Source organism: Pelodiscus sinensis, chromosome 2 (assembly GCF_052426305.1).
Source record: "Pelodiscus sinensis isolate ZL-2025 chromosome 2, ASM5242630v1, whole genome shotgun sequence".
NCBI lineage: Eukaryota > Metazoa > Chordata > Testudines > Trionychidae > Pelodiscus > Pelodiscus sinensis.
Genome location: NC_143053.1, coordinates 191,828,047 through 192,404,762, shown reverse-complemented (window position 1 = coordinate 192,404,762; position 576,716 = coordinate 191,828,047). Strand labels below are relative to the sequence as shown.

At 42.5% G+C, this 576,716-nt stretch overlaps 2 protein-coding genes and 2 long non-coding RNA genes across 8 annotated transcripts; 2 read left to right on the top strand and 2 right to left on the bottom strand.

The window, feature by feature from the left end:
- Positions 1–107,735: 107,735 nt before the first annotated feature.
- LOC102450669 (ubiquitin-conjugating enzyme E2 E2) lies at positions 107,736–403,527 on the top strand. 2 transcript variants are annotated; one of them, XM_075922063.2, is made up of 6 exons: positions 107,740–107,913; positions 113,527–113,715; positions 126,860–126,910; positions 351,507–351,639; positions 371,101–371,248; positions 401,618–403,527. In XM_075922063.2, exons 2-6 carry the CDS (start codon positions 113,540–113,542, stop codon positions 401,713–401,715), a joined length of 606 nt encoding a protein of 201 aa, XP_075778178.1. In that variant the 5' UTR covers positions 107,740–107,913; positions 113,527–113,539; the 3' UTR covers positions 401,716–403,527. The 2 variants fall into 2 exon arrangements, with proteins under 2 accessions (XP_075778179.1, XP_075778178.1); XM_075922064.2 differs by lacking the exon at positions 126,860–126,910 and having other exon boundaries at positions 107,736–107,913.
- Positions 364,651–369,361, bottom strand: LOC149525411 (uncharacterized). Its single transcript, XR_016348943.1, has 3 exons — positions 369,097–369,361; positions 368,466–368,525; positions 364,651–366,414 (listed from the first exon to the last, which is right to left on the bottom strand). It is a non-coding gene; the product is annotated as an uncharacterized LOC149525411 (long non-coding RNA).
- On the bottom strand, positions 375,846–384,811 carry LOC112547627 (uncharacterized). The gene is made up of 3 exons (XR_003091389.3): positions 384,206–384,811; positions 381,941–382,011; positions 375,846–376,199 (listed from the first exon to the last, which is right to left on the bottom strand). It is a non-coding gene; the product is annotated as an uncharacterized LOC112547627 (long non-coding RNA).
- A 99,822-nt stretch (positions 403,528–503,349) lies between the features above and the next one.
- On the top strand, positions 503,350–575,633 carry LOC102450046 (ubiquitin-conjugating enzyme E2 E1). Of its 4 annotated transcripts, none has more exons than XM_075922060.2 (6): positions 503,350–503,585; positions 507,078–507,166; positions 509,834–509,884; positions 561,609–561,741; positions 573,361–573,508; positions 574,810–575,633. In XM_075922060.2, exons 2-6 carry the CDS (start codon positions 507,126–507,128, stop codon positions 574,905–574,907), a joined length of 471 nt encoding a protein of 156 aa, XP_075778175.1. In that variant the 5' UTR covers positions 503,350–503,585; positions 507,078–507,125; the 3' UTR covers positions 574,908–575,633. The 4 variants fall into 4 exon arrangements, with proteins under 4 accessions (XP_075778175.1, XP_075778173.1, XP_075778174.1 ...); XM_075922058.2 differs by having other exon boundaries at positions 506,986–507,166; XM_075922059.2 differs by lacking the exon at positions 503,350–503,585 and adding an exon at positions 503,656–504,006 and having other exon boundaries at positions 506,986–507,166.
- Positions 575,634–576,716: the final 1,083 nt, after the last annotated feature.

The following is a 576,716-nucleotide window of genomic DNA, read 5'->3' as shown; positions in this document are numbered from 1 at the left end:
AATGGTAAGGTTATTGGACAGGGGGTTGGTCTGCAAAAGGATCTCTCTGTTAAGAGGCTATCCATGCTGGATAATCTTGAGAGCCGTTCCTATACAGGAATGTGTTGTAAGCAGCTTCTAGACAGTAACCATTAAAGATGTCTGATAACTGAACTGGCCTATCAAAACCTGTTAAAAAAAGGCCACTAAAACAGTGAGTTATTTCTTAAAATATCAGAAATAAAGTGACCAGTCTATTGACAATGAAGAGGATTCAGGCTTTTGTTGGGTTTTTTAGAGTAATTTTCATTGGGTCTATGACTTTGTATGTGGTTCACATTAGGTCTAATTCAGGTCAGTATTAAGGAACTAAGCAAGCTACCATGCACGTAAAGAGACTTGAGCTTAATCAAGCCTCATATTTTGAGCAATTCCTTATCAAATGAAAGGTGCATGGTAAAGCACCAACGCAAGCTTGATTTCAGGATGTGGAAGTATTTTATTTATACAGATATACATAGGGGCTACGTCTAGACAGGCATGACTTTCCGCAAATGCTTTTAATGGAAAAGAGCGTCTAGATTGGCACGGACACTTCCGCAAAAGCACTTTTGCACAAGAAAGCCCTGATCACCATTTTTGCCATCGGGGCTTTTTTGCGCAAAACAATACCACGTTGTCTACACTAGCCCTCTTGCACAAAAGCATTTGCGTAACAGGGCTTTTGCCTGAACGGGAGCAGCATAGTATTTCCGCAAGAACACTGACAATCTTACATGAGATCGTCAGTATTCTTGCGGAAATTCAAGCTGCCAGTGTAGACAGCTCTCAAATCTTGCCAGTCTAGACACAGCCAGATAGAAAATATAAGAGCTCTGTAGCTTTCAATATTAAAAAAACCTGCAACACAAGCTTCATCTCTGAATCTTATGATTCAATATTTGTGAACACAGGAAAAGCACTTTTTAACTAGTTTTTTTCAAGTAGATGTAAATCATATTTTTGCAGATAGAGAAAACGGGCTGTATTTCCCCAAGTCAGCTTTATTGATTTATCTTCTAGGTACATTATAAAGCTAAAAGGTATATTCACCAAGTACTACATATTTGCTGATTCTACAGGTCACTCTAGACTGTGTCAATATATTTACCTTAGAAAGGCCATTTTCAAGGTCACTGGGACTATTTCCATCAAGCTTTAATATTATATCTCTGCATGCACTAAATCCTGGATATTACACTATTGACTTACAAAAGAATGACTTCTTTCAGCTTGACTAAATTCAGTTCATTGAAATTTATATTCTTTGCTCCAGAGCATTTATTGGAACCCCTCGGCAAGAGGAAAACCTCTGGCTGAGTTTTGTGGTGAGGTCTGAGTCTGGTTGGGCTATTTGGCTTGGATTAGTGAGTCAAAGGATAGAAATCCCAAGGGTAGGGTTACCAAGGTGAGAGCTCCCCAGTCTAGGGTCAGGCATGGGTTTGGTAGGGTTTATTTATACAATCAAATGCATCTTCTGCTGTGTGCATTTCTTTTAGCTTTTTACCCAAATGTAGAATTTGTACCTCTATAACCATGTGCCATGGTGCCCTTTTTCAGATGGTCTTGCCCATCCTGTGTGGAAGGAAGGGTTGTGGGAGGAGGGCTGAGAATTGCTTCTCTAACAGAAGCCTCTCCTCTACCCTATGTCCCGAGAGACCATACATTTATAAGGAAGGGTGAGGGAAGGAGTCTGGAGAGAAAGGAAGAGGGGGGGGGGGGAAACAGAGAAAACATACAGTCTAAAAAAAACCTTTAGAATTTCCTGGGGGGGGGGGGAAGATCCTGCCACAACAAAGGCTCCTATCACCATAGCTTCTGATGCGCACAATTTTAAATTTAGTTATTTTCACAACACCTCTGAGGTCCCCAGTGGTGCCGGAACAATTGTCTATTCACTATGCAGGAGGTGGAAACAGTATCGCCAGCACCCGTGCAGGAGCCGTATTACAAATGGAGAACTAAGAGTGACTTGCTCAAGTTCACACAGGAATTCTGTGGCAGGACAGGGGACAGGTTGCTGGCAGGGCGGTTCCTGCACATTGCTGGAAAATACCCCCCCCCTCCCCCCTTAGAGAAGTTGCAGGAGGCAGCTCCCAGCTGAAGAGCCATGCTTTAAAGAGCCCTGCAGTAGACCCTGTACATGAAATGCTTGTAGACGCAGGAATGTTCATCCATAAGGCCAGAAGGGATGACTATGGTCATCTAGTGTAATTTCTTTCACAACACGGGCCATAACATATCCCTGTTTGAACTACAGTGTATCTTTAAAAAAAAAATCCAAATCTTGGTTAAGTTGCCGGTGATGCTGAAGCCACTACTGTCCTTGGTAAGTTGTTCCAGTGGTTGATAACCTTTGCTGGTAAAATGTCTGCCTTACTTTCCTGCCCTCAGAGCCAACACTAGGGACAAGCAGACTAAGCAATTGCTTAGGGTCCTGAGCATCTTAAGGGAATTGCCTGTTCATTATTAGTACATGTTGTGGTGGGGTAGCAAAAATATTCCTGCTTAGGGCTAGCAATGGCACTGCTTGTCCTTCTTTGCTCTATGTTTGAACTCCCTGCAAATCTGACACTGGCCTTCTACATGTATTCTACACAAGCACTCCAGGGAGCTTTTTTGTGGTCTAGGCCTTAAGCAAGAACCATGGCCTGCTTGGTCACCTGAAGCTTGGTGCCCAAGGCATACCTCGACACTCTGAATAGAAAAATCCCCAAAACAGGAAAAAAGTCAGACATGCTTTTATTTTTAATAAACACAACTACAGCTTTCTAATTATCCAAAGCATATTTACAAAGGCCGAAAAAGAGAACTGTTATGGTATTGAACAGAATTCCAATTACCATTGCAGGTGATAAGAAGGAACTGAAAGAGACTAGGCCTTGACTTCATTACCAGGGTAAGTGGTCCTATATTATGCTATTCCAGCTATGCCAATAAAGTAACAGGAGTCATTGTAGCTTAGGTCTACCTACCCAGGTGTCTATACCACACTCTATCAATGGGAGACACTCTCCCATAGACTTGCCTTACTCATTCAATGGAGTAATGTGATTGACCAGAAAGCACAATGCAGTTGATTTAGTGGGTCTTTCAACCAATGTTCCCTGTAAGCTGTGTACTTGGGCAGCCACCTAGGAGAGATGCAGGTGCCACCTAGCTGATTAGCAGAGCACACATACCCGCTCACAACCAGCAGCATGTGCTTCTACTAATGGGAACATCCACACATGCCTAAGTGCACATAAAAAATGTATTCCACACATGGATGGGAAAAATTAGAAGGAATATTGCTTTCAACCCCCCCTCACAGCAATGTAGATCCCTAGTAAGTGTAGACATAGGAGGCTCTGGTCTTTATATCCACATGTAGTAGCACATGGCAGCAGGGGGAGAGCAAGCCACTCAACAGGTACTGCTGAGGGGCAAAATTTCCCATGGTCATATGTTTGGTACACTGTCACCAAGAATGAAATACACATGTGCAATCACTGGAAGAAGTATCTTTTTGATGGCTTCAGATTTCTTACATAATCACACAATTACTCTTTCAAAGCCTAAATTTGTGTAAACAAAGCTATCTTTGTGAACAGTATTCAAATACAAAAACCTACCAAATGCACAGCATTAAGTGGATTAATGTTCCAAAGGAGGAAAGCAATTTAAAATCCAAGCCAATTAATCAGACAGCATTCTATCTGGTGTCAAATGACAAGGTTCTGGGATTTTAGCTATCCTAGCATTTGCTTGTGAAACCTTGGTGAAGGGGAGACGGGAAAGAGGCAAAGGATGAAAAAAAGTTCCCCCTGGGCTAAATAGTAAAGATATTTATTTGTAATTGTAACAATAGTTGTGTGAGTTTAGCAGTAGGGGAGCCTGTGGTTAATCAGCTTGCTCTTACTACTAAGTGTCTTTGCAGCAACCAGAATTAGAAAACAGAGAACGGGCCAAATTCTGTTCTCAGTTAAACCAGTGTAAATCTGTAATTCAGGATTATTGATATCAGGGGATTTGCTCCAGCATAACAGAAAATTTGGCTCCGAGACTATTAAAACAGACAAAGGGCAACTCATTTCAGTTGAAGTCACCAGAATTGAACTGATATTGCTAAAGAATTTGGGCCCAAGTAGATCATTTTAAACAGAAATTTGTGTTGTTTTCAACTACAATACATATGATCAGGTCACATGTACAAATGCACATGTATCTTGTTTTGAGAGATCTCTAGCACTTTGGCACAGTTTTTCATTGATGGCACATATTAAACATCTGTGAGGATTCCCCACAACAGACTGGAGGCAAGTTTTTTGCACCATGGTGGTTTTCTAGCTCAGTAACATAAGGTGAGACTAAACACCTTTCTGCTGCTTTTTCCTTTTCTCTGGGAGAAATTGCTTAGAAAAATAACCTTTGGCTCATAAGACTGTAAGCAAAACAAAAAATTCATCCTATTTGTTATCAGACAGACTGCCTAGGAACCAAACTTCAGCTCCCAACAGAAGAAGACTCAGTCATTGAGCCAACAACTTTACCAAGGCGAAATTAAGCATAACTGATAGCTCGCTGCCTGGGAAATACCCTGAAGCAGCCTTAGAGAAGAAACTTATAAGTCTGTGGATTAAATGAAAGCATGATATATGAATTTTCAGTCTTTTTGGAGCACAGTACATACAGAGGGATATTTAAATGTTAGCAACCACAAGGAATTACATACAACTAGATGCAGTCCACCAGATGTGGAATTGGCAGTCATACTACAAAATGGCTACATCTAGACTGGCATGATTTTCCGCAAATGCTTTTAACGAAAAACTTTTCCGTTAAAAGCATTTGCAGAAAAGAGCATCTAGATTGGCACGGATGCTTTTCCACAAAAGCACTTTTTGCGGAAAAGCGTCCGTGCCAATCTAGACGCGCTTTTGCACAAAAAAGCCCCGATCGCCATTTTAGCCATCGGGGTTTTTTTGCGCAAAACAGTACTGTGCTGTCTACACTGGCCCTCTTACGCAAATTATTTATGCAAGAGGGCTTTTGCCCCAACAGGAGCAGCATAGTATTTCCACAAGAAGCATGGATTTCTTACAGTAGAAAGTCAGTGTTCTTATGGAAATTCAAGCAGCCAGTGTAGACAGCTGGCAAGTTTTTCCACAAAAGCAGCTGATTTTGCAGAAAAACTTGCCAGTCTAGACACAGCCAATATGTAAAAGGAAGATGTACTGACAAGAAATGGTTGCTCACAGATTACAAAGCCATTCACAGATAATCAGCTGTGCACCCTCCCTTAATAATAATTGTAGAGGATAACACAAAAATAATCATATAACCTTAAAAAAACCCTGTGTCTCTAATGTGTGGTGTGCTGACACACGGAAAGGTAGAGGCTAAAAGACCACATTACTTTACATTGCAATCCTCTTGGGACAGATCAGAAAACATGAGAGAATGTTTTCTTAATTAAAATCCATCCATCAGATAGTTAAGCCTCAAAAAGAACCTTTCCCTCACACACACATTCTCTAGACAATGTCTAAATGTGAAGGATTCAAAGCATTATAGGCTTGAGCCTGATTAACACACTTGAAGGCCCCTTTACACAGAGCAGTGTAAAGGGGACTTAGTGTAAGTGACAATCAGGCCCTAGGCACCTGCTGGTTTGGGCTTTGATAAACACTGAGTTGATAGAGCGTATTCTGACACTTAGGCTATGTTTAGACTGCATTGCTTTTCCAGGATATCAGAGGGCTCCTGGGAAAAAGCCGTGTCCAAGGAATGCGTCCGCTTTTCCAAAAAATTTTTAAAACAGACATTTTTTCACCATCCCCGTAAACCTCATTCTACAAGGAATAAGGGATGTGTCAAAAGAACACTTTTTCTGAAAATTGGCACTGTGTAAACACACCAAATTTTGGAAAAGCCTCTTTCGAAAGTAAATCGAGAAAAGATATGCAATTTGCATATTGCAAATTGCGTTTCTTTTTCCAATTTAACATTTCAGTGTAGACCTATCTTCTCAGAGAGGTTTCATTGTATCTGAATGCACACAAATCACATGCCACTTTCTGAAGTGAAATCTCAATAAAGGCCTACATACAATTTCTTGCATTTACATTTGACTTCATAAATGTCTCACAAGTCTGGCCTCCTCTTTCTTATCTGCACATAATTCCTTTTGACTGTTGCTGATAGCAGTTGGGCATACAAAGGTGAGATTTTGCCCATAGATGTTTAAAAATAATGACTTATCTTCATATTGGCAGAAAGTGACTCTCTCCCACCTTGTTCAAAGCCAGAGTAAATGGGCTTTCCATGGATAACTAAGCAGGACCGTCTGTATGAAAACAAGATCCACACCCTGAAACAGACTAAGGCTCATGTGCGGAATACTGCTTCTTGCTTTCTATGTCCATCTCCCGCAGGGTGCCAAGGATTACTCAGTCTAGTTGGACCCAGTGTAGTGAATTGGGACTGTTGAAATGCAACTCATTTCCACCCATTACACCTCTCAGCAGTGTGGCTACACTTTCTATGGCACCCACAACAGAGTTCTTCAGGACTCCGTTGGCAGTCACCTACTCCCTCAGCCACTTTCTAAGGTTGTGAGCACAATGCTATTTTAAAAATACTTTGAGGGGTAAGCATAAGATGGCACTATGGTCCTACACATAAGCAATAAAATTAATATCAATGTTGTGGCTAATTTAATGCACAAATTCTAATTCTTTGATGAAAATGCTATATAGGAAAACAAACACATTGTAAGAGCAAAGCAAGTTTAGGGATTGGAGTGACTTACTTTGACCCAGATCCTCAAAGATACCTAGGCACCTAATTACTATTGATTTCAATGGAGTTAGGTTCCTGAATATTTCTTGCAGATCTAGGCCTTTATAACTTGTTCATAATTTACTCTCAGACTCTCACAAACACACACACACGAAATGCCACCCATGAATTAGCTAGTGTGTATGGGTTCCTGGCTTGGAGGTATTTTAGATTACCTAAGAATGCAATTGGTCCTTAACCCCAAAGAAGCATGGCAATGGGGGAACTGTATGACTTAATTATTTTTAAAAAACAACACTTGGATTTACAGAAATGATTTGTCTCATTTTAATTCCCTCCCTAACGAGGCTTCCCTTTCTCCAGTAACTGTCCAACAACCAAAGTTGCTGTAAAAAGATGAAATTTAATTTCTTGATTTTTGTGTTTGAAATTTCTATTTCAACATTTTTTTTCCTGCAATAGTCAATGAATCTGAATGCTGACATTAGATATGTGACTTCAGTAGGAAATGTTCATTATGGAAACATTTTCAAAGTCTTGCTTTTCTTCCTATTTTTATTAGTCACTGATAAATATGCAGACAAAGACCCTATGGGGACTTTTAATTGCAACTGCGGATCACAGCTGCTGTTAGGGTGACCACACAGAAAGGGTGAAAATTCAGGCAGGGGTAGGGCTAATAGGCATTTATATAAGAAAAAGGCCCAAATAACAAGAGTGGTCCCTATAAAACTAGGACATCCAGTTTCTCTAGTGCTGTCTTAAGTTTTGACTGAAAGCATGGTACAGTAAATGTCTGATGGAAATTTCATTTTCTGTTAGCTAAATATCAATACCTAGATGTAATTTTCTAGTATGTGCTTTAATCCCATAATAGGGTTACTACTCCAACAGGATTTACAAAATAGTTACAGAATTAGAACTACAACAGCCAAAGCACAATCTTGCCTTTAGCTTGGTCAAATTTAAAAAAACAATCCATCCAGTCATCATCCATTACTTGTGATCTCAGAAACTGAATATATATCAATATCTGGGATGGCATTAGTTCTACATTAGTAGATTTACATTATTCAAATTATTATTAGACCCCCTGCATATTAATGTAATGATGGAAGTATAAGTACCTGGACTTATATTATTGGGTTATTATAGGATTTAAAGATTTATGTTTTGTATTATTAGTGTCTGCCCTCTGCATACAGGCAGAACTTGTATGTATGCATGCATGCAAGGACTCTGTCACAGGCAAAATTCCCACTGACATCATACTGTTGCTAGATGTTTCTGGTTGAGTGTTAAGAGGGAAAAAAAATCCAGGAAGTTGGCCAAAATGTATATTAATCACAAACTCTGTGCTAACTTGTTTTCAATTGCATGTTCTGGAAGGAGATTGAAGGTCTTAATTACAGGAATGAGTTATAAACCTGAGCAAAATTCCAAATAGAAACAAGATGCTGACACCTGCACTCATAAAGGCATAACATAATACAAAATCCTTGGTGCAGCTCTGACTCAGGCCTTCAGTGAATGAGATGGATTTTCTCTAGGTTACCTGGATTTAAGCAAGGTTACCAAGCTTTTGTTTAAAAAAAGAAATCAAAATTTGTTTTGTATCAGAATATTTCTGAAGATATGTTTTGATATGTCTACACTAGTCCCCTAGTTCAAACCAGGAGGAGGAATAACAGGAGGAATAACAGGTAATTTGATTTAGGGCTTTAATTTGAAATACCGTGTCCCTGCTGTGTGTAGACAAGGGCAGTTAGTCCAGACTTGTAAATTTCAAAAATGACGACCAGCTGGGAAGATGCAAATCAAGCGTGGGATATTTAAATCCCAGGCTTAATTTGCAACTTCAAATTCCTACATTAGCCTCCCTAGTTCGAACTAGGGGGCTAGTGTAGACATACCCTTTGATTCTCTTATTCACACGTGTGCAAATACACAGTCTCCAATTCTCATCCATGCTGCATTTGGGAATATTATAAAGACATAATGCCATCTTCCTCTATTACCTGGTAAAAGGAATGTGGCTGGGATATCCCACCTCAAAGATGACCCCTCCTGCAAGAAGGACCCTGGAAGAGGTGAGGGGTTTCATTGTTAGCATAAAGCAAGCTGTTCAGGACTGGGAGCAAATTAGTAGCAAGATGGATGTCTGAGCTGGGAGTATAGAATGGTAGTTTTATACCTTTTCCCCACAGAGACACACCAAGCCCAGCATAGAAGCAGCAGAGGATCTGGCTCATTGTTTTCAGTGGCGCAAGAGCAACACTAGTGTAAGAGACAAGAATATTGGGCCTAAAGAATTTAACATGAAGGTTGTTTACATATGATGTACTGAGTGCCATGGCATAAATCAATTTGATGGCACTCTGTTCACCCACACTAGTGAGGCAATCATGAGACATAACCTGGCTCCCATCATATCACTATCGGTGCAGGAATTACGGCCTGTTATTCTGAAATAATACGACTGTCTACACAGAAATTCTATTATTTTGAAATTATTTCAAAATGATGGATGGCTTATTTTGAAACCTGTAAACCTCATTCCATGATGAATAATGTCTAGTCCAAATCAGCTTTTTTGGAATAGCAGTAGTGTGGCTGCTCCACTGCTGCTATTTCAAAATAGCTCCTTCCCAGAGCCATTGAAAGTAATTAACCCCACCCCCTCCAGTGCCTCTTGGTGCTCTAAGTTGAGGCAGCGTGTCCACATTGGGGAAGCATGCCTCGGACTAATTTTGATACTTCCCTATTGTGTAGACATGCTATTTCGAAATAAACTGCTTTGGAGTATTTCTTCCGGAATAGCTTATTTCAAAATAAGCATGCAGTGTAAACGTACCCTTAAGAGAACAGTCTCCTTATTACTTCCCCTTCTAAACCAATGTATGAATAAGGGTTTGTTTGCTTCATTCCATGCTTACTGCGGAAACATACACAACATAATCCTTTGGGGAAAACATGCTGGAGCATTACCACATCTCCCATCTAAATAATAAGAGTTACTACTTGTTATCACTCTATCATTCCCCCCTGAATTAATAATCACCAAAGCCAGTACCCAGTTTGACTCCCTATACTCACTTCTGTATGACAGTACTGAAATGTCTGACTTCATGTAGCATATTTATGCTTCTTTATAAGCTGCTCATGTTCATAGCTCAAATTGTTGTAGCTGAGATCTGCAGATATTTGCAAAGTCTTAGAAAAATGTATCCCCTTCTTCCTGTACACGACCTTCCACAATTCTAGCCTATGAGATGTCACAGAAAAGGAATAAAATTTTTTGTTTTTATGCCAATTCTTAGCTGCAATACATTAACTTTGGAAATTGCATACTGAGGGAACACAAGTTGCTTAAACTGCATTTGAGTGGTAGCGGTTAGTATGTGCCAAGGATAACATCTTCATTTTAGCACTTCTTAACTATGCCTGGAGAAATGGGGAGAAGAGATGAGAAGAGTATAGTCCTGATGTAAGGAAAACTCCCAGTGGGCTACATTCTGTTTTCGTTTACATTGATGAAACTGAAACCCAACTGAAGTAAATGGGGCCTGCGTACAAATCTGTTAAAACAATGGGAATATACTGGTGCAAAAGAGTAGAAATTGGCCCAAGGGAAGGAGTTTTGGTCCACTGTTTAGCACTTGATAGATGCCAACTTTCTAACCAAACAAATATCCTTGCCCCGTCCTTCTCCAAGACCCGGACCTGCTCACTCTTCCCCTTCCTTCCTTCACTCTCTCTGCCCCACCCCCTCATTTTCACTCAGCTGGGGAAGGTCTCTTTTTGGTGTTTGGTCAAAAACTGGACACCTGGTAAGTATTTTTAATTGGTTCCCATTAGACATTAGCATAGAATCTAGATGTAAAACCAATTTTTGCATTCCTCCACATGAGAACTTAAGTTTCATTAGTTCCTCTCCCACCTTCTAGGATAGGTCCAGACCCCTGAGAAGAGAGAAACAATAAGAGGGCTGAGCAGTAGCATAGTAGGAGCAAAGGGGAAAGTAGGTAGGCCACTGCACCACCAGTCCTGCTATCTCCTGAATTGAGATTCAATTTGTTTCAAGGTGCTAAGCCACCAGTGACTCCCTCCTGCACTGACACAGGAGCCTGTCCACCCACCTTCTAGGGACAAGCCCAGGTTCCTGAGAGGAAACAAGTAGAAATGGGGCAGAGGAGGCTGAAAGCAGGCCCACCTCTCCACATCCTCGCTTCCAGAAAAGAACTCTACAGCACTATGCTCCAATCCATAGCATTCAACCACTACCATCACCACTACACAGGGCAGAAGCCACTGCAACCACTTCCCAAGGGGTATGTCTACACTTGCACCCTAGTTCGAACTAGGGATGCTAATGTAGGCATTCAAAATAGTCAGTGAAGCAGGGATTTAAATATCCCATGCTTTATTAGTATGATCTCAGTGGAGCATTACTCGGATCAACAGCTATTTTGAAAGTGAAAGTGCACTCCAGGACACATTAGTTTGAACAAAATCCCTTGGTTCAAACTAACGTTAGTTCGAACCAAGGGGGTTTGTTCAAACTAATGTGTCCCGGAGTGCACTTTCACTTTCAAAACAGCTGTTGATCGGAGTATAATGTGCTGGTGAGATCATGCTAATGAAGCTTGAGATATTTAAATGTCTGCTTCATTTACTATTTTGAATTCCTACATTTGCATCCCTACTTGGAACTAGGGTGCAAGTGTAGACCTACCCTTACAGAATGAAATGGCTTCTAGGAGGAAGGTGTTATGAGAATCATGCAATAGAGTATGCAAATTTCTGTACGGAAGGAAGACATGGGGCCAGGGCAGTTGGAGAGAATGCTGAATTGTGACTATAGTTCTTATAGGGGAACTTTAAACTAGAACTGAAGTTGGCAGTTTCTTAGGGACAAATAAAACAAATCCAGAATAACTCTACTGACTTCACTGGAGTCCCCTCCTCAGCTCTTGACCCTGAGTTCTCAAAACAAAGATGCAAGCCAAAAAAAATTCTATAGCATTACTATATTAGCTGTAAAGGCAAGAATATGGAGAGAGAATTAAAATCTTCATTAAAACAAATACAAACACAGAGTTACTCTAGATTTGCACAGCATAAACATGAACAGTACTTGGCAGAAATACTCTACAAATATAAATCAAACTGTATTTGTTCCAATAAGCCATATATGCCGAGATTGAGCCACAAATGGTAGGTAAAGCACAGTAGGAGACTATTTCTGTCCTTCAAGCACAGGAAACAGAAGGACTAATTCACAGGTCAGTAGTTTTCTCTAGAGCCAGAGAACTGAGGTTTAAAACTACAGACTAAAAAGTAGTCACATCTAATTCCAAAATTTTCCATCAAACATGAGTCTTTTTTTCTTCCCCTCTCTCCCACTTTCCAGACAGTTTAGGTTGCTACATTTGAAAACTCAATCAGTAATGTCTCTACTAAATTCGATTTGACTTTGTGCAGATAGTGCTTGATTCTCCTTTTACACTTGGCAAGTTTGACTCCATTGACTTCAAAGGAATTTGAACACTGGATCAGGGCTGTTTGAAGTGCCACAACTTTCCGAAAATGGACTCTGTAAAAATGTCATTGCAAGATTATATATTTGTTGTCTTTCAACAAGTCCAAATCAAAATTTGTTCATTTTACAAACTGTGTTAAGTCTAGCTCTCCATTCAGGGGGAATTTTGCTTAAGGACCATGATTTTACACACAGACACACACACACTTGTTTAAGTTAAGCTGGTTTTTTCCAAATCCTGGCAGTATCTCTAATAGGCTTAGTCTACACTACAAGGTTTTTGCAAAAGAAGCCTTTTTCACAAGAGTTTTTGCGCAAAAACTTCTTGCGCAAAAGCGTGTACAAACCTCAAAGTGCATCACAAAAGCGACGTGCTTTTGCACAAAAGAGCATCCACACTGCATGGACACTCTTGTGCAAGAAAGCTCTAATGGCCATTCACAGAATGGCCATCAGAGCACCTGTGCTTTTTCCAATAGGGATTGGAAGTCTTAATGGTGTATGACAGTAATGGTTTCAGAGTAAGTCCCAAAGTACAGATATGTTGAATGACGATTCTTATATAATCACTTTGAGGAAAACCACACTTTAAAGGGCTTTGCCCGCTTACTCATTCATTTCTAGGCCATGTCTGTAGTCTTGGCCATTTCTGTTCCTAGAGCCCAGTGGCACAGTCAGTAGCTATTTACATTGGATACAGATCTGGCCCTCATGATTTACATAACTTATTGTGAACACTTCATTCTCTCTTGTAGGCCTAAACTTAAAAAACAATAAATAGAATGGTGTAGTCGGCAAGAGTAAGTCTCAGGTCTGACACTGGGTTCCCAAAGTACAAAGGATGCCACAGAGGTATCTGTCAAGCACAAGTAGCTTATTTCTTGACAGCTAACAGCTGTGCCCCATAAATGGAAGAACAATATAACAAAGAAAGCGGCATATCTTACATCCCTTCCTGCAAGCCTGGGACTTCGGGTAGGCTGCGGACTAAGTGGGAGGTTGTCTCAGTTTCCGAGGCGCTGGTACCCAAAGCCCATTGGCGAAGTCCGATTTGCTAGGCTCTGAGGCAGCCTTAAATACAGTTTTCCTGCCCCATTTGGCAGTTTGGAAATTTCCAGGGCTTACTCATTAGTGCTGATGTAGGGCTTAGCTGTTAGTTATGGATCTGGTTCTGATCTGATTCTTCTTGTCCTTTGGTCCTGTGTACGTGATCAAAGTACGTTCAGTACTTTAGGGTAAACAGAGTTGTTTATGCATTCTTGTCCTTTAACCTTATCTTATACTTGTTCTTGCTATACTGGCAACAATGTTTATCTTAAGTGGCGTATGTTCCCAAAGACTTGCTTCTGGCTCATCAGATATAGGGAAAGGGGGGAAGGAATGCAGGCCTCACCACCCCTAAACTGTCACGTACAAAGTTGTTCTGCAATTGACCACTACAAATGGTAGCACTTCAAAGACTAACAAAACATGTAGATCTTGGCATCTACATGTTTTGTTAGTCTTTAAAGTGCTACTATTCTATTTGTTGTTTTTTAAGTTTATCCTGTACAGACTAACTCGGCTACCCCTCTGAAGCTCTTGTAGGGCTGTTAGAGATGCTTATTAGTCAATGGTCTCAGTTAAACTCAGCTGGCTCCCCAGCGAGATGGCTTCACTGTGGCAGATAACGAAATGACCTCCCTGGGAGCTGGGAGGGCAAGAGCTGCCTGTTTCACTCCTGAGGAGGCAGGGGTGGGTGCGCCCACTCCCAGGGAGGCTTTGCTGTGGGCTCTGCAGTACTAAGATCTTCAGTGGCTACACGGTTATCCTATTACACTATTTTTAATATCCCTTGTCTCTTGGACCTCCTCTCCCTTGTGACTTGTACAGATGCAAGAACTACCTCATTCATATCTCAGAATGTATCTTGGTAACACTTAATGGAAAAATATTGTTTGCAACTATGCTTTACATACATTAGCAAAACCAGAGGGCTATACTGTACCTGAAGACAGACTAAGTGCATATTTTGCACACTTGCCACCACTAAGCAAGTGCTCAACCCAAGAAATTCACTAGTGAACTAACTAATGTTGTCTGAGTCAAGACATGGAGAAATTTGACTCACAAATGGTGGTGATTAGAATGATAGTGTCAAATGTTTGTCTTTATTCTATAATGTTTCTTTTCTCTCTCTCTCTCTCTCTCTCCTTTTTTGATGAAATCATGATGCATAATGGAGCCTCTGATGGGGTGCTAACCCCACACAAGTCTTGAAGGGATTAAGGTGATTGTCTGGGCCATTTAACTCCCCAGGTTATACCAGGAAGCAGCCAGAACACAGGGAATTAGAAATGAGGCTCGGGGAAGGGCCTGTATAAAGTCCAGGAACTGGAAGTAGAGAGGGACTTCAGGGAGGCAGACTGCAGTCACTCCCTGGGAGGAGAGAGGTGTGTTTGAGGTTATCGAGATAAAAAGCTTACCATTACTCCCTGAGTGCATGGAATTGGTTCTGGCAAACCTAGGGTATGTCTACACTACAGCACTAATTAGCAACTAAGCTAATTCGAACTAGTGCATCTAGACCTAAAAACTAGTTTGAATTAGCATTTTGCTAATTCGAACTAGCATATCCACATTGAGTGAACCCTGAACCAAGGTTAAGGCTGGCTGGAAGCAGTGCCAGCAGGGCATCAGATTAGGACTTAGAGTATGGAGCTGCTGTCTCAGGCTTGCCGAGGGCTGTGCTTAAAGGGACCCGACCCCCACCCCAGACAGACAGTTCTCAGGGGTTCCCCGCTCGCTTGTCTAACTTGATGAGGTACAGCAAAGCAGTCCTGGCTTGGAGTGCCCTGAATGCCCACACTCGGCACATCACAGCACTCGGCCATCAGCCTGGCTGCACTTGCCGCAGGCTGCCATCCAGGGGGGGAGGTCAATAGGGGGGCTGCAGGAGAGCTTCCACCCCAAGGAGCCCGCAGAGCCACCCCAGTCTTCCCCATCGGGGGCTCATACCCCATTTCTCCCTCCCCTCCTTCCACTTACCCTCCCTAGCCCCCCTTCCTGATGTACAAAATAAAGGACACGTGTGTTCAAAAATAGAAACTCTCTTTATTGAACAAAACTCAGGAAGATTGGGAAAAGGAGGTAGGAGAGGGGAAGGAAGAGGGTGGGAGAGGGGAGGAGGAAACCTGGGAGGAGGGAGCTGGAAGGGGGAAGCCAGGGGAAGAAGGAGGAGGGGAAATATCAAACTATGGTACACCATATCTTCAGTACTGTGTACAGATGTGATCTCCTCACCCCAGAAAAGATATTTTGGCCTTGGAAAGGGTTCAGAAGAGGGCAACTAAAATGATCAGGGATTTGGAACAGGTCCCATATGAAGAGAGGCTAAGGAGACTGGGATTTTTCAGCTTAGAAAAGTGGAGAATGAGGGGGGATATGATAGAGGTCTATAAAAGCATGAGTGGTGTGGAGAGGGTGCATAAAGAAAAGTTCTTCATTAGTTCCCATAATAAAAGGACTAGAGGACACCAAATGAAATGAATGGGTAGCGGGCTTCAAACTAATAACAGAAAGTTCTTCTTCACAAAGCAAATAGTCAACCTGTGGAACTCCTTGCCACAGGAGGCTGTGAAGGCTAGAACTAGAACAGAGTTTAAAGAGAAGTTAGATAAATTCATGGAGGTTGGATCCATGGAGTGGTATTAGCCAGGGGGTAGAAATGGTGTCCCTGGCCTCTGTTTGTGGAAGGCTGGAGATGGATGGCATGAGACAAATTGCTTGGTCACTGTCTTCGGTCCATCCCCTCCAGGGTCCCTAGTGTTGGCTGCTGTTGGCAGACAGGCTACTGGGCTAGATGGACCTTTGGTCTGACCCAGTATAGCCATTCTTATGTTCTGGGCTCAGGGTCGGGGGTCTCACTGGACCACCTTGATTTTCATGCCAACCTGCTCCTGGGTGGCCAGGCTGGCAGCTATCCTGCCCTAAACAGCCACTTGCCTGTGCCTAGTGCGGACGTCGTGGATTAGGTCCATGATCTCCGCACTAGACCAGGCAGGCGCCCACCTCTTGCGGCCCCAGGCAAGCTCCTGGGAGCCGCCAGCCTGGTCCCGGGTGGCTGGCTCGTGCCGTGCCAGGTGCAGGGTCTGCTGGCTGGGTGCTGGCAGGCTTGCACCTGGCACGGGCACCGTAGCCAGACTGTGCCCCTTTAAGGGCTCCGGGGCCGGGAGGGGGGCAGAAGAATTTCCCTGGTGATGCCCAGAGTGGCCACCAGGGAAAGCTGGGGAGGGCTAGCCTCCCAGTAGTTCGAATTAAGTGGCCACACAGCCCTTAATTCGAACTAGGCATTAGTCCTCGTAGAATGAGGTTTACCTAGTTTGAATTAAGCGCTCCGCTAGTTCGAATTAAGTTTGAACTAGCGGTTTCTATGTGTAGCGCCTATTAAAGTTAATTCGAACTAACGTCTGTTAGTTCGAATTAACTTTGTAATGTAGACATACCCCCAGAGAGGGAGAGAACCAGGAAAATAGGAAAGGCTCAAAAAGCAGCAAGATATGGGGTAGTAGCCCAGGTCAGCCCTGATAAGAGAGCCCCTGAGCTGGAAGGTGGAACCTAGGGTAAAGGGTGGGCCCAGGTCCCCCTACCACCCACTGGGGAAATAGCACAGACCAGAGAGTAGATTGTCAGACAATTTGCCTTGGAAGATTTTGATAGGTCGCTATGGTCCTCCTTCCCATGTATCTAGAGGGCCAGACAAAGAAAAGGAAACTGCAGCTCCTGGAATAAGAGGAGCCACTGTCTGAGAGATGACCAGAGGAAGGTGCAGCTCCTGAAAAGAACTAATCCCCACAGTGGCCAGGAGACAGTATCCTTAGTGGTGAGTGGATCCTGTGACAGAGCAGCATAACCTATGAGCAGTGTGTGGCAATGAGGATTTCTGGGGGTAAATGGTTAATTGAAAGAAGCCATGCTTACCTATTCAAAGAAAATCTATGCAAACTGACCACTACATATCATTGTCATCTAAAAAAAAGTGCAAAAATAGAAATGAAAAGAGGTCAACTAATCCCACTATCTGGAAATAACAGTTGCAGAAATATTATACTCTCAGCTTTTAATGCTACTGAGGTGATGTGATCATATCTGATGGTTCTGTCAAAGTGGATTTCCAATACATTGAATCACCAAAAAAATGCATTTAAATGGTTTGACTCATGAGTCAAAAAATTTAGAGTTAAGGCTAAAAATTTGTCCTTAACTTTCTCTACCACTCCCACTGTTTGAACACCTGTTCAGTACAAGATGTGATTTAAGCCTTACCTCTGAATTACCTTGCTTTGGGAGAATTAAGTCAGTCCCTTAGTCCTATTTTAGTGCAGTTATGCAATATAATAATCCCAGTGCTAAGACCTTGCATTAGTAAGGCAAATTTCAGAGTGAACAAGTTTTTATGGCTGAATTTAAAACACACTTCTGAACTGGGGCTGATAATGGAAATATTGACGAACCCCTTTAACTTCAGTGGTGTTATCAGGTGCTGCTGTAGGCACAATGAATATAAAGTTGAAACTTATTAAACCTAAGCTCATGCTGGCAGACATCCAAAGCAAGTGAAAGTGAAGGCTTCAGAACATTTTTTAAAAAGAAGCTTAAAATTAGACAGCAAGGGGGAAATAATTAGCGTCTTCTATTGTTGTTTATCACTTATAAAGAACATTATTTTTCCTGAATGCTTTTTAAATCTTACAGATGTTAAGAAAGTCAGGTCTCAAGAAACAAGTCTCTATATCTGTTGAATGAAGGGGTGAGAATGTCGAACTTTTATGACAAACACTCTTCTCCCAAGTATTCCTCATGTATTATATGTTAACTAATGAAGGATTTAATAGTTGGAGCAAAAATTCCATCCCCTCTAACACTGGTATGTTTTTAATGTACATAATCACACTGCAGGTTGAACCTCTCTAATCCGGCACACTCTGGTCTGGCAAAATCCATGGTCCAGCAAGATTTTAATTCGCCAGATGTTCACTTATCATGGGTGTGGCCAAGTTTCCCATGGTCCCTTAACATTTGTTTATAGCCACTAGTTCTGGCACTCAGTGTTCTGTGATGTTATTTAGCTCTAATTTACCTCTAATTGTCTTCTAAGAGCCCAGTAAGCAGTGGAAGTGTTGATAATGCTGCTAGACAATATTGACCTCCTATGGTTCGTCAAATTCTCTGGTCTGGCACTGGTCAGATCCCGAGGGTGTCGGACTAAACAGGTTCAACCTGCAGTTATCTCCAGGAGTTTCAAAGTATAACGAGACCTGAATGTTTCCCCTCTACTCCACTAAACCACCAAAAACAAAAACAAAACTTTTAGGCCTGTTCGATATCACCAAGAAATAAAAGAAGGGCACTAGCCCACTTTCCTTGCAGGTCACCTTTAAAGAAAACAGGACTTAACTGAACTCAATCATTTCTATTTACAGTAATCTCAAAAGTTCCTATTAGCTTTGATTGTGCAACTTGCATTTAACTTTGAGCTTCACCTCCTTGATCTGACACAACTTTTGCTTCTGACAAGCGAACCAAAACAATTACTGAAAATGGCTTGTCAGTTGGCATCAAAAGGATAAAAGCGTCCTTGCCAAAAGTGAACTTTGTTCTTGGCATATGCAGAGCTAACAACAGAGCAAGTTTTGCTGCTTTTGTTTGATGTGCACAATGCATTTCCTACATTTCTAGAGGAAATATGGAAACATTTTCAATGAGTTTCTGTGTTTAGATATTCTTGACGACTACTTTGTCAGATCCTGCCATCTGCATCTAAAGATTGCCCGGTAAGGAGATCTAGTGTATCCCTGCGCAAAAGGAGAAAGCCTCATTTGCCTTTCTCTTGCAGACAGATTTGCTGGAAAGTAGGATCCATGCCTGGAGAGGTAGTAGGTCACAAGTACACTGGAGGTTATAACAGGAAGACAGCCATGAAGGCAATATCAACCTATCACCAACTCCACAAAACATTCATCTGGAATTTCCCATTTATGAGTGGCTTCCGGTCCAATAACTAAACGTAATCACCATCAGCAAGAATCTTGCAGGAACTGTGCAATCTGTGACAGATTCAGAAATAACAGAGCCAATGAATTAAGGGTTAACTTTGTGGAGCTCTGTGTTTCTGCAGCTCTGAGGGCTTCTGATGGGGTATATCTCTGCTTGTTCTGTGTGTAAGGAAACCCCAATCCACATTGGAATGATGCCAGTCCAACTACAAGTTGTCTATATTAGTAATTCCCGCGCAGGTTATTCCCATCTTGTCCTCTCTTCTCATGTGACAAAGTTGCAAACTTCAGAGGAATAGAAGTGAAGTCAGGGTAAATTCATCCGCCCCTTCCCTCCCCCACTTAATTATGCACAGCTTGCAGCATCCTACATCAATCATTTCTCATGTTCACATGGAGGACACAAGAATCCAGCTTTTGAAGTGTACTTCATAGTCTGCAGGAGTTGTTCCAATCCATTATAGTTCCAGTAAAATGAACCTGCTATCTAATGTAAGCAGACTTCTGTCAATTAACCTCCAACTTACTAGCCTGTAGCTAAATTAAATTTGGTTCTGTTTACATACCTGATCTTTTACAAATGACAATATGCCTCTTTACGTTAGTTTCATAACCCTAAGTGTTTTTCCATGCAATGCTTGTATTGCTGAACCTCTGTTACGTAACCAACAAAAGACCGACCCAAATCTAGAATAAAAACAAAAAGGAATTCGGACTCAAAGCAGTGCTGACATTTGACAAAAATACAGAAGATTGTTCCTGACTTCATTTAGAATCAAATATCCTTTCATTTTAGATAAATTCTTTGCACATATTAAGTCATAATTTTCATAGTACCAGCAGGTTTGAGAAAGGTACAATTTATCTTCAGGCTGTTTTAAATTGGACTCACTAGCAATTAATACAACAATGGAGTTCAGTTCTATCTGTGAGCTGTTACAACTCACATAGAATCCAGTGTACCCGGTGGCATGCAGATGACCAAGAATTGGAATTACTTTACTAGATCATAGAAACATAGAATATTAGAACTGGAAGATACATCGAGAGGTCATAGAATCCAGTCCCCTGTCCTCATGGCAGGACCCAGTACCGTCTAGACCATCCCTGATAGACATTTATCTTACCTACTCTTAAATATCTCCAGAGATGGAGATTCCACAACCTCCCTAGGCAATTTATTCCAGTGTTTAACCATCCTGACAGTTAGGAACTTTTTCCTAATGTCCAACCTAAACCTCCCTTGCTGCAGTTTAAGCCCATTGCTTCTTGTTCTAGCCTCAGAGGCCAAGAAGAACAATTTTTCTCCCATCTCCTTGTGATACCCTTTTATATACCTGAAAACTGCTATCATGTCCTCTCTCAATCTTCTCTTTTCCAAACTAAACAAGCCCAATTCTTTCAGTCTTTTTTCATAGGTCATGTTCTCTAGACCTTTAATCATTCTTGTTACTCTTCTCTGAACCTTCTCCAATTTCTCCACGTCTTTCTTGAAATGTAGTGCCCAGAACTGGACACAATACTCCAACTGAGGCCTAACCAGCGCAGAGTAGAGAGGAAGAATGACTTCTCATGTCTTGCTCACAACACACCTGTTAATGCATCCAGAATCATGTTTGCTTTTTTTGCAACAGCGTCACACTGTTGACTCATATTTAGCTTGCGGTTCACTATAACCCCTACATCCCTTTCTGTCGTTCTCCTTCCTAGACAGTTGTTTCCCATTCTGTATGTGTGAAACTGATTGTTCCTTCCTAAGTGGAGCACTTTGCATTTGTCCTTATTAAACTTAATCCTGTATACCGCAGACCATTTCTCCAATTTGTCCAGATCACTTTGAACAATGACCCTATCCTCCAAAGCACTTGCAACTCCTCCCAGCTTCGTTTCACCTGCAAACTTAACATACTCTCTATGCCAATATCTAAATAGTTGATAAAGACATTGAACACAACCAGTCCCAAAACAGATCCCTGTGAAACCCACCTGTTATACTTTCCAGCAGGATTGTGAACCATTAATAACTACTCTCTGAGAATGGTTATCCAGCCAGTTATGCACTCACCTTAGAGTAGCCCCATCTAAGTTGTATTTGCGTAGTTTATTGATAAGAATATCATTTGAAACTGTATCAAATGCCTTGCTAAAGTCTAGGTATACCATGTCCACTGCTTCTCCCTTATCACAAGACTCGATATCCTATCAAAGAAAGCTATCAGATTGATTTGACATGATTTGTTCTTTACAAATCCATGCTGGCTGTTCCCTATTACCTTATCTTCCAGGTGTTTGCAGATGATTTCCTTAATTACTTGCTCCATTATCTTTCCTGGCACAGAAGTTAAACTGGTCTGTAGTTTCCTGGGTTGTTCTTATTTCCCTTTTTATAGATGGGTGCACATTTGCCCTTTTCCAGTCTTCTGGTATCTCCCCTGTCTTCCATGATTTTTCAAAGATGATAGCTAAAGGCTCAGATACCTCCCCTATCAGCTCCTTGAGTATTCCAGGATGCATTTCCTCAGCCACTGGTGACTTGCAGATATCTAACATTTCTAAGTGATTTTTAACTTGTTCTTTTTTTATTTTATCTTCTAAACCTACCCCCTTCCCACTAGCATTCACTGTTAGGCATTCCTTCTTCAGACATCTCGGTGAAGACCGAAACAAAGAAGTCATTAAGCATCTCTGCCACTTCCAAGTTTCCTGTTACTGTTTCTCCCTTCTCACTGAGCAATGGGCCTACTACCCTGTCCTTGGTCTTCCTCTTGCTTCTAATATATTTATAGAATGTCTTCTTGTTTCCCTTTATGCCTGTACCTAGTCTGAGCTCATTTTGTGCCCTTGCCTTTCTAACCTTGCCACTGCATTCATGTAATGTTTGCCTATATTCATCCTTTGTAAATTGTCCTAGTTTCCATTTTTTATATGACTTTTTTTATTTTTAGATCATACAAGATCTTCCAGTTAAGCCAAGGTGGTCTTTTGCCATATTTTCTATCTTTCCTATGCAGCGGAATAGCTTGCTTTTGGGCCCTTAATAATGTCCCTTTGAAAAACTGCCAACTCTCTTCAGTTGTTTTTCCCCTCAGTCTTGCCTTCCATGAGACCTTACCTACAAGCTCTCTGAGCTTACCAAAATCTGCCTTCATGAAATCAATTGTCTCTAACTTGCTGTTCTCCCTTCTACCATACCTTAGAATCACGAACTCTATGATTTCATGATCACTTTCACCCAAGCTGCCTTCCACTTTCAAATTCTCAACCAGTTCCTCCCTGTTTGTTAAAATCAAATCTAAAACAGCTTCCCCCCAGTAGCTTTTTCAACCTTCTGAAATAAAAAGTTTTCTTCAATGCAGTCCAAGAACTTATTGGATAGTCTGTGCCCCACTGTGTTAGTTTCCCAACATATATCTGGATAGTTGAAGTCCCCCATCACCACCAAATCCCGCATTTTGGATGATTTTGTTAGTTGTTTAAAAAAAAAAAAAGCCTCATCCACCTCTTCCACCTGGGTTAGTGGCCTGTAGTAGATCCCTAGCATGGGTCTACTATGTTAAAGGCTTTTGGAAGTTGCAGTAGTTTGCTAATATTATATAATCTGTAAAAACTTAAAATAGTTTCCAAAGCTGAAAACTTTAATAACCACTGAAAAGAAAACATTTACAGGCATTAATATAAACAGGATAGCTGTGCACACTTATTTCCAATGCCAGATTAGAAGGCTTTTATGTATTCTTCAGGATTTTGAATATTAATCAGTTTTAAATCATTTCACGTGTTGCGGTTTTAAACTGAATAATTCAGAGTTGTAATTAAACTATACCTTACTTGCAAACATTGGCTTACGCTGTGCTACCCCTACAGGCCCTACAGTAACTTCTTCTTAATCAACAGAATAACTTAAGGAATACAGTATTGGTGGGACAATCTAGTCTTTTACAGTGACCAGAGTTCCCAGTTTTAAAAGGATAGTCCTGATATTTAAGACTTTATCTCATATAAGCACCTATTATCTTTCATCCCCTGCTCTGATCTTTCACACCAGTGTCATCACTCCATTTATTTAATGCACAGAACTTATTCTGATCTCAGGAGGAATCCTGAAGCACCTCAGCTTGAACGCCATACATAGTGGTCCTTACTTGTTAAACTACCTGTTTTATACAAAAATTACTACAATACTTTAATAGGTCTATTGTTACTCTGACCAGTCATCATAATGATTAACAGCAACTCTACTGAGAATAGTAGCAGGGAGAAAGGGAGAAAATAAATCAGACATTTTTTATAAAGCAACCTTTTTTTTAAGGCACCTCGATTGAGAAGTACTTATTATTCACCATTGTATTACATAGAAAGACTGATGTTTCAAAACACAGCAGCCTGAGTTCTGCACACAAAGCATATGGATAGAAAGGTACATCCAAAATCTCACACATCAAAATAAACTGAGGAAATACACATGCAAAAGACTAGCTATACCACCTGTGTCTTAATCTGATTTGTGTACACATATAAGCTTCATTATGGATTTACTTCTGTGCTTGTACATTTGTGAAACTTCCAGAAATTTGGTAAAAAAAAATGCTCCTACCAAAGAGGTTAAGTGATTAGCTGACTTTTATTAAACAAATAAAAGCAAACACAAAAAAGCATGCCCACCTCTTGTAGCCAGGCATTTAAACCACATTGTGATGCAAAGATGCAAAATGGTGTATTGTGTTACATAACTACCCACTGCTGACAGTAAAATCAACAGTTTTATGAAGGTCACAGAAAGGAAGCTAGCAAACTAAAACTTGATTTTATGCAACAGTAAAAGCAATGAGAATGACAAAATTGAAATCTTTCTAAAATCCTTATACAAAAAGGATTCTTTTTAAAGACTATTACATGATCACTAATAGGGTAAATATTGTAGAGTTTCATGAACTATAGACCTAACTAGTAATTTCTCTATTTGAATCATAGTAGCATCTTGAGTCCCCAGTAGGAATTGGGGCCCAATAGTACTAGACATTGTACAAATTAGACAGAATGGTCCCTTCACCAAAGAAAGTGCAATCTAACTACACAGGATACAATGAGTAAATTCAGTAAATAAAAGAGATGAGGAAGAGGATCACAATTATCTTGGATCATACAATTACACAGGTTAGCCATATGCACAACCTGATGGTTCCAAAATATTAATTCTCCCCTCCACATCATATAAATAAATACCAGAAGTGCCACACTATTGACACACTAGACCTCACCTAATGTCTATCAGTGGGTAATTTCCTGTAGGCTTCACAGTCGGAGTGGATCCTGAGCAAGAATTAGGAGTTAATGGCTTTATAGCCAGTTTAAGAACAAAACCAAATGCAAGGGGCAGCAATGTGAGGATTGTGAGAGAAATGGATCAACAAGCCACTGAGGCTGGCATCATTGGTGTGGTAATACAAGAGCTGCTCAATAGTGAGAGACAGAGCTGACTAAAGTTGCCTAAGTGAAGGTAAAAGGCTTGAATGTGATGAGACAGAAAAAAGGAGGGTCCATGAAAGGAAAGCATGGTGGGGGGGGGGGGGCACAAATATGTTCAGAAAGACAGGGTAAGATGATTATTTTAGCTGTTGCATTTTGAATGCACTGGATAGTGACGGTGTGAATGTCCAGGAGGCTGAAATGGAGCAGGCTGCCATCATCAATAGAGGGGAGATGAGAGTTTTTAAGAACTGATTTAGTTCCTAACCAACAATGTTATTGCCATGACAAAAAGATATCAGTGTTTGGCTCCATGTAACACCATCAAGATGAATAAATGCTGGTTATATTGATTGTTTGTTGTTGATCAAAACACTTTGGTTGACAGAAGTGGGTAAAAAGATTTAGGATTAATTATAATCTTAAAAGATATAAACATTTAAATATTTAATAAATAATAATAGAACATATTCTAATTTTAGTTATTACCTTAATAAGTACAATAAGTGACTATACCAGCAGTCATCCATTAAGTAATATCCTAACCAGTCCCAAAATCAATACTAGAGAGAGCAGGAGATGAGAGGGGTGAAACAGGCAATGAAATAGTCAAGGAATACTAAGTGATACTGTTTTGTACATTCAGATTTAAGGACATGTGGTCTACAAAGATCTTTAAAATAGTCATAGTGTACTTGCTTCCTCTGATTTGTGGTGTTTTAGTGTCCTCCAATGGATACCCGTGAAAGTGCTAGTTCTAAAGCAGGAGTGAATTAGAATCACAATTGTGGTTTGTTCTATGATTGAAGTGGAAAGCAGCATGCAAAACTGGAAGAGAAGGAGACACATTTAATTGACCCACATATCTTACAATTGTCATAGTTAGTGTGACTAGAAGTGATATTTCTTTTTTTACAAGTGCCAACAAACCAATGAGTTGGTTATTTGCTCAGTTCTAAGGGTTAAAGGTCAAACCCAGGCCCTTAATCAGGCAAAAAAAATGTATGGCTCCAAAACCCCATTTAACAGCTTCAGAGTTTAAGGTATAAATCAGCAAATCTACTTAATAACTATTGCAAATGGCTACTGTCCCATAACTGATCACTACTTCCTGGCTGGATTTAAACCACTGAGCTAATGGTAAAACACTGCAACCTTTTTATTGATTTGTCCAATTCCAATATCACATGCTTCTTCTACAACTTATGTTGCTCACTATACAAAAGCACAGGAAGAATAATGTTTCCTTTACAAAGAAGTGAGTAGTAATAATCTCTTTCACCTATGCTCCCTTCTGCATAGAACAGTTTAAAACTGTCAGATTCTCTCAAGCACAAAGCTTAAACTTGCTTAGGGCTAGCCTTACCATGAGGCAAACTGAGGCAACTGCCTCACATGCCAGACTGGGGTGGGGGGGGGGGAGCGGGGGAAGCACCACTACGACCCAGAGTGTAGAAAATTGTGTCTGCTGCTGGTGCCTATGTATTTTCTCTGCTCTCGATGAACAGAGATGGTGGAGTGCCATGAGAGGAGTAGAACAGGAAGAAGGCAGAATTGAGACCTTTCAAAGTTTTGGCCCAAGCAAGAGGGCATGGGGGGCGTCATTTGAGCTCATCGCCTCAGCTGCCAAAATGTTGTGGGCCGGCCCTGAACTTGCTGGTGTAGAAGTTAGAGGCCAAATCCTCCGTTGGCTTATACTTCCATGTCCCTGCATGCACACAATTGTCTAATACAGTTTCAGATTCCCTAAGAGGAAAAGCTCTGTAATCCACTATTTGGGTTCCTTAAAGTAGAAAGTGTCCAGTATACTTTCATATTTCATTAAGCTATGGGCTTCTTATAGGCTATAATTTTTGCTAACACAATTCTCTCTGTTTCCAGATTTCCCTATGCTGTATTCTCTAATACAATCTCAAATTATCAAGCATCTTTCTGAGGCATTTATAAAAGGCCATTTTACCAATCACCTTATAAACTTTCAGCACGTCGCATATTTAAGTTTCTGCATTTTTTTTCTATTGCAAGCTTCAGCAGAGCAGAAAGGGTGACTGACAAGTAGGCAGACAATTCATCCTGTTTTTAGGCAGGGGCAGATGATAATTTCGCGCGGCCCAGGGCAACACAATTTCGCACGTGCGCCTCAGCAGCAGCCCACAGGAAGTAGCATTTCGCGCATGTGCCTCGGCAGCAACCAACCGGCAGTAGCAAGCACGGGACCTATTGAAGCGTGGGACGCGGGGAAGCTGCCCCGCTCGCCCTGTCCTATATCCGCCGCTGAAGCCAGGCAATCCTAGTGGCTATTTTCAGAAGTGACTTAAGAACCTAAGTGCTTGTCTACATAGTGTAGTGTATTAGCCAGCATCAGAGGAGTCCACAGTAGCTTGTCACACACTAACTAGTCCTGAAGGCCTGTAATTAAAAGTCCCTTTGTGTACATTACCACTGTACTGTTTGAAATGGGACTACATTATCGTATACTATGAAACTTGCAGTAGGGTTCACACGATCACAAGCAACACACTAGTGCACACTGAAAAATTATACACTTATGGTGTGAATTAAGACACTTTAGACAAGCCCAAAGTCTCATTCTCAAAATAAGGCAGTTAGGCTCCTCAAACTCATTTTACATCAAACTCGGGGACTTTTGAAAGCACTACCCTTTACCAGTATACAAGTTAGAGGTCAGATCCAGTCAGCATAGTTCTAGAACATGCCATGGAGAGAAAAGGACTTATACCAACTGAGGATCTGGGTGTGGTCTGGAAAAACAGAGTGACTATGCCAATTACTGGGCATGCAATTACATAATATTACTTCTGAGGATCAGCAAACCCATGCTTGAAAAGAATACATCACCCAGATTTTCTCAAAACCTTCATCTTTAAACTCAGGCTACATCTACACTACAACACAAACCTAAACTATGCAACTTGTCAATGTACCTTAAGTTAAGTTGCTGCAAGGTCTAGACCCCAGACAGGGAAATCAGGGGGTGAGAGTCCATCAGGGTTGATGGGAGAACAATCTGAAGTTGATTTCATTGGTCTTAACTAGACCCACTAAATTGATCCACTGATGATCAATCTCAGAGCATAGATCCAGACTGTAAAATAGATGTAGCCTCAGATGTTACCAGCCTCCTAGCTAAATTACAAGCCCTCCATTAGTCTTCTTGAAGCACTGAATCCCTACCGTAAATGATCCCCTCACCTAGGGGTATGTCTAGACTACGTGCCTCTGCCGACAGAGGCATGTAAAATAGGCTACCCGACATAGTCAATGAAGTGGGGATTTAAATATCCCCGGCTTCATTAAAATAAAAATGGCCGTCGCACTGTGCTGGCTCAGCTGATCGTCGGCACAGCGCGTGAGTCAAGAGGTGGATCAGTCGATGAGGGAAGTCTTTGTCGACTGCTCCCTCATGCCTTGTGAAACGAGGTTTACAGGAGTGGTCAACAAAGGCTTTCCTCGTCGGCCAATCCACGAGGCATGAGGGAGCAGTCGACAAAGGCTTCCCTCGTCGACTGATCCACGTCTTGACTCACGCGCTGTGCCGACAATCAGCTGAGCCGGCACAGTGAGACGGCCATTTTTATTTTCATGAAGCCGGGGATATTTAAATCCCCGCTTCATTGACTATGTCAGGTAGCCTATTTTACATGCCTCCATCGGCAGAGGCATGTAGTCTAGATGTACCCTAAGGTAGTAGAGGGAAAAGACAACACCAGCTCTTAGGGTATTTCTAGACTACATGGCTCTGTCGCCAGAGCCATGTAGATTAGTTTACTAGACATACCCAAATGGAGCGGTGATTTCAATAATCACCACTTCATTTAAATTAAAATGGCTGCCTCGTTGAGCCAATCAGCTGTTTGTCAGCTCAGCACGTTAGTCTGGACGCTCCGCAGTTGACTTCAAAGGCATTTGTCGACTGCCCCGGTAAACCTCATCCCACGAGACATAACGGGGCGATCAACAAATGCCTTTGATGTCGACCGCGGAGTGTCCAGACTAGCATGCTGAGCCGACAAACAGCTGATTGGCTCAGCAGGTCAGCCATTTTAATTTAAATGAAGCTGCGATTATTGAAATCACCGCTTCATGCCGCTTCATTTGGGTATGTCTAGTAAACTAATCTACATGGCTCTGGAGACAGCCATGTAGTCTAGACATACCCTTACAGATCAACTTGTTACTTCATTGTAGGACAAGTGCTTACATTAGAAGAATCCTTCATGGTACTACAGCTCTGCCAGTGGAGAAGGGGAACATGGCTGTTGATCAGAGTTGGTAAAAAAAAAGGTCCAACGTTAGATTCTTTTCTTATTGAAAGATGCTGTTTTCACTGAAACCTACATTTCCATGAAACATTTCTTATGAGTTTCGATAAAGTCTCATATCTAGAATAGACCAGACCATTCCCAACCCTGCTCTAAAATAACCTATTGCCAGTGGGTAGGACAACACCCTCTTTGGAGGTCAGAGACCCAGGTTCAAATCCCTGCTCTAAATCATACAGGGAGATTTGCACCTAAGTCTCCCCTAATCCCAGGGAAATATACCAATCACTGGGTAACTTGCTTTCAAAGAATTCTGGATTTATTAATTTCCTTAAGAAAATATATAAATTGAATATACCTGCACAAGAAGGTGCCTGGGAAAGGATGACTAGTTCTAATCACATCAAATATTTTCACCTTGACAAGGTCCCATAGTATTAAAATGCAAAATTCTTCCCATAACTTAAGAAATTTTCTGCTCAGGTGAGGCCCTCAGGATTTGGCTCTGAGACCATTTTAAATGGCGTCCATTGTCCCAGCATCTAAGCAGTTGCTGCTAATGGAAAAAAATACAAAAGTTGCACAGTGTCGCTTTTTATAAATTAAGGTTTTGTTAAAATATCTCTGTCCTCTCATTCAAACAGTCCATGAAGCTTTATGCAAAGGAATATGCTGTGTGGTCTGGTAATTCATAAGGGCCAAGTGCTCCAGCATACCTGGGGTTATGCTTACAAAGGTTACCAAAAAGTTACCTTGGGAGGGTTTACAATGGTTTTTATGGCAAGTGGAAATGCACAGTGCTTAATAAGAATATTTTGTTCCAGGTTAGCGGAAGAACATAGTCCTAGGCTGTGTCTACATTAGCAAGATTTTGCGCAAAAGCAGCTGCTTTTGTGCAAAATCTTGCTGCCTGTCTACAATGGCCGCGAGTACTTGCACAAGAACACTGACATTATATAGTGTATAAAATCAGTGTTTCTTGTGCAAATACTCTGACGCTCCCGCTCAGGTATAAGCCCTCTTGCGCAACTGTTCTTGCGCAAGAGGCAAATGTAGACAGGCAACGTTAATTTCTTGCGTAAGAGAGCGTCTACACTGGCACAAATGCACATCTCTTGCGCAAAGGTAAATGCCAGTGTAGACATTCTGTTGCGCAAATACTTTAAGGCAAAAACTCTTGCGTTAAAAGTATTTGCGCAAAATCATGCCAGTGTAGACGTTGCCCTAGGTTTAAAAGCATGTTGTGTAAATATAAGATATTTGTATTATGTAACAGAGCAGCAGCACTATGTGGGAAAGGAGACAATATTCTGTCTTACTTTCAAATGATTTATGAATTTAGGCGTTTTTGGCCTCCCAAGGCACACTGTTTTAGCTACTGTAGAGCATCTTAGTGCTGTAGAAAAGCAATAATGGCTGATAAAAGGTCAAATTTTTCAAGAAAAACAAATCTCTCTGGTTTTTTTTAACCATTTTGCTTGCAAAAAGAAAAGTCAGTTTTCACAGACAGTTTACCTTGAACTGTTGTTCTTGCTAAGAAAATAAGATTATTTCTTTCCATGTTTCCAGGTTGTTGGGGAAAATCCACAAAAACTGATAGTTTTGCAGTGGTGATCAAAATTCAGTCTTCCATCACAAAATAGTTGTCTTCATTGATGGAAACTGAAATTTGTTCTCAATGGAATTCACAAAAATACACATTGTTAAATTAAATTTTTTCCAAGCCACTGAGATTTATATCCTCAAGAAATGAATAGGGACAAAAAATATATAGAAACTCTTACCCCTCTCTTTCCTCTAAATTTACATTCATGAGGGAAGTAGAAATATGTTAGTGAAGCACTTGGGTCAGAAGAAACCACACAGGTTTGTGAATGGGCACACAGCTTACAATATAAATCCTTGAACAGCTCAAGTTATAGTATTATCCATATGATAGATCACCAATAATGAAAAGCACTATAATGGCGAAGCAATTTACTGGTCATTTGTGTAACCAATGCCCTTGATGTATCATTATTGAAAATTCTGTTCTATTGGAAGCCTTGAGGCACATGACACAATATAAAGATATATTAGAAGATACGGGTTACATTCTATCCAAGTCATTCAAGTGAGGCTCACATATATTTAGTGCCTTGCGATTGGTTGTCCACTTAGTTATTCAGGGCTGGACAATGAGCAATCTGACTGTGTAAGACAGAGTGCTGTTCTCTAAAGTCTGTCCATCTGTCATAGTTGGCAAGATACCTTGTGCTCACTTGTCATGTTTATGTCTGTTTCCGCCTGAGAAGTTTCACTAGATAAACAGGGATATCCCATGTCCCAATATGAGTTAAGTTTTCCAGCACCCCTGCTCTCTAAACAGCAGGTAGCTATGGAAAGCATAAACTTGGCACAAACTATTTTGAGGGAGCCAGCCTGCTTCCATTAACTTCAATGGGAGCAGAATTGGGTCCTGTGTTTTATTACTATTAATAATCATCATGCAGGGCACTTTACAAAGTCCCTGCCCCAGACCCCTTAAAAGAGCTTGACCTTGCAGAGTACTGATCATTCTGGTTCTGATCCAGTAAAGAACTTACACATGCACTTACTATTAAAAAGGTGACTGATCCCACAATTATTATTTTTAGTTCTCTTGAGCAATGTCTGTTTTCACACCACTCTGTAAGGTGCCCAGCATGCTAATAAATATTTGCTAGTTTTAGAATTGCTAGTTTTAGAATTGATTTATCAATGGGAACACTCACATGCTTCAAGTTAAGCAAAGCGTACAAGCTTTCTTACATCAGGTCCATAGGACTCAACACCTTTCAGGAATAAGCCCTGAATAAGCAACTTACAAATAAAAGAGAAACAGAATAGAGGTTTCCAGAGAGGTTTGAAAGGAGTGTAAAGTTGGATTCTGGCAGCAGGGTGTCACATGAGAACTAATACCAACAGAAAAGGGATCCGTTAAAGACCTTGGGGGAAGGAGGGCAGAGTGGCAATACACAATCTAATGTTGTCAACTCATGCAAAAATCATGCCTGGTATTAGGCTTTCCATAAAGCCCCAGCTACTGGAATCATGTTATTATAGGAGAATCTTGGTCCTTTTTATGTATTTTTAAAGAAGTTTCTATTCCTACTGCTCTCAAGAAAACTTTGAAAACATGAACCCTAAAGGCTCAGGAATGAGAAGGCAAATAAATAAAGAAAACCGTATATTAACCCCTCAACTTTGGAGGGCTTGACTCGATGTTTCAGTGCTCAGTTTTGTCAATACTACAATGGGCCTGAGTTGGGGTAAGTCCTGGATTTCAACATACAGTTGTTACCAAGTCTGTCATCTTTGTCTACCACAGCTATAGTGGCTCCTTTCAGTGGCCAGAGGGATGAACACAATGGGACACTATGCTATGTTTTGTAAAATGAACAGGGATATTGCCTAAGTCCCAAGACATACACTCACCTTAGGCAATACTTTCTACCTGCAAGAGTCCCGTAGGTTTGGGAAGGAGTTCATCCCTATGAACCTGGGGCCTACTCAGCACCAGATTCCTCAAAAAAAAGGTTTGTGTGGACTTTTTTGGAGGAAAGGAGAAATGAAAGTAGCAGAGGTGGCTTTTCCCCATGTTCTGCACCCTGTTCCAGATCCATTCGAATTTCACCCCTTTGCCCTTGGATGTGAAGTGCTATATTAGGAACCAATCCTGCAAATACTCCCACATGATTTCTGCTGTGTTGTGTGTTGAGTTGTTTGGGACATTAGTTCACAGATAGCACATCAAAGCATTCGTTGAAAACTAACAACATGCAAGTGCAAATATTTTTGGATTCAAACTCAAAGAATGACGACTTCTACTTAAAATGAAAAGGCACAGGTTTACCAGGAAGACATTGTATGATTAAAAAAGTAAATGAGTAAGTTATTAACATTATGAACATTACCGCAGAAGATTTTCAAACATTCTCTAAGTAGATATTGATACTACAACGAGACGGAAGGCAGCATCTCTCCAAAGGTGGATTTACTAAAGCATTTAATTAAAAATGGATTTAAATTCTGAGAACGTAATGGAGTTTTCCTTCTCAGGCAGAAGAAATTAGCTGCCTTAAACATTCCTTTTAAGCTTAAAAAAAGCCTCTAGCTTTCCTCATTGTACTGGTTCTCAGCATGCTGCCACCTTTGCTGTCTCACCCTTCAGAAGGTATTTCAAACAGTGGAGAGATTAAAACAAAAACTACCTCAAGCCATTGAGTATTATTGTTTCCATTCCCACCCAATGATTACATAAGTGCTAATCATGCACCATCTCATCATGCAAGCTCATAGATGTCAGGGTAGCTCTTTAAGCACATAGAAGGCTTGGAAATCTGCCCCTTGAGGGGTTCTTATTCTTATTCTGAGTCAGGCAAACCCCAATGCATATGTACATTGGATGAAGTCTGCTTGGTGAAGCAACATATAGTCAAGCTGATGGGCCAAAACTCCCAAATTTGAATACTAAAAGATGTTGCAAAACTATAGTTAGGCCTCCAAATAATGGACCTGATTTTAACAGATGAACAGCATCTCCATCTGGTACTGTGTCTGGAACCAGAGCATGGGCAGACCAGTTCAGTGATTTGAGCCATAGGCAAATCAATTTGAGGGGGTCGAGCCAGAGTCCGCCACCAAGAGCTGAGTCAAGAGCCAGCAGTCAAGGGATCCGAGGACGGGATGATGTGCAAGAAAGATCCCTGCCCTGCTCCTGATGCAAACCCCACCTTGTTCTTAGTATTCTTATTCTTTCCAATTTAAACAGTAGCTTTGGGCCAATCAGAGGTCAAGGGAAGGGCTGCCGACTATCAACCCCATGAGCGGTAATAACTCCACTGACTGGACTTCAAGGATGCACGATGAGTTGACTGTGGCTCTACCAAGGCTGGTGGAAGCATGAAGCACTGCTTCAAGTCTCGCAAACCTTGACACATTGACTTCCATGGGAGTTGTGGGTAGCGGGGACCAACAGACTTGCCAGGCCCAAGGTTCTCCTGGAAAAGGCGGGGCCTTAGGCAAAAGGGGCAGGGCTAGGGAAGCCAGCACTCAGCCCTGTTCAGTCAGTGCACCACACTAATCCACCCAGCCAGCCTAGAGTGCACCTGGCAGCACTCCAACAATGATTTAAAGCACCCAGGGTGCTGCCACTCCTGTGTGGCCAGGAGCACCGGGCCCTTATGAATTACCAGACCCCACTGTATATTCCTTTGCATAAAACTTCATGGGCTGTTTAAACTACTGAAGTAGAGGACAGAGATATTTTACCAAATCCTTAATTTATAAAAAGCTACATTGTGCCACTTCTGTATTTCTTTTCATTAGCAGCAACTGCCTAGACGCTGGGACAATGGACGCCATTTACAATGGTCTCCGAGCCAAATCCTGAGGGCCTCAGCTGAGCAGAAAATTTCAAAATCTGAGTAAGTTCCCATTCATTTAAGCAGAAACCTCAGGATGATCCTATAACCAAGGTTGCGGAGACGAGGTGCCCAAAATTAGGCTTTAAAATATCCATATTTAAACACCAAAAATTATGTAATATTCCTTGCCAGTTTCATGCTGTTCTGTGGCTTGTTATACTTTTCAATACACTCTTTTCACAACCCATATTTATTCCAGTAGAACCAGACATTAGCAGTAAAGCTCTATTATCTCCCCATGAATAATTAATTTTAAAACATAATATGCAGTATTTTGCTTTTGCTGGTGCAGAACACTCAGGACCTCCCCTATATTAGCATTTCAAAACCAAATAACCTGCCAACACCATGACTCACAATTTAGAACCGGTCGCTTTCATCCTTCTTTCAAATACCAACTTGGCAAGCTTCAGAGTCATTGCAAGATGTACAGACAGGTAATATTCAAGGATGGATTTGGTCAGGATAAAGTGAATTCACTCTGGGCCTGAATGCATAATTCTGTATGAGTTTCTAGGATTCTCAGAAATAAGGTTGGAGTCCCTTGCACAAACCAAAACTTCCACGTAAGAGGAAAGTTAGACAATAGCAACACAGGCTGTTTAAATTGCATCCTCTTCCTACAAAACACAGAATGTGATGCTTCCCTTAGATGAAAGAATGGCAGCAGAAGTAGGCAGGGCAAACTGTTCAGGGCAATGATCTTTGTTTATTATATATCTGAAAAGAGCCTAGCACCACAGTGCCTTGATCTAGGCCTGCCAGTGAGGGGACAACAGGAGCAACTGTCCCTGGCCCTTAAAAAATTGCTGCTAGAGCCCCTGAAGAGCATGCTCTGGGTAGGCTGCCGGGGGGGGAGGCACAGCGTGCTCCAGGAGGTGCTGAGGCTGCCTGGGGGAAGTGAATCCAAGCCTGCCCCCTGAACCTTCTGAGGACATAGAGCTGTGCTCCCAGGTGGCCCAGGTCCCCTACCCTGATCTCAACTGGGACTGAGGCACTACCCAAGCCAAACATTAAGAACACAGAGAAGTGTAAACATTTTGATGTTGCATCACCACTGCAAGATTTCTCCACTCTAGGCGCTCCCAGAAGCCCCTTTGCATCCACTGCGTATAACCCAGCCCCATCTCAGCTGTGCTTCTCACTCCATCTCCCCTTCAATTTCATAGGAGTAATGGAGGGAGAAGCAGTAACACTCTTCTCTTTGAGAATGTCAGTGAATGCAACATGCACGCTGTACCTGACAAAGGAGCTGAGTCTGAGAGTCACTGCAACTCCTGTAAGATGCTGAGCACCCTCACGTCCACTGGCTTGACTGGCAGAGGAGTGTACTTAGCAGCCCCCCAAAAGGTTTTTAGCACAAAGCAGCGTCCGTTCCTACAAGCAACATGAATGACCCTTGTCCTAAAGAGTCACTCGATGTGTCATAACACATTACAGAAATGAGTATAGATGACAATATAACAGCAGATGTTTTCAAAGCATTTCTGAAGTGGCATATCACTGTAATGCATCTCTATATCATAATAAAGTGCACAGGAATTAGAAAAAATATTACTTAATACAGGGCCAAATCATGCCCTTGGATGCACATGTGCAGATCTCACAGTCTTCCTGGAAACCTTGTGTTTATGTCCGAGGACAGAAAGCGGCCCAAAATGTTTATACAAGCCGTCTTAGAGACAACCAAATAATTAAGTGTGAAAATGATATCCTCAGGAAGTATATCATGATAATTCTTAGCTTGATACTTTAGCTCCTCCTTGTGGCAAGTAGTAGTTTTAATCACTACTGGATTCAAAAAATTGCTTTAAGTCTTACTTTTTCTTCATTATTCTCATAACAGAAAATTAAATCTCACCAAAAATACAATATTGCACCATGAGGCAAGAATGATTAGTTCTGAGAATAATGAAAGTGGAACAAAGACAGCATTAGTCTAATAATTGCTATTAGTCACAAATGGGTACTTTCATAGCATAATGTAGCTAATCTGTGTGTTCATAAAAGCCACGCTGTGTTCAGATACAAATCAGCTATTTCAGAGAATGAGCTTTGGACAGAGATATTTGAATTAAAATAGCCTCTCACAGACACAATAGCTGTCCTTTTCCCCCTTGGGGCAAGATATCCAGCAACACATTATATTACATAGAAGAATTCCTATTTATATTTTGTCAAGCAAAATATAACAAGCTGTGGGTTTAGTTATGTAAATGTCTTTCTTGATTTACAAAGACCGAAACATCACAGTCCAAAGCATATGACATGCTTATTTAAGCAAAATCAATTCAAGGATGACAAATGACTTTTAAAAAAAATTACAAACAAGTTATAGAACAGAAAATAACCATTTTTTTCAGGTTGTTGTACTTTTTGCATGACAGCTTTTTATGTTCCATCAGTTTCACTTCTGCTCTGAACTATTGCTTTACTTCCCCCTCTCTCATGCTAGAATGAGGACATCAGCTTGCTCATGCATGGTTCTAGAATCTCCTGTGCTCACTCTTTCAGACTCTGAGTACAACAACTGTGCAATCACAGCGAGTTTACAGTGTGTTTGCTTTCTACTGGATAGCTCTCTCTCCATTAAGTTACTTAAAAACAATGCTTTTAAGAGACAATGTATAGATCTTGTTTCAAGTTTGCTTTATTTTATTTTTTACTAAGGGATGCCTTAATTTTATCATCTTTAGAACAGGACAGGTAAATTGCCTAGTTTAGAGATGTTACAAGTCGGCCACTTAATTCAGCCAGTTATTCATGAATGGCTGTCAGTACTGGTATAGTCCTCTGGAACTTCTAGGGAGAGCAAAGGCAAAGGAAAGAAGCAGCAGCCAGTGGCAATGGGCAGCTGGTCTCCCCAAAATGACTCCATGGAACCCAGAGGCAGAGAAGAGCAGTGGATCTAGGAAGCAGAAGGGGCAGGCATTTGACTCCACTGCTTCCCAGAGCTGCCTGCACAGCACAAGCCAAAAGGGCTGTTATGCATTTTCACTAATGTCCCCTGCCAGTCTCACAAACGCTATAACAGCCAAGAAGAAAAACAGCCAAACCAAAAAACCTTTGGAAAACTTGGTTAAAAAATAATTTGAGCAGCTATTCAGAGGAAGCACTTTGCCTTGATTCTGTGAAACGAAGCAAATCATAAGTTGACAATGCCCCTTCCCCTACTTAGTTACCACATGTGCAATTGCATTGGCTATTAAAGAGATCAGTCAATGCCTCTGGCTTTCAGGAAGCTATAACTCTTCTCACAGAAATTCCACTGTTGAATAATATTTCTCACAGCACCGCATAACTTACAAGTGGCCCTACCAGAAGTTCCTGCAGCAGAAAGCAAACTGGGAGGTGTGAGAACTGCACTATAATCCATGCTTTGACACTTGTTACAAGCAGAGTGAGCAAACCACCCATGCGGGGGTGGGGGGAATAAAAAGGACCCATTGATGAAGAAGCTCTACAAGCCACTTTTCCATACCATGGGCTGAAACAGGAAGGTTGGGAAATAATAAATTCCATGATTGCTCTGTACAGGCTGGGATGCAGACACAGCCTGTGAGTAAATCTCTGCAGTACAAGCTGCGTGACTCAGTCTGTAATTCAGGGAAATCCTGCATGTGTGGGTACTGCAGGACAGAATAGGTTGTTTATTGTGCCTAAATCCTCTCTGTTAAAGGGACTATGAAGAAAAGCCAGGAAAGAGGATTAAAAATTGAGGGAAAATGGCATCCCACATTTTGAGAACCCAATATGTTCCAGCCATGGTGCTGGAACAACTTTTATGGTCGGGGCGTGAAGAAGAAACCATGTATTTGGTTGCTATTACTACTTCAGGCTAGGAGTGTGGCACCATCCCCAGCATCCCAATGCCAACCAATATTGGGAAGCTTGCTAATAGTTTGTGTGGCATTCATTGTAATTGTATTATAACCTACAGCTGTTAACTCATTTTGTTTTTAAATGCATTTATTTCGGGGCCTTAGTGCACATTGCAGGTGTTCAGCCCAGGGACTGAAACACTCATTCCCCCCACAGAACAAAAAAAAACTCCCATACATCACTACATTTCAGATCCATGCCCTGAAGGGCCCATCTCTGTCTCACAGCTTAGTCCATTCCCTCAGCCAACCCAGGCTGTCTACACCCTATCGTTTACATCTATAGGAGTTAAGTCACTCAGGGGTCTGAGTAAGCCAAGCCACCCCCCTGAGCCAAGTAATTTGCACACTGCTGAGCACTGGCAAGAAGAGCACTATTTCAGTGAGAAATCTTCTCCCGCTAACATGGCTGCCACAAGGGGCTTGCATAATTAAATCAATGGGAGACCTCTCTCCCATTGGCTTCAAGCATCTGCATTAGCAGCGCTACAGTGACACAGCAGCTGCCCCACTGTAAGCTCCATAGTGTAGCCACAGCCTGTCATTAACCACTCTGTATTGGGATGTGCCAGACAGAGCCATGCCAATGAATATTAGGGGCATATACTCATGAGGCCCCTATGACAGGATAATGACTCACCACCGTGGTTCCTCCTGTTGGTTTGTCTGGGAATTGGCTCTGTCAGTTGGTAGGTGCTGCCTTCTGGTTGGTGTGTCACCTGTTGTCATTCTGCTCCACTATCTCCACTGTGCGTAGCCAGATCCATTATGCTCCCTGCACGCTCCACACTGGCAGTGCCCACCATTCGATTATGCCCCCTCCAGGGGGTATCAACAGTCCTCACACCTGCCTGAGTGACATTTAGTTTTAAGGATGGTCCAGGCATATTGCCACATGCATTTCATTGCCCTTTGTACAGTACTTACTTCCCAAATGATCACGGTGTTCCCCAACAGACACCACTCATCATGCTGGCTCACCCCCATCTCTGTATCACCTATTATGCCCTCCTACTCCTTGCTATCTCCAGCTTTAAAAGGTTGATAGACATCAATATATATTAACATCAGAATGTGGTAAAGGCAGGGTTTGATTCTGAGCATTCTGAGGAGCAGGTTAGGGTGGTGGGGACTACGAGGGAGCAAAGCTATGCTGGGAAGATAATAGGAGGGATTGTTCCTACATGGTTCCTACATGGGGGGAAGCAAATGGGATCCTGAAGGGATAAAAGGCACAGAATTGCAGGGGAATGGGGGCTTATGTATTATTAGTGTTGATTTATAAACCTGGGAATTTCCCTAGAACAAAACCCATCCGTTTACAGTGCATTTTGTTTCACAGACAATCCCACCAACATAATTTCCACATTCATCCTCCCCAATTTACAACATGCACCATCAACCCTTCTCATGCTCACCCATTTCAATATACAAATCCTCCTCCAGCACAAGTACAGGCTTAACTCAGTCTGACCCCAGCACACACCCACCAACCCACAAGCAGCATGATCTTGAAAGCACAGATACATACTTTCATCACATTTTGTATGGTGAAAATACAAACAAGTATATGAATGCCTAAAATGTTTTAGAAGCTCTTTCCCCCAAATGGTTGGTGGATTTTTAACCGTGCTTTAAAGAATCTCAAGCATCTAATCTTTTGGATTATCCAACTGCATCATTGTTCCCAGAACCATAGTAACATTCTTAGTTTGGGGCCCAATTCATCACTACCTTATTCCCTGCTGTGCATCAGTACAACTCTAGTAAAATCAATAAAGATACATCAGTGGAAAAGTGGAGCAAAGCAGCAGATCAGTCGCTTTCTTTAACTTCTAAAATATGCTATGGAATGGGAGAAAAGAAATTTAGAGCCAGAGCCTCAGCTGTATAAGTTGTCTTAGCTCCACTAGAATGAACCTTGAGGCCTGACCTCAGAGCACTGATCTAACTTGTTTCCTGTTGGCACCAAGGCTGATAAGAGTCTTCACCAGGGCCTGAGGGGAAAGCTGGGTCCAAGCCCTCCAGAAGAGGTGAGGCTCCAGGCAGAAGAGGTGGAGCTAGGTACTAGCCTCCCTCTGCTGGTCCTTCAAAGCATGTGGGGCACAGGGCAGCAGGCCAGAGCTGTATCAGCAGTGGCCAGGAACCATGGGCCCTTTCAAAGTGCTGGGCCCCATCGGCAGCCCTAGTTGACACCCTTTCTATGGGCTTTGTGACAGCCAGGAACTAGCAGCTATGGTTCCACCTACTACTGTCTAGACTTCTGCAGAAGAGGCACAGAACCTTTGTCATCAGCTCTGCTTTTCATGGCTGTTACCTGGAGTGGGTGGAAGAGCCATGGGGCTGTTTTGCATGTCATTTGAGCTAGCACTGCTAGTGCTATTGTAACCCACAAACCTAGTGTGGTTGCTGAGCAATGCAAGTGGTACCTAGACCACAGCAACAGTTAAGACCAAGAGACCTCTACAGCATGGGCTGGGAGCCTTTAGCTTTTAGCTCAGAGAGTAGAGGCTCCTATACTCTGCTTCAGAGATCCCAGATTCAAATCTTCCTGGTGGTGGTTACACTATCACAACCAGTATTGGGAGACTGAACATACTGAAGAGTATGGTTACTGCCTATGTGATTGTATAAAGTGACAAACTGGAATAAGAGTTAACATTCAAAGCAAAGAAAATTAAGGATACACAAGCTTCATCTTTGCAAAATGCTAAAATTAATAGGAATTTTTAAAACTATGTATCTGCAAGTCCACAAAAGAATAAACAATGTCAGCAATGGCATTATGACTAAGAGTTCAGAGAAAACCTAGAACTTAAAAAAGGAATAAGGAACCCCAATTTTTCAGCCTTGTATGAAACATGTACGTATATGTGTGAGTTCTCACTCTTTTACATGCCTTAATGGGGGGGAAAAAACAAAGCTTGAATACTTGCACATTTATGCAACAGCATCTTTAAAAAAATTAGGTAAAACCATCTTTAACATCCCCCTCCACCCAAAAAAATGCTACAGTTTAAGAAAATGTTTAAAATACCAATGGGATCTTTACTGATCCTTTAGAAGAAAACTCATTTATATAGTGTTCTTCCTGCATGAGATTAGCATATCATTTTTTACCCAAAAAGTATAGTACCTAGACCATGCAATAATTTTTTACTCCTCTTTTTAGTTCCTTGAAACCCTACTTCATGGTTAATTTGGAGTCAAGTGTCAAGGAAAGAGAAAGATCGACTGTGAATATTCTAGGTTAACTAAAAACCAAAAATCCTTGATTCAAAGTTTTACTTTATATACTACAGTTTTCCAGTAGTCCTATTTCTCATTCAGAATTTGAATAATCTTTACAATTTGTATTCCCTGAAACTCAGATTTAATGAGTTAGTCGGTATAGAAAAAGAAATAACAGCTGCAGCTTATCCCGCTGTGCTATTCAGTAATGACAATGTTATACCACATTAGTAATTGTGACATTAATAAAAAGAAGCCCATAGGATTAGCCAGTGACAGCTGACTTTAGTCAAATGTAGGTCATGCTTTGTTTGCTCAGAGCTGGGTAATAAATTTCCAGGTAAGTGCTCTCATGTGTCACGCATTTGCCAAGAGCATAATTTCAGCCACACTAAATGATCCACATTTTAAATTTCTGTAAGCCATTTCTGAATTATTGTTAAGCATTTAATTCCACTGCAGCATCTTATAGGCTACTTAAAGTTATTAACTCATGTGACACTACTGTATGTTTCTTTTCTCATGGTAGTTAATAGTATCTTGATCTGGTTTCCCTTTCATCTTAAGGGATCTGTGACTCTGAAGTACGAGTATTTAACAAAAGATTCTTTGCAAGGAATCCAACCCAATTCATTTTCCTGCTCTGACTCCATCCAGACAGCAGCAAGATACTTTCCACCACGTAAAGGAAGCTTTTAAACAAACTGAAAGAAAATAAAGGTGATGTCTTCAATTAATAGTACAAAAGATCCTATGTCCTTCTTTGCTATTTTGGCAAGCACTCAAAATTTGGATTTAAAACAGACATTTAAATCGTCATACTGTACTTTCAATATAAATTTTAAAACCAAATTCTGCTCTCACTCACTTTAGTGGGATAGAACATGTGTAACAGAGAACAGAATTTGACCTTAACACTGCACTCTTGCTTCCTCCTTATTTACTAATTGTGTGAAAGTAATAATTAGAGGTATCAATCGAAATTAGCTCCTCATTGTTCCTGGTTTCATACAAACACAATGAAAGATAATCTCCCTTCCCAAAGGATTAAAATCTAAAGAGAGAGAAAAAAGAAAAAATGCCCAGTTACTACCTCCAGTTTACATATGGGGAACTGAGACAGAGAGAGAGATGAAGTGATTTGCCTAGGTTCACACAGAAAGTCTGTGGTAGGGTCTGGAATTTAACATGAGTGGCTGGAGTCCCAGGCATGTGTCATATCCCTAAGACTATCCTGCCTTACCACTTACAAACGAATACAAATCTTTTACCTTCTAGTACCGTGGTCCCCAACCCGCCGGGCCCTTTACGTGCGCCCGCAAAGCAATCTGGGCTGGCCCCGCCTCCAGGTGTGCGGCAGGTGCCAGCCCCGGCCCCGCCCCCCCCCCCCCCCCCCCGGGTGCGCTGTGCGTGCCCTTGCCGGCCCCGGGTCCAGGTGCGCCGCATGTGCCCTTGCTGGCCCTGGCCCCGGCCCCGCCACGCATGCCCCTGCGAGCCCTGGCCCCGGCCCCGCCGCGCATACCCTTGCCAACCCTGGCGCTGGCCCTGGGGGCGCTGTGTGTGCCCGCACCAGCCGCGCGGAACCTGGGCAGCCCCTGCCCAGGATCGCGGTACATGCCGCTGCAGGCCTCGGGCGTGCAGCGCATGCTTGGCCCTGCCCCCAGTCACATGGCCTGTGAGCGGCCCCGCCCCCGTACGCGCAGCGTGTGAGCGGCCCCGCCCCCAGGCGCCCGGCAGCCCCAAAAGGTTGGGGACCACTGTTCTAGTAGTCCTTATTTCTAGAGTTCCATATATTTAGCCCATGTCTTGATTTATAAGAAACGTAGCTACCTATTAAGCTCCCTGTGGACGCACGAGCAATTAAAACCCAAACACCAATTACAATCACTTGGAATCAGTGGTTCTTAAACTGTTCAACAGGCCTGCTTTGAGAAAACCGCTAGCAGGCCCACACCGCTTTGTTTTCCTAAAGGCTCTGTAGCCACGGAGCCTCGCAGTTCCCATTGGCTCCAGTTCACTGTTTCCAGCTAAGGGGAGCCACGGGAAGCAGCATGGCCTGGACCACTGCTTCCTGTGGCTCCCCGTGGCTGGAGACAGCGAACTGGAGTCTATACAAGCTGTAAAGGTCCGTGGCTTAAGTAAAAAAAGTGGCATGGACCTGCTAGCAGCTTTCCTGAAGCGGGCCCATGGAACAGTTTCAGAACCACTGCTCTAGATCACATCACATGCATGATCTTATGTAACAATCTACATAAAAGCTAAAGACAACTTGTTTCCATTTGGATGCCTAGAACTAGGCCTCTAAATCCCACACAAGGGGCTAAGTGGAGGTAACAAAACAAACAATTAGAGCTCCCAGGATTGGCATAGAACCTGATGCATCATCTTAGACCAGGGCCATTAGCCCAGAGAATGCATACATGCGCATGGCTTCATTGTTTCTAGTGACATACACACCCCCACCATACTTTCTGCCAGTGTGGTTCCTGTGTAGCAAAAGGTTTTTCTCCTGCCTGAACTGAACTCCAAAGCTCCCTTAAAAGAGAAACACCACCAGAGGAGGTAGCCCTAAATACACACACACACACACACACACACACACACACACACACACACACACACACACACACACACACACACACACACGTCCCTGTGGGAATTTTCCCCATCTTCTCTTACTATAGTACATATCCAAAAGTCCACTCTACATATCTGCTTCTAAGAAACAGGGACATTTCTGTTGGATACATGTGTGTGCATACATATTCACTCTCTCTCTCTGTGTTGTCTGCATAATGCGGCTCTTTCCCCCAGACTCATGTATTCCTACCCTAGCTAATCATTGCTCCCCAAACAAACAGATATCTAGACTTTTTGAGAGAATCTCCATCAGGGCCCATGATGCTATTGAACTGTCTGACCTCTTTGCATGGATTTCAGGGGCCACTTCATGCCAATAATTAGCCATTTAAAGGTGTGTGGGAGGAGAGGGAACCACATAGCACACACAACACCACACTAGTTTTCCACTAAAGTGGCTAAATATGGTTGTCTAGTTTCAGGAACCCAACTCTGAAGTCCTTTTACACAATTGAAGGACTTTTTTGTTGCTGTTTTACACAAATAAGTTGGAAGAATTCACACACGGATAAATTCATGTTAGTTTTTTTTATCTAAAGTTATTACTGAGACTGTCACATATTAAGGAATGTTAAGCCCTCTGTTATCCTGAGTAATTAAGAAAGCCAAAGCTCTGATACAAATACTGTATGACAGAAAGTTACAGGAATCTGAAGTCTGGAATTTTCTAGTTTTCTGTACTGAACTAACAATGAAACCACATTGCTGCTATTTTTATTACAAATATAAAGTAATTTTTCTTTAAACATAAGATCATTTTACTTTTTTGAAGGACTTCATTTGTACCTGCAACCCTGTTATCAGAGAACTAATTGTGAAGTTGGAAATATATTTTAAAAAGAAAATGTACTTCCTAACAGATGCAAGTTCCCAGGAGGTGCTGAACACCTCCAGTCATCATTAGCTTCAAAGAGAAGTGACAGTGTTCAGCACTTTGCAGAACTGAGTTCAGGGCCAGATTAAGAAAAGGGTTTTAGTGTCTGCAGCTGAGGGGCACTGTGTTCTGGGTCAGCCCTTCCTGGCAGGAGTGGGGAGGTGGCTCCACACACTTCCAAGTCTCCCCAGCTGGATCTGCATTGCCACAAGTGCCAGGAAGCTCTGTCCCTGCATGCCCTACACCTGGAGGCTCTACCCCTACAGCTCCCATTGGTTGGGAATCATGACCAATGAGAGCTGCAGGGGGCTACAGCTGCAGGCCAGCATGGGGCTACGCTGATCCATCTGTTCTCCTCACCATCAAATGAAAGCTTCCCCAGGTAAGTGCCCCACCCTACAAGCCCCTGCTCTGAGCCCCTTCCTACACACTAACTCCCACCCAGACCCCAACACCAGCCCTGAATCTCTTCCTACACCCTAATTCCCTAGCTCCAATTCAGACTCTGTCCACCCACCCCAACCTCCTGTTCTGAGCCTGCTCCCACATTTCAAATACATTGGCCCCAACCTGCAGCTCCTTCCTGCACCTCACATACCTCATCCCCTGACCCACCTCAGAACCTGCACCTCCAGTCAGAGCCCTCACTCACTCCTACACCCATCCTCCTGCCTCCACCTACAGCCCTCACACACAATCTCAACCCCTCATTTTGGACCCACATTGGAGCCTAGGGGTTCACACTAAATCTAATAGCCACAGCCCCTGAAAAGAGTTAATCCAGCCCTGACCAAGATGTAAAGTTTGCAGATGATACCAAACTGTTTAGGATAGTCAAGACAGAAGCAGACTGTGGGGGACTCCAAGAAGATCTCACCAAACTGAGTGATTGGGCAACAAAATGGCAAATGAAATTTAATGTGGATAAGTGTAAAGTAATGCACATCGGGAAAAATAACCCCAACTATACGTACAGTATGATGGGGGCTAATTTGGCTATGACAAATCAGGAAAGAGATCTTGGAGTTATCGTGGACAGTTCTCTGAAAACTTCCACACAGAGTGCAGCGGCGGTCAAAAAGGCAAATAGGATGCTAGGAATTATTAGGAAAGGGATAGAAAATAAGACCCAGAATATCTTACTGCCCCTGTATAAAACTATGGTACGCCCACATCTTGAATACTGTGTACAGATGTGGTCTCCTCACCTCAAAAAAGATATTTCGGCCTTGGAAAGGGTTCAGAAAAGGGCAACTAAAATGATTAGGGGTTTGGAACGGGTCCCATATGAGGAGAGGTTAAAGCGACTGGGACTTTTCAGTTTAGAAAAAAGGAGACTGAAGGGGGATATGAGAGAGGTCTATAAAATCATGAATGGTGTGGAGAGGGCCGATAAAGAAAAGTTATTTATTAGTTCCCATAATAGAAGAACTAGAGGACACCAAATGAAATTAATGGGTAGCAGGTTTAAAACTAATAAAAGAAAGTTCTTCACACAGCATGTAGTCAAACTGTGGAACTCCTTGCCAGAAGAGGCTGTGAAGGCTAGGACTATAATAGAGTTTAAAGAGAAGCTGGATAAATTCATGGAGGTTAGGTCCATAAAAGGCTATTAGCCAGGGGATAAAATGGTGTCCTTGGCCTCTGTTTGTCAGAGGCTGGAGAGGGATGGCAGGAGACAAATTGCTTGATCATTGTCTTCGGTCCACCCTCTCTGGGGCACCTGGTGCTGGCCACTGTCGGTAGACAGGATACTGGGCTAGATGGACCTTTGGTCTGACCCAGTACGGCCATTCTTATGTTCTTACCCATAAACAGTTAAGGGCAGAATCTGACCTTAAGTTTTCAAAGAGAGAATTTTGGCACTTTTGGGAGCCTTCTTTTGTCAACAGACTGTCTGGCAGTTTGGACACTCTTTGTCAACAAAGCAGATCGCTTTTTCAATCCACGTTATGCAGACTAGATGTTCTTTGACAACAGTTCCTGTTAACAAAAGCCTGTAGTCTAGACGTACCCTTAGTGTGCAGGCTAACCCTCCTTTGTTCATTGTCCCATTTGTCCTCCCAATGTCAATTGTTATATCCTTAAGTAAGAACGATGTTTGGTTATTTTGCTCTTTCAGAAAATTCTGTTGGATTGGCACTGTTGTATGCAGAAATAACATCAGCAAGGATATCAAGTCTTTCTTTTATATGGACCAAATTAAAGTCATGCTGGTACAGTAGAATAATCCATTATTACAGCCTCATATTCAGCGGGTGAACGGTTTTATGATAGAAGCCTAAAAACACATCAGTGAAATGTTTTCTGAAGACTTTGAAGTGCACAATAGCAAAAATTGTCAAGAATTCTCTTTATGTGGGTACACTTTTCTTCTATTGGGGTTACATTACAGGATGTTGAATCAGACAGACATTCCTTCCTGGAGCAGAGCTACACGCAGGTCCCGAGTGCATGCATGAGTCTTTTATGGATCAATATAAGCACAGGACAGGAGCCAACAGAGGGCATGATGCATAGTTTCAAACCCTGCTTTGCCTATTTGCATGTGGGGGTAAAGAAATAAAACAGCAATTTATTCCACTGCCATAGGATTACTGTCAGACAAATATATAGCACTGTCATTTCCAAATATTCAAAAACCATGAGTCATGCCCTCCCACAATCATGAGAAGTAATTCAATTTTAAAATCATAATAAAACAGAGATTGTCAAAAACTCCAGGTGTTGTGGCTTTAAGAACAAAAGCAACCAAAACAACAAATATCACACATCTCTCAGTAAGTCGCCAGAGTTGGCAATAATTGATATATCAGTTTGTGAAATTAAAACCACTGTCTCACCAGAAACAGGCAGCTGATTACCTAAAAAGGAAGTCAATCTTTTGGTGGCAAGGGAAAGGAATGGAAAGAAAAACATTTTTTCCTTCAGCTAATAATCGATTAGAGGGATAGTTCTTTAAATTTCATTGTTGAGCCCTTGTTCGGTTATGAGTCACTGATGTGTCTGAGTAAATGTCTCTCTCTGAAGAAGGATCAATACAGCATATAATTGACACTACAGGGCAGATTCACTGATATCAATGAAGTTATAATAGGGATGAATTTGGTCTTGTACACCTTTGTAATGATCACATTACTGCCATCACTGTAAGTGCTAAATAATGTCTGTTCCAGAGAGGAGGGCAGTGGGAAGATCAGGTAAGGCCACCAGCCCCCAAGAAACTCACACAGTTTGGATGCAAGAGGGCACCTTGGGGAGTTGCGAGGAATGGTGAGAGTTAGCTGTACAAAATCCATCATGCCAAGTTTGTGACTCATTCCCAAATCTGGGCTGACATTCAAAGCTCCAAATGAACCCCAATTTCTGCTGACTTCTGCAGCTAGGTCCAGGGTTGTGCATGAATCATTCTCTCTCAGCCATAATGGTTACCTGGTATTGAGACTTTTATTTAAAGAAAAATCCTTTGGGCCACCTGGATCTTAATTACTGTGAAATAAAATTACTAAGCAAAGAATTAAATATACTTTGTAACCTCTAAATGTATTCCCAAGTGAAGAAATAAATGAAGTCATTTTACTAATGAAGACCTCAGAGGTTAATCAGAAAACTATGGTAAAACAAATGGCTCTAAAAAAAAGATATTGTTTAAACTTAATGCACAGTAATTTAAGGAACAAATTCTGCCACTGCACAAAAATGTGCAACTTTGTATATTTAAGGGCAAGATTTGGTCCCAAAAATATAAGAACCAAGAAAAATTCCTTGACCAATACACTCAAACTCTTAATATCAGTGTCATACAAAAGGAAGCAAACAGAAAGTAAAACTAAATGGAAATTATATGTAGTGATGAGACCATAAGATGTTACTAAAGGATATGACTCATATCCTTTCAAAAAGATTATATTTTTCCAAGTTTGGCTGATTTAGTTATTACAGTTGTAAGGAAACATATTGATCATGAAATATACACTTAACAACAACAACTATTAGTCATGAACCACAAAACAAGCTTTGAACCAGACAAGAGTGGAACCAGACATTTTTCAAGCTGGATAGAAGCTTGCTTCTGGGCAAACAACCAAACACTTCTTCCCAAAAAACTATAGGTTGGACCTCCTTGGTCCACCAACCTTGGGACCTGACCAGTTCCAAATGAGGGAATTTGCCGAACCAGGGCGGTCCCCTGCCTCATGCCCCCCAGCCCACCACCAACTCCACTTCCAGCCCTCGCCAGAACCCCTGCCTCCAGCTGGCTGTGCTGCTGACCTGGTCAGACCCTCCTGTCGCAGGAGTCCCGGTCGCTCCATCAGATCACCTCAATCCACCGGACTGCCCCATGCCTCCTGGCCCGTCGCTGGCCCCCATGCTCCAGAACTTCTGGCCTTGCTGCCTTCCCCCCTCCCTCAAGGCCCTCTGGTCCAGGAACATTTGTGGTCCTGGAGGTCCACAGATGTTGCTGGACCAAAGAGTTCCAATTTAGGGAGGTACAACCTGAAGAAAAGTGAACTATAGTTTTCTTATTTGTAAATTCAATTTCACTTCCTGCTTAAGAGGCTGAGATTTGGGAAGGTGTTGAAAATGAACAGGAGGAACTTAGTTACCTTCCTGTGAAGTTGTGAGCATGTGTCACCATCTGTTGTCCAAATTTTGCAGCTTGGGCCCATTTCTGTTCCATATTACAAAACATGTTCCTTCTGCCCAGTTCCTAACAAAAAAAGGGAGCTATGATTTTAATGTATAATAATTGTAAATGATGATTGTACCTTTAACATAGAAGGGAATGACTTTGAACCAATGGCTATAAGATCTTGATTAGAACTGAGTGAACAATTGATTAGTGGGGGGTAGCTTAACACCTCTCACACACATTTTATCACCATCTTCTTTCCTAGACTCTTTACAGCAGCCATCCATTAATCTCCAAATATTGTCCCACCCAATACCACCCCCACACTCAGATTTCCCAAATATGTAGCCTCCCAAGATCAGAAAACCCACCTCCAGATTGAGAACCTTTTCTTCTGCTATCTGACACCCACCATCATTGGGCTCAGAAGCCCTTACTACTAACTTCTGGTCTGGAAACAGAAGGATTAGAGGCAGCAGGGAAAATGTCCAAGCCCACCACAGATATGAATCATAAGAATTAGTTTCACAGAAACCTGTATTTCCGGGTCCGTCCAGCATCCTTCTGCTTCTTGAAGGCCATATGCTGCAAGGTCAGAAGTCACCTGGCATCAGCCAGAGGTACTGCAGCCTCAAATGACTGAAATACAATCAGCCCTACCAAGAGTCGCCTTGTGCTCCCAACTGGAAGTGCATCCGCTAGGCTAGACCCCACTACTAGAGCAATGAGAAGAAAGGCAAATTGCGTTTCATGGAAAAATTCAATATTTGAAAAGAAAATGGAATGACTCCTAAGAGACTTGGAAGGCAGGACTTCTGAGAAGCTGGACAGCAAGCTGACAGAAACTCGGCGTTCTATCAAAACTGCAGAGTAGACCCATCTCTGCAGAACATTGCAATTCCAAAGGTTTGTCAGATTTTGACAAAACTTTTCTGACCAGCTCTTCTTGTGACATTATCAGAGTGCTCTGCCCCATTAGCCCAAAAATAACAGTCACCCTGGAGGCTGCTTCAGATTTAGCACCCTATTTTCAACTCAGGTAAGAGCTAGATGGGGAAAAGAAGAGGTACGAGTCATCATTCCTATAACGAGGGTAGTACCAAATTCACAGCCATGAAAAACATATGGACCATGAAATCTGGTCTCCCCCTGTAAAAATCTGGTCTTTGGGGTGCTTTTATCCCACATTATGCAAATTTCACAGGCGAGACCGGTGTGTCTCAAACTGGGGGTTCTGTCCCAAAAGGAAGTTGCAGGGAGGCTTTCAGGTTATTTTAGGGAGGGTCACAGTATTGCCACCCTTATTTCTGTGCTGCCTTCAGAGCTGGGTTCTTGGGGAGTGGCAGCTGCTGACTGACAGCCCAGCTCTGCAGGTAGCAGCACAGAAGTAAGGTGGCAATACCCATCATGCCATCCTTACTTCTGTGCTGCTGCTGACAGCAGCAACTGCTCTCCACGCCCTTAACTCTGCAGGCAGCACCACCATCAGGGGGAATACTTAAGTACAGGTAGCAGTACTGCAACCTTCACTACAATAACCTTGTGACCTACTCTCCCAACTCTTTTTTGGGGTCAGGACCCTGAAATTACACCACCATGAAATTTCAGATTTCAATGGCTGACATCATGAATCATTTTTAAAATCCTAAAACTGTGACAAACTTGAACCATGAATTTGGTAGGGCCTCGCCTATAACACAGATATTGGAGGCATATTCTCTTATGTAAGGTACCAGAACAGGATCCATTCCAGAGAGATGTTTTTTAACCTCTAGGTGTCAGTTTACATATGCATCAATTAGCCACTGATATTATGGGATGACTCCAAATGCACTTGGTTGGATTGGACTGGATCCTCCTGCAACCACTAAGTTACTGTTATAATAAAAAGTCCAAAATAGATATTTTCTTCATGTGACTACCACAGACACAATTGTCTATTTAGTTTATGAGTTCAATCTCTAAGGAAACCTATAAATTTGCTGCAACTTATATGAAGCATCTGCTACAGGAAAAAAAAAGGATACAGTCAATAATTACTTGCCCTGAAGGGAAGTTATAAAATAAATACTCTTTGAGTGTCTTTTATCAGAGGATGTCAAAGTTCTTTGCAAACATTAAGTAAAGTTTAACAGCCTCCATACCAATTGTGCACAAACTGCTGTGACAATTTATTCTTAACTAAAATGATCAACTTCTTGTTTGTGGTATATAGATGATTTAAGGTCAGAAAAGTTGACATACTAACAGGTCTGTGACGGGGCCCCACAGCCCCGCACTGGATCCCCTGCAGCAAGTGCCCTATTCGGGCGGCAGGCAGGCGCATACTGGCATTGTGCTGGGTGTACACGCACCATAGACCAGCTGGCAGCCTCAGGCAAATCGACTTGTGCCACCCGCCGTCCGAGCCAATTCCCCGAGAATCGACGGCAGGTCCCTTTCTCATAGAATTCTATGTGGCACTCAATACCTAGGGGAAAAAACAAAAGCAAGTCCTGACTGGTTTGGAGTAGCAATGGAGGGCCAAATAGTCAAAACTTGTTCTGCCTACAGAAGCTATTTTAATGCAGTGCCATTGTAGCTTTTTCAGTCCCAGATATTAGAGATGTAAAAGATGTCAGTCCAATAAGACCCATTACTTCATCCACCTTGTCTCTCTGAAACTGTTTTAATACAATGGAACTAGTGTGAGATCCTCTTCTCCTATGGACTGTAATACTCAGGAGTTTATTTGGCTCGGTAGATGGGTGGCTTTGAAAATGTTACAAGAATGTGTTAACTTCCTTGTCTCACAAAGAACCCAGTCCTGGGTTCAGCAAAGCATTTAAGAAAACGATGAACTTCTAACATACAAGTAATTGAAGGGAATAGACTCAACCGTGTACTTACACGCTTTACTGAATCAGGGACCATAGTAAGATTTTGGCCTCTTTCACTGGGCATTAACGAAGACAGCAAAGACTAGGACAGACGAGAAATGTTTCTTCAGAGAAATGATCTGAATTATTCTGTATTACGCTTCTTGGCTACTTTAAGTTATTCCATTTTAGAAGCAGCATCTCAGTTGTGAGTCTGTTCCCAGTTACAGGTCATCTCCTGCCCTACTCTCTCTTCACAGGTTTGAATATTGATACAGTTTGAACATTGCCAATTTTCCTGAAAGCCTGCAGCAAAACTGATCTCTATACAGGCTACCTCTTGCTGTGTGTTCCCTCCAAGGAATAGAGGAAGCTGGTCATGGGAATATCTGAAGATGGGAAGGCAAATCTCCATGCTAGCATTATTTTTTTCTGAGCCAGGACCCTCTTCTTCTATTTCTTCTTTGATTCACTTTACAGTTTGTGCAGACAACTAAAAAACAAGGGAGACAATGTTTACCCTTCCTCTGCCAAGGAAAGCCGTAGCCATCTAAATTCAACAGCATAAACTTTTTTCAGCACTTGCATGCAATTTAGCATTCAGGCTATAGAAATAGATAGTTCACCTTTCCTAGAACTGACAAAGGTGAATACAAATGTTACAGATTATCATCTTCCCCTCCCTTCCCCCCAGTTTCCATCACAGCTGAGCACACCAGCAACCTCCCTGTTAAATGATTCCTAATTCAATTCACACATCTAGATCCTGTCTCACTCTAGCTACTTCTTCCTCCAGGATATTTTTAATCTGTCTCTTTCCATTCACAAAGTTGAAATTGTCATCCCGATCTTAATCTCCCTGGTTTCTCTTAGAATAAGATTAAGGGTTTCTCTGTGTTCTAGGGTTGTGATTCAAAACACATTCCTACCTGTGCAGTTCCATAGTCTATGGACTGCTTCTTTCTTGGGTAAACATGATTTGCCCTCGGTAAAATTAGGTTAGTGCTGCATCTTTGGACCCTGGCATTGACCTCCCCACACATGCCTCTCTGGCAGCATAGATTCAGCATAAGGCCACACTGCTGCATAGATATGATTACCTGGCATCTCAATGCCACTCATTTAAATTTGGCCCAGCCATCCCTCCATCATCACACCAGAGGGGCAGGCAGCCTTACCATGAGCAGCACTGTGACCCTGTAGACAAGACTGAAATGTCTAAAGAGAGGAGCCAGACACAGCCCCACAGGACAGGAGATGCCACCTCAGGGTGAGTTTTCCTTTTACTTTTTTGTAAATGTTCTTTTTAATTTTATCTTGTGTTATTTTGCATTTTCTAAACACACCGAGCTCTACTTCTGAAGCTGCAGAGAACATAGGGCGGGGTAGGGCCAACTCTGGGGGAAAGATTGAAGAGAGGAACAGGGAGATGAAGGTGTGAAATTAGGAGGTCAGGGAGTCAAGATATTAATAGGAAAAGAACCACTGTTCGTCTATTTTAGCAGGGGGATAAATGGAATCTCCAGGGGTACGTCTAGACTACATGGCTCCGTCAACAGAGCCATGTAAAGTAGTTTACTCGGCATAGTCAAAGAAGCGGGGATTTAAATAATCCCCTCTTAATTAAAATAAAAATGGCCGCTGCACCGTGCTGACGATCAGGGCCCACAGCTGATCCGGCACAGCGCAGCAATCTAGATGCGGCGCGGTCGACAAGCGAAGCCTTTGTCGACCACTCCAGTAAACCTTGTTTCATGATTATTTAAATCCCCGCTTCTTTGACTATGCCGAGTAAAAGTAAACTAATTTACATGGCTCTGTCGATGGAGCCAGGTAGTCTAGATGCACCCCATGAGTACCCAGGGAGAAGCAAGCTTGAGTGTGCATTAAAAGCTGACTTCCCAGACCAAAAAAAACCCGTATCTCACGCACATTGGCCAGGAGTTCAAGTCAAACATACAGACTAAAGAACTAAAGAACTTTTTTTTAAAATCTCATGATTTTGAGTTCATACAGCTTCTTAGAATCTATCTTGGAATAAAATCTATCTGTGGATAAGAAACTGCCCAGGATTTAGTAACAGAAGCCAATGGCCCTAAGGTGGTTGGGATTTTTTAAGCCATGCAGCTTCCTAAACACCATCTTTCCTCAGTTCAAGGTAACTGCCTCTCCTGTCTTCTCATCTTGACTGGCTTATTTAAAATATGCCTTGCCTTTACTATAATTCAGTGTCTGGGTTCAGCAAACTAAATTAGGTGGTGTACTCTGCAGAGGATGTCGCTCTAATCCCATTGAATGGATTTTCTCTCCTGCTATTGTTACAGGAGTGTAACTCCCTGCATCCCACTGTTCCACCCTTCTTGAGTGCTTCACTGCTACCAAGTACACAGCCAGACTGGCCCAACTAGTTTATCATAAAGCCACCTGTGGGCTGCATGTTACCCTTTGCAGATCCTGGATCAAAGCCATTGCAGAGATGGTGCCAAAACCCATTATATCCCTGTCAGCCAAATGATTCACCTTGCATCATCAGGACAGTTAATAAGATAGTCATCCTCTCTCTCCCCAAGTAAATTTTAGTCTGTTTTGTTTCTTAATGAGGACAACAAATTAAGGAAGGGGAAGTTATAGGGAAATGTATGCCTCAACAAGTTTGAAACAAAACTACTATGTGATTTTAGATTTTGTTTAGAGAATACATCAGAAGAACTCAGTCAGAAATATTAATTAGTTGAGAATTTCTATATACAGTAGTCAACTAAAACTAATGAGAGACCAGGTCAACTAATGACCAGAAGCTAGAGTCATTTCTTCACATCCATGGGCAGAGAGAAAAAACAGATCTCTGTTTGGGGCTGCCAAATGCAGACTACCAATTATGCAACATCACTTCCTCTAACCAACCCTTGCACCAGATTCTGTGGAAGCCCCTTCCCGTGACACTACAAGGAACCAAATTCACAACTGGACTGGGTTGGGACATGGAGAAAGGAGACTGAGCACTGTCTAAAGTAGCAGATTTCCCTTTCCCCCCTTTGAGGAAATTCCCAGGACACCATTTCACAGCATCCTTTGGAGACCGGAAGTGAAAGAGCCATAACAGAAGCCTCATGTCTCTGAACCTGTACCCAGTGGTGCAGAACCTAAGGGTGCTGGTGTGATGCTGCACTCCCTGGCTTGAAGTAGTAACACACACCAAATACAAGCTTTACCTCAGCAGCAGCCCATTGTAAAAATTAGTCCAGCACCGTAATCTCTAGAGCTCTCCATCGCATCTCAATAGCATCCTGCTTTCATCTACCTAAAAGATGGTGTCTGAAGCAGACTCATTACCTTCATTTAATGCCATTAAAGCAACTGAGGCATATTTAAGATTCAACTACATGTGCACCTATCAAATTAGATTCTAAAATGTTCTGTTTCTCCCCTTTCTCTGCCCCGTAATATCCAAATAGAAGCCTGCCCTGAGCAGGGAGAGGAAGTTATACCAATATAAAGGCACCCCTACATCAAAATAGTTGCACCCACACTAGAGTTTATACTTCTATAACTATATCCAGGGGATTACTATATCCATGGTGGGGCTGAAAGACTTTCCAGACCCATGAGCAAGGAGGGGGGTGTTGGCTCTGTGCTTGCAGAACAGGCAGTGACTCAGGTGAAAAGGGTGGGGCTGGGCACATACAGCCCTAAGCACCACTCCGAACATGCCATGCTGCCCCACCTACCCTTCCGCCAGCCCTGAGAGCTGCCCGGAATGTGCCACACAGGACTCCAGTGGCAATTTAAAGGGCCCATGGCTACCAGCCACTGCCACTCCTGTTGTGGTGGTGGCCCTTTTGAATCAGCAGGCCCTGGGGCAATTGCTCCATTTCCCCCCACCCACCTGATGTACAAACACACTTTGGACTCCTGACCAAAATAGCTATGCTAGCACAATTTTCAAGTGGACACTGTGTCTTATTAGCTAAACTACCTCTTTTCTTGATCGGTGTAATCACCATCAGCTCGTCTGTTACTCTAGTCTATAGTCTGAGAGTCATCTTCGACAAGGGCCTCCCTTTTAGATCCAAATCTTTTAAAATCTTGCCACTTCTTTTTGCGTAAAATCTATAAGATGCATCTAGCTACACTGCCAGAGCGCTTATCATCTTGCATTTTCATTTCTGAGCATCCTTCTGTCCTTGACAACTGTAACCCTGCCCTGCTCATACCCATTCAAAATGCCATTGTCCACTGTTTGGCCACATGAGCCTTCTTCTTGCATCTCTCCATTGACTCGACAGAAGCATGAGAGTTTTAGGAAGTAATACATTTGGGGTTCTCTTTGTTTCTGAGACGTTAAGTTAACATTCGGGTCACATTTTCTTCCTTTTCTACATGACTAAGGCAGCTAGAGCTCTTTTTAATTTAAAGCCAAGTCTCTCCAGCAGCTTAGGCTTCAGATCAACACAGATCATTGTGAGAATTGGCAACAATGATGTTAGCCTCATGCTTACATGGTTTTTGGAAATGGAACCTTGATCTCATCTTTGAGCTTCTTCCTTCCAAGTGAGGAAAGGGGCTTTGTAGCATGCCCAGAATGTTAACAAATTCAGGCTCTGGTTGTGAGTCTGTGAGGCCCCTGGGATATGAGGAAACTCATAATAAAATAAGTAGTGAAGTGGCTTGAACTCATTTAAATGACATTTTCCTAGCCTCTCTCTCCACCCTCCCCTTCCAAACTATCCTGATGCTCCTAGCTCAGTAGCACAGGGAGGTTTCCCCTACCCCTATTTACTGAGCTGATGATACTGATAAGGTTGGCCCAGTGCAGAAGTAATTTAACGCAATCTTCTGAATCTCATACATTACAAATCTGTATATTTGTATGGGCTCAAGAGAGATTCCTTTGAGTGGAGAGATTCCCTTAGGGATGAGCACATATCAAAATCAATTCTAGAAAAGAGGTTCAGCAAGATAGCATATAGTAAGTAAAATCTAAACCACCAGGTTGAAGAAGCAAAGGCCCTTTTAAAATATGTTTCCTGCAATCAAACATTCCATTTCTTGGAAAGGTGTGTTTTCTTTTCTTTCAATTTATGTCAGTTCCAGTTACAACTCCTCAGCCACCTGGGAGGTACATCAAGATCTGTTTGGTATTAGGATTTAAAGTTTGGTGTAAGGCAACCAGATTTTAGAAAGCAATTTAAGGATTAATAATTCAGTGTAAGATTTCTGCCACCTATAATTTAAACAGCTAAAAATCCTTCTATAGCCACCAGTACTTACAAGGTCATGAGCTCACTTTTCCCCTGCTATTTCAATTTGTAAAATGTACTGGAGGCAGTATAAGGGGAGGGCTGATCCTGTACCATTTTTGGCAGGGAAAATTATTTAATAATAAAAATAGCTACAAATAGAAGGTAACTTGGAGTATTTGAGCTCAGGATCAGTACTACTGTCAATTTTACATATAAAAGAATTCTCTCTAATTACCAGCAATTTCCAAAGTGAAATGGAAAGATCAGCAACATTTTAAAAACACAGTGTCAAGTTTGATAGACTTAAAAAACAGATGAAATTTCAGACTTGGATTTTTTATGATCATTTATCTAAAGCAGATGTTTTATTACCAACCAATAAAAAGAAAATTATTCACAGGTCCACAAAAATGCATGAAGTGCATAAATAATATTAATTAGCCCTATTTTATGTAATGAATCTTTCACAAGATAATGTTAAATCTTGTTCGTGCATCCTTTAATCAAAAGGATTGCTGCATATTTTCAATTAATAATTTGTCTCCTGTTTGCTTGAGTTACCTCATACCTGATATTTACTGAATGCCACTGGTAGCATGATGCAGCTTCTCCTCCCTAAAGATGAAAAATGAATTTGTAGGCAATTTTTGGGTGAATAATAATTTGTACTAAAACTGAGGGATCACAATTTTAAACAAATATCTATGAGTATCATGAACCCATAAATCAAAGCAAATCAGATGTTGTGCTTTCATTTGCATTTTTTTTTAATATTCAACCAGCGGGGGGGGGGGGGGGGGGGGAGAGAGGAGAGATTTTTTTTTTTTTTTAATTCACAGGTCAGCCTCAAACCTCAAAATGGTTATTTTGAGTAAATAAAAGAAAATAAAGGTATGATTTTTTTTGGATGGATTCACTGGTTGCTTGGTAATGATAAGAGATTTCATTGTCCAACTAGTTGCTAGCTTGTACCCCGCCCACACTGAAGCAAGTGAAAGTTGCAATTGACTGTGGCTTCTTGCTTGGCCTAAATGCAATGAGTTTTTCAATTCCAGCCAGTTATCAGATATTCAGAACATCTCACCCTCCCTCAAAAAAAGTTCACTATAGCAACTGTTAATTCACTGGAATTTGTTTTACTCTCACCAGAGGGGCCACAAGTATTCCCTTCAGATGAGGACTGAGACAGTTGGACAGAATGGTGGGGTTCCCTATTGGCTTGCATTGCCACCGGCCATTTAGAATTTGTATTTCCAAAAGACAAAGCCATGCAGCAACCACTTGAAGTACTTCCTTAAACATTTTTAAACTTAATAGGAAAAAAAGAATTTCAGTTTCACATCAGCCAGTGGAGCAGCAGTTAGACAGGTCATGAGCCATTTGTCTCTGGTGGAGGCCAGTGTCAAACCCATCAATCACCACATTTCCTTGCATAGATCGCTGTGAGCTTAGTTAATAGTATTGTAATGCTTCCATATGCAAAGAGCAATTCTACCTGTCTATCTTCCCTTTAATCTAAAATAAATCCTTCAGGCTAAAACTATCAAAGAACAGCAAACAAAGCAAAAAAAAAACCAAAAAAAACAAAAAAAAAGGTTCTGTGAGACAGTCCCATGTGTTCTCTCTGTAACATGCAGCATCAGCTCTTCCTCACAAAATGGCACCCCATCTTATCCGCCACCCCCAAACACACACAGGCTGTGGATGCTGAGTGATGTAGAGCCGTGGTCACCAACCAGTAGATCGCGATTTACTGGTAGATCTCAGGGGCTCTAAGAGTAGCTCTTGAGCCCTCTCTGAACTGCGTGCCTGCGCAGTACATTTACATTAGATTTCCTCATTTGAGGAGCAGCTACTCACCGAGCAACAACACAGGTGAGTAGCTGCGAGGAATGGTGGGAGCTGGGAGGTCGGGAGGGCTGAAACACCCCGGCCAGCTGACTGTGGCTTTCAGCTGAAAGAGGCTGCCCCGCGCTCCAGCTGATCGGCGGCTTCTCCTCTGTGCCTGCCCACGTGGAGCGTGGTGTACCCTGGCTGAGCACCATGGCCAGCTGGCCGGGCAGCCACTTCTCTTCCTTCCAGCCCGGCTGCCCTGCGCTCAGCCCAGGGAGGCTGTGTCTAGTTATGACTTGGGCTGAAGCCTGGATTCGGACACTGACACCAGTTTTCAGAGGCCAGGCTGCAACTTTTCAGCTCTACTCATACATCTATTTTTATGGCATTTGTGAAATTCCCAAGAGCCCACGTCTTTTGACCCAGGCTGGAAGAATCACTCCTGCTCACTCCAAAATGTTGTGTAGACATACCCTTAAAAGTGCAGTACCCCACACATGTACACGCTACAAATACCACACCTATGTTCTGTCGCGTCAGACAATTTTTACTCATTTTTCTACTGCTATTTATATGCCAGCTTAATGAAGGATAGGTTAGTTGTTGTTGTATTTTAATTCTGCACAGTACCGGTAGCATAGTCGACGTATAATATGTAAACACCAGCATATGAAGCTTTTAAGAATGGTGCTAAACCTAAGAATAAGTGAGGCTGGAGGTAGCTTGTAAATAATAATCTACTCACAGCTAGCTTTTTTTTCCTTTATAACACTGTGTTTATAGTTTTGTTTCAGACCAAAGGGAACCATTATGCTCATCTAGATTGACCTCCAGTTATTTATTCCAACCAAAGTGATTGTGGTTCATTTAACGGGCATGTTTGAATGACTGGATTTCAGAGAGAACAAACAAAGGCAGAGCTACCTTATGTTCTCAACTGGAACTTAATACAGCATGCAGTTAGTAAAACAGAGCCCTTCCTTCAGCACTGACTTTCCTCCATCTTCTAAAGGAGCTAGTCCTCCTTAAACTAATGCTTCTCAAATAATGATTTCTTTGCCTAACTTAGGAGGAATTAAAAGTCCCATTTTTACAGCAGAGTAGATGAGCAAAAGCCTTCAGTCAGAAAATGAGACTAAAGATGACAGAGCTGCTGAAGTAAGGGATGATAATTAGCTATGAAAACCCTGGGTTCTTCTCATTTAGAAGACTCTAGTAGAAAAGAAATGCAAAACATCACGTACAGATCCAAGGCCTTGCTTTTTGTTTTTAAATATATTTTACTATGGTAGGCTATAGCATGCCATGTTATTCATGGTCTTAATGTTATTGTGCTGTTTTAAGGAAATGCAAGTAATGAGACACTGGGGAGAACCAAAGCTAAGGTTTTAAAAGCAGTAAAATTGGGCTATTTATTTCCAAGTATGCATGTTTTGTTTATTTAAAAAAGATGAACTTCTACTTAAATAGCACTTCCTCAACCGCCGTCCAGGAAGACAAATGCTAGCCAGGCTAGGAGGGACTTTAGTGGAGTTGCAGCAGGGAACTGTCCAAGTCGTGCCAAGGTCACTGTGATCATGTGAAATATCATCATCTGTAAATATAGGGTTTTGCTTTTTAGAGAGGAAAATAGCTACAAAGAGCTGTGCTGCTAGAAAGGCCTCTGGAGGAAGAAAGACCTTCTGGTTCAAGTTTAATTAAAGATTTGTAAAATATAAGATACTGTCACTTACAGCAACGTGCTAATGATAATACATGTTATTCATAAGGAAAGAGACTGAAAGCAGATAATATCTTCTGTGTAATTTATGTTTCTCACTGTCCCTGAAGATCAAAGTTGTCTGGGTAGTTAAATTAACTATGTGTAAAAATAACATGCCAGTTTGTGTCTTGGAATAATGGAGACAAAACAGTCCTGAGTATGAGCCATATATTTATTCCATCTGTGCATTGGTCTTCACACCATTGTATTTCAAGATCACATTACACTATGGGACAAAGTCCAGTTAAGATACTCAACTTCAGCTACATTAATTGTGTAGCTGAAGTTGAAGTAGCTTAACCTGGGTTTTGGCACTGTCTACACTTCAGGAAGTCAAAGGAAGAACACTCTTCCTTTCACTTCCCTTACTGCTCGTGAAAGCAGAGTTACCAGCATCAAATAGAGCACCCCTCTCAGTACGAATTAGCTGTCTTAACTAGACTGCTCATTCGAACCTTGGAAGGTCAACAGCGGCAGCTTTGATCTTTCTCTGCAGTGTAGACATACCCATATAGACTGGAGATTAACTTCTTGGAGGGTACATCATGTCATCTATTTCTCATTCATGAAGGCCATAGGACTGAACCTAAAAGCCACGTGAAAATCTGTGTGTAGCTTAAAAATGGGTATCTAATAAAATATATTATCTCACCCATTTTGTTACTTTTATGCTGTAGTTTGGCTACCATGATTAATTTATAGAATTAAACAATTACTTATATTGTTTCAGTGCTGATTTAGATTGACGGAAATAATATCTATTGCAGTGGGGACTTCTGAAGCAGTTCAATTGATTAACCAGATCTGTGACATCTATAGATCTCTGAAACAAAAAATAACTTGTTGGTGATAAAAATACAGTCCTGATAGGGAAAGATGGTGCTTTTTTTTAAAAAAAGTCAAGACTAACAGAACCCCACAAAAATAAACACCAACAAATTGGATTTCTATTTTGGGAACTGATCAAAATCCAGTCAAGTAGAAGCTCGGTCAAATGAAAAGCTTAAATTGAAATAACAGCTCGCTTGTTTTTTTTATAATAATGTCTTACCTTGATAAGGTTCCTAATTAGCCGCTTTAGTTATATTAACTTATGCAAATTGTTGGGAATGGAAAGTCTTGTTATATGTCCCTTAAATGGTAAACTTTTCTTTTTTGCTGCCACTGCCTCCACCATGCACACACATATCTCCACTGATATGGAGGAATCTCTTTTGGCCTGTGAGGGAGGAAGCCTTAACTAGTCTGAATCTCAACTCCTTCCCTGCCCAATGCAGAGAGATCTTTCCTATCGCTCCACCCCAGGAAGACACAACAGCCGCCCTCTACCTCATTTTAGAAATGTTTGTCACTGACTCCCCCCTCTTTTATCTGTCAGATGCTTATTTGTAGGCCTGTCACATAATAGTTATATAGGCTTCATTTATAGCTTTGGTTCATGGAGTTATATACTGTAGATTGTTTCATAAGCTTTGTTTTATGGAAGCATCTAGGTATTCAAATATATTCTGTATTAGGTGTTAAAAGTTAGTAAAACATTGTTTATATGTATTATAAGTTCTAAGAAATTGTTTTAAATGGTCTTTTTAACTTTTGTAAATCTACAAGAAATCCTGCCTATTTCCTTGTAAGAGAAATTGCTTTCTCTGAAATGAATTGTCCTTTGTGTGTGAGGAATGTGTGATTGTGGGAAGACAAGAGACAGAAGACTCCAGCACCAGATGGTCAGTATGGCTAATAAGGATGGCCAAAGTGGGGGCAGAAGTGATGACTCTAAAACAAAAGGCATATACCTATGAAAAAGATCTGTGAACGAGATAAACCACCTACAGTCACTCCCTGAAGCCTATGAAGCATGACCATGAAAGCAGCCTTGATGTAAACACCAATGAACAATTAGATGACTGCAGCATGACACCACAAAATCCATAAACTAAAGTGCAGACTTGTAACCATAAAAGTGGGAGGTGTAACCATGAAGCTTTAAGTTAGTCCCGTGAAGACATCTTCAGAGTATCAGACCGTGGCTGACTGATCCTGGCTGATCAGTTTCAACAGTGGCTGAATCTGGACACCAGTTCTGACTTACATACAGATTCAACTTAAGAACCCCAGGCATCCCCAAGTCAGCTACTGCTGAAACTGATCAGCAACTGATTCCAGGAAGCCCGGGGCAGAGCAACTCTGCCTCGGGCTTCCTGTAGTCAGCGCTGGTCAGTTTCAGCAGCGGCTGACTTGGGGACGCCTGGGGCAGAGCAGCTCGGGTGCTGCTGGGTTGGTCCAGTAGCGCGGCCGCTCCTTGGCGCTACTGGACCAACCGAGCAGCACCCCAGCTGCTCTGCCCCAGGCGTCCTGATTCAGCCGCTGCTGAAACTGTTCAGCAGCGGCTGAATCAGGACTCCTGGGGCAGAGCAGCTGGGGTGCTGCCGGGTTGGTCCAGTAGCGCCAAGGAGCAGAGCTGCGGGACCAACCGGCAGCGCCCCACCTGCTCTACCACAGGCCCCGGGGCTTTGCTCCACATCTCCCTGGTCTGCTGGGGGGGGGGCACTAGCTGCGTCCCCCCCAGCAGACCAGGGAGACGCGGAGCAAAGCCGCAGAGGACCCGGGCCAGACCCGCGGTGCTTCCAGATCAGCGCCGCGGGTCCGGCCTGGGTCCTCTGCCGCTTTGCTCCCCGTCTCCCTGGTCTGCTGGCTCCTCCAGCAGACCAGGGAGACGGAGAGCAGCTTTTCTCGCCCCGGAGGAGTGCCGCTCCAGTCCTCCGGGGCGAGAAAATCCCTGTTCATAACTGCGGATCCGACATAAGGCGGATCCGCGTAACTCGGGGACTGCCTGTAGTCTGACAAAATTCCATAGGGGAGCAATCTTCTGTGTTTGTTTTATACCACATACAGGAATTGGCAGGATCACCAGGAAAAAATTATAAAGCAACAAACCCATCACCCACAATATAAAAGTAGCCCTGTGAAACCCTAAACTGAAAATAAGATGGAACAATACAGCCGAAATTAGACAAAGAGGCTGGGTCTAGACTGGCATGATTTTGCGGAAATACTTTTAACGGAAAAGTTTTTCCGTTAAAAGTATTTCCGCCAAAGCACATCTAGATTGGCACACATGCTTTTGGGCAAAAAGTGATTTTGCGCAAAAGCATCCGTGGCCAGTCTAGACGCAATTTTGCGGAAGAAAGCCCCGATCACCATTTTAGCCATCGGGGCTTTTTTGCGCAAAACAGTTCTTCCCTGTCTACACTGACCCTCTTGCGCAAGTATTCTTGAGCAAGAGGGCTTTTTTCCAAGTGGAAGCGTGAAAGTATTTGCGCAAGAAGCACTGATTTTGTACATTACAAAGTCAGTGCTCTTGCACAAATTCAAGCGGCCAGTATAGACAGCTGGCAAGTTTTTGCGCAAAATCGGCTGCTTTTGCGCAAAATCGGGTGCTTTTGCGCAAAATCTTGCCAGTCTGCTCACTCTGTGGGTGCATCTAAAGTTATCTCCTCAGAAGGCGCAGGTAGACATCAAAGAGAATTAACATACACAACACAGCAGCAAGAAAATCCTGCTGTCAGTATTTAACTAACCTCTGGTCTTGTGTAAAAAGTCCAGACATTTACCACACTGGTTCTTAGGCAGACAATTTACAGTCCTTACCCTGAGCGCCTGTGCAAAGTCAGGCAGAAGCCGAACTGAGATTAACTCTTTGTTCACCAGATAACACCCCTGCACACTGCTATTAGTGAGTACAACGGAATATGGATACGTGACTCTTCAGAGATGACTGCCTACAGTAAAACATATGAAATCTAGAAAGCAGAGAGGACTAAAAAAATTAGTGAATCTAAGAACTACATAGAAATTTAAGTCTATACTAAAGGACATACTTGAAATTTAATAGTCAACTCAAGATAATACTGATTCATTTGTATTTTACATCCATAACTTTATTCAGACATTTGTTTTGATCTTGTTGTCCAGAGCCCTTAGTTATACAATCCACTCAGCTATTGATTTCATAATGTGATGGAACCTACCAGACTCCATCTACTCTCTGGCAGATTTAAAACTGATTTCACTCATGTCTAAAAACTGTTGATGGTGCCTTGAACTCAGTCTATGCACACGATGCCAGATCTTTGTCTGATGTGAACTGCCATAATTCCAGTAAAACCTATGGACCTACACCAATTCACAACTGAGAATCTGGATCAATGTGTACCATGAGCTTACCCGTTTCTTGAAATGTGGCTTTGTTGACAACTGAAACAACAAGATACAAATATCACAAGATACAAATATCACAGTTTTCTTCCAAAGCTTGGCCATTCTTAGATATGTCCCTGAGGGCTCTTCTGTTCCAGCCCCTTGTTTCTTCTATCTCAGGAGGATATGCCATTCTTTCTTACATCCTGGTTGAATATAACACACCCCACCTGCCAGTATATGTAAATAGTGATTACTCTGCATCTTAATTCAGGATCACCTGTGTCTAAGATGGCTGTAGATTTAAAAATCCTGAGTACCCACAACTCCCACTTTAGTTCCTCAAGTTTAGAAAAAACACAGATGTCTACCATTTAAGATAAAGAAGAGTGCCTTTAACTTTTCTACTAACAGGGCTCTTGATCTCTGTGGTCAGTCAGTATTTGGGAACTTGATTCAGTTGCACAAAGCTGGTATCTTACACATTTTCCCTGATCTCCAATTAGACCAAGTATCCTATGCTTGTAAAGTTCACAAGCATTTATGTCCAACAGTGGGGGACCACTGAATACACACTCAATTTTCTGCACCCAGACATAATTATTACACAAATCACACACAAACAAAGAAACCTGTTTCTAGCACTCCAAAAATCACAGTACTCTACTGCTTATAGTAGTTCAGCTAAAAGCTCTGAAGTAGCAGTGTTCAATTTGGGGAATATGTAAGTCACAATCTTATAGCTACTTCACCGTTACTAGTTAAATATATAGTCTGCATTCTCACCATAATAAACGACACAAGTTACCTTCTTTCTCCCCCAGTGAATCAGTTTACTGGATCTCTACTTCAGTTTTACTTGAAATTTGATTACCATTTGATAGTTGCATGCAGTATCATGCCAGATAACCTAGGAAGTAGTGATGTACAAAGTTCCAAACATTACCAGGTTCACTTCTAAAGCTGATATGAAACTTATTCAAACCTTTTTGCAGGTGTCACTCCAGACCCAGATTGGAAATAACTAAATTAACCAAATTAATTGTTGATCTGTGCTTAGTTAAAAGGATCTTTGAAGTGATATTCATAAATCAAAGGATTAAATTCTAGTTTCTCCAAAATGAAAGAGAAGCTAAGTGATACCGTTTTCAGTAATACAATGGAACTATGGATCAGATTGTTTGGGGGGGTAAGGAGGAGCTTAAAATATGGGTCAGGAAGAAAAGCTAGTCACAGATTCCTTTGAATGATACACAGAAGAGGTTATTTCCTACTCCAGCCTCATCTATAACACAATGAGAATCACAAGTAAGGTGACCAGAGATCCTATTTTTAAAAGGGGCAGTCCCATATTTAAACCCTCCTGAGGATGTCTCAATTTTTTCTTTAAAACAGGCAAATTGTCCCATATTTTCTATATCCCTCCCAACAGTACTATTCTGCCAAGTAGCCGGGGGGTAAAAAGAGGGGGAAAGATTTATGTGCTGCTCTTATTTTATAAAGGAACGGCCATCTTGGCAAGTTCTCTTCACATCTCTTCATATACTCCTATGATTTGCTCTGTGCTTGTGTATCTGGGAGGACAGATGATGGGGGGGAGAGACCTCTATCAGAACTCAGTTCAAGCCACACAATGTTTTCTGCTTTCCACCTAAAATAATAAAAGTTCAAATTTACTTAAATTCAGCCCAGGTTTATGTAAAACTTGGCTGCATTTTGCTCAAAACTCATAGGTGAGTGAACTACTCCATCCATGAACTTGGCCCATGTTTCAGGAGTGTTATTAGAGTGTTGGTCTCATGCAACTCTAATGGATGGGTGTAATCCGTGAGTGTCTGAAAATCCTGACTAAATTGCACAGCTGAACACAGAAAAGTACAGTGTGTTTAGAGAGAGAGTAAAAGATTCTATACAATATGTTTTACCTACTTATTAGTTTAATGTACATTTATTAAGGGGTAGAACTGCATTGAGGTCTCTTACAAAACCAATCTGTAAGATAATGGCCTTAAAATACCATCAAAATGATCAGATCATCATACAATTGTAACCACAACAAAAGTAGTTAGATGCAATCAACAGATAATAGCAATCAAGGTTTATTCTAAAAGTAATTGCATATAACTTTAAAGGATGTGTGAAAAAGGTGTATAAACTTGAATCACACCCAGTACACTGTCTAAAACAGACAAAGCTTCCAACTATTCTTATATGCCAATACACTACACCAAGGGTGGCCAACCTGTTAAACAAAGAGAGCCGAAATAGCAGCAGAAAAAATGCGAAGAGCCGCACCAGAATTTTTTTTAGGGGGGTAATTTTTGTTGAGGAAAAAAAAAGGAAAAGCTCCCCACCAGCACCGCAGAGTTGTTGAGGAAAAAAAAGACGCTGCCCCTTTAAAAGACAAGGCTTTTTGGTCACATCAGGCTCCTGTCAGCTAATGCCATCTTGGCAATGCCATTTTGAATCGCCACATCAGACGGCTCCTCTGCCCTGCTGAGCACAGGGAGCTGGGGGCCAGGGACCATTTCTAGGGACACAGGGGCGGCTTCACGAGCTGCACTTTAAGGGGGAAAGAGCCGCATGCGGGTCGTGAGCCGTGGGTTGGCCACCCCTGCACTACACAAAGAAAAAAAATTCAGCCAGCATACAGGAATGACTGAACTTTTTAGTGCATTTCCAATAAATAACAGAGCCAGCAGTTCTATTAAACTAGTGAGAGCTGGAACTGTATGGCAATCACCGGTAAGCAACTTCAAACACAAAACAGCCCCTACTTGATTTCATCAAGTAATAAAGCATGCCCCAAAAAGAGCAAGTCACACCTTAAGCTGGGTTTATCTGATGCAGGTGTGTAACTATATGCAATACATCGAATTATTGGACATGCTCTATTTCCATGCCCATACATGGATCAGAGTGGCCAAGCAGGTGTCATTTGTGACACACTCCTTTGCAGCACATGCACTGGACTTCTCTATCCAATGGCCTTCTGAAATCTTACAACCTCTTGTCACTGCTACCCATTCAAATAAGGGGGAAACATTAAAAGAGGGGTTGGACATCCAGGCCCGCTGATCAGGGAGGGAGGGCAAAGTAGACAATTGTTCCAGGGCCTGGAGATTCAAAGGAGCACCTGGCCGCCACTGCTGCTACACCAGCTACCAGCAGTCTGCAGGGCAGATTATAGCAGACAGGAATAAGCCCTAATTTAAGGATCACTTCACCACTTGCCCTTAGCCAAGCCTCCCACACTGGATACCAGCAGGAGGCAGTAAAGTAGGCACCAAGATATCATCTATGGGAAAATCCAATCTAATGATTGGATTGGCCAGATTTAGGGCTGCTTTCTGCTGAAGGAGCAGTGCACATTAGCCCTAGCATAACATAAGCTCTGGGCCAATATATTTCAGCTATTTCAGCTACTGTTAAGTCATAATCAGGAAATCCCATTGTGCAAATAGAACAAAATTCAAATTACTTTATTTGCCTTGACTCAGTACAGTACTACACATGGAAACCTATTCATCGGGGACGATAATCTTTGTCAATTAGTCCTTGAATTCAATCCTTAGAGTCTGTTGTTCAGTACTCTAAGTATCTGTGACATTGCTATCAGCCTTATTTTGTTTAATGCACACCCCTTCACATTTGAGTTCTGCCACTTTAGTTAAGTGCCTTTTATGAGTTATTGATGCTCCATGGTTTTGCAAGTACTTCATTCTTTACCATCTGTGACAGGATTTTTAAGCTTTATCCAAGAGAAACCAAGCACGAGTAAGGATGACCTGTCAAGAATACTTACGGCTTTGTGGTTAACTCTCTCTCTTGAGTGTGATTTAATCAACATAGTGCAGCTTGACAGTATACAAGATACAGCAACATAGTAAAATCTAGATGTTAACCCTCAGACTCTCAAAGGAGGTTGTGAATCTTGAAATACAAGGAGTTAGATCGCCTATGATGTCAACATCTCTTGTTGAAAATTAGCGAGAAGAATATTTCTGACCTATGCTTCAAAAGGAAATTTAGAGTTTATCTTTTAATGCTTCTATATTTACTCTTTCATGGTTTTCTGTTCATTAGCACAAGGATGGGGAGCCTTTTTTGGGTTAGGGGCAGCTGAGAAGAAAACAACCCACAATGCCTCACTAACGTGACCCCCCAACTGAGAAGCAGAAAGACACTCCCCACATTCCCCTTACACCAGTGCCTGGAGAGGCAGACTAGTAGATCTTGTGGTCCCCCTGGCTCTAGGGTGGCACCAAAAATGAGAGGTCAGTGTGTGGAAGGGGTGGCTGCTGGGGAGAAGGGTTGGGAGTGTGGTGTCTGGGCACAAGGGAAGGTGCAAGAGTGGGTTGGGGGTTGTTGGGTATGGAAGCAAGGTAGGATGCAGGAGCAGGTTGGGGGTGGGAGGGCTGGGGAGAGATAGAATGCAGGAGCAAGTGGCAGGCATGGGGATCTGGGTAGGAGATAGGGTATACAAGTGAAGTGGGGGTGGGTAATCTGGGCAGGATGTGGGGTGGCGCAGAGCTGGAGCACCAACACCAGCTCCCCGATGCTGAGGAGGAAGCCACGAGCCTTGGGGGGCAGATCCAGGCAAGCTAGAGACTGCATCCAGCCCACAAACCTTAGGTTCCCCACCCCTGCATTAGCAGAACAGGCAGTATGTGGTCAGTGGCCATGTGAATTTGCCCATGCGGTTCTGATGGTGTATCTCGACCCTAACTTAGAAGACAGGAGTTTTGAGGGTGAAAATTTTGAGTCTTCAATGCAAGTTCAGTCCTGGACCTCTCAGTTGAGATTGCCAGGAAATGTTGATGTCTGTTGCCAGGGGACTCATTCTCTTTCAGAGAGGCTTGTGACCGGAAGATCATCTTTGACACCTTTGTCACCACAGAGCCAGGCCAAGTCCAAATCTTGATGATTTTTTTCTCCACATTTTGAAAAATCCAGCCTTCTAACCCCAATGGCAAAAGTTCTCATCCATGTTCTGATCACCTCCTGCCCTCCATCTCCAGCTACATCTTTGAATACCATACCTCCCCTCCAAGCCATCAAAAATGTGACTAGTAAAATTATTCTTCTCACCTGGCAATAGGACTTCTGCCTTTCCAGGGCCTGATCCAAAGCCCATTGAAGACTCCTACTGACTTAGATGGATTTTGAATCAATCCACTGACTCCACTTCCTCCCACACCTCAAACTTAACATGTGTGCCCTCATCTTGAAGGCCCTACATAACTCTGCTCTCCCTCTACATATTATATCTTCTATCACCCACCTACCCTCACTACCTTCTATCACTCTTGCACCTTTGATGACCTGTTCATCTACCTCTGCCATAACCGTGTCAGTGTCTTTATTCCATGCCACCCTCATGCTCAGGCAATACCCAATACCAGATTTATAATGGAGCCAAAGGTGTGATTGTCCAAGGCCCATGCATAGCAGGGAGTCTACCTACCCAGCCAATTCTCTCCCCTTCTGCTGTGACCCAGTGGCTGCAACACAGACTCTCCTTTCTGGCCTCTCTCCTATACTCCTGGTTGGCTGACCAGGGCTTCTGCACCTACTCCCACCTCCAAAAAAACCAATTTCACTCCTTTCTGAGCTTGTTGCCGGCTGAGAGCTCCTCTCTACACACACACACACACACACACACACACACACACCCTGTCACAGGCAGCCCTGCCAGACACAGAGACAGGGGATGGGGATGGGGATGGGGTTTGGAGAGAATCCTGATGGAGGGTCCATCCATGGTCGTTTCTTACTCCCCCAGGCTCAGAACCCAGAAGCCTCAGAGTGGAGTGGATGGAGTCCCTAATGCTGCTCATCTCTGAGGCAGCAGCATCAGAGAAAGGGGCAGCGGGGTGGGTGGTGGGACTCTGTTGGCATCAAATACGAGTCAAGGAAGATGGGGGAGCACTGGTTTTGGGCAATCCCCTGGGAATGGGAATCCCTGTTCTGCAATATGTGGGCTGGGAACAGTCAGCTCATCCCACAGTTTCCAACTTACCATAGGTTGAAAACTGTGGGATGGGATCTGCTGACAGTGTCCCTACTTGGGCAGCACAGCAGACATGGCTCTGCCCACTAGCTCCTCTCCTCCACCTCCTGGCCTCCTCCCACAACTTGTTTTTTAACCACCACTGCCTTAAGGATTAGCTCTCTCACTTAAAAAAATTATGGCTCCTTACCCCCTAGCTTTTCTGGCCCCTCTATTGCCAGGTGTCCAGGGTTTTTTAACCATAAGCTTTGGCAGAAAAGGGGACTTTGCAGCGTCTGGTCTGATTGGCTCTGCTGACTGGAAACTAAAAGTCCAATTACAGGAATAAATTGCAGTTCACCTACCCCCACACCCTACACGCAGCCCCAAGGGCAGGATGCTGATGCTGGAGGAAGGCCAGCTCAGCAAGAGACAAAGAACTGGCTAGAACTGGTGAGAAAAGTAGGTATCAGCTCTGTGTGGGTGGGGAATTCTGTTTGCCCCTTCCCTAGCCTTGCTGTGCTTACTCTCACTCCAGAGACCAACCCTGACCCCCATCCTACCCTACTCTTGCCCCCAGCCTCTGCCTCACTCCAGGATCCAACCCCAGGCAGCCTCCTGTATCCTAAGCTTTGGACTCCTCCTCAAACTCTGCTAGTGCCCCATACTCCCTACCCGTAGCCCTAAGCTCTTTACCCAGTCAGCCCTTTGAATTTATTTCCCTTCCCTGCAGTCATTTACAGAAAGGCATGTGGTAACACACTGTCAGCTTCTGTTTTTTCAATCATTGCCCAGGGGAGGCCACAAATATGTTTGTCACCAGGCCCACAAAAAGTTAATCCAGCCCTGGAAATACCCTTCTGATTCTGTTCCACACACTAAATAATCTCCATTCCTTCTATCCCTCCTTTAGATTTCCTTCTGTGATGCCTACAAGAGTATCAGTAACCATAACATTTTAAATAAACACTTTTAATTGAGCAATCAGGAAGTTCACAAGCACAAACAAACAGTGTATCTTTACGCTGTACAGGCAGTCCCCGGGTTACGTACAAGATAGGGACTGTAGGTTTGTTCTTAAGTTGAATTTGTATGTAAGTCGGAACTGGTACATATTGTAGGGGAAACTCTAGCCAAACATTTCTCCAGAGCTCAGTTTTATTCTCCCACGCCTCACTTCCCTCAGTCCTTTATTCTCAAGCTGAGGTGTCTGCTGAGAAAAGCCACTCCGCGTCTCCCTGGTCTGCTGGGGGGGGGGGGAAAGCTTCGCGTCTTCCTGGTCTGCTGGAGGAGGGGCGCTAGCTTCGCGTCTCCCTGGTCTGCTGGGGGGAAGCAGCTAGTGCAGGGTTGCCTCACCCCGTTTGTAAGTAGGGATCCGATGTAAGTCGGATCCATGTAACCCGGGGACTGCCTGTACTATGCGGACTATCTCCTCAGTCCCTCCTCTGCTGTTTATTACTCTCATTCTAATCTGAGATCAGAATAATAAACCCCTCAGAAGAGGGACAAAGTCTTTCTTTTTTTCTTTTTTGGTTCTGTAAAGTGCCTGTTAATTTACCTGGCTCTGTAAAATAGATATATCTATCTATTGTGCATACATTATATGGGTATCATTATAGATCTAAAATTCCTTTTACAAACTATTTTAAGCAGATTTTAAAAATCAAGTGTCAATTTCTGTATTCAATGGTTAGCAATGACAAGGGAATCATTAGGGTATTTTATCACTTTTAGAAAATAGTTTTGTTAAAGGATTTATTGGCAATTCTCTCAAAGAACCGCACACCACACAAATTAGAACTTGAAAATATTCAGTTGAATAAAGGTTCTATAAAGGTGCTTAGAAACTTCAGAGTATGAATGTAAGTGACCTAGTTTAGTCTTCCAATGCAGCCAAGAATTTCTCTCTAGAAAGAGTTTTCCAGGACATAGCAGTCTCAGGCTTCAGATGAATGTTGTTCATGCTTCAACTAGAGCTAAAGCCTATGATTTTGTTTAACATCTGAGGATCTAGTTTTAGATTTTTGGCAGCTAACATGCTCCCCCTGTGGCAACTGCATAACAACATTATATAGTTTAAAAAAAATCCAGATTCTTTCAGGCTCAATTACCTCATGAAACTATTATAAAATTCAGGCCAAACAAAACAGCAGTATTTCAGTTTACTAGCATCATTTTCATTCACAGCTGTTTTAAAATGACACATTCTAATGTTTTATGTGTTTCGCCACCTGCAGCTCAAATAAAAGTATTTATCCAACCGTCTTTGAAGCAGGCTACCAGTACCAAGGAAGAAGAATTTAGTGAAGAGGCATTATACTTGGAAAATGCGAAAATAATTGGTTTTGTAACCATTCTGTTATACTGTGATGGCATGGGAAAAAATAAAATAGTAAAAAAGTTACCAGCATAAAAATAAAAGTCAACTATAAAATAGGTAAGACTCTCAAGAACAGTACGTTTCCTAAATTAAATATTTATAAACATGGCGTCAACATTTAGCATCTTTTTTCTTTTACTTAACTCTTTTAACACGTTAATTCAGTGTATGTGAAAGGATCAGTCTGTTTAACCTCCAAAGTTAATATACACAGGTTCTAAAATCTCTGGGGCAAAAACTTTTCACAATATGCATGTACAGGGTCTAATGGGGCCTTTAATTGCTATTGTAATGGAGATGATAATAAAGGTAGCGTAAAGAGTAACAATCCCTGGAAAAAGTATGGCTGGGACAAGAAAAGCCATTCTTTCACTCAGAGGGAAAGAATTAAAAAGAAATTGGGATCAATCAAGCAAGGAGACCAAAAAAAAAACCAGACAGAGGGGATAGGGCAGGGCTAGAAGTGTAGCAAGAAAGAGTCAGTGACAGATGCCGACCAGAAAAGGCTAGACAGTTTATTTGATTTCTGTGAACTCAGCCACATCCTTGTTGTGATCTCACCTTTAAGAGAGGACAGGATACATAATGACACAAGGGTCAACTAAATGGTTTTGGACAACAACAGAAAAAGAATGGGAAGGGGAGTGAGGGCAAAAGTGCCTGTGTTGGGGATGAAAAGCTTAAGACAGCATTCTTGGCAGCAGAAGCCGCATCACTTGTCCTTGCTAGGTTTGCTCCCACTGCCACTGCAGCATAAAAGGGAGAAGCCTTGCTCAGTCTGAGGCGTGGGTTGACTGCTGAGGAGGAAGGATTCACCTCACTGGCTCCAGCTAAGGAGCAGCTGGAATCCCAGATCATGGTAGCTGGAGACACTTAAGCCCAGACAGGCCTCCAGGAACCTGCTGACCCCCCAGGGAGACAGCTGTTGTCACTAATAGCACTGTGTAAGGAGGCCAGAGACTCCAAAAACACCTTGACTTCAACTGCGGGAGTCACAATAGGAAGCAGCCTTGGGAGGGATAGCCAGTGTCCCAGTTGCAGACTGTTTTGAAAAGATTCCTCACTGACTTGGTGGTGAACCCATTGGCTACTACCAGGGCCCTGGGCTGGGAATATGGAGGACCTGTTTCCCTCTACTGCAGTCATCCCCCTTTGAGGGGTAGCCCACCTAACATCCTACCCCAACTGATTCCGACCATTGTGCTGTACTTCTTGGCAACCAGAGAGTAATCCTATTGACTTCAGTGATTGTGCCACAAGGCCTCCGAGGCTAAGGGCAGCCATATTGATTTCACCACCGCACCACCTTGCCCCACTCCCAGAGTGATAGGGTGTACTCGCCCCATGACAGTGCCAAACAAATTGAAAATGAGCAGAAAACTCCAGACAATGCCCCCTATTCCTAGAAAGTATCAGTGATCTGGTAGATACAACCCAAAAGATCCTTGCCTATGAAGGGGCTCTGATAAGTGCAAGGAAAAGCCTTATCATCAGAGCGCCCCTTCTCATTCAGCTTCTTCCTCGTGGACTGCTGGTGAAAGGGACCAACCTATTTGAATTTCAGGCAGAGGTTGTCTATTCTGCCATTTCAAGTAAGAGTTGCCTCACAGTTCAAAAATTAAATGCTAGGGACAAAAAAAAGGGAAACAAAAGAGGAAAAAGGAGTGAGAGTCAAAGGTTTAAAATGAGAAAACCAAGTGGGAATAGGAGACTGAGAACCCAGACAGCACCCAATGACCTGAAAAGGAGTCAATGGATGCTATTCACAAGAACTCTGCCTTCAGACATGTAAGATAATTAGGGAAATGGGCCTCATAGTCACAGAGAGACTTCCCAGACAGTTTCCTCATCCTTGGCTGATGGCGAAAGTCCTTAACAGTATGAGACAAGGACTTCCCCTTCAACGTAAGGGCCACAGTAAGGGCAATGAGAGTGCAAAGTTTCTCATAATGGCCTGCCAACGTACCGGTCAGATCGCATTAGAACAGAGAGGACTAAAACACATAGGGCTCGTCTACACTGGCCCCTTTTCCGGAAGGGGCATGTTAATTTCACCTATCGTAGTAGGGAAATCCGCGGGGGATTTAAATATCCCCCGCGGCATTTAAATAAAAATGTCCGCCGCTTTTTTCCGGCTTTTAGAAAAGCCGGAAAAGAGCGTCTACACTGGCCCCGATCCTCCGGAAAAAGCACCCTTTTCCGGAGGCTCTTATTCCTACTTCAAATAAGAGCCTCCAGAAAAGGGTGCTTTTTCCGGAGGATCGGGGCCAGTGTAGACACTCTTTTCCGGCTTTTCTAAAAGCCGGAAAAAAGCGGCGGACATTTTTATTTAAATGCCGCGGGGGATATTTAAATCCCCCGCGGATTTCCCTACTACGATAGGTGAAATTAACATGCCCCTTCCGGAAAAGGGGCCAGTGTAGACATAGCCATATTGTCATCTCTAGGGCTCTCTTTCATGCCTGGTTACAGCATTGCAGAGGACTTTTCTTCTCACACCCAGCATAGTGGCAGCTTTTTCAGCTACACTGACTACTCGCAGAGTCTCTTGCCCAGACTCCCCCATTGTATCTTTCATGGCTCAGCTCTCCAGCCAACTCATGAGACAGTTCATGCTACTTGTAGGTTTAAGCTCTCAATAAAATATAACAAATTCTCTGGTAGCACTAACAAAACATGTAGATGGTATCATGAGGTTTCATGGGCACAGCCCACTTCTTCAGATGACCGGAAATGTGCCCACGAAAGCTCATGATACCATCTATATGTTTTGTTAGTCTATAAAGTGCTACCAGACCATTTTTTTTGTAACAAACTAACTCGGCTATCCCCTGAAGCGCAATAAAATATAATTCATCTCCTTCTGGGCTTGATTCTTTAAACAAAAGTCCATTATCACACAATTTCAATTCTCTCAACCTTGTAGATCCTCATATAGGACTCTTCTCCATCTGAAAGACCTTTCTGCTCTCAATTGACTGCCCTCAGTCTATTTAGATGGTTTAGCTGTACCCCCTCTGGCCAGGAGACAATTACTTAATCAATCTTCAGATGCAGAGTATGATTAATTGCAATCTTTCCTCTGCCTTGCAGGTGATAGAGGTAAGGCACATCACAGGACAGTTAAACTCTCAAGTCCTTTTTATCTCTGACCTTTCAGTACTAGTCGTGGTCATAATTTTCATCATGGGTGTTCCTGTCCACTAGGTATTGACATGAGTCCACCAATACATTTCATATAGGTCACAAAACAAATGTCTGACTGCAAAGCTTTCAACAGAGGTGAGGCAATATGTGAGGGAGGGAGAGAATTCACCAAATATATTAGAGCTAGTTAAATACCAAAAACAAAAAATGCAAATACAATTGTCAATGAACAATTGCCAAAGTCATTTACTAATAAATATTGTTCAAACTATGTCTAGAGAAAACTTATCCAAATTTCAAACCAAATTTTGGATCCAAATGCATTTTCCACTCCTTCATATCATTACAAGGCAGAAGCTATAAGGATTTTTTCATAATTTTCAGACCAAGAGTTATTATCTGAAGACATTTGTGAGTAATTTTGAATTACAAATATATTCAAGAATTTCACTGTCTGCCTATGAACAATTCACCCAAAACAGCCATCTTTACTCTGTAAATGTACTCTAAATTATTTGTTCAATTGTGACTTCCATTACCAGTTTGGACTGGATTCAAGTCAGTAAAAATCTTGTATCCTGAAATTTAGCAACTCAGACACTGTTTAGCAAAAAGCTGATTTTATGGAATATAATCATATAAATAATAAGAATAAAAGTTCAGCCACATGGCCAGATTATGACATAATCACTATAGACCCCTGCAGTGATGTCTTCCTGAATCTGCAGACAGTTAGGACTATTAATTCATACCTTTCAGATTTATCTCATGCATCTCAATAGGATGCTAGCTCAAGATCCTCTTCTTTGGGACTCCTGCTACCATTGCCTCAGCAGAGGACAGAGGTGACAGAATACATCCTGGTTTCTGGGGTAAATACTGGAGGGGCATTTCTGCTACCATCCTGTCTTTTCTGTGGAGAGGTGACAGGACTCCAGATGACCCTAAGAGGACAAGTTTCTGCTGCCACTTCTAGGGGAGGAATGGGGGGAAAGGGCCTCATGCCACTTCTCTTGCCCCCCTTTGACATTGCCATTCCAGTGAGCCTCATGTCTTGAGTACCTACAAACTCAGATGATATTAATCTGGTTCTGACCACCCCCTGGTTTATTGCAGTGATATGCAGCCAGATATTAGATTATGCAGTCATTTCACACAACCTTTAGTTTTATTGAACAGTGGGGGGTTTACAAAGCTTCAAGTTTCTTATAGTTTAAACCATTATTTTTCAAAGAGAATTGAGTTTAAGAAACATGTAATTCCAGCAAAAATTAAAGCCTGTGCTATGCAAAAGAACAAGAACAAAAGCTACTGATTTTTGTTTGAAATTAATTCCTACTCCCATTTTAGAAGAAGAGGAATGAAATAAAAACCACACAGCAACCCAGACAGAGTCTTACTACAGCCAAATGCATTTTGCATGTGAACAGCCAGAAACCTCTGAAGTGTTTCTATACCGCGTGCTAATAATAGTCTCTCAAACTGTGATGCTAGTAATCCCTACCCACGCAGACTCTAATGGTATGACTAAGGGTGAATGACCATGAAACAAACCAAGGAGCATGGTGGATTCTCCATTTCTCAAAATATATATTTCAAGACTGGATGCCTTTCTAGAGGATGTGCTTTAGGAAAACACAAGTTACTGGGGTACAAGGGTAACTGAATTAAATTCTATGGCCAGAGAGACACAGGAAATCAGACTGAGCTAATGATCCCTTCTGGTTTTAAAAACGAGTACTCTCTGAAGGGCATAGGATTATTTTCCAAGATTCTTGAAATCAGTGGGACTACTAATGAAGTTAAACATGTGCATTGTAGTGCTGACTCCTTCTCCAGCAGGAAGGGAGGTTACTCTGCCTCAGTGTATTGGGGTTTAGTCTTCCGCCTTTGGTTGGACCAATGGGGACAAGCCATAAGCAGTTTAGAGCTCTGGGTCCATCTGACAAACACACAACAATTGCCTGGGGCTTTTGTCCCCAGACCTGGGAGTTCCAGCACCCAGTGTTGTCCCTAGCTCATAGCCCCTCGATTGGGCTGGCAGCATTTAACAATCCAGGGTCCTCAGCCCTTATGCAAAGCTGGGCTGGTAGAAGGCTACAGCCCAAGCTTCCTAGCCCATGCACCCAGCAGATACCCTGATCAATAAGCTCTATCCCTTTGGATGGGGTGGAGCAGGTTTTATCCTGGGCTTTGGGGCTCAGGCAGCCAGCAACATACACAGCCAATGTGCTCTAGTTCAGGGAGGGGTGAGCACCCAAACAGTCCAGGGGGCTCCAACAAGCACCCAGCAGGCGATCTATAGTGATGTCAGGGATGTTCACAGAGCACAGGCCTCCTGGCCTAAGATGGGGAGTTGGCCAGCCCAGGGTTAGGGTGGCAGGGGATGCAGGTCCACCCTACTCCACCGCATCCCAACCCAGGGCCCTAACAGTGGCAGGATGGTCTGCCTCTGGATAGGCAGGGAGTCAGCCACAACACACCACTTCAGACATGGTCAGCCCTATAGCCAGCCAGTCATCAGCTGCCCCTGAGCCACTTCCTACCTCCCCAAAGTTTCTTGTAGTATCCACTGGTCCTCAGAGTATACAGACAATGGTAGTCCCAGCAATTCCTTTTCTGAGACAGGGTGCAGCAAGGCAGGCAGGACAGTGCCATGGCAGGACTGAGACATCTGGCTCCGGCCCAACTAAGCTGCAGAGCCTTCCTTTTATAGTTCCTGCCCTGGCACTTCTGGCGAGGAGGCCGGAGTACGTTTGGCTCTGCCCACCCAGGGGAGTGGAATGCTCTCCAGTGGAGATGGAACCCGCTCTGCCTCTCCACATGCTAAATAATACTGCAGGATTCAGGACAGACGTCTGCGCTGGATGTAATAGCATAGCATAGTAATAGATTTACCAAAGCAGGAATTCTGCGTAGAAAAACAGTATTATTTTCTGAAAGATAAATATTCCAGTAATTAACTCTGGGTTCAGATTGAATCTGACTCTGACTCAGTCCCTAGCTTCAGTTCCTGGCTCCCGACCAATGTGCCTCACTGTCCACATTAAGAACATAAGAACGGCCATACTGAGTCAGACCAAAGGTCCATCTAGCCCAGTATCCTGTCTGCCGACAATGCCAGGTGCCCCAGAGGGAGTGACCCAAACAGGTAATGATCAAGCGAACTCTCTCCTGCCATCTATCTCCACCCTCTGACAAACAGAGGCTAGGGACACCAATCCTTACCCATCCTAGCTAATAGCCATTTGTCATGGCTCCTTCCCCACTCTGGCATGATAAATGCAGAAATAGAGGCCAACAAGTGTACCCCAAAGTCTTATCTACCAGGCTTTGGTATAAAATTTCCCCCAAAATCTTTAAAAAAAAACACTAGATTTTGGAAATAAAACTTCCGCTGCCACCACCCAAATATTAATAACAAGATTAGGGGAAAGATCATTTGGGAAATCTCACCCCTATTATAAAAATCAGGACACACAAGTAACCAATGCCAGATTAATAAAAAGAAAAGAGAAAACTTTTATTATTACAACAATATTCCTGTTGCAAGCATAAGGATCAGATGGAAAGGTAACGAACTATACTCATGGAGAAACTCCAAGGACCTAGAACTTAGTTACAAAGAAAAGCCAAAACATATTTTAAAACATATACAGAACTCAAATCCCATACCCAAATCATAAAACAAGAAAACCTTATGGATTTATCTAAACTTTACCCTACCTGCAGAAAGTGAAGAATTGTTTCTTAGAGAGAGAGAGACATGTTTGTCCCTCTCTGTAGCTGCAGAGGACTCACCCAGAGAGACAAAGGAGGGGAAAAACCCAAATTCCTTTGTCCCAGTTTGAAAGTCCTACCTACATTCCTATTGGCCACTCTACCTGGCTAGGTGTAGTTAACCCCGTAATCCCCTGGCTAACCCTCATAATCATGACACCATTAATGGTCTTAACCTCCATGAATTCATCTAGCTCTTTTTTACACCTTGTTATAGTCCTATGTGACGGCGCATCGGGATTCCCCCGACTCCTGCACCCCTGTAATGGCACGAACAGACTCCACCAGCCAGTAGAATAGAGGGAGTTTATTGCTTCTCCAGGATACCACACAGCATAGATGTAATCTGGTTACAGGGCAGGCCTAAGATACCTCAGCCCCCCTTGAGATGGGGGAGACTGGGCCCCTAAATCCCAGCCCCTTGCTTAGGCTGCTTCCTCCATGATACCAGACTGAAAAACTAAAACTCTCCTCCAGCCCTACTTGCCAGCCAGGGGTTGGTCTCCACCCTCTTCTCTTTGTCTGACTCCCTGGGAGGCAACTGGTCAGACAGATTGTGAGACCCTTGCCTAGGGACTCATCCACTGTCCTGCTGGGCCATGCTACAAATAGCCGCCAGTGGAGGTCACCCACAGCCCACTGCCCAGCATAGCCACCAGCACTACATCACATCCTAGCCTTCACAACCTCATCAGGCAAGGAGTTCCACAAGTTGACTGTGGACTGTGTGAAGAAGAACTTCCTTTTATTTGTTTTAAACCTGCTGCCCATTAATTTCATTTGGTGGCCCCTAATTCTTATATTATGGGAACAAGTAAATAACTTTTCCTTATTCACCTTCTCCACACCACTCATAATTTTACAGCCCTCTATCATATCCCTCCTTAGTCTCCTCTTTTCCAAGCTGAAAAGTCCTAGTCTCTTTAATCTCTCTTCATATGGGACCTGTTCTGGTTCTTATTGTTAGCTTCAGAACCACATGTCACCAACTCCACCACCATGCAGTGATGTGGAATAGAAGTACCTGGGCTGGAGGGCCTCAGGGTAGTCAACCCGTATTACTAAAGAGGCACACCTGGGTTGGATCAGGTGCTTCACTATAAAGACTAATGAAGGGCCAAATTTAGACCATTCCTTAGAAAGCTTGAGACGTGCACACAACTGGTGTAGATGGCAGGATATGCAAGGCTCCTCCTCTCAAGGAGGGAAGTGGGAGCTGAAGGATGTGAAAAAGGACATTAAATATTTGCTCTCCTTGAAAGAAAAGTATTGGAAGGAATTAGCAGCTTTGGAGGAATCCAGGCAACTGGATCTGAAGGAAAGGGACAAGTTAGCCACAGATAAGAAGGGCTTGGAGTGGCAAATAGCTATGCTGGCATGGGTGCTGGAACTAGAGGTGTGGAGGATGCTGCAGCACTCCCTGAGCTGAAGTGGTTTCCATTATATACTGTTTGTTTCAAAGTCCCTAGCATCCCCACTGTAAAAAATATTCCAGCACCTTTGTGCTGATGGGCAAGGGCGGGGGGACAGATTTTGTCTCCAAGCAGCAGGAGACAGAGCAGTTTCAGAAAGCCACCAGACCAAGGGCTGTTACAGTTTCAGTGCTTTGTTCCATGTGCAAGCAGTGGGAAGAGTAAAATGGATACAATACAGTTTTACTTTATTTACTACTCCCACATAGTCCACAGGAGTGGCACCAGGGGCAGAGCAAAATGTAATAACTGCTGAAGGCAGAACTAGAGAAACTGCCAGGAAGGAGGGAAAGAGAGTGGAGGGGGCGGGTGGGTAAGAAAAAAAGGAAGCATTTCCTCTTCCAATGTACTTTCCCTATTTCACAAAGTGCTGTGCTAATGAGCAAGAAAAAAGAATGGGAGGCTCTGAAAGCCTCGATACCTTTCTGATAACTCATCAGTGCAGGAAGCAGCTGCCCACCAAGCCCCAAATGACAGCCCCTGGAACACATACAGAAGCCCCACTTCTCTACTAGACAATCAGTCCTGCACCAATAACAACAGCAGTAAAGAATTAGCGTCTGCCCGCTCCATTTTCATGTTGTGTAGCAGCAACCACTTGAGTCACCAGATATTGCCCCACTGTCATCAGGAAATAAAAATCAGTCTTTTGCCAGCAATCCTTTATGCTATGCCTTCATGTCTTGGAAAAGTTAACCTTTGGCCAAAATGGAAGTCAGCTGGACTATGTAAGGGGATATTGCAAAGAACTGGAGCTTACAATTCAGGAAATGAGTGGTATTTCAGAAAATCTAGAGAGGGAGAAATCCGCCTTGTAACTATATGAGGCAAAGTGAGATACACTGGCAATCTACAATATACTGCAGGGGACTATGAAGGGCACTTTGAATTACAAGACAAAGTCATTCAAATGCTTCAAACAAGTTTTGGTCCATGCAAAACTATTACTTGAAAAAGACATGGTTTCTTGGTAAGAAATCTGTAGCCAGTTGTATGTTACCCATCAGCATAATAAAGCTAAATCATGTGAATAGTTAACAGGCTAACTGAAGACCAAGTTATTTGTGGCATAACTGATAACTAGGTCAAGACAAGGTTACTGTGAGAAACTGATTTGACAGTAGATATTTGCAAGGTTAGTGAAAAATATTCATCTAAAAAATGAACATGTTAACAAGTATGACAGCCTCATAGTAACCAAGCCACAGGGGAATGAACTGGGGACTTCCAGAGCTAAAAGCATAAGCTGTTACAGCTTGAGCTCAATTCTCAAGGGGAGGGCAATAATAGACCCATATTCTGTTGAAGGGGGGGGCATGTGTAGCACACATTGACCAGTGGATTACACAAGCAATGAAAAAACAGAAATACATGTATTTATAAATCCATACTAAGGCACAGTAACAGCATACAATATAAACAAATGGCAGAGATGGTTTGCGATACAAGTGGAGGCAATCATATGGCATAAAGAGGTCCAGCATAACAAATGTAGGAGATACTGATTCCTTAATAGGCAAATCTCTTGTGAACCATGCCATATGACTGCAGCAATGAAATAAAGAGCAGACTCTGACCAGCATACCTCATGTGCAACTTCCTTGCTCCTTTCCACTTTCAAACAGCTTCTAGTGAAGAACCACTTCAGGGCCCTGTTCCTAAGGACTTATCCCAGCTGTTGCCTATATGCAGTGTTGACGTATTCCACTGTTTTCCATCCACATAGGTTTTTTTCCCCCTACTGGTATTACTAAAGTGACATGCATGTGAGAATTGAGGTGCATGCTGATAGCACACAATGACTGTGAGAGGTGTGCATGATCTTTGCATCCAATCAAAGCACTGCAATGATTCAATCCACATAGCCTACCAATTCTAGGTAGCAATTAGCAAAATGACCCTGGAAGTGAGTGACAAGGGAGGGATCTTGTGAAGATTAGTGAAATCTGGTATTGGCCACTGTCAGCAGACAGGATACTGGGTTAGATGAACCTTTGGTCTGACCCAGTATGACCATTCTTATGTTGAGGAGGATTACCCTATATCAGGTGACCATCTTTGTTGTAATAATTTTGCAACCCACGACAGTGAAGAGGGACCATTCATGCAGCCCACTCACTAGCGTAGGTGGTCTACTGCTGCTGTAGGAAAAGGTTCCATATTTCTTGGGGATCTATTAGAGGCTTGAACTAAGGCTTTCCATAGGGCAAATAAACCTTGCTTCTTCTACAGAGCAGTTTGGGACAAAGGATACTGTGCTGCAAGCCTCATGGAGATTTCTAACCCCATAACACTCTCCTGTGGGTTTCAGAAAAGGGCAATCAATCCCATTATTATTTTATTGGCATAAGGAAGGGCACGGTGATAGAGCAATAATCTACAATGTGGAGTCTTATCATTATTTATTAGGGAATCATATAAAACTCTTCCATTAACACACACCATAAAATTAAAGATAAAACCACATGTACATTTTTTAAAAGGTAATTATTACACATAAAGAAATGCAACTGAATTCTGAAGGACTGCAGTACCTTATATAGCACCAGCAGCTGCACTAATATATTCTATTAAAATAGTTTTATTATTATTCCAGACTTTTATTTTTGTTAGAAAATAAAAGTTTAAAGCAAAGCACAGCTGCTGAAAAGTGCTAATGAAACCTGCATCTTCCTGGTAGTGCCAAAGAAGCAGGAGAGATGGGTAGTAGCAGCAGTGTAATAGCAGCAGAAGTGGATAGGGGAAATATGGAAAGCAGTAACAAGGGAGGAAAAGATTTATAAATGGAGTCTTTGTTACCAGGTGTTGCATTCTAAATTTATATCTGTGCAAAATTGTACTCAACAGACGGCTGTTCAGAAGAGGCCTAACACATCATGATGACACCAGAATCCTTGGATTGAATTATAGCTGTAATGTGTACAGTAGGCTTTTCAGAATTTGGTTAAATATAAATCAAAGTGTATTTGGTAACTAGAAATGTATGTAATTAGACTAAAGGTGTATGTGTAAACTGTTATCATCCTTTTGAAAACAAGTAGTGTTTCTTCTGAACACAAATTAATATAGTATTTTTTCCATCAGAATTAAATTGTGTAACAAAATATGTGTCTTATATGAAAGTAAAATAAGCTGACTTGTGCTTTCCTTTGTAAACCAGCTGTTTTAATTGTTAGATAAACTCCTAATAGTTTGCTCTTTTTTAAAGGAAAATAAAAATATACAAATAACTTCTCTTTCCCCATGGTTTTCAGAAAATCTACTTTTCTTGAAGATTGGGAGTTTTTTGGATTCAGGCCTAGCTCCTCCTATATCTTCAAACTACAGTTTGAATTAGTTCTCTTTTTTAACAAAAAAACTCCTGCTGTGCTTAAGAATCTCTTAATTACTTTTCAAGCTTCCCATTTTGCAGAACTCAGTGAAAATGTAATTATGATGCTAATAAAAGGAATGGATTTTTTTCATGTGGACAGATAAACACAAAATACAGAGATGCACATAAGATAGTAATAGAGATGTAGCTGTGTTAGTCTAGTCTAGCTGAAACAAAAAACAGGACTATGTAGCACTTTAAGGACTAACAAGATAGTTTATTAGGTGATGAGCTTTCGTGGGCCAGACCCACTTCCTCAGATCAAACAGTGGAAGAAAATTGGCATGACCATATATACCAAAGAGATACAATCAAAAAAAGTGAACACATATAAAAAGGACAAATCAAATTTCAGAACAGAGGGGGAATGGGGGGAGGCTAATGTCTGTGCCGACAGTGTCCATCTGCTATGTTCATTGGACAAACATCTCAGACACTTCGCCAAAAAATCAATGCACACAAAACAGATATCAGACAGTATCACAAAGAAAAAATAGTTTCTTGCCATTTCAACCAAAAATGGCATTGTCTCGACGACTTGATTACCTGCATCCTGCTTCAAAGACATTTTAACACCAGACTTGAAAGAGAAACCTCTGAACTGTCATTCATGCTTAAATTTGACACTTTATGCCTGGGTCTCAACAAAGATGCTAATTACCATACCCATTACAAAGATAGCTTCCCCAATTATCACCTCTAATATCATTAGCTCACAGACATTAACATGTCCCCCACCCCCATCCTCCCTCTGTTCTGAAATTTGATTTGTCCTTTTTATACGTGTTCACTTTTTTTGATTATATCCCTTTGGTATATATGGTCATGCCATTTTTCTTCCACAATTTGATCTGAGGAAGTGGATCTGGCCCACGAAAGCTCATCACCTAATAAACTATCTTGTTAGCACACAAGATACACTCTAAGATTACCTAGCTACAAATATGCAAACAATACCATATAAGAACCTTGTGTTAAGAAAATGTAGTTGTGGGAATTATAATACAATGGAATAAAGGAGAAAGCACAGTGTGGATTTCAATCACGATTCAATCATAGGAAGTATTAAGAGCCAAAATTTGGCAAATGTATATGTTCACAATGCCATATCAATGGCCATATCAACTACTGAAACTTCTGTGTCTGAGAGGTCTAACTAGAAATAGCCTCCTCCCTCCACAAGCATCCCAAAAACATAATTATTAGATTAAAAAATACTCAGCCTCTTTGTTCAACTACAACTAATACATGTGTTTTGGAGGCAGCCAGCAGCTTCCAATCTGTTATCAGACATAAAGATTCTACACACATAGGCAGAGTTGCCTTGCTATGAGCTGTTGTCTTTTTGAGAGCAAATACAGATTTAAAGGCCTGCTCAACCCAAATTAGTCAGCACAAGGCCGAAAGGGAAAAAAACCATCAGAGAGCTGCAAATGATTAGTGAGTACTCATATAAATTACCTTTCAAACCACAGTTCTTTATCCTGTAGCTAATCCTCTCTATCCCCCACACCCACAGGGAAGAAGGCCTGAGAATCCCTGAACTAGGGCAGAGCTAACCTGCATTCTGCAGCCCCCCCTTATGAAGAGATGGACGGGTCTGGACTAGTTGCTTTGCGTTGTCCCATTAATTGAAGTCAATAGTGCAGACGCATAGAGCAGGTATGGTTAGCACAACTTTCACAAACTATCCAGCCTGGCTCGACAGTCTTGGTTTGAAACCAAAGTTTAGCTTCTCCTATGGGAGCTGCCTGTCATGACTGATAGTGCACCTCCTCCGCCTTCCAGAGACAGGCACTACGAAGTGAAGTGACTTAACCAAGGTGACCCATTAGGCCTATAACAGCAGTAGAAATTTTAAGCTAATAAGTATATTTGGAAGTTCACCCTCAGGATCACTAGTGCTTGACAGTTGAAGGATACTACTACCCTAATTTCCCAAGACAGGGCGGAACCCTAAGCTCTATCACTTTTATGTGGGTTCCATTCTCCCCTCACACACTTACACCCCCAATGCAACCCCACTACGTCCATTTCAGCTGCCATTTGGAACTCAGGTGGGATCATCCCTTCAGAATTTTTTTCTTTGGTGACCACTCACTCACAGCAGCAAGCATCTGGGGGATACTGGGAGCCTTACATTATCCTGTGGTGGAAATCAGTGAGAAGGCAACTGAGATGTGCTGAAAATTATGCCAAAAATGTCAGAAATGGTATTGCTTTCCTGCCCCCTGATCCTCATACAATCACTTATACTAGTGTGTACAGAGCAACTTCCCTGAATTCAATGGAATTATTCTGGATTTACCCAGGTCTAACTGCAAATAGAGTTTATCCTACTAGGTGTGGCTCAAGGACACGTTGTACAGCGCCATTTCTTCAAAAGAGACTTCATAGCCCTGAGCTTCAGCATAAGGGCCTGATCAGATACAAGCGACTAGGGTGAATGTTTATAAGAAGAACCTCTCTGAAGCCCTTGCTCTATACAATCCGACTTTTGCCAGCTGCAGTTGGTGTTGACATGGAGACACCCAGGTGCACAGGCTGCAGGTGTACAGCTGCCTAGAAGAACAGTAGTTTGCTATGTACCAAATTAAACTGTCTTCCTCTATTTCTCACATCTTTTGACTGACCACACAACCCTTTTTCTCTGTTTATTAGTCTAATGTAAATGGAACCATTGTGGTAAGACAGTATAGTGTCATACCACTTCCTCCCTACATATGACATTTTTAGGCTTTCGTTGCATTAACTGATTTGTGACTCTGCTTTCCTTCCCTCAACTCGTGAGCCAAGGCAATGTGCAGCCTGCAGTTACTGCTGTTTCGTCCTGAAGGTGAAGCAGAAAACGTGCAAACTGCAGTGTTTTGTTAACATTACGTTTATGTGCTAAAAAGAACTTGCCAAAAGAGAAAAAAATACAAAAAAAAAAAGTCTAGTTCTCAGGAGATGGATTTGCTGACATCACCAATGCCAGTACTGGCAGAGCTGAGTTCCTCTTTTGGTTTCTTGCTGCAATTAGATTGCACAGTTGCAATTCAGTTCACTGCTCTAACCAATGGGATGAGTGGGGTGGGGAAATTCTTTGACATGTTTTTTTTTTCTTCTGGAAATTGAAAGTAAATTAGAATTGGTGCTCTGCCAAGACAGAGATGCTTCTGCCATCAAGAGTATATGTTACAAGCCAAATCCTCAGGTCCTTCCTGTGGGCGATGAAGAGTGTTTGCCCAATTGTTGAGCAATAGCAAGTAAGAAACTTAGATTTGGCCCAAGTTTTAAAACTATTACTTTAACTTTTTTCCATCCCAAAATGTATAAGTTAATGCAGTCCTTTTCAAAGAAACCAATAGCACCGGCTGGAAGGAACATAGTACCGTTTTTCCTATGCTGGTTTGATGATACTGGCCTACTTGACTAGAGATTTCTACTATTTGAAGCTGTGCAATGACTTTCTGTTGCACACAAATAGGGAGTAGGATGAAGCCCCAAAATAATTTTTACAGATGAAATAAAACAGGAATTAAAGTAATCTTTCAGGAAAGATATTTTGATTGAAACAATGCAGTGCCCAGATACCACAGAAATTAGTACCAGATTAGATTAATTTAAAAATTTGCTATTCTTTTTGCTGGATATCTGTACAGGTGGACGAAATAGTGGACGCATGTATTTGTGCTATTGGATGAAATTTTGATTTGACCACATCTATGATTTTTTTCCATTTGCTTTCAGCAAACGTCTGAGTGCTTCCACATTTCCAGCCAGAATCTGACCATTTTGCATAGACCGATGGGGTGAAAATGAACAGAGTGGTCTTGAGAATTCAGCCCTCGCAGTGCAAATGTTACAAGGAAACATGCCATTTATGTGATTTGCAGGCCACGAGTTATCCCCTGGTGAAATTAATAAGTAATTTAGCATAATCAAGTTAAATTGAAACTTTTGTGGTTTGCTCCCAGACAATTCACAATCAGAAAAAAAATCACTGAACAAAGGATTAACTATAAATTATTCACTAACCTCTGTCTCACAAAATTTTCTCAGCACTGCATGAGTATTCAATCTCATGAGTCCTGCAGGCGTTAGCTGGAAATATGTGTCTTAATCTCTGCTCACTGCTGAGAAAACATGGAATTTTAAGTGGGATCAGTTTACAGAAAAGGTCATATTTTTATTGGAGAAAATGCGTTTTCACATCAGAATTGTTTTAAAAATATTGAGATAGGAGAGGTTGAAATTTGCTTCAAATTCATAGCCTGATTAACATATGCACTTCTAAATTACATTTCTTTAAACATTTTGCTGTGAAATACACTAAAGAGGAGTCTAGAATATAATTTTTAACCACATTGTACAGTAACATGGTTTAATCCCATCCACTCAGGCCAGGCCAAACTCGGCAGCAAATGTGTTTTGCAATGGTTTTTAAATTCATTAGTTTGTGCAGTGAGGACAAGAAGAACTTGAAAACGCTTCTTTCCCTCCCACACTCACTCCCTTCTTCCCACCCTCTAGTTCTGGCCACTTCATTCCGAAAATAGTCACGCTATAGACCAGTTTGCAGCTATTTTTACTTTCATTTGGGGGGAAAAATTCTTCTCCAGAGACCTAAGTTGAAAAAGGAAACCAACAGTATAGTTTACCCTACATGAAAGTTGAAATATTAATAGCTAAAAGTTCACTGAAGCTGAATGCTGTTTACAGAGCAAATCCGTGCCTGAGTGGATGTCAAAGAGATTGTGCCGTTTTCTACAATGAGGATCAAATTCTGTTATCATTTACACTGGTGTGAACTTATTGTTAAATTCATCTGGTTTTACACTGGTATAATCCAGGGTCAGATTCTGCTGCCCTTACTGACAATTAAATACTTTACTAGTGGCCAGCCTACATCACTGTTACTAAGCATATATTTAGCCACCAATGGGAGGTGTGACTGTAGCATATACAGCCATACTCAAGCTAGCTGTCATCTAGCTAATTCAGCAGTAAAGTCATGCTAACATGGGTCACAGGCCTGCCCCAGGTACTTACTCGGACAGCTTGCCCACACTGAAGTCTTTTCTGCTGTGGCTCCACTTCTGTTGGAACCCAAGCTAGCTGGAGCACATGTTGCTCAAGTATGTCTACATGTGCAGCAATCACATCACCAACTTCAGTGTAGACATGCCCTGAGAATGGCCATGAGAGATTAGGTCAACTTCCTAAAGTAAAAGGTTATGAAAGACTGTTTTGTAACCTGCAGTTAAGATTGATTCTGTTTAATCTTATTTTGCTGCTTAAATCATAATGTGACAGAAAAGCATCAAATACAAAGTGATGTACATACTTCCTTGTGACCACCACGCGAGACAATGATGGAATCTCTGGTCTGAAACAAGGCTGCGCAAATCTGCAGGCAGTGAGAATTGCCTGCAGTGGATAAAGCTGTATCCTCCCAGTAGCTGTGCTTTGCATCAGTCTTTGAAGGATTCCCTGAGGATCAGCATGCTAGCCAACCGAAAAAAAGTGTGGGTAAAGCTTATCACAATATCACATTACCAGTATTGAGCTGTTTCAGCTTAAAATCAGCAGTGGGCTCTTTTATTTGTTTCTTGTCTTCTATATCTTGTTTCTAAAATTAATGATACGCTTTTAAGAAATAGAAGGAATGCTCCACAAAAATGCGTTAAAGACATGATAGATCATCTGGTGAATATATATTTAGGGCTAGGTTGACCAACTGGAATAAAGATTCTGGAAATACATATAGTATCATTTGACTGGAGAGTGCTTTTGTTTTGCATGTGAATCCACTCTTAGGGTGTATCTAGACTACAGGGTTTGTCGACAAAAGTTGGCTTTTGTCTACAAAACTATACCTGCTTCTACACTACAGCCGCATTCTGTTGACAGTAAGTTGACAGAATGTGGCAGTTTTGTCGACGGTGGTAAACCTCGTTTTATGAGGAATAACACCTTTGTCGACAGAGATCTGTCAACAAAAGGGTGTGTGTGGACTCTGGGAGCCAGTTCTGTTAAAAAAAAAAAGGCTTCCAGGAAGAAGTCCTGATGGACACTCCTGCCAGAGCTTTCAACTCTCTTGTTCCTACCTGTAGCCATCTTTAAAAGGCACAGGCACCCAGGAGTAGCCTTGTGGCAGCAAGCCAGCTCCAACCAGGACCCTGACTGCTCAGCTTTTCCTGGTAGGGCCACTCAGAGCCATGTCCCAGGGACAACCACCCCGAGACCCCCCTGGCCCTTCCAGGGACACATCCCCGCAGCAAGCCAGGGGCACCAAATGCTGGGCACCCTTCTGGTCAGGGCCCAAGATCAAAGCCGTCTTGGCGCTCTGGTCTGAAGAGAAGTCTCTTCAGGCCCCACAGTCCAGAAGGAGGAACGTGGACATTTATGCCAGAATGGCTGATGGCCTTGCTAAGCAAAGCCACCACCCCCACACATTAGACCAGGTCAGAGCTAAGGTGAAGGAGCTGCGGCAGGGGTATGTTAGGGCCCGGGAGCACAGCTCCTGCTCTGGTAAAACAGCACACTATTGTGCTTATTATGAGGACCTGGACCGGATCTGAGGGGCAGGGGAACCCCTGCCTCCCGAGAGGGTTGTGGAGTCTGGATAGGAGACCCTTCTGCAGCAGCCACAACTACAGGGTGAGACCCCAGAGGACCAGCAGCTCCAAGAGGAGAAGGAGGAGGACACCAGCACAGTGACCCTGACCCAGGAGTCAGATGCAGGAGGCCTCCCAGACAACTTGGGACACCGGGGAGGGAACATCAGGTGAGTGCTGTGAGGGTCCAACACACACAGGGCAGGGAAGGTGGGAGCTAAGTGGATGGTGCAGTGCTGTGACATAACATGCTGATCACACCCTGGGGGGTCACACCCAGGGCCGACCTCAGGGAGGGCCGTCCTACCCCTGCACCCGCATGGCTGCGAGGCACCACCTGCTCCTACAGACACTGATGCCAGGTGCAGGCATGGGTTGGGGATGCTGGGATTGCCACACAGCTTCAGGCCTCTCAGCAACCTGCGGGAACCCCAACTGTGGCCTGACACTTGTCTGTGCTGCTTGGCCATGGGGGGTGGGAGGGGTGTGAGAGGGGCACGATGGTGGCCTGCACGCCTTCTGGGCTCCACGAGACTGGCCAGGTCACACCATGCCTTACTGAGACCTACATGAGCATTCTCTGACCCTAGGACAGGCACTGTCTGCTGAGCAGGAAGGCATGCCCTCTCAGGGAAAGTGTGAGCAGGCATGACTGACGACTTTTCCCTTTTATCCTCCACAGCCGGACCAGATGACCAGCAAGGGAGCGCCATACCTGTCCCACCATCCAAACGGCTGCAGGGAACCCGTCGGCACTGACGCACCTATTAAGACCTGGAGCGCCAGCACATCTCGGTCCTGCAAGGGATGCAGGACACATTTAACCAAAGGATGCAGGCAGAGGCAGAGTGGTGCAGGTGCTTGCTGGATGAGTTGGTCCAGCAGCGCACTGATATTTGCACTGCTATCCAGGAGGCCATGGCCTTCCCTGGTCCCGTGCGTGGTCCTGCTCCTCCTGCTCAGCCTACCCCCCCTCACCCTCTACTCCCCCTTCACCTCGCGCCCCTCACAACCTGTGCTCCCTCCTCACCCCCTGCCATCCCAGACCCAGGTACAGCCCTATCTCCTGCCCAGCCGCCTACTGTCCCAGCCGGCATGCGCAGCCGACTCCGAGAATGCCTCTGCAGCCAAAGTGCCGGGTGCTCTTCATCCAGGCGACACCTTCAGCCCTGAGCCTCTCTCCCCCCTTCCAGGTTGACATCCCCCTTCCCACCTGTGAGAGTCAGAAAGGGAAGCACTTTACTTTGTTAACAAACAATTTACTTTTCTGAACAAAAGAGTTTTATAGTTTTTGAAACAATCAACAGTAAAATAAACTAAACATTTTTTCAACAACACCTGTCTCTGTTCTCCGTGTGAATGTGTACAATGTATGAATGTGGGGCTGGAAGGGGTTTTGGGGAGGAAGGCACCAGGGATATGGGGCAATCCCACATTTGGAAGGCCCTGGAGAAACTCATCGGCTTCCTTGGGAGAATTGCTCTCTCAGGGCTTCCTGAATGCGCAATCCCAGCTGGTGGGCTTGTCGGATGGCAGCTGTCCGGGGCTGCTCAAAGTGCCTCCCCTCCACATCAGCTTGTGTCCCCCACACTGGGAGGAAGGCCTTCCCTTTCCTGTCCACTAGGTTGTGCAGCACACAGATTGTAGCAACCACATCGGGGATGTTGTGTACCCCCATGTCCAGCCGAGTGAGCAAGCATCTAAATCTGCCCTTCAGATGACCAAAGGCGCACTCCACCTGGAAGCGAGCCTGATTCAGACGGGAGTTAAACAGTTCCCTGCTCACATCCAGGTGCCCTGTGAATGGCTTCATGAGCCAGGGCATAAGGGGGTATGCTGAGTTGGCCACGATGACGTAGGCATCTGCACATCCCCGACTTCATAAATTTGGCATTTAACCCATTTCCTTAGGATTTATGATTTCCCAAAACATTGCTCCAAGTGTATGCACTGCTGTTACTGAAAATGCAAGCTGCCACCTGAGATCTCATATGTACATTTCCCCCTATTCCTGGAGTGAAAAGTGTAGCACAATTCAGTGTTGCACCTGCACTTTGGAAATGAAAGTAAACCATTGCTGTTGTAGTGTTCACTTTCATTTTCAAGAATTACAATAATTATACTTTGCACCTTGATCTGAGACTCTCAAAGTGCTTTACACACACCAATTAATTCTGCTTTTCATGGAAGCTGGGGATAATTATCTCCATTTTGGAAAAGAGAAACTGAGGAAGAGAGCAATTAAGTGACTTGTCTGAGGTCACACTGTCAATCTGCTTAGGTCTCCACCTCTCATGCTTAACAGAAAAGACCATTCTTCTTCCACAATATTCACCACGCAACCTGAAACCACTTGAAAGTAACTTGGTTTAGGGTTTCAGTATAAATGCAAGACTCAGTTCAGCTTTGTCTACAGGCTTGTTGTAACATTTGTGAACTTTTAGAGTGAATCTAGATCCAGGAGTGAGCAAACTTGGTCAAATATGTGGCTTGGTGACCAACAATATAAAATATATGAAAATGGATTATATGTGATGCTTTTGCCTGAGTTTGATTTGAATTTTGACATTTAAACCCGAAGTCATACTTGAGGGTACCATCTCTTATGAATCAACAACAGCTTTGCACAAGGAAACTACACAAGTTTGCACAGTTCTCTGTTTTTCCTATAAAATGTAATGGGGATTTGGAGGAAGAAACAAAGGAAACCTGAATTCTGATGACCCAGAACACTTGTTATGATTTCAGAAGAAACATACAATTTAAGGTGCATCTTCCCAAGAGTATATGCAGATCTGTTTTATTAAAATACATACTCACCAACTAATTTATAGTGTTTATAAAAGATTTTACAGTGATAATTAAGGCCTGATCCAAAGCCCATTCATGTCAAGGGGAACAGTTCCATTGATTTAAATGGACTTTTGATCAGGACCTATTAGAAATGTACACCATTCATTGGGAGCTCACACAGTACAGAGAGGAGGGAGAAAATATGTGGATGGCCAACAAGGATATCTCTACTTCTGAGGCCAATAAATGTTTTTTTAATTGCCAGCAATGACCAGTCCATTATATTTAAATTCTCATTTTCCTGAACTCAGTAAGCAGATGTGCAGGCAGCTCAGTTACAGCTTCTGTGGCATTCACCTCATGGGAGATTTAATATAGCAAACCATAGCTGATTTTCCCTGCACTAAGAAACTCTAGGCAAGCAAATCAATGCAGTGGAGATCAGTGAATTTGTTCCAAAAACAAGTATCTTCAATTGTCTCAAAGGAATAATAAACTGTGGCTGACTGCAGAATATAATAATCACCTGTGTGAATAGGTAGACATTCCTAGGAGTGAGTTGTCTTTTGCTTTTTCAGGCAGGATTTGTAAAGATAACATTACTCTGTATCTAAAGAGCATTGCTCCACAGTTCATTACTATATGACAGCTATATTAACTGAAGTTAGAAACTGTTAAATTCTGAGTTATACACCAGCAGGGTATTTAGTCACAATAACACTCTTATTCAAAAATAAATTATTATTGAAAGCCATTTCCACTAATATGATACTTCAAGAACTTTTAAGGAAGAGAAATCTTCACAGTAAGTGGCACTTCATCTCTACTATCAGACATCTTAATCTCATTTGGGTTGATCTGGATACTTGGAAGTCTTAGACACTGTATTAGTACTCAGTTTTACAGCATCTTTGAATTTCTGCTACTTGTGTTATTCTGAAATGTATTTTACTGTTTTGACTCTCTAAATAAAATCCAGATACAGTGTTTAAGACTTCCAAGTATCCATGAGATTAGAATGAGCAATAAACAGTCCCTTAGGATTCCATCTCAAAAGCTCTGTATCAAGCAGAAAATCAAAATAAACTTATAAGAGAAAGTAAAATCAGTGGGCCAGATTTTTCTACGTGCTTCCATTTGTGCAATGTAAATGTAAAATATATCGCTGTTTTACAGCCATTTTGCATAGTAGAATCGGCAATACAAGATGCAAATGTAGGAGAGAGCTAGGATTAGCCAGTTTAAACAATTGCAATAAGTGTAGAAAGATGGGCCTAAACTTAGTTACAAGGATGAGCAAAATGTTAAAAAGGAATATCTTAGAAAGTCATTTCAATTGATTTGCAGTTAAAATCTGCTCTCACTTTAGATTCTATGTTGTCTTTCACCATGTTCTCTCTCTCTGAGAATCCAAGGTGCAGACAAGTATCATGAAGATATGAATGTGGATCAAGTTTCAGAATATTTTTAATATTAAAAACAGATTTTTGTTCTTCTAGAACCTACCCAATGATTTTTGTAGCCCATGTAAATATCTTTTCAAACCAAGTTGTTATAGGCCACAAAAATATGCTCTGTCCTTTTTCTTATAAGCTCGCATTCAAATGTCCAGTCTTAACCTAGTTCTTGATCATGGCATCATAACTGATCAAGCTCCAGGGTAGTACACCTGGTTTGAGTTCAATTTCTATGGCACAGGTGCTACTGACAGCCGGGACCTATTTCTGGTGCTCAAGAGACACTATCAATTGTGGCTGTTGAGGGCAATTGGGTAAAAAAGAAAAAAATTGTATGTTTATTTGTAAAGAGAAAACATGTTTCCCTGAGCTACAACTTGCAATTTTTAAATGGAACTGTCTGAATTAATCCCATCATGCTGGGGAGGTGGTAGAAAGCATGCTTCCCACAGGTGCTGGAGATAGGGGTGCTGCCGCACCAAGTGGCTTGAACTGAATTCCATCATATACAAAGGGTACAGTTTGGTTCAATGGCTGTTAGCAACCCCACTCTACAAATTGCTCTAGCATCCCTGTTGCCTCCCAGTTACCTCCCACCACTTATCCTGCAGGTCCAAGAATAACTATAATGCAATTTAAGAGAGTGATATGGCTGCTGTTCTTTCCCTACTCCAGCGGTGTCAATAGCTCCTCCACAGGCCAATTGCTGTATTGTAGGGGAAGAAGGGAAGAGTTCCTACTCCTCTGTTTCCTGTTTCCCTGACAGGCTGTGGGAACCTAAGGAAGTGCAGGAATTCGATAGGCTCTGCAGCAAAGGATGGCAATATTCACCCCACAGTTACCCAGGGCATACTAGGATAAAACATAGAGTAATCAAGAATCAACACCAGTTATGGGGCCCTCATTCTCTGTTTGGCCCTAGATCTAGCTTCTGGTTGCCCTAACTTACACAAACCAGTTATGGTCTCCAATCCACAATAAATCAGTGGGAATAACTGGAATGAATTGAACTTCATCTCATTCTCTTTCCCAGCCCCAGTACATCTCTGCCCACCTTCAACATCCCCTTTATGCCAGAATCTACAGAGAAGGCGTATAAGCTCTGACTATATTGTCTTGATACTGCTGGGGACTTCCCTTTCTCTCTAGGGGAATCCCCAGCAGAGAATTTGTGGGTAATTTCTGTTTCCTTTATACTGCCTAACCAGCACAAAGGAAAAGGGCCATAGCACACAGTCTGCTTGAAAGTATTGATTTGTGGCCCCTTGACTTTTGAATTATGTTCAGCTCTCAGAATGGAAAGGTTGGACACTTTGATTTCTTTTGTTGTAGGAATCTTCTTCTCCACCATTCATAACCTGATTGGCCTATTTCCTCTATGGGTAGAAGGACTAATAGCTCCTTTGTACTTTACCCATCTAATATCAGAAACCCAAGCTTTGATCATGTGGTTAAAGAGGTTATGAAACCAGTACAAAAGAACAGGAATTTGGGAAAGGACAGAAGATACTGACTTATTTTATGTCCCCTCTCCCTCTCTCAATTTTTTCTCCCACCTCAGGAGCACAGAATGTTTCCAAATTTGCAGGCCATTGCTTTAGGGTGGCTTGGGAAATAAAGGTTTATGCTGTGGCAGCCAGAAGAGATTATTCTTAAAATAATGGATTCAATTGAATTGTTAAGAATTTCTGTCTTTAACTTATCATAGTGTTATCCCCTGCAATTATCTTAAGTTAGGCTTTAAACTAGCACAGATAAACAACTCTCCACTCTCCACATTAAGCAATGATTTATTTCCTACCTTGAAGAAAAACTCAGAATTTTATTAAGAACGCAGAAGCAAGTTATTACTTCCCTCCCACTCATCCCTAAGGGTATGTCTATACTATACCGCTATTTTGAAATAACTTATTTCGAATTACTTAATTCGAAATAAGCTAATTCAAAATAACGCATCTATACACAAAAACTAATTCGAAATAGCAGTTGAAATAGCATGTCCACATTGAGTGGACCCTGCATCGAAGGTAAGGCTGGCTGGAACCAGTGCCGGCAGGGCATCAGGGTCGGACTTAGAGTGTGGGTCTGCTGCCTCAGGCTATCCGAGGTCTGTGCTTAAAGGGACCCTACCTCCCCCCCCCCATCCTGGACAGACAGTTCTCAGGTTTCTCTGCTTGCTTGTCTACCTTGCTGAGGGACAGCAAAGCATTTGTGTCTCGGAGTGCTCTGCTTGCCCTCACTTGGGACACCACGGCACTCTGCAACATGGTGGGGTGGTGCGCCCTGCACAAGTAGCTCGTGTGGCTGTAGAGAAAGAAGAGAAGTGGTCAGTTCTGCCTGGGGACACAGTGGATGATGCCCAGCTCCCCCTGCGAGATGAGGGCGACCGTGCCCTGCACTGTCAGAGCCTATGTGCTTGCACAGAGGCCATGGTCGGCATGTCCGGATATGCCCGGGAGTGGGAGCTGCCCCGATACCATACCCGTACCCCGTGCTGTGTATAGTGTGGCTGGGACGGGGGGGAGATGTCCCCTGCCCCTGTGTAGAGGAGGAGTGTGAAGGGAGGGCGTCCTGTTGAGTCCCGCCCTGAGGTCGGGAGCGTGTCGGGTCTCTTCACACACACGTGTGGCTATCGGGCCATGGCCCCTGTGTGGCACGCAGCTGGAGCCACCTACCCAAGGGTGGCACGGCATGTGCCCACACATGCACAAGTGGCTGTGTGATCCGTGAGGGTATGTCTACACTACCCTCCTAGTTTGAACTAGCGGGGTAATGTAGGCATACCGCACTTGCAAATGAAGCCCGGGATTTGAATTTCCCGGGCTTCATTTGCATAAGCGGGGCGCCGCCATTTTTAAAACCCCGCTCGTTCGAACCCCGTGCAGCACGGCTACACGGGGCACGAACTAGGTAGTTCGAACTAGGTAGTTCGAACCATTTCTCATCCACACACACCTTTTCTACAAGAGTTCTTGTACAAAAGGAGATATTCCTCATAGAAAGAGGAATACCTACACCGCAAAAACCCCTCTGTTCCGTCAATTCACTGTAAATTTTCTTGTGCAAAAACGCATTTAAGGTGTGGACGCTCTGCATGTTTTTGTGCAAAACCATTTGGTTTTGCACAAAAACTCTGCAATGTAGACATAGCCCCAGCCTCCCAGCACAGGCACACAGCTAGGAAAAAAGAGGGTATAGTCAGCTACCATACCCAGTTGGCAGAAGAGCCTCTCAAGGCCAAAGCCCAGATACTATTTAAACCTGCTAAGAGGCTACTCAAATGTTCTACCCTTGCAGAGTTCAGCTTGGACTTCTGTGATTTTTCAGCCCCAGAGCCCACGCTCTACCTGCCAAAGTTAGCTGACCTGGGCCTGCTGTGCATTTTTTAATCCCTATGCACAGGGGCAGATGATGATTTTGCGGGGCCCAGGCCAGCACAATTTCGTGGGGCCCCCCCTTTGCCACGTCGCATGCGCGGGGCTTCTTGAAGCGCGGGGCCCGGGGCGGCCGCCACGCTTGCCCTGCCCTATATTTGCCCCTGCCTATGCAGTCATACTCACAGAGGTTTCCTTAAATCAAGAAACCTTAACAGCAGAGTCCTTCACTCAATAGTATATAACATAAGCATTCTTAAAGCAGAAGACCTGGCATTGAATGATCTTAACAGTGGTGTCTCTAGCTCAGGAAAACATAAACTTTTACAAGAATTCAATACTAAAGTTGTTCACTGTGTGTCAATGTTCTAAATAGTGTTAATTAAAAAAATCACAAAAAACTAACAGAAATAGTCTTATGTCATATCTTACTGTAACCCACAAACCCGCAGTGTTTGATTTAGTGGGTCTTTATTAGCTGGTCTGACTTTCCAGGCAGCATACTGACCAAGTCTCCTGCTCTGTTAGCAGGGTTGCTAACTCTCTAATCACCCAAAACTGAACACACTTACCCCATCCCTTCTCTGAAGCACCAACCATGCTCATTCCCACCCACCTTATTGTCCACTGCCATCACTCACTCTTAACTGGGCTGGCTCAGGAGGTTAGGATGTGGGAGGTGGTGTGGGTTCCAGGGTGGTATCAGAGATGAGGACTCTAGTGTACAGGAAGGGGGTCCCAGCTGAGGGGTGGTGCCAAAGGGTCTGTAATATGGGAGGGAGCTCCAGTCTGAGGCAGGAAGTTGTCATGCAGAGTGCAGGCTCTGGGAGTGAGTTTGAGGGAGCAGGGGGGCTCAGGACCAGGGCAGGGGAATAGGAGGAGGTGCAGGAGGGAGTTTGGGTGCAGGAGGGGGCAGAGAAGAAGGAGGTGCAGGCTCCAGGGGGGAGCATGGCTGCAGGGAGTTGGGTGTGGGAGGGAGTGCAAGGTGTGAGTTCCAGGAGAGAGTTTGTGTGTAGAAGGAGGTTCTAGGCCAAGACAAAAGGTTGGGGAGCGGGCTCTAGACAGCACTTATCTCAGAATACTTTCCATAAGCAGTGACATGTCCTTCTGCTCCTAGTGAGAAGCATAGACACAAGAGTCTGCTTGCTGCCTCCACCCAGAGGCACCACCCCCACAGCTCTCATAGGCTGCAGTTCCCAGCCAATGGAAGCTGTAGGGCTGGTATTTGGGGCAAGGTGGGGGCATTACATAGAGCCCCCATGGCAGTCCTGACACCAGGGGTGGTCCGTGACTATAGGCAGCCTCAGCCGCTGCCTAGAGCGCCGCCTTCGATGGGGCGCCCGGGACACCCGATGATGACGTCAGTCCATTGATGGCCCTGCAGGCGGAGGTGCCAATCGCGCGTTCCACCTGGGGTGCCAGCTGCCGTAGCCCGCCTTGGGCCACTCCTCCCTGACACTTAGGACTCTGAATGACACCTTGCTTACTGTTTCCTGCACCAATTGGCCTTCTAAGGGTATGTCTACACTACCACCCTAGTTCGGACTAGGGTGGTAATGTAGGCAACCGGAGTTGCAAATGAAGCCCGGGATTTGAATTTCCTGGGCTTCATTTGCATCTCGCCAGGCGCCGCCATTTTAAATGTCCGCTAGTGCGGACTCCGTGCCGCGCGGCTACACGCGGCACGGACTAGGTAGTTCGGACTAGGCTTCCTAGGAACTAGTCCGTGTCGCGTGTAGCCGCGCGGCACGGAGTCCGCACTAGCGGACATTTAAAAATGGCAGCGCCTGGCGAGATGCAAATGAAGCCCGGGAAATTCAAATCCCGGACTTCATTTGCAACTCTGGTTGCCTACATTACCACCCTAGTTCGAACTAGAGTGGTAGTGTAGACATACCCTAACAGAGGTGCTGACTGAAGCTGCCAGAGTCCCTTTTGAACCAGAGGTTCCAGTTGAAAACCAGACACTGGCAACCTGTATGTCAGGAACACTCCCATTTATAAGTAAAATATCCCCAACTCCCAGTTTCATGATGTTATTTCCTTCAACAGCAACACTCCCTTTCCTGCTTGGCCCCAGGTTTTCTAGTTCCTTTCTTGGGTGTCAATTACTTTGGGCTAGGAGAGGGAAGCAGCAAGATCAGTGTGTTCCATGCTCTATTTATTAGTTGTGTCAGTGTATGCTGCTCATACAAGTGCCACCCCTCATAGCAGCAGGCCCGTGCCTGCACACTCTGTCTGTCCAGGCTCTCTCCCTCACACTTACCTATGCACACTGTAGGATGTCATAATTGATGGGCTACAAAGCATCTTGTACTACAGGGCATCTCTATGCAGCTCTCAACTAGGATTATGACCATCACACACCAAGCTGCATTACTGAGGTGAATAACACATGTCCCTACCCAGCTGAGCAATTGAGGCAAGGGAAAACATTGCCCCTTCACCAGCACCACCTGTACACATTCCCTTATATTCATACTGATCAGGATTTTACATTTAATTAATACAGCCTCTCCCTGAGTTACAAATGAGTTACGGACCAAACACTTTGCCGTAACTCAAAGTGTTTGTAACTCAGACCCCATTGAGTTACATGGTGACCGTGCTGTTCATAAGCGCGGATCACGTTCGTAACTCAGGGATCGCATTTTTGACCGCTTCGGCCATTCTTGCGCAAAAACTTGTGGAGTGCCTATACTGCACGTGTGTTCTTGAGCAAGTAAATTTACAGTAAAGCATCAGAAGAGAGGGCTTCTTGCACAAGAGGTATACCTCTCCCCATGAAGAATAAGTCCTCTTGCGCAAGAGCTCTTGCGCAAGAAGGCAGTGTGGATGGAAACAGGGGTTTCTTGCGTAATAAATCCCTATGGCTAAAATGGCCATCAAAGCTTTCTTGTGCAAGAAAGTGTCCACACTGCCATGGATGCTCTTGCGCAAAAGCACATGACAGTGTGGACACGCTCTTGCACAAGAACTTTTACACAAGAACTCTTGCGCAAATGTTCTTGTGAAAGAAGCCTGCTGTGTAGATATAGCCTCTGTAAATTCCCAAAGTAATGTAAAGAAACTGTAGTGTAGGTCTATTATGTACCACTATACATCCCCCTGATATTAATTTGAAATAGTTCACTATGCAAAGCAGTATTGGGCTAGACTCTGGCCCTAGCCAGGCCTTCCTTCTCAAGGCTAGCTCAAGAGATCTATTCTTTCTCTCAGCTAGCCACTTCAGAGCTATACTTTGCTTTTATCATGCTGATGGTAGATACCTTGCACAGTTGTATCTGAGGTGGGGTTGATTGGGCCCACAGGTTCTCATTAACTTCTTGTTTAATATAAGGTTGTATATTCCATCCTACTATCACTGACTTCAAGGGTATCAGGATTTTGTGTTCTCTGTTCTGTAGAGGCCTTGTTCTGTTGTTGGTGTAAACTAGAGTAGCTGTGATATAGTACACAGGGACTGGGATCAGGACTGATGTAGAGCCATAACATCAGCTGGAGAAGTTTCCAGCACACAGGATATTCTTGGAGAATCATCAATGCCATTTCAAAGCATCTTTAAACTATGAGCAATGTTTAAAGGCCTCCATGTGAGAACTGAAAATTAGATGCTAATTTCCATAGGAGAACCATCCTTGTGTATAAAAGAAAAGGCAATGTCCAGGTACAGTTAGAAAGGTGAATCCTGATACCACAAAAGTGGCATCCCAGACAGTGTGGCCTTTTACTGTGATAACTTAATGTCATTTGAAGAGCGTGTACATTACTTAAAAGGTTATTTGTACTATAGGGTTCTTCTAATTGCTCCTTTAGTGGCCTTGTAAGAATTTATCAGGAACATATTTCTAATTGCCATTGCTCCTAGCTAATGTGAAGAATTTCTCTCAGTGGGCTCCTTAGTAGGAACAGAAAAAAAACCCCAACTGTTTATATACAAAGTAAGCAATTAGGTAGATGATATATAGGGTGACCATATGTTCCATTTTTCCCAAGGCAGTCCATTTTAAAAGCCCTGTCCTGGCTGTCCTGGCTCTTGTAAAAAAAAAAAAAAAAAAAAAAAAAAAAAAAGTGGGCACTTGTCCTGTGCTTTGCCAACTTGATCAAGAAGGAAGGGCTTGGGCTAGCCCCACATAGTGTCCCATTTCTCCTTTGGGAAATATGGTCATCCTAGTGAGATAATATCTTTTATTGGACCAATTACTGTTGGTGGAAGAGACAAAAAATAAACTTTTGAGTTACACAGAGCTTTTCTTAGATCTGGGAAAGTTAATCAGAGTGTAAAGTTAATTACAAGGTGAAGCAAAGGAGTATTTTATATGTGTTGCAAGGGATCATTCAAAATGACTGTAATAAGAAATATCCTGTTACACTGCTTTTTAAAACATGGGTGGGAATTCTATTTGGATTCCTCTAATTTCTAGCAGAACCTTTAAAATAGGTGTGATTGGAACATAAAACCAGGTTATTTCAAAATAGGTAATCTCTCAAAGGAGAGATAGTTTATTACACAGTAATTGTATGAACTATGAGCAGAGCATGAATAGTCAGGTGTCAACAGCCTTTACAGTCTTTAGGTTTTTCTACAGTGGTTCGTGAGATCTATATTTGTGATCGCTGCATATTCTGCATCCATCAATTAGGATAAATACTGTAACCTGCTTTTCATATATCATGCAGATGAGCACCGAAATGTAAATGTGGAATGGTGTGAAGATTTTAAAAATACCCTTAGACCCAAGGAAGGAAAAATATGGTGATTCATCATTAAATTCTTATCTTCCCTGTTAATTAAAAAAAGTTCAGAGGGGTTAGTGTGTGTTGCCCATAAAAGCTCATGATACCATCTACATGTTTTGTTAGTCTTTAAAGTGCTACTAGACTATTTGTTGTTTTTTAAATTAAAAAAGGGTTTTAATAATAATTCACAAGTTTAGTAAAATCTAGTTAAAATTAATTACAGATGATGGAAGATTAAAGAATTAATACTTTGAACATAAGTATTATAAGATATAGCAATGTCTGAGTAACATCCCACTCTTTTTCAGGTTTGTCTAGTTCCAGCTTAATATCACAATTAGTACATTGAAACTCATCTCATTCATGTGTGCTGCTGTTTTAGCCACTCTTAAATGTAATGTTTACCTGTGTCAGGGAAGTGATATTAATTTACTTTAAAATGGTTATTCCACAATACCATGGCCAATTCGGGTTCTTTAAGTTTTCTTATGCTGCAAGTTGTCCGAGGTTGTTTATATCAAACTCTGCTGATAGACTGCAGAGCTCTATGGTCAAAACTATTCAAGTAAATATAAATGTGTAGTAGTATAAATTAATAACTTTGGCCTCGTTACATCTTGGACATTGTCTTTTCATAGCACTGTGCCTTGTCTCTTAATCCTTTCTGAGGTGGAGTTGTGCACCACATTGCAATTCTATTCTTGTCCCTCATTTTTTAAACACACAGCCAGGCTATGTCTACACTACAGGGTTTTTGCACAAAAACCTGCGGAGCGTCCATACCTCAAGCGTGTTGTTGCACAAGAAAATCTACTTGGTTTTGCGGTGTACGTATATCTCCTTCTATGAGGTATAACTCCTTTTTGCGCAAGAGTTCTCGCACAAAAAGTTGTGTGTGTATGCTCAACAGGAGTTTCTTGAGCAAAAAGAGCCTAACACAAAAAGCACAGGTGCTCTTGCCTAAGAGTGTCCATGCAGTGTGGACGCTCTCTTGTGCAAAAGCACATCGCTTTTGCAATGTGCTTTTGAGGTGTAGAAGTGCTTTTGCACTAGAAGTTTTTGCAGAAGATCTTTTCTGCAAAAAGCTTCTTGTGCAAAAACCTTGCAGTGTAGACAAAGCCCCAGTGTGGGGATGTAAGCATCCATTGGAGAGTTCCTTACTATGGCCTTGCTCCCAGATTAGTATTTGTCTCTTCTCTCTGGCTATGTGGTTGAGGCAGAAATAGGAGTTAGACTGATGGAAGAAGAGGGTGGGCAGACACTATTACTGGCACATGCAACTGGCAGAATCAGAGAAAGAGGTGAGGAGAGCGAGAAAATCAAAGGGGCCAAAGAGGCAAAGAAAAGACCATTAATCTGTATTCCCATGTGTTTTTACTCTCTTCCCCACACCTCCTTTCCTACTATTCTCCCTTTGTGCACTGCACCCCTGCTTCATCTTGTTTTAATTTACACTCAATTGCTTGGGGCAAATGACCTTTTATTACGTGTTTGCGCAACGATCAGCACACTGAAGCACGGATCCTGCTTGGGCCTTCTGAACTTACTACAATATGTACTAATAAATAAAAAGAAAAGAAAAGCAGAAGGGGAAATGCCAAACCTCCCTCTAACAAAATGAAACTCTCAAGACACCATCTGACTGACCCAGGTCAGATCCTTGCATTCTGTACTCTCTCTCACGTGACATTTAAACCAGGATATACCCATTTTATCCTTGGAGCAGCCACCTTCCATTATATCTCACTCCTTTCATTTATGCACGATACTAGCCCATTGATGTCCCCTATTGCACTCACATTTCTTAAATGTAATGCCTCATGCAACTGCTTCCTTTATACATAACTCCTGCACACACCCCTACGCACCTATGTTCAATTACACATAACCTTGTTCCCAGAAATTAAGCTCCTTATATATATATCTCTCCAGGAATCCAGCTCCCTCCCACATAACCCACCCGCTCAGGTGCCGAGCTCCCCTCACACCTATCCCCCCAGGTACTGAGCTCCCCTCCCCACCTAACCCAACTGCCTGGGCACCCATCTCCCCCCCACACCTAACCCACCTGCCCTGGCACCCAGTTCCTCCCCACACCTAACCCACAAGCCTTGGCACCAGCCCCCCCACCTAACCCACGTGCTCAGGCACCAGCTCCCCCTCCCCCCCACCTAACCCACGTGGCTGGCACACAGCTCCCCCCCCCCCACCCAACCCACCTGGCTGAGCACCCAGCTCTCCCCAACACACCTGCCAAGGCACCCAGCTCCCCCCCCCACCTACCCCACCTGCCCTGGCACCCGGCTCCCCCCCCCCCACCTACCCCACCTGCCCTGGCACCCGGCTCCCCCCCCCACCTACCCCACCTGCCCTGGCACCCGGCTCCCCCCCCCACCTACCCCACCTGCCCTGGCACCCAGCTCCCCCCCCCCCACCTACCCCACCTGCCATGGCACCCGGCTCCCCCCCCCCCCTACCCCACCTGCCCTGGCACCCAGCTCCCCCCCCCCCACCTACCCCACCTGCCCTGGCACCCGGCTCCCCCCCCCACCTACCCCACCTGCCCTGGCACCCGGCTCCCCCCCCCACCTACCCCACCTGCCCTGGCACCCGGCTCCCCCCCCCACCTACCCCACCTGCCCTGGCACCCGGCTCCCCCCCCCACCCCCCCCCCACCGACCCCACCAATTCCCATCCCCCCACTCCCGGGATCCTCTTGGACCCGAGTCAATGGTCTCATCCCAGCGTGCCCGCCGGCGTGTCCCTTTAACGCGCGCTCCCGCCAGACCGCTGCGCCCCCGCGCCAGGCCGCTTGTCATTTTTTTTCTCCTCCCCCCGTGCGCGAGCCCGCCCCGCCCCCCGAACCCCGCGAGCTCCCGGCTCATTGGCTGTCGGGAGCGCGCGCGCGCGCGGCGCTGTCGGGTGCGCGCGGCGGCAGCTTCACTTCTCTCCGGGCAGCGGCGGCGGCAGCAGTAGCCGAGGGGGCAGCGCGCAGCCCCCACCCTTCGCCTGGCCCCAGCCGGGCCGCCCGCCCGCAGCCTGAGCCGGCGTCAGCCCCAGCCCTGAGCCCGCCCGCAGGTAACGCTCCCCGCCTCTGTCCCTCCCGCTGCTTGCCCCCCGCAGCGCCCTCCTGCCCCACCCCCTCCCCCCCGCCCGCCCCGCCCAACCCCGGTGCCCGCCTGCCCCCTCCCGCATCAGCACCTGCCCCCTCCCCTCCCCCCTCTCCCGCATTCACCTGCCCCTCCCAGCCGCCTGCCCCATTCCTCTCCCCTTGGCCGCCACCCCCACATCCCTCTGCCTCCCTGCTCCACTCTTCTACTTTCCTCGCTCGGCCCTCCCTCCCCTCCCCCATGCCTCTAGCTCCCCCCTGCCCTGTTCCTCTGCCCCCTACCAGCACCACCTGCCCCATTCCTCTTCCTCCCCATCCCTCTGGCTGCTCCAGCATCACTTGTCCCCTGACCACGTCCCCTGCTCCTCTGTCCTCTCCATCCTCCTTCCATAGCCCACCTTATCCCATTCTTCCGCCATAGCCTTAACCCCCTGCCCCTTCATCCATCCTCCCCAAAACATAGTCCCACCAATTCCTATGTGCTTCCCACCCTAGCTCCATCAGTCTCTGTTCTCTTATACTTACTATGTCCTCTGCCTCACCATCTGCCCATTCCTGTATTCTCCAGCTAACACTGCCTGTCCCACATCTCTTTCCCCAGCTACTTCCGTCCCACAGCTCCCCAGAACATTCGTGTCCTGTGTCATTGCTACCACATCCCCCACCCTTTGACACCCCACCACATCTCACTGCAACAGCCCCATCCATCTCCCTGCCCCCATACGCTCACCATGTCTCCCTGCCTAGCCCCATCAATTTGCCCCTCTTCCCTTTGGTACCCCACATCCTTCCTGCCTCTGTTCCTCACCCAGGGTCCTAGCAATGCCTTCTCTCAGTTTTCCTACAATACTAATTGCATCCTCCAGCAATCCCTCCTTCACTATCCCCTACAGTACTCCCCCACACAGGTAAAGACCACCTTCTTTTGCCTCTAACCATCCTTGTATCATCACCAGTAATTCTTTACCTTTTGTTCTTCTCTGCATTGTCCTTCTGTCCCCTAGAAATACCCTTCCTGCTCCTTAGGACCTTGTTCTTAAACGCCCCTTATCCTTTCTCTGCACTCATGCACAGACATGTATATGGGTCAAATAATTCCATTCCCCCATAAATCCCTTATCTCTGTTCTCACTGATATAAACATCCCCTCAAGGAGAGGGATGGGGAGAAATCCCCCTTCCAGAAATACATAAGGATGGGAATTAGCAAATACCAGTAAGGAATTCTACCTTATGCAACTACCTCTTCTACAGCAGAGATGGATAAACCACTCCACTCATGGTGACAAGAGCAAACTAATCCCGTAGCTCATCTTGCCCAACCCCCATTTCTTCCTTACATGACCTCTATGCTTTCCTTACAAATTCTTCTCCTGCTATTATCTGCTGTCCACTACTTCTCACCCTAATGCCTCTGCCCCATATCCTTTCTCTTCCATCCTCTCTTTCCACTTTCTCTGTATTACTTTGTGTGGAGGAAGAAAGGATCTGGAAAGTGCAGGATAAATGTCATTTTGAAAAATGCCCATTTCAGTCCCCTGCTATCTTTTTGTACTGCTTAATTATGTTGAGTCTCTATGACATGTGCCTCTCCCTCCCACTCCAGGCAGCAGGAAAACAGGAGAAGGGTGTGTGTGTGTGTTGGTCTGGAGCTGCAGCAGCAGCAGCATTTTATTTTTTGGTCCCTCAAACATAGACCCTGGCCTGGGGTTGGCTATGAATTGGACTCTTCCTGCTTTTTCTCCTGTAATGTTAAGATTTTTTTTGTGTGCCCTTAATGGTTTCTAATTAAGATGGAGCGAGGTAGCTGCTCCTGCTACTGCTTTCCATGGACCCAGAAGAAAAGTTGCATTTGTCCTTTTGGTTCTAAGAAATCAAGTCAATTTAAGAGAGGCATCATCCCTGGCTCTCTTGCCCTCAGGACCTATCTGCACATTGCTGGAATCTTTTTTTCCCTGGCTGCAGCTGTTGTTTTTTGATGGCGGGTTGATTGGGTAAATGAAATAAGTAAGTTGTCTTGAACATGTTTGGTTTCAAAATTTACAGATCGGGTTTAATATCAAGGTGTTTAAATACATCATGATTCTTTAGGGTAATACTTGTAATCCTCCTTCTGTTCCCTCCATCCAGCTCTCACAATACAAGGGCAGCAGAGGGTTTAAATTCTGAATGTGGCATAATTTAGCAATTCAGAGAATAGCACATAGTCTTTTGCTTTTCTGTTTGCACTGAATTGTGTCTTGGGGATACTTGGCTTCAAAAAATATTTTATGTGTTTTGCGTAATTGCATTGAAATGTTTTCCCACAGTGTCATTCCCCATGTTGATTTTTCCACTCTTGTTTGTTGTGTTTCTTATTTTGGCCACATATTTGAAGGTTTGACCTCACAGACCCTTTTAAATATCCTTTTATTGAGGTTAAATGTAGCTTTTAAATCTTAAGTAAAATATATCTTGATTTTTTTTTTTTTTATTTAGAGAAAATAAAAGGGAAGGTATAGAAAATATTTGCATCGGAGAGGGAAATGAGAAATAGCTAGACATTAAATGACAGATTTAAACATTTTCCTGTTGTAAAAGCTGTAATGATACATTATGGGGTACTATTTCTGCATATATCTGTTGGGTAGTAACCTGAACTCATAAAATAGTACAGTAGTTCTTGGATAATAGCAATATTTATAGCAGGATTAGCCACAGCTGACTTTCTGTGGAAATAGGCTTCATTAAAAAATGTTGCTTTTTTTGGCCAACAGTTGTAAATATGTATACGGTGTGGGTAATCCTCTCATAAAATTAAATGTAAATGACAGATCAATATCCGAACTTGAAGAGAAGAGCAAATAAAGACTCTCTCAAGCATTTTAAGGAAATATTGCTTTATTTTTATACATAGGAAAATATAGCTATATAGCTAGCTGCAAAGTCAAAATGTGCATTTAATAATTATATGAAGTGTAGCTGTATCAGCGTTGGTTCCAGGATATTAGAGACACAAGATGGGAGAGGTAATCTTTTAGCTTGTTTCTCACCAAGAGAAGATGGTCCAATAAAAGATACCTCACCTACCTTGTTTCGTTTAGTAATTGTAACTCAGTCTTGAAACTGTGTGTGTGTGTGTGTGTGGGTGTGTAGTAGCTTTTGTTTATCTCTTAAAGTTTTATTTTTTTCCATTTAGATTTTACAGCTGAAATGTAGATGCCTAAAGATTAATCTATTTAAAATGTAAAAAATGGAAAATAGTGTCTGCTGTAGGGGGGGAAAAAAGGAAATAACAATTGTTTAACGGTTGAAGTTAAAGCATTATTTTCAATTCTTAAATGCATCACTAAGTCTGTGCAATGTAACTATATTCTTAATCAAAACAAAATATGATTAAAGCTAATCTGTTCTAGTATCCATCAACTGTTTTCTTTAAGTATTCTGAACCCCACCCCTCTAAACCTCATTGCTTTGATAGTCATATAAATTATCTAGAGGGATTTAATTAATATGAGTTACGATTTATTGATACAAATAATAAGGAAAGTCTATACTGTTTGATAAATTTTAAGATTTTAGTAATGCTCCTAACTGCAGAAAACTCTTTTCAGGATGTAACTATAACAATTTTTGGCCCTTTATTTGTTTGCTTTAGTCCTCTTCTCCTGTCCCTCCCCCCCAATGCCCCGTCCATCACACATACCGATACCACCTTGGTGTGTCTGAAGCTTTTTCTTCCTTCCTTTGCCCTCTACCATATCCATGTTGGTGATACTGTCTGGATAGATGATTTACATCTTAACGTTCAGTTACAAACTGTTGATAAACTTTTAGTCTCATTGTGTCCAACACACTAGCCACATATGGCTATTTTGCTGGTTGAATGTGGCTACTGCTTCAGAACTGGTTGAACAACATGGTTTTAGTCAGTTAGAGCAAACTATTATAAATTTTACACTTTTAGATGGGGGTTCTCAAACTTCATTGCACTGCAACTCCATTCTTGCAACTCCGTTCTGGCAACAAAAAATATTACACAATCCCAGGATGGGGGACTGACACCTAAACCTGCCTGAACCCCACTGGCCCAAGTTGGGGAACCAGAGCCAGAGGGCATTAACCCAGGGTGGCGGGGGAGCACAGAACACAAGCCCCAGTTCCAGGGTTAACATTCTCTTCCTTTTGCCCTGTGTGGTTGGTTTTGGCTCACGTTTTAGCCTCTGTAAGTCTAAAGCCAACTCTCATGACCCCTCTTAGTGGGGTTCCGACCCACTTTTGTGTCCTGACTCAGTTTGAGAACTGCTGTTTGAGTCAGACTGTGGAATCCTGTTTCAAGCCTTGGAGAGACTATTGCAGAATATCTCAATTGAGATGTACTGTCTTCTGTAACTGCTATTGTGCATATTGTTTCTGTATATAGCTAAAAGAATAAACGCAATAAAGTTTTAGTCTGTGAACCATATTGAATTCAAATCTCATTGTACACTGTAGGTCAGACTCTGATGTTAATTACATCTGTACACTTCCACTGAGTTACATCTGCACAACCCACATGACTGAACAAAAGTTGGCTTTGTGTACTATTAAAGTTGTCCTTTAATAACATATCTAAAAGAGAACATAGTGGTGTTAGAGGTAAGAAAGGGCCTTCTATTGTTGCTTCAGGTTTCTGGTAAATTCATTTATCAATTGTTGCTTTTGCATCTGGCAATCTTAGATCTAATGCCCAAGAAAAAACTTAATTTACAAGAGTTGGAGAAGTCATAATGATCATAACCATGTTAATTTAAACAGCCTATAGTTGAAGAAATTCAATGATTGAAGTGACAGAAGAAAAGAATATAGCTAAATGTTACTTGAGAACTAGTCATATGAAATATGTCAAGATAAAGTTAGATTTCTCTGGAACTAATGTTTGTTGACAGTTTTATAGTCTGATATCCTCTGCTCACAAAACTGGCTTCAGCAGTACAGATTTCCTTATGTTTCCCCACTGGTGTGCTTAAACCCTTGTGCTGGAATATTATGTCTAGCTATAAAAGATAGGTAAGGCTTAAAAAGGACATAGAAATTGAACTTTCTCCATCAACCGGTGAAAATGTGAATTCTAGACTGAAAACCCATCTATTAGGGTTGGCGTTAGCCCACATGTAAGGAGTCTGGACTAACGAGTAGTTTTAAAATAGTAATGACTGCCATTGCTAACAAGGGGCCTGATTTGAATCGATATCCTAGAAGTGACAGACCCTTCATCCCATCACCAATCCCGTGATCTCTCCATTCCGTTAGTATTAGATTGTTATCATTCTGATGATTTTCCACTTACCCAGAAGGATATTTATTTTTTCTGATTTTAGATCTCTTATGTAAAGATTTTTTTCATATTTTGATGTGTATTTTTGTAGTTTATGTAAAATGGTCATCTTTTAGTTACTTTATAGGTATTTATAGCTAGATTCTTCAATACTGCAGAATAGAGTACTATATTATGCAAGTGATTTCTTTGTCTTGTCGATCACTATCTTTATAAAAAGTTTAGTAACAATACTATGTTATCAGGCACTTTCAAGAAGACTCCTTACTTGCTTTTGTCTCCTTTAGCTTGGAGTCTAAAATGTCCACTGAAGGGCAAAGAGTTGATGATAGCCCAAGCACTAGTGGAGGCAGCTCTGATGGAGATCAACGTGAGGGAGTTCAGCAAGAGCAAGAAAGGGAGCAGGTTCAACCCAAGAAAAAGGAGGGCAAGATCTCTAGCAAAACAGCTGCTAAACTATCAACTAGTGCTAAAAGGTACTCTGCTCATTGTAGTTTTTTGTTTTTGTTCGTTTTTTGGGGGATGAGCATCAGCCTAATTCATTTTCTTAATGATTATTCCAGTATGATTGAATCTGTACATAAGTTCTTTGAGTGGGGTCATAATGTGACTTGTTTGCTCTTTTGGTTTTTACAGTCTGATTTTGTTTTCACATGGTTTTAATATTAGCTTGCATGATAGAAACTGACACTTTTATTCTGAGTGTTACTCGGATGGTTTTGTATTCTTAAAGTGTGTGAGAGAAACATGTCAGTGTAACTTAGAGATAATTAATCATAAACATTTCAGACAAGTCAGTAATTCATCATGCTAGGAGACTGCTGTAATACCTATCTCTACAAAAGTACTACATTTCCTTGTCCCAGATGATCAAGTCAGAAATGATGGAACAAACCAGTGTGTTTATTTCATTACATTAAACTGTAGTATGTCTTAATATTGTCTGCCAACCCCCCCCCCCCTTCCCCCATTCTGAGAGGAACGGCACATTTGGAGAATGGGGTCACTTAAACAGCTACTCTTGTCACCTCATTCACTGTGTGGCTGATATGGCTGGACTGGGTAGAGGAAGACTGCATTAACAGAGTAGCCCTATTGCATCAGCATTAATTTAGGCATCAATGTTCAAAACGTATTAAAGGAAACCCAAATAAAAGTTAAGAGTTTATATAGAACCCAGTTATGCACACCTAACTTGTTCAGTATCCTGATTCTTCACTAAATTATACCAGTCAGAATTAGGAGTTACTATTGTAAAACTAGTATAAAGGAGAGGAGGCTCGTTCCATACGTTTGTAGTTTCCTGTAAATATGGTGTGAAGCTTAAGGTTGCAATACTAGTGTGTACATGTTTTAATTCAGACATTTTATCTTTATTTTTTTACTTAGATCTGTGAGGCTGGTACATATAAATTACTCAAATCTCCCTACATATCCACTCTCCATCCTGCCAGTGATGCCAGCCTTGATCAATCATTTTGTTATTTCTCCTCAGTGTGTCTTCGTGCTTTCATCTTATTCAAGGATAATCTTCCTTTATGTAGTCTGTGGAGTCTGTGTACTCTTCCCTCCCCTGCCTTTCAAATCCTTCCTCAAGGTTCACTTCTACCATGATGCTTACAAAAGATTATCTACCATTATTAGTTGGCAGAGGATCAGTGGGGATTACTAATATCTAACTCTTATGTTTTAAACTAAAGAGGGAAAAATGACTGTCAATAACTTAGAATTATAAAATTGTGCAAACACCTGGTCTTGTAGTTGCTATTGTTCCTAACATTGTTCAGGCTCAAATACCACCTCCTATTGTTAAACTTATTTATTGCATCTTGTGGACCCTTTAGAATAGGGTACAGTGCGTACCTCAATGAAACCATGATTCTGATTTGGGCCTGTGGACACCACTATTCAGAAATCAATGATGTGTCAGAAGCTGGGCTATTAATCTTAATTTTATGACTTCAAATCTTAGAGTTTTTATCAACATGCATTTATCAGTGATTAAATTTTAAAAGGTTTAAATAATTTTATCATATCTACTTGTGAGTTCTCCTAAAATTAATTATTCCAATTGCTGTCAGATATGATTGCCGATGAGAGTGTGAAGTAGCAGTTTTACATGTATCATAATATCAGGAAAATTATGAATCTCAAAGTTGAAATGTGTTTTCCAAGAACTATGCTCCTTAAAAGTGTTTGAGTATGTTGAAATATATTGTGCTTAGAGTTTAATGTTTCTGTAAAGTAGTAAGATTTATTTTTGTTACACTTATCAACATTGGTAACTGCAGAGTCACTTCAGTTAAAGTTATTTCTACTTTTATATCCAAACCCTATTTTCAGAGGCTTGAAACTCTACCTTTTAGGCTGAATATAATATACAAGTTGTTGTTAGTTTGAAACATTTGTGAAAATCAGTTGGAAAGCTTTTAAGAGTAAGGGGAAGAAAGTAAATCCCTAATGGGTTTTGTTGCCTTTGTATTTACCATTTGCAAGGAGTAACTTAGGGGGGAAAAAACCCTTGAAAGATATTTACCTCTCAATATGTGTTATTAAGACAAACACCTTTAGAGGGTGTTTCTGTAAACACAGCTTAATTGGACTTCTTGCAGGATTAGAGGTATACCCGTTCACTTGAAATGTTAACAGCTTAAAAAATAATAGTGATTTTTTTTACCAGTTTATGAAGAAGACTGAACAAATACTTTGCAGAGCCAGTTTCTGCTTTCTGTTGCATACATGTAACCCCTCTGAATCCAGCTGTTGCTATAAAATCCCAATCATGGAGGACAGAATTTCATCCAGGAATTGTTTTTAATAACACTCAAATTCAGGAATCAACTCAATTGAAATTAGAAGGACAATGTAAAATACATTCCTCTTTTACATACATTATAGTTATTAGACAGTGCTGGGAGCCTAATACAACTCCGGAGCTTAGTTTTATTCCAAGTGCTAAATTATAGTCTACAGACTTCAGGCTTCATTCTGATCTCAATTTGGAAGCCATGCATTGTCACACTTGAAAAATCTATTTGCGCATGAAGTGTGTTGTAGCAATCTTTTTTTAGATACCTTATCCTGAGTAATTACTCCATGCATCTCAGATTAGAATTAAGAGCTAAAGAATTATAATATGAGTTTTCTTGCTGTGTTATAAATTTGACTCAAAGTAATTCTGCTTATAAAGATCACTTCCGCAATGTTAGCTTTTATATAAATCAATAGACGGAAATGTTCAGTTACATGTGAAGAGTGCTTCAAGATGTTCTATAATATATATTCTCTGTAGGGTGCTACCTTGGCAACTTAATGCTTCTAAAAAATGGCTTGTTTTTTTGAGAGAAATGTGAGGCTTTTGTGCTTCATTGTATTTATCCTTAGTTTTGTTAGCTGATTTAACATTATCAAGATGGTTTTAATTAGTTTTTGGTGGTTAATTGCAAACGTTGCAGTCATATGATCATTTTATTTCAGTGTGTTTCTTCTGTCAGCATTCTGTGTTGACTTGTATTTCTAGTTTTCCTTTTTCCTCTCCTTTCTCACCCCTGTTTTGGTGAGCTTCTTTTGTGGTTCTAGTAGCAGAATGATACTTTGATATTTGTCACTGATAAGGCATTTAAGATGCCCAGAAATGGCTATTAGTGTGATATAAGTACCTGGATAGAGTCAAATTTTATTGCAAGTAGCCATTAGCCTCCTTAGACTGTAAACCAATGAATAAGGCCTAATTGTTTTTAAAATACAGGATTTGTGCTTTTAAGATCAGTGCTTCCACTGATGTGATGTAACCCCCTCTTTCCTCCCTGGGTTACTTGGGAGCAGGCCATGTTCACCTGTATGCCTGGGTGCCTGATGGCTTTTAACATAAAAGGAGATCCTGAGAACCCCAGTGGTGATGTTGGACAGTTGGGAATCCCCTATCCACCTCTTTTGCTGCTGTCCCTTACCTCAAAAGGAATATAAAATTGCGGTGCCTCTACCTGTCTGGTCCCTGTACACACTTAGGCTAAGTCTAGACTGGCAAGATTTAGCGCAAACACTCTAAATGCAAACGTTTTTGCGCTAGAGTATTTGAGTAAGAGAGCGTCTATCCTGGCATGTGCCTTTGCGCAAAAGATTTGCTTTTGCGCAAAAGCATAGTGTAGATGCTCTCTTGCACAAGAAAGCTCTGAAGGCCATTTTAGCCATCGGGCTTCCTTGCTCAAGAAATTGATGTTACCTGTCTACACTGGCCTCTTGCGCAAGAACAGTTATCCCTGAGCGGGAGCATCAGAGTATTTGCGCAAGAAGCACCGATTTCACACAGTAGAACGTCAGTGTTCTTGCACAAATACTCGTGGTGTTACCAGATTTGCCCAATACTCTGGGGTATGCTCATTTATCAGGGTTACCCTTATGGGATTGGGGGAAGGTTAACAGTTCTATCAGTGTGCTGTTGGTGCTTACTTGGGGTCTCCTATGGAGCTGAGTTCTCCCTGCTGCCAATTCCCCCTCCCACTGGAGCTCTCCTGCAGGAACTAGGTTCCTCAGGGTGGGGTTCTTACCACCTTGGCAACACACACAGACACTCACACCCACTAATCAGAGCACGTCTGAGAGGACTGGGTACTCAGCACTCACAAGCTGACCCCCTCATATGTCCCTGGACTCAGCTGGCTGGGTTTCACAACAATGCCACACTGCACCCTCATGTGCCTTTGGACTCCGTGGGCTGGATTAAATAGCACTTTAAGCTGCCATCCTCATAAGCCCCCAGGTTCAGCACCCCCATCCCCACTTTCACACCACAATCATTCACTGGTAAACCACACGATGAGCAAACCCCACAGGATTTTGAGCACTACAGGGATCTTTTGCTTGGGTACAAGAAGCATTGTTGCAGAGCAAATGGGGAAGCCAAAACAACACCCCTTAAGGAAGAGTGAGCAAAAGAGAAAGAAAGAGAGAGAAGCAACCAGCTTAACAATGAAAGTGATTTATTTCTGAGTAGTGAATAGATATCAAACAGTTACAATATTAAATCTAACAATTACAATAGTAAATAACCATATAACAGTTTACATAGGGCAGGGTCAGGAGGCTATGCTTCGAGAGAGAGTTGATGTGAGAGAGAGAGAGACCTCACCACTCCACTCCATGGAGCTTGCACCGATCGGGGTTCCCAGATGATGATGGTAGCCGGGGGGTCCAGAGGGCAGGAGACAAGCAGAGCAGAGCCCCCAGCACGATCAGACAGGAGATAATGAAGTCTCAATGGAACTGATGCAATTTAAGTCCAGGTATCAGAACAGTTTTCTTGGGGCAAGGATAGGAGTTGTATAGAGATAGTTCAAAGAGAAAGAGGAGAGACAATAGAGACTGATCACACCTGGTTATGGGTGATGTTCCTTGAACGAGCTCACAATGCAACTAGGCAGTTTCAGTATTTTAGGTGTCAATAGGATCATTACTAGAATTGGTCTGATAATGACTAATTTGGGTGTGAGCAGGCCTAGGTTCATTAGCATCTGGAGCAGGGATTTGCCATCAGGCAGTGCTTCTCTGCTTTCGGTGTCCCATAGTTCACTGCGGTTCCTGCTTTGGAAGAGCTGCTCTTCATTTTGTATGCTAATGAGATGTCCCTCTGTTCCATCTTTAATGCAAATGAGGCTGGGGTGTTTCCTTAATTGTATCACCCTTGTCTGAAGCAGCTAGGTGTGTCTTCCCCGGCCTTTTCATTGCTTTTTCTTTGATTCTAGCAGAGGCCTGAGGGAGGGGAATGGTTTTCCATGAATGTCACTCCCTGGCTCCCCAAGAGCACAAGGCTGAGAGGTGACCATGTTCTGGTTCCCCAAGAATCACAGAGCTGGTGGGTAACAGTGGCCAGTGTAGACAGGTGGCAAGATTTTGCGCAAAAGCAGCCGCTTTTGCACTAAATCTTGCCAATGTAGACGTAGCCTTAATGGTGTGCCTTGGGAGTCTCCAGGAATAAATTTATTCCAGTAATAATCTGGATCTAACTCCAAAAGTACATTATTTATAATTGTTGATCTAATTGATTACATTAGAATTAACATACCTTTACTTAAACCCTGTTCATTTAAATTTTTAACAGACGAAAAGTGAATAAAATGAATTAACCAAGTACACGGAAGAAAGGAAACTTATCTAACTAGCATTGACACTGCCACCATTTATCCCACCCCAGTGTGTCCAGTTCTTTGGATCTGAGTCCCAGGCACTTGCTAGCATGGGCGCGCTTGAAGATCTGCAAGTGGAGTGGAGACAGCACTGTGCAGGTTGTGTGTGTCAGTCCAGGCAGAGCAACAGCTACAAAATCCCTCTGCCACGGGAGCAGGCCCCACCACATGCTAGCCGCTCTGGTTCATTGCACAGATCACTCTGCCTCTCTTGGCACCCAGAGTCAGTTTGTCCTCTTTGCAGGCAGCACTTTCCCAGACAGCTACAGTTACTAACAGAACCTTCTATCCAGGCCCTTATCAGTCTCAGGCATAGTCAGAGTCTCTCTCCTTCAGGGAGAATCACCAACAGCTCCTGAAACCGTTTGTAGTTTGGGTGGACAAAGGGTCTCTGCCTGATGGATCCGGCTCACCAAGCAGGTGGATCCGGCCCTCAGAGGCCCTGCTGCTCCCCCACCCCAGGCCAATTAGGGCCTGGGAGTGGCGGAGGGCGCAAAATCTCCTCCCACCCTGCCAGGAGCACATAGTGCTTTGAAGCCCTGCATGCTGTTTGCATGGCGGGGGGAGGAAGAGGAGAGTGGAGGAGGCTTTGCGTGTTCCCCTGCCCCCAGGCCAAACCTCTTTCAGGGCACAGGTGCCTAGTGGGAAGGAGGGGCAAAGGAGCTTCTCCACCCCAAAACCTTCCTGTTTATGCCCTGCCCATTCCTGTTTAGGCCCTGCCCTACCTCTTCTGGGGTGGCTCCTGGGTTCAAAAGTTATTGCCCACCCGTGCTCTAGCTTCCAGCAGCAGCTCCTGTACTGGAAAATGCTCCACACTAGCAATCTGTCTCCCCTCTCCAAATTGGAGTTTCCTTCCTCCCCAACTCGCTTCCTACACTGCTTGAAAGGGAGCAACTGTGTCCCTCCTTTTTTCCCAAGGCATCATGGGAGTTGTAGTCTCTAGGGCTAGATTGCAGTGCCAAGGATCCTCCCATAAAAGTCAGAGGCTCCTTCAGTAAAGGGCGCCTACACTTAGATGGCATCCAAAAGATAGCATGCTATTATGACCTTTCATATTGTAGTGTCCCTCAATGTGGATACTTCTAGGGTTAGTTGCTACATAGATGACAGTTCACAGTATACAGGTCATTGTGTATCATTCCTTCAATTTGCCTTATCCGGGGTATCACCTTCAGTCGGGGTGAGGAACCTTTTTTGGAGGCTGTTGACCACAGAAAGGTCAGACAGATGCTGCACAAAGGTGAGAACCCAAAAAACCCTCCCAAACCTCACTGATGTGGGCCCCAACTGAGAAGCAGAAAGACACTCCCCACATTCCCCTTACACACCAGTGCTTTTGTGAGGGTCTGGGGTAGGAGATTTTGTGGGTGTCCTGAGGCTCAAGGGTGGGACTAAAAATGAGAGGTTCAGTGTATGGAAGGCGGCTGCTGGGAAGGGGGCTTGAGGTGTGTGGTCTGGGAACATGGTAGGGTGCAGGAGCAGAGTAGGGTTGGGAGGTACAGGGCTAGAGCTCCAGCATGGACTCCCCAATGCTGGGGGGAGGGGAACCTCAAGCCTTAGGGACCAGATCCAGGCAAGTGGGGGGCTGCATCTGTCCCCAGGGTCTTAGGTTCCCCATCCCTTCCTTAAATAGTCACCTTCCTTACTTAACATGCCAGGATAAAAAAAACCAAAACACCCTAATTATAGTAATTTCAGACATGAAATTAAATTGTTTTCTTCAGGAGAAGGCTGCTTGTATCTTAAATAGTAAATCTTAGTACACCTTTTGAATTGAGAGAAGTGTATCTGATCTTGTTTAGCATAATAGCACAATAGATAAAAATAGTGTGAGGCTCTCTGCTCTTGAGGTTATTAGTTTAATACCTGTCATTTGTTGTTGGTCTGCACATTTTTGTGTTGAACTGTTAATTTAAGAAACTGGGTTTCTTTCCTGGAAAAATATTAAAAGATTAGGAACATCAATTAAGTCATAAATATATTGTTTATTGAAATACAACCATAGAGAACTGGGTCATCCATAACCTTTATAAATAAGAGATGGTTATCATAATAGAATAGTATTTTAAATGAATTTGGAAACAAATATTACAGTAATTCCTCATCTAACACTATAAATGTTTCAGAAAATGATTGTGTTAAGTGAAAATGTGTTATGTGGGGGTCAATTTTTCCATTGAAAATAATGGAAAAGGTGGGGGTTGCGTTTCAAGCAGTGGTGTCTGAGACTGGGACATAAGTTTGGGGGAAGAAAGGGGACTGGGTTACAGCAGGCAGGGGAGGTGTTTGGCTCTGGGGGAGGAGAGGAGAGGGGAGGGAGATTGGGTTGGGAGTATGCCCCTGTGACGGGTCTGCCAGGATCCACACTGCGTCCAGTGAGGGGGGGGGGGCGTTGCCGGGGAACGGCGTGGTGAACCCTCCACTGCTTTGCAGGGAGGCAGGGGAAGCCCCGTGTAACCACAGGCAACAGGCTGGCTGAGGAAACCCAGCCGCCGGCCTGCAAGCAGGAGCAGAGGAGAGGGAGCAAGGCATCCAGCGAGGGGGAGTCAGTGGGGAGCGGTGAACCCTCTGCTGCTTTGCAGGGAGGCGGGGGAAGCCCCGCACAGCTGCTGGCAATGGGCTGGCTGGGGAAATCGTGTTGTTCTGGAGACGGTCGTGTAATTCAAACAATGTTCCCTAAAAAAAAATTGTGCTATCGCGAAAACATGTTAAGAGGGCACGTGTTAAATGAGGAATTACTGTATACAGAATATTGAAAGGTAAACACTTCCAAGACTTATAAAATGCCATCTTTTTAAAAAAGTGTGCCTAATGTATTATTATTAACTTCCTGAAAGAGTGTAATGTATAATAGGGATTCCCCTGTTTTGAAAACTTTTATATCATATTTTAAACTGGATTATTGGGTTTCCTAGTGTTTGAGAAGGAAGGCACATAACCCAGAAAAATTGAAGTTATAAAATGAGTTTCTAGGGAAAATGACTACATGACAACAAATAGCAGGACCCAAACCCGTCTAGCATATTCAACCCTCAATATTTTTTTCATAAAAATGCTAGCAGGATCTTACTTTATAAGTGGCAGCAAGAAATCCTGCTATTCTTACAGCAGTAGTTCTCCAAAGCCTCATTAATAATATTTGACAGCTCTTTTCATCTTAAAAAGCTTATAATAGATTGGCTAATCCTTTCAAAGCAGTTAAGTATTTTCCCCAACTGTAAAATGGGGGAACACAGAGGTTGTAACTGTCCTAATATCATAAAAAGAGTATCTGAGTGACATGGACATTGTTTCTTGTGCACAGTTAGTTGTCCCTTCTGACTACTAGATCATAATTCTTTGTCTTTGTAATATAATAGTACTAATGAAAATAAATACCATTTTTATTTTTATTATATAGTCTGGCATTGCTAAATACAAATACACTTGGGCAGTAAATCTATGGTAATAGTTGCCAGGGGCAGGGTGGGAGGGAGGAAACCTTGTGGTTTATCCTTCAGAGGCTGAGCAATCTACATTGGTTCCTGTGTCTCTCTACTTGCTCTGGATTATTCATTCCACTCCAAGGTGATGTAGCTCCTAAGAAACCATGCTGCTAGGTTTTCCCACCATTGAAGGGTCCCTGTAGAAAAGGTTATAAGAATCTGAATATTGGTTATTTAACCTTGTTGAATTTATCAAGTATATGCCTCCCTTTCATTGCCTGTTTCTGAAAGGAGATCACCAGGGAGACTGACAGCTAGGAGCACTACCACATTGTGCATGTAGTACAGGTGTCTTCTACAGTAGATCAATTAGTCTAGGGACTTTTGAGACCTCACCCGTTTCATTTACATGCAGCTTCAACAATAAAATACCAATGCTGCTGCTGTTTATATTACAAACACTTGCTACAGTAACACATGTTTATGACTTAAATGAAACTGCATGCTAGCTTGCATCTTTGTAGCTAGAGGTGCAAGATGTTTTGATCTCTTGCGTCCTCTCATCCCCAGTGAAATTCTTGCTTCTACTCCTATTCTAAAGGTCAAATAGCAGTTAACACAATTATGCACAAATATCTATGTTTATCCAAACAGTGTCTTAAAAAAAAACAAACCAATAGATCTGTTGATATCATAGTGATTAGGGTCTTCATGTTACTAGGCCTGGCACAAGGAATAGCAATGTGAAGGTCTAACCTGTAAGCATCACCCTGAATAGTTAATGCTTACTGGTTCCAATTAACTGGTAGGGGCTGGACCAGCCCACTTGCCAAAGGTTGCATGTTGGCTCCCCAGGAATGGGGGGAGGAGGGAAAGAAGAAGACCGGGAGCCAATGCTTAAAAGCCAGCTCCCCACCCCATGCTGCTGCCTCTGATAGGCATCAGTGTGGAGGGTGAGGGGGACAGGCGGGAGCTGATATGTGTGGGGAGTCAGGCAGTGGTGGGGGGGGGGAGGGAGAACAGGCACGAACTGGTGCTGGGGGGAGCAACTTTTAAGAAGCTCTCTCCTCTTCCCCCCCCCTCCCCCCGCACCAGCTTCATGGTGCCACCAGCAGCAGCGTGGGGCGGGGTAGGCTGCTGCAAAGCACCCTTTGTCTGCAGCAGCCTGGGCTCGCCACTGATAGAGGCTGCTCTTTGGTGGCAGTCCCTGACTGTGAGGAGCTCAGACCCTCCATGGACAGGGGCTGCTGCTGTGGAGCAGTGTCTGTCCACGTTTAACCCAGTCTCACCGTGGACAGAGGCTGCTCTGTGGCATGCTGGAGCAACCTCTGACTGCAGGGAAATTGGGTGCCCACAGACAGGGGCTGCTTCCACCCATGCTGCTGCCTCTTAGAGAGAGGCAACAGCGCAGGCTTGCAGGGGGCTCCATGGGAATGGAGTCAGAGTACACTGGGCCTCTGCCTCGGACTAGCGAATAGTTGTAATGGCTAAAATTTTATGTCTTTAGGTGACTGTTCGGTTACACAGTATCTAACATCCCTATTTTCAGTGCCATTCCATATAACTTCTTGGAGAGAAAAATGTATCCATAACTGAAGGTTTCTATTTCATCAAATGTTCCAATGATCTAAATGATGGACTATGCAAATTTTGTAAGCACAATGGGATTTTATATAATTTTGAACTGGGGAAAAAAGGATATTTTATGTCGGAACATTTTGAGGGGATAAAATTAAAAGCGAGTTTGTTTTTCCACTTAAAGGTTGGGGGCGGGATGGAGAAGGGATGCGGAATAATGTCCAGCAAATGTTCTGTTTTAAAAAAGGTAATGTTGGATATGTTTAGCCACTTAAACTTATCATTTTTAAAAGTGGATTAATTTAGCATTTCTCTGGCTTTTTTCCAAATATATGATAAGAAAAATTACCTCAGTTTTCAGCTGAAGTAGGTACCTTCTGTTGAAATAAATATAATGAAGTATTTATCTTCTCTAGCAACTGGAATAATCAAATATATTTCATTTCTCTTTATGTGCAGAAGTATTTTGTGTGTGTATATGCTTTTTTGGGGAAATGTACATGTAAACACACAAATTATATGAGAATGGAAATATGGGAGAAAATATTTTATTTTTGGCTGGTTCCTTTGCCACCTTTCAGTACAAATGAATAACACAATGCAGTCTTAATGGAACAGGGGAAGTACTGATAGTGGTTTGGGGCCAGTTTTTAACAAGGTATTCAGTCATTGCTGTTCTGAGCATTGCAATGCCTAATTGAGTTAGAAATCTCAATCTTGTTTTCAGAAGGGGTTTGGACACACTGAAATTTAGGCTTACATTTTTTGATAGGAGCTTTAGTAGCCTAAATCTCTAAGAGTTTTGGTGATGTCTAAATACCCCTGTGCCTAAATATTTTCAAGAACCTGGGCCTTTGAGATTCTTTCACATACAGGCCTGCAGTTACCCCCTTAATATTACATTTACAGTTTACATTTAGTGTAAATTGCTTAGCCTTATCTTAAATGCTAGACTGTACCTGATTGTTTACTTCAGAGAAATCCATTTCTTTACTCATGCTTATGTGTAGACCGGTGTTTATAACAAGATACATGTGTGCCTTAAGCCAGGATTGAGCTCCATGGCTAAGATTTAGCATGTATCTTGGGGAAAGGTTATTTGGCAACTCAAATTTTCCTCATTTGAGATGACAAAAGTAATGGGTACATGAATCTTTAGCCCGGGTCTTTGGAAGAGGGGAGATAAATTACATTCCCCTCCCCCCTGCCTGGTGCTGCAGAAAACTCTCCAGGCAGTGGTGTAAATGCCTTTGTAGTCAGGTATTGGATATGTATGTGTATAGGTTTACAGGATGTGTGGTCTGGAGAGTCTGTATGGATGGCATATTACCCTAGCAAATCTATAGGAATTTTCTTACCTAACTGAAAGTGACTCCTAAACTGGTATGTAGACTCCTGCTTTAAATTTTCATATTCTTTGCGGCAAGAGGAATGGTTTGGACCCACAACACGTGGGGAAGATGATGAACTGCAATGCCATGGATGATAATTTTGCCACAGATGTAGGATATGGCATAGGAGTCTAGCCCCTCTCTATGATGTACAGAGATCTGTGGAATTCTCACAATTCTTGGGGACCTGTCTTCAGACTTCTTTGGGACCTGCTATGTACTCAGCATATCTGAAAATCAACCTATGAAGTCTGTAGCCTCCTTAGGCCCTTGACTTTTCAAAATATTGGTCAGTTTTTTCAGTATATGCATTTCCTTACCATAATAGTTGTGTCCATGGAATGACATAATCTGGCTCTTATACAAGGCTCATACATGCAGTATTCTTTCTGACGAAGCGTTGGTAATTTTTAATAAGATGTTAAAGTTGGGTCTGACTGGACTTCGTGCACCATTTAAAAAAAAAGGCATTACAAACATTTGTTTGGGTTCAAATATAAGTAAAGGTTCCAATTTTGCTGAGAGTAACTTAAAATAAAAAGCTTTTGTAAAAGCAGACACATAGGAGCCTAAATTGTCAAATATTTTTTAAGCAGTTTCATGAAACTTCTACGTCAACTTGTCATTACAGATGAGAACTAACTGTATATCTTACAGGTTGAACCTCTCTGGCCTGGCATCTTCTGGACTTGATGGGTGCCGAACCAGATCGTTTCCCAAACTGCAGGAGGTTAATATTGCCTAGGAGCATTACCAACACTTTCACTGCTTATTGGGCTCTTAGAAGACATCTTGAAGTAAATTAGAGCTAAAAACCACAACACTGAGCGTCAGGACTGGTGGCTGAAAACTAACTTCATGGGACTATGGGGAACTTGGCCTCACCCATGATAAAGTGGACATCCGACTAACCAACCGTGGATGTTGCCAGACTAGAGAGGGTCAACTTGTAATATTATTACAGTAGATACTTTTCATAAAGCTGGAGGAAGTCCATTTAGGAAAAAGTATTGTTTTTATAACTTCTGTTTCTTTTCTCTTAAGAATTCAGAAAGAACTTGCAGAAATTACATTAGACCCTCCTCCAAACTGTAGGTAAGTTTACATGGATTTTATTAATTTGAAATGCATATGGAGATTACATAAAGAGTCAGAGGTAAACTTCAAATTTTCCTTCAAGGTAAATACTTAATGTAGTGATTCTTTGTTATTTAAAAAAAAAAAAAAAAAAGGACTGTATGTATTTACTATTGCTCATAGATGCAAAAATTTGTTGTGAAGCACTTGAAAATGATTGTGGTGGTGATCAGGAGAAGTTTGCTAAAAATGAAAATGTAGGGGATGTTCTTAAATACAGGATAAAAGTTAGACCAATAGCCTGGTGTTCATAATGTTGGAAAATATCTTTTTGATTAGTTATTAGTGTGTTTGATACTTCTTTAACATTTTTCACAACGTTATTAATTTTTAAGGGCAAACAGTGCAGATCTTGGGTTTTTTTGGTTTTCTTTTTTTAATGTCAGTTATGACATTCAGAGGAAACTTAATAAAATGGAATTGCCTATCAGACGTGTTTTATGACTCTTTACTTGGCCTTTCTGTCAGTTATGTTTACTCAGTGAGTTAATACTTGCTTTAAAATTAGTAATGATGTAGGTAAAGAAAACCCTGTTACCTTGTAGCTCAGATTATTTTTTTTAAAGTAGTTTTCAGATGGCTGCCCCAGAATGCTTATCTGGCAGCTTGATGGTCATATTGGAATTATGCCAGAGTTGTGCAGAAATACTTAAAGGAACCCTGGCTGTAATAGTTCCTTTTGCAATAGGAAGTTAGACTAAATGTAGGTGAATAGTTCTCATCTAATTCAGCCAGCTGATTTCCAGACTTGCATGTGGGAAGGCTCCATTCTGTAAAGTCGTAAAAATAAAGTGTGATAGAAGTAGCTGATGACTTGTGCAGTTTTTATGATGATCAGAATACAATTTTTAATATCAAATTAACTAAGCTGCTGATAATTTAAAATGACAGTTGACTTAATTGTTTTGGTCTCTTGACAGAAGTGTGTATAAAAATATGCCATAATAAGAATTGTTATAGTTCTGGATTTCAAGATGTAATTCAGGTAGTTACATATGAAAGCATGGGGCAGGAAAGTGGTCCTGCAGTAATAGTGTTCAGAGAGTATTTCAGTCAGAGGATGAGTGCTGCTTTGAAAGACGAAAAACATTTTAATAGCTAAGCTCTTGTGTCATACTTATTTCTGTGAGTCTTCAGTTGCATCAAAACTGTTTCAAATGGTAGGTCTTTGGTGTTGATGACTGCTGCTTGTTAGTGGACTGATTTGCTGAGGTAAATACACAGTTCCAGTTTATACAAAAATGTATTAATGAAGAGCATTTTTAAATGGTTCTAAAAGCCTTTCAATTCTTGAGACACGTTTCTTTTAGTTTTCTGAATCCTTTCCCTTGAAATAAATCAATCGTTTTAGTACATTAGGTTACTGTTTTATTTTTTTTAAAGCTAGTGTAAAACCTCTCGTCAATACATATAGAAAATGTAAGAACTGGGATTTTATTGTTCTCTGACTTTGTTGAGCTAATGACAAAGTATCTGAAATCCAATATATAAAGACATCATGTCTTGCAAAATGAAAGAATTACATTTAATTTTGTGTCTGGACCTTCAGTTTAATTTTTGAGATGCAACACTATTTCATGTTGTGATTGTTATGAGCATTAGTGACTTGACTATTGGCAGATGTATCTTTATACTCAGTAAGAAGTCACTTCATCTTACTGAGTATAAAGTTTAATGCTATTGTGGCATAGTCTAAATAGTGTTGTCTTAAACTTATTTTCTATTTATATTTAAACATTACAAAACAAATATACCAACCAGTCATGATTCCTCAACATGATGAAGAAAGATAAGTTGTAATAGAGTTTTTCTTATCCTAAACTATGATTTATTATGGCCTCTGGGCATTTTAGCAACAAGAAGTTTGAAACTAGTCATTTTGTGTCATATAGTTTACTGCTTGTGAGCACTTACATTTTAAAAATTAGATGGGGGGGAGGGGCATGGGAATGTGTGATGCTATATTCATCAGTCCTTACCCTGGGCAAAAGTCTTTTTTTGGTCAGTAAGGTAGGGGTGGGAGGCTTATCAGTTAATCCTATTGACTACATGCAATGTGGGTATGTCTGGGAACCTGTATTAAAACAAATAAAACTCCACCTGTTCTTTTTTTTCAGTTTGCATGTTCTCTTAGTAGGACAGTGTGGTTTATGAAATACCTCTTCCGCATTCTTGATGTAGATCAGTGTTTCTCAATCTTTTTTTAATAAAATATCCCTTTTTAAAAAAAATTAAGTACCCCCAGTACCTACAGTTTTCAGACACACATAATTTTTCTTCTACTGTTGCAACACATTTGTTTAAACAACTTAATCATAGCCAAGCGGGCAATTAAATTTTTGGGTGTGGAAAGTACAAAAATAAAGTGCTGTAAAACTTAAAACAAAAATTCAGTTTTCTCCAAATTTCAGTTGTTGATATACCCCCAGGACTTCTCGTAAGTACCCCTAAGGGTACTTGTACCACTGGTTGAGAAACACTGATGTAGATCATCCACCCTCCCGCGGACAATAGAATAACAGAATAGCAAGTATAGCCTCCACAAGTAAGGCCATTGCGGCTCCTGTTGGTTGCGGATCACTAGTTCCAGCCAATGGGAGCTGCAGGAAGTAGCGTGGACCGGGGCACCACTTCCTGTAGTTCCTGTTGGCTGGGATCAGTGATCCGCAGCTAATGAGTGCTGTAGTTGCCCATCCCTGCATCAGCACAGATTAATGCAACAGCGTAGTCCTTGGCAAACCACTGCCGTTTTATTGCTTGCTAACCTTTATAGCAGGGTTGGGCATTGGCCTAAACAGAGGAGTAGTAGTTATTGCTCCTTTTAAGAAGTCATGCACTTTATAAGTGTTCATGCTTATATTAGCAGTATATTTAGATTTGTGTATACTGCTAGTCATCTAGGAAATGGTAGGAGGAAAAAAATGAAACCTACTTCCTCTGGCTCTGCTTATAAGGTCGACGCTGTAATTGGTTAAGTAATTTTTAAATAAATAATAGTTACTGTTCTGGATTGTTTATGCAGAAATAAGATTGAAACAAGCTCCCTTCCCATTGAAACAAGCTCCCTTCCCATAACTTTTAAATAACAGTTTAGTGTTTTAAATTTACTGTACATAGCAACAATAGTGCATTTCCTTCGATATTTTTAGACTTGCAGTCTTGTTAGGGAAATAGTTTGTTTGTTTGTTTGTTTTTGCCCACTCCATCTTATTAGGTTCAGTCAGTACCATTCATCACCACACAATGCGTGTGTATACTTTTTTAGAAAAAACATGAAAATGAGTTGTGCTGTTATGCCAGGTGCCATTGCAGCCTCTGCTTAGAAGGTGCGAAGGTGGCTTAAACATCTCAGCGCCTCCCCTTCTAGGTCTTGAGTTCTGTGCTGAGCCTCTTAAGGTACAGCACAGAATCTCATTGCAAGAGTCAGATTCTGCCCCATAATGAGAGGAACCACACATGAATTTCTGAAAGCAGAGTTTGAACTGTGCACTTAATTTCAGATTTGAAACCCTTTCCTTTCTAAGCACAGATAATATGTACATACTAAATTATTTCAAATATGCCCATGTGAATGAATGGGGGGAGATGTTGCACATGAGACAAAATGAAGGAAACCTGAGGTTTTTCGAAAATTTACAAAATGTTTTTTCTCCTGCTTAAACCTAGCACACCAAAGTGCAGTATCTATGTAATTTTTATTTCAGCCCATATGTCCCTAAGCGCTTTATTTTTAAAATCAGAAAACTAGGTACTATATGTAATCATAGCATTATCTTACAGATGTAATAACTTCTGGATTACTCCTGCAATATGTTCTACAGTAAACACTCATGTTTTAGTAAGAACATGTCATCTATTTTCCATAGTGCTTTGGAAGAAAAGCGGCAGTTCAGTAACAAGAATTTATGAACTAATAAGTATCAGAGGTGTAGTGGTATTTGTTTGTGTGGATACAGATTATGAGGAGTCCTATGGCACCTTAAAGACCAACAGATTTATTTGGGCATAAGCTTTCTTGGGGGCAAAAACTACTTTCTCATTTTTAGTAACTAATCAAGATGTATACTTTTCACCATCTCAAAATATGAATTGGATCTTGTTACTATTTCTTTGTGTTTACTAATGTGCAGTAATATTTGTGCAGTACTCAAATATATTTGTAGCTTTGTTATAGGCTTCAGGGGTATCTAAGTGGCCATAGCTTTAAATTGTATCTTAACATGTGCCAAATGTTGCTAATTACGATTAAGATATCTAGTTGAAATGTTTATATTCACTTACTCAGACAATTTTTCACTCATTTATATGCCTTTAATTTTTCATGTTAACAGTTCATACAGCGCTTTATTTTTGTTTCAAAGCTGTAGAATTGGATTAAACGGGGCTTTTTAAACACTTCCATGTTGCTTGGCCAGAAGCCAGATACTGTATATCGGCTATCTTTATAGAAACCATGCTTAGAAATGCCTCACATATGGCAGCTAGTGTTTGTGTGGTATTGGCTTTGTGTTTTAAATATTACCTTTTATACTGCAGTTAAAAGTATGCCAGAAACTGAAGTTTCCTCTGATTAACATTAACAAAATGGTAGCTAATTGTTTCTGTTTTTGGGGGGTAGGGGGTAAGAAGGGTGACATCTATCATTAAATACATAAAAAGTGCTTTGTGCACAGCTGACATGAAATTATGCGGCCCTTATTAACTTGAGATCCTTACTGTGACAGTAGTGAAGGCTACAGATGAATGATGACATGCTTTCTCAACACTCTTGGCTCTTAATACTGTAAATATTATGGAGGCACAGATCCTGTCTAGAATAAGTTGAGGGGGGTTTCTGCATTTAAATTAGGGCATTCCACTACTTTCATGTAAGGAAAATGTGTTTTCAGAGTACAGCAGCTACTATTTGAGTATAGCTTGTACCTTCCTAAACCGGGACTCTCTGGTCCTCCAGACCAGATGTTCGTGGACCAGAGAGCCCAGGGCAGGAGGCTCAGGGAATGTTGGGAGCACCGTGCCAAAGCCTGAGGCGGTGCAGGGAATCTGTGATGCAGCTGGGAGCCCTGCAGCAGGGGGTGCAGGCAGCATAAGGAGTCTCGTGGCAGGAGGTCCGCCAGCATGGGGAGCTCCAGTGATGCAGCCAGGAGTCCCACAGGAGGGGCTTACATGGAGTGGGGCACTCGGGTAGTTTGTACAGAGCTGCTCCTGCAGCAATAGGATACTTAGGGTTCTACCCATAGCACACGAATCATCAGCGGTGCAGCTAGGAGCATGGCCTGGGGGGGCGCTGCAGCAGGGGGTTCTGGCAGCATAAATGGCCCCATGGCAGGGGACTTGGCTGGTGCATGGAGTTCCAGTGGCACAGCCACTAGTTCAGCAGGGGCTCAGACGGTGCAGGGCATCACATGGCACAACTAGGTGCCCTGTAGCAGGAGCTTAGGCAGTACAAGGAGCTCTGTGGTATGGTTAGAAGCCCTGCAGCAGGGGGCTCTGGCAGTACAGCTGGGAGTCGCAGGGCTGAAGGATCCAGCTGGGGCCAGTAGCACAACTGGCTGAAGGTAGTGGAGGATTGCTGGGGCTAGAAGTGGAGTTGGCGGGTGCCTAGGAGACCAGTGATAGGGGACCTCCCCTAATCCAGATAATTCCCTTCTTTTGGACTGACCAGATCACCAGGGTGCCAGATCAGAGGTCCAACCTGTACTGAATGAACTTGAGAATTTGCAAGTAAATCCATTATTAGTTTTGAGTTAAATTTTAATAGGTTCCTGAAGACATGTAGAACACTTATCAAACCTTTTTGTTCAGGGTAACCTCAGTTTAAGCGTGTATTTTTATACAAACTTAGAGGCAACTCTTGAGTAGAACTGTTTCAGTAGGAGGGTGCCTTTTTAAAAATAGGATTTAAGGAATAATGGTCATATTTTCCATTATTCTTCATAACTAGAAGTGTCTCCATTGGCAGATGCTGAAAAACATTGTTATTCTGGAAAACTGCCTTCTATTGGCTGGTGTATCCAGCACCAGCTCTGGTAGGTGTTTTTTCTGGTAGAGTATGCCAAGTTCAGCAATTCATTGCTGTCATAGTACCATTCATGGGGAAATGGCTCACCTCTGGCTTCACATTACTGTGGTTTGTTTGTGAATTGCATTTATGACTCTGGAATCCAAGTGGGTCTGTAGACATCTCCCATGGGATTTCAGTCTTCCAAAAGCACATTCAAGAGCATTCTATATCTGCTGAGTGTAATCAGACCACCTCTTGCCACCATGTAAGATTTCGTGGGTCAAGGAAAAGAGGGTAAGGGAAGAGGGCTTACTGTCCTCCCAGAATAGTGGTGAGGACAGTAACTCCATTTTTCGATTATGCCATTTCATGGGAATAGTCCCAGCCTATCCATTAATGTAGACTTCTGACTGGCAAAAAACCCTGGCATCATGAACTTTCCCAATGCTACCTATGTGGACATACCTAAATTAACCTGTGTGGTCAGCATGGGCCAGCATAACAATGGAGCCAGTACCCTTTTTTGTTTATGTATTCAGTTGTTTCTTGAAGAGGGCAAACTCTGGGCTGGTGAGTCCCATCAATGACATTAGTGTAGTTTGGAAACCTTGTTTCTCCAAGCCAGCAATTATTGCAGGAATATCTTTTATATGCATTACTTTGTGATAATTCACACTTCTGATGCCTCAAACCTTCAGCACCACTTTAATCATAACCTGTCTAGAAGCTGGATATATGAACTCACTTTTGGACCAGAAGGGCTGCTCTCATATAGATGTTTATGTTGGAGAGTGGTACAAGTGGCTCTCAAAGCTTCAGATATGCAGCTTTTTTTCATGCTAAAGTTCTGGACATGCTGCTGGTCTTGCTAGATCTGCATGCAAGATGACATGGTCCACACAGGCTGTGCTTTTAGCCCTGCTCCAGAAGTGCTGGCCTACATAGCTGATGATTCCCCCTATGTAGGGTGTAAGTAGTAGTATCTACCAGCTCAAGTCTGCCATGTCCTTGTCCTCCACACTCTTACTCAGTCATAAGCTCTGTCAAATGCTTTTGGTGGATCAGCAATCATTGCTGAAAAGTCCACCAGCATTGCATGGAAGCTCTACCTATTTCCTGAGACAGGAATAAAAGCACAAGCAAGAGAATGTCTTCACATGGTGCTTCATTATTAGTGGGGAGGAAGTGTGCAGACCAAATGACTGCTCAGCAGGACGTATTGGCGAGCTGACTTCATGTATTGTTCAGGGTTGACAGTTGTTTTCCCACACTGCACCATAGTCAAAAGGCTAGAGTGACTATGTTTCTGGAAGGTGATAAGTCTGGGATATGATTGTTTTGAATTTGGTCTTTTGTGCTTCACTGTGGAAGCCAGAACCCTGGGTTTGACCACAGAGTAGAAAATGCTTTAGCTAAGGTTGACAATCGGTGAAGACCCATGAGTCCCGGATACTCTAACCAAGGATCCACTGACATGTCTCTCTAACCCTGGTCTTACATTGCAGGGTATGCATACTCAAAATTGCTGCTGTTTTGTTTTTAGTAGGACTAATATTACAGGCAAACATCTGCTTTTGACCTTAATGCCTTCATAACATTGTTTTGGGTCTGGGAATACTAGAAGATGCAATATAATTATACTGGTTACTTAAATATACTAACTACAGTCTTGAATGACTCGCTGTAAATAAATGTTGAATACTTGATTTATGTGCAACTTTAACTTTTCTTAAGTTCCACTGCATTAAATTGGTAGCAATAACATTGGCCAAATATTATTTGGGAAGGAAATTGTTATTGCAGTTTTAGGTCTGAATTTATATAAATTTATTAGCCAAATTTACAGTGGTGGTTATTGGTCTTTAAACATTAGCACCTGGTGTGTTCTTTAAAATGTCTAGTGTTAATTATATCATTTATTGAATAAAGTGGCTGCCTGTTAACTTTTGAGTACTATATAAATCTTTTGCCATGACCTATGCTGGAATAGCTCAGGCATCCTGCTGCATCAGAAGCTCCCAAGACAAATACTCATTCAGTTTAATCAAAACTCCTCTTCTGAGTACTTGGTGCACCTCTGCCAACCAAGAAAGCAGCATATGCTGTCCTCAGAGTGCAGTTCTGTTGGCTTGTTGAAGTACAGGCAGTCCCCGGGTTACGTACAAGATAGGGACTGTAGGTTTGTTCTTCAGTTGAATCTGTATGTAAGTCGGAACTGGCATCCAGATTCAGCTGCTGCTGAAACTGATCAGTAGCTGATTCCAGGAAGCCCCGGGGCACATCACCTGGAAGTGCCGCGGGTCCGACCCGGGTCCTCCGCCGCTTTGCTCAGCGTCTCCCTGGTCTGCAGACCAGGGAGACGCTGAGCAAAGCGGCGGAGGACCCGGGCTGGACCCACGGCACTTCCAGATCAGCGCCGGGGGTCCGGCCCGGGTTCTCCGCCGCTTTGCTTCGCGTCTCCCTGGTCTGCTGGCTCCCCCAGCAGACCAGGGAGACGGGGAGCAGCTTTTCTCGCCCCAGAGGAAGCGGGTGGCGGGACCAGACATCCAGCTGCTCCAGTCCTCCGGGGCGAGAAAATCCCCGTTCGTAACTGCGGATCTGACATAAGTCGGATCCGCGTAACTCGGGGGCTGCCTGTATGAGGAGCCGTGGCCCTATGCCACCACTGATGCTAGCCCAGACCAAAAATTCTGTCTTGAAGTCACCTTGTTGCTGGCATAAATGTTGGAAGAGCAGGTTCTTCATCTTGGGTTTGAAGATGCTTGTGTAGCGTTTTCTCAAAAGAAGTAGCCAGCCCTGGAAAACATAGCTAGCTGTTTTGTCGTATTTTCATTAGACTTTATTTTATCCACAACAAAACAAATCAGTTCTCAAAAATACTTCTAAAAGAGGGCTCTCTTCATTGCTGCATTGCTTGTTCACAGGAATGTCCTGTTTAAAGCAAAACACTTGGATGCACAATGCAAAAATGAATTGTTATATGGGAAATGGGATTATAAACATTTTCACAATCTCTTGTCATTGCAAGTTTAAAGGTGGGAATTTTTTTTATAGAAGTCTCAATTTTCTCTGACCTCCTATCTGTAAGGAGAAAAAAAAAAGCACCATTTGAATATAGAATGTAAACTGATACAATGTAAATCATCTTTAAAATGCAGAGTTTATATAGTGGCTACAATTATTTACATCCCTAAGTACACAGGAAAACAGGAATAATAGTATGTGCAGTTAAATGAGTAACCAATAAGTGAGTGCTTATCAGTTAATGCTACTGGCTATTCTCAACCCTCCTCCTCCCCCTCTCCTCCTCGCCCCCCTCCCCCCTCCAGTGGCTCTGCATTTAAAGTATTTTGGGAGCTGGTGTGCAGTCAGGCTGGCTCAGATCCAGCTCAGGCTGGGTCCCGGCAGCTACCCCTGCTGCGGCTCTGCATTTCTTATTGATAAACTAGGCAAATATAACTTAGGGCCACGATAAGGTGGGTGCATAATTGGCTGGATAACCGTAGTCAGAGAGTTGTTGTTAACGGTGCTAAATCCTGCTGGAAAGGGATAACAAGTGGAGTTCCGCAAGGGTCTGTTTTGGGACCTGTACTGTTCAATATCCTCATCAATGATGTAGATATTGGGATAGACAGTACGCTTATTAAGTTTGCAGATGATACCAAACTGGGTGGGGTTGCGACTTCTTTGGAGGATAGGGACATAATTCAAAATGACCTTAGCAAGTTAGAGAAATGGTCAGAGGTAAAAAGGATGAGGTTTAATAAAGAGAAATGCAAAGTGCTCCACTTAGGAAGGAACAATCAGTTTCATACATACAAGATGGGAAGTGACTGTCTAGGAAGGAGCATGGCGGAAAGGGATCTAGGGGTCATAGTGGACCACAAGTTGAATATGAGTCAACAGTGTGATGCTGTTGCAAAAAAAGCAAATATGATTCTAGGTTGTATCAACAGGTGTGTTGTAAGCAAAACTCGTGAAGTCATTCTGCCGCTCTACTCTGCACTAGTTAGGCCTCAGCTGGAGTACTGTGTCCAGTTCTGGGCGCCACATTTCAAGAAAGATGTGGAGAAATTGGAAAGGGTACAGAGAAGAGCAACAAGAATGATTAAAGGTCTAGAGAACATGACCTATGAAGCCAGGCTTCATGAACTGGGCTTGTTTAGTTTGGAAAAAAGAAGATTAAGGGGGGACATGATAGTGATTTTCAAATATCTAAAAGGGTGTCACAAGGAGGAAGGAGAAAATTTGTTCCTCTTGGTTTCTGAGGACAGGACAAGGAGTAATGGGCTTAAAGTGCAGCAGGGGAGGTTTAGATTGGACATTAGGAAAAAATTCCTAACTGTCAGGGTGGTCAAATATTGGAATAAATTGCCAAGGGAGGTGGTGGAATCTCCCTCTCTGGAGATATTTAAGAACAGGTTAGACAGACATCTGTCAGGGATGGTGTAGACGGAGCTTGGTCCTGCCTTGAGGGCGGGGGGCTGGACTCGATGACCTCTCGAGGTCCCTTCCAGTCCTATTATTCTATGATTCTATGATTTAAAGTATTTCCTGAGCTCCTTTTCAATGCAGAGTAGCAGCAGTTAATCATGTAACTGACACAATTTTTGTTGGCTACACAGTTACTAAGTTACACGCTTCCTAACATACCAAAGTACATTCCCAAAGAATTATCACCATATTGTATAGCTACTGATGCAAGAAGTTTATTTTGAATTCTGGTTAGGGATAAAATTACCTAGGTAATACAATTTCCAGTTAAACTATAGGTTTAACAGGTTAACCACCCACCCTGTTGTGGGCGGAGGACTGCTGAAGCAGTCCCCAGCCTGGGATGTGGCAGGTCTGGCCAGGCTGAAGCAGCCATCTGCCTGTGATGTGCTACAGATGAGGGTCTGCTCTAGTCAGGCTCAGGTGCCATTTAACCAGTTACCCCGGTAAGCAGGCTAGTAAGGCAGTGCTTACTAGGAGATTGGTTAACCAGTTAAAACTTACATCCTCAGTCCTGGTGCATAGAACTGAACTGCAAGATTACCAATTTGAAACATAATATTCCAGGAACGCAATCAGTTAGTCATGAGGAGTAGTATGTATGGGGAAACTAGTGCAATTAATGCATGTCTCCATTGATTTAACACAGTAACATAAAAAATCACATTTCCACAGAAACTGTTGCAGTGTGAATCGTATTAGAATGCAGGACTTGAGTATAATGACCTACTGTTATGAAGCTCCCCAAGAAATATTTAATGAAACATACTAATTTTGAGTATTTTGCGTAAATATATAATAGTTTCAGGGAGTCAGATGTACTGCTTCACAAGCACACAAGACAGTGAGTGTAGAATGCTGCATTTAAAAGGTTATTTATCTTTAACAACCTTTGTTGTTCCTTACTGAATAGGAAATAGCTGAAGGATGACAGCTATTTCACTTTCAGTAGGATCTTTGATTTAGATGATGATGATCATTTTATTCTGCTGCCAGTACAGAGCACTTTGTAGACTGGTATCAAGGTTAATTGTCACTCTGAGGAGTGAAGCATAGTCTGTCAATCAATACTCTGCTCAGCTCAGGAAGAGCTCTTTATTACTTATTACTTTAGTATGTAGATGAACTCAAAATACTGTGTGCACACATACATAAGAAAACAATTTAGATATTTTTGTAATTTGTCCCTTCAATTTAACTTCAAAATTAAGATATTTTTGTATATAAATATCTTTAATACACATTGTAGTAATATGCCAAACATTCATACTGCTACAGGAAATAGGATTCTGCCAGAATGGGAAGAAGTTGCTTTGAGCTTCAGTGCCTTGTGTCAACAAAAACTAGTTTATCTGTCTTGTCTGTCTGCTTTTAGCAGTTACATTATTACATTTTAGATTCTCTTCTCATAGTGTGACCGAATCTCATTGACTCATTAATGATTTTTATAATTTATGCTAAAACTTGCAGATCGTTTGGATTATTTTGCATTCTTCATGTATATTTCACACATTCATTATAAAGGTCATTTATCAATTCCTAGGACCAAAATACTATGTCACTGTTAAAACATACTATAAACAGCCAAACATATTTGGTTGGCTTCCTGTAACCCTGGTAACTGCACAGCATTCTGTGGGTTTGGGTAGGACTGACTTATATAGCTAGAGTGCAGTTGTGCTGTTTGTCTGAAACTGACTACCCTAAACTTAGATCATCCGTAGCCGAGAGCTTTCAATTTAAAACTTTATTAAACAGTTCTGCCTCTTAAAGTATTTTAATTTAAAAAGCTACAGTAGCTTTGTTCTACTTGATGGTAGTCTGAAAAGTTTATTTTTTTCCCCTCTACATGAAAATTATAGTGTTGCAGGGGTCTTCCTTAGTTTTGGTAATAGCTGATCTGATTTATTTTTAAGTAGTGGTGGCTGTCCTTAGCTACTTATGCAGCTGTTTCCCTTCCATACAACCACAATGACTTCATTCACATGAAGGCTTTTGTTTGTATGTCTGAAAAGTTAGCAGCAGTAAGAAAATTCAGTCAAAGGTGATTTTTTTTTTTAAGCTATGTAAAAGTAATGTCCTAATTGGACCAATGTCAAACTTAAGTGCAGTGACCCCAGTGAAATTTCACCAGTCGTGAATGTGGCCCAATATACTTTCACAAAGTATGCACAGTGAAAAATTCTAGAATAGTTTTAAGATGTCAGAAATTAAAGATAAATCACTATCTAATGTGAACATGTTTTGTACCACTTTTTAAACAGACTTTCTTATAATCTATTGTCTCTAAACAGCTCACTAGTAAAGTGAGATTCATAGGAAAGCAATTTATTAGTCAGTTAGCTTATTTTCTGTCTTGGCTTAGCTAACTTAATTTTTGTATAGGATTACAAAATTTAACTTGTGTACTGTTAAACATTTTCATATAAACTTGTAAGGCTTTAAGACTATACATGGCTTTTGTAGCTGTACTCATGACTAATGAAGTTTTTAACAAACAAAATGGAAAAGAGCCAACTTGTAATTGTTAGTGCAGTAGCATAATCAACTATACATGGGTTGTTTGTTCTAATGCTGAGCTATAACAATGTTTCAAAGGGAAAACATGCAGAGATGATTAGTAAATAACACAGTACCATAGTGATGTGAGCCTGCCCAACTGTAGCAGTGATCTAGTTGGGATATTCATGTGAGTAGTTAAATATATACTTACATTTTTCTTATCATAATGAGCACTGGTAATGTCTAATTTTAGTAGCCATTTATGCTGAGATGCTATAAAGAAATAATGGAAGTTTTCCTTGAATAAATGACTGTTGTAGAGGTGTAATGAGCACCATCTGGTAGCTTATTCCAGATTGCTTAGAGCTTACTTAATGCAAATGTGCAATACTGCGAAAAGGTGAAACAAGCCTACTATAAAGACTTATTTTCATTAACGTTTTGAGTCAAATGTGTATCAACGGTATATTCTATAACTTTCTTCTGGTTTCATAAGATAGCAACAATTGGCCCAATTTTTTTCAGTTTTGCATGATTTTGTACTTTCGGAGGAAGAAATGGCGTTAGAAATTGCAATACAGTACAAGATACCAAAACAGCTGATACATTTATAAAAGCATAATATAATGAATTCAGCTGAAAATACTCACTTTTTAGATAGGGCGAGATATTGTCAGCATCCTTTATTTGGCTCAGAGTAATGTTTGCTGGTATAACTGTATGTTGGATCTCATTACACATTGGACTGAAAATTAGTGGTTGGCTAGGGACAGTGATCATAACTAGAGAGATGAATTTTGTCACCCAGGTCATGGATTCTGTGACTTTAAAGAACTTGCATGACATGGCTTCAGCTCCTCCCTGGAGGTAGGGTTGGAGTGTTACTTGGTCCCGTGCGCACCCCTCTCCCCCATACATTAATTTTTTATTGCTCATGACCAGCCTGTAAAAATTCCTGTAAAAATATGAACCTTAATCATGACCTGATGACAGTCTCTGGGGAAATAGAGCATCCCAACTAGTAATACATATTTGGTGATGAAAAAGGAGCTAACTTCTTGAAGCTGAAGAAAATCATGAGCAAAATTAACTGGGAGACCACTTAGAAAAAGTTGAATGAAAATGGGCACTCTTCATACAGTGTTTCTTAGATGGCCAAAATGTCAAGAAAAAGGATAACTTCAGCTAAAATCCTTTGTTTCATTGGGATAGTGAAGGCAGTACCTAGTAGTAAAGGCAGATTGTTGCATACAGCCCTAGAAGAGCTCCACCTGATGTATGCTCATCAGGCTATTCTATTTGTGTTCCAGTGACTAGACCCATGTTCTTTTAAGCTTCCTTGAATGAACAGGTTGTAGTTCTCTCTCCTCTCGCCCTGGTGTCTCTGGTGCATTTCCAGGGCACAAGTAGAATGGCTAGGTGTCCAGTTTTCGATCACAAAGAGAATTATGGAACCTAGCTGTGTTAGGCCCCCAGACCAGTGCTGTCATGCTAATGTCAGTCTCCCCTTTAGCCTAAGCACACTTTATCCCAGAGTACCATCTTGTGGGTATGCTGGGTTTACAGTTTAATTCTTGAGACAAATGGGAAGTAAGGTAAACGGGTGCAAAAAAAGGGGGAGGGGGCTTGAAAAAGATTTCTGAACAAAATTACTCAGCACAGATACAGACAAAAAACCCTACCTACAGTTTTCCTGCTTGTGTTTCCTCATAACTCTGGAGAATTCTCTGGGCTTAAATCACAGTTGCCTGAGGAGTCAAAGATCCTTCCCTGCCTATACATAACTTATCTAAATCATGAGGAGAGACTTTCTCCCAGGTCTTCTAGTTTCTATTTTCCTTGCCTATCCTGAAAGTAAAGACCTCAGTCTTGGCTATGCCATCTCTACTACGACGCTTCCTATATTTGTCTAGGATTCGCTCTGAATTCCTCAACTTCTTAGCCTTTGTTCTTTAAAAGAAATGTACTGACGCTTGGTTTCTTTGTGCTGTGGGGGTTTTTCACTATCCAAACCTCACCCATCTACAGAGGACTTGAAGAAAACTGAAATCCTACAGGTGCACAGAAAATTCATAGATTTTACAGCTATCTAGCTGGGTCCATTAGATGGGTCCATTAGACCAGTGTTTCTCAACCAGTGATACTTGAGAGAAGTCTGGGGGGAGGGTACGTAAACACAACTGAAATTTGGAGAACTGAATTTTTGTGTTAAGTTTTATAGTGCTGCTTTATTTTTGTGCTTTTTACACCCAAAAATTTCATCGCCTGCCTGGCTACAATTAAGTTGTTTAAACAAATTTGTTGCAATGGTAGGAAAAAAATTGTCTGAAAACTGTAGGTATTGGGGGGACTTATAGGTTTTGTGTTTTTTTTTTTTTTAAAAGGGGTGCTTTATAAAAAAAAAAAAGTTGAAACACTGAAGTAGACCATATAGTCTGACCTCCTGTATAATCACAGGCATTACATTTCACCTAGTTACCCCTCTATTGAGCCCAATAATGTTTGTTTGGGTAAAGAATGTCTGAAAATAGTATTCAATTTGGAGAGTATCTACTACTTCCCTGGCTAATTTGTTACTCTCCCTGTTAAAAAATAAATAAATAAATAATTATGCTTTATTTCCAATTGGAATTTACTTTTCTCCACCAGACTAGTGCTTTTTTAGTACCTGGTATTTTATCTCCATTAATGTACTTGTACTCTTGAAATCAAGTCTCCTGTTAGTTCTCTTTTTGATAAGAAAAACAGACTGAGCTCTGTCTCTCACCAAAAGGTATTTTCTCCAGTCCTCAAATAACTTTTGTGGCTATTTTGTGTACTTTCTCCAATTTTTCAAATGTCCTTTGAGCTCTGGGATCCAGATTTTACAAGGCAATATTCCAATATCTTTCTCTCAAATGCTATATTCAGAAGTTAAATCACCTCCTCACTCCTACTCCCTGTTTATACAGCCAAGGATTTTGAGAGCCCTTTTTGCCACAGCATCATACAGGGCTCTCTTGTTCAGCTGCTTGTCTACTTAACCCCAAACCCTTTACAGACTCACTGCTTTCCAGGATACAGTCAAACATCCTGTAGGTATAGCCTCCATTACTTGTTCCTAGACTTTAATACAGCCAAATGCAAATTTATAACTGGGCCCATTTGAACAAAATGCATTTTACCAAGCATTCCAGATGGCTCTGTATGACAGCCCTGTCTTCACCATTTTTCCTGTTATCTGCAAATTGTAATCAGTGGGTGAGTTTATATTTGCTGATGAAAATGTTGAATAGTGTCAGACTTAATTATCACTCCTTGCAGAACTTCATTTGAAAAGTCTCCATTGACCACTACTTTGAGTAGGTCAGCAAGCCTATTCTTAATGTACTTAATATATACTGACATTGTATGGTGCATACTTTAAAATCAGAATATCGAGTGGTATTAAAGCAAATGCTTATAAAAGTATGTTATATTTACATCATTTCCTTTATCACTCAGACTTCTAATCTATACCGACCCTTTAAATCTTTAGCAAAGGTCAGATAATGTTTCCCCCCACCCCCCTTAGGACTGATGGCAGGTTACTAAGCCTGCAGTTCCCAAGTTATCCCCAAATGCCCATTTTGAATAGTCACAACATTAGCACTTTTTCTTACCTTCCAAGATGATTTTTAATACATTTTGGATCAATATCTGGGGCCAGAGATCTTGTCGGCTACTGTTTTTAGGATTCTCAGGTGCGAGTTTTCCTAGCCTGCTAATTTAGAAGAGCTATCCTGAGCAGCCACTGTTTTACATTCTTCCATGCTCCAATAATAAGAAATTAGCAGTAGGGATATATTACTGACCACCTGACCAGGACAGCAATACTGACATAGAAATGCTGAGGGAGATTAGAGAGGCTACTAAAATCAAGAACTCTATAATAATGGGGGATTTTAATTACCCCCATATTGACTGGATACATGTCACCTCAGGAAGAGAAGCGGAGATAAAATTTCTCAATGGCTTAAATGACTGCTTCTTGGAGCAGCTAGTGCAGGAACCCACAAGGGGAGAGGCAATTCTCGATTTAGTCCTGAGTGGAGTGCAGGATCAGGTCCAGGATATAACCGTTACAGGACCGCTTGGGAATAGTGACTATAATATAGTAACATTCAACATTCCTGTGGTGGGAAGAACACCTCAGCAGTCCAGCACCCTGGCATTTAATTTCAAAAAGGGGAATTACGCAAAAATGAGGAGGTTAGTTAAACAGAAATTAAAAGGCACAGTGACTAGAGCCAAATCCCTGAAAGCTGCATGGAAACTTTTTAAAGACACCATAATAGAGGCCCAACTTAAATGTATACCCCAAATTAAAAAAATAGCAAGAGACCTAAAAAAGAGTCACCGTGGCTTAACCACCATGTAAAAGAAGCAGTGAGGGACAAAAAGGTATCTTTTAAGAAGTGGAAGTCCAATCCTAGTGAGATAAATAGAAAGGAACATAAACACTGTCAAATCAAGTGTAAACATGAAATAAGAAAAGCAAAAAAAGATTTTGAGGAACAACTAGCCAAAAACTCAAAAAGAAATAACAAAATGTTTTTAAGTACATTAAAAGCAGGAAGCCTGCTAAAAAACCTGTGGGTCCCCTAGATGATCGAGCTATAAAAGGAGCAATCAAGGACGATAAAGCCATTGCAGAGAAACTAAATGATTTCTTTGCTTCAGTCTTCACGGCTGAGGACGTTGGGGAGATTCCCGAATCCGCACCGTCCTTTGTGGGTGATGAATCTGAAGAACTGTCCCAGATTGAAGTGTCATTAGAGGAGGTTTTGGAACAAATAGAAAAACTTAATGTTAACAAATCTCCGGGACCGGATGGCATTTATCCAAGGGTTCTAAAAGAACTTAAATGGGAAATTGTTGAGCTATTATCTGTGGTTTGTAACCTATCCTTTAAATCGGCTTCCGTACCGAATGACTGGAAGGTAGCCAACCTGACACTAATATTTAAAAAGGGCTCTAGAGGCGATCCTGGCAATTACAGACCGGAAAGTCTAACTTCAGTACCGGGCAAATTAGTCGAAACAATAGTAAAGAATGTAGAAGACCATAATTTGTTGGACAAAAGTCAACATGGTTTCTGTAAAGGGAAATCCTGTCTTACTAATCTATTAGAGTTCTTTGAAGGGGTTAACAAACATGCGGACAAGGGGGATCCAGTAGATATAGTATACTTGGATTTTCAGAAAGCCTTTGACAAGGTCCCTCACCAAAGGCTCTTGTGTAAATTACATGGCCATGGGATAAGAGGGAAGGTCCTTTCTTGGATTGAGAACCTGTTAAGACAGGAAACAAAGGGTAGGAATAAATGGTAAATTTTCAGATTGGAGAGGGGTAACTAGTGGTGTACCCCAAGGGTCAGTCCTGGGACCAATCCTTTTCAACTTATTCATAAATGATCTGGAGAAAGGGGTAAGCAGTGAGGTAGTAAAGTTTGCAGATGATACCAAACTGTTTAGGATAGTCAAGACAGAAGCAGACTGTGAGGGACTCCAAGAAGATCTCACCAAACTGAGTGATTGGGCAACAAAATGGCAAATGAAATTTAATGTGGCTAAGTGTAAGGTAATGCACATCGGGAAAAATAACCCCAACTATACGTACAGTATGATTGGGGGCTAATTTGGCTACGACAAATCAGGAAAGAGATCTTGGAGTTATCGTGGACAGTTCTCTGAACTTCCACACAGAGTGCAGCGGCGGTCAAAAAGGCAAATAGGATGTTAGGAATTATTAGGAAAGGGATAGAAAATAAGACCCAGAATATCTTACTGCCCCTGTATATAACTATGGTACGCCCACATCTTGAATACTGTGTACAGATGTGGTCTCCTCACCTCAAAAAAGATATTTTGGCCTTGGAAAGGGTTCAGAAAAGGGCAACTAAAATGATTAGGGGTTTGGAACGGGTCCCATATGAGGAGAGGTTAAAGCGACTGGGACTTTTCAGTTTAGAAAAGAGGAGACTGAGGGGGGAATATGATAGAGGTCTGTAAAATCATGAGTTGTGTGAAGAGGGCCGATAAAAACAAGTTATTTATTAGTTCCCATAATAGAAGAACTAGAGGACACCAAATGAAATTAATGGGTAGCAGGTTTAAAACGAATAAAAGAAAGTTCTTCTTCACACAGCGTGGAGTCAACCTGTGGAACTCCTTGCCAGAGGAGGCTGTGAAGGCTAGGACTATAATAGAGTTTAAAGAGAAGCTGGATAAATTCATGGAGGTTAGGTCCATAAAAGGCTATTAGCCAGGGGATAAAATGGTGTTCTTGGCCTCTGTTTTTCAGAGGCTGGAGAGGGATGGCAGGAGACCAATCGTTTGATCATTGTCTTCGGTCCACCCTCTCTGGGGCACCTGGTGCTGGCCACTGTTGGTAGACAGGATACTGGGCTAGATGGACCTTTGGTCTGACCCAGTACGGCCGTTCTTATGTTCTTAGTTACTAATGGACTGGAAAATATTCATCCTCCTGATATGATACAAATATTTCATCCCACTTCTTTCAGAATACAGAACAAATTTATTCTGCCTCTTTTGTATCACAATTTTACTATTGTTCTCTAGTAATGGGTCTACTTTTGTTCCTACCAAAACAGAACATCCTCCTTGTCCCTAGCTATGCATTTTCCCTGTTGTCTTTAGCTTTCCATATTTATTGTCTCCGTTTGATAGCTTCTAATTTGTACTGATATCCTCTCCCTTTTTCCTATTTGATTGTGATGGTTGGATTTATAAAATACATTAATTCCAGTTCAGTTTTATGAACTGTTTATTCTTGCATCTTGTGACTGTTTCACTATATACAGCTTTATGTTCCTTGTTGTGACCAATGGTGGGTGGGTGTGTTGCTTACAAAATTTTCAAGGTGGCTTACAAAATTTTAAAATAAATATATAAAAAAGAATGAAAGATCCCAAGAGGGGGATGCAAAACATACTAAGATTCATCGAGAGGAGTGGTGACGGACACACGCACACTCTCAAACACCAATAAAGCACAGGTAAAAAGGGTGATTTTTAGCCTGGCGCTGAAACAATGTCAGTGTTGGCACCACGTGAATGTCCTGGGGGAGGGAATTCCCTAGCCTGGGAGCAAAAGCTGAAAAGGCCATGTTCCACGTAGGTGTCAGCTTTATCTCCATAATTGGACAAACATGCAGCAGAGCCGACTTAGCTGATCTTAATCCCTGGGCAGGTTCGTATGGGAGGAGACATTCCTTCAAGTACCCTGGTCCCGAATCATTTAGGGCTTTATAGATCATATCCAGGACCTTGAATTGTGCCCAAAAACGTACGAGAAGCCTGTATAGCTGCCAGAGCACCGGCATAATGTGCTCTTTATAGCGAGTATTAGTTAGAACTCAAGCAGCAAGTCAAAGCTTCTGAAGAGTCTTCAAATGGAGCCCCATGTAGCGCACATTGCAATAGTCTAATTGGGATGTGACTAGAACATGAATCGCTATGGCTAGGTTATTCTTACTCTGAAAGGGTTGCAGCTGGCAGATCAGGCAAAGCTGCCCAAGAGCACTCTTGGCCACTGAGAGAATCTGATTCTCAAATGCTAGAAAAGAATCCAGGAGGACTTTCCAAGATGAGCACCTGGTCCATCGCGGGAGCGCAACCCTGTCCAGAGCTGATAAAATACCACATTCCTGGTCATATGGCTTCCTGATCCACAGGACCTTTGTCTCATGTAGTTACAATGTTTGGATTATCCAGCTCATGAAGAGGTGGGCTAATTCTGGTCCATGGGCTGGATCCAGTCTGCAGGGTTAGTTGGTGATGGTTCCCCACATCCATGTTTACCTGTGCCTCTGCAGGTATTGGAGGACGGCAGCTCTTGGCTGTGAATCACCATTCATGGTCAATGAGAGCAGCAGGAAGTGGCATCCTGGTCCACGACACTTCCTGCCACTTGTACGGGCCACGAATGGTGATTTGCAGCCAACCAGAGCTGTGATCCTCCAATACTTGTGAAGGTGCAGGTAAACTTAGTGGGTGGCCCATCAGGTGCTAATCCTATGGGCTGCCATTTTCAACTTTGTTGCAAACACTAACAGTCTTTGCAGCCATGGTTTGCATGTTCATATTACAATTCAATAACATCATAACAAGAGAGAAATCTTGTACTCACTGTGGATAGGATTCTGATATCTGCTAACTGTGCAGTGGCAGTCAAAAAAGCTAACCATGTTATGAACTGAAACGAAAGGACTAGATGAGACACAAAATAAGTTTCACTTCCTAAATCCATGGTACTCCCAAACTTTGAGTGCTGTGAGGAGGTGTTCTGGTCACCTCATCTCCAAAAAGATGTATTAAAATTGGAAGAAGTCCAGACAAGTGCCATGAAAATGATTAGGGTTATGTATCAGAAGAGAGATTCTAAAGAGTGGGGCTATTCATCTTAGAAAAGAGATGATTAAAAGGGTTATGATAGGACCAACGGAATCACGAGTAGTATGGAGGAAGTGAATATGTAAGTGTTTACTCCTTCACATAATATAAGAACTAAGGTTTATCTGTTGACATTAATGGGCAGTGGGCTTAAAATGAGCCAAAGGAATTTTTTCTTCAACCTGTGAAACTCATTGATAGCATGGTGTGAAGGCCAGAAGCTTGTTTAAAAAACAAACCAAAAAAAGGGCTTAGATAAGTTTGTGGAACATAGGTCTATAAATGTCTGTTGGTCAAGATGGCCAGGGTGACAACCCTATGTGCTGGGTTTCCCTAGACTAAGGATGTTAAATTGCAGTTAATTGATTACTTGAGTAGTCAAGAGGCACTTCTGCATTCCTCCTTTGAAATGTACAAGAGCCCCAGCACAAGAAACCCTTCTAGGGCTCTTGTACATTTCAAAGAGGAATGCAGAACTCTGTGTACAGCCTGGGGCCAGTGGGAAGTCCCACTGACTCCAGGCTGCACAGGGGTGGCTGCTTTGAAATGTACAAGAGTCCCTAGCAGGCACTCTTGTGCATTTCAAAATGATAGCGCTCTGAGTTAGCAGGGGATTCCCTAGCTGACCTCGGGTTCCGGGGAAATGCTGCACGGAGCCTGGGATAAGCTGGGAAGTCCCCAGCTGCCCCTGGGCTTGGTGGCTGCCCTTTTTAAATGCAGAGGCAGCGTTTCAAAGGGGCAGCCACCACAAAGCTGGTCCTGGGCTCAGCTGTGTGGCGCTGCCCCTTTGAAACGCCTCCTCAGTGTTTCAAAGGGGCAGTGCCATGAAGTCCAGGATCAGCTGCAAATAACTAAATGAAAGCCCCAGGATGAATTTAGGGAAGTAGTGGGATGGGTGTGCAAAACTTACTTTTCCTAGTCATTTGTGTTGACAAGGACCGTGTATCAAGTTTCACCTTCAGCCTTAAATGGAATGAGATGGCCACTTTAGCATACCCAGGATTTTTAAGTGCCAAACAGCTTCAATGGGTAATAAATAATTTTTACTTACTTAAATCATATGTTTAGTTTTTCAATGCTTCCAGGCAGTAACCTCTTACGACTGCTCCTTAATAGCAAAACGTTTTATCATATACTTTCAAACCACTTGTTCAATAGCTACAATAACTGAAGGACGTGTCTGGTCAATGCTTCTACACAATGGGAAACCACTAGATTGCTTTGCATTTACTGACACACAATGCGCTTCTTGCATACAGAGCATTAGATCCAGGCAACTTAATGCTGTCCCAAATCCACAAAGTTCAAACACTTCAAAATAAGCTTTACATTCAGTTCAGTCAGTTTTAACCTCAATGTAAGTAGTAGTATATCATCAACCTATCTGCAAGTGGTTTTATATAACTGCACAGTATTGTTGCCAAAATTTTCATTAAACTGGTCTAATTCAAAATTTATAAGACCGAGGATTGTAACTGCTAACTTCCCGTGCAATTATTTGTATAGTAAAAGTTACCAATTATTTTTCCTTGATTTTTTTTTTTTTAAACTATACAAATACTACATGCTGAACCTCTCTGGTCCAGCAATATTTATGGTCCAGCATGATTTAGTTGGCCACATCGATAAGTGGACATCTGGCTAAATTTCCCATGATGCCATTGTTGACCTACCTACCGCTTCTCGAGTTGCTAGATTTACTATTCCGATAGAAGTTCTCCTGTTGGTGTAGTTAGTAGCATCTTCACTGAAGCACTGCAGCTACACAGTTGTAGCGATGCTGTTGCACCACTGTGTGAAGACATGACAGTCATTTCCTGGAGGAGGCATTTAGTTTTTGGAAGTGGTAATTAAATAGCACAATAAAAAGGGGAAACAACCCTACCATAAAGCATTTTAAATTACATTTGAATGCTATCAAAACTTGGATCTTGTACAACATGCTGTTGAACATTACATTCTTTTATCTTTTCAAATGTTGGAGCATCAAAACAATTCTTGCTCCTGCGACTTATATAGATCCAGACACTAGATCCCTGGGAGGTACGACTTGTTCTGAAATGTACTGGGGATGCAGAAGGATGTAGATCACTCTAAGACAATTTGAAGATCACAAGTTACTTGGTTATTATGTGTAATTATCTGATCTGCCTCTGTCACTGTCAAGATTTGGTTTTCTATTTGTCAGAGTTTACCAGCCAACAGACTCTTTTCCTCTTTTGTCATCATGATTCTACTTCTCTTATTGCCAACATTGACATGATTTTTTCAAGGATAGACAGTTGGACAGCAGCCAAATTAATCTCACTATTCCTTAGATAAGCATATAATGTGCATATCTTGTTGCTGTTAGCGCAAATACTACTTAAACCGAGCCATTTCTTGAGTTAATGGTGTCTAAAGAGCTACATGCTGCTTCTTGTGAGGCAAAGACTTACGTAAAAGCCCACAAAAATAGCTTTTAGATTCCCACCAAATTTCAAGTAGCTTCCATCAAGATAAATTTAACAAGAATCCCTCTAAGTGTGACTTGGTTTGTCAAAATACTTCTTAACATAGGAGTGGTGTTGTGTTTAAGGAAGAACTTTATTTAGGCCTCACTGTTACAGGATTTCTCAAAGTGCTGCTGATAGGGAAGCAAAACTGGTACAGTAATTCCTCATTTAACACTATAGATATGTTTCAGAAAATGATAGTGGTAAGTGAAAACGTGTTATGCAGCGTCAATTGTCCTATTGAAAATAATGGAATAGGTTGGGGTTACGTTTCAAGCAGAGGTGTCTGTTGGGACCGGGACATAAGGTTGGGGGAGAAAGGGGACTGGGTTACAGCAGGGGAAGGGAGATGTTTGGCTCTGGGGAAGGGAAGGGAAGGGAAGGAGAGGGGAGGAGAGGGGATGAGGATTGGGTTGGGAGTATGCCCCTGTGACAGGTCTACCGGGAGGGGGTCGCCAGGGAACGGCGCAGCAAGTGGCGAACCCTCTCCCGCTTTGCAGGGAGGTGGGGGAATCCCCACTCAGATGCCGGCAATGGGCCAGCTGGGGAAATCGTGTTATTCCGGGGACGATCATGTAATTCAAAAAAGTTCCCTTAAAAAAAAATTGTGCTATCACAAAAACGTGTTAAGCAGGCATGTATTAAATGAGGAATGACTGTATTTCACGTTCTCTCCCCCATAAGCAAAGGACTTGTATTTACATATCACCGTGCATAGGTGTAAAGAGGAAAAACGTGTGAGCTTAGTAGCTAGTACTTTACAGGGAGTCATATGAAAATGGCAAGAATACATATCTAGAGAAACTTCTGAATAATTCTCGTAACTCCATATGCCTTAAGATTCTGCAACTGAGGAGTTTTTTTACTGAGAAGTGCTACACCTTGTTTTCTCAACTACTTTCTTAATTTTCATTTCTTTAACTTTCTGTTAGCAAGGTGCCCTTTCTGTGGGTATGGAACGGTTTCACTTCTGTCCCTGTCACTGAAAGATCAGTAGCGCCAGTGTTTCTAATATGTTCCCTCTATTGGGAAAAGAGGAATATGTTCCGCTGTTACATTACTGCGTAAAGATCCTTTGCATATCAGGACTCTCTCTTCCGTGATAGAGGATTTTCATAAAGTTTGACTGTTCCCCATCCTCCTCCCCTGCCTTTCTTCTAGATTTCCCCTCTCTACCCAATTTTGCTGCAAGAAAAAACTTCAGACCCTTGTCTGAGGACTTGAATTTGTCTCAAAATGGGGGTGATCAACAGACTCTAGAACTCAGCAGGGTACATGCATCCAGTGGGCTGCAGATTTTTCTTAAATACCTAGATAGGAACTTCTCATAGTTGAACAGAGTCTTCTGAATGCAGTAGTCTTCAAGTTTTTGCTGAATATCAGTATGCCTCAAGTCAAATCAAATATATTTGTTTGTGTTTGTGGATAGTGCCTGTGTTATAAGCTAATAGGCTTAACGGAAACGGTACATGTAGTTTTCAAACCTCTGTGTGCAGAAGAAAAACTTACTTTTATTTTACAAATTCTGGGGGATTGGGACTTGAGTTCTTAAATGCGGTAGACTGCCAGGAAATACCGTGTATACCCAAGATATTTAATGTTGCTTCCATTGAGACGACATGGCCAGTATTGTTAACCTTGCACTGCTTAAATTAACTTCTACAGCTGTCAGTTTAACAGTGTGATTATAGGTTTTCAAATACCACTGTTATTAACAGGTAACATAAAAATCTCATCTTTAATCAATACAACATTTATATCATGTTAATTTTTGGCCAGAAGAAGTTAATGTTGCTTGTTTTACTACTACATGAAAATAAACAGAAAGTGGTAAAAAGGAATTAATTTAGACGCTTTAGTTTTTCAGATAGAGATCATTCTCAAAAGCATGGGAGGGGTTTGTTTGGTTTTTATTTAAGTTGAACAGCTGATACCTTGGTAACTTTTAAACAATTTATCTATGGTTGTTCTTTAAATGGCTGTTTCAGTGATATTTTAAATGGTAGCATAATTGATGGTGTCAGTTGTAATAAATAATTCAGAAGTTCTTTAGCTCTTTGTGTAGCAGGATTTGTGGGTGACAGAGGTCTCCTGACTGCCTTGTGAAAATGGATGGCCTATTACTATCTATCTTGTCACTGATCACCCCATATCTAAAATTGGAGTTTGAATTGCCTGATCCATAGAATAGTTTTTTGTCCTGCCACTTTGTGCAGAACAAAGAGTTGCTCAGAAGGTAACTATTGCATTTTTAATATGTGAAATGCTAGCAAAGCTGCAGTGTTGGTGGTGTTGAAATTTATTTGGATTTCAAATGGTTAAAAGGATCAGTAAAGAAAATAGTGGAATGAATTGCTTAATGGATTCTGCATTTGATTGAATTAATGTTTTTTGTAACTGGGCTTCAGTGGTAGCTATTTAAACTTAAAGCCAAAGTATATGTAACCTTTTTTCCCTTCTCTGAAATGATTGTGACTGATCATGCTGACAAAAGCCTGAAATTAAAAAGATGTCAAATTAAGTTTTGTTATATTTCTGCTTAGATGCTGAGTTAACAAGCTTTGGCCTCTGCTAATCAGGTAGAGGCATCCAGTCTGATTTTCTAAAATCCTTTAGTCGACCATTTATAACTACTGGCTTCCCAGCGTGTGTCTCTTCTGTCTCATGGGGACGGTTAGGGTGTGTCTACACAAATGTTTCTTAAACTGTGTTGCGCGGCACACCGGTGTGCCATGATGCAGTCCAAGGTATGCCACGGAGAAGATAGCCTTGAAAGGGGAATACTTGCGCTTCTGTTCTGCCCCGCTGGATTTGTGTGCAAGACACCCAGCTCAGCCCATGGCAACCGTGTGAGACTCCTCCCACTTATATCCACCCACTGCCCCCGGGGCGCATGTTCACCTCCTGCCTTCCCCACCGCGTCAGGTGGCCTGCGTTGGTCCGGAGGCTCATGGGGCGGGCCCAAAGGACCCAGAAAATTTTTTAAAAAAAGGTGCTGTCCCCTGGCCCTGGACCAATCAGTTTTAAAAATGAAAGCCAGGGCTAAGTTTGTGATTGGGGGAGGGTGGCAAAAGCAAGAGGAGTGATGTCATTAACCCCACCTCTGGCTGCTGTGAGCGACCCCAGTTCCTGCCTCGGGAGAGGGCGGGAAAACTTGGAGGTCATGTCAGAAGCATCCACGATGGGGGGGCACAGTGTTACTACTTTGTTTTTGTTAGCCTGACAACTTTTTTTTATTTAATGGATAGCGATTGCCAGGTTTTCTTTGTGTACAGTAATTCCTCATTTAACACCTGCCTGCTTAACACGTTTTCGCGATAGCACGATTTTTTTTAAGGGAACATTTTTTAATTACACAACTGTTCCCGGAATAACATGATTTCCCCAGCCGGTTCATAGCCGGCGGCTGCGCAGGGCTTCCCCCACCTCCTGCAAAGCTGCAGAGGGTTTGCCGCTTGCTGTACCGTTTCCCGCTGACTCCCCCTCCTCGGACACCTTGTCTCCTCTTCTCTGCCCCTGCTTGCAGGCTGGTGGCTGGGTTTCCCCAGCCGGCCCGTCGCTGGCAGCTGCATGGGGCTTTCCCCATCTCCCTTCAAAATGGTGGAAGACTTGCTGCGCAGTTCCCTGGCGACCACCCCTCCCCCCCCCCCCACTTCGCCCGACACAGTGCAGGTCCTGGCAGACCTATCACAGGGGCATACTCCCAACCCAATCCCCCTCCCTTCTTCTCTCCTTCCCTTCCCCAGAGCCAAACACCTCCCTTCCCTGCTGTAACCCAGTCCCCTTTCTCCCCCAACCTTATGTCCCGGTCCCAACAGACACCCCCACTTGAAACGCAACCCCCACCTTTTTCATTATTTTCAGTGGGAAAACTGACCCTGCATAACACATTTTCACTTAACAGTCATTTTCTGAAACATATCTATAGTGTTAAATGAGGAGTTACTCTGTGTGTGTGTGTGTGTGTGTGTGTGTGTGTTTATAGTTGAAGGCAGCTCACAAACACACCACAATATACTATTTAAAGTTATTGTAATATAATTTGTGATACTTTAAAAAAGATGCTGATTATCATTGGGCAGGGAGAAAATATTGTCATCAGAAGTAAAAGTGTTGTCTGGTCAGGGGTTGTGGGTTTTTTCCCCTCAAAACCCTTGGTGTTCCTCATTTAAAAAAAAATTGTTGTTCCTCAGTATTAAAAAGTTGAAGCAACACTGGTCTACACTACACCATAGCTCAAAATAAGATAAGCAATTTGAGCTACGCAAAATGCGTATCTTACTTCAAATAGCTTATTTCATAATTGGTACTGACTAGCTAGACTGTGGGCAAAAAGCAAGGTAAAGAAAATGCTTCTTAGAGAACTGCTCTTCGCTGATGACTCTGCTATTGTAGCTCATAATGAAACACAACTCCAGGATCTTATGGCCCAACTGTCAAGAACCTGTCAACAATTTGCTCTTACCATCAGCGTTAAGAAAACTGCGGTCCTTGCTCAAGGTAACATGACTCTACCATGTATTATGCTAAATAATAACCCTTTGGAAGTAGTTCTGAAGTTCTGCTTCTTAGGTTCAACCATAACTAGCAACTTGTCACTATATGCAGAAATTAACTTTCTTATTGGAAAGGCGGCTACTACTTTCAGCAGACTAACAAAACGTGCATGGGCAAACTCAAAGCTCACAGTTAGAACAAAGATACTTATCTGCCAGGCATGTGTGCTGAGTTTTTCTTGATGGATCAGAAACGTGGATCACATACGCAAGCCAAGAAAAACAACTTAGCTCTTTCCATCCCTGTTGCTTATGCAAAATTTTGAACATCAAATGGCAAGACACAAGTCCCAAATGAGAGAGTATTAGAAAGAGCTGGAATGTCAAGCATGGGAGCCGTTCTGCATAACAGAAGGCTACGGTGGCTGGGTCACGTGAAGAGAATGGACAATAACCGCATCCCAAAGAGCTGGCAGAGGGAACAAGATCAAAAGGATGCCCTAAACTCTGTATCAAGGACTACTGCAAAGCTGCTTTGGTTAGGTTTCAGATAGACATTGATAGTTGGGAAAACCTGGCAATGGATAGAAAAACCTGGCAATGGATAGAAATACCTGGCGTCAACACCTCCGCCAAGGACAAAAGCACTACGACAAGACTATGTCAGAAAACCAGAACAAGAAGAGAATGAAGAGGAAAGAACGGATGATAACTAACATTACTGCAGCATGGAGATGTACCTTTTGCAGCTGAACATGCCTTTCTTGCATTGGTCTATTGAGCCACACAAAATATTGCAAAAAGCGACCAGTTTAATGCTGCATCCCACCGTCTTTGGAGACCCATAGAGGCCACGCCACGACACAACACCAAATGTTGAAATATCCCACTATTCCGAAATGGGCTTGCTGTTAAGATGTGGGATAGCTATTTCGGGATACTCAGGTATCCCAAAATAATGTTGCAGTGCAGACATAGTCTTATTAGCCCTATTCTTAAGTCTGTTTTCATATGCAGTAGAGCCCAGCAACCAAAGCATGTATTTTGGAGGCTGTGGATTGTATTGCTCTATCTTCTTATACTTTAATTGATACTGCTTTAGGACAGGGACTTCAGTGTGACCAGGATTTTACTTAGAGTTTTTGTTACATGGAATCTGGGAAAGAGGGTCACTAGATAGGTGGCTGTAAAATGCATCACGCAGGTTTACAGGTAAATTATCTCACTTAAGGGCCATTGTCTTAGATTAACATCATGCCCAAACATTGAATACTTGACTATTTGCTCACAAAATAGATAGAAAATGTGGTCTGGCGCACACAGTATGGAATTGGCATTAAGGGGAACTAGATGCTGTTAGTAGCTCTGCTGCTGACATCCTGTGACCAGAGGCAAATCACTTCACCTTTCTGTGCCTGAGTAATATAGGCAGAATTATTCATGCTGTCTTTGAAAAGTGCTTTGAAATCTAAGGCTGAAAATAGCTGTATAAGTTGTAATGTATTCATTTGGCCTTTAAAAAAATTCTTAAACAAGAGAACGAAGATACTACATCATAATACTTAGATAGAACTACAGATTCATCCACACTAAACTAATAGACTGCAGAAGTCCCTCAAACTTTTCTGAAAGACCTACGCTAGGTATTGAGCCACCCGTGTAGCTGTACTGGTGGAAACCCCTAATGTAGATGCAATTTGTTCTGATGTAGTCTAACCAATTTGAAACCTGTATACACTGCACCAATGTGTACTGTACTACAGTGGTCTAAACCATGTCTGCAATGGTGTCTGAAATCCCCAGTGTAGATGAAACCTAAGTATACTACTAGAGTTGTCATAGATTTAGTTTGATTCTAGGGGAAGTGATTCAGTATAGTACTAATTTACATTTGTTTGTACTGAGTTAGTCATAATCTATTCTAATCCTGTAACATATTTTGTTTAAGAACTAAAAGTATAAAATGGAAAGGGGTGTAAGCATATCCTTTATTCTTGTTGTGAGCAAATAGAGAAATGCATTTGTCACTTGTTCCGGGGTGATTTGTAGAGCCCTAGACATCTGAAGAGAGCCATGGATATCCACATTAATGTTGGTGGATGCAGATACCCATGGTTGTAAAGTGGATATTTGTAAATTTGCACGGCTCTGTTTTCATTGGTCTCTGGCTGCACTGACAGATTATAGATTTTCCTTTCTTTTAGTGAGTGTAAAATATTGGAGTATGTATGTATGTGAATCAATTAAACTAATTAAAGGTCTATATAGTTGACTATCATATATCCATGATAATAGTCTGGACACTAATGGTGAGCATATAACATTGGAATGTGGCTTGTGTATCCTGATAGACTGTGTTAACACAGTCTAAGGGAGATTTCCAAGGTTCTAAAATCAGTTGATTTGTATAAGTTTTATTAGTGTATAATATATAACCTGTAACTTTTTTTAAAATGACACTCATCTTCGATCCAATGTTATAGAACTTTGTACATAAAATCATATTTTTTTCTATAGGTGCAGAGGATAGCTGTAAAATATGTGCCAAATCTGCTTCTTTCTTTGTTTGTCAATTCTTCATTCTAGAATTTTAATAAAATACAAATAAACATTCTAGAGTATAAAATGAAAACTATTAAAATAAAATAATTATCACTTGAATCAAATTGAGTGAAAAGTTAGATTTTTTTTTTCTATCTGAAGACCTGTATTCTCTAGCTGATAAATGCCTTATCACTTGATTTTTATTCTGTATTTAGCAATTGGTGAATAATGCAAGGTCAGGGTAACTTTTTAGTCCCTTCCTCAGTGCTCCACCCCCTAAAGAAAATTCCCTAGCTCTCATTCACCATACAAAGCTTTGTGACATTCTTATGTAAAACTGCCAATTGATTATGGTGTTGATGTATCTAAGGTCAGACTAGCAAACCAAGATGAGTTAACTTTATTCTTTGCTATTCTCTAATATGATTAAGGGGAAACAGCGTATTTAAATCTTAATAGACCAGAGAGAATGCATATACTGTATGTTTTCTAAAATGTGATGGATCAAATTAATTTCTAGGGTAAACTTCATAAAAAAACAATGCATTTTTATACCAGGTATAAATCTGACTTGCTCTGTATTGAAATAAAAGTATACTCGTGTGGCAATTAAATGTGATGGCAATAACTTGATGATTTCAGTGTTTTTTCATAATTAACTTCTTGACATAGATTGTTAATGCTGAATAAATATGCTGGGAGTACTCATAGCAACTGCAAATGTGAGTTTTGAACAATCTATTACCTGGTTTATTATTACCAATGAAGTTCAATGTATGCAAAATTTTAGGACATTTTAGTATAACTCTAGGTTTCTGAAAACAGTTCAATAGAAATGTCCTAAATACTAAATAAGATTAGGATTCTGTATGTCAGCCTTATATTCTGTATGCTGTGTTTTCTGTAAGAGTAACTGAATTTTACACTATGCTTTAAATTGGCTTAGCTTCTGAATACTATTTCAAATCTTCATAGTAGTGAGCTTGTACTCTGTAATACATACTCCTTTCAGTCACTAAGCCTAGTGTCATTAAAGACATAGTGGCTTCCCAAAGAGGAATATAAAATGGAAGCTTTCTCTTGTGTCTCATCTTCATGAAGAACTGGCTCAAACTTGAGTGAGTTCCCCTTCCCTTCCCTTCCCTTCCCCCCGCACACACTCCCTCTGCAAAGAAAAGACATCTTCACTTGATTAGTTGGAAAGATCGAGGCCCTAATTCTTTCAGGTGTGTGTGGGTTTGGGGTTTTTTGTGTGGAGCATAGGTAAATTGAAATAGGGGAACATTTGTTCTGCAGCATGTCTCCCCCTTTCCGAACTCCTGAAACCCCTTCGTAAGCACAAAATGTACTCAGGATTCCACTGCTTTGGAGAGATTTATATGGGGGGGAATGGCTGATTTCAGAATATTTCCCTTTGTACACCCCCTCCTTTTCCATTGTAATATAAGACTGTATCAAGACCCTATGACTTATGGAAACTTTTCTGCTGTCTTTGGAATTACAAAGGTCTGATCTTACAGCTCTCACTTAGCTGTCCTTAAAATGATTGCCTGTGATCTTCTATAAGTGTTGTAGGATTGAATTCCATGTGTTACCATATGTATATGCCGTCTCTGGTAAGATATTGACAGAGGGCTCAGGATTCCACTGCTTTGGAGAGATTTATATGGGGGGGAATGGCTGATTTCAGAATATTTCCCTTTGTACACCCCCTCCTTTTCCATTGTAATATAAGACTGTATCAAGACCCTATGACTTATGGAAACTTTTCTGCTGTCTTTGGAATTACAAAGGTCTGATCTTACAGCTCTCACTTAGCTGTCCTTAAAATGATTGCCTGTGATCTTCTATAAGTGTTGTAGGATTGAATTCCATGTGTTACCATATGTATATGCCGTCTCTGGTAAGATATTGACAGAGGGCTATGTCAGAGTTTGAAAAATGCATTTATCATTATGGAACAATCATCATTTCTCCCCTCTTTCTTTTACAGTACTGTTTAAGATCGTTAATGCCTCTTTAAATTTGTTTTGCTGCTCACTACATCTTTTTTCTATGCAATTAGTATTGCATTTTTGCATTCATCATTTGGTCTCCATAACGCACCTTTTTTTTCCCATTGCTATTGGAGTTATCTTACGCTGTAGCCATTCTGTAGCTGATGAATCTGTTCTTGAAGAAAGGTTGATCAAACAACGAAGTGCTGTTGTGATTAGGGATCTTACATACTGGGTAACTGAATAGTTGAATAACCACACAAATTCTTATGGGTACTCAGCTCTTCTATAGTCCCTGGGGAGCAGGACCAGTAGCCAGTGTAATCCAGCCTCACTCCTACTCTGGTCAGCTTCCTGAGTCTGCCCCCGAAGGAAGCCAGTTTAAAAACCAGCTCTCCATGCAACCCCTGTCCATTGCAGGAGAAGGGGACAGGAAATCTGAGCTCTCTGTGGACAGAGGCTGCTGCAGGGGGAGAGGGAGGAGTGGCTACTACAAAGCAGCCTCTCACCACAGTGGGCCCAAGATCACCACAGACTGAGGCTGTTTTGCAGCAGCCTCCCCTAGCACCCCCCTCTTTCAGAGGCAGCGGGGGGGGAGGGGGAGGCGGCAATCTGGAGCCGATGCTGGGGGGTACCAGCTTTTAAGCTTGCTCCCGCCCCCCCAGCAGCAGTTACTGCTTCCCACCCTTGCTGTCTTTGGTACAGAGGCAGTAAGGGGGGTAGGGGGGAGAGATGCAAGTAGTGAACTAGATTAATTGATAAGCCCAAGCTTATCAGTTAATCATATCGTCAGCTGTTCATTTACATCCTTAATTTTTATTTGTTTTATTAGGTTAAAGAAAACCCATTCACAGGAGTAAACAGTGCTTTTTTTAAGCTATTACTTTTGAAGAATTGGAGGGAAAGAAATAATACACTGGAGTTAATTTGCAGTTTATGATTTGTGACTTGGGGGGAAAAAAGTTTTGGCCAATGCCAGGGTTTTTCCCACAGATTGTTTTAACATGAATCAGTCTACAATTAATACCTTGTCCTACTCCAAAATGGAAGATTTCTGCCTTTTGTACATTTATGGGCTCTATAGCCAGGACTCCAAGGTCATTTTTGCACCTTGCATTTACCAAGACAGTGTGTTATGTAAAGTAGAAGGCTAGTAATGTCAGTTCAAGTAGTTTTGAAGTCTGATTCCACTATACATTGCAGCAGTGCTCAGTGAATATCCTCTGATAAACTGTGCTTGGCAGATTTTCATCAAAGAGAAGTACATCAGCTTTCATGGCTATAATAACTCCAGTGAAAGCTTTATCTAGGAGTGCCTGGCCTAGAAAAGTATGTGGTGCACAATTGCTGAACTTCCTGTGACTGTTTTGCAATCCTCTGGTGAGGGAGTCTCATCTTAGTGTTGTTTTTGTTTATATTTGCAGAGTGGGCTGATGGTTCCTCAGTTAGAATTGCCAGGTTTGTAGTATTAGTGGCTTTCTACAACAGATCCTGGAAGTCTGCAGATGTTTCCTTTTGGGATGCAAAGGCCTTGGTGGTAAGGGAGCTTGTGGGTACTGAGTAGCTAGGGTTGCATAAGGGGTTGGGAGGCAGTGACAACTGTGCAGGGGGTAGAGAATAGTGGGTGTCTGGATGAAGCAGGGAGTGGGTGTTGGATGCTTTTGGGAGGTAGGGAAGCAGGGACACCCGAGTTCACACTCTTGTCCCCTCCCTCACATGTACTTATAACACTGACTGGTGGAATTGAACCTGTGACCTCTGGAGCTTAGAATATGAACCTCTACCACATGAGCTAAAACCCAGCTGGCTGTGCGCACATACACACTTAATTTCAGGAGAGCAGGCGCTTTCTTGGGGAGACCAGAAAGGCCTGCAAAGGTAGGTGGAGAGCCACCTCACATTGCTGCAGCTTCTTTCTCATTCTCCTCCTCTTCCACTGGAAAAAATAGTAGAGACCCTTCCTCAGCTTCAGACTGGCAGAGATCTTCCCTCCCCTCTGCCTGGATAAACCTGAACCAACTGGGACTTCCCTCATGTGTCTTTCCCCTTCCTGTCTGTGGCTTGTGGGGTGGGTTTATTGCTTGCACTCCTGCTTGATACCATGCCCCTTTTCTGTCCAGAATGTTGTTAAAGTTCATTAGATCTTAGGTTACCGACTTGTCAGAGCAAAGACTGAAGTCTCTTCAGTAGACCTTATGTCACTAGATTTAGAGACCCCTTTGTTAAAATGGCAGCACTGCTGTGTGTTTCTATTGTCTGCAGATGTGTCCTATTTTTATACAGTGGAACAGCACAGGTTTGGTTATTGAGATACCTTCAATACTACTGAGCAGTGAAGAGGATTTGTTCCATAACATGTAACATTCATCTCTTCTCCCCCCCCTCCCCAACCCTCCCAAGTACTGAAGCTTCAGGACTAAATGCAGTGTCTGATTTAAACAGGCACAAGTCCATTGACTACTTTAATGAAATGTAAGCTGCTACAAACACAGCTGAATTTGATCCAAAATGTCTTTAGCATTAAGCTATAGCAGTGAAATAAGAAACCGATGTATATTAGAATTGTCATACCTATTATCTTCCAACTTCAATTGGACATGTGGATGACTATTTGAAAAAGTAAACTTTTTTTAACCAGACATTTGTCTGATACATCAAGACTTTCAAAATGCCACTCAGTGCTACATATGTGAGTGGTACATTTTGTTTAAAGCAAAATATATGTTTTATCTTCTCATTAGAAATAGGGCGTATTGATTTAGAATAGTTTTTATGAAAGATGTGTTTCATTATACGAGGAGGCTCCAGTGTGCATACTACAATTTTTAAATCAATTTTAAATAGATGCAATGGTTTAATGAAGGATATCTTTGTTGTACTCAATAACTGTATTTTAAGAGAAAGTATAAATGTTTCGAGAGAAACAAAAAGGACTGTTTGTATCTATCTTAAGCTGCTTCCGTACCCTGAAAACAAAGGCGCTGGTGTACATGCCACTGATAATAGACATTGTGACCATATCATGTATGCTTCCTTAATAATGTCTGACCTTATCAGATTGATTAACTCAGCATGGGGCCTTAATCAGATTTAACTACTGTTGGCAGCTGTACACTAGTAGAATAGTAATACATCAAGGAATAAATGAGACTTTTTATAAGCTGCATTAAACATGAAACTTAAAAAAGTACCGTAAAAATTGTCATTGTTTCTAGTATCAATACAATGAAATGAAGCCATTATGTTGTTAACACTGTAATATTCTCAGATCTTTGCCATCTCATGGTTTTCTAAGACTTTCTGTTGCCAGTAGCTTGAAATGGTGATCTTCAGTTTTTCATCTAATGTGGATTTCAGGTAGTCCATGACTTTCAATAGAATTCAGACACCAAAATATGTTAAGGCCTCTGCATTTCATTCACTGTGTAAATGATCCCGGAAAGAATGATTTCGACAAACTAGCAGAAAACAAAAATAAAATGTTGTGTATCTATTTACAAAATTAAGTGTGTCTGTATGAAAATGTACTGTTACAAAAGCAAATGTCAGTTTCGTCTGGCTCTGTTTTTAGCAGTATGGTTTCAGATCAAATGCCATACTGTGATGCATTGTTTCAGCCTCCTTTAATACAGAAAGTTGGTATTCATAAATTAATGAAAATGTAAAAGTGTTAATGCAACATTCATGGGTAGATTATCAAGCCAGAAGGGGAACTTTGTAACCATCTCATCTGACCTCCTGCAGAACATTATAGGACTTCCTAGATTAGTGCCTTTTTGAAGTAGAGCTAGAGCATATCTTTTTAGAAGAACATGAAACTTTGATTTGAAAATTTCCAGGGGTGGTAAGATATTAAATTGTTAATTTTCCTCACTGGTAAAATATTTGTGTTTTATTCCTAGTTCTGAATTTGTCTAGCTTCAGCTTCCAGCCACTATACTCTTGGCTGTCAGATTGAACAGCCCTCTGTTACTACATTTTTGTTTCCCTGTATTTATAGTGGGCAGTCAAGTCACCCCTTACCTTTCTTCATTTGATAAGCTAGATAGATTTGGCTCCTCGAGTCTATCACAATAAGGAATATTTTCCAATCCTTTAATTCTTGTGGCTCTTCTCTGAACCCTCTCTAATTTTTCCAACATCCTTCTTGGAATGTGATCACCAAAATTGGACATAGTATTTTAGTAGCAGTTGTACTAGTGCCAAATACAAAGATAATATAATCTTTGTACTCCTACTTGAGATTCCTTGTCTATATATGCCCAAAGCATTACTTAAGCCTTTTTGGGTATCATGCCACAGGAGGCACTCATGTTCATCTCATAACCCTAACCCTAACCATGACCATGACCCATCAGTGGATCTGCTTCCCAAGGTTGGCTGCTGTCTTGTAAGTATGGCTGGATTCTTTGTTTCAAAATGTATGACTTTAGAGTTGGCCATTATGAAACACATTGTTTGCTAGTACTCCTGCGATGGGATCTCCCCGGTAAAGCCTGGGACACTGAAACTACTGTGCCCCTTTAACTTTCTAGCCTGAGTGCGATCGATAGCTCTCGCTCTCGCTCTCTTCTGCTAGTGAAAGCAGCAACCCCAGCCCTCTCTCAGGTGGTGTTATCACGCAGCACAACTGCATTAGGAGCCCCGTACCCCGAGAGGTTCCATTCATGCTCCTAGAACCACTAATGAATCACAAAGAGAGGGGCAGGAGCCATATCCCCCCAGTTTCTTGTACTTCAGGAATATAGTGTCTTGCTCAGCTCAGATTTATTAATTGCTTTACCACATCATTAATGGAAGGTTGATGTACGCCAGCCTTTGTAAATCCTGAGCAAATTACATAACACTTCAGGCAAGATCACTGGTAAAGAAACAAATTTATTGATTACAAAAAATAGATTGAGACTTTAAATGATAGCCAAAAAGTCAGAGAGTACTAAGAAAAGAAATTATAAGCACATAGTCTAAATTCTCAACCTTATTAGATTGGGTAACGTGTAGTGTTAAGTAGTTTTTCTCATCCCACTGGATATTGCAATCCTTAATGTACAGGCTTGTTCCTTAAACTTTGGACAGTATTCTTCTCCGTGTCTGCGTTGCGTGCAACATAGGTGGGAACAGGGGAGAGGCAAAACATGAGCCCCCTATGTTCTGTTTTATACCTTTGGTCCATGTGTGTGGAAAACACAAGTGCAGGCAGGTCTGGTGGGCATTGTGGAGTCCCAGGCAAGGTTGAGCAATTCCCTGGTGTGGCCTTATGCAAGTGAGTCACTGAATTGTATCTCCCTTGCTGGACAATGGCTGTTGGTGGTGGTTTGACACCTCACCTGGGCATTGGTTATGTTCCTTTCTGTTGTCTCTAGGGAGCTAATATCTAACTGATACCTCAACGTAACGGCATGTTTTAGACACAGCCATCAAACACAATCTTATCACTTCAGATGCACTAAAGATATACATATTTAGATAGAATAGCTCTGGTCCTCCTTTCCTCCCTCTGCACATGGGTCTTGCCACCTCCTCCCATGCATTTCTCTGACATGAATTGTTGGCCTGAACTCTGCTGCTCGCGTAGCAGGGTTCTTGTCTAAGCCCAGATATTTCCTTGCATGGGGGTGACGTCACACTTCAGCCTTGTCCGGTCTGCCCCCCTACAAAGCTGGCTGTTGCTGCTTGCCTACTGCCTGCCTCTCTACTGTGTGGCTGGTGTCACTACTTGCCAGAGCCCTGTTCCTTGCCCCTTCACCCCCCATGGTAAGGATGGAGTTGCCTAACCTTCTACACATCCCTCTTCATTGCACTAGGGTTCTGTGCCCCACCTTTTGGGCAAAAATGCGCATTTGTCATATTTGTTCTTGTCAGCAAGAGCAAACAAGACAAATTCCCTCTTCTGGATGTCCTGACTCTCTTTGACATGACATAGGTCTTAAAGTAACTGTTCTGGCCAAAGCGGGATGTATGGTTGCTCTAGCTCTAGCTGGGTTGCATTACTAATTTTTTTTTCCACTTCAGCTCTCCTACTTTCTTGGGTGTTGAAGTGGAGGTTCTTTTCCTACCTTCTCTACATCTTCAGGTAGACTGAAGGGCTGCCTTCTGCCTTCCTGACTCTCCCCACAGGTTATATTCCAGATTGCAGCCAAAATAAGTATCTGCAGTGGACAGAATTTGTGTGCTGCATTTGTAAATCGGCACTGTGGAGATGACACGTACGTACGTGTGTGTGTGTGTGTGTGTAAAAACCAGGGTTTAAAAGTCATATCCTCCTGTCCCCCGCCCCCTACTTGCCTCAGATGAACTAGACATAGATCAAATGAGGGTGGGTTTATTATGGAACATTTCTTAAAATTGGCTTCTTTCATGCATATTTTACTCTGGTTTTTATGCAAGTTGAGTCAGTTTGACTCCTGTAATAGGGTTGTTCTGCTGGTACTTTTGGGGTGAAACCTTGCCTCTGTGTCCTCTCCTGCAGTAGCTTTGGGGTAATAGAGCCGCACACAAGTAGGGTTCCAAATCAAAATATCCCATTAAACATTCATATAATAAATCAAAAGTATAGTCAACACTTTATCCATGCATCCAGGTTCTGCAAGTGCTTCCTTGATTTTCATCAGAACTTTGCTTTTCCCTAGCAAGGTCTGCCACTAGCCTTTCCTTTGGGGGTCACTGCCCCAGTTCCTTGTGCCACATCTCTCTCTCTCTCTCACTCACTCACTCACTCACTCTTCAGACCCTGGGTTTTTCCCAGAGGAGTTTCTGCAGTTTCTTTGCAGTGATCTCCAGGAGCGCTTTAATATACCCTGTTAAGATAAACTGCCTCTGGATATATCTTTGATCATCAAGTTTGTTGATGTGGCATATCATCTAGCTGAAAGTGGATCAAGTATCCATATCAATATTTCTTTGAAAGAGAAACAGGATGAAACATTACAAGGCATGATGTAATCTGAAGAAAAAACAGAGAATGGTTTTAGGTACTGTACTGCAGCAGAGTAGTAATAGCCAGCCTACAAATACCTGCATGTCCCATGCAGTGACTGCATCCCCTTTTCAGTATTTCATATACAACCTTTATTTGAATATTAGAGAGAGACCACCAGAAGAAGAAATGTAAGAAGAAAGCTTTGAATAGAAAATTCAGTTCCTACAGAATCATAGGCAAGCAGCCAAAGATGTCTATGAAATATAGCACTGATCACGCAATAACAGAGATGGAAGGGTAATCAATATTAAAAGAATCTATAACTTGTGACTAACAGCCAAACTATAATCAACCAAGTAAACATCCTTCTCCATTTAAGCAGCTCGGAAATATTATGATTTTTATAAGGAGTAGGGTGGTTCTTATGCTGGAACTCCTCCGATCTTTGTGTAGTTTGACTTGGAGGAAATTTCAGATTGGCATTCTTTAAAGCAGGGGTGGGGAACCTTTTTTGGGGTTGGGGCTGCCAAAAAAAATCAGGTAGGGTGAGGGGGGAGCGCACAAGTGAGAAGCAAAAAAACCCCAAACTCCTCACTGACATGGCCTGTGACTAAGCAGGAGAAAGACGCTCCTCACATTCTCCTCCCACACCAGAGCCTAGAGGGGCCCAATCTAGTAAAATTTGTGTGCTACAGCCCTGCAGTGGGGCAGCAGGGACTGGAGTGCCAGTGTGGGCTCCCCAATGCTGCGGGAGGCCCTGAGGCTTGGGGCCGGATCCTGGCTGTTCTAACGACTGTATCTTTAAAGACCCCACCCCTGTTTTAAAGACTGTATCTCCTGGAATCTTGACTGAAAATTTTACTTCCCTAGGGGGTCCAGTAGATGGTATTGTTGTTTGTTTTGAGAGGAATGGCGCTGCTGATTTAATTTTCAGGAATCTTTGTAGCTTTTGCTCCATTGTTTCTTGTCTTAAATTAGGTGGTAAACTTACTGTAGAACGGGGTTTCCAATGTATTTGTACAGAACCAAACAAAATTGTCTCCTGATACTAAGTGACACTGGATACAATCATAAGACAAATAATTCTGCTTGAAACAAATGTCATGCTGATGTGTCCCACCCAAGATTCCTGGGTTCAGTGTATTAAAACCAGTGCTGTATTTATGTTGGAACTTCCTTTTGCAGTGTAAATATTCAGAGAAGTTTGGATAGCCATGTAAAGTCAGTCTGCACACTAGTCAATTTCTGGATGATATCCCAATTAGGTCAAACTCATTTCATTCAGCACAGGAAGCAATACGAAGTGTTCAGTAGTTCACTATGTGTTCGAAGTAGACAAAAGGAATTAACTGGTATCTTCATTAGATACTATTAATAATGGTGATCTCACTAGGGAGGGTGCAGAAGAGTTGCTCACTAATTTGTTACATAATGGGTGGGAAAAATCTTGGATAAGCAATCTCTTCAAATGATTTATAATTGACAGTTTGTGCATGCAAGCTAATCTGGTCTTCTGATTTCTTCTCATGATACCAGTACAAGCATTCCTGCTCCTGTGAAAACCACCAGCAATGGAGAGGATGAAGAATAAGTCTTACCAGAAGTAATATGTTTACTGAAATAATGACAGGAAAATAGTAGCTTTCTACAGTTGGTAAAAATCATTCTAAAATTACCATATGTCAAACAGTTAGAGGACTAAACCAGCTAACCCATGCTAGTAATTGATCAGGTATTGTCTATACCAGTGGTCCCCAATGCAGTGCCTGCGGGTGCCATGGTGCCCGCCAGGGCATTTGTGCGCCCGCCGAGTGACCAGGGCCAGCCCAAGCCATTCTTGCACCCCAGAAGCGCGGCGCATGTGTAGCCCCGCCAGCTGGATGCATGGCGTGTGAGCGGCTCTGCCCCGGGCGCCCAGCAGCTCCAAAAGTTTGGGGAACCACTGGTCTATACCAACAAGATCTAGGGCAGGAATGGGCGCCACTTTTTGAAGTGGTTGTGGGCTGCCCTGGAAGGGGCGGTGTCTGGGGTGGAAAGGGCGAGGTCTTTAAATAGCGGTAGTTGGAAGGGCTCGCAGCTCCCAGGCATCACGTTAACCAGAGATGGGAGCTGCAAGCCATTTCAGTTCCTGCTATTTAAAAGTCTCGCTACTCCTGGCCTCACTGCTACATGGTTAACACATGAGTCCTTTCAGTTGCTTCTGTTTAAAGGGCTTGTGGTTGCCTGGCTGCGCAGACACCCAGGAGGTGAGAGCCCTTAAACAGAAGCAGTTAAAAGGGATTGTGCAACTCCGGATCCCAGGAAATGCACTAGGGGATGGGGCCAGATCAAAGCCCTAGGCAGGCTGGATCTGGCCCGCCGAGTGGCTTTTGCCCACCCCTGATCTAGGGGCAACACTTTCGTGAGAAACCCCCACATCTTAGCATCTGGACTATTCTGGGTATTAAATATCTGAGTATTGAGTATCTTAGGAATGCAAGATATCCAGCTGCTGAAAGGGAGAAGCTTTTTCTTTCCATTTAGATTTCCGTCTGGTGGGTGCTGTGATGGTACACGTTTTGCATCCATGCACTTCTTTCTTTTTGCTTGCCTGCTGTTTTACAATGGGAGTTAGTCTCTGATCCTCTTTAGTTTTCTGTTTTTGCATAATCTTCATTTTTGAATAACATCAGTGTTTTGTCATTACTTATAATTCTCTTCAGAACTAGCCTAAAATCGATATAATTGAGAATTTGTGTGTTGTCATTGTTTTGAATAACAGTAGTGAAAATACCAAGTTCATGTTAAGTTTCATGCTGCTCCGGTAACAGCATTTTCCCTTGACTCAGAAGACAGTGTATTGCTTTGGTTCTTTGACCTTCATAGAATAAACCACCTTATGACCCAAGGGTGAAAACTTGCTTTAATTTTAAGAAAATCTTAATTCTGCATAGATTGTTGACTTAAGCCCCAAATTTATCAGTGAAAGCTTTCCACCCACTGCTGCAGAGTGAGACCACCATAGGACTCAAAAAAATCCACAGTATTGTGAAATGCTAGCCTGTTGAAATTGGAGATGGGTGAAATACACTGACCAAAATTTTTCAGCAAAACATACAGATTTTTTTGACACTGAAACCAATCATAAACTCATGTTTTTGCCAAATTAGATTCTTTGATATGAATAAACTTAGAAGTGAAATATTTTGTGTTTTTGTTCAGAATGACTGTTCAGAAATCTCATTAAATGAAAATGTTTAAAAATGCTCATTTGAGACACATTTTGTATCAAATTGAACCAAACAGTTCATTTAACAGAAAATGATATTTTGTAGCATTTGAGCATTGTTGATAGTCTGTTATTTGCTCATCTCTAGCGTATAGGGCAGATAAAACTAAGAAATATGATCCTGAGCAAAACGTCATCATTTCCTAGAGGAAGCAAGGGCAATTTATTTAGCAATTGCTATTAACAACTCTGTAGCCAAGGACAATACTTGTTGATTGTCAAATGACACAGCAGTGGTCACTTGTATAAATAATTGGTTACAAGGGTTAGTTCACTGAATCTGAAAGGGCATAGATTGAGGGCAGTGAACTACTATGATCAGTAAAGGCAGTATGAGGAACTCAACATGATGGAGGATGTGTTGAACAGGCATTTTCATTCAGATTTTCAAACAAATACAAAGCGAATTGAGTGAGTTAAATTGAAAATCTACGCAGATCAGCAAAACTGCATGGGAAGGTTCCTTTGTTAGGTTTTTTTTTATATTACTAGAATCTGCTTTTAAGAGAAAATAATTTGGTTCAGGTAGGCTGCTTCTCTAAAATTATTATTCTGGTCATTATTTTAGCACATTAAATCAGTGAAACAATGTAATAGATATTATAGCATCAGATATCCTTCTCAAAGTTTGACATTCAATTAAGTTTAAAATGCTTTGATTTTTTTTTTTTTTTTTTTTTTTTGTAGTAAGGGATCCTTTTTTAAAGGCCGAACAATGTAATTTTAAAATGGAGTCAAGAATATTCAAAAGCTACTTTTGAAACTACAGGATAAACCATGTGCTGTGGGAAGTCAATTATCTAGCTATCCCATACTTACAAGTTCTTGAGGACTACAGATTAGAAAATGGCCCTCTTAGATCTATATATTTTGTTAATTTTTACTCTACATATGATCATTTTAAGTAAGGTACCTTTGAATGCATTCAGAGAAGGTGCAGTTTTTAAGGTAAATGGACAGTGTGGTAGAAAGCCAGATTCTGATCTTAGTTATTCTAAATTCAGACTGGTGTAACAATTCAAGTTGATCTAGTGTAAATGAGCTCTGGTGGTGGGGAGAAAAACACAATACATATATAACCTTTAAATGTCTAATCCTGCATTTTTAAAAAACAGAATCCTCTAGGACTTCAACATTTAAATGCACCAAATATTAATTTTACTTTCTTCCTGAGAACCTCAGAAAACTCAAGATCAGAGTCTTCCTAGTTCTTCCAGTGCTTGTTGATGTCGATTCCAAAAGCTGTGCATGCACCACATGCATGTGTTCCTTCAATCCTAGCAGCATCTGTCAGGTTAGCCATGGAGCCCCCTGGAGTGACATTGGCATAGCACATCATATATGACCCTGCTGACTCGACTGCCCTTAGTTAGTTAGTGTTTCTTTCTGTCTTTCTTTCTATGGCGGTGTTCAGACACTGTTCACTTGATTGCAAGTACACCCTAGCCTAGCTGTTCTGGTTATAGTAGTTTTCATAGTTAATTGTTTTATTCTGAATTGTTCTAGTGAAGTTGATTAGTTTTGGGTGTTGGTTCGTTTACTTTAGGGATGTTAAAATACATTTAACCATGTAACTGCTTTTAAGCCCGCTCCACGTACATACTGAGAACCTGTGTGTAATCGTGAAGGTTAAACAATGAGCCCAGGCTCATCAGTTAATCATGTATACAGTTACACTTTCACATCCCTAATTTACTTCTGTGGGCACAGGGCTGTAGGCTATGGCACAAGCCCAAGGTTTTGAAACTTGCACTTGATACCATAAGTCTATGCCTAATAGTGAGCCCCCCCCCCCCCCGACTTCTGTTTGCGTTGCTTGGGGGAAGCTCATGAGAGTGTGTTGCAAGATTGATCATCAACAACAACCATGGGCTCAACACACGTTGGGGTCCAATGCCTCCCTCACTGTTTCCTTCCATCTTTCCCTGTCCATTGCGGAGTAGCTTAGTTTCTGTAGACTAACTTTGCACCAATCTACTATATTATGTACCCATTCTCTTTGGGGTCTGCCTCTCCTATTCGGACCATCCATTATGCCGAATACCAGGGTCTTAACTTTTCACTCGTTCATTCTGCAGTTATGCCCGAATAGCTGTAACTTCCATTTGTATAACCTTCTGCAGCAGGTTCTCTTTCAGCTGTATCTTCCTATATAATTCCTCGTTCCTCATTGGTGACCTTCTGCATCCATTCTATTCTCAGGATTGTTCTGTAACCATTCCTCTCGAACACCAATATCCTTCTCTTCTAATCTTTCGTTATCACCCATGTCTCACACCCGTACAACATGTTGCTAAATACACACGTTTTCAAGATGCTCAGCTTCATTCCTAAGCTAATTGCTTTAGTTTTCCAGATCTTATCCATCGCCTTCAAACTCACTTTTGCTTTCGCTATTCTAGTCCCTGTTTCCTTCTTAAAGTCTAGATCAGTGTTGCCCAATTTTACTTGGCCATGGAATCCTTTTCAGCTTAAAAGAATTTCAAGAAACCCCAACGGTTGCCAGAGTAAAACTTGTCAAGCCCCCCCCAAAAAAGGCCCACCAGAATTGGTCAAGAAAAAAAAATTGACCCTCTCTTTAAGAGTGAGCGGAAGAGTGCTGCCCCTTACTTGCGCTTCTCCAAACCCCGGGATTCCGCGGAGCGCCAATTGGGAAACACTGGTCTAGAACATACATCATGTTGTTCCCCAATTAGTGAACTTCTCTGTTCTCTAATTTGATCCCACCTATGAGAGCACCAGGGTCAACAGGCATTGGCACCCAAGGTATAAAAAGTTAAGCACCTAGATGTTCTTGTCAAAATGGTCCATGCTGCTGGAGGTTTCCAGCTCAAGATAGCAAACCAACAAGCTGTCCTCAGTTAGACCTAACTTCAACATATAGGATGCCACACTCAGTTTTGAAGAACTCCTTCCTGGCAGATGAGGTAAGGCAGTGGCCAGGATGGCTCTTCAGGCTTCCTTAGACTTATCCAACCTTCCTTCCTAAGATGTTTTGTCAATTCCACATGGCCCCATCCTGGCTGGAAAGGGCCCTTGTTGGGGGGAGACGGAAGGAGGGAAGTGGGGCTGGCCAGCAGGAGGAGGAGGTTTGGGGTAAGGGAGCTACTTATTTGGCTTGCTGGTGGGCAAGATGGTGAGCTCCACCCTGCTGACCTCTCTTAGTTGTGTGTCTGTCCCTTGGGGTCACTCAGCAGCATAGCTTCCCCCTGCACTCACTGCCTCCAGTGGCCACACTCCTCTCTGTGCCCCCTTTCTTCCCATGTTATGGAAAATAGTCCCATTCCTGGTGCTTCCTTTTTTCTGGCACAACCAAACTCTGACTGTGCTTTAAGTTAGGATAAGAGGAAGCTGCATACCAAATTTGGTGGTCCTAGCTCTTACCTTTTGGGAGGAGTTCTTGAACAAATGGACTCAAACAGGTATTTCTAAGATATAGAAGTAATACTGTTATCTCAACCAGTTTGGCCTTAATTCAAATGTATACATGTCAGTTTGAGGATTTTTATTACATTATTTTACAATAAACTAATTTATTGATGTATTGAGATGTTCTGCTATAAGGCTAAATCCTGATCCTTTCTTTATATAGTTCAAACATGCTTTCTGAAACAGTATTGAAATTTTCTATTTGTTTATACAAGTGCTTAAATTATTTTGGGTTTATTTGGGAACTGCTAAACTTCCTAATGCACACCAGATTAATGAAATCAGTGTTTGCTCAAATGAATGAAATGAGCAGGATTTGACTTATGGTGCTGTCTTGGCATTTTCACACAGTACACAACAACAATTGTAAAAGACAAGACCTTGTACTTCAGCATGCATATTTAGACTTAAAGATTCTTATTTCCTCTCTTTATTCTACTGGCGGGAGGGGAAGAACGTAGTTTTAGTCTTTGTAATACCTTGGTTAAGTCTTTCTCTGTAAAGCATGGTTGTTTGAACAAGAAGGATACTGGCTCAACAGTGTTCGCATAATGAAGGTTCATTACTTTGGCTGCCATTCCTGGCACTCATCTCATTAGAATGTAAAAAGAAAACTTCACACAATAAGAAGGCTGTTTGACACACTGCTGCTGCCAACGTATATAATTTTTCAAATACAAAGTATGACTAGAAAGTAGGAAACAAAAGCAATTCAGTAGAATTTAGCTGCTGTAGATGTCATTTTAAAATGCCAAACTATTACCATTAGTTAATAAAATAGTCAAATGTATCTAGTGTTTGCCTAGATAGCTGAATTTTAAATTTCTAGCAGTTCACTTTTAACTTGCTGAACAATAACATGATTTCATATTCTTACAATAATATAATTAATGTACAAGTGCATAAATCTTTATTGCAGTTCCAAACATTTGTTGGAAATCAGTGTTTGTAAGTATAGTAAAAAAAATCCATGCAAGCTGTTTAGCAACTTTAAACACCATGTGGAGGAGGGTTGGATTAAGAAAAGTATAATCTATTTTGTATTTTTTTGTTATAATCCAAAAAGAAAACCAAGATACAAAATTTGATATATACAATGTTGACTAGGTTCTTTTGATATTTTCAGTAGTGATGGAAAAGGTTAAAAATAAGTGGCTTCTGCAAATGTGTAGAAACTGCTTTTAACAATTTTATTACTGTACATATGCTGAACAAGCATTTATAAAATCTTCAGTAAATATTTACTACATCTTCATCATATAGTATATGAACTGCTGCAATCAATTAGCCAAAACAAGATGGATTTATATGATAGATTCACTTTTTCTTTAAATAAATAAAAACTGACAAAACTAGTGATAATGAATGATAATTTAGAGAATAGGAAATAATTGCAGAATCATTTACAAAGCAAAAATATCGTTTTGCAACGGAGTACAAAGTTAGGAATCAAAATACTTTTGAAGTGAATATGTGAAGATGACATTTGAAGATGTTCGGATTTTTTTCATGTTACAATCCCCCAAATGAATAGATCTGACAGTTCCGTCTGTTTCTGCAAGTAGAAGAAACCTAGCAACATCCCAGGGATTTGGAAAGTAATGAGTGCCAATTCTACATGTGGTTTCACTTTTTGGGTACAAAATAAGTAAAGAATAGGTTCTCCGTTGTCCAAAAAGCACCAGTATGCATAGTCCTGTCCAGTGATCTAATTCCTGACATACCCTAAAGATAATTGCAGGTGTAACATTGAACCCATTAGTGTTTGCATTATTTGTTCAGATGCTTTGAGAATCCTGTCTTCTAGTAGGAGGTTGTTTTGGGGGTTTGGCTAAGCCAAAAGATAAAGGTAGTGCGCATGGTTCATATAACTACAGGTTGGACCTTTCTGGTCCGGCACCCTAGAGACCTGACTGGTCCAGAATGAGGGAATTTGCCAGATCAGGGGAGGCTACCGGCCTCCCAGGATACTGACCCCCTCTCTGGCTGGTTTTATCTGCAGAGATCTTGCTACATTTCAATAGCAGAAGTGCTGTGGGGAGCCTGGGGAGAGCTGGAGACTCAAACAGTCCCCTCAGGGAGCGTGGAGGACTGCTGGCCCCACGCTCCACTTTTGAAATGTACAAGAGCCCTTCCGGGGCTCTTGCACATTTCTAAAGCAGGGAGCGCAGGGCCAGCAGCGGACTGTTTGAGTACCCCGTTCGCCCCAGGCTCCCCGCAGCACTTCTGCTTTTGAAATGTAGCAAGAATGTTGCTCTTTCTAAATTTCAAAAGACTGAAGTGCGTTCCGTTTCCCGCTGCACCTCTGCCCCTTCTCCCTCCAGGGCTCTTGCTACATTTCAAAGGTGGAGGTGCCCTTATCGACTAATTGAATAATCGATGCAAATTACATTGACTATTGGATTAGTTGATTAATCTAAATTTAACATCCTTAGACCAAAGCAGCAGCAATTATTGTGTTCCCACAAGTTTGTGGTGTTGGTAATTATAAGATGGAAACTTAGGGGGGAGGTGTGAGTTACATATCATTTATAAACTGTTGACTTGCTGATTGATCACATATCAAATACAACTTGTCTGTGTTACCAAAGCTGCTTCACGTGTTCATCTCTATCTGATGACATTCCTTTTTGTCTCGTATATTTTGTTTGGTTCTATATCACTTTGCGCTGTTCTGTATTTTACAGAAATGTTTTATTTCTGTATGTTATGTAAGAATTATCAGTTGTTCTGTCAGTTTTGTTAGCATTTATTCAGCACTCACATTTTATCAATAATTGTGATCTTTGTAGTATATTTAACACCTTGAGAAAATATAAACAGGTCCTCATGAACTGGTGTAATTCAAGAAATGTATTTGCACAGGACCAATATTAAACAGGAGGCAGGGAATAAGTGGCTAGTGAATAAGATACTGATTACAAAAGTGGGGAGAGGCAATATAAAACCAGGCTGAATGCACCCTCAAAATATGCTAGGAGTTCTCTGCATGAGCAGGGGATACGTTCTGGAGATTACTGCGAATGCCAAAATCCTGCAATATAGGAGGGATGGGGAATTCTGTGACACACAAGCAACCCATTGGCTGAATGAGCATTTTATTGCCTGCTGTTTCAGAGTCAACAAAAAACTTTAACTTCAAGTGGTAGATTTCTAATCAAACTCAAACACAAAGATAACTGTATAGTAAACCAACAACTTCAACACCCAAAACAGTTCTTTGAACTCACTCTCTGCAAATCTTACTGTTCCTCTGGAATAGAGGGGGAGGGGGCTAAGAATGGTAGGTTCGCAAAGGACCATTGTGAATGGGAGCTGTGAGGGATAATCCTGTGCTGCTTTATGGTATGCTGATGCTGATTGCCCCCATTAATTTTACATCATGTAATCTGTGCCTCTCTTTAAATGTGTCAAACCACTCCTTGCTTGTGGTGAATGATACGGTCAGACTTCCCTCCTCACCACCTAATGCTTGCACAAAATGCTTCCACAAGCTCAAAGCCTTTTCTCAAATTACAACACCATACACAGGTGCTCGTTTGTGCCATGTCTTCAATGCTAATGTTTAATGCCTTTTCCTTTTTTTTTTTTCAATTATGGAATCATGACTCTCAACACCTTCGCACAAGCGGGTTTTTCTCTCTGTTCTATTTATAAAAAAAACAAAACACAGTGGACTTAATGCTGTGCATTCCAGCTACTAAGGCTACACTATGAACATTTGCAAGCTTATCCAATATTAGACTTTCTGGCTAAGTCATCACTTTTCCCCTCTTCTTAGCCTCTTTACTACTGTCTGCATCATTTGCTTTTCTTTTTGTTGCCATAATTAAGATTAGGTGTTACTTTAGCAATAGCAAACTTTTGTTACTCGAATGCACTGAGAGAGCATTACAACGGTGCATTATGTGCTTGCCCCAGTGCAACATGAAACTGCAGATGGCGAGGTCTTGCTTGTATATACCTTGTAGTTCTGGGAAAGCAGCATTTAAACACTACTGTACTTTGTAAGCATCACCTGATTTCAGTGTATAAACTCAGTGATCTAAGGGTATAGAGGACATTAGTTTCAAAGAAGACAGCCTACATGGAAGTAATTGATTTCCCTTGTGTTCTTTTTTATCTTTGCTTAAATGTGTGCAACTTATGAATAGTCCTCAGTGGTGACTATTATTTATAATAAAGCATGCTTTTCAAAACTTTCATTTTAAAATATTTAGTATTAATCTACTCAAATTTCTGGTAAGAAAGTAAGTATATTTTCGTGGCAAAGTAATGGAGAGATCATTTTAAAGCAGGCATCTTCTGGCAGTGTCAGAATAATAAATTTGCTTTAATTTCCTGCACTTCTCAGAAAATCCTTGGCAATCACTAGTAAATACGCAGCAAGGTGCATAAAAATCCGTGCTTTTTTAATGGATTTTTTTCTTGGATTTTCATATTGTTTGAAATTAGATTTAAAAAAAAAACAGTTTAAAATGAAATCTGAATTTAATACAACATTTTACTTAAGAGATTACAGTAAGTTTAACATTTAAATAAAAAAGTATACTGATTCCTACAGCCTCTGTGAAAAATTGAGTTATAGGCTCCTTTTCTATATAAAGAGAGATGCTTTCCCCTTAATTCTAGCTTTGAAGCTCAAGCTTTATAAATATTAAGACTTTAGTGGAGTTGGAGACTTTGTTACTTCAGGTTGAGCCTCTCTAATCTGGCACCCCACAGATCTGACCAGTGCTGAACCAGAGAATTTGCCAGACCGTGGGAGATCAGTATTGTCTAGCAGCATTACCAACACTTCCACTGCCTATGGGGCGCTTAGAAGACCACACTGAGAGCCGGGACTGGTGGCTGTAAACAAAATTTATGGGACCACAGGAAACTTGGCCATACTCATAAGTTGAAAGCTGGCTAACTAAAATCTTGCCAGACCAGAGAGTGCCAGACTTGAAAGGTGCACCCTGTAGGTTCAAGACACTAGCAAAGTCACTGGAGGAAGTGGGACCTATCATCTGGGTGGTCTCTTATTCTGCTTTATAGCTTCTCCCTACCTGATCTCCTATTGATGCTTTTCTCAAATTATGAATATTTGTGACTCCTGCCATCATTGAAACTTACTCTCCAGTTTAGGGGAAAACACTGAAGTTTCTCTTCCAAAACATTTAACATTGTTTAATAGAAGTAAATGTTATAAGCTTGGGTTTTTTGGGGGGCGGGGAGGAGGTTGTGTTAATTACCTTTTGGTTACTATTCTAAAGCATCTTGAAACAAATCAAGAATAGAAACTTAATTATCTAATAAATAAGCACTGTATCCTTCATCGTTTCTAACTTATTAAAAATGTACAGTTCAATGCAATCTGAAGACACTAAGCTGTATAATCGCTTACATAAATCTATATAATTATAGACACACTGCTAGAGAGCAAAAAGATGTTCAAAATGCAGTGTAAAGACTCTGTTTAGGTGTAAATCAACATGTGTTTAATGGTGATATCAATCAATGAGAGCATACTTTTCTTTGGAAAGTAATTGAAGTGCAAATGGAAAAGTTGCTTAAAATCAATTATTTAAATCAAGGCTTTCCACTTGGTGGCTTAAATTGCTTTGATTTTAAATCATCCTCACACAATTCTTTAAAAGCAAAGAGCATCAATGGTTATGCTATGCCAACTTTTGAAGTGAAAATGTTACAGCTTTTAACTGTAATTTCTTGTAAATCTGTAATTTTGAGACCTGAAGTAACATCTACTAAAATTTCCATAACACTTATTAGAATATTTTAAATACCTATACAAAACTGGTCCAGATTCTCTGCCCCATCATTTCAGCCCAAAGGGATCTGTCTGATGATTACTGACTGGCATAGAGTTTGCATAGTTGATGCCTACTTCACCTTCCTTGCAACCTTTAGTGCATGGGTGGAAACTGAAGGCCTGGGGGTCATATGTGACCACTAGCTTGCCTGAATCTGGCCTCTGAGGCTGAGAGCCCTCCCCCAGAGAGCCCATACTGGCACTCCAACCCTTTTGCTGCCCCATCTCTGGGATAGAGCACACAAAATCTACTAGCCTGGACCTCCCTAGGCTCTAGTATGTGAGGTAAATGTGGGGAGTGTCCTACTTCTCAGTGGGGCCATGTCAGTTTGCGTTTTTTGCTTCTCACTTGTGTGTGGCCTCCAACTGATTGTTCTGTGGGTCAACAGCTCCTGACCCCAAAAATGTTCCCTATCCCCTGCTCTAAAGGCCATGGTGGGGAGGAGATATGGCTTGCATTTATCTATGCTACTCTTTGCTGGCAGATGATCCCTTGAGGACCATTGCATCTGGTGCAGGTTAGTCTGTCATCCTTTCTGCTGGGTTGAGAAGAAGCTTGGCACAGCAGAGAATCTAGGTTTAAATGTAAATAAAGTGAAAATAAGAATCAGGTTACATAACAGTGCTGTAGTGAACAGTTTTACAATTTATAGGCAATGCCTAAAAAGTTCAAATCAGCCAACTAGTAAAATATGAAGTGCTGAGAAATGGAATTTAGCTTGTCTTCCTGAACCATGCAACTTGTGGAACCAGTGGCTGCTTCAGACATCTGGGGTGATTGCTGAACTCTTAATAGAAAGAGGCTCTTACTTTAAAACATGCATACAAAATGCCCCCTCATTTGCTGATATTTAGCAGTTTCATACCATTAGTACTTCTAGAGTGATTGTAAAAACTAGCATATTCAGTATTTTTCCTAGGATGAAAAATGTTTTAAATAAATACATCTATATCTATCAGAGGAAAAAAGTGTTCTGCATCAGAATAGGGGAACAGAGGTGGATAAATTGTGTAATTCCAGTCATTTCACTTCCACTGAATGTTGCTAGTGGCATTGATTTGTGGTCAGACATATTTTTTTTCACTACTTATAGCTGGCCACCTTATACCACCATTCCTTCCTCTGAAACAACAAGCAAATATGCAGATGTGGATTACTACTCAGACAAAGCCAATGAAAGCTATCTGAGCTGCTATTGCTCTCTGGCTCAGCTGGCAAAGCACATCATCTCAACAGCGTGCTCAATCTTTTATTCTCTTACTGGACCTGACAGTGTTTATGCAATCAGTCTGGCTTGCTTTCAAACCATTTTCTATCATTTAATCTTCATTGAATTAGAAGGCTTAGAAAATCTTAATTGATTGAATTGACATTTGAAGTACTGTAGGCAAATGATAGTTCTCCTTCTCCCTAATGCGCACACAGCATTAAATCACAGGGTGTGTGCTTGTATCTGTGTGCATGCATTATGGTTGCCACCTCTAAGGTGCAAAAAAGCTCAGGACATCCAAAGTGAGCCTGAGCCCATAAAACTGGATATTTGTAGTGTGTACTGAGCATCCTTATGGATTTCCTGAGATAGCTACCACACAATAAGGATGACCCTTGGAAAATCAAGATAGTTTGCAGTTTGAGAGAAAGGAAAATGATAATGAAAATATATGCTGAAAACAGAGAGAAGGGGCAACAAATATGCTATTTCAGAACATTTTTTCAATGCAAGGTCAAAAGCACAGATGGTTTTGAGATGGAGCATAGAGTATTGCCCACAAATAAGTTAGACTGTCTGGTGAATCCAGATCTGAGAGATGTGGTGAGCCTCATCACTGTTCAAACAAAATAAGTGAGAAGATTGAATTGACACCATAAAAACCAAAACTCATAAAGTTCGATATTGCATCATGAGAACTCCCCTTGTCCCAGAAGATGCACATAAGCAGGGATGGTTCAGAACAACTGCAAAACCTGCAGCTTGAGGGATCCCTGAGTTCAAAGAGCCTGATTTAGCAAGTCCAGTGCAGAGCAGGTGATCCTTCCGCACTGCCTCCCTGAAGAGGCTGCAGCTTGGCCTCTACAAGTCTGGGAGGCAGAGAGTACCTTCCCTTTTGTTTTGGGGAAGTTGTTGGTGGGAATGGCTGGTTAAATCCCATAGATGAAGCTGACTTTAGCACTTAAAATGTCTCTACTGCAGTAAAGCTTTGATCTAGCTACCATGAATAACGATGCCAGTGAAGCCACGTCAGCAGGGCTGGAAGCAGAGGTTTGCTGAGCAAGTACATAACCAGGGTTATACAGCCATAGCCGTCATGCAAGCTGTTGTGGTTTCAATCTTATTAATAAATATAGCTCTGGTATGTTAACAGGTGCTGCATTCACACTTCTCAGTGTAGATGTACCCAAAGAGTCACCAGGCTCTTCAGCAGCAGTGCACCTATTTGGCTGCAATTTGAGACATCTCCTAGCATGGGAAGACACTGTATAGTTTGCTTAGCATCCAGGGGTCCTGTATCAAAGTTGATGTCTACCCCTCTCCTCTGGCCTTGTGCTCTCCCTGTCAATGTTTTTTTTTTCTCCATTTTCTCAGTTATTCAGAATGTTCTGGGTTTATTTAACTTTTGTATAAATGTGAAATGAACTTTGTGTCATGTTCAGCAGTAAATCAGATCAGATTTAACAGCAGCTTTGTATTTAAATTAGACAAGTCAAAATGCAAAATTGAATGTAACACTCTCACGTACCAAAAATATTAAGACATGTATGACCGTGTTCCTTATATTTTGAGTAACGCAAGGCAAAATAATAGTGGTTGGCTTATTGTGGAAGAGGCTATTTTTTGACAACACAATCTTAAAAAACTGATGTTTTAAAAGTATATTATAATTTAATGTTTTAGGCTTTAAGCCTTGTATTTTGCTATAAAGTTCTGAAATATGTAAGCCTATTAAGGCCATTTATTTTTTACTCACTCACTCTTTCTTTCTCTCATACAGTTCTTCAAACATCAGATTTTTAAGAGGTGGTATGTGTACTAATAAAGTTTTGGGAACCACTAGTGTGGACTTGTATTGCAATGACTAATTAAGGTATATAGAATTTATCAATTTACCTCTCCATATTTGTGCAAAGAACACTGATGGTCGCATACCATATAAATGATGTTGTGTTAACTTGTCTCATTACTATTTTAATCCTGAGAGGAGTAGCAAAACTGGGGCTTCTAAAGCAAGGGCAGTAAATGGTGAAACCGTCACACAGTTGTTCACTCTTCAGATAGGTCCTCTGATTATTGGAAGACTATAAAATTGCAATATATTTATTTGCTTTCTAAATATGTATGATATAGAAGTGTTCTCTCTACTCACATCAGCTTCCAGTTCTGAAATTCAGTTTAATTCCATTTTTGTAGTTAGTTCACTAGAGGATTTACCTGGCATTGTCTGGCTCTGGGTAGGAGACTGGGGGCTCTAGTAGTCAGTGCAGGGCACAGGGAGGTGTGGGCAAACTCAGAGCAGGGATTGGGAGATTAAGGGCAGGGGCTGGGGAGCTCAAGGCAGAGGGTTGGGAGGTCTCAGGGCGGGGGGTTAAGGGAGTCGTCTGTAGTGGCCAACATGGTGCTGCTCTGGCAGCAGCGACTCCTGGAGGGCTGGGGCTGTGCTGTCCTGGCAATGGCTCCAAGGGGAGACAGAGAGCAGGCTGCTCCTCCCATCTGATGGATCTGTGGGGAGGAAGAGTTTGGGGTAGGGAACCACTTAACCTGGTCAGGTGGCCGACAATATGGCAAGCCCCAACCCCAGCTTGCAACTCTGTTCTTGGTGCGGCTGCCCCCAGTGGTCACTCTGCAATATAATATCCCCACTATGAGCTGCCTTCCTTTCCATGTTACGGAAACTCCCCCAACTAGCCACCAGGCCATATATTCTGTGCAAGAGGCAGCCATATTGACTGTGACCCCCTAAGCCATACTGTCCAAAGAAAAGAACAGCCATACTGACTTTGACCATTAGGCCATGCTGTCCTAGAGGAAAGGGTGACCCTATGGACTCTGGCCACTAGGCTATATCACTCCGAAGGACAGCCCATATTAACTTTTTAAACGTTGGTCACTGGGCCTTAATGCCTTGAAGAGGGACTTAACTACTTAATACCCTTACCCTGCCTGAAAGGGGGACAGAGAGTACTATCTCCAGACCCCATCCCATAAACACCTATTATGTTTATACAAGTTTTTGCATGGAACGTTATTGCCAAAGAAAACTTAAAGGATACCCCAAAATCTATTTTCTATTTATATCCATCTATATGTTTATATATTAGAAATGCGTGTCTTTCTGTCCCTGAGTCTGCTTGTTTGAAAACTTCTAAACGGTAATAACTAGGACCACTAAATTTAGCATACAGCTTCCTCTTCTAACTTAAAACAATCAGAATTTGAGTTATGCCAGGAAAATGGGATGTGCTTCGAATGCAGGGTAGCGTCGGAGTAGGGGGACCCACACCTTCCTTATTACACTGGGTCCTAGGACCCTTCATTAGCAAGTATAATTGCCACTGAATCAGCAGGGATCTGACTGAAACATGCTAACTAAATGCCCAGTTCTATAATTGATCCACTTTCTACTTTCCCAACCATTTCCTAACATATCTCTTGATCCTATAATCCCTGCCAATCCAGTGTGGGACAACTACCTCCCGTCCCTCCCTTCCACACATATATACTGTTAGGTAAAAACCCTATAGGGTAAAGTTAATTAACATAAATTGCTGCTATTCTGAAAAATAACAATGTCTAAAATAAGCCAGCAAGCTCAGTAGTAATGGAAAAGATGCAAAAATCAGATTTAGTTTTATTTGTGCGAGTGAAATGCAATAAATCTCCCTTAAGAAATGCTATGTGTTATATTCTGCTCTAGAAAATTCAATTTGAATTGTGTTGAGTGCTCTAAGAGGATGGTCTCAATAACATGCATGATTACCAAGATAAATAATTGGCCTAATTCTGCTCACATTAGTTTTAGACTTCTGAGTTACTTAAGTAAAATTAAATATTTGGTTTATTTATGAAATATCTAAAACTGAAAGCTTTGGATATGTCAAAACTACTAAGAAAAGAAAAATGCATCTACACTACATTATTGTAGTTGCTTGATTTGTCTCTAACTATAGTGAAGCAAAGCGTGTGGTGGAATTATTAGACATACAAGGTATGTGAGGTACTATGCTTTACTGGATTAACTTCAGTTGGTGAAAGAGACGAAGCTTTCAAGCCTACACAGAGATGTTTATCAGGTCATATCCTTGGAGCAACAGGACTAGAATAACACCACAATCAATGCTGAATTGTTTGTCAGCTTAAATGCAATTTCTGAAATTCTCTCAATGTGTTCAGGAGATTTGATTTGTATAAAATGCTCCTAGCTCACATTAACATTGGTAGAATTGTGCAGGAGGTTTATCAAGAGAGGAGACTACTAAATGTGTGAATCTAATGCAGGGCAGTGTTCTGATCTACGCTCTAAACTGCATAAGGGCATACATTGAAGTCAATGAGGATTGTGCAGATCTGAGGAGATAAGTTTCAGGCTACATGAACTGTGTATTTTCAACAACTTTTTGGGAAACAGAAAATTGTAGTATTTATGAACTTCATTCCCCAGTCATCCTGGAAAAACAAAACTTTCTGATTTTAGTCTTTTTGACTGATTGTTCCTCAGAAAATGAGATTTTAATCTGCCAATTTAGGAGCCTGGGAAGCAAGGCACTAATTTACAAAACTAGAATTATTCTTTTTTGACAGTTATTCACCACAGACAACCTTACACAAAAATTCACAATTGCTAGATTGGGAGACATGAAAACATAACAGGTTCTCTTGGAAACAAAATTGTTATGATTGGGCTTAATCCTTACTCAGGCATGGTAGGAAAAAGTCCAACTGAAATCCATCAGTAACGGGATTGCCCAGGAGACTGAAGTTACAAGAGTGTACATACACATGTTGTTCCATTCTCTGGCTTGATATAAGGAAACCTAAGGGTAGCATTTAGGTTGATATAGTTAGGGCAACTCAGAGCACATCTACACTCACTGTGCTGGAGATTGACATTCTGGCCTTCGACATAGTGGGTCTAGTATAGACCCCAATTTGAATGCTGAGGGCAGCTCCAGCTGGCGCCTGTACTCCTTGTAGTTGCAAAGAGTAAGGGAAGCCAACGGGAGTCGCCAAGCTTGGTTTAAAGTAAGCAGACTTCAGCTATGTAGTCTGCGTAGCTAGAGTTGCGTACCTTAAGATGACCTTCCTGGACTAGTGTAGACCTGGCCTCAGTGTCTCTGTAAATACTGCTTTGCTTATGTCACCTGAATAGGGCTAACAGCTGGAGTCTCCCACTTCTCTGTGCTAATGCACTGAGCTGAATGCTAGGCTCACAACTCTGTTCCCACCTCCCAGTGCTCACAGCCTGTGCTCTCAACAAGGCAGAAGCCCATCTGACAACTGTGACTGTCAACACCCAGTCCGGGCGAGAAGGGAGGGGAGAGGACTCACCTGTGAGCAGTCAACACCAGGATGCGGGCCGGCCCAGTCATGAGCTCTGTGTCTAGCTGACAGCTAATGCTGTCAGGCCCAGTGCTGCTGGGCTCCAGCTGTCAGTGTTCCATAGTACTTCACTTCTATCAGAGGAAACACCCTTGGTGAAGATGTGCACTGCTGGCAAAAGACAATGTTGATGTGAACCTCTGCTTTAATTATGTGGTGGCAACGTTGAATTAAGTCAACTGTGTTGCAGAATAGGTACTCTGCTAATATTTTGGGAATTCTAAAGTGCAAAAAAATCTCTCTGCATGAAGTTGCAGCACTTTGAGACATTACTAGATGGGAATGATGAAGAAAAGGCAGACTTACGTTCAAATGTGTTCATAAAAGGTACTGGGCATAAATGGAACCACTTATTAGTCATAAAAGTACAGTCTCCAGTAAAACTTATCTGATGTAGGGATAGATTCTGTTATGTTACTTTTTCAAAAATTAAGCTTGCCAGTCAAAAATGAAGAAGAAACTGGATGGAACTAAAAGGAAATGTTGGCAAAGATGAGAGAATATGGTAAAGCTAGCTATTGTCTTACGTTTAATTTTGCATTGGGATCACAACTTCTAATTAAGAATTTATTATCTTAAATTAATTGGAAAGTTCAATATTAGCAATATTATTGGCTTGTTTAAAACAAATAAAAAAAACTTTCATAGTATAAGAAATCTGTAAGACAATGTAACGAACTGGTAGTCACAAAAGGATTAACAACAAATACGTTCATTATGATTCATTTAAAGTAATAGAACAGCTGGGTTCAAGGTGAAAAATACATCCAAAGGGGATTTCTGCTCTGGCCTGGATATCGATAGTACATACATAGGGACAATGAGGCAGCAAGATATCTGCCTTTCTTTTGTCAGAAATGTCAGACATTCTGGTAATTGCAGGTACAGTAATTCCTCATTTAACACATGCCTGCTTAACATGTTTCGTGATAGCACAATTTTTTTTTTAAGGGAATGTTTTTGAATTACGTGACCGTCCCCCGAATAACACGATTTCCCTAGCTGGCCCTTTGCCGGTGGCTGTGTGGGGCTTCCCCCGCCTCCCTACAAAGCGGTGGAGGGTTCGCCACTCTCCATGCCGTTCCCCGGCGACCCCTCCGCCTCCCCCTCCACTCCCTGCTGTACGCAGTGCGGGTCCCGGCACATCCATCTCAAGGGCATACTCCCAACCCAATCCCTCTCCTCTCTCCTCCCCTTCCCTTCCCTTCCCTTCCCTTCCCTTCCCTTCCCTTCCCCAGAGTCAAACACCTCCCCTCCCTGCTGTAACCCAGTCCCTTCTCTCCCCCACGGTTATGTCCTGGTCCCAACAGACACCACTGGTTGAAATGCAACCCCCACCTTTTCCATTATTTTCAATGGGAAAATTGACCCCGCATAACACCTTTTCACTTAACACGATCATTTTCTGAAACACATCTATAGTGTTAAATGAGGAATTACTGTATAGCCATAATAGTTGGGAGTGTGGTATGGTGGCTGATGAGGCCCCCCTGACTGGGCTTACAGGAGGGATTAGCCTCTTTCCCTAGACAGGTTGAAGCAGGATGACTGATGGCATTGCAGAGAGGTGAACTTAATCATGCTAGAGCTTCAGCAGATGTGGGGGTTATGGGTGGGAAGCCAAGTGATGTTGAGAATAACCTGGAAGTGAGGGGTGGTGGGAATGGACTAGGATAAACTAAAGGGTCTCCAAGCGGCCCTGCATGGTAGTGATCTCTAAAGGAGCTGTTTCTCTTGTAATTCAGCTAGAAGATATAAGGGAGCCATTGACCGCCTCAGACATCAGGCATGGGTTTGACCCATGATGTTGCCATGTGAATGTTAGGGCCATAAAGTGACTGGGCTTCTATATTCCCTGAGGCTTTTAGGTGGACTTCCACTGTAGCCAGATGCCTTAAGCAAAAAGGCATCTGAAGGGTGAAGTTCTGCCACTGACAAGGTGTGTGAGAAGTGGTTCAATGTTTGCTATGAGGGGAAACCTGCAGCCATACCTGGGCTGCTCTCAGCTGCATTAACTTGCTCTTCCCACAGAGCCTGCAGTGATTCAGCCTTCAAGTATATGGCAGCCTTCAAGTATATGGCAGCCAACTATCTCTGAAGAGAGCCTGTGTCAGATGACCCCCAGGCTCAGGTATTTCCCCAACCTCACCAGAGCTGCAGATCAGTCCATGCAAAACCCCTTGCTGTCTCACACTGTATCAGGTTTCCTAACTCCTGACCCGCTCCAATCCTGTTACTGATCTGCTCCATCTCAGCCGCCTGACCCCTTTGGACTCTGGCTGCCTGGTTTCAGCTTTTGGCCTATATTGGGATTCTAGCTACAGTACTTTCATCGCTTGTTCAGACTCTGACCTCCTGGCATCTACTGCTGGTATGTGTCTGGACTCAGCTTGAGGTAGACACAAGCATAGAGATTTCTGGCCTGAATAGTTAAGTTTGCATAGTTTATATGCACCTGGAAACTGAGTCTTATAATGGGAAATGTTTGACAGCCTAAAGAACAGGCAGTGCTCTCGGCTAAGGATGTTAAGGAGTGGGTATTTGGCTAATCGTGTAGTCAATACAAATTGTATCGACTCTACACCATTAGCCAAATACCCGCTCCTTGACATGCTTAGCTGAGCACTGCCTATTCTTTAGGTTGTCTAACATTTCCCATTACAATTTGTATTGACTACATGATTAGTTTACAAGGGGAGGCATGCCGCAGAGCCACAGTGGAGGAAGGTCCAGGATCTGGCACAAACTGGCTCTTACTGTAATTAAAAAGCAGAGCCATAGCTGTCCCGGACAGAGGGCAACTCTTGTCCATGACCGGCCCAGGCCACCATGAACAGGGGCTGCTGCTGGGGCTGGCCACAGACAGGTTGCTGCTTGAGCAGTTTTCTTCCTGCCCCCTGTTACTGCGTCTTACAGAAGCAGCAGCAGGCGGTGGGGTGCAGGTGGCACCAAGGAGATGGTGCTGGGGGGAACCTGGTTTTAAGCTGGCTCTCCCCATAGCACCAGCTCCTGTCCCCCACGCTTGCTGCCACGGATAAGAGGCAGCAAGGGAGGGAAGTGAGTAGTTGAATGCTCGACTACTCACATCCTTACTCTCAGCCATATCTGTATTGAAGAAAGCAGTTCAATGTCAAAACAACTCAAAACATATCTTTACCAGACTCTTCACAGTTCCTGCTTGAAACTGTGTAATCCTACCTGACCTTATCTTATAGCTTCTGCCTATTAAAACTTTTACCCTTATTCTCTGCTGATATCTACCACAAAGCTTTCCATCTTGCTGGTGCAGAAACCCTCCTCTTGGCTAAATTCCCCTGAGACTGTTTTGCCCTCTCTCTTCAAAGCAGAGCTGTGTTAAGTATGACTACGCTATGCAGTTTTTAGCGACAAGGCTGTGTTGACACAACCACAGCCGCAGCCCCAGCCCCATTGCTAAAAGTCAGCATGTGTAAACTAGGGATCTCAATAGGTAAACGACTACACGATTAACTGATACGCCTTGGCTTACCAGTTAATTCTGTCAACTACATGCATTTTCCCTCCCCTCCTGCTTGCTGCCTCTGTATTAGAGGCAGGGGAGGGGAAGCAGGAGCAGGTGCCCATGGGGAGCTTTAAGCTGGCTCTCCACCTCTGCGTTGTTGCCTTTGATAAAGAAGCAGCAGTACGGAGGGTGAGGGGGGCAGGCAGAAGCCCTAAGTGTGGGGAGCTGGCTTTTAAGCCATCAATCCAGGTGTGCTGACTCTGTGGAATCACCTACCCTTCCCCCCCTTTGCTGCTTCCTACAGAGGCATTGGGTGAGGAGGAGCAACCAGGAGTCAATGCTGGGGGGAGCACTTTCTAAAACCAGCTCCCATGGTGAATTATCTCTGCCTGCCACCTCTTGCTGCTGTGTTGGATACTGAGGCAGCAGCACAGGGTGGCAGGGGGCTCCCCGGGAATGGAGCTAGGAGTGCACTGGCTGCTGGCCCCACCTCTGGGGATTATCAGGTAGTTTGAGTTAACATTTGACTGCTGCGTGTAGCTGTGGGCAGTTAGTTCGGACTAAGGGGATTTAAAAATGGCGTCCGGACGGGAAGATGCAAATAAAGCCTGGGATATTTAAATCCCGGGCTTCATTTGCAACTTAGAATGCCTACATTAACCTCCCTAGTTCCAACTAGGGGGCTGGTGTAGACATACCCTTGGGGAGTCTGCAAGGGTTTACAAAACCAGTATGAACAAAAGTACTTAAATGAATAAATAACTTTTATGTGGGTGGATGGGATGCATCCTCCAAATCTTCAGGTGCACATAGTCACCTTAGTTTTGTGTTCTCAATTGCAGGTATTTAAAAATGTGTTATTTTGTAATTGCTTTCTGATGCTTTTATTCTAATCAACCTGGAAGCATTAATACTGAAATGAAAAGATTCTGAAGGGTTAAGTTTTTTTTTAAAAGTAAACATTTAAAAATAATAATGAAAGTGCAATTAATCATGACTCTTTGCAAGTACTTTAATCGAGAGTAATGTGATTAAATAAAGACACTAAGCAAACCCAGGTTTATCTACTAATCCTTTAAAATACCGATTCCCTATATGGAAACTATAGTGAATAATGTATAGAAAATTTGTGCATACAGCAATTGCTGTATTTGTTTTTTAAAATATTTTAAATGATCCAAACATTTAAAAACATTTACACATTTAGAAAGCTTTGGTATGTTAAGTAACTTCTTTCTCTTTGTTTCTCTTTCAATATATTTTAGTAAGCCAGTATTAAACAGAAATTAGAGATGGAAAAATCCTATAAAATAGCCATATCCATTCCCTTGTGAGTGCAAGATTTTTCTGTGGATGAGCAATCCCAATCAGGCTTTTTTGTTCACCTTATTAGAAAATAAGATACTGAAGTCTAGCATCATTCAAACCAGTTAGAAAAGCTTTATAATGAAAAATGTCAAACATACTTGACAAATAATCCATGGTTAAATATGATTTTACAGTTTCCACTGGAATTTTTACAGTTCATAGACTTCAACTGGAAATGACATCTATTTCTGTTTGCACCAGATATGTTTAGGTTATGTTTACTTAGTTTAAATACTTTTATCGCATATTATATCAGTTCTTACCAATAACCAATCCAATGCCTTTCAGGTACCAAATGAAGGTAACTATGGAATTTAAGATACTTTATTAAAAAGCCTGACATGCAATAGGCAATTTTATTTGCACTCTTTGGACTATTGTAGATTCTGAATCCATGAGAGATGACTTTCAAGTGAAAATATTCATTTGATTATATTTGTATTTGTACCGTGATTGACAAAATAAACTCAAAGATCTGCAGGTGACTGTTCTAAATGTGGGGGAAAGCTACTTCATAGTCATTTGCACTTGTTATGCTCCAAGTTAGAACATTTAAAATTCTATGCTTCATTCTGTAGCTAGCTGCCAAGTATTTCTCCTGTCTAAGACAAAGCAGGAAATTATCCATGTTGTTGCTGCACTGTTAAATTATCTAAATGAATCAACTGTTAGTTTGAAATAAGGCCATAAATGAGCTGCCTTTTAGAATGTCTCAACTGCCTTGTGCTCACAGTTTACACTGGAATATGTCATTAACTTTCCTGATACAGGCATGCGCGTACCCACATGCACCTAACAGAGATTTGAAACTGCTTGATGTATTTTTGTCTATGGGAGAAACAAGTTTGTCAAACTGGAGTTCTAGTTGAGTCCTCCTTTTCTAAACTGTAACTCTAGGAAAACTCAACTTTTAGAACCTTCCAGAATCTACTTAAGTAAAATGGGTTATCACTATATATCTCCTATAATAATGCTTTGCATGTACATAAGATGATGCTCCAGTTTCATCCTGTAATTTAGACCAATTCTGTCTTCGTTGGTGTTTTCCATCGCACTGTCCTATCATATAAGTGGTTTCCAGGTAATCTGAATAGTAAGGTCCAGAGTAGACTTAATGGAATTTAGTTGTTTTGCTTTTCATCTTTTTTCCGTGTGTGTGTGTGTGTGTGTGTGTGTGTGTGTGTATTTAAATAGAAAATAATGTAGTCTTCTATTTTGGATAGAAAAGCTGCGTCATGTTCTAAAACTGACTAGACATTTTAGTTTAATTGAATGATCTCTGATAGTTCATTCCAGAGCCAAACATGCTTTACTGAGAATACTTTCTCTTGCTCTGAAATGCTTTGTCCTGGTTTTGTTGGCTGCATTTTCTCCTGTAGGAGCATGTTTACTTTGAGGGGTTATGGTGGATCACAAATTAAATGAGTTGCCACTCTGGCAAAAAAGCAAACATCATTCTAGGATCTATACGAATGTGTTAAGCAAGATGAGAGCAATAGTTCTGCCCTAATTCTACTGACAACTCAGCTGGAGTTGTGTCCAATTCTGAGCTTTAGGAAGGATACGGACACATTGGAGAAAGTCTAGAGGAGAACGTGTTTTTTAAACTTTTAATAATTTTTATTTGACCTACAAGAAAAGAGTTAAAAAAAAAGTTTATTTTTTTGTTTGCTTGTTTTTTAGTCTGGAGAAGGGAACATTGAGCAATAACATAAGTCTTCAAGTACTTATAATATCTGTTAAGTGGAGGATGATAAACTGTTCTCCCTTATCCACTGAGGACAGGACAAGAAGTAATGGGTTTAAATTGTATCAAGGGAGATTTAAGTTAGACAATAGGGAAAAACTTCTTAACTGTATGACTAAGTGCTGGCACAAGTTATCCAGAAAGGTTATGGAATTTTCATTATTGGATTTTTTTTTTCTGAACAGTTTAGATAACCGTCAGGCATGGTTTAGATGCAATGGACTGGACTCTATCAAGGTCCCTTCCAGTCTTACATTTCAATGATTCTATAATTGTTCCCTAACTTTAATGCCATTAATTGGATAAAGGAGTCATGCTTGGGACATTTTGAAGAAAATGTATTGAGGCTACTAAAACGTGAAATTACTCTTGTATGATCATAGCACTGAATAATTATTTAACATTTGACTAATTTCCTCACCTATGTTTGAGTATTTTTTTCTAGATACAAGGTCTACTTCTTTCAAAGTCATTGCTTTTTGTACATGGCAACCTAAATTACAAGACACTTTAACTACTATTCCAATTAAGTGACTTTATAATCCACTATTAAGTCATTCAGATATTCACTAATGTGATTGTTTTAAATTTAATCTGATACCTGTTGTACATGTGCACGATCTCACCAGATAAAATGGTGTCATTTTATTTTGAATAGACAACAGAATAATCATTTTACCTATGAATACCTTACTTGGGCCTCACTGGATTCCTGACCAAAATGCCATGACAATTATCGAGAGCTTTCTTCCAACTATTTGGAATAAAAGTAAATCTAGGATTAAATTGTCTATTTAGCAACATGTAACACTGACATTGAGGGGATTGGGTTCACCATTCGTAATATTATATTCTATAATGTTGCATTTTTGACAGCAAGCTTTTCTTTGTTCTTAGTTCTTAATTTAGTTGTTAAATTAGGTTTATTCTGTTGTGGATTTGGAAGGTCATAGTTTTAGTGTTTTCCATTTGTTAGCTGTGTGACTGAAATATTTGTGAAATGTGAGCAAATACATCTTCCTTCTTGCTATGTTGTACCAAATAAAAGCAAGCAGGATCTTATGAGGGGGATAAGGCAAAAAGCCACATTTATTGTGAAGATAATAATAAAAAAATAAAGAAAAGATAGAAGCAAACAACGTTAACTACTTATTTCTAACACTACTTAACCCTTATACACTTATATATATAACCATTCATTCATACATCCATTCATTCAAGTTCTGTGTATAGTTACCAGCCTGGAAGTTGCTTGTGACAGAATACTGGCCAGGTACTCTGTACACAAGTGATGGTAGTGGGGAGCGAAGTCCTGATCAGATGCACATCTGAAGCTCCTGGTGGGCTGGCAGCAGAACCTTGGACTCTGACTCCATAGTTTTTTAGTCCAGTTCTTATAGGAATTTCTTCCCATGCCAGTCTATGGAAATTGCTGCATCATGCTGATGTCTCCAGGGTGGCTGCCAGGTGCTCGTCAGTGATCTCATCGGGTGGACCTCCAGGACTTGGTTTTCTCCACTTGACACCTTTTGGTTGCACTGGCACCTGATGCCTTCTTCAGCCCTTTGTTGCTGTATTCTCAGGCTGGCACCTCTCAGAACCATTCACTCATCATCCAAGCACTCTCTCTCTTACATACATTCCCTAATTAATGTTTCCCATACAATATTTTTGTATAATAATAACTTTACATATATCAGAGTTGTAGTTACAAAAAGTTTCTGGGTGGTATTGCTTAAAACATTCTCTGAGTGCTGAGTAAAGTTACAATGTTTTAAAGAGAACAGGCGTCAATTATGTAACAATGCCCTTAGTCAATTACAGGGCTTGGCTCCCATAGCAGAGTTAGTGGCTTGACAATGCATTGTTACAATGTATCTCTGCAATGTCAATTTCAAGCAGCCCCTTGCACAAGCTTGAGCATGCCCTGGGACACGGGGGGGGGGGGGGGGGGGGCTGTTTCTGGCTACGTAGGATTATATTCTTAACAGTTCTAAGTTACATGACCTAATACATTATATTCTAAAGGGGCAATAATAATAAATCTAAACATTTAACAATCTTAACAAAATAATAATAATAATAAGAAGAAGAATTAATAATAAATCTAAAACACTTTAAGTTGTGGGGAACAAATTATGGGGGGTCACTTCCATTTGGAGGAATCATTTTCAATACATTAATATGTTATCCCTACAGCTGAAGGATTGTGCATGTTGAATCCCCCTATTAACCACAGTAAATGTCAAGACTATTCTTCACTACTTCAGATCATGAACCTGGACATTTCCTTTGTTTGGCATTATAGAGTTGCCAGGTGTCCAGTTTTCGAAAAGGGACCCTGGTGCGGGCCGTTAAGTCTGCATGGTGGGGCTGGCAGGCTCCCTATCACTGCACGGCTCTCAGAAGCGGTGACATATCCTTGTGTGTCTAATGCTTGGGGGGGGGGGGGTCTCCTTGCACTGCTTCTATGCCTGTGTGCTGGCTCTATAGCTGCCATGGGCCAGGTACTGCAGCCAGTGGGAGTTGCAAAGACAGCTCCTGTGGGCGGAAACAGCACATTCTGCATAGAGCTTCTTGGTCACCCCTCTACCTAAGAGGTGAGGGATATGTTGCTGCTTCCAGGGAGTCTCCTCGAAGTAAGCAGCACCTAGAACCCCCGCCTAACTCTTTACCTCAGCCTTGTGCACCCTCCAGTATCCAAATTGCTTTCTGGAGCCTACACCCTCTCCTGCATACCAATCACCTTCCCAAGCTCAGAACCCTCTTCCCCACCCAAACATCTTCCTGAAGACTGCACCCGGTATCCCCGAGCCGCTTCCTGCACTTGAGCCTGCACAATGGCCTTTTGCTCTTGAACATGGCAGTGAATGTGTAAAATAAATCCCACTTGTAATGTATTAACTTATCTTACTGCATAATATAATATCACTGCTCAAAAGGCTTTTATAGGAGGATGAATAGCCATGGCTCCATTCACTGCATTGCCTGTCAGCATTTTATTTATCTTACAGAAGCATATGACGCAGCAATTCTATTTATGAAAAAAAAAGTGTATTCTAAAGCTATGGAGAATGCTATATTAGGAAGTAGGTCAGTGTTTGAATGTAAAAATCTCTTGTTGGTTCCTGAATCTGCAGCTATTTTAAGTCTTTGAACTTTTTTTCCTTACTAAGAAGTCAGCTGCTATTTAAGAGAAATGGGAAAAAAAAGAAACCTTTGTTTTGTTGATTGTGTTTTCATCTGTTGTGTGAATATATTAATTGAAACTTATTGGACAAATCTAGTGTTGCAGAAACTATACCCAATAGATTCTATTGAGTCGAATCTAAACATTAAAAAGGTGAAGTAAAAGGTTTTTTTTAACCAACAGTAGTACTGTAATTGCTATTTTTAGGAATTCTGTGCTGAAAATTTACATAGTAAAATGCCATTGTGAGGTTTTGTTTTTCTCATTCAATATTAGATTTATTCTCTTATGTAGCTCTTAAAAATTGGCAGTCTTGCTATTTTACACTGATCTAAGGACTGGTCTACATGACAGTTTTATCGACAAAAATCAGCTTTCATTGACAAAAGTGAAGGTGTATACACTGAAATTCTCTTCCCAATTCTGTTACTCTCCGACCATACTGACAAAACCATGTTTGCCAGGGTTTTGCTGCCCTAATTGTCCTTCAGGAGGTGTCCCACAATGCTTGCCTATTTTGACCACTTTGGTCAGCAGTTTGAACGCAGTCACTGATCTGCAGTACATACAAATGTGCCTTTCTCCTGTTTTAAAGGCCCCAGGAATTTTTGGAAAGTGCCCTTCTCTTTACTTGGCATGAACATTTCTCTCAACACTTCTCCCAGCTGATCATGTTGGCTTTCTGCAGCAAACATGATGCTGCCTGAAGTACACCAGAGCTATTGGGTCTGCTGTGTCTGTAGGGAGAGGAGGCTGAGCATTTGCAGCTTTGCTCAAGCCATAGGAACTTTGATATCTACAGGCAGAATGCTTGTGGCAGACAGGAGAAGGAACATGAAAGGGGGACAGAGTAGTGTTGTGTTAAGATTGAAGAGCTCGGGCTCAACTATCACTGTGGCATAATGCCATAGACCTGCTGCTGCTCCAAGTAGCTGCATACCATCTTTGGCAGCAATGCCAACATTAAGAGCCTTAGAGATACTTTAGGCTGATTGGATGCAGCAACCAGTGGTGACAACCTTTAGGATGAAGTGATAGGTGAGGAAGTGGAATTGGAAGAGGGTGTAGGACATGCAACAGGATTGTCTGATGGCATGGCAAGCAAGGACCTATTTTTCACTCCAGAGGGATTTTACCAATCCCAGCACTTTGTGGCACACCTGAAATAGGAGAGGCAATCTCTGGTAAGCATGTATTTTGTTTGATACTGCACAGGGACAGGGAAGTCTCACTTACTTTATTTGGTAGAGCAGGGCTACTCAACATGGGCCACATGTGGTCCACGGTGTGGTTTGAGTTTATGCAGGGCTCATCACATGGCCCACGGCTGGGATCCTTTGAACACGGCCTACACGGGGAACATGCTCCACAATGGTGAGGTGGGTGAACATTGAAAGACACAAGTGAACAGTCTGGCTGGAACCAGATGGGTACAGGGTGTCAGCATTTCTAGCCATCAGGGAGGAGGTATCAGAGTGCCGAGGCATTGTGGGAAGTGCTGGCTGCTTAGACTGGTGAGCAGCGCCTGAGAAGTGCTGACTGGCTCACACTGGCCATGTTTGGGTCTGGCACCACGGCTTAAGACTTAATCTTTGTATTCATGCCCATCAGTGTAAAAGAAGCTATTTGCATGTACATGGAACCGAACTTTAGTTGCAGCCCTCAGCATGTGCTGATAGTATCATTGTGGCCCCCAGGGCTTCCAAATTTGAGTAGCCCTGTGGCAGAGGATGGATACGGGATAGAAATTAACAGCAAAGCCTATGCAGTTATACAGTGGGAGCCTCAGGGAAAATTTAATATATACCAGGATGTCCTGGGAATCCTCCATAGAGATCTCTAGTAATCTTTCATGTAGGTACTCTGCAGTCCTCTGCTGAAGGGTTTTGGCAGAGCTACCTTGTTTCACTCCCAGCAATAGGACACTGTACTGTACCAACTAGCTATTATTTTCACATGGACCAAAGTGGCACACAGGTGAATAGACCCAGTTTGAAGCCTCAGACATTCAAGAAATGCATCCTTGTATCTTGGGTTACTCTTAGAAGTGAGATAATTACTTCAGTTATCCCAGTCGGTGGGAAAGGGTGCTGATATTTAAAATTCTCTCTCTAGGTATATGTATACCCTCTTCACAAACTACAGAAACTTTTTGTTCTTCATCGAGTAGTGTGTCCCTGAGGGTGCTCCACTCGAGGTGCTGGGCTCGTCCCGGCGCTGCAAACCGGAGGAATTTTCACTAGTAGTAGCCCCCCTGCCGGACCGCGCATGCACGAGTGCCCCTTCGCACCTTTCATCTGAGCGCGGTCCGGTCTTGTCAGTTTCTCTCCACCCATCCGCAGCCGCAGACGGAGTTAGTTTAGGCTCCCTTCTCCTCTCTGAGGGGAAAGGGAAAAACCTTCCTAGTTATAGTTATTTGGTTAGTGATAGGTAGTTATCTGTTACACTGTTCTAGTTGTAGTTCCCCTTTTAAAAAAAAAAAAAAAAAAAAAAAAAAGCCGCTTTTTCTTCAGCGGTCGGTCAGGGCTTTCCTGACTGAAATTGACTAATAAGCAAAGGACTCAAGAATGCCAGGATCACCCGGCTTCAAGAAGTGCCTCCAGTACCAGGAGGCTATCCCCATCTCAGATGGATACTCCCGGTGTGTCAGATGTCTCGGGGACACTCATGTCCCAGCCAAGTGTAGTCACTGCGTGAAGATGACAGCTCGCGCTAGAAAGGATCGGGAGCTGAGGTTGAGAGTCCTTTTGTTCAATAAGGCTCTCCAAGCTCCGGAGGTCTCCGAGCCGCACTCTGCATCTCCTGAGCAAGCCGGGCAAGCCCCCAAGATCCACGGGACGCCGAGCGCCACTGCGGACAAGCCGGGGAGCTCTGGATATGCGCCGAGACTCCCCGCGGGCAAGGGCCGTAGCTCTTCTGCCCCAACTGCAGCCTGCCCCAAAAGCTCCACTCCGACACCCAAGAAGGGGTCGAGAGCGGAGTCGGTGCCGGCAATGGCTTTAACGGCCATTGCAGAGCCGGCAAGAGAAGCCCCGGCACTGGGAGTTCTGGCGCATGCGCGCCCGCAGCCAGCTATGACGGCACCCACAGCGCCTTCCATAGGTGCCGCTCTGAGCTCCTCGGTGCCGGGCATATCTGCACCGGATGCACCTCCGCCGCAGGAGTCTCTGCCAGCCCAGCCTCCTGTTTTCACCTTTCCGGGGGATCAAGCTGCACCGAGCCTTTACTCTGCCGTTCACGTGGCAGACGTTCAAGTGGCAGAGGCTTCTTCACTGTCTGCTGTTCTGACACAAGCACCTCCCCAGCCTGCCTGCAATGCCTCGGTGCCAACCAAGGCACAACAAAAGTCTGCAAGGGTCCAGACACCATCAATAATGCCGGACAGTGTCACCTTCTCACCTGGACCTGACTCATCTACCTCGTCCCATGCTGATTACCGTCATCGTATTCACCATTACACGACCTCCAGGGAACCCTACTATAGGTCACCTCATCATTCACCGCCACGTCGGTACTATCGGGACCGCTACTCACTGTCTCCCTCACGCTACTATAGGAGATCCCTTTCACCAAGATCCCCACAACGTACAGACTGCCATCGTGGGTATGACAAAGTGAGAAGATACAACCGTTCTCCCTGCCGCAGTCGGAGGGAGGACCGATGTTATCACGAGTACTCTTCTCATTCATCTCACCGCAGAAGGTATTCGCGATCGCAATCACCGCAATCTTCTCGGCATCAATCTCCACACGGTCTGGACGAGTCTACTCCTTATGTTGCGCCACCATCCTCGGCTGGGGATTTGGATTCACAATATTAGGAGGGATAAGCAGGACCACACTCCTCTTCAAGGACAGCAGAGCCCTGATTCCCCGGCGCAGCGTTCCTCATCCTCGCCGGATGACGCAGTGATCCCTGCGCACTTGTCTCCTACGGAGGACCACAAGCAGTTCCAGGAGCTCTTCGAGAGTTGCACAATCCCAGGACGTTCAGACCGCGGACGTACAACAGAAACAACATCGGTTGCTTAATCTACAACCTTCCCAAAAGTCAAAGCTCGCTTTTCCCTTTGACGCTATACTGGAGATCACCAACGACATCTGGCAGACCCCGGCCACTTCGCTACCAACTAATAAGCTGTCGGACAAGAAGTACTTCATCACTCAGAAAGATATGGAGTTTCTGTTTACACATCCTCAGCCTAACTCCCTTGTCGTGGACGCCGCACAGCAGAGAACAAGATCGTCTCAGACCAAGAATCCCTCAAATCACCGGGAGGAGGGAGGAAAATTGTTCTCCTTGGCCTCTGATGATAGGACAGTAAGCAATGGTCTTAAACTGCAGCAAGGGAGGTTTAGGTTGGACATTAGGAAAAAATTCCTAATTGTCTGGGTGGTTAAACACTGGAATAAATTGCCTAGGTACGTTGTGGCATCTCCAGTGATGGAGATATTTAAGAGCAGGTTAGACATACATCTATCAGAGATGATATAGATCAGTGGTCTCCAACCTTTTTACACCCAAGATCACTTTTTAAATGACAGACCAAACCAAGATCTACCTCCCCGCCCCTTCCTTGAAGCCCCGCCCTCTCTGTTCTCCTCCTCTCCATCACTTGCTATCCCCAATCCTTATACTGCTGCTTTAAAAAAAATTCTTCTGTAGGAAGAGGTTTTTCCAACATTTGGCCTGTCTTGACTGGACCAAATATCAGAAAAAAAAACAAAAAACAACCCTTCTTTTGGAAGCCACCTTATTCCTTGTGGAAATGGAATATAGGGGTGACCAAAAGAGGCTGTTTGCTCTTCCACTAAAAAAGTGGAAGAACAAACACAACCCTGGATGCAGAAGAGTTTTTCTGGGATATCTCCAGAATCCTGAAAAACTCCTGCAGTCTATCTGGACCCTTGCCATGTTGAGACAGGATGTGTAGTCTCTGGGGTGGGAATGAGGGATTTGGGTGTGGGAAGGGGTGAGAGGTGCAAGCTCTGGGAGGAAATCTGGATGCAGGAGGAGGTGGAGAAGGGGACACTGGCTCAGGGAGGGGACTCCAGGCTGGGCAGTGTTGGGATACTAAGCACAGGCTTGTGGATGTGAGGGTGCAGGAATTTGGGTTGGGGTATGTGAGGGGCTGAGGGCAGGAGGTTCCAGTATTTGATAGGCTCAGATCTAGGGTCTGGGGAAGGAGGAGTGCAGGAGTGGTTGTGGCCAGATGGGGGTTTGTTCCCAATTGGGGGTTTGTTGGCCAGGCTTCATTTTTTAAATAAAATACTATGTTAAACACAAGTTTCTGCATTGTCTTTACTTAAGAGAATGGCAGGGAACCTGCCTTAAGTCAGAGGTCACTGACCCACAGAAAAGTCATTTGGGAGCAAGGGACACAGTACTGGGGAGGGGTGCTAGTGGGTTCTGGGGCAGAGAACAGGGTGCTAGTGGGGATGGGGAGAGGAGGCAGGATGCCAGGACAGGTTTCTGCAGCAGGGGACAGGGTGCTGGAGGGGACAGGTTTCTGCATAGGGGAGCAGGGGGACAGGTTTCTGTAGTGGGGAAGGCAGGGGGACAGGTTTCTGCAGTAGGAGACAGGGTGCCAGAGGGAACTGGTTTCTGCAGCGGGGTAGGGGGGCAAGGGAGAGGGAACAGGGGGCCAGGAGGGCGGGGAACAGGTTTGGGGCAGAGGAGAGGGAACAAGGTTGGGGGCAGGGAGTTCCCTACACCAGCCATGGAGGGAAGCCTCCGATCCACGCTCCTTCCAGACTGAATGCAGGGCAGCTGGGCTGGAGCGAAGAGAAGCGGCTGCCTGGCCAGCTGGCCATGGCACTCAGCCAGGGTGCACTAAGCTCCATGTGAGCAGGCACAGAGGGGAAGCCGCTGATCAGCTGGAGCGCGGGGCAGCCTCTTTCAGCTGAAAGCCACAGTCAGCTGGCTGAGGTGTTTCAGCCCTCCCGACCTCCCAGCTCCCACCATTCCTCGCAGCTACTCACCTGTGTTGTTGCTCGGTGAGTAGCTGCTCCTCAAATGAGGATATCTAATGTAAATGTACTGCGCAGGCACGCAGTTCAGAGAGGGCTCAAGAGCTACTCTTAGAGCCCCTGAGATCTACCTGTAGATTGCGATCTACTGATTGGTGACCACTGATATAGACTATGCTTGGTCCTGCTGTGAGGGCAGGAGACTAGACTTGATGATCTCTTGAGGCTCCTTCCAATTCTAGTATTCTGTGTTTCTATGATTATATCCAGATCACTGTTTGAGTCTATGGCTAAGTGCTCACTCGAATTATTAACCATAAAGACTATCTTCCTACTGGCAAGACGTGTTAGCGAGATCAGTGCTGTAACACAGTAGCTTCCCACCTTTTTAAGCATGAGATCACTTTCTGAATTTAAGTGCAATCCAGGATCTAGCTCAAATCCAAATACTCTTGTCCCCCTCCTTCATGCCCCTTCTCCGAGGCCCCATCCTCCCTCCCTCCCCCAGCCTCCTCACTTACTCCAGGCAGGGTTAGTGGGTTGGGGTGCAGGCTCTGGTATTGGTTTAAGTGATTTAGAGTGTAGAATGCCAATGCAGTCTTATCTGCACATAAAACCTAGCCAAAGCCTACCTGCCATCTTTGGGGGTACCTTTAGGTAGTTATCAACAGTGGAGCGTCCATGGGCACATCACTCGAAGAAGAAAACCAAGTTACTTACCTTGTCTAGTAACAACGGTTCTTGGAGATGTGTGTGCTCCGCTACCCACCCTCCTCCCCTCTTCTTCGGTTCAATAAGTCATGCGACAGGGCATTCATGAAGAAACAGAGGGGAGTTGGGCCATGCACGCAAACTCCAAACCCATCTCAAAGAACCATGGTTACTGCACAAGTTAACTTCCTTTTCTCCCTCTTCTTTTAGAAGGCTGTCAATGTGTATCCTGGCTTTCTTTTCTCATGTGCTTTATGCCTGTGAGGAGGGAACATCAGACCATCGAGTAAAGCCAGCAGAGAAGCTGTATTCTTGCCTCTCTCTCTTTTAAAGGTAGATCTTGCCTTCCAACTTGTAAGTATTTTGTCTCTTCACCCATCTGCAGCTAGGTTGCACCAATGCAGCAGTATTGAGTGCTGCTGTATATCATGGCACAGTTACCGCTACAACTAATTACATTTTCTGCTGTCCTTCATCTTCCTTCTGCCAGAGGCTCCTGTGCTACTTATTTCACCTGACCTACAAATTGCAAAGGAAAGACCATCTACCCTACTAGGCTACTTTTAAACATATGCTCTGTCTTACACCAAATGATAAGCACCTGCAATATGCACAGTAAACCTTTAGTATCCAATAGAAAGTAGCAAAAGTTTCAATAGCATGTACTCAAGCCGGTTGGAATTTGGCCTTGATAGTATGTTGACATGACCATTTCTCATGAAAAGAGCTGTGAAATTTAACTATCAAAAGTGGCCAGTATCTAGTATTGTCATAGCATCTGAAAGTTGATGTCTCCAGCAGTGTTTCACGATGTTGCATCAATGACTCCTACATTGGGTCAGCAATGAGCCTAGGAGTCAGGATTCTGTTAGATGGAAATACAATTTGAATTCTTGCTGGTTTTTTAACCAAATAATGCTCATGTCAGTATGCATGAGTTAAAATAGGCAAGACAAAATCACAGCCTGAGGTAGAATGATTGCAAACGTGCTAATTTTTTGGATGATTCATTGATCCATTCTCTGGCATAAGTATCAGGCAAAAGACCTAATTAAATGTACCCAAAGATTTTATCTCTGAGGCCTGCCTTTAACACTTCTTTTTCCTTAGTTCTAGAGCAGATTGAAGAAGGTTCCTGCTCCATGTCTCAACAAAAGTTCTCAAAATGATTCAGAAATTAAATACTCAAGAAGGGATAAAAATTCTCACTTGTAGAGAGTCATTTCAACATACAGTTGGTAATTCTATTTATCTTATGGGTCCAAAGACACATGTGAAAGTATCACAGAAGCACTGTTAACGAGTACCTTCAGCCTCAAAAAGTAGCTCTGAAAAGTCTGTCAGCACACAAATCTTCACATGTAAGAAAATTGATTTTTTTTTTTTGTTCCTAACTTGCATTAATTCTTGCCAAATGTGATTTCACTAATTGCAAAACCTTGTTGAAGCTTGAGTTCAAACAGAGCCTATTGCTCAACCTTCCTTGAAAAAGGAATAAGGCATGCGGCCACTTCCGAGGCTTCAGTCACTGCTGTTCATCTGTTCATCTTCCAGGCCATTTTGTTCATCAGTTAACAACTCTGACTTTTATTGAGGGAAGGGCTATGTTGCTTATTATCTAGTCCTCTCACTTCTGCTTTAGTGGCTAGTATTTTCACAGACTGTCAAGGATAAGGAGAATGTTCTTCCAAGCCTGGAAAGGGCCAGAGGAGCAGTGTTCTTGGATGGCATTTATTAGAGAACTTTTCTTTCTTATGCAAATCATGGCAGTCTTCTCTGAACAAAGTTGAGTACTTCAGTTTTCAGATCTGGAGAGCTTTCCCTCCCTTAGAGTGAGACAGTGGGTATGAAGTTATGCTTAATCTCTTGGTAAATGTCGTTATACCCAGACAATCAAATTGTTATGCTAACTTGCTAGAACAATGTTCAGATCCTTGGTTCCTAAAGCTGTCCTGCTATAAGAAACCCTTCCCATCCTTTCAAAATAATTCTCAGACATCCTTGGCAAGAAAGAAAACAAGAAAGGTCTTGTGTGTCCAATATTTGTCTGCCTAGCCATCCCATTTCATTACAAATATGCAGTACAGCCCTCAATTAAATTATTTTGTGAATTTAGACACATTTTAAGTAGGCCCAGATCCTCAAATACCTGCTTAAATAGTATTGAGGATCTGGACCATAGTGTCCAGTACTTGAAGTAAATACATCTCTTGCATCTTTGCTTAGTTTGGGTCTCAGTCAATTACCGCACTATCCTTATTGATCCTAAGTACAGAGCTGAAAACCAGGAACTTAAGTAACTCTCACTGCAGCCCAGGCAAACCACTTGGCTTTTCCCCCTCAATTCCCACCTGTAAAATATAGGTAATTATCTATCTCCCAGTATTAAGACAATTTATTATTTTTGTAAAGCACTTTTAATCTTCATATAGTGTTTTTAAGATTCATACAGGTTGTCCGTCCAAAAACCGGCACTCTCTTGTCTGGATGCTCCTGGACCAGAGACCTTGGGACCTTAATAGCAGGAGGGCTGGCCTGTGGCAGCACGATAAGTAGTCCTGGGGCCTGAGCCCTTCAGCAGCCCAACTAGTTGGGGAGCCAGCAGCAGCAGCTGGGCAAGCAGCCTGGCTACACTAGCAGTGTGTGGAAGTGGGAGGCAGGTGATAGCTAGACAGCATCAGGTAGGAGTTTGGGGCCTGTGGCAGGGGACTCTCTCCTTCAAGAGTGGTCAGGTCCTGAGGGTGCCAGACCAGGGAGGTCCAGCCTGTATTATATCAAGCTGACCAGACAGGAGACGTTCAGTTTTCAACATTTTACACCCTTGCTCTCTTTCCTGCAAGAACTTTAGATATTCTTTCCAAGACTGTTTATTTTTTAATCCTACATCTGATTTTCTAGGAAGAGGCATGTAATAGGGCAAACCCTCCTTGAACCAGAGCCTATAAAGTGGCCCATAGGCCCAACCAGTGGTCCCTGTAACCTGTGTGCCTGTGCAGGAGCGAATCAAATGCTGACCAGCTAATTAGCAGAGCTCCCGCAGTTAGGTTTTCTTTCTACTGGTGCTACACATTCACACATGACTCCGTGCACATAAAAATTATTTGCACCTGGATGGAAAATATCCACACAGGGATGAAAAAGATTAGAGGGAATATTAGCCCCAACAGTTCCTTTTATTCACTGTAAGAACACTGAGCTTCAATCAGTAATTCAGATGCATCTGAAAATATTACATATGCAGCTATATTGTAATATGTGTATGTCAGCAGAGTTGGGCTATGTAAGATTATTCATGAGCCAAAAGAACCCAGCTTGATTTTTGCAGGGCTATCAGTTTAAGGAAGAACAACTTGTAAAGTGAGCAAATTAGATGTAGAAATAAGCAGTGGGCTCCATTAAACCATTTAAAGTCATATTATAATGTTGCATTTTGATACTTCGTGGTTGATACAGGGTGTCCCCAGAATCCATCGGGGTTGCATTCTTGCAGAGAGCGATGGATCATGAAACGATAGATACAGGAGAATTTTTCCTCATAAATTCTCTTTTCACCTTTTTCTGCCCAATTCTGCTGCCTTCTCTGAGTGTGTCTCAACCTCACATCTCCCCTTTTCCCTCAGTACTTCCTGAACGCTGGATGAAGCACCCTCAGAAAAGCCGTGCAAAAGGTGAAGTGACTGTGATATGCAGACTAAAAGTGATATGAATTGGAACACATTCCCATATTGTTTTGATGGATACATGAAACAACAGATAGGGGAAGACACATACTAGGGACCTCCTGTAATTAGTAAAAACAATACCATGGAGTACATTAAATGACTAAAACTGAGTGGTATGTATTTGTTGTTTTCTCAGTAGTAATTTTCAGAGTTGGTTTACATATAATTTTGCTATTTAAATATAATTACTATGTGGGAAAAATGTGTTTTGCTGAAAACTAGCTCTGTGATTTCCATTAAGTATTAGGGTTTGCCTTGTTAATGGCAAAATTGCTCTAGTGCCACATAAATTATGTAAATGTGAACTATTCCTTATGAGGAAAAATGTTCAGTGGTTCATAAGGTCGAAGAAAATTTGCTTTGCCTAAAAGAACCTGAATTAGATTGGAATATTACTTTAATACAATTGTCTATTACTTATGCCAAGGCAAATTGATTCTTTTAAGTATTTTATTATATTGTTTCCTTCTAAATGTTTCATCAACTGTCTTCTCCCTCAACTCTTTGTTAACTGCTGCCTCCGGGCACTATCTAAAGAGCTACAAGATGTAGGGAACAGCTGTTTTTACCAGTGCCAAGTGCCACTGCTTGGATAGTTAGAAAAAGATGCTGATTTATGGAGTGATTAGTTTCCTCTGTCCCAAAGGCTGGATGAGTCATTTCTGCTCAGAGGCTTGTGCTCGTTGTCTCAAGGTCTGAGTTCATACTTCCCTGACTTCATGTTTCCTGCTGCTATTACAAGGAACAGTTACCTAGGAGCATCTTTTGAAGGGCACAATTTCTACCCTCGCAGGCACAGCTTAGAACAACAGAAGTAGGGTTTTTTCCTGGTGTTCAGTTATATTTATTTCAGTTACCTTCCTGCTTTTCAGCATCACTATCGTGTGTGTGTGTGTGTGTGTGTGTGTGTGTGTTTCTGAACTACTTATTTTCCATCTTTTGCCAGCCTTTTAAAGGCTTTTCTCCTTTTTATCAGTTAGTGAGAGACACACACAAAGTCCTCTGAGGTGTAGCAGGACCATTGCAGGAAGGAAAATAAATTAGTTTGGGAGCTTTGGAAATATCTGGATTTGGGAGCAACTGGAACTAGAAGACATATTAAGAAAGAATAATGCAGTGTATGGATGTGAGGACAAGAATAAATAGAGGCAATGGTGAGTATCAGTATTCATGGGATAGGCCTAATTAATTCCAGGTTCTGGCTCTGTGTCAAGATCTGATAACTGGTAATTTTCTTCTCTTGTTTCTGACGAGTTTAGCAGTGTTACTGGGAAGAAATCTGAGTGTATCACAGAAGGTTTCTGGGGACTGTGACTCTCACTCAATTATTTCCATTCACTTGATTAAAAAAAAACAACTAAAAAAAACCCAACCTTAATTGTTCTTCCACTAATGTTTCTGTATAAGTCCGTTTTCAGTCTGAGCTTCTCAGGGCAGGAGCTTTCTCTTTTTAAGTATCTGGAAAGTGCTTAGCACCTTGGGAGCACTATCAGAAAAGAAGATATGAACTTACAAACTGAAATAATTTTGATTTAAGAAGTAGGGATGTAAAATCTGGTTAACCATGATCCTGCAGTGGGGTCTGTTCCGGCCAGGCCCGGCCTACCATGCTGCTGGCTGCTTGGAGCAGTCCCTTGCTGGTTAACTGGTTACCCTGGTAAGCATGACAGTTAAGGCTTTCCATCCTTGATAAAAAGTAACAACTTGCTTTTCTTATCCTTTCTGTACCACACATGCCAATCACAATTTTTAAATGGTGTCCGTGCAATGCTGTTACCAAGTATGCTCCACACAGAGGAAGCTATAGATCACATTTAATTCTTTTAAGGGCAAACAACCTCATTACGTCTGTACCAATGTTTTGGAAAAGTGTAAATGAATATACAAGACATAAAATGAATTTTGTATAAGAGGAGGCATGAAATCAGATCTCCTAAATATCACATTACACATTTGTAGACTTAGGTGATGATTTATAGAATGATAGCAGCAAGAAAAGTACTTGCCAGTAAGTGGAAATGGCCTACAATCTCAGTACACTCGCTGATCTACCCCAGAAAATCTGGGATGGTATGACAAAATGCATTAGGCTATTTTGAGTTGACCTCTGCACATCCTCAGTTGGGAGAGTAATGTGTACCAGGGAATCAGACAGCTTTGCAGGGTCCTTGGATAAGGTGTGGGGAGAACCAGTTCTGTACTCAAGGAAGGGGTGAGGACCAGTGTGTTTCTTCCCCTCTCCTGCAGCTCTTAGCACTACCAAGCTTTAGGACCTGTCTAGCAAGTAAGTACCTAGAGGACTACATAGCCTGAGTGTTCATAGGTTAAGATATAAGAGGTTATGTGATCATCATGTTTGTTCCTTTTCCATTACTTGCTGTGAACTTAGGAACATTATGTGAGGGCATGGAAAACTTCTCTTGGCTTTCACCAAAAGCTTCTGTAAATAATTTGTTATAGTTTAGATGTTTTAGATACATTTCTATACTATTGGGCTGTTCAGTTTTTCAGACCATCTCTGATCGGAAGACTTGTACCCGATGCAAAAGAACCGCAGTTAGGCAATGTGTTTTGTTCTCCATCTTCCTAGGCTCAGTGTACATTGTGTGGTCATATGTACATTGGGGGGGAGGGGGCATTCCCCAGATGATTGTCCTCTTTTCTGGGCCCACATATATCATGCCTTGAAGGACACAGGCAAGGCTGAAGGCCTTTCCTCATGACAGGCTGACCCTTAGCATTATCTTCAGGCTGGTGTAATTGTGGGAATCATTACACTGCAGCTGGGAATGTGCTTCCCAGCCTGAGTAGGCAGGCACAAGCTCTGTTCAAGCTATTGCACTAAGTGTGGAATTTGGCTTGGGCTGGCCACCTAAATATGGAGCCATTAGGTCTGGCAGCTGTGCACTTGGGATGCTAGCCTGTTGGGGGTGTTCATGCTGCTATTTTTAGCATTGTAACACTAGTGAATCTGCATTCGTGAGCTGGGGTGCACACAGCTGCAGTGTAAACATGCAGAAGGTCCACTTATTCCTTTGCATTGGGTAACTGTAGGACTCCTCCTAGTTTTCTTTGGCAGAAAACTTCCCTTCTACTATGGACTACCTAATCCAGTGTTTAATTAACAGGTGCCTGCACATAGTTTGTTAGGTACAGTGGATAAATGATGTAATTACCTGATACGTTGTGAACTATTCAGAGCATTACATAATTTTAATAACTATTCTGTACACTATTGATATTTTCCTTGACAACACAGCAAAAGTGTAAATACATTCAAACTGGAAATTTGATACATGTACAAATCTTATCTTTATTAATAAGGTGCAACATCAACATCCTGATTAAAAATACATTGGAAGCAGGTAAGTGGACTACAGTTTATCTGGTAATAATTTGACAAGTTACATTGTAATCTGAGTTCTGATGACATTCTAGTTTTCCAGTATTTTGACTCCTGCTGCATTAACTCGGTATTTTAATAATGACTTGCTTCAGATAACACCTGTAATGTTTCAGCACTCTGTATCATCAAAATATCTGAAGGATCTGGGGTTTGTAACTTAATGTTATTACTAGAACAGCAACAAATACCCAGTTCACAAAGACATTTCAATCCGTTCAAAAATGACTGAGGACGCAACTCATAGCCAGTTAGTCATGTATTTATTTAAATTATGCAGATTTTGCTCCAACCCTGTAAAAACAGATTGTTTGATACTCTTGATATTTAAAAGAAAATTTAGTTGTGTGTGTTTAGAGGGTTAGGTCTCAACCCTCTAAACTTTTATTCACACAGTTATTTGCTTACATTTGGACTGTTCTGTGGGATGAGAAGAGACTGTTCATGTGAGTAAAGGTTTGAAGTGTTAGGCCCTTAAATGTGCACGTTTCAAATTAATGTTGGAAAAATGTAGATTTACATACATATCAAATTAAAGGGTATATTTTGATTGCATTTTTTCAGAGGAAGTTGGCTTATAAAATAAGGCACTAAATAAATGCAGGAATTTATAGTTAGATTTATTCTTTGAACTTGTTGCTCATAATGGCTTTTACTGTGTCTTATTGTTACTAATTAGATATTCTCTGTAAAAGCATATTATCTTAAGTGTGTGTTTTTTCGCTACATGTGTAATTTGGTATTCAAATCCAGGTAATCTGAATTAAAATTAGAGATTTTTAGGTTGTGGGTGGCCAAATGACATTAAGTGAATAAGGAAAATGTTAATATGTAAACAGATTGTTTACATAAGAATGTGGAACGGTCTACAGAACTAATAGAATTCTCCACGTAAAAAATGTTAACTAAGCAGTTTCTGCGGACATGAGACAAGTTGAAAAGATACTAGCCATGCTATGTAACTGCAATTATTAGATCTCTTGTTGTATTATTACCAAGTCATAGAGAAATTGCCATTTTTTTCTAAGGGTTTTTCTGCAAGCTGTTTGTCAACCTTCATTGTAATCTGTAGCACTCAAGCCACCAGCCACTAAAAGTTGTTAAATGCTTTGTGTCAGCTGGTACTCCATCAAATTATACCCTAAGCTTGCTGCACAGTAATTGTCACCTAAAGAGTTCTTAAGAGTTATTATATAGCAAACAAAGTAAATAAACTGAAAAAGTAGGGAATTTCTTGCTAATAACTTTCAATCTATTTGGTATTTGCAAATACAGTTGGTAATTTTTTTCAGACAATAATTGGTTACATTGTCTCTCTTTTAATATTGCATTAGTACCAATCATTTTACATTTTAATTTTTTTCCCCCTATTTAGTCATGAGCATTTCCTTGCTTGGCAAGTCATGTAATGTAAATATGTGGTAATAGTTTTAACAGCTTGAAGGCATTTTTGAAAGTTGGTGATGATAAATAAAAGGAGACATTCACATTTAGGCTGTCTACACTCGCAGCTTCTTGCGCGAGTAATATGCAAATGAGGTTAAGCGTGGATTATCGCAGAGCCTCATTTGCATACCTAATGAGCCACCATTTTTTTTCAGAAGAGGCTTTTGCGCAAGAAGGAGCGTCTACACTGCCACTTCTTGAAAAAGAAAAACCCTCTTGCGCAATGCTGTTACTTTTCAGGAAGAACAGCATTGCGCAAGAGGGTTTTTCTTGCGCAAGAAGGGGCAGTATAGATGCTCCTTGTGCAAGAGCTTCTGGGAAAAAAGGTGGCTCATTAGGTATGCAAATGAGGCTCGACAATAGTCCATGCTTAACCTCATTTGCATATTATTCGTGCAAGAAGCTGCGAGTGTAGACATAGCCCTAGTGTTCTAAGTATTTGAAAAGCTTTGTTTAGCCTGATTTCTAAATGAAATAAAACAAAAGATGGCTGACTGCAGCCAGTCTGAATATAGTCAAAAAGCTTTGCAGCTAGCCTATTCCCCTTCCAATTTTAAGAGTCAGAACACCAATTATCTCCTTAAAAGGCTGAAATTCAAATGTTTACTTAATACATTTTATACCACAACTACATCCAACCATACCACCTTAATAGAGTGCTTCCTAGATAGCCCATTCATTGTTGGACTGGAATCTCCCTTGACTCAGAGGAAGAGTTAAGTCTTTCACTGAAAGGTGTGTGTGCGTGTGTGCGCATGCCATTGGGATCTTTTTAAAACTACACAGTATTCCAGTTTCTATGGATAAGTAGTTGCCAAGCTATGCTTGGGACCATAGAAAATGGACATGAGTATTGCCATCCATAACCCAGTACACTTACTCTGAAGAATGTGATACCTTTGGGAAAAAAAGATGTATTTGTATATCCTCTACTCCTTATCCCAGTGTAGAATCTTTAACTGTGAACCCAAGGTGAAATTTGAAGCTCCACATGCTTAATCAATTGCTAAAAATAGAACTACTGTTGGAAATAACTATAATTGCTTTGGGTTGCTGTGTGTGGCACTGGAGTCTTGATATAGGGAACCCATTACAAGAGGCAAAACAAGTGTAAAAGGAGTTGCATTCATTACTGCTGAGAGACATAGAATTCAAACTTTATTAGTAACTGGTATCTTTTCAATATCTCAAACACACAGATTTTGGTTTTACTGAAAATGTATCAGAGGATTTAAGTCTTTTTGTATCTCTTATTTTGGAGAAATAGGTGAACTCTAGTAAATGTGTGTGAAAGTGTGACACAGTAAATGATATGACTTCTAATAAATGCTTCAGATACCTATGAGCTTTCCACTGAAACTCTTCAGTCTATCCTCACAGGTTTAGTTAACAGCTTTTGCACCCATGTGCTTTCTGCCCAGAGGAGGCTTTGATTCTAGAATCAGTTGCTATATTTCCCCTCAAGATCTGTACACAATTTTGGTAAAGCTTCTTTAAAAGATTACTAGTTTTGGTGCTGTGGGCTCAAAAGGGAAAAGGATAAAAAATGGCTGCCGTAAAAAACCTATAAAGCTTCTGGTGTCTATTAAATGCAACCCCTGAGAAATGAATGGAAAATAAAGCAATCAAATATGAGTTTGGGTTGATTTTTTTTAAATTAAGAGATTATATTGCTATTGCAACCACAAGCATATGATTTCATAGTGTTGAACTTCTCATCATTGTCAAATAACTTACTGCTGCTCCACATCTAACAGATGGTCAGTTTCTAAATTTGCCCTGATTCTTTGGTGTCAAGCACATACAGTACTTTTAAATTAGAACATTGAACAAAATTTCACAGTTCACTTGCTGCTTCAGAGCCTGTGTGGGTGGAACAGTGGAAAAATATGGGGAGAGGGTGTGGTATTTTACAAGTATAAAGATGGGCGTGGGAATAGTTTCAGGCTACTGAGTTTAGCTAAGATTTGTGGAAATAGAGGTAGCTGTGTTAATCTGATCTTGCTAAAACAAAAGGAAAAACTATGTAGCACTTTAAAGACTAACAAGATAGTTTAATAGGTGATCAGCTTTCGTGGGCCAGACCCACTTCCTCAGATCATATTCTGGAAGAGAATTGGAATGACCATATATACCAAAGGAATACAATGAAAAAAAGTGAACACTATTGTTGAACTGACAAATCAGATTTAGTACAGAAGGAAGTGAGTCTGGCCCACAAAAGATATTAAACCATCTTGTTAGTTTTTCTTTCTGCTTCTGGTGTGGGTTTGTGCTATTGCATTCGTAAGTGGAATGTGAACTGAAATGAAACATTTATTTTGTAATTTAATTAAAAAACTGATTTGAACTATAGATTAGTAAGCCCTGTCAGTCCCCGTAATACATGGGGTTCGAAGGGATGCCGGAAAGAATGAGACCACGACTGGGGGTTTAAAAAATAAAAACTGATTTTATTTTGATGAGGACTCTGGTGCGTAATGACTGTAAACTTAGTCACATGCGTGGTTGCCAGACAATTATCAGAATGAAAAACAAACAAATCAAACAATATAAAACAATTCCCTGAGGCTTTTCTAAATCATAATAATTCCCAATAACTGCCCAGGGGTTAGAAACACTTGAATTCACACTGGTGGTGTTCATAAGTCTAACTATTTACACTTTATTACACGAACAGTTAAAACCCTTAACCACTATTAAAAGAACTAACACAATAACTCTTAAACTGTTACTTCATAGGCAATGAGGGCAACTCAAAAATCAATTGGGATAATCGCGGGGGAGAGGGGTTATACTGATTCTGAAGACAGCAGGAACACAAGTACCAGCCACATGCTCCTAAACTGTCTCCACTCAGGTCGACCAACTCGAAGTACGCTCAAACAGACTCGAGAGCGGGGGGGTGCAAGGCGACTGGGTGATCAGGCCAGGCGTTGACACGATGCAATCCCCAGTGTGAGAGGGTTCGGCTGCCTGTTTTATTCCCTTTGGATGTATCACCCCATAGGTTGGTTTTTGCCGCAGTGGGTGGAGAGCAGGCCTGACCACAAGTCAGCTCATTGGCTGATCTTTCACTGCAGTGGGTGGAGTGAGCAGGGGAAGATCAGTAATTTACATGCCCTTATATGGGAAGCGCTCCACCTCACAGACAGAGCTCCCTATACCATCCTTTAAGGTATGACAGGCTATGGCTCTCCTGCGACGGACAGCCAATGTTGATGTTCTGTCTCGGACAAGCCCATACTCGTGAAATTATTTTCACTGTTTTTAAACCTACAAAGGGTAATAATGGATAGATTCAATTGTACTAAAACAGATGCTAAATAATATATGGAGAGATACCATCTCATAGAACTGAAAAGGACCTTGAGGGGTTATTGAGTCCAGTCCCCTGCTGTCACAGCAGGACCAAGTATCATCCCTGACCGATTTGCCCCAGCTCCCTAAATGGCCACCTCAAGGACTGAATTTACAATCCTGGATTTAGCAAGCCAATGCTCAAACCACTGAGCTTATCCCTCCCCCCACTGTGCAACTGTAGTCAGCGTACTTGAGTGTGAAAGATCCTACTTCACTGCTAGCCAGTTTACCACTTGGCTAACAAGGTGTGTTAAGATGCAATTAGTTAGTTGCCTTTGAATGAAGAAGAGTCTTACATCACTTATCACTGATCCTTCTAATCAAACCAATGTTGGAGTAAGATTTGAATGTCTGGCAAATTGAATACATACCTATCTTTTATAGAGTTCTTCTGCATAAGAAGGTTGCAATGCAAGATTTCTTCTACAATAATAATACAGCAGACTTCCGATAATCCGGCACCTTTGGGTCCTAGGGGTGCCAGATTATCAGATATGCCAGAGTATCAGGAGGTATTCTGGCAGGGGGACTGTAAGGAGTCTTGGAGGGGGAGGGGGGAGAATCGGGCAGGGAATGGCACAGGGTGAATCTCGTGCTGGTGAGGGGCAGTGCTGTGGGGCCAACCCAGCAGCACCCCAGCTGCGCTTCCCCAGGTCTGCAACTGGTCAGTTTCAGCAGCGGCAGCAGCAGACTTGAGGAAGCGACATGGAGAAGCTCCAATTGTCCGGCTGGCCGGAGCACTTCTGGGTTCCAGTTGGTGCCGGACTATTGGGAGTGCCGGACTATTGGGAGTGCCGGACCACTGGATGCCAGACAATTGGAGTTTTACTGTAATGCCTTAGCACTTGTGGAGTGCTTTCCACTCATTGATATCAAAATGTTATCTGCTTAAATAAAGCACACGAGATCTTTTTATAGGGGAAAAGGCAGTATGCCGCATTTATTGAGAATACAATTGCATATGCTTTTCAATCATTCACACAAACACCATGCATGCACAGTCCCACCAAGATGTTATAGTTACCAGTTCTGAGTCTGTATCGATCTAGTGGCCAGTTTCAGTTCCAACAAAAACACATGACAAAAGCAGATAAGACTTGAATGTGACCTTCTGGGATGTAAATACAGGGTGCATTCAGTTACAGTAAGAAGGACTTTATCCTTTAAAATCCAAGAGGTGGCCTGTTAGAAATCGTATAACTTCTGTTTGCTATAACAGGACGTAACTGGTATTTGGTGGGAGCTGCATTATTCGACTATGGCTATGCTGATGCCCTCATTCCAGTCTCTGAAAAGCTCCTACCGCCGGACACTGTCTGCGGTACTGGATGGGAAGAGCTCATTTACATTACAAAGATGAGATCAGAGAACCTACTTACAGAGAATTTAAGCAGAGGAAGAGGCATTATGGTTTCCCAAAGCGTGCAGGGCTCTGCATGATGGGCCGGGGGGGCAGCAAGGAAATATTAATGACTTATGAGCAATTTTTTTTAATTAAAAATAAGTTTTTTATAAATAACTTGTTATATTGAGACTTACTGGGGCAATATTCAATAAAGCATGAAACAACATCAAATGGGGGAGGAGGGATATAAATCTGTTTGTGGTTCTGCAAAATAGTGAGAGTACATCTCTCAGAAGGCACACTGCAGTAGCATATAGCAAGTTGCACTTGAGATGCAGGACTGATGACATATAAGATGCTTCAAATGCCTGATTCAACTATCTGGTCTTTCTTCACAAGTCAAAGATTTAAGATGATGATTATTTCCTGCTTCCTTCAGACCGAAGCCTACTGCAATACAGTGCTCTTCATGCTGCCTTTTCATTCAACATTTCACAGTACACCACCATCTACCTTTATTATTAAACATTCTCCATGGATAAGTGGGTGGTTTAAAAAAAAAAAAAAAAAAAAAAAAAAAAAAAAAAAACTTTGGCTGGAACAGACTAGCAAAATGTCCGGACAGGAAAGGGACAACCACAGCCCGTTGTGACTGGAAAAATCAAAGTGAGCTCTTGAAGAGAGCCACACTCATCCACTGGATGTGAAAGCAAATGCAGATTTATTTTTCAGATTTACTTGTATTGGAAATAGAGATGTTCCCAATGTGCAGTGTGTGGTGTGCAACAAAGTACTTTCCAGTAGTTTCCTGATACCTGCTAAACTATGAGGCTACGTCTACACTGGCCCCTTTTTCGAAAGGGGCATGCTAATTGTAAACTTCGGAATAGGGAAATCCGCGGGGGATTTAAATATCCCCCGCGGGATTTAAATAAAGATGTCTGCCGCTTTTTTCCGGCTTGGGGAAAAGCAGGAAAAAAGCGTCTAGACTGGCCCGATCCTCCGGAATAAAGCCCTATTCCGGAGGATCTCTTATTCCAAAGTAGGAACTTTGAAGTAGGAATAAGAGATCCTCTGGAATAGGGCTTTATTCCGGAGGATCGGGCCAGTCTACACACTTTTTTCCGGCTTTTCCCCAAGCCGGAAAAAAGCGGCAGACATCTTCATTTAAATCCCGCGGGGGATATTTAAATCCCCCGCGGATTTCCCTATTCCGAAGTTTAAAATTAGCATGCCCCTTTCGAAAAAGGGGCCAGTGTAGACGTAGCCTGAAGGTATTTAGAAACCAATGATTCTGATCTCAAAAACAATGGCATAAGTTTTTTCAAGCAAAAATAATAAATTCTGGGACTGAAAAATCACTAAAATAGACCATGAAAATATAACAGAAGCATCTCACAAAGTGAGCTACCGTATTGCACTTGCTGGAGAATAACATACAATTGCAAAAAAACTCATCAAGCCTTGTGCAAAAATATTGTGATATGTATGCTCGATGAGCAATCTAGTAAAGTGGAAGTTGTGCCACTGTCAAACAGTATTGTTGCGCGTCACATTTGCGATTTTTCTACCGACAGAGAGAGAGCTAGTTTTACAACTATGATTTTGTGATGTGTATTCTTTGAAGCTTGATGAGTCCACCAGTGTAGCAGGGCTTGCAGTGTTACTTGTTTGTCTGTTATATGTTTGATAAAACTATTGAAGAGGACTTGTTAATATGCAAATCTTTGCACAGCAGTACAACTGGTGAAGAAATATATAACAGTATTAATTTTATTTCAAAACATGCAATTAGTTGAGAGAGTGCACTAATGTTTGTTGTGATGGCACCAGGACAATGGGAAAACGGATGCAGCTGTATCACAAATTAAGGATGTGGCTCCAAACTGTACTAGCAGTTGCTGTGGTCTCCACAGACAAGTTCTTGCCATTAACAAGGTGCCCATATCTCTTAAAAAGGTTCTGGATGAGGCAGTGCGAATTAAGTATATAAAAACTAGACCACTAAAATGTGGACTATTCAAAATTGTGTGAAGAAATGGGCTGTGAGCACACAGTGGTGGTGAAGGAGTGGTCGTAAACTGCTTTTTTTTTTCTTTGAGCTTTGAAGTATTTGTTTACTTTGTAGATCAAAAGTCAACTGTCAACAGTCTGCTTGTTTGACAAATTGCTGGTGGCTACTGAGACTTTCCTACCTTGGAGATATTCACCAAGCTGAATGAAGTTAATCTGTCATGGAAAGGAAAAAATGTGAACATTTTCACTGTCAAATATAAAATTGTCCTAATGCGGAAACTGGGATTTTGGGCATCTTCTGTAGAAGGCAAGAACTTGGACTGCTTTCCTATTCGGAATGACTTTTTGATTGAAACTAGTTCCATTCTCTGTTATATTTGCAGAGACTTGTGTAGCACTTGGGTAACTTGCACTCCTCTTTTAGAATACTTTCCTCTCACGAAGAACAATTCTAGGGTGATAAATATATTGAACAGCCAAGCCAGTTGGTTTATCTACTCAAAATTAAGATTCTGATCAACATGACTTCTGATTACCAGCTCCAACAAAATTTCAATGAACTTCCATTTGTTAATTTTTGTAGCAACCTGATTCCAGGATACCCTGTGTGAGGCAGATACTGTGTGTGTGACCCAGCAAATGGGTGGGGGAGGCAGGAGCCAGTGCCTGTGAGGAGCTGGTTTTTAAGCTGGCTCCGCACGAGCACTGGATCCTGCGGAGACGCCTAACGTCCCACTCCCTTCCCCCCCCCCCCATATGCTGGTGCCTCTGATAAAGAGGCAGCAGCACGGAGGGTGAGGGGGACGGACAAAGGGGAGAGGTACATGTGGGAAGCAAAATAGTAATAGAAATGTAGCCTTGTTAGTCTGGTCTAGCTGAAACAAAACACAGGACTATGTAGCACTTTAAAGACTAACAAGATGGTTTATTAGATGATGAGCTTTTGTGGGCCAGACCCACTTCCTCAGATCAAATAGTGGAAGAAAATTGGCATGACCATATATACCAAATGATACAATAGAAAAAAATTAACACATATGAAAAGGACAAATCAAATTTCAGAACAGAGAGTGGATGAGGCAGGGGAGGTAAATGTGTGTGAGCTAATGATATTAGAGGTGATAATTGGGGAAGCTATCTTTGTAATGGGTAAGATAATTAGCATCTTTGTTGAGACCGAGGTGTAAAGTGTCAAATTTAAGCATGAATGACAGTTCAGAGGATTCTCTTTCAAGTCTGGTGTGAAAATCTGGTGTCAAGTCTGGCTGGGATCCAGGCTTACAAGCCACCTCCTGGTGTATATTGTCTCACAGGGAGCCACCTGCCTCCCTCCCCTGTGCTGCTGCCTCTTTATCAGCATGTGGGGAGAGGGGACAAACAGGAGACAATACCTGCAGAGAGCTGCCTCCCCTGCTCTTGTTGCCTCCCACAGAGGCAGGCAGGAGCCGATGCTTGGGGGGAGCCAGCTTAAAAGCCATCTTCCTCCTACCATCCATGCTGCTGCTGTTATCATTAAAGTGCAGCAGGGCTCAGAGATGTTGCCTGCCAGCTGCAAGCTCATCTCTGTGCTCCCTTTGGTGTGGAAGGGAATGGCATACCTCTGCAAGCTGCCCCCAGTATCCCCACAGATCCCATTGGCCTGAAGCTGGGCCAATGGGAGCTGAGGTGGCAGTTGTGGTGATGGGACAGTGCACAGAGACCTGCTGCTCCCCCCTCTCCCCAGGGGAGTACAGGACCGTATCTGATGGAGAGGAGGAAATGTAGTGGGGGGGGAGCGGGACTCTGGGGTATAAGCAGGGCCTCAGAGAAGAGGCAAGGTAGAGCATGGGTTGCCCTGAAATTCAGAAATGATCTTGTGCATAAAAAGATTGGAAGCCACCGGACTAAAGTATTTTAGTCCTCACAATGGAAATGTTACAGTACAGTTGTCCGCTGGCCCATTTTCAGTATGGCTAAAATGTATAGTATAGACAGTTTAGCCATATGGTAATCAAAATTGTGTAAGTTACAGATAAAAACACCTTCAAACCCAGGATGCTGGAATCATTTGTTTACCAATGATGCTGAGAGCCTTTGAACCAAACTGTAAACACCTTTTAAGTAGAGGAAACCACTTCAAGTCAGAGGGTGCTATAGAACCCCTAGTGCCGGCAGCTGTTTAAGACACTAGCTTAGTTATGTAATTGTTAGTGTTTGACAGAGTCATAGTCATGCTATAACTGGGTGTCTAACAGTTACATTTATGGTGGATATGGGCCTTGCGGAATAATGGGCCAAGAAACCACTTTACCTGCAAGGTAGAAAGACAACTTGACTAGATCATTAAAAAGTTAGTTGAGAAGAGTTTTCTAAAATATAAATGAAAAACTCAAATAAGAATAGGATTAACTTTCTATTAAAAGTGTTGACATGCCTCAAGGAGTACAAGCTTCTTGCTGCTGGAAAGATTAATACAGTAAATGTTGTAAGAGCACGTGGCTTCTCACTGCTAAGGTCTCAAGATGCAAGCAAGTCCACTGTTCTTTTCTCTCAAGGTTCATTAATTGCTTAGCTGTCTATTGAAAGCTGAGTAATCAGCTGGCTAGTCTGTATTTGCTGACTACTAATGTTTGAACAAATAAGCCAACACGCAAGGAAAAAAAAAAAATCACAGTAGGAGTCAATGTGGAAAGTGAATAAAATATCCAAGCTAGTTCAACTGGAAACTTTTAGAAAAAAGGGATAAGCAATGAAATAGTTTCAGTGTTGACATATGAATGGGCCAGAGCATGTCACAAAGCATGAGAGACCTGGGGGGACAGTTTTCTGTGAAGAGGTCTCTGTGAAATGAGCCTCTAGAAGTTATCAGGCAAAGCAAGAGTCTGACCATCTTTAGGAAATGCTGCAAAATTTTCCTATTTGTAAAAAAACAAACAAAGAAACTTAGAGCAAGAATGCCACTCATAATATTGAAATCTCTAAACTCAGGGGTTGTACCATTTGACTGGAGAATTGCTAATATAGTTCCGATTTTTAAGAAAGGGGAAAAAAAGCGACCCGGGTAACTATAGGCCTGTTAGTTTGACATCTGTAGTATGTAAGATCCTGGAAAAAATTTTGAAGGAGAAAGTAGTTAGAGACATTGAGGCTAATGGCAATTGGGACAAATTACAACATGGTTTTACAAAAGGTAGATCGTGCCAAACCAACCTGATCTCCTTTTTTGAGAAAGTAACAGATTGTGTAGATAAGGAAATGCAGTGGATCTAATCTACCTCTACTTTAGTAAGGCATTTGATACAGTACCACATGGGGAATTATTGGTTAAATTGGAAAAGATAGGGATTAATATGAAAGTTGAGAGGTGGATAAGCAACTCGTTAAAGGGGAGACTACAGCGGGTCATATTGAAAGGTGAACTGTCTGGTTGGAGGAAGGTTACTAGCGGAGTTCCTCAGGGATCAGTTTTGGGGCCAATTTTAATCTTTTTATTGCTGATCTTGGCACCCAAAGTGGAAGTGTCCTAATAAAATTTGCGGATGACAAAGTTGGGAGCTATTGCCAATTCAGAAAAGGATCGGGATATCATACAGGAAGATCTGGATGATCTTGTAAATTGGAGTGATAGCAATAGGATGAAATTTAATAGTGAGAAGTGTAAGGTTATGCATTTAGGGATTAATAACAAGAATTTTAGTTATAAGCTGGGGACACATCAGTTGGAAGTAACAGAGGAGGAGAAGGACCTCGGAGTCCTGGTTGATTATAGAATGACTATGAGCCGCCATTGTGACATGGCCATGAAAAAGGCCAATACGATCTTGGGATGTATTAGGCGAGGTATTTCCAGTAGGGATAAGGAGGTGTTAGTGCCATTATACAAGGCATTGGTGAGACCCCATTTGGAATACTGTGGGCAGTTCTGGTCTCCAATGTTTAAGAAGGATGAATTCAAACTGGAACAGGTACAAAGAAGGGCCACTAGGATGATCCGAGGAATGGAAAACCTGTCTTATGAAAGGAGACTCAAGGAGCTTGGCTTGTTTACCTTAACCAAAAGAAGGCTGAGGGGGGACATGATTGCACTTTAAATATATTAGCAGGATAAATACCAGGGAGGGAGAGGAATTATTTAAGCTTAATACCAATGTGGACACAAGAACAACTGGATATAAGCTGGCTAGTAGGAAGTTTAGACTTGAGATTAGACGAAGGTTTCTAACCATTAAAGGAGTGAGGTTCTGGAACGGCCTTCCAAGGGAAGTAGTGGGGGCAAAAGATCTATCTGGTTTCAAGATTAAACTAAATGGCTACGTCTAGACTGGCCACATAAGACGGAATAGGCATGCAAAGCAGGCAAGTCAGAATAGGGAAATCCGCAGGGGATTTAAATATCCCCCGCAGGATTTAAATAAACATGGCCGCCGCTTTTTTCTGGCTTGGGGAAAAGCCAGAAAAGAGCGTCTAGACTGGCGCAATCCTCCGGAATAAAGCCCTTTTCCGGAGGATCTCTTATTCCTACTTGCAAGTAGCCTGGGAGCGCTGGGAGCTCCCAGCGCCGATCGTGGCCCCGCCTCCCAGAATGGGGGAGGGAGGCGCTTATCCCGCGTTCCTTTGGTGTGTGGTTTTTTGTGTTTGTTTGCTTGACCAAAAAAAAAACCACGTGTCCTGGTATTTTTTGGGAGACCATCTGGCAATCCTAGCCTTTCAGCCATTGCTGCTTCCAGAGGCACAACAGTGGCTGGAGCCCTGGGCCCTTTAAATCACTGCTGGAGCATTACATGGCATGCTCTGGGGGCGGGGTGAGGTCCTGGCCCTTCCATTTCTAGGAGCCCTCCCTGTCCTTAGTTACGTTAACTGACAGTGGGGTGACTTGTCACCATCTTTCTCAAAGACAACCATGATGTCTATCTAATTTGTGCAGACATTTTGTACCTTGCTTACTGTAGTACAGAAGGGAACAGGTTTTTTTGATGGGATAGCCTGTATCTTGGGGGTCCCTTGGTCAAATGACTCCAAATTTGGATAACTAATGATTCTGCATCCGCAGCAGGCAGATTTCCAAGCAATTCGGAGTAACCATTCACATTTTAGAGCACTTAGGTTGAGTTTCAAAGCTAATAAAATGGTGGGAATCAGTGGAATCCCTCTGCTGTTTTTCTGCAACTTGCCATTCCTGGTAGGCATGGTGGAGTTGAGACCCTAGGTCTTGGTACTGCCAGGAAAAGTCTTAAGACTGGGGCCTGCTATTGGAGAGCAGAAAGAGTACCCTAAGGTGGGGGATAAGGGCTGCCCACCCTTATGGTAAGACCACCCCCCACATACATACAGTGCTGGGAGAAGAGAGAAAGGGCAGTGGAAGTGGGAGGTGTGGAGCATTTGGGGGAGGGGGAGGTCGCACCAGTGCTGTGCACTGGAGACTAGTTGGCACTCACTTGTACTAGGAGACCCATGTGCACCACAGCTGTGCTGATAGAGGGTCCCACCACCGGAAAAGGGAAGGGCCATTTGTCTGTCTGAGGCAGAAACCTGGAACATCAGGGTGCTCTGCGCTGGCTGCTGGATTGGCACTAGTGGATGGGATAATGGAGAGTGCTAGGACCCTAAGGTGGCCAGCAGGCGATTGACTCCAAAGCCAACAGAGCAGAAACTGAGCAACCAGAGCATGAAAGGGCTGCAGGCAAGAAAGTAAGCACTTGGCTCAGAGGAGGTGCGATGTACAGGTTTGACCCCTGCTATCAGTGCCAAGCTCCCCATTAGGTGTAGACAAAGTAAGGAAGATGGTGCTTGAAACTTTCAGTAGGAATCAACAATATATTTTGTCACCCTACCCCAACACATTAGAGGGAGAGAAAAGAACAGGCCTCTATCTGCCAAGGAGGCCACTACATTTAAGGGAACAGAGGCTTGCTGCTCGGGAGAGAGAATTATTCTTACAGGGAAGCTGTATGTCGAGAGAATCACTAGATGCTTTTGGGATCTTGATTCGTACAGAAAATAACTAAATTCTGGATGCGCATGTGAATCAAAAACCTTTTTGGGCTCTCCCATCACTCATTTTTAGACTATTTTTCTAATGAACTCGTCTCCAAAGTTTAGTGCTCATTTGTAAAAGTGCAAATCACCCAGTAGCTCCCACTTTTGAAAATTAGGTCTCTGATACAGATTCTAATGTAGAGATTTAGGTGCCTAAAGATAGCACCAGAGCTGGCCCGTACATAGGACAGACTGAGCAGCCACCCCAGGGATTCTGTTGCCTCTCACCACCAGAACTGGTTTTCATTTCACTCTTTTTGCCACTTTGACTGATTTCCATGTGTTTCACACAAATACTAGTTGATTCTGTCCCCTTTTCTATATTCTTAGTTGATAGTATCTTCTTCCCCAGCAATATAGGAATTGTCATACTGGATCAGTATCTAATCCAGGATTCTGTCAGTGGCATTATCTAGTATCAAATGCTTTGGACGAGAGTGTAAGACTTCATAGGATAATCTGCTCTCCAAATTGTCTCATCCTGATATCTTAGAGATTGCTAGCTGGTCTGAACAAAGGCTTTCACATGTAGCTTAGCTATAAAAAGAAAAAACTGTATTCATATGGTTTGGATCAGTTAAGCAAAACTTCAGAGTCTGAATGCATGGATGAGATTGTGGTAGAGAGAGAAGGGAGTTAAATTTATTAGGAACTGTGGACCCTTTGGGGATAGGAGGAGCCTATAGAAGAAGGATGGGCTCCACCTAAACCAAAACAAAATCAGAGTGCTAGCATGTAAAATAAATAAGATCATAGAGGAGTTTTTCCTCTAGTGGCTGTGGAAAGCTGACATTCTGGAGGAATACATGGTGTGTGTTTTTTTTTTTTTTAACAGAGGCATCACTTAGGGGAGCATCTGCTAACAGGGATTCTGTACATTCTAATAAAAAGGAGAGGATAGCAGTTGACAATAACTAATGAGAAACAGAGAAATGAGTCCCATTCACTTTTATCACAAGCAGACATCTGAAAGTAAAAAGTTATAAATGCTTTTATGCAAATACTAGAAATGTAAGTACTTAGATGGGTGAACTTGAATGCCTGCTTTTAAATTAGGATATTTATATAGTAGGCATCACTGCAAGTGTAATAATTAACAGAACATGACAATAGCAGGGTATAAAATATATAAGAACAGGAGAGTAGATCATTCTGGTGGGGGGGGGGGGGGAAAGAAAGCATGGAGTTAAATTAGCAAATATATTAAATGAAAAACTATCCCATAGAATTGCCAGGTATAGGAATTCTATAAGCAAGACATATTATATAATAAGCATGTAAGTATTCAGCAATAGCAGTAGGAGTATATTATCAACCACCTGACCAGGATGATTTTGAAATTCCCAAGGAGATAAAAAAGGCTATAAAAATAGAAAACTCAATAGTAGTGGTGGGTTTCAGCTGTCTCTGTATTGGCTGGGTACATGTCACCTCAGAATGGGATGCAGAAATAAAATTTCTAGACACCATTAATGACTGTTTCTTGGAGCATCTAGTCCTGGAATCCACAAGGGGAGAGAGAGTTCTAAACTCCAGTTAGAATTACATTAAGGAACTGGTCAAAGAGGTTAATATAGCTGAATAGTTAATCCTGACCACAATGTAATTTAATTTCACATGCCTATGTGGCAGAAAATACCAAAGAAGCCCACCACAGTAACATTTAACTTCAAGAAGGGGAACTGAACAAAAATGAGGAATCTAGTTAAATGGAAATTAAAAAAAAAAAGCCACAAGAGTGAAATGTCTGGAAGCTGCATAGAAACTTTTTACAAACATCATAGTAGAGGCTGAAATTAAATGTATACCTGTAACAGGGTGGACTCACGCCTTCAGCTGGCTGTCTTGGGCCATTAGCTCGTTGTTGGGCACCTTCCTCCAGCTGGTATGTCCTTGTGCTGTTCTTTCACCATGGCATCCTCTTCAGGACACTGCCCTCAGGCACTGCCCACTCCAGTCTCTCTGTGCCTCCTTCTGGGGAGTGTTGTTTACTCCACTCCACAGTCCTCCCTACTCCCTGGGATCCCCAGTTCTTCTCCTAGGGAACACCCAGTACCCCTGCACCCATCTTGCTTCAGTGACTCACTACCAGTCTGCATCTATTCCCTCCCTCCAGGGCAGACTGCATTCTGTAATGGCCACTCATTCCCTGGCAACAGGGTGTGGACCTGCTGCCTTTTGCCTAACATGGCTGCCTCTCGCAATCCCAGTAGCTTCAGGCCTTGTAGCCTGCAGCTTACTTGGCCAGAGCTCCCCAGCCCTGCCTTCCTTTCCTCAGCACTGCTCTACTTCCAGAAAGCCTCCCGCTTCCCTGGCAGTCAAGTCCCTCCAGCTGTCTAGCTAGAGCAGCAGTCAGTTCTCTTTCTCCTGCAAGGAGTCCCTCTTTATATAGCCCCCAGCTGGGCTCTCATTAGCAGAGCTGGGGCTTCACTCTCAGCCCTCAGGGCTGGAGTTTTTCTTAAAGGGCCAGTGCAGGGCAAATGCCCTGTCACAATACCCCAAATTAAAAAGACTACTAAGAGGATGAAAAAAATGCCACCATCCTAAACAGTAGACTAAAAGAGATGGTTAGAGATTTAAAAGGTGTCCTTTAAATATTGGAAGTCAAATCCTATGAGGAAAATAGAATGGAGCAATAAACTCTGGTAAGTCAAGTACAAAAGTATAATTAGGCAGGCCAAAAAGAATTTGAAGAACAGCTAGAGCCTAATGAACCAAAACAGTTCAAGAGCCAATAATATATTTGAATTGGATTAATGAATTGATGGCTTTTTTAGAGGGGCATGGGAGGGAAGCAAATCCTCTCTTTTCCCTATGAAATTCTAAGGCTTGATCTACATGACAGACTTATGTTGGTATAACTGTCAGATTTTCCACACCTCTCAGTGATTCAACTCTTTCTATGTAACTCCAGATGTAGGCAGCACTGTTGATGGCAGGGCATCTCTCATCACCATTGCTATAGCCTCTCTGGTAGGTGCAGTTTCAACACCAGCAAGCATAGGTAGTGCCTTCACTAAGCACTTGCGGCATAGCTGTGCTGCTTCAGCACTGTATCTGTAGACAAGCCCAAACACATAACTTCTCTTCCTCTGTCTTCAAAGTTTTACATGATAGTCACCATTTTTCAGCTTCAGAAGCAGGCAGTGTCACTCCAAAATCTGCCAAAGGGTTTGAGACCAGATATCTTATTTTACATATTAGCCTCAAGAAAATGCTTGTTTATTAGCTTTACTTCCTGTTTGTCCTGTGCTACATACTCTGGTTTGAAAGTAGAGAATTGTTTTTTGTTTCTAAAAGGTTTTTAAGTAATAAACCCACTGGTGTTTGTGTAAACTGTGCTTGGTAAAGTGATTTTTTTTAGGAAATAGAGAGAACAAAGAGAATTTGTTCATCCTTGTGTACTAAAAATTCTTTCTTTATGTCTGAGGAAAGAGAATTTGCCTATTTGTGTGTGAACTAAATTCTTTTGGTGCCTTTCCTGCAGTATAGATGCTGCTTTATCTGTTAGATAGGCATGGGTTTTGGTTTTCATTTTTTAATCTAATACCATTAGGGAGGTAAAATCCCATTTAATTAGTTAAATTATTAAATATTAAGTTTAACCAGTTAATTGACTAAACGGGGGGCGGGTGGGCTAGGAGTCTGGAGCCTCGCATGGGGCCGGAAGCAGTGGGGGATAGGAGAGGGCTGTTGGCTCCCAGCCTGCATGGGTGTTGCTTACCAGGTAACCGGTTACCTGTTCACATCCTCAAATACCGTGTAGTAGTGTATATCAAGCTAATTTTGTTTGGATCCACAAGCCTATTCCATTAATACTGCTCAGCTCCAAGACTCTGAAATGTGATCTCCTAAATGAGATTATGATACCCCTAGAAATGAGAAACACAATGAAGAACATACATTTTATAGCACATGCCTTTATTTTATATATACATGTACAAACATGCAAATAGCCCAGAATTTATGATCTTGAAATTAAAAACAATTCTAGGTACTAACTTACTTTAAGTAGAAAGCCACTGTTTACAATAAAATAAGTCAATGTGCTTTGATGTTTACTGTTATATTTTGTGTGCGGGAGGGGGGGTTGTTTGTTTTTTGTGTTCTGGGGTGTGGTGGTTTGTTTGTTTGTTTGTTTGTTTTCCAATTCCTTTACCACGTTCTGCACCTTGGCTGCACATGTGGATGGATCTTAGCAACCACCATGACTCCTAAAATAATGAAATTCACTATTATCGGAGAAAGTCCGAAAGGGCAAGACATAGATATAGATTGAAGCTAATCAGAACAAAGTTAGAAGAGATAATGGATAGCAGTAACCATGACAGCTTGCGAGAGAATATACAGAACAGTTAATGAAAGCACAAACAATAGAGTGTTCCCTGGTCATTCATTAGAACCCTTGTACTAGTTGCCATGACAGTGGGACAGATTTACTAGCAGTAGTAATTTGTTGAAATCTGAAGAGTTGTTTAAGGAAACTTCCTGGTGGTCCCAAATACTCCCTTCACTGTCTGGCAAATATCTTGGAAACCCTGGCTACAATCTTCCTGTCCTGATGTCTTTCTCATTCTCTTATCTCCATGTGTTTGATCTTCCTGCATAAACTTGACCCAACATTTCCCCTCCACTTTGCTCTACACTTCAGTACCCACTTAGCAGGAGGGAGCATCTTGGAATACCAACTGAGGGCAGTGTGAGAACTCTGGCTTCAGCAGATGCCACCAAATGTGCTCAGTAACAGCAAAGCAACCCACAGTGCAGGGGAGCAGATCTGCTCCAGAGAGCAAAACCTGAATGTGCCCCTGACTTTGTAATGGCTATGTTGGACTGTGGGATAACTGTAAAAATCGGAGTCACATGCATAATATCCCACACAATATGGGATACTTCAAAGATAAACTCCTTTGTGGGAAATTGATGAATAATATAAACTAAAGTCTGGTATTTTAAAATAAGCAAAGTGCTCTTTCATTTTATACTTCAGTTTTATTATGTTTTTATTGTGGGGTGGGAGTTTTGTGTTTGTTTTTCCTCTAAGGCCTTTTATTGGTAAATTCTGATTTTAACTGGAATTCATTATGCACATACAGTTTGTTTTGTACGAGTTCGGAGATTACAACCTTGTCACATGGGTGGTTGTAGCCACAAATACAGTTATCTAAACTTTGTAACTCCACGAACTATGGAGATGTGTGAGCTCAAAGGCTTAACAGTATTGCATATAAACCTGCATCTATATTTTTGAGAAATAAATACAAGCATGCATAATACTTGGTTATGCTTATGGTACCTTTAATAAATGAACAGGTGTTTTTTGTTAAAACGAAGAAAGTAAAACCCAGGCCATTCATAGATTAATTAGAAAGTAAAGGGCCTTAAGGAGTCCTCAGGTGATAGTACTGTACCTAAGATTTAGTGATATGAAGGATTATAGGATATATTAAGGATTAAAAGGAACACCTCTTTCTTCAGACTACTCTTTGGCCTTGTTTGCAGTAAAATATTTGGTCCTATTACTCGTTGGGGAAAAATTGCATGTATCCGGATGGAAAACTAAACTAATTTAAATTAACTGAGTTTAAAATAAAGTTAGTGTAATTAGATAAGACTTCAACATGAGGTAGAATATCAGCATGTGTTAAAATTTCCATTAGTGATGGTTGGACAATGAACAATTCTTGTATTGGTACAGCTGTGATATTAATGGCTCTACGGCCGAATGGTTTAGCTCTATGGACCTGATCCTTTTGAAGTAAATTGGAATTTCTCTATTAAGGGAAGCAGAATTTTATTTAGGCTTATTATTTTATATCCACCTCTAGTTCAAAAAAAATCAGTGTTTCATTTTGACATTTGGTCCTGCCATGAGGGCAGCGGTCTGGACTCGATGACCTCTCGAGATCCCTTCCAGTTCTAGTATTCTATGATTTCTAATTTTGTTGTTGTTGTTTTAGTTTTAGCAAAACAATGTATGAAATGTTTTAGTCCACTCAAATTTTCTTTTTTTTAAAGCCTAAAAAAAGTTTCAGCTGAAAATGTTGCCAGCCATAGTTGAAGATGTCCTTCACCTGCCTTTTGATGGCTTGTCACACTCCTACATGTGAGTTACTGTGAAGACACGGCACAAAGGAACATTAAAATCTCCATTAGCAAGCAGAGTCATTGATTATTTAGTTTTGTCTACAGAGTCAAAAAAAATAATGCCCTTAAGAGGCCTAATCACTACCATAATTTGAAGAAACACCTTCTAGATTTTAGACTTGAGTGGAAGAAAAGCAAGAACAATTTATGAAAGACAAAATGCTGTTTCTGAAAGAGGCGTATGTTCTAAACTATAAGGGTAGTAGGCATGTAAAATCCCATGTAATCAGTTTAACAGGATCCTGCGGGCGGCGAGGTGGGGTAGAGGGAGGGGGACGCTCCAGCCTGGTTGAGCCTGCCTCACCATGCATACTCCGACTCAGATGAAAGCTGCTCTGTCTGGGCTGGGGCAGTCCCAGCTGGGCTGGAATGGACTTCTGCCTGTGGCATGCTCGGGAGGCTGCTTCATCCTGGCCAGGCCACCAGTTAACCGGTAACTGGTAAGCTGGGGATGTAAGTGGCTAGTCGCTCACTTCCTTCCCCCTCTCCCCCCCACACACACCTTCTTGCCTCCATCGGTGCTGGGGGGAGCTGGCTTAAAAGCCAGTTTCCCCTAGCATTGTCTGCATGGAAGGGCAGGCGAGGCAGAGGTGTAGCAGTGGGACTGGGTGCAAGCCGGGAATCAGCTGTCCCAGCTTGGTCCCAGTCCCAGATGCTGCGCCTCTGCTTTTTAAATGTATTAAGAGCTCACAGCTCTTAATACAGGCAGTCCCTGACTTACACGGATCCGACATATGTCAGATCCGCACTTATGAACGGGACTTTTCTCGCCCCGGGAGCTGACGGGCGGCGGGTCACCGCCTGTGTCCTCCGGGGTGAGAAAAGCTTCTCCCAGTCTCCCTGGTCTGCTGGGGGGGTCCAGCAAAGCCGCTGGACCCCCCCAGCAGACCAGGGACACCCGAGCAAAGCCGCCGCCTGGGTCCCTCCACCTGCGTGGCTTTGCTCGGGTCTCCCTGGTCTGCTGGGGGGGAGGGGATGCAGCTAGTGCGCCCCCCCCCCCCCCAGCAGACCAGGCTTTTGTTGCGGCACGCCTCGGGTAGAGCAGCTGGGGTGCTGCCGGGTTGGTCCTGTGGAAACCTACCGGGCAGCGCCCCAGCTCTTCTGTCCCAGACTCCAGATTCAGCAGCTGTTGAAACTGATCAGGCTGATTTCAGGAAGCTGGGGGCAGAACAACTCTGCCTCTGGCTTCCTGTAGTCAGCCCCTGGTCAGTTTCAGTGGCAGCAGCTGAATCTGGAGCCAATTCCGACTTAAGAACAAACCTATAGTCCCTATCTTGTATGTAACCCAGGGACTGCCTGTAATTTAAAAAGCAGAGGCACAGTGGGGTTAGATCCTGAGGCTGGGAGCTAACCCTGCTGTGGCTCTGCAATTTCCCCCCTTATCAAATAATCAAGTAGTTGATGGAATCGACTACTTGATTAGCTGATTAAATGCAATTTAACATTCCTAAAAGCTATGCTTCCCGGTTAACTGGTGTCATCCCTAATGGGTAGCATACCTGCACCCCAAATCTCTGTCTAAACCTGGTGAAAATGAATGAGGGTGAGGAAGAGTTACAGATGAAAGATGGACGGGATGAGTGAGTAGGAGCGGAGTCTTGGGATAGGGTGGGGCAGGATAAGGGTTGTTTGGGTATGTGTGATTAAACCATTGCCAACCCTATTCATAGTTGATAAACTATTTTAAAAGTAGCTTTTAAAAAAATCTATTTACTGTTGTGTGTCTCTGATCATTGGTGATTAAACCCCTTTAGTACTATGAATCCAATGACTGGATCTCTCAAGGAAAGAAAAAAATAAAATTTCAAAATATCTAAAAATTACCTAAATTATTTCTGCACATGAAAATGTTATTAACTGAGTTTTGAGACATCTTGAGGCTATAAACTGAATGCTGTGTCCTCCAGGGGAAAAATATAAATCTAAGATTTCCAAAGGTATAAAGCACCTAATAAGGAGTTTGGCAAGGATGAATAGACTAAGAGGTTTCTTGGACTTGATTTTTTGTTTCCTCACTATAAAAAGGAACAGCAGTATTTTAGGGAAAATTGTATTTCCCTTCCCCCTTTTTTTGTCTGATTAGAAATTAACATATGTTGTATGCAATGGTCGTGTAGCTGTATTGGTCTCATGATATTAGAAAGATAAGGTGTTTTATTGGACCAACTTCTTCATGACTAACCATCTATCTGTTTCTTTAACAAAAAATAAAAGCTGAAAACACAAACAAAGATCCATCATATTGAGAAATCTTGGCAGCTAAAGCTATGTTTAATCTGTAAACAGGTTAGTAATATTTAATACTTCCATTTGAATGCTAGGGATTTTCTTTTGTTCTTACAGTTCTATGTTTAAGATTACAAGAGTTCCTATGCAGAACTGTTTTGGTAGTAAAGTGATGAACTGACACCAGATTATAGAGCTGAGGAAAAAATTATGCTAACAGCAGCCAACAGCAGTTAATGGTTTTCAGTTCTTGCTGATCTAATTGATCTTATTTCTATAACACAAAGCAGTTTTCTGTTATTAATATATCTTATTGTAATGTATTCTACTCCCTTATATTTTCAGCCTCACTAACTCTGGTTTTCCCTTTTCTTAAAAGCCGTCACTAACAAACAGTGTGTTCCTTTAAAGTTAATAATAGTTAAATAAAAACTCTATAAGTCTGGCTTAAAAAATAATCTAATCTTCCCTGTTTGTCATAGAACAAAATTAAACTTTGAATTTAAATAATAAGAGAAGCAGACAGATGACCTACTTCAGATGTGTGTTTCTTATACTTACTCCATACATTGAATTGTTGGTGCCTAGTGACATCAGTCAATTACTGTTTTCAATTTATACTTAGCATAAAGAGGGTGGAAGGAAAGAATTACTGTCACAATAACATAGATAAGAAATAAACATCAACACCTGTCATTCTAAACCATTACACAAAGGAGCTAGGTTTTTCATTGGAAATTCCTGCTAAAATATTTAAAGCCATCCACATATGTCCTCACGTGTATTTCTGTTAATACTAAAGGATTTTCACCTTCAACTAAATAACAATATAGAGAGTCTAAGCTGTATAGTGTTTCACCGAGGTCATTCTGCCTACCTATACTCTATGAGAAGAGAATCCTTGCATGTGTGGTCCATAACATTATTGCTCTTTGTATTGTGCTTACATAAAATAGTGAGTATAACAAACCTGCACTCACCTTTTCTCAGGGAAAAACCCCCCAAAGATATAGCACCAGTTTGTGTGCAGGTGTCTAATCTTACATTTTCTCTCACCCATATAATTTCCTTTTGCCCTTGCAGCAGTGTTCTAGTACCATGATGGGAGATGAAATAACGTTTACAATGTAGAAAGCTTATTTGCTTCTTGGAAGGAAATGGGGGCTGGATACGGTTGAATATATTTTTCTTTCTTTTTTAACATGTTGGTACAGTGTCCCCTGAGGATTTTTCCTGTCTGAGGGCAAATGACCTTGTTCCTTTGTTCACTCATCCCTCCCTTACTCTGAATGCTTGAGGCTATTTCCTGAGTGTTCCATTTCATTTCCATTTAACGCTTCCACCATTCTTGGGGTTTGGGTTTTTTTTTTTTCATTTATCAATTCATAATAAGTTTATATCATGTGAACAGGGGAAAAAATTAAAACCAAGATATGAGTTCTGTATACATTCTTGTAAATGTCACTTTGAGAAGTCCTCATCAAAACTTGAATGTATAAATCCTAATTATGAATATGAATTCAGCAGAGCACTTAAGTTCAAATTTAAGCACTAGCTTAAATGCTTTTAGTGAACTGGGGACTAGATATCAAACTCTGTCACTCCATAAGGTGTCCGCCTGAAATAAAATGGCTTACTCACAGAACAAGGAACTCCAAGGCTGGATAGGCCTGAATGAGCAAAAGGCCCTTCGTTCTCTCTCATCTGTCTTTGCCTGAGACAGTGTTCCTTACTTTTGAGGTCCTACCCTTCTTTAGTTAAGTTTTTTTCTTTAGTTAGTTTATTTAGTTGTTAGTTAGGGGGGACTTTCCCCTGTTAGTTTCTGTGTAGGATAGGCTGTGTGGGCATCAAGAAGTGTCTGGCTTGTTGGCAGGCCATCCTGTCAGCAATGGGCCTTCCCCTTGCATCAGCTGCTTGGGACAGACTCATATCTTGTGAAAGTGCTCTAACTCCTCTGCTTTCAAGGACAGGGCAAGAAAAAAAAATCACAGCTAAAACAGAGACTCTGAATGATGGGGTCTTCCCTCCGAAGGGCCTCAGATCCAGGCCAGGAGATCCCTCCTGAACATTGGTTACTGAGTGACACGACACCCATCAACATTGTCTCATCCATCTGGGCCCTTTATGAGGTAAATCAACAGAGAAAGCCCATAGAAAACAACAACCGTCTAATCACTGACTCTCTTTAAATCACGTTTGACTATTTTCCAAGAAGATATGCTCTAGTTCAAGCAAACTAATTCAGGGAAGGCCTGCGGCTTCTGTTTCATAAGAGGCAGGAGTAGGAGATCAAAGCGGAACTTCTGGGCTTTATAATCTCAGTGTCACAGTGTAGGAGAAAGAAGCAGACTTATCAGATTTTTGGGCAACGTTCTGAGTATAAAAGCCAAAAACAGTGGTTCTCAAACTTTTTGGCCCGTGACCCACCTGGCTCAATGCGAACCTTTCTGTGGACCATTGGTTGCTAATGGAAACTTGCCATTAATTACATAATTACAGCCAAGCTATTTTGCTAGTACTGCTAGGGGGAACGGTTTAATTGAACCAGTAAGAAAGGAAATATTAAATTATTGAACAGATTAAGTGCTTTAACTTTCTCATGTTACTTTATTTAAAACAAAGTTTGATCAACTAAAATATTAATTTATGTTCAACACAAAAGGTTTCAAGGTTTTCTTTCTTTATGGCAGAGGTGAGGACCCTTTTTTGGATTGGGGGCCACTAACTCACAGAAAAAATCAGTTGGGGACCACACAAGCGCCCCCCCAAAAAAAGCCTCCAACCCCCTATCCTCCTAGCCGTCACTGATGTGGCCCTCAACTGAGACACCTCACTCCTTTGGCATTTCAGCCCCATGAGGTTAGCGGAAAGGACAAGAAGGACTGAGGTTCAGGGCTTCCCATGGGCTGGATTTACTCTTTTGGAGTTAGTGGGTTTTGTGGACCCCTCTCCAGGCTCTGGAGTGGAGACAAAAAGGAGGGGTTCAGTGTGTGGGACAAGGTTGCCAGTCAGTGGGATAGGGGTGAGAGTGCAGGCTTTGGGCTGGAGAGTAGTGAGGGTGCAGGAACAGACTGGGAGTAGGCCGTCTGGCCAGAGGGGACAGGGCAAGAGCAGGGAAGGGTACAGGATCTGGGTAGGGGTAGGATGTATAGCCAGGAGGGAGGGTATAGGACCAGGGTACAGGACTTTAGGCATCATTTTTTAAAACATTTTTGAAACATTTGAGCTAAGACATTAAGACTTCATTTGGTTTTGTGTATCTGAAGTATTAAAATCTTTTAAAGAGTTAACATAAAAATTATCAAATCCACTATTTATACCTTTTTGACGGTAGAATGGGTAATCCTTATACAGTAAAACTCCAATTGTCGGGCATCCAGTGGTCTGGCACTCCCGATAGTCCAGCACCAACTGGAACCCGGAAGTGCTCCGGCCAGCCAGACAATTGGAGCTGCTCCGCACTGCTTCTCCAAGTCCGCTGCTACCGCTGCTGAAACTGACTTGGGGGAGCTGTGGAGAAGAGCAGCTGGGGTGCTGCCCCTCACCCCTCTGCTCAGCGCCCAGCAGCACCGCTCCGCGAGGCTTCCCCAAGTCCGCCGCTGCCGAAACTGACAAGCGGCGGACTTGGGGAAGCTGTGGAGCAGAGCAGCTGGGGTGCTGCCTGGTGCCAAGCGGAGGAGTGAGGGGCAGTGCTGTGGGACCAACCGGGCAGCACCCGAGCTGCTCTGTTCCACGGCTTCCCCAAGTCCGCCGCTGCTGAAACTGATGAGCGGCGGACTTGGGGACTGTGGGTCAGAGCAGCGGGGGTGCTACCTGATTGGTCCCACAGCGCTGCTCATGTGAGGGCCGGCGCTGTGGGACCAACCCGGCAGCACCCCAGCTGCTCTGCCCTGCCACTTCCCCAAGTCGCCGCTGCTGTTTGCAGCCCCAGCTGGCCTGTCGCCGGCGGCTACACGGTGCTTCCCCCGCCTCCCTGCAAAACGTTGGAGGGTTCATCCTACGCCGTGCCGTTGCCTGCCGACCGCCTCCCCCCAAGACCTGTCACAGTCCCCTGCCGGAGTACCTCCTGATACTCCGGCATATCCAATAATCTGGCAACCCCTAGATTCCAAAGGTGTCAGATTATCGGAAGTCTACTGTAATTGAAAGATGCACTCAAATTGTTCAAGGTACATAAAATACATTATTTTTAAAAATTAACCCTGATATGAAGCAAAATCATTTAAATTTACCATAGAGCTCAATGCAATCTGTTACATTTTTAATAACTAATTTTCACTTACTTTATCTGTGTTGTAGTTTTTCATCCATTTGCATCTAGTTATATAAGAGTTTCCAAATACAGCTATTCATTGGTGGTTAATTCTCAATTAATCCAGAAAATCTAAAAACTTCCATAAATACATTTTGTACATCTTCTGATCAGTGCAGATTCCTGTGCAGATTCATGATAAGACTTGCAAAAAGATATGATTTAATGAAACTTGGCGCTCACATTTGAAATTAACTAACAAAGATGCATTAACTGTGATAATTTGAGATTAAGGAAATATGATAGAACTGATAGAACTTGCAAAAATTACACACTCGGATATATTTGTCATACAATACTAACATACCGACAGCAGTTAACAGCCAAGCTTAAAACTATCAACAAAGGCTTCGTGCTAAACTGCTAGAAAATATTGTCTGGCTAATAATTGTTGGGAAATTACTTAATTTTTGTCCACATTGGGTTTTTTATTCCACACCAGTAGGTTGTAAATTGTAGTCTATATCGGTGTATTGAGCACTAACTGGCAAATGTGGACCCTACTGGCACACACAAAAACTACCTGGATGTACGTTACTGAAGTAATGTTTGAAATGGGACTACATTAACATACTCTGGGGAAATTTTAGTGCACATCAGCTGGATCCAGTTAGTGCTCAATAAACTGCTGTGGACTAATGCACCCTGTAGACAACTGTATGTCTTTACAGCAACTTAGTACTGTAGGGGGATTTATTAGATTCCTAAATGTCATAATTCATAGTCAGCTGCACCTTTGACTCTCTCTGGTCATTCTGCCTGCACCCTCACAGGTGGATTGGCCCTGTGCCTTCATCCTGTCAGGATGGAATCCATGATTCTCTCAGACCAGAACCCCAATCTACGAAACTGTTCCAACCATGATATCTCAGCTGCTCTGACTAGGTTTAAAAGCTAATTCTAGAAGGGTATGTCTACACTTGCACCCTCTTTCGAGAGAGGGATGCAAATGAAGACATTAGAAATGGCAAATGAAGATGGGATTTAAATATCCTGCACTTCATTTGCATACTCACGTTATGGTGCTATTTTGAAATAGCGCTATTTTGAAATAACAGATACTGTTAAGACGCGGTTATTTTGAGAGAAAACTCTTCTCTCGAAATAACCCTTATTCCTCATACAATCCCCCTTCTGTTCTGAAATTTGATTTGTCCTTTTCATATGTGTTCACTTTTTTTAATTGTATCCTTTGGTATATATGGTTGTGACAATTTACTTCCACTATTTGATCTGAGGAAGTGGGTCTAGCCCACGAAAGCCCATCGCCTATTAAACCATCTTATTAGTCTTTAAAGTGCTACATAGTCCTGTTTATTTCAGCTGCACCAGACTAACACGGCTACATTTCTACCACTATTCTTCATTCCTATGGCATTTAAACTGTACTGTAAAACTCAAGGTAGTACGAGGATAGCATGACAGTTCTATTCACTAAATCTAATTACCAAAATTAGTAAATCACTTAAGAAAATGTTAAATCCCATAATTTTATTATATTTAGTTAAATCAGAAGTTGCCATCTTGACAAGCAGATCTAGAAAATGATAGAGAATGCAGAACTCTTGTAAGCACAGGAAGGTAGGGATTCTGAGAGTTTAATTTGAAAGTGGTTTAATTATTGCTCATTAGATTTTATTTAAACTACAAAATACATTCATCTGTCTTTAATGGTTCAGATGCTGCTTCAGTCAGACTTGGGTGATTTAATATAATTCAGTAATATTAACCAAGGTGTAAATTAGGGCTAATTGGCCCAACAGGTTTCAGTCTTGTCCTTACATAGGAAATGATTGTTTCCATGTAGTGTGGAATTTCATTTATCACTTGTGTGTGCAAATGTAATAGCGATATTTCAGATTTGTGCAGAAGTATGCTTCACACCTAATGCATATGTATATGGATATAGACACACTGTATGCACATACCCAATCTGCGCTACATATGTTTAGTTTTAAAAAAGAGCACGTTAAAAGAATGCTATGGTTCCCAAGTCAAACACATGAAAGTGAGGAAATGCCATAGTTGTAGTTTTCTGTGTGCTGTGACATTCAGCTGCATATGGTATGCTGAAACAGCGTGTTGGGTGCTGTGTTCAGAGAACTAGTGAAATATTGTAGGATTTTAACAGCAAGCTCTACTAAGCAAAGCACAGCTTGGAAACTGGTTTTTAAAACAAGATATAGCTTGGGCTAATCAAGATCCACTTTTATGCACAAAAGACACCTTCATGGCTGTCAGACTTCACATTCTTCTTGCAAACCAGGTGAGCATTAGAATTCTTCCAAATAAATCAATCAATCAGGAAAAGTTTGGAAGTATTTATAAGTGACGTTTTAGGCAACTTAAATGTAATGGCCCTAGAAACTTTTCTTAGGATAAACTTTTATAACCAGACTGTTATATTATAAACTGCCTCTGTATCTGTGTGTACATTTCTCATGTAGTATATTCCCAACTCCCAACCTTAATGCTGTTTCCAGCTTAGGGAACAAAAGATTTTAAATGATTCTCAAATCTCTCCAACTTGGTAAGGCATATCACTATCTAATGGACAGTTATGCCTTCTTAAAGATATGGTTTTCACTTTGTATTCTGTACTAGAAGACAAACAACAGGGTACTCTCCTATGACGAAGGAAGTATTTCTCAAAATTGCATTTTGAAATTAGTGTAAAATCTGCATAATTGTTAATGAAATTTTAAACTAAAACGTTTTGCAAAATTTAGAAACAAAGGTAACATTGGCATAAGTTCAAGACATTATTTAGAGTTTTTAATATTGAGAGTTTTGTAGTGAGAGGCAGTTGGTCTCACATTTTTTTTCTATTTTGAGTTAAAGGTGATTAGTGCTGCTTAAATAAATTAAGCCAATCATGGTAAGCCAAGCCACAGGAAAACTTTTTTTTTTTTTTTTTTTTTTTTGGTAACACTATAGTCTGGTTGTATGCTCTGTTTAATATCTGCTAAGCTACCCTGGGCAGAACCCCACTGTAAAAAAACGATTGAGTCAGACTTGGAACAGCCTTTTAAAAATAACACTAATAGATAAACATTAGATTTTGCATGTTTTGCTTGCAGGGACTTTTTTTTAAAAATTGATGTGTGATGATTTGTAAATTTTTTCACATTAACTGGAATTTCTTGTATTTCATAAATATGGGTTTCATTTTCATGCCTGTAAGTTATTTTTTTAATTAATACTTCCGTTTTATTTTGCAGTTATGTCCTGTCATTTTAATGAAAATTGCTGAAATTATAGAAATGACCCTGTCTGTAAAGTGCCCAGCATATTTAAGGGGTAGTGTATAAATAAATAATAGTAATATTCAATAATAGTGGGAGTGGGACATTAACAGCTGGATATTAACAGCTGATGTAAAGAGCTGCACAGAGGAAGTCATTTTTGCAGTACATAACAAGCTTTATCAGTCCTATAAAACCAAGGAACTACACTGCATATTCTTGGATTCCATCTAGTGGCATCGTATTGACAGATACATAGATATTTTCCATTTTCTCACTCTATTTCTCTTTCCCTGTGTTTATCTACTCTTCTTGGTGCTATCCTTGATGTGTCTTCCTGCACCTGCTGCATCTTGAATGTATTCTGCTGTTTGGTACTGAAGGCAATTTCAGGCACTATGTGTGAAGCCCCACTCTCTCTCCTCCAATGCTGTATGTTAGGCGTGTCTACAGGAATCTTATAGACCAGCGGTTCTCAAACTTTTTGGGCTCCAGGGCCCTTTACATGTGTAAAAATGTATGCGGAGCCCCAGCGGTCCACTGATTGATTGTATTGTACCTATCTATGTTTCCAGTTTGTCAACCTCGCGGAGCCCCTGGAGATGTCTTGCGGAGCCCTGGGGCTCCGCAGAGCACAGTTTGAGAAACACTGTTGTAGACAAGAAGCAGACAGGAATCTTCATTATTAAGATATAGCGCAGGACATTGCAAGAGAACGGGTGAGCAGGTGGTAAGTGAAATGGTAGAGCAGAGAGCCAGAAAGTACAGGTAGGTAGGGCCACAAACCCACCTAACTGGAGCTGTGAAAATGAGGATAAAACCACAGGTCTTATGAAACTGACCAGTTAATACTTAAGATATGCACAAGATTAGCCAATTCCAGAACCCTTTGAAATCAAAGGAAGTTTCGCTGTTTATTTCAATATCACCAACCTCTGGCCTTTATGGAACATAAGAGTTTCCTTACAGAATGGACCTTCTAGTAGGATGGCGTATCTTTGAGAGGAGCCTCCTGATTGTTTCAGAGAGAGATTTTAAAAGTCCATTAAAAACCATTTGCCTTTATCTTTTAATTTTTTCCTTTTGATTATCTTTTTGTTCTTGTATTAAGGGAAAGTGTAAAAAGTAGTATTTAATCATTCTGTGTGGTTGTGCTCATGTATATACAGTGAAGGCTTTGTTATTTGGCACTCACAGGGAATGGGGGCTGCCGGTTAACTGAATGTGCCAAATAACAAAGTTTATTGTTCTACCCTCCATTCCTACTGGCAGATCTGGCTTCTGGCAGCTCAAGGAAAGGGGGAAGGAGACATGTGCTGATGATGTCAGCCAGCAGTGTCGGCTGTCAGAAACCCGCAACAACTGGTTAGATTGGTGGGAGTCAGGCCTGTGCGCCTGAAGATGTGACTGTTAACCGGCATTGCCCCCAGCCATAAAACTAAGTTTTCTGGTTAACAGAGTGCCGGATAAAGCTTTCACTGTATATAAAATCCTCTCCAAATTTCCCCTAACTCATTTTTCCAAATTAGTCCTAGACCTACATTTTTTTCGAGAGGAGCCATTTTGTCTGTTTCAGATTTTGAGTGCCCAATTTAAGATGCCAGACAAGGGCCTGACTTTTCAGAAAACAGGTGATTAGCACACATAAAAATAAGACTTCTTTTCATACTGGATGCTCAAAATTTGAGACATCCAAAAATACAAGTCATTTTTTAAATTGAAGCCATAGTAATCTATCTAATTGATTTATCTAAAGTATCTTTGTATATGGCAGAAAAAAAACAGATTGATTGAAGAGAGAGTGAATGGAGATGTGAAGAAGAGGGGGGAAAATATTAATGGTCAGAGAAGTCTGGGTGAGAAATTGAGAAGGAAGAGTGGAAGCCTAGACTTGCATATACAGAAGAATAACATTTTGGACACACTTGCAGTTCTGTTTTGTGAAAAGACTTACTGTTTACATAAAATAAGATAAATACAGTTTAGCTTAGGAGATAAAACACTGCTGAAAATAGTTCAAGTAAAATTTAAAACATTACAGAACATAAGGCAATCCAGTGACCTCCCAGGTTTTATCTCTGGCAATAGTATAAACTTGCTTTTATGCTTCATGTCCATAAAAAACTACTAACATTTTCTTCTGAGAACAGTAAAGAGGATAAATTTCCCACATGAACTGCCATTTCAGATTCCTGCTGTTCATATGGTACAGTTAGCTAGTGCAGGCAGGGGGTTAACTGCAGTCAGTTTGGACTTGTAGTTTGCTACTGGTCTTGATCTTTTTCTCTGTAGTTTAGTTTCTTTTTACAATAATGCCTTTGGAGATCAGGTATGTACCATGTTGACAGCTCTTGTGATTTTATTGCAAGCCTTATGATGCGTGGGTTTTTTTAAGTTCCTGAATTCATAAGAATGCATGAGACCCTTATGCTAGTTTTAAAGGGGCCCAGATGCAGCCTAAAAATTCAAAAACCAAAAGATGATAGAAGTATTTATTTTAAAATCTTATGATTTTTGAATTCATGGTGTTGGCAATACTGCATGCACAATGCAGACCTCTATAACACTTAAGAGGTATAGATTCAGTAAAAATAAACACAATTTAAAAACTAATGTGAAAATACTAGACCTGTCTAACAGCAGTGTATATGCCATTGCTGTCAAAATCAATGGACACAGCAGAAGTACTCTGAGCTCTCTATTGCTGTCATTTCACATATGCATTATTGGTCCCATAATGCTTTTATTTCTTATCAGGTCAAAAAGGAGCATAGTAACATGTAAGACACACCGGGAATGAATGGATCAGTGATAACTGAGTGGTTTCATTGAAAGACCTGTTAATCCTGCTGCTGGAAGTTCAAAATAATTTATTTAACACTAGCTGGAGGTTCTTTGTAGCAAATTGCTTCACAGGCTTTTACTAATTCTTGTTGAAAGAACCGGAACATCTTTTTCAATATTCTATGCAATGCACACTGTATTCTATAGGCTGTATGAAAGTGCCTGCTCAGTTTAAACTATTACAGTATTTGTGAAAGAGCGCTCAACAAATAGAATATTTAGCCATCTGTATAAAAACCACAAATTTGGTAGTGAGATCTATGCAATACATTGTAGAGTAGAAACATGAGGTAAATCGCATTCATCATGCGCCATTGGCCAACAAACCTGCACTTTGTCCACTAGACTAGAATTCTCCATTTGGACTCCTTATGTTCCTAACATCGGAACATCAGCTATTTAAAAAAAAAAAAAAAAAAAAGTAAAATAACTGTTGTGTTAACTCCCCAGATGGATTCCTCCCCCCGTTCCCCACCTCCCAGATCTAAAGAAGTCCTGGACTATTAACCTTTATAAGATTCAGTATCTTGGGAACCCAAGGAGCAGAAATGGGAGCTTTATTCTCTTTGGAAAATGGGATTCCCAGCTTTCTATCATAGAAGTCAAGATATTAGTTTCTGTTTCTGGTAGGCTGAGAGAGATGGACTTTAAAATTGCATCGCTATGATCTATAGAGAAGCTGTTGTAAATAATTTTTACAAGTTACTGAGATGTATTCATTATCATTTTACTCTCTCTCCAAGGCCTGTAAAGTGGGACTTGGTACTAAAGTTGCCTGACTTTACAGCTTCCACAAAGCTCTTCTTTACAGGCAGAGATTTACAAAATAGTACCAATAAAAATTTAAAACTCTCTAACACATCTAAAATAGATTGTTAGCAAAATATGTGAAATATACAAGGTAGATAATTTTTGTGGTGTGGCGTGAAGGTTTAATACACTCATTTGGGATACTCTGTATGTGCTAAGGCAGGGATTCTCAAACTTTGTGATACCGCAACCCCCTCCTCTAAGTTGCTCGCGACCCCCTGGGGGTCAGGACCTACAATTTGAGAAACACGACGCTAAGGTAATCTCTCCAGTCTTATGTGGTTAATAGCTTTATGCTACACTCTGTGTGTGTGTGTGTGTGTGTGTGTGTGTGTGTGTGTGTGTGTGTGTGTACACAGACACTTTTTTTGTGCTCATCTGGTTCCAACTGAAATTTCCATTATTGATCTGTTCTATCTTTAAATCCTCAGTCTCCATCACATCTGCACCAGGCTTCCCAACTGCCTGTCTTTCTTTATCAGTAAATATCAGAGGTGCTACAACATTTGAAAATTTTTTGTATTATATTTGAAATGTGTAAGAACTTGTTGTTTAAATCATTGTTCCTCAGTACAACTTGTTATGACTAATCTCACCTGATTGGTGTTAAGTACTTATAATATGACATTTTATATTCTTTACTTTCACTTTTTACTTTTCATTGAGAGAAGGAATATTGCATACATGGTGTGCATGGGGCCAAATACCTTTCTTCAGGATGTATATGTTTAAAAAAGCCATGGCTTAGATAGGAGTCTCAGAGCATAACTGCTGGGTCCCAGTGATCGCTGTCCCAAAATCCTGTGGATTTATGTCCATGGACCTTTTGCAGTGTCTCATTCTGCATACGGCACTTCATTAAAAATTTTAAAAGCCAGGTACAAGGCAGTGTGGCAGAGAGGGGGGGTTGTAAACATGTGAGAGCTGGTGATTATGGGGAGCTGGCTTTTAAGCTGGCTCTCTGCAAGCACCCACTGCCTCCTGCCCTCTCCATGCTGCTGCCTCTGATGCGGAGGGAGGGCAGGCAGCTCTGCAGGAGCTAGTACTTGCAGGGAGCCACCTTCCCCATGCTTATAAATCTCAGCAGTTACATGGGTTTACCATGCGCACACAAACCCACACCATTTTTTTTTAAACATCCCTAGTACAGGCAGTCCCCGGGTTACGTACAAGATAGGGACTGTAGGTTTGTTCTTAAATTGAATTTGTATGTAAGTCGGAACTGGTACATATTGTAGGGGAAACTCTAGCCAAACATTTCTCCAGAGCTCAGTTTTATTCTCCCACACCTCACTTCCCTCAGTCCTTTATTCTCAAGCTGAGGTGTCTACTGAGAAAAGCCGCTCCGCGTCTCCCTGGTCTGCTGGGGGGCGCTAGCTTCGTGTCTCCCTGGTCTGCTGGGGGGAAGCAGCTAGTGCGGGGTTGCCTCACCCCGTTTGTAAGTAGGGATCTGATGTAAGTCGGATCCATGTAACCCGGGGACTGCCTGTATGTGATTGAGAGCAGGAAGGAAGTGACAGAATGGATGGGTGACAAGGATTTAGGGCTTTAAAGATTAAGTACTTCAGTGTTAGATATGGGGAATTAAAATGAGGGTGGAGGTTAGGAGGCAGAAGACAGTGCATAAGGGAGTAATAGTGGGAATATGAAAAGAGGAAGATTCAAGACCCTTTGCTGTTCTTGGTGAGCCTGTGTATCAGATTTTTCACTGTTATTTCTCCGTCTTAGAAATGTATATCCAGAACGATTCAGCTTCTTTAAATCAAAATCTAAAATCTCAGTTGTAGATTTCAGTGTCATAAGAATCCAAAATTTTGATTAAAACTGCTTAATGCAGTGTAGCATCTGTGTTCATTGTTCAATCTATATGTGTTTAATATTAAAGGGAGAAAATAAATGAATTCCTAAAGCCAGAATAATGAATTAATTAAAAACCTCCCTTATATATGGTTTTTAATGATTTGCCATGTGCATTAAATATCCAAGATTGTCTTCCTTAATTTAGTTTGCATACTAAATACATGGGTAAACAGTGAAATAAGCGAAAAATGCTATCATAAGAAAACAAAATTTATTTTGTGATTTAACCCTAATCAGCCACTGCTAATGTGCTATAAAATTTCACTTAAGATAGATACCGACTCCCATTATTAAAGTTAATGGCTTCCAGTTGTCTCATCTGCCTTATTTCAATATATTATACATGTAGACGCCACAATTTAATTATCACCTCTTAATATTGGTTCTAAATTCATTTCTGTGCTGTTGGGCTGAAGTCACAGTGATGAGCCAATTAAAAAACATTATCAGGCTTCTCAAAGCATCAGACTTGTCGTTAGACTCAACAGTGCATTACTCTGTTGGGACTTTCAAGATGGAACACGCTGCTCAGAGGCCTGTAGGGACTAGCTAAACAAAATAATTTCTCAAGGAAATTTGAAATGTTTTCTTCTGTGTAGTGTTCTAAAAATTATAACTCTGTTTGTGATACCTTGTAATTTTCTTCTTTAAAGTAGATTTGCATATTTGAAAAAGTACAATGTGATAGAACTGAATTAGAGACACTGGAGGTTTTTTAAAATCTAAAGGAAATATTTGACTCAGATATATACATGGAGTATTAATTGCAAGGATCATGTTGGATATTATCTATTTGAATGAATGTACTGAAACAAAATGCAGCACATCATAACCTTAGAGATTTGTAATGGGAAAATGAACAATTAATTTATGCAGATGTCATCAGAGGGATTTGAAAGGACAATAGTCACATTGTTTCAGTTTCAGTGCAATGTTCATCAGCATAAAAGGCTTTTTTTAGTCTTGGATTTCGTAATGATGGAGTTTCAGGTTGTGGGTACTTCTAATTCATCCAAATCTGTATTTTCTTAGTGTCTGGTTTGAAAATTGTAAACTATGTACATTTGTCGTCATTTCAGTGCATAATATAGACAAATGTGACCTATAAAGCAATATTGTTATTTTATATAGTTTTCACAATTCTGTCTGTGTGTACTGTATGTATATATGTTGTAACAGGACAGCAGACTCTAGAGACCGGATGCTTTAGTCCACTAAGGCCACTTTGCTCTGCAAAAATTGCACAAAGTGGCCTTAAAAGAGTATGTGTACACAGCAAATCCTCACATCCCTTTCAGATACCTTTGATGACTTGTCCTTTCAAATCTCTTTGGTGATCTGTGTGGCACAGCCATGGCAGTCCTGGGTTAGCTGACTCAGATTCATGGGACTTGGGCTGGAGGGGTGTAAGATTGCAGTTTAGATATTTGGGCTCTGACACAGAGTGAAGCAGGTTTGCCAGGTGGTTTAACCAAAAATACCGCCTTCCCTCCCCCCCAAAATGGGAAAATTCTGTTCAGGAGGGGGAAAAAAAGGGGGGGGGGGAGACCAAAGTTGTTGAGCCAAAAAAAACGCTGCACCTTTAAATGGCCCCGTGCGCTTCACTCCTCCACCCCCACCAGATGTGGCAAGGGAAAATTGGTCCCACTGGGCTTCCATCCGAGGGAAACCGGAAATACCCGACATTTGACATGTCCGGTATTTTCTGGTTTGTTTGTTTTTTTTCACTGGATGGGGGACCCGAATAATGGACAGTCCAGGCAAAAACCAGACACCTGGCAGCCCTAACAATGAGATACGAAGGTCTGAGAGCCCATGCTTTAGCATGAACCCAAACATCTACACTGCAGTTTTTTTAGTCTTGCTGCCTGAGCCCCCCATGCTCAAGTCAGCTGTTCTCAATACCACAGGTTTCTTATTTCAGTGTAGACCTATTCAGAGTGCTTGGAGAAGTCAGTGGAGTATTTCCCCTTAATAAAGAATAGGATGGGAATTCTGGCTGTTTAGATATGTGTATTAAAAATCTTTTTGCTTATAGGTGTTTCACCATGGTATACATATGTATTCTTATGCTTAATAAGTGAAGCAGGAAAACAGTTTTTCTTAAAATAATTTAAAAAACAGATATGAAAAGATTGAGCACATATAAGCAATAAATACAACTGCAGTTATCAGACTCTACATAGTGATGACTACAAATGACCATTCAAAAATGCTGCACTGTAGTTAAAATTACAGCTTTATAGTATTTAATAATTTTCTTAATCCTTTTTTTGGATGGATCTAATTTTTTCTTGTATTTTCAGATATGAAAAAGCCTTTTAATGTAAACCACAAAACTGCATTTTGAGAACGTTTTACAAAAGTTTATTTGTCTACAAAGCCAAAATAAACAGTTTTCTTTATTGGGCAAATAGAATATCATTAATATTTTCATCAGTCATCATGACAGAATGCAGATGATTAGATTTAATGCCATAGATATTTTGCAAAGCTGCAAGGATTTTAAGGAAATCACTCAACCCTCTCAATCACAAAGTAATTCAGAACATTCTCAGTTCTCTACAGGAGGTGGCAAGAGAAAGGTTTGTGTTAGGCGAGATCCTGCAATACTTACTTGGACAAAATTCCCTTTGAAGTTACTGGAACTCATCCAACTGTAGAACTTGGCCCTATTGTGTGTAAAGATACCATATGTTTAAAAGTTCATGATCACCTATGTATTCAAATGTATATCATGGATAAAGTTTAATCTTGAATGATGTGTTTTGCTTTTATTAGTTCGATTCAAATGCTTAGCCTTAGAAGAAGAGTTTTTGTGGTTCATTTGCTTTTTTAGTGTTAGCTTTAAAATAAAGAAAAATGAAATAAATGTCACAGGTCAGAAGGGCTTTAAAACCTCAAATATAAATGGATTATTTGATTTAACTGTTTTTTATGATTTCTAAAATATTTTTATAAGTACTCTAATATTTTCTTAGCAAGTACTCTCTGTGTAAGCATTTTAGCAGGACAGTACAGGTTGAATCTCTCTAGTCTGGTACCCTCAGGACCTGACTGGTGCCAAACCAGAGAATTTGCCAGACCATGGGAGGTCAGTATTGTCTAACAGCATTACCAACACTTCCACTCTTAAAGGGCTCTTAGAAGAAATTTAGGGGGCAAATTAGAGCTAAATAATAGCACAGAACATTGAGAGCCAGGAATGGTGGCTATTAAGCCAACTTTATGGAACCACGGGAAACTTGGCCACATCTTGGATATATGGATATCCATCCAGCTAACTAAAATCATGCTGGATCACAGATGTTGCCAGACCAAAGAATGCCAGATTAGAGAGGTTCAACCAATACCAGGCATTCCGGATTATATACCAAATTCTTCATTCTATTTGGGTAATATTCCAAATATGCCTTGGTTACATATATTACACCCCACTGAAGTGATATGGAGTGAATTTGTATTATGGAAGCACTGCTTGTGACCAATTTAAAGCTGAATATTTAAGGCTGATTTTTATTTTGTATTAAAAGCAGGAATTCTACTGTTTTGTTACATATGAAAATTACAGCATATCTTTCCACATTACTCTAAAGTATACAGTTAATTTTCTGCAAATGTATTTTGAGTTTAGAATTAATTTAAAAATTAATTCTTTTAGAAATGTAGTGCCTGTGTTTCTTTTTGTCTTGATTTTGAACTTAATAATGGAATAATACAGGACACAGCTACAGTGCAAAAAGGAAAAAAAAAACCATGGGAAGGGAGGGAAAGAGACTTGGTGAGGGGTGAGTCTGAGAGCTCAGGTTCCAGTATGAGTTGAACCATTTACACTGTTGTTTTTATCCTCATACCACAATTCTTTCCGTCTTGGGATGTAAAAGGCTACCCAGTTAACTGGTTACCTGGTAAGCATTAAGCTTACTGGATAAGTAACCACTTAACCACAGTGGGTGGCGGGAACCTGAATAGGGCAGCCAGCAGGGTTTCAGTGGCCCTGGCAGCCCCATCCCACCGCATGCTGGGAGCGCTGGCCCTGGCAGCCCCAGTTACATCAGCAGTCCTGGCTCCAGGAGGGGGAAGGTGGGACCCCAGCTCCAGCATTCCTGGCTGCACTGTTGACCCCAGCCCATCACTCCCCAGGCAGTGGCAGCCCCAATTCCGGCCCCACTGCACTCCAGGCGCACCACTGCAGGCCCACCAGGCTCACTGCACTTTGTCATGGGCCCGGCCTACTCGGAGCACCCTCCCTGCCCACTGGATCACGTTTAACTGGTTAACTATGACTTTACATCTCTACTACAGACCTGAGTCAGTTGACCCAGGCTCGGAGGCTCGTAGCTATGACTGTTTGAATAAATTCAGTTGCAAATAGGTTAATTTAGCTATTCTCATGGCCAATTGTTTTGATTATGTAGAGTACAAATAGGGCCAGCTCAAGTAACTCTCTAGCAACTCAAATGGAGTCACTGTAGGGTGCATCTAGACTGCATAAAAGCCCCGTGGCATGGCCACTAGTTTGTCAGCTGACTCAGCCTTGTGGGGCTTGACTTGTAGAGCTAAAAACAATGTTGCTGTTCCAGCTCTATCTGAAGCCCAATTCCTAAACCCCTCAGAATCCAGTCCCCTGCCTGAGCTCAAATGTCCCCACTTCAACTTTTAGCCTCACACTTCAACCCTAGGTGTGCCAACTCTCTGTCATTGTCCTGTAGTCCCCAGGAATTAAATATTAATTAATATTTAATGAAAGAGTATGCCACATGAAGAAACCTCCCGGAATATGGGCAACCAAAACTGGCAATCCTGCCCAATACCTATGAGAACCAAATCAGTTAACCTGATCTCTGGGACTTAGTTCTGGAGGTTTTTTATTGCAGTCTGGATGTACGATTAATGTACGGAGACTTATTCAGGCTGGCAGGATTCTCCCTTTCACAAGAGATGGAGATAAGTATGAACTGGGTCCTATATTAGAAGGAATAGCTGCTTTTTAAACTTTGATAGGTCAGCTCTTTACATTTTTTTAAAAACCAAAAGAACTTAGTCTACATTATGCAGATTTTCATTAACATAAGAGCTTGCAAAAGTTTTTTTGGTTTGAGGTTTTCTTTTTGTTATACAACTTTAAAGTGCTTAAATGGATTTGTTTTACATTTTTGTGACATTACTTTCCTATATTTTATATGAGGTAATTTTAAATGGCAAACTCATAAACTGTTGGGAAATAAAGATTTATTATTAAAATGCAAACAAATCAGTAAAGTAGAACTGAAGAGCCTTAAAATATATACTCCAGCTGTTTAAGATCCAAAGCCATTGACAGCACAAGCATGTATGCTTAAAGTTGATGGACGACATACATTCTAAAATAAAATAGAAAGTTGCCTTGGATCATTTGTTCAATGTTGGTAGAATCGTGGTGCTGCTGGCTTTCAGTAGCAGGTGGTTTGCATACTGAGAGACCACTCGTGCACTATTTATTTTCTTTGGGTTTATACAAAAGCAAAAAAGAGTGCCTGTGCAAGGCTGTAGCTGCTCCTGCCATAAATTACAAAGTGTAAAATTAAACTGCCAGCAGAATAGAAAACTTCCCTATCTGTGCAGAAATTCCCCTCCAGTCAAAGCCTGCTTTTCTTCACAGCCACACAAACCGTTGTGATTTGCAGCATGCCATGAAGGCCAAGACACCAGGCCTGTTTCAGTAGGGAGTTTGGCAAAAAATGAAGGGCTCTTTATGGAAAATACTCTGATATAGGTTTGCCAGGTGTTCAGCCTTGCACTGGAACACCTGATTGAAAAGAGAACTGGATGTGACTGGGCTGTTAAGGATCCCCGGCTCCTAGGCACAGATGTAGTCGTGGAAATTTGGCAGCTTCCCCTACTCCCAGTGCCAGCTTTTCAACTCCTGTTGGTCATGGCTCCCAACAATGGGAGCTGCAGAAGCAGTGCCTATAGGTGAGAACAGTGCACAGAGCCCCCATGGATACAACTCTACGTAGGAGCTGGAGGGACATGCCAGCCACTTTGAGAGCCACCTGAGTTAAACACCACCCCAGACCTGCTCTTCCTCCTTCACTCCCAGCCCCAGCCCAGAGCCCCCTCCCACACACCTGAACCCCCTAAAGTCTTAAGCCCTAGCCTGGAACCCTCTCTTGCAAGCCAAACTTCTCAGCCCCTACCCCAGTCCTGAGCTCTCTCCCTTAATCCGAACCTTTCAGACCCAGCCCAGAGCCCCCATCTTTATCCCAACCTGCTCATCTCCAACCCCACCTTAAGGCCTGCGTGCCCAGCCAGAAACCTCACCCCTCCAATCCTCTGCCCCCAGTCTGGTGAAAATGAGTGAGGGTTGCAGAGAGTGAGCGAGGGGAGATGAAAGGAGCAGAGGTGGGGCTTTGGAGGAGGGGAAGGGCTGTTTGGTTTTCTGCTATTAGAAAGTTGGCAACCCTGTTCTGCTGCCATCTCACTCTCTGTTGACTTTAAGGGGATTTCCAGCTCAAGTTCTCAGCTATGTCTATATGGCTTGAGGAGAGAGGCAGTTTCTCTAATAGGAAGGTCCCAAGCAATAAGACTTTGACAGGTATTTATTAGCATAATTTTCAAAAAATGTTCTCAGTTAAAGTCCTACTCTCCAGAGTATTAATTTTTGGATTATGTGAACCAGAGGGGAACGGGCAGTACCTACTGTTCTCTGGCAGATTTATGGTTTCATGTCAGTGATGGTTTCATGTCAGTGATGGTACAGTCACTTTTTCACTCTTCAGTAAGAAAAGTTATATGTAAAGCAAATGATAGGATGGATACATTTGAGGAATGTTAGCCAAGAGCAAAATTTTCCAAGAGCAAAATTCTTTAGGGGAAATTTTCTTTGAACCGATGTAGTGAGATTTGTTTTCTTTTGTTTTATAAGATCATATATGCAGCTCTATTGTAGTTGTCTAAGAATGGGAGTGGTGATTAATGATTATTATGATCTGAAATTACTGATTGTCATGTACTTCATGGGGAGGTTTTATTTTTCTGTCATTTTTAATTTTAGAGGTTTCTTTTAGTAAGATGTTAATTATAGAAGAAATGCTCAGAAGTAGCTGTCTAGTCCATTAGTATCATCACTTCCATACATTAAGATGACCTCTCTTTTATAGTCTTAATTTTCCTGAGGTGCTAGTTATTCTGACTACATAGTCAGGCTTAAAAGCTAAAGGTTCCCTTCAGAAGCAGGGTGTCTGTTGCTTGTGTTCATTGGATATAGTCTTGTGTTATCAAATGTGATCTTCACTACACACAAAACTTGATAGTAATGTGGATACCAAAATATGACACGGCAATTGTTAGCTGAGATTTGGCAGTTGGATATTATAAGGAATTAAAATAACTTGCAACAAATAGGGATTACTGAAAATAGATCACATGGCTAAAGAGCAATTTACGAGATACTGTTATAGTGGGGAAAAAACGTGAATATTCTCTCAGAATATCTCCAAATAACTTGAGACCCTCTGAAGATCACTTGCTTATATGCTTTCACCTAAAAACCTATCAGCCCTGTCGTATTGGAAAATATTCATAATCAAAATGCAGTTGTTATACTAATGACTCGTAATTGCTCAAGATCATGGGTCTTGTATTTACTACATAGTTCCATGAACTAGTTTTCCACAATACTTCCACTAAAACCAAATACTCAAACTAAACACTAATGCTTTGGAAATTACAAGGTTACAGCTGATAAAAAGTTCTCTCTGAATGTAGCAATCTGTCTATTCTTTCACCAAACACTGTAAGTTGAATAAATAGGTCTTTATGGATGCAACATTTAGCAGAGGAGATGCCTGTTATCTGTTCCCTCCACCTGTTAACATATTGCTAATTATGTCTGAGAATAAGGTGAAATGATTCATCCTAGATGATCAGTGAGTGCCTTAAGTAAATCCTCACTCTACTCGGTACCCAATCCACTTGAGGGAGAAGAGGAAAAAGAAACAGAAATGTTTGTTAAAATGTACATTAAGATCTCGGGGGTAGGTGTGTTTTTTCTAATTACCACCTTCTAAAAAATTCTTTGGGTATCGATATATTCTTTGAATTCTTCTCTGTGTATTCAATACTAATGATGGAAAAGCCACACCACCGCCATATTTTGGTGGTGGAGTTAAAAATTATTTAAATGATGATCTCTAGACATTGCTGTATATTCTCAGTGTGACAAGGGAGAAAACACCAGCAATACAGAATTGTATGGTAGAAGTGACATAAAGGAAATATGAAACTTTAACATGCCTGGGAATGCGGTAAAGATGAAGTTTTAAAAAACATAATCATAGGCACAGAGTTAAAACCTCTAAATTATTGGTTTTGGAATAAGTATTTTATCACATTATTTCTAGTATCTTTGTCCACTGCTGGTCAAGAGAAATGCATGCATCCATGAGGAGCCACACGGGAAAAGGAAGGTGGTGGATGGACAAGAAGGGCATCTCTAGGCCCCATGAGGAACTTCGGTGGGGGGAGGGAATCCTCAAGTCCTGAATGAATCGGGGAGGGGAAGGGGAGTTGTGCATGCCCCTTAGGTGGGGAGGGGGAGAAATCCCCAGGCCCTGAAGCTGGAGAAGGGAGGGGAACCTTACCAGTAGAAGGTGGCCTGGCTGGCAACATGCAAATCCCTGTCTCAACTGGTCAGTCTTGTGCTGGTATGGTTGTCCCCAGTGCTCACTCTGCAGTATCCCGTCCCCACTCATTGATCCCAGTAGTGAGTGTGAGGATCACGCTCCTCCTCTCTCTCTCTCTCTCTGCCCCTCTTTCTATGTTGGTGGAAAAAGCCCTATTTCCACCACTTCCTGTGTTCCCAACACAACCAATACTTGACCTTGCTTTAAGTTAGGGTAAAAGGTACCTACCAAATCCGGTACAGATAGCTGATACCATTTAGGAGGAGTTCTTGCACAAACAGACTGATATATATAAAAAAGAAATGAAATACCTATCTATATATCTATATCTATATCTATATATACACACACACACACTAGACAATTTACTCGGCGTTGCTCAGGTCCTTCAGGGCAGGGGGGCTGATGATGGAAGAGGGGTGCAGGAGTCAGGGTTGCAGATTGAGGATGGGCTTATGGCAGGGGTTGGAGTGCAGGAGTCAGAGCAGGAGGTGGGAGCATCCAGTAACTGCTCCCCGGGGCAGTCCGGGCTGCGCTAACCAGCCAGCAGCTGCTGTCCTGGGCCAGGACAGGGTGGCAGAGTCGCTCTGCCTGAGCTGCGGCTGCTCTGCAGCTCTCCAGGGCTGTTAGGGTGACATGAATCTCTTCCCCCAGGATGGTGGGTTTTGCTGCCCATCCAGTAACTGCTATGTAGCTCTCCGGGACAGCAGATATGTCCCTGAAGCTAACCCTGCAGCTGGTATATCTGCATGGACTAGGACTGCTGCATTCTCCTCCAGCTAAGCCCAGTCCTCTGCTGATGTATTGTTAGCAGGACACCTAGTGCTGTGGACCTTGTCATTAACAGCTCATTGAGAAAGCTTAAGACTCTTTGAAGACTCCCACAGAGGTTACAACTTTTGTTAACACTCAGCTTTCATTGCAAACATAAGGGCCAAAACCTTGGGTTTTTTTTTAATGAAAACTGCGATGCTGATCTCATGTGACTTGGGTCTCTAAAAGAAAGCCAGTAGCACCTATGACTTAATCTGGCTCTGTGGCAAACTGGGGTGGGGCCAGCCAGATATCTTTGGGGAAGAGGAGTTTCAGAAAGGAAGTTTTTATCTCCTTCCCCCCAGGTAAGAGGTTAACAAAGTAACACTTCATGAGATTTTTTTCTAGTCCTCCTCCTCTTCATGCCAGAGACCAGAGGAGTGGCTGTTGAGGAGTCAAATTATGATTTGAATACAAACATCAGTTAATTTGCTCATCAGTAATTTCTGACAGCTAATAAAACACTGCCATAATGTTTATGTACCTTACACTGCTATGTTATTAATCAAGGAGCAGAAATTGAAGGATTTCAGATAATTAATGTAAGATGTATAAATATTTTTATTGGGTTTGTAACAAATTGGTCAAATGATATGCTCTATATGTTAATTCCATGAGCAGAAGAGGACTGTGTATATAGAGAACAGTCACAAAATTGCATAGGCATAAGAATCATGTGGTGTTTAACAAATGAAAAAAATTATTAGCTCGGGTCTTCCCAGCTCCGTTTGTTTGTGGCATGTAAACTGTCAGAAGACACATTAAATTTAAAGTAGCATTAATCTGATGAACAAGTGTGAGAAACTTTCCCTTAGCAATTAAATCTAAAATGAAGGATATTCAATTTAAAAAAGTTAAATTTAACTTAGAAAGTGGAAACACTTTTAAAGAATGTGTTCCAGCTCCACTCCATTGTAAATTTTATATTTAGCTATCTGCCATGAGCTTTAAGGAAACAAATCTTTAGAATATCACTATAGTGGTTCAACCAGAAGCACCAACTTGTTTTCTTTGATTTTAAGTATTCCAAATCACCTCTTTAACTAGTAATTTGTTCATGTTATTTAAAAATCTTTACGAAATAGCAAGAAGGTGCTGGAACTCTTACTGTGTAACACTGTGAGCTGTTCAACTTCTATTGAAAGTCCTGGATTCTGTTAAGACAGAGAAGGGGAATTTGAAATACTGTACTTTTAACTGTTCCACGCCAGAACTATGAAATGACTTGACCTGGCCTTCCCTTTTAAGCTTTTATCTGCAACCTTTTCTTTGTTCTTTCCTGTACACAAGTTGATCTTCAGTTGCCCTCTTTCCATCTGCTCCTTGGTACCTCCCCCAAACTGTTGGTTAATGGACTGGAAATTCTCTCTTATTAAAAGAGCTATACAATAAGCAGTGGGAGGGTGGGAAAAAGAATGAAAACTGAGATTCTTGGGGTTAATTGGCACTTTGTTCTTCCACTTCTATCCATTTTTCTCAAGGTCAGCCATATTGTTCCTGATTCTTTTGTGAAAAGTCTGATTTTTCCGGGCCCCTGTGTTTGAGTCGCAAGATTTTTTTTTTTTTACCTCCTTTATTTCAAAGTCAGAACTGTATTTAGCCTTCATGTAATGACTGACTCCAAAACAATTTTGGAAAATTCTTGCAGCACTGTACAGTCTGATTTGAAATTTGTGCTATAGGTTGAACCTCTCTTAATGGGGACCCTCTGGTCCGGCAGCATCCCTGATCCAGAAGGACCATGGAGGGCTGGTGGCTGGGAGACCTGCAGCAGGGCTGGAGCCCAGCTGTGGGTCTGCGCTGTTGCAGCAAAACTAGGGGTGCAACCTGGTGGCTATGCTGTGGGAATTCTGGGTGGGAAGCAGGGCTGCTGCCTGGTGGTGAAAGCGCCCAGCAAGACTGGGAGGCAGCGGGGTTGTCCAGCGATGGGGTCGGGAGCCGGCAGTAGGGCTGCCTGGCAGCACAACCAGGAGACTAGCAGCCCCGCTACCATCCAGCGGCACAGCTGTGCAGCAGGACAAGGAGGCAGCAGGGCTGCCCCATAGGGCCAGGAGACTAACGGCGAGGCTGCTTGGTGGTGGGGCCAGGAACCTGGGAGTAGGGCTAATGCCCGGGGTACAGCAAAGAGCCCTGCAGCTCCACTACTGCTCAGCGAGGCCGCCCAGCAAAGCCTGAAGGGCTGTTGCCTGGCTGCGCAACTGGACCCCAGCAGGGGGGCTTGCTCACAGGGCCAGGAACCTGGCAGCGGGGCTGTGCTCGCAACGGTGGGACTGCCACAGTTGTACCAGGAACCCTGCGTGTGAAGGGGCCGGCGGCGGGGGGGGGAGGAAGGGAGGTGGCTAGGAGGCTGGCAGCCAGACCATGTCTATGGGGACCATGGGGGTAGGGGAAGGGCAGAAATGATCTTCCCTGATCCAGCAAAGGTCAGGTCCCAAGGGTGCTGGACCAGGGAAGTCCACCCTGTACCTTGTGTTCTTTGCTTCATCTGTTAATATAGATGTAAAATTTAGAAAAGTGTCTGCAGGATACAATGTTTTGAAAAGGTTAATAGTCATCAGTTTTGCCAAGAGGCATCAGCAGCTATTACTAAAGTCAGATGCAAAAGGAATGCATGATTTCCCCCTTCCCCACTTCATCAATGAAAAGAGCAAATTTGCCTTGACAGCAGTTGTTCTGTTTCTGACCATTGTGTGTCAAAAATTAACATTCATACACAAACTAATTTTAAATATTATGTTTTACACTCATGAAAGCCCTAAAATTCAAACTGTAGGCTAAAACTTCCTTTAGTCTGCATGAATTTTCCAGGTATTGTGTGGACCATCAGACTATAATGCTTTAAAATAGGGTTGCAGACTTACCTCTGAATTTCTTGGTCTCTGTGGTTTAAGACAAATTCTTAACATTATTCTATTGATTTTTGTTGTTGTTCTCTGTTGTTCCTCTGTTATTTAGGTTATTTATAATGTTGTTGCTTGGTTTATTTTATAAGATATTTACTTTTATATAATATGTTTATGTTGATCAACGCAGTGTAAAATCTTCTTCCTGTAATTACCTGTATCATTTGGTGCTGCTGTTTATGGATACTTGAGTCCAAAATCCAACATAGCGCATTTAAAAAGGTCCCTTTGGGCAGAGAAAGTGCACAACGTAGATTTTCTCCTGATTCTTGTTTCCCTACAAAATCAATAAAGAGAATACTCCTCAGGGCCTCTGCAACTGGAATGTAGGAATTACTGTGCTGTATCACAGCTGAGCTCTGTCTTGTCCAGTAGGCTGCCTATAACAGTAACCAATGCCAGATGCTTCAGAGGAAGGAGAACGAATTCTGCAGTAGGCAAATAGTGGATAATCTCCCTCCACGTACAGGAAGATTCTTGTAATAATTATAGATTGGCTTGAATCCGGAGACCCTGCATCCACCACTATTTCACAAAGACTTTTATAACCTATTGGCAATATGTGTGTTGCATCTGTTTCTATTGGTTGGTCTGCATAGAGGCTGATAGCATGCATTCTCCCCCTAATTACTCCCATAGCTGTGGAAACAATTTAATTTATGATATTGCAGATCCCACAATATTAAGCTCCCACCACAATTTTGTCAGCTGGGTGGTTGACAGCAGAAGCCATGGCCTCCTGCTCCTGGTAGCTGAGGCTCCTGCTGTAAGTGGGGAGCAACTGGCAGCCAGATCCCACTTAGTTACAAAGCCCTAGCTGGGATGATTTAGTTGGGATTGTTCCTGCTTTGGGCAGGGGGCTGGACTTGATGACCTCCTGAGTTCTCTTCCAGCCCTAGGATTCTATAGTTGCATCAAAATGTCTGGTATCAAAAGCATTAACAGGCATCACCTAATAATTGAGTGTTTAAGTTCTTCCACTAATTTTTTCTTAAACAAATAGATCTATTTTGGCTTTCACAAATGACCTCGATTTAAAAAGGTCAATTTTTAGCTTTCTGGAAGCAACAAGGTAGCTGGCTTCCAGCTAAGCTCCTTCCACCTCCCAACTACTCTGCAGCTGCAGCCTGCTGCTTCTCCTTCCCCCTGCTGGAATCATGCCTCCAGCCCCTAACTCACCTCAGTAGCAGGGAAGGAGAAGCAGCAGACTGCCGCTGTAGGGTTGAGGCAAGGACGCAGTAGCCAGGGGGAGTTGCTGCATGTTCATTGCTGTCCCTGGTAGAGGCATCCGTAGTAATGGTGGGAGTCACATGCCATTTCTGTGGGTTTAATTTGTCCCTTCAAAAATATTCAGTTTTAAAGTTCTGCACACGCCTTTGCTATCACCAGTTGGGCACCAGTTTGAATCTTGCTTAGCAGGGATTAAAAACTATTCTCATTTATTGGATGTTTGGTATTCGCTCCATGAGATGAGTTTGGTCCTAGTTCTAACTCATATTTCAAGATCCTTGCAATGCTTTGCTCTAGGTTATAAAATTATCATGGCAGGAATTCTCTCTTACTAGGTATTTGTATATGACCAGGTGTCTCTTAGATAGTTCCCCCATTTGAGAACTTCTGTGAGGCACAAAATAGCTTAATTCAGTATGTGCTTGTGAGAGTTGACAACACGGTGGTTGTCACGCACACATGCGTCAGAAATGAACAGGGGGCATTTAAAAACCAAAAGTAAGACCAAAAAACATTATTTTTTTTAGCCAAAAATTAAATCATGAGAATTTTTTTAAAAACTAATGTGGGGGGGGGGGAGAATAGTTCTGACTTATAACTGTTGAACTTTTGGGGTTGGCAATACAGGCAGTCCACGAGTTACGCGGATCCGACTTATGTCGGATCCGCACTTAGGAACGGGGCCCTCTCCCTGGTCTCCAGCAGACCAGGGAGAGGAAGCAAAGCGGCGGAACACGCGGGCAGCGGGCAGCCCAGACACGTCTGGGCTGTCGCTGCCCGCGTGCTCCGGGGCTTTGCTCTGCTTTGCTCCCCGTCCCCCTGGTCTGCAGATCAGGAGGACGGGGAGCAAAGCGGCGGAACACGTGGGCAGCGGGCAGCCTAGACGCATCTGGGCTGTCCGCTGCCCGCGCGCTCCGGGGCTTTGCTCTGCTTTGCTCCCCGTCCCCCTGGTCTGCAGACCAGGGGGACGGGGAGCAAAGCAGAGCAAAGCCCCGGAGCGCGAGGGCAGCAGGACAGCCACGGCGTGTCTGGGTTGTCCTGCTGCCCCCGTGCTCCGCGGCTTTGCTCCGGGCGCCTGTGGTACAGCAGCTGGGACGCTGCCGGTTGGTCCCGTAGCGCTGCTCTGGGCGCTACAGGACCAACCTGGCAGCACCCCAGCTGCTCTGCCCCAGGTGTCCTGATTCAGCCACTGCTGGTCAGTTTCAGCAGTGGCTGAATCAGGACGCCTGGGGCAGAGCAGCTTGGGTGCTGCTGGGTTGGTCCAGCGGCGGCGCTAATGGACCAACCCAGCAGCACCCCAGCTGCTCTGCCCCAGGCGTCCCCAAGTCAGCCGCTGCTGAAACTGACCAGTGGCTGACTACAGGAAGCCCCTGCCCCAGGCTTCCTGGAATCAGCCACTGATCAGTTTCAGCAGCGGCTGAATCTGGACGCCAGTTCCGACTTACATACAGATTCAACTTAAGAACAAACCTATAGTCCCTATCTTGTACGTAACCCGGGGACTGCCTGTACTGTGTTTCTCACTTTAGAGTCTTTGAGCATGAATGTTTATAAACAAGTTAATTTTAATATCCAATAATATTACTATTATTATTACTACTTTAATTTTTCTACTTGCATTCAGCTAGAGGGACTGATCAGCCAAAGGAACATGGTCATGAGCTATAGCTTCTCTTGGCATAGCTTGGAGGGTCATTTGAACACACCATCTTTCCACAATGTCAAGGTGCAGTCCCAGGGAAAGTTTCTAGGAGCAACTAGAAAACTTATTTTGGGGTGGTAGTAGTAATTACATTTTCGTTTTTTTTTCCACACCGTACTGGGTGTGGTGTTCTGTCCCAGGTGCTGGCACTTAGTTCACTTACAGAGCGAGAGACTGAGTTTGCTCTGCAGCCTTAACTGCAAGCTTATAGTGGCTCATGCACTAAGCTCCAGAGCTCCCAGGTTCAGTTCTGCCTTTTGGCATCATGCATACATATACATCCATTCCATCCTGTATCTAACATAATGTGCGTACGCAGGTCAGAATTTCAGACATGTGTTTAGCAATTATTTTCTGTTGTCATTTATTTTTCCATTTTCTTTGTGTTTAAATTGTTATATAATTCATATAAAGATATGGGTGTTGTATAAATGCAAGTGTACAAATGAGTCTCGCAGGCATATTTACCTGTTAAATACCAGCACTTAGGTATTACTTGCCGGTAGGACTGTAGTTAAGAGGGCCTTTTAAGGTCTTCTTTGGATAACTAATAAATATGTCGTGAAAACCACCCTCCCTTCTTTTTTCTCTCACTTTCTTTCAGAAATAATCACCTTCTCCTTCAATAAGCGCATATCCTTGGCATTTTGTCACATTTCAGATTAAATTTCCACTTTGATCCCCAGTTGAATATGTCCCTTTTGCCATCTAAGATTCAGCACCTCAAGACTCTATCTTTGTACAGAGCATTTGCTACATACTGTGATATTAAAAAGAATACCATTTTCTTCTCATCTTTGTCTTTCTCTGACTGTTAAGTGTGGGAAGTTAAAATAGACTTTATTGGAGTTTGATTATCGCTAAAACGACCAACCAGCAAAGATTATGACAAGGTGCAAAATATTTTGACAACACAACTTACTTAGAACCTATTTTCTGTGACTTATTTTGTCTGTCAGTTTACTGTCTTTGTAGACCATACTTATTTCCTTGAGTATGTTGTTGGCTGTATAATTAATTTCCTACATAGGGGCACTCATATGAATTCACTCTGTTGTATATCCTGACAGATGAGTGTAAACATTCTCAAATATGTGATAGAGAGGCAGAGTAGTGGATTAATTAAGCACACAGGGTTGGGAAAGAAGATATCTGGGTTCTGTTTTCTTCGTTGAAACTGGCTGGCTGAGTGACCTTGAGCAACTCCATGAACATTTCTGTGCTTCAGTTTCCCTCTGTGATGGAGCTTATAATGCTAAACCACCTTTCTAAACCACTGTGTGATCTTTGGATAAAAAAGCACATGGAATGTATTATTATTATTATACAGGATGGCAGACATCCAGATCTTAATTATCCTTGTTATTCCAGCTGTAGGTCCAGGGAGTTGGTTTAGCTGTCGGGTTTAGGTCTCTATACTCACTTTCTTCTATTCTCCTATTTTTAAATCTAATACTACAAGTTTGAAAATGCATTTTTATCCATTACCTACAGTATGTGTAGGGTAATTGGTTCTCTATAACTCTCATTTATTATACAGGAAAATTGAAAATTCTGTTTTTTTACCAATGAATATTGTTGGTATTGAATGATGAACAATGAATTAATTGATTGTTAATAGTGAATAATAAATCGTACTGTTAGCTAACACTGATTAATCAAATGATGAAGTAACACTTCACCAGGAAACACACAAGTATATCATACAGGAAAAATCAAAGGCCTTGATTATTTCATTATCATTGGAATTGATCACTGTATGTATTTCTTGACTCATGGTAAAATTGATAAAAAGACAGTGTTAAAATGTCCTAATTCACATTTAGTTTGTTTCTTTATGCCATTTAAAAACACTAAACAAAGCTAGCCTTTAATAACTCACAACACTTGTTCTCTTTGGAAATATATTCCAAAGGATACCTATTGCATTTACCTCAGATATTTAAACAAAAAACTGTCAGCAAAAAATTGTCAGCTTAACTTGTGTATTCGGTTTAGTGAAAGACTCATTTTATTTTTCAAACTGTGTTGTAAACAAAAGATGATGTGCCTGCTTTTTTTAGGCTTTCAGAATTTCAGAAGATTTTATAAACATTCTGGCTTTTTAGAGTGAAAAATCTATTTTTAATAGAGATTGATTACTCAGAGGCTACTTAAAACTCAACTTGATCTATTAGCCACATTGACGAGGGTGGAAACTTGTATTATCATGTCTCCCACCACTATTCTGATGTTAATAACTTCACCTCCTGAGCTCCTGGGCCAGAGAGCAAGACTCCTGAGCTTTCTCCCAAACTGCAGCATAAAGTGCTGAGTCTGTACTTTCAAATTAGCTAATTTAAATACATATGCAATATGAATTTATTCTGTAATATTTTACATATGGATACTGACACTCCCCTCTTTCTTTATTTGACCCCTTCTCTTACATTCAATGACAGGATACATTCTCTTTTTAATTGTACGGAAAGGCATTTCTCCAAAACTGTCATTTTAAATATCAGAATTAAGGTACATGTTTTACAACACTAGAGAAGACAAATTCCTTGTTTTCTTTTTTACTGTGAGTGCTCTCTGCACTTCCTTATCCCTTCATTCTCAATGCCCAACCCTGCAGAAGCCCGGTTTCCTCTACATCAATCTATCTCCATGGGGTTAGAGAGGACTATCTGATCTCTTGATTCTCTCTCCTTTCCCCACCACCAATCTACAGGGGAATGCAATGAAAGTTAATGCATTCTAAAGCAATATTCTATGATGACCTCTCTGTGTTAGAACTCCCTTGTACCCATAGTGTGACAGTGCCCAGATTTAGGCCATGATTCAGCAAAGTACGCATGAGTAAGATTAAGTCCATCCCTGTTCAGTAAAGCACTTTATTTCCTTTAAGAATATGTTTGAGTGCTTTGATGAATCAGGATCTAAATTAGTAAAATAAATAAAATCCTGGCTATAGTGAAATCTATGGTAAAACGCTTCTCTTCAAATTACAAGGATGTAAGATATGGCCCTAAAATGCTATCTTCTATTGCAGGGGTAGGGAACCTTTTTTGGGTCTGGTGCCACTGACCCAGAAAAAAATCAGTGGGAGGCCATACACAAGTGGGAAGGAACCCCCCTCACTGATGTGGCCCCTGACTGAGTAGGAGAATGATACTCTAACATTTCCCTCATACACCAGTGCCTAGAGGTGCCCAGGCTAGTAGATTTTTGTGTATTCCAGCTCTGTGGTGGGGCTGGTGTGCCAGCACAGGCTCCCCAGTGGTAGGGAGGAGTCCCCAGCCCTGGGGGCTGGATCCAGGCAAGCCAGGCCACATCCAGCCCTGGGCCTTGGGTTCCCCACCCCTGTTCTATTATGCCAGATATAATACTTACAAAATTAGAATGATTATAATGTGCTTTGCTAGAACAATTTATTTGATAAATTCATCTTAAGTAGGCAACTCAGAGATGCCTCTTTATATCTTTCCATTCTTAGTAGAAATATACCGAAGCTGTAAAAGTTCAGTGGGGTTTACATCCAGGGCTCTGAGTTAGCCTATCTCTGGTTCTTCCTAAAGATTTTTCTCTGGCAGTACATGTAATGCATTAAAATGTCTATAATTTATGAAAGGAACAGAACAAAAACAAATATTCATAAAGCTATTACTAGTATTACGAACAATATATTGTACTTTCTTCTCCTATGCCATTTTAATTGTGTAGTTTGGAGTATTGCAATTTGTTTTCACACAAAGATTAGCAAGATTAAGTTAAAACTTTCAAGGAAATTGAAAGGTAATTGAAAGGTAAGATTCTCATCTGGTTCTTCCGGAGTCCTTAGTCATATTCTAGAATGTTCGAACGCATAATTGCCATTTTTGAATGTATAGTTTCAGAATTGTTGGGGTAACACAAAGCTTATGAGTGTGTTTTCTCGGGAGCTGTGTAAAAATGATAGCTTGCAAAGAAAAAAGGTACAAGTTACGCTAATTTCTTAAAATGTTTCCTTGTGGAAGAATTAGTACATGTTGTAATGATGTACTTTGTGTGTGCTAAAATTATTGGAGTTTGCTTTAACCCACATATCTGTCAAAATTCTCTTCCGAGTGTACTGTCTATATTTTCCTTAAACAAGAGACTAATTCTCTGAAAATGTGAGAAATACTGGTAAGTGTGTCATGAGGGGACAAAAGGGAAATCCTGAAGAGGTAATGTTTCACAGCAATACTTTCACATCGATGCACAGTTCTGTGAAAGTGTCTGAGCACTAAAATTGAATCCTGGAAATATAACCCTCATGAGTACAATACTTGGATAAACATTAAAATGTAACAGAAGGAGGAATGAGAGTACATTTGTCTTCATAAGTAGAAAAATAAAATGTCGCCGGGGCTTGGAAAGGCACCAAAAACATAACACATTTTACAGTATGTGAAAGCAAATTAAAATATGCTGGAAACCAAATCTGTAAACAGTGAAAAGTCATGGTTTAAATGTATACATTCTTAATTGGACTGCTCTTTTTCCCCTCCCTCCCCCTCTACTTATCTGTTGGATTGTACTGGTGTTTCACCATGTATATTGTTTAAAATATTTTTAATTTGTTTGTTTACATTTTTAAATAAAAATTAATCATTTTCAGGGTATGGAAACATATAGCACATTAAAAGACCCAGAAATATAGTGCTGTGTGAGTTTACTGAGATGATCACATCCTTTGCTGACACTTGAATTGAGAATCATATTCTTTATTACTGCACAGTAGAATAATTTTAATTGCTCCCTTGAACATTACAAAACTTTCAAACATAAAAAAATAGCTAACATGTATGAGAATCAGTCTGAGCTATTTCAGTCATTCTTCCCATTAGACAGCAAAAATAATGTTTTAAAAAGAAAAACTACTGTCATGTTGAGATGAAAAAAGCTGTTGCTGGCATATCATGGAATAGTAGCAAAGCAATTCCGGTGGGGATCTATGTTCGGCTTTGTTCTGTACAAAGAAAGGGAATGAATAGCCAAAATAATTGTATTAGGAAATCCTTCGTTAAGCTTAGAAAAACAACACAAGCACTCAGTGTACTGTTAGTTGCGGTACTAATTAAGAAAATGCTCTCGGCAGGGCGGGGGGCCGGAACCGCAATCACTGTACTTAAGAGGAATAATTCTAACCAAATTCTAAATATCGGTAACAACAAACTTTCAGGAAATTTCTTCAGCAACTATTCAGTTAAAAAGTAATGATATTATTACAAAGCATTTTCCCCACAATATGTAGCACTGATTCATAAAATTTCTAAAGAGTTTTAAACAATGAGGTGGGAAAATTTGCAGATGATACTAAACTGCTCAAGACCAAAGCAGACTGTTAAGAACATCAAAAGGATCTCACCAAACTAAATGATAAGGCAACAAAATGGCAAATTAATATTAATGTTGATAAATGCAAAGTAATGCATATTGGAAAACATAATCCTAACTATACATACAAAATGATTGGGACTAATTTAGCTTTAACTGCTTGAGAGAGATCATTGTGGATAGTTCTCAGAAAACATCTATTCAGTGTGCAGCATCAGTTAAGAGCACACAGAATTTTAGCTCTAGTCTCTTGCTGCATTTCAAAGGCTGAAGCCGCAGTTCCCCTCTGCTCTTCTGCCTTCTCCCCCTTACTGACTAATCAAGTAGTCAGTGAACATTCCATTGATTAATTGAAATTTAATATCCCTAGACCTAATGCAATATTTGCCAACCTCAAGAGGTTATGAACCAGAGTTAATCCTCAAAAACCATGTGATTGGCCCAGAAAATTATGGGATGTTTTTAAAAGTTATTTTTAAAACATTTTTAGCTCCCTTTTATTCCTTTGCCAAGGTGTGTTTGATAATTTCAGGTTGAAATTTCAATCCAAAATGTATGTCTCTACCTGGCATCTCACATGGAGACTTCACTCACCCTCTCCTCACCCCAAGATGGGGAACTACCTTTCATCTTCTGTTACTGTCTAGACCCAGTCTTGCAGCTCTTATACAGATCTCTGATTGCCTGCCCAGCCCTGAAAATCATGGGACCAAGGAGCTTCACTGGTGGTTATGACAGTACCTCTGGAAGGCTCCAAAATTCTGTGACTTGCGGTCAGTTCACAAGAGTTTGCAACCATGGTGTCCAACCAGTTCTGAAGCAGCTATAACAAACTAGCCACATTATTCTGAAAATGTAAATTTTGCGAGACTTGCCGAACATACCAATTCTTGTCTCTTTAAGAATGCTTCAGCATTGGTTTTAATCAACAGAAATCTTCACATCTTCACCTTCAATCAATGGACCACTTGACAATTTTGTTTTACTGCTAAACCTATGAGATCAGGCAAAAACTTTTCACTGAAAGCACACCTCAACTCGGCCTCCATATTTTCATCCAGTAACCAAGATGCGACTTCAGCTTTATGTAGGTCATGGCAGAAAATGACACTTTGCAAAGCCATGTTGAACCAAATATGGAAAAATGTTTGGCAACTACAGTTTTCAAAATAGAAAAAGTGCATGCCACATTGTCAAAACTGATTATTTAACTGATCGAGCAGATGGAGCTGGCCAGGCCAAGCAAATTGACAAGGTCTCTAGTATTAGCCATGTTGAACTGAAATGTTTTTCATGAATCAGAATGCCAAGATGAAGTTTTCAAAATTTGCATAACGCTGGCTGAATTTCATTGCCAGGTTTTCAAGCCGTCTCACATAACGCTGACAAATCAAGGTAATCACACTCAAATTCATTATCTCCAGCAATTTTCTGCAAATTTAGGAAATGGGTGAATTGTCCTGCCTTCATTTGAATGATGAATAGCTGTAGCTTACAAGAGAACTCCCGAATGTGCTGGACTGTGTCACAAATCAGCTTCCCCTTTCCCTGAAGTTTCAGATTGAGTTCATTCAAATGACAGGAACCGCAAATCAGATTGCCACTACTTATCTTCAGCAGCACAAAAACTGTCCAGTTTTCCTTTCTCAACAAGAAAGTCAGACTATATCAGATCCATGGGCACGATCTCTCAACCGACATGCTGATAATAGTAGTTCATGATCTGGAAATCTTCTGTTGGAAAACAAATCCAGAAGATGAACTGAGCAGCACTACTGATGTCACATGACTCATCTAGTTCCAATGAGTTGGCCACACACTGTTCAAGTTCACGCAACTGGGTTTTGAGCTCAATAGACAAATCTTTCAACCAACGTGTAACTGTTTGGTGACTCAGCTGCAAATCTCAAAGCTGAGATCATCTGTTCAAGGTTTGCATGACACAGAATAATTTCCTTCACCATTTCTCCATCTGAGAATGGCTTCTTGCTGCGAGCAAGTATTCACACTGCTTTATAGCTGGCCAAAGTTATCAGTTCAGATGAAGATAGAAACTGCTTCAAAACCTGCTGCTGCTTTTCAAAATTGAACGTCAGTTGACCAATTTTCAGTTGATCAGCTCGCGTTTTGCTTCCAATAGAATACAGTGGATCGAAATCACTGTGTTGCTCTTGGAGATGCCTTCTTACGTTGTCAGTCTTATTTGCCAGAATTGTTGTACAATACAGCAAACACGTTGGCTTTTCATTCACCTCAATACTGACATATTCCAATTCCTATTTCTCTTGAAATTTACCTTGATATCCTTTCAATCTCTCTTTTTTTCTTTGCTGAAGTTTCTGCCAATGATTTATTTTATTTAAAATGTTTTTTTAAATGCAACAATTTTTAAGTTTTTATTGTTCAAGCCAACTAGCCACATTCAACCAGCCAAATAGCCACATGCTAGTGGCTAATGTGTTGGACATCACAGGTTTACAGCACTGCTTTCTCCTGGCTACTCGAAGGAGTCTCTCTCCATGCCACCTGCTATCACTAGCATGGAACAGCCGCCATTCTATTCCCTCCATCTTTGACCCCTCAGTACTACCCTCTGCACCCCATTCAGCCTTTCTCAAGTCCCTATGTTTCCCTGCATCCCTGCTTGCCTTCACTTTCTCCATCCACCTTTCAGATAGGTTGCCAGCTGTCTAATCACACAAACCCAAACACCCTTGCCCCACCACCTGCTCCATGCCTTCTCCGAGGCCCTATACTGCCCCCTCTCCAAGGTCCTACCTCACATCCTCCATTTCCCCTCCCTCTTTCACTCTCTCCCCTACCCTCACTCATTTTCACAGGGCTGGAGGTTGGGGTGAAGGAGGGAGGTTGCCCCTTACAGAGCTCTCACTGCAAAGAATTGAAGTCTAGGAGGGTCTGAGGGAGCAGGCTCCAGCCAAACAGCACTTACCTAGGAGTGCTCCTCGTGCATTGGATCTAGTGCAGGCTCCTTGCCTGTGCTGGAGCCATGTCTCTCCCAAAAGTGACCAGCATGTCCCTGCGACCCTTAGGCAGGGGAGGGTCGAGGCTCCATGAGCTGCTCTCCATATGCAGGCACTGTCCCTATAGTTCCCATTGACTGCAGTTTCTGGTCAATCAGAGCTGCAGAATCAGTTTTTATGGTAGGGGCAGCATGTAGCTGTGTCAGTCACTTCCAGGAGTGGCATGGAGCCTGGGCAAGTAGGGAGCCTGGCTTACTCCTGCTGCACTGCCAGACTTGTAGCAGCCTAAAATCTCAGTTTGACTTCAGTAGTCTCTGAAGTATGATTCCAGGAGACTCCCAGCAAAACTAGAGAGGGTTTAGAATCCAATTTGCAGTGTCTGTGCTGCTCCTCACAGTCCCTGTATTCTGTCTAGACACTGAACCACTGACTGGCAGTCATTTTGTCTGTGAACATGGCTTCAGTTTAACTGAAAATAGTGGGAGGTGATAGCCAGCTTTATTAAAAGCTACCTCACTTCCAAAAGCAGATAGCCTGTCAGGAAATGGTGGCCATCTTAACGGTGTCAGCCCCATTGACCATAATAGGAGGTGGAAAAATTGTGAGTTGGATGGAATCCTTTCATCATGTTTTCATGGAACAAGAGAACTACCCAAAACTTGCTCTGGTAAAAATCACCCACACATGGCAATACTATTAAAGATTTTTTTCCTGGAATTGTCTGCACACATCCCCAGTCTTACAGACTGAACAGTAGTAGCGAGTCACACAGGAAAAGGGATGAGGAGTTTTTAATTAAAGATGGAATGTAAAACAAAATAATAATCTGGGCATCTGATGCAGCTTTGTCATTAAGAGAATAATACTGCTGTAAATGTTTATTAGTCTCCCTGAAGCTGCTCTGCAAATATGAGAGATATGCTTGTTATACAGGCAGGCCCTAGAAGCCAGCAGTTGACTGAGCACAAAACATTGGATTAGGAATTCTAATACCAGTTCTGCCATTCATTCTTTAAGTAGCCTCAGGCAAACCAATTCTGTTCTCTGAGCCAGATTCTGAGCTGGTATAAATTACTGTAGTTCCATTGACTTCACTGGTGGTAAATGATTTGCAGCAGTTGACAATTTGAACCTCTGTGTGTTTTATTTCCTAATCCACAGATTTAGATAACAGTCCCAGCCTACCTCAGCAGGATGTTGTGAGGATGAATTATTTAATATTTGAGTTAATTTTTGCATCGATTACATTGCTTTTATAATAATGATTATTATTAGAAGCTGCCATTGTTATAACCCTAATGTAAAGGGTTAAGGACTTCCAGTGTAATTATTTAACTAATATTATCATTTTGATAAGTGCTAGCTGGTAGTGGGCCATTCTAGATTAAAAAGAGGTGATGCTGCTGGTTTAGTAAAATGGGTCTTTTAATGTATGAGTCATGTCTGTACTTTTGTTGCCAGATTTCACAGTGTAGTAGAGTAGTATGGGATCCATTCCTGCTTCTGAATAGTCAAATAGACAAGTCTTCTAATTTGGTTGCTATGAAGTTGTGTCCTTGCCTTGCAGACATGAACCTTACTGCAGTTATTCATGTCTTTATCACCTGCAGGTTGGATTAGTGCTATGCACTTGAAGACACTTCAGCTAGCACACAAGGCCTCTCACCACATAGCTTGTGGAGCTTTACTTATGGAAGCATATTGTCTGTGTTCTGAATGCTATACTAATTGCTAATTTTTTATATTAGTGCAGTAATGGATTACTGAGCATTGTATACAATATCTAATTTATAATATTACACCTTGACCGATCTTAAACATATATTTTCTTTGTTTTAGTTTCCCTTTGACTCAGCTGGTGATTTAACCTAACAGTGTTCATTCTTATGTATAGTTCATGCATTATATAACCATTAGTTGGATGTCAGTTATCACTGTCTGTTCAGGGTAAGGAATGTCTTTCTCCAATAACTGGCCAAACTGATCCTTGCAGTCTCATACATAGACTTTAAGGGTTGAATTATCACATGGCCTTCATTAATATGTTCATGTTTGCAGGCATATTCATGTTTGCTCAAGCAAAAGAATATGCGTAACCCCCCACACGAAAGACCTGATCTAAATTAGTTGCATTCAAATAGGTAGAAAAATGCCAATTGACTTCAGCAGGCTTCAGATCAAGCTCTACTGAAAATTATTTGATAATGTGGACCTAATATTTAGTCAAACAGTCTGGCCCAATGTACATTGTAGTGAATCAACATCTTTCTATTGACCTCAGAGGCCCTATGATCAGGATTAAAACTTTGTTTGGCAGTAAAGCGAATCCTTTGAAATGATAGAATTATAGCTGCCCTCTGAATTTCACCTTGATAGAACACATTTACATTTTAAAATACATATTACCTTTGAGAAATTATACACACACACTGTAACCTGTCCATAATAGTGTCATAATGGGATATAAAATTAGAAACTAGCCAGATAAGCAAGTTCTTGCTGGCGGTTAACAGAAGTCCAAAATTGTCCCAGCCTGTTCCATTCTTTCTAATCCTTCATTAAAGTGCTCTGTCTGTACAGAATTTCTCGTCATGCTAGTAAGAAAAGTTATCCTGGATGTTTAGGTTATTTTTTTCAGAGTAGGTTTGCTGCTGTTGATTTTTTTATTATTATTTTTTATTTAGACTTACCTTTTCAAATGTTTGACTATTGAACCCTAAAACAGTATGAATATGAAATTCAATTCCAGGTTAATTGTAATAAAAAGTTTCAAATATAAACACTTTTGTATTAAGCTAGTGCTGCTACTGCTGCTGTTTTTAGTTTCTGAAAAAAAATTTTTTAGTAGAGAAGCATTTTTAACTTACGCTTTCTGTCCGATTTGTAAGTTATAATATAAAATATGGCTGTAGGGCTATACACATAACACTGTCTATCTCATTGTAATAAAATAATTTTATGGCCATTCTGACAGTTTAGTGGACAGCTTAATGCTTAGTTATTATGGGGGTAAGGGAAATCCTTGCTGAGGAACAGATTTGAGGGACCCAATCATGTTGTTGGTTTGCAGTCTCACTGAAGAATGTCTTCTTGAGTATCCTCTCACATATGAATAAAAGTGACATTTTCCTTTTGAGAAGGTTCATAGTCTCCTGACACACAAAGAAATGCTGTGGTGCTGCCACTGCAGATGTATGTGAAAGAAATGGCAAAATAGATGTCAAAGAAAGAAGGTTGTGAGAGATGAAAAGTAGAGATGTAATAGTGTAGTCGATTAACTGAATCCTGTCATAGAAGTATCAGTTAATAATGAAATATTAAGGTTAATGACAATTTGCCTTGAGCGTCTCTTTCAGAAGCAGTCTAGATTAACACAAATATGGATATTTTAAAAATAAACTTTTGACATTACAATAAGTAAGTCATAGTGCACAGATTTTGAGCTTTGCTCTTAAGGTTTCTGCTGTGTGATACCCATTTATCAAGAACAAATGGCCAATCAATGGCACATTTCTGTACCAGGTAGTAACTGTCTCAGACTTATAGCCTGTAGTAAAATACTTTGAGTTCTTATCATCATTCTTCATTGGTTATCCCAGTTCTCCTTTGTTAAGACATAGAGAATCACTTTTTTCTTGTTACTTGGTATGAATATGGAATTGCTGATAAGTTGATTGGTTCTTACACATTTATCATTCCATGATAGATTCAAATGTTTTATTTTAAGGATCTTGTATAATAGCTGCAGCCCTCATTCATTTTTTTTTTAGTCAATAATGTGCATTTTAGTGCAATTAATCTTACATTGTTGTTCATTAGGGGGAAAATGTGCTGCTAATTTTTTTATTGTGCTTATCCATTATAAGCACCATGTACTCATAGATAAAATGAAGGGTTTATTGGAACTGATATTAGATACATTTATCTTTTACAATCCATGGATTTGTCTTTCTCCTTAAATAAAAATAGTTATACTTTGCACTTCTCTAGTTTTCAACTCAGTGTTTTAAATTTCTTGAAGCAAAATACAGGACTATGTAGCACTTTAAAGACTAACAAGGTGGTTTATTAGATGATGAGCTTTCGTGGGTCAGACCCACTTCCTCAGATCAAATAGTGGAAGAAAATAGTCATAACCATATATACCAAAGGATACAATTTTAAAAAAAGAACACATATGAAAAGGACAAAGAACAGAAGGGGATGCGGGGGGAGGGGAGGTAAATGTCTGTGAGCTAATGATATTAGAGGTGATAATTGGGGAAGCTATCTTTGTAATGGGTAAGATAACTAGAGTTTAAGTTGGGTGTTGTAGGTGATGACAAGTGGTGTTCTATTGTTGGTTTTCTTGGGGCTGTCTTGAAGTAGATGGTTTCTAGGTATTCATCTGGCTCTTTCAATTTGCTTTTTTATTTCTCCGGGTGGGTAGTTTAGGTTTATAAATGCTTGGTAGAGATACTGAAGTTTCTGGTCTCTGTCAGTGGGATTAGAGCGGATGCGGTTGTATCGAAGGGCTTGGCTATAGATGATGGATCATATGGTGTGTTCTGGATGGGAGCTGAAAGCATGTAGGTAACTGTATGAGTCAGTGGGTTTTCTGTAGAGAGTGGTGTCTAATTTTCCATTGTTGATTTGTACTGTGGTGTCCAGGAAATGGATCTCTTGTGTAGAATGGTCCAGACTGAGGTTGATGGTGGGGAGGTCTTAACAAAGCCTCTAGTTATCTTACCCATTACAAAGATAACTTCCCCAATTATCACCTCTAATATCATTAGCTCACAGACATTTACCTCCCCCCCCCCCCCCCCCGCATCCCCTTCTGTTCTGAAATTTGATTTGTCCTTTTCATATGTGTGTTTTTTTTAATTGTATCCTTTGGTATATATGGTTGTGACTATTTTCTTCCACTATTTGATCTGAGGAAGTGGGTCTGGCCCACAAAAGCTCATCATCTAATAAATCATCTTGTTAGTCTTTAAAGTGCTACATAGTCCTGTATTTTGCTTCAGCTATACCAGACTAACACGGCTACATTTCTATCTTAAATTTCTTGAAGTGTTTTAAAATTTCATTAAGACTCTCATCTCAAGTGAGGTAGACAAGTAGTATTACACCGATTTCACAGATTGGGACTGAAAAAGGAGCTTAACTGATAAATTGTCATAACATGGAAATGGAAGTAGTCAACTACTGTAGTGCACAAATCACGAACTGGCATCATTTATATAAAATATATTTCAATACATTAGCTTTAATTGATGCTTTTTGCAAGTATTTGGCATGCTTTTTGTATGCATACGCACACAAACAGCTCTTTTTCATGTACAACTCAGTGATACTGCTTTGGGGTTTAAGTCCTGGGCGGGGGGAGGGGGGGGGTTCCTGCAATACCCTTCAGTATTGATCTTAAACTAGAACAAGAATTCCTGCCAGCAGAGGAGGCAAAGACAAAATGGAAGTACTGTACTCTGGCTAGCTATTTTCCTTATTTTTGTTTCTCTCTCTCTGGTGGGGGAGAAAACCCAGTGTTAGTCTGTCTCGGCTGCATTGTGGAGAAGTCAGAACAAAATGCGTTAACTTTTAAGAAATTATTTTGAAACATTTAAAATCTTCTACTCAGCCAAAGTAGTATTGCTGACTTTCTTCCTAATCCTGCTTTGGGCTGTCTGTAACGCAAGGAGGGAGAACAATGAGAAGTCCTGTGGCACCTTATCGACTAAGAGATTTATTGGAGCATAAGCTTTCATGGGCAAAGACCCACTTCATCAGATGCATGCAAGGGGGGAGGAAGGTTGAGGAGGGAGAAGAGTAAATGTGAAGGATTCTGGCTTTTACCTGTCCAAACTGTCATAACAAGATGTTTTCAGCCTAAGCTGTAGCACAAAGGAATATGTTCCAATCACAGTCTTGTTCTTTCTAGGTCCCTGACCTCTTACCTGCCAGCTACAGTGAAGGTTGCCCTTGTGGACTGGCTCTGCCTGCCGCCCCACAATGCTGACTCTGATACAGAGGCAGCAGCTCAAGCTGGCAGGTGCTCCGCGAGAATGGGTCTGGAGGCTGGCAGCTCCCGCCTCCGGGGAATATTTTAGTAACCAAATAACTGATACAATTTTTTGCAGTTACACGATTACTAAAATAAATGTTATCTCACATTCCTAATTAAAAATCAAGATTCCCACTGATACTATTTAGTGTATTTTTTTAAACAGTGGTGCAAATATGATCACTAAAACATGTTAATTTACTCATTAAAGCATTTTAACCCCATCTAAGAGGTAATTTTTTTAGATAACTTGATTTTTATTAATTTTTGAAATAGTACATAATACTCATTACCTGTGTCAAGTTGCAGATATAGCAGCAGTACATTAGGAATGGTAAGAACTAAATCACACAGGCAAACACAATAGCACTTATATTTTATTAAACTAAATCTTAAATGTTACATAAATGTTTCACATTTGTGATTGCAGCAGTCCCCTGAGTTGCTGGCTGACAGCTGTCTTTACGCATTTATTTTTAATTTTCAAATTTTATTAACTGTAGCAGACAAATCCTCACAACACTAAATGTATGGTGTCCTTAAAACTTCTACAGCTAGTTCTCGTCTTTCCCACTCCCACTCTTATTTTGATTCACTGAAAGAGAAAGAGAAGTTTTCCTGCCTTTTCAACTCCAAATCTATTTCTTAGATTTGTGTGAATAATACCAAAGGATGAAAATATTCTCTCTCTGCCTGCAGAGGAAGCTACGGCTGTGAAAAGTTGACTTAGCGACTGAAGGACCTCTGTTTCAAGGTGCCAGGCTAATTGTCCCCAATTCAGGAGAGTGATTTTGTTCTAAACATCAGTAAACATTTACTTACTAATTATATGGCTTTGCTCCAGCCCTGAAATTTATGATGACTGGCATAACTAAGGAATGATTTTGAGATGCCCATGACATGGCAGCAGCAGCATCTTCAAAAGTTAGGCACCTAACTTTATATTTGCAGCTAAGAATGTCCACAAGAAAATGACAATGGTTCTGTAGCAGGTTACAGACTAACAAAAATATATAAATAGTATCATGAGCTTTCTTAAGCACAACCCAATTCTTCAGATGAAGCAGTGGATTGTTCCCACAAAAGGTCATGATACTATTTATATATTGTTAGTCTCTAAAGTGTAATAGGAACATTGTTTTTTAAATATTTTTAGTTACTAACACAGCTACCCCTCTGAAACTTTTAAACAAGAAAATGAGATGGCGTTCGTGTTTAATCCGTTTGATTCTTTGCTGCCTATAGTTTAACTTTCTTTTCCGCTCAGTCCTGGCTTGCGCTGATCCCGGGAGCCACTCCCCGTTGCGGGTCTGCAGTTTACATGTAGTAGGAGCCAGGCAGGAGTAGTAGCTCCTGGACCCATCATGAGCTGGGACAGAGCACCTCCCCTTATCAATTAATTATGTAGTCACTACAAATTGTATCAACTACATGGTTAGCCAATTACTCGCTTCTTAACATTCTTAATGGATAATAGGTTTCAGTACACTGAGCATATCCTCTACATTCCTTTTTAGTCTAATGTTGCGTGATATACTTCCATCTATTTGATCATAGTTTCCTTCGCAAAATTTTATGAGAATTAGGCCAATTCTTAATAAATTGCTCAAAACAATCAACCACAGAATTCCATTTTGAGGGAGAATTAGTTTGGATCTTCCTGATCCCTTCAAGTATCAGAGAGGTAATCTGAATTTGCATAAACAACGAGAAGTCCTGTGGCAACTTGCTAACAGATTTATTGGAGCATAAGCTTTCGTGGGCAGAGACCCACTTCATCAGATGCATGTAGCATGCATCTGATGAAGTGGGTCTCTGCCCACGAAAGCTTATGCTCCAATAAATCTGTTAGTCTGTAAGTTACCACAGGACTTCTTGTTCTTTATGCTGTTCTCATTAGTGAGGCTGAAGCAAAATGGCTGTTACAGAAGTATTTGCGACTAACAACATTTGCTTTATTCCTGAAGAAGACATATCTAAGTCTTTGATTAAAAGGTTCATTAAATGGGCACTGCAGCCATCTGTTGTTAAGGAGCTTCCTTCCGCTTCTTTTTCTAAGGATCTTCTCATCTTTGCCACGTTTCCAGCATTTGTCTGAGAAAACTGCACAAGTTGAATTTTTGTTCAGTTTTATTACAGCTTTCAATACCATTTCTTTTAGGAAATATCCTTACAACAGAATATTTAATGTACCTGTTTCTGAAAGAGATGCAACCACATCTTCTGTTGTCATAGAGACACATATTACTGGATCGTTGTGCACATTGCTCCTCCCACAAGGCTCAAACTGGCAAATTTCCCCTCGGTATTTCTGGCAGACAGTTCAAGTACCTTCTTATACACTATATATAGCAATCTTTCACCAATGTCTGCTCTTCCAGGTGGAGTGTAGTCTGGTCATAAGGACTCAACCATGTCAGTGAAGGTGTTTAACAATGTGAGAAGAAGCATTTGTGGCACAAGTGAACTGGGCAATCTTTTCATCTGTGGTGTCTTGTTGATATTTGTTGGTCCTTAGTACAAACCCATTACTGGGTAATTGAAATCATTTGCTTGCTACTGACACTTTGTCTCAAATATGTTTAGCTACAGCACTCCTGCTAAAAGTACCAATGGATGACTCTGAAGTTGTTGCAGATTCTATGATTTACGCTTAAATGATTTTGAATAGTTCTCAGTTCTTCTCACACTATTATTCAGTTACTCATTTACATTTTTCAGCAACGATGCAGATCCAATTCCAAGTTACCATAAGCCTAGGCTGACTGCACTTAGAATGCACCTAATTTTGGAGTTAAACCCTTTTGAGCTCAGTCACTTCTGTTTATTGAAAAAAAAGTTGGAAAAGCTGAAGTTATGCTGAAGTAAAATAGAGAATAGACTTATGGCATCACCGTTATGGTGTGTGGCCATGTTGTTCCAAAATAAGAGGCATGTATTATGTTGTATAAAATAAGAAAATGGCACTCAGTGGCAACTGGCAACTCTAGATTTCTCTTACTGTAGCTTTCTGTACTGCATACCTTGAATGATAGATTCTAAACCTAGTTAATTATTTAGACAAGCCATAAGGATTGCCTAAGCTAAAAAATATTTTCTAGCAACATCCAACACAGCAAACAGCTTGGGAGTTTACTTGGCAAATCAAACTTATACTAAAAGGCATAGCAAGAGTCTTGAAGAACGATGCATTGGAATGTGAATTTAAGTTACTAACCAGCTGATCCATTCAGCCATATCCACATCTTCACATCCACATCATTTTCTTCCAAGCAACAGTTTTGCTTATGTTGTTTCATTTTTGTAAGTAGGTTCTGCATCATCTTCTTACACTGCTTAAACTTGACACTTTTTCCTTTTTACCCAGGGAACACATTTCTTCAAAATATTCCCAGATAGGGTCTCTTACACCCAGAAGCCGTGATAGTTTTTCTGTGGCAAAAGTCTGGGGGAATATAGGAAGCTCTGTCTTCCCATTTCTTTCTAGTCAGCTCCACTGTTCCTTTCTGTGCTGCTTCTTTCCTTTTCTATATATTGTCTCTTTGTCTTTAATACAATGTCTTAACTAAGTCCTCTGCCATGCTTGGCAAAGGTCAACCACATCATAAGCACAGAACAAAAAGAATCCTATCCAGCTTGTGTTTTTCTTTGCACACGTTATTTTTTAGTCTGCTGAGAAACAGAAATGGAAAGCCATGGGCAGCAGGTAATGTGGCAAGAGAAGGAATTACCTTCCCCAAACTGCTTCCCAAGCTGGCCAGGAAGGATCAGGCTTCAGGGCTGCAGTTGGGTGGGGCGTGGCTCCAAGGGAGGAGGTTGCTGAAAGGGTGGTGGCCTCAGGCAGAAGGAGTAGAGCTAGGCTTGCCTTCCCCAGGTGAGCCTTCAGCTACCGCCCATGTTCAGAACATTCAAGAAACACGTGATGGTAGTTAGGCTGGACAGACTGCTAGAGCCATCAGTTTATTTTTGAGAGACTGTGAGTGTATGTAAAGCATGTTTGTGATGAGATTTAAAAATAACAGTTACATTTAAATGAGAATTTTAGTATTTTATTGATGGATTTTTAAAAAAACTCAATCAGATTTTTTTTTTAATGATCACTGATTTTTAGTCACCCTGGGGTCTCCATCTCCTGTCCCTGTCCTTGTCCTGAATGCCAACTCTGCAGCTCCCATTGGCTGGGAACAACAGCCAGTGGGAGCTGCAGATAGTGTTGCAACGAGACCATTTGCCCCTTCCGCCTAGGAACCACTGCCCAAATGTCCGGCAGATCACACGGACATGGCTTGTGCATGCATGAGGGCTCATTGATTGTTTTAACCTGGGGCCTGGAATTGCTTTCAGCGTTTTTTTTTTAAAGAAAATGTGTTTTTTTCCCCCTTTATTATTTAATTCAAATAAACTACAACATGGAAATATTCATTGTATACTGATCCTGAAAGAAAATAAAGGCCATGTATTCCAAGTCTTTGTAACACATAATGTGTTGTTGGAACTAACAGATTTATTTCTCCTGAAACCAAAATGTAATTTTTCTTTAAATCGGTCAGTATTCCTAGCTATAATTAGCAGCAACTCTGAGATCTAAATTATGGCTGTTCTTTTTGTGTGTGTGGGTGTAGAGAGGTGGGAAGGGGTGGCATTAAAGGGAGATCAATGAGCTAATGTACAAGTTAATGAATGGCAATAAGTCACATCTTTTTCACAGATTTATTCTTGTTTATAATTGAACTTTGGGAATCATTGAAATTGCATCCAGCTGAATAAAATCCCACTGAGATTTGTGATCTTATTTACAAAGGGGTCTCAAATATACCGCAGGCGATAAGTTACCAACAAAGACACTTGCATAACAAGTAGCATATCATAAGATAAAAATGTAAGTATAGCGATAGAATGATTTAGAAACAACTGTGCAAGACACAGAAATGAGCAATTATTTTGGACACATCTTTAGTTTTGACACAGAGATTAAGATCTTTTCATTACTTTAAAATATTTTCTTTGTTAATTACAATAAATCAGTGGAAATATGAAAATTATATTTTTATCTAGTGTTTCCATCTGTGTATTTGTACTGGCTTGTTTTTCTGAAGTTACAGCTGACTGATAAATCTACTGGCATTTATTTTTTGTTTATAAAGCAATAGAACCTCCAAAAAAGTGCATGTAAAAACTACATAGATATTATGAACAGTTATAAAATAAATAAATCAAAGTAGAGATATTTTTTGGCTTATCAGCTTTACATTACTGGAGCTAATGCCTTCCACAGTCTTACATTTTGGCGCTTCAAGACAAATCAGAATCTATAAATCATAAACCTATGCTGGATTTTACTTCAATTTTAAAAATGCACAAATATTCTGATACGTTTTCTTTACTCCAGGTATAAAGAAAACCAAGTGAATGACACATGTCTCTCCACAGAAGATCAAAGATTAACATTTTTGTTTATCCCTTTTATTATGTATATATCTTATTTTTGCCCAAAGAAAATCTTTTTTAAAAAATTTGTTAAATATACTTACATTGACATAAATGTGAGAGATATTTCTCAACTTTACAAGACAGCTATGACTGTTGTGTATCATACCAAACCACCGCACTTGCAACCTACCCTCTTCTTGTCAGCCGACAGTCAGGGCTCCCTATATCTGTCCCTTAAGACCGGCTGAAGTTCTTTTAAATTGTGCTTGGTTCTGTTACAGCAACTGAAAGAGTCAGGTTAAAGCTTAAACAGTTACAGGTTTATTAAAGAAGCTTATAAATCATATGGTTACAATGGCTATTGCTCTATTTCTTAACTACTAGCAAAATATAGATACTGCTAGCAAAATATGGATCTTAAAAATGGTTACAAAGAAGATAAAGATAGAAAAATAGAAATAATGGTACCAAGTAACAGCTTACTCTTTCTATGTGTACACTTAAGACAGAGGACCACATCCAGGTACAATTTTTACCCCCTTCTGTGCCTCTCGACTCCAGCCTGTCAGGTCAGGGCCGGTCCCTCAATTCCTAGGAAAGACGAAAATACCGAGGTGGGCGTCCCCATAGAACCTCGGGAGGTCAAACACCTAACCCGACCAGCAGGTAGAGGGTAGAATGACACTCAAAGTGAGTGTGTGCTGGGCCCATCTTATATACTCATGGGGTCACGTATTTCTCTTTCTTATCTGTCATGCCAAATGGGGCTGGTCTGTCTGCTGTGAGACCAGTTCTTACAAGGGAGTTGTGAACTTAATTTACACTTGTAAGAGAGATAACTAAATTGGAATTACTGGGGATTCTTTTCTCAGTGGGAAATTCCTCTTCCAGGGACTGTGTGTGTTCGAATCAACATAGGTGCCAGCCGGTGGCAGTCTCGCATATCCTGATCTCTCCTCATATCTATGTTTCAGCTTCTCAGGATCAGATGAGCCAGCATAGACTATGCTGATTTTATTGCTCCTTCTCTGTCCTGTATGCTTCAGAGAGGCAAATAAGATGGATGTGATGGAGGCGGGCTGTCTGGCCACACTTCTGCCCTCATTTGTTTGTTGGCTCTTAAGCTAATTTTATAGGGTGACATTTTCAAAGGCACATAATAGTAAAATTTGTACGGACTGAGAAGCTGATTTTGTTTCATCGGTTCTGCTCCCTTGTGTGGACATTCATTTCAGTTGGAACAGTTTGATTTTAAGGAAAAGGTCTTAAGCTTATTTGAAAAATCTCATCTGTAAATTCTTTGGGACAAGGATTGTCTTTTATTGTGTGTTTTGTACAGTGCCTAGTGCAAAGAGGCCTCAATTCCACTTGGACCTGTCAGTGCTGCCCCATTACCACTAACAGTAATTGAAAACCTTAAGGTCAGAGAGCTCCTCAAAATTACAGTATTTTTAAATCTCAAGGGAGGCTCTTGACTGGCACTCTACATCTCCTACATATTTAAAAACCTCAAAACATTCATGCTATCTCACTCTAGTCTAAGGGTCCTAGATCCTGTCTGACAGTGGCTGATACATCTTATCACACAACTGGTAAGAAACCTTACAGTAGAATCAGGTGATTTGTGCGCTCTGAAAGTGCTGGGAGGGTGGAGGGAGGAACAGAAGTGAGGTGCGTTGGTGGCATGTGGGGGAGGATGGCAGCCAGGTGGTCTGCAAGCTTCAGGTGGAATCCCAGTGAGCTGCAGGTTGCCCACCAATTCTGTAGGTTCCTGCTGCTATGTCTTACACTTAGGCTTTAACCCATAGGCTACGTCTTAAACTACACCCCTCTGTCGACAGAGGGATGTAGATTAGGCACGTCAACATTGCAAAAATGAGGTTTACAGGATCTTTCAAAAAAGGGTTTTATTTTCAAAAGATCCGTGTCTAAACTGCCGCTTTTTTCCTCGAAAAATCCCTGTTTCGGAAAAAAAAAGCAGCCGCCATTATGCAAATGAAGTGCGGGATATTTAAATCCCAGCTTCATTTGCAATGTCAACATGCCTAATCTGTATCCCTCTGTCGACAGACGGGTGTCGTTTAGACACAGCCACAGTGTTTTTCTCTCAATCTGTCTCTGACCTTTAGTTTGGCACCTGACTCTGGCTCTGACCTTTGACTTGATGTCTGACTCTAACTATTAGCATAAACTGCACATACCCTGCTCCCTACAATACACTGAAGCATGAAGGTTTCTTTATAAGTATATAGCCTAGCTAAGTAATTGTGGATTTTCTTATTATCTATGTAAATTGTTACACACTTTTTAATCCTACTAAGTGCTTCACTTCAATGATGTATTATGGTAACTGAGTTCCATAACTTAAATAATTGTTGTGTAAAAATAAATGTAATATTTCTTCATCAGTTTTAAATTTGTTGTCTTTTAGTTTCACTGAATGTACCTTTTGGTAATTTTTAATTGTATTTTCAGATTTAAAAATTCACCCACATGACCTAAGAATTGTCAAGTTTACGCTTAGGGTAAAAATAAAGGCATTTTTCAAAGTTTGAAGAAAATTAAATTTTTTCATCATTGACTTCAGCTAGAGCAGATGGAGATTTTTTTAGTACAGTTGTATTTCTTCATACATTTCTGAAGGCTTTTTTTCTATAGTCTGGAAGGGAGATTTTTATTCACGTTTTTTAAATGTGTAGCTACTCCGAAATTGGCATGAACAGTTTTAGGAAGGTGTGGCGAGGTGATTCACCGCCACTCCCTCTCCTCTTTTTTTTTCCTCTCTGTCCTAACCCGCCGGCTTACAGTCCTCACAAGCAGTTGCTCCCGGGCTACACTCACAGGTCGCCATGGTCTCAATGTCCCTATTCGGGCTCGTCCCGCTCTGGTCCCCGGACGCAATGTCTGCGGCCCCCTGCTTCCTGCAAGCATTCCCCGGCCGTTGGGACTGGTCCTCCCACTCCTAGTTGGGTCCCGAGTGCTCTGCCACTCTGCCCGAAGCTCTCCAGCTGCTGCTCCTCCAGGGCCGCCTTCCGGCTCTCCCCCGTTCGGCCCTTGCCGCCGCCCTTTTGAACCGGTGGGCTGCGGCCGCCCTCCCCCGTGGCGTGCGTGCCGCCCGGACCTCCTGGGGTCCTAATGTCGGCCCCGGGAGGCATGCTAGCTGCTGCAGTTCTACCCTCAGACATGCGCCCCGCCTCTTTCCCTCCCCCCGCCCGCCTCCGATTCCCCGGGTTGCTCAGCTGTGCACACGCTGAGTGCTCCGGCTGCCGAATGGCTGCTTCCCTACCGCGCGCCTTCGTTTGGCTGCGGCTGCGAGTGCGGGGAATGTCTTGCCCGTCACAGAAGGGATTAAAAATTAAAGCCTTCTTTCAAAAGTATTGTTGGTGTGTAATTTTCCTAATTTTATAGAAACATGAGGTCTTGTTAAAATGCTTGGTCTTTTGAGGTAAAGGAATCTTTTCTGTTAAGCTGTAATTGGCATCAGTTTTCCTTCTGGTTAAGGAACCAGCCATGGTGTTCCTCTTTAAAAACAATGTGATGCCTCTCTCCTCAAAGCTAACTTCATCAGCCTTTTTCAGTTTGTGTGTTTCTATCACTAGGTGTAAATAAAATTGCCATCAAAGCCAGACAAGAAAGTGAAACATCCTAAAACATCCTAATAAAATAAAAATTGAAAAGCAGAAAAAGGAAGCTGTGTGTCTTATTATAGTTGGTGTTTCAAAGAAAAAATCTAAAACTGTCAGTAAACTGGAGTAGGAATATGACCAAGAGGGAAAAGAAGCTGTCAAGAAAAATACTATACTTTGCAAAAGGGACTTCAGACAGACTTTTTGAAAATTAAATTACATTTGGGACACTGTCATGCTAGAGAGAGGATTTAACATACGAAACTATGAAGTTTTAACAATTAACAGATTAATTTTATGTACTATAAAGATGTGTTGAGCTTTTATACTCAAAGGATGGAATTTATCCTGTGCAGAAAGCCTGCAAAAATCTTATGAACTATTGAAGTCTTCCTTAATCTCTGTTTTGAAGGCCTTAGTCAGATTTAAATGGTGGATAAACTTTGCATGGGCCCTCTGAACAGGGTTAAATTCCTTGTCCAGATTAGGAGAAAGTATGTCTTTAAACAATTAGCTAAAATAACTTGAAATGATGATCACCCCATTTCAAAAAAGATATACTGGTAAAGGTTCAGAAAAGGGCAGCAAAAATTATTAGGGATATAAAATGGCTTCTGTATGAGGAGAGATTAATCAGACCGGAAATTTTCAGCTTGAAAAAGACTAATAAGGTGAGGTACTATTGAGATCTATAAAATCATAACTGGTGTAGAAAACGTAGATAAGAAAGTGCTATTAAATCATAAGAACTAAGATTCACCAGACGAAATTATTAGGCAACTGGTTTAAAACAAACAAAAGGAAGTATTTCTTTATACAAAGCATGGGCAACCTGTGGAATTTTTTGCCAGAGGATGTTGTGAAGGCCAAGACTATGACAGGGTTCAAAAAAGAAACAGATCAATTCATCGATGACTATTGTCCCCAGCCTCTGTTTGTCAGAAGCTGGGAATGAGTGATAAGGAAGGATAAATTCATGATTATTTGCTCTGATCATTTCCTCTGGGATGCCTGGCACTGGCCACTGTTGGAGGACAAGATACTGGGCTAGATGGACCTTCATTATGGCCCAGCATGGTCAGTTTTATGTTCTTATGAAATACCACTTAGCACCTAATATGGGCACAGTTTAACTCCTTTGAAATTGCATGAGCTGTTATGCCATATCTGCTATGTTATATATATATCTTGAAGGTGTCGCCATATGAGTAGTTTATAAATAGCATTGTAAGATTCCATGCTCAATGCCTTCCAACTCAAATGAGTTCAATGTACAAGTAAACACAGGTTGTACCTCCCTAAATCAGGAGACTCTGGTCTGGCAACATCCATGGTCTGTCAGAACCACAGATGTTTCTGGACCACAGAGTTCAGATACAGGGAGGTTTGGCTATGGGGCAGTAGCACGGTGGGGTGGGAGGTAGAGGGCAGGGACTCACCTGGGAGCCCTGGGGAGGGGACTGCAACAGGGAGATCTGGCCCCAGCTGCTGGGCAGTAGCAGGGGGCTGGCAGCGGTTGCACAGCTCCGGCCCTGGCTGCGCAGCTCTGACCCTGGTGGCAGCCAAGAAACTCTAGCCCTGGCCATACAGCTCTGACCCTGGTAGCAGGCAGGAAGCTCTGGCCCAGCTGTGCAGCTCTGACCCCTGACTGCAGCCAGGCAGCTTCAATCCAGGTGGCAGCGGGGCCAGTGGGAGCTGGAGAGCTCCAGCACAGGGAGCAATGGCTGGACAGGCACCAGCGGAGGGGTGGGGGGCAGTAGTTTAGCATAGTCCATTAGGGGAGGGACCTGCCCTGGTCTGGCAAATCCCCTTGTCTGGGACCAGTCAGGTCCCAAAGGTGGTGGACCAGAGAGGTCCAACCTGTATATGATTTTCTAACTCCCAGCTCTCTGCATGCAGAGATCCTAGTTTCTTTTTCACACACAGGAATTTGTGTGGATAAGCAGAAAGAGAGAATGATGCCACAGAGGTACTCTTCCCGCCTCCTTAGAGAGCAATAAGGTTTTTGTCTTGTTTTTCTTCAAGTGCTTGCTCATGTCCATTCCAATTAGGTGTGCATGCGCCATGTACACGAATTCTGTAGCGTTTTTCCCTTAGCAGTACCCATTGGGCTAGAATGGCACTTCTATATTGGTGTGTATATATACCCCTGCCGGCCTTCCACCCCCTTAGTTCCTTCTTGCCAGAATCCTCCAATGAAGGGGAGGTGGGTGGGATTTGGAATGGACATGAGCAACACATCTCAAAGAACAGCAGTTATGAAATAAGTAACCATTTTTTCTCTTCAAGCTGTAGTTAACAATATGTTTACTCCATGTCTCCATGTCTCATAGCTTTACTTGTAGTAAGTAAGGGTATGTCTACACTACCACCCTAGTTCGAACTAGGGTGGTAATGTAGGCAACCGGAGTTGCAAATGAAGCCCGGGATTTGAATTTCCCGGGCGTCATTTGCATAAAGCCGGGCACCACCATTTTTAAATGTCCGCGCCGCGTGTAGCCGCACGGCACGGAGTCCGCACTAGCGGACATTTAAAAATGGTGGCGCCCGGCTTTATGCAAATGACGCCCGGGAAATTCAAATCCCGGGCTTCATTTGCAACTCCGTTTGCCTACATTACCACCCTAGTTCGAACTAGGGTGGTAGTGTAGACATACCCTAAATAAGTAAAAGTACTAGAATAAAAGGTAATAATCAGTTTTGCCAATAAGTCACCTGCTTCTGAACATGTGGCAAGATAAACTATTGAAGAAAAATGTTTTTATATAAAAAGATGAGGTGCGTGACGTCATATTTTTATTGGACTAACTTCTGAGACAAGCTTTCCAACTTACAAAGCTCTTTTTCAGGTCTGGGGAAATTAGGCCATGTCTACACTAGAGAATTTATAGCAGCACAGCTGCACTGATGCAGCGGCACTGCTGTAAGATTTCTCGTATAGTCATTCAGTACTGACGGGAGAAACCTCCCTATCAACATAATAAAACCATCTTAACAAACGGTGGTAGCTATGTTGGCAGGAGAAGTTCTGTCATGAGTGCTTAAGCCAGCAAAATTTACTTCAAGTGGGGGGGGGAGGGGTAGTGGTTTTTTTCACATCCTGAGTGACACAAATGTTGCTGACATAAGTGTAGGGTATACATGGATTTAGTCAGTGTCACAGCTAAATAAAAAGTGGAACAGATTATTTTAACATAAATAGTTAACACGCATTTCAAGGGATCACTCAAGATGTGAAATGGCCTATTAACAACCCTCCAGTCACCAGGAGGAAAGGAAGGGCAAGAAAGGCAGAGTAGAGGATTGTTTTGAGTTATAGATTGCTGTCATAAACCATAAATCAGTGTCTCTGTTCAATCCATGATTTTTAGTGTCTAGTAAAGTTACGAATTTAAGCTTCTGGGTTCATCTTTTGAAAGTGTTGTCCAGGTTTCCTTTAAGGATGTGGACTAAAAAGCCAGCTATAGAGTGATCACTTTGTAAAAAGTGTTCACCCACAGGTGATGTTGTGTTTTTTTCTTTTATTATTTTCTTCTGTGAGTTCATTTGAAAAAGTGTAATTGTCTGGTTTTGCCCACATGGTTGCTATTGGCCATTTGGTGCACTGAATGAGTTACACTACATGTGATAGGAATGCCTAGGACCTATGGATTTGGAAAGGTTTGTTGTGAAGAATATTGATCACTGTGCCAGTGGACATGTGTGCAAACTTTGCATTTGTTGTTCTGGCAGAGTCTGGTGCCCAGCTGATCGACTCATTCCCCTCCCTTCTAGCACCATCTACAGTGTAGTCAGTTGTTCTGCTGCATGCATGGAGGAGGAGGAGAAGCACTTACGGGCCACACTTGGGAAAAGGGGTGAAACTGGGTGGAAAGAGGTAGAGTGGGGACAGGATGGAGGCTTGGGAGAAGAGGGGGCAGAGTCTGGGGCTAAGCTAGGGTTGTCAGATGTCTGTGTTTTGACCAGAATGTCCTGTTAAAAAGAGACTCTTAATGGTCTGGTCAATGGTGCTGATCGGAACTGCCAAGTCCAGCTGTTTGCTTCCCTATCTGCCCTGGCTCTGTGCAGCTCCTGGAGGAAGCCTACGTGCAGGGATGGCTGGCAATGAAGGCTCCATGCATTGGCCCTAACTCGAGTGCTAGGTCCACAGCTACCGTTGTCCAGAAAGCAGCCTGGGAGCTGTGGGGGTGGTACTGACAGGGGAAGTGTGTTGAGCCACCTGTTCCCCCTGCACCTAGGAACCAGACATGCAGGCTGCTGTCAGGAGCCATACAGAGCCAGAGCAGGCAGGGAGCCTGCCTTAACCCTGCTGCACTGCTGACTGGCAGCCTCCTGAGATTAAGCACTGCCCAGTCAGAGTCAGTACCACAACCCCTCCCACATCCCAGTCTTCTGCTCCGGCTTAGATCCTCTTCCCGCACCTGCTGCCTCACCCACACTCCAGTCTCCTGCCCCAGCCCAGAGCTCCCTCCTGCACCATGAACCCATTTCTGGCTCCACCTCAGAGCCTGCACCCCCAATCAGAATCCTCACTCCCTCTCACACACAACTCCCTCCCTCATCTTAGTGAAAATGGGTGAGGATCAGGGAGAACAAGCTATGGAGGGAGGTGAGATGGAGTGAGTGGGGAGTGGGCCCTCAGGTCAAGGACGGGACAAGAGTGTTCAGTTTTGTGCAGTTAGAAAGTTGGCGACCTTAGGCAGAACAAGGGTGCAAAGAGACGGGGCAGGGGTGAGGTTGGGGGCAGGACCTAGGGCAAAGTAGGGGTTTGAGCACCCCTTTGGCCCAGAAGAAGTCAACACCTGCCCTTGCTTGTTGTGTTTATAAGCTTGGAGGTTGTTTGAAGGCCAGAAAAAGAGGGTGAGGGTTCAGGAAAGATTTCTTTCCAGATGCAGTCCCCATTGAGTTGTCTATTTTGGAATGGTAGGTGACACATAGATGTGTGCAGTCAGAGGAGGGTTATTTCAGTATTGAATCAGGCTTTCTCTGGGTATTTGGATGGCCCATTCCACAATCTACCTTTCTAGCTGAGTGTCCTTGTCTGGTGACAGCTATTTTGAGTGTCTTAATCTGTATATCCAGAACTTTCTCTTGGAAGCATATTTTGTGGTATCTCAGTGCCTTATTTTTTACATAGTCATTTTGTGACTACAGTTGTACTCTAAGATTTATTATATACTTTGACTAGCTAGCAATAGTTACAGAAAGCTGTGGAAACCTTTTCAATGCCTTATGGACTCATAAATGTATGACTAATAAAAGGTTGCAGTCAGTCAAACTCCCAAAATGTAGTCAAGCTGAATCACAAGAAGACAGATGCTTTAAAATTTTGGGAAGAGTGAAGTCCATAATGATGCTCCTGTATTACTGTTATATATCTAACAATGAAATGAAGATTACACCAGTCATATTCCGAATGTACATGACAAACCAATCTAATCGTTTTAACAATTTGACAAGTTTTTTTGTCACCTCTTTATCAAAGGTCAGATACTACTGTACTGGATGTCAATCAGAACCTAGATAAATAGCTGTAGTTCGCAATTCCAGTGGATGAAAAGAATGACATTTTTAGTGCTGAGAAAAGTAATTCACATCTTCTGTGTTTTATCATTCTCTTCCCTGTCATGGTTACATTGGCCTTCATGAAGCACTATATGTAACAGTGCAAAAATTGTGAAGTGAATTCTATCTTAATTGAACCTATTATTTTTATCAGTCTGTTAGCACATGTAAGATTAAACTTAAAATATGTTTGACAATTGCTGTGATCAAATTTTACCCACCTGATACCTGATCTAAACCCAACTAAATTAAAGGCAGTCCCATTGAGAGGAAATCTCTGGATCCTCAGTAGGCCATGACTTTCTGAAGTGGGCACACTTTCAGCACTTTTGGTTTCTACTTGCTATGTATTTATAAAGCAGATGTTTGGTTAACTTTAAAATCTCATTTTAGGATTCTGTGCACAGCATGATTCACTACTGTTTGGTTTGGAAAACCATCATAACCTCTTTGGGCCAAGGACCATGTTTTATTATATGTATATAGTGCCTAACACAGAGGGGCCCTGATCTCTCATTGGAGCCTCCAGTCACTACTGCAGCACAAATAACAGTTATGGTGATTTTGGAGAGTAATAATGTTCTCATCTGTATAATTTCTAAAGACAAAGTTTATTTAAGACCTTAAACCTATTTAATTACACTATAGTAAGTCCAGTGTTAGGCTGTCAGTAGACCAGGCAGAAGTAGAAAACAATTCCACAGCATATTAGATATGGCTTACTGATAGCTTAAAAGCTGCTTTAGTTGAGAAGGATTGAAAAACCAGAGGAATTATTGTTTGATTGGGGAATGGGCTAAGAACCTGGCTGCCAAGTTCTAAATACTAATTAGATCAATTTTGTGCAGCTCGACAATTGTATCCACACTTACAATCTGAAATGTGTTGCATAGGCAATCACATTGAAATTCTGTTACCTTATCATTAGTGAGTCTAGCATCGCATTATAAGAATTAATAGCTTTAGAGATTGTTGTAGTCTGAAAATTTGACTCTTGTTGCTCTGTCTCAGATGTGACTATGGGTTTAGCAGTCTGTCAGTTTTAACAACAGCACTTAGATCATCTAAATCTGACAACAGAAACACCGTTTCTTTAAATTACAGGAAAAATTACGTTTTGGAAAAATACCACATAAAAGAGTTCCTCACCACAAGAAGAACTTCAGTCCAGATGACAGTAATTTCATGTTCAAATAATGTTTAATTATTACAGGTTTGCTTTTGTCATCAAATGTGGTTAGTCCATGTATTACAGTGGGTTCAGGTCATGGGTTGCAGGCCTTTTTACCCATGTTAAACTAGCATCTGTAGTTTCCTCCCATACCTGAGCCTTCTTTCTTTACACCAAGAATTTTAAGTTACAATTCATCCTGAAATTCATTGTGATTATTTTAGCAAATCTGACTTAAGTTCAAATGCTGTTTTCTCAGGGACAGGGACAGGGTTTATGAGAGACTAATCAGCTTTCATAAAGCAAAGTATTATGTATTCAGAACAAAAACATTATAAAGGTATCTTGAAAACAATAAAACTTGTATGCATGCCTAGCTATGTTATCCATCTTCCTCATGGAGACCTTAGCAAGTTTCAAAGTACTTCAGGTCTTGGAAGGAAGCGGAAGCCACAGCAGGGCCATCTTCCCCTCTCTTCCGCCCATCCTTCCCTGAATAGGCTGGCTAGCCTCTGGCAGACTGGAGCCTTACCAGTTAAGGAGGCATGCAGGACTGGAGGGCAGGTGGGAGGGCGGAGGTGGGGGGAATACCTTGCAGAAGTGGGAAGGAAAAGAATCACCCCCAGCCCCTTCCCTGCATGGGATGCATTTAGGGAGAAAGGGATGGCCACATCTGGGCAAGCCCCAAAACTCCTTCCCTGCAATAGGCTGGCTGCAGCAAGGAGCAGTGTCTTGTAGCCTTAGCTAGCCCTACACTGGCCGCAATACCTCCTTAACTGTTAAGGAAGCATGTAGGATCTGAAGGAAAGGCTGAGGGGGGAAGAGGGGGAAAGGGAAGCCCCCCCCCTTCCCTGCATGGGGTTAGGGTTGACAGGTGTGAGGTTTTCACCTGGACAGTCCAGCAATTGCATTTTCTCTCCAGTTTTTAACCCCCCCTCCCCCCGATATTTTCTGTTTTTCTTGGACTGAAGGCCAGCTGTATCTAGGGTTGACAGATGGTTTAACCAAAAATACTGAACATCTTTCCTCCTCCCCCCTCCCCAAAAAAAACACTGGGGGAAAAATTCCATTGGGGGGGAAAAAGGGGGAGACCAAAGTTGAGAAGAAAAAAAAAGGACCCCTAGAGTTAAGCAATATATAAAATAAAAAAACAGCATAGCCCCTTCAAGAAATGTCTTTGAGGCTTTTTGGCTTTAACCAGCGGCTATCTTGTTTTACTGTTCCAGGCCAGATAGCTCCCCTGCGGAACCAGGTAAGCGGGGGGTGGGGGGGCGGTGCGGGGATTGGTCCGGTTGCTGAATATGTGTAGGGTTGCCAGGTGTCCGGTATTGGCCCGGACCGTCCGGTATTTTTGCCTCCTGGCAGGGAAAAAATCAGAAAATACCAGACATTTTAGGTGTCCGGTATTTTCTGAATTATTTTACTGGACAGGAGGTGAAAATACCAAACTGTCTGGGATAATACTGGACACCTGGCAACCATAGCTGTGTCCTCCTTTTTTTTTTTTTTTTTTCTTCAACCAATTTTTTTCCCTCCATGTTCAGTATTTTTTGTGAAACTATCTGTCAACTCTACCTGCAGACCAGCTCTAATTGTAGCCTCAGTTCTGCCCCGGTTTTGCCTTTAGTCAGCGTTCCACTATGTTAATCTAGTTCTCTCTTCCTTAATGGAGAGATATCTCTAGCAACTGCTGTCTCTAGGTCTCTTCCTTGCTATGGGGAAAAAAAGGGTACTTTTATGCACTTTTTTCCCCAGCATTCCTCACCACTTCCTGTTAGTCTCATTGAGAACTACAAGTTCTGCAGTCCTTTGTTTCTACACTAAACATGGAACAAGGTCAGAGCTGGATCTTGAAATTTCCATAAAAGAGCTAACTAAACTTGTGACAGCCCCACAGGGAAATAAGTAATCTTACAGTGCTCTTCCCTCACTGGCAACTTACCAATCACGATATACAGAAAATATTAACCTGGAGCCCTTTAATAGCAGTATTCTCATAAGGTAACATTTAATATAAGATATGTTTGTGACAGTAATTGTATGATTTCAATTGTAGCTGTCAAATATTGCAAAAATATTTGTCATCTATATTATTGATTTATTTATTTAATATATTTGATTTGTTTCTTGTAATTAGAGTGATTTGATTCAATAAAATTCTCCTAAGACTTTTTAAATGAAATTCAGTCTCCAAAATTATTTATCTTGATTAAACACAAATAAAAATACAAGTTAACATTGTTTTCATTTTATGGTCAAGAAATAATTTTAGAGACAAGGTGAGCAAGGTGATACCTTTTATTGGACCAATTTCTGCAGGAGGCGGTCTTTTTTTGCCTTGTGTAGCTGGAAAGCTTGTCTCTTTTGCCAACAGGAGTTGGTCCAATAAAAGCTATCCTTTCACTCACCTTGTCTCTCTAATACCTTGGGACCAACACAACTAAAACAGCACTGCAGACAAGAAATAATTATGACATACCTCAATCTGTGTACTGTTTTAGGCCTACAGGAAGGTTTTTGAGATTTCTCATAATAAATGCTAATTATGAGCATAATTATGCTAATGAACTATGAGTTAAATACCCAGGCTTGTTTATATAGAACTCAGGGGCTCCACAGCCATTAATCATGAAGACATGTTTGATTGGTGGATTTATATAGTCAGGGATCCACTAAGCTCTTGGTGCTTCATGAGCACTGGGTGCAATGGGCTGCAGACCTGGGAAATAAAATTTCTAAAAGAACCAGGTGGCTGAGGGTCACACAGTTTTAGTGCTGCTGATGGGAAAACCCCTCTGGCTACTTTCCCCACTTGCCAGTCTCCTGGAGAAGAGCAGTCAGTCATGGCTACAGCAGGAGGTAGGTAGAGCGCTCTTCTCCCCTCATGACTCAACGTCACTTCTATACGTGGGATGTGAACAGAAAGAATCCAGCAGCTCAGGATCACTCTGCTGCCTCCTGTGAGAAACAGAGTGGCTCCTCTGCTCTTCACCTCCTGCGAAGGGGAAGAGAGCACCCCACTGAAGGCTTGGGGATATCTGTGTGAAGAACTCCAGGAGCTTCAAGAAGAACAGAGGTGAGGCTGCAGGAGTTTAAAAAGAGACCTGACAATGTCTGTTCGACACTGACAATCCAGTTACTGCAGGCAGAGAGGCACCAGGTCATCCCTTGGCACCTGCCCACTCTGCGGATGATTCCTTCCTGAGACAGTTGGGTGGGAAGGGAAACTCAGCAAGCGACACTGGGAATGTGGGGAAATGAGTGGATGAGGGTGGAGTCTCGGAAGGAGGTAGGCCAGGGTTCTTTCTAGCACTCCTGCTGGAGTGTCCAGTTTTAAAATATTACCATGTTGGCAGCCCTAAGAACTGATGGGGGAGGGGAGGACTGGGAGGACAGGATTGATTTAGGAGCAGATTTAACACCTAGGTAGCAGAATGGGCCAATGTGGAAATGATGGTAGACTCTCACACACTCACTTTTTTCAAACCACTTGAAGCACTGTAGACTCCCATAATATTCACCTTGAAAAATCCCTATGTGGTGGGAAAATGATCTACTTCCAAAATTAGAGTTTCAGTAGTGTTGAAGCTCCACTGGGATATTGAGTGGTCCAGTAGTAAAAACATTTGGAGTGTTGGGTCTTTTGACCTGCCTTTGTAATATAAAGTGCCCTTCATAAGAATATATAATTTCATTGCATTTTAGAAACAAACTTACAGAAGGAATTTGTTATATAATAATTATAGTAGTAATGACTCTAAAGTGCCAAATTTAGCACTATTTAAATCTTTGCAAATGATACCTTAACATTGTTAAAGTACCTCTGGAGTAAAGATGTTAGATTAAAGTCTTACCACGTGTCTAATCTTATTGATTTCTTTTGACTTCTTTTTACTATTTTAGTAATGTTATTCTAAGTAACCCTCAAGAACATTAGTATGTAATCTCTGTGCCTGCGAAACAGACCTACGTGTGTTATATACTGTACATTATGAAAATTTATCTCCAATTACATGATTAATTTCTCAGTTCACATAACATTTTTATTATGTATGAACATTTAGAAGAGAAAATGTTTTACTTTATTTTTATCTCAAAAAATGAAAGTGACTAGAACCATCTAATACTTGTATGCCGTTTACTGGTGAAAACCTTACTCTGCTTTCTGAAATATTATTGAGATTCAAGTCCCATTTTATGACTAGTTATTCGCAGTTGAAATATTTGTGTACAGATCAAACCTCACTGGTCTGGGACTCTCTAGAGCCTGGGACTGGCTGCAGAGCCCAGGGTCAGCAGAGCCCAGGACTGGCCATGGAGCCTGACGGTGGCCCTAGGGAAGCTGAGCCCAGCATCCTGAGGCTGGCTGTGGGGCCCAGTGGCTGGGGACTGGTTGCGGAGCCTGACGGTTGAGAGCCTGGAGCCCGCTGCTGGTCCTGGGGCAGCAGAAGTCTCAAGGCTGGCCGCGGAGCCCTGCAGCAGCAGCCCCTAGAGCTGTAGGCCTGGTGGCCTGTGGGGCAGGGTGCCTGGCATTTGGGCCAGAGTGCCAAGAGGGGAGCCAAGGTGGAATTGCTGATGGACCCCAGGAGAGCTCAGAGTCTGTCAGCAGAGGGGCTGGAATTGATCTCCCCTGGTCCAGCAAACTCCCCTTTTTGGGGCCAGTCAGATCCTGAGGGTGCTGATCCACAGCTGTCCAATCTGTATTTTTTTAACGGAGAAAATAGATCTCAAAGTGCTCTATGGATTGTAATTTATATCTGGTTAATTCATGTTCTCTCTCTAAGAAGGAAAGTGCTACATTATATACACACACACACACACACACACACACACACACACTCTCTCTTTCTCTCTCTCTCTCTCTCTCTCTCTCTCTCTCAATATTTAAGACTGTGCACAATTCAAGCCCCATATTTACCAATTGAGTAGTGTTAAATTATCAATTAGAATATGAGTGAAAATATAAACATTTAATAACTTTTGATAAATACTGCAGATTCATTGGTAGGCAGCAGTGCCAACAGTACAGGATGATCATAACTGATGTGGTAACCTAACATTATTAGAAATTAAATAAAGCACAAATCCAGTAGTAACACTAACACTATCACAGAGGAAATAAAAGAATGCATTTACAAGAATTGGAAAATTGTAGCACGAGCCATCACAAGCTTAATGGTTTTGAAATACTGCTTTTTGTAACTTGCTTTTAAATAACATAGAGGAAAAATTTGAGATCATTTTAGGTGTACAAATCAGTAATCCATTCCTTCAAAGTACACAGTTATCAGGTAGTAAAATATCTTGTTTAACTTAATATTGAGTTCTGGGGGGTTTTTCTAGAGAAACTGAATAATGCCAAGTTTATGCAGAAAAATGGGGGTTTTTTGCATGATGATGATGGTTGAGGAGTGAAACTGATTATGACTAATACTGCACCATCCAAATCAGTGTCACTTTGCAAGAGGAGGTGTAAGTAAAGCTCTCCTGTGCATGAAAACTGCGCCACTTCACTGAAGCAGCTATTTACTCTCAAAAAGAAAGGGCAGAAACAAGGAGGTGTGCATAAGATGACTGTATAAGATACCCAGATTTTGTGCAACTACGTAACTTCAACTATTAAGGGCTCACTAGTGGAAGTTGCTGAGTTTATGAGCTTACATTAAATCAAGCTGCAAATAAGATACAAGGTTATAAATTAATTTGCTTCACTCCTGTCCATCTTGTTTATTTTTATTTATATCTGGTCCATTTTCAAATGATTTTGTGAATCAGAAAGCTTATGAAGTAGGGGAAAGACTAATATACATATGAGTAGCAAAGGCAAATACAAGTTAAATGTAAATGCAAATACATCACTAAATACAGTTTTATGATACAGTAATATTGTTATGTTAGTATCTTTTTAATGTGATTGTGTGTAATAAGTTGATAAAAGCTGGATGAACCTATAAAAGTTACTTATACATATCAAATATCTAATTATTCATTAAGAATCAGTGAGCTTAGACTTTAATAATGTGTTAATAATTATTCCTGATTTAATTTTATACATCTTACAAGTCTAGCATTTCAGTGAGGAAATTACCACAGAACATTTACAGACAGACAGTCTTCTTGCAGTGGAGTATGTCCTAGCTCAGGAGTTTCTCTTAACAGTTTCTGTGACCAGATAATTCTGAATTTCACATGATCTAGTGACAATTTGACATCTTTTTCAAATCACATTTAGATTCATCCATATTCATGAAAGTGATATCTTACACCTTCAGAATTGTAACTGACGTGTTTTTACTGCTTTGAAAGATACATTTACTTTCTCTACCACTGGACTCTGATTCTGATCTCACTTAAACAACACATTAGCACTCATGCAACACTGTTGCATTCAGTAGAATTATTCCTGATTTACATGTGTAAAAGAGATCAGAAGAAGTCTTCTGGACTCCAAAAAGTCTTAAATTGGATTGAGGTCCCCAAACTATAGTCTCTGAAACACTCATGGATAGCAGAGAGCAGTCTGGTTATATGCCATTGGCCCGTGTCCTTATTTCCATTTGGTATATTGCAATAAAAACAATTAAAATATATATTAAAATTACTTCTTCAAGCAGTTTCCATATTGGTTCCATATTCCAATCAGGACACCTGGGACAGAGCAGCTGGGGCGCTGCCAGGTTGGTCCCCAGCACTGCGGGGACCAACCTGGCAGCACCCCAGCTGCTCTACCCCAGGTGTCCCCACGTCAGCTGCTGCTGAAACTGATCAGCGGCTGATTCCAGGATGCCCGGGGCAAAGCAGCTCTGCCTCCGGCTTCCTGTAGTCAGCCCCTGGTCAGTTTCAGCAGTGGCTGAATCGGGGACACCTGGGGTACAATATGTACCAGTTCCGACTTACATACAAATTCAACTTAAGAACAAACCTACAGTCCCTATCTTGTACGTAACCTGGGGACTGCCTGTACACATCTCAGGAATGTGACTGATGTCTGCAGACCAGCCAGAATAATGGCTGCTGACTTGGGATACAAGGATAGGTCAATGGACCATGTGATCTGCAGTAACCTGCTCGGGCCAGGAAGATGCCAGAGGAGGTATATAAGTGCCATGTGGCACCCTCCATCTCGTCTTCAGTTTTGCTCCTGATCCCACATGCAGCCACAGGGAACAATGAGCTGTGGACCTATCCTGACATAGGATGTACACCAGAGACTTTTAAGATAGCAGTTTATAACATCTCTGCTAAAAACCTGCATTGAGAACTGGGTGATTCAATGCATGTAATGTATTATCCTTTAACAGCCTTACTCTCATGCTTTTCTTTCTTTTAGTAATAACCCTTTAGATTTTAGATTCTAAAGAATTGGCTCAGCATGGTCTTGTGGGTAAGATCCAGAGTGTAAATTGATTGGGACCTGTGGCTGGGGTTTCTTGGGACCGGAAAAACCCATTTGGGGTAGGTGAGATTGGGTTCTATACCCCTCACTTGTGTCAGACCCGTGACTGATTGGGGCACAGGAAGAACTGGGATGTCTGAGGGGTTTTGCTCATGAGGCTTCTGGCTGGTCAGATTGGAAGCTGAAGTGCTCGGTGTGACTGGTTTGTGGCCTATTTGGGAAGGTCTCCAGTCTGGGGCTGCAAGGAGCCCCGAGTTTGAGCAATTCATCATAAGTGGACGCCCTCAGCCGTGCCAACACCCAGCCTGGTCCATCACAGAGAGTATATAGGGAGGGGCAGATTCGCTGCCTCTCCAGTTTCCTTCTCAATTGCCTGTGGGTTGAGATGGAGAATTCTGATGTAGATTAGCTGAACTACATAGCTTGCTTACACTTTGCTTTCTCACCTCTTTTTCATTGTAGGTTTTTCTTACTTATTTTCCTTATTTTTTTCTGTCAGCAGCACAAGTTCATGCCTTGACGGGGTTCCCCCACTTTTCCTCATTTACTCATTTTGAGCCTTCAAGGTTTTTTTCCCCAGCTCTCATCTGTGGGCTATGCCTAGGACCACAATCTTTAAATATTTCCAGACTTGCCACAGCTTGTTTCTCCCAACAATGAACATTGAAGTTGTCTCTGTTGCTTGGGAGAAATCCACATTCCCTCTAAATGTAAATCTTTTTAGGGTTTAAAAACAGATCTAAAATATTGAGAAAGGACAAACTTGAATTCCTACCTATGGAGCATTTCCTGAGAACCATGGAATCCATGTCACTCTCCTATACACTGGTTCCACCAAGGGACAGGGTGGAAGAGAAACAAATGAAAGGGGCCAAGTGGAGACAATGAGGAAAAGGGAAGGAGGCAGGAGGGGAAGGGCATTGGGGGCAGGAGGGGGGAGGGAGAGGTGCTGGGAGAAGGGTTGAAAGGAGGGATCGGCATGAGGAAGGTGGGGATGGAGCAAGTCATGTGTGAGGGCACAGAGGGGCATGAGGGGAACTGGAGCAGATGGTGGTAAGGGGGTGGGCATCAGGGAAAAAGAGGGCAAGAGGGGCAGGGGAAGTGAGGGAAGGTGGAGGCACCAGGAGGGTGCAGGGGTAAGAGAAGGTGCAGGTGCCAGGGGATTCTGGGAGTGAAGCAGGAGGGCAGACACCTGCAGGAGAGGGACCAGAACCAGAGGAGATAAGCAAGGGAGGTGTTAGGAGAGGGGATGAGGAGGGGTAGCTCACATGATCAGAGTAGGGCTACTGGAGAAGTGGGCACGAGGGGAGAGATGGGCTGGTGCAGGGGGGCAGGTCCCAGGAGGGCTGAGGGGAATGGGAAGGGCAGGAGTTAGGACAGCAGAGGTGGGTGAGGGGTTGGAGGACAGCAGGCACCAGGGGAGCTGATGGAGCAAAGGGAGGAGACATGTCAGGAGAGGGAAAAGGTAGAGGTTTATAAGGTATTTATTAATAACTTAGGTGCCACAGTGGCACATCCAAACAAGCCACATGAACTCAGTACTGGTGCACAGCCAAAATTCATTCTGCTCATAGGAGGAAACTTTTAGAGGGAACATGTCCCCCAGCCTCTCCGCTCCCTCCTCCCGCCTGAGTTAATTTGATACATATTGGGTTAGTGCAATTGCAGGATAGTTGCATGAAGGGGGCTTGGTGGGGGCCAAACTCATCCCTATTGGTAGGAGGATGGTGGGAAAAGTTCTTAGAGGGGGTCACATGTTGCCTTTTACTTCTGGTCATGTGTCCATCTTGATCCTGAGAATGTTACCTCTAGAGGCGTGGCTAATGGGGGTCGGGGCGTGGTTAGGGTAAAGGGATGTGGCTAATGTTTCCCTAATTTTGGTTCAGAAAAACCATACCAAGGGGTCTTCTGTGACTGTACCTCATCATAGTCACACACAGTTCCTCAACCTTTCAATTAATCACACTGAAGGAGGACTCAGAGCAGGATGTACACCTGGCTAGGACAACCTAAGGGTCCTACACCATTCCTTTATGCCTCACCAAAATGGGCATAATGACACCCTTGGGCTCCTCAAAAGAGATTCCATCAGGAACAACAGCCAGCGTCCCTATGTCCTGCCCCCCAGAAACATCCTCCAAATCAGGAACCAGTGGAAAAGGAAGAAACACACATTGTCCCATTAAAAATTATGCATCGCAACATGAAGCTGTCATGCCCCCTCCGTCATCCTATTTAAATGACTTCCAGACTTTTCAAGAATTCATAAAAAGTGTAGCAGACACCTTACAAGGCCTTACAAGTCCAATTAGAGAAGATTCAGGAAAACCAATGCTTTACTCACCTCTTCCAGAAAAGTTTCAGAGGGGTAGCCATGTTAGTCTATAATTGAAAAAATGTAAACAATGAATAGTCCTGCAGCACCTTAGAGACTAACAATAATGTAGATGGAATCATCTCATGATACCATCTTCATTTTTTGTTGATATCTAAGGTGCTGCAGGACTATTTGTTGTTTTTTAAGCTCTTCCAGAAAAGATTGACTTCCCATCAATGAAGATTTGCTTACTCCAGCCACTATCTTACCCAAGTGTAAATTAACTGATAAGAAGTATTACATCCCTCTGCCCAAGGTTCAGAGTGTTTTTCCCCATGCAAATGCCAACTCTGGAGGAGGCTACTGTCTTGTATACTGCTGCATTGGAACATGAGAGGGTCCAGGGCACAGATTTGTGGAGAATGCAAACAAAAATTTCTTATCTAAACCACATGGGCTTGTGTGGTCCTGATATGGAGCTCACATCTTGAAGAATTCAGATTTTTATACAAGGTAAATAAGTTCTCATTTCCCATGTAAAACATTTCCATAGACTTCACATGGATGTTCTGTGGTTGTGAATGAGAGACTTTGGATGCAGGTCAATTCCAAGATAATTACTCTGTCTGCTATAGCCCAGGAAAGGTTTGGAAATCTGAGCTAGTGTCTTTCAGAATAGTTATCCAGTATTACCAATTGTCACAGTTTTTTCACTACTCAGGATATGTTCAGCTGGAATTATTTTTTGAATTATTTGCTCAGCTCTAGTCATTCATATTTTTTACTGTTTTCACACTCTTATAGCTATGCCTAATATAATGTGAATTCTTTATGGATCATGAATTTTATAAATGTTTCTTTCAGAGCAGTAATTCACAAGCTTTTTGTGAGACCAACATTTCTGCTGTACAAGCCAGTGCCCATTATTCCCAGTTCAGCTGTGCCTATTTAACACATAATGAAGCTCCAACTTCCAAGCTCATGATCAGTTTCTTTAGTGTTTACAGTGACTAATATTATAAACTCTGCAGGAATAGTCTCAGTCTGTGGTTGGTGAGTGTATAAAGTCAGAATTGATCTGAGATGGTGATATTGGTATGGTGTCCCAGTGGTACTATTAACCTGTTTTTCCTTTTGCTCATTTCTGTTATGATTGTATCTTAATTTAGTTTTATTATTATTTTCTGTTTAATAATCTTACAGTTTTTGCTTGCTTAAACTAAATGATTAAGTAATCAGCTTTTGCTCGCAAGAAAGTGGAAATAAAGAGGTGAATTTTTTTGAAAGGGCTAAGTATGCACTAAGAAATTTGTAATCTGGGGATACAACTTAACACATTTTAAATCTGATTTCTACTACAGGCATTCCCCGGGTTACATACAAGATAAGGGACTGTAGGTTTGTTCTTAAGTTGAATTTGTATGTAAGTCGGAGCTGGTACATATTGTAGGGGAAACTCTAGCCAAACATTTCTCCAGAGCTGTTTATTCTCCCACACCTCACTTCCCTCAGTCCTTTATTCTCAAGCTGAGGTGTCTGCTGAGAAAAGCCGCTCCGCGTCTCCCTGGTCTGCTGGGGGGGGAAGCAGCTAGTGCGGGGTTGCCTCACCCCGTTTGTAAGTAGGGATCCGATGTAAGTTGGATCCATGTAACCCGGGGACTGCCTGTATTTAATTTAATTTTTGTATAATCCGATATAGTTGTTGTCATTAGCAACATTTCCATAGCCAAAGGCAAAGTGTTTAATTTAAAATTGAAAAAGCAAAGTAAATGAACTAATATACTGTAGGGGCTTTTCAACTGAGAGAGAGAAAATAAGATCTCTTGGCCCCTGATAGAAGAAAAAGACTGCAGGGACAGTCTGAGGACTTTGAGCAATTTCTAAAGATAATCAGTTTAATTCTGAATAGTGTGGTGAAATCTTTGCTGCTTGTGCAAATCCTAATAAATGGGCTTTGTACAGGTGACTTCCTTGGTGCCAGAGTAGATAGATTTATGTATGGAGCATCTGCACAGACATTCTGAACATTCCCTATAACTAGGATTGGAACTGGAAAAAAATAAGTGGTGGTACTTTTCCAACCACTACTTACTGCCAAAATAAGATGTCACTCAGAATCAGTTGTCCAAGTCTTTCTTAATATAATTTCATCGAGTATAGTACCTCATTTACTGAGGTCCTAGATAAATAGTAATTACTTTAGGTCAGAGGTATGTAAGATGTATGAAGTCAACTAAAAGTCACAAAGGTCATCATAGACTAATAAATTGCTACAAAAGATCCTGAATCATGGTAATTATTACATTTTCAATCACATTACAATTATGAGCATAATGTTGTCATCAAAATAATGGTAATTATGACAACTGTTCATAAAAGACACCACCTTCTTACCCAATGTTTTCCTTATTGTAAGAAATAAAAAGGAGCCAAGTGTCCAAACATTTGTTGTATGAGTCTCTTTTCAACAACTAAGTAATTTTTTCCATGGATATTACTTCCTATTTCATATGTTATGAAATTACAATTAGGCAACAAAATTATGTTTTGTGCACTATTCCTTATGCAAATAGCCTATGTGCTACAATTTTCCAGCTTTATTATTTTCTAATGCTGACCTGCATCAGATTTGTTCAGTTTTTACTTAAAACATAAGCGCTACGGGCAAATACACTAAACAGATTTCACTGTCTTATTCATTCTCCTATTATCCAAATCAAGAAATATCATTACTAAATGTTTAGGAACACAAAATACTCAAAGAAGTTTTTGTTGTTGTTTTTGTTTTGAGGATGGATAATTATGATCTGTCTCCAGTTAAACAGGAATGGAATTATCCTTTATAGGAATCTGGTTTAATTTAGGGATGTAAAATCCCCTTTAATTGGTTAACCAGTTAAATGTATTGATTGGGATGGGCAGAGAGGTCCGAAACCTGTCTGCGGGGGCCCTGCAGGGCTGGAACAGCCCCCTGCTCAGGTGGCTGTTGCAGCCCCCATCGGTTAACCAGAGGTGGTAAGCATCACCCATTAAAGGATAGCAGGCTGTGGCCAAGAGGTTCTTATCTAGGCAGTTCCTGGCCAGCAGCCCTGCAGGACCCACTGCCTGCTCAAAATGGCTGGCTGCTCCCTGTGGCTGTCTGGTCCAGGCACTAGGGGGCTGGAGAGGCGTTGCACGATGCCTTTACTCCTAGCAAAATCTCTTAGCTCCTATTGGCCAGCTTCTGCAAAGCCTCCCTCTTCGCCCAATGCACAGAGCAGAGAGCCACAGGGAGCGGCTGGCTGCTCTGTGCCTGAGGGTCCCAGCATGGCAGCCCACATGTTGGATTGGGTGGCCCGCAGGCCAGATCTTGCCCACTCCTGTTATAGAGGAATGGGTTCATTAGCTGCTAACTTGTGATACTTTGTCAGCCAGGAAAATGAAGGTCTTAATCCAGCTTTAAATATATGTATATATATTATTGTAACTTTTTCAATTTTATTATTTCCTCATCTAGTAACAGTTTCTAGTTAGCTTCCAAGTTCTCAGAAGTCAATAAGATACTTTTCCTCTGTGATTTGATCAGTACATTTCACAGCACCTTTACAGTTGTGTAATTTCACTGACTACATTGGAGTTACTCAGCATTTACCCTGAGATAAAAAAAATCTCTGTAGGGAATAAGACACAATGGTAAAGAATCAATAAGATTTTGATATTATAAAAGAGGCATCCTACAGTAGAAAACTGTATTTAGAGACCTTTCACACTTTGGGAAAGCACTTTTTACTCACTAATTAATCTGTTCAAGTGATTTGGAGTATTTTAATTACGACAAACTTCATTAATAATTCAGTTCTTTACTGCTGCACATTGCCATATCCTTACTATTCTGTACTTATATCTGTTGGCCTTAAATTAGATTTGTAAGACTTTAACCAGTTAACCGATAAGCTGATGCAGGGCTGCTGGCGAGTTAAAAAATACTAGTGTTTAATCTTGTAATCAGTTACCCACTTACTATTTCTTAACCGTTTTTGTATCCCTATTTTAAATGGTTCCATACATTACAACATGAAGCTGCAACCAAAATCCTGCTCAGGACAGTAGGTGAGAAATGTTTCATTTTCATTTCCACTGTCAAATTTTATTTTCCAGAGATCTTAAAGAGTATATTTCACATTTTTTGTTTCTGTAATAGTTCAGATGCTACTGTAAGTTCTGCTCACCTTTGTTGGTGAGGGATAAACACAAGCTCACAACTTTTTAAAAAAGGATTATAGTGCTTCAAGGACTGAAGAATATGGAGATGAAAAGAGAGGTTTATAGGCTAGAGAAAATGCAGTTTGGGATGGAAGAATGGGATCTGATAAGAGTCTGTAAATATTTTTCAAAGTACAGTACTATAAATGAAGGAACGGGATTATTCAGTCTATGAAAGAATAATGGTATGAAGCTAAAGTTTAAGCTAAATAGCAGCATACAGTTTCTAAATGGTGAGCAAGATCCTCAGCTGGTGTAAATCAGCATAGCTCCATGATAGTCAAGCTAAGGATCTAGTCCAATAGGAGCAAGTGTAAAGAAACTAGATGATTCTAGTTTACCCTGATTGTGCCAGTTTTGCAGAGCAATCCTGGCTGAATTTTTTGAAATTGAGGTTTTGTTTAGTTTAAATAGAACTGACTGGTTGACTATCTGGTTGCTTCTCCTCACCCCTTGCTATGGGTCATTGCCCTTCCTACTGCACAGTTCTCCCTAATGTATTGCTATGGTATTCTCTCCCTGTCCCCATTCTGTTCTGTTGTACTCTGGGCAAGCCCAGTTACCTTAGTACAAGAACTGATGCCAATGGAGTCCCTAGCATACAAGTGCCACCTTACTCAGAAAAAAAGATAAAAGCAAATCAGAGTAAAGTAAATTAACTTTCACCTCAGATCTGTGTCATTCACAGTTTTTAGTTTAATATAGAAGTCATCGAATAAAAGATCCACATGGGGAAAACTTCTTTAATACACATTATAATACAGAGCTTTAGAACATAAGAACGGCCGTACTGGGTCAGACCAAAGGTCCATCTAGCCCAGTATCCTGTCTACCGACAGTGGCCAGTACCAGGTGCCCCGGAGAGGGTGGACCGAAGACAATGATCAAGCGATTTGTCTCCTGCCATCCCTCTCCAGCCTCTGACAAACAGAGGCCAAGGACACTATTTTATCCCCTGGCTAATAGCCTTTTATGGACCTAACCTTCATGAAATTATCTAGCTTCTCTTTAAACTCTATTATAGTTCTAGCCTTCACAGCCTCCTCTGGCAAGGAGTTCCACAGGTTGACAACACGCTGTGTGAAGAAGAACTTTCTTTTATTAGTTTTAAACCTGCTCCCCATTAATTTCATTTGGTGTCCTCTAGTTCTTCTATTTAGGGAACTAATAAATAACTTTTCTTTATCAGCCCTCTCCACACCACTCATGATTCTATATACCTCTATCATATCCCCCCTCAGTCCCTCTTTTCTGAACTGAAAAGTCCCAGTCGCTTTAACCTCTCCTCATATGGGACCCGTTCCAAACCCCTAATCATTTTAGTTACCCTTTTCTGAACCCTTTCCAAGGCCGAAATATCTTTTTTGAGGTGAGGAGACCACATCTGTACACAGTATTCAAGATGTGGGCGTACCATAGTTTTATACAGGGGCAGTAAGATATTCTGGGTCTTATTTTCTATCCCTTTCCTAATAATTCCTAGCATCCTATTTGCCTTTTTGACCACCGCTGCACATTGTGTGGAAGTTTTCAGAGAACTGTCCGCGATAACTCCAAGATCTCTTTCCTGATTTGTTGTAGCCAAATTAGCCCCCATCATACTGTACGTATAGTTGGGGTTATTTTTCCCGATGTGCATTACAACAGCTTTAAAACAGAAGCAGCAGTAGAAACTTGTTGAACAAGTTGTCAGCCACCATAGAGTACTGGAAAATAAATGATTACATGTAAACTAAAGCAAGTTACAGTGCACCACCCACAGTGTTGACTTAAAGAAATCATTGCCTAATATGTTATATATCTACTTCATTCTTGACAGCTGTTGCCTCATTGAGCTATATTGTGCTACCAGAGGGAGTCTGGGACATGATCTGTGAAATACCCTAATGCCTTGGAATACTACAGGTGGAATCTCAAAAGGACAGAGTGAGAGATGGGCCATTGGGACTTCAGTTGGCATTAAGATAGCAAGAGAGGTACCACTGTAAGGGAAAGAGTAGAAGAGCATTTAGGTTGGAAATCAAGGGGAGGAAACACTACATGGTGGGAGGATGGAATGAAAGGGGTGGAGAGGTGACCAGGAATTCTCCTGACAGATCCTGTACAAGTGATAACACACTAAAACAAGTAAAACTCACATGTAAGTGAGACATCGTAATATGCTATGGGTTCAGCTCTTACTTAGAGAGAAAATTGCCACCTATTGTATCACCATGGCATCTTCCTGTACAACCTAGATTTTTTCCTAGAGGTCTCCAATTTAAATTCGTTCCAAACTCAACACTGCTTAGTTAACAAGATGATGTGATCACAGCCAGAGGTGGAATTATTGCAGACAGGATCATGAAAATAAATTATGGAGCATTATACAATACTTTACAGAGTGACAGAGGTGCAGCAACATAAGACAAGTTTATACAACGAGAAGCAGGGTTGCCAACTATCAGTAAATTTACGGACAGTCCGTAAAATATTAGCCGAAATTGGACATGTCCGTAATAAAATGTAGGTATCTGTAAATTCCGTAAAAGTGCAATAAAAGTTCAAAAAAAACATCAATTATTCTATAGCAATTAAATTTCTTCTGTCCTGCTTCAGCCATTTTACTGCCAAGCAGTAGAAATTGGACGTTTTAGTTGTGTATTTAGCTCAATGGTTGAGATGACGTAAGGTGTGATCCAGGACCATGACTAGCTAAATGAAAGAGAGTTAAATAGCATATTGTTCTTGTGATGTATGAATGACAACGATTTCTTTTCACTTTTGGCCATTTATATCGTCTTAATATAGTATGAAAATTATGTCCGTAAAAAAATATGTCCATATATTTTTCCCATTTTGTCCGTAAATAAAATTTCTGTGGGTTGGCAACCCAGAGAATAAGGAACTAGGACAAAAAATGAATGAGATGTGCTACTATACAGAGGAAAACATCACCAGAAAACCAAAAAGTTGGTAGGACAGCATACAAACCACGTGGTTGCACTTTACATATTTAAAATGCTTCATGTGACAAAAGGAAATACATAGATAGTTCAAACCATTGGTGAAATTGATAAAAGTTCCATACTATGAGCAGAAGTAAGAAACCAACAATTATTCCTACTTCCTGCTGTATTAGAGAACATTACCAGCACTCTCCTGTGCCCTCTATGGAAGAGTTTCATACAGTGTTATACCTTACAATCAACCCATTCTTAAATAATTAAATCATGTACATTTTTATTAATAAAAATCTGTTTGAAAGATTTCTGGGGAGACTGGGAAAAGTGCAACTGGGTTTTTCTTTTCTATTATGACATTTTATTAGATTCTTCAATGATACTCTGATTTTTATTTAACCTTTTATGAATTTCACTTCCAAAATATCATCCAGAGCATAAACCAATTTTGTATTCCACAATGTGAAAGGTACCAATTTCAACTGAATGATTGTCACCTCTCTAACTCTTTTGCCCTTGTGCTCTCCTTTCCCATCTCACGTTACTGGAGAAAGCTGGGGGAGAACAAACAGACAAAAACAGTTTGAAAAGCAGTGAAGTTGGTTTGGGATCTAGTTCAAATGTTGATACTTAGTTTAAAACTATATTATTAAATGTACAGGGTGATTTTAGAGGAATTAATTAATCTAATTACCTCTAAATCCGATTCATTCGATGTTTTCTTCAAACTTCTAGGTAGAGAGAAAAAAATTCTCATCGAAAGATAGCATCTTACAAAAGCAAGGGTTAAAATTTCGAAAGTTAACTTAGGAATTTAGCTATTCTCCTAGTCAGCTTTGAAGATCTCAATCAGTATTTCTTAACCATTTCTCAGCCTGTATGAAAATGCTAAACCTTAGTCCAGTCATATAGTGAATTTCTGTATTGCTGTATCAGTCACCTGAGTTCAAGGCCCTGTTCTCTTATGCCCCAAGTCATGAGCAATTTACAGAAAGCATGCTTCACTTGGTGAAAGGCTTGGAAGATTGCACAATAGCAGCTCCCTTGGTAAATAATACCACCTGAGAGCATTTGCATTCCCCTTAAGATCAATAGGAATTCCAATGAGGATCAGACTCTTGAAATTAATAGTGTTGTTATTGGCTTCAATGGAAGCTGAATTACATCCATAAAGAGCAGGTTTTATAGGCTCTAAATGGATTATTAGCCAGTCTTTATCAATCACAAAGATTGTGCTTGCTGTAGTCAGTAATATGTGTGTGTATAAGAAGCTAAAGGGTGGAGAGAGAATATTAGGGTATCTTCTGTGTAGTACAGTGATGCAGAGACTGCAAAAAAGGAGGAAGAAGAGGTTTTTCTTGTGCTAAATTAATGTAAAGGGCCACTTGTTTTGGTACTAAAATTTTTCTGATAGGAAGGAAATTATAGGCAACTTTCCTGGAGGATTTATTTTTATGTGCTTTATGATATGTTAAAAAGCATTATTTAGGTCCCTATCAGACTCACACAAATTACATCTCAGCATTAACACCAATGTGCTTATAGTGCACTTGCACACTGTATAATCAGTTCATTGTCTACCAGATATGAGTCCCACCACCAGAGCACAGATAGGTCAGTGGTTGGGATAGTTGAAGAATACAGGTTTATGGGGCCTTAGGAAAGAAGTAGTGGGTGCTGGAAGATGGTTATCTGTAGATGTGTAAAATTAAAGCACAGTTTCACAGGAAACCTCAGAAATAGTGTTCTAGATTATATTCAGATAGTGCTGGTAATGTCCTGATATGATCACTGTTATTAATAGGAAGAATTCTGAAAATATAACAGCTTTACTGTACCACATAGTATCCAGTTAGTCTGATGCAAAGCCCAGTTAAATCAGTCGGAGTCTTTCTTTTGACTTTAGTAGGCTTTTAATCAAGCCTCTACAGAGAACAAATTTATTTTAAGAAGGGACCTTACGTAGATCTCCAGGGCATAGTATGAACATGGAGTCTGTCTCACAGGCAGAAATTCTGTTTTATAACACTGTCATAAATGCTTCCAAGCCACTTGAAGAATCTGGGTGCAGAGTGTTATATTCATGATGTCACTGTGCTCAAAGGCATAGGAAGAGGAAGTTTAAAACTGACCAGAACATAAATTGAATAGCTTCCATTGCCAGAGTTTCCTGCAAAATGTAACAAGTTTGGATCATTGGAGATTGTGCTTGATTTTAAAGTTATTTGTACACTATCATTTTTAATTACTTGATGATGGGATAGAAAGGAAAGAAGAACTTCAATATCATAAAGTTCTACAAGTTAGTGTGACAGAAAATATATAAAATGATGAGGTAGTGGGATAAGAGATACTTTTCAAACTATTTTCAATATCAAATGAAAAAGGTGAAAGGATACTATGTGTTTTCATGGGAGTTATTTTTCAATTGTTTGTTTTACATCCAGTAAAATCTAAAATCTTGTACCTATTCAATTATCTAATCTATTAAAATAATTGTTTGAATACTATAGACATAAAGATTTCAGATAGTCCCCAACTGATTTTCACTGTCTGATGGTAATAGATTGGACAAAATAGCATTGCTATTTGAGTGGGAGTTAATGCTTTTGAAAGCAGCTAATACATTTAACTACAGTGTATTAACAGTGGGCGTTCTGCTTATTTTTATTGCAAGCTTTAGAACTGTGCAATTTTCCTGCAACATGTTAACAATAATCCGTTTCATGCTGGCACTTAAATATTTATTGAACATTACTGTGGAAAAGTTATGGGGAAAGATAGATAAAGAAAACAAATTACATCTTGGTGTGGCAGAAAGCACTTAAGACGGCGGTGGCTTCTTTTAAGCTCAGTAATATGAAATATAGTTTCATCATTGCATGTAGTTCTTCTCTAAGACAAACAAGGACTCTGTTCAGATCAAAGTTGGATACAAATTAAACATTGTATCACCTTTACTAAACAGTGTGTTGTGACAACAAATTCACAACACCAAAAAGTTATGCTACTTTCTCTTAGCTAACCCACCTCCTCCCAAAACTGAATACAAAAAGCAGCCGATAGTCATAAAAAAGGGCCATGTTGGGTCTTTAATGCACTGGTCTACATTGGGGGCAGTACAGATCTGTACAGTCCCTCCTCAAGCTCACTGGAAGAGCCATACCTCCCATCTCCATCTTCTCTGTAGGGGCACATCTACACAGCAGGGCTAAAGCTAAAATAAGCTACACAACTTCAGTTATGTCAATTGCATACCTTAAGTCAAAATAGCTTATTTCAGCTTTTGGCGCTGTCTACACAGCAGGAAGTCTGAGGTAGAGCACTCTTCCTCTGACTTCCCTTACTCCTTGTGAAATGAGGGTGACAGGAGTCAGAGTAAGAAATCCTCCAGCTCAACATTATTTTGACATTATGTTGAAATAACTGCTTGTGGTGTAGGCGCAGACTATGTTATTTCAGAATGTCAGTTATTCCAAAATAACACTGCTGTGTAGATGTACCCTGTGCCAGCATTCAGGAGAAAGAGGTGGTCGTGGCCTTTCATAGGAGCTGACCTTTTTTCTGGTGGTGGATGATCCTGCCCCCACCCTGACTGTTTCCCTAAGGCCTTGCCCTCACTCCTCTTCTTTCTGACTCACTCCACTCCCTCCCCCATCATCTCTGTTCACTGCCAACGAGCTAGTTGGTAGGGGCCACCAAACAGCTAACTGGTGGGTCCTGAGCACCTTTTTTTTTTTTCCATGGGTGTTCCAGCCCTGAAGCACCCATGCAGTCAACATCTATGCTTCTCATCATCCCAACCCTTTTCAGGGTGATGTGTATATTTAGCATGCATAGAGGGATGACTCTCTTTGCTCCAGAGTTTAGGACTCTGTGTATAGTTACCAACTATTCATGCTTGCACACACACATACTTTGTGGGATTTAGTCATTAAGTAATGACAATGTAATCCCAGCTATTTATAAGGAGGAATTTACAACAAAAACTGTTTGAAAAAGAACATCTTAAATGCCCATACCTTGGTAAGTTTCAGTTGAGAGTGAATTTGTATGGTCTTTAAACCACTGTGAAAAAAAGTCTTATAACAACAAAATTCTGGCATAGCTTTGCTATAATTCCACAAGTGCAAACAGCATCTTTCATACATGTGTTCCAGTGCACACGAGATGTTAATAATCTTCCATGAAAAATGTTCTACAAATTACTGCAATACAAATGAACAAATGCTAATAAATAAAGCATGTACAATAAGGATGTGGTGAAGTGTCAGGAAGAATAACTGACCACGGCAGATGGCTCAGAAATTGTTTCGTTGGGGGGAAAAACCCCACAACCAATAGACCAGAGAGGAAACCAAAGAGACAACATGAAAGAAGGTTTCACTGCTCACTGTGGCAAAAGCTATTATTAACAAAGTGTTTAAGTAAAATAAAATAAAACATACACAAATATAATTTTACATTCATGAATAGCATGATGCAAAGTTGAGGCAAGCTAATTACTATGGGCTGGATTTCAATAGGTGCCAGCCATCACCCACAGCTCCTACTGAATTCAGTGTAAGTTATGGGTATTCAACACTTGAAAATCCAGGCTCTTTACAGGTAGTTCAGGCTTTTTTGAAGGTGGGTCCCACTAAACTCCAAGGGGAGATTTTTCTGAATAAAGTTTGCAAGATTGCACAGTATTTTATTTTAATGTTCAGTAATATATCGTCAATATAGAACAGCATTCTTCAATCACCTATAATTTGGCACCTATAATTAGTAAGACTAACAGGACTCTGTATAGTCCCTTGTATTTTATGAAACATCACTATTATCACTATGATGTACATGGCTCTGCAAAACAAATATCTGCATTTTACATGATTAACAGATTTTCTATAAGACAGAGTCCTAGAACAAAATGTTCACATAAGGTGCTGTATTCATTTTGCATCATCTTGAGCATTCACAACTTCTGTATAAAATTGCCATTTATAAAGTAATCCAATGGCTATTACATCTTTGTTCTCATTTGTAGAGCTGTACAGCTGGCTCTCATGGATCATTTCATTTTTATTTATGTACTGGAAACAATTCTTTCTGGTACTGAAAATTTAGTTCTCACTTGAGAACTTTGTTTGAGTGGAATTGACTTCAAAAGGTGCAAAGCACACATGAATGTATTTTGAGAAACTAATAAAATCTAAGAATAATTGCTAATAAAAATTTTAATGGGACTACAATGGAATCCCGATTATCAGATCTAATTGGGATAGGGCCAGACTGACTAACTAAAAATCTAAATAAACTAGAGAATGAGCAGTGGAACCCCAGCTGCTGTCGTCATCACATCTCTCTTAATAGAGAGAACTGGCTAATGGAGGCTTGGTTAAACAGGGTTCGACTGTGGTTCAAAAACATAATCTTAACAAAGAGATGTAAACTCCCCAAGGCCATGTTAACACTACAAATGCTCTGCCAGAGCCATACCGGTACAGCTAGACTAGCAGAACCCCTTTGGGCAGTCATTCTCAACCAAGAGTACATGGCTACAAGCAGGTTTCGGGGGCGCACCAAGCAGGGCCAATGTTAAACTAGCTGGGGCCCAGAGCAGAATGCTGAAACTTTGCTGTGTGACTGAATCCCAGGGCTCCCAGCCCTGTCTCCTGAAGCTGAAAGCTGGGAAACTTAGCTTTGTGGGAACCCCTCTGGCATGGGGCCCCAGGCAGCTGTCCTGCTTGCTACCCTCTAATGTTGGCCCTGGCTTTTGTATGCAGAAAATAGTTATAGCACTGGTGAGCCATGACATTTTTATAGCATGTTGGGGAGCTCAGAAAAATGTTGAGAACCCCTCTCCTAGAGTAGACACAGATTATAACAAATGGAATTTTTTCAACAACATCAAAATCAGCATAATAATTCCACCTTCCTAAATGGCATTAGTTGTGTTGACAGAAGCAATCACATATTGGCCTAAATGCATTTAAAGTGGGGGATTGCTTGTATAGCACTCTGACATGGGGAGATGGTTTTACTAGGTAGATATAGGGTTGCCAGGTGTCCGGTTTTCACCCGTACTGTCCATTATTTGGGTCCCCTGTCCGGTAAAAAAAAACAAACAGAAAATACCAGACATGAAATGTCCGGTATTTCCTGTTTCCCTCAGATGGAAGCCCGGCGGGGACAATTTTCCCCTGCCATGTCTGGCGGGGGCAGGGGAGTAAGGAGTGTGGCAGAGGCATAGTGAAGGAGGGGGCAGGTAGGGGCACTTGTCCCTGGGTGCCACACTAGGGGGGTACCAGGCTGGGGTGGGAGCGAAGTGCACAATGCTCGGGCCCACGTGATGCTCTGACCAGAGACCCGGGAGCTGGCCACATTATGTCACCCTCTACGCACTGTGAGCCGAGGCAGCCAGGCTGGGTGGCAGAAGCGGCGACTTTAAAAGTAAGATTTCCTTACCTGACCATCCCGTTCCTTTGATGCCTGGCTCTGTGGGGTGGGACGGGGGGAAGGAGGATTTCATTGGGACGGGGCACTCCTGGCACTAGGGATGCCTGGTTCAGGGAGAGGGGTGAGTGCACTGGGATGGGGAGCACTGTTGGGGACCTGGCTCTGAGGCAGGGATGAGTGCATTGGGATGGGGGACTCGAGGGGGGGACCTGGTTCTGAGGCAGCGGTGAGTGCACTGGGATGGGGGACACGGAGCGTGGGGCCATGTAAAGGCATAGCACTTTTTTTTTTGTGTAACTTTTTTCCCAGTGTGTTGGGGTGAGGGGAAGGATGGTCGGTATTTTTTGTTAAACCATCTAGCAACCCGAAGTAGACCTGGCTTAAGGTACAATATGGACTGTGTGATTTAATTTGATTATGCCTGTGTCAAAACTTTCTTTAAGTGAGTTCATAGATTATAAGATGAATTTTAGGAGTTTTGGCCAAGTTTGAGAGTAGATAAATTCATGAAAGATAGGTCCATCAATGGCTATTAGCCATGATGGACAGGGATGGTGTCCCTACCCACTGTTTATCAGATGGGAATGGGCGACAGGGGATGGCTCACTTTATGATTACTTTTCCTATTCATTCTCTCTGGGGGACTTGGCATTGTCAGAAAACAGGATACAGGGCTAGATGGACCTTTGGTCTGACCTAGTATGACCATTATTGAGTTCTTAAATCAAATTGGATTCACCTATCTTTAAACAAACCATTCTTTCCCATCAGTACATTTTCTGGATTACCTTTGATAATTAGGTAGGATCCACTGATTTGTATGCAGCTCAGAGGGTTAGTCACTTTGGGCACCCTTGTGATATAGTAGGATTGTGCATAGGAACTATAAGTATACTACTTTTAGGCTGTTCTTGAAGAGAGAGTAAAGCACATATGGAGTAAAAAATAAAGCTTGAATGTTTGACTTCCTTGGTGCTCGCTCTCTCTCTCTCTTTTTGTGCTTGTACATTGACACCCATAATGTTTGTAGGGAGCACTCAACAAAGGAACTATAACAGAAGAGATTGTAACTTAATCAGTATGTTGTTTCTTTACCTGTTATTTTCTTTGGAGGATATATTATTTATTGTTAATAACTTTGCTTTCTCTTGCTTATCTAGGACCTTTTCTACACTAAAATTTTTTTCCACTTTATACCAATAGAGATATTTAAAACATTATACAGTAGTAGTGTGGGTGAAGTTATATTGTTGTGTAAGTGCGTCCTATACAGGAAGTATACTGGTGTAAATCACCTTTATATCCATATAACTATATCCACACTAGGGCTTGTGCTGGTATAACTATTTCAGTGAAGAAAGCACACCCTAGCTGAAATAATTCTGTTGGTAAAAGTAAAGGCAAGGTGATGGTATGAACCTTTGTAAGCAATAGAAAGGTCCCATCCCAGAACTGATATCATGAAAAAGAATGAAAAATTGGCCTACTTGATCTTTGTTCATCTAGGGTATGGAATAGAAATCCAAAAGCATCAGAGCAGTGTTTGGTACACCTGGTTGTGTCATATCCAGGCTTTACGTTGCCTTTCTCTCTCCATATCCCCCGATCCTAGGGACTACTGAGAGCTGAAAGGCTGCTATCATCAGTGAAAGAAACCTCAGGTCATCTCCAGCTTGTACTAGCAAATAACTGCCCCCAGAGGGACATTTTGCCAGTCAAGATTGCGATCTCTTTCCTGATACACTTGGGGCGCCAGAGGCTGCTGGAAATGAGCTATGCCAGCTCATGTTTCTCATTTGCTAGAAACATCCTAAACTACTCTCTTAAGGAAACTTAAAGTGCTTTTTGTATATATGGGAACAGTGGAAAGGGCTCTTTGAGATGGCCAAGGATCTAGCCCTATAATTATATTATTGAGCGATAAAGTTATTTGGTACTTAACACTTCAACTCATGCATAAAACATCATTGTATGCCTATATTATTATTAAGAAAGTCAGGCACAGTTTTCTATTTCAGCTTGACAGTATATCAAAGAAGCAAACAAATATCAAAGAAGCAAACAAATAAACAGACTTTCTCTTTAGATTATTATCTTTGAGTTATTATTGTATTCAGTGTGTCTGTTGTTTGATATGATAGTCAAATGGTAAGATTGCTGTTATTACAGGGAATTTGCTGCTGCTTTATTTGATCTGTCATATCTTCTCTTGGAGATTAAACGTGGTCTGTTTGTACAATTTTCTAAAACTTCATAGTTTGCAAATTAGAAAATGTGTAGCTACTATTTTCCTTTTTACCCTACACATTCCTTGGCATTGTATCTTCTAACCTTGTAACGGTTGTACTCCCAACTCAAAGTGCTAGAGGCATTAGCAGCTATAGTGACTATGTACCTTCCTGGTGTCTTTTATTAAAAAAAAAAGATAAAATATTAATATTTCTTAGTTGTGGGTCTCAATCATCTCAAGTTGCCAAAGAGGATGGAAGTTGCATGAACAATTTTTCTCGCTGTTGTTACATTTCAAAAATTCCATTAGCATGTCTGAATTCTAAAGCATCTTTTTTTGTAAGGTGTTAGATTAATTGTGGGGTGCTGTGCACACATGGATTAGCACCTCCTTTGAAAATGTATTGCATACCTAATTATTTGTCTAATTCAACTATATTAATATTACTGTAAATTTTAACAGTGTAGCCAAACCCAGTCCATTTGTTTATTGAAATGCTGCATTAATTACTAAATAGTAAGAGAGAGACAAAAGCAAAAGATCATGATAAACAAATACATTGAATCTGTTCAAGGTAAAAGCTAAATAAAGCTAAGAAAAAGATTTATGGTTTTTGTAAATAATGAAGATGTAAGTAGTACATTAATTTTCCATTGTTTTCTTAGCCCTCCCCCCTTATTCAGTATGCAGAAAAGTTCTTGCCCAAACCTCTCCCTTTTGTGTAAAGGCATAGTCTAGTTTTCAAATTGCAGCCAATCCTAAGCAATTTTGATATTGTCTTTCAGATCGACAATCTGATTTATTAAAACAATCACTTGAAACTTGAGCCACCAAAAGGCTATTAAAAGCTTCTTGCTGTTGCTGAACACAATGGTTAGAATGCTAAAGAAAGGAAAAGTCCAAGGTGAATAATGTATTTTGTTACTGAGCCCCAATCCATGGTTGCTGGGATTTCTATGCCACTTTTCTAATACTGAAGCCATTTGACCTGGCATTGGGTCAGAAGGAGACTTTAAAGCATCAACTGAAAACTAATATCCACTCTTGAGTTGCCAGGTAGTTGACATGGCTGTCACAGGATTATAACCATTGGAATACCATATATTTAGAGGTCACAGAAACTACAAAGAAAATGTGTTGTGTGGAGGATTTTGCTGCCCCTCCGTATTAGTCCTTGTAACATGCTTGGCATCTCTCAGCATTTGGACAAATTGTTATATGAAGTCTAAGAGCGCATGTGTTCTGAAAGGAGTCAGCTAATTTAGTTCCAATTAACACATGGCCCACATGGCTGCTCAACCACGCTACAAAATGCTATTTATTTTATTTTATTGAAATGGCAATTTACTAAATTGCTTGAAACAATACATTGGAAAAATTCTATAATGCATCGTTACAAAAGACAGATTATTAATAATGTTGCACTTGAAATATGTAGTCATTAAAAACCCTCTTAAAACAATAAAAATAAGATTGCTACAGGGGCTCTGCCGAAAGAATACAAAAGCTTCAGCTCTGTCATTGCTGCTCAATTTATAATATTTTGGGAAGGGAGAGAGATGAAAACATATTGTTAAGGTTCATGCTTTATCTTATGGAGCTCTTTTAATTAGCTAAGAAGGGAGCTAGAGGATGGTTCTGTTTAAGAAATCGCTACTGCTCCCAGGATATCATTATAACGTGAGTAGAAAATGATTGGCTCACTTGGCATGAATTAATTCATTATTTGATGTATTTTAGTATATGATGCACTGCAAACTCTAAGCAATAAAAAGAAAGATAATACACCTTATATCTTGAAGCATTATTTCAAGACTGGATCATAATTGAAGTATAATTAGAGAGCTTAGTAGGATTCTGATCTATTTAATAGCTTTCTCCAAGGATATATAAAAGATTAAATTTAGATTTTTTTCAAAAATTACAGAGGCATTTTGCTCTCATTCTATTTTTTTAAATGTATTGCATTTTACCGAAGAAAATTATAAATATAATCAAGGAAAGACTGGTTGATGTATCAATTTGGTATTTAAATAATTAAACAATAATCCTTCTCTTGAAAAGGCTATTAAATCATGTTTTGACTTTCTGTGAAACATCATTACACTTTATAGAATATTTCAGTCTTAAAATGCTATGTCATTGTGCAAATAATGTTGCTACATATTTCATTTTTTAAAATCCCTGGATCAGGAACATTGAACATTTTTATCCTGGCCCCAAACCTATGTGATGAAAGGGGAAGCTATGAGTTCTGCAGGCTCATTACTCAGTATCTTCTGTACCAATACTCAAAATATTACTCTTCCTGATTTCCCTGTGCAAGCTGTTTTATATGGGTCAAAATATTTTGCTCTCTTTTTCATATATTATTTGTCTAATTATATGGCCCCAATCACTGAACACCTCACAAACATTAGTGGCTGTATCGTTGCAGTATTATAATGAAATAGAGAAGTATTATTTCTCCCTATTTTGCAGAGGGGGAACTGAGAGAGGGATGAATTAACTTGTCTGTCCTGTGCACTGACCCAGAAAATATGTAGTAGAGCTAGGAAGTGAACCCAGATCTCCTGACTCCTGGGTCAAACTGCCTTAATCAGAAACCATTGAGCCTATTATGAATGTGCCACCTTGAGCAGTTTGCCCCCAACTAAATTACTATTATTAAAAGTATCCATTACCTCTTGACACACAAAGCCTTGGATTGATATTCTCCAGTATTTCTGAAAACTCTTGTTTAAACCGTTAGCACTAGAACATTCAGATTTCTCAACATTAATATAGTCCCTGGGGGGGGGGGGGGGGACTTGGGTTTTTTTCATTTGTCATTGACCACTGGAGATGGTAAAAAAGCTGTTTTGCTGGGCTCCAAATGCAGAGCTGTTCAAGGGAGAAAAATGAGTTTGCGTTAGGAAAATAGAATGAGAGGAAATCTCAGATGTATGGATGACCCCCCAGGAAGGAGGAAGATTAAATTATATATGTAATATCTGATCTCCTGGCATATGAAAAAAATGATTGAGATAAATCTAGAAAGGAAGGAAAGAAAAACTGTGTGGTACTTTCCTCCCCTCCCCACTTTCCCCCCACCCCCAGTTTTTGCAGTCCGGTCTTCTCTGCTGCATGTGAACAAAGTGCAGTTCACTAGAAGCCTGATCTCTGAAGTGCTGTCTGAGAATATATGCAATTACAAAAGATTAAAGAGGAAATGGAGCAAGTGGGGAGATTAAGAGAGTTAGTCAGGCAGAACCTGTGTGTGTTCAGCCTAGTAGGACAAAATAAAGACTCCTACCTTTTACTGCACTGCTGGCTCTTGTTTATTTCTTCCTTCCTCTGCTCTCTCTAGACAAAAATGAGGGAGAGCTTCCTGGAGAGCATGTTTGTCTGGGCATGTGTGAAACCCTATGGCTATTATAGGCTCTCTTTGTGTCTCCCCATCTTCCATGTTTTTCACACAAAAAAATCCAAAGCTATTATTTTAATTCTGCTTAGGAACAAAAACAAATTTTGACACAAACATTTTTCATAAAACGTGTCATTTTGCCCTAATAACGTTACTAAACTTGGTGCACTATGGTTAATCCCCTGGCCCTACAGCAGGTCATAGGAAAGAAGGGCTGGCATTTGAGGAGTTAATCTGAAAGTCATTAACCAATATACAGGAATCAGGAGAGCTTTAATCTTTAGCATAAGCACCTCTGGAACTGGATTTCCACAGCTGGCTGCCTAAATTTCATCCACAAAGTCTGTGCTCACAAAGAAGGTAACACAGAGAAGGTAATCGAGCAAGCAACAAGCATGTATATGCACAATGACCAATTCTGCAAATGCAGTGTGCATATATGCAGATTTTGCTGGTGTAGTTTAAGTAGCCAGGATTAACCATAGTGTCCTTAGTTATACTCATGCCATCCCTTTTGAATCCATGGATTGCATGGATTTGTAACACTCAAGAATTAACTTGATACCTTAAAAATTCAGCCCCTACAATATTAGAATGGTTTGAAAAGAAGCACATTAAAAACCTCTTGAATATGAGTTGCTGAGGTATATGCCATGTTTTTTTACTTCATGAGATACTTCAGTGACTTGGCCTTAGAATATAGAGGTAATTCTTCAAATTGTTATTAAGTCACAGCTGTGTCAAGAATCCTTCAGGATTTTTTTTTATGAAAGATCTGAAATACATATTGTATTCACTTGACTGAAATTTTTTTCAAAAACAGCCTTTAATTTTGGGTATCTTAATTGCTGGATGCCTAACGTAGGACACGTAAGGCCCAATTCCGGAAGGGATTTTTGTTCAAAACAGCGTTTAAGCACACTGAGGCTGTGTCCAGACTCAGGGGTTTTTTCGAAAAAAGTAGCCTTTTTTCGAAAAAACCTCACCTGCGTCTAGACTGCAGCCGCGTTCTTTCTAAATTAAATCAAAAGAACGCAGCTTTTCTTTCGATGGCGGTAAACCTCAATTTACGAGGAAGAACGCCTTCTTTCAAAAGTTCCTCTTTCGAAAGAAGGCGTTCTTGAATGTAAATAGGGCTTCTTCGAAAGAGAGCATCCAGACTCACTGGATGCTTTCTTTCGAAAAAGCAAGCCGCTTTTTCGAAAGTTCAACGTGCAGTCTAGACGCTCTCTTTCGAAAGAGCCTCTTTCAAAAGAGGCTTGCAGTCTAGACATAGCCTGAGTGCTTTCTTGAATAAGGACACTAGGATCTCATCAGGAGTGCTGAGAACCTAGAGCTACCCTTGACTTAAATTGGATTTCTGGATATTTAACACTTCTGAAAATGACATACAAAGTGTTTAAAAATGGGAGCACAAAAACTAAGGCAATTTAAAATTAAAGACTACATCGGAAATTTAGCCCTAAACCTGTTTATTTACTGTATTGTACATGTTTTTCAGTAGACGTTATTGAACTATCACTTGAAAATCTAAAACTTTCTTATGAAACCTACTATTGATTTTATAGTAGTGAGCAGATTTGTAATAAGAAAGGTTTTTTGTCTGTCTGCCCTCTGAGATGTATTACAAGAATTTCCACACCCGAACCTGATGTAAACAGTGAGGCTACATCTACATTGCTCTCTCTTGCGCAAGAACATATGCAAATGAGGTGCGGTGATACATATCACCGTGCCTCATTTGCATACTTAATGAGTCGCCATTTTGCACAAGGAGCAGTCTATAATGCTCCTTCTTGCGCAAAAACCCTCTCCTGTGCAAGAGCTGTTCTGCCTGATAAGGAGTGTAGACTGCTTCTTCTTGCGCAAAAGCCCCTTGCACAAAAATGGTGGCTCGTTAAGTATACAAATGAGGCATGGCAATAGTCATCACCATGCCTCATTTGCATATGTTCTTCTGCAAGAAAGCACAATGTAGCCGTAGCCCAAGCGTATTGTTGTGACTTTCTCTGCTTTTGTAGTGGAACCAGATTGGATCCATTTAATTAAATTAAAATTTCTATTCATAATTTCACACGGAAAATACATTAAAAACTAGTAGTCCTGTGGCACCTTCGGGTACGTCTACAGAGCAACATTATTTTGAAATAACTAGCATTATTTTGAAATATTTAGTCTGCGTCTACACAGCAGGCAGTTATTTTGAAATAATGTTGAAATACTGTCAAACTGGAGGACTTCTTACTCCGACTCCTATTACCCTCTTTGTATGAGGAGTAAGGGAAGTCAGAGGAAGAGTGCTCTATTTCGAAATAAGTGCTGTGTAAACGCTCCCTATTTTGAAATAAGCTGTTGATGTAGCTCAATTTGTGTAGCTTATTTTGAGTTAAGCCCTGCTGTGTAGACGCATCCTTAGAGACTGACAGAAATAAACAGGATCTTGAGCTTTTGTTGGTAAAACCACTTCATCAGATGTCAGGACATGCTCAAGATCCTGTTTATTTTTGTTAGTCTCTAAGGTTCCACAAGACTACTCGTTTTTAAAGTTACAGAGTAACATACCTATCCCTCTGAGAAATAAATCGATATTTTGTTTTGTTCACCAAAGAAACGCACTGAAACATCATCATGATCAAGTTTATTACTGGATTTTTGATATGATACATTTCTATATTTTAAGATAGTAAATATCATGTTTATAGTACTAAAATAAAATATTATAGAAAAGGCTTTACTGTTAAGCCCTTTTAATTGTGCTTTAATTTGTTCCTTCTGTTTGGTTTGCTTTAAGTTCTAGGAAAGTTGAAGTTAACATTTCTATGTATACCGCTTTCTGCCTTCTCCCCTTTATAGCCCTGTTTCTAAGGGACCATAAATCCACATGGCTTCTCCTGTTTTTTTCTTTGTCCTCCTGTTGTCCTCAATGGTGTCAGTACAGCTCTGTGAACAGAAATAGTTGAACAATGCCCCCTCTGCTGGCTAGTTTGTTGCTTGTGTGGTTAGCAGAACAAACTCCTAAAGAGAAGAGCTGAACAGATGATTTGTTCATTTTGGTCGCCGAACTGAAAAATCAGAAACATTATTTGTGTCAAACTGAAATAGAATTTGAGGGGAAGGGCTCTTGGTAAAATGAAAAGCCCCCTGATTAATTTTGGTTGACCAGAACATTTTGAATGTTGATTTTAAATGACATTTTGATCATTTCCTAAATGAACCATTTTTATATTTCCGAAATTTTTGTTTTCATATTTATCTTGTCAGTAATTCAACCTAAATCCACAAATTGTTTTGGTGCCCTGAAAATTGCCTTTTTGGTGAATTTATTAGTTGCCAAAAAGTTTTTGCCCGAGATGTTAATGAAGAGCTTAATTCCAAAGTAATCACTTAAAAAGTTTTCATTTATTTCTGTAAGAAGATGATTGGTTCTAAGCAGTATCTGTTTTTTATTTCAGTAGAGGAAATCCTAACCACAGACCACAACTCAAATACTAGGATAACTAACTGGGGAATTACGCAAGCCAAAAGGAAGAATATTCACCCTTCTCCCAGGCCATTGAATCTCATCAGAGCAATTGTACAGCTGCTGTTGAAGTCTTGAGAGCTTCACTATAGCCCCCTCTGTTCCCATATCTTCTACCTCTATGCAAAAGGAATGGCCAGTGGATCTGCAGAACAGTTACCACTGCTGTCTTTTTCCAACTCTGCCACCAGCTCCTCCCTTGGCTTAAGCTCAAGTACACTCCATGGTGAACAGTTGGACAAAGTAGCCAACATTGCCTAGTGCTTGGGTTCTCAATATCACACAGAGTCTGATTCCACACTTAGGGTACGTCTAGACTACATGCCTCTGTCGCCAGAGGCATGTAGATTAGGCTACCAGGCATAGGAAAATGAAGCGGTGATTTAAATAATCGCCGCTTCATTTAAATTTACATGGCTGCCGCGCTGAGCCGACAAACAGCTGATCAGCTGTTTGTCAGCTCAGCGCGGTAGTCTGGACATGCGGGGGTCGACATCAAAGGCATTTGTCGACCACCCAGGTATGCCTCCTGGTCAGCTGTTTGTCGGCTCAGCATGGCAGCCATGTAAATTTAAATGAAGCAGCGATTATTTAAATCACGGCTTCATTTTCCTATGCCTGGTAGCCTAATCTACATGCCTCTGGCGACAGAGGCATGTAGTCTAGACGTACCCTTAGAGTTGCCAGATGGTTTCAACAAAAATACCGACCACCACCCCCCAAAAAAAACACCAGGGGAAAAAATTTGTTGAGGGAGGAGAAAGGGGGGGGACCAAAATTGTTGAGCAAAAAAAAAAAAAACCCCAAGAGTTATTAAGTTAAAAATAAATAAATAAATAAAACAGCATGGCCCCTTTAATGGTGTGCAGAGTTAGAAAAGGGATAGGAAGAGAAGAGGTTGAGCACTAAGACCCAGGGAAGGTATTGCTTCCCCTTGCTCAGGTCTTCAGGTTTTTTGCTGGTGGCCATCTTGTTTTCTTGGTCGAGTCAGAAGGGAGCTTCCCTGCGGAACCAGGTAAGCAGGGGGTCCGGGTGTCGGAGCTGGGCCCAGTTGCTGAATGTGTCGTAGGATTGCCAGGTGTCCAGTATTTTTGCCTCCTGGCAGGGAAAAAACAGAAAATACCGGATATTTTAGGTGTCCAGTATTTTCTGAATTTTTTTACTGGACAGGAGGCAAAAATACCTGACTGTCCAGGTCAATACCGGGCACCTGGCAACCCTATCCACACTGTGAGTGATTTCTGAAATCTCTGAGGGAAGGGAAGTAACTTTCTCGTCCCTGACAATAGAGTAGGTTATTTATAGGGTTTCTGGCTTAGGTTTAATTTTTGTGTTTATTTTTAGGGGATTTATTGCTCTTTTTTAAAAAAAAAAATCAGTTTTTAAATCAGTGTTTGGAAAAGTTCTCTTTTGTTATATGAAAAAATTGGCTCTCTGGAGCCTCATCTGAAGCATGAGCTTTCAGCCAACTTGGGAGACCTTTAGGAGTTGACAACAATTATCTGTTGTATAAAAAATGTTAAATTTGAACAGAGGGACGATGTATTTTTATGTGTGTATTTTAGAATACCAAATTCTCATGTTGTTGCTTTGGTGTTTTGTAGGCTTTCTGGTTTTAGTTTAAAGCCTTCTTAAACATAATCTGGAAAGCTGTTCCCCTGAACAGGAAGACAGCAGTTTTAAAGTAGGTCAGATTTTAGAGCTGAATTATTTTGCAGTCTTCCTTTCACCAGAATTGAAGTTGTGCAAAGCTAAAGCAAAAATCAGGTGATTCCAAAATCAGTATTAGTTTTACCAGTTCTAACACTGAATTTCATGAGATGGGGGATTATTGTGTCAAAAACTCCACAATATTATAAAATATTTTTGTTGTATTTTTTTAGAAAGCCCAAATCATTCACAGAAGATTTTAAAATGTGTTAAATGGCTAATAAATGCAGTGCTATTTTATCTGCTGTAAATTCACTTTGACTATGTGGGTTAGAGAAGGCAAATTGTGGTGAGTTGTCATTTTTTGGCACGTTACCAAGACTAGGAACAAGTTCAGTAAAGAAGAAGAAGAATAGATTGAGTCACTCCTTGCTCCAGAAAATTATTAAAGAGGAAAAGGAAATCATATTTGTCAATTTTTCTGTGCGCCCAACAAATATTAAATACACAAGTCAGCTTCAACAAGATAATATTTCTAGCTGTTGCTGTCTAGGTGATATATTTACTTGTCAGCATCCAGAAGCCTAATATAAAGGGCAGTATGAAAACTTAGAACAACTTTTTTCTCAGCCCTTTACTATTGCTTAAAATAGTCTCTGTTGAAGCATCTGACTTGCCACCAGTCACATAGCGAAATGGCCACTGGTCTTTTGGGGGTGCATCAATGTAAACAGAGCAGTTTGGCCACTCTGACAGTTTTAAAAAAGTTTATTGAGAAAAGAACCAAATTGCCCTGCAGTGAGTCCATGGTAGAGAAAAATATTTGTTGTGAGGATTCAGGGTGGGAGTGGATGGCATGAAATAACTACACAGAAAATGAATGGATTTTTAAAATATATGCAACAAACCATCACTCTGTGACAATGGCCATTGAATCAGTGTGGATTGATGTTTTTACATGACTTGTCAGTGTGTGCAGCATAGGCAACAGTGTGATTGTATTTTTCAGAAGCCTGCGTCTCACTGGGAGGAGACTCCAGAGTTTTAATTTTTTAGCTTCATCATTAAACTAAAAAAAGGTTTCATTAAAGATTTTATTTTAAAGAAGTTGTATTAAAAGAGTTGTATGATGAGGTTCCCTCTATCTGGGAGCTATCACAATGAAGATGTTATGATATGTAGGGCTGTCACACGATTAAAAAATTTAATCACACGATTAATCACATGCACCTCCCCTTTGAAACGCTGCAGCAGCATTTCTACGGGGCAGCGCAGCATGGAGCCCGGGATCAGCTGCAGTCCCCAGGTGACCCTGGGCTCCATGCAGTGCTGCCCCTTGGAAATGCGGCTGTGACGTTTCCAAGGGGCAACGCATTAGGAGCCTGGGATCTCTTGGAAAATGGCAGAGATGCTCAATGACTTCTTTGTTTCAGTCTTCACCGAGAAGTCTGGAGGTGTGCCTACATAGTGAATAAAAGCAGAGAGAGGGTAAGTTTAGAAGATAGGCTACACAAAGAACAAGTTAAAAATCACTTAGGAAAGTTAGATGTCAGCAAGTCACCAGGTCCTGATGAAATGCATCCCAGGATACTCAAGGAGCTGATAGAGGAGGTATCTGAGCCTTTAGCTATGATTTTTGAAAAATCATGGCAGACAGGGGAGATTCCAGAAGACTGAAAAGGGCAAATATTGTGCCCATCTATAAAAAGGGGAATAAGAACAACCCAGGAAACTACAGACTGGTCAGTTTAACATCTGTCCCAGGGAAGATAATGGAGCAGGTAATTAAGGAAATCATATGCAAACACTTGGAAGGTAATAAAGTGATAGGGAATAGCCAGCATGGGTTTGTGAAGAACAAGTCATGCCAAACTAATCTGATAGCTTTCTTTGATAGGATAACGAGCCTTGTGGCTAAGGGAGAAGAGGTGGATGTCATATACCTAGACTTTAGTAAGGCATTTGATACGGTCTCGCATGATATTCTTATTGATAAAGTAGGCAAATATAACTTAGGGCCACGATAAGGTGGGTGCATAATTGGCTGGATAACCATAGTCAGAGGGTTGTTGTTAACGGTTCTAAATCCTGCTAGAAAGGGATAACAAGTGGAGTTCCTCAAGGGTCTGTTTTGGGACCCGTACTGTTCAATATCTTCATCAATGATGTAGATATTGGGATAGAGAGTACGCTTATTAAGTTTGCAGATGATACCAAACTGGGTGGGGTTGCAACTTCTTTGGAGGATAGGGACATAATTCAAAATGACCGTAGCAAGTTAGAGAAATGGTCAGAGGTAAACAGGATGAATTTTAATAAAGAGAAATGCAAAGTGCTCCACTTAGGAAGGAACAATCAGTTCCATACATACAAGATGGGAAGCGACTGTCTAGGAAGGAGCATGGCGGAAAGGGATCTAGGGTCATAGTGGACCACAAGTTGAATATGAGTCAACAGTGTGATGCTGTTGCAAAAAAAGCAAATATGATTCTAGGTTGTATCAACAGGTGTGTTGTAAGCAAATCTCGTGAAGTCATTCTGCCGCTCTACTTTGCACTAGTTAGGCCTCAGCTGGAGTACTGTGTCCAGTTCTGGGCGCCACATTTCAAGAAAGATGTGGAGAAATTGGAAAGGGTACAGAGAAGAGCGACAAGAATGATTAAAGGTTTAGAGAACATGACCTATGAAGCCAGGCTTCATGAACTGGGCTTGTTTGGTTTGGAAAAAAGAAGATTAAGGGGGGACATGATAGCGGTTTTCAAATATCTAAAAGGGTGTCACAAGGAGGAAGGAGAAAATTTGTTCCTCTTGGTTTCTGAGGACAGGACAAGGAGTAATGGGCTTAAAGTGCAGCAGGAGAAGCTTAGATTGGACATTAGGAAAAAAATTCCTAACTGTCAGGGTGGTCAAATATTGGAATAAATTGCCGAGGGAGGTGGTGGAATCTCCCTCTCTGGAGATATTTAAGAACAGGTTAGATAGACATCTGTCAGGGATGGTGTAGACGGAGCTTGGTCCTGCCTTGAGGGCGGGGGGCTGGACTCAATGACCTCTCGAGGTCCTTTCCAGTCCTATTATTCTATGATCAGCTGGGGACTCCAGCTGATCCCCGGGTGTGCTTGTGCTGCTCCATTCGAAGCGCTGGATTAACGTGTTGAAAAAATTAACGCGTTAATCCTGTCCTGTGTTAGTTGCAGGCGTTAACGCAGGTCAGTTGACAGCCCTAATGATATGTGAACTCACATCAATAGGGAGAAGTCAAGTTCCTGTACAGATAGACTCCACCAACATATCGAAGTTAAAAAATATGATACTGCCAAAAAGAAATCTATTCCATAATGAAGAAAAAATACCAATTTTAGAACACCTCTCATGCGGGCATATTCAGAAGTTATCTTCAATGCATCTACAAGTGTAAAGTATACATTACGGTAGGATAAGCTTTATGTACAAAAGCCAAATTTGCAACTGAGCTCCTTAAAGAACACTTTTGCTGCAGATTTGACAAAACACAAAGAAGGTTCCAATGTGAGATTTCTAAAGATAGCTACAGCTCTCAACCCAAGGCTTAAAAATCTGAAGTGCCTTCCAAAATCTACGAGGGAGAAGGTATCGAGCACGCTTTCAGAAGTTTAAAAAAAACCAACACTCTGATGTGGAAACTACAGAACCCAAACCACCAACAAAGAAAATCAACCTACTGGTGGCATCTGACTCAGATCCACACCGATTTGGATTGTTATTGAGCAAAACCTGTCATGAGCATGAGCGCATTGCCCTTAGAACAGTGGCTGAAGCATGAAGGGATATATGAATATTTAGCGTCTCTGGCATGTAAATATCTTATGACTCCAACAACAACAGTGCCATGCGAACACTTTCAGGTGGCATTGTAAACAAGAAGTGGGCAGCATTAACTCCTGCAAATATAAACAAACTTATTTGACCAAGCAATTGGCTGAACAAGAAGACTGAGTCAAATCCCCATATATTTTTCCTGATAAACATATGGGACCAATTTTAGTCCTGATGTAAATAGATGAAGTCAGTGGCTTTATACCAGGGCAGAATTTGGCCTATTATATGGATTCAAGAGAAGCCTTTTAAATTTGGATGAGTTACAAGAGTGGTACTTTACTCAGCTACAAACAGCTCTGGCTGCACTAGTAAACTCTTGGAAGAGAATATATCTCCTGATGAGCACACACTGGCTATCATGTAGTGAGTGGGTTTTTAATCTGGTGCGTATGAAATCCAAGAAGTGTGCGTATCTATATAGCAATTGATTTGCTATGAATGGTGAGCTTATTTTTGTGTGTAAATAATATAACAATTTAGATAGTGACTAGATGCTTCTTAATGTGAGCAAGGAAAATATCAAAGAAAATAGTACCATGTATAGAAGCTTTTTTTAAAAAGACAGAGCTAGTGCCTACTACATCTAATTGAGACTGTCAGATTATTTCAAGTGGTCTATCACAATTTCATGTCAGGCAAAGTAACTTTAGATTAAGAGAAACTGAATATAATTATATACATTTGATTTCTTTGTTCTGAATCTGGTGAGATGGTCTAGTAAAGCAGTACTCAACCAGGCTTACATATACCTGTGAAGGTATGAAGAGGTCTTCCAGGGGGTACATGAACTCATCTAGACATTTGCCAAGTTTTACAACAGGCTACATGACTAGTGATGTCAGTACACGCACTCCCCGAGTTAAAAGCATCCGACTTACGAACATCCACATGTACAAACAAAAGCTCATCTGCAGCCTCAGGGAAGCAGGCAAGAGGCACAGGTGGCAACAAGTGGTGCAAGTGCTGGCCAGAGGAGCAGGGAGGCCATCGGGCAGTCGGCGGCTGGAGTGAAGCAGCATTTTGAAGGGGAAACTGCTGCTTCTCTCAACTGCTGGCTGCACAGCTGCTCCCTGCTTCTCCAGAGTCCTCCAGCCTGTGCTCACGTGCCGCTTGCCACTTCCTGGTGAACTAGGGGTGCTGGAGCCGGTGCTGAATCCATTGTGGGGGAGGCAGCCATTGTGGGGAGGTCAGGATGGAGGACGACAGATGCCCAGAAGTCCCTTTCAAAATCTCCATCTACCTCCTCTAATTAAACCTGCCTTTCCTCAAATGCCAGCATTCAAGGTTAAATAAAAAACTATTTCTACTATTTTTCATAGCAAATATACAGTATACAATATTTCAGTGACAATGGGATTTGCCTAGAATACGATTATTTCTCAAAGTGCCAAGGGACTGGTCTGCTAACAGGCACAGTTATACTGCAGAATGACCACAGGGGGTGCACACACCAGTAAGAGAGTGGCCAACTGGGGATGGGGCTCTGGATGCTGCAGGCCACCATACACAGGTACGGTTCCGGCACTGGTGAGCAGGCAGCCAGGCAGCATGGCCCCTCTTGTCCTGGCCAGCCCAGGGATCTGGCGGCCAGGCAGCGAGGGCATAGCTGCCACAGCCAGCCCCAGGGATCCACTGGCCAGGCAGCGCAGCTCCTGCTGTCCCGGATAGCCCAGATCTGCTACCCAGGCAGTATGATGCCTGCTGCCACAGCTAGCTCCCGGGAGCTGCTGCCTATGCAGCCTCAGGAAGCCAGTGACTAGGTAGCACAGCCCCTGCCAAACCAGCCAGCGCAGCAGATCACTAAGCCTCCTACGCCCTTCATCCTTTACCCTGAGCCCCCACAACCCTCTCCCCCCCTTCCCTGACTACAGCACCCACTATCCTCAACCCCTGTCCCGAGCCCCTCCTTGATCACCTGGACAACGCTGAGTAAATGTGCAAGCATTTTATACGTTTAATAAATAATATCTGCATGCATGCCTTCAAAAAGTTATCACTGCAACTAAACTGCTCAGCCTTTTTTTTTTTTTTTTTAATGTCTGTTTCACTCTCCCATACTTAGTGGATCCACCAGCCCTGCAGGCCTCTGGGCAAGGTATGAGGGAGCTGGCTCCACACTCCTAAATAATTTTGCGTGAGGCAAAAAAGAACAAAAATATGCTTTCATGAATAGTCTGTGTCATGGGCTTTGGAGTCAGAGCTGAAAGCAGCAGACCTTATTAGGTAAGGTTCCTGGAGGTGTTTAACATGATTGTACCACTACAAAATTACCCTTTTCTTACTTCAGTTTTTTTTCCTACATACTCCACATTTCCATGTGTCAAAATAATCTATATATTGTATTTGAATTTCTGTCTATAAGAAGATTAAAACCAAGGACCAAATCCCATTCACTTGACTCCTATGATTAGTGCAGTTGATTTCAATGCGGTTACTTGCGTGAGTAAAGTAAGAAGGGATTTAACTCCAAATCCTTTTACTGTATTGCAAGGAGGAGAGAGATCATTGACTATAATGCATATCTTATTTGAGTGTTGTATGTCACCTATAAATGATATATTCCTTTTTTTTTGTCACTAAGCCATATTAAGCATTTTTAAGTTCTACCCTCAGCATGACTAGTCTTTCTCAGCTGCATTTGTCTCTTCAGTATGCAGACAGTACATGGAAGGAAAATTGTGCTTCACTGTATTATCTAAGGGTACATCTACAGTACAGCATTATTTCGAAATATCTAATTTCGAAATAGTAATTTGGAAATAAGATATTTCGAAATAACGCATCTGCACACAAAATGCATTGTGTGGATGCTGAATCGCATTTAAGGCAGACCGGAACCAGGTCCAGCAGGGCATCAGGTCAGGAGTTACTTTGTGTGGCTGCTTACTGAGGTTATCTGAGGCCTATGCTTAAAAGGACCCCCTTAGACAGCCAGTTCTCAGGTTTCCCTGCTTGCTTGCCTACCTTGATGAGGGACAGCAAAGCATTTGTCTCTGCGTGCTCTGCTTGCCCTCGCTCGGGACACGACAGCATTCTGCAACATGGAGCCAGAGCTTCCCCTGGGCACTCTGGTGCTTCTCGTGGATGTGTTGCTGCGAGCCTGGCTGCACTTTCTGCAGGCTGTCATCTGGGAGGTTCATAGGGGGGCTGTCAGTATCCAGGAGGCCCTGAGGAGCACTAAGAGCTTCCCTGGTGTGCCCCATTGGGGGCTTGTGCTTCATTCCTCCCTCACGTCCTTCCACTTATTCCTCCATAACCCCTCTTCCTAATGTGAAATAAAATACATGTATTTTCATGAACACAAACTGTCTTTATTTAACAAAACTGGGGGGAGGGGAATGGTAATGAAACTCTGGTGAGACTGGGGAAAGGAGGCAGGAGAGGGGAGAAGAAAGGGTGGGAGAGGGGAGGGGGAAACAAGGGGAAGAAGGGGGAGGGGAAGCTCAGGGTTGGGAGTCTCACTGGACCAACTTGGTGGCCTTCGGTGGCCAGGCTGGCAGCTATCCTACCATTGACAGCCACGTTCCCTCGTCTAGTGTGGAGATCATGGATGTTGGGGGCATCCCCCAAACCTGAATAAGGTCCATGGCAGGCTCCTGGGGAGCAGTGGAGGGCTGGCTGCCAGCAGTTTGCTGGCTCATGTTTTGCAGCCACTGGGTCAGGGGCAGTGACTGCTGGCTCTGGGCTGGCAGGCTTGGAGCTGTCACAGGCACTGTGGCCAGAGTCTACCCCTTCAAAGGCTCCGGGGGGGGGGGGGGGGAGTTTTCTTGATTGAGGCCAGAGTGGCCACCAGGACACCCTGGGAAGGGCTGGAGGCCCCTATTTTGAAATAAGTGTATACACAGCACTTATTTCAAAATAGCTGTTTCGAAATTGGAGTTATTCCTTGTAGAATGAGGTTTACCAATTGTGAAATAAGCCCTCCGCTATTATGATTTAATTTCAAAATAGCGGTTGGCTTGTGTAGACGCTAGGAAAGTTATTTCGAAATAACAGCTGTTATTTTGAAATAACTTTGATGCGTAGACATACCCTAAGAAATCACTAAGCTATGAAAAATAGATTACTATTAATAAACAAAATATTCTTCAAAAGGCATACAGTTGTGAGAAAGCAGCTGCTCTCCTCTCCAGAATGTAAAATTAGGACGAACGTTTTATTAGTTTAAAAAAAGATTATTTGTGAAGGCATCAAAAACATAGTAAATCTACAGTGTCTATGATTAGAATACACATGCACACTGCTATGATTCGCTGTGATCTGATGGGGAGCCCTTTTTTTCATCTTCATACTTAAACTGCAATATTTAAAATGTTTTAAGAGACTAAGATATATGCCTCATCACAAATCATCTAGGAAGCCAGTGAACAATTGCTGATTTTGATCATACTGCTGTATAGCTCTTGTCACCTCCCCATTGCCATTAAAATAAAAGTGGTTTTGTCACCTATTAAAAACTGTCAGCGAATCTCATTATTATGAAAAGCAGTAGATTGACCGTTATGAAGATTATTATGAATACCTTTTTTAAAACAAAATAAAAATGGAACAGGATAGGCAGCAGTAGTGCATGTTTTCCCACTCAACACCTCAATCATTTAGTGGCGAGAGGATAATTTATTCTCCAGCCTGCTGAAACTACCAACAAGGGTGCTATTTGTGATGATGTTTTTTATGGTGGGAGACATTTGTCGTCTAGGAAAAGGGTTATAACCACCTATTCATTTCCCAGAGACATTTCCCAAACAGCCTTCAAATACTAATAACTTGGACTGAAACCGACCTGGGCTGGCTTTGAACCAGAGACCACAAAATAAAAGATTGTATATCTCATTATCAGTTCTCTGCGTCATCTTTTGCTCTTTAAATGTTTCTGCTGGAGAGAAGGCTCTTTCACTCTGATGAAATCCTTATGGATTGCTAAGAAGAGCTCTTCTCCTCTATTATCTTAGTCCTTTCTAATGTGCTACAAGCTTTTCCGGTCCTTTACTCCATGGCATACTTAAAATATTTACTTGTATGTTGTTTTTGCTTACATTTTGTTAACATTTACAAAATAAAATGTAACTGCAAACATACAATGGGAATGAAGAATCTGGATGTATAACATAGTATGGTTAAATCTCCAAAATCATAAATTTGTTGTCATTTATTCTAAAATGACCATATGATATTGTATCAGGATTGCTATAATTTGTGTTGTCTGTTACTTTGAATGCCCAAGAATGATATCCACACTTGTTGCATGGTTAACTATAAATATTAGTATAATTCTAAATTTATTAGGTTAGGATACAAGTTATTTTTTTCATACTAAATTTCAAAATAATTTGAGTCTAGTGTAATACTTTGTCATGGTGATATCCAGTCTATAATTCAGAGCCTTATGCCACATAATTCCTGCAGAGAATGTATAAGGCTAGTGGTATCACAACAAACAATAGCAAAGAGTAGTCCTGTGGCACCTTAGAGACTAACACAAATATATGTAGTATCATGGGCTACCGTAAGCAAAACCCATGAGACTTTTATATAAATAAAAGTCTCTGAGGGCATGTGTACAGTAGGAAATTATTTCAAAATAACTTAATTCAAAATAATAACTCCCAAAATAACTATTTTGCCATAAAAAGCTTGAGAGATAGCCGAATTTGTCTATAACAGGAAAAACTTTAAAAACAATAAATAGTCTAGTAGCACCTTAAAGATTAACAAAACATGTAGATGGTATCATGAGCTTTCGTGGGCAAAACCCACTTCTTCAGATAACCGGAGTATAAGAAGTCCAGATCCAAGAATAAATAAGGGAAGGAGGGGGTGGGGGAGAAGAAAGAGAGACAGTAAGTAGATAGTTCAAATAGTTACAAGAGGCTGTTAAGAACCATTAGCACCTCCCATTGTTTGGTTAGTTGGTTAACTCATTAATAGGTGGAAGATAGAGTGCAAGTAATCCTATATCCTGGTTCAGACCACCTGCTTAAGAATTAAATGTGAATGAAGTTAAGTTCTAGTCCTTCTCTGTGTATTTGGTTTGTAGAATTGGTCTGAAACAAAACAGTGACTTGGAGATCCATTAATGAGTGTCTAGCAAGATTAAAGTGTTCTACAATAGGTTTTTGTGTATTGCCTTTTCAGATATCTGATTTGTGTCCATTAATTTTTTTCCATAGAAGATGGTCCAGTTTGACCAATGTTCATTCCAGTGGGGCATTGCTGGCATTTGATGGCATAGATCACATTAGTGGATGTGCAGTTAAATGAGCCTTTGATTTGGTGGCTGTTGTCATTGGATCCAGTGATGAAATCACTGGAATAGATGTGTGGGCAGAGTTGGCATCAGAGATGATTGCAGTGGTGGATTCCTGAATGCTTATGATGGAGGTGTGTTGCGTGGTTACTGGAAATAATTTGTTTGAGGCTAGGGAGTTGTCTGTAAGTGAGAATTGGCCTTTCCCCCAAGGCTTGTGAGAGTGAGGGGTCATTTTCCAGGATAGGTTGTAGATTGCTGATAGGGGAGGGATTGGAGGGGTTTAAGTTGTGGACTGTAGGTGATAAGTGGAATTCTGATGTTTTCTTTTCTGGGCCTGCCTTGAAGTTCATGTCTGGGTACTTTTTTGGCTCTGTCGATCTGTTTTTTCACTTCTCTGGGTGGGTATTTCAGTTTTAAGAATGCTCATAGATCCTGTAGGTGTTTGTCTCTGTCTGTGGGATTGGAGCAAATCCGGTTGTATTTTAGGGCTTGGCTATATACAACAGATTGGAAAATGTGTCTGGGATGGAAGCTAGAGGCATAAAGGTAAGTGTAGTGGTTAGTAGGTTTCCAGTATAGGGTGCTGGAAATCTGCCCATCATTTTATAGTACTGTAGTGTCAAGGAAGTGGATTTCTCATGTGGACTGATCCAGGCAGAGGTTGATGACGGGATGGGAGTTGTGGAAATACCTGTGAAATTCTTCAAGGGTTTCTTTCCCGTGGGTCCATATGATGAAGATGTCATCAATGTAGCATGAGTAAGAGTCTTAGGGGTGAGAGCTGAGGAAATGTTCAAGGTCAGCCATAAAGATGTTGGCATATTGTGGTGCCATGCGGGTGCCCATGGCTCTGCCGCTGACTTGAAGGTACAAATTGTCTCCGAATTGGAAGTACTTGTGGGTGAGGACAAAGTTGCAGAGCTCTGTAATCAGGTGTGTAGTGCTGTCACTGGGGATGGTGTTCCTGATAGCCTGTAATCCGTCTTCATGTGGAATGGTGGTATAAAGAGCTTCTATGTCCAGGATGGTATTTTCAGGTAGATTACTGATGTTTTGTAGTTTCCTTAGGAAGTTGGTGGTGTCTCGAAGATAGCTAGGAGTGCTGGTAGCCTCGGGTCTGAGGAGAGAGTCAATATAGCCAAATAATCCTGTTGTAAGTATGCCTATGCTTGAGATGATGGGTCGGTGGGGATTTCCAGGTTTGTGTATCTTGAATACAAGTTAGAAAACTCATGGTCTACACTACAGGGAAGTCTTGAAATTACTCCAGGGCAGGCTTCCTTAATGTGGACACACTGAGAGCCCCAGGAAGCACTGGGGAGTAATTTCTTTGAATGACTCTGAGGAGTAGTTATTTCAAAATACAGCAGTGGAGCATCCACACTACCACTATTTTGAAATAACTATTTCAAAATTAGTGTTATTCCTTGTGGAAAACAGGAGGAGTTATTTCAAAATAACCAGCCCATCATTTTGAAATAACAGGCTTGGTAGAGTGGACACTCTGCTTGTTATTTCAAAATAAGGGGAGTTATTTTGAATTAGCTCCATAGTATAGACCAGAGCTAAGGTGCTACAGGACCACTCATTTTTAAAGTTACAGACTAACATGGCTACCCCTCTGAGATTTAATAGCAAAGAGGTATCAGTGTCAGCTGGACCAGAGCCTGTGATGCAGCTCTAGGTGAGCGGGATCTTGAAAACAGCAACAGGAATACCATAAAGTTAACTTCTTATCATGCAAAAACATCTTTATGACTATGTCACAAAGTAACATCACCAAATATAATAGGAATATTTATTAACTTCTTATTATTGTATCCTAGCATGAGAAACACTGCATTTTGTGGCTTTACAAAACATCCATCTATTGTCAGAAGAAAGTTTAATTTCTTTATGATCATGCAGCAATTTATTTTTTTAATGTTTAGAATATTGAATACCCATCAAGCTATTACAATTTTAGACAGGCTTACGTTTGGGGCTTAATGTCATTGAAGTGTCTTTTATAAAACACAAAACACAGGACTATGTAGCTAATACCAACCCTGGAGCTTTCCCTTGCAACAAACCCCGTTGCCAGCTTTGTCCACATATTCACTCTGCTGATACCATTATTGGACCTAACCAAGTCAGTTATAAGATCAAGAACACATATTCCTGCTCATCCAGAAATATAATTTATGCTATCATGTGCCGACAGTGTCTGTCTGCTATATACATTGGACAAACGTCTGACACTTCGCCAAAGAATCAATGCACACAAAACAGATTTTAGACAGAATCACAAAGAAAAAACAGTTTCTTACCATTTCAACCAGAAAGGGTATTATCTCAATGACTTGATTACCTGCATCCTGCTTCAAAGACATTTTAACACCAGACTTGAAAGAGAATCCTCTGAACTGTCATTCATGCTTAAATTTGACACTTTACGCCGAGGTTTCAACAAAGATGCTAATTATCTTACCCATTATGAAGATAGATTCCCCAGTTATCACCTCTAATATCATTAGCTCACAGACATTTACCTTCCCCACTCATCCCCCCTGTGTTCTGAAATTTGATTTGTCCTTTTCATATATGTTCACTTTTTTTTATTGTATGTATCCCTTTGGTTTATATGGTCATGCCAATTTTCTTCCACAATTTGATCTGAGGAAGTGGGTCTGGCCCACGAAAGCTCATCACCTAATAAACCATCTTGTTAGTCTTTAAAGTGCTACATAGTCCTGTGTTTTGTTTCAGCTAGACTAGACTAACATGACTACATTTCTATTACTATTTTATAAAACACAGACATTTTTGCAGCGCTCTGAACACATTTGGCTGTTTTGTTCTCAAGTGAAGAATTCTTTACAAACAGTTTTCTCTTTTTCTACCATGCAAAGTTTCAAAACAAAGAATAAAAGAAGAGGACTTGCCACTTCATGCCACACAAACTTTCATTGTAAGTCTCAAATGACAGGTGAACATTCTTTTCCCCTTGTACCGAGTTCTCATTCATCATGCTCAGAAGTACTCCAGATCCCCATGACTTTGAATGAAGTAATGAATGAAAATAATCCATTAAAGGACAGGGTGTGATGAATCCTGAATACCTACCTTCTACAGTACTGCATGTTTGTACAAAGTATGCTTTGTGACATATCATTTGAAAACCAATAACACATTGGTCAATAATATCATAAATCATATGTTCTCTCTGTGTAATGTTACTAGAACATGTTTAAGACCACACAGCGTGGCCTAGGTAAAGAAGATAAATATGTCCTAAACAAAGGAATGTGAATTTACCTTAATTTACATATTAGCAGTAAACAAAGCCATCAAGCTCAACCATTCGGGGTTATCCTGAGACTGAAGTCATGAGATAGAGAATTAATATGGCTCCTGAATCCCAGAGAGACACAGGAGCTCGAAGGAAGCCTTCCTAATTTTTAAGAAAAAGCCTTTCTAACTTTTAAGAAAAAGACATCCTTTGGGAATATAAGCGTCAGAGAGACTCAATCACGCTCCTTCATTTTAAGGAGACAAAAGAAACCAAGCAATTTAACCTCTGTAATGAGTTCTGGTCAGGCCAGCGAGTGAAAAACTGGAAAGATGACTGGGATCGAGAGAAACCATCTTGAACCGAGACCGTATCTTGCTAGATTAAATTTTAGATCTTTACATGTGCATTTTCACTTTTATTTCCTTGTAATCATGTCTGCCTTATCTCTTTTACTTGGTATCCTTTAATCCATGCTCTTTTGTTAATAATCTTTCATTATAAATCATCACAGCTATTCAGTAAAGTGTGTGCATCTAGTAACTGACGTGTTGGAATGCTGTATTTTCTCTCTGTAGAGGCAGCAAACCAGTCAGAACCCAGTCAGAGGGGCTGGCCTCTGCGATAGGATGACTTTGGATCAAAGTTGGGGACTGAGGCTTAAAGGGTACTAAAATTAGAAATGTCAGCAAGTAGAAACAAAGTTGGGTAAAGCCAAAGTGAGGGTTGTGGGCTGCTTGCAAAGCAGGGCATGTCTAAACTGCATTCCTCTTCAGGAAGAGGAATATAAATGAGCCCGATGGAAAATTCAAATGAAGCACGGATTTACAAATCTTGCGCTTCATTTGCATAATTGCGTGAGAGTGCTTTTTCGAAAAAGAAACCGCAGTCTAGGCGGGGTTCTTTTGGGGGAAAAAAATCCCTTTTTCAAAAGAACCCATACTCCTGAAAAAATGAGGAGTAAGTGTTCTTTCGGAAAAGGGAATTTACCATCAACCTCAGAAAAGACCACATTTAAATTATGACTTTAAATTCTCTCTCAAGAGACTTAGAGAAAATTTTCCAAAGTGCAAAAAAACTGCTGAGAACTTTATATGTTATTGATCTTTTGCGATTATAATTCCGTGGATTCAAATGTGAAGACCAACCTAAGAAGATCAGAATCTAGAAATATCTTGACAATTTCAATGAAATAGAATAATCAGCTTCCAAACATATTATAGGATCACATTCTGACCTAAAATACTCTGAAAGACTCTATGCTCCAACGCTTTGCGTAGTCAATAAGGTGCCACAGGACTCCATGCCGCTTTTGCTGATTCAGAATAACACGGCTACCTCGAAAGAAAGTAAGAAATCCTCCAGAAAAGGCTTTATTTTCCAGAGAATCACGTCTAGACTGGCGCTTTTCTCCAGCTTATCCCCAAGCCGGAAAAAAGGCGGCAGCCATGTAAATGCAAATGCAGCGGGGGATATTTAAATCCCCCGCAGAATTTGCAATTGCGATGTGTCTCATTAGCATCCCTTTTCCAGAAAGGGATGCCAATGTAGACACAGCCACATTGTAACAGCATGTCATTTTCCAGTAAAGATATACTAAGTTGATGGCAAGTATAGCAAGTATTCTAGTATGTTTATCTTTTGACAATAGTGTCCATATTCTAACTTATTTTCCTATTGTGAGGGTGACTGGACAGCACAACTTTCAGTTATAGAACTAGAGCAAGACTATATTAATAGTGTGACTGGGACCTAAATGTGAATATCTCCTTCTCTCCTTCTTTCCACCCTCCTTAGTTAATATTTTGAGAGAGTTTTAAAAGCAGCCGTCTGTGGAGATATTGATTCTTCTAAAGCACCTCCAAAGAAAAGCTCAAAATAACATATAAATCATGTACATTTGAAACTACATAAAAGATTACACTATTTTCAATAGGGACTCAAAAGTCCCTAAATCCTTGTTAAGTGTTAGACAGGATTTTTCTGATATTTCCAGGACAGTAGCATTTGTGGAAGGTGATGCTCCAAGGCAAATTGTACCAGCAGAATAATAATGCTTTTAAAAATGGAATAAGCCTCTCACTTGGCAGGGATTTTTTTTGTAAAAGCAAGTGATAGATGTATCCCATTTTTCTTTAAAGCTGGGAAAAACCCAGGGGATGGTAGTTTATACAGGTCTGTCTTGCTTTTGATCACAGGCTACACAATCGTTGACAAAAATTGCTGCCCTGTGTCTTGAATTTTATTACCAAAATAAATTCAATACGATCAGACTGTGTTTGTTTATTTAAATAGACAGATGTATGGCAGGTAACTCATCCTCTGCAGCTGGGATGCCCAAGTCCTCCTGTTCAGAATGGCCTGAAGCAGTTATCAGTGAAAGTTAGAATGGATAGGATAGAACAACTGATTTGGGTATTCATATATCAAAGAAATTAAATCAGTGTACTTTAATGTGTAAAAATGCTAAACTCTCACATTGTCTAGCTAGCTATCTTGATGGGATGGTGATGCTTTTGATAATGAAATATAAATGCCTCATAATACAATTGATGACTTAATTAAAGTTGTATGGTTTTATGACCAATAACTTAGTGGGTGTTTTTTATGCTTGGAGTTTTAACTGATTTCCTGCAGGGCACAAGAATAACCTTTGCTCCGTTAATAATATAAAATTGTTAGCTAGATGTGCTGTGGAAGGGTTGGGTTATCTTCCTATGAAGCATCAATTATGTGCCAGCATTGAGGTGGGACACCAGATTTGATGAACCAGCAGTCTGATCCCATATGTCCTGTGTTTCTATAGGTTGTGCACATTTATACACAGCATAGCTCCAGGGAAAAGATTCTCTACCAAAATGTACATATTGTGGTGGTTTTTATGATGCTGCATAGAAAAGTATGACTTTCAGTTTTTTACTATCCACTAGATAGTTTTTTATTAAAAGTTCTTTTCTTGATTGTCTTATCAGTGAGAGCTAGTAATATTATCACAGTTTCTGACAATATTTTGGCAGCACTAAAATAAAATGTGTGATATATTGAGAAATCAGGAATTGGTTTGCCTGGAGTATTGGAAATGGACCAGTCAGTTATTGGCATTTTATGTAGCTTGGTAGCAAAATCAACATAGCACTTGTATTTTCAGTCTCTTAGCAGTAAAAGGATAAAGGGTTTCATGCTAGGTTGTGTCAGGCTGACATTTGATTCGACAGTAATCTTAGAAGTGCCATAGATAGGCCATAAAATATGCCGGTTATATTTGCCAACACCGTTTTCTTTGCTTTCCATTTTATAAATGCAGTTTTAAAAGACTCCACTCTTCATTATAAAAAGATTATTTGTTTTAAGAATGATTTAAAAGAGAGAATATTCTGTAGTCCTAATTATGCAGGTAAATTGATTGTTTTCCCCTTTAGTCTACTCGTTTCTCCTAATCTTTATGTGCAGGTGGAACTGGCAACTAACACTGTATATGAGAAGCTAATACACGCACTGTAGCCTCTGTAGCCAGGAACTGGTCTATTTCTGACCTGGGGGTCTTCCAGTTAGCAGTTCATTTTACTTCCACAGTACATGCATCTTACTCACAGAATGAAGGAAACATTAGTAACAGGTAGTGAACGGTCCTTCACTAGTAGGTTTTGTGTAGTTTTTCCAAGTCATGAATGATGACAAGATCATTGCTAATGAGGATTAGGAATCTCAAATTATGTTTATATAAATGATCAAAGCAACGTATCAAATATATTCTAATCCAAAGGCTTCATTGCACAAGCACACAAATTACAACTGTTTGAGCCAGACTCCCTCTTCCTTCTCCTTCCAACCTCTTCTGTGCTGCCTCTGCTACTTCCACAGATGCCAACTGGGCAGTTCTGCCTTCAAAACTTTGTTGTTCTATAGCAGAGCACTCATTGCTTCTGGCAGCTATAGATTTCCATAATGCTTGCCCACACCAGTTGCCTTATACTTTTAAGTTATATCTGTACTTTTAAAGCAATAAAGATTTTTGTTCATTATTTGTTTTTTGACTTAAAAAGTAGGTTCTTAAATTACCACCCAGGGTGGGTAAGAAATGAATTACAGTAACAGGAAAAAAAAGGCAAAAAGGGGGCTAGCTCTGAGTGATAAGGAAATAAAAATGTCACAGAATGCTGGGTCACAAGAGTAGAACCTATATTAGAAGGTTACAGAGATGTCTATTTATTGATTCATAATTTGTTCATGCTTTATTTTCTGTCTAGCATCTAACTAGATCAGAGGTGGGGAACCTTAGGTATCCATCCCCCGGCTTCCCCGGCTTGCCTAGATCTGGCCCCCAAGGCTCAGGGGTCTCCCCCCACCGGCTAGAGCACACAAAATCTACCACCTCTAGGCTGTGGTGCATGAAGGTAAAGTGACCAGACGTCCTCCTTTTGAGGGGATTGTCCTCTCCAATAACTATGTCCTACGTTTGTCCTCTTTGTCCTACTTTGCCTAAATCAATCAATTAATCAATCGTGTGTGTGTGTGTGTGTGTGTGTGTGTGTGTGTGTGTGTGTGTGTGTATTTTTTGAGAGACCATCTGGCAACCCTAATATACAAGTATGTTTTCTTTGTCAACTTGGTATCCTCCTCGCACATTTTCAAATTCTGGTCATCTTAATGAAGGGAATGTGGGGAGTGTCTTTCTCCTACTCAGTCATGGGCCACATCAAATGGTTTTTTTTTTTTTTTTTTTTTTGCTTCTTGCTTGTGTGTGGCCCCCGACTGATTTTTCTGTGGTTCAGTAGCCCCCCAACCCTAAAAATGTTCCCCACCCCTGAGCTAGATTCTATACTTAGTATAATTTACCATAGACATTAATCATCCAGGTAAATATTTTGTCTTTTTTTGAAATAGGGTCTGATTCCCCTCTGTGTTACACTGGCATATATAAATTAGTAGTGATTCCAGTGAAGCCAATAGTGGTACTGTGGTGTAAAACTGATGGGAGAAGGAAATCAGGCTCCTGGAATCAAACTACCAAGCAGTGCATTGTTTCTCATCTTGAATAATGAAAGCCTGCTGAGGAGGTCTTTATGTAACCTTGTTCAAATGAACAAAGTGGAAAACAGTTAATAAAATTGCCATTTTTAAATTCTCATTGTCATTGTGAATACTGAGCATGCTGTGAGCACATAGCAAGTAATGGTGTTTGCCGTCAATAAATTGCTGTAGATACAATATAAATAAGAGTTTTATGTGTTATGACATATTTCCCATCCCAAGACTACAAAGAATAAAGGCATCAAAGTAGTCTTTGAATAGGCCCAATCTATTAGACTGCTAGAATATTTTTAATGATTTTATTGAGGGGGGTGGGTGTTAGAGACAACCAAATAAAGAAACCAATAAAATCAACCATAGGATATTCACTTTGTGCTTAATCTATATGTTGTTTTTATTGTGGCCAAAATCAGGCATTTCTCAGCGCAACATCTTAGCAGCAGGAGGGAACCAATGCTTCAGATTCCCATAGTAATTTTTAATGGCTTCAGTGACGGAGGAAAATAATCAGAAGAAAGCAAATAAGATGCCTCTCATCCAACCTTTTACTCACCAAGCTAGTATACTACAGGCATGTTGCCAAGATGAAAACAGCAGGTAGCCCCAAAGTATAAATTACATTGCAGGTTGTGGTAGTAAATATACGTCTGAAAAACATATTGCTGAAACTAGAGAAGCCTTATGATAAGGCACTACAGTACATAACACTGTCATTCTAATAAGTATATAGATATAATATTGGAAGGTGCATTCCTTTACCAGTTAATCACAATCCAGTAAAGACAAAGAATGGTACTAGCCTGAATAAATTGCTTTGGATGAGATAAGCTAGAACAGTTTGAAAGAAGGGCATCATGAATTTGAAGAATGTCTGATTGTCTTTCCTCAGCTTTTAAAAAAAATTCTTAAGGAAAGATGGTCCTGAATCAAGATGCCAGTCACAGATGTCTTGAACTTTGAAAGAGTCTGAATCCAAACTTTGGAGCTGAATTTTGTCACTACAACAAAAGCAAAATAGGGTATAGAATGAGATGGGGAGATTCTGTTTTTGTTTCTGCCGAAGACTTCCTGCATGATTGTAGACAAGTTACTTTGCCTCATATTTCTCATATTTCTTATGTAAGAGAGGGATAATGAGCCATGCTTGCCTCTCAGAAAAGGGGTTGAAAGACATAATTAAATTACGTTTGATCCTCAGACTAAGGTACAGTGTAAATTTACACCAGTATGATGTGTTGAACCAAAGCACTGAATCCAACTCAAACACCAGATTTTGGAATGGTCAGACCTATGAAGTCAAACTTTTTATCTAGGGCTGACCTCTAATTTTAAGTAGTGTAGGCACGCCTAAGAAAGTTTGTGAATTCAAATTATTTTTCCTAACTTTAATCAAAATTATTGGGCTTCCAATTTCACTAGATTGGAAATATCCTCAGAAAAGCATCTCTTGATGACACAAAATTTTCAACCCTTTTGAGAACACAGAAGTGAAATGAAAATAATGACATAAAGAGGTTGGATGAGCTTTCTGAAACTTTAACAAAATAAAAGTGTAGTATGGATGTGGTTTGCTTATGGTTGAAAGTTTGTCATTTTTAGTTTATTCAAACTGGCTCACTCCAATTTTATTTTATTTCTATGCATTTCCTCTTATATTTGATATGAGAAGAGTCTGATTGTTATTTATAACGGTGATGTTAATAATCATAGCACCATGTCCACTGACACAAGGGGTCTCACAGGTAGTTGCTGGTGTTCTTTCGTTTTTGTTTTGATGCAGTTTACTCTTTTTGGCTGCTGTGGCAATCATTTATTACACGCTTTTATAGCAATCCTGATGTTATTGCTGTGGCCTCTGTATTAGGGATGTTAGATATCCAGTAATTAAATAGTCGTGTAACTGCATGGAATCTTAGCATGAAAGCTATTTGATAGTCTCTGGGGGCAGGGCCAGCAGCCAGTATACTCCTGGCCCCACTCCTGGCGTGTTCCCTGCCACCCTGTGCTGATGCCTCTGTATTAGAGGCTACCACGTGGGGTGGCAGGGGGAGCCGATCCGCAAGGGGAGCCAGTTTAAAAACCAACTCCCCATGCAGACCAGCTCCTACCATGCCACCCTGCACTGCTGCCTCTATATCAGAGGCAGCATCATAGGGTGTTAGCAGCCCCTGTCTATTGTGGGTCTGAGCTCCCCATGGACAGAGGCTGCTCCCTGGGATATGGAGCAGCCTCTGTCCATGGGATGCTCAGGCCAGCTGCTCCGTGGCAGCCTCTTCTGGCCTTCCCCCCACCTCCCACTGCTGCCTCTATCGTAGATTGAGGCAGCAGTGAGGGGAGGGACAGATGGGACCGCAGAGCTGGTGCTGAGGGGAACTGGATTTTAAGCCATCTCCCACCAGCACCGGCTTGTTTTCCCCCCCCCCCCCCCTTGCTGTCTCTGACACATAGGCAGCAAGGGGAGGTGGGGAAATGCATGTAGTCAACAATATTAACCGATAAGCCTAGGCTTATCAGTTAATCACATAGTCGACTATATGCTGACATCCTTATTCTGCGTAGGCAGCTGTGGCCTCTCTGCTGCTCCAACACTTGCTCTGCACGTGTTTCATTCATTGTCTGAAGCTCACCAAGGGTATGTCTAGACTATATCCCTCTGTCGCCAGAGGGATGTAAATTAGACATACTGACATTGCAAATGAAGCGGGGATTTAAATCCCCCACGCATCATTTGAATAAAAATGGCTGCTGCGTTTTGTCGAGTCAGCAGTTTGTCCACACAAAGTGGCTGTCAAGACAGGGATCGGGCGACAAAGAAAGCCCTTGTCACCCTATCCTGTAAACCTCGTTTTACATCCCTCTGGCGACTATGTAGTCTAAACATACCCCAAGAGACAGCATGGGAAAGTAGGGAAAGACAAAACAGACTGTACAACTACAAGCAATGGATGCCAGTTGTCTGAGACTCCCCCACCTCACAGAGTAAAGGTGCACTTCACCAGAGCAAAAGCCATTGCAGTAGCTTTGCTTGGAAAGTACCTATCATTGACATATGCAAAGCAGCCAAATGGAATTCCATTCATACTTTCACATACTTGCACAAGACGCTACACCCTGATACATTACGCCCTCACCTGATGCATCGTTTGCATCCGTGGCCTTCAATTTCAGTGCCACAAGGGTCCTCACACTCACCTTTCTTCGTGAGTACTGCTTGTCTGTCACCCACAGAGGAATTATAAATAGGGACCAGCACTCAGAGAAGAAAGAGAGGTTGCCTACCTTCTATAGTGCGAATTCTTTGAGATGTGTGTTCCCTATCTGTATTCTACTAACTGCCCTTCTTCTCCTCTGCTTTGGATCATAACTCTGATCCACCGTAGATAAGGAACTGGAGAGGAAGTCTGTGCGCACCAGCCTTAGTTCTTCAGTATGAAGCATGAGATGAGAAAGTGCACAGACACTACCAGTAAGAATAATCTGGTCACAGGTGAATGGACCACACTTGGACGCTATGTGGAATACCAGTAAAGCCACATGTCTCAAATAATTTTGATTAAGGATTATAGGTGACCTTTTTTCCCACTTGGCAGGTGTAGCAGTAAAGTGAGATCCCAACATTCATATTTCCAGTGGGATCCAGAGGGCAGGGAAGAGGGAGCATAGCCTTGAACTGGCCCTCGCATCTTCTCAAACTTCCCCTTGCCCATTGTGCAGATTTATGCTCCCTACCTTCACAGAACTAGAAGGAAGTGTTTGGTCCATTGACACTAAATATATGTTTGATTTAGAAATCTAATTTAAAATAACGTTATTGTGATTAATTGATTCCATTTGTCTACTTCAGCCTAAACATAAGATACTTTTATTTCTTGAAGCTTTTGCATTTTCACTGATTTTGATTGACACTCTGTAAAGTCAGTAGATTAAGCTCTGCTTAAAATAAAAACCAACCATGTTTTTGTTCTGTTTCTGTTAAAAAAAACCATGCATTTGTTCTGTTCTCCAGATTATTCTCTTTAATATTATGTCTAGGACAATCTGTCGTGATAGCAGTGCAGTAATGGAACTCTCCTGTTAATTCATTGATGCACCAATGTCAGCTGAATTTTATAGCACACCCTTTAAATGAAACTAAGATGTAGTGTTCATCATGCTTTGTACTGGACATGCAGCTTTTAGAACAGCTTCTTTCAAGCAGCTGCCTGCCTAAAATATGTTGTGATAATTGAAAATACTCAACACGTTAGCCACTTTTAAAATACAGTGGATTCAATTACAGTTATTTGTGAAGTATCTGATATTTCTCTACTAACTTGTGTGCACACATTTCACCTGCAAATAGATTGCACGTAAGCTAAAGCAGGGGTGGGCAAGATAGGGACCATGGGCCAGATTCAGCCCACCATGCCATGTGATCCAGCCTGCGGCCACCCTACCACTCCCTTGCCCCCAGCCAGTCAAGTCTTCCCAGGAAGTCTCCTCCCCCACCAGGGGCATGCAGCACTCTTTGGGGGTGGCCCGTGATCACTTGTAAAATTCGCGAAGTGGCCCTCCTGCAAAAATTATTGCCCACCTCTGGGCTAAAGGCAATGGCAGAGAGGGAGATATATTCCCTTTCAGGTGAGTTATGCTGGAAGATGAAATATAGAGGAGGTGATTATTAATTTTTCCAGTTCTTTGTCCCTAATTCAGTGCTTATATATTGACATCATCGTGGAGGTGGCCTAGAACTGAATTTTTTCCATCCCACCCCCAAGTTTGCCACTCAGCTATGGGACAGTGTCTCCAGTGGATACAAGAGAGTACACTCTGGAAGGTATCATCCATTGTAAGGGAATAATGACAATACAGAGCTATCAGTTGACAAGTCATTGCTAAATCCAAATCCCATGAAGATATATGTTCACACTGTACCTCCTTGGCCATATATTACAAATTTCACCTGAAACATATGTTAGAAATCTTGGAGGAGGGCACATCGCTAGCTCTAGAATGGCCTTCAATTCTTATTTTGTTCATTGTTTCGTTTTTATCGCACACAGATATGTCTCTCAGATTTGGAGACTCAATCCCTGGCATATCTGACACATCAGTCCTTATCACAACTACCATCTCTTTATGGCTCGGCTGATTCCTTCTGGAACTGCTACAGCCATTATTATCTCCATTGTTGAAACTGACTGGTTTAACATCAGTTTAGTGGGAAGCAGCATAAATATGCTCTGGCTCTGGGTCAGTTCAGCGTGAGATGATTTAGTCTGCCTTTTGCCAAATTAGTGTCTATCTGTATCAATCCTTCCGAAGATAACAGTTTCAAGAACTGAGATGTTTACTTTACTTTCACGAAGATCTTTGGTTTGGTTGCCAGTAACATAAATAGAGCAGGAATATAAATCACACTGAATGTAAAATGTTTGGGCTTCATTTTATTGGGCAGATGTCCATATAGAGAGCGGGACAATTAAATTCTCACGCATTATAACCCTGATCTAGCTGAGGGCTTGCACATATGGGAATTTTCTCTGGAGAAATCGCATGTGTTGTCATTCTTGTTGCCAATATCATAACTGGTGACTGTGATAAAAGCTTTAACAGTTAGGAAAGAAGGGAAAATATAGTACACCTATTGAACTTCAGTGTTGCTAATGTGCAAGAGAAGAAGGATTATGCAGGTGCCCTTACTATTTGCTCTTTCATCATGCACATAAACATCTATTTCATGTCCCTTGAACAAGCTTATTGTCACTGATCATCCCAATTTGCAAACATTAACACACAGTTGTGCAACACATGATATAATTTAAACTATTCTTTAAAACAAATAATTATAATGTTTCTGCTCCTCTGGGTTGCAAAGATCATATTTGAATTAATATAAATCAGCAACACTGCAGTGCTGACAGGCTGGGCATTCAGCTAGATGTGCTAAAACAGGTTGAATTGACTGGTATGGCATATTTCAGCTATTTGAATTAAGAGGTTGTTGACTTCAAATGCTAACACTTCTAAACAACTAGGCAAAGCAATATGACCAAATTAAATTATGGAAATGTAATTGCAGTGGTCAGTTTTTAAGTGTTGGTCCTCCAAAAACAACCCATGAATTGTACCCAAAACCAAAGAGGGCCCAGTTGTCTCATGCGGACTGGAGTCTAGTAAAAATAGAATTTCCTTTTGAAGTTTATTATATTTATCCTTTTATCTAGGTTCAACATTTATATCAGTTGCATTTTAGCGTGCCAGCACAAAATGAGTAGTTGCTTTTACCAATATTAGAAAATTTGTCTCTGTAGAAAATGGCAAGGGATTTCCTTTGCAGATTATGGGTGTTTTTAATGTAAAGTTTAAACTCTCTTTACTTCTTGCCTTTTTCATTTGAAGTAATGGCCTCATGCTTTCAGGACTTTGTTTTCTGTGCTCCTCAAATACTGTAGCAGTGCTATGGCCCCACCATTTGTTTAGATTTATAAAGAGTACAATTAGCCCTTTTAATGCCTAGTTCAGTCACAATTAAACCTCCCCTGATGGCTTATGATTGGTCTATCCGAAAGCTATGGAGATGTTTTTAATTATTAATTCTCTGGTTCGTTTCTTACAGCAGTCTCAGCTGTGCTTTATTATTCAAAGGTTAATGCAAACTGAGAACCGGGTAAATTAAATTTGTTTGGCAGTGAGCAACCTGATGTATTGCAGACATTGTGAGATACATATGGGTAGTAATTCTTGCTTTTGCGATGCTTAAAAAGATGATTTTATCTTTTAGGCAATTGCTAGTTTTGGTAGTATGGTTGGTATTATAAAATGATGGCTCCATAATATTATAGACTCTGCAGCATAGTTTTGTTAAGAAAGTGTCATTTAGAAATACAAGACATATTAGTGACTATCGTAGAAAATTGATGTAGGTATCATGACTAATGAACTGGTATATTGCACAGTAGTAAGTCACCCAGTTGTATGTAGGGAATCACACATTCAGTTTTAATGAAAGGAGCCAAAAGAATTTCAGATGGAAGAGGTTTTATTAACTTTCAGTGAACAAAATGAATAGTTGGGCAGCGAACATGACATGATGTTGAGTAATAACTGTACGCCTTCGGTGCATTGTGAGGCATGGAGCATAGCCAGGAGCTTTCATCTGTTCTAGACATACAGCTATTTCATAAACCCTGAATGCTCTGGAATTCTTCATTGCAGTCATAACAAAAATTGTTTCATAAGAAATAACTTAAAAAATACTGACACACACACTTATTTTGAAAAATCCACTAACCCTCCTTTCCTGTAAACAAATGGTAGGTGCTCGCATTGATCCTAATTAGAAGTGATATTTGTTGTTGTTTATAGATGGGCCACAAACCTATGTGTATTCTTTAGGTTCTTCAAATACAAAACATTTCTTGTAAGTAGAACCTAGCTTGGCAATGAATTAGATCTGACAGTATCAATATTTACTGAAATAACGATTAAAGAAATAAAGTAATTAACATATCCACAGGGAAAATAAAAGTTAGGATTGTGCTCACTCCAGCTAAAATCCTGCACGTGTAAGTCCATGCTGAACAAAATGCATGGTTCTGAGGCTGAGCTTTTGTTGTTTGCAGAGAGGCTAACTTTGATTTATATGGAAGTTGTTTCCCAAAATTGTGCCTTCCTAGATGGTGATTGAACACAGGATGTGTTTTTTCCATTTCCATCTATATGTTAGTACTTTTGCAGTTTCAATGCAGTTTATATGAACATATTGCTACTATTTAACCTGCTAGTCATTCTTTTTTTATAATCTTTTCAATACATTGTAATAATTGTAGAGTATAACAGCCTTTCTGTATTAGTCACTGGAGTGATTTCAAATAATGATTTATTAATAATGACTACAAGGTCATTTGTGTGGTGCCAAGATTTTAATACACTCTGTCCTACAAAATCATGTGTGTTACTGTAATGCCACCGACTGATGAGGCAGATAAGGAAGTAGTTGAATATTAAATGACTGATAGACAAGTAGTCCCTGGCTCCTTGCACTGTAAATGCTGCCTCACCTAAGAATAGTTTAGATGCAGTCTGGAAGCTAATCTTCCTATAATTATTTGAATAATTTATTAATACAGTGATTATACTACTTTTATGTGTCTGATTATCACTTTGCGTGAAGAAGACTATGACTTGCATTACTGGGGAAGAGATACATGAATGCAGTATATCGTTTTTGTTTCCGGTGTGATTGCCAAAAATATTATAATAAATATAACTGATGTACTATATTTACAATTTTATGTGGTTACTCATTATGCCATATTTTTGCTTTTGTTTTAGTGCCGGACCCAAAGGCGACAACATTTATGAATGGAGGTCAACTATACTTGGGCCCCCAGGTTCTGTGTATGAAGGGGGAGTTTTCTTCCTTGACATTACCTTTTCACCAGACTATCCTTTTAAACCACCTAAGGTTAGTAAAAGAATTTTAAAAATAAAATAGTACTACCCAATGAATGAATAAATAAATGTAAGTGTCTATAATATTCCTTTTTAATAAGCTTTTGCAACAGGAGAGCTAGCAGCTTCCACTGTCTCTGTAATTGTCTTTTCATCCAAGATCAGTTAGCCATGAGCACATTCCAGCCTAACGTTAACCTTCATTTTTCCTCTATTCACCTTCCCAATACAGTTTTAAACAGTTAACACTGTGCAAGTTAATCTGTGTTGCAAATGCTTTGATGGCATGGCTGCATGGGGAAAGGCCCTCATGATGGAGGCATAGCACCTACAGACAAAAGAAGAACTTTTGTGCTATCATTTTGCCACTTTCCCAAATGACATAAGCTACACAGGAAAAAGAACTCTTTTGACAGTATAAACTGTATCTGCAGGGGGGAATTCTGTCATAGCTTTGTCAGCAAAACTTGTAGTGTAGACCTGGCCTGAAAAAGAAAGGAGAATAGGACTGGTGGGAGAGAATGGGGAGGTACACAGAACCCTGGCAGAGGAGATATGGGACATTCAAAGGGAGTTATGGAAGGCATACAGAGACCCTGGCTTGCAGAGGGAAGTTGGGCATGGGGGAAAGGGTACCACACACAACCCCTGATATGCAGTTGCAGGGAGGGCCAAAAGAGCCCCTGCCATGCAGGAAGAGAATGGGGGAGGGCTATGGTAAGGAGGGAAGAAGAGATACACATAGCAGAAGAGAAGATTGCAAAGAGTCCCTGAAATAGAGGGGGCTGAGAGCGTGACACACAGGCAGCTTCTGAGGGAGTTTGGAGGGATTTGAGAAGACCCTGAGGTATGTAGTATGCCCAGTCTTCATATGCCACTCATTTCAGAGGTACCCATGTTAGTCTGTTTCAGCAAAAACAAGAAGGTTGGTGGCACCTTAAAGACTAACAAATTTATTAGGGTATAAGCTTTTGTGAGTTGCAGCTTCCTTTGTCAGATGCCTGAAGCGACAAAGTAGATCACCCCTAGTAGCAGAGTATCTCAGAATGCCTAAAGATCATGGGTGGTGGATGAAGGTAGGGTTGGGGGAGGCAACCCCGCCCCTTTTACCCAGGACACCCCTTCCCCCTAGCACCAAGGGGAGAGAGGAGAGCATGCAACCCCAGTCTCCCTGGCCCCAGAGCATGTGGAAGGCAGGTGATGCACGGTCCCAGCCTCCTCGGCTCCAGAATACAGGAAGGGCAAACTCTTGGGGCAGCAAGGCTCTGTCCCCAGTATGTCTACAGCATGTGTTCTGGGGGCAGAGTCTGGGTGGGGCCAGGCTGGCAGTTTGGGAAAGCAATACCATCCCCCGCCTGTGATACCCACAGTCCCTGCTAAACATTGAACTCAATCACAGGAATGTTATAGCTGGGTTCATGTATCCCACTGACCACTATTTCAGCCAAAAAATTCCAATTCACATTTAGGCACCTAAATTGGAGAGTGGGATTTAAAAAGTGATGAGGATCCATATCCCCCCTGTTTAGAGCAGTTGAAGCTTTGGTTGCTCAAGCCCTCTGAAAAGCTGGGCTGAGAACTTCAACCTACTCTGCCCCCTTTATACTACGTAAAAGAGACAGTGCAGGGCAAGGACTATTAAATGCTCCCTACCCGGCTCTGACAGGATTCTCCAAGCATAGGCACTGTAGAACATAATGGTCATGCTGCCGCCCAGGAGAGCCATTACGTATCCCAGTAGTGGCTCCTGGCAAGAGATTCCAGGCAATGCTGTGGCCTTTAAGGAAGGCTGCTGTAACTTAGGCATAGGCATAGGCATAAAGGAAACCCCCGCCCTATATGTAGATGCAGCATGTCCATTGTTCTGTCCGCATAATTGCATCTATGTTTGAGGGTTTTATCAGCTTAACTGTGCGTCTAGGGAGCATGTTTTTTTCACACCCCCAGCCTATATAGATGTGCTGGTGTAGGTTTTGCATATAGACAAGCCTTAGACAGCCTTTCCCTCCACCCAGGGCTGCCTAAATTATGCCACGGTCTCTTCATCCCACAGAACAAGGCATGCACCACAGAATCCCTAACTTCGGTTCTTTTTCAAGGGATTGCTCATGTGCACTCCAGTCAGGGTGTGTGCATGCAGTATGCACGCGTCATTGGAGATTTTTTTTCCCTCAGCAGTACCTCCCATCCGGCCAGCAGGAAGCCCCCTGGAGTGGCTGGCCATCCACCCACTCAGTTCCTTCTTACCGCTGTGATGGTCTTTGGAACAACCCTCAGCTCCTGCTAAAGCAATCATTGCTTAAGTAGTTCTTTGTTGCCTGTTATCAGTTAATCACCGTTAAGTAGTTGTAAATTGAGTTAGAGACTGTTGCTTCTGTTGTTCATTTGCTGCTGCGGCATGCTGTGTGCCCGTGGTGGGGCATGCCCGGACTGCAAGGGTTTCAAGCCCTACAAAAAGTGTCACCGGCCTATGCCCTGCAGTGATCTGCATTCGTCCTGCCTAAAGTACCTGGGAGAGGCCCACCTTTCAGAGACCTGCAAAATTTGCAAAGCTTTTAAGCCCTGCACGAAGCGTGCGAGAGAATCACACCTCAAGATTATCCTTATCGAGGCAGCCAGAAGACCGGCACCGGCGTCGGACCCGTCACTGGTCTCCCAGAGCGCACCGGCATTGGTGCAGGACGCTTCAACGCACCCCGCACCTCACTGGTGCCTCACAGGCCTCAGCACTGGTCACAGTCCCTGGTGCCGCAGAAGAAGAGGAGGCCCAACAGGTAGATCCCCTCCGACGCACGTGCCCTCCGTGCACCCTTCAGTGGGGCACATGGCACCATCAAGAGCTGAACCCAGGCCATCTCGGTCGGGTGGACGTTTATCCCCACATAGGGAATCCAGCCCTCCTGAGGACTTTCCAGAACCCTCAACTCTGGAGGCCTTCGAGGCAACCAGGGTCCTGATTGAGTCGGCCCCCTGGCCCCCTTGAATACCGACCCCTACCAGAGACCATGGGAACAGCCAGCACCGGCCTCCATCATCAAGGACGTGCGAGGAAGCGGTGCCAGATGCCAGGAAACACCATCAGGCACAGCCCGCACCCTCGGCACCGCTCTCAGTACCAACTGCGGCACCACCTTCAGAGCCATCCCGGCCCCGGATGCCGCACAAGATATGGCACCGGGCCCGGCACCGGCACAGTACCACTGTGCAGCACCATCCACTGCACCCAGCTCAATGGCACCTACCTCTGCACAGGCCCCGAGCCTGGCCATGCCATCACCTCCTTCCCAGCTGCACCAAACGTGCTGCACCAAACGTGGCCCCCACAGCCTCTGGGCCAGTGGCTGTTCTGGACCCCATAGGCCTATCACCAGAGTCAGGGCACATATCCTTCCAGACTGTGCTCAGTCATCTTGGGTCCTCTAGCCCCTCCATCAGCGTCCCCCCCCCCGGTCAGATCCCCCACCCCAGGACAGTCGCTACCTCCTGGCCAGGCCTCTCCGAGACCATAGGGAAGCGGAGCCCCTCTGAGCCAACCTCCACCACTTTGATTTAACCCTTCTCAACCTGTCATACAAGAGACCCATAACTCTCCCGCTGCTCCCAGACTTGATCTCCCAGGACTCCGGCAAACTCCGTCACCCGGACCTGCACTCGCAGCACCTGACAGCGTAGAAGCTCCGTGGCTGACAGCGGCCGAGTTCCAGTGTTCGGCTCAGGTCCAGGAAGTTCTGTTAGGTAGTAGGAAACCTTCCACTAGGGCTACATACCTGGCCAAGTGGAAGCAGTTCTACATCTGGGCTTCCCACAGGACTACCTATTGGATCTTAGGCTTCAGGGACTCTCCTCTTCCTCCATTAAGGTCCATTTGGCGGCCATTTCCACCTTCCATCCCGGAGATAGGGGAAAGACTTTTTGCGAATCCCATGGTAAACAGATTCCTCAAGGGATAGACTTTACCCACACGTACGACAGCCCATTCCTCAGTGGGACCTTAACCTGGTCCTTTTTAAGCTTATGGGGGCTCCGTTTGAACCCCTGGCAAAGTGTTCCCTCCTGTTCCTGTCCTACAAGGTATCCCTCCTGGTAGCAATCACATCCGCCAGGTGGGTGTCCTAACTCAGAGTGCTCACCTCGGATCCCCCCGTATGATTTTCTTCAAGGATGAAGTCAGACTCCATCCCCATCCCGCCTTTTTGCCTAAGGCGGTGTTGTCTTTCCATGTGTCTCAAGACAAATTCTTACCAGTGTTTTACCCCAAGCCTCATGTGTCAGGGAAAGAACAGGCTCTGCACACCTTGGATGTCAGGAGGGCTTTAGCCTTTTAGAAGGAACTGAGTGGGCAGAGGGCCAGCCTGGGTATATATCTGCAGGTATACCGGCACCACTCCAGGGGGCTCCCTGCTGGCCCCACAGTTACTGCTGAGGGAAAAATCTCTGACAGTGCGTGCACGCTGCGTGCACACACCCTAATTAGAATGGACATGAGTAACACATCTCAAAGAACAACAGTTACGAGGTAAGTAACCGTTCTTTCTTAAATATGGACTGAAATACCTAACTTTAAGCTCATAAATTGGAAAATTATAGCCATGTTAAGAGAAGTCAGTCCCCCACCCAAAACAAAACAAAACAAGAACAAACCCAAAAAAGGATATTCACATGCAGGTGCTAAGTGTAGTATTAAACTCTGTCAGAAATGTGAAGTCATAAGGGAATCCAGACCACAATACTTTGGGGGCAGAGGGGTACAGCTATCTAAAGAGCTAGATTTAAGAAAGGAAGAGCTTGTTCTTCTTTCTGTTGAAACTGTGCTTCACTTTTGAGGCAATACATTAAATGAATCCTTTTTTGAATAGACAGTAAAGGTCCAATTTGATTTCTCACCCTGAGATAATGATTTTTTCAGACCATACTCAATTATATTTTGGTGACTGTATTATTTTGTAAAACGAGTAATGCAATTTTGTGTATCTTATTAATGAAATAGAGAAGTTCTTATCCTGCCTTCTAACAAGCCTTTTGTGTTCCTTTATTCTTGCTTCCAGTTATCATTATAAGTCATTTGTGCATATAAATCATATAAAAGCATATTGTGATAAAGGATGAAAGAATTGATGTTACTGTATTATACTGTTACAAGGCCAGCAAATACAACAGGCTCAATTGTTATCTATAAGAAAAAAAAAGTGGGGTGTACGTACAGAGGACCAGTATCACTCTGTGACTTTATTCTAACTGCTTTCATCCACTGTTGTAGATAATCTCTATCTCCAAACGTGCTCTGAGGACTCTAACATTGTTCATGTTTTCAGTGTGCACATTCTCCCTACTGTCAGACACTGACTCATGTATAAAATCCTTTGGGAAGTCCTTTGAGAAAAGGAGTGTGGGAAGGTGACTACTTGTCACAAGATAACTGCTGCAGTCAGTGTGTTGTTTAAATCTGTCCTCCTAAACTTGATTTGTATATCCTAAAAAAATCTGTCGATGAGACACTGTATGTCATGGAAAGCATTATGGTACAGTACAGTTCTTTGTATATAAGTGGGGAGAATTACCATCTCTCAGTTTTATCTTATGTCTTGTGATATTTAGTGCTTTGCTTAAAGCCCCAGCTTGTGGAGTCATGTGAATATGAGAATCTCAGCTTTATTTATTGTTTAAAATTCATTTTAGTCCTCATGGTTGTGAAGAAAGGTTAAAAATATAAAGTCTAAAGGTTCAAAACTAGAAAGCAAATAAAACAATCTAAAACTTACTAATTGTTCTGAAAAAAACTCCTCATTATTAGAAGCCATATCAAGATTTGAAGGGGACGGGTGTCTTTATTTATATGGGGGGGGGGTGGGAGGTAAATGCATTCATTTAGCAATACTAAGCAGGTGACTTCCACAAAGGTGCAGAATTAAAACTGCCTGACACTCATTTGTTGTTATTGTAGAATTCATACATTCCTACTGAGACTTACAAGGACTGCTTTAGAAAACTTCACACTTATCAAATATGAAAACATATTTATAAGTACAAAGCTGTGCAAAGCAAAACAAGGAGGAATTTGGCTTGTATATTTTTGAGACTGGTAATAACATTTAAAATGTATTTTTTTCCATGTCGTTGAACAGTTTTCCTGCCTCTTTTCTGTACTTTCAAATTCCTTCCTCCTTTTCCAGTTTTCTTGCTCATTTCCTTATCAAATAAAAAAAAACCAATCTTTTAGCCACACAATGTGTGTGTTGGGAGGAAGAGGGTTGGTAACTTTTCTGTCTCCAAATCCTCCCTCATTTTAAACCATCTCTTCCTTTATTGTCATCCCTAGTGTGAGAGGACTGTTAGCCCCTTACTAAAACTCTGGGAGTTTTTGGTTGGCCAGCTCCCAGTATCAAAAGGGGAAGGGTCCATGAGAAATCAGGGCCCTGAGACTGACAGACCCCAGAGACAATGGAAAGCAGCCAACACTCCAGCTGGGCCTGATTGACAGGTTGGACAAGCCCCATCCTCCCTGTGAGCTGGGATTTTTCTGGGTCTCTCTGAGCAAGGAGAGAGAACTGAGACACAGCTAAGAGGAACAAGCTGTGTGGAGAGGTATTCCTGCAGCAACAGAGCCGGGCACACACAGCCCAAGGAGTGCAAGCTGTGCTAAGTGGCAGTCCTGCCGCAAGAGAGTCAGGCACACACAGCCCAAGCAGTGCAAGCTGTGCTGAGGAGCAGTTTTGCAGCAACAGAGCCAGGTACACACAGTCCAAGGAGCGCAGATCCTGTGTTGAGCAGCAGACTGGCAGTGCTCAGAGAGCCAAAAGGGACAGAAGCAACGCAAGGAGCTGGAGACTGGCAAAGCCTGCAGCTGGGTGTGGTGAGCAGCTGGGACCAGCAAAGTGTGGGGAGAGGCTCTGGGCAGGGAGATATCACCAGCCAAGAGGCCCAGCAGGCCAGACTGGGAGAGGGGTCTGGCCACCTAGAGCTTGAGGCTGTGTGGTCACTGCCAGAGCAAGCGTGTCCAGCCTGCAGCCCCTCTGCAGCACATCCAGCGCCTCTAAGGGGCCTATAAGGAAGAGACTGTGAACTGTCCTTACACTCTCCAGATTGCTGTTTGTGATGTCCCCGTGCTACAGAGCAGGACTGCGTGTTCTCATTTAACCTTTCTCATTTTTTTCTTATTCTCTTCTCTCTAATCAGTTGATGTTTAATAAATTGTATTTGCTTTGAACTTTATGTAACGATCACTGGATCAAGAAAGCATGCAGTGTGACGAGAGCACCCCGGAGTGGGGACACTCTAGCTCCTGCCCCGAGTGACTGCAAGGTCAGGGATTAAGCCCAAGGGCCCAGCCTTGTTGGGGTTTTGAGGACTTTGCTACTCAGGAGAGTGGAGCGGGAGCCCTCAGGATCGGGGAAGCCATGGAATAAAGCGGAGACTCAGATCCTTTCGTTGGTCCATTTCATCGGGGTGGTATAGAACTCAAGAAAGTTCCCCACAATAGCGGGACCATTCTCCGACTTACACCAGCAGTTATCCTTATGTCTCTCATTCATTTTTAAAATCTTCTCAGCTTTTTTGTGTCTGCTGCTCTGAAAGTCCCATTGATGCTTCATCCCCATCTTTGTGCATTTAATAACTTGAGCTTGAGAAGACAAGACAAGAGAAAGACAGGAGACTCATTTAAACTGAATCAAAAATTAGACTTTGAGAAACAAGAATGTTCTCTGTAGAACTTCAAGACCAATCCCCTTTTGTGCCCAGCTATATTCCAAAAGATCATAGTCCTAAACAGTATTACACTAGTCCACCAGATTCCCATCAGTCTACACAAACCAATCCTTCTCCCTAGGTCAGTATTTTCCATCCTGCATATCCAGTCATGAATTATTCTACTTGTCTGCTCCTATCAGTGTTTCTCTGAAAGGTAGGCATGAACCTAACAGCACATTAGTCATAAATCAATATTAATAACTTATTTTCAATAAATATAAAGAAAAATAAATTGTGATGTATCATTGAATGCTGCTTGATTTGCTCTTCATGATATTCTTTTCTCTCCCTTTGAACTTAGTTCTTTTCAATTGATTTTAACTTTGTCTCGTTCATTTAAACTGGATTCAAAATTTTCCAAGCAAAAAGTCCCTCACCCTTTAAGTCCTTCTTTCCTTTTAAGTGAATGACATTGTTCCCCACTTACCTGCAGAGGGCTCAGAGATTTTTTTTCCCTGTTCAAGAAAAACTTTCTAAAGCAGCCCGATCAGAAATGAAGCAGGATCAACCCAGCCTATCACCAATCCACTATTCACGGTTGTTCACAGTTTATCTGTATCATCAGATACTGAGATTTATGTAACAGCTCCTGTGAGACCTGACAAATTAGCTTTGCTTTTCTAGAAGACTCAAATGAATTAAAATGTTCGAGTTTCTGTGGTCTGCAAGTTTGTATGGCACTTTGAACATTGGCTTAGCAACAAGGGTCTGAGTCAGCAAGAAATCAAGCAGCCTGCAAAATCCTGGGGTTTTTTTTTTTTTTTTTCAGTTGTGTATTTTTTTTTTTTAAAGCATCATCTCGGTTTCATGCAGTGCCAAGCTGTGGTAAAGAGTGGAACAGACCAAGTGAAGAAGGGCACATTCATGTGTTCTCTCCTTCTGCAAAAACCAGATTCTAGTGAGACACAAATTCTGCCAAGCTAGGATTCACTCCAACCCAAAGATGAAATACCCTCCTTGTCCTGCAGTGAATGGCTGAATAGAAGGATTGCTGGCCTGAACTGAAAGGCCACTTTAAAAAAATAATAAAAGTGTCAAACACTGGAATAAATTGCCTAGGGAGGCTGTGGAATCTCCAACACTGGAGATATTTAAGAGCAAGTTAGACAGACACCTATCAGGGATGATCTAGATCATGGATTACCAAACTGGGAGGGAGGGTGAAGAAATTCCGAGGGGGGATATGAGGCAACCCGGCTTCCCTGCTTCCCCCTCCCCCTCCCTCCAAGTTTTGCTGCTATTTTTGTTTTTCGGACCCGGTCAGTTCCCTTTTTTTTTTTTTGAACAACAAGTTTTGCTGCTATTTGGAGTGGGGGGGGGGAGGACATGAGGGTTTCTCAAAAATCAAAAAGGGAGCGTGATGCTGAAAAGTGTGGAAACCACTAGTCTAGATGGTGCTTGGTGCTGCCATGAAGGCAGGGGACCAGATTAGATGACCTCTTGAGGTCCCTTCCAGTTCTAGTATTTTAAGATTCTATGTCTAAATGTCATGGCAGGGAAACATTCCTCCATTTCTTCTGGGTCCTTAATGACCTCTCTAAGGTATTTTAGAAATACCTTTGAGATTCTTGGTTCTTAAATATTTTCCTTTCATACTTAAAGATTTCCAGAAATCTCTGTCTCCTAAAGATATCTGGCTCTATTTCCTCTACAGTATTGGAAAGTAGAAGCATATATACCTAGGAATCTTGCTCCTTTTAGTCATCCTGGGAGAATTCTGGGGGGGGCCCGACAGCCTCACCGGGCTCCTAGGCAAGGTGAGGGGGGCCATTCCATACTCCTGGAATAGATGGCACTTCAGTCAGAAGGGGTGGCACCCATAACCCCTCTCTTGCCTGGAGAGCACTGCGCAGTGCCCCCACCTCTCCAGGCAGCCCTACAAGCACAGAGCTCCAGCAGAAATTTGAAGGGCCTGGGGCTCTGAGCGCCACTGCCACCACTGTAGCAGTGGCAGTGGCTAGGAGCCCTTGGCCTTTTATAATCACCAGGCCCTAGGGCAATTGCCCTTTCCGCCTCCCTCATCAGCAGGCCTGGAGAATTCTAACTCATTCTAACCATATTTGTAACTTTGTTGCATATTTTTAAAAAAGGTACATTTTCTAACTGTGCATACTATTGAAAAATGGGAACTTTCTGAAGTTCAGCCATTGTGACAAATACCAAACATGTTATACTCTCTCAATTGTCAGCTGAAGGGTGTTAATTTCTTTATCCTGCATTCTGTCCCTCCAGAACAGAAAGTTTTTAGAAATCAGTAGACCATGTCATGTTCTCCCACATAGCTGTTTGCAGAGACAAGAATATTTTCAAGAAGAAACTTTGCCTCTAGGAATTGTGACTACACGATGTCTGCATTTTCATCAAGAGTAAACTTTATTCATAATTTCTGCTCAGACAGCTGACTGTTCTCAATCTACTATTGTGTCAACTCCATTTATTCTTAGTTATTACGATGTGGATATATGTATCATTATTCTAGTACGTCTGCTACTTTTATTTTAGAATTTGAGTGATATATAAAATTCTATCAATTCTACCATTAATCCTTCTGAGGACTTTAATCTCAACTGACTGAAAGATGATACACAGGACTTAAAAGCTTTTGTGATGCCAACTCACTTTATAATCAGAACCAGAATAACAGAAAAGTCCATTTTCCCTTGTAAATCTCACATGTCTATTGATTGAAAAATGTTCTCAGGATTTGAAAATATAGTTGCATTAAATCAATTTAGAGTGATGGGAAAGTCTTGTTCCTTTGTAAATATCACATACAGTTTCTACAATATCTTGTCTCAATAGCAATATTGAGTATTTCTTTCATGTTTCATACATGATGGTCATGTAATGCTAATCTGTATTCACAAAATATCATTATCTACGATAGAATCTCTCTCCTTTGATATAAGCTGTATGCTCCTTTTTCAGTCTGATATATGAGACTTGAGTTCCTTTTGTCCAGGGCTTTTACTTCTCTTTTCATATTTATTTTATACATGATTGGCTTTTAAGGATACATTTTTCTTATCTGTAGTACAGTAGCTAATTTTTCAAGCTGCCACTCATCTGAGGGCAAAAGCAAGCATAAAAGCGGCAGTCTTCAGTATTACCAAAGCCTATGACAGTATTACCAAACATTCAAAAATCATGCCAGACTTCACAAAATAATATTATCTTGGAAGCATGAAATTTGAAAAAGACACCAAACAGTGACACTGCTTTTCATCTGCCTTCTGCCCACCTTCCCCAGTTTGTGCGCTACTATTTCAGCGCCAGTGGGACAAGTGCCTATTTTCAAGAGTTAAATAAGGGTCTACAGTGACACTCCAGAATTATAGGAGAGGGAAAGTGGAGGCCTCTCTGAGTTGGGAATAAGCATGTATTTTGTGTGTTTGTGTAGTTCAGTTAATCTTGAAACTGAAATACACACACCAAAAATATATGCTTCCTTATTCACAACTCAACTCAGCGAGGGATCTGAGCTAGGGCAAGAGGTTAGGATGTAGGAGGGGGTTCAGGAAGTGGGCTCTGGGAGGGATTTTGGGTGTGGGAGGAAGTTCAGGACTGGGGCAGTGGGTTTGGGTGTGGGAAGCAGGATCAGGAAAGTGCTTACCTCAAGGAGCTCCCTAGGCAGAGGTGCAACTAAATGGCTCTTCACAGTGTGAACTGTTACCACCCAAATGCACCCATTTGCTCCCAGTTCCCAACCAATGGGAGATGTGGAGCTGACACACAGATCAGGAGCAGCACGTGGAGCCCTCCCACTTGTCCCTCCATCTAGGAGCCACAGGGACATTTTGCCATTTTCAGGAGCCACATGGAGCCAGGTCAGGAACTTGTCAGCCACACCAAGCAGTTTTTAATGGCTCAGTCAGCACTCCAGTTGAAAACCAGACAACTGTCAATGCTACCTCCCTCTCAAACCCTTTGTAACACTATCCATTTAACTGTTTGCATCCTGACATCGAAACTGCATGGTCATGCACAACACTGACTTCAGTGAAGGTTACGTCCAGATGCAGTCTGTCCTTCTCCTCATTGGAATAACTTCAGTGCCACTCCAAGGAACAGAATCACAGAGAACACCAAACAGGATAAGAGAACTCTTGACACACACAGAAACAAGACAGAGTAGAGTAGAAGACCCTATTAAATATGATCAGTACTGCAAAGATCACATCTGATATAAAATAGCATTGTGAACCATTGGAGTTTTCTTAATCCCGGTACTCTAATTATTCAGAGTCGGATCATGATTATTCTTTCTCACTGTATTTTCAGCATGCCAAATTGAGCGAGAAGCTTCCTTTTGTTTATTTATATTTGATCATAATGATCTCACCCAAAACTCATGGTGCGTATACAAAATAATCTCTTGCCATTTTCCCACTACCAACCTTAGATACTCCTACCACCAGCACTGTCTTCCCTTCTTCCCAACCATACACAAAATGCTTGGAGCTCTCAAAAATGTAAGTTGAGTCTACCCAGTTTCTTAAAGGAAATTCTATACCTCCAAAGTTTGGGTAGCACCAACCAACTTTCTCTTTATTGGCTGTCTGGCAGTTCATTGGCATCAATAAACTTTATTGGTTGCCCAGTAGTTTTATAGACCAATTAATTCAATCATACTGTATAAAAACAGTACATTTTGTAAAAAAAATTAAATGTACTGGAAAGAGCATATTGTAGTGTGATATTTGACTACATTTCCGTCCCGAAAAGGTAGGTTTTTGTAGCTTGTAATGAAAGGGCATTTTGACAATATCCAAGAACAGGGGCTGGCAAAAGGACCTCCACGGGTCGGATCTGGCACTCCATGTGGGTTGATCCAGCCCACAGAGGCCCTGCAATATCCCTTCCCTCTGGCCAATCAGGGCCAAGGTCCGAGGAGCATGTGGTGCTTAGAGTAAACCCTGGTGGTTGACTCAGCGCTGCATGTGCAAGGGCAGGGAGAGAGAGACTTTGCACGCTCCCTCCCCCCCCACTCCCAGGCCAATGAGGACTTGGGAACAGAAGTCTCCTCCTGCCACCACGCCCCCTGAGGGCGGAAGGACACTTTGCACACTTCCCCTCCCCCCGGGCTCTGATTGGCCTGGAGGTGGGGCGAGCACGCAAAGTCTCTTCCCGCCCTCAAGGGGTGTGGTGCTTCTGAGTGCCGCATGCTCCTTGCAGGACAGGGCCAGGGTGGGAGAAGACTTCGTGTGCTCCACCGACCCTCATGCCCTGGTGGTTTTCTCGGGGGAGGGGAGGGGTCAAAGACTGTGTGCAGCTAGGTGGCTTTATACCTAGAGAGTGGGGGGGAGGGGCCAAAGACCAATCAGGGTCTGTGGGTGGAGAAGCATGGAAGTGTCCTGGCCCTGGCCCTTCTACCCAAGGTTCTGCCCCTTCCAGAGCAGCCCGGGGCCACTTCAAAAATTTCTGAAGTGGCTCCCGATCAATTATTGCCCACTGCTCCCCAAGAAAGAAAGACTGGTAAGTTACATTTGAGAGTTATTGTGACAGACATGAATGTTCTGTAAGATATAACTAATCAGAATTGTGTCCACCAAAACATTTTTTTAAATGCTTAAATAGCAACCTACACACCTGTCAGATTTGTTTTTCACCTTTTATTTGGTTGTCACGGCATTTTTTAAATTAAGTAATTGCATAAAGTAAGGTCACAAATAAAGTCATTTTACAGAAACTTATGTTGTCTGTCTCTATCCAAGGAGGCTTTTGACTCTGCATCACTCAATATTTTTCTATATCCTGAAGCTCTGTGACCTGGACATGGTTCCATTTATTTTGTTCTCCTCCTGCTCTCTCCATTATTTTCAAAGGGCTTTTTACACAGTTGCTTAGATCTTTACTTTAACTTTAGTGTAGTTACATCAGGGATTAGCATTAGAATCCATCTTTAGACCTATCAACTCTGCGTGACAGTTGAAAATATTTGTATGGTATATATTTGCTTAACATTGCTCTGTTTACTTCAAATTATATCTCTTTTCTCTCTAATGCCCTTTCTTCTGAGGTGCAGTGGGCAACTGGCCAGCCTCATAATTACTATGAATATACTGTATCACTATCATAATTAGACATTGTTTCGTTCTGGAAACTATTAAAAGGTAACACATATGAACACTTATATTTTGCACTGAATCATTGTCTCTTCTAGCAAACCATGTTAAGCACTGTGCATTTTGTTACAAAAACCTATGGCATCTGTTTTTCATGATTTATTAATTTCATTTGGGCAGGGGAGGTATTTTTAGCAATTTAAGTTTTATGTAGATGTCTAAAAACTGGGGGTTTTCACAGATTTATCTGTGTATATAATATAATGAGTAATACATGTATATTAGTCACCACTGTAGTATATACTGCAATGAGTAATCTCTTTGTAATATACCCTCTTTCAAACAGCACTGTGTTAAAGTGCACTAGAGCTTATTTAGTGTGCTCCGGCATGGGCCAGTTAATGAGCAATATATATTTACAAATCACACACCCAGAGTCTGAATTAACCCACTGTGTAAACAAGCACTTAAATATTGGTGGTTATTGAATGAATGCTGATTTTACTTTCTTGTGTGTTTGCTTTCTGTTTTTGTTTGTTTAGAGTTTCATTGGTGTTTGGCAGTTAAAATGGAAAAACAGAAGCCTTACAAAAACCCCACAATGGTTTTGGCCTCACATTTCTGAACAGTTAATTAGCTTTATCTCTGATAAATAAAATGTGTAGCGTAGCTCAAATAAAATAGGTGGATGGTAATACTTATTCTAATGCAGATGGCTTGTGTTCTCTTTATGCAGTATTGAAGATTTACCCAGTGTTGCTTAGGTCCTTAACTCAAATAAGTTTTGTTTTTATTCATTTAAATCATTGCTCTGGTGTGGGGCTGAGACGAGGGGTTCAGTATGCAGGCTTCTTCAAGTAGAGAGGACAATCCGAGCCCTTTCTCATGACAGCAAGTTGAGGTCAGGTGAGAAGCACCTCTCCATTGTTGCTGCAGCTCTGGTTGATACAGTCAGGGGAGTAGCTCAAGTTCCCCAGCTGGAGGACAAACAGACAAACTCTCTGAAATATATAATAGATAGTTGTCCCTTTCTCTACCCCTGCAGCCCAATGGGGTTATGGCTGTCCCAGCCCCCATCTCTGGCACCTTCCTGCCTCCTGTGGTTATTCTGCATCATAACTCCTTCCTACTAGACCCCTTCCTTTCCATTTTATAAGAAACAGTCTAGTTCCACACACATCTTATTATCCTGGCACAACCAAACCATGACATTGCATTAAGTTAGGAGAAGAGGAAGCTGCACACCAAATTTGGTGGTCCTAGCTCTTACCGTTTAGGAGGAGTTCTTGAACAAATAGACTCAGAGACAGATAGATGCACATTTCTAAAATGTATAGTAAGAAATCTATAGATATTCATTACATATCACATTTGGATTATTTGGAATTTTTCAAAAAATGAAATAAGTCCTTTTGTTGATGCACATTGGTACAATCTGCTTTAACAGTGAGCATCATATGGTCTGTCATTTAGTGTGCATTGTACATGGTAATCCATAAGTATCTCAGCTGTTGTTCTTCCTAATTACTTCTTATTATGTATGCTACAATTTTGTAGCTAGAAAACAGAGATGGATCACCCTGTCTTAGAAATGCAGCCTTAGTCCTAGGCGTAATTCACACTAAATTGTGTTGCCCTCTATAAGGAATTTAAGGATACTAATAACATAAAGGTTATTGCTTCTTGCAGCAACATAGGGATTTTAAATTTAGACTGTTCTGCAGTAGTTCTTCTGACTAAAGAGCTTTGTCCTGGTCTTGTTTTATGGTTCTATCTTTTATGACGGACAGAAGTGTATCAGAGGGGCCGCTGTGTAAACCTGTATCTGCAGAAACAACAAGGAGTCCTATAGCATCTTAAATACTATCACATTTATTTTGGCATAAGCTTTTGTGGGCAAAATCCATGTTGCATGCAAGGAAGTGGGGTTTTGCCCAGAAAAGCTCATGCCCAGGACATCTGTTAGTCTTTAAGGTGCCACAGGATTCCTTGTTAAAACCAGAACTGCTGCTCCTGCCTACATTCCAGAATTAGACTCACAAAATGCAGAGTTCATTTTGACCTTTCTCAGGTCCCTCAACTCCTTGCACCAATGGTTGTGCTCCTAAACAGAATAATCACTGAAGAATTGGGGACATGGGAACTACTCATCTTGCATATACCCACAAACCTCAGAATGTTAATACAGGTCAGGACCTGAGCCATACCAAACCAGGGAGTTTGCTGGACCAGGGGAGGTCAGTGCTTCCCTGCTGGCTGCCCCGCTGCTGTCTCCTCTCCTGGGGGCTATCAGGGCTGCTTCTCCCCATCCTGCTTCCCCTGCTGCCGCCAGGAGTTGCCAGGAGCTCCCCAGCCAGGACCACCCAACTGCTGACAGCCCCGCTAACTCCAGGAGTTCCTCTGGGTTCCCTGGCTCTGGGCCACCCAGCCACCTCTGGCCCCACCTCTGTTGTAGCCCAGCCCCGCTGCTGCTGGGGTTTTCCTGGCACTTCCTGGCTGGGGCGGCCACCGGGGATTCCCCTGCTGGGGCCAGGACTCCCCAGCTACTGCCTGGCCTTGCTGCCGCTGGGGGTTTTTCAGTAAGGGCTGCCACAGGGGAGTAGGAAGGGTTCCCGGGATTCCCTGTCTAGGGCCGCCAAGCTGCCGCCAGTCCTGCTGCCAAGGGCTCTCTGGCCTCGTGACCACACTAACGTGGGGGGGAGGGTTTCCCTGGATGGGGCAGAGGCTCCCTGATACTGCCTGGCCCCAGGGTTCCCCTGCCCAGCTGCTGCTTGTGCAGCCGGGACTCCACAGACCCCGTGTCCTCTCGGCTGGCTCCCGCACCTGGGGTTCTTTGGCTTTGCTGGACCACGGATGTTGCCGGACAAGAGAATCCCAGATTTGGAAGGTTTAAACTGTAGGAGTGGGTGGATGCAGGCTTTTTTGTTAAGGAATACATGGAAACATTCGACTGCATCCTTTACATGATATTTTTAGATGGTATCAAGTGTAAAAATCTGCCCATATTGTAGAAAATGTAATACTGTACCTCTGGAGTAATGTCATTGTCAACTGGCTTCTTTTCTCTTCATAATAGATGGAGATAGCCCTGCAAAACATCAGATTATGTCTGTGACAAATGCATCAGATATGTGGAAGTCGGTGTCTGAGGGAGTGAGAGGCTCCTGTCTCATTTGTACTTTCTGGGAATTTTCAATTGCAGTTAGTTTCCCGAGTTCACTGCAATGGGAGCAACCTTACTCAAAATAAGCTACGCAATTTGAGCTATACAAATTGCGTAGCTTATTTCACGTTAATTTTAAAACAGCTTATTTCGAAATTAGGTGCCAAATTTCAAAACAGAGCACTATTCTGAAAAGTACCTTAATCCTCGTGAAACCAGGTTTACAGGGACATCAGACTAGCAAGCATGATATATTTTGAAATAATGAGCACGCTTAAAAGATGCGGAATAGCTATTTTGAGATACTTCCAGTATCCTGAAATAGCACTGCAGTGTAGATGCAGCCCTATAGAGTTAGCACAGAATCATTGGGAGGAGGAAAACAGTATTTCCAACTGTCTCCTGAATTATGGCTTATTTATGCCACTCTGTGATATAAAGGGGACAGAACCAGCCTTCAGTGAATATCCTCGTGGGAGAGAGTTTTTCAACTGACCTGTAACCAGCATAATGACTCTGTGCCTTCCTCCCAGATAGATTTTCTGACTGGAGTAATTTACTGGGCTGAAGATGCAGAAATATTTTTAAATGGTTATAAAGGTATCAGAAGAAAGCTCTTATATAAGTCAACCTGAAAAAGATTCATTGAAAGCACAACTTCAGAAAAGCATAGATATGTGGAGTTAGACTAGAAAACTGCTCAATCAGCTTATGAGTTCATAATAACCTTAGGCATAAATGTATTTAAAAGCAGAGTTAAACCTGATATAGTTTATTTCTTACATAACTCACTAATTAATGCAATCACTGATCCAGATACTAGATCTCTATGAAAAAGTAGTTATGAGAGAGAAGTATTTTCATGGCCTCCAATGCTTTACCAAGAGAACATTATGCCTTGTCACTCTTTTCTCTTATTAAGGCCATTTGAAAGACTGTGAAGTAAAGGACTGAAGGAAGTGTTCAACCGATGAAAGAATATTTGTGTGATTAAAATAGCAGTATGTTATTAGACATACTTGTATCAGTCTAAGTATCAGCTTAATTTACTGATAAATGTCCTCATTTAGAGCCCAATGAAGTCAACAGAAATTTTGTCATTGCCTAAAATAAGAGTAGATTCAGCACTGTCAACAAATTTTTACTGCTGTCAGTACTGTCTCATGAATAATCAATCCATTTCTTAACTTAATTTAGATTCCAGAAAGTTATTGTGCTGGTGAGATTCCACAGAAATGATACCTCTTGATTTTTAGCTGTCACATTGAACAGGTTATAAAAATCTTGTTTTGACTTGTCATCTGAGTAAATCTAATGGGGGAACAACTTGCTGATGGGAAATAAATAAGGAATGCCAAGATGTCATTTTTACAGTCCCTTTCTATTCAATAACTACATACCTTTCTTTTATAGCTGAAATTATTTGAAAATAAAAGGCTTGTATTTTCAGGACACACTCTAGAACAGGTTCACACATTACTCCAGTACCAAAGAAGGAAAGGCAGGCTACTCTTCTGGTGTGTTTAGTATAGGTTCATTTGGTGTGAACTAGAATAGGTACAAACATCAAAACATTATAAATAACAAAGGAAACAATATGTAGAAGCAATTCCATTGGTTCATTTGTACTTTTAAATTTGGAAATGCAAATAAGGTTATTATGTCAGCCTCTCCTAAAGAATTTGCCTACCTAACCCCAGGACCTTTCATGTTAGGTTTTTCTACCAGTCATTGAGCTGTCCAACACCCAGCCTAATCAGCTTTGCCAAATGCTAGAGAGATGGTATGATATATGGGAGAAATCATTTCTCCTCCTCCTCTCAAAGGTGGAACTGGCTGGAGAGGCACTTCCTGGAGATGATACCAGATCAGTGGTTAGAAAGTGCCCTGTATTGAGAGAAGGGAGGTCAGCAGACTCCATAAAGTGTATCTCTAGGACCATGCCTTAATCTTGCACAGTGACACCAAACCACTTCTGTTACCAGACAGAAATAGAGGTACAGAATTTGTACTACAGTAAATATGTTAAAACTTACAAAACTTTTCATTGAATATAGGAAAGTATTATCGTTCTGTAAAGTTTCACTGGCCTCAGGAAAGCAGAATGTTCTTTAACGGATAAGATTTTGTATAGTCTCTATAGTCTGGCAGGACCATGGATGTTCCTGAACCAGAGAGCCCCAGCAACCCTTGGCAGTGGGTCCAAGGCCAGAATCCCTAGCAGCCCGCAGCAGCATGGCAGCAGCTAGAGGCTATGGCAGCCTGCAGCAGCGAGTCAGGGACGAAGCCCGCATCAGCCCAGGGAAGTGTAGGGCCTGGAGCCTGGAGTAGCAAGGGACTGGAGCCCCTCAGCAGCCTGAAGTGGGGTTGAGGTCGGAGTGTTGATCAGCGGCAAGCTGTAGGGTCAGTGGCGGGGAACCTCCCTTGTTCCAGCAGAATCCCAATCAGGTCCAGCCTGTACTTTATAATAATACTGGAATTGTTGGCACTGTTTTTCTAGGTTACATTTCGGACAAGAATCTATCACTGTAATATTAACAGCCAAGGAGTGATCTGCCTTGACATTTTAAAGGACAACTGGAGTCCAGCATTAACCATTTCTAAAGTTCTTCTGTCCATCTGCTCACTTCTTACAGACTGCAACCCTGGTAAGAAAATAACATTGGTTTTACTTTTGCATTCATTCACATCTAGCTCTCTGTCACCTATTAGCATCTGCTTGGTGCACTGTTATACTGCTGTGTAAAATAAAGGCATAAAAAGTAGATTTAAAATTTAGTGCATGTGATTGTTATAATGCTAAATAAAAAAATGGTACATGATATAACTTTAACTTAAAGAGAAAACATATTGTCAGGACAGGTGCTTTTTTAGTGTTTTGAGAATAAAAATATGCTATATCATACTAACGGGTTTAATTTGTAATATATTGTTAACAGAAAATGTTATTTGAGAAATGTGGGATATTACAGCCAGATAGTATTACTGAACATTGAAATGGAAAGATTCATTTAGACATACTGACAATATTGCTTTCTGAAAAGAGTATCATGGCACCAATTCTGATAGAAGTCTAACAAAAGAGTTTACAGAATAATAGGCATTAATTTGGAGAGTAGGCAATCACTCTTCTTAACTGGTATAATGGTTAAACATTCTTCCCACCCTATTGCTTCCTACTGACTGCTACGCCTGTGGCTCCACCCTTTGTCCTGCTCCCAGGGACTAAGAAATGATTCTGACTGTCCAACTGAAATCCCAAACATTCCAAAATAATGAGTCAGGCTTCCAAAAATCATGAAATTGGCTTACACGCCAGGAGGCTTTTAACATGATACGTTCTAGAGTCTTTTTATTTGCCTCCTGGTTTAAAGACTTTGATTCATATTTTTAAGTTTTGTTTTTTCCAAACCATAAGAGCTAGAAATGTACTAAAAAAATGGACACTATCAACTTGAAATATAGTCAGTTTCAAATAGTGAATGAAATGTAATTTCTGGTACTTCACCTGCCCCGTAACTCCTCTGCCATTTTTTATAGTTTTACAATTTAATTGTTCTTTTACTAATGTTTATCCCTTCCCTATGTTTGTGTGAAATACCCTCAAAAATAACATCAGAAATTGGATGAGTATACAGGAGGAACAGTAAGAGTGACTATACAAAGATGCTGTCACGTGCACATAGTAGACTCAAAACTGTATTTCTTTCCTGAAATGTCTTTCAATTATAGTAATCATAGGTGCTATTCTACCTGTAGTTGCTCAAATATTTTCTACTGAAGTTTGATTTTTTTTTAATTAGGGGGATCCCTTTAAACAATCTTTGGGGATTTGCTTACTATGTCTTGTGGATTTCATACCTTGACTTTGAAGAATGTATAGTATTCCTATGTTTTGCATTGTGAGCTCACATCTCCTAAATGTGTAATATTGAACTTTTTGTTTCCATTTTTTTGGATTGTTTTTTTATTCCTAGTCTTGGTACTTAATGTACATGTGAACTCTGTGTTTTAATGGTATGTTTTTGAAACTAAGACTTCTATAAACTCTGTAGACTCTTATTTTTCATTGTACAGCCTGATGTGATGGCACACTTATTTCTATTTCTGGCTGCACTAAAAGGCTACATCTATACTGCAACGCTGTTTTGGGATACAGAAGTATCCCGAAATAGCTATCCCGCGTCTTCACAGCAAGCCAGTTATTTTGGGTTCACTACTCTGACATCCCTGTAAGCCTCATTCCTGAGGAGTAAGGGATGTTTCGGAATAGTGACTTATAAGCTCAAATTGCGTATCTTATTTCAAACTACAGTGCAGTGTAGATGTAGCCAAACAGTTCTCTTGCTTGTTTCATTCTAAGTATCATTCTTAATGATATTTTATGATTAACAAACTGTTAGATTAGACATTCTCTGCAATCTAATTTGAAATAGATGTTGTAAATTGACTCCTTTTTTCTGTGGGTAGGGACATGATTTTGAGAATAGCCCTGTCACATTTGGGAGAGAAAGTAAGAGAGAGAGAGAGAGAGAGAGAGAGAGAGAGAGAGAGAGAGAGAGAGAGTGTGTGTGTGATATATATATTGTCTATTAGCTTGGAGCAATTTTCAGTCCATTTTGTCCTCCCTTCTTCTAACATATACTGTCTCATTTAAGAGGCAGACACCCAGCAGGGGGCTCAAATTGATAAGCAACCTTGAACTCTTTGTTCACCATTCATCAAACAGGCAGAAACAGATCAGGTCAAATGGAAAGGCAACAGTGAATATCCCACAAATATAAACACTTAGGATGTGTGACTCTCCTCTTCCCCCTCCCGCTCCCCCCCCCCCCCTTTGAAGGGAAAAATCAAGTATCAGTTACCCAGGAGTCTTACATTTATGCAAATCTTTATTAGAACAACAAATACCAGTAAGAATGGCAGCTAATTAACCCTCAGCCATACACAGTGATTAAACTGAGCTGGAGCACAGCTGCAGCTTCCTTGGCAAGCATAGCTATTCTTCTCAAACAGGCTGAGCAAATGAAAAGAGGTATTTGCTCCTGATGCTTCTGTCACTCACAAAGTAATCTACAAAAGACATTGAGAGAGTCGCTTTCTTCACTGCTTGTATACATCACTTCCCTTTGTTTCATATTACTTGAGGCAGGAGCTTGTTTGTCCTTTCTATAAACAGCTAATATAATCCTTTACTCATAAACTGTCTCAGACACTTCAGTTCTGATTATTATTGTCTCTGTTTTGCTTAGCTGTATCAGACAGTAAATTGTGTTAACAAATGTCTGAATCTTGTAACAGCTGGCTGACTTTTGGGGAGGAAGGGGGGAGAAGTGATACAGTGTTTGTGTGTGAGTGAACGTGTGAGTTATCTGCAAAAATAACAGCCAATTGGAATAGTAACCAAGAAATGTAAGTGATGAATGAAATGCTAACATTCCCCTTGTAGATATTAGTTTGCATTTTCATTTAAAGTGACATTTTCAGATTAAAAATTCATATAGTTTTACAAAGGAGGGCCCCAGTCCTCCAAACATTTTGCCTCGTGTGCAAGTTAACTTGCATGAGTAATCTTGTAAATCTAATGGGACTACTCGTGCATAAAGTAAAGCATGTTTGTAAGATTTGGGCCTAAGAAAGTTCACTTTTCAATAGTTAGATGTTATGGGCTTGTCTATGCAAGGGATTTTTTCCAGAATAATTATTCAGGCATAGCTGTTCTGGAATAAGAATATTCATATGTAGTATCATTCAGGCATAGTTGTTGTGTTTTAAATTCATTCCCTAATTTAATCCAAATTAAGTCTCAAAATAGCCAAGCCCTTTTACGTTTATGCATTTTTCATAGCTTGGAATTTTAAAATTAATTAAATTATTTTTATTTTTGCCTCTAGCCAGTTTTGTTCTCTGGTTCTCATGTGCTAAGAAAATATGGAAGCATTTGGCTTGTAAATACTGCAGAAGAAATACTTAACTTTTAAAAACTTTTTTTGGATTTTTTTCTTGAAATGTACAACAATATTTCTATTGACTTTTAAGTTTTATAAACTGTATTTTTACACAATCTAAAACCGGGCTTTAAAATGGCCAGACAATGTGTTTGGGGTGCAGTTGCCTAATATAGAATTATGCGTATTTAAGGATTTGTGGTAAATCAATTTTAATTTGTGGGCTTTAGCAGATACAAACCATTTTAATGAGGGCATCTAGGCAGAACCTTTTAGATTTCTAGAAGCTGTATTTTCATAGCTGCCTCACCTAACATTTGTGTCTCTTTCACCTGCTGTGTTAAACTGAATATTAATCCTGGGTCGTTTAACTCATGCCAGTCTCTGCATATTTTTGTCATTGTTTTTTGTTAAATAGTATTATTTCCATATACTGTTTCTAAATTCAATTAGAATTTCTATATTGAGTAATTGCACATGCCCATTCTATGTGCGCCCCTCACGACTGCACATGTCCCTTCCACTTATGTGCCTAGTTCCGCTCAGATATTTTTCTGTTCTTTGGTGTCGATCGGGGTGGTACATGCACCTCTATTCCTCAAGTTGCTCTGTGATGGAATAAAGGGCAGAACTATGAAAAACTCCCCTTAGTTCCTTCTTACTGCCTATGATGGTTGTTGGAATGTCTTATCTTGCTACTTCAAGTTTTTCCCCATTGTTTCTATATAGTTGATACTCTTTTTTTAGTCATAGCTTTAGTGTTAAAATTAATCCAGTATGAAGTTTATTAGTTTGAAGGAGGTTTATAGTCTTCAATTTCCTTTGTTAGGTATTGGCTTTGGTACCAGGACATATCTGGCTCACCAGACTTTGAACCCTGTGAGTCCTGCAAGAAACTGGTATCAGTGAGCAACCTGCATTCCACTAGCCTGAACTGGCTTGGAAAGACTTATGTCAAGTACCGCTGCTAAATCTGCAGAGAATTAAACCAAGAACTAAGACAGACATGGAGGTTAGGACTTCATTGTCTTCTGAGGAAGGCAGCCCTGTACCTACCCATAGAACTTCCCCATTTTGAGCTGGTACTAAGCACATCTTCTTCAGGCAGGAACAACACGCCTCCTGTTCTGCAGAATCTGAACTTCCATCACCCTGCCCAGTACTGAGGAAGAGAGCTTCTACTGATTTTGCTTCCAGATCAGTGTCTGTGGCACCAGTGTTCCAGCAAGCATGCTGAGAAAGATAGTACAGTGCGCTCAACACTGAAACAATCATCTACTCAGGTGTGACCATCAAATCTAGTGCTGGCCCCAACCCCCTTGAGACTTGACCCTGAAGCAACGTTGTCTGTTCAGCAGTGACATCCTGACTGACTCACCAGCAAGACAGTATCCTGTTGCCATCAGCTCTGGAAGCTTGTATTGCAGTGTGTGATCTGCTCAGTTTCTTGATACAAATGTCATCATCAGTCCAAGAATCCTCTCCCCCAGTACCATTGGTTGGTGGTAAATGTTTGCTGGCTGCTTCGTCTCAGCATTGGGTATTATTGGTGCCTCTGGACATGTGAGTGCCTCATTGTATGGTACAATCAAGAGGGAACCCAGTGATGATCTCTCCAGTGTTACCTTTTCCGGGCTCCTGATGCCAATCTCTGGAACAAACAGAAACAGGCTTGGTTGAAAAAAGCTGATTCAGCCTCAGACTTGGCAGTCAGCTCATACATGCCACTGTCATGTCATTATTTCCCCCCAAGCACTTACGCTCCCCAGGACCCTCCAGAGGTTCTGTGCATCTGGCCAGTGTAGATCCATGGATTGAAAGAAGTTGGAGTCTGGGGCCTTCTCAGTGGCTATTTTGGAACCTTTGGGGGTTTCCCTGTCCCTCCAGGTAGTTTCTCCCTCTTCCCACTTTACTTCCTCAAATAGGCATTGAGACCCACCCACCCTAGCATGATATTGTATCCAGTACAAGGCTTGGTACTGAGCAAGAGGAAATTGCTCCAGTGAATCTCCCCTTGAAGGACTCTGACCATGGCCTGCTTTGACTTCCTCTTCTCCATCACCCAACAAGGGAGTGTCAGTGGAGATAAGGAACTGGTGATTATAGAACCCATCAGGACCTTTTAAAGAGGGCAGTTTCTCCCTTGAATATTGAGGTGGGATAAGCTTGAAACTGGTCCCACAGACTGGTCAAGATGCTAGCATCTGTAGGATCTTTTCAAATGAGGCTACAAATTAATGACTGTCTTGAAGCTTACCGTGGTAAACTCATCTCCTCTTTCTCCCAACCACAACTGAAAGGGCTAAGGGCAGATATTGTGTCTCCTCCTAGGTGACTGAACACTTTTACACCCATCCTCCTCTAGACCCATTCAGCTGCCAATGAGAGAGAGAAGGATCAGCAAGTATGTAGCCCAAAGGCAGAGAATTTCAATCTATTTTGCAGAAAGTGTTAGTTGAGTTCTAGAACAACTGAGCAGCAGGCATCGCTGGACAGTAAAAGTCTGTGCCAGAGGTTAAAATCACAAAGGTTAAGGATAGATTTCCAGAGGACGAGGAAAGAGTACTTCTCTGTGGTGGTAGATGAGGAAAAGATAGTAGCTGACTCACATCAGATGAGTTTGGATGCTGCTACTCTGCTGCTAGAGCCATGAGCAGAGGTTCATAATTAGTCATCTACTCTTCCTCAGAATGTCCAACAAACCATCCAGGGTCTTCCTTTTGAGGGACTGTTGCTTTCTCTCCAAACAGACCGCTAACAAGCTGCATGACCTGAAAGGCTCTAGTACTTCACTGATGTCTTTGGGCATTTACTCATCTGCCTAAAAGAAGTGGGCACATCACAGTCTCTCATTTATGCCTCACCAATAGGAAGTAATTCAGAAAATGGGCAGACGTGATAGGGGTTTTTTTAAAACTCTATTTTAGTCTTCTATCAAGGAGTTTCATAGGTTGACTGTGCATTGTGTAAAGAAGTACTTTCTTCTGTTTGTTTTAAACCTGCTACCTATCAATTTCATTTTATGACCCCTAGTTCTTGTGTTATGAGAAGGAGTGAATAACTCTTTATTCACTCTCTCCACATCAGTCATGATTTTATAGACCTCTATCATATCCCCCCTTAATCATCTAATTTCTGAGCTGAAAAGTCCCAGTCTTATTCATCTCTCCTTGTGTGACAGCTGTTTCATACGGTCATACCCCTAATCATTTTTGTTGTCTTTTTCTGAACCTTTGTCCAATGTCAAGACATCTTTTTTGAGAGGAGGCCACCACATCTGCACGCAGTATTCAAGATGTGAACGTACTTTTAAAATTGCTATTACTTTTTGGGTTTTTAGCTAGCTATTCTTCAAATTCTTTTTTGACCCTCCTAATTATGTTTTCACACTTCAATTGACAGAGTTTATGCTCCTTTTTATTTTCCTCACTACGATTTAACTTCCACTTTTTAAAACTATGCCTTTTAATCTCTCACTGCTTCTTTTAACTGGTTGTTAAGCATGTTGGCACTTTTTTGGTTCTCTTACTATGTTTTTTTTTTTTTTTTTAATTTGAGGTATACATTTAAGTTGAGTCTCTATTATGGGGTCTTTGAAATCCTGCAGCTTGCAGGGATTTCACTTTTGGCATTGTACCTTTTAATTTCTGTATAACTAACCTCTTCATTTTTGTGTAGTTCCCCTTTCTGAAATTAAACGCCACAGTGTTGGGCTGCTGTAGTGTTTTCCCACCACAGGGATGTTAAATTTAAGGATTTAGGCACATACAGACACAGGTAGGAACCTAAGTCCTTTTATGAATGCAGTTCTCAGTGTGAAGTTCAACATATCTCTGTTGAACTTCCCAGCATAACGTATCTCAGTAGTATGATTACATTTATATTTATCACTGATTTTAAGCCAAGTACTATGGACTTCTACCTTTATTGTTGGTTTCCTATTTAATAACCTACATTTAATAACTTGGGTGCATATGTTAACAACTTGCATTTATCTAAACACAGAGAAATAAAGTTGGATAACAGCCTAAGAATATTGGGCTTTTATTTTTTCCCACGAAGAGACACTGGAGAGTTGCCTCCAGGCTTTCCTTGTATGAGTCATCTTTATGATTTTATCTTCCTAGTCATTTCATTGTTTTCATCCCAGAGCAGATCTTGTTGGTAGTTGTGGATAACATGTTGCTGCTGCTTTTTTATTATAGCTACAAGTTATCCATGTAGGTTGGCAGGATACAGAAAGTATTTGGGCGGTTCTGTGTCCTGCCTAAATACTTTCTGCCAAAAAAGAAGAACAACGCTTAACTGTTGGTAACTCCCTTATCCATACCTGCACAAAAATGCTGGCATTTAGAAAAGTTAGTAGTGAGGATAAATCTATTGTGATAATTCTTTTGTTTGCCATTCGTTTGTTTGTTTTGCTGGCAGCCCGCAAAAGTTCTAGATTAGTACAGCTGAGAATATAAAATCCTAGCTTTTTATTCTTTGCTGAGAGGGATTCAGTAGCCTTTTTTAGAGTATATCCAAACTTCATATGTATCTTTGGAGAGAGAGTTTTCCATGTAAACTTTCAGAATCAAAGTCAGAAGCCCAAGGGGAAGTGGGGATTCACCCCAGGGGAAGGTAAGTGGTGTTGTCACCATCCACCCCTAAGGCCTCTACAGCCATGGTGTCCAACATACTAACCACCAGCCACATGTGGCTTTTTGGCCAGTTGAGTATGGCTAGCTGGCTTGAAAAAAATGGCTAGTTTGGCCGGTTGAGTGTGGCTAGTTCACGATAGCAGTAACCACTATAGCAACTACTGCTTCAGAACTGGTTGGACACCATGGCTCTACAGGGTGGAGAACATAGGCAGCTCTAATTCAGGAAAGATCTGAGGGGTGGCCCTGAATCACTAACGTGTCACTTCCTAGCCAGCAATGCCCACTTTTCACTCTATACAGGGCCCTGTGCTGTTCTCCCTGTCATCAGGGAAGTTGGGGCTATTTCACACTGCCATGGTCTCATCCCTCAGTGGACTTTTTTGTGGGCCTTTTTCAGGGTTTATGCCTAGAGTGAATCCAGCCCACGACTTAAGCCCTCACTCCTAGATGGGATCCTCAGGACACAAATACTGTATGTGTGCATTTAGTTTTCAAAAAGTCCTGGGTGCCTTATGTAAATTATGAAATTTTAAGTTTGTGTTAATATTTTGGGAACTTTTAAGTTTTATTTGCATATTTTATTTTAGGCAATTTTAAATAATTTCCAAGTAGTTTAGCTACCACAGCTAGAGAGCTAAATAGATTTAGATCTGTTCCCTCCTACAAGAAACTCCACCTATAATGCTTTGTATTAAAAATGAACTCGTGTGTGTATATACACCAGACTAATAAAAAGGCCTTGTCTCAAAATCCTAAAAGTGATAGCTTGTCCAAAACATTTCAAAATAAACCCAAAGCTGTTTAACAAAGGAACATAGCATGATTATTATAAAACAAAATCTGTTCCATCATGGAACATTTAGCTTTGAGTAGGTATTTAGCTGAATCATGGTCAAAATTTTGTTATATGTCTCCAGTCTAGTTATTTTAAAGATTCCTGCTCAGCACAGAATAACTAAGACCTAGGTCACCTTCCTCCTCTCCCCACCCTCAGTGCCTGACGCATAGCTGGCTGAGTCTTTTCTTCTCTCCTCACCACTCCTCCTTCCTTAGACCTAGTTCTGTTAGTGCCTCAGTATGAAACGGGAGAAAAAAGAAGGAGCTCTATGCCCCTCCTTATCTGGTGCCTCTCCATGGCACAGAATACCTCTGTCCCCTTCTTCTTGTTGCCAGTTCATGTCATGCTCCTTTTACTTATTGTTCCAGCTATCAGACATCCACCCTGCTGAGAACAAAATTAAGGAACTCGGGGTAATTGTAAGTTTGAGGTGTCTGTAGTGTCTAGGCACAGGAAATCTCAATTCTCCTTATTGCCATCTGTTAGCTGTGTTTTAGAGCAGTGGTTCTCAAACTGTGGGTCAGGACCAAAACTGGATCAGGACCCCATTTTAATGAGGTCTCCAGAATTGCCCTGCACTTGGTAGAGCTGGGGCTGAAGCCCAAGCCCCACTATCTGGAGATGAAGCTGAAGCCCAAGAGCTTCAAATATGGACGGTTGGGCTAAGATTACAAGCGCCCTGTAGGGCTGAAGCACTTGAGTTTTGGCTTTGTGCCCACCCCACCTCCGCTACCCAGGGCAGTGGAACTCAAGTTTGACTTTGGCCCCCAACCTCCAACCTGGGGTAGTGGGCCAACCTGGGTTTAAGCAGGCTCACGTTTTGTCTCCCCCACCTCTCAGGATCATGTACTATTTTTTGTTGTTAGAGTGAGTCATGATCCAATAAAGTTTGAGATACCCCTGCTTTAGATCTGTCATTTTACCACCTCTCTGGCTCAGCACCCTCGGGATCTGAATGGTCCAAGATGAGGGATTTTGTTGATCCTGTGGAAGTCATTTCTGGACCCCTGCCACCTGTAGGCTGGCCTCCTGGCTTGCTCCCCAACTCCTGCTAACCCCACTGGGCAGCCATCGCTGCTGGGGCTCTGAGACCTGCTGAGCAGTTGTGCATGCCACACTGGAGCTCCAGGACCCACAGGGCAGCTGTGCACGCCGCACTAGGGCTCTACTGCTCTGGGACCCACAGGGCAGCCACAGCTCCCAGTCCCGCTGGGCAGCTACGCATCGGGTTCCCCAACCCCACTGGGCAGCCTTGCCATCTGCTCATTGTGAATGCCCCAGTGCCCTGCTGGCCCCGAAAGGGTCCTTGCCACTGGCTCTCCACGGGACTCTCTGGTCCTGCAACATCCATGTCGGACCATGGATGTTGACAAACCAGAGAATCCCAGTTAAGAGAGTTTCAACCTGTATCAACAAGACCTAAGATTCAGATCTGAATCTAACTGTGTAGACATATTGACATGTCCCTAGAGAATGGGAACAACGTTTTAACTATGAAAAGAGTTTCTGTGCTGTAATTCCATCGTCTGTTTGTTTGATTATAAATAGATCTGCAGTGCTATTGTCAGAGTAGGTGATGGTGATTCTAGAAAATCCCTTTAAAAATAGGCAAAGTAGTATCTAATACATTGTATTTGTGAGGTTGACTAACCATTGATATTTCAGTTTCTCTTCAGAGCCCAGTCATTCCACCAGATGCACTGTCAGAGCACTATCAACTGTGCAACAAAATAATCTCATTTTGCCATAAGAGCTTGCTTGTCCTTTGTGTGGGCAGCAAGATATCACACAAGCAGTAAAATTGATCTGTTGTCCGAGATTATTTATTTAGCTGAGAGCTATTACCCTCATTTTTTTCACTGAGTTTATTACCATGTTTTTTTCAGTAAATATGATGATTCTACTTACTGATCTTTCATCACCCTACAGCATGTTCTTCTTCCCAAAGAGGTCATGATTCCATTAAAAAGGTCTTTCACCTGGTCATTCAAAGCAGATAATAAATAGGAAACAATAAACAGGAGCTAAGGCAGTCAAGAAGTAATTCATGAAGTACTCTTTTATTTGCAATGGCTTTCATCTCTTTGTAAATCCCTACCCCCACTCCTCTCCAGAAGATACTTGCTAGTTCCAGACTAACAATGCCAAAATCAAATAATTTTTCTAATTATTTTGTCGCATTTTTCATTGGACCAGAAGCCAATTTTTTCAGGCAATTTTTATTTTTAGCGACAGCTCATTTAACAGTGTTGACTGGGTCTGTCTTTAAAATTGACACTGCTACAGATTTTTCCAGGGCAATCCTTTCCTTACTATTGTCATTCTTCAATAACTGAGTGTGGAACGTAAATGGTTTTATGCCCTGAGAAGCACAACTGATCTTCCTTTCTTGTTCCTTTAGAAACAACTTGTTCATTATTATGGCCTCTCACAACATCTGCATTAAACAATAGACCTATTTCTTACTGTTTCACATTTTCCTGCACATCCTGCAGTGCACATTATATACCTACATTGAGCTGGAGATTTTTCAAACGAGGCTATCACTTATTCCAGAATGAACTCATACCATCAGATTGTTTGAGCTTTTCAAGGCATTAGGCTCTCTTTTCTCCTAATCACTCATGTCTTTTCACTGTTGTTTTGCTGTTTCCCCAGTTTTTCTGAGGGGATCCTCATCTTTCACTAATCACTTGACTAAATCCAAATGATTTGCTTACCCTTTAAGCTAAGGCATAGCCACTTAGGATATAGCCATAGCGCAGTTAAACACCTGTGGCTGGCTCCTGATAGCTGACTTGGTTTACAGCTGTTTAATTGTAGAGAGTAAACACATTCAGGCTTGGACTAGAGCCGAATGCCTACTCCTCAATTACATATACTTAGGGCCAGATTTTTAATGTTAGTTAGGCAGCTAGTAGGATTTTCCAAAGCATGAAGGCACCTTTGTCCCACTGTGATCAATGGGAATTAGGGCCAGTTTCAAGAGCATCTAGGTGTTATCTGCATCAATAGGCATCTCTAGGCACCTAAATATCTTGAAAAATCTGGCCATTACATATCTGCATAATTTTACGCACGTAAGTAGATCTAGATGTACTTCCTTAATGTATGTGATTAGCATGTACAGTTGTGCATGTGTGAAAATATTTGCAGGATTGGATCTAAACTATAGTATCGTATACTGATAATTATACACAGATTGGTAATGAAGAAAATGAAATTACTTTTCCAGTAAGAGCATATAAAATGTTAGAGATTTTATTTCAGTTCAGTGGACTACCTCTCCATCAGCATGAGTCCCTGATTGCAGGGATCATTACAGCAACAGGGAAAGCATTCATTAAATAGAAAATAGTTCATAGCTCTCAGAGAGAGGACTTAATACTATGATGTCTCTTTTAGTCTCTACAGTAATCATCTTTGAATAGGAATAGGTCTTAATTGTGTGGGGAAAGGGTGCTGTATTTATGTAGATCTAAATCTTTGTGCACCTTCAAGTTGAATGTGCAGAACACCTGATGTGTGCAAATTAAGATGTTATTAATACCAACAGATGTGAGCAGGCATCTATACAGATAAAAATTGTCATTAAACACTCTTCCCCCCCCCCCCATTAAAATATCAATACAGGCATAAGAAAGTTGCATGAAAATACTTAGTTTAAAACCATACTAAGAGAAAATCAGTATTCAGAAGAATGAGTGCTCTAATAAAACTGTCTGGAGTTACTTATATAAGAATAGATTCAGAGTGTGTTACAATTTAAAGAGTAAAGCAAGTGGCACGGATTACATTTTTAAGGTAATATGTATTCTGTGGTGTCTTAAACATACGTTAGAAATTAGATACCATTCCAAACTGAGTTATGCATGCATTTACCTTACTTCTTTCTTACCCGACATATTCACAATTGTACAGCAAAAAGTGTAAATTAAATTTATTAATTTAAACAAGTTTAAATACTATTAAACTGAAACAGACTAATATTCTGCCTACTCATATATGCTGTCTTCAAGATTGGCGAGTGCCAGGAGATTCAGTGAAAGGTGTTAAAATTCCCTGAAGTCCCTTAATCATGTACTTACACAAGACAAATTTCTTTCCTGACCACTTAACTAATGATCATGTATTGAAGCGCGAGCACTGTTGACCCTTGGAAATTTAACTTACATTACAATGTTTTGTGTTTGTAAATCTTTTTGAATCTTCCTCCATTGTTTGCCTCAGTAGGATCCTGAAATAAGACAATGAATTCCACATGCTTAATTATTTGGTTTTTAAAGCAATTATTTCCTTTTTATTTTTTTCTAAATGGGTAGCTTTTATTTTGTATGTCCCATTATTATGGGAAAAGATAACTAGGAGAATCTGACTGTCATTTTTCTACATCATTCATTATTTTGTAGCTCTCATATCTTTTCTTGCTCTTCTCCTTTCCAGAATAAATAATTTTAGTCCTTAATAATTTGGTTTTGGGGAAGTGCCTCTAAGTATTTTTGTAGTTCTTCTCTGTGCCTTTAATACTTTGTCTTTGTCTTTATTTAAGATGAAGTGAGAGACTTAACTTTAGTCACAATGAGGTCCTATCATTAGTTTATTAAATGAGACCTAATTAATGAGCTAATCAAACCCAAATCAACAAGTAATAGAGATGTAGCCGTGTTAGTCTGGTCTTGCTGAAACAAAAGGCAGGACTATGCAGCACTTCAGAGACTAACAAGATGGTTTATTAGGTGATGAAGTGGGTCTGGCCCACGAAAGCTCATCACCTAATAAACCATCTTGTTAGTCTTTAAAGTGCTACATAGTCCTGTCTTTTGTTTCAAATCAACAAGGATTTCAGATCTAAAGCTCAACAGACATGAGATATATATAAAAAAGGAATACAATGAACAGTAGTCGTTAAGGGTCAGATTCTGTAAGTCCCGTTACCTTTAGGATAAACTGATGAACTGGGATGCTAGTGTTACTGATTTTAAGTATGCCTTAATATTGTCTTTTGAAGTGGTTTAAAGTCATTGTCTTCAAAATCATGAATAGACAGAGCAAATATGCTTTTAAAAAAAAAGCTAGCAAAAATAAGCCATAAAAGATGTGATAAATATACAATTACAAATCTTAAATGTGTAGTGATTTCGCATCTGGGAAAGTTCGTATTTAGGAGGCAGTGAAAATAGATTTTTACATTAGTCCTAACAGAATCAATGTGGTCTGCTGATTTATGTTTAATCTTAAAGGATTTTAAATTGAGAATAATTGATAGGTTCCACAGACTCAGAATAAGAGGTCCATTCTCCTCTCAGTCAGTATTTGTAACTCCAAATACTACTAGAAATATCATAAAGTGCATCAACTCAGAGGGGAATAGAGCCTTTACATTACACATGATGAATCCTTGTGAAATTTGCCATGAAAACACTGTACTACACTTGCCATAGAATGACTCAGTTATTTTACTTTTTTTGTTTCTAAAATAGTCAGCGTTAAAGACTACATGTTTTACTTAAAAATAGCCTGCGCCTTACTGTGTGCAGTATTTTCTTACTACGACAGATAGGTGCATGAACCTGAAACAAAACATTTTATTAAAAGGCGGTTGAGATCATAAAAACTCCTTCCCCAGAATACAAGCAGTGCCTTATCAGTGTTTCTAAACTTATCCTCTTTTAATCGAGTAGTCAGAATTTGCCAGTAAACCCAGGTGACAGATCACCAGTTCATATGAATCAGCAGACTATCCCAAGATGAGGAGCTTGCCCAAGCTGTTCATCCATTTTTTTTTTTAGACAGTTATTTTTAACTCTCTCTTGTTTTTATCCATGGGAAGGGAATGGGCAGAATAAAGATTATTATTTTTTTACAAGGCACAACAACCTATAAAATGCTTCATTGCCTTTTTGTGTTTTGCAAAGGCAAGTCCAATTTCTAGTTCTGGGTCTTTTACATAGCCCTTTCTAGTTGGCCACAACAAACTACATACCTCTGATTAGCTCAGCACCTTTAATGGTCTTCCACATCTTAAGCTATGCTTTACCCTTGTTCACAGAACAAATCACTTCCATTATTCTTGAAGTTTCTGAAAATAAGCTTGCTACATCAACATTGGCTGACCTTGGCCCTCTAGCATTTTCACCATAACAGTGCAGTAACATGTCTGAAAACCTCATAACCAACTGTCAGATGCACAAAGCTTACAGCCATGGCTATAAATCATCAGGCTATCCAACCCACTGCTTTTGTAAATAACATTCCAGAAACCTGTGTTCCTGAACAGTTCTGGTTTTACATCTTTGCACGTGGTTTTAGTTTGTTCTGTTGCAAGAGTAACTGACACAATTCAATATTGTTATGAATTTTTGCAGCCATCACATAGCATCAGATAAAGCCATTTATTTGCTGTTTGCTGCTCTGGTATCCCTGATTTCTGAGCAGCAAGATCTTTAAATTCATGGCAGGACTTCATGGCAGTAGCTGGAAGACAGGACATTTATGTGAACAATACACACATTCTCTCTCTCTCTCTCTCTCTCTGTGGGGGGGGGGGGCTTAAGGGTGTCCAGTTTTAAGAATGGTCTGCTGTATTAAGATATAACATTCATGATTTTTGAGCTGTTTATGGTTCATCAGGTGCATAATGCTTAATAAGAGGGACACATCCACAAAATGGAACATGTTTCATTCTTAGGTAAATTGTTATTTAAGTAACACTTAATATTAAAATCTGTGTGTTCAACAAATGATTCTGCATTTATTATAGTGCTGCTGTTAAAACGAATCTTGGGCTTTAAATATACTGGCCACCTTTTTTAACCGTTTAAATTACAGTGGTGCCTTATCTCTACTAATGAGTTTGCTTTAAGAAATGCCCCAGATAGATTTTATGGAATGCTTATGTTAACTGGTAACAGTTCCCAAAGTTTTCTAGCTTTCTTAAAAATCATACGTACCTGCCTACTTCAGCAGCATGGCTAATGATCAAATAGACCATCCCAAATTTAGAATTTTACAAATATGAATCTATTATTGCCATATCTGATTCTAAATTAAAGCAGCTGCTTTTGATTATTTTGAGACTTGACACATACGAGGGAAAGTATTTCTTCCATTTTTTTGCCGGGCTGGTTCCTCAAATTAAGTTGCAGGTTTTTCTCAGTTCTTCAACATGCTTCTGATTTGTTCTTACAATCGGTTCAAATTCTGGCTGATGTTTTATTTAGTCTCTTTGGGCTGGATCCTGGAGCACAGGGTTGAGCTTGGCCTTCCTGGTTCCACAACTCTTCCCCCCAACAAAGAGACCGGTCTAGAGGCTTTGCATGAGAGGAACAGAGTGGTTTTCTTCTGCAAAAATGGGACTGTGAATAGGCTGCTACCACACAGAAAACTGGTGCGCTTTAAAGCTGATACTGTGTATATCTGTGCGATGTAACCTTAATAACAAGAAAATACTATTTGATTATGAGTTCAGTTAGACATTAGAAAATTTCCCAAACAATATAGTGGAAATCCTATCTGTAGGGCCTTTTAATAGTTGACTAGATAAAGAAGCAAAGGACTGGAAAAGCATACTTTAGGGAACAGTACTGTACTGGCAGGAAGATAGTCTAAATGATCGGATGGGACTTTTCCATCTTTAATTCCATGATTCCATTATCTCTCTCCTCTTTCAGTCTCCTAGAAACCATCTGAAGCCATTTATATGGTTAATTTGCTCTTTGCTTCAAAATATCAATGCAAAAGATGTCTCAAAGAGAATTATATCTCATATGCAGTGTTTGCTGCTAGCTGAGCACTTGGGTTCGCCACCCAAGAGAGTCAAACTCCGCCCAGCTGATTTAGCAGAGCGCCCACAACCAGCAGCATGTATTTCTACTAGTGGTGCACATGCCTCAGGGCACATAACAAAATTTATTCCACGCATGAATGGACAAATTTAGAGGGAACATTGCCCATAAGTGATGCCAGAATCACTGGCTAAATTCTATGCAGGTCATAGGTGTTATGCAGGTCATAGGTGACTCATGGTAGCACTCAAGAGGTGCACCACAACCCATGCCTCCACCAAAATTTTAATTGCTAAATGGGGAGTCCCTGCATGCTCCCTTCTTGCTTCTGTGGGTGACCCTCCCTGCCCCCCTTTTTCCCCACCCCACTCCCTGCAGGCACCAGTTGCTGATGCAGGTGATCAGACTAGATCGGGGTGGGCAAGATCCCTCCGAAGGCTGGATCCAGCTCACCAAGCCTTTTGATTCAACCCATGGCTACTCTGCCATTCCCTCAGGCTAATCGAGACTTGGGGATGAGGGAGCACATCAAATCTCCCTTCCTCCCTCCTGCCAGGGCTGTGCAGCACCAGAGGGAACTGCCAGCTGTTCAAAACAGCTAGCGGTTCTCTCTAGGCACCATGCGCCACTGGCAGGGTGAAGGCGAGGGGCAAAGACTTCACATGCTCCCCTGCCTCCAAGCCGTGATTGGCCTAGGGGTTGGGGGAGTGCACAACGTCTCCTTGTGGCTCCTAGAGGGAACTGCCAGCTGTTTTGAACAGACGGAGGTTCTCTCTGGGCACCATGAACTCCTGGCAGGGTCAGGGTGCCAAGACTTCACATGCTCCCCCACCCTCATGCCAGTCAGAGTTAGGCTTGCCAGATGCTTACACCAAAAGTGGCAGGCAAAAAAACTTGATTGAGCAAAAAAACCCAAACCAGGAGACAAAAAGTTGTTGAGGAAACTGTGCCTTTAAGAATCCCCTCACTCCTCACTCCCCCGGCCAGCCTTCTGTGGAAGAATAACAGAAAATACTGGTCATTTTCTGTTTTTGTTTTTGTTTTTTTTTACCGGACAGGGGCCAGAAATAACGGGCTGTCCAGGTGAAAACCGGACACCTGGCAACCCTAAACAGGGTCTGTGGGTACAGGAGCATGCAAAGTCTCCTGGCCCTCCCCCTTCTGCCTGAGACCCTGCTCTTTCTGGGGCGGCCCACAGCCACTTCTGAAATTCATAAAGTGACATTCCCCACCCCTTCAAAAATTATTGCCCAGCCCTGGACTAGATCACTCTAGTGGTCCCATCTGGCCTTAAAAACCTAAGAATGTGTGAAAACAGAGGCTCTGCCAATTGCTATGTAATGGGAAGAATCTCTGTGGAAAGAAACAAAAAACAGGACTATGTAGCACTTTAAAGACTAACAAGATGGTTTATTAGGTGATGAGCTTTCGTGGGCCAGACCCACTTCCTCAGATCAAATTGTGGAAGAGAATAGGCACGACCATATATACCAAAGGGATACAATAAAAAAAGTGAACCTATATAAAAAGGACAAATCAAATTTCAGAACAGAGCGAGGATGGAGGTGGGGGGGAAGGTAAATGTCTGTGAGCTAATGATATTAGAGGTGATAATTGGGAAAGCTATCTTTGTAATGGGTAAGGTAATTAGCGTCTTGGTTAAGACTCCCGCGTAAAGTGTCAAATTTAAGCATGAATGACAATTCAGAGGTTTCTCTTTCAAGTCTGGTGTTAAAATGCCTTTGAAGCAGTATGCAGGTAATCAAGTCATTGAGACAATGCCCTTTCTGGCTGAAATGGCAAGAAACTGTTTTTTCTTTGTGATAGTGTCTGATATCCGTTTTGTATGCATTGATTCTTTGGCGAAGCGTCTGAGACGTTTGTCCAATGTATATAGCAGACAGACACTGTCGGCACATGATGACATAAATTATATTTCTGGATGAGCAGGAATATGTGTTCTCGATCTTATAACTGACTTGGTTAGGTCCAATAATGGTGTCAGCAGAGTAAATATGTGGACACAGCTGGCAACGGGGTTTGTTGCAAGGAAAAGTTCCAGGGTTGGTATTAGTGTGTTATTGTCTGTAGGAGACTATGGGTCTGTCTCCCAGAGCCTTTCGGAGTGTAGTATCCTGTTCTAGTATAGGTTGTAGTTTATTGATAATGTGTTGGACAGGTTTAAGTTGGGAGCTATAGGTGACCATAAGTGGCGTTCTATTGTTGGTTTTCTTGGGTCTGTCTTGAAGTAGATGGTTTCTGGGTATTTGTCTGGCTCTTTCAATTTGTTTTTTTATTTCTCCAGGTGGGTAATTGAGGTTTATAAATGCTTGGTAGAGATCCTGAAGTTTCTGAGCTTGAAAGATACCTGCTCAGACTCTCTCAGATATTTCTCTCTCTCTGAGAGCCCTTGAGAGTCAGGGCTCCATGCTGAACATTAGAGGGCCAAATCTGGAATGACTTAATGAAAGGTAATTGAATTACTCCTAATTTATACCACTGTAAATCAGGTCAGAATTTGGCCTCAACACTAGAAAACTCCACGGTTCTTTGTCTTTTGGCAATGAATGCACAAAGTGGGACTCTTGTAGGTAAAAGACTTCCTGTTACCCAAAATGAAATTCTGTCACCCATAGCACCTGAAATTCTGTTTTTATCCATGCCCATTAGGCGTTTTTTGGGGCATTAACTAGACCACAAAACAAACTTAATCAGAGAGGACTCCTTAATCTCTGCCATTCTCACTGAGAACACCAAGCAGAGGAGGCTCCAGGCGCTCTTTTAGGGTATTGTTCTTATAAGGTGTATTTACATCCAAGCTTGCTTTAATCTAGCTAGTGTGGGTACCAGATAAGCGAAGCTCGGCCTTCAGCACCGGCCAGACACCTGAATAGCTACCCAGGATTCCAGATGAGCTTGTGCAGGCAGCACTGAATCCCATGTTACCACACCTTCACTACTCCGGTTAGCTAGCTCAGGTATGTCTGCATCAGCCACAGTCACACACCCCATTGTAAAGGTTGTTTTACTTCTCCAAATGGTCTACATGAAATTCCCAAAAGAATCTTGGACTCAGTCATCTAATTAAAAAATCAGTATTTAGAAAGACAATTTGGGTGAGGAAATGACTTTTATTGGACTCACCTTGCATTTTGCTGTGATACTGGGAGTACCTTAGAAGAGCTCTGTGTGGCTCTCAAAGCTTGTGTCTCACCAACAGAATTTGGTCCGCTGAAAGATATGACCCCATCCACCTTGTCTCTTTAATATCATGGATCTGACATGGAATTGCCAGGCTCCTGGGCAAGGTGGGGCAGGGCTAGAAGCTAGCCTCCTGCCGCCAACTCTTCAGTGCCAACTGCAGTGCTCTGGCCACCATCACTGCCGCAGTAGCAGTGGCAGCAGCTGGGAGCCTTGGGCCGTTGTGAATCATCGGGCCCTTAGGCAGTTATGTGCATTGCCCTTCCCAGCTGTGGGCCTGGACACAGCTATAACTTCACTGCATAAAAAACCTAGAAAGAGAAAAAGCAGATGAAATCAAAATACATGGTGTGTGAGCATATGTCATTTTATGCTTGGCAAAAGCAAAGCTATTTACTCCCTTGATTAGATGCAGTAACAAAGTCTTACATTATCAGAGTGCAAATTCACTTTCCCTCTAGCTTCCCTTTTCTTCTCTCAGCCTCTGGACAGAATATTAGACACAACTTAGTTTCTAGGATAAGTAGCTTTCCACTCCCTTTCTCATGTATAAGAATCTTGTCATCCCAGTAAGCCTATTTTACCAAATATAAAATTAGATCTGTTTTGCACACCTTATCTGCTTTTCCATTTCTCCTACAATTGTCATGGTAGGACTATCTGCTGGTACAGCTCCACATACCAGTGGTTTCAGTGATAGTACCACAAGTGTAGACAGGATATGTCGTATCTCCTAGACCTGCTCTGTTATCCTTGGATTTGGAAGGATTCATCTATCCACTACAATATCATGTCATGTGGAGACGTATAAGCACAACAGTTGCCTCGTGAGCCTATTTTTTTATTTTATTTTCAAATAAATCTCTCTGCCCCCTCCAGTGGCTGCTTGCCTATGAGTCTCTTTTTATTGCCATGCCTTTGCATAGTACTAGTCCTGGCTGAAGATCGTCATTCTACCTCTATTTCTAAAGATACTGAGAATATATCATTTCTATAATTCATTCACAACTTGAACTATACTCTGTATCCAATATGAATGATGAACAGACTAAAACTAATCAGTCATACAAGCATATATTTTCAGCTGCCAGATTTTATGGTCAAGCACCAGTCAAGTTTATAGAAGAAAGATTCAGAAAACCCCTCTTTCCTTCTCCAGGAGCATCAAGTGAATTTCATTAGGAAAACACTGTGGAAAGGTCTGAAGGTAGCCAAGCATAAACCAAATAACTAGCAATGCTTGTGACATGACAGCAAGAATGGCCACAACACCTGTATCAAGTGATATTGAATAATGTGGGGCACTTGGTATTTGTCTGTGACTGTCACCCCTAAATGATCATTTCTCAAAGAGTGTTTTCCCACTTAATTCTCCACAAGGAAATATTGTTGAGGATGTCATATGGAGGATCATTTCCAGGAAAATTCTGTCTGTATCTTGAAAGGATGTCACTGAACTTGTGTCAAGAGATTATTTAACTGAAGATTCTAGAATTGTTCCAGCATATTTACACTGTCAGTGGATGCATGTTCTTCCTTAATGAGGGACAAATCTTCAAGAGATCCCAGAGAACATACTCCCTGCGAATAAATCCCAACGAACTGGAATTTGTGCTATTCACTGCTGAGTCAAAATCTGCACTGGCACTAGGCATAAACAGACTAAGCAATTACTCTAGGGCCCTGAGCAGCTCAAGGGGCCCCCATTCCCGCTTTTTTTAGTACATAGTAGGGAGGCAAACAAAAATATTCCTGTTTAGGGCCCCCAAAGGGCTAACACCAGCTCTGTTCAAACTCTTGCTTTGTTAAAACAAGAAATAAGAATTACAGTATTTGTCTTGGCAGAACATTTTAACTACCTGTGGGGACATTCCAAAGAGGATGGGGAGAGGCTGTTCTCCGTAGTGACAGATAACAGAATTGAGGAGCAATGGTCTCAAGTTACAGTGGGGAAGGTCTAGGTTGGATATAAAGAAAAACTATTTTAGTAGGAAGGTGGGCTTTGTCTACACTGCAAGTTTTTGTGGCAGAAAATATGCTAATGAGAGACTCATTAGCATAAATTGTGATATTAATATATTTTCTGCTGTTTCTTTTTGCGCAAAAGAAGCAGTGTAGCTGCTTCCATTTTGCGCAAACCCCCTGTTTTGCGCAAGATCCTTATGCTTGTCCTGGAGAGGCATAAGGATCTTGCGCAAAACGGGGCTTTTGAGCAAAACGGAAGTAGCTACACTGCTTCTTTTTGCACAAATACCCCTTGTGCAAAAAGAAATGGAAGAAAGTATGCTAATATTATTGTGACTTATGTTAATGAGTCCCTCATTAGCGTATTTTCTGCCACAAAAACTCGCAGTGTAGACAAAGCCGTGGTGAAGCACTGGAATGGGTTACCTAGGGTGGTGGTGGACTCTCCATCCCTAAAGGTTTTTAAGTCCCAGCTTGACAAAGCCCTGGCTGGGATGATTTAATTGGGCTTAGTTCTGCTTTGGGCAGGAAGTTGGACTTGATGACCTTCTAAGGTCTCTTCCAACCCTATGATTCTAACACACAAATCACCACCAGCCATTTTCTTTAAGAACTATAATAATAACATAAGTGAGCTCTGCAACCCAATTTGAACACATCTGTTGTTTAAACTCTCTGAATATGAGGAAATGGATCTGATAATATATTATTTATGGTATGTCTTTGTATGAGGCAACCAGTCTGTGGCTTTAGACAACATGCATCCAGGTTACTTGACAGCATGTCTAGACAAAAGAATTTCCACTTCCTCATATTCAGAGAGTTTGAACAACAGATGTGTTAAAATTGGGTTGCAGAGCTCACTTATGTTCACACACAGTGAACATATCACTCCAGAAGATCAGTTTGTATATCAGTACCCTACCACACAAACCTGAATGTATATTCTTTAGTATCTAGCTGGCTGCTTTAGTTTCTACCTAGTATGTAGTACTAAAAGTTCAAATACATTGGAATCCATCTTTAAAGTTAAGCCTGTTATATCATATACTAGGATTTCCCTATCTATTATGTGTCTTTGGTGCCCATTATCATAGTACTTGAGCAACTCACAATTTTTAATCTACTCACCTCATATTGAGAGGTAGGGAGGTATTATCCCTATTTTATGGATGGAGATGTAAAAACAGAAGCTAGCTGACTTTCCCCAGGATCTTGCAGGAAGTCTGTGGCAGAGCCCTGTCTCCAGTTAGTACCCTTACCACCAGACTATCTCTGATAATAAACTCTTCCTGAGCTGTTTGAGTCTTAAAAATGCAAATTTCTCACACGCCAAGTCATTTTTCATACAATCTTCAAGTTCCAGCTTCTGATACACCCTTCACTTAGTACTCTAAGGATAAAGGTTGCTGTCTTACTTATTTTTCATTATTAGTCAGGGGTGATATCTCTTTAAGGTCATATTATTGCTACTTTATCTAATCTGTGTCAACAATGGTAGTCAGCCTCCAGCTGATTTCACCTATTGAGACACATGCACTCTAAGGCAACTACATCAAGCACAGCTGATATTTTAACAAACTATTGATGCCTAAATATATTACCATCCTGTTGCAACAAGAATCTAAATTTGTCCAGGCCAGTCTGTCAGATTAATCTCCTCCATCCTCTTTTCAGACAAGACAGATTTACATCCATTGTTAATTATAACAGGTGGAAATTGAGAATAACTCCACTGACTTCAGGGTATTTACTCTGGTTTTACACCAGTATAATTTACAGTAAGTTCTTCACATACTGTCTTTTGCTGTTTCAACTTACCATGCAATTGATATTAAAATCTATTCTTAGTTATCCTGCAACTGTACTTGTATTTTCCCATTTATATTTTTAAAAATAGTTGGTTCTTAGTGAATCTTTTTTTAGTAAACACTGAACAATTTTCTAGAATTTGTTATTGTTTTTCATACAGAAATAGCTATTTATTTATCTTATCACATAATTTATTTGTTCTAAGTCCCACTTCCTTTATAATATATTAGTTCATTTAAAAGAGATATTCCTCTATGCTATACTCTCCCAAGAGTTAAGCTCAGTAGATGGATAGATACATCATATATATAGTAGCCCAATGTCTTGAGATTCTGTAACGATGAAATGCTGGCTGTTCCCTCCAGGTGGCGTTGTTGCCTCCCACCATGGCGCTTGGCTGACTTCTGCACCGCTCAGCTGGGACACTGCAGGGGAGCAAGGGGCCATTTGGGATGCCCAGCTGAGCGGTGCAGAAGTCAGCCGAGCGCCATGGTGGGAGGCAAAGGGGGGCAGGGCGGTGACGTGCAGCATGACAGCGGCTCCAGGCCCCGCCCCTTGGTCGTGAATGTCACCGCCCCGCCCCCCTTTGCCTCCCGCAGTGGCACTCAGCTGATTTCTGCGCCGCTCAGCCGGGCCACTGTGTGGGAGCAAGTGGCTCAAGCGACTGTTTTGGCTTTGCACTCCCCATGCAGCACAGGGCATGTGGAGCCCAAATGGCTGTTTGAGCTCCGCGGTCCCCCGAGTGAGAGGCAGGACGGGGAGGAGGAGAGACTGAGGCAGGACGGGGAGGAGGAGAGACTGAGAAAGAGGCAGGAGGCGGAGGAGAACTGACAGAGAGAGGTTGGGAAGGCAGTAGGGGAGAGAGAGAGAGAGAGAGAGAGAGACTGGAGGCTCAGGAGAGTAGACCAACATGGAGGAGAGACCTGAAAATCCCATCTTATGACGGGCTAATTGGCTAGTTCATAAAGAAGTTACTCTATTTGTAAGCTGATTTAGATCTTATGAAAATGAAACACTAATTGCACTTCACACCAGAATATATGGGCACCAGAGCATATATTGATCAGTTCCCACCTTTGTATTAATGAGATAAGGGAGTTTCCCTAGCAGCACCCCATCTCCCATGTAGCCCCATGCCCCAACATGCCAGCGTAACCCACCTGAAATTCTGGCACCCGACTATGCAGACTGCTAATCCTCCACCCCACCCAGGGGAGATTCCTGTGTCTCTCCCCTGCACTAGAAGCTGCTGTGCTGAGACAGAGGGTCTGACTCTTGCTGCCGCCCAGATGGAAATCAGATGCCCCAAACAAACTCCCCATGCCCATCTCACAACATAGAGGCTGGCACCCACCCACCTCCTCTTTCCCCATCTACTCCAGTGCAATTTGCTCCCCTGACTCCAGCTGGGGACTGGGAGTGATTCCTGCCTCTCGGAGCTGCAGCCCAGCTGTGGGAGTCAGAGGACACACCACAAACAAACTCCGCACCCCTCCACAGCTCGAAAAAAGGCGCTATGTAATACAAACTGTTCTTTTTAGAAAGAGAGCATCCAGACTGCCTAGGTGATCTCTTTCGAAAAAGTGGCTTGCTTTTTCAAAAGTACTGGTTGTAGTCTAAACGCTCTTTTTCAAAAGTATCTTTCAAAAAAGGCTTGCCGTCTAGACGTAGCCTGTTAAACTATCAGCATTATCTACTTTTTTGCTCCTAAGCTAACTGGTGTTCCAGTGAATGATTTACATTTGCAGGTTCCTTGTAATCATGTTAAAGTTTAAGAAGGTTATGGTGAGACTTTTGGGGTCAGTTTTTCAAAAGTAGGTAAATAATAACAAGTATAAATACTGGTGTTTGATGGCAATAGCCATCTTTGAAAAAAATTGACTTTAAAGCAAATCGATATGGGAATATATGCCATTCTACACAGGTGTTTACATTAATATTACCAAACAAAATTCAGCTGACAATAGTTACCTGTATGCTGCCTAATCACCATATAGGAAGAATTACTCCAGTATACCCATCCTACTTGAAATCTTGACTGTGCCTGAAGGTATTTAAAGCAAAGTTTTAAAGTAATTTACTTTGATTTATGCCTTCTATGTACTGTTTTTGCATTTCAATCAACCTGGGCAATGAAAACAGACTAGTCAAGTTTTACCTTCCACCCAGTAACTCTTCTACGCTAGAAGATCTATAACTCCCATCCAGTGGGATTTCAGCCTGATTCTTAAGAAGCAGAAGAGTTTATAGCTCAGGGGGCAGAATCAAACCTTTCAGTAAGCATCAATTGTTTTGGTTTTTTTTTCTTGTTCAGCTGACTGGTTTCTGAGATTTCTACAGCGCTGTGTTATTTAACCCCAGTAAACTTTCTGCAACCCCCTTCTGATACTATAGCAATTCACAGCATCAGATATTTTTCCCCAATGAAATTTTAAATAAAATGGAAATATTAAGGTATGGTAAAAGCCTGAATTAGTCTTCCTTTAACCACTCTGACACCAGCAATTGGAATTTCATGGCTGATGGAGGCACAATATCTCAATTTTTTTTATTTCATTAGAGTACATTTGCTGTGTTCTTAAAACAGAATTAACAGCCCAAGAGATGAATTCTGCTATGAAATTGTTATTTGCTGCCACATGAAATTAGCTGCAAAAGTACAATCAGTTTAAAATATAGCATAGCAATCAATCTCACTTATTTTGGGGAAATGTAGTTTTATAGGAGAATTATAGTCTGTCTTGTGAATGATAAAGCAGTATAACTAGCATTAAATAAAGCTGAAATTTCGTAATGACCAAACCTGGATTCATCCAAGTCCTCAATACATGAACTCCCTTGAAAAGGGAATCAGACTAGAGTTGGGTTGTAAGTCTGGTTAGCATCATTACAGAGCTGAGGAACACATTTTTGTCCTTATGAAATTGTGTTGGGTGCCCTGCAAAAGAACATGGCAAGTAATTATAGATCAGCCCATCAAGCAATGTTAAGCTATGCACAGCAGTTAAAACTAAAGATGCAGTAAAATGAATTCCAATGCAACATGAGAATTACATAATTCTTCCCACATTTTGAAAATTATCAGTCACAGATCTGTTGCTAATGAACCAAGAGACTCCTTCAAACATTGCTTCCGTTGGTTGCCACTGTCAATCATGAACATCATCATGGAATTTTATCCTTTGCCATGTGTTCTGAACTGGATAGAATCAGAATTTTTCTGATGAAGGGCACCCAGACTGACTGCCTGTAAGCATAAGCTTATTGGGTAGTCGAGTGGAATATCAACTATTCCCTCCACTGCAAGGGTGGGGAAACTGGGGCCGGTGCTGGGGGGAGCCAACTTAAAAGCCGATTCCCCCCAGCACCATCTCTGTGGTGCAGCTCCCCCTTCCCCTTCTCCCCCTCCGCCTCCACTATCAGAGGCAGCAGGGGGGGATAGGGGAGCTGCTCCAACAGCAGCCCATGTTCGCGGCAGACAGAGCTGGTCTGGACACTGCACCTCTGCATTGTAAATGCGGTAAGAGCCCGGCAGTTCTTACTACACTTAAATGCAGAGCCGCAGAGCGGGTGGGTCCCAAAACTGGCACAAGGCAGGACTGCTCAGTCCTGGCTCGAGCCACCTCCTGGCACTATCGCTGCTGTGGCTCTGCAGAGCGGTCTGATCGACTTATTGTATTGACTACACGATTAGTCAGATCATTGCAATTTAGTATCTTTATGAAAGACCAGAACTGGCCAGACCTCATCCACCAGGCAGTGTTTCTGGCCAAAGCGAGAGGATCTTCTCCTGTCCTCCACCCTACTGCTGCCCTGATTTTTGAGTACTCTTGCACTACACTCAGCTGTAATTTTGTTCTCTTTACAAAATCTTGCCTTTTGTATATCCACAGTCCAAAACAATATACTGCAGATTGCCTTATCTGAGGTGCAGAAGACTGCTGTTGTCCACTGGTTTTGCAACAGCAGGTTATTGGTCTATTTGTTTTTAACCATAAGATGCTCTATTGCATAGAATCCACTGGTACTCTAAAGCATAATGCTTTACTTGTTAGTCTCTTTTTTCTGACTTCACTTGGAGCCACTTCAGTCCTGATATTCTATAATAAGATTTACTTCAGCATGCTAAGTACGCCAGCCAGTGAGTTGGAAACTTCATACAATAGTAGGTTAACAAGTTGCTGGAACCAATGTCTAAAAGTCACTGGAGTTGCAGGGTCTTCTGCAAGCTAATAATATGTATCCTAGTCATAACATCTGCGGTGATGGTGAAATCCTGAGTTAGGCATAATATGGTTTCACTGCAATCAATATTTATGTTCATCATAAACCCACCGCATAATTTTGCACAGAGGGTAATCTCTGTTCAAGAGTGTCATTACAGCCGAGGCAGGGATGCTGTAGGTCAGGATTACTCTGCATTATCTGAGCTGTCTGGGGAAGCTGTACATGCTCTTAAATCAACACTTACTTTCACAAATGCTAAGGGCCCCAATACTATAGTGTTCTCATTGGCACTATTTTGGGGGGTGTCTATGTATTTGCAGGATCAGGCCCTTCCTTCTTAATTTATTATAAACCCGTGGTCCCCAACATGGTGCCCGCGGGCGCCATGGCGCCTGCAGGGGCATTCGTGTGCGCCCGCCACGTGCTCGGGGCTGGCCTGGCCCTGGGCACGTGGCGCATGCACAGTGCCGGAGCCGGCTCCAGGCGCATGGTGAGCGCTGGCCCCGGGCGCTTGGGGGAGAGGGGGGCGCCGGACCCGGGCGCGCGGCGCTTGGGGGAGGGGAGGGCCGCCTGCCCCGGGCGCGCGGCGCTTGAGGGAGGGGGGGGGGGGGGGCCGCCTGCCCCGGGTGCGTGGCGCTTGGGGGGAGGGGGGCCGCTGGCCCCGGCTCCGCGGCGCTTGGAGGAGGGGGGGCGCCAGCCCCGGGCGCGCGGCCCTTGGAGGTGGCCCCGGGGCACTTGGAGGGGGGGCGCCGGCCCCGGGCGCGCGGGGGGGGGGGGGGGCGCACGCGGCTATGGGGGCCCCGCCTCCTGGCGCCCGGTGGGCAAACGGCCACGCCCCCTGGCGCCCGGCAACCTCCACAGGTTGGGGACCACTGTTATAATCAGTAAGGTGTTTGGTACCTTAATTATAACAGAGCTACGCGTCACCACAATATCTGCCTGTTTATTTTTAAGCCTGTATTTTGGCTTGATCTTTTACGTGATTTTTTTTGGGGTGGGAGGCGAAATAATAAATTTCTTTTCTGATTTTTTCCTCAGTTTCTCAGGTGTTTAAAGTGTGGTTTAAGTTTGTTATTATTTACTTTGTTTTTCCTTTGAATCTATTTCTTGCATTTTTCTGATCATGCCAAAAATGTACATGACTTTTACAATTTGTTCCTCTGCTTTTCATTGTTTGGACACACTCCCACTTGATTTCTAAAATGAACTGTATTGTAGCTGATGAATTATATCACACTAAACAAAGTAGTTTCTTATATCAATAAATTTCTACTGTTGGAAATAAATCTGGATATTTAGTTATGGAAAATGAGAATCAGTCTTACAGTGCTGTGAAAAGGAAGTATAGGAAAAAGTACATGGTCATTATGAAGGATGGGGTTAAATATTTTATCTTTTAATTCACCTGAATAAAGCTAATTTAGAACCAGATTGTGCTCAGACCCTGCTAAAATGTGCAAGGAAGGGAGAGGGAATATTTCCCCCTATTTGTATTACTGTACTACCTAGATGTCCCAGCCAAGACCTGTGTCCTGTTGTGCTAGGCACTGTAGTAACATAGGAAGAGACTGTCCTAGGCCTGCCCCAAATGGTTTACAATCTAAATAAAAAGACAGACAAAAATCGGGTAGAAACACAGTAACACAGGCAAGTGAGCTGACTTGCCCAAGTCACAGCAGGCCAATAGTAGAGTCAAGAATAAAATCCAAATCTTCTGCACTTCAACCTAGAGCTATATCCACTGCTTCCCTATTTGTACCTGATTTAAACTGAAAAAATGTTATTTCCTGAAAGGGAGAAACATTGGTTAAGTACTGTCTTTCCTTGAGAGGTATGTATGGACTTGGTTGTGGAGTTGTGGAGTTTCCCAGAGGCTGGTTGGTTGAATGGCTCACAGAGCCATTTATGAAGCCAGTGTTATGTGAGATATGGTCTTCTCTGCATATTTCTTTTTTTGGGGGTGGGGAAAAGTGAAGGGTTGTGTGAAAGTACCACAGGAAGACCTGATCATGCTTTTGGCCAGAAGTGCAAAAAGCCCACATAAAACAAACACCAGTACCAAGACACTGGAATGTATTTAATTCCCATGGAAACTGTGTGCTTTGCCCTAATTCCTTATTTTTACGCTATTAAAATTTCAAAAAATCCATAAACTCTTTCATACACTTCCTTCCACACGAAGATGGGATTGGTGCTCAGTATAATTGTTTGGAAGAAATGGGAAGGAGCTGGATATCATAAATAAACTTCTTGTCATGAGAATGATCTGTATTGTGAAATATTTTATGTAACTGTTGTCTTCAGATACTAATGAAACAAGTATTTGAAGTGCTATGAGGTATAATTTTTTAAATGGGCTGCCCAGCAACTTATTGATAATCACACAGCTAAAAACACTCCATGTCGTCTTGATTATTTCTCCCTATTTGCAGTTCTATTTTAAAATGGAAAGGCATACATAAATGCACATTGTTCTTCAGATTAAGCCTATCAGAGCTTAATTGAGCTGATTTTAATAACATTTCATTAGACTCCAGCTGTAGCAGACAGTCCTTCAAAGACTGACAAGTATTTCATGGTTTTGTTTTCTTTTCAGCTGACCCTCTGGTTGGAAGTATTGCCACTCAGTATATGACTAACAGAGCAGAACATGACAGAATGGCCAGACAGTGGACCAAGAGATATGCTACATAGGAATCTACCATAGAACATGCTGGACCTGTGCAAGCACATTCACTAAGTGCATCAATAGCCCTTCCCTTCCCTTCGTTCTTATTTTTTATTAAATTTTGAACAATTTTGTGACAAAAGGTTTTCCTTCCTTTCTTCCTGTTTTATTTTTATTTGTTTTTGTTTGGTTTGGTTTTTCATTTTTGTTAACTTGAAAGTTGCTTCCCTCAAATGTAGACAGGGAATTTTGGTTATCAGTGCAAAGAATGTTGGATCTGTAATAGTATAGCGCTTTGTCACAAAGCTTTGTATTGATGTGTGGTTTTTTTTCCTTTCATGTGGTCTTGGGGAAAACAAATAAATTCAGAATTATATCTTGTTTCTACTTAAATGTAGTGTTTAGGGTTATTTTTTTGTACTGAAGTCTTTAATGGTGGGTGCATGCTACTGGGAACAAGTTTTGTACAAAAGCTTAAAATCAAGAATCACTGTGCATTACTAAGACTGTGTTTATCACTAGCCTTCTGTTTCCCACACAAAAGGCTATTGGGTTGAACAAAACAATATGTATTTTGATTTACTTTAAAAAAAGTGCTTGTAAATTTCTTAGGGACCTGCCACTTTTGACTGTGGATCAGTTGATGTACACTTGTATTATTAAAGCACTCAATAAAACACTGTGGCTGATAAATGCACTTTTTGTAAGACAGTGCTTTTGCTTTTTGTAGAGTGTAAAGGGAATAGCTGTGCATGCAATTATACTTGCATAATACCACCGCAACTTAAGCCATTCTGTTTAGTCCTGAACTTTTAATTTATCCTTGACAATAAGTGTCTTAACATGCAGAATTTCTCAATAAGTTCAAACTTCAATATAAGCGTTTTTAAATACATTTAAAAAGCTACCCTGTTACATCGTGGTGCCCAGCTACCCTGAAACCTCCTATAACTCTTCTTTTCTATATCCATCTTGTTTTAATAGTTGGAGCAGCTGGTTACAAAAATAGCCCCACCGTGAAAGTAGATATGGGCTGATGATTTTGTTCAGCAGGGCTCATTTTTCCTTTCCCCGGACTCTTGTAATTGTAAAAGCAACTGTTATTTAACAAAAAATTAAATCAAGGTTTTCAACAACAAAATTGAGCCCACTATACCAATCATTCTCAGCACGTCCAATGGCAAGGGTATTTCTATTCAGATTTGACCTTCAGGCTAATTTTAGGTATGCAGCCATAGAAGGAAAACTTCTGCTCAGCTAAGGAAATGTGTGGGTGTTGTGATTTGGAAAATGTATACTCTGGTGCTGATTCTGAATGCTCTTTGTGTTACAAAGGCATGCTGGAAAATCCTTGTCTCCTTAATTAAACATTATAGATGCTGCATGCAGCACACTGTGTCTCTTATATAAAAAAACCTATTAAAGTCTTTGGAGCTCAGTATTTACATTTATGATACACTAATATTATCTGAGAATCTGGTAGTCTCTGAGCTCATAGCTGCATTGCCAGGATGGGGGTAAGTTGGTAGGGGGAGGAAAGTGATTTGTATCAAATGACCTGTCTGGTAAACATTTAATAAATAGATTGAAACTATATATTAACTAATATTTGTGGGTAGTGGAAAGTATATTATCAGATTTTTAAATTGGAATGTCACTTTTCTAAAATTAAAAAGCCTGCATTGTTTTCTGTCCTGCTTTAATATTTATTGTACATTCATCCACCTTTTGTTAATGTTCCCTAAATCCATTTGCTGTTTAAATCTATTATTAAAACATTACAAAGCATAATCAAGATGTACTATACCATGTCAAATAAATCTAATCTCAGAGCCATGGATATTTCTTATATACTTATACCTTTATGATAATTTGGCTACTGGTAGGTCTTAAGAAATAATCTCAATTTGTTCTATTTTGTAATATATGTCTGAGAACTTGAAACATTGTAGACTTACCACTATGTGTGTTTGGCATTTTATCTGTTTAAAATAAATATGAGTGTGGTTTTGAATAACATTAGGCAGAAGCTTCCTAATTAAGTAGACTGGTCTATTACTGTGTGGCCTTGGTTGTCTAGAAAATATTTATTACCTGCAGTTGTTTTCACCACCACTGTTTTAAGTTAACTAAAAAAGGGAAACAAGTTCACAAACAAAAAAAATTACATTAGCCACCTGACTGTTGTTAATATTCCAATCAACATGAAGTCCTGGAGAGAACAGCAGTGTCTTAGTTTTAATGTCACTGGAATCCTGATGACAGGAGAACAGGAGATTGTGGTCAAGCCCCAGGAGGAATAGGATAAAGAGGAAATAATTATGAAGGTAGCACATTGCACCGAGGCTATTAATCCACTCTTGCAATGTCTCTAGTCATCCATACATCCTGCCTTTTCTTTGCTGGAGCAGAGTGAAAATCTACTGTTTGGAATTTGCAAGAGTTTCAGCATGTGTCTTTCTCTCTCCAAAGTGTTGCTCACAGTTCAGGTTCACCCACACTCACTCTCTCCAAATCAAACTGAAAGTTTTGTATGAAGCCATTTGAATCTAGCAAAGTTAGTTTCACCATGTAGTCAACAAAACTCAGTATTTTTTCCTCCGCTACTTCTCGAGCATGGGAGGAACTTACCATAAACATATTCAAGGCAACCTCATTTTTCTCCTTTCAGGTTTCTTTAAAAAAAAAAAAAAAAACCTACACCTCTCTGCTATGATGCCTAAATAACGGTGCTGGTGGTCTGATACCACTGGTTTTTTGGGCAGACCTGTTTTGTCTCTCTGTTACCTCATGGCTGTTTGATGTTCCTATTTCTCGTCTCTTGTTTTATTACTACATTATAAGCTCCTTGTGGAAAGGACTGTCTATATGTACAGTGCCTGGCATGGTGATTTAGGGCCCCTACATGGAACTGCAATAATCATTTCCAACAGCCCAGTCTCTTAACTTTCTATGGTGAGTGACCTTCTTTCCTTCTCATCTCTGTTTAATAGTGTTGGCCAGCTGACAGATACCTTCTCCCTTCCTCTAATTTCTCAAATTGTATCTTGTGAGGAATTGGCAGCCTCAAGCAGCAGGGCCTGAACTTGAACCCTTCTTGTTCTCCTGTTACTGCTGCTTGATTGGCTCTCTGGATTTCAGATGCTAGCGAGGGCACTGTAGGATTAAGAAATCTCTGACATCTCATCAGCCACCACCTGAAGACAATAAAGATGTGCAGAGTAGAACGGTACCATCTTCCCTCATCCCAGAATCAAGTAGCAGTAGGCAGAGGCGTAGCAAGGGTGTTATGCGCCTGGGGGGCGAAGGCAAAATTGGTGCCCCACCCCACACCAAATGGTGGGTCCCTGAACCTGGCGCACAGCTGAGCCCGACCCTGGGAGGAGTGGGAGGAACTTGTACTGTGTCTTACCCAACTCCCTCCAGTTTGGGGCTGGGTCCCGTATGCACTAACCCTCTGGCAGAGGTGGAGGGGGTCGGGCTGGGGGCAGAGAGACATGGAGGAGATAGCTCCAGCCAGTGGCAGTGGGCAGAGGAGGAGCAGGCGAGCAGAGGGATGACGGGGAGTGTAAGGGGACTATACTGGCACCTCACTAGTGTGGCACCCAAGGGCCACTCCCCCCCCTCACTACACCACTGTAAATAATCCACCTCTTAGGATATTTATTGTTTAATTAATTACTTATTTTACTAACGACAGACATATAAATTATAAAGTTTTGTGGTTTACATTCTGTTAAATATTTTTTCTCTTTAATTTGTTCATATCCCATTCTCATTAGGTTCATGTCTTTTACATAAAAATTGTCAAATTCTTAAATATGTAAGTTTTATAAAACATGCGAGAAATTAATGTTATACAACCTAAATATGAATGTCATCACTATATTTCATTCAAGCATTTAAAACCACTTTTATAGCAAATGAGTATAACATTGCTTTAATGAATAAAAAGTAAAAAAGATTGTCAGCCTATCAAATGTATTGTAATAGAGAGGTAGCCGTATTAGTCTGAACTTGATAAAACAAAAAGAAAAAAAATTATGTAGCACTTTAAATACTAACAAGATACCTAATAAATGTATTGTAAGCAATCTGTAATGCTGCCTAACTGCCCATTTACTTATCTAGTTAACCTAATTGTTTTTCACATTATTGCATAGCGAAAAACTACATGAGTTATGAATTTTAGAGATTAATTTACCTGTTAAAATAACGCTCTGAAAAACTTTTAATAAAACTAACACACAACACAAGAATCATCCTCGCTTTCTTGAAGGCACTTGAAGCAGTAAGTAGGCTAAGGCTGAGGATACCCTGCTGCAAGCATGGCTTTCTGTTTGCCATGAGGACTTTTTCCTTCAGGGTGCCATGAGATTCTATCCTTAAGTAAAGGAGAGAGTTCTCTCTGAGCTCCTCTTCCAAATTTCACATAAGCCATTCAATTGAAGCCATAGATATCAAGATTCAAGGCCAACTTTGCCTTGAGCAGACTGCCTCTCCAAGTGTTCACAATCACAACATCCAAACATGTATAAGACTTCTAGTGGAGAAAGCCACGTTAAGCCCAAGTCTCTGCTATGACTAGGAGATGGAAAATTGGCAACAAAACTCGGGGTGATCTATCACTTCAGTAATGCCAATGCCTTTAGAATCGAGGCTCTGATTATCCAGCACCGGCTGAAGGAGAGCGGGTAGTGTGTGCATGTCTGATAGGAGTTTTGGTAAAAAAAAAATGTGCCTGCCCAACTCACCAAAGGAAAAAGAAAACAGGGAGGCAAAAAGGAATGGTTTAGTATAGAACCTTTTTTATAAGCTTCAGAGGGGTAGCTGAGTTAATCTGTAACAGGAAAAACTTAAAAAACAACAAAACAGTCTAGTAGTACTTTAAAGACTAACAAAACATGTAGATCAGAGGTAGACAAAAGGGCCTCCATGGGTCGGATCCAGTCTGGGGAGGCCCTGCTGCTCCCCCGCTCCCAGGCCAATTAGGGCTTGGGGTGGGAGAATACGTGAAGCTTTCTCTGCTCTGCCCCCACCCAGTGAGCAGCACACGGCACTTCCAAGCACCACATACTCCTAGCAAGGCAGGAGGAGGCTTCCCGCGCTCCCCCACCCTGAAGTCTTGATTGGCCTGGGGGTGGGGGAGCGCACGAAGCCTCCTCCTGCCCTACCAGAGACATGGGTGCCTAGTGGGAAGAAGACAAAGGGGTTTCCCCACCCCAGACCAATCATGGTCTGGGTAGCTCCACCCCTTCCTGTTTAGTCCCCGCAAACAGGCTCCTGGGCAAAAATTGTTGCCCACCCATTATGTAGATGGTATCATGAGCTTTTGTGAGTGGAAGTGGGCTGTGCTCACAAAAGCTCATGATACCATCTACATCAGGCATGTCAAACAGGCTTCTGGCGGGCTGCATGTAGCCCAATCAAAATTTTGTGGCCTGCCACTGCATTTTATAAAAGAATAACATGCAGCCCGCTGCCCACTCGGAGCACGTGGCCAAGTGCAGATCATGGCTGGCTGGGCTGCTCTGCACAGGCATCAAGTGCCTGCTCACAGATGGCTGCTGTGCTCACGCCTCCCCAGCGCCTGAGGAAGAAATGTGTGGCGGCAGTGACACTGGCTCTGGGACCCAGGCATTAGGTATGGGGGGGGGAGGAGCTGGGAGTGCCTGGGTCTGGGGAAGGGAGGAGGCATTGGGTTAGAGGTAGGTTCTCTGCAGGAGCAGAGGGGAGTTGGGTTAGAACGGGGATATGGGAGTGCCTGGCTCTGGGGCAGTGGAGGGGGATATTTTGTTTGTTTTGATTTTTATTTATTTATTTCCAAATAAAATCACAAAATGTATATTAATTTTATATCGAATATATGTCAATCTTTTGCAATTGCATGAATAATTATATGTTTATGCAAAATCTCGAACTTACAAAGTATCTGAAATTTTCACAGAAGCCTATTCTATTCGATTGACCATGGTCTATACTTGTTTTTATTTCAAAACAACAAATTATGTATCCCATACAAAATTTAAAAGTACCTTAAATTTATATTTAAATTAAAATTTTATGAGTAAATAACAATTTTACACATCAAATTATTGTATTATATTAAAACAAGACCTGAAAAATATTATAAAATATACCTAAAACATAATCTATAATAATAAATAATTACAACTTTCCAATAGAAGTACATTTTCTTTGGTGTCCCTGAAAGCTATCAGTTTTCATTTGTGGCCCTCAGTGGGCTTCAAGTTTGACATGCCTGATCTATATGTTTGTTAGTCGTTAAAATGTAACCAGATTATTATTTTTTTAAGTTTTTCCTTTTGTTATAAAGTATCTTTTATTTTAAAAAATTATAAGTAACCCCAATACACCCACCTTTTCCCCCAGAGCCAGCCCCTCACCAGCATCCCCCCCATCACAATGTACTCAGGCCTCCCACAGAGCCAGCCCCCCATCCCAATGCACTCACCCCTCCCCAGAACCAGGCCCCCCCCAGTGCCCACCATCCCAAAGCACTCACCCCTCCCCCTGAGCCAGACCCCCCAGCGACCCCATCTGAATGCACTCACCCCTCCCCCTGAACAAGCTCCCCCCCAACGCCAGGAGTGCCCCCCATCAAATCCTTCCCCCTACTCCCGCCCCCCAGGCCAGGCACCGGAGGAACAGAACGGCCCAGTTAGGGAATCTAACCTTTAAAGTGGCCACTGCTGCCACCCGGCCCTGCTGCCTCAGCTCGCAGCGTGTAGAGCCAGAAGCACTTAGCCAACTCCTGGTTTCTGTTCAAAAGCATCACGTGGGCCAAAGCAGCCGTGCGCTTCGCTCCCAGCCCAGCCCGGTGCCCCCCTAGCGTGGCGCCCGGGGGCAACTGCCCCCCTCTGCCCGCCCTTCGCTACGCCTCTGGCAGCGGGAGGGGTGGATCCTGGCCAAGCAAAAGCAAAGTACCAAACCATGAAGAACTAATCTGAGTTTGGTTTTTAAGTTTAATTGGAAACCTCCCCCACTTTAGGTGAACCTCAGAAAGCCTACTGGCTTCTTTGGTGTATTTCAAATTCATAATGTCACTTAAAACTAGGTGAATTTTGCCAGGATTTATGAAAGCTTACAACCAAGTAGTATGCTGCAGGCGGTTGTTTAGCTCTTAACTCCAATGTGTGCTGCATCTTAATAGAGAGATTGCTTTGCAGACCAGCTCCCCCATTCCTTTTGGGAGTTGCATCGCATCCCCATGGCAACTTTGGCAATTGCTGGCATTGAAAAGCAATATTAGGGAAATATTTACATATCTTTTGCTGGTTTGTGTGTGACAAATACTTTGTTCTTTTTTAAATGAATTAGTCACACTCTCTACTTCAGCGCTTCATTTCACTTCCTCATTCCATCTGGCCTCTCTAAACCAAGAGAGCCAACACCGTGGGATCAGCCAGTCCTCTACATCTCACCAGCAAGTGCGCTGGAGAGATCTAGTGGGCCATAGAACAGCCTGAGCACCTTTTGGCTGCAAATCCAGAGGTGTCTTCCTAATGACAGATATACCATTAAAAGTAAAGTACAGAAACAAATACAGAGAGCTTCCTGTGACAGTGCACTTTCCCTGCACTGGCCCTTAAAGGGCAAAACCCTAGCCCTGAGTGTGGGCTGAGAGCAAAACCCCAGCTAAGGCAGTTGTTTCTAATGAGGGCCCAGGTGGGAGCTATATAAAGAAGGGCTGGCGGGGATGGGGACTTACTGATGCTCTGGAGAGAGAGCTGGAGGGATCTGATAGCCGGGGAAGCAGAGCAGTGCTAAGGAAGGAAGATAGGGCAGGCAGGGCAGGGGAAGTTCTGACCAAGCAAGTACCCAGACGGCAGTACCTAAGCAAGGCCTGAGGCCCTTAGGGCTGCAGAGAAGCAGCCATAGTAGACAAAGGCAGCAGGTTCACACTCCTTTGCCACTGATGAGTGGCCATTACAGACTGCAGTTAGCCCCTGAAGCAAGGTCTAGATGAAGACTGACAGTGGGTCACTGAGGCTGGGTGCTCCCTGGGAGGATAACTGGATGCCCCTTGGGAGGGGAGGACCCTGGAGTGCAAACCTAGATAAACATCTACCCCCAGAAGGGGGCTCAGAGACACTGGAGTGGGCACTGCTAGAGTGTAGTGTCCTGAAGAGGATGCTGTGGTCCAAGAATGACCCGGGTCTGGACGAGAGAGGGAAGCGAGAACATGGGGAGATGCCAGCTAGAGGGAGGCGTCCAGTGAATCAACAAGCTAATTCCCAGGGCTCCTGGCTGGAGGCACCATGGTGGTGAGTCTGCCCCGTGACACTTCCCTTTTCAGGAGTCTGGCAAATGAGCACAAAATGAGCATTGGCAACATGTGCTCTTGTCCCGGACATGTTATTTTGTCTTCAGAGGACAATCTGCACCTGTTGTCATGTTAAATCAGACCCATGCTGATTGTATTTTAAAGGGTAATTTTGGGTTCCATTAATATATTTATGAAATATACCTTCCTTCGCCGGTGTGTCATTCAAATCCACCATGACACTGCCTAAAACTGTCTAAACCTATACTTGCGCTATAAACAATGTTAGCTCACTTTAAACAATGAATGTTATTTAGCAGAGTGACTTTAATGAGTACAAAGAAAATCCTGCAACATGGTCCGAATCCTGCAGTGAGTTGCGTAGATACAGAGGCTTATCCCCAAGTAAATCCTCACTGAAGTTGTTAGAGCTCTGTGTGAGCCCGGGGGATGGGGAGCAGCTGCCTACATGCGTTGCATTGTAGGATCAGGGGTTAAATGTGTAACTGGCTTTCTCTGAGCCATTTTTATATGACTTATCAGTAGTCTAGAGATGATGATGTTAAAATTATTCCTGGCAATAAAAAAGTAGATAGGAGCAACTGACTAGCAGGCTTCAGAATTCTTCCCAATGACCTATGCATTTATTTTAGAGGAGCCCTAGAAATGTGGTCCTCGTATGATGTAGTAATTTCAAACAACACAGGAAAAAAGCAGGTAATAAAGGTCCAATAGTAGCTGATGATGAAGCACTTACTAATTTTTTCAAAAGGAGGGAAGCTAGTGGAGAGAGACCGGAGACAGCAAAAGCACCTGCAGAAATTTTAACAAGTGAATCCCAATATAAGTATATTAAATTCACCTACATTGATAAAATAAAAGGCAAAACTCACCTTACAGACATAACCAATTGGAAACAAATAAAGAGTTGTCCACTACAGAGCCAACTCCAATGGCTCTGCAGCACTACACAGCACTTCAATGAAATAGTGAATGGCACCTTCACTTCCAGCAGATCAGATGCGTGGAGCTGAGACTCACTTTGGTCATAATCCTCCAAATATTTACATCCATGAGTAACTTTGTGCACTTGTAGTTCCACTGCGTTAGTAAGAAAAAAGTTATTAAAATGTGTGTCTCTCATAGACAAGAGCTAAGCCATAAAATTTATTCCTCTGGCTAATTAGAGAAACCTCAGCTACTCCTAGTTAAAAGGCAGCTAAACTGTTAGAAAAGTTGGGGGGGGGGAAACATGTCACTTCCCATGCTGGGCTTTTCAGTGCAGAATTCCTACCCTTTAAATGCCTCTTCCCACAGATGTTCTCTTGTCTCCTTCAGCAATTGTCCATGCCTCAATACCATCCTCTCCCAAGAGCCCGATTTGGATAAGAGCCACCGCTTTCACTGAGTACTTGACTTCCAGCTTTTAGCTGTTGCCTTGGTAATGGGTTCACCTTATTTTAACCCCCAGAGTGCATGTGACAGAGTGGGAGTGGAATTCTAGCCCCCAGCCAAAGGAGAAATTCTGGGCTCTTTTCTAGACACTTGTGGAAAAGTATAATATATTAAAGTGAATGAAGTGCTAACAGAAGGAGCTAAATGGACATTGCAGGGTTTAGACATCTTTGCTTGTTCCACCAGTGAGTCTCAGCCAGGACTTTCCATAGGCTAGTTCAATTGTTGCGTCATTCCCATTCAACACTTGGCCTCTCTGCTGAGATTGCCACTAAAGGCCTGGCAGGCTGGAATAACTGTGATCATGGATTGGCAGCGCTGCTGGGCTTTTCTAAATTTCGAGGGAGAAAGGGGAAGGCTTGTTACGATTATGTGAGGTGAACAAAGTTTATTTCTGTCTGACTAATATAGAAGTCAGTGATCGTGGGAATTCGTGTCAGTTTTTAACTCAGAGCCTTTGGTACAGGGAAGCCGTGGTAAACTGATTACTGAAGCCTTTCACCTCAGCTTTGGTAAAAGACCATAATCTAGAAAGAGGATCTATGCAGGTGCCCCCTTACAAGGGGGACCCTTCGTTCTCTTTTCTAGAGGACAGTCCTGTTTTCTTCTACTTTGTCCTCTATGGATACGAGACAGGAAGCCTTTATGCCCTCTCTCTTTCTCTTGAGAGCAGAAGTGAAAGTAAGCTGATGCACCCCAGTGCAGTGCTCCAGCAAGAAGAAGCCGGCCAGCTGGGATGCTCGGCTGCAGCTGCTCTCAGCCAAGCATGGCTCCCAGGGCTCTCCTCCAGGCTGCCTTGCTATGTAGCAGGTAACTAGGCAGGTGAAAGGGCTGGCTGGGGGTGTCCACCACCCCCCTACCAGCCAGGGCTGCCCTAGCACCTAGCTGACCCCCACACACATGTACTGGGTTGTCTTCTTCTGACTGCCAGGGAATGAGGGGAAAGTGCTCAGCTGGTGCCTTCCTCTTGCTCCTGGCTGTGGAGGGGAGCGCAAAGGAGGAATACAGCAGGCTGTGAACCTTCCCCTCACTCCCTGAGTCACAGGAAGGAGAAGAGCAGCAGAAACCTGTTATGTGTGGCTGCAGCCCCTGTCCCCTCGCCTCTCCCTCCCCACAGCCCTCCCAGAATGGTGCCTTGACCCCCAGCCCTTCCACCCCAGCCCTGACTCCTAAACTCCCCCTATCCCCTGCTCTGGGATCCCTATGCACTAAATCCAACTGTCCCTCTGTTCTTGAAGTACCTTGATGGCCTTCTACCCCTTACATCTGTGCAGATCCTGTCTGGAATGAATAGGGACCTTTGTGGACATAAGGGGTCACCCACACAGTTCCAAGGGCATGGTGAGAGCCCCTCAATCCTTAGACCTCATGCCAGCAAAGCCCTTACACACATGGTTAACCTCACACACAACGACATACAGTGAATACAGTTAAGTGTGTGTGTGCATGTGGGTGTTTTTGCAGGATCAGGGCCTCGTGGTTGTTTTTTGGCTTTGCTTTTTTTTTCCAGATTCAGCAGTGTCTTGTGTCAAAGTAGATAAATAATTTCAGCAGATTTAAAAAAAAAAGGTTACAAAGGACTCTGAAGCTCGTCTTGCTGATTCTATGTCCAAGTGCCAAGTTATTGCTTCGAGGAGCCTCCCTAATTGGACGGATTTGCCCAAGCCACTTTTGTCCATGCAACTGGTTGCCCGTCCTATATTCATTTACATTTATTTTTCCAGCACCTCTCCTAATAAAAGTGCCAGTCCTCAGTGGGCATTTTTAAGAGAAGAATTTGTTTTTAAACAAACACTCTCCTGCAGCATTTCAAACCCAACTATGCAGTATCAAGACCCTGAATGTAGAACTGATTATGGGCAAACATGAAATTGCCTTACAGGCATTGATTTTCATTGTCCCAGTGGACAGAAACCCCCCAAGCATACTGAAAAGTAAATAATCCAAGGTGTCACTAGTAACATAGGTAAAGAAATGAGTTGAATGACCACATACAATTTTTAAGCTAACAGTGTTCCTTTGAGCAATTACATGCTGCCAGGGGGCAGAAAAACCTTGCTTCATAGTTGACAGGAAGAGAGTTAAAATTCTTTCCTGCAGCATAGCAGCTTTTCAGCTGCTTCCTCTCAAGCAACGATTGCCATCAAACCCGGCCATGAAGCTGGGGGAGGGAGGAAGGGAATGTGGATGAATTCAGCTGGAAGGAGATAATTGGGTCATTAATGAGAAACTAGAAAAAGGTAGAGGGCTGGAGCATCAGAGAGTAGCCAAGCTTTTTAGGGGTTTGAAGCATTCCTAATGGCAAGATTTCCTCGGCTCTGTATTGAAATTTGGCTGGAAGAAGCCTTTTTGCCTTTCTTCATTTGGACCAGGCTGATGAACTTGTATGTGTAGCATGTTTTTCTTGCCATGACCTCAGCTAACCCAGTGTATCCCACAGACATACTTAGGTGATTATATAGTAGGTGGTTATACCCTTGTTTCCCTTATATGATGTTACAGGGCACAAAACTGAAGCACAGGTGACTGTAACCACCCTCCAAATGCAATAACTGCCCAAAGGGGTGCACTGTAGGGGAAGGGTATGTTTCTTATGTGGAAATGGAAGATCTGCACAATATCTGGACTAAAGAGGCACGTGCTTTGTTGTAGCTGTAGGCCGAGTGCAGGTTACACCCCAGGGGATCTTCACATCTCTCCAGCCCTCACGCAAGATCTTTATGGCACACTCCATCCTCTCTTTCAGGGACTTCCTGCAATTGGCCACAATTTCCTCCCTGCCGGGGGCAATATGTGCCCCCCTCCCCCACTTCTGCACCTTGCGAAGGCCCTGCATATCTCCCTTTGCCCCCGGCATTGGCCTCCATTCTCCCCCCCAGCCAAGGATTCCATATGAACCCCGGTCTCTCCTCACCCTAGCTATTGCAAGATTGTCTGCAGTGGAACTAGTAATTCACACAGCAAAGCTTTATTTATCCACCCAGAACTTGGGACATGACATTCATTCTGAGATGAGGGAGAGGATAAGAGATGTCTGTTGTGCTTCTCTGGGCCCATAGAGGGACTGGAAGCTTTCAGGTGAGTGGTTACTTTGATCCTATTCTGGCAATTGTGTCTCCTGTCCTACCACCAGTGGAACTCTCTGGAGTATGTGTGTGCATAGGCTGGGTGGAAAAACCAGGAGCATCATCTCTTGGAATCACTCTTCTAGTGTGTCCATGTGCCACCTACACACTGAGTGCACAGACAGAGCCTTGTCTGCTCAGCTCGTTTGCAGCTGGGTGGCAGCATTGGCTGTAAAGCAGCAACAAATTGCAGAGTGGAAAACAAACCGCAAGGAAACCTGAGTCTTCTAGGGAGCAGCACATTTTAACTGTGGTTCCATTTTAACACTGTTTCCAGGCATCCTCTTGAGCTACTACTCTATCTTCCAGTCAAGAAAGGGAAGCAGGTTCATCCCCAAAAAGAAGAGTGTCTGAGTCATTGGCCTGGGGGGAAAGAACAAAGAAGCACTGAACCTAAACAACCTGAGTGGGGATTTTTGGAATGGGACCTCTATTGCTATAGGACCCCCAGGAATCAAACCAAGGCCCAGAGTGACTCATGTTTCACTGGGAAAAACCCAAACAGTGACAGTTTTCCTGGCCACATGCCATCCCAATCCCGGCCACGTACTGCTCGTGTTGAAAATCAAACCTTTAATCCTAATAGTGGTACTAAGAAGATTCCTTGCAACTGCCTGCAAGTGTGTGCTAAGACTCCCACAAACAGCACTGAGATATGTTCAAAAATCATATCCGCCTGCTTAAACCCCTCCTATAACATGTTCTGTTTCAATCAGCCCTAAACCTGATGGATAGAGCTACCTGGAGACATCTGTCCCTCCCTTTCCTCCCTCCCACCAGAGTGCAGAACTGCTGCAGGGGTTACTGTACCACACACACACCCCTCCCAGCTGGTGCTGTTGGGGTGTGGCTAGTGAAAAGAGCAGCAGCTGACCTGGATTAGAGCATGCAGTGTTGGAGGAGGGGATAGAAAGTGACTTTTGCACACCAGACCAGACCAGTGCAGTGCCTTAGTATACATCAAAGTAAACTAAAAGCTGCCTCATCTAGGATAGCTCCTAACAGTAGCTGGGGATTGCTAACACATTAGGGACTGAGCTCTGGCCTTATGCACAGAAGGATGTCTTAAAAAACAGGGGGGGAGAGGAGGAGGGGTTAAAAATAATAAATGTTAGGTTCTTTCTATTTAACTTTCTGGTTTGGGAGGGCCTTCAGGGTGCATTTGCGTCAGAGTTTCAGACTTTTCTCTGCACCCAAAAGAGCCAGTAATTTTTTTAATTAAAGGTGAGCTGTATGCACAAATCATGAGATTTTAACATCTTGGGCTGTAGCAAAAAATTGTACGTATTGGTGCCACTGTATATATTGCACTCAGCGGTGGAGGGTGAATTCCAGGGTCCACAGAAAAGCCTGCAGATTTGCCGGCATCTGTAACTCCGTGAGGTACTGTGCACAGCTTCTATTTTGAACTTCCAATAAAAATATCTGAGGTATCTTTACCAGTTAGTTATAGCCTTTATTAAATTACACAGAGCATGGGGATGAGTGAAGAATATGTATATGCTGAGACTGATATATCTGTCTGTTCTGGAATAACCAATCCCTGTTCATTCTTTACCCATTAGTACTAGCCCATGTACTGTATAAGTGATTCATCATGATTCTGCCACTTTATACAATCATCCTAGCTCTTAAAAAGAATTTATGTTTCTCCCCATACACAAGTGTGCTCACTGTCTCTCAGACAGATTAGATGTTATCCCACAGCTTAAAGAGGCACTGTTTTCAAATCAAATGAGCTTTTGCTGAAGTCAATCAAATCTTCGCAGATAAAACACAAATGCAGAGGACCCCAGTTTTGCTCCTATTAAAGTCCAAGGGTGTTTTTCCATTGGCTTCAGCAGGAGGAGGATTTAACCTAAAAGCGGGGGGGGGGGGGGGGGAGGGGGGGGAGGGTAGGGGGAGAGAGATGATTTCTAAAGGTGATGATAATGCCTCAATTTGATTTCAGCCAGCTGCATGGATCCAACTTTGCCTCATGAAGGCTGATTTCCCTTTGCACTTCTGCCAGCACTTTATGTAATACAGAGCAGCAATGAAACTAACATGCTCTGTCTGCTTATGTAACCATCATGCTCCAAGATATCTGAGCAGCTCAGAGAGTTTAATTATAGTAATCTCACAACATCTCTCTGAAGGAGTGGAGTATTATTAGTGCCCCATTTTATAGATGGCAAAGTGAGGCACACTGAGCTCAAGCAGTCCTTAAGATCACACAGGCAGAGCCAAGAACTGAACCCACATCCCCCAAAGCTAGCACCTTCCCAAGTTGAACATTGTTTCAGTGTGTTATGAGACCCACAACATACCTGTTGATTTCCACATTTCTGCCTGGTTGTGAAAGACTTCTCAGTCTCCCCTGGCTGTTAGTAAAATTGACTTGCAGGGCGCTGCTAGGGTTATACGTTCCCATATGTTACACCACTTCCGTTGTTCGTTTCCTCTCCTTTACCATACAGTTTTAGCATAGGTTACAGTACACAGCAATGTATGTGAGGCATCATTTTCTATTTATAGCTAGGGATGGCTCAGTCAGTAGTCATGGAAGAGACAGCACTAAGTAACATGCATAAATCTTCATTCCAAATGAACAAATAGCAAACTTTGCTTGTAATAGAAAGATAAGGCCAAACATTGGTGTAAACCAGCCGTGCCTGCTGGACTACACACAGTGCTCTTTGTATGCACTCCCCGTCGCACCGGTCTTGTATGTAGTTTTGTTCCCAGTATTTGTACTACAGTTTCCTGAATATGTTTATTTTGAAAATAAATGGGACACAGGAGCCAAAGGGTCTGTCCTTTTTGAAAATGAACTTTGGGCTCCTTAATCACATAAGTCTTGCAATGCTGAGTGGAGCAACAGTTAAAATCCTGAAAGTCTGTGCCCCAGCCTGTTTCCCTCAGTTTTCTCATCTGTCAAATGGGAGTATTACTAGCTGTGTCACTTATAATCATCAGCACTGAGCAAAATTAGTTCGTGTTCTTGTTGCACTTGGCACAAGGAAGTATTTTCATGGTTAGATTTTAGGTAGCTACCTGCTCCGACAATGTGAAGCTTTGTTTAGAAAACTGTAATATAGGACATGACACATCAGGCCCCAGTTCAGCATTGTACTCAGAAACTTGCTCCAGTCTCACTGTCCCCCATGTGAGGCCTTGGTTCGGAAGAGCACTTAAGCACATCAATATAAATTTAAGCATGTGGCTGAGCATTGTCCTGTGTGAGGATGTTTTCCTGAACCAGGGTCTAAATAAGATGAGAATTAGGCTGATTTTTCTGTTTTACAACTACTGAGAGAAAAGATTTTAAAGTGTTTACCTTAAATCTTTGGAGGCAGCCTGCTCAGCATTTGGGAGGAGGTATCCTCTTCCGCTGCTTTGCGGACTCCCTTGCAGCTCAGTAAGGAGCAGCTTTTATGGGTCTTAAAGGGAAGCAGATCACTTCATTAGCCATAAAGTAAGGCAGGAAGAGGGGAGTCATCCACGTGTGGATCAGACGTGGAAGGAAAGCCCTCCCTTTATAAAGACACATCAGGCCTTCCGGTGCTGCACTGCTGAGCAGTGCTCAGTAACTCTGTATTTCACACCATCCCGCTACATTGGTACATCACACTGTAATCTCTGAAGCATCGCATCAGAGTTTGCTCTTCCCTCATGTGACGGTCCGGACTGAAGTAATCTCTGTAAATGAATGGTCATAAGGGCTTCCTTTGTGTCAATATTTTGTCAGGCAAGTAATTGTTCTGCCCCACGCCAGCTGTATCCACCTGCCCGGTATGCCGAGAGTGAACATGCCCAAGACTTGGATGAACTACTGCTGGATGCCTTCTCCCCATCATGTGGAGAACAGAGGCAGGCAGTGTCTCTTGTTGTCCTTCAGTGAGGGGATCTAGCCAGATCCCAATTTACATAATCACAGTGTGAAATAGGTTTAGCAACTAGCCAGATAACTTTGACTAGAAATGTCATCGAGTGTAAGGCCAAAATGGCCCATTAGATCAACCAGTCTGGCCTCTTACTTCATCCAAATATCCTCCATATGGTGCCCAATGACTTTAGTTAGACTAAAACTTTTCAATCTAGTGTGTGCCTTAGGCAGAGGACAGGAGCTCTGAGGTGCCACCAGTGACGGAAGACCCTGCAATGGCCAGGAACTGGCTAGATGGTCCCAGCTGGCGATCCATTCCCAGTGCAGCAGAAGAAAATGAAAAACTGCCATGGTGCCCGCCAGTCTGAGCTGGAGTCTAGTGATCAGTTTGATACTAAGCATGTGTGCAAGACCTGCTAGCCAGGCATCTACATACGAGGATTCTTTGGACCTCCTCTAAGCATTGGTCCAACCCCTGCATTGTCCCTCCTCTAGACATGGCCAATCTCTGATTCTACAGAGGAAGGTGAGGAAACAGGAAAAAAAAACCCTAGCATACATTCAGCCAGTTGTGCACTGGGGAAGTGGGGGGGACACAGAGGAAATTCCTTTCTGACCACTCTAGGTGACTGGCTGAAGCTCTAAAGCTTGCAGTTTGATTGTCCTCTTGTTGCAAAGTTGCAAGTATTATGGGTGTGATGGGGGTAATACACAGCTTCCCGTGACCATGAAGAACCATAGATTCAGATTCCAGGGTAGGAAGGGACCACCATAACTACCTAACCTGACCCCCACCCCCCATCCCAAATTTGCTAGCTCCTGGAAGCTGGTAAATGGAATTATGAAACACTGAAATCTAAACACCGAATAAGGACACACCAGTATTCCAAGTGCTTCATTTAAGGCCTGATCTAAAGTCCATTGAAATCAGTATGAGTCTTCCTACTGCCTTTGTGTTCTTTGGATCAAATCCTTCACCAAAAGAAATGTGGACTTGTGCTGTGAAATTGACTTGGGCAATTCAGGGTGGAAACTGCAGCGAAAAGAGATATATTGAAACAGAGGGATTTGTGGCATTTCAGTACAGCAGGAATTGCAAAGATTAAGACCATGCTTGTCTTTGGCAGTGCACAAAAATCTACTACACATCTCTCTTAGTCCATATTTTGGTATTTTATAGGTAGTAGAATGAAGCCGTAGTCAAGGGTATAAAGGCTGGGGAGAGGAATAGCTCAAGCATGTAAGATCTCTTTCTACAGTGCCAACTGTGTGATCCTTTGGAGTTTTACACATCATCACTTGGGGTGAGGAATGATTCCCATTTCCTCTGACCAGATACAGAAGGAGCAGAAAGATCAATAGCCCATCTTCAAAATGATCCTGTTATAAATTTTTTTGAAAGCCCAGACAGGAAAGCCTAAAAAACAATGAATAGTCCTGCAGCACTGTAGGGTACATCTGCACTACAGAGGAAGACAGAAACTGCTGCTGTTGATCTCTCAAGGTTCAAATTAGCAGTCTAGTGAAGACAGTTAATTTGAAGTGAGAGGGGTACTCTGGTCGATGCCAGTAACCCTGCTTTCACGAGGAGTAAGGGAAGTCAAAATAAGAGTATTCTTCCTTTGACTTCCTGCAGTGTAGACAGCGCCAAAAGCCAAGTTAAGGTACTTCGACTTCAGCTGCACAATTAATGTAGTTGAAAGTTGTGTATCTTAATTTGACTTTGTCCCATAGTGTAGCCATTCCCTTGGAGACTAACAAAAAAACGTAGATGATACCATGAGCTTTCGTGGACACCACCCACTTCTTCAGATGAATGGAGTCTAAAGTACTGCAGGACCATTAGGGTGCGTCTATACTACACTGTTATTTCAAGATAACTAATGTTATTTTGAAATAACAATGCGGGCATCTATACAGCCATTTCGTTATTTCGAAATGATTTCGAAATTACAGACAGTTTATTCCAAAATCTGTAAACCTCATTCTACGAGGAATAATCCCTATTCCAAAATAGCTATTTCAAAATAAGGCATGTGTAGTCACTCCACTGCTGCTATTTCAAAATCGCCCTCACCAGGGCCATTCTAAGTTACTCCTCCCCAGTGCCTTCTGGGGCTCTAAATCAAGATAGCATATTAGGGAAGCCTGCCTCAGACTAATTTTGAGGCTTCCCTGCAGTGCAGATGTGCTATTTCAAAATAAGCTCTTTCGGAATAACTATTCTGGAATAGCTTAGTTTGAAATTAGTGTGCAGTGTAGACATACCCCTAGTTGTTTTTTCAGTTACAGACTAGCATGGCTACCCCTGTAAAACAGAGAGGAAAGAGTTTATCATACTGTTTCATCCTTGTTTCCTTCATTTTGTTTCCTTTGAGTGACTCCTCATTATTTGTTTGGTTCCTTCTTCACCATTAATAGAAGGTAGCAATCTGGCTTTGGATTTATGTGGCATTTACATGTTCTTAGATTTACAAAAAATCAACTCTAATGCATCTTAGCTACTTATACAGCTTCTATTACTGTACTGTCTGGGTCCCTCACAGTCTTTAAGCAATGAGTTTTTTTAAATGAACCTTTATGGAACTACAATTATTTTCCACCATTAATACAAATCAAATACAAGAAAGGGCATGCCAAAATCTTTTGGGGGGGCCTATCTATGTTGTCATCTTTGGTTGCTGCAGTCCACTATGCTCTTGAGTTTCTAATGCATTTGCGCAAAGGTTAATTTTCATATGGCATTTAGACATCACTATTTAAAAACTAGACTATTTTCTGACAAAAAGGGCAACTGGGTGTAAAGAATTAGCTCACCTCTGTGTCGTTCTTGTCTGTTTCTTTCCAGTCCCACAAAGTGCCAGCAAGAAAGAGCTTATGCACTTTGACTCTTAAGCGCAGAATTGCTCTCTCATTCACATACATTCAACTAGATTTGCAGTGCTACTAAGACACCCAACTTGAGCATTTAACAGCAGTGCACAAAGTGGAGCAGGAATGTATGTATGAGTGACTTGTCAAACTATTTATTGACAATGACTATGATGAGGCACACTGTACAGTTCATTTTAGAAACTATCCCCTTCCTGTGTGACTAAAGCCAAATCTTGGAGAATTTGAACTTTTGATTGTTAAGCAGCTACCACTGAGAAAACAAAAGGAAGCAGGTGCCGCATATAGCACAGATGTTGTTCTCAAACTATGTATCAGATTTGTAACCTACCAGTGGGGTCACAGAGCATTAGCGGTAGGTTATGAGAAGCTCTGTGCTTTTGAGTCTCCTTATCAGAAGGGATTTGGTCTTGTTACCGAAGTTGACAGTTCAACCACACTGCCTTCTTACTGTGCCAGCAGTGAAAGGTCAGTCGCAGTCAGCTCTGGCTTCAGACAAAATATTTCCAACGAGAGTCCTCCTGGTGATCTATGTGGGGAATGACGATAGCTTCATATTGTACAGTTTTCCTCTGCTACCGGCTCTCTCTTCATTTATATGATGTCTCAGACTCAGAGATGTATCAGCTTAGATACAACTGTAAACAAAATGGGCTTGGGCCCATCTTTCTGTACCAATAATAACTTGCATTTACTGTTTGGTTCCCTCACCGAAGTAATGTCATCTGCATACTTTTGAGCTGCTGAAAAAGGAAGAAAGAAAACAAATTATTTTCCAGATCATTGTAACTAAGTCCATGCCACAAGTAGTGCCAGTGGAAGGAGCAGGTCCAGGGGATGAAAGCTGGCCCACCTCTAGTGCCTGAGGGCTGCTGTGCTTTCCTCTTCACTTCCCAATCTCGTAACATCATTTCTTACGCCACTTTAACTCCTTGGCTCAGCACAGCCTGCTGCTAGCCGCATCTTCCCAGCTTCTGGTGTCAAGGCTGAAAGTTTTCAAATTCCTCTTGTAAATGTCCTTGAACCTGAACTTAAGTTGGCCCAGTGGCCTTGGAAAATCTGCAAGTTCTTCCTGCAGGAGATTCTTTGGAATGTGTATTGTCCATCTGGTGCAGGTGACCAAGCCAACATAAAGCCTGAGTTTGAGATATGTGATTAGACTTGGCAATTTTGCTTTCTCAAGTACTTCCGTGTCAGAAACTTTGGTTTTCCACTTGATGTTTAGTCTGTGGTGAAGAAAGTCAGTGTGGAAAATATTTAGCTTTTTCTCATGGCTGCTGTAGGAGGTTGAGTTCTAGGTCTTAGCACCATGCAGCAGTGTTCTTCAAACACATGTCTGGTAAACTCATATCTTGATGTTCATTGTTAATTTCCTGTTATCCCACACATGCTTGATGGTTGAATGTGATAGCTGCAATTCTTTCCAATGCAAAAATTAAGCACACCATGTAAAAGTAAAATATCAGGTACAGTTGATCCTAGATAAGCAGAAGTTGTGCACAACTTCTAGCACGGTGTTAGCTCTTGGAACATCTGGAGCAGCAAATACATCTTATGCTATAATCATTGTCTCATTCAGACTGATAGTTAATTCACATTCATGACAAGCGAGTGCAAAATTGCTGGAGCTACTCTGTGTGTGATGAACATGGCACCATCAGTGAAAATAAGTTTCCTTGTCAGCGGATGTGTTTGACTGAACTCTAGTCTAACATATAAAGGAGAATGTTTGTAAGTTTGTGCACTAATAACTTGGACACTATAAGAGCTACCACAACCAAACTTTGCGTGGGATAACCTTTCATCCAGGAGACGGTTTTAAGGCACTTTTGGACCCAATCGGGCCCGAGCTCAAGATGTAAAAATCAAAAAGTAACCTGCCACGCTGCGCTTCAGGGGCTGCCCCGCCCACCCTAGGTCCCGTGCCTGCCGCCTGCGGCCCCCGGTGCCATCCAAGACCCCCGGTGCCATCCTGCTGGCGAGGTTACATAAGTGACCCTCTTCTCCCCCACCCTCCCATGCTGGCACGCAGTGCCCCAACCCCCACGCGCACAATGGCTTGGGCACCTGCCCTGCCCCCTGCGGCAGCTGCAGCCCCAGGCGCAAGCTGGGGCACCCCTCCCGCGTGTAACCTCCCTTCCACCAGGGGTCGCATCCCCCCCAGAGATGACACGGATCTATATTTTAATCCCTATAGAAATCAGTGCAACTTTTCTACCATTCAAAAAAAGATAATGGACAACTGTTTTTCTACATTTTGCTCCTCCAGTTTCCCGAGCAACGCCGGGTAACTCCAGCTAGTATCTAATAAAAATGACTCTTTAAATTGTGTGGGTCAGTGAAGCAGTGTAGCTTTCAGCATCCATGAATGAAAAACAGCTCCAAAGGCCCCACAAACAAGAGCACAAAGGAATGGAGAGGGCTCATGGGGTAAAACGAAAACAACACTGCCAGACAAGATCACACAGTACTGAACACAGAATGTATGGAATTACAGCCAGAGTAATTCCTTACTAGAGTAAGGATAATAAAAAAAACTTTAGCATAAATAAAGCCATTGCTAGGTCCAAGTGACACCAATAAGTACATTGCCGCTAGCTAATTGACAATGCACTAATAACATGAAGAGCCTGGATAATTCACAGAGATGAGAGAATCCAGATACCAGTCTTGTTTATGGAGGAGTTCCCCACATGCCACCTGTCACTGGACCCTAAGGAGCCAATTTACATTGGAAGCTGTTTGTGGATTCTTGCAAATACACTGTAGTTGACAAGCAACAAAGAGGGAACCTTAAGCTCAACTATTTCTGAAATAAAGATATAACATAACAAGAGAATCCATCAGAAGCCAGCTTTGATCTCAGTTACACTGGTATATCTAAAGTTATGCTTCCAATTAAATCAAATGAGTTATTCAGGATTTACATCGGTAAAAATGAGACCAGAAGCTGGCTGCAGTGTAGGCTGCATTATACAGAACAAAAGGGGGGGCACCAAATGCCTTGACAAAGATTCTTACAAATTTATTAAAATCACAACTGCAGCACGCTAGGAGGGTTCTGACTAGAGTGTGAAAAACAGCTATAGGATGCATGCTATAGATTTAGAATATTTTCTGTTTATAAAAATCTGACGGATCATTTTTATAATATTCAAAAGTCACTTCAGATTGTTGCACTAATTTCCTGCTTTCCAAGCATCAGGGACCTTGTACTTTACATGTCTATTCCCATTCATTTTCATTTCTTTAGATGTAGACTCACTATTTGTATCCATCTATCTAACTTCTTAATTGGCCCTTAAAGAGACAGACAAATCATACACGGTAAGTTCTCCTCCCTGTCTAGAAATGGAAGGTGTCCAGCTACATTTCCTCCTTTAGATATTTTCAGTAACCACTGTAGTGAGTGACATGCTCAAGAATATGTAGGTAGGGTCCCATCTTGCTTCCAGTGAGGTTACCAGTAAATCTCCATTTGACCTCAGTGGAAGGAGGATCGAGTTATTTATTAATATGGAAGTGTAAACTATTTTGGGCTCGGGGTCTGATCCCATTTACATAACTGAAATCAGTGAAGTCTTGTGTTGAGGGAAAGTCTGCATTAACAAAGAGAAACTAAAACAATAGCTGTGAGAATAGCCTAGTAATGCTTGTAGTATGGGTAAGACTTTATTTTGTGTCAAGTCTGATATTAATCTAGGATAGCCCCTAACTGCCACACACGCTAAGGTTATTCACAACTGCACTTCCATGCGAAGACCCAGGCGACAGTTAATCAACTGTGAAAACTGTAACATACTTCAAATACACAAAAGTATTTCCTAGCCATTCAGACAGCTTATGTTTGTTCTGTTCTCTTGTACCTGAGGAGAAGGATGGAGAAAGGAGAAGTGGGACCTCTCCAGGCATCTAGGGCACCACACTTCCTGCAAGGCTGTATCTACGGGCTCCATCTAGCTCTTCACATGTAGTGCCTGATACCACAAGGTGCAAATCGTCTCCAGCAGAGTGATAGGTGCCCTCTATTCATGTTGCAGTCTTCTTACTTTTCAAATCTGACACCAGCAAAAGTAGAATCTTTTGCTAGCATCTTGAGTACAGAGAAAGACTAATTCAGTGAATTGGGTGTCAGGGATGGGTTTTTACTTTGTATCTAATAGCGATCAGCTGTCACTGTGTACATGTCTACAACAAAAGTTCTCATTTTCTCTGAATTTTATTTCCCTTTCCACCTCTTTCCAGTTTATAAAACAATGCCAATTATTTACACTTAAAAACAAAGCCCGGTCCTTTACAAATGCTCCCTTTCCCTCAGTTCATTAAGCCACAAACAGAACAGCATTCAGTGGCGAACTAGCCACTGAGCCAATGAAGAGCCTTGGCCAATGTGGAAGGGGAGGGCAGAAAAATGAGTGTTCCCGTGCCCTGACCTGCTCCACCTGCTCAGTACTGCCATGGGGAGTAGGGTTGGGCATGCAGGTTTGCCCCATCCTGCTCTGCCACCCAGCACTCCTAGCAGGGAACAGAAAACTCCCCACATCCTGACCCAGCTCCCCAGCAGGAGTGCCTGACAGACGGCAAGGCAGGGCAAGCCCCCAAACTCTGACCCTATTTTGCCAGGCAGGAATACTGGGGAGGGGACAAGGGGACTGCAGGTTGGAAGCGATGGAAGGGGTTCCCCTCTTCCTCGGGCCCAGGACCCCACAAAACCCTAATGCACACATCAGATACACAGCAAAAGAAGAGGGAAGTCCAGAGGTCCAATAATAATAAACAGGTCCAATTTGCCTCTCGTCCGCAAGCCTCCAACTGTCTCCATTCATTACACACAAAACCATGTGTTTCCTGAGACAGAGCTCATAGCCAGCGCCACAGCACAGACAGAGCTGTCTGTATTACATCTTTTTCTTTTTTTGCTTACAGAAGCATTTTTAACCCCTTGGCAAAGTCATCAGGGTCAATACTTTAAAACTCTTTTCCGAGCACTGAAGCTACAAAATGGCAAGAATTGATCTGAATAGTTGCAGGCTCAGCTGACTCATTCAGCTCACATACGCTTGACTAGTTGGGCGTCTTGGGCTGCATTTTGCTCTCAGTTGCCCAAGTGACAATCTAGATTTATTCTCTTGGCTCCAGTGGAGTTACTCTGGGTTTACACTGATGTAACTGAGAGCCGAATTTAGCTCCTGCTTTTCTTTATATTTTCTCCAGCGGATGAAGGCTGCGCTGCACCACAGGCAGTGATGTGACATCCAAGGGGATTTGCATGTCACAGAAATGTAATCTTATTTGTAATTCTTTTAGGAGCTCAGATATTTCTACCTCTAGTTTTGATATTTCTACTTCTGGTTTTGTTTGGCTATATTTTAAAAGTAAAGCTTAGTGAAGACAAATGATAGGTATAGTAATTCTTCTGGTACGCAGAACACCTGGAACACCTATGCTAACTTATTTCTGTTAAGAGCTGAACTTTCGTAAGAGACTATTGAGGAACTGTTGCATTGGAAACCGTCACCAGAAAAGAGGAAATAACAAGGTAAAAATACCATCTGTTAGTACAATTTCACATTGCTTCAGGTTAGCATTTGCTATTATCACAGCAAAAGCAGCTCTGAGTCCAGACAGAAAGTGTTGGGAGTTTTGCTTCTGAAAAAAATCACTCCTTGTTTTTGCCTATTACAACATATAAAAAGCACACGTGCTTGTATGTGCACGCACACACAAACACACGCACAGTTCTGAAACAAAACTGGGAAAGATGTTCCTCTTAGAAATATGTTGGTTTCCGCTGGCAGGACTGGTTTTTCATTAGCTTTACTGAACCTGCTAATTTCTTTCCACACAGCATTGCTGGAAAATGTATTATTGTACCAGTTTGTTTGCTGGCATAAATGGGCTGTAGAATTTTCTACTTTTCCAAAAGCAGAGAATTTGACCCACTATTATAAAATTTCTAACATGTTTAATAGTGTATTTTATGGTATGGTTTTTTTCTGACATTTTAATGACAGTTTGGGGATAGAAAATGCAGACAAATGGTGTTTTCCAGAAAACTAAATTTACCTATTAACTGAGTGGCTGAACATATAAAGATACTGGACTAAATGGTGATATCGGTTACTTATGTAATTTTTGAAGTAATTCTGTTGAAGTGAGTGGAATTATCGTACAGATATACAGTGATATATCTGAGATAAGAATTTGGCTCACTATATCTAGGCTCCCTTTAGCATTTAAGCTACTTTCACCTGAGTGACACATCTCTACCTTGGCTTTTCTGAGAGTCCTTTTGTTGGGAAGGGTGCAATTTTAGTGTCTACTTTAAAAAGATCCAGTTATGCAAATTAATTTTAAAAGCTTTATATTTAATCTTTAAGGATGACAGGTTATTGCATGAAGCCTGGCATAGATGTAAAACAAGGGATCTGCTGCTTTAAAGTGTATCCCAAAATAGCAACCACCCCTGCTTCTTTTAGTGTGTCTGACAGGCTGACTTCTGAGCCTTGACCCGTAGACTAAATGGGACAAGTTCTTAGATATTGCCAGTTCTAGGCAAGGGATTGGTATTTCCTGAAAACAGGCATGACCCCGATGGTAAATATAGTGAACAGGAAATGTTGGGATGAGCTGTGGAAGAGAGACACTTTTTAACTCCTTTCAACCTAACACGTAGATGGTATCATGAGCTTTTCTGGGCACAACCCACTTCTTCAGACGACTGGAGTTATTAAAGGTCCAGTTTTTAAATAAATAGGGAATAGGGGAGGAGGGGGAGAGAAGGAAAAAGGGGGAAATAAATAATCAATTAAGAGTGTCCATGCTAATGAAGCTGATAGAGAAGGTGTAAATTGTTCTTAAGTACCCATTATTTGGTTTTTTTATGTCATTAGGATGTGGAATGCAGTGGGCCATCCAGCCAACCTCTTTATTCATACCTTTGTGACAGGAATCAAGCCTGTCAATGAAGTTAAGTTCTAAGGTTTCCCTGTGTAGTTTAGGGATGTTAGCGTCTAGTCGACTAATTGATAAACAGGAGCTTATCGATTAGCATTATTGACCAGTCGCTTTCCGCTCTCCGCCTCCCCCAGCCACCGCTCTGCATTGTAAAGCCCAGGGAAGCCAGGGCGCGAAGGCGCTCAGTCAGTCCCTGCTCTGCAGGTCTCTTTTCAGTGAGTGGACTGCACACACGCACCCAGCTGCCACTCTGCATTAAACAGCCCAGGGAAGCCGCACGCAAAGGCGCTAGCTCAGTCTCTGCTCCGCGGGTCTCTTTTTATTCATCGGACCAGAATTTTCATTTTCAGAATGAAAAGAGTCCCGCGGAGCAGGGGCCGAGCGATCCTCTTCATTCACGCCTTCCCTGGGCTGTTTAATGTAGAGCAGCAGCTGGAGCGGTTATGCTGTGATCGGCGCAAGCCAGACTGAGCGCTGCAACTGCCTTCCCTTGTTGACTTATCGAATAGTCGACAGAAAATCTATCGACTATTCGATTAGGGAACTAATCACATTTTAACTTCCCTGGTGTAGCAGGCTTTTGGAATTGGCCTGAAACAATACGGTGACTTTGAGATCTATGTGGTGTTGTTTAAGTTGTTCCCATTACAGACTAACTTGGTTACCCCCTGAACCCTTTCAACACGTTAGGATTCTGCCAGCGGTCACAGGTCTGCCATTCGCAGGCTTTTTAGGAGTTTGTATTTTAGAGAGTTTCATTTTTATGGCATTTTCCCAGGGACTATCGCAAAGAGGAGACTACCTCAGAACAGGGTGGGCATTAACCAAGAGATAGCATATTTCAGATGTTACTTTACCCATACTGGGCACTCACCGCTGATATGTTTGGACTGGCTGGAGTAAATCTGTCACTGTGTTTGCACAGAACATACTGCCTCCTGCAATCAGCAGGGTGAATGAACTTAAAGGTTCATTGTGACACAGCAAAAATGTTCTTGTGGTGTCTGGAGGTCAGAAAGGCTTTGGCTGAGGCTGAGATACCTACGTGCTAGCACGACTGTGAAACATGCAAGCTCCTATTTTCTCGGAACTGAGTTTAAACCAGAGAGGACATCCTCAGCACCAGGTTGGAAGAAAACTGACTTCTGATTGGACTGTCCCAGGGACCTGTTGCTCACTTAGAACTGGAACTGTTTAGGCCTCTGTACTGAAGCCATCTGCAACCTTTCCCTTTCCTTGCTAGCCTTATCCTTTTGCCTAGCCATGTGTCCAAGTGGTGACTAGGACCTCCCAGGGTAGCGCCTCTAAGGCTAGCTGTCGAAGGGACTAACAGAGCTTGCCTCTAAGTCCTGGTGCACCTGGTCTGCTAGTGGTACCCCAGGGGGCTGGTGTACTGAGCAGCCCTCGTAAGTGCATTTGAAAACAACATGGCTACGTCTACACTGGCAAGATTTTGCACAAAAGCGGCCGCTTTTGCGCAAAATCTTGCCACCTGTCTACGCTGGCCGCGAGTACTTGCGCAAGAACACTGACATTCTAATGTATAAAATCAGTGCTTCTTGCGCAAGCTATGATGCTCCCTCTCAGGGATAAGCCCTCTTGCGCAACTGTTCTTGCGCAAGAGGCCAGTGTAGACAGGCAACATCAATTTCTTGCGCAAGAAAGCCCGATGTTTAAAATGGCCATCAGAGCTTTTTTGCGCAAGAGCGCGTCTACACTGGCACGGATGCTCTTGCGCAAAAGCACATCTTTTGCGCAAAGGAACATGCCAGTGTAGACGCTCATCTACTCTAACGCAAAAACTCTTGCGTTAAAGAGTATTTGCGCAAAATCTTGCCAATATAGACGTAGCCCATGTGTTATAAGTGTCTATGACAAGCATGCCCTGAATTCTCCCTGACTCCATGATCTCAGTGGTCATCATAAAAGGGCTTGAGGTCTCTCACATAACATTTAGCATTACCACAGTCCCCTGGCCAGGAAACTATTAATCAAAAATCAAAGGCTGGTAAAATGTCTCACTTGGCCAAATCACTCCCATCACGGCTGTCCAGTGCTCTGAAAATCAAAACCACGAAGCCTCTGGCGCTCTCACATATCAGCTGTACCCCTGACTCAGCTACTGGAGGTGTCTGTCTGCAGCAGTTCATTGAAGGCCTACTGCATTAAGCACAAATACAAAATGATGGTAACTGATACACCAGCTACAGAGGCTACATCGGGAGATTTGCAGCAATGTGTGCTATGCCATTCTAACCACTTGGTAATGGGCCAGGAGCTGAGGGGGGCATGGGTTGTAGAAGGGAGAGACAAGGCACTAGTCACTGGCTAGTCCATGTTAACAAAAATGTGTCCAAACCCGTCCCCCCACAACCAATGAGGGAAGCAGCAGCACTTGGCAAACACGTTCCTATGAAGAGCACTCTGCAGGACTACTTTTGTTGCTGGGAAACATACTAGGCCTGATCAGGACCAGCCCTAGACCAAATGATACTCCCAGTTGAGGAGCATCTTCTGTACCTCCCTCCTCCATTTGCTAAACTTCTGAATACCTTATTTTGTGTTGCATGTGTAGGTCGTTTCACAACGCCGATGCACAGTTTGCATGCATGGTTTACCCCCTTCACTTAAGACCAACTGGCGACCTTCCACTCCTTACATACCTACGAGGGCATGGCTGGCAGCATTCTAGGGCATTCAAGGAAAATGTTGTTCTCAAAAAGTCTGGAAGGTTCCATGAGATTCTACCAAGGTCCAGGCCTTTCTAGGAGGTAAGTGACAAGCGAACCCGCATACGGAAGACCTGAAACATTTTATTTAAAACATTCTGTTTTCCCTTTGGTTGCTAACAACAAAAACAGCCCCCAAACCGGGGTCATCTGCTCCTAAATCCGGCCCTGGACCTGATTCTCCTTTCCCTGCAGTATTAATCAAGAGTCACTCCACTGAAGGCAGAGGGATCAGGGGCTTTCCTATTTTTTTAAACTCGTTTGGAATCAATCTGATGTATTTTTCTGAGTCCCAATAATTTCTCCCAAGCAAGACTGACTTAGCATCAGCTTCAGAGAGAATGGCTCCAAGAGAAGTACCAATAATCACAAAGCTCCTTTCAATGTATTATTTATGACTATTATTATTCATTATTCTATGTACAGTAATGCCTAGAGGCTCCAAGCAGAGTCAGAACCCCACTGCACTAGTGACAGTCTTTGTCCTAATGAATCAAAGTATATTTTGTATCAAGATTTGAACAAGCGGCTCCTAGAACAGGAGTCTCTCCTGCTGGTATCACTGGACAGTCTACACTGGAGTATGGCACATAAACCTTGCTGGTGGTGACTGCAAGCAGAGTAGAATGGAGACTATATGGAAGTCTATGAAATGCACCCATCCGTTATTTTTGGAGGTTACAGTAAGACCACTCCTAAGATCACCAATATATACTTGGGAAGGATGGGGTGTTTTAAATGACAGTTTCTAATTCTGCTGTTTATTGCTGTTGCCTGGATATACATCCCCACTGGATCCCCGACAAAGTTGGCCATTTAAGCATGTCTAATCTTCTGCTTCAGTTGACTGAAGACTAGCGGCTGCTGTACTGCTCACACTGCTTGACAGGCATGCGATCCCATCACTCTTCCAAATGGTTTTTATTTGGCGTATATGACTTCCTTAGAGAGGTTTTCCAGTGGACTGTGGCCCTGCAAGGTTCCCAGGGAGTATTTCAGAGGTGTAGTACTGCCAATAGCCCTAGCTGCAGATAGATGTGGTAGGCTGTGAATGGACCCCAAGTATTTATGTCCCATTTGTATTGGCCACATTTCTGAAAATGTTTATAATAATATTTTCATTTCTAATGCACTCCCGAGTCAGCGTCTCTAATCAAATTATAACTACACATATTCTAACAAACCAACGGCCACCTAAGATTTCATAGTTGTCACTATACTGCACTCTCTCAGCCCTTTTATAGTAAAATTCCCAGCTCTTTGGAATTTCACAACAACAAGAGAGGATGCGGAGCCGTTTGCTCCAAAATAACAGGCTTGACTTAAAGGAGAATCTCTTTTAGCTTTAGCAGTACAGGGCTTATGACACTGCAGTTCTAATTCCATCCAGTAGAAGGCAGAGGTACACATGCACTAGCTGTTTCATTGCTCTATACAGAAACACTTAGCAAGCTGAGCTTGGGCTCCAAGCTGTCTAACACGGGAAGGCAGGAAACAACATTCTGCACATCCTGCCATGTGAGAGGAGGGATTTGGGACAGCACAGAAAAGGGACTAGCAATCTGCAAAACAAAATATAAAAACTGGCCTTTCTCAGAACCACCGGAGGTCTTAGAAGTTGAGTGATGGGTCACCTGCAGTGTTCCCTGTAAGCTGTGCACTTTTGCAGACACTCGGGAGAGATTCCAGTGGCGCCCAGCTGATTAGCAGAGCACCCACAGCTAGATTTTTTGTTTCTATGGGTGGTGCACATTCACACACGCCTCACAGCACATAAAAATGTATTCTGCACATAGGTGACAAAAATCTTCATATGGATGGAAAAGATTGGAGGGAACATTGGTCACCTGTATCTGGGCCACGTTCTTCCCCCTTTTACCAGTCTCTCTCTGCTGAGATCAATTTACACTGGTGTAGCCCCATTGCGAGAGGGGAGTCAGGCTCCAGATGTTGATGTTGGTGCCCACAGCAGAGAAAACACAGTGGAGAGCAGGAAGCACGTGCAGGAGACAAAGCTCCTGATGTGGAAAACAATAACCAGTGCAGCCAGGGGTGGCCCTAGGCTAGCTGCCAGCAACTAGCGCCCTAGGTGAACCATGCAACCGGAGCCCCCACCTCCAAACCATTTGGCGCCCCATTTAACTTGGTGTCCTAGGCTACCGCCTAGTTCGCCTATATGGACGGGCCACCCGAGTGCAGCATAAACCGAATTCCTTCATAACTGTGCTGGGCAGAGATAGCCAGGGCGTCTGCCAGATGGGAGCTTTCATTTTTTTGTTTTGCTGTGGGAGTGACTCAGTAGATGAGCTAATCGGCATGTTAACATTGCTTCCATTCTCAGGGTTGAGGTTGTTGGGTTCCCCCCACCCCCATCATGCCCAAACCAGTTAAACAAACTTCTGCACAGTGTGCTAGGAAGTGGTTTGAATACTCTGAAGATCAAAGGGAGGTGCTGCCCAGTGCTTGATATAGACTTGTTTTTAACACAGGGATAAAGTAACAGCAAATGCAATTATGTTCCGAAAAGTCCCCATTGAGAATAGAACAGGGGAGGTGGGAAAACATCCCACTCCCACCCCGATCATCCCATAAAAATTATAGACGCATGCTTCTCCCTACTGCTAATCCTTTTGCTGAGATGACGTTGAGGAGATTTTTATACAGTGGTGCAAAATTTAAATCTTTTGCAGGAGAAAGGCGTGCTGCAATCCCAGAGGGATTGTAATGTTCAAAACAAAATATAACAATGGAGTTAATTAGCATTGCATGGTTCACAAAATCCCCTGGAGGGGAGCCTGCTTGGTTCTAAATCATCACTTGTCTTTGAGATGGAAAAGCGCCTACTGAGCAGACCCCCTTCCTCAAACTTTTAATAGATATTACCACAGGTTTTCATCATTCTCTCTGGCTTTGAAAAAGGTAACAGCTGAGCCAGGGCTATTCAGCTGCATTAGCCAGCTGCATGTTAATACTGAATGACTCCCCACCACACTCACTTCCCTCTACCCACAGCACACACTTTTTTTCCTATAAACAATTAACCCTTTACCGTCGCACCTTTTCCTACTGCTGCCATCCACAGATGCTTGATGTAATAACTTTGCCATGGCTTGTGTAGTTCTTCATGCCCATGGAGTTACTGAACTGGAAAAAATAGAGAGAGAAAGGCCCCCTAAATTACTATTTAAATTACGCTAGCACCTGGAGCCCCAACCAGGAGCAGGTGCCCGTTGTGCTGTACAAACACCCAGGCTTTGTCTACACTGCAAGTTTTTGCGGCAGAGAATATGCTAATGAGGGACTCATTAGCATGTGTCGCAATGTCATTAGCATATTTTCTGCCAATTCTTTTTGTGCAAGGAGTTGTTGCGCAAAAAGAAGCAGTGTAGCAGCTTCTGTTTTGCACAGAAACCCCTTTTTGCGCAAGAGCCTTATGCCTCTCCTGGAAAAACCTTATCGTGTAGATATAGCCCCAGTAAGAAACAGACTCTATCTCAAAGAGCAAATGATCTACATACATAAGACACACAAAGAGGTTGGGGGCAGTAGGAAGATGGTCTGCACAAGCAAACACAGTAAGTTAAATGGCAGATCCGGGGGGGGGGGGGAACAGGTCTCATGACTCCCAATCCAGTGCTTAAGGTGTCTCTGTCAAACCTGCATAATCTCCAGTGTCAGGAGGATGTCCTTAATCTCTCCCACTCATTATTAGAGATGGCCTCAATCCTTCTCAAGCCTGGTCTACACGACATGGCTAAATTGGCACAAGCTGGCTTGCATTGACTTGCTATGGAAGCATCGTCACTCACATATGGCTTCCACCAATGGGAGTGTCTCTTCCGATTTAGTAACATTGCCTCCCCGAGTGGCATAGAGTCACCGTCACTGTAATTAGGTCCATGTAGTGTCCATGTAGACATTGTGTCGACTTATGTTGATTATTACTGGTTTTCAGGAGTGGTCTCAAACTCATAATACAGTGATCACAAGGATGCACACCGCCAACACCAAGTGTGCACACTTGAGCAATTTAATAACTGTGGTGGCTGTATACCCACATTAGTCAAGTTAACACAATTCTGTAGTGTAGACATGGCCTCCAAGTCCTTCCCTTAGGCCTTATCTGGGGATTTCCTCTAATGCCAGCCACCAGTGCAGCTGCACTAGTGCAAAACCCTAATGTAGACAGGCAAAACGACATCATCTTAGCTACATAAGGCAGGGGTGTGTGAGAAATCCTCACCCCTGAGTAAATTAAACCCACCTAACTTCCACTGGAAATGACTGATTAAAGAATTCTTCCACTGACCTAGCTACCACCTCTCCAGGAGATGGATTAACTACAGCGATAGGAAGTCCCCTCCAATTGCTGTAATGAGTGTCTACACTCAGGGGGCATGCCAGTGCCACACTTAGGACATCGCTGAGGTTGCCTCCGGCCCTGTCCCTTCTGCCCAAGACCCACCCCTTCCAGGGCATGGCGTGAACAACCCCCCGCCTCCACCAACACACACACAGACACACCTTGCCCCAGGGCCCATGGTGGTTGTCGGGCCCACTGGATTGAAGTGCAAACATAGCCCGAGATGCGCATTGCATTGGTGCACCTCAGCCCAGTCCCAAGCAGGGATAAACGGCAGTAGTTCAAATCTCATTTTCTATTGGCTCTGCCATTCTACATGGTGCAGCTACCTGGTGACAGACTGATTCCTTCCTCAGCCCCATTCTAAGGCCATGGAGTCACAAATCATAAAATAGTTCTGTGCCAAACATCTCATGCAACTCATCCATGGCAATGGCTCCCTGCTCTTTGCCCCATTTAAGGAGTTAATTCTCTGTCTGTCACCTCTCGCTTGTGCTTTGGAACCTCCCAGAATCTCTTCTTGAGGCCTCAGCAATCTTTGTCTCAGTCTGCTTGTTATTTCTTCTCCAGCTGGGTGCTCAGGCTCCCGGTCAGCAAGCCTCTTTTCTTCCCACAGCCAGTTAGCTTCCTTTCCTCCAGCTGTGCTCATGCTCCTGCTTCTCCCTTTCAAGCATCAGTTTTCCTCTGTGTAGTTGTAGCTTCCGACACTTCAAGGGCAGATTCAGATCAGGCTGAAGCCTGGACACTGCTCTGTCTGCTGGTGAATTGGATTGTTCATGCCCTTGCCTGGTACGGATTTTATTTTTAAAATAAAAGCAGCACTATCCATAAAGAAAACATCACAAATAACAAAAGAACCTGCACAGCTGCTAATAAGGTGATTAGAGATTACCCCCATGCTAACGTATGCTCTGGCTGGAACAGTCCTTCCAAATCCCACCCAAAGCATTTCCATGTGGTTTCAAGTTTGTCACAACTTCAGTGCCTAACAAGCACACCCATGTAACATGTTTAGTCCTCCCTAGTTTATACCATTTCCTTGCCAGAGGGGAGCTTCAAAAGAATGGATTGTCTGCATTCCTCCTACCCCCGTGTACTTCCTAAGAAATCCACTTCACATGTATTGTGCCAAAAAGTCCTTTGACATTCCTAAGCCTTTCATAGACTGGATTAGTCACTATCCCAAAGAAGATACCTACATACAATTCCACAGTAATACAGCCACAACTGAATTTTTAATACAATGGATTCACAAATTAAACCTAATTCTATCAGGTTTATCTTAATTCAGTAAAGTTAATTCCGGGTGATGCAGGAGATTGTCAATCTGTGCCAATTGTGATGAACTATGGGACCTGTCTGTTTCATTTATGAATCATGGGGGAGATTGTGAAGTTGTATTATGACGTCATGGTGCCATGGAAAGCCTGAATGTATTTGGCTCCACCATTGCTAATAGAACATGTAACAGGTACACTCCAAGCTGAGGAAAATGAGACGATACTTAGCTTGTAATGACTTCTGTGCATGGATGGCAATAGTTATGTGAAAAAATGATATATCCAAAGGGAAAAGATATTCTCCTCTTCTATCAGAAGAGAGGGCCATGGGGAGAATAGTAGACAGTTAGTAAATTAAACACAAAGGAAGTCAGCTGCCAAAAGGGAGGCATATAAAGGTGGAGACCCACAGAAGAAGAGGCGGCATTTGTCACAAATTGGGAAGTGAGTGGTAATGCCTACTGGTTAGAGCACGTGTTACGCGTCAGGATTTGATGCTGAGTTAAGATCCAGAGTTAAGAAGCCAGTAACCAGAAACAGGGATTGGAGCTGGTGCCCCGAGTCAATAGGATCGGGATTAGAGCAAACAATTAGGAACCAAGAAAGGCTGGAGCAGACTGGACAGGTACTGGAGCAAGGCTGGGAACAAGACAGGATAAGCCCAGAAGAGAGCTCACCTCTAGCGGGCGGTACATGTACGTGTATGTGCACACACGTGATCCAGAGACCAGCTGTGCAGGTCACAGATGTGGGGAAAGGAGACTTGGCAAGGGAGAAGTCACCCAGCATACGGCAGAGGCCTACCTGGCTATGGATGTTCCCTAAGACTTCCCAAGTTATGGAAATCTAGTAAAGGTCATTGTGGTTCGAGACGTTTGTTGTAAATGATCGGTATTCTTTTTTCCATTGTTTGACTAAGTAAAAGCAAGCATGATACACTCGCACACTTTGCCCAGAACTCTATTATAAGCCTCACAATAACCACAAGCTTGCTTCAACTACCCCAGACTAACACGGCTACATTTCTATCACTATTCCACAAGCCTCTTGACAGAGTTAAACAGGAAATCAGAAAGCTCTCACCTGAGGGTGCTGTTCTGGGAGAGGATGCGCTTCAGTGTGGTGACATCTGTAGAGCCAGTGCTGTGCTCAGAGGGTCTAGGCAGTGAGACAGCAGTTGCCAGCTCTCAGAGGAGAGTGTTGGATGACAGGTCTGTCCTCCCAGGGTGTACGTAGGGACCCCAAGATTGGGGTAGTAGCTGCACTTCATTAAGGCTCTGGTGATTTAAAGACCCAGAGACCCAGAAACTTGGATTTCCTTCACCGCAGTCCAGTGGATAGTCAGCAGGGGATGCCCAACTAGACCTATGACACTCACGGTATGCAAAATCCCTGTTCACATCTAGTATCCCACCACTGCCAGCTGTTACAGTTCAGAGAGTGAGCTACATCTTCGGCCTCTCTCTCTCTTTGTCTCTCCCTTAGCAGCCTTTCCAAGTGACAGGCTTACACACCTACACTTTGCTCACAGTGGAATCCCATGCTTAACCCCACTTTGGATTGGATCCCCAGCGACAGAATCAACTGGGTTTGGTCCCTATTACCAACATCTGCTAGGAGCTGGTGAGCAGAATAAAAATAACATGACAGAAAGCAGCTTCAAAACAAAGTCTGGTTTATTTATTCATAGGGGCATGACAAACGGAGAGAAAAGAGTTAAAATAATAAAAGTGAAATGCCTGTCTTCTTATCTCGCCTTAGCATTTGCCTCATGCAAGAAGACAGCCTTTCCCCCCATTCTCCTGAAAAGTAAATGCAGCCTTCCTTCCTACAGATCATCTGACTCCCTGACTCTTTGTAAATTCCCACCTGAAAAATCCCTGTGTTTTAAGCTGGAATCTGCTCCTCCCTCTTTTCAAAATAGCCTCCAGCTACACATCCGTGGAGCTGAATTACAAAGAAATTATCACTTCCACTGTCCGGTTTTGGTCACTGGGATGCCTCTAGCCATTTATTAGTAGTTCCTGCACAGCTAACTGAGATTCCCTTAATCCTTCATTAACCTTTAGCCAGTAATGCAATAATCACCACACCCATGGAGATTCATACAATTAATAGACATCTCCCATGTCCTTCACAAGGGGCTGCCATCGCGTAACTATTCTGTGGCTGGCCATTTGTGGCTGCATATTCCAGTGGAGACAAGGCTCACACTTCACTTCTGTCCCACAGCAAGACAGAATTAAGTCTGAGATGAACGACAAAAGGAAATTTGGAAGGAATTATCTGGTGCTAGAGATGTAGGGTCAGATTCTTAGTGGTAGGACGCTAGCGGTAGTAAGGCCTCCAAGCACTTTTTCTGAGAAACTCACTAGGTACCTATCTGCATCTTGACACAACCCTAAAGCTAAATACCTTTAAAAAACACCAAAAGGAAAAGGTGAAAGCCCCATTGCTTAAAAATCTTTAAAACCATCAAGATTCAGATTGAATCTCTCTAGTCCTGCACTCTCAGGACCTGATGGGTGCTGAACCTGAGAATGTGCTGAACCACGGGAGGTCAATATTGTCTAGCAGCATTACCAACACTTCCACTGCTGACTGGGCTCTTAGAAGACATGTAGGGGTAAAGTGGAGCTAAATAACAGCACAGAATACTGAGAGCCAGGACTCGTGGCTGAAAACAAACTTTATGGGACCTCAGAAAACTTGTCCACACCCATGATAAATGGACATCCAACTAACTAAAATCATGCCAGACCACAGTCTGGCCCCTGACCGCACTTGAAAGAGAATCCTCTGAACTGTCATTCATACTTAAATTTGACACTTTATGCCTAAGTTTAAACAAAGATATTAATTATCTTACCCATTACAAAGACAGCTTCCCCAATTATCACCTCTAATATCATTAGCTCACAGACATTTACCTCCCCCCCTTACCCCCCTTCTGTTCTGAAATTTGATTTGTCCTTTTCATATGTGTTCATTTTTTTTAATTGTATCCTTTGGTATATATGGTTGTGACAATTTTCTTCCACTATCTGATCTGAGGAAGTGGGTCTGGCCCACGAAAGCTCATCACCTAATAAACCATCTTGTTAGTCTTTAAAGTGCTACATAGCCCTGTTTTTTGTTTCAGCTATCCCATGAAGACAGTGATACATTTGCATATCAGAAAATTTCACAGAGCTTCTCAAGTTACTCTATCAGCCTGTTTCCACAAGCCACAGTCACATCTGAAAAACCACTTTTACAAATGCTTCCCAAATAGACAAGTCAAATTTTTAGCAGAGGCAGAACAATTCCCATCTCTTAGAAAGATATTTTCAATAAGAGCAGACTCAGTACAGTATTTAGTTACAATGCTGGAGTGTCAGATGTTTATTGAGTCAGTTGAAAAGATATAAAAAGAACTGGCAGGTCTCGGCAAATCACTTTGATTTTTAGTAGTGACTCTACTCTAGTAAACAGTAAATAATGTAAACACCGAAGGTGTTATCAGTCACAGAGAAATGAAATGGGAAGTCAAAATCTTTTTTTCCCCTTGTGATAAGAAATCTTTTGAAACCATCCGATGCCATTGCTTATTCCATCAATGTTGCATTAACTTGATATGTTGCTGTTAAACAGACACGTTTAAATACATCAAATGGATTAATGCTGGCATTTTATCAAGTACACTTTCTGTTTCTGTAAAACATCTTCAGACATAGAAAATGACTTCAAATGAGAAAGTAACTGTCTTTTCTCCTCCAATCCAAGCTACTACATGTCACCGGCTAACACTTTTCAAGCATCTTGCTTATCTCCTACAGTAGTCATTGCTTATGACAGAACCCTCTGATAACACTAAATTATGTTTTGAAAATAATTCCAACTGTTGGAAATTAGAGGAGTTTTGTGGCTGCTCTCAGCAGAGTGCTCGAAGAATTTTTATAGTGGGGAGGCTGAGAGCCCTTGAACCAAACTGTAAACCTTGTATCTAATGGAAACCAGTTCAAGCTAGGGGGTGCACCCCCCCACACACACACTTCTAGTAGGGTTGCCAGGTGTCCGGTTTTGAACCAGACAGTCCAGTATTTGAGCTCTCTGTTCGGGAAACAAATTGAAAAAATATAAATGAGAAAATATAAATGTCCGGTATTTTCTAAATAAGATGTAATGTAGATTGTGATGTAATGTCAAGTGTGTCTGGTATTTTTGTTGAAACCATCTGACAACCCTAACCTCTAGCTCCAGCACCTATGGTTCTCAGTTCAACTGCCGTCAGTCAGACACAGGATAAGAGGATTGCAAAAATACTCACAGTCCTTTCCTGGGCCTACCCACACCAAGTATAGGTCAGTCACAGCAGAGGATTCAGCTGAGTACGTTTTGTTCTGCCTAATCCTAGCACCCAGTGATCTAACAGAAGGGAAGAAAATGCAGTGGCACAAAATATTTTCACAGTTCTTTGCAAGGGATGTGTTAATAGAGGCTGAGGCAACGGGAACCATTTAAAGACCAATAAATAAGCACTCTGGAATCAGTGATTTTTTTCTCTCCTAGGGTTAGAAGCCAAGAGAAAAATTCCTCTTCACCAGCCCACACACACACTGAATTTTCAGGCCTTTAAATGCTCCTCTCTAAACATTCAGTTACCTCCCAGTCCCAGCCACACAACCTATTTCCTTCCCCTTCTCGCTCTGATATTTTGCTGTTTGTGTTACTGTCATATTAAATATATTACCATGCACTATTAACATGGGCCTGAGGCTTGGAGACCTCTGCGTGATTCCCCTGCTCACTAGGTAATACACACTGGCAATCCTGGTACAAAATCCTGGTCCTGCTATACCACCTTGGAGTTGGGTCTGTAGCAGCTGGGGATGCACAGAGTTTAAAGGTTTCTTGATGGGGTAGGGGAAAGGGATGTCAATATCAGTCAAAACAGTTAACTGGCTAAACTATTAAAGCGAGGAGGAGTCCTGTGGCACCTTATAGACTAACAGAAGTGTAGGAGCATAAGCTTTCGTGGGCAAAGACCCACTTCGTCAGATGCATGTAGTGGAAATTTCCAGAGGCAGGTATAAATGTGCAGGCCAGAATCAGGCTAGAGATGACGAGGTGAATCCAATCAGGGAGGATGAGGCCCACTTTTAGTAGCTGATCTGGAGGTGTGAATACCAAGAGAGGAGAAGCTGCTTTTATAATTAGCTAGTCTTTGTTTAATCCTGAGCTGATGGTGTCAAATTTGCAAATTTAAACTATTAAAATTATATTATTTAGCCGGTTAGTTGTGAGACAACAAAGAGCAGTTTAGGCTGGAATCCCAAAGGAGCTGCAGTCCTGCTGGGTCTTTGGGGCGGCTGTGACAAGGGCTGCTCCAGGTCAGCTGGAGCCATTCCAGCCAGGAGACCTTCCTATCTGCCCTGGCCAGGGTCCTGCCTGCCCACTGGGACTGATCCAGTGTAGACAGGGTCATGCCTACCCGCTGGGCCCACTCTGGCACAGCTATGGCCAGGGTCCCAACTGTCTGCTACACAGCTCCACCAGCCGCTTCGACATGGCCAGAGTCACAGCTGCCAACCCGACATAGCAGGGGGCTGGTCTGGCCTGGCATTCCATGGCCATCTGTCTGAGTTTGAGAAAGGTCCGGTTAACCAGTTACCCAGGGAGCATTCTGGTAAGCCTATTTTTTGCGGCCCACGGGTGGGAGCCAAAACAAAAAAAGGAGTCAACATAATGGGCTTCTGTTGATCTGCATTTTAGTAGTTAAATTCCTGGACTGTCATTGCTCATTAAAAGTGCTGTCATATGGGTGGAAATTGGGTAAATATTGCATTTTATTAATATCAGCGGAACTGACTTAGATGGACCCTACGTGTTGTGTAGTCTTGCCTTAATCTTTGTATTCATGCCCATCAGTGTGCAAGAAGCTATTTGCATATATTTGCATATATATTTGTATGTAGAACAGACTTCCGATAATCCAGCACCTTTGGGACCCAGGGGGTGCCGGATTATTGGATATGCAGGAGTATCAGGAGGTACTCCAGCAGGGGGGCTGTGACGGGTCCTGGGGGGGGGGGGAACGACATGGCATGGGGTGAACCAGATGCTGGTGAGGGGCAGCGCTGCGGGACGAACCTGGCAGCACCCCAGCTGCTCTGCCTCAAGGCTTCCCCAAGTCTGCCGCTAGTCAGTTTCAGCAGTGGTGGACTTGGGGAAGTGGTGCAGAGCAGAGCAGATTGGGTGCTGCTGGGCGCCGAGCAGGGGAGTGACAGGCAGTGCTGCGGGACCAACCTGGCCGCACCCCAGCTGCTCTGCTCTGCACTACTTCCCTAGGTCCGCAGCTGGTCAGTTTCAGCAGCGGCAGCAGCAGACTTGAGGAAGTGGTACAGAGCAGCTCCAATTGTCTGGCTGGCCAGAGCACTTCCAGGTTCCAGTTGGTGCCAGGCTATTGGGAGTGCCAGACCACTGGATGCCGGACAATTGGAGTTTTACTGTATATGCAAGCACACTTAAGTTGTGACCCTCAGCATGTGCTGTGAGTATCATTGTGGCCCCCGGGCCTTGCAAAGTTGAGTAGCCCTGAGTTAAACTATTGCATCCTTGGTAGGGAATATATTCCAAAAAGAAAAAAAAAGAAAAAAGAAACTTGGCCCCTCAGCAGTCAGGATTTCAATGCTCTGGATTCTCTGGAAGGACGGTTTAGCAGCTTCCGACCCTTTCCACTGCTGCTGACATATGGCTGGTTTGTTTCCAGCCTACTACGTGCACATTGTTCTGCAACTGTTTCTTAGCCCTATGCAAAGCGAGCCACACCTCGCAGTTAATAAATCTATGTCAACATTCAGTGGAAGCCTGATAATTGTCTTTGCCCCAGAATTAGAGTGTTGGCACAAACACAGCCACTGAGCTGTCTTAGAGTGTGATCCAGTGAGGTGCAGAGTGCTCACCATTTCTAGGCAAGGGGTCAAAGGGAACTAAGGACACCGGGAAATTACAGAACTGGGCCTTTCAGTACTTGATCTTTTAAAGGATTATTCCTGCCAAGGATAGGCACAAAACCAAAGTAAATATCTAAGGGGCAGCTCCCTCAGTGTGGGTAAACTGATGTTGCTTTAGGAAGCTAATGTGCTGATGTTTACACCAGTGGGGGATTTTTAGCCCTTGGTTTGTAAACATGAAACCTAGATGAGATCAGGAATAGGAAATGGGAAGCTGCGTGGGGATTTGTAGAAGAAAGCTGTGGGGGTTTCCAGGAGCTGCTGGCTTTAAGGAGCTATGCAACCATTTCTGCTGACACGCTGCTCAATGAGACCAGCTCCTCAAATGTGGCTTGTTTGGATCAGAAGCCTCTTTACTTACCATGCAATCCCAGGCCAGAAGAGCTATCCCTAGAGCATGAAGAGGAGCTCAGGATAATGGAAGGAATGTGTATAAATGGCTTTTGCCCTAGGGCAGTGATCACCAACCAGTAGATCAGGATCTACCGGTAATCTTGGAGCCTCTGACAGGTGATCCTGACTGGTTTGGCCAAGGAACTATCAAGTGCTGGCACTTCAGCTGCCCTTCCACCCACTTCATGCTGGTCCTGCCCTCTGCCTTGAAGCTGCCCTCCCCTCGAGGAGCCTCCTGCTTCCTGTGCAGGGTGTGTGAGAGAGAGAAGAACGGAGCACTGATGTCAGGGTGTCCCTCCTCCCCCCATTCCTGGACCCTATCTCCACACAGAAAGAAGGGGAGGGAGGGAGCTTGCTTGGCAATGCAAATCGGTCACTCTCACACACTGTGTGTGTGTCTGTCATTCTCACAAACACATACTGTCCTTCACTCTCACTCCCAAAACAACACATACATGGGGGGTTGTTGTTACTTCTTTTACAGCTTGCAAAGTGGGTTAGTTTGGGTTTTTGACTGGTCTGTGCATTTCATAATTTTCATTTCTCTCTTACACTTAAATTTAATTCTGAGCAGTGAGTTCTAAAATGCCAAACCTGTCGTGGCTGGAGTCATTATCCCAGTGGTAATTGCTGCTCTTGGAAGTGGCTGGCATGTGCCTGAAACCCCTGAGAAAGGCAGAGCAGGGGGACTCCACATGTTGTTCTTGCCTGCAGACACCACTCCTGCAGCACCCATTGATCAATAGCAGAGAACCGTAGCCAGCTGAAGCTGTGGGCTCAGTATCTGTAGATGTGGGGCAGTACATGGTGCCATGGAGCCATTGCTGTTCATGCCTGCTGTTTTCAGGAGTGGTGTAGGGCCAGGGCAGGAGTAAGCCTGCCTTACCCCCACTGCTCCACCACCTGGAAGCCATCTCAGTTAAATGGTGCTCTGCCAGAGTCTGTTTCCTAAACCTGTCCCAGCCCTGAACCTCCTCCTACACCCAACCTACTGCCCCAGACATGAGTCCCCCTGCACCCAAACTCCTTCCCAGAGCTTGCACCCAGAACCCCTTTCTGGACCACAATCCCCCACCCTGGGCTAAGCCCGGAGCCCCACCCATACTCCTTGGCCCAAGACCAGAGCCTACACCTCAACCCCTACCCCAGCCAGGTGAAAGTGAATGAGGATAGGGGAGGAAGAAGGTTTGGAGTGAGCAGGGTGAGGCCTCAGAGAAGGGGTGGAGCAGGGGCAGGGCCTCAAAGAAGGGGCGGGAAGAAAGTGGGGCAAGGTTATTTGGTTTTGAGGTAGCTCTTACATTGCACTTCAATTGAAAAAGTGATCTTGTTAAAAAATGTTGGAGACCACTGCCCTAGGGTAAGGTAGAGCTACTTCTGCCGAGTTAATTAGTTTATTGTTGACATGCTGCTCATTACCAGGGTTAGTCACCACTTCGTACATTTAAAGTCCCAAATTGCCTTTTATTAAAACTGGGGGGGGGGAGGGTTTGCAAAAATTTGTCAGCATTATTTTTCACACAGCATGGTGCATACTGAAAATCTGGGCTGCAGAAAGAAAACACAGTGTAGTACAGGCAGTCCCCGGGTTACGTACAAGATAGGGATTGTAGGTTTGTTCTTAAGTTGAATCTGTATGTAAGTCGGAACTGAAACTGATCAGTTTCAACAGCGGCTGAATCTGGACACCAGTTCTGACTTACATACAGATTCAACTTAAGAACCCCAGGCATCCCCAAGTCAGCTGCTGCTGAAACTGATCAGCGGCTGATTCCAGGAAGCCCGGGGAAGGGGCTTCCTGTAGTCAGCCACTGGTCAGTTTCAGCAGCGGCTGACTTGGGGACGCCTGGGGCAGAGCAGCTGGGGTGCTGCTGGGTTGCTCCAGTAGCGCCGCTGCTCCTCGGCGCTACTGGACCAACCCAGCAGCACCCAAGCTGCTCTGCCCCAGGCGTCCTGATTCAGCCGCTGCTGAAACTGACCAGAGCGGCGCTACGGGACCAACCGGCAGCGCCCCAGCTGCTGTACCACAGGCGTCCGGAGCAAAGCCGCGGAGCACGGGGGCAGCGGGACAGCCCAGACAGGTCTGGGCTGTCCGCTGCCCGCGTGTTCCACCACTTTGCTCCCCGTCCCCCTGGTCTGCAGACCAGGGGGACGGGGAGCAAAGCAGAGCAAAGCCGCAGAGCACGCGGCCAGCGGACAGCCCAGATGTGTCTGGGCTGTCCGCTGCCCGCGTGTTCCGCCGCTTTGCTTCCTCTCCCTGGTCTGCTGGAGACCAGGGAGAGGGAGGGCCCCGTTCGTAACTGCGGATCCGACATAAGTCGGATCCGCGTAACTCGGGGACTGCCTGTAAATGAAATATTTCACTCAAATATCATGAAAAACATTTTTTCTATAAACAGAGAGTCCATTTCAAACCCTGCAAAATGGAAACAACATTGACTTTTTTTTCAAAATTATTCTCCAGTTTTTTGACCCATTTCTGCTTCTTACATTACACATCTCCAGCTTAAACTGCTCTGGTTGGCATGTCCCCTACCTCAACGGTGTAGTGTCTGCTTCCCACACACCCTTTTCTGTGCTCACTTGCATGCTACTCTCTACACTTGGAAGGCCTATCTTCAGCTGGTCTGCAAAGCAACACCTCTTATATCCCTCTGGAAGACCCCCTTCTCCGACAATGCCACAAGAAACAAGCTGACTAAATCATGTTTATGTCATGTCAACTTATTTTGTGGGTGAACAGTCAAGAGGAAGGAAAGGATTGAATGTTTGGATGGTAGGACATTAGGACATGAATACTGTAGCTGGGGATTGCATTGTGAGACAAGAAGGGGGTTGAATGATAGAGAGAAATTTAGTTTCCTTAACTTTAAAAACCCCATGGTGCATAGCTAATAAGCTGTCTGCCTTTCATCACTCTGAACTCCTCCTAGCTTTTAAGTCTCATGCCTTTCCCTTGCCTTATGTCTGGCAGTGCCGTGTGATCTCCTTTATGTTTGGCAAATTTTGGGTGCTGTCATGACATAATCAATAGCATGCACATATAGAAATAGACCGTGAGCACACAGAGTCAGGCAAATCCCCTGTCAGGATTGCTGCTTGCCTCATACACACTGCAACCAGTAGTCAGAGTACCGTATGCTTACTTTTGGTATTCCTTAGTGTTGGCCTTCACGTGCCTGCCTCAGTTCCTTTCGTGAGCACTTATCTGGAGTATCTCAGGTGCTCCATCTCCTGCAAAATGTTCTTGTGAATATTTTTATTACAGTGGGGATGTCACAGCTGTCCCTCACCATATAGTCCAAAGAAATCATTAGCGTTTCTAGACCAAATTGAAGATCTTCCTGGCCCAGGGTCCAGCCTGAGCACGATTACATGTTGGACCACATTCTTCTGTTAAAGGACAATATTCTGTCAAGCCTGGTAACACAGCAGGTATGGCAGTGAAGCACATGCCACCCATTTAAAATCAGGTGAATTTCTAAGACAAAGTAGGCAAGGTAGTACCTTTTATTGCATTAACTTCTGTTGCTGAGAAACATCTAGTCTCTCTAACAGCCTGAGACCCAATCTGGTTACAACACTGTACGCAACAACAGGTGAATTTCTGGTCACTTTGGCCACTGGACAGCAGAGATCACAAAGGAGCAGTGGTGAAAGGAGTAGTGCAGTGTGGGGGACTCCTTTTACCTGTGAGTCATTGTGTTTCCACATTGCCACTCCAGGACTTGTGCTGCTCCCAAAGGGGGGAACCGCTGTTTTGCAAAAAGGGCTGGTGACTTCAATAGCTGGCAGACAGAGGTGTGGGCTCACACTTGTCTCCTACTGGTGCAACTTTTCAGTGTAGGGCATGGCTCTGTCCAAAGGCTTTTTGTGAGGCAAATTTTATGGCTAGAACCCACATCCCAACTCCTTTGGATTCACACAAATGCTCATGGGACTGTACCAATGCCTGTACAGGCAAAAACAGAATCTCCCACACAGTTCTGAAAAGGGAAGAGCACGATTCAGCCCAGCAAAAAGAAAAGCTGAAGGAAGTCCTGACTAAAGAGCTGTAAGCTGGACAGTACCTCGTCTGAGGAGTTCACATCTGGGATACCAACAAGACTCGTGTAATGTGCCAAGCAACAAACAGCAGGGCATGAGCCACATTCCCAAGACCTCCTGGGAAAGCTAATTTCCTCTTCAGATATTTGCAGGCAACATATGTGTCCCTCACCGGCCATTGGTGCCACAAGGCGCAGTGCCAAAAAATCAGCAGCTTGGCAGCTTTTCTGTATGGACTCAAGAAATACATTTTGGATTATTTGCACCATCTGCTTGACACAGGTGTTCACTAGGGAAGGAAGAGGGAGGGAGACACCTGATGGAATCGTCACAGAACTGGAGGTATTTATAGGGCAATGTTTGTTGTAATAGCTGGTCCTGAGGAAAGAGAATTGGTACCACTTTATAGTACAGAAGGGTTAGGACAATTTTCTCTACCTTTCCTTCACATTCTTGACAGAGTAGATCTGGGATTCTGGTGAGTATATTTATGGGGGTGGATATCTGGGGAAGGAGCTTGCAAGAGGATCTAAACATGTATGTGTCGGGATATTTGGGGGAAGTATCTTAAGACAGTGGGCTGGTTGTTTTGGGTGACTTTACACCACACTGATTCATGGAAAAATGTTACTATTTTTCAGCAAGTTCCACACTCCTTGCTCAGTTGTGGTCAACCACCAAGATTTCCCCAGGTGGAAATTCACCAGTTCTCTCAGAAATATGCAGCCATCCTTACAACAAAAGGGGCTTGTTTGTGACGAGATGACACATTTAAGTCTGTGAAAATTGCCTTCCTGCTTTCCCGAGCAATGGGGTGACAATGACAAATGGTTTGCTTTTCACCAATGCGTATAAATGTAGCATCTTTCTACTACAGAAATGTAATACACCATGGTACATGCACACCAAAACCATTGTCTTCAGCAGAAATTGAGCCCGGCCCCCTACAAGTTTGAGCTGCTCTGACTTGCACTCCAGGTATCATCTGCTAGTGGGTTGGTCCTGCCGCAGCCAAGGATTAACTGGGGTATAGGAATATTCCAGCCTCACCTTCCCCAAACACAACTGGACCCTGCACAATGGGCATCTGGATTGGGTGCAGAACTATCTTAAGTCAGCTCTGTGCCTGACAAGGATGCCTCATGAGTCAAGAATGCTCCCATAAGAATGGGGGTCCTTTCCAGCTACTTTGCTAGGCCTTGTGATTCTTAGAAGAAGAGCACCTGAGTCTACTGAAATGCTAGAGGCAAGAGACAGTGCGTGGAAAGTAGAAACTTTCTCAGCTACTCATCTTTGAGGCAGCTCAGCACAAGAGCATAGCGCAAAGCCAATCTGAAGAAAGAGGCTGTTGTCTCATGTGGTTTCCAGATAACCACTGATAACATTTATGATTGCAGCTGACCCTGTGAAACTATGTTGCTGCTTATAGATTCTTCATAGCTACAGGATACTGTGTTGTATGAACCAAAAGGAAACCGAGAGGGAGTTTGTTCATATCACAAACAGATGCAGGGCCCAATGGTCAAACAGAGGATTACTTATCAGCCACAGCCCTATGGCAATCATCTCATCTACCCATTCTGCCCTGCCTATCATCAGCTGGAGCATGTGACAGTCTGCCTGCCAGCCACACCTCATCTTTGAAATATGCCTCCTAATCCCATTGTTCACTCACTCACTCACTCTCTCTCACACACACCCCCTAAGCCTAATACGTGGCAAACCATGGAGCCTTTCTTTCTCTGCCATATCTGTAAATTGTATATAATACCTCACAATGCTCACCTATCCTGAAGGGCTTAGTGTTATTAAATGGAGGCATGTTATGTTCAGCACAGTTTTTTTTATTCTCCCACTTCCTCGCTTTTCCATTAATGTCATGGGAAACAGGATAGGGCTCTTGATTACACCTGATTTAATGTTTGATGCCCACAATAAAGAATATGTCTATTAAGAGAAAAGAAGCTTTTCCATTTCCACCCAGGCCAGGGTAACCCAGCTAAGCTCTGGAAGCCACACAACTAGCTGCTTTACTTCCAGTACCTTAGCAAGTCCAATTTCTACAAGAATCCAGTGCTCCATTTTTATTAAATTACACCAAACAACATGTTCCTAGTGGTTCTCCTTTCTATTTTTATCACTTTAATTGTTGGGCTCTAAAGTGAAAGAAAAAGACTTACAGATGCTACATATTATTTATTGAGCATTTAGTAATGGAAGAAACAGAGCTTCAGAAACAGCTAGTCAGAAGTGAGCAAAAGAAATCACCCACTGTTGACAGCATATGCCTTTCATTTCTCCTCTGGGCCCCTTGCTGTTATTAATGGTAGACTCTTGTAGGTGAGGAGGGGCGTAAGAGTGAGCTTGGTCTTGGTGAGAAGCACTGAATTGACAGCGGGGGAGGGAGTGTGAGGGAAGGGGAAGAGGAACGGGGAGGGGGGAATAATGTGCTGTATCTATGTGCTAAGCAGCACAGAGACAGAAACATCTGCATGGGGCATCCCTCAGAGGTGCAGCTCAGAACCTGCTGCCATATAGAGAGAGAGAGCGCACAGCCTTTTTTTTTGTCCCTCTGATCTTGGGTGCTCCAGGGACTAGACAGACCCCCAGCATAACCTACATTCTTCTGAGTGATGGCTTGTTCCACCAGTCTTCTCAGGCTGTTCTATGAGCCACACTGCCGCCCAGCAACACTGGTTCTACAGCCCCATCCCCAGGGCCCTGCCCTAGACCATATGGCACCCAGGAGAGGAGCATCTTTAATGCCCTCGTCTCCATTCGTTAAGCTTAATTCTAGTGCATTTCTAGCCCATTTCACAATTATTGCACAATTCACATGCATGATGTAGCTGTTATATAAGACTGCCTGGCAATGCCACACACTTACATACTCACGAGGGCATGGCTGACAATATTCTAGGAGGTTCAAAGAAAACGTAGTTCTCAGAATGTCTGGAAGGTTCCATGAGATTCTACAAAGCTCCAGACCACTTGAAGAAGTGAGTTAACATGAATCCACAGAAAGCCTGAAACATTTTCCTGTACTTCAAACATTCTATTTTCCCTTTTGTTTCTCTACAAAAACAGCACCTGAGCCTGGCACCCACTAAGCCCAGTGCCCCAGGCTCTCCCCCGGGTAACCTGCCCCTAATTCAGGCCCTGCCTGTCCCAAATAAGCCCCTCTTGCCACCAGCCTTGCCCTCCCCTCCGCTCCCAAAATGTGCCCTTATTGGGAGCTTGCAAGAGGGTACTCAGAAGGCAGCAGTATGGCTGTCTCCGCAATATTTGCACTGGGAGAATCTTACTCTAACTGGTGAGTGGGCTATGGAGACAGCCAATTGTGAAGAGTCCTGCAAATCTGCAGATATCCACTTTATATCCGTGGGTATCTGCACCTGAGGATGTGGAGAGCTGCAGATCATTTTTGCAGGATGCAGATACTAATTTTGCATCCGCATAGGGCTCTATCAATTGCTGCCATTTGCTATGGTGGTGTGAACCCTAACTTGTATTAAATGAACCAAGAAAATCAATTAATTTTAGATAAGCCAGCAAACTGTAAATGGTGCTATCTCCCTAGTAACTCAACCATTCTGAAGCAGTGCTCTAAATGGGAAAGGGGTATATGATACTATTCACCATCCCAAACTTTGGGTAAAGTAGAATGAAACTGGAAGGGGAGTTCTCACTGCAAACGCCAGGAAAATGGGAGCATTCTCATATGTTTAAGAGAGCTTTACTCTTCCCCTCCCCACTGCCTTCTCTTATTTTAAACCCAACTTTGAGACATCTTGTAGTCCACCCACTGATAACTTTAGATATGAACATTTCCAGTGCATGACAGGTTGAAGCCCACCAATAAGCTAATAAAATGTGTCCTTGTACTAAAACATATATATTGGCCCTAAACAGCACCAGTTTCTACAACAGCTATATTTCTAAACTGCGGGATTGTACTGAATTTAATATTCAAACAAGTCAGACAGTATGTTCCATGGTTGTTGTGTTGCTTAGTTTAATTTTAGAAGCTAGTTGTACCCAAAGTTCCAATAGTCAGTGTGTGATCTATTGTTACCCACCGGCTCTGTGATTCTTGGGGAACCAGAACATGGTCGCCTGTCAGCCTTGTGCTCTTGGGGAGCCAGGGAGTGACATTCATGGAAAACCATCCCCCTCCCTCAGGCCTCTGCTAGAATCAAAGACAAAGCAAAGAAAAGGCCGGGGAAGACACACCTAGCTGCTTCAGACAGGGGTGATACAATTAAGGAAACACCCCAGCCTCATTTACATTAAAGATGGAACAGAGGGACATCTCATTAGCATACAAAATGAAGAGCAGCTCTTCCAAGGCAGGAACCGCACTGAACTATGGGACACCGAAAGCAGAGAAGCACTGCCTGATGGGAAATCCCTGCTCCAGATGCTAATGAACCTAAGCCTGCTCACACCCAAATTAGTCATTATCAGACCAATTCTAGTAACGATCCTATTGACATCTAAAATACTGAAACTGCCAAGTTGCATTGTGAGCTCGTTCAAGGAACATCACCCATAACCAGAGGTGATCAGTCTCTATTGTCTCTCCTCTTTCTCTTTGAACTATCTCTATAAAACTCCTATCTTTGCCCCAAGAAAACTGTTCTGATACCTGGACTTAAACTGCATCAGTTCCATTGAGACTTCTTCATCTCCTGTCTGATCGTGCTGGGGGCTCTGTCCTGCTTTTCTCCTGCCCTCTGGACCCCCGGCTACCATCATCATCTGGGAACCCCGATCAGTGCAAGCTCCGTGGAGTGGTGAGGTCTCTCTCTCTCTCTCTCTCTCTCTCTCTCAACTATCTCTCTAAGCATAGCCTCCTGACCCTGCCCTGTGTAAACTGTTATATGGTTACCTAACATTTGTAATCAGCTTCAATTTAGATTTAATATTGTAATTGTTAGATTTAATATTGTAACTGTTTGATATCTATTCACTACTCAGAAATAAATCACTTTCATTGTTAAACTGGTTGCTTCTCTCTCTTTCTTTCTCTTTTGCTCACTCTTCCTTAAGGGGTGTTGTTTTGGCTTCCCCATTCGCTCTGCAACAACGCTTCTTGTACCCAAGCAAAAGATCCCTGTAGTGCCCAAAATCCTGTGGGGTTTGCTCATCGTGTGGTTTACCTGTGAATGACTGTGGTGTGAAAGTGGGGATAGGGGGTGCTGAACCTGGGGGCTTATGAGGATGGCAGCTTAAAGTGCTGTTTAATCCAGCCCACGGAGTCCAAAGGCACATGAGGGTGCAGTGTGGCATTGCTGTGAAACCCAGCCAGCTGAGTCCAGGGACATATGAGGGGGTCAGCTTGTGAGTGCTGAGTACCCAGTCCTCTCAGACGTGCTCTGATTAGTGGGTGTGAGTGTCTGTGTGTGTTGCTAAGGTGGGAAGAACCCCATCCTGAGGAACCTAGTTCCTGCAGGTGAGCTCCAGTGGGAGGGGGAATTGGCAGCAGGGAGAATTCAGCTCCATATGAGAGCCCAAGTAAGCACCAACAGCACACTGATAGAACTGTTAACCTTCCCCAGTCCCATAAGGGTAACCCTGATAAATGAGCATACCCCAGAGTATTGGGCAAATCTGGTAACACTATGGGCTTGTTAGTGTGACACCAATCCTTGCTAAAATATGTAACAAATTGCCTTAAAAAATGTATCCACTGGCTACATTTGAAGAAAATGTTATATTAAAGCAATTATTAATGAGCACGGTCGTTGGTGTTACTGAGCCCAATTCTACCGCTACTGATTTCTGTAGAAATTATGGGTTCAATTCTCCTGCCATTAGTATCAATGAAAGGGTTCCCCCCCTCCCCTGATTTCCGGGATTGAATGCCACAGAGTGTGTGTGAACATTTTATCCTATGTAACAGGCATGGGAAAAATATGCTCCATAGGCCAGATCCAGCCTGCTAAGCTGCCAGATTCAGCCCATGGACACAGTAGGGAGTCTTAGGCAGATTCCCTGCCTGCCCCCACACACAGGCTGCTGAGAGAAGCTGCTGCTGGATTCTGTTTGAACAGCTGTGAGCCTTCATGTGCTGCTCCCACCCCTAGCAGAATCCCATTGGCTCTTTTTCAGCCAATGGGAGCTGCCTGGTGTCAACAGGCAGCTTGCAAAGCACCCTACCCCCTTCCGTCAGGCTCAGTGCTGTTCATAAACCACATGGTCCCTGCAGCCAGTGAGGGGAGGGCCGGGCCAGGCCAGGCCAGGCCAGGCCACGCCACGCGCTAGCTGGGAGGCAAACAAGTAAGTCTCCCTGCCAGAGTCTGCCTCTGGCACCCCAACTCTTTCCCCCACCCCTCAGAAACCAAATCCTCTGCCCCCCACTTTCCCCCATGTCCCCTCCCACATCCTGCATCCCAATCCCCTTGCCCCAGGTCACAACCCAAACCCCAGGGTTGCCAGATGGTTTATCTAAAAATACTGAACACCTTCTCCTCCCCTGCCCCCCCAAAAAAAACGCTAGGGAAAAAGTTCTGTTGAGAAAAAAAAGGGGGAGACCAAAGTTGTTGACCAAAACAAAACAAAAAAAAGGACCTCGAGAATTATTAAGCAAAATAAATAAATAAATAAATAAATAAAAAATAAAAGAGCATGGCCCCTTTAAGAAAAGCCTTTGAAGCTTTTTGCCAGTGGCCATCTTGTTTCCTGATTGAGCCAGAAGACAGCTTCCATGCGGAACCAGGTAAGCATGGGGGGTCCTGGGGCCTTAGGGGGCCCCAGGAGGGCTCGGAGGGTCCAGGGGGGGGGGGGGCTTGGGGCTGGGCCCGGTTGCTGAGTATGTGTAGGGTTGCCAGGTGTCCAGTATTTTCGCCTCCTAGCAGGGGAAAAAAATCATAAAATACCATACATTTTAGGTGTCTGCTATTTTCTGAATTTTTGTACTGGACAGGAGGCAAAAATACCGGACTGTCCAGGTCAATACCGGACACCTGGCAACCCTACCAAACCTTCTTCCCTCTCTCCTGCACCCATATCCCCTCCCAGATCCTGCATCTCAATCCCCTACCCCAGGTCACAACCAAACCCCTGCACCCTAGTCCCCTGCCACAGGTCACAACCCCCTCTTGCCCAAGGTCACAACCCAAATTTCTCCACCCTAGTCCCCTAAGCCAGGTCACAACTGCCTCCTTCACCCAAACTCTCTCCCAGACCCCACATCCTCTCCTGCACTCCAGTCCCTTAATGCAAGCTCCCTTCTGCGCCCAACCTCCATCTTAAACCCCACACCTTCTCCATTCATATGGAAAAGTGTGGCCCTTGACCACTTCCCAAATCCTTTTGATGGCCCCCATCAAACATGATTGTGTCCACCCCTGCTATATAGCCTGCTTACAATTTATGTTCACATTAAGATCTTTCCTACAGCTGGTAGACAACAGAGAGATTCCATTAGTCCAAAAGGTAGAAGGCCATGCACTGTTAGGTGCTGGGGTTTAGGCTTGGCTCTGAACACAGGTGTTATTTATTATGACAAGTGGTAGTCTCTCCACAGAGTTATGATTGATATTGTGGTCCTACCCTGTAACTAATTTTGCAATTAATAAATAAATCATACTTTCCAGTTTTAAAGGTTAAGGTGTTTTTTAAATGCATATTTTAACAAAAACCATAACATAAATATTTCATCAGTAATTTCAAAATATAAACACAACACAGACAACTTCTGGGAAAAGAACATACAAATTATATATCTGAGGAAGAACTCTGTGTGGCTCAAAAGTTTGTGTCTTCCATTGCAGAAGTTGGTCTACTAAAATATATTACCTCACCCACCTTGTCTCACTATATTACTAAATACTAATTAGCCTCAAATGCAATTCTATATACATACCTAATTTTAGCATACAATTGCAATGTTAATCACTTTTCCAATTAACAGAGCCCTGCAAGTCCACTGATATGGATGTGAATATCTGCAGCACATTTTTGCGAATATGGATATGGATGCAGATACAAATTTTGTATCTAGAACCCTACAAATTTACGGGTATCCACTTTATATCGAGGTCTGCAGATGTGGATGCAGATATCAGCAGCTCATATTTGCAGATATAGATATGGATACAAAATTTTGTATTTGCTCAGGGTTTTACCAATTAAATTACATATACACATGATCTTCAGCAAAGGAATTAGAAGTACTTTGCCAAAATAGTCACTTTTCAGTTGATAACACTAGCTGAAAATATTTAACAGTTTCCCATAAAATAATTTTTAAAAAGACTGTACTAAAGTTTAGATTAAAAAATATTAAACAACAAATTGATCAGAGTGAAGGTTGTGTGGCATGGAATATGCATTTCTCAATAGCTGATTAAATACATTCCTGGAGGTATTATGTAAGCAGTAAGATTTATAATGCCCATAATCATTCATGTCCTTGATTTCAAGTGCCTGCATTTTGTAACTGATTATTAGTAATCATGTCTATTACGACAGTGCTTCAGGACCAACCCAGATCATGGACCCATTGTGCTAGGTGCAGTACAAACAGAATATTAGACATTTCCTGACCCAAACTTCTTACAGTTTAAATACAAAGACAGACGCAAAGTAAGGGAAAAGGATTGAAGCACTTTGAAGCAGGGACCATCTTTTTGTTCTGTGTTTATGTGGAACCTAGCACAAAAGGGCAGTGGTGTCTAACTGGGATTGCCTAGTTGCTGTGGTAATTAGGGATGTTAGACAGCGTGTAATTGAGTAGTTGTGTAACCACATTAAATTTTGGTGGTTGCATGGCTATTCTACAGGCCCTGGAGGTGAGGCCAGCAGCCATTTCGCTCCTAGCCCCACCTCCAGGGAGCCCCCTGCTACCCTGTGCTGCTTCCTCTGTATTAGAGGCAGGGGCACTGGGTGGCAAGTGGGAGGTGGTCCATGAAGGGAGCTCCCCTCCCCTCACAGCCTGCTACCTCTGAAAGAGGCAACAGTGTGGGCAGGGTAGGGTTGCCAGGTGTCCAGTATTTAACAAGACAGTCCAGTTTTTGTCCTGTAAAAAAATTCAGAAAATACTGGACATGTGCAATGTCCGGTATTTTCTGGTTTTCCAGCTGAGCGCCCGACGGAAGCCTGGTGGGGGCAGGGGGAGAGGCTGGGATGCGGGGCGTGATCGGCTCTGGGAGCCTCTGGTTGTGTCTGGGGAGGAGGAGAAGCCCTGTCTGTGCTCCTGAGCACTGTTCAAGCGCGTTGTGGAGCCGTAACCGGACTTGCTTGTGCTTCGTCGGGACCGTGCATGGGACGGGCAGCGCCCTGGGATCTTACATGTGCTCGGGTCAGTCCTGCTCCCTGCCGGCCAATTCTCTCTCCCCCTTCCTAACCCCCCCCAGCCCCGCTCCTCCCAACCAGCCCTGCTCCCCCCACTCCTCCCGACCAGCCCTGCTTCCTGCAGGCCAGTTCTCCTCCTCCCGATTTCTCCTGGCCAGCCCCGCTTCCCCCAACACCCCGCCAGTCTCCCCTGGCCAGCCCCGCTGCTCCCAACCCCCGCCCCCCGCCAGCCCTGCTTTCTGTCCCATCCCCCCCTCCTCCAGGCCAGCCCTGCTCCCCTTCGCCACCCACCCCCCCCCCCCCCATCAAGTGTGTCCGGTATTTTTTCTGAAGCTACTTGGTAATCCTAGGGAGGGGGCAGGAAGCACCGTGAAGCCAGCACGCATGTCCCCCTCACCTTCCTATCAAAGGCAGCAGCGCAGGAGTGGGGCACAGGCAGATCTGGTGCTTCTGGGGAGTTGGCTTTTAAGCTGGTTTCCCATGGGCACCAGTTCCTGCCTTCCCCACCCCTGCTACCTCTGATACAGAGGCAGCAAGGCAGGGGGTGGGCAAATGTGGGTAGTTGTCAGGACTAACCGAAAAGCCTAAGCTTATCAGTTAATCATGTAGTCATCTACACACTGACATTCCTAATGGTAATACAAATAAATAACAGCAGACTGGGCTGAGTGACCAGTGGAAGTGTGGCAAATATGTTCATTCTACCTGTGAGTGCCAGACATATCCCTGAAAGGCCCTGCCTTGTCCTTCTACTGTTAAGAATGTAACACTATTATTATTAATTACACATTAATTAAACTTTTCAACAGAAGTAATAACACTGACCTCTAGTTTTCCTCAGTCGTAATGGTGTTCCCTCATTAGAACTAACTGTTCACCCTTTGGCCTCATTTTATGCACAGAGGAATCAGATTACTGCCTCATAAAACAGAGGAACAGCTATATTACCACTTCAGTAATGGCCCCAAACATAATGGGTATGTCTACACTGCCACCCTAGTTTGAACTAGGGTGGCTAATGTAGGCATTCGAAGTTGCAAATGAAGCCCGGGATTTAAATATCCCAGGCTTCATTTGCATCTTGCCGGGCGCCGCCATTTTTAAATCCCTGTTAGAGCAGACTCCGTGCCCGCGGCTACACGCGGCATGGAGTAGGTAGTTCGAATTAGGCTCTCTAATTCTAACTACCGGTACACCTCAGAGTAACGGTAGTTCGAATTAGAGAGCCTAATTCGAACTACCTACTCCGTGCCGCGTGTAGCCGCAGGCACGGAGTCCGCACTAATGGGGATTTAAAAATGGCGGCGCCCGGCAAGATGCAAATGAAGCCCGGGATATTTAAATCCCGGGCTTCATTTGCAACTTCGAATGCCTACATTAGCCACCCTAGTTCGAACTAGGGTGGCAGTATAGACATACCCAATCTTAATGTAGTGTCATGGGCTGTTACTGTGCAACAGAATAGGGTAGCCCTTCACAGAAAGGTGCAGGCCAGGAAATGCAGGCTATGGAACAGGTAGAATTGGGCAAGCACACATCCCCACCCATCATATGAGCAGTCAGTCGTCGCAGTTTTATCTCTGGAACTTGTTAAATCTCAGAAAGCTCATATCCATTTAGAAGCAATAGATTCTGCCTCAATGCAAAATTTCATTAACAATATTAGATAGGAGTTTTTTCCCTGATTATCTGCTGATAAAATGTTTGCACAGTGTTACATGGGAAAATACTGAACTCCTGCAATAAAAAATGAGCCTTGCTAATTTGTTAGTTAGCATTTCATCATTATAATGTCAAGCATTGTCAAACCCTTAGGCTCATCCTCTCACTTTTTTTCTTAATGTATAAAGCAGTCAGAACAATCCTGTATAAAGTATGTGTAGTCAGATACACTAGTGGAGATCTTTATGACCTGTTTCAAGCACACAGCTTAGTCTCTGTAGACAATGATCTGAGGAAATAATATTCCCATTGTCTACACTTCATTTCTGCTGTACAGTGGCCCCTTTCCTCCTCTGAAATCATTGTCACTATTAAATTGATCTAGGGAGAAAGGTGGTTGTAACCTGCATTCTTATTAATCATTCTTACCTGGTTGCCTTTTTATTCTTCGCTTTCATTATTTTCAGTCTGAGAGACAGAAATACTGTAGAATCTATATAATAAGATTCCAGGATTGTCAATCTATCTGTGTGTCACTGTGATGCCTACAATGTCTGTTGAGCAATGGAAAGGGCTACAAGCATGGCTGAGAGGGCTTTTTGTTTTGATATGAACAGAGTCAATCATCACTGGGATTTGAGGTCTATTCCCATCCAGTTTTTACATTCTAGGCCATTTAGACTTTATGAATTACATCCATCAGTGTACAGCTACAGGAAGTCATGTATCTATGCTATACATAGAGTTCTAGACTACTGTGATGTCAGATATAACTCAACCCGTCACTGGGCTTACTCTTCAGCTAATATGCATAATGAGCCTAAATTCAGCTGGAGCTGTCCAGAGTCGAGAACTGGTAAATATTTTCAAACCCACGGGAGACCATCTCCAATGCCTGCCATGGAGCAGAAGCTACTTAAATAACTCCTCTCCATCCCAGTATCTATCCCTTTGATGTATTTATAGAGAACAATTATATCTCCCCACCACAATCCAAGCTCTTTGAATCTCCTCTTAGAGGTAGGCTTTCCATTCCTTGGATCATTCTTGCAACCCTTCTCAGCATGTGTTCCAACTTGAATTCATCTTTCTTAAACAAGGCAGACCAGAACTGCCGACAGTATTTCAGATGAGGTTTCACCAATGCCTTGTATAATTACACTAACATTCCCCTGTCTCTCTCGTGGAAATGCATCGCCTGATGCATCTTAGGACTGCATTAGCCTTTTTCACAGATGTGGCGGCTCATAATCTTCCTGTGACTGACCAATACACCCAGGTATTTTGCCTCCTCTGTTATTTCCAACTGATATGTTCCCAGATCATAGCAAAAATTCTTCTTCTTAGTCCCTACATAAACGGCCTTATGCTCTGAATTACTGCATCGGGGAGACTGCACAGATGATAGGCTACTTGGCCCAGCTGCTACACCTATGTGCACAACAGCCACCTGCATACATCAACATAATACAACCAGCACATATAATCACCCCTAACACATATAGCCTCTCACTACTGCACATGGTCCCTGATTTGCCACCCTCACAAAGCCATACAACACATTCCACACACAACTTAATACTGACCATGAAGCCATAAACTTGAGTAGCAAAGCCATGGGTCATCACTTGTGTAACAATATTAAATAGCACTCTTAGGCCTCAGATCTCAAAGTGCTGCAAAAGCTAAGAGCCATAACTGTATTATTGATCCTCATTTGACAAAGGGAGAAACAGAGGTTAAGAGACTTACCAAAGATCAGCCAGTGACAGAGACATGATTAGAACCCATAACCTGCCTGTTGCTCCATGCTGCCTCTTAATCACGGCAGCTAAGTGAAAGGACCTTTGTCCTGATTAAGGGGAATTCTTGAAGACACCATTTTAATAACAAAGCTTTGGAGTGGCTACAGAACTCTTGTTACTGGACAAGCCAAAGCCCCAAGGGATATTACTCACAATATAACAACAAATTTATTTTGGCAACAGTAATCTGCAAAACTTTCACAGCCACCTATGCTAGAGTACTAGGACGGATGAGTAACCAGACTGCAGAAAGGTGAGTAGGCGATTAGGAAGTACATGCTCCAACACGTGGACTACACTGCTCCTCCCCTAGAATTGAATACAGAACACTCTTCTACAGCAGGCCAGGGTCTGAACAACTTGCATGAGGGGTGGAGTCAGAATCTAGGCACAAATGTTGCACCTGCCGGTGTCCAGGCTAGTGGCAGCTTTTCTTGTGTATACAAGTCCAAGCCAGAATTTGGCTGTCTGCATGGAATGGAACCTGCTTCTGCTGACAGGAGAGATCTCGCCCATCATGGGCACAGTAACACTACCTCCACGAGCAGCAGAGGCAATGTCAGCAAGAGAAATTCCCCTGCCAACATAGCACTGGCCACACTGGTGCTTAAGTCAGTGTAACTTATGTCATTCAGGGTGATATAGTCACACACTCTCAAGCGACGTAAATTTGCCAATATAAACTCTAATATAGACTTAGCCTTCGTGAAGATGCTCCTCCATGCTGAGAGGAGAGCTCCTCCATCAGTGCAGGTACTCCACCTCCAGGAGAGGTGGTAGCTATAGCAACGGGAGAAGCTCTCTTGTGGACATAGCGCTGTTTACTCCAGGGGATAGAGGGCTATATAAATATGTCGCTCGGGGGGTGGATTTTCCAAATGGAGACACAGACAGTGAGTGTACATATAAACACTGATATAGTATTGGACAGCACAGGAAGCAATGGTCTCAGCAGACCAGCAACACTAACCATTATCAATTTTTTTTTTTTTTAATAAAACTCAGTGTAAAGGAGAGTTTTGAGAAGGGATATGAGGGTGGATAATGAAGGAACTTTGCAGATGTTTATAGGCAGATGCTTCCAAATGTGAGGGGTAGCATAATAAAAAGCACAATGGTGTTTGACTGGTGGCAGTGGAGGTGAGCATCACAGCCCAGTTGGAAGCAAGTGTTGACGGCAAAGGAGAGATGATAGGTGGGGAATGGCCATGAAGGAACTTGAAAGTGATGACAAGCAGCTTACGTTCGATGCAGTACAAGGATCAACACTGATACCATCCACGTCCTGTGTGCATATAAGTTAGTGGTCTCAGTCTAGTTTCTAGCTTCATGGAATAACTGAGCATGCAACATTGAACTACCCCTTAATCCTTACACACAGTCCCTACAGGCCAAGGTTTTAGACACACAGGCAGGTGCCATGGAAAACCTTGCCCTGCTGCTCCATGTGCTGAATCTGTCCTGCAGCTTGCAAACAGAGAACAGTAGTCTCTGGAGCTGTCTATCAAGGATTTCTTGGGAGCTTGGTTAAGTATTATCCATTACTGGTTTTTCTTTGGGCTTATCTTCATGGGACATTCAGGAAAACTAAGGTGAATCAGTTGCAGGTGTGAAGGCAGTGTGCATAAATTAAAGTGCATTAAACTCATAGGTGCATACACCCGTTGAGGAGTAAAAAGCCATACATTACTTCATGGTAACTTAATTCTGTTTGGGTGAAAAGGGGATTGAAATAAAGCAAACTAAGACACTTTACTTCTGAGTGAGAGAATCCACAAAGGGGGACGCTGGTGTGGAACGTGCATTATGTATATCAATTTCACACTTTTAGGCTACGTCTACACTGGCCCCTTTTCCGGAAGGGGCATGTTAATTTCAGCGATCGCAATAGGGAAATCCGCGGGGGATTTAAATATCCCCCGCGGCATTTAAATAAAAATGTCCGCCGCTTTTTTCCGGCTTTTAGAAAAGCCGGAAAAGAGCGTCTACACTGGCCCCGATCCTCCGGAAAAAGCGCTCTTTTCCGGAGGATCTTATTCCTACTTCATAAGATCCTCCGGAAAAGGGCGCTTTTTCCGGAGGATCGGGGCCAGTGTAGACGCTCTTTTCCGGCTTTTCTAAAAGCCGGAAAAAAGCAGCGGACATTTTTATTTAAATGCCGCGGGGGATATTTAAATATCCCCCGCGGATTTCCCTATTGCGATCGCTGAAATTAACATGCCCCTTCCGGAAAAGGGGCCAGTGTAGACGTAGCCTTAGGGTATGTTTACACTACCAGGTTTTGTTGACAAAAACTTATGTTGACACCCAACAACACAAAAATCACCAGAGAGTGTTCACACTTGCTCCCTTATCGGCATATCATGCCCACACTGGGCGCACCATCATTGGCAGTGTAAGCAGTGTTCTGCGGGTCTGTAGCTCACAGTGCAGTGTTGTGGAAAGGCAGAGCTGATCCCTGTGCATCTTGGGATCCCTCCAAGTTCTCCCACAGCCTCCTCAGCTGCCAGGAGCTGCATCATGAGCTCTCCCTGCTGAGGCATGTCAAAGCAACACTGCAGCCTGTCTCCCTCCTCCTGCAGCAGCAGTCTGCCTGCGGCTGTGTTCCAAGTGCAGGACAGACCAGGAGCACTCCAAGGACTTGCCCTTTGTTTGAGGAACAGCTCACTCAGCCCTCAGATACTTCCCAGAAAGGAAAGGGGTGCATGCCTGCAGGGCAGCAAAGATCAAAACATTGAGCACTGAAGTCAGGGCAGGTATTGTGGGATACTGGTGGAAGCTAGTTCTGTGGACAAACATACAGCAAAGCTTACACTGGTTCTTTGTCCACAACAAAGGGAGGGAAAAAGAAAAGCCTCTTATAGTGTAGAAGATTTTTGTTGCTGAAACTGGACATTTTTCTTGACAAAAGTCACATTACAGTATGTACACTCTCACTGTTTTGTCACCAAAAGGCAGTTTTGGGTGACAAAACTTGGTAGTGTAGACATATCCGGAGTTGAGTCACCTTAACTTTCTAGAGTGTTCCTGTGCAGACATGGTCTTTGATACCCACAAGTTTGGGTAGATGCAAGATTTAACTTACCTCTGTTTTGTCTGTGGGTACATCTAAACTACATGGCTCCGTTGACAGAGCCATGTAGATTAGTGTACTCGACAAAGGGAAATGAAGCAGTGATTTAAATAATCACCGCTTCATTTACATCAAAATGGCCGCCACACTGTCCTGATCAGCTGTGTGGCAGCACAGCGCGGTAGTCTGGATGCTCCATGGTCGACAACAGAAGCCTTTGTCAACCATCCCGGTAAACCTCATTCCACAAGGCATAATGGGGCGGTCAACAAAGGCTTCCGTTGTCAACCACGGAGTGTCCAGACTACTGCTCTGTGCCTCCAAACAGCTGATCGGCACAGCACAGAGGCCATTTTGATGTAAAGTAAGCGGCGATTATTTAAATTGCCGCTTCGTTTCCCTGTGTCTAGGAAGCTCATCTACATGGCTCCATCAACAGAGCCATGTAGTCTAGACATACCCTGTAAGTGCTTATCTACACTTGACAGTGAATTTGAATTAAGGAAGTTTGTGACTTTAAAGCATGATAACTAAACACTGAATAACTCCACGTGTAGACAATCCCTTTACCAGCATGTAAATTCCATGTAATTATTTGTATTTTTATTTCTTATACAAATATGCCATATTCTTTTTTCTTTAATAAACAGAATGCCTATAATATAGCACTTGCAATCCCTGCAAAGGACTAGGGCATATAACAGCTTATATTTGGTAACACACTTGCAAATGAAGGTTAGACATTAATCTATGAGCGAGCTCAATTAGGCAAGGTGTCACAGTGCAGAAGAGACTGCATTTGCTCCCCAAGCAAGAGAAAGACTTGGAAATGAGAGGAAAAAATCCTTCACTCTGACTTTTTTCTTGTCTTCAGAGGGATTTAGCAGATGTTGTCACCGTATTAAGGAAGTGTTATAATTTTTTTTCTTTTCAACTAACTGAAACGGAAGGGAACATTGGCCATCTTCCTGCAAAAGTGTCATGCTGGGACTAGAGAAGTAACTGATGGGCCATAGAGCTGCAGTTCACTGAGGAAGAGGAAAATAAACAAAAAAACACCCAAACCTCTTGTCTTGGTTATCTTGACTGACTCCCTTTAATACCTTAATATTTCATTTTGGATTTGCAGTCAGTATTTCTGGAGTTGTTTGTTTCAGTGGCTCCAAGTTACTCAACTCAAATGTGTTTTCATGCATAGGCCTTTATTCAGAACCACACTAAATACAATTTAAATCAGACGAGCACATGCTTAAAGTTAAGTATGTGCTTAACCACTGCCTAAATAGGGATGCTGTTCTGAATCCGGGCCATAATAATGAGGAATAATTACTAGGAATTACCGAATGAAATTCTATAGCATATATAATATGTAGGAAATTGAACTAGATGATCCTATAAGTTACTACTGGACTTAAAATCCATGAATAGTCCCCATCAATGATCCAACAACTATCCAATTGGATTGTGTCGTGCACAGGTTAACTCTGCTAATAATTACACAAAAGAAAATAAAGACAGTCTGAAGTAAATAAACACAGGAGAGGTTTTTTCTGTTTACCGGCCCCAACCTTCAGTGTTTTGGATAACCTGTTGAAAAGCTGTAATGCTGGAATTATTCTGTATAGCTCTTTATTCTGTTCATTCTATTACAGTTATTCTAAAATTATTCCACGGAGTATTGCCAGCAGCTTTGAGACCTTTAGCTCACACAGCAAAAAGTAGAAACGAACGAAGAACGGGCTAAAAAACACAAGGGGGATCACTTAAAAAGGCGCCATTGAGTAATTATTTTTAAATACCTTTCCCTTTACTCTCCACTGTTTGCAGTATTGCTCTAAGAAGCTTAAAAATGTTTGATTTTCCCCACCGGCTTTTCTGTCCTTTGCTCTATGCAAATCTGTGTTGTCTCCAATGGTAGTGAAAATGAACATAGCTCTTTCTTCTTAACAGTTTCATTGTATGTTGCCCCTTCTTGTGACAGAGCATCTTTGTGCATCAGCAACTGACAGATCCACTGCTCCTGTTATTAACTGTTGTATAGCCAAAAAAAGGGAGGAAGCATAAAAATATGTGCTTGGGTCGGCCCCACAAAAACAGTGGCCATGAAATTTCTAAATTAAGCAATATAATTATTATTATTTACTAGGGATGTAACCATTTAACTGTTAACTGGTAAGCATCATCCTTACTGGGTGATGTTTCCTGGTAACCCATGAACTTGCCAGGCTGGAGCAGCCCTTGCCTATGGGATCCTGGTTAAGTAGTTAATCGGTTAAACACAATGTTTAACTGGTTAACTGCAATTTTACATCCCTGTTGTTTATTGCTGTGGAATTGAACACAAGAGGTCTTGATTATGTGGCTGTCCACTCCTTAGCCATGCAACAGCCTACCGGGAACAGAAGCTACATTGGTACTAATTAGGGTTGACTGGATGTCCCAATTTTATAGGGACATTCCTTATATCCGGTGCTTTGTCCTTTATAGGCACCTACCCTGTGCTGATTTTTACACACTTGCTATCTGGTCACCCTAGAACTAATGGTGAGGCTAAATGCCAGCTCTGGACTCACACCCAGTCACAGAAGCAGCCAGTGATGACCTACAGTAATACATGCCTTTCAGCTCTTGCACTGAGGCACTACCAGATGAGAAAATTTCTATCATTAGGATTTTGGCACTTACGCTACCTGGAGCCTTTCACACTCGGATCATGGGACCACATCATGCACTAAGACAAACATGGAACAAATTGGCCCATGGTTCCAAACTATCTATTTTCGACATGACGTCTTTGTGTGTGCTTAGGAGCTATCCGGGGAGAGTGCGTTGAAGCAGGAAATTGCTTCTCCCTGCACAAATCTTCTTGCACGCTGTAGCTCTTGCCATGCACTCATCAGCATTTCCTCTCTCTGTCACTCTCTGATAGGAGGCTGCCTCAAGAGGGACAGGGAATGTAGAGTGAGAGGGTCTCTTCCTGAATCAATTCACTCTGTGATACTGGTAGGGCTCCTTCATCTTTAATTACAGAAATAGATTTGTTGGGGAAACTTAAAAAGACCCCTTAGGATCTTTTCTCATTGATACTGGTGTAAATCAGGAGTAACTCCAAAGCCGTCAACAAAAACTGATCTAAGTACAGGCCCTAGTCGTCTCAACTCCTGCTCAGTGAAGCACAGGATGGTTTTCACTATCTGGCAGATGTTACTATGGAATACAGTATCTCATTAATTGACTGGCAGCTGTTAAACCACGCCCATTTCTAGCCAAGGAGTATTTCAGGAAAGCGAACCTGCCTGCATGCAGAGGCAGCAGGGAGAGCCAGCCTTCAGCACTGCCCGGAGTCTGCCACATCAGTCTCCCCACCCAGCCCTCAGAGCCGCCTGGAGTATGGTGCTCCAGTGGAAACGTATAGGGCCTGGTGCTCTGACCCCTGGCACTTCTGCAGTAGCGGCAACAGCCAAGAGCCCTAGGCTCTTTTGAATTGATGGGCCCTAGGGCAACTGCCCCATTTGCCCTCCCTCACCCCATCGGCAGGCCTGAGAGACAGCACAGCAATCGTAGGGGTTATAAGAAATCCCCATTGTCTGTGGGGTGGAAATAAAAACAACAATAGTAAATCTTGTGTTTACATAGTGCAGGGGTGGGGAACCTTTTTTGGGTGAGGAGCCGCTGACCCACAGAAAAATCAATCGGGGCCGCACACAACCAAGAAGCAAAAACAAACCCAAACAAACCCCAAAACAAAAAGAACCCTCCTCTGAGGTAACTGTGAGGGAGAAAGATTCTCCACATTCCCTTCACACACCAGAGCCTCGGGTGGCCCCAGGCAAGTAGACTGTGTGTGCTCCAGCCATGTAGGAGGATGGTGGAGGGACTGGAGCACCAGTGTAGGGTCCCTAATTCTGGGGGGGGATCCCTGAACCTCGGGGGCCAGATCCAGGCAAGCTTTGGGGCCACCTCTTACCCCCAGGTTCCCCACCTTTCATTCCTGAGCACTTCACAAACACAGCAAAAGAATAACTATACATAGGCATCGCTTCTGGGCAAAATGCAGAGGCTGGTTAACAATGCTCTGCACCATTACCTGCCAGTTTAGCACAGAAGATGGGAGGGGAAATTATACCTTTTCACAAATTATACCTGTTCAAGAATTCCCCTGAGAAAGGTCCTCAGTTTCTCCATCTTTAAAATGGGGGTAGTGATGCTACCTCCTTTGTAAACCACTACATAAAACTCAGGTATTTATTACTGGAGTTCTGCTTCCATTGGGGTAAGTGGAGTAGGGAGATTTCAGCTAGCCCTATCCCTTTGAAGTAGCTGGCCACTGCAGATGAGTCTGAATTGGCAAAAGCTGCAGTGCTTGATGGGCAACTGTGGCATAGCCAAAGGCACATCAGACAGTGGCATTTTATGGGTGAATAGTATTCATGCCCCAGTTTCCACCCATGTTCAGTGGAAGAAATTACAATGATTGAGTGTTGCTTGGCTCTACAAAAATTTTTGTCAAAGTATTTCACCTGGAGCTCACTGAAGTAGACAGTGAGGGAAAAGTCCTCCCCTAAAGTACTGCTGTAGGCTTTGTCCTCACTTGCACTTTGTGATTGGTCCCAGATGAAGGACTTTGCTGGACTGGGGAGATGTGGAGCAAATCCGCGGAGCATGCGGGCAGCGGACAGCCCAGACGCGCCGCGGCTGTCCCGCTGCCGACATCCTCAGAGGCTTTGCTTCCCATCTCCCTGGTCTGCTGGTCTCCAGCAGACCAGGTCTGCTGGTCTCCAGCAGACCAGGGAGACGGGCAGCAAACCCCGTTCGTAACTGCGGATTCGACATAAGTCGGATCCGCGTAACTCGGGGACTGCCTGTATATGTGTGCATGTGCATGTCTGTATACACACACATACATTTATGAATAGAGTGAAACGGATGCTGTTGTTTTGTTGTTGTTGTTGTTGTTATTTTAGAAAAAGTTAGAGACTCCAACATTGACTTTACAATGCAAAGTATCTCATTACCTTAACTGTGGAGAATCTGTCACAGTCCTATAATTTAAGAGAGTTTATCCAAAAGGCTACACAATTTCACTGTTCATTTGCCATTGGCATTTTCCTTAAAAAGGAGTACACCTAAAGTTCCTCAAAGCAATAAAAATATACTGACTATAACAAGGGGATAATGAATACTAGTAGATCAAATATAATGGCTATAAAGTTTAAACAAAGGCAATTCCCTAGTTCATGACATGATCTGCTCTATACAACATTGCATGCAAATCCTACTTTAACAGGATAACATTGTATTATATTTTGGTTCCTGAAGACCAATATCTCTATATATTTTAGTAGTAACATATATTAGTTTGAGAAGATAACATTAGGCATCCATTTATTTTTAAAATTAAGAACATAAGAATGGCCAGACTGGGTCAGACCAAAGTCAAGCTAGCCTAGTATCTTGTCTTCAAACAGTGGCTAATACCAGGTGTATAAGAACAGACATACTGAGTCAGACCAAAGGTCCATCTGGCCCAGTAACCTGTCTGCCAATAATGGACAATGTCAGGTACTTCAGAGGAAATGAATAGAACAGGTAATCATCAAGTGATCCATTCCCTGGTGCCCATTCTCACTGTCCAGTAAACCAAGACTGGGGAAACCATCCAGGCAAATAGCCATTAACGGACTGCATTAACTTATCTAATTCTTTTTGTTAAATCTGTTATAGTCTTGGCTTTTACAACATCTTCTGTCAAGGAGTTCTACTGGTTGACTGTGCTTTGCATGAAGAAGTACTTCTCTTTGTTTGTTGTTTGTTTTAAACTTTCTGCCAATTAATTTCATTTGGTGACCCCTACTTCTTGTATTGTGAGGAGGAGTAAATAACACTTCTTTATTCACTTTCTTTACACTGGTTATGATTTTATAGACCTCTATCATATCCCCCATTAGTCAACTCTCTTCCAAGCTGAAAAGTCCCAGTCTTATTAATCTAACATGGAAGCTGTTCCATATCTCTAATCATTTTGGTTGCCCTTTTCTGAACCTCTTCCAATTACAATACATCTTCTTTGAGGTGGGCTGACCAGATCTGCATGATCTGCATTCAGTATTCAAGATGTAGGCATACCATGGAGGCAATATGATATTTTCTCTTATTATCCCTTTCCTAATGATTCTCAAATTCTGTTAGCTTTTCTGACTGCCACTGGTCAGCGTGTGCATCTCTGCATGGCCCATACTTCTTGGGGAGGTGTCTCTGCATGCTGACCCCAACTTCAGCATAATCTTTACATCTCCCATTGGTCAGAAACTGTCCAATGGAAGCTGCCTGGGTGCTTGCGACCATGGACTCCCACTGCCCCTTCCCCTTCAAGGGAGCAGCATGAGAAAGAGCAGGGAACCTGCCTGAGAGTCCCACTGGGCTGCTGACTGGGAGCCCCCTAAGTAAGCCCCTTCCAGCCAGAGCCTGAACATGGCACCCCACCACCTCCTGCACCCCAAGTCCCTGTCCCAGGTCACAACCCAACCTCTCTGTACCCCCTCCTACATCCCTACCGCAGGTCACAACTGTCTCTCAGACGTGTACCCTTCTTACACCCCTCCCCCAGGTCAGAATCCTCTCCTGCACCCCAACCCTTCTCCCAGACCCCGTAGCCCCTCCTGTACTCCAATCCCCAACCCCAAGCTCCCTCCTCTATCCAGATTCTGTTGCAGACCGTGCACCGCCCCCCCCCCCCCATTAAGATTTCTAGAAAAATGCAACCCTTGACCACTTACCAAATTCTTGGAATGGCCTCCATCAAAAATTAATGCCCACTTCTGCCCTAGCTACTATTGCTAGGGCAGGTATAGTACCTAGCAGCAATCCAGTTGATGGGAAAACCCCTGCCACAGATGCAGGAATCATGCACACTCTGAAGTGAAAACTGCAGAGCTGCAGCACCATAGCTGTGCTACCACAGAGGCTGTAGTGCAGACATGCCCTGAAACTCAGCACCACAGTGCCTCATGTGTCAGGACAAGAGATGGGTGGTGGGAGGTAACTCACAACTGGGCATCAGAAAGTACCACTAAACTGTGCTGCCTGCTTCTAAATTGCAGCTCAGAGTTGGGTTATACCTACAGCCCACGGGCGAGAGGAGTGGCAACAGAGATCTGCTCAGCTGTTCAATTCCAGGATTCCAGATCTGGGAAGATGAACAGGGTTCTTTCCCACACAAACTTGCCCTGTGTTGGGCAGGAAGCAGTCAGTAAGGAGCCAACTATACAAACTCTTATAACAGCCAAGTGATTCTTCTGTGCTGGAGGAATCCTCAGTTGACCCAGTAGGGCAGCTTTAAGCTTCTTTGTGATGTCTGAGCAGTGCAAACATGTGCCTACATCGTTAAGGATAAGGATAAGGAGGGCAGGAAGAAGATGGAGTTCACGCTGTTTTCAGAATGAAATGTTTAGGCTGGGTGGCAATGCAGACTCAACAATAAGGTAAGACATTGGATATTTACAACCAGGAGGGCTAGCAAAACATTTTGGCTACGTCTACACTGGCCCCTCTTCCGGAAGGGGCATGTAAATTTCACGAGTCGTCGTAGGGAAATCCGCGGGGGATTTAAATATCCCCCGCGGCATTTAAATAAAAATGTCCGCCGCTTTTTTCCGGCTTTTAAAAAAGCCGGAAAAGAGCGTCTAGACTGGCCCCGATCCTCCGGAAAAAGTGCCCTTTTCCGGAGGGTCTTATTCCTACTTTCATGCACAGGTCTGGATGTAAAATTTGGGGGCTTTTATGGGGTTCATACAGTCAAATTATTATTATACTTTGAAGTAGGAATAAGACCCTCCGGAAAAGGGCACTTTTTCCGGAGGATCGGGGCCAGTCTAGACGCTCTTTTCCGGCTTTTTTAAAAGCCGGAAAAAAGCGGCGGACATTTTTATTTAAATGCCGCGGGGGATATTTAAATCCCCCGCGGATTTCCCTACGACGACTCGTGAAATTTACATGCCCCTTCCGGAAGAGGGGCCAGTGTAGACGTAGCCTTTTAGTCAACATGAATCATATTCTGCCACCCTCACCAGGCTTTGACTAGACTAGAGCTTTTAATTCTGTTATAACACGTGTTAATTGCTAATTACCATGTGTTAACACATACAACTGTAAACACAAATGCAGACACTTCACAAACATTTGTTCCAGAACCCTAGGGTGGAGTAAGACCAGGAATAAAATATGCAGTCTATATTAGAATTTGTAATTGTACTCATAAATAGTCATTCAAATCAATTTACACCACAACTAGACCACTGTCTAAACAAGGCCTGGAGCTGAATAGCAGAAGCAGTGCCATGGAAATCTATGGGCCAGTCCACACACATTGTAGACAAGCCGAATGGGATTACTTGATTACTTAAGGTCCCAGAATAATACCCCACTCGTAAAAGCAGCAGAATCTGTACCTTAGCATTTGGAAGATACTTCAATGAGACAACAGTCTTCAGCTGATGGATTTTCTCATGGATTGTGCCCAGGCTTGTGAGAATTTATAGTTAACTTCATTCACCTCTAGGGTTGCCAGGTGTCCGGTTTTGAATTGAACAGTCCAGCATTTCAGATTTCTGTTCAGGAAAAAATGGAGAAAATAGAAACGAGAAAATAGAAATGTCCAGTATTTTCTAAATAAGATGTAATGTAGATCGTGATGTAATGTCAAGTGTGTCCGGTATTTTTGTTAAAACCATCTGGCAACCCTATTCACCTCTGTTTTTTGGATTAATTTTTGTTAGAAAAAAAATCTGCAGCTTATAAACCTAGACCATTGATAAAGTCCCAATGCAAAGAAATGGTAGAGCTGAGCCATTAGATAGCCCAATAGCCTTTATGTGGGGAAGCTATCTGTGTATAATGTCTCCATCAGTAGCAGAAATTAGGTATTTTATAATACTTCTAGTTATCTCTTTTATCAAAATGCAAAGAAACCCTTTATTTTGAAGGGTTCTGCACAACGGCTTCTGTTTTTTGACTCTCAACATCCTGAACACGATCAAGATTCTTCTTCCTCAAATTGAAGCAGCAGGCCCAGTTCCCAGAGCGTAGTTACAGATCCAATAAAAATACATAGGACTTTAGTGCTTATACACAGAGAGGAGAAAATACCCTCAGATTTATAGTCCTTCACGCACAGGTCTGGATGTAAAATTTGGGGGCTTTTATGGGGTTCATACAGTCAAATAATGTGACTAAATGCAGATGCAAAATCCATATATTTCATGAGTATGACAACCATTAAAAGTCCAGTTCTCTTAAAAACTTGTCTATTCTAGGAAAATTAGCATCCATTTTAAGCAACAGTTCAGCTGCACTGTTGCCACAAGTGTCAACAGAGCTCAGACAGTCTCACCACCACATCATAAAAACCTGCTCACAGACGCTACACTGTTGCTGCTGAGAAGCTGCTACTACTACTTTTTCTTGTGGGTTGGCTCCGCAAAGGCTGATATTAATGGTGTCCTGACAAATGTCTTCTAAAGAAGAGCTCTGCGTATGTACCAAAGCTTGTCTCTGTCACCAACAGAAGTTGGTTTGTGAGAGGCTCCTTCATATCCTCTTTACTTCCCACAAACCACTCAGCGACCTTCTCTCGTGTAGATACCACCATGCAGTTTGGTGTACCACTCCAACACCTTCTACATATTAGTGCAGTCACTATATTTACAATGCTCTCCAATTTTACTACCCCTTCTTCAAAGGTGGGGAAAGAACAGTCATCTTCTCACAGCAGCCATCCTTTTGTCAGGCCTTTGCCTTTCTCTTTCTTCACTACTCACCCTTTGGGCTTCCTGTCTGTGTTCTTTTATCTAGTCTCCTTGTTAATAGGATAATTAGCTCATTAGCATCTCCTCTCCTTAATCAGGACTTGGGGGAAGGGCAACTGGATAAACATTGACCAGAGTGCTGGTTCTCAGCACGCTTTCAAGTGCTCTACTAAACTATATTACCTCACACATGTCTTTCTGAAAGCTCACTATTTTATCAGCATCCTTAGCAGAGCTGACTTCATGAAGGTGCTGTGATGGCTTGGGAAATTTCTCAGGCTGTGCCCTCAGAGGACTTCATGTCTCAAAGGCTGTGTCTAGACTACATGGCTCCATCGATGGAGCCATGTAGATTAGGGTTGTAGGCAAAGGCAAATGAAGCCGCGATTTAAATGACTGCGGCTTCATTTACATTTACATGGCTGCCGTGCTGAGCCGACAAACAGCTGATCAGCTGTTTGTCCGCTCAGTGCGCTAGTCTGGACGCTCCCCTGCCGACATCAAAGCCCTTTGTCGGCAGCCCCGTTATTCCTCGTGGGATGAGGTTTACCGGGGCTGCCGACAAAGGGCTTTGATGTCGGCAGAGGAGCGCCAGACTAGCACGCTGAGCCGACAAACAGCTGATCAGCTGTTTGTCGGCTCAGCGCAGCAGCCATGTAAATGTAAATGAAGCCGCGATCATTTAAATCGCGGCTTCATTTGCCTTTTCCAAAAAAACAAATCTACATGGCTCCGTCGACGGAGCCATGTAGTCTAGACATACCCAAAGAGAGAAGAATTCAAAAAAGGGCTTGAAAACACTGTTTTCAATGGGTGCACTTAAGTGTCTGAACTTGTTGGTCTTGAAAGGACTGTAGCTGAGCCTTGTTACTTGGCTAAAAGCTTGGCAAACTATATTGGCCTGTGGGACACTGAGACCATGTTCTCTTTCCTCGAGCTGTATATTCCTGTGAATTTATCCTCTGTTTACACTGGTGTAATTGAAAGCAGAACTTGGCTTGTGGGGTTTTCATTTTGGAGAGGATCCTGTTTAAATGTAAAGAACCTTTTGTTCATGTTCCTGGAGTCAAAGAGTCTTTTCATCTGATTTAGCACTGCTCTCTCGATCAGGTTGGTGATCAATATACTGATGCACTTAAAAATATTGGACTAAATTCATCACTACTGTAAATGGGTTGAATCCCATTTACTTCAGTGCTTTCCTGATGTGCATTCATAAACTAGAAACAAATCTGACCATTCTTTAGAATGATCAAGATATTTGGTTGTCTAAAATTTCTTATCATGGCTCTTAGCACCATAGGAATGTGTTAAGTAATCGCCTGCCCCATTACTTTCAGAGCTGGGCTAGGATTACAGAATAAACTCAAATTTTAGATAGCTGAATGAGTACTAACTCACCTACAAAGTGACTTACTCTATTACCAATTCACTTTTCCATCCTAATCCTGCTTTCAGTCACCATTTGCAGCCCCAAATAAAATCTACATTTTTTTTCTGGGGGGAAGACACAAAGGGGAGTGTCAATGAGAAAACAATGGTAGAAATAATTACCTTGCTGAGTGGGCAAGCCACCTGCCTATTAACACTTTGGACTTTCAGTCAGACTCTTGACATGAGTGTGAATGAGAGAAGAGGGTGCTTCCTTGAGATTAAGGCTTCATAAATAATAGCCCTATAGTCCTGTTTCTGGAGCAATCCTTTCTTCAGCTAAGAATTACTGAACCTGTGTAAGATTCACACAAACAAGAAAAAAATCCAACTAACTGATCAACAGATCAGTGTTGGAGTTGACCAACACCACCAAAATACTAAACGCATTCACAGTGACTACCTGCCAGGCTTAAAGTGAGGGACATATGGGATGTAGTCCCCTTCTAGTAAAAACAAAGGGAGAGCTTCCAATTCCCTCCCAGACTTTAGAAAGCAATGCCTGGCTCCCCCCATAACTCCTCTTCTTCCCAAGCGGATGCAGTGAGAGCGCCCCCTCTTGTTTCAATCTACTTTATAACCATAGCCACTAGCTCCTGGAAATAGATTTTTCTCTGTCTCCCCCTTTCTCTCTGCCCCACAGTTCTACACTGATCATAGGAAAGGAAATGAATAACTCAAATTAATTTTTCTCATGTACTCTCTGATCAAGGAGGCCTATGATGTGTCAGATAGAAAATTAAAAATACCATATAATTGGAGGGGCAGCACTGCAGAAGTTTACCCTGCTTCTGTCTGTTCTATACCTGTTCTCTGGATAATTAGGGGACTTCCATTTCTAGGGCTTTTAATCTGGCACCTTTCACCAGTACTAACTTTGCTTAAATTTTTAACAGATATGGCATAACTGAAAGTCTACATTACTGCATAATGAAGGCTCAACTAAAACACGTTTCTAATGGGCTTGTTGGTACCTTTTCCTTCATATTAGCTCAAATAAAAACCCCTGGTATGAAAAGTAATTAAGATACATAAGAGTTAATGAGATTAGATTTGAGTATAACAGGACACTGGGGTATGTTTTATCGGAAAGATGACATTTTCCCAACAAAACGTGAGTTACGTCCACACTGCAATCACATTCTTCCAAAGGTAAATCGAAAGAACGGAGGGGTTTTTCCAGTGTTGGTAATCCTCTTTCTATGAGGAAGAAGCCTTTTTTCTAAAAGAGCTCTTGTGTGGATGGGGAAGAGGGAGTGCTTTCGGAAGAAGAGGAAAGAAGAAAAAAACAGGTGCTCTGGTGACCATTCCACCCATAGCTATCACAGTTTACATGCAAGATAGCATCCATTCAGTGTGGATGCTCTTTCGAAAAAGCAAATCGCTTTTTCGATGCACTTTTGTGTGTGGACGCTCTCTTTCGGAAGAAGATTTTTTGGAAGATTTCTTCCAAAAAAAGGTTTTTTGGAAAGAAGCCTGCCGTCTAAACATAGCCTGGGGCTCTTTTTTCACTGCTCTCTAAACAGTGTAAGATGTAGTCAGCTGAAAAGGAAGTGTCCCTACCTGTGTGGTGGTACCTTAGGATAATTTCTCTGCTGTGGCTGCTGCAGATGCAGCATACAAACTAGACAACTGGAAATAATTTACTGATGCAAAAACAAAGCTAACAAGCGACATAGGAGATGGTTTATAGTACCAGGATTTGTTGCTCCTTCCCCTTTAAACTCGGTAGCTGTTCCTGCTCCAACAACTCTCTCAATGAGCTTCTAACTACTGCTTGCACCCCATCCCCAACCACCAGCTTCCACAGGAACCATTCCTTACATTCTTGGATCTAAAGGACCTCCAGTCACTCCACCTTATCCTAGCAGAGGTCCTCCAGCCTCTAGTTTGCATTTGTATAGGAACCTTGAAGCTCTATTTCCCCAGGTATTCACTAAGGCAGGGGTTCTCAAACTTTGTGATACTGTGACCCTCCTCTAAGTTGCTGCAACCCCCCTCTAAGTTGCTCATGACCCCCCCTCTAAGTTGCTCACGACCCCCTGGGGGGTTGGGACCCACAGTTTGAGAAATGCAGCACTAAAGCCATGTCTACACTTGGGGCATGTCTACACCGGGGAGTTATTTTGAAATAACTCCCCTTATTTCAAAATAATAAGGTGAGCATCCACACTACCATGCCTGTTATTTCAAAATAATGGGCTTGTTATTTCAAAATAATAACTCCTGCTTGTGAAGAGGAATAAGCTTATTTCAAACTAGTTATTTTGGGCGTTATTTCAAAATAACTTATTTTGAAATAACCTAGTAGTGAAGACATAGCCTAGGAAACATTTTCAAAATAACTAAATTAGACTTAAGAATTCCTGATTTTACAAAATCGAAATATTGTGTCTCCCACTATGGGAAAGCCTCAAAATTAGTCCAATATAGGCTCTATTAATGTGGATGCACAATCTTGACTTAGAACCCCAGGAAGCACTGGGAAGTAATTAGTTTTAATTACTCTGTGGAGTCGTTATTTCGAAATTGCGGCACCGGAGCATCCACACTAAAAGTTTTCAAGATAACTATTTTGAAATTAGCATTATTCCCCAAGTAAAGCAGGAGTACAGATTTCAAAATAAGTGGCCCATTATTTCGAAATAATGGGCTTGGTAGTGTGGACGCTCCACTTATAAATTCAACCTAAGGGGGGGGGGTATTTTGAAATAAAGCCTTAGTATACACTGGAGCTAATTTATCTAGTCTCATTGGAGTTTCCTAGTCCCACTGGAACTACTCTTGTGTGTAAGTGCTAATGAGCATCAGGAGTGATGCCATGTATGAAGAACCACATCTCATGGGATTCCGCTAGAAATAAAATTCCTTAAGCTAGGCTCAGTCTCCTAAAGTTATAGTTTATACTATGGTGTGCTAGGTAAACTAGAGTTTGGTTGGAGAAAAGGTACGTATACAGATGGCCTAAATGTCCCCATACAAATGCTTTTTAGAAGCTGTAGGCCCTCCACTATATTCTTAATAATCCTCAAGTAATTGTGGGGAGGCTGCCAGGAAGTGTAATGATCTTCGTGGAAGTGCTGATGAAAAAGCAGCAGATCCTAAGTTTAAAAAAGAAGAAAAAAAATGGCTCAAGGGAAGTTTGGTCTTTGGGATTTTACCCTGTTGGAATTCTGCAACAATACAATGGCTCCAAATGCAGCAATTGCGGAATTCCAACAAGAGTAGGATGTGCACACACACCCTCCACTCACACACTCCATTTGATGGGTCTCAGAGGACAAGTCCTGTAATTTGTATTCAGGAAGCAAGCATGTCAAAAGGTAAAGAAGCATTAGATTGTACACTAGAGCATTCATGGTCTGGTATGATAAAACTGTCTGGCAATGTACAACATTAGCATTTGCCAGGACATAGCTATATTTTAAACAATTGTGTCTTTAAATAGAAAATAATACCAAAACTACAAGAAAATTGCTTGTTCTTTTTTATCTCCTTATCTTCCTTTGCAATGATTTAGCACACAGGCTAGGGGCTCTCAATGACAGAAGACATATTGTTTGACATTGTAAACTTGCCCCAGAAGCACAAAGGAGAAGTGATTGCAAAGGAGTTCAGGAGCTGCATTTTAGTCAGGAAGAGTTTTGTTCAACCTCTCTGCATCTAGGACTTCCTGGTGCATTATGTATTTCATGCAGAAGAAGGATGAAGAAAAAAGACCACACTCCTGACATGAAGGAGAAAAATGACACATTAGAAAATGTATTTGCTATTATCGTTGTTGAACTTTATGTTGGTACAGGTCAGACCTCCCTGGTCCTGCACTCTTGGGACCTGATTGGTCCCAGATGAAGGACTTTGCTGGACTGGGGAGGTCGTATCTGACCCCCCTGCTACCGGCTCCCCCAGCCCTCGACCAGCCACCGACCTCCTGGCTGGCTCCCTCTGCTGCCACTAACCATGCTGCCCTGCTGGTTCCCTGCTCCCCCTTCCCTGCTAAGCTGGGCAGCCCAGCTCCCAGCACTACGAGGCAGCCCTGCTGTGGCATGCTGGGCTCCCAGTCACAGCCCAGCTGACATGCATGAGGCTATGGCCCCAACAGGCAACCCTACTGGGGCGCACTGGGCTCCAGGTCCCGCCGAGCAGCTCAGCTGATGTGCGCCAAGCTCCTGGTCCTACAGCCCCACTGCTGTGTGCCAGGCTACAGCCCCACCAGGCAGCCCAGCTGAGTCACACCTGGCAGTCCAGCTGCAGGGAGCCTAGCCACCAGCCCTCCACCCAGACTCTCTGGTCCTGGAACATCCTTCCAGACCATGGATGTTGCCAGACAAGAGAGTCCCAGTTTACAGAGGTTCATCCTGTAGAAGGGATCTTTCTAGCTCTTGCACAGGAGATGAAATATCTTTCTTTTCAAAGTAATATCCATGTTTCAGCTCACTGGGCAGTTCCAGACAACTTCAAATCATTACGCCTTCTCCCTTAGCTCTGGTGTGTTTAGTGGCAAAATTTCTCAGCAAAGCCTAAGAGAGTGAAAGTCTCTAGAGGGTATGTCTACACTACAAAGTTAATTCAAACTAACAGACGTTAGTTCGAATTAACTTTAATAGGCGCTACACATGCAAACCGCTAGTTCAAACTTAATTCGAACTAGCGGAGCGCTTAATTCGAACTAGGTAAACCTCATTCTATGAGGACTAAGCCTAGTTCGAATTAAGTAGTTCGGATTAAGGGCGGTGTAGCCACTTAATTTGAACTAGTGGGAGGCTAGCCCTCCCCAGCTTGCCCTGGTGGCCACTCTGGGCACCACCAGGGAAACTCTTCTGCCCCTCTCCCAGCCCCGGAGCCCTTAAAGGGGCACGGTCTGGCGACGGTGCCCGTGCCAGGTGCAAGCCTGCCAGCACCCAGCCAGCAGACCCTGCACCTGGCACAGCTCGAGCCAGCCACCCGCTGCCACCCAGCCCTCTGCCTCTTCCCGGGACCAGGCTGGGGGCTCCCGGGAGCCTGCCCAGGTCCGCAAGAGGCGGGCGCCTGCCTGTTCTAGTGCAGACATCATGGACCTCATCCACGACCTCCGCACTAAGCACAGGAAAGTGGCCGTCTAGGGCAGGAGAGCTGCCAGCCTGGCCACCCAGGAGCAGGTTGGCATGAAAATCAAGGTGGTCCACTGAGACCCCCGACCCTGAGCCCTGAGCTTAGAATGGCTGTACTGGGTCAGACCAAAGGTCCATCTAGCCCAGTAGCCTGTCTGCTGACAGCGGCAAACACTAGGTACCCTGGAGGGGATGGACCGAAGACAATGACCAAGCCATTTGTCTCGTGCCATCCATCTCCAGCCTTCCACAAACAGAGTCCAGGGACACCATTCCTACCCACTGGCTAATACCACTCCATGGACCCAACCTCCATGACTTGATCTCACTTCTCTTTAAACTCTGTTATAGTTCTAGCCTTCACAGTCTCCTGCAGCAAGGAGTTCCATAGGTTGACTATTTGCTTTGTGAAGAAGAACTTTCTGTTGTTGGTTTGAAGCCTGCTACCCATTCATTTCATTTGGTGTCCTTTAGTCCTTCTATTATGGGAACTAATGAAGAAATTTTCTTTATGCACCCTCTCCACACCACTCATGCTTTTATAGACCTCTATCATATCCCCCCTCAGTCTCCTCTTTTCTAAGCTGAAAAGTCCCAGTCTCTTTAGCCTCTCTTCATATGGGACCTGTTCCAAACCCCTGATCATTTTAGTTGCCCTCCCTTCTCCCAGCCTCTCTCTTCCCCTCTCCCACCTCCTTTTCCCAGTCTCCCCGAGTTTTGTTCAATAAAGAGAGTTTCTATTTTTGAACACACATGTCCTTTATTTTGTACGTCAGGAAGGGGGGCTAGGGAGGGGTAAGTGGAAGGAGGTGAGGGAGTAATGGCGTACGAGCCCCTGATGGGGAGGACTGGGCTGGCTCTGCGGCCTCCTCGGGGTGGAAACTCTCCTGAAACCCCTTGATTGACCCCCCCTCCAGATGGCAACCTGCGGCAAGTGCAGCCGGGCTGATGGCCAAGTGCTGTGATGTGCTGAGTGTGGGCACTCAGGGCACTCCAAGCCAGGACTGCTTTGCAAGCGGGGAACCCCTGAGAACTGTCTGTCAGGGGTGGGGGTTGGGTCCCTTTAAGCACAGCCCTCGGCTAGCCTGAGGCAGCAGCTCCACAGTCTAAGTCCTAATCTGATGCCCAGCCGGCACTGCTTCCGGCCATCCTTAATCTCAGTTCAGGGTCCACTCAGTGTGGACATGCTAGTTCGAATTAGCAAAACGCTAATTCGAACTAGTTTTTAAGTCTAGATGCGCTAATTCGAATTAGCTTAGTTTGAATTAACTAATTCGAATTAAGTTAGTTCGAATTAGTGCTGTAGTGTAGACATACCCTCTCTTAGTAGTCTCTTTTCATTCTTTCTCAGATGCCACTATTTATTATGAGGCAATCCAGCAGGTGCTGCCAGAAATGTGTAACTGCTCTCATATATAAATCAGGAGCAATACTTAAGTTCAAACCATGTCAGGAAAAAAAAAGGATCAGATTCAAGGTTGTGTGCTGAAACTTGAAATATATGGACTCAGGAAGCTGTGAATCAAATGGTTTACACTATTATTTATGCATGTGCCCCACAACCTGCACCAAAACCTAGCAGAGCATTGTGTGTTTGCATCTCCCATAAAATACAGCCAGAGCACAGGTAATAAAAGCGGTTTTCCACCAATCCTGCTTCACCCCCCAAAAACCAGAAAGATCGCTATATAGAACCAAAAAAATGTGGCCAGAGTCAGGGACTGTGGAGTAGGGTGAGATCATGGAGAAAGATATGCATGCTGGCTTGGCAAGGCCCTCTGGCATACCCATGGCACAGATTATTCTTGCCTGAAGCATGTGTAATTAGTGAAAAGAACAGAAGTCAGAGGATTGCAAGGGCAAAGCAGTTCGGACAAGATTGGAATGATAAGGACACTCCTTAGGTGCACCAGAGCTGTACATAGCATCCTCCAGCGGGGCACTAGCACAACATAGGACATCTTCAACTTTCGAGGCTATGTTATGCTAACTAGAGGACTGCCAGCATGCTCTGCCTGTGCCCCCCCTCCAACTCCTCCTCCGTGCCACAAACACATACTGCATGTCAAGTATGGAGTAACAAGTGAGAATCTCTCACTCCATGGAAAGCCCAGCTGAGGAAACTTTTTAAGCTATCATTGTGTCACTGCATCAGTGCAAAGGACCTTACCCTTAACCAACACCCTACAGTACCTGGGGTTTGGTTTTGTTTTCTGGTCTCAAGCAATGGTATTGTAAGATCAGAGTTTTATTATAGAAATGAATGTTGGGGGAGAAAAACCTCTGAGGTCATTTTGTCCGTCTCCAATTCTGAAGTTTAGTGTGAAAGGAAAAGCTAAACAAGCATTTTTAGGCAGCGTTAGAATTAGAGCCCAGCCTCTCCAGTTTACCAGTTACCTTAGCCAAGGCTTAGCACCACATTTGCCTCAGAAAAATGAGGGGTTGGGTTTTATTTGCCGACTGGAGGGAGTTCCTGAGCTGACATTTTGCCAGATTGTGCAGGTGTAAAGTTAATTGGCTTGTGTGTGGGTGTGTTTCTTGAGCCTATCTTGTATATTGGCAGCTAAACATTTATCAATCACTTATATTCCAGACCCTGAACATTCTGGTTACAAGGATATAAATAGAGCTAAGAAATCCTCAACATAAAACATGAGAAATGAGGGGCAGTAAAGGAGGGGAGATAAAGGAATGGGTAGAAAATAACAATAGGGAATAAAATAAAAAATCTCTTTTAAAGATATCATGAAAACCTGGCCACAAATACAGTTTGTTAGAACAAAATTACCCTGTGCACCTGCTTAATCATTCTTTATTAAACCACCATTCCAGAGGGAGAGAGAGCAGGACAAAACAATACAAATGAGCATCTGGAGCATCTGTATTATTTAAAGTACATGTCAGAGTGGCATGGAACAGTATCAGGACGTGTGATTTTTGTAAGACTGTGCCAGACTGTTCCATCATTTCATAACTGCCTACTTTAATTCCGATGTTAGTGGCTATAACAGGCCTGATTCCACTGATTGCAATGGAGTTATGCCAATGAAAACTGGTGTAACACAGTTGTGAATCGGGCTCAAGATATACTTAAATGGCTTACAATGTTATTTGCAGGGTTTGCCCTTAAGAAGTGTAAGTAAATAGAGAAAAGAAAATTAACTTCTCTGCAGCTAAATCATCTCTGGAAAGGCATCAAGGTCAGCTCTTGCTCGTTATGTTTTTTTCTGCATTAGTATTGGAAGAACAGAGAGCAGCATTTATTTTGCATTCCAAAGATTAACTGAAATGGAGGATGAAACAGTGAAACTGAATTAGTAAATTATTAACCAATTTCTATTAAATAAAAAAATAATCTATTACAAATCTCTTCCCCTCTGCCCCCAAACCTCCATTACACTATAAAGATTTGTCTTATGTATTTGTTTTTAGGAAATAAAGCAGAAGGAATAAGGGAAAACCGACTAGAGACAATCCATCAAGTCAGCTCCTAACACATTAATAATGAAGGCCTTTGAACTTAGCAAATCTTCCAGATATCTCTCTTAACTGCTTTCTTACAAACTCGTTTTGTGTTCCTGCTTCATCCAGTGGCTTCTTTTTAATTTTGCTGTCATGTTATTAAAAATGCCCCCATTATAATCTCTTGGCACAGGAACACTCATAAGAGATCACTCAGTGATCGGTGGCAGGGGCTTCAAGTGTTTTTATCAGTTTTGCAGAGTTATTCTTGCTGTGCTAGGACATAAAAATTGATGGCACTAAATGACATGTTTCAATGTTCAGATGCTCTTTGCCAAGTGTAATTTCACACCTTGAGAATACAAAAATCCACCAGATGGTTTCAACAACAAAACCCCAACCAGCAATATTTCCTTGCTCTACTTCCTGCAGAATTATTTTCCTTAAAAGAAAAAAGAATATGATCATTGCGTATGGTCCAAGATGAAAAGCCCACTTGATGTGATACACAAAAGGCAGCCTCCCTGCTTCCACCTTCAGGCTTGTTTAAGTCTGCTTGAACACAGAACAAATGTTACACTTAAAGCTAGTTACCAGATGGGGCTGAATTCCATCCTGGCAGGTGCAGTGAAAGGGTGCAAAGATGTTGACTAATGTGGCTTCTGGAGCAGGAAATCCTACCAACCAGGGCAGGATTCCTCATCATATTTTGGAAGGAGTGCATGGCACTCTTTCTATGAGCAGGGTGTGCTTGGATGTGCTCCTGGATAGAGCCCGCTCTTGAGGGCAGCCTACATGCCCACAGCCGGAGGGCTAGACAGCCATCCAGACCTGCAGACCACAAGCTGTGTAGGCTCAGTACACAGGCCAGCACTCATAAACACTAGGGAAGAGGTTTTTCTCTGTTTTTTGTACAGGAGCCAGAGGTTCTCTGTGTGCTCCCTCTCTCTCCTCCCCTCCTCCCATGCACTACAGCACCATAGAGGGCAGGGTTTAGTTTATAGAATTTACTTTCCTGATTTATAATTCTGTATAAACCAGTGGTCCCCAACCTTTCGGGGCTGCCGGGTGCCTGGGGGCGGGGCCGCTCACACGCCGGGGATCTTGAGGCGGAGCCACGCATGCGCCACGCGCCCAGGGCCAGCACCACACATGTGCCACGCGCCCAGGGCAGGGGCTGCCCATGCGCCCTGCGCCTGGGGCTGGCACCGCGCATGTGCCGTGTGCCGGGGGGGGGACCAGCTCAGATGATTCGGCGGGTGCACATAAATGCCCCAGCGGGCGCCATAGTGCCCGTGGGCACCACGTTGGGGACCACTGAATAAACACACCCCTACACCAATAACATATCAAACCCATATTCGAATTGTGAACTGCCCTACCACCTTGGCAATGGGAAAGTAAAATTTTATAAATGATTGAGTAAATTGACACCTGCAAAGATACTGCAAATTGACCTACTGGGCTTCAGCCTGATCTCACTTTATATCAGTATAAATCAGGTGGTAACTACACTGAAATCAATGGAATTATACCAATGCACAAGCAGAATCCATCACCCTTATTTTGCTTTTACAGTGCTTGCTAATCCCACCACAGCACAGAAATTGAAAAACCTATGTATGCAATCTCCATTGGCCAGGTTGCCTTATTGTGAAACTTACAGAAAATCCCAATCTTATAAAAATCACTGAAATGTGATGCCTTTCCTTCTCTTTATCTCTGATAAGACTGAGAAAGTGCTGCCGATACTACAAAACCATCACAGGAAAATGATATTTTACAACTGAAAAAAATACACAAACTCAGTGGAGATCAAGGTATTTAAATTAAAGATGCCTATAATATCCAAATAACGAAGAGGTAGCAGGGGAGATGGATGCAAACCAGAGTTGGGAAATTAAAGCTGCACAAACAGTCTCTCGGTGACAATTCTAGAAGAGGTAAAAACAGCAAAATCTTTACAATAATGCTGTTCTACACCAATAAGCCTACCCTATTCATGGGCCTGATCCAAAGCATATTGAAATGAGTGGATAGCTTCTCGCTGATTTTAATGATCTGTGGATTAGGCCCCAAGAGTCTAAAACATAAACCAATGAAATATTATGTGAATAAATTAATCAAAACTGTAATTATTCAGTGTTGTCTGCTGTTTCCTAGACAGGCTATATATTGCTCATTGCATTGTGTCACACAGTGTAGGAAAGGAATTGTATGACTGCTGTACTCCTGGGACTCTCAAAAATTCAGATGTGGATCTTGTCAGGTTATCCTAGTCAGCAAATATTTTAAACAAATAAATGTGGCAGAGGTAGGAAGGAATGTATTAGTTCATTTCTATTTTATTCATAAAATCTTGCCATTCCCTTCAAGCCAAGGACTAGGAAAATTGCAAAATTCCACTTCATTCTTAGCTGTTTTCCAAAAATAATATCTTAAACATATGCCACTTGGAACAATCTGCTACCCTAAAGATTTATTTTAAAAGAAGGCACACCTAAAGCTAAAGAAGCTCTGAGATTTGAAGTTTAAATCTCAGCTTTGAGAAGAACTTAAGACCCCGCATAATTATACGCAAATCTGGTTAATAGCAAATTAAAAAGACTCTGAGAGTGTCCTCCTGAATATGGATAGCCTTGGAGGGGAGGAAGAATTATTGATAGCCATTGCTTAATATCATTTTTTCATCTGCAGTTTTGCAGACAAAGTCTTCAAGGGCATGTTACCATTGTCACCCAAAGCTAGGAAGAAGTACAATTCTACTGCCATTCTGGGATACTGATTACTGAGTTAGAAAGATATGCTGTCCTGATAGTCTTTAAATATTGACCAGTGACTGGCTTCTTACCTGCACACTTGCCTTTGGATGGTAAATGGCTTAACGAACTCAGTCCTGTATATTTTTTTCTGATATATATTGTTCATAAAGGAAGTAAAAAAAACCCAGATAGGACCTCAGTTCCGTTATTATATTATTACTAGAAGATGCACCCGGCATTGCTTGGGTTCTTAGCTCAATTAATGTTTGTTTTTCTTCATTTAAATCATGGCTCTTGCGTGGACCTGGGGATGAGGGGTTCAGCATGCAGGCTTCCCTAGAGATAGAGGACTACCCCAGCCCTCTCTTACTCCAGCAGCTTGGGGCCTTGTGAGAAGCACCTCTCCATGACCACTTCTGCTCCAGTGGGCACAATCAGGGGAGAGGTTTATGTTCCCTGGCTGGGGCAGATCCAGGTTTGTTTGCCCCCTACCAGGACCGGCTCTAGGTTTTTTGCTGACCCAAGCAAAAAAAATATTGCCCTCCCCCCTTGGCCTGCTGCCGCAGGACAGGCACTGAGGAGGAAAGCGCCCCTTTCACCTTGTAGTTCTTTGACTCCCACCATGCCCTCCTGCCAAACCCAGCCTACGTCCTGTCTCCCCTCCATACACATCCCCATCCACACACATCCTGACCCCTGCCCCCACTCACCAAACCCAGTTTCTACCTTCTCTCCGCTCCCAGGCAAACCCGACCCCTCAGTGACCGGACCCAGTCCGCCCCCCCTTCTCTCCACCATCTAATCCACCTGCACCCTCTCATCCCTGCCAGCCAAACCTGATCCCCTCTCCTCTCCTGACCGGATCCAGTCTGCTCCCCTCTCCCACCTCCCCACACTGACCGAACTCCGTCTCCCCACCAAACCCTCGTGTCCCCTCCCCACAGCATGTGCAGAAACGTCGGAGCGCCCTGAGTGAGGGGTGATAGTGGCACGGGTCCACCTGGGGATGCGCGCGGACACAGCCGGGAAACATAACTGGCAAGGCCAAGGGTTCACGCTGCAGTTCCCAGAGTGAGGCAGCGACACCTCTCTCCCTCCCCCCCAAAATCTCTGAGCCAGGGCAGGCAAGCTCCCCCCCCCCCCCCCCGTCCGCAGGCTGTGCCAGCCAATCTGCGTGGGAGGGGCGGAGCCAGCCCACCCTGCCCAGCGCTAGGCCAGTGTTTACAAACTGGCAGCCGACGCACACCGCCCGACCCCGCCAACTCCCCCACCCCTCTGGCAACACGCATCAACTCCCCCCCCCCCAGACTCCGCCCTTCCGCTGTCTAGACGCGGATCAGTCGACAAGGGAAGCCTTTGTCAACAGCTCCTGTAAACTTTGTTTCACGAGGCATAAGGGAGCGGTCGACAATGCTTCCCTTGTCGACTGATCCACGTCTAGACTCCCGCGCTGTGCCGGATCAGCTGATTGTCGGCACAGCATGACGGCCATTTTTATTTTAATGAAGCGGGGATTATTTAAATCCCCGCTTCATTGACTATGTCGGGTAAACTAGTTTACATGGCTCTGTCGACGGAGCCATATAGTCTAGACATACCCTTACAGCCAGACAGACCAACAGAGGCATGCACAGACAGACAAACTCTCTCATATATATAGTAATTTGTATTGCAATAGCACTCAGCTGCTCACTCGGCTCCAGCATCACCTACAATTCTTAAACTGTGATCTGTGGACCACTGGTGGACTGCAGAACATGTGCTATACTTGCTGCTGGTCTGTGGTGAGACAGCTGGACTCTCCTCCTTATTTCTAGCTGCTTCTATGGGTATTCAGAACCAGGTGTCACTGCAAAGAGAAGATGATAGGCCTGAAAAAGAAAAAGGATGGAAGGAAGATAAACTAGTTTAATTGGCCTCTGTTGCGGAAGAGAAGAGAAAGGAAGAGCTCCCACCCACTGCTGGAAGATGTTTGTCCAGGAAAGCAGGGGAGAAGGGAAATGAGGCATTGGGCCGTAAGATCTAGCAAAGATGGAGAGAAAAGGACCAACTAGCTGGGTATATCCAGAGGTGCCCCAAGAGAAAATCTTTCTATAAAATTTTAGTTTGTGCTATAAGTATTTTTCAGAGCCTCTGGCCAAGGTTGAGAAAAATTGATAGCTTCAAGAAGACCTTGCAAAGTCCAGAATCGCCAAATTATTTATTGTTTTATATAGTGAGGTGCTTTTTGTCTTGGTTACTGACATTTTGCAGAAACTGAATAGTAAATAGGTATCTAATGTCAAGTTTGGATAACTGTTTTGAATAGCCTCTGTTTGTCAGAGGGTGGAGATGGATGGCAGGAGAGAGATCGCTTGATCATTACCTGTTTGATTCACTCCCTCTGGGGCACCTGGCATTGGCCACTGTCGGCAGACAGGAAGCTGGGCTGGATGGACCTTTGGTCTGACCCAGTATGGCCATTCTTATGTTCTTATGTTGAGACTGAGGTGCCTATTCCATGCCTCTGTCTACTATGAAAAATAATTTTGTTTTCCACTGGTTGTCACTTGAGAGTACAACATCAGGGATCTGTAAAATTCTGAAAACATATATTATTTCCTTTGAGGTGTTCTGTTACAATGAGATCTAAAGAGATAAACTGTCAGAAAAGAAGATCAATAAGTCTTGAAGTCTAGTCAAGTCACAAAGTGATCTTGCCCTGAAGACTTCTCCTGATCTTTCTCTTTTCCAGAAGAATCTTTGTAAAGCGGAGGAGGTTAAAATAGCTGAAATCCTCGGGAAATGTGTCCTTTGAAAAGGAATGACGTGACTTTTATTCTCATTCACAAACCTACGAAAATGAAAACAGAAGAAAACACCTACATTCTTGTCTGGAAAACATAACCTAGAGCCACTGTCCTATCAAAATAAGAAAACAGCTGATTGAGGCAGGGAGAAACCTAACAAAACACACCAGTGCTTTAGAAGGTAAACACAGGACACATAAATGGTTTGGAAACCAGTCTTTCCTGCATTCTCTTAATAGGTGAGGACCAAAATCTATGTCTCTGAGATTTATGAATGCAATCTACTCCCCTATATATGCATATTTTCAAAAAATTGATTCCCTGGATTACACAGTATTTGCACTTCAGGTAATTGTGGAGACGCTAAGACTTGTTTATAAGATGAGAGACCCATCTTTTTTGGAAACTAGAAAAACTGTGTTTGACAACTTATTCTTTCCTTCTGAAAGATTCCCTTTAGCTTTGTTGATCAACAGGTCATACATTTTGCGGTATACTTGTGCCTCTGTGATAACTGGTTTTCTGTCTGGGCAGACTGTATGGACAGCCTATCATCCAACTTTCGGTGGTAGTAATCAAAATACTTAGCACTTACATTGCTCCTTCTCATCTGGCTTTCCCACAGCTCTTTGCAAAGTTGGGTGACAGAGGGCTGGATTTGTGCAAGTTTGGGCATAAATGATGAGCTTGCACTTTTATGGCCAGCTCTATTTTAAATTCCATGGGCCTCTGTTGCCAGTCAGAAGCCGCTTTAGGTACAGACTACACAAGAAAAAGTTTGCTGGTACACCTGTGCTGGCAAACTCCACTAAGCAGATACAGCTTTAATCTGGCAAAAGAGTGTTTTTGCTGGTGCAGTTTATATCAGCTCTCTGAGCAAAATAAACTATACTGGAAAAATCATTTTTGTGTTGGTATAACTGTCTCCACTATGGTTTTGTAGTATAAAATTGTCATTAAAAACACCCCTCTAAATGCACCCTTTTAGCCAAATCTCCTTCTTCCTGTCAGCACTAGCCTTAAACCCAAAGAAAGTGGCCACTTGGCACTCATGCTTTGGGAAACCTACAATTACACCTCTATTTTTCTGTTCATCAATAGGCCAGTCTGAGCTGTGGCAGTAAGATAAGAGGAGAGGGAACAATGCATTACAGAACCTTCCCTGCTACACAAAAGGCGGCAACTCCAGCATGCCATAGAGAAAAATCTCGCTGCCAAGGATATTACTGTAAGTGAGAATGGGATGCATAAGTAATTAAGGGAAGGTAGCTATGGGCAGGAAGTCCCAATGTAAGCATGTAAGTTCCTTACCCCCCTCTCATAGAATTCAGCTATTGCATTTTCTCTGTGTATGCTTCTATTTTGAATAGACTTACTTCCCTTCTGGACCGCGTTTAGGCTACGTCTACACTGGCCCCTTGGGCCAGAAAGGGGCATGCTAATTTGACAGGTCGTAATAGGGAAATCCGCGGGGGATTTAAATATCCCCCGCGGCATTTAAATAAAAATGTCCGCCAATAAAAATGTCCTACTTTGAAGTAGGAATAAGAGATCCTCCGGAAAAGGGCTTTTTTCCGGAGGATCGGGGCCAGTGTAGACGCTCTTTTCCGGCTTTTCTAAAAGCCGGAAAAAAGCGGCGGACATTTTTATTTAAATGCCACGGGGGATATTTAAATCCCCCGCGGATTTCCCTATTACAACCTGTCAAATTAGCATGCCCCTTTCGGAAAAGGGGCCAATGTAGACGCAGCCATAGAGTTTCAGCCTAACTTATTTAGGATAAGGATGGGTTCTTAAATAGCCTGATGTATCTTCACTGTCTGGCCTCATATTTTAGAATGAGACCCAAAGGACACAGTGAAGCAGTACGGGCTTATAGGATTTGCCACCACTTTGCTTGTTCCCGTTTCTCATCTGCTATCTTAGTAGCCAAATGAAACTAACTAGATCTAAGGGATCCAAGCCGGTGGCAGCAGGAAAAAGGCAAAAGTCATTCCTTTCCCCCTTATCCTCTGCAAGAGCCTGATGCAGAGCCCACTGGCATTAGGCTCGTTGAACCCAGGGCTTTGTCTCAGACTAGTGGCATGCAGAAGCCCTAATTCTCAAGCTGCCAAGGACTAAATATGAGATACTATTAGGCCATGTCTACACTACCGAGAATATTGAAGCAGCTGCAGTCAATCTTCCGTGGTTCCAATTAACAGGTCTAGTGAAGACACGCTAATTCGAACTGAGAGGGGCACTCCAGTCAATGCCTGTAGTCCTGCTTCTTTGGGGATTAAGGGAAGTTGAAAGGAGAGTGTTCTTGCTTTGACTTTCCACAGTGTAGACGCCGCCAAAATTCAAGTTAAGATACTTTGACTTAAGCTACATAATTAACATAGCTGAAGTTGCGTACTTTAATTTGAACTTATCCCCTCATGCAGACCAGGGCCTAGTGACAAAGATTCAAAATGAGGGACACAAAGTAATGAAACATATAAGAAATCTGAAATGCGGTGGGAATCCTTTTTAGTGTAAACAACTTTTTCTGACACCTCAGTTTCATGATTCTTTATTTCTGATGTCAAATAATTTTCAAAAATACAAGTGAGCGGACTCCACATTTGTTAGGCACATAGGTAACTTTGGGATTAACGTGCTGGCCCTGTGCAACATTTTGCTAGGCCCAGGGCAAACTCATAGCATAGGCCCCATCTCACCCCACTGTGACATATTAATTAATAAAAGAAAAACATATTTTATTTCTGAAATGGCATAGATAAGTTTTATCAGTTTACAACTTTATTTTCCTCACCTTTTCCATTAGAAAATCATGAATGACATCACTAAATTAAATCTTCTTTGCAAGTTCGCAGCCCTTGGAGAGCAAGATGACTTTTGTCTGCACATTTTAATGAGTGCCAGCTTCTGCTACAGTCATGAGCGAAATGGAAAAAATGTGTAGTTCTGTGCATGCATCATTGAAAATAGTTATAGCTTTTGTTGAAAATCTCTACTAAAATTATTTAGGACTGACTGGAACATAAAACATATGTCACTGATTGCTTTGAATCAAAACTCCAAATCTCAGATAATATTGTCCAAATTTTCATAGAATACATTCTTTCTGAATGAAGACTCTAGTTCACCTTCACAGGGGACAAAACATGATTCCTCAGGACATCATTAAATCTTTTCCACTTCTTACTTCACTTCTGTAATAGCTGTAGCAAAATTCCCATACCTACCACTATGTGTACTTCCAATAGAACTTTGAATCACTGATCGTGCTGTTCCTTTAATTCTTCCATAATAAAAGCAAAGAGATTTGCCTCTGAATCAAGAGAGTTCCCTCTGGCTTGTAAAATCTTACTTCTCTCATCAGAACTTTATACCAAAAGCTAGCCAACAAAAGGCATGAAAATGAGCTGAAGCACTGTTTTGGTGCTTCCTCTTTTGATTGTCCTTTTAATTCAAGACAGCAATGCTTCCTGGAATACCTGGACAGCACATCAGCACATGCCCTTCAGCGTGTGTCTGAATGAGAATGGAGTGAAGAGTTTATCTTACTTGTTATAATCTTCCACCTCATAGGACTAGCATTGAAAAACATGAAAAATTGCTGCATGAGACCAAAATATGTTACTGTTTCAGTACATGCAGCTCAGTTCCAGTATTACCTTCTATGAAATTAAGTGAATTGGAAGCACAAGGAGAATTTACAGCAAATTTATTTTTGGACATAATTTATACCTAAACACCTTTTAATTTTCCTGACATATATTAGACCCATTATCAAATCCTTTACTTCTAGTCGTCAAGTAGAATTTTATGATGCTTCACACTGGCAATTAGCATTTCACCTATTGTTCTCCACTTTTTTGATCAAAGTTGATGAACTCGAGGAATCTTTCTTGAATGTTAAATGCATCACTATCTTGGTCCTGAACTACAACACACTTTGTTCATGATGACACTACTCAGGGGTAGCATCACATATGACAAAATAATAGATGACTTTTTCTCTCTCTGTGACAGAACTGCCTTCTGTATGCTTTTGCTACATAATTCAATAAGCTCCTTCTAACTTCCATGAGAGGTAATGTGCCGATCCTTGCATTATTCTACCCTCTATCTGCTTCTGTTTGACTTTAACCAAATGGTCACAAATTATGCTGTCATAATGAATTTCAAATTCAAAAGTTGCAAAAAAGTTGCTGTTGTATGGATCACCAATATCTTCTTGGAAGTAAGGTAACATTCAATATTTTTCCAATATTGCTCTCCATCTTGCAGATTCCATTAATATTTGTTTCTGAATCTCACTGTTCAATCCCCATCCACCTGACGGGGATTCCTCTAACTCCTTCGACTAGCAGTAGCAGTTTTATGTTCTACGCTGTTATCATATTCAGGAAGTTTATTATATAGTTTGCACCATTTTCCACAGTGGGTTTATCCTTAGCTTTTTGCCAATGTACTGCATTGTTTTTCTTTGTCTTTCCCTCAGAAAATAGTTGACACAGAAAGAAGTATGGTGCTTTGTTTGTAACACTACAAACAAGCCAATCTCTTGGGCTGTGTCTAGACTACATGCCTCTGTCGGCAGAGGCACGTAGATTAGACACGTAGGCAAAGGCAAATGAAGCCGCGATTTAAATGATCGCGGCTTCATTTACATTTACATGGCTGCCGCGCTGAGCCAACAAACAGCTGATCAGCTGTTTGTCGGCTCGCGCGCTAGTCTGGACGCTCCCCTGCCGACATCAAAGCCCTTTGTTGGCGGCCCCGTTATTCCTTGTGGAATGAGGTTTACCGGGGCTGCCGACAAAGGGCTTTGATGTCGACAGGGGGAACGTCCAGACTAGCGCGCGAGCCGACAAACAGCTGATCAGCTGTTTGTCGGCTCAGCGCGGCAGCCATGTAAATGTAAATGAAGCTGCGATCATTTAAATCGCGGCTTCATTTGCCTTTGCCAAAACAACAAATCTACATGGCTCCGTCGACGGAGCAATGTAGTCTAAACGTACCCTTGGAGTCCTTTCTTTTGTGCTGGATGTCTGACATTTGAGAAGAAATTCAGGAAAACTATGTCCATCAACATCTTTTGTCATTGACTCCCCTAACTTCCACATTTCAGACCAGTGAGGCTATGTCTATACCACACTGTAAAATCGAAAAAAGGTACACAATTTGCGGTACACAAATTGCATATATTTTTTCGATTTAATTTAGAAAGAGGCTATTTCGAAATTTGGCGCATCTACACAGCGCCAAATTTGGAAATAAAGTGCTCTTTTGAGCCATCCCTTATTCCTTGTAGAACAAGGTTTACAAGGATGGTGAAAGAGCGCGTCCACTATTTCGAAATTTTTTCCAAAATAGCGGACACGTTCCTTGGACGCGGAGTTGTTATTTTGGGATACTTCCAATATCCCAACATAGCAATGCAGTCTAGACATAGCCATAGAGGGTTGTTTTTTTTTTATTACAGAAGCTGTTATGTGTTTAGGCCACAATCCTGAATATTTAAAAAAGCATGAATCAGTAAGCCATGTAGTACAACTCTCCTGCTTTTTGCTACCCTTCTTCTGAGTCTGGTGGCAGGTGATGGTATTACTGGAGGATTCACTGGCATCCTTTTGCTTCTTATTCTCATTTCTTTAACTTCCTGATGTTTCTGGGCGCCAGATTTGAATTTATAGCCAGACATTGGAATAAGCTGCATGTAACTCCTCATCTTCTCCGTGGGTTACTTTGGAGCAGGCAGCACTCTCCTGTGTACCAGGGCACCTGATGTTGTTGATATTAAAGGAGACCCTTAATATCCCAGTGGTGATTTTAGATAGGTGAGAATCCTCAGTTCACTCCTCCACTGCATAAGAACATAAGAACGGCCATACTGAGTCAGACCAAAGGTCCATCTAGCCCAGTATCCTGTCTGCCAACAGTAGCCAGTACCAGATGCCCCAGAGAGAGGGATCACAAAAGGTAATCCTCACGTGATCCCTCCCCTGTCACCCATCTCCAGAGAAACAGAGGCTAGGGACACCATTTCTACCCCTCCTGGTTACCCACTGAAGTCCTTTACTTCTAAAGGAATTCAAAATTGGTCATGCCTCCACCTGGCTGGCCCCTGTATACATTTAATGGTGTGCCTTGGAAACCTCCAGGAATAAACCCATTCTAATAATACTAAAAATAATTTGTGACATGGAGTTAACTCAGATATACCAATCTACTATATATTTGAGTGTGTTTGTGAGTGAGCGAGTCTGTCCAAATTTGTTCAAGAACTCCTCCTAAACGGTAAGAGCTAGGACCACCAAATTTGGAGTGCAGCTTCCTCTTATCATATCTTTAAGCAAAATAAAGGTTTGGTTGTGCAGGATGGGGACCGAAGCTTCCTCCTGCCCCAATTTGCTTAAAAAGAATTCCTCCTAAACAGTAAGAGCTAGCTTGCCCCTCTTCATGTATACAAGGATGGATGAAACCATACCGGAAAGAGAAAGAATAACCAGGTAGGTGAAAGGGGCTGGCTGGCACACACCCCCAAATCTGGGAATGCCCCCGTCCTTATTCTCCGATTCTCCAGGTACCCTTTAGGAAAAGCAGGAGGGGCTGCAGCTTCTCCCCCTCCATTTGTACAAGAGTATTGCTGGCTATTCCCCTTCATCAGGGAGTGAGGGAAAAGTGAACAGTTTGCTCCATTCCTCCATTCTGTCTAGGCTTGCCCTCGCTGGGGGACATGTATCCCTCCCCTAGCTGTGCCGGCTGGAGCTGCAGTGGCCATGAAAAGGCACTTCTCACATGCCCCAAACTGCTGTGGTGAGAAAGGGCTAGGGTAGCAATGCTGGGTAAATCTTGTAGTTATAAATAATACACATCTAATGTATTTAAATTAGACTTAATACTCTTTTACTTAACAATTTAAAGAAACAGGGTTTAACAGGCTAACATTATACAGCTCTCCTAATTTAAATCCACTGTGTGCAGCTGAATAAAATCAATTAACAAATCTAAGGATTCAGTAATAAATTAAACTTATCTAACTGGCATTTACACTGCCACCACTTATCCCACCCTTGAGTATACACTCCTCTGGATTGCAGAGTCCCAGATTCTTGTACCGGCATGCTTGAAGATCTGCAGCTGGAGGCAGCACTGTGCAGGTTTTGTTTATCAGCCCAGCCAAGGCAACAAGCTGTACAACCTCTCTGAAGACTAGAGCTGGCTCCACCAAATGCCATCAGCTCTGAGTCCTAGTTCACTGGGAAGATCGTTCTGCCTCTCCTCGGAATAAGAATCAGTCTCTCTGCTGTGCCCCTTCGCTTGCCCGCACTTTCCCAAACAACAGTGAGGGTTACTCACAGTTCCTTCCCTGTAGGCCCTTCTCAGTCGGCTCCAAGCACAGCAACCATCTTCTTCAGGGACAACTAACAGCCTCTGAAGCACCCTACGCGATCAAAGCACAGCAGGCTCTCCTGTTTAGCAGCAGCTCCTGGTCTGGACAGAACTCCACACCAGCAATCTGGCTCCCCTCTCCAAACCACCTGCTCTCTCTGCACTGCCTGGAAGAGCAGTGTCCCGCCTTTTCGCAAGGCACTATGGGAGTTGTAGTTTCTAAGGCTAGATTGCAGCACACAGGATCTTCCCAATCAATTTTAGAGGTTCCCAGCAGGGCCAACAGTCACTGTGGGCGGGGCAGCTCCACATCCCCAGAAGGGGTGGGGCCTTAGGTGGAAGGGGCAGGACAGGAGCAGCCAGCCATCAGTGCCACCCAGAGCGCAGCGCCCCCCCCCACCCAGCCCTGAGAGCAGGGCTACTCAACTTTGGAAGCCCCGGGGGCCACAATGATATCTACAGCACATGCCGCGGGCCGCAGCTTAAGTATGGTTGCATATATGTGCAAATATATGTGCAAATATTTATGCAAATCACTTCCTTCACACTGATGGGCATGAATACAAAGATTAAGGCAAGACTACACAACACACAGGCCCCATTTAAGTCAGTTCTGTTGATATTAATAATATGTAATATTTGCCCGATTTCCACTCATATGACAGCACTTTTAATGAGCAATAACAGTCAGGAATTCAACTACTAAAACACATATCAACAGAAGACCATTATCTTGACTACTTTTTCATTTTGGCTTCACAAATTTAACAAATCAAACAGAAACTGCCAATACAATATTTACTGAAATATACGTACAATTAATCTGAAGTTCAAGGCACCGAGGGGAGAAGTGGCATGGCTAGAAAAGGAATCCAGGAATCCTGCTTCTGAGAATCCCTTCCTTTCCCCAGCCTACCCCACCAAGCACCCCTCTTGGCATCCTGGAGAACACAAGATCTTGCAAGATAACATACCCAGCCCACACACATTGACAAGGGGGAGAGGTAAATGGGGCAGTTGCCCCAGGGCCTGGTGATTCAAAGGGGCCCATGGCTCCAGGCTGCCACCACTGTTATTGAGGCAATGGCAGTGGCTGGAGCCCTGGGCCTTGTAAATTGCCACTGGAGTCCTGTGCCACACACTCTGGGCAGTGTTGAAGGCTGGGGGTGGGGCACTGTCCTCTGGGCAGCACTGAGGGCTTCCAGAGAGCTGACGCTGGTGCTCAGGGATGGCTGCTCTAGGTCCTGCTTCCTCCGCCTGAAGCTCTGTCCCTTCCGATAGTGTGAAGCTGTCCTCCCCGCCCACACACACACACCTCACCCAGGGACCGATAGAGGTTGTTGGCATCCCTGAGTACACCACGCAGATTGATGGGTATAAATATGTTCACTGAGATGGTATAAAATAACTCTTGGTCAAACTCAAAGTCCAAAATTTAGACTGACTTCTTAATCCCCTCGTGACAGGATTATCACCTTCTTGCTGGGCCTGTTGGACTGGATCCTAGTAAATTGTACCATTTTCCACCTTGACTTGAGGCCTTCTAACATAAGTGGCATCCCTTGAAATGAGGGGCAGTTGAGCAGCAGTCCTCCAACTCCGGGGCAGATGACCATTTTGCAGGGCCCTGGGTAGCACAATTTCGCGGAGCCCCCCTTTGCCACGGCGCATGCATGGTGGCACATGGCGCATGCGTGGGGCTTCTTGAAGCGCGGGGCCCAGGGCGGCCGCCCCACTCGCCCTGCCCTATATCCGCCCCTGCTCCAACTTATCAATGAGGAGAAAAGATGAAAGGGAAGAAGGGGGAGAGGGGAAGAACAAAGATATGTAGGAAAAAATACATTGATTGAGAGGAGAGAGACTAAGTAAAAAGATGGCCTGACTATTGTACCCTCTCTCAATAAATAACCATTGGGTATAGATGGTGAGTGCTAAATTCTACCAAATGGCCTTCGCTACATGACGTAGATGAGTTACAAAACATTATATCTCTGCCGCATAGGTGGCATCGGCATCCATAGGCAACTGAGATTCAGCTGGTCCAAACACTTTTAACAAAGTCAATGATTTTCCTTATCCAGCCAAGCCTTCATTTATTAATTTAACATTTTGGTCATAAGTAAGGCCTTGTTAAAATAACTGTCAAAGACAAGCCCACCTCTAGTGCCATCTCCAGGTCAACTGTTCCTGTATGACATGACATATTCTCTGGAGAGAGTAAACTGTCCATGAATAATTTTACATTGGAAATTAAAAGAAGGTTTTTAAGCATCAGAAGCATGGATAGTGGTGGGAGGGGGACTAATTAGTATTAAGATAAAGTTAGATACATTTTTTAGTGGAATTGTTTGATGGAGTTGCTTTGGAGTCCTTTCTGGTTCCTGTCCTAAAATGTCATGCTTCAAGGCTTCAGCTAGTCACCTGAAGGGGTAAAGAAGGAATACATTTTCACCCAAAATATTCCGGGTGGGGTTTTTATGGCCATGGCCATGGCCATGGATGGGATCAGCTGATACTCTGAGGTAGTACTGAGAATTCTCCTTCTCAGCTGCTGAGTTGATGAGTCTGGTTCACATGTACAGGGACAAACTAGTTCAAGGTCAGGAACAAATTTTCCTCAGATTATGTAGGCTGTAACCTTAGGGGGTTTTTTCACCTGCCATTGGAGGATGAAGTACAGTACAATAAAGGTCATTTGCTAGGATCTCAATCAATTCCATGCCATTATAGAGGCCTTGGGCACTAGTGGCACTTTGGCCCTAATGTCCTAAGGGCTATAATACTTTTGTCTGATTCTGTTTGTTGGGCTTGGTGTGGATGTGGTGAGATTCTCTCTAAGCTAGATGATCTGATGGTCCCTTCTGATCTTAACGTGTACGACTGTACAACTGTCAGGGAAAATTCAACTTTTCTTTATGCTGGAGTCTCAGAGAGGCAGGATTCCGTGGGTTTGAGAGTAGAGTTGAGTGAACAAAGCAGCAATGGGATATTATGAGATGTACATGTCATAAAATGGCTCTTCGTGAAGATTTAACCTGAGATCACCAATACCACAGACCCTATTGTTTGAGCTAAGAGAAGAGTTATTTTGTCTGTGAGATAGTACTATGGAACTGTAGGAGCCAGCCGTGACTAGAGAGTGATGTGACCACATGCATCATCCTGTTTTACATGACCTCCTGTGAGATACGTTTCTGATGAGCAGGGCTTGACAAACCCCGGCAAGAGCCACTTGCCAGCCCCGCACTGCGCAGGTGCCAGACCGGCACTGCGCATGCGCGAAGCACCAGTGAATGTGGCGCTCGGAGCGACCGGCTGAAATCTACTTGCCATGGGCAAGTAGATGCAGCGGTTTGTCGAGCCCTGCTGATGAGAATCTGAGATCCACAAAAACAAAAGTTCCATATGGAGAGCCATTTTGGAGGAAATTGTAAATTCATACACAATGGAGAACATCTTTGTTTCAGGATGCTCTTTAGCTTTTGATACTGAAATTCCAGGACTCAGTCCTCAGTGACAGCTATGGCGAGTGTCTAAATATGCAGCCATGAAGTGTTACAGAAGGTAATTTGATTAAAACATGAGACTGGAAGTCTATTTTTTAGAATTACTGAACATCAATGGGGTTATCAGGAAGGCGAAAGCACAATCAGAATTGCAACTGGCAAGGATGTGAAGGATAACAAGAAGGCTGTGTCTAGACTGGCAAGTTTTTCCGCAAAATCATCTGCTTTTGCGGAAAAACTCGCCAGCTGTCTACACTGGGCGCTTGAATTTCTGCAAAAGCACTGACGATCTCATGTAAGATTGTCAGTGCTTTTGCAGAAATATTGTGCTGCTCCCGTTCGGGCAAAAGTCTTTTTCCGAAAAACTTTTCCGCAAAAATGGCGATTGGGGCTTTTTTGCGGAAAAGCGCGTCTAGATTGGCCACGGACGCTTTTCCGCAAAAAGTGCTTTTGCGGAAAAGCATCCTGCCAATCTAGACATGCTTTTCCGAAAATGCTTTTAACGGAAAACTTTTCCGTTAAAAGCATTTCCGGAAAATCATGCCAGTGTAGACGTAGCCAAAAGGTTTCTATAGGCATGGTAACAAAAAGAAGGTGATCAGAGGATGTGGGGTCCCTACTGGATGAAGGAGGTAACCTAGTGACAGATGATGTGGAGAAAGCTGAAGTACTCAATGCTTTCTTTGCCTCTATATTCACGGACAAGGTCGGCTCCCGGACTAATGCACTAAGTGACACAAGATGGGATGAAGATGGACAGCCCTTGGTGGATAAAGAACAGGTTAGGAACTATTTAGAAAAGCTAAACGTACACAAATCCATGGGTCCAGACTTAATGCATCCGAGGGTAATGAGGGAGCCTTTGGCCATTATCTTTGAAAAGTCGTGGAGATTGGGAGAGATCCCGGATGATTGGAAAAAAGCAAATGTAGTGCCCAGCTTCAAAAAAGGGAAGAAGGACGATCCAGGGAACTATAGGCCGGACAGTCTTACCTCGGTTCCTGGAAAAATCATGAAAGGGATCCTTAAAGAATCCATTTTGAGGCATTTGGAAGAGAGGAAAGTGATCAGGCATAGTCAGCATGGATTCACAAAGGGCAATTCATGTCTGACCAATCTGATTAACTTCTATGATAAGGTAACTGGCTCTGTGGATATGGGAAAGTCAGTGGGTGTGATATATCTTGACTTTAGCAAGGCTTTTGATACGGTCTCCCACAATATTCTTGCCAGCAAGCTAAGGGAATGTGGATTGGATAAATGACAGTAAGATGGATAAAAAGATGGCTAGAAGGCCAGGCCCAGCGGGTAGTGATCAACGGCTCAATGGCGGTCGGTTTCTAGCGGAGTGCCCCAAGGTTCAGTTCTAGGACCAGTTTTGTTCAATATCTTTATTAATGACCTGGATGAGGGATGGATTGCACCCTCAGCAACTTTGAAGATGACATGAAGCTAGAGGGAGAGGTAGAGACGCTTGAGGGCAGAGATGGGGTCCAGAGTGACTTAGACAAATTGGAGGATCGGGCCACAAGAAATCTGATGAGGTTCAATTAGGACAAGTGCAGAGTCCTGCACTTGGGACGGAAGAATCCCAAGCATTGTTACAGGCTGGGGACCAACCAGCTAAGTAGTAGTTCTGCAGAAAAGGACCTGGGGGTTACAGTGGATGAGAAGCTGGATATGAGTCAACAGTGTGCCCTTGTAGTCAAGAAGGCTAATGGCATATTAGGGTGCAATAGGAGGAGCATTGCCAGCAGATCCAGAGAAGTGATTATTCCTCTTTATTTGGCTCTGGTGAGGCCACATCTGGAGTATTGTGTCCAGTTTTGGGCCCCCCACTGTGAAAAGGATGTGGATGCATTGGAGAGGGTCCAGCAGAGGGCAACCAAAATGATTAGGGGGCTGGAACATATGACCTTTGAGGAGAGGCTGAGGGAGTTGGGTCTGCTTAGTCTGCAGAAATGAAGAGTAAGGGGGGATTTGATAGCAGCCTTCAACTTCCTGAAGGGAGGTTCCAAAGAGGATAGAAAGGGGCTGTTCTCAGTAGTGACAGATGACAGAACAAGGAGCAATGGTCTCAAGTTGTGGTGGGAGTGGTCCAGGTTGGATATTAGGAAAAACTATTTCACTAGGAGAGTGGTGAAGCACTGGAATGGATTACCTAGGGAAGTAGTGGAGTCTCCATCCCTAGAGGTGTTTAAGTCTTGGCTTGACAAAACCCTGGCTGGGTTGATTTAGTTGGGATTGGTCCTGCCTAGAGCAGGAGTCTGGACTTGATGACCTTCTGAGGTCTCTTCCAGCTCTATGATAGTATGATACTATGATCCAAACTCAATGGGAAGTCAAGAGAGCTGCAAGTGTTGAGCATCCCAGAAAATCCTGGGAGACTAGACAGATGGGTTTTGATTTACAAAACATAGATTGGTGGGAATAATCATACCCATCATACTTGATAGGTGTGTTGTGCAGTTGTAATCATTTGTTTGTAGATTGCTTTGAGATCCTCCATTGCAAGGAAGGATAGAAATCATAGAACACTAGGACTGGAAGGGACCTAGTCATCGAGTCCAGTCCTCTGCCCTCATGGCAGGACCAAATACTGTCTAGACCATCCCTGATAGACATTTATCTAACCTACTCTTAAATATCTCCAGAAATGCAAAGAAATACTAATGATTATGATGCACAGTGGTGATTTCATTTTCCTGCCTACTACACTATATCACATAGTTATTGTCTGGTCATCTCTTGATATACATTTGGAAACTAAAAGCACTGAACCACATTCTGCGGTTATATTAACCTGCTGAAGTCAACGGGGGGAGGAAGAAGGGACAGAAATAAATCTGGTGCAGCGTTTCCATTTAGATCTATGGCACTATGCCTTGGCCCATAGAAAAGTGACTGACTGCTGTCTTCTTACCATGGGAGAAGTACAGTGAATCACTCTTGAAGTCAGTGTTATTTTTTCTTAGGGCTGTGCAGGTAGCAAAAAGATCATCTGCAAAGGCTTTGCAGGGGGAGAAGAAGGAGAGAGGGGGGAGAAGAAGCCACTGGAGATGCAGCATCATCTGGCCCAACTTTATTTAATGCGGTGCCCCAGCTGGGAGGCTCCCCCTTTGCGGATCCTGTTCCATTCCCAAATCCAACCTGCTTTTCCTTCCTGTAGCTGGCCAGCCTGCTGCCGTCTCTCCGCAGGAGCTGCTGACATCACAAGCGGCCCTTCCTTTTGTGTGGCGCTGCGCGCGCGGGGGGCTGCGTGGGGACAATGGAAGCCTGAACCCGGGGCGCGGGCAAGGGGGAAGCAGCTGCTGCGGCGGCCGAGGATGAGTCAAGGCTGAGCGAGGGGAGGGGAGAAGCGGCTGCTGCGTGCGGGCCGGGACAGGTGAGAGACGGGGAGGAAGCTGCTGCTGCTGCCGCTGCTCTAGGACTGAGCCAGGTGAGAAGTTGCGGCGGCGGGAGGGATCAGGCCGGGGGGAGCTGCGGCTTTGGGGCCGAACCAGGGGGGGGGATGGGCAGGCGCCCGGCTCAGCCTTCGGGCAGCCCCAGCTGCTCCCAGTGCCCCTAAGACCGGGGCAGGGAGCGGAGCCCCGCGGCTCGTTATTTCTCCCTCTCCGCGCTCACACACACGCCTCGGCAGGCGCAGGAGCCTCCCTCCGCGGCCCCCGCGCCGCCTGCCCCCTGGGGGTGAGGGCAGCCTGCTCCCGCAGCCCCGGCTCGCCGAGGGGCCGGGGAGGAGCGGGGCAGCCATTGCCTGGGTAAGAGTTGCTGTTGCAGCACTTCCGCTTCTCTCCCAGCGAGAGACACGAGTGGCCAGGCCCAGCCGCGCCGCGGAGCAGCCGCCAGACACAAAGGGAGAGGTACGGAGCGGGGCCCCCTGCCCGCAGCCCGCACCCCCCGGCCGGGCCCCGGCCGCAGCGCGACACTCGGGCCGGGGCCGGAGCCGGGCCGGGTTGGCAGGGATCCCCCCGTCCCCGCAGGGCCCGCGCCCGGGCCCCAGTCTCGCTATCAGGGAGCTGAGCAGCGCTGTCCTGGAGGTGTGCCCCGTGCACGCCCTGCCCCCCGCATCCCTTTTCCCCCCGGCTCTGCCCCCCGCATCCCTTCTGCCCCCCCATCCTTTCTCCCCGTCACTGCCCTCCCGAGAGTGCCCCCCGGCACTGCCACCCCCGCATCCCTTCTCTCCCCCCCGCATTGTCCCCCTTTGGGAGTGCCCCCCCGCATCCCTTCTCTCCGCCCCCCCCACCCGCACTATCCCTCACATCCCATCTCCCCTTCGTCTCCATTGCCTCCCCACATGCCTTTTCCCTGCCGACCACTGCCTCCACCCACATGTCTTCTCCCCTCCCACGCTTCCCCCCACATCAGCACTGTCCCCTCCTTCCTCATCCCTTCCCCCCTGAGTCTGCTCCCCCCCCATCTCTTCCCTCTCCGCATCACTGCCCCCTTTCCTCCTCCCCTCCCCCCACACCGACACTGCCCTCCCCCCATCCCTTCCCCCTGGCACTGCTCTCTTTTCCTTCCCAGTATTGCTCCCCCTTCCTACATCCCTTCCCCCTCTTCCTCCCAGCACTGCCTCCTCACCCCCTCCATCCCTTCTCTCTCTTCCCAGCATCCCTCCCCCATCCTCATGCCATTCCCACATCCCTACTGTCCCTCTCCACATCCCCCCATACTTCCTCCCTGCACCCCCCCCCCCCACACTTCCTCCCCGCATCCCTCCTCCCTATCTCCCTGGCATTGCCCCCTCTCATACCTTCCCTGCCCCAGCACTATTCCTCCCCTACATGCTTCCCCTCATGCACTTGCTGCCCTCCTCTATTCCTTCACCCTGGGCCTGCTCTTTGCCATGTATTCCACCTTCCTTAAGACTCCTCCAGCCTTCCCTCCTGCATTGCCTCTCACTGTCCCTCCCCTATGCACATGCTGCTGCTCCCCCCCCCCCCAGCACTTCCCCCTCAACCCTCCTCCATCCTGGGCCTGCTCTCCTTCCCCATTCTTTCCCCCAACCCTGGGCTTACTCTTCCCTCCACTCAAGGCCTTCTCTCCCTCCTCCATTCCTTCTTCCTCCATCCCTCCTCCCCTCTCCTGGGCCTGCTCAACCCCAGCCTTCATTCCAGCACTACCTTCCCTCACATCCCTCCCCCATGCACATGCTGCCCCCCCTGCTGCTCCTCCCCTGGAACTGCCTCCCCTGATCCCTTGTCCTAGCCCTGCTCTCCCCTCTCTCTCCTCCTATGTACCCACTGCTCCCTAGCACTGCCCCCCACATCCCTTCTCTCCCTCCCCGCCACTCTCCCTTCCTGCCACTGCTCTCCCTTATCCCTCCCCCTTGTGCACGCACTGCCCTCCCCCCATCTCCGTTCCTCCTCCCCCATCCTCCCTCCCTTCCCATGCACATACTGTCTGTTCCCTCTGGCCCTGTCTCCCCACACACCCTCCCATCAGCATCCCTTCCCACCTCTGCACTGTTCTCCCCCTGCATCCCTTCCCCTGGCACTGCTTTCCACATCACTTCCCCCCTACTGCACATACTATCTCACCCCCCCCCAGCACTACCCTTCGCATTCCTTCTCCTGGCCCTGCTCTCCCCCATCATCTCCCCTCCCCTGTATTTCTTCCCTCCCTGCTACACTATACCTGGCCCTGTTCTTCCCCATTCCTTCACGCTGATCCTCCCTGTCTCTCCTGTACTCCTCCCCCCAGCACTGCTCCCATTCTTCTGTCCCCCTGCACTGCTCCCCCTTCCCTTCACACAGTCCCCATCCCTTTCCACTTGCACTGCCCCTTCCCCATTCCTTCCTCCCTCCTTCCTGAGCACTGGTTCCTCCTGCCCTTCCCCCCTTCATTCCACCACCTCAGGCACTGCTCCCCCCATCTCTAGCCCCCCAGTAGGCACTGATTTCCACTTTCCCCTACACATACCCCATCTTCTTTGCCTTGTGTCGGCACTGATCTTCTACCTATACCCAGACATTCATACCTCAACAGGCAGTAACCTCCCACCCGTGCATGTCCCTCCCCCTTGCAAGCACTGACCTCTCCCCCTCACACCTTGCAGGCACTGATCTCCCTCCTCTTCTGCTGCAGGCACTCATCTCCTCTCCCCTCATCCCCTGCAGGCACTGATCTTCTCTGCTGTCATTCCTCCTACTCCTTACCCCCTGCAGGCCGTGATCACCCCCACTTACCGCCTGCAGTCCATGATTTCCCTCTCTCTCCTCCCTCTTCCCCACCTACCTCTCCCCCTGCTTGCACTAATTTTCACCCTCCACCCATCTTTCCCTCACCTTTATCACACTTATTGTTCTCCTGTCTCCCTGCTGCTGTTGTAAACATTGATCCTGCGGCTCTTCCTTTTCTTTTCCCTCATGTGCCTCTAAGTATACAGAGGGAACTGGAGACATCCCATTTATATCCCTCACTTTGGGCTGGATAACTGGAGGTGAGGATGACTGGCTTCTTGTGTGTAGTTTGGGTGAGATTAGAAGGAATTACTTGCCCCTGATCCTTGCAGCCTCCTCCTTCCTAGTCCCTGTTTGCTTAGCCTGCTCCCACCTCCCTTCTCTCTGCTTTCATTGAAAGGAGACATTCAAGTCCCTCCCCTCCCCCAATGTTACTGGTGCAGGGAGAAGCTGCTGCTCTGACCATTTCTGTTCAGGCTGCCTGTCTGCAAAACCTGGAGGGTGGGGCTGGGGATGGGGGGAGGTGAGAAGGAGAGGAGGCCCTGTCTAAAGAGAGTGTGACCCAAACACCCTTTGCCTGTGAGAGTGTGGCCCGTTCAGTTCTCTGTGCATGTGTTCATTGTTTGTTCCCCACGCCCTGCGGTGTTTCCTCTCCAGGTTTGGGTTGTGTGGTGGGGGGGGTCGCTATGTCGGATGACGATTCGAGGGCCAGCACCAGCTCCTCCTCATCTTCATCCTCCAACCAACAGACAGAGAAAGAGACAAACACCCCTAAGAAGAAGGAAAGTAAAGTCAGCATGAGTAAAAACTCCAAGCTCCTTTCCACCAGCGCCAAGAGGTGAGACTGTCTGCAGCCAGACACCTTGTTATTGCTGTCTGTGTGCTTATATGGCCCTCCTATTGTTATATCTGCCCCATGGCTTCTTGTCTTCCTCCCTTCCACTGAGCATTAACTGTTTCTATTCCTCATTACTGACATTTACCTTCAGCCTCGCCACAGAAATTGCTGTTGTTCCCTTCCTCCTTTTGTCACTATCTGTGCTTAGGTTTGGGGGAAGCTTCTCGCTTACCACTTCCCCCCTCTCCTCACCATCTGTGCTCAGCCCCGCTTTTCCCTACTGAGATTACTGCTCTCCTCTGCACTTGGATTTAGAGCCAGAATTGTGTAGCGATTAAATCCTACACTCTTAATTCCTGCTCTGCTACTGCAGCTGTGTTGGACTTGAGGAAGTCATTTAATTTCTCCATCAGTTTTCCTGTCTGTAAAATGGAGATGATAATGAACTCACAGGGGTATTGTGAGGATTAATTAATTGTTTCCTTTGATCTTGCATGAGGTAAAATACAAATAATAATTGCACAGTTGTTATGTAGTGCCACTGCTCCCCACTAAATGCATTACTCCTTCCCTATCTCCTTCCACCCTGCATGAAGAGCCTGTGAACCTGGGGAAATTCTTGTTTCAGAACAGCTCTCCAGATGGACTCTATTTTCTAAAATAAAAGGGACTTAAATAATTATGCAGACTGGCATAAGTGTTCCAGTATAATTTGAGCAACATTCCCCATGTAGACAGGCCCTTAGGAGCCAATTCACTTCCAAAACATTACTGCTGCCCCACCTGAGCCATTCTCCATTGCACATGAATTCAACACCATCTCTCTCCAAGAAGCTCAGTTAGCTGAGAAGCAAGCTTTTGAGCAAACTTTCATTACTCCATCAATAAGACCAATAATGTGTCTGACCAGTCATTAAAAAGCTTCACAGTGCATCAGCCAATGCCCTGCTGTTGTGCTCAAGTGCTCATTTGGCTTTTGCAGCTTTTAAGCAACTTGTAGGCTTCAGAACTCACCTGAACAAGTGGTTCCTTGGCAAAGTTGCATACGCAGCAGCAAGTGGGGGTTGGACAAGAGCTAGTTTTAAATACCTGCTGATTGTAGATTGCTTGGTACTTATAGGCTTGGGTTTTTATTATATGTAACAGACAGAAGACAGGCAGAGGAGGTTGGTTCAGTGTGGAGGAGGACAAGGAAGGAAGGAAGGGAGGGAGGTTGGCTGAGAAAGAATAGTGAGGCTATAGGAAGGAGATTGTCACAGATGGTAATGAGAAGGGAATTGTGGAGCCTGGAGTAGTCTGGAGGCAGGGAGGATGGTGAGGATGGGATTTTGTGGACTCGGGAGAGGGGACTAGAGGATGGGTGGTAGGAGATATTTGGAAGAAGTGGTGGCAGAAGCAAATGGGACCTTGGAGATGAGTGACTATCCTCCTTTCTTTGAGATTAGTCATAAATGGATCAGGGAGTGCATGGGGTTGGGCTCTGTTGGCATTGTGGGTAACTGTCTCCATCCTATTCCCCAGGATGCTAAGTGGAGAAGGAAGTTGTGGCAGTTGCTGCTTAGCTTATCTCCAGTGAGACAAAGCTTCATAATTTCCCCCAAGCTGTAGCCCTCCCCTCATACTCAGTGCTTGTGTTTTCAAGGAGGATCTGCCTCATTGCCCGCATGTTGGAGGGGAATAGGACCTGCCTATCCCCTTGTGTGTCTGTGTGGGTGGGCAGGTCTGTGGAGCTGATATGGGGAGAGGGAATGTCTGTGTTTATGTCATAAGGTGTCTGCCTCACTGTGTGTATCTGGAGTGGTCATATGTACACAGGCGGCAGAGTATAGAATGCATGTGGCTATATGCTGCAGTGAAAGGCTCTGGCAATAAGGAAAGAGCCCAGCAGTAGGGCCTGCTGCAGTGAAAGACTTTGGTGGAGGGAGCTGCCTTAGTGTCTCCCTGCTGCCTCCCCTTGCAGTGTATCACTACACATACCATATATGCCTCCTGCTTTGTAGACAAGACCACTGCAGAAACATGCAGTGGGACAGACGCTCTCTGACTCTCCACTGCTAGAGTCTTGAGCTGTGGTGGGGAAAAGCTCCAGCAATAGGTAAGCAGCAGGATACCACACTGCCAATAATGGCAGTGTAAATGTGAGAAGCACTGCTTGGGCATGTAGAGAGCTGTGTAGGGTACATACCCTAGGGTTCTGGCACGTCTCAGCTATACTCCTCTAAGCAGTGCCTTGCTAGCTACACTTTTTACACCTGTTCTACTTAGGTTTACAATATACATACTCTACATGCCACTGCAGGTGTAGATCTACCCCATGTGTGCTTGAAAGAGTAACACACACATACAGCATCACAGTCACAAAACTTTGATTTGTCAATTTCACATGCGTTCATTTTTTTTATTGTATCACTTTGGTATATATGGTTGTGCTGATTTTCTTCCACATATTGATCTGAGGAAGTGGGTCTGGCCCACGAAAGCTCATCACCTAATAAACCATCTTGTTAGTCTTTAAAGTGCTACATAGTTCTGTCTTTTGTTGCAGTTACACCAGACTAACACGGCTGCATCTCTATCCCTGTGACATATATTTGTATTGCATGTATGTGTTGAATATGATCCCACATAGTGACTTACCTTCCTTCTTTCCTGTTTGTATTGCCATAGGATTCAGAAGGAATTGGCTGACATCACGTTAGATCCACCTCCCAATTGCAGGTTTGTTGTGATCCCTTCTTGCTGGGAAGTAAAATATGGTTTTTATGACTTGTAAATATCCTTATAAATACTGCATACAGCAGAGGGATGACCACTTAGATGACATAAAATAATCTTATGAATGCTTGGATGACATAGAAATAAATCCCCTGCAGGAGAAAGCTCAAGAGACAACGTGTTTTGACATGAATTTTCTGTTTGTTTTGATTTTTCATAATTGCATTAGTTGGTCACATTATCTCTGTGCATGTTTTTGACAGTGGTCAATACAGAAGAGTGTGAAAATGTGCCTCCTTTTGGTTTTTCCTGGTTTATAAATCTAATGCTTGACTGGGTTAATTTTTATTTATGTAAGAGTCCTGCCAAACAAGCAGAAAATAGTCAAATCTGTGTGGGATTTTTCTAGCTTTGACAGTTTTGTGCTAAGCAATACCACACAGTGAAAAAGGGAAATGTTAGTTCATCAGTCAGTATATGTACTGGAGAAAAGCATATATTATTTGATGAAATCACACCCTGCGGGGTATGCTGTTGCCCTTTATAGAATGGTTACTTAAGCTGTGTTTTAGGGATTCAAACATTATGAAAGCTTTGTGTTCATCACCTAGTTGCCCTGACCCCAGATGATTCTCCTTGACATTTGAGAATAAAGTGGTATTGGCCATGTCTTTGGTTGTTCCTGTTAATTACATGGGAAGGCTGCTTTCAGCCTGGGCTCTCTCCCGCTTGGCCTGCTGGAATCTTGTTTCCAAAGACATTCTTGAGTTCTTTATCTGACCAGGCTCCTCCAAGTTTTCTGGTGCTGCTGAGCTAGGTCTGAAGCTTTTTGATGTAATTGGTAACAGCAATTAAAAGAAAGTGCCCCTTAAAATACGTCTTAAGATCAGTCATGCAGCTACTTACAATGGGCTTTTGGCTCCCACCTTTATATTGCTGGTGCTCCTGGTGCTTCTTGCTATCCTTAGCTAGCACACAGGGAGACAGTTGCACAAGAGTTAAGTGAAGAGGCCATGAGCAGCTCTTTCAAAACCACTGCCAAGCATCCTAATCACTGCTAGTGGGGATGGGGGAATACATGGGAGCTATGGGCTGAAAGGAGACTTCCACATTGAAAAAAATTAGCCAAAGAGTGTGACTCCCCACTCCTATTGTCAAAAGATCAGTAGCAGTATCGGGGTATGAGGGGGGGGGGAGGATTGAAAGGAAAAAAGAAAAACGTGATTTGGATGTAGTATACCTTTAAAGATTTTATTAATAAACATTGTTCATAAATTAAATTTAAGAGGACTTTTTAGTGGTTTGACTGACAGAAAGGTTTTGATATACTACTCAAGGCTGTGGTCTTTGGAAGATAACTATGCATGGGTTTGGAGCTCTCTTCACCCACTGCTGTATTGTTTTAATGGTATTAATGTGCCTGGAAGCTATTGTGATGAGTGTCTAAAATGTTTCTGCATAACTAAATCAGATTGCAGCCTTCATGAAAACCATTTTGGAAAAACCCTAAACTGTTCCTATGTGAAGAAATTGGAGTCATGTGTGGGTTAGCTAACAGATTACTTTGTCAAACTATAATATGGCTGTGGAGATGGTTTTTTACTTAAATAATGCAGCCCTTTACGGATAATAACGTCAAGACACAATACAACAAGCCTTTCTGAATATTTTTAATGGTGGAAAGCAATTGATAGAACAAGCAATAAATTAATACTAAATCATATTATAGTTGCAGGTATCCTGTATTCCTTCTGACCTTCAAATGAATTAGAGTGGAGATTGACAGTTTTATCTATCAAATAATGTTGTAAATTTGGAATGTTAAGCTAACTTATAACGTGTTAAGCAGTAAAACACTAACAAAGGTTTTCTTATGAATCCAGGTGTTTTTGTATTGCCATTCATGCTGTAGAGTTTAATATCTGTATATTATAGTAAGAGTAAGTACAGTGTCTCTGTTTTTATACTTTGTGGTTAGTTTGGTTCAAATGCTAAATGCCTTACACTTCCTGACATTCTTTGGGCTTGAGGCTGTATACAGCAGATTTGCTAAGTGTGGACAGATGCTGCTTGCCACATCTGGTGAGAGGAGTTCCAGCTATCAAAGTTATGTGGAGTGTTTACTTCCTGTGGAAGGGGAAACTGTCAAATGGAGGTGGGGGAGGTTATGGCACTGAAACTTTCTGGGTGATGTGTAATGGTTTAGGTTGCAGTACTCTAGGGAAGCCTGAATTAATTTGGTGACTTTGCATTATTCCTTCATTTACAACAGTAGCTCTGTGACAAAGGTATTAAACTTGGTTGTAGAATGTAGTTTTAATGCTCTTGCCTTGGTAACTTTAAAAAAGTCTTTATTTACCATGTGTCTTCTCTGCTTAGCTAAAGCATCTCATCTGACTGCCTCTGCTGTGTCCTCTCGCTCATACTTTGGCACTGTTTTTCATATATTACCCTGCCCCCAGAATCGGGTTTCCTTTTTTCTTCCATTCTCGCCTCCCTTAAATCTCTTCTCATAATCCACTTATTGTAGGAGTCTTATTGGGTTACATTTTGAAAAACACCAAAGTTCTTTTGGTTTTTCAATGGGGATCAGGCTTCTGAGTATCTGTGACTTTAAAAAATGGGACTTAGGATTGTTAGGTGTTTTTGAAAATTTTACCCATAGTCTCATTTAACTAGAAAAAAATACTGCATAAGTCTAAAGAGTCACTACTTTCTCAACCAGCCACCATTGTCCTCTTTCAAAATCTCTGTGTTTTCTAGCTCCTCATTGTCCATGTCTTAATATGGGGTCTTATTGAAAGGTGCCCAGCACTTTAAACTCCCATTGAAGTTAGGGATGTTAAATATCAGTTGAGTAACCTCATGAATTCTTATCAGTTAGTTGACTATTCTATAGTCCCTGGAGCCAGTGCGCTCTGGCCTCACACCTGAGAAGACTCCTGCCACTCCACGCTGCTGCTCCTGTATCAGAGACAGCAGCACAGGGTGCCAGGTGGGAGCTGGTCTGCAAGGGGAGCCAGTTTAAAAACCAGGCCCTTGTGGACTGGCTGCCTGTCACTCTGTGCTGCTGCTGCTGCCTGTGATAAAGAGGCAACACTGCAGGGTGGCAGCAGCTTCTGTCTAGGGAGTAGTCTGAGCTCCCGGACCTGGCATGACTGGAACTGAGCTGGGCTGTCTGCCCGCCCGGCTCCTAATGCACTTGAAGTGGGGGAATACAGTTGAAGCGGGGGAGGGTCCTGGACCCGTCACAAGTCAGGACTGAGCCTGGCTACTGGCAAGCGGGCTGGGGAGGAATGTGTGTAGTCTTTAGCATTAACTTATAAGCTTTTGCTTATCGGTTAACCAACTACACGTTTACACCCTAATCAAAGTCCATGGGCGTTGACAGCACTTAGCACATCCAGAAGGAATCCAGAACATTGAAATTTCCCCTTCTGGGTGGAGACTCAATCATTATTTATTTTGTAAATATGCCCATCCATGATGCTATGCAAGTTCATTAACTAAATTTAAAATTTCAAAGAAATAGTTGAAAAACAAATCAGGACTTTCATTTTTGCAGGGTAGCAAAAATACATTCAGACTCCAGTTTTTTTAAAAAACAGACCTTGTACATGCTGATGATTTTTTAACAGTAGTACACTGAATAGAATTCACAGATATCTTCTGGTTGGTATTTGAGATATTAGCTTTCTTTTACGTGGTATAATAGAACCACAGCATTTGGCTAATTTAAAGTGAGTTCTGTATTGTTTTATGTATGCTAACATTTTATGTGAAATGGTTGAAAGAGGATGCGGGAAAGCTTTAATTTTCTTTTGTCCATTAATGGGATGATTTGGCTTCTGAAACTGGTGATAAGCGTAAAATCTATATTTTAATTGTATATGTTTAGTGACAATGAGAGCTACAGATTGGTTAATGTGAAATTGAGATTAACTTCATAGCTTTTAAATATTGCACATTTGGATCCCAGTCATAATGAAATTTCAGTTTTCTCTGTTTAAATATTAGTTTGTGTATGAAAGTGAAAGTCATAATTCATCAAGAGTTACTGAAGAAGAATATGTGGAGGACCTGGACCACTGACTGGTTTTTGGTTTTGGTTTTTTCGCCCCTTGTTGGTGCATTGTGCATCTTATAGGGCTTTGTTTATATTACTACCCATTTGAATGTTTTGAAAATCTGGTTCTGTGATTTTCTCCAGTTGTGGTTCTATCTTTCTCGGTAAACAGGGCTTAACTGTATTTAATCACATTAATCAATATCTAGATTGGGATGTGTCCATATGACTAGATTTGTTTGAGGCTGTCAGAGGGACATGATTATAACATTAACTGCCGCTTACACTGTCTCAGGTATTTGTATGGCTTCTATTGCCATAGTAGCGGAGTACATCACAATCTTTTATATAGTTTTCCCTATGAGGTATTTTCCCCATTTTACAGGTAGGGAGCTGAGGCCCAGCTTGATTTCAGTGGATAGCTTTGTGGAACCGAACCTAAAAGATTAAGGCCTGGTTTGTAAAGTTATTTAGGTCCTGTTTTGTTCAGCATTCTAACTTATGGGTAGGGAACTTAAGGCTCAGGGGCTGGATGCAGCCTGCAGCTTGCCTGGATCCAGCCCCGAAGCTCAGGGCTCTCCGTAGCATTGGGGAGCCCATGCTGGCTCTCCAGCACCTCCCTCCCCCACTGCCCCAAAATCTACTAGGCTAGGCCCCTGTAGGCTCTGGTATGTGAGAGGGATGTGGGGTGAGTCTTTCTCATTCTCATTCAGGTGCCATGTCAGTGAGGGTTTGTTTTTTCTTGGGGGGGAGTTTGCTTCTCACCTGTGTGCGGCCCCCCCCAACAGTTATTCTGTGGATCAGTGGCCCCCGACTCAATAAAGTTCCCCACCCCTGTTCTAGCTGACTTAAGCTTCTGAATACCTGTCAGTTCTGAAAATGAGACATAGGCTCTAAAGTCCCATTGACTTTCAGTGAGAAATAGCCTCCTAAGTCAATTAGGTATTACAGTGCTGAACCGAGCAATGCCTAAGTAACTTTAAAAACTGGGATTTAAGTGTCTTTCCGAAGGCCACGCAGGAAGAGTGTGCCAAAGGAGGGAACTGAAGTCGCATCTCCCAAGTCCCTGATGTGACAGATATTGCAATTTTCTGCAATATACTTGAAAGGCTTTCATGTATTACGTTTATATATTATTGTGGGCCAAGATTGTATGTAACCTTTCTTGGGCAGAGATGTATCCCTCTCATTCTTTTTGTACATCCCTAGTCAAATCTTAGCAGTTACATGCTGCGGGCTCTGCAGTGTTAAGCTTATACTGCAAAGCCCTCCGCGCAGCTGGTGCACCCCGGAATCTAGCTTATGTACGCCCCGTTTCTGGAGAGCCAACTGCCGCCCCACACTGCAGGCTGTGATACAGAGTGGGGCCCTGCAGCTGGGAGCCAGTGCACATCAGGTCCCAGTTTATAAGCTGGCTCCCTGTGTGCACCAGCTGCCAGCCCCACTCTCAGGGAGCCAGCAGTGCTTCGAGCCCGGCAGTATAAGCTTTATACACAGAGCGCAGAGTGACAGCGGAGTCCCCGGGAGCAGTGCCAGGAGCCAGCTCACATGCACCAGCTCCAGCTGCCAGTCCTGCTCCCAGACAGGTGGCAGCCAACTCCACAAGAGCTGGCATGTAACAGTAACAGAAACCAGTGAGTTTATGCTTATCGGTTAACCATTTGAATGGTTATACTCTTACATTCCTGCTCTTGAACAGGGATTTTAAAGTTACATAACTTTATGATTTATACTACAGAGCCTTTCCCACCCCAAATTAGGGATGTTAAAATGGTTAACGGTTAATAGTACCAGGAAGCAGGAGAAGAGATGTTTCCTGCAATATTCTTGAAGGACCTTATTGTATTATTTTTTTTATTATTGTGATCTGGGAGAGATGTGACATCTCTAGGAGAGAGATGTGTTAGATGCAAGACCAAGGAGTTCAAAACACCATATTGAAAATGTGCCAGACAAGTATGGATTTTTGGGGTAAAAGGTGTTAAGAGCATTTTCTGGAGTATACCTAGGGAGAAGTTCATATAAATTCTCCAACTCCCAGTTGTGCAAAAACCCAGCCTTTTGAAGCTATGCCCTAAGAAGGAGAGGGTAATTATCTGCTAATTACCTGTTACTGAAGGCCAAGATCTGAGGCCCAAGATATGTAAAGAAACAGCTGATCTGCCCAACTATTGTTTTGGCTCTGGATTTAAGATAGATGAACCGGTAATCATGGGGAACCCTAGGTGTGGATTCCGAAGGACTAAAACCTACCAGACCCACAGGCTGGCATTGGGGATGATCTCTGGAAAGCAGAGCATGTGTGTTGGTCCTTTTATTGTTTTTAATATGCCTACTCTGTAATACTTTTAGAGTCAGAAAAACTGTGCTTACTTAGTTGCAACTTACAGTTCCAGTTTACTGGGGGCATCAGAATATCAGGCAGGGAGCTGTGCAGCATTCGAACCCCATTGAGGAAGGAAAAACACATGGGTCTCTGGCCAACAGAGGTGATAGTCAGGAGCCAAAATCCTAAAGTTAAGGTAGTTGGTGGACGATAGCAGGGAACTATAGATTCAGTTGCCCTGGACTGTGACACTAGGTTAGCATTCCAGCCCCTGGCCTGTTGCAAAAAGGCCTTTGAATTAGTGTAGTGGGATATGAAATTACCCCTGTTCAAACATTTGCTTGTCCACCTTGCCTCGCCAGTGTCCTAAGACCAATACAACAACAACAGAATACATATTTAAACACAGTCATTTATGCTAACTTTCCAGTCTGTGCCAAGGGACCAAAATAATTATAACTAGAATAAAAAAGAATCTTTACTAGAACCAAAACAGACTTTGTTTTAATATGGTTTGGTCCAATCCATGCAGGCAGGAGCAGCCATTCCTTAGACGTTGTCTGCCCTATGAGTGCAGTGATGCTGCAGCTTTTTCCACTGTAGTGTAGACACTTCCTACAAAGTCTGAAAGGGTTTTTCCATCTCCATAAATCTACATCCCTGAATAGCAGTAGGCTAAGTCAGTGGAAAAGTTCTTTCCTTGACATAATCACATTTACAATGGAGGTTATTTTGGCTTAACCTGACCATGATAGCTATGTCAACCTAACTTTTTAAAGTGTACACGAGGCCTTAAATATGATGATTTTTTTTCACAGCTCTCCTTTAAAATCTTTTAAGGTCCTCAGACACTGACTTTTCACAGTGAAAAATCTGTCGCAAACCAATTTTTAAAAATTTAAATGGACATTGTTCCTTGGCTCTCCCAGTGTATTTTTCTGTCCAGTCTTTGTCACTTCCTAGGACTGGGACAAGATCTTTCTTAGTGTCCTATGCAAATACACTGTCAGTATTTAAATAGCACTTTTAAAGACTAACAAAACATGAAGTCATCTGAAGAAGTAGGCTGTGCCCACGAAAGCTCCTACCATCTACATGTTTTATTAGTCTTTAAAGAGCTACCAGACTATTTGTTGTTTTTTAAGTTTTTCGTGTTACAGACTAACTTGGCTACCCCTCTGAAGTATTTAAATAATAATTATGCACCAGGCTGTAAATGAATGGGAGGCCTTACAATTGTCCTTGTAGGACCAGAGGGGAAGAATAGCCTCTGTTTTCAAAAATCTGCAATAGGGAATTATGACTTATAGTTTAATATGAAATCTGCAGAAAGCATGTAGCTCAGAGAATCATTTTGAACTTTTGAATTTAATTAATTAATGGACTTAATTTTCATGCTCTCAATATGGCTCCTCCTTTCACTAAAGTTATTTGTATATTGCTGATATGCTACGAATGTATTTTCTTAGCAGCTCAAACTTGGGTAAATGCTTCAGATAGCTCTCTTTTTTTTTTTTTTAAGTGTAGTACATTATGCAAGAACATCCTATAGTTGTTAAACCACAATATAGGGTTTGCTTTTTCTGGGTGTGCATATTTGAAAGACATCTTCCTGAATGCAGCCACTGTCTCATGTACATTTTCTGTTACTGTATTTTTTAAAATTATCTGTACTGAAGTTGAGATCATTACTGTTATATAGCATACACTGAAATTTTTGTATAAGTGACAGGACACAGGTACCAGGATTTCATTCCTTTTATAAAGGTTTCATGATCTGTTATGCATTTGTAATTTGTTGTGATGGTGACTCAACACAGGTCATATTAATTTAAAATACCCAGGTTGCAAAAGGGATTTTTGGTACAGGTTGAATTTCTCTAGGCCAGCACTCTTGGTATCTAACTGGTACCGATCCAGAAAATTAGTTGGACCATGGGAGGCCAATATCGTCTAGCAACATTACTAACACTTCTGCTGCTTATTGGGCTTTTAGAAGACATTTAGTGGTAAATTAGAGCTAAATAACAGCATAGAACACTGAGAGCCAGGACCGTTGGCTAAAAACAAACTTTATGGGATCGCAGGAAACTTGGCCACACCTGTGATAAGTGGACATCCGGCTAACTAAAATCATACCCGACCACAGATGTTGCCGGACCAGAGAGTGCCAGACTAGGGTGGTTCAACCTGTACGTTTTATTAATTCCTCTAAAATGTAAATATTTTCTGTTACATTTCCAACTGTGAAGATGAGAGAGACCTTCATAATTAGTGTTGTGACACCTCGGAAAATTATCTTTTGTCATATAACTTACCAGTGGTTTTGGTTTCTGCCTCTGTTTGGCATATGATCTATGGAAAAGTCATTTTTCCTTTTAGAACCAGTATATTATCTAATTTAGTGATCCTCGACATCTGTGTCTGGTCTGTCTTGCAAACCTTGAAAAGAATGCGATTTATATACTTGGTAAATTGCAAGTTTATGTGGGTATTCCTGCAGGCTAAGTCATCTGCCTGATGTAGTCAGACAAAAGATGCATAGGAGCAGCTACTTTACTGTAGATTGATTACTTAATTTTACAGGAATCCACATTTCTGAGGACCGTGAACTGTTATAATAAAGAGCTTCAGGGGGTAGCCGAGTTAATCTGCTACAGAAAAAAACAACAAATGGTCTGGTAGCACTTGATAGAATAACATAACATGTAGATGGTATCATGAGCTTTTGTGGGCACAACCCACTTCAGATGACCGGAACTCTGAAATGACTGAAAACTTGTTGTTTTATTGTTATAATAAGATCCATTTAAAATCAAAAGCATTTTAATGGTAGGATTTTTGAGAATCTGTGGCAATAGCTAGGCTGATCCTGTGGTAGAATTTGTTTTGCATATCCTGGTTTAGCAGTTCCAAAATGAACTATACTCTGTGCTCTCCAAATATCAGAATGTTGAACCTTGAGAGACACTATGAAAATGTATCAAGGCTAAGAACAGGGGATTGAAATCCCTTCCCCTCCACACATTCACATACATCACTTAGTTTTATTATTTGACTTCCTTCTTTGTTGTCCTCAGCAAACGCCAAGCAATTATGTTCACTCTGCTACTTACGTTTTACCTGATGGGAATGTTAATATTTTGTCTAGGGTTATGGTGTGTTTTAGTTTAGTATTTAGACAGTGTTTATTCTTTATACAGAAGTGAAGGAAGTGTCTATTTAAGGGGTGGGGGAGATACATTTCACCCATATGTGCATGATGTTCTATAGAAATTTAAAAAAAATTCTTGTTATTACCTCTAAAGTGTTTACAATCTAAATGCTTGATCCTGTATGTCTGCATACAGGAGCAGACAGTAATTTGTCATCACTTCCCTCTCCATGGGGGACTGTGTGCTTCAGGATTGGATAATCTTAAAGGAAGTGTCTTGCCTCCAAGGATTTGTATCTAGGCCAGGTTGATGATGACTGAAAGTCATTTCCATCAGCTGCTTTATGGCTTATGTGTAATGAATTGGTCTCAGTACAGTTAACGGTAGCCAAATGTTCTACATCACACAACTCCCGCCAGTGTTGGTACCCTTTTGACAGGAGGTTAGTGTGAGAATGGAGATGGAACTAATCTTTACCAGTCAAAGTTCAAGCATGAGTCCCGTTGTGTATCGGAAGCTTATGTTACCTCTGCCTTTATTGTACCTCTTCTGTGATTTTCATTCTTTCGTGCCAGCACCTCACCTTTTGAAAGTATTGAGCTTACTAAAAAAAGAGGATGTGTACGCAAGGGAGTGGGGAAACCAACTTCCTCCTATGTTCTTGATTTATATGATAACTTGAACAAAATAAGAATTTGTGCTTATTTCTCAGCAAAGATTGAACAAGTTAGCTTTCATTCCTGACTTTATTACAATAGAAAATGGATACAGAACATTTATTGCTACACTGTGAAGTACTATAGAAAATGGCAACTGTCAAAATAAGCCTAGTATATTTTGGAATTCAGTATTCTGTTCACTTATTTGCCAGTTTGAAAATGTCTGTAGTTTGTAATTGGTATGTCAGACAGTGTAGATTGTAAGGGTTCTACAATGTGGGCAGTAAATATACAGATACATTTGCCTGATAGCTCTCAGTTTTTTCCCTTTGATTTGCAGCTAAAAGTCTAGACCAGGAAAGACTGAATCTAACTCTTAAAAAGTAGGTCAGAGCCAAGTTTTGGTAATTCTTTTGTTTCTGAGAAAATCTAAGTAATTGAATTATAGTCTGTGTAAAATTAATTTTGCAAGTCCCCATTTTAAATATCCTCTGGTCCTGCATTTTTTGGAGCCCACAATATGAGTCATGATTAGCCAGTGCCTTGAATCTTTTATAGTCGTTTACACAGGTGCACAGTAAATGTAAAGCACTGCCATTCTATTTGATAGTGTTTTCACTTGTGTACTAAAGGTGCAAGGCAGTGGAGAACTGAACCATGATGCACATTATAGCTGCTGCAGGCTTCATCATTCTGATATTTGGCTTATATTTCCTGTCTCTCGAGCTGTTCAACTTATTGGAAAACTAAATGAGCCTGAATTGGTTCTAGCATTCTCAGAAGCAACAGTTGATGTAAGCTGCTGTGATAGCAGCCCAATTGCCATAGGTAATTATCTCTAATATTTAATACTGTTTCTGCCATAGGTATCTGAATAAAACATTTTACCAATTCAGCTAATTCCCTTATCAGTAAAAAGGGAATGAAACTTTAAAACAATGTCCTTCTGGGGAGAATCTTATGGTTGAGAGGAATATCACCCATTTAAACATTAATCCTGATACCAAAAAGTGGGGTTTTTTTTCATGGTAGATAAATCAGTGGGGGGAGCACCCCCTCCCTGTGTTACGGACACAAAGAGAACTTTGTCAAATTTTTAGGAGATGCAGAAAATGCTTCAGCATAGCAGTAGTCATCACACCAAAAAGAAAACGTCAGGTTAACAGTGCAAAGAGTTTTACCTGCAGATTGGCTCTCGTAATGGAAATGTTAAGATGCTGATGTGAGAGATTCATGTGTGAGAGAGGGGTGGATACCCTTAAGCAGTTTTAATACATTGGTTGGTATTCCTAACAAGTATAGAATCTGGCTGCTCTGAGAAGTAGCCTATAAACTGTAAAGAAATCACAGTATCTTTTAATTAAAGCAGTGCTTAACTATTACACATGGTTTTGAAAAATTGCTAAAATGCATGCAGTTGTAATAACATACAGTTTAAAAGCAATTATATCAATACTGTAGTATAGCATGAAGGCTCATTTCATCAGATGTTTCTGATCTATCAGGCTCACGGTTTAATATTATGTTTAATTTCTTGTGTTTTGGAACCTTTTTAAGGCAAATGCCTGAGGTAAAGTATGAGAACATTTACAATTGCTGTAATTTTTTACTTCAGTTTGTTCTTTTAAGCAATACGTATTATCTAGTGTTTTTTTGCAGAATAATTTTAATTTTGAGAACAGATATGTATTTTACATTCATTTTGTTAACAGCAGCAATGATATTCATTCCACTTAGTTTGGGATACTAAATCTAAGACTCGGAGAATTAATTGAATCAGTAAACAAATAAACATAGGACACTTACGTTTTAAATAACAAAATAAAAATATCCAGGGGGTAAATAAAAAGCAGGAATTTCATGTTCCTGGTTCCAACTCTGTTGCATTAAATGTTTTGCACTGTTCCTTCTGGTGCTAATCAGATTTAAACACCAGGGGCTTATCTTCACCACCAAAGCTAAATAGGTGCCACTGCATTGATGCAGTGGTGCCGACACACTGTGGTGGCGGGAGAGTGCTCTCCAGCCAACATAGGCACAGTGTAGATAAGTCACTATAAGTCGCATTTGCTCAGGAGAGTTTTTTTCACACCTTTGAATGATGTAACTTACATCGATATACAGTATTGTAGACCAGTCCTGAGGATCCAGGCCTTTGATATACTTGGGTAAGAGGATCCTCAAGTAGTACAGAACTGTCCTAAATAGCTATTGGAATATCCCAGAAGAACTGTTGATAGTGAGAGAGCTTGTGCCCTGTGAGTGGCTGATCATTCTCCAGTTCTAGGGCCCACACCCCCCTTTTAGGCATACTTGACACTGTTCAGATGTGTCAGAATTTAGGGCTCCTATACAACCTTGCAACTTTTGGTTGCAGCTTTCATAAAAATTGTTTCCACACATTCTTAAGAGGAAACAAAACTGAGAACTAATGATCAGAGAGTGAGTGACTTACAGGACAGGGAGATAAGGTACATTTTCTGCTGGTTTCGGAAATGAAAATCAGTCATTGGGATGAGGAGACACAGTAAAGTCATTTGGGATGTCAGGATCCTCTGGGTAGAAGGCTCTTGCACCAGTAGAAGTAATATTGTACAAAGGGATATAGGTATATGCTAGGGACTAAGTGGTGAGGTCTGTAAGATAAACTAGAGAGGGAGTCTAGCGCAGAAAGAAGCAAGGAAAGATTACTGAGATCGAAAAAGAGGTGTGGCTCAAATCTCAGTAGACACTAGCTAACTTAAGCTAGCAGGCTTGTGCTTGTGTGTGAAAGCCGTGGAGGAGGTTATTAGAGCTTTCCTACCAATGGGATAAAGTCTCTGATTATCTGTTTCCCTGTTCTTCTTCCTTCTCTAATTCCATTCCTTCCATCGAATTCCTCCTTGTGTCGTCTTTGTCACTTAGCTTTGTACCTTCAACCATGCAGCCCACCCACTTGTCTGCTTTGCGTGTGTGTATAACAATCTCCTTGCCCCCATATTCCAAGCACTATTCCTTCTTAAACTCCACCTTTTAACTAATCCTGCTGACTTTGTATCAGTCACCCTCTTTATCTTTACTTTCCTGAAGAGTTAATCTGGGTTTTGTGCATATGTGCCTTGCTTTATTTAAACTGTAAAATCTTCAGGGCAGGGACATTGCTTTTTATCAGTTTGTAATGGGCTGTGTAAATTTATAGCCCAATATAAATGTCTGTACTAACAAAATGTGTTTAGTCTGTGAGCTGATAGGTGTCTCTCATATTCTTGCTTAGGCTTGTGACATTTGCAGTTTTTATCTGATCAAAGTAAATAAATGAGTTGCCTTTATTCAATAGCTGTTGTAGTATATTGAATATGTGATTTGGTTATTTTCCAGTTTTATGAACATCAAGGTTATCACTGCTGTTACTTTCTGATACTAGCACAGGCTGATGTGTGTGTTAAGATACATTACTTTTATTCTGGATAGTACCCAGGGAAATAATAAAAGTATCCAATAGCTAATCTTTTTCTTTGCCATCTTTGTGCTCCTACATTACCCTCTGCCTTGCTAACTGGAAGAAGTGAGACTATTTGTTAAAAAAATGTTAGTTAAAATACATAGCTATTATATGTGGTAAGGCATTACAATTTAACATACTTAGTATTCAGTGTGTATATGTAATTTCTAATGACTCGATGACCGCTCTGTTATTATACTCGAGTTGTTTTGTAATGTGTGAGGTATGCCTTGCTGGTAGACATTTTTCTATAAAGATTAAAAATATTCTGACTCCTAGTTGGTGTGGGTTGTGATACATAGGCTTATTTACATGGCTTTTCTTAATAGGTTCCAAACTGTAACTATACACCATTGTGTATGTGCCCACACCAAATCTTTGTTAATTTAGCATGAAGGCTACTACTGTGCATTTCTCATCACTGCAATCACTAAATATCAAGGAAATAGCCAATTAAGCTACCCGAACTGAGTTTTGGCAGGAGACCTTTGGGGTGGACGAGAGATTGATGGGAGAGCAAAAGGGGCTGAGACTCTGTACTCAGGGAGAGGAGAGTTGTGAGATTCCAAGAGAGGTGGCATTAGGTGGGCAGTGATTTGACTGGGGAGCCATTGGAGGTTTGGGGTTCTAGTTGTGAAAAGAGAGTGAGTGGAGTGTGAAGATAGAGATTCAGAGATGCTGGGTGAAGGGAGATGTCGGTGGCTGACTGAGGAACCCCAGGTGTCAGAACTCTGGCTGGGGCAGCGATCAGGTTTTCAAGTAATACAGGAAGTAAGTGAGGAGAGCACTACATCCCTTGCTAAGCCAGGCCAGGACTGACTAGGTGGCCAAAGGGGGCAGTTTAGGGATGGGTTTGAATAGGAAAAGGCTGGCAGGTCTCTGGATCCTGGGAGGAGGACTGAGCTACTGCACTGGCTCAAACAACAAATGAGCCAGTGAAGAATGATATGCATAGAAATGTCTTCATTCTCCAGCCCAGACGCAAACCTGCTGAGGGTCACTGGAAAGGAATCCACTCCCTATTCAATAGCTGCTGGGTTACCGGCTCCTCTCACACTGGACCATAGCTCCCTGGACTTCTCAGCAAGGCTATGGATGTGATAGACTCCGCAAAAGAAGCAAAGTGCACTTGTTCTGGCTCACAGCACTAATTTCTCCTCTCTGCTAAACCATAACGAGTTAATGAACTGGAGAGGCGAAGAAACACAGTAGTCTATTTCTGTCACCTTCTCCAGTAGCACCTCGCTTCCTGGCTTCTCATATTCCCTGAAGTCCAAGTTGAGTTTTCTCCACTAGCCTACATGGATCACCATTTTCAAGCCCCTTCTATGTAGGGAATTCTCCCATCCATCCCAACCACAAAAATAAACAGATGAATAAAACTTGCTTTACTAATTTTTATTTCAGGTTAGGTAATGATGAGCATCTTGGCTAATGAAGCTGTGCATGACTTTTACTGTGTTGAACTATTCAGATAACTAAGTCATAAGGTTTCTAGAAAACTTCCTGGGAATACTATAGTGTTTAGGAGTGTTTAATACAGGCAGTCCCCGGGTTACATACAAGATAGGGACCGTAGGTTTGTTCTTAAGTTGAATTTGTATGTAAGTCGGAACTGGATACCAGATTCAGCCGCTGTTGAAACTGACCAGCAGCGGCTGAATCGGACACGCCTGGGGCAGAGCAGCTGGAGTGCTGCTGGGTTGGTCTGGTAGCGCCGACCCTTGGCGTGGCGGGACCAACCTGACAGCACCCCAGCTGCTCTTGGGGACACCTGGGGCAGAGCAGCTGGGGTGCTGCTGGGTTGGTCCCGCAGCGCCGCTCCTCGGCGCTACTGGACCAACCCGGCAGCACCCCAGCTGCTCTGCCCCAGGTGTTCCCAAGTCAGCCGCTGCTGAAACTGACCAGCGGCTGACTACAGGAAGCCCGAGGCAGAGCTGCTCTGCCCCGGGCTTCCTGGAATCAGCCGCTGATCAGTTTCAACAGCGGCTGAATCTGGACGCCTGGGATAGAGCAGCTGGGGTGCTGCCGGGTTGGTCCAGTAGCGCCGGCAGCACCCCAGCTGCTCTACCCCAGGCGCCGGTGAGAAAAGCCTGGTCTGCTGGGGGGCGGGGAGGGCCACTAGCTGTGCCCCCCCCAGCAGACCAGGGAGACACGGAGCGGCTTTTCTCACCACGGAGGACACAGGCGGTGGGACCGCGGCACGTCTCGGCCCCGCCGCCCGCGTCCTCCGCAGCGAGAAAAGCCGCTCCGCGTCTTCCTGGTCTGCTGGGGGGAAGCGTCCCCTGTGCCGCCGGAGGCAGCGACAGTGGGGGAGGCACCCTGCACTAGCTGCGCCCCCCCCCGTTCGTAATTAGGGGTCCGACTTAAGTCGGACTGACGTAACCCGGGGACTGCCTGTACTATAGTGTTTAGGATTGTTTAAACTAGGGTGAAACTGAAATATATCTAAGGGTGTGTCTACACAGCACCCTTATCTCAGAATAAGGTACGCAATTTGCACTACTCAAATTGTGTAGCTTATTTCAACTGTATTTCAAAATAATGTGCTATTTTAATACATTCCTTAACCCTCATAGAACAAGGGTTACAGGGATGCCGGGTGCATGTAAAAGACATGGTATAGCTATTTCGGGATACCTCCGGTATAACGGATGGCTGGGACATTATCATCCTAACATTCAATGAAGGTGCCAACAGCTCTTTGTCTGTGTAGATTCTTGCGTTAGTACCCTTCCTATCTAATTGCTATCCTATGATCCTTATCTGCTTCTTTTAACTATCCAATCTTTAAGTGCTTATAGGTTACCAGTTCTGCCTACTTGTTTTTCCCATTGCTATTTTCATACCCTCTGCTCCTTGTTTCCCGCTGCCTTTTTTTCCCCCTCCTTCCCCCGCTCTCCCTTCTCCCCTATTTATTTTGAGTCTGCATACCCTAAACTCAAAACTCCAGTCATCTGAAGAAGTGGGCTGTGCCCACAAAAGCTCATGAGACTATCTACATGTTTTGTTAATCTATAAAGTGCTACCAGACCATTTGTTGTTTTCACTGACAGGGTAAAGGTGGGTAACATGACAGGAGTGGTACTGTGGTTTATCTTTTTAAAGGTCTTTTTAATCATTTGTGCTATGTGGAAAATGTACCTTAAATCTAATTTTGGGACTCCTATAATGTCCAGTAGATGCAGGGTGTGTCTGTATGTACTTGTATATTGAATACAAGTAGATAGTATATAGATCTGGTGCCAGCAGTACGATTTAAAAACCAATATTTTTATTAATCTCTCACACACTAAAATGTTTGAAAGAGTGAGTTAGCCAATTTTGTTTTAATGCTTGATTTTATTTTTAGAGAGACAGTCCATTTTTCAGATCTTAAAGTAAAACATCAAGGGAGTTGTGAAATTTGAATAGATTATGCCATTAGATTATCTTTTAGTGGTGCCCAAGGATTGAAAATGGATATGGTTTCGGCCCTTGCTGAGGATAATGCATGAACTGTATCCTAGAAACAAAAGACTTCATTTCAACATGTTGACGTTAAGACAGTTTCGAGGAAGTACTTGCTATAAAATATTTGTGCATTCTGATGTGTAAAATATTAATTCCATTCTATTTATTTATTTGCTACCAGAGTACTTTAGTACCTTACTGAATTATAGAAATCTAGTGATTCATCCCTGCATGCATAAGGGTGTGAGAATTTTTTTTTAATCAGTGAAGGTGAAATGACTGTTCTGAAGAGTCATACCTTTTGTATTTTGCCTTTTTTAAATGTTCTGATTTAGTTTATGGATTTATTCCCTAGTAGGGGATAATATCATTCCCTGTGTAATCTTAATGCATCCTGATGAAAGCCAAGAATCTGCTCACTTGTAAATGGGAAGAAAAGCCCTCACTCTTGACCTTTCTCTGGGACCAGTGACCATGTTAAAATTGTTTCATTCTTCCAAAGAGGTAATTTGTGATCACTCTGTTATTGCTGCCTGGTGCCCTTTGCACATGTTGAGGAAGAAGATCCAATCTACTAAAGAGCTAAGACAGTGGTCTCCAACCTTTTTATGTCCAAGATCACTTTTTAAATGTCAGAACAAGCCAAGATCTACCGCCTTTTCCTTCCCCCAAAATCTCACCATCTTCTTGAAGCCCCGCCCTCTGTTCTCCTCCTCTCCATCACTTGCTATTCCCAGCCCTTATACACTCTCAGGGTATGGCTACACTGGTACTTTTTTTTAATTCTGTCTAGACTGGGCCAAATGTCAGAAAAACCCCTTCTTTTGGAAGCCCCCTTGTTCCTCATGGAACAAGGATTATAGGGGTTACTGAAAGCACGTTTGCTGTTCTGCTAAAAAAAGTGAAAGAACAAATGCATCCCTGGGCACAGAAGAGTTTTTCCTGGGATACCTCTTGCAGTCTAGCCATACCCTCACTGGGTTGAGACAGGATATGTGGGCTCTGGGGTGGGAATGAGGGATTTGGGTGTGGGAAGAGGTGAGAGGTGCAAGGTCTGGGAGGGAATTTGGATGCAGGAGGAGGTGGAGAAAGGGATGCTGGCTCGGGGAGAGGGCTCCAGGATGGGGAGTGTTGGAGTACTGAGCAAGCCATATGCTTGTGGATGTGAGGGTGCAGGAGTTTGGGTTGGAGTATGTGAGGGGCTATGGGCAACGAGATTGGGAGTAAGATGGGCAGTGTGTGGATGGTGCAGATTTACAGGTGTGTGAATGGTGCAGGAGTGTTGTGGCAGAAGACTGAGAATGTGGGGCTGCAGGAGGTTGGGGATGTGAAAGGCTCAGGATAGGGGGTTCCAGTGTATGATAGGCTCAGATCTTGGGTCGGGATGAGGGGGAAGTACAGGAGTGTTATAATGCTGCGGCCAGATGGGGACTTGGCCCCAATTGGGGGTTTGTTGGCCAGGCTTCATTTTAAATAAAATATTATGTCAAACACACAAAGTTTCAGCATTGTCTTTTTATGAGAAGGGCGTGGAACCTGTTTTGAGTCACTGACCCACAGAAAAGTCAGTTGGGGCCACACAAGTGAGATGCAAAAAAAACCCCTCCTCCAACCTCCTCCCCCACCTCACTAATGTGGCCCCAACTGTGTTGGTGGGAGCAAAGGACATGGTGCTGGGGCAAGGTACCAGTGGGGGGCAGGGGTCAGGGAGCCAGTGGGTTCTGCAGCAGGGGACAGAGTTCTGCGGCAGGGGTCAGGGTGCCAGTGGGTTTTGCTGCAGGGGACAGGGTGCCAATGGGTTCTGCTGCAGAGGACAGGAACTCCTCTCCCCGCAGAGGAGGGACGTCCGGTTGTGCGTGTCTTCTCAGGACTTCTAACCCCTCCCTCCCCGCCCACATGGAGGAGGAAAGCCCCAGCGCACACCTCCTCTGGGGATTCCTCCCTCTCTCCCTCCGTAGAGGAGGGAAGCCTGGGCCACGCGCCTGTTCTCGGGACTCCTACCTCCCCCCGTGCAGAGAGTCCCTGGTGCGCCACAGACCTGCTTTGTGGTACGGTGCCGGCTGTTTGAGGGAGGGGGAGCAGCCTGCGCACTCCCTCAAACCCTGGAAGTGGCGCACAGCTGCTGGACTTCTGTCCACCCCACAGGAAGCTGGCACTACCTCCCTCATTGCTGGAGGTAGGTAGTGGGACTTCTTTGAGGTGGGGGGAAATGGGGAACGGGTCCCAAACACCTCATGATCGACTGGTCGGGACTTCCTGAGCGACCTGTCGATCGTGATCAATGGGTTGGTGACCACGGAGCTAAGATATAGTTTGTTTACCTTTAAGTCTCTGGTAAGCAAATTGTGTACCTGGATTTGAAGTCTTTGCTGGTGGCCTCTTTAGATGTCCCTTTTATCACTACTCTGCTATTTATGTTTGTAGTTTTGTGACCATAGGAAGTTAAATGAAACTCAGGCCCATAGACTGTTGATTTTTAAAAATTGGTGACATGGTCAGATTCACTTGGTATCATTACAGATGAGATTTATTTTACCTGTTTCAAATTACTAGCTGTGTTAGACATGCTGTATTGGTTAATGCTGCTTATTATTATTATTATTATTATTAGCTATGACAGTTACAAGTTGTTTGGCTGCAGAGAACTTAAATAATGAGAAAGTGAGCTCTTAGCTGTGTTTAAAAAAAAACAAACAAAAAAAAACAAGACATATTGACAGAAAGACCACTGATCTCTGAAAGGAAAACTCAGATTCTTGCATCAGTAGTGACACAGCCTTGGAAAACTTTGTAAATCAGTTCACATCCTGAGATTCTTAGAAAGGTTGCAAATGATGGCTGTTTTACATGGCCAGCGGTGCGTCTACACTGCACCCTTAGCTCGGAATAAGATGCGCAATTTGAGTCATGCAAATTGCGTATCTTGTATTTATCTAATTTCTAAATCACTATTCCGAAACATACCTGAACCCTTGTGGAATGAGGGTTACAGGGACATCAGAATAGCGAGCCCTTTATTTCAAAATCTATTTAGAAATAACGGGCAGGTTTAAAAGTTGCAGAATAGCTATCCCGAAATAGCGCTGCAGTCTAAACTCATCCCAAGCCTGTCCGTTTATCAGCAAACTAATGTAAAATAAGAACTGTTTTAAATTCCCTGTCTTGTTGTTCCTTTGCATGTTTTATCTGTGTAACAGTCAGCCCTTTCATAGTCTCTCATTTGATTACATGTATTTATTCCTGTAGATTTCAGACTTTCAGAATTAACTGTTTTCTGTAAGGATATTTGTTAAAAATATTCCTGGTTAACTGTAGTCAAGAAGGAATTCCAGAAGAGTGGGCCAGCCAACAGGAAGGCTCTGTCCTCGCCTCTACTCATTTTTTATCAGTGTGTGCCATGTTTGTTAAGCCATTTTTAATAAATGTATGCCTCTGATATCAGCAGTTTTCTTCTCTTGTAGTTGATGCAATCTATGTGCATGTAGCTTAGATTCTGCTTTCCAGTGTTGTTGGAAAGGTAACTGAACTTCTGTTGTTCCTGTGTGTCAGGAGATGGCCACTTGAACACACCCCATAGCGAAGAGGGGTTGCAGCGGTGGCCTGCTCCTGGTTTATTCTCACCCTGCAGAGGGAGCCATGCCAGAATCAGGGCATCCAATGGCTCTGGCGGCTCCTTCCCTTAGGGCGTCTCTCCCCCCCCTCCCCATCCCGAGAGCCACTCCCCACTCTGGTCTATTATTCACCTTCACCCTTGCATCCAGAGTCCCCAGTTCGGCCCTGAAGCCTGCCCTTCACCCACAGCCACTTATGGCCTGCACTCAGTCTGGGTCCTGTTTCCAATTCAATGATTCCTTAGCAGGCTCTGCTCTTGGGTGCCTCACTCTTGCCCTCTGTAAGCCTCTGGGACCCGGGGCCTTCCCACTCCTCTGGGTCCTGGACCAGGGCCCTAAGGTAGGGAAATCCACCACTGCCTGATTGAGGGGGGCAATACCCCAAAACCCGTCAACCTCTCGGGTTCCCATACTCTGCCCTGGGCCACTTCCTACACACGCTGGGCCTATCTCCCTTCGCTTAGTCCGAGAATGGACACTCTTTTGGGCTTGTCGTCCTCCGTCTCCGTCGGCGTCTGACGTCTTCTTACTCCTCCTACAGGGGGGAGGAGCTCCAGGGGACGGACCCGCTGCTCTTGGTCCCCCCTGTGTAAGGCCTATTGCCTCCAGCACCCTGGCCTGTTGGGAGGCCAGGAAAACCCCGTCCTCTGCCCTGGCAGACGGCATTTCTCCGTCTGGCCCAGCTCCGCCTCCGCTTCCTCTCCTCTCCCTTTCTGCGCTGCTGGTGGAAGCATGCGCAACAGCGCCGCAGGGGAGGAGCCGGTCGACTGCGCTCCTCAGTCGCTTCCTCGGCTTGCGGACGGGGCCCCTGCGCCTCATCACACTGTGCTAGTGTTGCCTTTCCTGGTTAGATTAATAAAACATTGGAGGTATAAATGATTTCAAGGTCTACTCTGCTGTAAATGGATTAAAGGACTAGATTAAAACTATGTAAAAAATTGCTGTTCAGTAAAGGGAACATCTGTGGCTATAGTTAATATTTTGTAAGTAGAATAGCGTGGTAAATAGTTGTTGAATGTGTACAGTATGTGACAATTTACTCTTTAATGTGAAGCTATTGATGTCCCTTCATTTAATTTCAAGTGCCGGGGAGTGGTAGTTGGCGGCATTGAGAGCATAGAAGGAAGAGAATTTAGTACAACTTAGATATTTGCCAGATTTCAGGTTTGAAATAGGTGCAAGAGATTTTAGGTTAGAAATGTTTTTGTTGTCTCATATTTTTCAGGAACAGTTGACAAATTAAATCCAATAAACACTATCTATCCAGCATGCAAAAGAAGTGCCAATGACTATGATCCACACTTCATTAGTGACGCATCAAATTATGCATGCTAATGCTTTTTGAATGCAGTACATTGGAGTCTTTTAAGAGACTAAATATTTTTCAGAAGAGGATTTTTTTCCATTGTCTTTTCTCACTATTGCTTTTCCAAATACGCACAATGGCTGTCATTGAAAAGGATTGCTACAAATGCATTTTTTCCTTTTCTTTGCCCTTGCACTTGGGTTGCTGAAACTGACAGACCTTTTTTAAAATTTAAACATTGCATCATCCAAGGGAAAAGCACTGTTTAGTACAGACAAAACAGACTCAAAGGATAATTCTGGCTTGCTGCAGTGAATCCCTGTAGTATACATACTCTGGCCAAACATAATCAGTATGAGCAAAAGCCATGATCAGTGTTATATATTCTGTCATAATTTGGTGGTGTAATTAGCAAGCAAGTTAAAATTATTATAGATCTGTCAATATGAAAGACTGCACATTTGCAGGTATGTTCTGAATAAATGTGAAGGTAAAGGGGCTGAAATAAGCTAATACTCACCTGCTTATCAGTCTTGTGTAGCCTTTCTCGCCTCTCTTAGTGTATTGTGTTTGAGGCAGCAGCTGTTCATTTTCCATAATAAGGCGCTATGACAGTATGCCACTATTGATTTGTGCATTTATACATGCATAGACCTGTCTGCACCAGATAAAAGCATATATCTTTAAACAAATTTTGATTATAACCATGTAGCTTTTTTTGGGTAACTGATCCAAATGTCATCAAGCTTGATGATATCTCACTTTTACCAATTTGAGTTCTCTTGTTTTCTGTTTCCTCACTCTTCATATTAATACAAGACGCTGTTCTTACAGCCATAGCAAGACATTGTTCACAGCAGAATGGTGGTTTTCATTAGGGCCCTCCCTGTCAGACTTACCCGTTTAAAAAAAAAAAAGTCTTGATTGCGTAAGAACGGTTAGAAAACATTCTTTGTTTTATAAATTATTTCATTATCTAAGGAATACCCACAATAGACAGAGATCGGCATGACAGTTATAGGAAGTGCAGTAGCTCTTCTTATCAGCATGCTCTTCATGCAGGCCAGAAATGTGTTTGTGCATCCATTGACCTTCTTCCAAAGGTTCTTTAAATATGAAAATAGCATCTCCTCTGCACAGAGTAACTTTTGCTGCATGTTCTTACTAAAAGACAACTTCTTCATTTTAGCTTACAGCAGCGTTTCTCAAAGTGGCGTGTGCTGGGCCACTGCTTCCCGCAGCTCCCCTTGGCCGCAAATGGCGAACCAGAGCCAATGGGAGCTACAAGGCTCTATGGCTGCAGTGTCGGTAAATAAACAAACCAGCAACAGACAATTAACAGCTTTCTCAAAGTGGTTGTGCAGACCACTTGGAGAAATACTAGCCTACGCTTTCATGGGAAAAAATATCATTGATGCTCATAGAAAAACCAAGATTGTTATTAGTTCCCCCAAGCAAAAAATCCTCATTATTTGGGTGTGGGTTTTTTTTTCTTTTTTTAGAGGAAAAAAATAGACTTCTTCCCAACCCCTTCTCATGACATTACAAAACATTAATTCATTAGCATATTTTGCCCAAACATAAAACGGACCAGATTGTTAAAAATGAGACGTATGGAGTCCTCTAATTTACACACCAAATTCAATAAAATGGAATCTTCTGCCTACTAAGTAATTAGACATACTGCTCTTTTATTTATCCATAAGCATGATTACAGACTCATTGTGTTTTTCAATATGCAGCCTTTTTCAGCATTTCAACCAAACTAATCCAAAGATACAAGTTCAAAGCACACTTAATTGTTGCTGGGCAAGTGTGCGGGATTTTAAAAAAATGGCCAGAACTCTCCCGTCGTATTTGATTTTGTTTCCACAATTTACTGTCGTTTTCACATGACAAAGTGCAACAGTATTTGCAAATATAGATTTGGAGTTGAAATCTGATCTTCAATTTTAAATGTTAGAAGACAAGGAGAGAACTTGTGATTATGGACTATTGGCCACATTTCAGCCTCCAAACTTTCTTGACTCCAGCTATGATCTTTCGTCTTTGGGATCAGTCATGTTGATTCATACAGGAAGATCTGGATGATCTTGTAAATTGGAGTGATAGCAATAGGATGAAATTTAATAGTGAGAAGTGTAAGGTTATACATTTAGGGATTAATAACAAGAATTTTAGTTATAAGCTGGGGACACATCCGTTGGAAGTAACGGAGGAGGAGAAGGACCTCGGAGTCCTGGTTGATTATAAAATGACTATGAACCGCCATTGTGACATGGCCGTGAAAAAGGCTAATACGATCTTGGGATGTATTAGGTGAGGTATTTCCAGTAGGGATAAGGAGGTGTTAGTGCCATTATATAAGGCATTGGTGAGACCCCATTTGGAATACTGTGTGCAGTTCTGGTCTCCCATGTTTAAGAAGGATGAATTCAAACTGGAACAGGTACAAAGAAGGGCCACTAGGATGATCTGAGGAATGGAAAACCTGTCTTATGAAAGGAGACTCAAGGAGCTTGGCTTGTTTACCTTAACCAAAAGAAGGCTGAGGGGGGACATGATTGCACTTTTTAAATATATTAGAGGGATAAATACCAGGGAGGGAGAGGAATTATTTAAGCTTAATACCAATGTGGACACAAGAACAAATGGATATAAGCTGGCTAGTAGGAAGTTTAGACTTGAGATTAGATGAAGGTTTCTAACCATTAGAGGAGTGAGGTTCTGGAACGGCCTTCCGAGGGAAGTAGTGGGGGAAAAAGATCTATCTGGTTTCAAGATTAAACTAGATGGGTTTATGAAGGGGATGGTTTGATGAGATAACATGATCTTGGTAACTAATTGTCCATTCATTATCAGTGGGAATAGGTCAATGGAGGGATGATAGGAGTTACTATAGAGAACTTTCTGGGTGTCTGGCTGATGAGGCTTGCCCACATGCTCAGGGTTTAGCTGATCGCCATATTTGGGGTTGGGAAGGAATTTTCCTCCAGGGTAGATTGGCAGAGGCCCTGGAGGTTTTTCACCTTCCTCTGTAGCATGGGGTACAGATCACAGTGAGAGGATTCTCTGCATCTTGGGGTCTTCAAAGTATTTGAGGGCTTCAATATCTGAGATATAGGTGAGAGGATTATTCTAGGAGGGGTGGGTGAGATTCTGTGGCCTGCACTGTGCAGGGGGTCAGACTAGATGATCATAACGATCCCTTCTGACCTTAAAGCCTATGAGTCTATGATTCGTAGTTTCCTAGGCAAAAGGGACCATTGTGATCATTCTAGACTGACTCCTGTGGCAGTGGTTTCCAATCTTTTCAATACCGGGCACTAGCAAACCCATTCACAGACTTTTGGTGGACTGGTAACATTTTATGTGCATATTTATTACACAAATAATGAATATGCAAATAAAATGTTACCAGTTGGCTGTCGTATCTGAAGCTGGCTGTTCACAGAGGCTCTGGGAGCCAGGGCTAAGGTACACTCTGCACCCCTGAGCTCCCCAGTGCCAGCGCTAATCCCTAGAGCCCCCCACCTTTCCACTACACCCCAGCGCCAGTCTCCTGTCATCAGAGCCCCCCCCGTGTCAGCCCCCCATCCCAAACGCCTGAATGCCAGCCCCCCCCCCCAGAGCCTCCCACCACTGGACCCCCAGTGCCAGACTCCTGTTTCCAGAGCCCCACTGTACCCAACCCCCCAGTGCCAGTGCTCAGTCCTCAATATTAGCTCCATCCCCTTAGCCCTCCAGTGCCTGCCCTGCCCCTTTAGCCTTCCTGCTACTAGGCCCGCCCCCCTTGCCAGCTCCCCATCCATGATGCCCCAGTGCCCCCCAGTGTCAGCCCCCTGCCTCTTAGAGCCACCAACCCCTTAGAGCTCCTTAGTATTAGCTTCAACCCCAGAGCCCCCCAGTGCCAGCCCCATGCCTCTTAGAGCTCCCCCAGCACTAGCCCCGCTCCATGAGTTCCAGTGCCTGCCCCCAACCCTCACCTACCCCTGTGCTGCCTCCCAGACTCCAGCTGAGTACTGACTGCTGCCTGGGTCATGGCTGCTCTAAGGCTGCTGGTCTGGGTTCTTCGTGGTCTTCCTGCCACGGAGCGAGCTGCTTTTCGGTGTTTGGGAGGAGATCCCACCCCTGCCTGGCATTGGTTGGCTGAGAGGCAGGGTGGGACATGCCTCTCCCAACAGCCACGGTGGGAGGGGAGGCACTAGGCTGTATACTCTAGCCCCGGCCCCCAGAGCAGTTCGCAGCCTGGCATCAGTCCATGGACCGGTGGTTGGGAAGCATTGTCTGATGGAATACCGGCTACAGAACTTCCCCAAAATGGTTCTCAGGGCGTATTTTTTTAGAAAAGGTCCAGTCTTGATTTAAAAGTTGTCAGTGACAAAGAATCCATCACAACCTTGGGTGAATTGTTTCAGCCCTGCCTGCCAGTCCTGTTCCCCTGGTACGGTGGGTGGGTGGCACAGTTCTTAGCTGCATCCTTAACATGCTCCTGCCAAAGGAGCTCGGTGCCAGCTGGCAACACCCTCTGGCAGGGCTGTCACTAGGAGGGGTGTGGGGCCTGCGGCAACCCCCAAACACAGGACCTGGGACAACCCCTTACTGCCTCAGGCCCCACTCCCACCCCACCTCTGCTCCATTCCCACTCGGCCTGCATTTCACCCCATTCCCCGAGCCCAGCCCTTGCTCTTTCCCCTCCCCTGCACGACACAAGACAAGGGATTACCTGGGGTCTGGCATGGGGTGGCTTCCTGCTGCCGTGGAGAAGCCAAGTGCAGAGGGCTGAAAGAGGGCGGTGGGGTGGGACATAGTACGTTGATGTGCCACTCCAGCTCCTGCTGCCTTGTTGAGTAAAGGGGGTTGACTCTGCTGCTGCCCTGCCCCAGGTCCCAAGATAATCCCACTGGTCCTATCCATAGGATTATTAAGGTGGCCACTGTGCGGCCCCCTAGAGAGCAAGACCTGGGGTGGCAGCCCCGAATCGTCCTATGCTCCCTGGAGCTAGCCCCTGCCCGTGGAGTGCAGCTGCCATGACATACTCCCTGAGGTGCTTGCCTACCACTACCTGGCAGTAGTGATTCTGCTGCTGCCCGTAAAATTGATGCATGGGACAGTAAAATGTCTCCCTCTTTGGAACCTTTAAATTGCCCCTCCACCATGCTCAAGAGTTGCATAGCATGTCTGGTTTATTTGAATATCCACTTTGGTGCCCAGCTCTTTGCTGCCCATAATAGTCCGCCATTGTGTAAATATGGCTCACATTCTTTGTTCCTAGATGTATACATTTACTTTTAGCTTGATTAAAACACATATTGTTTGCTTGCATCCAATTTGCCAAACAATCCAAATCCCTCTGTGTCAGTGTCCTGTCCTCTTAATTATTTAACAATCCTCCAATTCATATGTCCTCCGCAAACTTTATCAGTGAAGTTGGCTAGGTAATAAGTTATCTAGCCTCTCTGATTTATTCTTTCATTTTCTCCTTGTATGCTTCTAGTTCTTAGATGGGTAGATCAAGCTGGATTTCCACTGAGACTGCAACACTAGTGTCATCAGCCTGTAATCAGTCAAGTCCCTCTGAAACCTCTTTGTAGAGTTCTTAGCTGTGTAAAATTCTTGCTGTGTTTTGGTCAAATTCATCCTCCAGGTTGGTGTAATTATACTAATTACATGCAAATATAAAGGCATAATCTTAATGTGAATAGTGTCAAATGTCATTGTAAAGCATTGGCATCAATCCTCCCTTTTTAGTCAACCAACCAGGAGGCAGATGGTGGCTTCTAAGAATTGCTAGGTTTTCACAACATATTCAAGAGCTGTTCGGTGATGCTGCTTTTTCATTGAGGTTTAAATAGTGTGCTGAACGCTTGCACATCAGCAGACCTAGATGACTGCACCTGCTCAGTTCTCAGCAAATGGCACAGTTCTTAACTGTCAGGGTGGTCAAACACTGGAATAAATTGCCCAGGGAGGTTGTGGAATCCCCATCTCTGGAGATATTTAAGAGTAGGTTAGATAAATGTCGTATCAGGGATAGTCTAGACAGTATTTGGTCCTGCCATGAGGGCAGAGGACTGGACTCGATGACCTCTTGAGGTCCCTTCCAGTCCTAGTATTCTATGATTCTATGATAATGGCATCTTCAGCAATGTGTACACTGTATTAGGTGTGTTTCTTTTCAGCTGCAGAATCATGAGCATTCAGTAAAAAAGTATTTTTCCTTCTATGAATACTTCTAATCATTGCCAAGTAATTTCTCATGGTCAACCAACTATCCTGCCAGAACATCATGATCAAGTCTTTTAGTTCCCCCTTTGCTGTTGTTTTTTAAAAGAATCTTTCTTTACTTGTAGATTGTAGTGGGAGACTGGCAACTTTAAATCTGTCTTGAGTAGCGGTTCTCAAACCACCACGGCCCATGGGCTACTTATGCCCAATTAGCACACAGCTGCAACCCAGCTGTGTGTTAAAGGTCACTAGGCTGCATCATGGGATCTGGGTTCCTGTCTGCCCAGTGTGGCAGAGTCTAGGTTGCCTGCCCTGGCATGGTGGAGTGAGGGTTGCTGACTGGCCCTGAAATGTCTAAGCCTGCCCTGTGGCACCACACAGCAGGGTCTTGGATCCCTGCCATCTGGACCCCTGCCTAGGGCTCCACCTCTGACCCCCTTCTGTGGAGGGGTCTCTGAGCAGGAGGCACTGGGCACAGGAATCTGTGGGGAGAAGGCCTGCCTACAGAAATTCCAGGCCCAGGGCAGAACAGTCAATGGGCCCCCATGGATGCATGCACAAGCTGCATCCACTGTCCCTCCAACATTGGGCAGTGCTGCGCCTGCGCTGGCAGGGACATGATGATAAGTAAGGAATGGTACAGAGAAGGTAGATTGAGAATGTCTGTTCTCCCTCCCCATTACACAAGAACCTGGGGATATCCAATTAAATTAAAAGATGGCAAATGCAAAGCCAATTAAAGGAAATATTTTTCACACGGTTGGTGAAACTTCCTGCCACAGGAAGTCACTGAGGTCAAGAATTCAGTAAGGTTGAGGACTGGACATTGGTATGGATATCACAGATGACTTTGGATAATATAATATAAAAGATTGCGGTAGGGATATTTAACTTCCTGCTTTAGGTGCTTCCTCCTTAATTTAGACCAAGGAGGACTGGTGTATACATAAACAGGCAATTTCTTTTTTTCTCTGCCTTTTTTTCTACATCTTTAGGTTTGTGCGTCCCTAAATGTTTTTCCTTGGTTCTTCCCCTCTACTGATGTCTTCTGTTCTTCCCATAAGAGGTAAATTACACACCATATCTGAGCAAGTTGCACAAAAAGCCATGTACAACTGGCATATAAAATGATTACTAGAACCCTAAAATTTGTGAAGGATTAATAACTGCATAAAGAAAGGGCCGTGGAGGTGGTTAAACTTAAGTACACTGTGATGTGTGAAATCACTATGTGTAGTGGGGTAGAGTGGCCACCCACTGAGCCGGAAGCCAAAGGGCAGGGCTAGGACTATAAGAAGCCTGCCGGGGAGCTCAGTCAGGGGGCAGCCTCTGAAGGAGCCGGAGGCCTGTCCGGAGCTCCTGCCTACAGGAGGCTAAGACCCAGGATAGGCCGCCCTCAGCGGTCTCCCCAGAGGCCGGCCAAGGCTTCCCTGCCCGGGCTACTGAGGCCGGGCCAAGCCCGCCAGCAGAACCACCCGCGGACCCAGAGGACGGGCCCGACCTAGTGGACCAGCTGGACCCTCGATGGGTACTGGAACGCTGGGCCGGACGAGCGCACGGGATGCTGCAGAGCTCCAACCCCCTGACCCCTGGATTGGGCCGGCCGGACAGTGCGGGGACGGCAGCGCCTCGACTCCCTGACGGACCTGCTGGAGCTACAGGTACCTGGGAAGGGGGAGACAAGAAGTGGCCCAGGGGTAGCCTGGGCCGAGAGCGGCCCGCGGCCAGCAAGTTACGGGCCGGAGCCCTGCTGAGCCAGTCGCAGCTGCACTGCTGCATTCAGGGCCCCTGGGCCAGGGCGCAGTGAGGTGGGTGGGCCTGCGCCCCCCCTGCTACCCGCTAACCGGGTGGCAGTCTCCCCCCTCAGCGCTGCTGCAGATGCCCTACCGGGCCCGCTCCTGAATGAGGAGCTCCTACAAACTTGTGTTTGGTTGCGGCCGCGCCTTGCCTCAGGGCCTGGCCGCCATTTTCTGTGTTTGTTGCCCGCCCTGCTCGAGGGCGCGGTTTTACCTACGGTGTGTCTGGGACCGACCATGCGTTGGGCGGGACCTCTTGATGGGGCAGGACTAGACTGGGTGCCCTGCCCATAACTGTGCAATGATAGACTGATAAGTGGTGGACTTATTCCTCTATGGCCTGGACCTGAAGGAAGGCCGGGGAGAGACTCGCCTACTATTTTAGGGCGCAGGGAGGCAGGCACGTCCCCCACTGTGCTGGAGGTGGAGGAGCCGCCTCCTGAAGGCCTATCGCAAACCCATTCACCCCTGGAAGAGGGAAAAGCTCAGGCTGTTGTGGACATTGCTGGAGGACAGTGTCCTGAAAGGGATCCGGCCACCTGCCAGCAGTGCTAATTCCCCAACTCAACTGCAGGTGGCGCTGTGACGAGCGGGAAGCCGCTACACTGTGGTTCTGAAAAGGACATGATGAGGATAGCAGGCACATTACTGTAGGTAACTACCATGTCTTGGCATTTTATTAACTAGCACTTTAAATTATGGATTTAATTGCACAGAGTGGAAAAATATGAGGGGTGAAGTAGTAGCTGTGGTAAAAGGGTTGCTTATTGTAGTTGACGTTTATGTCGATGGAACTCAGCATTTTAAACAGTACAGCTCATATACATTAGAGAAGAGAAAATGTATTTTTGCTGCTTGACATGCTAAATCTTTACCTCATATATTCTGAGGACAGTGGTTGAGAAAAATGTAATATGAAAAACAATTATAAATATCTTGGCTAATCCCCATAGATTTGTTGTCTTCAGATTCTTTTACTGTGAATTTATGAAAGGCACCTAGACTAAATTATGCTGTTTGAAAGGAAGACCCTCAAACTGCTTTTTTTTTAGAGCAGTGATTCCCAACCTTTTTCCCCATGGAGGAACCCCTAAAATAATTTTTCATATCCCAAGGAACCCCTACCTATGAAAACATTTGCTTGGCCAGAAAAAGTTAACAGCGGGGAGCGCAATTCAGTTACTGCTAAATTATTGTCAAGAAAATGTATTTGTAAAGAGGTGTTACAATATAAACTGACATATATACACACACACACACACACACACACATATAAGACAATTTTTTAAATTTATTTATTCCACGATTTCTCGCGGAACCCCTGACGATGGTCTGCGGAACCCCAGGGTTGGGAAACACTGCTTTACAGAATTGTAGCCCTCTTTCTAGTGCAGTGTGGTATAGGGTCTTGTGTTATTAATCTGAAACTGCTTTTAGATAAATATTAAAACCAAGCTTTTTATTCATGAAATAAGTAGACAGCACTGTAGTACCAGTAGCAAAAGCCTGGAAGTAAACTTTCGAAGTTGCATAAAGAGAACGAAATTGTGTCCTTTTGAAAAAAATGAGGATTTGAAAGCATTTGTTTTCTAGTAGCAGGTATGAGGGTGGGTTATGCATTAATTACTCACTGTCCTGAGTGTGATTTAAGTGGAACTACCTTAAGAATTGGATAATCCAATTTCTGGATTAATTGTGCCTTTTAGGTACCCAAAGAGGATTTTTACATAATTTGTAATACACAGAAATGGGTGAAATCCTGACCCCATTGAAGTCAATAGAAGCTTTTTCATTAACTTCAGTGAGGTCAGCGTTTCACATGCCGTAAAATCTCGAGTATAATGTGCACTTTTTTCCCCATTTTTTTAGCGTTAAAGCCGGGGTGCACATTTATACATAAGAGAGATTTTTTTAAAGTTTTAAACTCCCCCTCCTCTCCGTACAGAAACTTACCCACTGCAGCGCGGCGTGGGAACCACAGCCCCTCTAGGCTCCCGGACAAAGAGAGGAGCTGGCTGTGCCGCCAAGCCGCAGCGCCCTGGCTTGCTGCCTGCCCCGGTGCTCCTTCAGGCTACACCCAGGGGCGCCTGCAGCAGGTTCGAGCTCAGCTGGGCAGGGGGACACCTCAGCAGGCGTGAGCTCAGCTGGGTAGGGGGCCCCGCAGCAGGCACGAGCCCCTTCCTTCCTATACATACCCTAAAATCTCGAGTATAATGAGAGTGCGCATTATAGATAAGAATTTACAGGCAGTCCCCGGGTTACGTACAAGATAGGGACTGTAGGTTTGTTCTTAAGTTGAATCTGTATGTAAGTCGGAACTGGCGTCCAGATTCAGCCTCGGGCTTCCTGTAGTCAGAGCTGGTCAGTTTCAGCAGAAGCTGACTTGGGGACGCCTGGGGCAGAGCAGCTGGGGTGCTGCTGGGTTGCTCCAGTAGCGCCGCTCCTCGGTGCTACTGGACCAACCCAGCAGCACCCCATCTGCTCTGCCCCAGGCGTCCTGATTCAGCCACTGCTGAAACTGACCAGCAGCGGCTGAATCAGGACCTGGGGCAGAGCAGCTCGGGTGCTGCTGGGTTGGTCCAGTAGTGCCCAGAGCGGCGCTGCAGGACCAATCGGCAGCGCCCCAGCTGCTCTGCCCCAGGGTCCGGCAACAAAAGCCTGGTCTGCTGGGGGGGGGCACACTAGCTGCGCCCCCCCCCCCCAGCAGACCAGGGACACGGGGAGCAGAGTCGCAGCGGCAGCGGGGTGCCGCGCCTCTGAGGCTTTGCTCTGGCAAAGTCTCAGAGGCGCGGGACCTCGCTGCAGCTTCAGTCCCGGTGCCTGTGGTCTGCTGGGGACGGTCCCCAGCAGACCACAGGCACCGGGACTGAAGCGGCAGCAGCGGCGGTTCCCCGCGCTTCTGAGCCTTTGCTCTGGCAAAGCCTCAGAAGCGCGGGAACCCGCCCGGTGCCCCTGGTCTGCTGGAGACGGTCTCCAGCAGACCAGGGGCACCGGAGCAGCTTACGAACGGGGCTTTCTCGCCCCGGAGCTCGCAGGTAGCAATCCGCCACCTCGACCTCCGGGGCGAGAAAGCCCCGTTCATAAGTGCGGATCCGACATAAGTCGGATCCGCGTAAGTCGGGGACTGCCTGTAGTTTATTCAAGAATTCTGATGTTTAAAAGGCAGGTGCACATTATACATAGGTGCGCATTATACTCGAGATTTTATGGTAAGTCTTTCTAAACTAGAACCTGTTGAGAGGACTCCATAGGTAGCTTTATTTGCAAATTTGCTAGTGGAATAGGCATTCAGCAGAATGCAGATTGGTGTGAACTCCCTATTTTAGGAATATGGTTCAAACTAATTCTTCATCTTTGCAGTCTTAGATTGTAGTGCAGACATAGCCTATGTCATCTGAAAAATCCTCCCCAGGCAACCTAAATTACACTGACACAAACACTGGTGTGGAAATGCTATGCTGGTGGGAAAGTTGCTCATGCAGACATAGATTCTGCTGCTTGTGGAAGTGGTTTTATTTGGCCTACAGGGGAGCTCTTTCCCATCAGCACAGAGCTCCAGTGGCACAGCTGTATGCTGTACCTACAGACAGGGAATTAGTATATACCCAGGAGAAGAAAAACTTCAATTTTGGGCCAACTTGTGTGAAACTTTTTTGGTGTGTAAGGATGGTGAATAGTACCGTGTAATGCCTCTATGTAAATCAGTGGTGCAGCCACATCTGGAATACTGTTCAGTGAGACCGACAGCCTCAGAAGGCCCTTGGGCAAAGTGGGAGGGGGCCCAGTCTAAGCGCTCAGAAGGGGCAGGGTTGGGAGTAGCTTCCCTCGGGCAGCCTCAGCGTCGCCCGGAGTGCCTACTCTAAATAGCCCTCAGCACTGTCTGTAGTGTACCACAGACGGCTCTGGGTCCAGCCACTACTGCTACTACGGTGGCAGCAACCAGGAGCCCTGAGTCCTTTTGAATTGCTGGGCCCTAGGGCAGTTGCTCCCTTTTCCTTCCCGTTCCTCCCAACCCCTATCAGCAGGCCTGTTACTGTGTCTAGTGGTAGCTACCCCAAGATAATGCAGAACAAGAAGGGATTCAGAAAAGGGCAATAAGAGTGATCAAGAACCTGTAAAAACTCTCACATGAAAAGAGATTGAAGAGGCTGGAACTGTTTACTTTTGAAAGGAGACAAGTCATAATACAAGTATATACAATAATTAATGGTGTAGAGAAGTCTCAGAGGGGTAGCTATGTTAGTCCTGTTTTTTGTTAGTCTAGAGGGTGCCACAGGACAGAGAAGGTAGATCATAAATGTCTGTTCTCCCTGTCTCGTAACATAAGAAGAGAACATTACATGAAAATAAAAAGTGGAAAATGCAAAACTGATAAAATGAAATACATTTTTACAAGAGTATGAGATTCAGCTATGCAGTTGATTGCCATTGGAAGTTGTTGAGTCCAAGAAATTAGAAAGATTCAAAAAGATTTTGACATTTATTTTGGATACCAGTATTACACATGTAAAATTTGAAAGCGGTGTTGAACTTTGTGCCACAGAGTTTGTGCCATTCTCAAACTTTTAGAGGTTTGTGCCATTCTCAAACTTTTAGACCAAATATAGAAGGAAGATAACTCTCAGTAAGACAAATGTAGGGTACTTACACTTTTTCAGAAACATCTGGTTCTAGCCACTATGAGAAAAGAATGACACAGAACTAGATGATTTGCATTAGGGATGTTAAATTTCGATTAATCAGCTATTCAAATAGTTGATGGAAATTTCCATTAACTACTTGGTTAGTCGATAAGGAAGTCGGGGGTGCTGCGCCTCTGTCTTTGAAATGTAGCAAGAGCTGCCTCTCGCTACATTTCAAAAACAGAGGCTCAGCTTCTGGTACCAGGCACAAGCTGGGACAGCTGATTCCTGGCTCACACCCAGACTCCCGCTGTACCTCTGTAGTAGAAACAGCCCTGGATTTGGGTTATATAGTTCATATCCACCCTTTGGTACTAAACTTTCTTTCTTCACTCCAGGACCATAGATATATACAAGTTTCTATCCTGGATCAGATGCAAAGTGGGGATGTAAGCGATTAGTCAGATAACATTATCCATTATTAGTCAGATAACGTTTACAAAGGAAACCTGTATTAAAGGTACAGACTTTCTCCTAAGTGAGTTACAGAGGAATTTATGAACCATCCATATGACAAAACCACCTAATAGAGATTTGCCCAATAGATTTCCTCTTACTACTTTAGTTAAATTAACAACATCTGCTTCAAAGTACCCAGTTTTACAGCTGAACACTGAAATCTGCACATGTCTTTCAGTTACTCCAGTATTTAACCTTTAATATGACTTTGCTTGATCATAATTCAAACTTGTGGCTTTGCTGACCGATGAATTGAAAGATGGAATATATAAATATGTAAATTACACTTTGAAATTTTGAAAGATTAAATGTTTGTTTTGGTGTTATTTTGGTTTAATACCATCTTTATTGGGATCAACACTTGGCTGATTAACATCTAGTTACACAGTTTCTCATTATATAAGTATGTCACAGCTCTTCAGATTTTCATGACTAATGCAAGCTCTGCAGAATAGTATACTCCTGAAATGAGTTTGCTTTAACTGTAAAAGAGAATTATCAAGTATTTACTGGGTCATTTGATGAAAATTCAGATTGGGAGGATTGAGGCTTGGTTTTTTGTTAATTGATTGAGGCTCTGGTTAATTACAGGAATATCAATTGACTTTAAAATGCAGGTATTGTCTTTGTAAATTACTAAAACAAAACAAAAAACCTACCTGAGGCATAGTCTATCTTCCTGGGTTTGAAATAAGAATCGTACTCCACTGTGCCATCATTTAATTGTTAAAAGTTTTGATGAGATGGATTAGACCTTAAAATTAATTTTCTACTCTAGATTTGAAATGTATATGTGTTACTGTCTGAACATCTTTGTTATTTCATTGAAAGGGTTTGTTTGACATCTTGGTTAGTAGGTGGAAGAAAGTTTAATAAGCTTTTTCATAGTAAGTCATAGTTATGTTGAAGGGGATGATTTAAATTTCTTCAGAATATTTATCACCCCCCTTAACATACAGAGGAAAAATGAGAATAAAACAATAGTGTTAGTTTTATTTTGTGATACTGTGCATGGAAAATTACATCATACTATCTATCATTAAAGATGCCAGGTCTCCATGACATTTCATCATTAATTTGGAATTTCCTTCCTTTCATGTGTTTGTCAGACTCTGGCACCAGATATGAAAAGGGGGGGGGGGGGGAAGAGAGAGTGTGTGTCTACACAACACACACATACATATAATATGTGTGTGGTGTGTGTGTGTGTGTGTGTGTGTGTGTATATATATATATATATATATATATATATATATATATATATATATATATAAATTGCCAAATGGCACATGTAGCATCTAAAACTAGTTTTCTACTATTAACTCTGTTTATAAAATAAATTATTACATGGCCAGAGTTTGATTTTTTTTTTTATAGCGTGTGTATAAAATAAATACAGAGCAAGACTGTGTGTTTGTATGTATGATACTGTTTGATTTCTCATATATAACGGGATGTTCTTATACAAAGCCTAGTTAGTTAGCTTTTTTTTTCTTTTTTTTTTTAAGGTAGAACTAATAGTAGAAAACTACTTTGCCAATTTTTAAAGTTTTTTAAAATTTTAATGTTGCATTTTCTTATTTTCTAAAATGTTTTTCTCTTACCACCATGTGCCTGAAAGACACTTATCGATATTGGGAAATTGAGACAGAGCTGTCAGATGTACAAAACAAATAAAGGAAGTACATATTTTTATTCTTATCTGAGATATTACTTGTAACAGGATTAAAAAAATTAAAATGGTACACCTTTTTTTTTAAAAAAGGAACATGTGCTTTTCATCCCAGATTAATTGGTACAAATTACATTTTGTGTTATTTAGTTCAAACTGCAGTACAGATACCCATGAATCCTGCTTAATACCATAAAAACAGCTTTGTGTAAATTTTATAGCTAGTTCAAGAAGCTATTGAAGAAAACTACATTACATTGAATGATTTAAGTGATCAGACTCTGAGAGCTTTTCTAAAGTGCTATTAAACTTCAAAGTTTTTATCTAGTTACAATATATACTTCTGAATAGAATATTGATTGTTTTAAGCTAAAATTGAAGTTTGTCATTAAGGGGGTCAAATTGGACAAGTGGAGCTCCTTAGTTTTGTAGGAGTAGAAGTGATAAGAAGAATTTGTCAGTTTTAGCAGTTCTTTATCTGCATAGCACAAGGTTATATTGGGCAAAACATGGTCTCCTTTGTTGTCTCATTACCAGCATATTTAATTTATCAACAAGTCTTCTCTGTTTATGTGTAGGTTGATGACTTTTTTTTAAAAGTGAAAATTAGAAGGTCATGAGTTTATACCATGCTGATTTTGGTGTCAGTGTGTATATATGTGTGTGTGCATGTGTTTTATTATACCCTTTGTCTCCATATCTTAAATGTGCTGCAGCTTCTGTTAGCTTCTGCTGAGTCATCTTTAGCACAATAGCACTTATGTAGACAAGCCCCCTGATAATTGAAGAACAAGTTAAAATGGTATCAGCACAAGAGTCAACTGAGCACAAGTGTGTTTCCATCAATGTTAAAACTGTTTGTTTTTGTTAACACTTATTGTCAATGAGTGACTAACATTCTGAGGAAAGTACATAAAAATTCACTGCACCTGCCTAGTCAGTTATGTAGTGAAAGCTGACTATGTATATGGTCTGAAAGATCTACTGTATCCTCCTGAAAAATCAGAGATGATCAGACTTGACATTGCTGATTTTTTTAAGATAAAAAAGAAACAGAAATAAAACCGCAAAAACAACCCCTTTCAAGCCACCTTTCATAACATAGCAGTAAAAGGCGGCAAGCCCAAAGAGGTCACCTTTTAAGTAGTCTTACTTGTTGACTCCTGAATAGTATCTGCTGACACTATCATTATAATAAACCTTGAACAACGACAATGACACGTGGACAACGGTAGAAATTATAATTTATTAACAAGAACAATAAATGCTTTATAAATTACTTTTAATAACTCCTATGTAATTGGCTTGTGATTTGCTTTAACAGACTGTTTTTAAAAATAAATTAGTTAGAAACTCTCATCCCAGAGCTGCCCAGTTGAATAAATTTCTAGGCTATTCATTCTACATATGTAAAATGCATTTATGACTTGTATACTCTGCAGTCCCCTGTAATCAATACAGATATGTTATGGTAGTGTAGTATAGTTTGATCTTAAATATTTTCTTTCCTGTTTAACAAGGTTTAGCTAATTTTGTGTCAGCATGTTGTGGGTTACCTAGAATTTGCCTCGGACAACTTGAAAAATAATCCCCTTTAGTGACAAAAATGTATACATCAGTTAATATGAAAACAATGATCTCAGTTTGCTGAGTGAATGAGAGGGGATTATATTTAAATAAAGCAGAAGAGAAATTGATCTACCTGAAATGGGAGGAAGAATAGTCTGGTGATCTAGGTCATTGTTTCCCAAACAGTGGGTCCTAGAAAGCATCTGGGTGGATCTCCCATCACTATTCAGACACTTGATGCCCGCCCCTGCAGTGTCAGTCACTCTCCCCTACGGCATTATTACTCACGTGTCTTGACAGTGCTGCTTTCCCTACATTCTACTCTATTGCTTCCACTAAGCAGGAGTAGTAGGCAGCAACATAGGGAGCAAGATCTGGACAGCAGCAACATAGGAGAAGTCAGTAGCCTGTGGGAGAGAGCTTTGGTGGGAAAGAAGAGCAAGGGGCCTGAGAGAGGGCAGTGGGTGGATGTACTCCTCCACCTTCCTGACTCACACAGAGCACTTGAACTGGTGCTCTGAAGTCTGGTATAACATCACTCCTAGCTTGCAGTCGTTTCTATATGGTTGGTTCCAAAAAAAGATAAAAGTGCAGTTGATGGGTTATCTTAGAAAAAGTTTGGAAACCACTGGTCTAGTGGGCAGGATGCAGGTTCAGTTTAGGGATGTGAAGGACTAGTTGACTATCCAATAAGCAAATGCTCATCAGATAGTTGGCAATATAGTCAACTAGTCGCTTCCCCCACCCTTGCTGCCTCTATTAAATAGAGGCAGCAAGGGGGAGAGGAAGAAAAGGGGATACTTCAAAAGCGGCAGCACCGCTTGAAGCCTGGGGCCAGACCCCGGGCTCCACAAGGTGCTGCTGCTTTAAATGCCACGTGCAGCCCGGGGCCAGCTGGAGTGTCCCCAGGCTGCATGCGGCATTTCAAAACGGCAGCACCACTTCAAAGGCAGAGGCGCCCTATTGACTAATTGAATAGTTGATATAAAATGTATTGACTATTCAGTTAGTCAGTACTTAACATCCTTAGTTCAGTTCCCTGCTCTGCCATAGACTTCCAATAGGACAAATCACTTAGCTTTTATGTGCCTCCGTACCCCATCTGTAAAATGGGGATAATGCTTCACTTCTCAGAGGGATGTTATAAGGATTCATTAACAAATTGCAATGTGCTTTGAGATGTACCAAAGAGCAGCACTAGTTAAGAAAGATATATATCTATGTATGGATATAGTTATAGCTATAGATAGATATGTTTATTACTCACTGGATTCTTTTATCCTAAGTCCCCCTCTCAATGTAAAAACAAAGCTTTGAAGATCAATTGGAGTCACATAACTATGCAATATTAGTTCATCTTATGGTGAGTAGGAATGTAAAGGGGTAACCGGTTATCCAGTAAGCATCACCCTTACTGGTAACCAGTTAACCGACAGCCTGGCTGGCCCCACCGCAGGCGAGAAAGTGCCCTAAGCACCTGGGCTGGAGCAGCCCGTGGCATGCCACAGTCTGGGGGCTGCACTGCAGTTAACTTGTTAAACATAGTGTTTAACTGATTGACTTTTTAAATGACAGTTTGCATCCCTAGTGGTAAGCAACATTGTACTATTGGCATCATTATTACGTACCAATAGACAGTGATGGTTGGAAAAGTAAGTATTAAGGTTTAGGGATATTAAGTGGGTATTTGACTAAGTGTGTAGTGGATGAAATTTTAGGGAAGGTGCTCAGTCCCAGCTCACACTGGGTCCAGGACCTACCCTTGCTGCAGCCGTGCATTTTAAATGTAGTAAGAGCCAGGCAGGCATTTAAAATACAGAGCCACAGAGGGTATAGGTCCTAGACCTGGTCTGAGCCAGGACTGAGCTTGGCTTGTGCTAGGCCAACCCCCCAGTCCACGGGAGCTGAGGAGTCCCAGTGGGAAGCTGGGACCCCTCGTGGACAGGAGCTGCTGCCGGAGCAGCCTCTGTTTGCAGATAGCTCAGGCTGCCACAGACAGGGGCTGCTCCTTGGGATGTAGAGCAGCTTCAGCCCACGGCGAGCCTGGGCCCACTGTGGACAGAGGCTGCTTTCCGTCCCCACCCTCCCTGCACTACTGCCCCTGATAGAGACAACAGCGCGGGGGGGTGGGGGCAGGTGGCACCACGGAGGCAGTGCTGGGGGAACTGACTTTTAAGCCATCTCCCCCCCAGCACTGGCTTCTGCTTCCCCGCTGCCTATGATACAGAGCCAGCGGGAACTACTCATTTACATCCCCATTATGGTTGAACGGGAATACATTCTCATACAAAGAGTATTTCTTGAATCCTTTTTGTTTCGCATTCCTCTGTTAAGTTATTGCATACACATTCGTTAGTGTCTAAAATAAGATTAATGTTTTGAGGGCCATCAAACACAGTAGTGTGATCTGTCGATGAACATTTTAGAGTCATTTTTTAGAAGAGTTTAGGAAAGACATTGCAGCACATTTCTCATGTAAAGATTTTTCTCCTTCCATTAAAATATTTCTTAAAAGTGTTTTTTCCATAGAAATACAAACGTTGGCTTGAAAATAAAAATCAGTTTATAGCCTAAGAACCCAATCTTTATTAGAGGAATTTGCAGAATCTACATTAGCTGACAGGTCATAGCATAGGAGTACATCTAACCAAATGTTACACGTACCTTTCTGCAAGTACATATATTCCTAGCTAACAGTGTACTTTAATCTTAGTTATTTAGCTTTTGTATTTCTTGGACATAGTAGTGATGTGCTCACTAATATTAAACCATTAGTAGTGTAAATTTATTATTAATGAGCTCTGAAGGGAGCTAGCCTACTCTGTAACTTCATAAAGGGTAGTTCGGTTTACTCAATAGTTCGTTTGTTTTTGAAAATGAAAAAAAGTGCATATGGATTTTTATTTTTTGATGTTTACTTTTTGACTGGAGAAGGAAGCTTCCCAATCATCTGATTCTGAGTCCTATTGTTTAACTTTGTGGTGCACCATTTGCGAACTCTGCAAATGCATGAATGGATATGGTAGGACTTCTAATCAGTTTGTCTCGACTTAATCTCTCATAAATAATATCTGTGTGTCTTGTTTGTGGAGTAGCAGGGTACTCTTATTGTATTTCTGTTTTTCCAAATGAGTAGAAAATATAGGATTTAGGGAATAATCATCTGATCCCTTTAAAATGAAGGTGGACAGTATCGGGTGGGTTTAGTGAAAGCTTGTTTTCTTCCACAATTTTCCACAGTTTTGCTCACAGTATTTGAGAATATGTTTATGGTACTGCTACCTGCAAAGAAGTTAGAGGAGGAAGTGAACCAGTCTGTCTTGTCTTCAGGGCTATTAGCTGCAGCCAGTTCTAATGACCTATGTGCTTTGATTGGTATCTTATTGTCAATAGTGATGCTCCATGTTTTGAAGGAGATGCATTATCTTTTCAGTCCTCAGATCTAGAACTATCTTCATTTGTACAAATATCACATGATGTTCTGACTACAGTTTTAGGGAATCTTTGCCTTCTGATAGCACAAAAATTACAGAAGCTAATTTACAACAGGTTGAACCTCTCTAGTCCAGCATGATTTTAGTTAGCCAAATGTTCACTTAAATTGGTTTGGCCAAGTTTCCCGCCATCCCATAAAGTTTGTTTACAAACACCAGTCCTGGCTCTCAGTGTTTACATGCTGCTATTTAGTTCTAACTAGCGGGAGTTACCCAGCATTGCTTGGGAAAGTGGAGGAACAAAATTTAGAAAAACAGTAGTCCACTATCGTTTTTTTAACGGTAGAAAAGTTGCACTGAGTTCTGTAGGGATTAAAATATATAAAAAGAAAAGTGTAAAACAACCAATTTTACATGTTATCAAAAACTTTATTGTAAACTATATTTTTTGTTTCATTATTCGTAACAAATATGTACAAATTTTTTCCACTTCCAACTTGAACACGCAACATAGAGTTGTCCATGTGAAAAGCAAGATGTCTCCAACTACTCTAAGTGACTGTGCTTGCACTTTGTCATTATACGTTGTTGAAATGTAAGTTGACAGTTGATATAACTGAGGTGAGGAGCCAGAGGGAATGGGGGAAGGGAGCTGCGTGCCTGCCGCTGGCGCCTGAGCCCACCCTCTGCTTCCTTGTCCCTCTGCTGGCCTTAGCGAGCGACTGTTCCTGCTGCTTCCCCTGGGAATCCGCTTCTACCTGCACTGCCAAGCTCCATGCAGCCCCAAGGAGAGATGTCGGTCTCTCATCTCTTCCCTCCCACAGTCCCTTAAAACCTTTTCCTGGATAAAAAGTTATCCCACGCAAAGTTTGGTTGCGGTAGCTCTTATAGTTCCAAGTTATTAGCGCACAAACATACAAACATTCTCCTTTATATATTAGATTTACTCTTAAATATCTTCTAAGAGCCCAGTAAGCAGTGGAAGTGTTGGTAATGCTGCTAGACAATATTGACCTCCTATGGTCTGGCAAATTCTCTGGTTCAGCATCAATCAAGTCCCAAGGATGCTGGACTAGAGAGGTCCAACCTGTACTTTTTTGTTCTGTATCAGCTACCCAAAATCATATTGGAGTCTGAGATGGCAGTGAGCGAGTGACCGAAATAAGGGATCACTGTACCTGCAAGACTGTCAGCTTTACATATGGGGTGCAAATTGTATTCAGCTATGAAATAATTACTAAATTTGGAAACATGCTCTTATTATCTGGAGGAATTTCTTTCCTCAGTTAATAGTCCAGTTTGCAAATGGCAGGAAGAACAAACTGATGGTTAAAAATAGCACAAGGTTCAGTTTGCAGAGCATAGCTTTACCTATAACACATTTCTGTCATTTAAATAAACCATTACAAGCCGAGTCTCATTCTCTCTTTCTTCTTCCCGATCTTACTGTTTCCTGTTTAGGTTAACAGAGAATGGCAGAAGTAAGGTCAAATTTCATTTTTGTCTTTGTGTTGAAGTGTAACTTTGTAGGGAAAAGTAAAACAGATTTGCATAGGATAAGAATAATTCTACTAGCATTTCATGTCATTGCATATTTAAAGAGAGGTGTATTCTGCAACCTTGGGCTTTTATAAAATTGTTCAACCTCTCTGTAGCAGGATCAGAAGCTTAGTAACTGTTCCTACATGTGGTAGGATAAGCTTCCAGTGCTTAGTGGCAGAGGGCACCTATGAAGGAGAAACCATTGCTGGAGAAAGGAAAGGTCTTCAGGGAGTGGAGTAGTTTGGATTTATTTTCAGTTTTATTAGGACTTGCTTCTAAATTGGAAGGGATGATTGCTAAACTATATAGAGCTTCAGCATACCCTCAAATGTCAGCATTTTTCTTGCCCTCCAGTATTTGAGGTTTTATTTTTAAGCTTTGAAGGAAGGTTCAAAAATTTAACTTTGCAACAAAATTGTCTTAACAGCATTGGCCTTCCCATACAAGGTTTTCAAATAGTTCGGTAGCAACCTCAGAATTATGCATTGTTGTAAATAAAACATGTCAATTGTGGTTCTAGTCCTGAGAAGTGTTCTAATGGGGCACAGTATTTTCTATCATAATAAGGCAAGATTGCAAGCACCTTACCTGACTGATGGATAATGCTTGCTGGACTGACAGTTTATGTGGATTGTGTTGCACTGGTTTTCAGTTACCAAACTATCTTTGATACGTTAACCCACTTAATTTTCGCTAAGAAAACCCCAAAATATTTTACTTGGTTGCATAAGGTTATATATTTCAATGTTGAATACTACATATTGGGTTAATTCTTACTTCAGCTTCTTCCAGAGTTAATTTTCTATGACATTTACCCACCAATTTCAAGCATACACTTTTACTCACATTATTTTTTTTCAAAAGTGTCATTTAATAAATTAATTATATACTTAAGAGTTTTTTCCAATTGAAATGTGTGAACCCTTTCTTTTTCTGTTAGGAATACAGTAAGATTTGTAAGGTGTTTGTCCTTGATAATATTTGTGACTGCCATATAGAAAATAGCAGTATCTTCAAGAAGTAGATCTAGTTATTACTATAATAATATTTAGTGCTTCAAGATTTTTCATTCTTATGCTCAAGTGCTTTACAAAATAGATTAATTAATTAGGTCTTGTTTTCCCCATTTTACAGGTGATGGTATCACTGTAAGAATATTCTGTTTTGTTTGCACTCTATTATCTTCCCTGCTTCCTCCTCTGCTTCCTTTAAAAACAAAAACATCTCTCCCCTAATGGGAAAAAAAAAAAAGCGCCCAGCCAAGCTTCCACCTTCTCCCTTCCCCACTCCTCTTGCAGCTCCAAGGCATTTCGCCCCAGTCAATCCATCATGTTAGTTAATCTTGACACTGGGGAGCAGCTGGGAGCTGTCCCTAATTAAAGTGGGCAAAAATATTGCTTTGATTTACTTGGTCACATGATCTTTCAGTACGCTGCTATTTGGCTGTCAGCACTGCACAGAAGGGGCTTTAGTGGTGGTGGTATTTTTTTGTTTGTTTTAGTTTTGGCCCAGTTCTTTCCTTGACCTAAAAATGAGACAGAGTTAAAATTCTGTCTGCTGTTTAAACTACGTTTACTGAAAATAGTTATTAAACATGCATGACTTGGGGCATCATCATAGTATCTTCTGTCTTGGCTAGTACCTTGTGTCAGTGCCTATTGAGTCTATTGTGAAAAGAAAGTACTCAAATCCTTGTAGAAAACTAGGCATGTATGAGAGATGTTCAATCTGTACTGTCCAGCCAGTTCTGAAGCAGTAACCACTACAGTGGCCACTGCTATAGCGAACTAGCCACACTCAACTCTCCAAATAGCCACATGTGGCTAGTGGCTAGCACAGGGATGGGTAATAATTTTTGATGGGGGGCCATCCCCAAGAATTTGGAAGGTGGTCAAGGGCTGCACTCTTCCATATTAATGGAAGAGGTGTGGGGTCTGGGATAGAGGTTGGGTGCAGAAGGGAACTTGCAGTAAGGGATTGGGGTGCAGGAGAAGCTGTGTGGTCTGGAAGGGCATTTGAGTGAAGGAGGCGATTATGACTTGGGTTAGGGGCTAGGGAGCAGGGGTTTGGGTTGTGAAATTGGGCAAGAGGGGATTGTGACCTGGAGAAGGGGATTAGAGTGCAGGAGGGGTAGGGGGCTTGGGCTGTGACCTAGAGCAGAAGGGGGTTGTGACTTGGGGCAGCTTGTGACTTGGGAACTGGGGTGCAGGAGGGGATGCAGAGGTTTGGGTTATGACCTGGGGCAGGGAATTGGGGTACAGGATCTGGGAGGAGATTTGTGTGCAGAAGTTGGTGGCACAGGGTTTGAGTTATGTAGGGTTGGGGTGCCAGAAGCAGGCGCTGGCTGGGAGATTTACCTGCCTGACCCCCAGCCAGCAGCCTTCTCAAGCAGACTCTCTACCTGCCCCACCCCTATACTGGCTGCCGGGGCTATGTGGGGTTTGAACAGCTAGGAACTGGAGGGGAGGGGGAAAAGTGCTTCGCAAGCTGCCTGTTGACAATCCCCTGCAGAGTGTGGGTGCAGCTCATGAAGAACTCTGCCCCTTTCCCAAGGCCTACTGCTGTTCAAACAGAGCCGTGCAATGACTGCTTCTGTCAGCAGCATGTTGGGGGCAGGCAGGGAGTCTGCCTGAGGCTTCCTGCTGTGTCTGCGGGCTGGATCTGGTGACTTGTCAGGCTGGATCTGGCCCTGGAGGGTATTTTGCCTAGGGCTTGGGCTTGCGTGTTGGTCACCATGGCATTAGAGGGCTCTTTTCTTGTCTGTCCAGTGTGATTTAAGATCGGAGGGAGCGTAGCAGTTATGAGCTGGAAGAGTAAGGTCTGCATGCAATTTACACAATCAGTAAATAGTATTTATGACTTGTTTATGCTGTGTAGAGTATGCAAAAGCAGCTGTGTCCTACCCTGAAGAGCAGCTCTGTTGGTAACTCAGAATATCCCTTTTCTACCGTGAGGGGTGTAATACATTTCAAGCAGGTAAAGAGTGTGTGGGATGGTATAATTATTTCTAAAATTATATTGTGCGCTTGTATCCTTTAAAAACAAGAGATTGTAGCTAAAGGAAGTTTTGGGTTTTTTTTAGAATATCTTGCTAGTTTTGTATTTTGAATACTTTTTCAATGCCAAACCTGGTAACAACAGCAACAAAAAATCCCCACAGCGGAAAACGTATTTAATACAGAATTTCCTGACTTTACATGTTTACGTTTTCTGTTACTTTAACAACATTAAGTATTCATTCCGCCTTCTCTCCAGTACCTACTGTCATTGCTTAGCAGTCTAAAGTCCTCATTCCCCACTGGTTGGGGACTTCTTGTATCCCTGCTTAACCCCTCTAAGTTCCTCCTCATGATATAGGTTAGAAGCATCCACCATGAATCCCATCCACTCTGTTGATATGAACTGCCACAGTGGGGCAGTTATTAGGGATTGTGAGCATGTATCCAAGTACACGGTTAACCAGCAAGCCCGGGCTTATTGGTTAACCCTCACAGTTACAGCAGCCTCCCCGCTGCTGCTGATACAGAGGCAGCAGAGGCGGAAGAAGCTGTGCATGCAGGGAGCCAACTTCCCATGCATGCCGGCTTCCATGGAGCCACCTGTCCTCCTCCCTGCTGCCTGCCACAGAAGCAGCAATTCAGGGAGGGGGCAGGCGGGAGCCAGTGCACACAGCGAGCCAGCTTTCAAGCCAGCTCCTTGCACATACCGGCTCCCGCAAAGCTGACTGCCTCTCTCCACCCCAGTTGCTGCAGTGTGGGAGGGAGCAGGCAGCTGGCAGGAGCTGGTATGCATTTTAAGCCAGCTCCCTGCCACAGAGGCAGCAGGGGGGGCAGGCAGGAGCTGGTGTTCGTGGGGAGCTGGCTTAAAAGCTATCTCCCACAAGCCCATACACCTCACCCCGGTGTGTAAATGGGTAACCGCTGAAAATTTCAGCAGTTACACATTTACACAAATAAACATGTTTTAATATCCCTATCAGTTATTATATAAGGGTACGTCTAGACTACATGCCTCTGGCGACAGAGGCGTGTAGATTAGACTACCAGGCATAGGAAAATGAAGTGGCGATTTAAATAATAGTGTCAATTAAATTTACATGGCTGCTGCGCTGAGCCGATCAGCTGTTTGTCGGCTCAGCGCGATAGTCTGGACGTTCCACGGTCGACATCAAAGGCATTTGTCAACCTCCCAGGTATGCCTCATCCCTTCATTTTCCTATGCCTGGTAGTCTAATCTACATGCCTCTGTCGCCAGAGGCATGTAGTCTAGACATACCCTATGGGAAGAGATATTGCAATGGATGAGAGGAGACAATTAAGGTCACTGTTGGAAACTTAAGTATTTCATGACACTGTCATGTTAAATGCTCACACTTAAGACTGTTTGCAAATTATTTAGCCCTTGGATTTTGTTTTAAAAAATTATATTTATAATACAGATTTAGAGTAGTGAAACCTCTTAATGATCATCATCAGGACTCCATTTTTATTCAGTTGTTTAAAATAGAAAATAATACAGTGATAACCAAACAGCTTTTGTTTTAAAGTGTAAAACAAAATAAAAAGGATAGAGAAGAGAATCATTATTTTAGTCTGTAAAACAGAATCATTATTTTAGTCTGTAAAACAGAAAATGTTATCACTGTATTAGAGAGAACTCTATAAATTGCGTAAAACAAAATGGTCAAACCAAGTATTGTGGGGTTTTATTAAAATAAATAATTCTGCCTTAGAAACCATACCCTTTTAAAGTCAAATGCATTTTATTTTATGTAATAAGTTAAAAAGTAGTTTCACTTCAAAATTATTGCGCCTGGTTGCAACCTGTTTGGTGTCAGTTAAGACTGCCATCACAATTTATAATTTAGCAGCAAGAAGAGTGAGGTGGTTTTCCCCACAAATTCCCAAATTCTTCCTGTGTGAAGTTGCTGGCATTTCATTTTGATCTGGATCTCTGGAATGGGTAATCTCTACAACATTTTTGTTCCTGTGTTTGTTTTCCTGAGGCATGCAGCTCCAAAATAACTTAATCAGTTTGCTTTAGACTCCATTCAAAAATAGGACTCTAGAACAGCAGCCGTGAATATGGATTTAAGTGTGAGTTAATGGTTGTAGTCCTCAGAGTCCTCAATGAGATACTTGTTAGTTTTTCATAGCTACTGAAATGAATTGTAGCTAATGGAAATTCTTTTCTTATACCATCCTGTCCTACTTGACCTATGGCTGTTCGGCATTTTAAGTGACACCCTTAGTTTGATTAACCCTAGACAAAGGGCAATGCCCAGTGTCAGCAACTTAGGTACATTGGGGATTTTAACAATGAAAATTTAACCACAGGCTTTAGATGCCTTCAGAGTTAGGAAGCAGCCAAGCAAGGGTTTTGAGGATCTCAGTGATGCCTGAATGTTGGATGTAAGGGGCAATTAGTCACCTAAATACTTTTGTGGACTGGGACTCTCAATCACCAAACTCCCCCCCATTTCCTCCAAAAAACCCTGAAGTTCTGGAAGTAGAGGGTTGTGGGCTCTTGGACTTAATACAGTATGTTGTAACTGTTGATAGTGGAATCAGTTGGTATTTATTTTAAATGGTCTTTAGAATGGCCCAAGTGTTGGATAGCTGCTAAATGTTTCATCAGTCTGGTATAGTCGCCTCCTGCATCACCGTGACATTCATTAAGTATCAGTGGTGTCTGTGCACCCTGTATCTACATTTTGATATGTTCTTTTGAAACAGATAATTGCAAAGGATTTAAAGCAAAGAATGTAATCCCTCACCTTTGGCTTCTTTTTATATCTTCACTGAAGTTAATGTCACAGCACTTAAGCTACATTCAAGTACCATCACTTTTCTAATAAACACTTGGGAATTGAGCCACCTGATAATACCTAATCCTAATTTAAACCCAAATAATGTTGCATTCCGTAACTGACTTGCATCCCCCCTTTCAGTCTTTTCTTTATAAGAAATCAATTTTGCTATTTAAAATTGAAATCCTCCAGCTATGTCACACTGTTAATTGACATGAAAGGCTTGAAAGGTAAGCGACATGCATCACTTTTTAATAAAATATTGGAAACCCCTACTAATGTTTTATAAAGATGTGATATATGTGTTTAATCCAAATCTCTATTAATATACCACTGCATCTGTGAAAATGAAGACACCTTGCAAGCATTAATAACTTTAATTGGAAGTCTAATAGAGAACAAGAGATTTGTAAGACTCCTATGAATAATATTTTTAAGTCATTGGGTTTTTATTGAATAATAATTTTCTGTCTTTTTTTTATTGACAGTCCTGTGGGTTTAAACTAGAAACAAAATGCAAAATAAAATACTGAAATATTTCTCATTGACTCGGAGGGCCATGTTTAGTATGCTGATCATGTTGCTTCGTCCTCTGCTCCCCCATATTGAAGTACTCCCAGTGGACAGTTCTTTGTAAATTCTAGCAGTAAATTGATACTAACAAATGGCAAGGACTTGTTCCATGCAGTAGTTCTATCTTAAGGGGGTTGGCTTGTGGAACTTGGAGTAATGATAGTGTTTCAATACCACTCCAAGAAGTAATTTCTTGGAGTAGTGGCTAAGAGCACCCAAGAGTGTCCTTTTCAATAACTTTGCACAGTTAAGCTGGTGCCTTTCACTAGGCAGGTCTAGTAGTGTTATAGGCCATTACACATCCAGCAGTAGTGGAGCTAAGCATCCAGATATACAGACTTATGTGAGTCAAAAAGAAATAAGTAGGGAGGAGAGGGATATCATAAGTCTTTACAGTGCAGAGAGTGGAATGGATTTTCCTTTACATTAGGATTTTTGTTTGAAGCCTCATTTCACAAGCTGTGTGAAGCTTTGGGCTTGGGTGAGCAATATAGTTTACCAATGTATGGTGTGTAATTTTTGGGCTTGTTTAAAAAACTTTACACATGGGGAGATGTGCAAGAAAATCTTCTAGTATGGGTCTTGCTATTAAAACTGATTGCTAAAGTACCATTGGCATGTATTGGATTTGGAACCTAAAGAGATTTTAGAAGCATACAAACTTCCTTATTCCCTTTGCTTTCCCACACATCAAAGAACATATGAAGGAGTCCTGTGGCACCTTAGAGACTAACAGATTGTCTCTAAGGTGCCACAGGACTGCTTTTTTATGCAGTTACCCTCTGAAACATTAAGGAACATGTTCACCAGCAGAACAAAGAGCAAGAGGCAGTCTGTCCATCCTTGGGTGCTGGGAGTTTTATGAGATATGACCTAAAATTTGCATGTATGTATTTCTATGTATAACACTACAGGCAGTCCCCGGGTTACATGGATCCGACTTACATCGGATCCCTACTTACAAACGGGGTGAGGCAACCCCGCACTCCTTCCCCCCAGCAGACCAGGGAGACACGAAGCTAGCGCCCCCCCCCCCCCCCCCAGCAGACCAGAGAGACGCAGAGTGGCTTTTCTCAGCAGACACCTCAGCTTGAAAATAAAGGACTGAGGGAAGTGAGGTGTAGGAGAATAAAACTGAGCTCTGGAGAAATGTTTGGCTAGAGTTTCCCCTACAATATGTACCAGTTCCGACTTACATACAAATTCAACTTAAGAACAAACCACAGTCCCTATCTTGTACGTAACCCGGGGACTGCCTGTACTAATAAGCACCCATTGAGTACTCTGGATCCCTTCACATTATCACATTATCTATATTGAATACATTAGATGCCTTCCACTTCTAATATTAATGCCCCATAATTATAATAATGAATAAAAGGCCATGAAATTATTCCACCACCCCCATCAGTGCTAGGAGAAAAAGGTGGTCTTTGCAGTGTGCCTAGAATGTAAAAATCAGGATCAACGCATGGATTTGTGTGCATTTGCAAAAAACAGCTCTGTAAAATGTGTCACAACATTAGGAAACCCCTTTATGGGTTTCTTCATTTTAGAAAACATTTTGTACAAAATGTACAGTGGCCAAGTAGGGATGATTTTGACATTGTAGAGCATCATAACATTATTGTGATCCATTCAATTGAAGCAAATTAATAATAATAATAATAATAATGTAGAAAACATAAAAAATATCTCGTGTTGGTCAAATTAAAATTTAAAAAATCAGTACACAATGGAGATTAATAATCTTTTTTTGCTCTTTAATTTGTTTAATGAAGCACCAGTAAGCAAGTTGCCACATTGTTGGCATTCAATTATTTTTTGAAATATATAGGATAATATTTATTCAGTTGTTTTTGTAGCCTTACCTCCTAAATGTATGTATCTTTTGTTTTTTGCACAGTGCTGGCCCCAAAGGCGATAACATCTACGAATGGAGATCAACTATTTTAGGACCTCCAGGCTCAGTATATGAGGGTGGAGTTTTCTTCCTTGACATCACATTTACACCAGAATATCCCTTCAAGCCTCCAAAGGTAAGAGAGACAGTCTAACATTTTGCTACACAATGATCTATAGAATGTTGGCAGCGTACTCCGTGTTCATGAGATACAGTCAATTTGAAATTGAGATGATTTAAGAAAATGATTTAAACCTGGTTTCAAGAACCTCACCTGGAATCTCTCTCACAATTTTTATGGGGTTTATTTTTCAGTCACCTCTTTTCTGTGTGTTCTCTTCTGGTTGCAAGTTAAATTTTGGAAGGTTGTTGTATTCTGTGTTGTTGGGTTCTATCACAAATCCAATACTAATGTAAGTAGCTGTTGCTTTGTCATTCACACATTTCGCCAAATACGTTTGGGGGTACTTAGGATGGTTTCTTAAGACAGGAAATTACCTAACAAGGTTGCCTGAGTGTGGTTCCAGGTTTCACTGCATTAGAATTTTCTTGTTGGAGATTATGCTGATAAGGAGACTCCTAAGAGAATGTCAGCTGGAATGCATATGTCCAAAAATGTTTCTTTCAAATTACTTCACCTGAGGCAGAAGCAATGCCAACTGAGATCCTAACAAGCAATAAATGAGAATCCTATACCCTATGGTGTCAGAGGTTTGGTTGCCATTTCATTGATGCTTTTAGCTTGTTTATCTGAAAATGGGAAGAGAGGAAGTCCCATTAGTGTAGATGAATGGATCTGAAGCTGCAGTCATGGAAGTTTTTACAAATTAAAGTTCTTTGAAATTCTGACTTTAAAAGTAAGCCACTCAGTGCAAGAAACTTATAAAGAAAGAAACTTTAGAGACTAACAACAATATATAAATAGTATCATGAGTTTTTGTGGGAAAGAAGTTTAAGACAATAGCTAAAGAACCCTTTGTCTAATATTAGTATACATAATGTAAATAATTTGTATGTATGGAGCACATTACATATTCAGAGTTCTGTGTTAACATTAGTTCTCAGACTGTTCCTGTGAGAGAGAATTATCCCCATTTTGAAAGTACAGGTTGAACCTCTCTAGGCTGGCACTCTCTGGTCCAGAAACATCCATGGCCCGGCATGATTTTAGTGAGCTAGATGTTCATTTATCATGGGTGTGGCCAAGTATCCCACAGTCCCATAAAGTTTGTTTACAGTCATCAGTCCTGGCTCTCAGTGTTCTGTGCTGTTGTTTAACTCTCATTTACTCCTAACTGTCTTCTCAGAGCCAGTAAGCAGTGGAAGTGTTAGTAATGCTGCTGGACAGTATTGACCTCCTGTGGTTCAGCAAATTCTCTGGTTTGCACTGGTCAGGTCCCGAGGGTGCTAGACTAGGGAGGGTCAACCTATAGCAGAAATTGAAATCCAGAAAGAGTGATTCAGGGTCTGATTAGACAAGTAGGTACCTTCCTGAATCTGGAGTGAATTGCCCCAGGCCACTCAAAGTAACAACCAGTATTAAAATTGAAGAGTTTTTGGCTCCTAGAATCATTCTTCATCTCATTGCTGTTGCTACTCTTCTGCAATATTACACCATACATTTTCCCTGGCTCTCAAGAGTAGCATTACAGTAAGGCTGCATTTTATTTGCATTGAGGTGAAAATAGTAGCTGGGGTTGACCTGATCTTTTCTGTATTAATAATCTCTAACCACTTTCTTCCTCCTCCAGCCCCCATTTCACTTTGCTGGTTATATATATATTATCCTATCCTACCTCTTATCTTTGTGAGTCACGGGACCAGCTGTTTTGTATCTTTTCTAAAGCTACAGCTGTGTTTTACATCATTGCAGTGAGTGAGATGGAGCTCTTTCAGGTAGGATCATTGGGGAGGAGTCAGTTTCATTATAGTTTCTGCTTACTGTTCTTTTGGCTTCTGTATTGTCTTAATAGCTCAGTATTTTCCAGATCTGATTTGATTTTGTTAATGGTCTGTTGTTGATTTTTCACCTCTACTCTCCAGCATTTGTAAGAAATCTCTATGTATTAAAAAAACCTTTTTAGGACATCACGCATGTGCCTCCATCCCCAGCTCCAAGCCCAGAACAGCCTCTCACCATGCTACCAGCCCTACCAGCTGCAGCCCCTCCGCATGCCACTCCCAGCCCCCTCACTCACACACCTCCTGCCAACAGCCCGCAACCCTCAGTCCCCTCACTCTAACCCATGCTAAGGGTGTCACAAAGGAGACCAGTGTTTCCTCTAAGGTGCATGCCTGTGTGGCCCTGCACAAAAAATTCTAAACCTGTCCACCTCCTTTGCAGAACCACACAGCAGCATTCACCTTCCTGTTGGATCTGGAAGGTGAGTGGCATAGTAGCTCACATGGCAGGCGAGGCTGCAGCTGTGTTGAGGGGTGGCTGCTCCAGCTGCCGCCAGGGATTAGGACAGCATGGCTGGTGGGCGGCAGCTGCCAGCATGGATTTGGATTGAGTGGTTGGCGGGTGGCGGCTGCTGCCAGGGATTGGGGCCACATGACTGGTGCACTGATGATGGGCAGCTGTTTTTTCAAATTGAAATTTGATTTACTCTTTTCCACTTTTATTTCAATTTTGATTAATAAAAGCAGTTTCTCTGGACATGGGGGTATTATGGTTTTGTTTTGTTTTCTTCCTCATGTCCTTACAAGATTCTAATAGATGATACAGAGGATTCCTCCTCTGGTGACTTCCCATCCCCTTCAGGTGTTTTTTTTTTCCTTTCTACCTCATTGAAGGTGCTATCCAATCCCTGCTACTAAACTCTGAGATCCCACATATAAAATGTCTCTAATGTCAAGTTTTCAATTGCTTGTGTTTGTTTATTTGATTGAGAATTAGTTTTGAAATCACTAATATTTTACGGCTCATTTTTTGTTCCTGCATCAGAGGTATATGCTGTCCCTTTTATACCTCTGTGCCATTTTCCTGCCTTGCAGGTACCAGTGTAAGGTGGGGGAAGGTAGCTTCTGCTTGCCTTCCCATGGATGCACAAAATGTGGGCAAATCCTTAACTCCTACCCTCATCCCCAGGGCACCAGCCAGTTCAGCCATGCCAGTGTGTGCTGAGGGAGAGACACTGTACCAGGCATGGGGCTGGTACAGGTACTCAACCCCACAATTGGAGAAAGCTGGGAGGCACATTTTGACTGACTCTGATTCTTCTTCCAGCCTTGTTCTGAGGGTACAGAACAGTGCGCTGTCCCATTCAAGAGGCTTGTGGCAAAGCCATAGTTTAGCCTTGTGAGAGGAAGTAATATTTTTATTCCAGTCCTGTCAGCAATATAGAGACCTCAGTGATCTACCTGCCTCTGTTTTGCTATTAACTAAGATTTAACGTTCTCATTATTTCATTGTATTTCCCATGTGGACTCCCTATTCTTTCCCCTTCAGAAATTGCTCCACTAAAGTCAGCAGTCAGAGGCATCAGACTATTCTAAATATACTGAAGTGGAGGGGGGCTCTTAATTCTTACAGCTTCCAATTGTTTCCTCACTTTAAAATTCCACCCACTGTAGTGCAGGACTGAAAGGTGCTGCCTGTGTATTCCATGATTTCTCCCACCACCCCACCTACCCACCCACCCCTACACACCAGGGAGCTCTTGGAGGGAGGGGAACTCTGGAAGCGGGTTGGGGCACAGCTGGGAGGAAAGTGCAGGGGTTCAGCTGAAGAGGCAGAAGTTAGGGGCAAAGGGTGCATTGCACAGCATGGCAGTGCAGGGGTTGGGGAGCCCATGGATGCAGGAACGCTGGGAGCAAGCCTGGGTGGGAGTGAGACTGGGTGCCAGGGTGGGTGTGTGCAGGGTCATGCGCCTTGTTAATTATTCTTTGTTTTAGTATTGTTTCTTCCATAACAATTTAAATTATATAATTTTTTGTTTGCAACTGGTGGGTGTCCCGATAGCACATGTCCGAACAAGCGCACATGAACTCAATACTGGTGCACAAGACAAAACTCACTCCGCTCAGAGGGAACACTGGAGGAGACCAGAGCCCAGACTGGGTCCCTCCTATCCAGCCACATGTCTGGAAAATGGGCAAGGAGGTGCCTGGCAGCACTGACCTGAGTGGCCCAGGTCCCCTTTGCCTGGCACCTTGGAGCACCATGACTTGCTCCAGGCAACGCCACTGTTCTTGGTGCTCACGGGCTGCTGGGCCAGCAGGCTCAGGAGCAGTGCAGGGCGAGGCACCCCATGTCCCTTGCCACTTGCCACTCCATCCTCTGCCGCACCCTGAGCCTAGCGCCAAGCTGCCCTGATGGAACCCACCTGCAGCGTTTGGAGCGGCTGCCAACTTGGCTGAGCAGGGTGGGCAATGCCTTCCTCTGCATGATGGCACCTGGAGACCCCTCCTTACTGCATGGCCCCCCAGCCCTCTTTCCATTCTCCATTTCCTCAGCCCCTCCCCTTCATCCCCTCAGACTTCCATCCTCCCTTCCCAACCTGGCAAGCACCAGGCATTGGGTGAGGCTCCCCATGTCCCATCCTATCCTCTGTTGCACCCCAAGTGGCTGCATCCCAACACCAGCACCGAGACACCCCAGTGGAACCCACTGTCACAGCCCAGCAACCCCAAAGGCGTCACAAAGGGGTGGCCCAGCAGTGTTTGGAGCAGTTGACAACCCGCTGATGCTGCTTCCTTGCTGATTAGGTTGCCTGTTCGTGGGAGGGGGCAGGGTGTGCATAGGGAGGGAGGGAGGAAGGGAGATACGGTGTATGTGGGGATGGGTGGTGCAGTAAGAAGGGATGGTGGGAGTGAGGAGGATATATGAATGGAGGCAGGGGGATGGGCAGTGTGCGGGTGCGGAGAGGGAGGGGTTAGGGAAGATGGTGAGTGTAGGGATGGGGGTGTAGGAATGGAGGTGGAGGTAGGGGTGGAAGGAGGTGGAAGGAGGTGGGTGGGCCCTGTGGATCATGGAGCTCCAGACCCCGGCTCTTCATCACCCCCAGGTCAGCAGGGAAAGGGCCAGGAGAGGGGAGAGCCAGGACTGGTGCAGGCTGTGGGGGAGGAGAAGAGCCAGGGCTGGTGCGACCTCAGCCCAGCCCACCCCAGTGGCTGGGGGGAGAGCTGTGGTTACCTATCCCCAAAGAGGGAGGTTGGCATGCATAGCAAGCAGGGTGCGCCACCCCCTAGTTTGTACTTTAAACATATTTGTACGTTCTTTTTTAGATTTTACTCTTATGTTCTCCAGGCCATTGGCTTTTGTATCACCAACAAAAGTTGTAAATGGTAAACAGATAGTCTGTATTAGGGATGTTAGCAAGTATTTGACTAGCCCTGGCCAAGCAGTCCACTGGTCCGGGATGCTGCGCCTCTGCATTTTGAATGTAGTAAGATCCCTGCTCAGTGCCGGCTCGAGCTGGCTCCTGGACCTACTCCTGCTGTGGCCTTGCAGAACGGTCCTTATCAACTAATTGTATCGACTACATTGATACGATGTCGATAAGTGGTCCTTATTGACTAATCATGTCAGCTTCATCAACAAATTGTACGATTAGCCAGATAACTGCAATTTAACCTTCTTACTCTGTATGCACATTTAAAACATCAGAGACCTGAGTTTCTATTTTAGTGGAAATCACTTAAATCCTTTCATATGTTGTGTCAATAAGGCAGAGCTCCTCTAAATAGAGAACAGGTACTTTGATACGCATCCACAAATTTTGCCAGTCTGTATCACCAGTGGTCATTTTTCTCTTGTTCTTACATTAACAAATATGGTTTATGCTTTAATACCAGATAACAATTTAGTGGGCTGAATTGTTTTCTCAGGTTACCCAATTTTAATCTCCTTTGCTCAGAGCCAGTGTGCATTTGCAAACTGGAATTGTTGAGCTCTCCATTAATTTGGTCTTTAGTTAATCAACTTGGAAATACTCATGCTTCCTTTTTGAATGGTTTTATGGTGCATTGCCTCCTGAAAGCTGGGGAGGCAGTAAGTTTGGAAAATTAGAACTAAAAGTCACAATAGTGAAATATTAAACCACCAGTGGGATGGAATTAGAGGCTGCTTATGAACCAATTGCAAAGTCTTACATGGGAACTGTAAATGCTACGGATTTTCATTCTTCCTCAACTGCCCCTTTCCTGAATGGAGCGATCTGCTTTTTTCTACTGCTGTATCACCAAGTGAGGTAATCTGTCTGCTTGGCCTGATGCACGTGACTTAGTCTGGGGAGCACTCATTGGGGTATTGCATATACCAGAAACAGATGTCTTTTTGGTTTCTCCATATCATACCTTTTAAGGTTCTCTGATGTACAGAGAACAGCAGCTGTTTCTGTTCTGAGTTGCTGTTGCCTGTTGCAGCAAGGAGAGAGATGCTGTGGTCTGTTCTGGAGATTATTTTGTTCTGTACATTACGTGCAAAAGCATGTACTTTAATTAAATTGAAAATGGAAGTAATTTATAAAGAACCAGAAGACTTAGCCTGTGTTGTCTGGGTCCATATAGCCTGGGACTGGCGGTGTGGGGGGTGCAGGAGTCTGGGCAGGACCTTGAGGATATGGGCGGGAACAGGGCAGGAGGCTTGAGGGGTGAGGAGAGGCTCAGGGCGGGGGGGGTCCCATCTGGCAGCACTTTCTGGCCCCTCCTCCCCCGACGCTAGGAGCCTTCTGTCTTCCCCCAGCCACCTCCCTGGCTGCTAGGGGCCCTTCCCTTCCCCCAGTGCCTCCTGTCCAACATTGCAGCCCAGGGCTGGGGAGGAGAAAGGGTTTGGGGCAAAGGGGCTACTTACTGGTGTGCTAGCCAGTCAAGGTGGTGGAGCCCAAGTCCTGCTGGCCACTCTCTTGGTGATGTGACTGCCCCCAGTGACCACTCTCAGTATCGCGCCCCTCCTCTCTTCCCCCTCCCTTTCCATGTTGTAGGAAACCATCCTATTACTGGCAGTTTCTGTTTTCTTGGCCCACCCAAACCTTGACCTTCCTTTAAGTTAGGAGAAGAGGAAGCTGCATCCCAAAACTGGTGGTCCTAGCTCTTACTGTGCTGGAAGAGTTCTTGAACAAATGGACTCTCAGACATACAGACAGATGCACATTTCTAAAATATTAGATGAACTGTAGTGTGAGAGCATGAGAGAGCAGAGCGTGGTAGTGTCTCCTGGGTCACAGGCTATTGAACCTCTGCTAATGAAGAGAGTTGCCGTACTCTGCATAGCATGCAAGTTCTTGAAAGTATAAAGATGCAATGCTTAGGAAACTATGCATGCCACACCCCTGCCAGTGTTCCCACTCAGAGACCAAGTGAGAGGGAGAGGCATGAGCACTGTTCTTTCACATAGCTGAATGCTAGACAGATCCAGGAACGCAGCAGAACAGCTACAAGGGAAGACAGACGAGTTTAACGTGTGGGCCAGTCTAATCCCAGAAAAAACACTGGTGCATTCTTCTTATGCCACACGCCTACTGAATGTACAAGTCACCACTACCCTTGCTATCAATAAATAGACAATAAGATTTATGGGCATGAACAGCTGGCAATTTCTGAGATTTAAGGATATGATCTGACGGCTGTTACTCAGGTGAACAATTATAATTCATGCTGGTAGTTTTATTGACTTCCCTGTGTTCACGCATGAGAGGGAAGGTTGCAGAGTTTGGATATTTTTAAATGCGTTTCTTCCTCATGTGGAGACATAGGCCCTGTTTAGCCTGTGTTTAAAATGAGGCTCCAAAGTACGTACTTAAGAATCTAAATAAAAATGGACTGAATTGTCAAAAGTGCTGAGCTCCTTCAAGTCAATGGCAGCTACACTTGTGCTGCCTCTTCGAATATCTGGCTGCTCTACGTGGATTTTAAGATGGCAGAATATGAGAGAAATCTTGGTGTTAAATTGTGAGCCATGTTTGTTAATCTGTAAGAACAAGATAAAAAACTTGGGTCTCATGCTAACTTTAGGTAACCAAATCATGAAAACTTTGGCCATAGCTTTGATAACACGAATTACTGCACTGTTGTGTTTGAGTCTGCGACCAAGATTGAAACAAGATTGACTTGCTGTGTGCCCTATAGGGTTGCCAGATGGTTGAAACAAAAATACTGAACAGCCCTCCCTCCCCCCCCCCCCCCCCAAAAAAAAAAACACCGGGAACAAATTCTGTTGAAGGGTAAAAAGGATGGGGGACCTAAGTTGTTGGGGGGGGGGGGGGGGAGAAAGGACTCCAAGGACTTCTTAAGCCAAAAAAAATAAAATAAAATAAAACAGCATTAAAACAGCATGTCCCCTGTAAGGGTGTGTCTAGACTACATGCCTCCGTCAACGGAGGCATGTAGATTAGACAGATCGGCAGAGGGAAATGAAGCTGCGATTAAAATAATCGCGGCTTCATTTAAATTTAAATGGCTGCCCCGCTCTGCCGATCAGCTGTTTGTCGGCATATCGGGGCAGTCTGGACGCACCGCGTCGACAAAGAGGCCTTTCTTGATCGGCACAGGTATGCCTCGTGAAACCAGGTTTACCTGTGCCGATCAAGAAAGGCTTCTTTGTCGACGCGGTGCGTCCAGACTGCCCCGATCTGCCAACAAACAGCTGATCGGCAGAGCGGGGCAGCCATTTAAATTTAAATGAAGCTGCGATTATTTTAATCGCGGCTTCATTTCCCTCTGCCGATCTGTCTAATCTACATGCCTCCGTCGACGGAGGCATGTAGTTTAGACGTACCCTAAGAGTGAGTGCAGGGATAGGAACAGGGGAGTGGTTGAGCACTAAGACCCAGGAGAAGCATTGCTTCTCCTTGGTCTTTTGGCTGGCAGCGATTTTGTGCCAGCAGCTTTGGGGAACCAGGTAAGCATGGGGGCTGGCGGGGGGAGTGGGAGGCCAGGAGCTGAGTGTTTGTAGGGTTGCCAGGTGCCCGGCATTTTCACCTCCTAGCTGGGGAAAAATTCAGAAAATACCAGACATCTCGGGTGTCCGGTATTCTCTGAATTTTTTTTACCGGACAGGAGCTGAAAATACCAGACTGTCCGGGTGAATACCAGACACCTGGAAACCCTAGCCCTTGGGCAGATCAGTACTTGAACTTGGTACTTTCATTTCCACATCCTGAAAATGGACATTGTGGTGACTGCATACATTCTATAATTTAAGCAGAGTGAATAGGGAAGAGTTTGATTGCTCATTGACAGAATCCATACCTGTTCTGGGGTAGAGGAAGTAATAATCGTCAACCCCAGATGTTCAAAAATCATAAGGTGGGCCTCCAAATTCACAAAATTGGTTTAAAAATCATGATTCTTCTACATTAAAAATGTGAGGTTCCTTCTGTTTTTAGGGTACACTTAGACCACATTTTCAAACTCTTCTTTGCAGCCATAAGTCTAGGAACCTTTTAAATTACTTTATGCGAGTGTTAGAATTCTCACAGTCACTTCTCTCCAGAAGCAAAACTGTAACTATCAGAAAACGTACCATAAAATCATGAGATTTTGGAACTCTGAAGAAGGGAGGCTTTGAAAAGCTTTCTTCATCTCTGGACTACTCTGATACAATACAACTTTGACATATTAGTCATAACCAGATGCTATCATCTACCATCATGAGTGAATTTGGTCATTGTTTTGGCATGCCAAATGGACAGGTGTCCTTATCTTTCACACCACTATGACCGTGCTCACCAAGGTCATAAATGGTGTCCTCAGTATTAAGGCTGGTTTTGAAAAAGCGTGGGGATAACTGTCCAGCCCACCCTGATCCTCCCAGTTCCAAACTGGAGAAGTGCAGCAAGGTTTTTCTACTGTTTCACTTTCATTATTTTACCTGTTCTGAGTTGTTCCACAGCCTTAGATTACGGGAACTGTAAAACCCTCTCACTGCAGCAGCCACCCTAAGAATGGAGGTTAGGTTTGCCAACTTTCTGACCTGGGGTGGGCAAGAGGTGGCTAGTGGGCCGGATTCGGCCTGCAACTGCCTCACGAGGACCCTCAAGCACAGTGCAGCAGCAGCCGCTTTAAACGTGGCTGCTTTGTACTCTGGATGCTAGGGAGTGAGAAGGGAGGCTCTGTCCTGCTCTTCTCTCCCCCCTCCCCCCTCAGCAAAATCTCCCATCTCCCATTGGCCAGTTTCCAGCTAATAGGAGCTGAGAAATTTTACAGGAGGCAGGGGCACAGTCATTGAAGTCTCCTCCTTCCACCCACCATGCCCGGAGTAGAGCCACGTGGAGCAGCTTGTGACTGCAGCTCAGGTTCCCACAGGGCTGCTGGTTGGGAGCCACCTAGATAAGCACCTCCCAGCCAGAGCCTGTCTGTGACACCCCTGTCCCTCTTTGCCCCCCACAACTGCTTGCCCCAAGCCACCACCCAAACCCTCTGCACCTCCTTCTCCCAGGTCACAACTCCCTCCCAGATCCTGTACCCCCTTCTGGAGCCCCTTCCCCAGGCCAGAATCCTCTCCTGCACCCATACCTCCACTTTGGCCCTGCACTCCAAGCCTCTGCCCCAGATCACAACCCCCTTCTTCATCCAAACTCCCTCTCAGACTGAACACCCCCCACGTACCTCAGTCCACTACCCCAAGCTCCCTTCTGCACCCAACCTCTGTCCTAGACTCCATACTCCCTTTGTAGAAATGCAGCCCTTGACCACTTGCCAAAATTCTTGGAGTGCCCCCTCTCCCCCGTTAAAATTATTGCCCACCCCTGTTCTGACTGAACAACACCAAACAGCCTTGCCCTCGCCCTTCTCCAAGGCCCTACCCTGCTTACTCCATCCCCTCCCTCCCTTACTCCATCCCCCTCCCCCATCCTTACTTGCTCGCTTCTGGGCTTTAGTGGTCCATTTTTTACCTGTTTAGTGACCAGGTGGAGTTCTGTTACCTTCTGATGTGGGGGATTTAATGGGACTCTGCTACAAATATTGGCCTGGACATGCTGTGTGGTAGCCTCTTGGATAGATAGGAGACTTTTCCATTTGTCACCTTCCTCTACAGTCCATTTATGTGAAAGCTGGGGCATGGAAGGGAGGGGCAAATCTAGTCTTGTCCTTTAACTGAAATACTGCTTGCATTAGAAATGAAGTGAGAATTGTGCAGCAAATATAAAATTACCAAAAAAAGTTCCATTAACAGTCAATGATTTTTTGCAGGAAATTTAGCTTGGAGAGAAACTGACCATCCACGCTGATCTTATGGAATTTATGAAGTATAAAGAATTCAGTTTTATCTGTTCAGTTTGTACAAATGAGAAGCATAGCTCATTACTTCTAATTTTCATTTAAAAGTAAATACTACATATGTGAAATTTAAGCTAAATGTGAATTGAATTGGTTCACACTTTTCTTCTACAAATGAAATATAACCATTATTTTTCTTTTTGCATAAAATAATATGGAAAACAAAAGAAAGATCAGCACAATAGTAAATACTTGTTTAAAAAAATGATTTAAAGCTCTTGTAATAAAACCAATTGACACCAGAGGGCAGCAGCTCATCAGGAATCTAACCCTCTTCCCCTCATATTATTATCCATTATTCTGATTACTCTGATAGGAAAGACATTTATCCGCACTCTACAAACTTATACTAAAGCTGAATTAAAAGTGAAAGATTAGCTTTTACAGCTTGGCCTTGCAGAGCTGGAGTTACTTTTAATCTGAATTAAATGTTGGGTTTCCTATAATTTTCCTGTTTAAAACTGTGAAGTCAAACTTACAACTTTGTAGTTACTTGTTACCACACATTTTTTGTGTTTTCTGGTTTTTCTAGGTTACATTTCGGACAAGAATCTATCACTGTAATATTAACAGCCAAGGAGTGATCTGCCTTGACATTTTAAAAGACAACTGGAGTCCAGCACTAACTATTTCTAAAGTTCTCCTGTCCATCTGCTCACTTCTTACAGACTGCAACCCTGGTAAGCCCCTCATGCCCTAACACAGTGGATCTTAACCTGTAGTTCCCATTGCAGTGGGCCCGACCTTACTTTTCTTTTCTTTTTCCTTCCCTACTTTTCCTTTTCCTCTCCCAGGGGGGCATCTGTGAAATATTAATAGATTGAAAAGATATGCTCAAAAAGGTTGAGAACCACTGCTAACAGATGATGTCACTATTGATATGGATCATCTGTCATTTTAGTAAATTACACCTTGATCCTGCATCATTAAAATCAAAAGGAGCTTTTGACATTGACCTCAATGAGCATAGGATCAAGTTCTTGGAGAAGGGAATTCCTGGGTCTCTCCTCCCTCCCCCCAAAAGCCCAAGCTTTCTGAAGGATGCTAGAAGTTGTTCTGATAATTCTATATGCCTGCCCGTTCTTACAAGTTGCACTGCAAAGAAAGCAGCAAGCAGAAAAATCTCAGACAATCCTCCTGTAAATTGAAATTCCAGCTAAAAAGAAAGTGATCTTTTTAAATACCATTCATGTGTGGTGTCTGTACCATTTGAAATTCTGGTGATTTGGTAATGGAGTAGATGTATTTAAAAAGTACCCCCATAAACAAGGCTGAGAAGATAACATGCTGGACATTTTCCTGGAAGCTCCAGTTCAGCTTTATAGTAAATGTTTCTAGAACAAACTTTCTTCCAACATTCCACCACCATATTTTTATATATAAAGTCAGTTAAGAATTGTTGTTAATACATTTAGTGCTTTCCTCCTGTCTTCAGCTTAGTTAATTAAGTACACCGCAGTAACACAAAATACGCAAAACTTATCAAATTTCTTCTAACTTCTATACAAGTGTATTAGCTAAGGCATTCTGCTATGAATACTTCACTCCAAAAACCTGATCTAATCTTTCATGGAAACCAGATTTATATTGATATAGGTGTACTGGGACATGCATACAGCTTTAGAAATGTTAAAATAAATTGAAGCACAGAGGTCAGGTAAAGTCTACAATATAACCTGCAAAAATGGCAAAGCGTAAGTGTCTTTTACTTCCTTAAAACTTGAATTAGTGACTCTTTTCCTGCCACATTCAGCAATCACTTATAAAGCCCCATAAATATACATATACAAATTAAGGTCTGGCCGCCTCTTGGAAGTCTAACCACCTCAGTACTATAAAATGAATCAGTTTTCTACCATGGAACCCTCCCCTCCCCCTATGAATGCTTTTGGGAAACATATCACATAAGTTCTCAACTTTTTCTTTTATGTTTGTCCCAGTTCTTAACTAAATTGAGCAAGAACTTTTTCTTTCTTTCTAGCTGACCCTCTGGTTGGAAGCATTGCCACTCAGTATATGACTAACAGAGCAGAGCATGACAGAATGGCCAGACAGTGGACCAAAAGATATGCTACATAAAATGGATTTTTGTCAAACTCTTGCATTATTTGTCTGTGATGGAAAGAGCTGCTTATTGATTTTGAAGAGGGGGGAGGGAGGGTGCTGGTAAAGAGTAGGGTATTTCTATAACAGATTTTATTCAGTCTTTTATTTCCTAAGATTTTGTTGTTGTAACTTAAGGTATCTTGCTACAGTAGACAGCTAGAATTGGGAATAGCATATTTTAAGACTGTCATTAGTTCAGCAATATTAGCTCACATATAGTACCAAGGAGAATGTAAACTTAGATTTTTTTTTGGTTCAGTTGCTTGTGATATGTAAAAGATAAAACAGCTTAATTTTGTACAGGTACATATGTTGACATTTATGTAAAAGTCCTTTGAAGACTCTACACACTGGGATTTTTGTTTTTGTAAAAGATGTTGGGATTTTCCCCCTCGGGAGGGTGTGTTGGTATTTAACAATTCCTTTTTAAAGACTCATCTCATGATATGTCGTATGGAGGAGTGGATATATGGCCTCATATAGGAAATGAGAAGTAGTTAATGTATTATTTTATATGCCAATCTACCTTTGTGAAAAGAATAAAGGTTTTAATCAGGATTTATGGCAACCTGTAGTGAAATACCTTAAGCTGTTTAACTGTAAGGCGTGGAATAGGAGTCACTCAGTGGATTGGTTGTATGTTGTGGGCTACTTAAGTCTGCATTTGTTACTGTGCTAATAAAAATATGTAAAAAATGACTCCTACTTAGTGGCCTGTTTTGTTATTTTGCTGAACTAGCTTCTCAGTACATTTTGATGAAACACCTGTATTCACCTTCCACTGTTTTTCCTTGTGAGCTAAGTGCTGTCTGAAAGCATTCAGGGAAGAGTACTGATTTATCAGTGGCAGTAACCTTGTCCAGATGGGTGCTCTGTAGAAAGCAGCTCCTATTGCTTCCATTTTTAAAGGCTTTTCTACATTAGGTTATGTACCAACTGATACCTCAGGAAGAGAGAGACAAGGTGAGTGAGGCAGTATCTTTTATTGGACCAACTTCTTCCTGGTGAGAGAGACAAGTTTTTGAGCTTACATAGTGCTGTTCAGGTCAGCTTCAACACTGCATACCACAGGAATAGTCCAGCTGAGTACAGCAGAACCTGAAAGGATCTACCTACCATCTTGTCCCGGCACACTGCTGAAATGCCAAAAGCTTGGGCTGTTAAGGTGAACTGCTCCCCAAACTGGTTTTGGAAGGGCTGCCCTTTCGCTAGAGCTACAGAGAATGCTGATGGAATAGGGTCAGGCTAAGGACAGGATGCAGGTGAGAGACTATGGGGAATGTCTGCCACAGCTGTAATGAGAGACAATTGTACTTCTAGTTGGAGGAGAAAGAATGGCATCATAGAAGAGCTGGGCAGGACACAACTCAAATGAAGAATGGGGAAGACAGGTTCTAACCTGTTGCAAAGCTATGTCCTGATAATGTCACTTGTACAGACAATTAAGGAATAGGGATGAGGTAGCTCAGCAAAAGGCAGGGAGTGGGCTGCATGAGTGTCCCTTTTTCATCGCACTGGGCTGCAAGATTGCTGTAATTAAGACAGTCTCTCAGGATAGGGTAGTCTTGCTAATTGTGCTTGCATGCCTAGAATTTGCAGGGTGTGCCAGCTGAACCATAGCAGCATTTTGATTGGATACAGAGGGTGCACATGGCTCTCAAGCAATGTTGTGTGCAATCCGCATGCATCTCATTGCACATGCCCTTGCTTTATGTGCATGACTCTTTAGTACTACCACTAAGGGAAAACGATGTGGATGGAAACCAGCAGAATCTGGCAAGC

Coding starts and splice junctions, on each gene's coding strand:
- LOC102450669 (XM_075922063.2), top strand. CDS start 113,540: ATGTCCACTGAAGGGCAAAGAGTTGATGATAGCCCAAGCACTAGTGGA. Junction 113,716..126,859: donor CTATCAACTAGTGCTAAAAG/GTACTCTGCTCA, acceptor TTTTCTCTTAAG/AATTCAGAAAGAACTTGCAG. Junction 371,249..401,617: donor TCTTACAGACTGCAACCCTG/GTAAGAAAATAA, acceptor TTTTCTTTTCAG/CTGACCCTCTGGTTGGAAGT.
- LOC102450046 (XM_075922058.2), top strand. CDS start 507,015: ATGTCGGATGACGATTCGAGGGCCAGCACCAGCTCCTCCTCATCTTCA. Junction 561,742..573,360: donor ATCCCTTCAAGCCTCCAAAG/GTAAGAGAGACA, acceptor TGGTTTTTCTAG/GTTACATTTCGGACAAGAAT. Junction 573,509..574,809: donor TCTTACAGACTGCAACCCTG/GTAAGCCCCTCA, acceptor CTTTCTTTCTAG/CTGACCCTCTGGTTGGAAGC.